The sequence below is a fragment of the Xenopus tropicalis genome, chromosome 4 (genome assembly GCF_000004195.4).
Source record: "Xenopus tropicalis strain Nigerian chromosome 4, UCB_Xtro_10.0, whole genome shotgun sequence".
Taxonomy (NCBI): Eukaryota; Metazoa; Chordata; class Amphibia; order Anura; family Pipidae; genus Xenopus; species Xenopus tropicalis.
Genome location: NC_030680.2, coordinates 145,834,810 through 146,411,525, shown reverse-complemented (window position 1 = coordinate 146,411,525; position 576,716 = coordinate 145,834,810). Strand labels below are relative to the sequence as shown.

Sequence of the window (576,716 nt, the reverse complement as noted above, 5' to 3'; positions counted from 1 at the left end):
AGAGGCAAAAGCAGTACTTTGCTAGCGAATTGTGTTCTGGGCACACAATAAGCTGTACCCCCATACTGTACTGTCTAAAGGAAACACTATGGCACCTCCTACCCATATGTATAAATACAAACATACAGAGAAGGAATGTTCTGGGCACACAATAAGCTGTACCCCCATACAGTACTGTCTAAGGGAAACACTATGGCACCTCCTACCCATATGTATAAATACAAATATACAGAGAAGGAATGTTCTGGGCACACAATAAGCTGTACCCCCATACTGTACTGTCTAAGGGAAACACTATGGCACCCCCTACCCATATGTATAAATACAAATATACAGAGAAGGAATGTTCTGGGCACACAATAAGCTGTACCCTCATACTGTACTGTCTAAGGGAAACACTATGGCACCTCCTACCCATATGTATAAATACAAACATACAGAAAAGGAATGTTCTGGGCACACAATAAGCTATACCCCCATACTGTACTGTCTAAGGGAAACACTAAGGCACCCCCTGCCCATATGTATAAATCCAAATATACAGAGAAGGAATGTTCTGGGCACACAATAAGCTGTACCCCCATACTGTACTGTCTAAGGGAAACACTATGGCACCTCCTACCCATATGTATAAATACAAATATACAGAGAAGGAATGTTCTGGGCACACAATAAGCTGTACCCTCATCCTGTACTGTCTAAAGGAAACACTATGGCACCTCCTACCCATATGTATAAATACAAACATACAGAGAAGGAATGTTCTGGGCACACAATAAGCTGTACCCCCATACTGTACTGTCTAAGGGAAACACTATGGCACCCCCTACCCATATGTATAAATACAAATATACAGAGAAGGAATGTTCTGGGCACACAATAAGCTGTACCCCCATACTGTACTGTCTAAGGGAAACACTATGGCACCCCCTACCCATATGTATAAATACAAATATACAGAGAAGGAATGTTCTGGGAACACAATAAGCTGTACCCCCATACTGTACTGTCTAAGGGAAACACTATGGCACCTCCTACCCATATGTATAAATACAAATATACAGAGAAGGAATGTTCTGGGCACACAATAAGCTGTACCCCCATACTGTACTGTCTAAGGGAAACACTATGGCACCTCCTACCCATATGTATAAATACAAATATACAGAGAAGGAATGTTCTGGGCACACAATAAGCTGTACCCCCATACTGTACTGTCTAAGGGAAACACTATGGCACCCCCTACCCATATGTATAAATACAAATATACAGAGAAGGAATGTTCTGGGCACACAATAAGCTGTACCCCCATACTGTACTGTCTAAGGGAAACACTATGGCACCCCCTACCCATATGTATAAATACAAATATACAGAGAAGGAATGTTCTGGGCACACAATAAGCTGTACCCCCATACTGTACTGTCTAAGGGAAACACTATGGCACCTCCTACCCATATGTATAAATACAAATATACAGAGAAGGAATGTTCTGGGCACACAATATCTGTACCCCTCCCCCCCCCCCCCATACTTCAATGTCTTTTTTTCTGACAAACAAATACATAATTGACTTCTGTATTCACGTAAATACAGTATGGAGTTTAGCTTCTCTTTAGACAGAGAAACCAATTAGAACGGACAGATGAAAATGTTCTGTATTTGACGTTCAGAAGACAACGGAGCCGCCTGTCAGTACAACACAAACAATTCTATTTCCCAGCAAAATGTCCAACCGGATTTTTTTTTTTTTACCGTGTTTCCCAAAATACATTCTCCAAAAAAAAAAACCCCATCTATTTTACAGCCTATCCGCCGTTACTTGAAGTTTCAATTAAATTGATTGCCATCGATATATATCCGCTATCTGCCTTCCATTCACGGAAGAGATCGGGACGCGGTTTTCCCAGTGACAGATGAATGCAGGGGCTAAGGCAACTCGTTCCGCTTGTCAGCGCTCACCACTCCGCAGGCCCAGATAGCATTGTGATGGCACCGCCAGAGATTAAGTGGGTCAAGCAAACGCTCGCTTTAAAAAGTGGATGTCGACACTTCTTCCTGGTTCAGTAATTTGATTCGGTTCCACGGGGGGAAACGCTATCTGCCATTCCTGGGGCCACCAACGTGCATCTACCTGTATCTAAATAATCTGTAAAGGGGAAAGGGGGGGGATCAAGTACAGGTTCTGTTTTATTATTACAGAGAAAAGGGAATCATTTAACCATTAAATAAACCCAATAGGGCTGTTCTGCCCCCAATAAGGGGTAATTATATCTTAGTTGGGATCAAGTACAGGTACTGTTTTATTATTACAGAGAAAAGGGAATCATTTAACCATTAAATAAACCCAATAGGGCTGTTCTGCCCCCAATAAGGGGTAATTATATCTTAGTTGGGATCAAGTACAGGTTCTGTTTTATTATTACAGAGAAAAGGGAATCATTTAACCATTAAATAAACCCAATAGGGCTGTTCTGCCCCCAATAAGGGGTAATTATATCTTAGTTGGGATCAAGTACAGGTTCTGTTTTATTATTACAGAGAAAAGGGAATCATTTAACCATGAAATAAACCCAATAGGGCTGTTCTGCCCCCAATAAGGGGTAATTATATCTTAGTTGGGATCAAGTACAGGTTCTGTTTTATTATTACAGAGAAAAGGGAATCATTTAACCATTAAATAAACCCAATAGGGCTGTTCTGCCCCCAATAAGGGGTAATTATATCTTAGTTGGGATCAAGTACAGGTTCTGTTTTATTATTACAGAGAAAAGGGAATCATTTAACCATGAAATAAACCCAATAGGGCTGTTCTGCCCCAATAAGGGGTAATTATATCTTAGTTGGGATCAAGTACAGGTACTGTTTTATTATTACAGAGAAAAGGGAATCATTTAACCATTAAATAAACCCAATAGGGCTGTTTTGCCCCCAATAATGGGTAATTATATCTTAGTTGGGATCAAGTACAGGTACTGTTTTATTATTACAGAGAAAAGGGAATCATTTAACCATTAAATAAACCCAATAGGGCTGTTCTGCCCCCAATAAGGGGTAATTATATCTTAGTTGGGATCAAGTACAGGTACTGTTTTATTATTACAGAGAAAAGGGAATCATTTAACCATTAAATAAACCCAATAGGGCTGTTCTGCCCCCAATAAGGGGTAATTATATCTTAGTTGGGATCAAGTACAGGTACTGTTTTATTATTACAGAGAAAAGGGAATCATTTAACCATTAAATAAACCCAATAGGGCTGTTCTGCCCCAATAAGGGGTAATTATATCTTAGTTGGGATCAAGTACAGGTACTGTTTTATTATTACAGAGAAAAGGGAATCATTTAACCATTAAATAAACCCAATAGGGCTGTTCTGCCCCCAATAAGGGGTAATTATATCTTAGTTGGGATCAAGTACAGGTACTGTTTTATTATTACAGAGAAAAGGGAATCATTTAACCATTAAATAAACCCAATAGGGCTGTTCTGCCCCCAATAAGGGGTAATTATATCTTAGTTGGGAAGTTATATTTTATTTAAACATCATACTAAAAGCAAAATTCAATTCTCAGCCATTTTCAATATTTTCGGTGATTTTCTACCAACGGCGGTACTCAGCCTCCCTTCAACCATGATTCCAATTTCCACAGCGCCTCGTGGGATTCTCCTTAATCACACAACGTGAAAGCTATTGCAAGCCATTGTGAAAACTGGCGCCTTGGCTGAACCGACGGGGAGAACTGTCAGCTTCAACATTAATTCAATGGAACATGCGGCCCAGACAAGCAGTAGCGCAGGAAGGGGGTCTAATACTGGTCCCAAAGGCAAACGCATTTACAAGTAAATAAGACACTTGCTAAAGCTCCTGCTCCGTGAATAGTTAATAAATCAAATAAATAAAAAGTGGCTGGTCGAATGACTTGTTAAGCACTAATGCTGAGTACTAATTACAATGAATTCAACAGAAATGCAAGTTCAATGACAAATAATCAATAAAAAAATGAATGAAGAAAATGTATCAATGGAAAATCTCCCAAAGCAGAAAAATGTCTGCTTGAAACAGAACTTTTTATAAGGAGTATTCTATTATGCCTATGGAATTTTTAGATTTTTAGAAGCGTATTTATTAAATGATATATTCTCACTTTTCCCCACTGATAAATACGCTTCTAAAAATCCCATAGGAATGAATAGAACGTTGGTGAGTTTTTATGTATTTAGCTCTAAACTCACATTTTGATAAATCTGCCCCTTAGTAGTCAAAAACCCACTGGGGACTATATGAACTAATGGTTGGCCAAACCTTTACTCCTCTACAATTATAAATGTAGGGATCCCCAGATTTGGGGTCCCTAGGATGGGTTCTCCTTAGACAGGCACTAGAGGGTGGCCTCATGGGAATTGGACACCTAAAGGTGGTCCTAGATGTTTTTCTGCTAAAAGGGAGTTTCCCCTGCATTTCTCACCAGCAACCACTAGATGGGGTGCTGGGATATAAAAGGGCATGCAGTCATGTTCTGTTGGTTCTTAGTGTGGGATTGCCTCTGGATAGAGGTGTTCCCTATATCCAAGTTTAGTAAGCAGTTTCATGTTATAGGACACTCTAGGAGTGCCATGTAGGAAGACTTAGGGGCTGATTTACTAACCCACGAATCCGAATTGGAAAAATTCCGATTGGAAAACGAACATTTTGCAACTTTTTCGTATTTTTTGCAATTTTTTTCGTAGCCGTTACGACTTTTTTGTAAACCATTACGACTTGCGCGAATTGTGGCGAATTTTTCGTAGCCGTTACAATTTGCTTGTATCTTGTCGCGACTTTTTCGTATTGAGCGCTCGTAAACTGCGGGCAAAACTTAGCATGATTTTGGAAGCCTCCCATAGGGCTCAATGGCACTCTGCAGAGGGTTGGAGCTGCAGAGTGCCATTGAGCCCTATGGGAGACTTTCCTTGGGCCGGGTTGGAGCTGCAGAGTGCCATTGAGCCCTATGGGAGACTTTCCTTGGGCCGGGTTGGAGCTGCAGAGTGCCATTGAGCCCTATGGGAGACTTTCCTTGGGCCGGGTTGGAGCTGCAGAGTGCCATTGAGCCCTATGGGAGACTTTCCTTGGGCCGGGTTGGAGCTGCAGAGTGCCATTGAGCCCTATGGGAGACTTTCCTTGGGCCGGGTTGGAGCTGCAGAGTGCCATTGAGCCCTATGGGAGACTTTCCTTGGGCCGGGTTGGAGCTGCAGAGTGCCATTGAGCCCTATGGGAGACTTTCCTTGGGCCGGGTTGGAGCTGCAGAGTGCCATTGAGCCCTATGGGAGACTTTCCTTGGGCCGGGTTGGAGCTGCAGAGCGCCATTGAGCCCTATGGGAGACTTTCCTTGGGCCGGGTTGGAGCTGCAGAGCGCCATTGAGCCCTATGGGAGACTTTCCTTGGGCCGGGTTGGAGCTGCAGAGCGCCATTGAGCCCTATGGGAGGCTTTCCTTGGGCCGGGTTGGAGCTGCAGAGTGCCATTGAGCCCTATGGGAGACTTTCCTTGGGCCGGGTTGGAGCTGCAGAGTGCCATTGAGCCCTATGGGAGACTTTCCTTGGGCCGGGTTGGAGCTGCAGAGTGCCATTGAGCCCTATGGGAGGCTTTCCTTGGGCCGGGTTGGAGCTGCAGAGTGCCATTGAGCCCTATGGGAGACTTTCCTTGGGCCGGGTTGGAGCTGCAGAGTGCCATTGAGCCCTATGGGAGACTTTCCTTGGGCCGGGTTGGAGCTGCAGAGTGCCATTGAGCCCTATGGGAGACTTTCCTTGGGCCGGGTTGGAGCTGCAGAGTGCCATTGAGCCCTATGGGAGGCTTTCCTTGGGCCGGGTTGGAGCTGCAGAGTGCCATTGAGCCCTATGGGAGGCTTTCCTTAGGCCGGGTTGGAGCTGCAGAGTGCCATTGAGCCCTATGGGAGGCTTTCCTTGGGCCGGGTTGGAGCTGCAGAGTGCCATTGAGCCCTATGGGAGGCTTTCCTTGGGCCGGGTTGGAGCTGCAGAGTGCCATTGAGCCCTATGGGAGGCTTTCCTTGGGCCGGGTTGGAGCTGCAGAGTGCCATTGAGCCCTATGGGAGACTTTCCTTGGGCCGGGTTGGAGCTGCAGAGTGCCATTGAGCCCTATGGGAGACTTTCCTTGGGCCGGGTTGGAGCTGCAGAGTGCCATTGAGCCCTATGGGAGACTTTCCTTGGGCCGGGTTGGAGCTGCAGAGTGCCATTGAGCCCTATGGGAGACTTTCCTTGGGCCGGGTTGGAGCTGCAGAGTGCCATTGAGCCCTATGGGAGACTTTCCTTGGGCCGGGTTGGAGCTGCAGAGTGCCATTGAGGCCTATGGGAGGCTTTCCTTGGGCCGGGTTGGAGCTGCAGAGTGCCATTGAGCCCTATGGGAGACTTTCCTTGGGCCGGGTTGGAGCTGCAGAGTGCCATTGAGCCCTATGGGAGACTTTCCTTGGGCCGGGTTGGAGCTGCAGAGTGCCATTGAGCCCTATGGGAGACTTTTCTTGGGCCAGGTTGGAGCTGCAGAGTGCCATTGAGCCCTATGGGAGACTTTCCTTGGGCCAGGTTGGAGCTGCAGAGTGCTATTGAGCCCTATGGGAGGCTTTCCTTGGGCCGGGTTGGAGCTGCAGAGTGCCATTGAGCCCTATGGGAGGCTTTCCTTGGGCCGGGTTGGAGCTGCAGAGTGCCATTGAGCCCTATGGGAGACTTTCCTTGGGCCGGGTTGGAGCTGCAGAGTGCCATTGAGCCCTATGGGAGGCTTTCCTTGGGCCGGGTTGGAGCTGCAGAGTGCCATTGAGCCCTATGGGAGGCTTTCCTTGGGCCGGGTTGGAGCTGCAGAGTGCCATTGAGCCCTATGGGAGACTTTCCTTGGGCCGGGTTGGAGCTGCAGAGTGCCATTGAGCCCTATGGGAGACTTTCCTTGGGCCAGGTTGGAGCTGCAGAGTGCCATTGAGCCCTATGGGAGGCTTTCCTTGGGCCAGGTTGGAGCTGCAGAGTGCCATTGAGCCCTATGGGAGACTTTCCTTGGGCCGGGTTGGAGCTGCAGAGTGCCATTGAGCCCTATGGGAGACTTTCCTTGGGCCGGGTTGGAGCTGCAGAGTGCCATTGAGCCCTATGGGAGACTTTCCTTGGGTCGGGTTGGAGCTGCAGAGTGCCATTGAGCCCTATGGGAGACTTTCCTTGGGCCGGGTTGGAGCTGCAGAGTGCTACTGAGCCCTATGGGAGATTTCCAAAATCATGCACTGAAGGTTCAAAGTCAGAAAGGTTTTCCCGCCGTTTACGATTCTTCATTTCGAAAAAGTCGCGATCTTCAGAAATTATCGTATCCAATCCGAATTTTTCCCATTCGGGATTCAACTAGTGTTTTAATGAATCGGGCCCAAATTGTTGCAAAGTACAAAAAAATCACGAAAATTAGTGAAAAAATCAACAAAAATACGCATGATACGAAAACTTTGAAAAAATATGGGTTTTTTTGTATTCGGATGCAATTGTACTTCGATAAATTTGCCCCTAAGTCTCTGGTATCATAATGTAAAAGAAGGTTTGGATCGGCCTCATACATTCATATCACTATTCCTGCATTCCTCCTACCCCTGAGCATGTTTCCTACCTCCTGAAAGAATAAAGTAACGCACCACATAGCTGGGTAATTATATTGATAGCGTTCTATGGCGCTCAACAATGAACTCATTTAAACGGAGCCATGCTGATCCCATACCCAAAAAGTGCAATTGAAATGAATAGGTTTCTGGGAAAATAAAACTAAAATTGTTGCGCTCGATGGATTTTTATTTTTTTTAGACTCCCACGAATGTTCATATGAGAAACAATGATTTTGTGATGCGGGAAGGGCCCTTCGAATGTTAGAGAAAGTCTAAATGTTTGTTCTCTACACAATGCCTATTTAGGGAACTTTACAATGACTCCAATATACGGCTGATTGCAGACGTGTAATCATTCTAAAAGCATTCTATAGCAGATTAAATACTATTACTATGACCGAGGAACGAATGGGGTTTGTGTTCTCCGTGCCTTTTAATGTATGAAGATGAAAGCCATTGTTTGATCTTGCTAAAAATTGTTTTTTGCCTATTTTGGATTTTCTGCTTTTCTGTATTATAAATTTTGTCTATTAGTCCTCGGCACGCTGGAAACTCAAAGCAAAATGCATTAGTTCAGCGCACATACATTAAATTGCTATTTGTTCCTGGCGCGTACAAGAAAATGGAATAGAAGGAAAAGAACCTTTGTGGGTGAAGTAGCAAAACTAATGCCCCAATATTCCCCCAATATGCCCCCTACAGGCCCCTCATCCACTGTCCAGTTGAAGTGACATCAAGTGGCTACAATGCAGCGCTCTCACTTTAATATCAATCTATTTTGGCAGCTCCAACTCTCCTCTTTTGTTAAACTGTGGACTCAGCTCCATCATTTTATCACGTTTTGAAAGATGCAATAGTCCCAAGTACCAAAACCATAAAGACAACCCACCAACACATATTGGGGCTTAAGTTCTTTTGCAGTTACAATTGTGGCTCTCCCCCATGAAGTTGTGCATAAAACCCCTTTCTTTAAAAGTACAGGTATAGGACCCATTATCCAGAATGCTCAGGACCAAGGGTAGTCCTGATAAGGGGTCTTTCTGTAATTTGGATCTCCATACCTTAAAGGCCCCCATACACGGGCCAATAGAAGCTGCCGATATCGGTCCCTTGGACCGACTCGACAGCTTATCGTCCCGTGTAGGGGCAGAAACGAGGGGCCTGGCCGACCGATATCTGGCCTGAAATTGGCCAGATATCGATCGGCCAGGTTAGAAAATCCAGTCGGATCAGGGACCGCATCGGCTCGTTGATGCGGTCCCCGAACCGACTGCCCCATGGCCGCAAATGTAATCCGATCGTTTGGCCCCAGGGCCAAACGATCGGATTTTTTTTTTTAAGGTGCTTGCTACCCGATATCGCCCACCCATAGGTGGGGATATCGGGTGAAGATCCGCTCGCTTGGCGACATCGACAAGCGAGCGGATCTGCCCGTGTATGGCCAGCTTAAGTCTACTAAAAAATCAATAAAACATTGAACCCAATAGGATTGTTTTGCATCCAATGAGGATTATTTATATCTTAGTTGGGATCAAGTACAGGTACTGTTTTATTATTACAGAGAAAAGGGAATCATTTAACCATGAAATAAACCCAATAGGGCTGTTCTGCCCCCAATAAGGGGTAATTATATCTTAGTTGGGATCAAGTACAGGTACTGTTTTATTATTACAGAGAAAAGGGAATCATTTAACCATGAAATAAACCCAATAGGGCTGTTCTGCCCCCAATAAGGGGTAATTATATCTTAGTTGGGATCAAGTACAGGTACTGTTTTATTATTACAGAGAAAAGGGAATCATTTAACCATTAAATAAACCCAATAGGGCTGTTCTGCCCCCAATAAGGGGTAATTATATCTTAGTTGGGATCAAGTACAGGTACTGTTTTATTATTACAGAGAAAAGGGAATCATTTAACCATGAAATAAACCCAATAGGGCTGTTCTGCCCCAATAAGGGGTAATTATATCTTAGTTGGGATCAAGTACAGGTACTGTTTTATTATTACAGAGAAAAGGGAAACATTTAACCATTAAATGAACCCAATAGGGTTATTATGCCCCCAATAAGGGGTAATTATATCTTAGTTGGGATCAATTACAAGGTTTTATTACTACAGAGAGAAAGGAAATAAGTTTTAGAATTTTGAATTATACAAATAAAATGGAGTCTATGGGAGATGCCCTTTCCGTAATTCGGAGCTTTCTGGATAACGGGTTTCCGGATAAGGGATCACATACCTGTACTTGCATAAAAATGGACCTTGCACTTCCCTATAGTTGCGCTTAGTGTCGCTCAGTCCTTCCAATACGAATCTTGCACCGCTGCACCTATTGACACAGGGGAAGCTTTTGTTTCTGATTAGGCAATTGTGTGAGTGATATCTGTCCCCAGTACTTGACCAGAGCCTTCTTCAGGCTAGCAGTCCACATGGGGCTACCAAATAGTCAATCACTGTCCTTATTTGGCATCCCCAAGAAGGCAAGAAATGTCTTAATGTTTGCTAAATCTTAAGTATCACCCCTTTCACTGCTAGGTCTCCTTCCCCTATTGTTAAACCTCTAGGGCAAGGGTGGGCAAACTACAGCCCGTGGGCCACATCCAGCCCATTGGTCTTTTTAATCCGGCCTGCCAAGGATTGGTGTGTCTCACTTTTCCTAACAGAGACCGCAGTCCCAGATCGCTATTGATGCTAACAGAAAAGTTAACAGCAAACCTCACGCTTCTTTCTCCCGCCGCTCCCCCCTTACCCCCTGCAGAGGCCCCCACCCACCCGACGTCCTCCCCTGAGTGTGCGTAGGCTAAATGCATCAAGAGAGGACATCGACAGCCAGGGGAAGCGGCAACAAGGATCAGGTCTGGGCAAAAAGCTCGGTGGGCCCCGGCGGCCCAGACCCAGTCCGACCCTGCTAGTAGGTTCTCATTGGCTTTAGGGAAGCAACAACTCCCTGCAACTCTCGGTAGGCATGTGTCACACAGGATCCGAGATTCTTAGATGGGCCATCCCTAACCGTGGAGGAAGGGTTAGGAAGGGTGGTCCCTGAGCCTAAAAGTTTGCCCAACCCTGGTCTAGGGCTCAGTATGTGGTGGCTCTGACAGACTACACTGACCTATACAGGTTACTAGTGATGAGCGAATCTGTCCCGTTTCGCTTTGCCGAAAAATCCGTGAATCTTTAAAAAGATTCGCGAAACAGCGGAAAAATTTGCGAAACGGCGGAAATGTTGCATGCCAAAAAAAAAATTGTTTTGCCACGCGGCTATTATTTTGTCTCGTGGCTATTCTTTCATCGCCTGCGGCTATTCTTTCGTCGCGCAGCTATTCTTTTGTCGCCCGCGGCTATTATTTCGTTGCCCACGGCTATTGTTTTGTTGTGCGGCTATTATTTTATCACCTGCGGCTATTCTTTTGTCGCGCGGCTATTATTTCGTCGCCCGCGGCTATTCTTTTGTTGCACGGCTATTCTTTCGACGCCTGCAACAATTTTTGGACACGCGGCAAATTTTTCCGAGGCAGAATCCGGAATCCGCGCCTGGCGAAACATTTCGCCCATCACTACAGTTTACCCAATGGAACAAGTTTAGATTGGTTTGCCCTTATTGAAAGACTCATTTCTAATTGGAGTAAGGACTCACATATATTCATGGTTATCTGCCTAAGCATTTGACCCAAGCCTAGTCTGAAGAATCTAAGAAGGCTTGGGCACTGAAGCCCAAAGTGTTTGTGGTCTTCTCACCAATCAGGATCCAACAGGGTTCCATACAATCCAAAGTACCCCCAATTTTCTGCCTTACTACACTGACCCTATTAGGATCAAACTTCTTTCTCCAAAACACAGTTTGGACAATTTGCCTACAGAGGATTTCAACTAAAAGCCTTGTCCGTCTGGTTGTTTATATTCTCTGCGCATCTTATTGTAATTCCTGAAGATGGGTTAATACCATTCTTGGGAGTTATTATGTAGTGCCATCAAGTCCAGACCCACAAGAACTTCACAGAAAGGGATTCTATGAGCAGGTTGCCAGACACCTTATATTAGAGTTGTTTATATATAATTCCAATAATTCTATTGTGAACTCCTGAGCCTGCAAATAAAACCATTTATCAGGCAACACATACAACTGGGAGTTAAGCCTGTCCCTGTGCATTTTTCACAGTTGTAGGAGATTATAGCTGAACAGAGATACTGATTTCAATGTTCATTCAACAGAAGTAAGTTGCCTTGGGAAACTCGTGTTTTACTTTGGGATGATTGGTAATTCTATATTATTTTATCTTAGTTATCTTGCCAGGGTATTAGATAGGTTTTTCTTTGCATTCTGTTTTATTAGTGTACTGGCCAGTGACTGCTTGAACGATGTATATATATATATATATTAATACTACTACTAGTTATGTACCAGGTTTTAGGAAAAAGAGTACTCACTAGTAGGCAGGGTCGGACTCCACTCTTCAGGTTCAGCCGAGTGGTAGGGAATTTCCCGACGTAGTACAGTCGCTGATATTAATCACAAAGGTTCCATTAAACCATTCAGTTAGGTGTTGGCTGAAACTCACAGATGTGTAAAAGTGTGATCCAGTCACAATGGTGCCATGATGTTCATTAAGGTAGGTGTTATTTTTCTGAATTTTTTTATGTACTTTAGTCAAAGTGTGATTTGTTGCGAAACCACTGGGGTAAGGATGCCAAAGCGGCATTGCATAGTTGTTGACAAGTGGGGCCACAGGCACCCTCTTCTGTTGAAGAGATGGTTTTTCCAATTTGGCATCAATGGCCCCTTCACACCTCTTTCAAACCATCTGTCCTCAAATGAGTGTCCCTTTTTCTTTGAGATGTAAATAGACTGTTGAGTCTTGTCCTGAAGCGTTAGACCTCCTATGTTGGGTCATTCTCTTACTGAGTGTTTTTTTTTTTTATATTCCCAATGTATAGATCCAAGCTTAGATGTAGAAAGACCAAGCCAAGTTTTGACCTGAGGAGTTAGTCCATCTATGGTGGGCCATTCTCTTACTGAATGGTTGCTTCATATTCCCAAATGTATAGATCTGAGCTTTGATGTAGATAGACTGCTGAGTCTTGTCCTGAGGAGTTAGCCTGCCTATGTCGGACCATTCTCTTACTGAGTGGTTTTTTTTTTTTTTTTTATATTCCCAATGTATAGATCCGAGTTTAGATGTAGAAAGACCAAGCCAAGTTTTGACCTGAGGAGTTAGCCCATCTATGGTGGACCATTCTCTTACTGAATGGTTGTTTCATATTCCCTATGTATAGATACGAGCTTAGATGTAGATAGACTGTTGAGTCTTGTCCTGAAGCGCTAGACCTCCTATGTTGGGCCATTCTCTTACTGAGTGATTTTTTTTTATATTCCCAATGTATAGATCTGAGTTTAGATGTAGAAAGACCAAGCCAAGTTTTGACCTGAGGAGTTAGTCCATCTATGGTGGGCCATTCTCTTACTGAATGGTTGCTTCATATTCCCAAATGTATAGATCTGAGCTTTGATGTAGATAGACTGCTGAGTCTTGTCCTGAGGAGTTAGCCCATCTATGGTGGACCATTCTCTTTCTTAAAGCATAGATCCAAGTTTTGATATAGATAGACTGCTGAGTCTTGTCCTGAAGCATTAGACCTCCTATGTTGGGCAATTCTTTTACTGAGTTTTTTTTTTTATATTCCCAATGTATAGATCCGAGTTTAGATGTAGAAAGATCAAGCCAAGTTTTGACCTGAGGAGTTAGCCCATCTATGCTGGACCATTCTCTTACTGAATGGTTGTTTCATATTCCCTATGTATAGATACGAGCTTAGATGTAGATAGACTGCTGAGTCTTGTCCTGAAGCGCTAGACCTCCTATGTTGGGCCATTCTCTTACTGAGTGATTTTTTTTTATATTCCCAATGTATAGATCTGAGTTTAGATGTAGAAAGACCAAGCCAAGTTTTGACCTGAGGAGTTAGTCCATCTATGGTGGGCCATTCTCTTACTGAATGGTTGTTTCATATTCCCAATGTATAGATCCAAGCTTTGATATAGATAGACTGCTGAGTTTTGTCCTGAAGCGTTAGACCTCCTATGTTGGGCCATTCTCTTACTGAGTGGTTTTTTTTTTATATTCCCAATGAATAGATCTGAGTTTAGATGTAGAAAGACCAAGCCAAGTTTTGACCTGAGGAGTTAGTCCATCTATGGTGGGCCATTCTCTTACTGAATGGTTGTTTTATATTCCCAATGTATAGATCCGAGCTTAGATGTAGATAGACTGCTGAGTCTTGTCCTGAAGCGTTAGACCTCCTATGTTGGGTCATTCTCTTACTGAGTGTTTTTTTTTTTTATATTCCCAATGTATAGATCTGAGTTTAGATGTAGAAAGACCAAGCCAAGTTTTGACCTGAGGAGTTAGTCCATCTATGGTGGGCCATTCTCTTACTGAATGGTTGCTTCATATTCCCAAATGTATAGATCTGAGCTTTGATGTAGATAGACTGCTGAGTCTTGTCCTGAGGAGTTAGCCTGCCTATGTCGGACCATTCTCTTACTGAGTGTTTTTTTTTTTTTTTTTTATATTCCCAATGTATAGATCCGAGTTTAGATGTAGAAAGACCAAGCCAAGTTTTGACCTGAGGAGTTAGCCCATCTATGGTGGACCATTCTCTTTCTTAAAGCATAGATCCAAGTTTTGATATAGATAGACTGCTGAGTCTTGTCCTGAAGCATTAGACCTCCTATGTTGGGCAATTCTTTTACTGAGTTTTTTTTTTTATATTCCAAATGTATAGATCCGAGTTTAGATGTAGAAAGATCAAGCCAAGTTTTGACCTGAGGAGTTAGCCCATCTATGCTGGACCATTCTCTTACTGAATGGTTGTTTCATATTCCCTATGTATAGATACGAGCTTAGATGTAGATAGACTGCTGAGTCTTGTCCTGAAGCGCTAGACCTCCTATGTTGGGCCATTCTCTTACTGAGTGATTTTTTTTTATATTCCCAATGTATAGATCTGAGTTTAGATGTAGAAAGACCAAGCCAAGTTTTGACCTGAGGAGTTAGTCCATCTATGGTGGGCCATTCTCTTACTGAATGGTTGTTTTATATTCCCAATGTATAGATCCGAGCTTAGATGTAGATAGACTGCTGAGTCTTGTCCTGAAGCGTTAGACCTCCTATGTTGGGCCATTCTCTTACTGAGTGTTTTTTTTTTTATATTCCCAATGAATAGATCTGAGTTTAGATGTAGAAAGACCAAGCCAAGTTTTGACCTGAGGAGTTAGTCCATCTATGGTGGGCCATTCTCTTACTGAATGGTTGTTTCATATTCCCAATGTATAGATCCGAGCTTAGATGTAGATAGACTGCTGAGTCTTGTCCTGAAGCATTAGACCTCCTATGTTGGGCCATTCTTTTACTAAGTGGTTGTTTTGTATCCCCAATGTATAGATCCAAGTTTTCTTCACTCTACTGGACATCATAGATCACATTACTCTTCATGTGCTTTGGTGTTGGGTCTTTTGAGTGCACCAACTTTTATCTCAGGGTGTTGCTTGGTTTATTGAAGTTTTTTCAGTGTTCCAGCAGTATATCGGACGACTATGTGGCTTGACAATCGGGAAAGTTTTGATAAATAGGCTGGTTTATCAACCATTGACCTAGGGATTCCTAAAGGATCTTTAGCGGGTCAATATTTGTTGAATCATCCCCTTTGACTTTGTGAAAAAGTATCCCTATGGTGTAAATAACAATTGTTCTTTATCACCATAAAGAGTAACACTATAAATTACAATTACACTATAGATTCCCTTTAATTGACTGCACAGTAAGCAGTTGCCCTTAGTCTAGACCGCACCTATAGCGAGACCCGTGGAGTCGGATTGCGGAATTATAATCACGGTAAGCAATCAAAGACAAATTCATTTGCATCTAACGCAAAACTTTACTGGAATATTCAAGACGGAAACATCGGAAATGCTTTCAAATCAAGAGTTTTCTTTGATCTGCACATTTAATATAAATTCTCTTTTGAATTTCATCTAAGTGGTTGTGATGAGGCGGCATTTATCCAAGAGATGAAAGAACATATGAAGCTGGGTATGAAGTAACCCTTCAAATCACTTAGCGCTTACCTTTATAACACTTTCACGTGTGCCAATAATACATGAACCTCATAACCTTCAGAAAGGGGGATCATTCCAAAAAATGAATGAAGGCTAGTGATGGGCAAAACAATAGCTGCGGGCGACAAAACAATAGATGTGGGCAACAAAACAATAGCCGCGGGCGACAAAAGAATAGCCGGGGCGACAAAACAATAGCCGCGGGCGACAAAAGAATAGCCGGGCGACAAAACAATAGCCACGGGTGACAAAACAATAGCCGCGGGCGACAAAAGAATAGCCGGGGCGACAAAACAATAGCCGCGGGCGACAAAAGAATAGCCGGGCGACAAAACAATAGCCACGGGTGACAAAACAATAGCCGCGGGCGACAAAAGAATAGCCAGGCGACAAAACAATAGCTGCGGGCGACAAAACAATAGCTGCGGGCGACAAAACAATAGCAGCGGGCGACAAAAAAATAGCCGGGCGACAAAACAATAGCAGCGGGCGACAAAAAAATAGCCGGGCGACAAAACAATAGCTGCGTGACAAAACAATAGCCACGGGCGACAATTTTTTTTTGACGCAAGTCATTTTCACTGATTCACAAATTTTTTTAGGCCTTGAAAGTGTATAAACTCAACATGGTATAAATTTGAATTAAACTTGATCGTTGCTGTATAGTGATGAGCGAATTTTTTTGCCAGGCATGGATTTGAAGTGAATTTCCGCATTTCGCCATTGGCAAATTGTTTTGCAAAACTTCTGTGAAAAATGGCCGTGGAAGAATTTGTCTCACAGATTTTTTTTGGTTGCACGTTAAATTGGACGCGGTCGTGTAAAAAAAAAAAAGGGATTTCACTCTCATTATTCTGTTTCGATGTAGTTTCCCTTTGGATATTGCTAACATTTTGGGGCAGATTTATGAAAGCTGTAACTGCCGAGTCAAGAAGATTCCCAGCAGATGTCTCTTTTTGAATTTATCAAAACTTTCCTAAATGTCAGGAAAGATTGGAACAGAATGACACATTTCTCCGAGCTGATACCTGTGTCAGATTCATTTTCTAAGGGGGTGTTTGTACCCAGCGCAGCTCCTATATCTCATGTAGGGAAAATGGATTAAGAAAGTGATTTTTCCAGCGAGGGAACAAATTGTCAAACCTAAAAGCACCGGTAATGTATCATCAGCGCTTGGCGAAAACTGCCAAGTAAGGTAAATCAGCTCCTCAGTTCTAGTAAAACTGAAACGCTTTTTAATACAGGTATGGGATCCCTTATCCGGAAACCCGTTATCCAGAAAGCTCCAAATTACGGAAAGCCCGTCTCCCATAGACTCCATTTTAACCAAATAATTCAGAATTTTAAAACTGATTTCCTTTTTCTCTGTAATAATAAAACAGTACCTGTACTTGATCCCAACTAAGATATAATTACCCCTTATTGGGGGCAGAACAGCCCTATTGGGTTTATTTAATGGTTAAATGATTCCCTTTTCTCTGTAATAATAAAACAGTACCTGTACTTGATCCCAACTAAGATATAATTACCCCTTATTGGGGGCAGAACAGCCCTATTGGGTTTATTTAATGGTTAAATGATTCCCTTTTCTCTGTAATAATAAAACAGTACCTGTACTTGATCCCAACTAAGATATAATTACCCCTTATTGGGGGCAGAACAGCCCTATTGGGTTTATTTAATGGTTAAATGATTCCCTTTTCTCTGTAATAATAAAACAGTACCTGTACTTGATCCCAACTAAGATATAATTACCCCTTATTGGGGCAGAACAGCCCTATTGGGTTTATTTCATGGTTAAATGATTCCCTTTTCTCTGTAATAATAAAACAGTACCTGTACTTGATCCCAACTAAGATATAATTACCCCTTATTGGGGGCAGAACAGCCCTATTGGGTTTATTTAATGGTTAAATGATTCCCTTTTCTCTGTAATAATAAAACAGTACCTGTACTTGATCCCAACTAAGATATAATTACCCCTTATTGGGGCAGAACAGCCCTATTGGGTTTATTTAATGGTTAAATGATTCCCTTTTCTCTGTAATAATAAAACAGTACCTGTACTTGATCCCAACTAAGATATAATTACCCCTTATTGGGGCAGAACAGCCCTATTGGGTTTATTTCATGTTTTATTGATTTTTTAGTAGACTTAAGGTATGGAGATCAAAATTAGGGAAAGACCCCTTATCCGGAATACCCTTGGTCCCAAGCATTCTGGATAACAGGTCCTATACATGTAATAAATAATCGTTTTCTTTTCTTGTACAAATAATTAAGGGCTGTGGGATCAGCAGAGGCAATTTTTCTCTGCCTTTTTAGGAGCAGATTTACTAAAACTCCAAAATTTTTTTTATTTTCAAATTTGACTAAATTCATTTTCCCAAATGTCTAATATTTACCAAAAACCGTCGCAAGGAAAACTCAACTTTTTCAAATTGTTACCGTGAAAAAGGCGAGTTTTCGGACAAAACCCAGGAAAATCTCTAAATCATTGGTTAGTAAATGAGCCCCCAAGTGTGAAAAACTGGTATTTGTTGCATTTTTTTTTTTATAAATGCTTGACAACTATATGGAGCAGATTTACCACAATCAGAAATTTGAAAAAATGGCCAGATCAGAATGGCCCTAGTTCTTGCTTCTTTGCTCCTGCTCTTACTCTTGTCTGGTTCTGCTCCTGCTCCTAGTCCTGTTTCTATTCCAGGCCTGTCTGGTTCTGCTCCTGCTCCTAGTCCTGTTTCTATTCCAGGCCTGTCTGGTTCTGCTCCTGCTCCTAGTCCTGTTTCTATTCCAGGCCTGTCTGTTCCTGCTCCTGCTCCTAGTCCTGTTTCTATTCCAGGCCTGTCTGGTTCTGCTCCTGCTCCTAGTCATGTTTCTATTCCAGGCCTGTCTGCTCCTGCTCCTAGTCCTGTTTCTATTCCAGGCCTGTCTGGTTCTGCTCCTGCTCCTAGTCCTGTTTCTATTCCAGGCCTGTCTGGTTCTGCTCCTGCTCCTAGTCCTGTTTCTATTCCAGGCCTGTCTGTTCCTGCTCCTGCTCCTAGTCCTGTTTCTATTCCAGGCCTGTCTGTTCCTGCTCCTGCTCCTAGTCCTGTTTCTATTCCAGGCCTGTCTGGTTCTGCTCCTAGTCCTGTTTCTATTCCAGGCCTTTCTGGCTCTGCTCCTGCTCCTAGTCCTGTTTCTATTCCAGGCCTGTCTGGTTCTGCTCCTGCTCCTAGTCCTGTTTCTATTCCAGGCCTGTCTGGTTCTGCTCCTGCTCCTAGTCCTGTTTCTATTCCAGGCCTGTCTGGTTCTGCTCCTGCTCCTAGTCCTGTTTCTATTCCAGGCCTGTCTGGTTCTGCTCCTGCTCCTAGTCCTGTTTCTATTCCAGGCCTGTCTGTTCCTGCTCCTGCTCCTAGTCCTGTTTCTATTCCAGGCCTGTCTGGTTCTACTCCTGCTCCTAGTCCTGTTTCTATTCCAGGCCTGTCTGGTTCTGCTCCTGCTCCTAGTCCTGTTTCTATTCCAGGCCTGTCTGGTTCTGCTCCTGCTCCTAGTCCTGTTTCTATTCCAGGCCTGTCTGTTCCTGCTCCTAGTCCTGTTTCTATTCCAGGCCTTTCTGGCTCTGCTCCTAGTCCTGTTTCTATTCCAGGCCTGTCTGGTTCTGCTCCTGCTCCTAGTCCTGTTTCTATTCCAGGCCTGTCTGGTTCTGCTCCTGCTCCTAGTCCTGTTTCTATTCAAGGCCTGTCTGGTTCTGCTCCTGCTCCTAGTCATGTTTCTATTCCAGGCCTGTCTGGTTCTGCTCCTAGTCCTGTTTCTATTCCAGGCCTGTCTGGTTCTGCTCCTGCTCCTAGTCCTGTTTCTATTCCAGGCCTGTCTGTTCCTGCTCCTGCTCCTAGTCCTGTTTCTATTCCAGGCCTGTCTGTTCCTGCTCCTGCTCCTAGTCCTGTTTCTATTCCAGGCCTGTCTGGTTCTGCTCCTAGTCCTGTTTCTATTCCAGGCCTTTCTGGCTCTGCTCCTGCTCCTAGTCCTGTTTCTATTCCAGGCCTGTCTGGTTCTGCTCCTGCTCCTAGTCCTGTTTCTATTCCAGGCCTGTCTGGTTCTGCTCCTGCTCCTAGTCCTGTTTCTATTCCAGGCCTGTCTGGTTCTGCTCCTGCTCCTAGTCCTGTTTCTATTCCAGGCCTGTCTGGTTCTGCTCCTGCTCCTAGTCCTGTTTCTATTCCAGGCCTGTCTGTTCCTGCTCCTGCTCCTAGTCCTGTTTCTATTCCAGGCCTGTCTGGTTCTACTCCTGCTCCTAGTCCTGTTTCTATTCCAGGCCTGTCTGGTTCTGCTCCTGCTCCTAGTCCTGTTTCTATTCCAGGCCTGTCTGGTTCTGCTCCTGCTCCTAGTCCTGTTTCTATTCCAGGCCTGTCTGTTCCTGCTCCTAGTCCTGTTTCTATTCCAGGCCTTTCTGGCTCTGCTCCTAGTCCTGTTTCTATTCCAGGCCTGTCTGGTTCTGCTCCTGCTCCTAGTCCTGTTTCTATTCCAGGCCTGTCTGGTTCTGCTCCTGCTCCTAGTCCTGTTTCTATTCCAGGCCTGTCTGTTCCTGCTCCTGCTCCTAGTCCTGTTTCTATTCCAGGCCTGTCTGTTCCTGCTCCTGCTCCTAGTCCTGTTTCTATTCCAGGCCTGTCTGGTTCTGCTCCTGCTCATAGTCCTGTTTCTATTCCAGGCCTGTCTGGTTCTGCTCCTGCTCCTAGTCCTGTTTCTATTCCAGGCCTGTCTGTTCCTGCTCCTGCTCCTAGTCCTGTTTCTATTCCAGGCCTGTCTGGTTCTGCTCCTGCTCCTAGTCCTGTTTCTATTCCAGGCCTGTCTGGTTCTGCTCCTGCTCCTAGTCCTGTTTCTATTCCAGGCCTGTCTGTTCCTGCTCCTGCTCCTAGTCCTGTTTCTATTCCAGGCCTTTCTGGCTCTGCTCCTAGTCCTGTTTCTATTCCAGGCCTGTCTGGTTCTGCTCCTGCTCCTAGTCCTGTTTCTATTCCAGGCCTGTCTGGTTCTGCTCCTGCTCCTAGTCCTGTTTCTATTCCAGGCCTGTCTGGGTCTGCTCCTGCTCCTAGTCCTGTTTCTATTCCAGGCCTGTCTGGTTCTGCTCCTGCTCCTAGTCCTGTTTCTATTCCAGGCCTGTCTGGTTCTGCTCCTGCTCCTAGTCCTGTATCTATTCAAGGCCTGTCTGGTTCTACTCCTGCTCCTAGTCCTGTTTCTATTCAAGGCCTGTCTGGTTCTACTCCTGCTTCTAGTCCTGTTTCTATTCCAGGCCTGTCTGGTTCTACTCCTGCTCCTAGTCCTGTTTCTATTCCAGGCCTGTCTGGTTCTGCTCCTGCTCCTAGTCCTGTTTCTATTCCAGGCCTGTCTGGGTCTGCTCCTGCTCCTAGTCCTGTTTCTATTCCAGGCCTGTCTGTTCCTGCTCCTAGTCCTGTTTCTATTCCAGGCCTTTCTGGCTCTGCTCCTAGTCCTGTTTCTATTCCAGGCCTGTCTGGTTCTGCTCCTGCTCCTAGTCCTGTTTCTATTCCAGGCCTGTCTGGTTCTGCTCCTGCTCCTAGTCCTGTTTCTATTCCAGGCCTGTCTGTTCCTGCTCCTGCTCCTAGTCCTGTTTCTATTCCAGGCCTGTCTGTTCCTGCTCCTGCTCCTAGTCCTGTTTCTATTCCAGGCCTGTCTGGTTCTGCTCCTGCTCATAGTCCTGTTTCTATTCCAGGCCTGTCTGGTTCTGCTCCTGCTCCTAGTCCTGTTTCTATTCCAGGCCTGTCTGGTTCTGCTCCTGCTCCTAGTCCTGTTTCTATTCCAGGCCTGTCTGTTCCTGCTCCTGCTCCTAGTCCTGTTTCTATTCCAGGCCTGTCTGGTTCTGCTCCTGCTCCTAGTCCTGTTTCTATTCCAGGACTGTCTGGTTCTGCTCCTGCTCCTAGTCCTGTTTCTATTCCAGGCCTGTCTGTTCCTGCTCCTGCTCCTAGTCCTGTTTCTATTCCAGGCCTTTCTGGCTCTGCTCCTAGTCCTGTTTCTATTCCAGGCCTGTCTGGTTCTGCTCCTGCTCCTAGTCCTGTTTCTATTCCAGGCCTGTCTGGTTCTGCTCCTGCTCCTAGTCCTGTTTCTATTCCAGGCCTGTCTGGTTCTGCTCCTGCTCCTAGTCCTGTTTCTATTCCAGGCCTGTCTGGTTCTGCTCCTGCTCCTAGTCCTGTTTCTATTCCAGGACTGTCTGGTTCTACTCCTGCTCCTAGTCCTGTTTCTATTCAAGGCCTGTCTGGTTCTACTCCTGCTTCTAGTCCTGTTTCTATTCCAGGACTGTCTGGTTCTACTCCTGCTCCTAGTCCTGTTTCTATTCCAGGCCTGTCTGGTTCTGCTCCTGCTCCTAGTCCTGTTTCTATTCCAGGCCTGTCTGGGTCTGCTCCTGCTCCTAGTCCTGTTTCTATTCCAGGCCTGTCTGTTCCTGCTCCTAGTCCTGTTTCTATTCCAGGCCTTTCTGGCTCTGCTCCTAGTCCTGTTTCTATTCCAGGCCTTTCTGGTTCTGCTCCTGCTCCTAGTCCTGTTTCTATTCCAGGCCTGTCTTGTTCTGCTCCTGCTCCTAGTCCTGTTTCTATTCCAGGCCTGTCTGGTTCTGCTCCTGCTCCTAGTCCTGTTTCTATTCCAGGCCTGTCTGGGTCTGCTCCTGCTCCTAGTCCTGTTTCTATTCCAGGCCTGTCTGGTTCTGCTCCTGCTCCTAGTCCTGTTTCTATTCCAGGCCTGTCTGGTTCTGCTCCTGCTCCTAGTCCTTTTTCTATTCCAGGACTGTCTGGTTCTACTCCTGCTCCTAGTCCTGTTTCTATTCAAGGCCTGTCTGGTTCTACTCCTGCTTCTAGTCCTGTTTCTATTCCAGGCCTGTCTGGTTCTACTCCTGCTCCTAGTCCTGTTTCTATTCCAGGCCTGTCTGGTTCTGCTCCTGCTCCTAGTCCTGTTTCTATTCCAGGCCTGTCTGGGTCTGCTCCTGCTCCTAGTCCTGTTTCTATTCCAGGCCTGTCTGTTCCTGCTCCTAGTCCTGTTTCTATTCCAGGCCTTTCTGGCTCTGCTCCTAGTCCTGTTTCTATTCCAGGCCTGTCTGGTTCTGCTCCTGCTCCTAGTCCTGTTTCTATTCCAGGCCTGTCTGGTTCTGCTCCTGCTCCTAGTCCTGTTTCTATTCCAGGCCTGTCTGTTCCTGCTCCTGCTCCTAGTCCTGTTTCTATTCCAGGCCTGTCTGTTCCTGCTCCTGCTCCTAGTCCTGTTTCTATTCCAGGCCTGTCTGGTTCTGCTCCTGCTCATAGTCCTGTTTCTATTCCAGGCCTGTCTGGTTCTGCTCCTGCTCCTAGTCCTGTTTCTATTCCAGGCCTGTCTGGTTCTGCTCCTGCTCCTAGTCCTGTTTCTATTCCAGTCCTGTCTGTTCCTGCTCCTGCTCCTAGTCCTGTTTCTATTCCAGGCCTGTCTGGTTCTGCTCCTGCTCATAGTCCTGTTTCTATTCCAGGCCTGTCTGGTTCTGCTCCTGCTCCTAGTCCTGTTTCTATTCCAGGCCTGTCTGGTTCTGCTCCTGCTCCTAGTCCTGTTTCTATTCCAGGCCTGTCTGGTTCTGCTCCTGCTCCTAGTCCTGTTTCTATTCCAGGCCTGTCTGGTTCTGCTCCTGCTCCTAGTCCTGTTTCTATTCCAGGCCTGTCTGTTCCTGCTCCTGCTCCTAGTCCTGTTTCTATTCCAGGCCTGTCTGTTCCTGCTCCTGCTCCTAGTCCTGTTTCTATTCCAGGACTGTCTGGTTCTGCTCCTGCTCCTAGTCCTGTTTCTATTCCAGGCCTGTCTGTTCCTGCTCCTGCTCCTAGTCCTGTTTCTATTCCAGGCCTGTCTGTTCCTGCTCCTGCTCCTAGTCCTGTTTCTATTCCAGGCCTGTCTGGTTCTGCTCCTGCTCCTAGTCCTGTTTCTATTCCAGGCCTGTCTGTTCCTGCTCCTGCTCCTAGTCCTGTTTCTATTCCAGGCCTGTCTGTTCCTGCTCCTAGTCCTGTTTCTATTCCAGGCCTTTCTGGCTCTGCTCCTAGTCCTGTTTCTATTCCAGGCCTGTCTGGTTCTGCTCCTGCTCCTAGTCCTGTTTCTATTCCAGGCCTGTCTGGGTCTGCTCCTGCTCCTAGTCCTGTTTCTATTCCAGGCCTGTCTGGTTCTGCTCCTGCTCCTAGTCCTGTTTCTATTCCAGGACTGTCTGGTTCTACTCCTGCTCCTAGTCCTGTTTCTATTCAAGGCCTGTCTGGTTCTACTCCTGCTTCTAGTCCTGTTTCTATTCCAGGACTGTCTGGTTCTACTCCTGCTCCTAGTCCTGTTTCTATTCCAGGCCTGTCTGGGTCTGCTCCTGCTCCTAGTCCTGTTTCTATTCCAGGCCTGTCTGGTTCTGCTCCTGCTCCTAGTCCTGTTTCTATTCCAGGCCTGTCTGGTTCTGCTCCTGCTCCTAGTCCTGTTTCTATTCCAGGACTGTCTGGTTCTACTCCTGCTCCTAGTCCTGTTTCTATTCAAGGCCTGTCTGGTTCTACTCCTGCTTCTAGTCCTGTTTCTATTCCAGGCCTGTCTGGTTCTACTCCTGCTCCTAGTCCTGTTTCTATTCCAGGCCTGTCTGGTTCTGCTCCTGCTCCTAGTCCTGTTTCTATTCCAGGCCTGTCTGGGTCTGCTCCTGCTCCTAGTCCTGTTTCTATTCCAGGCCTGTCTGTTCCTGCTCCTAGTCCTGTTTCTATTCCAGGCCTTTCTGGCTCTGCTCCTAGTCCTGTTTCTATTCCAGGCCTGTCTGGTTCTGCTCCTGCTCCTAGTCCTGTTTCTATTCCAGGCCTGTCTGGTTCTGCTCCTGCTCCTAGTCCTGTTTCTATTCCAGGCCTGTCTGTTCCTGCTCCTGCTCCTAGTCCTGTTTCTATTCCAGGCCTGTCTGTTCCTGCTCCTGCTCCTAGTCCTGTTTCTATTCCAGGCCTGTCTGGTTCTGCTCCTGCTCATAGTCCTGTTTCTATTCCAGGCCTGTCTGGTTCTGCTCCTGCTCCTAGTCCTGTTTCTATTCCAGGCCTGTCTGGTTCTGCTCCTGCTCATAGTCCTGTTTCTATTCCAGGCCTGTCTGGTTCTGCTCCTGCTCCTAGTCCTGTTTCTATTCCAGGCCTGTCTGTTCCTGCTCCTGCTCCTAGTCCTGTTTCTATTCCAGGCCTGTCTGGTTCTGCTCCTGCTCCTAGTCCTGTTTCTATTCCAGGACTGTCTGGTTCTGCTCCTGCTCCTAGTCCTGTTTCTATTCCAGGCCTGTCTGTTCCTGCTCCTGCTCCTAGTCCTGTTTCTATTCCAGGCCTGTCTGTTCCTGCTCCTGCTCCTAGTCCTGTTTCTATTCCAGGCCTTTCTGGCTCTGCTCCTAGTCCTGTTTCTATTCCAGGCCTGTCTGGTTCTGCTCCTGCTCCTAGTCCTGTTTCTATTCCAGGCCTGTCTTGTTCTGCTCCTAGTCCTGTTTCTATTCCAGGCCTGTCTGGGTCTGCTCCTGCTCCTAGTCCTGTTTCTATTCCAGGCCTGTCTGGTTCTGCTCCTGCTCCTAGTCCTGTTTCTATTCCAGGACTGTCTGGTTCTACTCCTTGTCCTAGTCCTGTTTCTATTCAAGGCCTGTCTTGTTCTACTCCTGCTTCTAGTCCTGTTTCTATTCCAGGACTGTCTGGTTCTACTCCTGCTCCTAGTCCTGTTTCTATTCCAGGCCTGTCTGGGTCTGCTCCTGCTCCTAGTCCTGTTTCTATTCCAGGACTGTCTGGTTCTGCTCCTGCTCCTAGTCCTGTTTCTATTCCAGGCCTGTCTGGGTCTGCTCCTGCTCCTAGTCCTGTTTCTATTCCAGGCCTGTCTGGTTCTACTCCTGCTCCTAGTCCTGTTTCTATTCAAGGCCTGTCTGGTTCTACTCCTGCTTCTAGTCCTGTTTCTATTCCAGGCCTGTCTGGGTCTGCTCCTGCTCCTAGTCCTGTTTCTATTCCAGGCCTGTCTGGTTCTGCTCCTGCTCCTAGTCCTGTTTCTATTCCAGGCCTGTCTGGTTCTGCTCCTGCTCCTAGTCCTGTTTCTATTCCAGGACTGTCTGGTTCTACTCCTGCTCCTAGTCCTGTTTCTATTCAAGGCCTGTCTGGTTCTACTCCTGCTTCTAGTCCTGTTTCTATTCCAGGCCTGTCTGGGTCTGCTCCTGCTCCTAGTCCTGTTTCTATTCCAGGCCTGTCTGGTTCTGCTCCTGCTCCTAGTCCTGTTTCTATTCCAGGCCTGTCTGGTTCCGCTCCTGCTCCTAGTCCTGTTTCTATTCCAGGCCTGTCTGGTTCTGCTCCTGCTCCTAGTCCTGTTTCTATTCCAGGCCTGTCTGGTTCTGCTCCTGCTCCTAGTCCTGTTTCTATTCCAGGCCTGTCTGGTTCTGCTCCTGCTCCTAGTCCTGTTTCTATTCCAGGCCTGTCTGCTCCTGCTCCTGCTCCTAGTCCTGTTTCTATTCCAGGCCTGTCTGCTCCTGTATATACTGTAATGCTAAACATACTTGTACTTTATATTTATACTTTATATTTCCCTGCGCTAAGAACCATGTGGCTTGCAGCAAACTAGAAATTTATGACTATGTGACTTTCTTTAACGGTTGTGCGGTTTCACTGTAATTGGAATAAAATGAGCGTTTTTATATAGTACTAATGTGCCCATTATAAACTCATTACTCCCATATCTGTGCTTTTTGTGCAGGAAGCATCATGTACCCTAACTTGTTTTATAGTCACGTGTTGGACAGTAACATCTTCATAAAAGCCTGGGGGGAACCATAATCCTACACTCGCCTCTAGAAATCAGCTAAGGTGAATGTAAAGGGAATATATTAAAGGGGAACTTACGCTTTTTGAAAAGTAAATGTAGGGACCCATAGGGTTAAATGGCCGCCATGGATTTAAATCTCTACAGGTTCAGTTCCCTTAGTTGCTGGGCAAATGGTAATGTATCTATGTAAGTTCATCTACATTGGTTAGAAGGTATGGTGACCACTTCCTGCCTCACTTTGTTATAGTGCTGGAAAGGAGTGGCCTTCAGCCTGCCTCCTCCCAATCCCACAATTCCCTGCTGCACACGTGATTTCAATAAGGAAAGGAACCTCCCAGTGCAATGCATTGTGGGTTATGTAGTTCCTGCATGCTGTCTGTAAGCTGGGGAGAAGTTGTTACAAATTGTAACATCAGTGTTTTAGTCCCTCCTCCCCTGCCAGGATTTCAAATGATGCAGAAAGAGTAGAACAGTTTTGCAGCTGGATTTCAGCCTATAAACATGGGATTTATTCCTACTGTTTTGAAGGAACAGATTACAGGGATAGGGATATTAGGGGTTTCTGGGTTGTGTGGGGCTCTTTAACACATTTTGGTTTGATTTCCCCTTTAAATAAATGTACAGTGAGATATTATGGGGATATTCAGTGTATTCCTACTAAAAACCCAACCACTTTGCAGGTTTCTACAGGTACCCCACCCACGGTTGGTCCCTACCACAGGGGCTAATGCCAATCTATGAACCCAAAATAAATGAAATATGGTATTGTCATATTCAGGAAGAGAGGTTCATGAGAAAACAACCATGTTGCTATGGAGATAGCGAACCCAGATCAGTGTAGACTTTAACATGCCCTAAACAAGTATGGGACCTGTTATCCAGAATGCTCAGTGGTGGTTTCCAGATAAGGGTTTTTCCACCATTTGGATCTTTGTACCTTATCTACTTAACCTAAACCCAACAGGATTTATTCCCCTCCCCTACGGATTAATTATATCCTAATTGGGATCAAATACAATCAAACAGAAGGTACTGCTTTATTATTACAGTGAAATAAAAATTTTGATCAAAATGGAGTCAGCGGGGCAGATTTATTAAAGCTCTAACATTTCTCATTTTTTTTTTTATTTCTAAAAATTACAACAAACTCACTTCCACAAACGTCTGAGATTTAGAAAAAAATGCGAAATGAAAAAGTCTGCCCTCAAAAAAAAAGTGGCAGAAAGTGACTTTTTCAAATTGTCGCCCCCAAAACTTGAATTTTTGGAATTGTCACACAAAAACCCTGTGTCAAAAATCCGTAACCTCTAAAGTTTTGAGGCAAAAGAAGGATCATATCGCCTTGTAGATTGTAAGCTCTTTTGGGCAGGGCTCCCTTCCCCTCCTGTATCGGTTACTGATTGCTTTATATGTTACTCCTTGTAGATTGTAAGCTCTTTTGGGCAGGGCTCCCTTCCCCTCCTGTATCAGTTATTGGTTGCTTTATATGTTACTCCTTGTAGATTGTAAGCTCTTTTGGGCAGGGCTCCCTTCCCCTCTTGTATCGGTTATTGGTTGCTTTATATGTTACTCCTTGTAGAGTGTAAGCTCTTTTGGGCAGGGCTCTCTTCCCCTCCTGTATCGGTTACTGATTGCTTTATATGTTACTCCTTGTAGAGTGTAAGCTCTTTTGGGCAGGGCTCTCTTCCCCTCCTGTATCGGTTACTGATTGCTTTATATGTTACTCCTTGTAGAGTGTAAGCTCTTTTGGGCAGGGCTCCCTTCCCCTCTTGTATCGGTTATTGATTGCTTTATATGTTACTCCTTGTAGAGTGTAAGCTCTTTTGGGCAGGGCTCCCTTCCCCTCCTGTATCGGTTATTGATTGCTTTAAATGTTACTCCTTGTAGATTGTAAGCTCTTTTGGGCAGGGCTCCCTTCCCCTCCTGTATCGGTTATTGATTGCTTTATATGTTACTCCTTGTAGAGTGTAAGCTCTTTTGGGCAGGGCTCCCTTCCCCTCCTGTATCGGTTATTGATTGCTTTATATGTTACTCCTTGTAGAGTGTAAGCTCTTTTGGGCAGGGCTCCCTTCCCCTCCTGTATCGGTTACTGATTGCTTTATATGTTACTCCTTGTAGAGTGTAAGCTCTTTTGGGCAGGGCTCTCTTCCCCTCTTGTATCGGTTACTGATTGCTTTATATGTTACTCCTTGTAGAGTGTAAGCTCTTTTGGGCAGGGCTCCCTTCCCCTCCTGTATCGGTTACTGATTGCTTTATATGTTACTCCTTGTAGAGTGTAAGCTCTTTTGGGCAGGGCTCCCTTCCCCTCCTGTATCGGTTACTGATTGCTTTATATGTTACTCCTTGTAGAGTGTAAGCTCTTTTGGGCAGGGCTCTCTTCCCCTCCTGTATCGGTTACTGATTGCTTTATATGTTACTCCTTGTAGAGTGTAAGCTCTTTTGGGCAGGGCTCTCTTCCCCTCCTGTATCGGTTATTGGTTGCTTTATATATTACTCTGTATGTCCAATGTATGAAACCCACTTATTGTACAGCGCTGCGGGATATGTTGGCGCTTTATAAATAAATGTTAATAATAATAATAATAATTTGTTAACGATTTCCTCTGGATTATCTTTGCGCCAGGTTTGATCTGTCGAGTCCCATTGAGTCCTATGGAAGGCATCAAAGCCAGAAAGGTTTTCATGGGTTAACAAACTTTTTGGCACAAAAATATTGTGATTTTCGGAACGTAATTCGTACGAACGATAAAAGCATTTTCTAGACATTTTAGAACTTCAGAAATTATCGTGGTTATTCCGAATTTTTACCATATCGTGTTTTAAGCCTAGAAAAAAAATCTGATCTTAATAAATACAGTATGCACCCAAGTGTTAGTAAATGGCTCCCTAAGTGTGATGGTCTTTCAATAGTTCTGAGCTTTCTGGAATCCTATTTTAACAAGAACTGAGAACCAAAGGTCTAATGGTCCTAATTTATAGAAATATTAATGATAAATAGCTTATACAGGTATACGACCACTTATCCGGAAACCCATTATCCAGAAAGCTCCGAATTATGTAAAGGCCATCTCCCATAGACTCCATTACAAGCAAATAATTCTAGTATTTACTAATGATTTCCTTTTTCTCTGTAATAATAAAACAGTACCTGTACTTGATCCCAACTAAGATATAATTACCCCTTATTGGGGGCAGAACAGCCCTATTGGGTTTATTTAATGGTTAAATGATTCCCTTTTCTCTGTAATAATAAAACAGTACCTGTACTTGATCCCAACTAAGATATAATTACCCCTTATTGGGGGCAGAACAGCCCTATTGGGTTTATTTAATGGTTAAATGATTCCCTTTTCTCTGTAATAATAAAACAGTACCTGTACTTGATCCCAACTAAGATATAATTACCCCTTATTGGGGCAGAACAGCCCTATTGGGTTTATTTAATGGTTAAATGATTCCCTTTTCTCTGTAATAATAAAACAGTACCTGTACTTGATCCCAACTAAGATATAATTACCCCTTATTGGGGCAGAACAGCCCTATTGGGTTTATTTAATGGTTAAATGATTCCCTTTTCTCTGTAATAATAAAACAGTACCTGTACTTGATCCCAACTAAGATATAATTACCCCTTATTGGGGGCAGAACAGCCCTATTGGGTTTATTTAATGGTTAAATGATTCCCTTTTCTCTGTAATAATAAAACAGTACCTGTACTTGATCCCAACTAAGATATAATTACCCCTTATTGGGGGCAGAACAGCCCTATTGGGTTTATTTAATGGTTAAATGATTCCCTTTTCTCTGTAATAATAAAACAGTACCTGTACTTGATCCCAACTAAGATATAATTACCCCTTATTGGGGGCAGAACAGCCCTATTGGGTTTATTTAATGGTTAAATGATTCCCTTTTCTCTGTAATAATAAAACAGTACCTGTACTTGATCCCAACTAAGATATAATTACCCCTTATTGGGGCAGAACAGCCCTATTGGGTTTATTTCATGGTTAAATGATTCCCTTTTCTCTGTAATAATAAAACAGTACCTGTACTTGATCCCAACTAAGATATAATTACCCCTTATTGGGGGCAGAACAATATTACATTATTGATATATTTCATATTGCTGTACTTGCCACTCTTCCTACTGACAAATACATTTCCGCGGGGCCCGGAGCAGAATGACAGTTCAGAACTGCATTTTCCATTCATACTATTAGTAAGATGTCCCCTAGAGAAGACGAGGGGATTCAGATCCAAACTTCACAATAAAACACATAAATGAGAGAGAGAATGAAGGAATGGGGCCCGGACACATGGAGAGTCAGCGGGTGGAGAATCTCCTTTCTTGGAACAGGTTGAACAGAACCGGGTTGTATTTTACCAAGAAAAGCGTATAAGGTGCTTTAATTACCTTGAACAAATATATAAAGGGTCAATGAAAGAAAGGAGGCAGATCTTTTCATTAACGGAGCTTCCCAAAGGGCATGGGGGCATCTTCTGTGATTGAATAAAGGCGGCTTTCATCCTCTGCTTGGGAAAAGGTATTTATAAAGGAAAGGCATATTAACGATGCTAAAGGCCCTATAGGCAAATGCGGATTCTAGAGGCTCAGCATATAAATTCAAAGGCCTCCAATCCCCTTTTCAGCAAAGGACTGTAAACTCTACTTTGTTATCCATATAATGTGGGAATAGGGATGTTTGTCTTTATCTCAGAAAATCCCACCTAATTGTATTCTTTTTTTATTGTGTGGAGGTGGGGGGGGGGGTAATTATACTTTTTTTTACTTTGGATTCAATTCAGTTACAAAGTACAGGTAACTGAATTGGTTGTCTGGATAAGGGTAATTTGAATCTCCTATCTTAAGTCTGCTAAAAATTATATAAACAGTAATTAAGCCCAATAGGATTGTTTTGGCTCCAATTATATATTGGTTGGGATCAAGTACAGGTACTGTTTTATTATTACAGAGAAAAGGGAATCATTTAACCATTAAATAAACCCAATAGGGCTGTTCTGCCCCCAATAAGGGGTAATTATATCTTAGTTGGGATCAAGTACAGGTACTGTTTTATTATTACAGAGAAAAGGGAATCATTTAACCATTAAATAAACCCAATAGGGCTGTTCTGCCCCCAATAAGGGGTAATTATATCTTAGTTGGGATCAAGTACAGGTACTGTTTTATTATTACAGAGAAAAGGGAATCATTTAACCATTAAATAAACCCAATAGGGCTGTTCTGCCCCAATAAGGGGTAATTATATCTTAGTTGGGATCAAGTACAGGTACTGTTTTATTATTACAGAGAAAAGGGAATCATTTAACCATTAAATAAACCCAATAGGGCTGTTCTGCCCCCAATAAGGGGTAATTATATCTTAGTTGGGATCAAGTACAGGCACTGTTTTATTATTACAGAGAAAAAGGAAACCATTTTTTAAAATGTGAATTATTTGATTAAAATGGAGTCTATGGGAGATGGCCTTTCCATAATTCGGAACTTTCTGGATAATGGGTTTCTGGATGAGGGGTCCGATACCTGTATTAAAAAAATGTATCCCTTGTCTTGCCTGACTCTAAAGGGGGGGCAATATGAAAAAGTTGCGTTTTTTGTGGGGTTTTTTTCCACTTTTTTGTTGTTTTTGTTTGTGCTTTTTCCATTCGGATCTTCTAATAAATGACCAGACATTGGTGGTTTTTGTGGAAATGAGTTTAGTTGTGGCAACGCTATTGGTATAGGTCTAGTAACCCATAGCAACCAATCAGATGCTGCATTCAAATAGGTGTTCAGTAGATGCTCCCTGCTGATTGGTTGCTTCCCAAACATGGTCCAAACTTTGCAGCTTGCAATTATATTATTATATATTATTACCCCAAATAATCTGACTTTTTGTTTGCGGCAAATGAATTCCAGTTTAAAAGAAATTCCATGAATGGCTGCCCCCATGGCTACACAGCAGCTTATTATATAAATTATAGTAGTGTTACTGTAGCAAACACACCAGTTTTACCAGTGCAGGGCAACAGTGCATTATATTTTTATTACTTTAAAGCTCTTTCATTTTTAGGTGTTACTGTTCCTTTAATATATTTTTCGTAACAGGTTTCCCTGTAAATGCTTCTCTTGGAATATTCCAGTACCATGTAAGTGCAGGAAGAGGGTTTTTTTAATTTTTTTTTAGTTAATTTTTTTTTTTTTGGAAGAGCCATTCCATTTATATGTATTATGACAGTGATCATTATTTTTTTTTGTTGCTTCTCTGTATTTAAGTATTATTACCATTGGTTTACAGGCTGCGGCATATTTTAACATTATCGCTTTTGTTATATGCAAGTTGGGAGCTGTGCTCAAGATTTATATGAAGGCAGATAGAATATTCATTTCTGGAAGTGCTTAGTAGATCAGTAGCAGCCATTCAGCCATTCAGTCTGTTTTTTAAAGGGCAACTGGGTTTTCACATTTTCTTCCTTTGTATTTTGTAATGGAGATGTTACAAGGTGAATGTATGGTTATTCTTGCTTCTCTTAAGCTATTTACTTTGAGTGCACAATTCAGTAGGGATGTAGCGAACCTCACAAAAAAAGTTTGCGAACCCGTTGGCGAACTTCTGCCAAAAAGTGCGAACTTTTGCGAACTTTGCGAACCCCATAGACTTCAATGGGAAGGCGAACTTTAAAACCTAGAAAAGCCATTTCTTGCCAGAAAACTGATTTTAAAGTTGTTTAAAGGGTGCCACGACCTGGGCAGTGACATGCAGGAGGGGGATCAAGGGCAAATTTTTCTCTGAAAAATACGTTGTTGACACAGCGTTGCGTTTTGTGCTGTAAAGGGCAGAAATCACACTACATTTCTAAACTTGTGTAATAAACTGCTTTAAAACGTCCGGCGTCTACATGCCAATCAAGTCGTGTAAAGGTTACAGCCGGTTCACACGCAAAGACAAAACGCCGCAGTAGTGGATACGGAATAGATTATTGCTGGTGGAAAAACATCGCTCAGGTGATTTTATTGCAATGCAATGTCACTACTATGTGTAACGTGTTTGGTGCACTACTATGAATAACAGCAAACAGCACTGGACACGTTAAAGAACAGTAACTTAAATTAAAAAAAAAAAAATAATAATAAAAAAAAAGTGATCTCTGGTTGGTGCTGGGGGGAACTACTAGGAGCAGCACACCAGTCCCCAACACAGCTAGACTAATAGCACTGGGCCCTATAAATTACAGTAGCAAAGTAAAAAAACACAAATAAAAAAAATGATGTGAATGTGTGGTTGGTGCTTAGTGCACTACTATGAGCAGCACAGCTGTCTCCAACACACACAGACGGCGCTGCAGTACACAATGAAAAGAAGAGTAACAGTAATCAGAAAATAAAAGCAGCCCTTACAAGGACTATTGGGTTACAGCAGATGAGATCAGCAGGACAGCTGTCCCCAGCAGCTACATACAGAGCAGTAGAAAGTATATTACTAGTCAGCAAAGCTACCTAAACTGTCCCTCAAACCCCTGCACAGCTCTCTCCCTATGCTAACTCATCAAGCACACACAGGCAGAATGTAAAATGGCTGCTGGGCTTCGGTTTATATATGGAAGGGAGTGGTCCGGGGGTGGTCCAGGAGGGAGAGCTGCCTGATTGGCTGCCATGTATCTGCTGGCTCTGGGGTGAGAGGTCAAAATTTGGCTCCAGCTAAGGCGAACCCAAAATTGCGAACTTCGCTAAAAGTCCGCGAACTTGCGAACTTGCGAACACCCGATTTTCGTGCGAATTAGTTCACCGGCGAACAGTTCGCTACATCTCTACAATTCAGCAGGAACAGCCCCCTAAGTTTGCTCATAGCCTGTACAGAGAGATACCATAAAACTATGGCAGCATAGGGATTCCCCTGTACTAAGCACAATTCAGCAGGAACAGCCCCCTAAGTTTGCTCATAGCCTGTACAGAGAGATACCATAAAACTATGGCACATAGGGATTGCCCTATACTAAGCACAATTCAGCAGGAACAGCCCCCTAAGTTTGCTCATATAGAGAGAGTGTGCACTGACAGTTATTTGGAAGCCATTAGTCATGGCACCATTGGGTCAGTATATGGACTTCCGTCCCTATAACTATTTTTCTAACCTACCAGGTTTTCCCTTGATGTAATATCCCTTTATGACACATTTGACTTCTCATTGTCATGACAATCACTAGTTTTTCAGCAAAGCCCCATTACATTAGGCCTAATTATTATGGCGGATTTCGCTCCAGCCGATATACTTGGGGGGAGAGTTTGACTAATTGCTTCTAATAACAGTCATAATCATTTTTTTTTGTACAGGCCAGAACAATAAATTAATGCAAATACAGTTAATGCTGCTTAATGAAATAAAGCCCAGTGCTCTAAATGCATTAGTGCACTCACCCAGCTGTTACCGAAATACAATTGGAGACTATTGGCAGTCGTTCTTCATCAGAAGTGTGTGTGATACAAATTCTACCGTATTGTATTGAAGCAGGTTTTTTAATATTATCCTGGGGGCAGCTGGTGAATTACTCGAGTGTGTTTACCCCCAAACAGCTCCTAAATGAACATAACTCTCATTATGAAGTACGTACTCGGCAGTTCCGTCCCTTAATTAGCCCCCCCCGTTCCATTATCCTCTTCTCCTACTGTATAGATGGTGTTTTTCCCTTTCTGAAATACTAAAGCCTTTAAAGCCGTGGCTACAGGTAAGTAATTAATTGTAGTATTACAGGCACTCAGCTGACATAAAGCACTCATAGACACCTAATGAAGTTTGTGTGTTGAGTTCATTTTATCGCTCTACAATGGGCTTTGTTTCACTTTACGATGCAAAAATTGCCCTTGGTTTAGTCGTTCATATTAGGAGATCCAACCTTGGTTATTGCTATTGTAGCAAAAACACCTGTTGTTTGGATCAAATAATAATAATAATAATAATAATAAGTATGCAATTGGTTCAATCTGTTATACCTCTTACTAACTGCATTGATTGGGTCTATTACTCCAAATATTTACACATACAGAGATAGGACCCATTATCCAGAACACTCGGGACCAAGGGTATTCCTGATAAGGAGTCTTTCCGTAATTTGGATCTCCATACCTTAAGTCTACTAAAAAATCAATAAAACATAAATTAAACCCAATAGGATTGTTTTGTATCCAATAAGGATTATTTATATCTTAGTTGGGATCAAGTACAAGGTACTGTTTTATTATTACAGAGAAAAGGGAATCATTTAACCATTAAATAAACCCAATAGGGCTGTTCTGCCCCCAATAAGGGGTAATTATATCTTAGTTGGGATCAAGTACAGGTACTGTTTTATTATTACAGAGAAAAGGGAATCATTTAACCATTAAATAAACCCAATAGGGCTGTTCTGCCCCAATAAGGGGTAATTATATCTTAGTTGGGATCAAGTACAGGTACTGTTTTATTATTACAGAGAAAAGGGAATCATTTAACCATTAAATAAACCCAATAGGGCTGTTCTGCCCCCAATAAGGGGTAATTATATCTTAGTTGGGATCAAGTACAGGTACTGTTTTATTATTACAGGTAAAAGGGAATCATTTAACCATTAAATAAACCCAATAGGATTGTTTTGCATCCTGCTAGTCTCCAGGAATCTTCCCGATGGGCATTTTCCCAAATGTATCCTGACTAGTTTTCAGGCTTCAGGCTCTGTAATAATAAAACAGTACCTGTACTTGATCCCAACTAAGATATAATTACCCCTTATTGGGGCAGAACAGCCCTATTGGGTTTATTTAATAGTTAAATGATTCCCTTTTCTCTGTAATAATAAAACAGTACCTGTACTTGATCCCAACTAAGATATAATTACCCCTTATTGGGGGCAGAACAGCCCTATTGGGTTTATTTAATAGTTAAATGATTCCCTTTTCTCTGTAATAATAAAACAGTACCTGTACTTGATCCCAACTAAGATATAATTACCCCTTATTGGGGGCAGAACAGCCCTATTGGGTTTATTTAATGGTTAAATTATTCCCTTTTCTCTGTAATAATAAAACAGTACCTGTACTTGATCCCAACTAAGATATAATTACCCCTTATTGGGGGCAGAACAGCCCTATTGGGTTTATTTCATGGTTAAATGATTCCCTTTTCTCTGTAATAATAAAACAGTACCTGTACTTGATCCCAACTAAGATATAATTACCCCTTATTGGGGGCAGAACAGCCCTATTGGGTTTATTTCATGGTTAAATGATTCCCTTTTCTCTGTAATAATAAAACAGTACCTGTACTTGATCCCAACTAAGATATAATTACCCCTTATTGGGGGCAGAACAGCCCTATTGGGTTTATTTCATGGTTAAATGATTCCCTTTTCTCTGTAATAATAAAACAGTACCTGTACTTGATCCCAACTAAGATATAATTACCCCTTATTGGGGCAGAACAGCCCTATTGGGTTTATTTAATGGTTAAATGATTCCCTTTTCTCTGTAATAATAAAACAGTACCTGTACTTGATCCCAACTAAGATATAATTACCCCTTATTGGGGCAGAACAGCCCTATTGGGTTTATTTAATGGTTAAATGATTCCCTTTTCTCTGTAATAATAAAACAGTACCTGTACTTGATCCCAACTAAGATATAATTACCCCTTATTGGGGGCAGAACAGCCCTATTGGGTTTATTTAATGGTTAAATGATTCCCTTTTCTCTGTAATAATAAAACAGTACCTGTACTTGATCCCAACTAAGATATAATTACCCCTTATTGGGGGCAGAACTGTTTTTTATTTTTTCATTATAGCTAGTGAAGTATGTTGACCTACATTCATATTTATCACAGAGAATCCAATAAGTAAATGATTGATGTATTATATTATAACAATGTCATAGAAGATTTGATTTCTGAAGTTTCCCATCATCCATCAGGGCAGCCGACTCCATGTTTATAAATTCAATTCTGTATTTTCCGGCCCTGTATGAATGCTCTGTATACAAATCCGTCCTTGATTTTGTTTTATTTTGTTTAATTCACTGGAAGTGAAGTGCACTTCTGGACAATGGATGACTGAAGATCACTTATAATGGGATCTGATGCAGATCCCCCGGCTCTGATGATGGAGGACACGTTTTTTCGAAATGATTATTTAATACTTGGCGCATTCATTTTTCAATACATTATTCAGAATGATACAGTTAACAGTAGCCCGGAATGCTATTAGTCCTTCGGGGTGAAAACTGCAATTACGGTAACAAATGCTCGGAAGCCTCATACGCGGATCATTTGCGGGGAGTTTTTTTTTTTTTCCTTCTGTCTGAATGTTAATAAGCCACTCCGCGACAAATTCCCTTTGTTATCTTGTTAACTCAGACTGGATGATATAGGGCGGCCGGCTCGCTGAATGAAGCAGCATTAGGGTAATTTCAATAGAACGGAGAAGGGAGCTACTTATCAGTATTACCGACGGGAACCAAATCTTAAAGGACAACCAAACCTTCATAAAGATTTTATATATACTTTATGCAAGTGAGAGAATTAACAAGCCTCATTTGTAATGCTTATGGGCTGCACATTTTGAGAGTTATAACTTGGCCTTTATTACTTTCCGCGTAGGCTGCCATGACAGTGTCTTAATATGATTCTGACCACACTGGAGGCTTATTCATTAAGGGGGAGAATGTTCTGCGCAAATAATAGCTGTATCTTTATTAGTGATGAGCGAATTTTGTAGCCAGACTGTGATTCGCAGTGAATTTCTGAATTTGGTGAATGGTGAATTGTTTCGTGAAACTTCTGTGAAAATTCACAGCGGGTCAAAATAAAGTTGGGGTTGCGTCAAAATGGGCGCAGTCAAGTCACAATAGGCGCGGTCGCGTAAAAAAAAAAAGCCGTGGGGCGACAAAAAAGACACAGGCAACAAAAAAGTTGCGCGACAAACGAATTTCGTAGATTTTTGCGCAGTTTTTCACATTTTTTATGATGATGCTTTTTTTAAAAAAAATAAACTGTTGTTTTCATAAATCCCTTGGCATTCTCGTAGTTTTAGAGAAAATTTGTGGTTTTTGTGGTTTTAAAGACCTCTTAAACCACAAAAATGAGAATGGGGATAAATGGGCCTCCATGTGTTACGTGCAGACAATGAAGTGGGGCCTCTATAATCCACTATTGGACACATAGTAGAAAGGTGGACCCCCGCTTTAATCAGGATGGAACTAGGGGCAGGCAAAAGAGACATGTGCCTAGGGGCGCTGGGGGCTTGGATATTCTGTTGACTACCCCAAGTCAGGGTCCTTATCCTACCACTATGGCTCACTGGAAAGCCCTCCTAGTCCATATGCATATGCTCAATTGTACACACATGCATGGGGGGAGCAAAGTGGCCAACCTGGTTGCTTAGGGTGCCCAACCAGTTTGTTCCAGTGCTGCCCTTAAGCAAGCAAAAAATGTTCAGGTTTTGAGGTTTGCTTTGGATATGGACCTTATACTTTTTCAAATGAACATATTTGCTCAACTTCTCCCTAAAAACACAGTAGCACCATTCACAGCACAAAGCATGTATCCTACAGACACAAACAAAAAACAAAACAAGCTCAAACCAATAGCCTTAGAAATGTGAAACAGAACAGAATGGAAAACAGGACAGAAGGAGAACAGGACAGAATGAAAACAGGACAGAAGGAGAACAGGACAGGATGAGAACAGGACAGAAGGAGAACAGGACAGAAGGAGAACAGGACAGAAGGAGAACAGGACAGGATGAGAACAGGACAGAATGAGAACAGGACAGAATGAGAACAGGACAGAAGGAGAACAGGACAGGATGAGAACAAGACAGGATGAGAACAGGACAGAATGAGAACAGGACAGAAGGAGAACAGGACAGAAGGAGAACAGGACAGAAGGAGAACAGGACAGAAGGAGAACAGGACAGAAGGAGAACAGGACAGAAGGAGAACAGGACAGAATGAGAACAGGACAGAAGGAGAACAGGACAGAATGAGAACAGGACAGAATGAGAACAGGACAGAATGAGAACAGGACAGAAGGAGAACAGGACAGGATGAGAACAGGACAGAATGAGAACAGGACAGAATGAGAACAGGACAGAATGAGAACAGGACAGGATGAGAACAGGACAGGATGAGAACAGGACAGAATGAGAACAGGACAGAATGAGAACAGGACAGAATGAGAACAGGACAGAATGAGAACAGGACAGAAGGAGAACAGGACAGAAGGAGAACAGGACAGAATGAGAACAGGACAGAATGAGAACAGGACAGAAGGAGAACAGGACAACATCAACCGAAAATTAGAGAGAAGAACAGGACACAGATTTAGGGAAGAACAGAAGAGAGAGAAAGAGAAGAGGAGAAGATGCAATAGGAAAGAACAGTTGCTGCAAAGGGAAAGCAAAAGATAAAGGTAAAATGAAGAAGCAGGAGAACAAAAGGACCAGAAGTCCTAGAGAGGTCACAAGTTAAGAGCAAAACAGTTTCCTGACAGTCAGGACAGTGTTTAACCTCCCCATTCATCAACACAGATAGATGTTGTTTCATTAAAATCTCTTTGAATTGTCAAATATGTTACTTTAAGTGGATATTAGCACTCAGCGGAGCTCAGCAGTAGCACTAAGCACTAACACCCATCAGAATTATTAATCCCCGATACCAGTTGTACTCAGGAGATTAGCAATTCAGGCAATATTTTTCCACGTTGGAATGAATCAATCTGACACAGCAAATACGTTTTTCAATTTGGATATTTTTGAGAAGTGATAACGGATATAAGAAAAGTCTGCATAATGAAAAACACTAACGAGAATAGGGTGATTTAACATTAGGAAAAGAAACCAAACTTAAAAAAGCCAAATTTTCAAATTATTGAATGATTATCTTTGCAGCACCTCAAATTATCAATTTGATCAAACAAAACTATACAAATTAAAAATCCAGATTTTAGTTGAATGCCTATGTGGTTTCCAAACTGCACTTCTATACTGTGATTTAGTGGCTCGGGGGTAACATGTTGCTCCCCAACCTCTTGGATGTTGCTCTCAGTGCCCCCAAACCAGGTAGTTATTTTTGAATTCCTGACTTAGGGGGAAGTTTTGGTTGAATAAAAACAAGATTTCCTACCAAATAAAGCCCCTGTAAGCTGATAGGGTGCATAGAGGCCCCTAATAGCCAATCACAGCCCTTATTTGGCTCCTCCATGAACTTTGACAGTGCTTGTGTTGCTCTCCAATAGTGATGAGGGAATTTTTTCGGCAGGCATGGATTCGCAGTGAATTTCTGCACTTCGCCATTGACAAATTGTTTCACAAAACTTCTGTGAAAATTTGGCGTAGAAAAATTTGCTGTGCGTCAGAAAAAGTCGCGCCAAATTGGGCACGATTGCATCAAAATTGGCGCAGTTGCGTAAAAATGGCCACGGTCACGTCAAAATAGTCTAGTCGCTTCAAAAAGGTTGCAATCATGTTAAAAAAAGATGCATGCAACAAAGTCGTGTGACAAACGCATTTTGTGGATTTTTCACCGTTTTGCAAATGTTCTTGTCGTTCCATACATTACGACAAAGAAGCGAAACAGATCCGCTCATCACTACTCTCCAAGTCTTTATACATTTGACTGTGGCTCGCGAGTTAAGGAGGCCATACACATAAAGATCCACTTGCCTGGCGATGTCGCCAAGCAAGTGGATCTTCTCCCAATATCCCCACCTACGGGTGGGCGATAGCAGGGGAACTTAGGATAATTCGGTCATTTGGTCTTAAGTGTATGGCCACCTTAAGAAAGATTGGGGACCCCTGCTGTGATTAAATTGTTTTCCCCTTGGGGCCAATTTGTCTAATGACTCGCAGGGGGTGATTAGTCAGATAGCCTGTGTGACTATCTGATCTGCTGATAATTGATTCAATTCATTAAATAACATTTCAAAAATAAAATTGTAATAAATGAATACATTTTAACAAACGCCTTCGAAACTTCACCCGTCCCAGTCTCCACTAAAATCATTTGTGGCTTTGGTACGTAGGGAACCATCCATGGCATTGACCGACCGACTGTCAGTTTTCATCACATGACTGGCGTTAAAAGCAAAGTATACGATGACGGTTGTTTACTTTTCCATTAGGCAATTAATGTTGTGTGGTGTCGGCGCAGAGTGACCTACTGATCGCTGTAATTGTGTGAACACAAAAGATTTGGAAATCTTGACGGAAGCGCACACTGGCGCAACACCATTAATTTGACGCGGGGGGGACAGATTCAGGATTATTTCTGACACACACTGTCCTTTATGATTACGTAACTACGTTTTACTCGAAGTTCCTCAGGTAGAAAAGTTCAGTTCTGAACTGCAAATTCTTTTCCTGAAATTCATTGACTGAACAAAACAACCTTTAGAATTTCTTCAGACCAAGTCCAACGTGTAATGAATCATTTCTACTCTTTTTTTAATATTTTTTTTTTATATTTTATATAAATCTAAAATATATTTTCGGTATTTAATTTAACCATTTGAATGCATTAAATAAAATAAAACGTAATGAATTGTGATGAGTGAATCTGTCCCATTTTGCTTCGGCAAAAAAATTTGTGAATATTTGAAAAGATTCACGAAATGGCAGGAAATTTGTGAATATTTGAAAAGATTCACGAAATGGCAGGAAATTTGTGAATATTTGAAAAGATTCATGAAATGGCAGGAAATTTGTGAAACGCGCATCAAAAAAATGCAGCATGTGACTTTTTTTTTACCGCGGTCGGCAAGTTTTTTTTATAATGCAATGGGCCTGATTCACTAAAGGGCGATAAAAATTGTCGCACGCTTTTTCACGTTAAAAAACGCAAAATAATTTGCGCGCGATTCACCATAGTATTATCGCGTGCGAAAAATCGCCATTTTCACATGCGGTATTTCTCGCACTAGTTTTACCGTTTTGCGTTAATTTCCGCGCTGAAAAGAATACGATCGCATGATTCACTATAACTTTTGCGCACTAAATATCGCATTCGGCTATGCGAAAATTAACTCCTACTACAGGCAGGCGAAAAATTATACAAAAGTACAGTAAATGATTTTTTGCAATAAAATATGGACTTACAGTGTTATTTATTCAAGTGTGTGTTTCCCCTAGAGTGACGCAGCCGCCAGTTTGCAGCGAAATGTTCATTTTTAATACAGTAATTTTCTGCAAGTATTGGCGTGTATGGCTAACATGGCGTGCGTTCATTTGCGCGACTATTTATATTTGGCTTCAAGTGATGAAATGTTTCGCCAGGCATGGATTCGCAGCGAATTTTTGGACGTGCGTTGAATTTTTTTTGCGGCGGATTTTTTCATGCGTTTCTCAAAATAACCTGCCAATGGCAAAAAATGAAAAAATTTGCCACGCAAAAATTCACCGCACATCCAAAAATTGATACAAGTGCCAAAAAATAATAGTCACAGCAACAATTTTTTTGCCCGCACAACATTTTTGCCGTTTCGTGGATCTTTCGAAAGATTTGCTAATTTTTCACTAAAGAAACCAGAACACATTTGCTCATCACTAGTGGCTACTATTTATAAGCATCTACTATTTATATGATACCATTTATATGCTACCATTTATATGCTACCATTTATATGCTACTATTTATATGCTACTATTTATATGCTACCATTTATATGCTACTATTTATATGCTACCATTTATATACTACTATTTATATGCTACCATTTATATGCTACTATTTATATGCTACCATTTATATGCTACTATTTATATGCTACCATTTATATGCTACTATTTATATGCTACCATTTATATGCTACTATTTATATGCTACCATTTATATGCTACTATTTATATGCTACCATTTATATGCTACCATTTATATGTGGCTAATATTTATATACACCATTTATATGCGGCGACAATTTTTATACACTATTTCTATGCTACCATTCATATGCGGCGATTATTCGCGTATTTAGCGCATGTACCGGCAAATACCGCATTGAAATAGCCTTTCGCGAGTTAAATAACGCATGCAATATCGCGCGTAAAAAAGCGCGAGTATGCTTATAGTGAATCGTGTGAAAAATCGCCAAAATTAAGCCGCGGTAAAAAATTTTAGCGCAAAATAAAAATAGCGCACGTTTTATCGCCCTTTAGTGAATCAGGCCCGATGTTTTTTCTTTTTTTTTGATGTATCACTTTTACCTCATACATGCTCCTATCTAACTGTAACATTGTTGGTACCAACCTTTCCGCACCAATAAAAAAGTTTAAATAATAAAAAATAAAAGAAGAAAATGTTCATTCTGCATTTTCTTAGAATCTCTCAGATTTACTATTTTTATTATGTCCAAAGAAATATAAAATGGTATAAGAAGATACTGTAGTGTATATAGTGATACCAAACTGCATTCAACATCAAAGGAGATTTCCTCATTAACTGCTTATTACTGATTTACACCTACACCGTTGGCGACACATTGTCTTCTTCAAACAGTCAGCGGATCACTGAAGGGAAGGGACATGGAATGTATTGTTGCTGAAAAGTTATAAACAATAACAAAAAAAAACAAGAACAGTTGAAAAATTTAAGATTTAATAACAGGAAAACTGAAAAGACTTCTACCAACAAGTACAGTAGGTCCATGTGCGTCTTCATATAGAGACATTGTTGGAACCTTCTAGCTACCAGCCCATTACATAAATGTATGTATGTATGTATATCTTTATTTATAAAGTGCTACTTATGTACCCAGCGCTGTACAGTAGAATACATTAATACATACAGGGGGTTATTAAGATAATAATAGATAAATACACAGTATAACAATAAATACAGCTCCCAGCTCCTCCCTCCCGCTGGCCGCTGAGTCCTCCCTCTTCCAGCTCCCCCCGCTCCCGCTCAGTCCATCCGTCCCCCCTCCCCCAGCTCCTCCCTCTCGCTGGCCGCTGAGTCCTCCCTCTTCCAGCTCCCCCCGCTCAGTCCGTCCGTCCCTCCTCTCCCAGCTCCCCCCTCCCGCTGCCTGCTGAGTCCTCCCTCTTCCAGCTCCCCCCGCTCCATCTGTCCTCCCTCTCCCAGCTCCCCCCCACTCCCACTGAGTCCTCTCTCTGCCAGCTCTGTCCTCCCTGTCCCAGCTCCCTCCCCCAACTCCCCGCTGAGTCCTCTCTCTGCCAGTTCCATCTGTCGTCCCTGTCCCAGCTCCCCCCCACTCCCCACTGAGTCCTCTCTCTGCCAGCTCCGTCCGTCCTCCCTGTCCCAGCTCCCCCGTCCTGCTCCCTGCTGGGTCCTCTCTCTCTACTGCCAGGGGTGAGGATGCAGCGGGGGCTGGGTAAATTACCTGGGGGGCCAGATCCGGCCCACGGGCCGTAGTTTGAGGATCCCTGATCTATAGAGATTTGTAATGCATTCCAAAGAGCGACCAATGAGCCGACTCATAAGATGGGCTAACTAGACTTCAGATTGATCAGTTATAGTGAGAATTCATAGCCAGACTGACACTTTTCAACTGACTCATGTCAATAGGTGACAGTATTGGACTGTAAAGGTCATAGGGGCGCCATATTGGGAATCCTTTAGGCAATGGATTGTCAAAACCATCTACTACAAGGGAGTGAAAGGGTCAACTTTCTTCCTTCTGTACATTATCCCTCTGGCTAAAGGATCCTCCAAGCCGGCTCTGCCCCAGGGAACTGCTATATATTATCCATGGACGTTTAGCAGTTAAATAGATGTAGTGAGGCAGGAGAAAAACTATGATATTTTACAGTTTAAATCAGTTAATGAACCGTAACTGCCCTTGAGGTTTGAGAGGCAGGTTACGCGCTTATGTACTGGAGTGACCTTCGGCGAGTCGTTTTATGAGGCTCTGCTACCGACGCCATAAAATAGATTGCGAGTTTTTCCAATGGCAGAATCTGTGTATCTATTAAACCTTGTGTATTGTACCTTAGTGCGGCTCTTTCACTGCCAGAGAATAACACACAAAAATGGAGGGTTACAACCCAAACTATGTGACCCCCCCCATTATCTATAGAAAGTGCAAGAGTTTGAACAATGTCCCTTCAATTTTTCTTATAATATTTGTTTGTAATACTCATCAGCTGCCAGACAGTACTGGAAAGTTATGGTTCAAACCAGTCTTACAACATATTTTTCTATTATCCCAAGTCAGTCACAATCAGTAGGTGTTTATCCCCATCCCAGAGGCTATTATCCCCCCACTGCTACTATAGGCACCATCTCTCCCTACTATACCTGCTATCCCACAGCCCCAGTCCCTTCCCAGAGGCTATTATCCCCCCACTGCTACTATAGGCACCATCTCTCCCTACTATACCTGCTATCCCACAGCCCCAGTCCCTTCCCAGAGGCTATTATCCCCCCACTGCTACTATAGGCACCATCTCTCCCTACTATACCTGCTATCCCACAGCCCCAGTCCCTTCCCAGAGGCTATTATCCCCCCACTGCTACTATAGGCACCATCTCTCCCTACTATACCTGCTATCCCACAGCCCCAGTCCCTTCCCAGAGGCTATTATCCCACTGCTACTATAGGCACCATCTCTCCCTACTATACCTGCTATCCCACAGCCCCAGTCCCTTCCCAGAGGCTATTATCCCCCCACTGCTACTATAGGCACCATCTCTCCCTACTATACCTGCTATCCCACAGCCCCAGTCCCTTCCCAGAGGCTATTATCCCCCCACTGCTACTATAGGCACCATCTCTCCCTACTATACCTGCTATCCCACAGCCCCAGTCCCTTCCCAGAGGCTATTATCCCCCCACTGCTACTATAGGCACCATCTCTCCCTACTATACCTGCTATCCCACAGCCCCAGTCCCTTCCCAGAGGCTATTATCCCCCCACTGCTACTATAGGCACCATCTCTCCCTACTATACCTGCTATCCCACAGCCCCAGTCCCTTCCCAGAGGCTATTATCCCCCCACTGCTACTATAGGCACCATCTCTCCCTACTATACCTGCTATCCCACAGCCCCAGTCCCTTCCCAGAAGCTATTATCCCCCACTGCTACTATAGGCACCATCTCTCCCTACTATACCTGCTATCCCACAGCCCCAGTCCCTTCCCAGAGGCTATTATCCCCCCACTGCTACTATAGGCACCATCTCTCCCTACTATACCTGCTATCCCACAGCCCCAGTCCTTTCCCAGAGGCTATTATCCCCCCACTGCTACTATAGGCACCATCTCTCCCTACTATACCTGCTATCCCACAGCCCCAGTCCCTTCCCAGAGGCTATTATCCCCACTGCTACTATAGGCACCATCTCTCCCTACTATACCTGCTATCCCACAGCCCCAGTCCCTTCCCAGAGGCTATTATCCCCCCACTGCTACTATAGGCACCATCTCTCCCTACTATACCTGCTATCCCACAGCCCCAGTCCCTTCCCAGAGGCTATTATCCCCCCACTGCTACTATAGGCACCATCTCTCCCTACTATACCTGCTATCCCACAGCCCCAGTCCCTTCCCAGAGGCTATTATCCCACTGCTACTATAGGCACCATCTCTCCCTACTATACCTGCTATCCCACAGCCCCAGTCCCTTCCCAGAGGCTATTATCCCCCACTGCTACTATAGGCACCATCTCTCCCTACTATACCCGCTATCCACAGCCCCAGTCCCTTCCCAGAGGCTATTATCCCCCACTGCTACTATAGGCACCATCTCTCCCTACTATACCCGCTATCCCACAGCCCCAGTCCCTTCCCAGAGACTATTATCCCCCCCACTGCTACTATAGGCACCATCTCTCCCTACTATACCTGCTATCCCACAGCCCCAGTCCCTTCCCAGAGGCTATTATCCCACTGCTACTATAGGCACCATCTCTCCCTACTATACCTGCTATCCCACAGCCCCAGTCCCTTCCCAGAGGCTATTATCCCACTGCTACTATAGGCACCATCTCTCCCTACTATACCTGCTATCCCACAGCCCCAGTCCCTTCCCAGAGGCTATTATCCCCCCACTGCTACTATAGGCACCATCTCTTATTCTCAAGCCAAGCAATGAATCAATGAACAACCTCAAACAGTAATTACATTTTTAATAGTAAACTTCAACCTTGGACTTTATTTCAGTTGTTTTCATATCAATGAAATGGTTTGGGAAAAAAACAGTGCACAATTTGTTTTTGTCAGAAAGGAGTTTTGGCAGCAGGTGTAGGACAATTTCGCTTGTTTTGCACAAGTGATTTTGCCTCATTCATTAATCATGTGTCTATAACCATGCGACTTCCATCGAACGTGTAAATAACTGTTTGGCCTAATACAATCCCACTGGGTATTTACAGCACAGGTTTTTTTTACCCTGTAGTACTGAGGAACGGTACCTACTCGGCTCTTATTGTCACTGCAAAAATAAATTGTGGTTTTCGTGACTTTTCTGCATCTTTTATTGTTCATACTTTTTCAGTTTGGATTTTTTAATAAATTACATGACATTCATGGTTTTATTTATGGTTTATTTATGGTTTAATTGCCCGATTCAGATTAGCGATTTACTATGCAACAAAATGGCTAAAAAAACAAATCCAACAATTCACCATCTAAAACTTCATGTAAAAGTCAATGGCAGTTGTCTCTTCCCTGTCCTTCCCTGGAGGATCCCTCTTTGCTTTGAAACTTACGAGGACTTTAATCCTACAATTTCAATCTGAATGTTAGATTTAGATTGTTATAATCGATATCCGAACATTTGTTATAAGGCAACTAACATCTGAGTGTGTATGGCCAGCTTAATGCCAATGCTTATACTCTTAGAGCAAACTGTTCTTACCTAGGTGTTTATCTGGGTAATAAAGTAATCCCATTTCTCCTCATCTCTCAAGATGAAGGAATGTTCTCCACTTCTACATAGACCTCATCTAGGAAGACGAAGATGTTACATAGTTACATAGGGTTGAAAAAAGTCCATCAAGTTCAACCCATCCAAGTAAACCCAAACCCAACCCATCCAGTGTGAGTCTGGAGCAACTGGGAGAACCTTACCTGAAGGATCCCTAGGCCTAGGTGGTGACAATATCAGAAATGACTCTGTAGAAGAGGTGTGCACAAGAATTCTTGGAGCAACAGCTGGTTACTGCCTATTAGGGGCTTTAGGTGATAGAGCATCTGAGTAAAATAACCCACCCCCAGTGGATCAGCCAGTAGCCTACCAGGACTGGGGCCAATTAGGATTTTAACCAGTATCTGGTTGGCCAGTCCAATCCTTGGTTGATTGCTCCTTCCCTCACTACTCCTTATAAAGTTGAATATGAAATAACCCATTGGTAGCAATGTCCATGTAGTTGATGAGAATTAGCCAACCATCTCTCCTTCAGAGACTACTTGATACAGACCAAGAAAAAGATCCCATGGAGATGCTGAGCTATCAAAGTACCACATTTACATGAAAAAAGGTGCAAGTCCATAGCAACCAGTCAGCAGGTAATATATACTGGGTCACTAAAGCTGAATGATACGGGTGACTGGGCCCCAGTAAACTTAAATCCCTCCATAAGATTTGTGGAGCATCAGATATAAACTACTTGTTTACATTCTGCTTCATTTTTAGCTTACTTTTTCACCTTTTCCTTCCCATAAAGCCAATAACCATTTGTTCTTTTCATCTATCATTGTTCCATGTGTACTGGTAGTTTAATTGATTTCCTTAACCCCCCCCCCCCCCGGATAAATCAATGCTGCCTCATTAGTAGACAAATTCACCTCTTACTGCTTTACCCTTCCATTACCAGCTCTCCTCGACCAGTAATAATAATAATAAAATTCATTAGGAACAATACAGGCCCTGTTTCTAAGGGTGATATCTCCCCATATCTGGATAATAAAGCAGAGACAACTGTGCACTAAGAAAATGTCCTTCTCTTGACGCTCTACCTATGGGTTGAAGTTGACGTTTTCATTGGTTCCTGCTGAGTTATTTTCCATAGAAGCATCAGGCACGAATGCCTCTATACCAGCAGTCCTAAACCTGTGGTTCGGGACCCCTTTGGGAGGTCGCCTAAGAGCATTGGAAAACACATATTTCCTATGGTTTTAGGAATAACTTTATGGTTGGGGGTCCCCACAACACGAGGAACTGTATTAAAGGGTCGCGGCATTAGTTGAGAACCACCGCTCTGTACAGAAAAGGGGGAAAATGTTGAACCCAATGGTTTTTATCGGATAAAATATACCCTTATTTCCTATATGGTATTGATGGGCATCCTTGGAGATTTATGCACTTCTACTCATTGTTTTTGGCATACAGGGCATGATGTTTTTGATTATTTTATTTCATAGAAACACAGTCACTGCACTATATGTTCTTAAATAGGGCTTATAATAGCAAGTGTAAGTACAGGTATAGGACCCATTATCCAGAATGCTCGGGACCAAGGGTATTCCAGATAAGGGGTCTCTCCGTAATTTGGATCTCCATACCTTAAGTCTACTAAAAAATCAATAAAACATTAATTAAACCCAATAGGACTGTTCTGCCCCCAATAAGGATTATTTATATTTTAGTTGGGATCAAGTACAGGTACTGTTTTATTATTACAGAGAAAAGGGAATCATTTAACCATTAAATAAACCCAATAGGGCTGTTCTGCCCCCAATAAGGGGTAATTATATCTTAGTTAGGATCAAGTACAGGTACTGTTTTATTATTACAGAGAAAAGGGAATCATTTAACCATTAAATAAACCCAATAGGGCTGTTCTGCCCCCAATAAGGGGTAATTATATCTTAGTTGGGATCAAGTACAGGTACTGTTTTATTATTACAGAGCAAAGGGAATCATTTAACCATTAAATAAACCCAATAGGACTGTTCTGCCCCCAATAAGGGGTAATTATATCTTAGTTGGGATCAAGTACAGGTACTGTTTTATTATTACAGAGCAAAGGGAATCATTTAACCATTAAATAAACCCAATAGGACTGTTCTGACCCCAATAAGGGGTAATTATATCTTAGTTGGGATCAAGTACAGGTACTGTTTTATTATTACAGAGAAAAGGGAATCATTTAACCATTAAATAAACCCAATAGGGCTGTTCTGCCCCCAATAAGGGGTAATTATATCTTAGTTGGGATCAAGTACAGGTACTGTTTTATTATAACAGAGAAAAGGGAATCATTTAACCATTAAATAAACCCAATAGGGCTGTTCTGCCCCCAATAAGGGGTAATTATATCTTAGTTGGGATCAAGTACAGGTGCTGTTTTATTATTATAGAGAAAAGGGAATCATTTAACCATTAAAAAAGGAAAATCAGTTTTAAAATTCTGTATTATTTGATTAAAATGGAGTCTATGGGAGACGGGCTTTCCGTAATTTGGAGCTTTCTGGATAATGGGTTTCTGTATAATGGATCCCATACCTGTACTCTATGTTTGATCATTAGTTTCTAGTGTCCTGATTTGCACCCTTCTCCATGGGTAGATCAGCCTTGGTTTTCTCCAACAGACAGAATCCAAAGACTTGGTACTTTCCTACCAGAGAGACATGTATAAAACAGGCCCCTCTATAAGGATTCCTACACTTTATACAAAGTAATCTGCCTTTGTGCTATGCTATTTCATTGGCTTACAGATACTCTGCCTAGGGGTTGAAGATCCCTGCCACATGAAAAGCTACAGCAGTGGGTGGATAACTCATACTGAGTAATAAGTAAAGAAACACAGTATCATTACAAAGGGTAAGTGCACCCAGAAGATCTTGTGCTTGAGTTCTATCTCAACCAGAAGAACCATTCTCTAACATGAGCAGACGTAGAACCAGGTACTTTGGAAGAGAAATCCAGGAATGTCATTTCCCAGGAAAACATCTAATGGAAAGCCAGTTAAGGTCATCAGAAGGAAGACGTTTGCTAGGGGTCTTCAAATATCTTACTCAAAAGTACGCGTAGCAATATTTTATTGTGATTTTAGCATCTTGACTCTACTTTAAAGGAACAGTTAAGTGTAAAAATGAAACTGGGTAAAATAGACAGACTGCGCAAAGTAAAAAATGTTTTCGATATAGTTAGTTGGGCAAAACTGTAATCTATAAAGGCTGGAGTGGGCAGATAGCTAACATAATAGCCAGAACACTACTTCCTGATTTCAGCTCTCTAAGCTGTTAGCAGTCAGTAGCCAATCAGCCATATGGGACATAACTGCCAGTTAGTTTGCATTTGAATCGAACCTATGTGCTCACAAACTAACTGACAGTTATGTTCCACGTGCCCCCCCTAAAGTTACTGACTAACTAAGGTTAGAGAGCTGAAAGCAGGAAGTAGTGTTATGGTTATTCTGTTAGACATCTGCCCACTCCAGCCTTTATAGATTCAATTTTTGCCCAACTAACTATATTGCAAACATGTTTTTTGTCTATTTTTCCCAGTTTCATTTCTACACCGAACTGTTCCATTAAAAACCTCACTTAGACAATACATTATGCCAACGAGTGGTCGAAGAACCTTCTGCAGGTATTTGGTCTGTTGTACAGAGGGACGCTGACCTGCAGTCTCTGAGGAGAGAAAATGTTGTTCCCTCAGCCAGCCTTCAAAAGCTTTTGTTTGAATAAACTTGCCCATGGCTTGCATGAATCTTTCCTCCTCCCCATTAGCTCGTGGTCCCAAAGAAGCAATGTGTGTGTGAATCATGAGTATAAATCAACATTTTTAGACTTATATCCATTAAATGTCGGATCGTTGTAGATCTCAGATGCCTTGGAACACAAGGAAGGACATCATTACATTTCCTTTCAACATTCAGCTACTGGATAACCGGAATACACACTGTATATAATCAATATCTTCTAATATTCCTAATATCTTGATGCTGAAGGCAAATTCATTAATTACATTTGTATATGTCAAGCTTGTCTAAAGCACACAGTTCCTTATGAGTTATGTGTTAATGAGGGGCAGGCTGGGGGGCCCATAGGGGACCCTCTCCAACCTTCTACCCATCCCCTAACTAGACTGTTGTTCGGACGTACACATTAGGGATCAGGGCAAAGGAGCCTTTGGGCAGACAGAAGGGTTGGGGATGCCTTGCTCCTCACACCTGATTTTTGCAATTTGAAGAGGAGAGCAAAGACCCGGGTGCGAGTACTTAAACAATGAGCACTAAAGGGACAGATTTTACCTTTGGATCGAAGAGTTCCGGGGATTTCCAAAGCAGTAAATGAGATTTCAGCTTTTTATTGCACTCTAATGGGCCTTCAAGCTAGGCCCCACCATATACTAATTTGGTCTTTCCTGGTGGGGCCTACAAACTGCTATATTACTGGATCATGTAACAATCATTTCTGTAACATCCTGCCTGGATTTGAACTAGAAACCCACTGCCCACTATGCAGTTTGCTTCACCTATTTGAGCAGACTGCTGGGTTCCTGGTTCACTTCAATCATTTCCTTAGTTTTCCAAGTAGGAATGTTGGCTATAGGTGGTCTCTATATACCCATATTTGTTCTATAGTGCCAATTATCCAGCCTATAAACCCCTACCTCTCAGTTCCTTCCAGCCCATTACAGGTCTATCTAGCATAGTTCCTGGATAAGCTCTCTGTTCTGTTTATCTGATTCTGAGCCCTGTCCATACCCTGACTTAGACTGGACCTGCCTGGACTGACCCCATTTGCCCGACCTTGTACCTTGTATAAGATTTGACCTATATATATAATAATAATATTATATTAATAATAATATTAATCACCCCTCTTACTAGGGTTCCGGTTCTTTTGAGAAGCAGACAAATAACCCACACCAATAAGTGTATATTAAAATGAATATATTGAGTAGCAAATCAATGTATTGTTACACTTAAATGATTAATTAACAAAACAATATTTATACATTATTTACATTTAAAGATTAATGACAAAATCTACATTATAGCTACCGATACACAAAGAACATGGTGGTCTTGTTCCTTTTCTCTAGCCATGGCCTCTTCTCTCTGGTCTGTCTCACATCCTGCCCGGTCACTTCTGATCCAGTCCCCAGGTGCTCCTTCCAGGTTCTTTTTCCAGGTTGCTCCCCCAGGTTCCTCTGTCCAGCCCACATTTATACACCTTTCAGCCACTGCCCCCCACATACCAACTGATCAGATGGGGGTTGATACAAACCACACCTTGCCCATTGTTCAGTAACTGTTGAGTTTTATGGCTTCTCGGAGACGTACTGTCCCACCATCCACAGAAAAACCCTTAGATATGGAGATTTGGCTTCGGGTGCAACTTGAAAAACTGGTTTATATTAATCATTAGAGCTACCCCCATACTCAGTGTATAACACAATAGAGCCACAAACACATATATATATATTTATATATATCACAAATAATGGCACCCAAGATACACGATTTCTTACAAATCCCCACCTAGAGGGCGAAGGACTTCACAAGGAAAGAGCCCTCTAAATACAAAAAGGTATAACATTCAGGGACACCCATTAATGAATAATATGTATTTGTGCTGAAAGTGAAAGGATTACTGAGACCCAAATTATATAACACTCACACAGGCTTACGTTTTAGGGTACTGTGAGGTAATATTTAACCTAATTATAAAAACACTCACAGTTCATACTCATAATTTGAACCCTTCTGCCAGTTAGAAAATCTCACACACTTTTAGAGGCTTTGTTTCCAGCTTACTTTGCTGTATTGTCTGTGCGCTGTACTCACCACTTACCCACGTGACACTACTCCACCCATGTCTGGGCTGGATCCCATTTTAGGCCTCTGCAGTAACCCATGGCCTTTAAACTTTGGTGTTTGCAACACCCAACACATTTTGCTTACCACGGTTACCATATGAATGAGACCACACAGGGAAAATCCTTTATTATTGTGGGGTAGGGTGAGAATCTCTGCGGCACATTTTATTAATCAGCATAGCTGGGATTAGCACCTCAATTCATGGTTAGGTGTGACCATAACCAATACTGACTTCAGGAAATTAAAAAGATACACTACACTAAAGTGTGCAGCACTATCTTAGCCAAATCACTAGTGAGTTGTTTGTCATCTTTGTCTCAGTATTTCCACCTCAGTTTCATGCCTGATCATCTAAAATAGAGCAAGACAATTGTAAGGAGCATCATTGTTTTAGCTGTTTTGGACAGGTACAGACCATAAACATAAACAAAATACTAGAAATGTATAGGACAAACCAGACTGGTAACTATAATGCAAATTAGTGAAGTTAAGTGGTTTTAAACACCCCACCTTGAAGACTTTACACACAACAAACTCAAGATAATACAAACAATGTAAGACAAACTTTGGAGAAAAACTATAGACTGAATACTGCTTTGATACAAAAACACATAACATACATTGAGGTTATCAAGCAGCATGCAATCTATGTAAAGATGTCACAAACATGTTGCTGCTAATACAAAGAGTAAAGAAAAACAATCTGTCTCAGGCAAATCATATCAAAAATAAAATTCAAATTGTGCCTCAGTGCTTTTTACTCTCCTACTAAACTAAAGCAGCAGCCATTTTACTCCCTCACAGTGCAGGTCATTCTAACTATTAAAAACCAAAAAATGTTTTTGAATTTGTATAACCTGACTGTACCATACCAATTTAGAGGCTTCTCCTTCTGTGTAAAAAGGAAAAAAAAAAAAAACAAATACATAAGGTCCTCTATAATTTTTTTTTTTTCACAGGACAAGGTAAGGCACGGTATTCTCCTTTACATAATCCTGAATCCTTCTTTATCCTGTAAAACATAAACTTGGTGAAGGGAAAAAGTTAGGGCATATTCACATTGTGTTTCCCTCTATTCTCATTAGCCCTTCTTCCTTTAATTTGAGAAAGTTCTAATTTGATGCTTTCCAACTCTTTTTTAAATGCTCCCCATGCATTTTGGAGATAGGAGTTCTCTGCACTCAGCCTTTCTCTCTGAGTTGTAAGAACCTGATATGGGACCCATGTATTCCCATACCTACTTTTCTTTTGAAATCCCCACCTAGAGGAATTCCAATTCTCTCTTTCATTGTACCAATTATTATTATCCCAATAATAGTTTTTCAGGGTACAATACCTGGCTATGTGCCCAACTTTTGAACACGCATAGCACCTAAACACTTTCTTTTCTGTGTGTTTTTTAACTGAATTGTTACAATTCTGTTTAGCAGGGAGAGAAACCTTTATCGCCGACACCCTTTCATTGTTATGCGGTTTCCTAGATTGCAGGGGGTTAGAAACCTGTTTTCCTGGACTGTTGTCTTTCAGTTTATCAGTCCTGTACTCTGCACAATTAGAAATCAATTTAGAAGGCCTGGCATGACTAGTACATTCTAAACTAGTCCCATTACCTTCACTTGCAGTTTCACATGTCCTACTGCTTTCATTTAAACCATTAGCAGACAGATCTCTACCCTTAGTATTACTCTGCCCGGTAACAGCTAATACAACAGGACTTCTTAACTGAGCTTTTAACCCTTTAATCTCTGATGAATGATCAGCTCCTACATTGCTGGTTGAGGTTGCAACCAAACTTTTAATGGTGCCCTCTGCATCTCTCAGCCTCTGTTGGAGCTGCGCAATCTCCTTCTGGTTTTCTGCCATTGTTTGCTGGTTGCTAATGGAAATAGCAGCAGCATTTTCAACAGAAAATTTTAGAGAATCTATCGTATCATTCAAATAAAGAATCTTTCCCTCCAGATTCTCTTTCTGCACCGCTAGAGTTTTATACTGTTCTGCTATCCAGCAGGCAGCAAAAACCAGTGCACTTTTCCCTTTTGCTTTAGACATGCATTTTTCCTGTATTGCCCTGGTCACATATGCCTGAGCCTTAGCCCATGGATCTGGAGATCCCTGCATACACTTAACAATCTCCCCTGAGCACGTGACCATGGCAATCTTTTTAGCTAAGACATCCATTTTTTTTTTTTAAACTTAAAACAAAGACTAAAACAACACAAAACAAAACAATCGATTGGTTTGCTACACAATAATATACACTTATAAATATGAATTAAATGCCATGCATTGCTCTCCTGCCTGCATTCGCCATCTATAAGATTTGACCTATATATATAATAATAATATTATATTAATAATAATATTAATCACCCCTCTTACTAGGGTTCCGGTTCTTTTGAGAAGCAGACAAATAACCCACACCAATAAGTGTATATTAAAATGAATATATTGAGTAGCAAATCAATGGACGGTTACACTTAAATGATTAATTAACAAAACAATATTTATACATTATTTACATTTAAAGATTAATGACAAAATCTACATTATAGCTACCGATACACAAAGAACATGGTGGTCTTGTTCCTTTTCTCTAGCCATGGCCTCTTCTCTCTGGTCTGTCTCACATCCTGCCCGGTCACTTCTGATCCAGTCCCCAGGTGCTCCTTCCAGGTTCTTTTTCCAGGTTGCTCCCCCAGGTTCCTCTGTCCAGCCCACATTTATACACCTTTCAGCCACTGCCCCCCACATACCAACTGATCAGATGGGGGTTGATACAAACCACACCTTGCCCATTGTTCAGTAACTGTTGAGTTTTATGGCTTCTCGGAGACGTACTGTCCCACCATCCACAGAAAAACCCTTAGATATGGAGATTTGGCTTCGGGTGCAACTTGAAAAACTGGTTTATATTAATCATTAGAGCTACCCCCATACTCAGTGTATAACACAATAGAGCCACAAACACATATATATATATTTATATATATCACAAATAATGGCACCCAAGATACACGATTTCTTACACTTGGTGCTGTTCTGTTTTGACCCGACCTGCCTGACTCTGGTTCTTGTAAGCTCCCTCAGTCCTGTTCCCAAGACCTGGTTCTCTTGCTCGCTCAGAACCTTTGCCCTGGTTCCTTCACTTTAAGACCTTGTGGCACCCAAGTAGCAGAGGGCTTCACCCGAAGCCAAACGCGGCTTTTATAGGCATAAGTGTGAGCTGCGGCCGGGACCTTGACAACCGCTCTGGGTTTGGGGTTACCGATCATGACAATTTCATTATTAGTCCAATGGCGCACATACCATTTGCTCCATCATTGTTACTTGTGCCAGGGCAAAAATGCCTTCCACCTTTTACACTATCTGCCATTTAAGTAAAAACATGTTTCAGGTTAGTTTAATTATATTGTATCTTGCCCTGAAATAGTCATTGATCCCATCTTTAGAATCTTTTTGGATTTCTGCAATGGGTTTGTTAAATACACTGCCTAGTCTCCCATGTTTTGTTTCCATTGATGTCTTGTAATATTGAAGGGATGAAACGGCTTTGGGCATTTATTTGTCAAGTCTGACCATTCTAACCCTAAACTGGATAGGGTTCTTTTGTTTGTTTTTGTTTTTTTGTCTGGTTAATCTCCAAGTCATTCCCCTCACAAACCATGATCTCTAATCAGATGGAAACAGGTTGCCTGCAAGGTTGGATTTATGGCTCGGAGTTCTTCAGCTGTATCTGTGCTATTAAGCCATCAGTTCTGGATTTATTGTTAGCCACATAGACAAAACTGATTCATTAGCATGTCTCCTCCCATAATTCCTGAAGTGATGGTTATGGTCTTTTTGATTCAAATGACCATTGCAATTATTACACATTCAGTTGAAAGGGGCAGAATATGGAGGATGAGGAATAGTGATGAGCAAATCTTTCAAAAGATTCGCAAAATGGCAAAAAATTCATGAAACGGCGAAAATGTCGCTCGTCAAAAAAAATTGCCGTCCGCAGCTATTCTTTTGTCGTCCGCAGCTATTCTTTTGTCGTCTGCGGCTATTATTTTGTGGCGCGGCTATTATTTTGTTGCCCGTGGATATTCTTTTGTCGCCTGCGGCTATTCTTTTGTTGCGGACGACAATTTTTGGGCGCGTAGCGAATTTTTTCATCCGTTTCGTGAAACATTTCGCCGCGAATCCATGCCTGGCAAAACATTTCGCCCATCACTAAGGAGGAATTAACAAGGAAGGAAAAGCTGAAAATCCAAAGGTAGGACATTTTAGGACTTTATCTTTGGCAAGAAGATTTACAGACTTCTACTAAATGTACTACCTTGTATATGCAGTTTATTTTGGGCATGTGTGAAGAAATTAATAGTCATGATGGTGTGTTTCATAGCCATTTATTACCCAATGGTGCCCAAAATGCTGGGGCAGTAACTGCAGGTATCGCTTTTCAGCTTTTTAGCTGAGATCAAGTGAACTTTCTGTTCATGGGAGGGGTATGAAGTTGCCCCTGGAATAACTGAGTGACTCATTTCAATTAACTAGTCAAGAAGATAGTAGCTATGGATGGTAGCTATAAAGTGCTGTCTTGTATAAAAAAAAGGCATTGACTCGAGGGAAGAAAACATATTTTTGCCCCTTTATAGGTCCCTGGTAAGGCCTCACCTTGAGTATGCAGTGCAGTTTTGGGCTCCAGTCCTTAAGAAGGATATTAATGAGCTGGAGAGAGTGCAGAGACTGCAACTAAACTGGTTAAGGAGATGGAAGGGTTAAACTATGAGGTGAGACTGTCAGGGTTGGGGTTGTTTTCTCTGGAAAAGAGGCGCTTGCGAGGGGACATGATTACTCTGTACAAGTACATTAGAGGGGATTATAGGCAGTTGGGGGATGTTCTTTTTTCCCATAAAAACAATCAGCGCACCAGAGGTCACCCCTTTTGATTAGAGGAAAGGAGTTTCCATTTGAAGCAGCGTAAGCGGTTTTTCACGGTGAGCAGGGCTGGATTTGTAATCCCGCCGCCCCAAGGGCGCCCCTGTCCATCTTGCTCTGCGCATGCGCAAACGTATAATCGGCACTCCCCGCGCGCATGCGCGATCGACAAGGCGTGTAAACATTCACATACGGAGCAGTGGGGGAGAGGTCCCCACTGCTCCGTATGGGTGAAAAAGCTTTAGGTTGCCTTGTGGCGGGGCGGCATGCCACCCCCAAATTTGTGCCGCCCTAGGCCCGGGCCTTTGTGGCCTCTCCGCAAATCTGGGCCTGATGGTGAGGGCAGTGAGGTTGGGGAATGCCCTGCCGGGGGATGTTGGGTAGGGGGTTCCTCACGGTGAGGGGGTTGGGGAATGCCCTGCCGGGGGATGTTGGGTAGGGGGTTCCTCACGGTGAGGGCAGTGAGGGGGTTGGGGAATGCCCTGCCGGGGGATGTTGGGTAGGGGGTTCCTCACGGTGAGGGCAGTGAGGGGGTTGGGGAATGCCCTGCCGGGGGATGTTGGGTAGGGGGTTCCTCACGGTGAGGGCAGTGAGGGGGTTGGGGAATGCCCTGCCGGGGGATGTTGGGTAGGGGGTTCCTCACAGTGAGGGCAGTGAGGGGGTTGGGGAATGCCCTGCCGGGGGATGTTGGGTAGGGGGTTCCTCACAGTGAGGGCAGTGAGGGGGTTGGGGAATGCCCTGCCGGGGGATGTTGGGTAGGGGGTTCCTCACAGTGAGGGGGTTGGGGAATGCCCTGCTGGGGGATGTTGGGTAGGGGGTTCCTTACGGTGAGGGCAGTGAGGGGGTTGGGGAATGCCCTGCCGGGGGGTGTTGGGTAGGGGGTTCCTCACGGTGAGGGCAGTGAGGGGGTTGGGGAATGCCCTGCCGGGGGATGTTGGGTAGGGGGTTCCTCACGGTGAGGGCAGTGAGGGGGTTGGGGAATGCCCTGCCGGGGGATGTTGGGTAGGGGGTTCCTCACAGTGAGGGCAGTGAGGGGGTTGGGGAATGCCCTGCCGGGGGATGTTGGGTAGGGGGTTCCTCACGGTGAGGGGGTTGGGGAATGCCCTGCCGGGGGATGTTGGGTAGGGGGTTCCTCACGGTGAGGGCAGTGAGGGGGTTGGGGAATGCCCTGCCGGGGGATGTTGGGTAGGGGGTTCCTCACGGTGAGGGCAGTGAGGGGGTTGGGGAATGCCCTGCCGGGGGATGTTGGGTAGGGGGTTCCTCACGGTGAGGGCAGTGAGGGGGTTGGGGAATGCCCTGCCGGGGGATGTTGGGTAGGGGGTTCCTCACAGTGAGGGCAGTGAGGGGGTTGGGGAATGCCCTGCCGGGGGATGTTGGGTAGGGGGTTCCTCACTGGGAGGGCAGTGAGGGGGTTGGGGAATGCCCTGCCGGGGGATGTTGGGTAGGGGGTTCCTCACAGTGAGGGGGTTGGGGAATGCCCTGCTGGGGGATGTTGGGTAGGGGGTTCCTCACGGTGAGGGCAGTGAGGGGGTTGGGGAATGCCCTGCCGGGGGATGTTGGGTAGGGGGTTCCTCACGGTGAGGGCAGTGAGGGGGTTGGGGAATGCCTTGCCGGGGGATGTTGGGTAGGGGGTTCCTCACTGGGAGGGCAGTGAGGGGGTTGGGGAATGCCCTGCCGGGGGATGTTGGGTAGGGGGTTCCTCACGGTGAGGGCAGTGAGGGGGTTGGGGAATGCCCTGCCGGGGGATGTTGGGTAGGGGGTTCCTCACGGTGAGGGCAGTGAGGTTGGGGAATGCCCTGCCGGGGGATGTTGGGTAGGGGGTTCCTCACAGTGAGGGCAGTGAGGGGGTTGGGGAATGCCCTGCCGGGGGGATGTTGGGTAGGGGGTTCCTCACGGTGAGGGCAGTGAGGGGGTTGGGGAATGCCCTGCCGGGGGATGTTGGGTAGGGGGTTCCTCACTGGGAGGGCAGTGAGGGGGTTGGGGAATGCCCTGCCGGGGGATGTTGGGTAGGGGGTTCCTCACGGTGAGGGCAGTGAGGTTGGGGAATGCCCTGCCGGGGGATGTTGGGTAGGGGGTTCCTCACAGTGAGGGCAGTGAGGGGGTTGGGGAATGCCCTGCCGGGGGATGTTGGGTAGGGGGTTCCTCACGGTGAGGGCAGTGAGGGGGTTGGGGAATGCCTTGCCGGGGGATGTTGGGTAGGGGGTTCCTCACTGGGAGGGCAGTGAGGGGGTTGGGGAATGCCCTGCCGGGGGATGTTGGGTAGGGGGTTCCTCACGGTGAGGGCAGTGAGGGGGTTGGGGAATGCCCTGCCGGGGGATGTTGGGTAGGGGGTTCCTCACGGTGAGGGCAGTGAGGTTGGGGAATGCCCTGCCGGGGGATGTTGGGTAGGGGGTTCCTCACAGTGAGGGCAGTGAGGGGGTTGGGGAATGCCCTGCCGGGGGGATGTTGGGTAGGGGGTTCCTCACGGTGAGGGCAGTGAGGGGGTTGGGGAATGCCCTGCCGGGGGATGTTGGGTAGGGGGTTCCTCACTGGGAGGGCAGTGAGGGGGTTGGGGAATGCCCTGCCGGGGGATGTTGGGTAGGGGGTTCCTCACAGTGAGGGGGCTGGGGAATGCCCTGCTGGGGGATGTTGGGTAGGGGGTTCCTCACGGTGAGGGCAGTGAGGGGGTTGGGGAATGCCCTGCCGGGGGATGTTGGGTAGGGAGTTCCTCACGGTGAGGGCAGTGAGGTTGGGGAATGCCCTGCCGGGGGATGTTGGGTAGGGGGTTCCTCACAGTGAGGGCAGTGAGGGGGTTGGGGAATGCCCTGCCGGGGGATGTTGGGTAGGGGGTTCCTCACGGTGAGGGCAGTGAGGGGGTTGGGGAATGCCCTGCCGGGGGATGTTGGGTAGGGGGTTCCTCACTGGGAGGGCAGTGAGGGGGTTGGGGAATGCCCTGCCGGGGGATGTTGGGTAGGGGGTTCCTCACGGTGAGGGCAGTGAGGGGGTTGGGGAATGCCCTGCCGGGGGATGTTGGGTAGGGGGTTCCTCACGGTGAGGGCAGTTAGGGGGTTGGGGAATGCCCTGCCGGGGGATGTTGGGTAGGGGGTTCCTCACAGTGAGGGCAGTGAGGGGGTTGGGGAATGCCCTGCCGGGGGATGTTGGGTAGGGGGTTCCTCACTGGGAGGGCAGTGAGGGGGTTGGGGAATGCCCTGCCGGGGGATGTTGGGTAGGGGGTTCCTCACTGGGAGGGCAGTGAAGGGGTTGGGGAATGCCCTGCCGGGGGATGTTGGGTAGGGGGTTCCTCACAGTGAGGGGGTTGGGGAATGCCCTGCTGGGGGATGTTGGGTAGGGGGTTCCTCACGGTGAGGGCAGTGAGGGGGTTGGGGAATGCCCTGCCGGGGGATGTTGGGTAGGGGGTTCCTCACGGTGAGGGCAGTGAGGAGGTTGGGGAATGCCCTGCCGGGGGATGTTGGGTAGGGGGTTCCTCACAGTGAGGGCAGTGAGGGGGTTGGGGAATGCCCTGCCGGGGGGTGTTGGGTAGGGGGTTCCTCACAGTGAGGGCAGTGAGGGGGTTGGGGAATGCCCTGCCGGGGGGTGTTGGGTAGGGGGTCCCTCACGGTGAGGGCAGTGAGGTTGGGGAATGCCCTGCCGGGGGATGTTGGGTTGGGGGTTCCTCACAGTGAGGGCAGTGAGGGGGTTGGGGAATGCCCTGCCGGGGGATTTTGGGTAGGGGGTTCCTCACGGTGAGGGCAGTGAGGAGGTTAGGGAATGCCCTGCAGGGGATGTTGGGTAGGGGGTTCCTCACGGTGAGGGCAGTGAGGGGGTTGGGGAATGCCCTGCCGGGGGATGTTGGGTAGGGGGTTCCTCACTGGGAGGGCAGTGAGGGGGTTGGGGAATGCCCTGCCGGGGGATGTTGGGTAGGGGGTTCCTCACAGTGAGGGGGTTGGGGAATGCCCTGCCGGGGGATGTTGGGTAGGGGGTTCCTCACTGGGAGGGCAGTGAGGGGGTTGGGGAATGCCCTGCTGGGGGATGTTGGGTAGGGGGTTCCTCACGGTGAGGGCAGTGAGGTTGGGGAATGCCCTGCCGGGGGATGTTGGGTAGGGGGTTCCTCACAGTGAGGGCAGTGAGGGGGTTGGGGAATGCCCTGCCGGGGGGTGTTGGGTAGGGGGTTCCTCACAGTGAGGGCAGTGAGGGGGTTGGGGAATGCCCTGCCGGGGGATGTTGGGTTGGGGGTTCCTCACGGTGCGGTTGTGTCAAAAAAGGATGTGGTCATGTAAAATCGGGCGCGGTCGCATCAAATAAGGGCGTGGGCGACAAAAAAACACTTGGGCGACCAAAAAAGACGCAGACAACAAAAAAATGGCGAGACAAATGTGCTTTGCGAATTTTCTTGCCGTTTCGCAAATTTTAGACAGATTCTCTCATCACTATTCAGGACCTAAGCGACGAAGTACAGACATTAGATGGCTCTTTTCTCTATCGTTCATTGTTCAACCTTCTGTAGGGCCAAGTAGCAACTTTGCCCAGTGCCAACCACTGTCCCCAATTGCTGACCATCTCATTACCTCTCTGGACCTCCCCAAATACCCCCTCACTTTCCCTGTCCGTTACCCTCGTTCTCTTTTATCCGGCTGCTGGAAAGAACCAAACTCATCCTAGGTGTGGGCAGGCAGAGGAGGTGCTACCTGGGGCCCCCACTCTTGTGACCTTAGCACTACTGCCTACTTCTAGTTCTGCCCTTCACTTTCATCCTTTATAGATAGATTCCCATGTGAGCTCTGCTATAGACTAACAAACAGATCAGATTCACTTTGTCCATCCATCAAGAGCCCCTGCCAACCACATGTATAATGCTGTGTATATTAACATGTGATTAGTTATGTTTGATACAGGAGAGGATACGTATCATTTTATTCTTACAGGAAAACATTCCATTTGTCATAAGAGTGAAATAGTCGGCGATGGAATCTGACAGTTAAATTGTTTGCATGTCACCGGGAGCTCAGATTCAGGAGATTGTGTTGGAATGAAACCCATTCTGAAGCATCCATCTTAGATAATTGCATTTAAATATTATTTCCCTGGCGGATCACACAGGCGCCATCTTATAAAGTGACTTTTTTTGTGCTCCAGCTTCTGTATACTGTGAGGTTCCCCTATAAGTAACTAAGTAATGGGGCAAATAAGGTAGCAAATAATAGTAGAGCCTCGGATCTGAGAACTTGTAGCTATAAGGGTAAGGCTGCAGAATAGATATACTTGCCCTTTAAAGAAACAAAAAAAAAAACCCCATAAATTTAGGTGCTAAGGTTTCCAAAATCCAACAGAGGATTATATATACCATAGAAACCCTCATACAAACCCTGCATACTAGAAAAAGATATACCAGGGTCACAATATCCATCAGTGAACAAGTCAATACATACCACCCAGTGAAAGACTAAAAAAGAAATGAAGGCAGATACTCTCATCTCATCAATCTCATTCGGATACATCTGCCCCTAAGGCTTTTAAGAGGGACCATAGAATGTCTTCCACTAGGCCAGCTGCAAGAATAATCTGAGTAGGGCCAGTACTTGTGTCCAAACATGCTCTTTGCACTCCTGCATTAATCCCAAGGTTCCTAGGTTCTAGGTTCTGAATTGTTCCTATAGGGCAGGGGTCCCCAACCTTTCTTACTCATGAGCCACAGTCAAATGTAAAAAGACTTGGGGAGCAACACAAGCACCATAACAGTTCATGGAGGAGCCAAATAAGGGCTGTGATTGGCTATTAGGTGCCTCTATGCACCCTATCAGTTTACAGGGGGCTTTATTTGGTAGGAAATCTTGTTTTTATTCAACCAAAACTTGCCCCCAAGTCAGGAATTCAAAAATAACTCCCTGGTTTGGGGGCACTGAGAGCAACACCCAAGGGGTTGGGGAGCAACATGTTGCCCCTGAACCACTGGTTGGGGATCACTGGTGTAGGGGAACCATGGAGCTACAGGTTCCCACTGCCAGCTGTGTTATTACATACAGCATCAAACCCCCCTTGTGTCTGTAAGTCCTCTGGAATACTAGGAACAAACGCTGAATTGTGGGTACTAAAACATGGCTACATTGACTTTGCACACTGCATAAATGAGCCCTTACAGGCGTCAACGTCGCCTCTGAAATAGTGCGGCAACCCTCTCCGTAGGAGAATCATCTCCAATTCCTATTCCCACCATTCCCATTGATGGCGTGACACCAAAGGTTATTCAATTTGCTGTAAGGTTTCCCCGAGAAGGCATTTCGGAGTTAGTCTGTAACGAATAAACACCGTTAGATAAAACCAAATGGAGATTCAATCAAGACACATGTAAACTTTTGTCCAGGGAACGGCGCTTCCGCCGCCCGCCATCTTCATTTACATGATGAAATGCTTTTCAAACACAAATGTATTTCCAGTACATTATAGAAAATTGCATTTATGAGCAGAAGCAATACATGCTGTTCTCTGCCTATTCTGCCTACACGGCCGGCTCACTTTAAAATGCATTACGCGCCGGTTCCAGTACCACATAACTCAGCCACTATTGTGCTTCTCATTTTCATCCGTCTTGTTGGAATTGCCGCTGTGCTTTCTCCTGCAAGAAAAGAGAAATTTGAAAAAAGAAAAAAAGGGGGGAAAAAAAAAAAGATTGTGAGTTTGCACCTTCCTCTGCAGGATGAGTCTTCATCAAACGCAGTCCTTGGTTATTTATGAAGGAGTCGCGGCACTGAAATCTGCATTAGAACATCCCCAGCAGTCTCCCCTGCAGTCTGGCAATCTAATAGACGGCTTAAAGCACCATAGAGGCATCGTTGGGTTACTCTAGGTCAGGGATCCCCAACCTTTAATACCTGTGAGCCACATTCAAATGGAAAAAGTGTTGGGGAACAACACAAGCATAAAAATGGTTCCTGATGGTGCCAATAAGAGCAATAATTGGCTATTTAATTGCCCCTATGTGGACTGGCAGCCTACAGAAGGCTCTGTTTGGCATTATTTTTGGTTTTTATTCAACCAAAACTTGCCACCAAGTCAGGAATTCGAAAATAACTCCCTGGTTTGGGGGCACTGAGAGCAACATCCAAGGGGTTGGGGAGCAACTTGTTGCCCCTGAGCCACTGGTTGGGGATTACTGCTCTAGGTGCTCATGATTCTTTCTATGTTAAATCATAATAGCTACGGGCAGGGTCAATAGTTTTGACATAAGTAGCACTTTATAAATAAAGATATACATACATACATAGCTGTAAAGCTCTTTGCAGTGTCCTGAAGGTGTCCATGGATGCTTGGAAGGAACAATTGTGTTGTGTTGAGTTGTGTTGTTGATAACTGGGCCCATTTATATTTTAGTTAATATCAACCATATTCTTTAGAACACGCTTGGAATTTAAACCTTGATTATTATATGTAGCATTGGTTGCCCTGGAACTCACATTGCAATAATTCTACCACCAGCTAATCACAGTGGCCTATGCTTAATTACCCTTAAGGCATGTCCTAGGAGGTCCTTATTGGCCAGGGTTGTTAGGTATCCATAGGAATGCACCATAACGTTCTGTCTCTTTGGACCCTATTTTCTGGAGGAAATGGATGGTGCTAAAGAGTGAGGTAGAAGGCCTCAGCTGGAGGCTGAAGAAGGTAGAACCAGAGAGTGTAAGGTTAGATGCTGTTATTGATCACTTTAGGAGTAAGAGTCAAGCTAAAGTTAGCCAAAGGCACCATTGGTATCCTGGGTCTCACCTGTCAACGTAGGGATTCAAGCTGATAGGGTCATGTACAGAAAGGTCCCAAGAGGAGCCCCACTGTGAGGGTATACTGGGTTAGAACCCACAGAGCGAGTTACTCTCCCACGATATATCTCTGCTAACGCAGGCGAATAACCACTCCGAAAAGGCTTTCCACCGACAACAATAGAAGTATCCAGTAGAAAGCCCTTCACATCACTTCACATTCTCCTGTAGGCAACTAAAGTAGCATCTTGAAGACTGTTGTGAGCTTCAGCAAATAAACACCTAACTGTGTTTCAAAGAACCACCGGTGGCCAGGTTTTTCAAAGATTCAGAGTGTGTGAGGTCAGGGCGGAAATTTTTCCCCTATATCTAAACCGTGGGCTTACCTGAGAGAGAGAGAAAGAGAAAGAGAGAGAGAATGAGAGAGTCCTATGTAAGTCATACTCAGTGGGGCTCATTTATAGACATTGGGCAAATTGGCACTTGGGCAGTAACTCATGGGAATTAATCAAATCTTTGCTTTCATTGTTCAACCAGCAGCTGGCTAAAAAGAAAAAGGCAGTCATTTATTGGTTGCTATGGGTTACTGCCCCAGGGCAACTTTTCTCAGTGTTTATAAATGAGCTCCAGTGTCTTCTGTGTCTACAAGTTTTAAAGGAGAGTTATTGCTTTTCTCCCATGGGACTTTACAGCAATCAAGGCAGCCTCAATAGGCACACTAATATGTTGGGACCCCAGGAGATCAAGTGACTTGTCCAGGGTCGCAAGGAGTTGTCACTCAGATTTGAGTTATTTGGATTATATGATTAAAATGGAGTCTTTGGAGATGAACTTTCTGGATAATGGGTTTCCGGATTAGGGGTCCGATACCTGTACTATTATTAGTGATGAGCTAATTTTTTTGCCAGGCATGGATTCGCAGTGCATTTACGCATTTCGCCATTGGCTAATTGTTTTGTGAAACTTCAGTGAAAATTTGTCGCGCTGAATTTTTTTTCTGTCCCACGTCAAATTGGGTGCGGTCGCATCTAAAAAAGCCGTGGTTGCATCAAAATTGGGCGCTGTTGCGACAAAAAAGCACGGCGACAAAACAAAAAAACGCGTTTCGCAAAAGCGAAACGAGACAGATTCGCTCATCACTAACTATTATCGATCCTTTCCTCTATTTCTTTTGTTTCTTCTTATATAGAATTGAGTAATGGCCATGGTATAGGCATACAAGGCAAATGGTTGGGTGAGCAGGAGGGGCCACTGACACCTGGGCCCCCCAGGAGTTTTCCTGGTACCCTGATTGGCCAGTCCGACACGTCAAATTGGGTGCGATTGCATCTAAAAAAGCCGTGGTTGCATCAAAATTAGGTGCTGTCACATCAAAAAAGCACGGCGTCAAAAAAAGAAAGACGCGAGCAACAAAACAAAAAAACGCGTTTCGCAAATTTTATGGCAAAGCTAAACGGGGCAGATTCGCTCATCACTAACTATTATCTATCCTTTCCTCTATTTCTTTTGTTTCTTCTCATATAGACTTGAGTAATGGCCATGGTATAGGCATACAAGGCAAATGGTTGGGTGAGCAGGAGCGCCCACTGACACCTGGGCCCAGCGGGAGTTTTCCTGGTATCCTGATTGGCCAGTCCAACACTGCGACACTGCTCCTATGCCCTGAGTAGAGATGTAGCGAACTGTTCGCCGGCGAACTAATTCGCGCGAACATCGGGTGTTTGCAAGTTCAGAAGTTCGCAAACTTTTTGCGTATGTTCGCAATTTGGGTTCGGCGCGGTTTTTTTTCCGCTGCGTTTTTTTCTCTGCATTTTTTCTCGCCCTAAAAACGCCGCACAAGCCACACATGGCGTTTTTCAGCCTAGTACTGGTGTAAGCAAATCCCGTTTCCATGGTGCTGATAGTGCGAAATAGCAAAAAACGCTGTGTATTTCCGCTAGGTCTGCCAGCTGCCTTTGCGGTTTTACGCAACGCTGTGTCAACAAAGTATTTTTTAGAGAAATTTTTGCCCTTTTCGCAAACTTTTTTTTTGAGGTTCGCTACATCCCTAGCCCTGAGTTGCTTATCAATCCCTATCACCCCTGACCACACATTTAAGTGCTAATGTCTTTTTATTATCTGCTTTTTGTTTCCATAAACCACACAAATTATCCGGAATATCCACAGAGCCTGCTGGAACGACTGGAAATATTTCTCCAAATGAGACTGTTTACACACACAGACACATCCTTTTTGGCACTTATCTTAAATTATGGTAGCGTTAAAATAGCAATAGGAATCGAGTTCCCATCGTTATTTCTGCGGTTTAAAGAGACCTTTCCAGGCCTCCCCGTAATTAAATTACAATTTCCAATTATTTTACTCCGTTAACTTATTTAAAATTATCAGCATGAAGGGGAAGTAATCTCTCCGTCTCAATTCCCATTCCCTTCCCACGGTGCATCTGTTTGTATAATAAATTCCTTGGCACGGATTCCACAGGCATTGTCCTTCGGTAATCTACAAGCCACAGGTATATTTTATAGGAAGGGGGGGTTATATGTACATCTCAATGGAACCCAACGGCAGATTTAATAGATATCGTCGGTTTCAGCCGCTGAATTATTTGACAAGATTTCGAAATATTTTACCATGGGACGAACAATAAAGCGATATTAGCGGTTAACGCAGCTGCCGACAAGTCGCCACTTACTGCTGGATTTTTGTTGATTTACAAAAGAGATTTTCACAAAAGAGGTTTACGTTTTTAAAAAGAAAACCCTTTTGTCATAAGTGGGCTGCGAACACAAACGCCCGGCACAAAGGAAGATTAAAAATAAAAACGTTCTGCTGCCGAGTCGGCGCGGTATCGCCGCGTTATTATTTTTATTAGTCTGTGTTTGTGGAGTGCCATTATTGCCATATTTTGTAGTTGAATGGAAAGCATTTGTGGCAGCTCTGTAATAAATATAGTGGAAAGATAAAGACTAAATAATGATAATAATGAAATGGAAGCTCAAACAAATACAAAATAACAGCTCGTGGGATGGCACGGTTTGCAAAAGGAAATTCTAACCTATTGGCGACACTGAAAGGTGAGCAGCTGTACTATAGGGACAAAAGGACTGGGAGACTGGAGGGGTGATTCCTGACCCCAAGGGCTGCAAGAGCATTAAAAAATTTGGACATACAGCTAAGCCCTTGACACATAGGGGCTGATTTACTAACCCACGAATCCGACCCGAATTGGAAAAGTTCCGACTTGAAAACGAACATTTTGCGACTTTTTCGTATGTTTTGCGATTTTTTCGGATTCTGTACGAATTTTTCGTTACCAATACGATTTTTGCGTAAAAACGCGAGTTTTTCGTATCCATTACGAAAGTTGCGTAAAAAGTTGCGCATTTTTCGTAGCGTTAAAACTTACGCGAAAAATGCGCAACTTTTCGCGTAAGTTTTAACGCTACGAAAAATGCGCAACTTTTTACGCAACTTTCGTAATGGATAGGAAAACTCGCGTTTTTACGCAAAAATCGTATTGGTAACGAAAAATTCGTAAAGAATCCGGAAAAATCGCAAAACATACGAAAAAATCGCAAAATACCGATCATTACGAAAAAAACGCAATCGGACTCCATTCGACCCGTTCGTGGGTAAGTAAATCAGCCCCATAGTTACATAGGGTTGAAAAAGTACCAACCCATCCAAACAAACCCCAATGCACCCATGCTCACTATTTATGGATTAACACAGTCGGTGCTGGATCTAAAATGGAGCACAGAAACCTATGGACATTTGCAGAAGACCAAAAACCGCATGCAAAGTGCAGAAAAGGCCAATTGCATACTACGTTGGGCTTAACAAATGAGGCCTTTTATATGACCAAAAGTAACTGGAGAACACTAGTGATGGGCGAAGGCCAGGCATGGATTCTCGGCGTTTCACCATTGGCGGATTGTTTCGCAAAACGGATGAAAAAATTCACCGCTAGTCCAAAAAGAATAGCTGCGCAACAAAAGAATAGCCACGGACCACAAAAGAATATTCGCGGGTGACAAAAGAATAGCTGCAGGCGACAAAAGAATAGCTGCGGGCGACAAAAGAATAGCTGTGGGCGACAACAGAATAGTCACGGGCGACAATTTTTTTGACGTGCGTCATTTTCGCTGTTTCGCAAATTTTACGCCGTTTCGCGAATCTTTCAAAAGATTCGCAAAATGGCGTAAAATTTGGACATTTGGGACAGATTCGCTCATCACTAGACAACACTTCTTCTCAGTTTTAACTTTAGCTGCTGAGTTTCTAAGTCAACAGTACAGTACCATATGTTGGTGGTAGTTGTATAAAGATATATGGCATTGGACTCTAAAGAGGTAGAAATGGGTTTTCTTGAAGGGATGAATCATGCTTTATATTTGGCAGTCTAACAGACAAGTCTGGGTTTGGTAGATGCCAGGAGAACTTCTACTTGCCCTAATGTATAAGTCTGACTGTAAAGATTGATGGAGGATAAATAGTGGTCTATGGAGGCTTTTCATGGTTCACTCTGGGGTCCTTGGCTTTGGTAAAAGCAAACCTTAGTGAAACAACATACAGTTACATTCTGGGCAATCCCATGTTTCTACTCTGTGGCAATAACTTGGGGAATTCCCTTTCCTATTACCCCGATGCCCAAAGCAATGACTGTACAGAGATGCTGATTGCTGAGACAGGAGTGAAGGAACCTAACTGCACAGAGCCCTGACCTCAGCATAAATGAACACCTGTTGGATTAACTGGATGCCAAGTGCATGCTAGCCCTGATCACCCAACAACAGTGCCCAACTTCACAAATGCGCTAAAGACTGAACTGGAGCAAATACCAACAACAATGTTCCATCTACTTGTTCCTACATCTACTGGCTTGTATGGTTGATTTTAACCCAATTGTATCATTCAATGCTCCTTGTTTTTAAGTACTTGCCCCCTTCTGTTTTTGGTTTGATAACAATACTAGGTAATGGTAAGGGATCCTGACAGCCAATGACACGCTAAAACTGCATACAGAGCCAATAATAATAAGATAAAGTAAAATAACCCTGTTACCATTTGTTGCAAAAGACTGGACTGGATCATCATCTCTTATGCCATGGAGCTAGTCAACATCTCTGTAGACAGCTAAAGGTTTTCACACTCAATATTTGGGTCAAAACAAGTGGTCAATCAATTTCTCCATAATAGGGTAGGTAACAAAGCAGACCTTGACCAGACAAATTGATCCAAGTCATGGTTGCTTTTCCTCAGTTTACAGTGTGATTAGATATAAATATTAAATTGGGCTTCAAAGACAGATTGAAATGTATCAAAGGAAACAAATTGTTGGGGGTTTTGATTAATACTATGTTAAATTGTCTGCACCTAGAAAAAAAAGTTGCAAGTCATACCAGCTGAAGAGTCATGGATGGTCCACTAGATCAGGGATCCCCAACCGTTTTATCTTGTGATATAAAAAGTTTTGGTGAGCCACATAAGCATGAAAAATGTTTTGTGGATGCTAAATAAAGAAAAAAGTTCCTTGGGTGCTAAGTAAGGGCTGTGATTGGCTATATGGATGCAAGGTGTAAAACTGTGCCTTACCTCCAAACCAGAAATGTAAAAATGGACACCTACTTGAGGCCCCTGGGAGCAACATCAAAGGGGGTGGTGAACAGTGCTCATTGGGGATCACTGATCTAGACCATTGGTTCTTCATTCTAATGTTCATTCTTAAGTCAGCTGACAAGGTGGAGACTTTAGAAAGACGTCTAAAGAATTATAGGAGTCCTGTGTGGCACCAAATGTGAGAGTCAGATTGTGCAACCAGCAGTTATACTGACCACGACCTAGAGATAGAACCTCAATGAAATCTGCAGAATATGTGATTCGAATAGATAAACAAATTGTTACGGTTGAGGAGACTGCCTCATACAGATACAAATAAACAAAAGGAATTCTGGGATCTATTTGATAAAAATAGATAATCCCATGCATAAAATTTAAACCAACTTCCAGTCACCAGTCATGATTGCTTATTTCTGTATTGAAAATCACGGGGAATTCCAATAAATCAAGTTGACTGTGTAAACTTTTCACGTTTCATCGGTGAAAATGATCATGTTCTGAATATCTACAGACTGATTAAAGGTTCTAAATACAGACCTACACTGGTCTAGTGATCTGCTGAAAGATTACCAGCAACTAGAGCCCACAAACTACATTTTTGGACCAGCTCCCCAATCCAACCTGCAACCCTACCACTAACCACCATGAAACTGGGAGCCTCATCATCATAAACACAGTGGCACCACCATTATCCTAGAAGTCCTCACTTCCTCCCAACAACATGCCCAACACATGCAACCACATCTCTAGTTTCAATGCTATTGGCTGGCTAAGGATTTCAAGGCATAAGAACATTAAAATGCTCTGATTGCTATAGGTTGATTCCAGGTCCAACTCCATCAGAGTTAGTTTGCTTACGTACTTTGATTCCAGGTTCTTTTCTGCTCTCTTAAACCCTGACCATTGGCTACATCTGATCAAATTAATGTTCATTTTTCTCCCAGCTTTAATCCAGAGGAGTCAAGTGGTATGTTGGCCATAAGAGATGTTTCTTAAAGTGATTCTGACATTAAAAGTTACCTGTTGGCTGCTTTAGTAAGTAATTGTTACCTGAATTTCCTAAACCTGACTGTCCCTTCTCAACCTGCCAGTTATAGTTTCAGTTATAGATAAAGCTAATGGACACCTGCTGCACAAATATGGCCGCCCCCTCATAGAGGAGCAAGGGGGGTCAGATGAAAGTTGGAAAACATTTCTGATCCAATGTTTATATAGTATTTGCAGGGCACATCTAACCATGTAAGGCAATGGTCCCCAACAAGTGGATCCTATGTTGCTCACCAAACCCTTGGATGTTGCTCCCCGTGGCCTCAAAGCAGGTGCTCATTTTTTAATTTCTGGCTTGGAGGCATAAAAACCAGGTGCAGGGCTAGAACCTGGCTCTAGTGGGTTCCGGCGGCCCAGACCCGACCCTTGCAGCGCTCCCCCTGCTCCCCTTGTCCTCCTGCCCTGACGCGTTAATTCTACGCACTCGGGGGAGGACGTTGGGTGGGGGGCCTTGCGAGGGGGGTTTGGGGGGCCCCTCCGGGGGGGCTATGGGCACAGGCATCTGCAGGGCCTTGGTGGGCCCTTCACCCCCCAGTCCGACCCTGGCCAGAACTAGGGGTAGGCAGAAGAGGCAGCTGCCTAGGATGCAACAATTGGGGGTACCAGGCAGGAGCCTCTCCTGCCTACCCCTAGTCCGCTCTCTTTAGTCATTGCCCCCGCCGCATGTGATCTATTGCATTGTGACCCCACCCCCCGCGCGACAGGTGGCCAACCAGGTAGCTTAGGCCACCCAGTCAGCTTGGTCCGCCCCTGACCAGGTGTACTACAAACAGATTCTCCTGTAGGCTGCCAGTCCCCATAGGGGCTGCTAAATAACCAATAAATAACCACAGCCCTTATTTGGAACCCCCATGTGAATGTCTATGCTTGTGTTGCTCCCCATCTCTTTTTACATTTGAATGTGTCTTATGGGTAATAAAAGGTTGGGGACCCCTGATGTAAGGGAAAGTATCCCGAGCCCTCGCTTGCCTTTTTGGGAAGATTTCCTCTTCTCACATAAAGACCTATCCATGAGTGATTTCCATTTTTCCATTCTGCTTCTTTAATTTGTACCTGCCAAGGCTCAGCAATTAGTCTCCGTTAATGATATAACAATACCCTATAACTCATTCCATGAATGCATTAGAGACCTGCGAGCACAAAGCCATTCGGCGCTCTGACACACGTTGTCCGAAGGTCATAGCACAATCTAAGCACCTAATTACATTCTCTTTACTCTATCAACGCACAGGGTATGGAGTAGCGCATTGTATGGAGAGACGGGTGCTAAAGGCATCTCATTTTCTCACAAAAGCTGCTTATTTAAACCAGGAAAACATAAACATAATGCGTTCCATTGATTTTCTCTCCCATACACAGTAATGTAGAGCAGCTGAGCAGGGACCTAACATTCCTTCTCTACATGTTTACATTTATGCACCTAGGAAACAATAACCGCCAACAAGAATAATACTGAGATACATTAGATCGTTTTAGGAAAGGTTGGCTGCCATGCAAGGGGGAAAACAATGATGTTGATCCAACCACCGAGTATGAGTTGAGCAGCAAGTATCTCATCAGCATCTAACATTCTATAAAAAGGCTTATTACAGCTGCTGTCATCAATAAGAAATCGTATCTTGATGTCAACTCAACGGAAATGAGACTGAGTTATGGGATAGCTCTTAGTACAAGTTGCCCCAGGGACTGGTCCGATTGCCATCTTGGAGTCAGGAAGGAATTTTTTCCCCTCTGGGGCAAATTAGAGAGGCTTCAGATGGGGTTTTTGCCTTCCTCTGGATCAACTGGCAGTTAGGCAGTCACGATGGGTGGACGATATTGGGTAAATTTAGGCCAATTCGGATCTTCTGCCGATATCCCCACCTACGGGTGGGCGATATTGGGCAAATTTAGGCCAATTCGGGTCTTCTCCCGATATCCCCACCTACAGGTGGGCGATATTGGGCAAATTTAGGCTAATTCAGATCTTCTCCCGATATACCCACCTACGGGTGGACGATATTGGGCAAATTTAGGCCAATTAGGATCTTCTCCCGATATCCCCACCTACGGGTGGGCGATATTGGGCAAATTTAGGCTAATTTGATCATTTGGCACTGGGGCCAAATGATCGAATTATAACAATGGCAATGCTCACAGTCGGTTCGGGGACCGCATCAACAAGCCGATGCGGTTCCCGATCCGACTAAATCTTTTAACCTGCCCGATCGATATCTGGCCAATTTCAGGCCAGATATCGGTTGGACGGGCCCGTCGTTGCTGCCCGTGCACGGGCCGATAAGCTGCCGAATCGGTCTAAGGGACCAATATCAGCAGCTACAATCGGCCCGTGTTTGGCCACCTTTACAGACAGCATGCAGGAACTACATAACCCACAATGCATTGCACTGGGATGTTCCTTTCCTTATTGACACCACGTGTGCAGCAGGGGATTGTGGGATTGGGAGGAGGCAGGCTGAAGGCTGAGGACAGGCGACTACTGTTACATTTTATTTGAGTCACAAAGTAGTCAGCCAGATCAGCAGGGGAACAGGGTGTGTGGCTTAGGGAACAGGGGGTGGGGCTTAACAACCCAGGGCGTGGCTTAGGGAAAAGGGGCGGGGCTTGGGGAACTGTTCCAAACCATATTATTCCATTAAAAATCATGAAAAGGCGGCGTATTTTTTCATTGATGTATATTGCAAAGTTGCTCGAAATTATGTTTACTTTTCAAAAAGTTCTGTGGTGGAATCCAAGAGCAATATTCCCACACGTCCACTACAGAATACAAAGCTCTATATAATCCCCCGGCCCCCAGTAATAAATGAATTCAAGATATCTACCGCTTTTACTGAACTGCTTCATCCTGTCAAGGAAACTTCAGTAGAGGTCACTTGGAAGACATCTCGAAGTTTCATTAATTAAGGACTATTATTGAACACTATATTTTATTTTTTTTTTGCTGAGGTTTCTCCGGTTTCGTTTTAGGTGTCCCTTGGCCTCTTCCTCATCCCTCAAGTCTGCGAGTAACCAGAAGGAATCTTTATTGATAAAATATTTATATGATGCTTCAGCGCTTGAACCTGAGACGTGAACTCTACTAACGACCCATCTTTAGGAGTAAGCAATAATTAGTTCCATATACGTTGGAGAGGCATGTCCAGTAACAAGGTCCCAAGGGCTTTTCTTAAATTTTGTGTTTCTTGCAAGAAACTTGTAGGGAAAGTAATTATACATAAACTGAGCTGAATTTGTTTCTAAGTAAAAAAAGAGCCAATAGGACTGTTCTGCCCCAATAAGGGGTAATTATATCTTAGTTGGGATCAAGTACAGGTACTGTTTTATTATTACAGAGAAAAGGGAATCATTTAACCATTAAATAAACCCAACAGGGCTGTTCTGCCCCAATAAGGGGTAATTATATCTTAGTTGGGATCAAGTACAGGTACTGTTTTATTATTACAGAGAAAAGGGAATCATTTAACCATTAAATAAACCCAATAGGGCTGTTCTGCCCCAATAAGGGGTAATTATATCTTAGTTGGGATCAAGTACAGGTACTGTTTTATTATTACAGAGAAAAGGGAATCATTTAACCATTAAATAAACCCAACAGGGCTGTTCTGCCCCAATAAGGGGTAATTATATCTTAGTTGGGATCAAGTACAGGTACTGTTTTATTATTACAGAGAAAAGGGAATCATTTAACCATTAAATAAACCCAATAGGGCTGTTCTGCCCCAATAAGGGGTAATTATATCTTAGTTGGGATCAAGTACAGGTACTGTTTTATTATTACAGAGAAAAGGGAATCATTTAACCATTAAATAAACCCAATAGGGCTGTTCTGCCCCAATAAGGGGTAATTATATCTTAGTTGGGATCAAGTACAGGTACTGTTTTATTATTACAGAGAAAAGGGAATCATTTAACCATTAAATAAACCCAATAGGGCTGTTCTGCCCCAATAAGGGGTAATTATATCTTAGTTGGGATCAAGTACAGGTACTGTTTTATTATTACAGAGAAAAGGGAATCATTTAACCATGAAATAAACCCAATAGGGCTGTTCTGCCCCCAATAAGGGGTAATTATATCTTAGTTGGGATCAAGTACAGGTACTGTTTATTATTACAGAGAAAAGGGAATCATTTAACCATGAAATAAACCCAATAGGGCTGTTCTGCCCCCAATAAGGGGTAATTATATCTTAGTTGGGATCAAGTACAGGTACTGTTTTATTATTACAGAGAAAAAGGAAACCATTTTTAAAAATGTGAATTATTTGATGGCCTTTCTGTAATTCAGAACTTTCTGGATATTGGGTTTCCGGATAAGGGCTCCGATACCTGTAAAATAAAAGTGCTTTAAAAATTAAACATGAAACCCAAATTCTTTTTTTAATTAAATCGTCCATATCTGTTATAAATGTATTTAAAAATCTGAGGTGTCAATCATATATTGCCTGCCCCGCCTCTAGAGGCGGGGCAGGCAATATATAATTGACAACTCCGATTTTTAATTACAATTACTTAAACTTTTCATTCAGTACTTCCTAGATATCACCTAAATGACAAATTCATAAGATTTTGGGCTGATACAAAGCTTTCCTTAATAACAGCGTACACAAAATGGCGCCGGCCTGCCAGCTGTGACTGTAAATCCCGAGACTGAAGGAAAAAGAAATTCAATCATTTATACAGTGTAAGTAAAGTTTATTCTGCTCTTTTAACATGATACAAATGGATTTGGAATTATTTCTTAGGGTGACAGGTTCCCTTTAAGTACTAAAAGTTTAAACCTGTAATCCAAGCACGAGGAAAGTAAAAAAACACCAGGAGGTGGCAATTTCTTAGTCACCCTCTATGATTATATGTATTAACCTGTCCAAAAATAGCATTTTACTTTTACACTAATTCTTCATGGTATAGTCAGCGTTTCCTGGATACCTGGCAGAACCATTCAAAAAACAACTCATAGTCTTTGATACTTAGCTACAGATATTAATGGTTACAATTCAGTGTTTTTATGGGGTGGGAGTGGAACCTAATGAAGAACCTAATGAATGACTGCATGCTTCTTTTCCCCGAAAGTGGGTGTGGCTTCACTATTGGGCTCAAAGCATTGGATGGGTGAGGATTAGTCTTTAGGTTAGTTAGGGTAAGAATATTTGCTTATGTGAGGCTATGGTAAAATGGGGCTACCCAGGGCCCCCAAAACCCATAGGCATTACCAATAAATCTTCAGTGTGGGACTCTCTTTCCTCAAGTGTGGCTTCTCACCGACTGGGTGTAGAGCAGCGGTTCTCAACCTTCCTAATGCCGTGACCCTTTAATACAGTTCCTCATGTGGTGGTGACCCCCAACCATAAAATTATTCCTAAGACCATCGGAAATATGTGTTTTCCGATGGTCTTAGGCAACCCCTGTGAAAGGGTCATTTGACCCCCAAAGGGGTCCTGACCCACAGGTTGAGAACCGCTTGTGTAGAGTAACTATACAATTATAATAGATACCAGGGGTTCTTGAACTTAAACAGGAAAGGTTTTATTAATATGATCCAGAGAGGAGAACTTTGACAACAAGATAGCAGGATATACACATTGCACATGTATCAGGTGTATATTCATACTTGTATCTTCACCCTCAAGGTCAATCAATGAGTTCAATAAGATGGGTCACCCCCAGCATTCAGGATCTTCTCTGCAAATTGCTCTAATACCTAAGTCTGTACACTCGGTTCCTTCTCTGGGCAGCAGTGCACCCAGGATACTGATCCCACTAATTATACTCGGTGGAACTCAGGCTGCTCTTCTAGCTAGACTTAAACTATCTATCACAACTAGCGTTATCTATTACAGAATATATCCTAATACTTACTAGGTACTAGGCATGGTACTTAACCTAAGTTCCAATTCCTCCCAAAGTCCCAGATGAGAACTCTTTAATACTATACACATGTATGCTCCAGCTTATATACTTTAGCACGGGGTCCTTAAACTTTTTAAGCAGGGAGCCATATCATGGTCCCTCAGACTGTTGGGGGGCCGGACTGTAGTCCTCAAACTACCCCCCTCCCAGCTCCCCCGCTCCCTACTGCGTCCTCTCTCTCCCAGCTCCTCCGCTCCGTCTGTCCTCCCTCTCCCAGCTCCCCTGCTCCCTGGTGCCAGGGGTGAGGACGCAGCAGAGGCCAGGTAAATTACCCTGGAGGGGCCGGATCCGGCCTGCAGGCCATAGTTTGAGGATCCCTGCTTTAGTGCATTGGCATATTATGGCCAAACTAGAGAACTGCAAAAGGTCATACTTTGACCAAGGAAGGGGAACTAATTTCAAACTTCAAACCTAAGGACCCCCTTTAGCTGCCTAAGATCTTAGGGATCTGTCTTGCTAAAGGGGTAGCCAAGATTGTGGAGTATTTGCTGTAGGGTGATTCATAAATGATATGATCTAATTTTTTAACTGTACCTGCAACCTTAACATCAGCTACTAGGGCCATGTGAAGGTTCACAACGAGGGGTCCTAAACCCTAAAGGTTGAAAAATCACCTTCATCTGAAACAACTCCACTCTATAATTTTACAACTCACTATCTACCCTCAATCTGGGGCTCAACCCTTGATGTTAATAATGGGCTTCCATTTCTATCTGAAATTATGTTGACAAGGGGGTAACTACAGAGGTCCAGAAAGGCCCCAATTGAAGAATAATTTCAATACATCTTGGTAAAATGAGTCAACTTGTCAAATGTTGTGTCAAATGTTTTAGGGCCCTAACCTGAATTTGCTGTAGGGCCCAGTTACATCTAGTTACACCACTGGAGGTTGAGAGATCTGCAGAAAATAATGGGTCTACAAGAAAATGACAATAACAGGAATTATAACAAAGATTATTTGGTCATTGGGTTGGATAAAAAATAGCTTTCCATACAGGTCACACAAGCTCTTTGTTAAACCAAAAAGTGAAGTGCAGCAACTGAGAAATACTCCCAAGGTATCTGGAAGCCAAGCTGAGGTATTGAAGACAACACATGAATGAAGAACAAGAACAGACCAGTTAGTAAGAGCTGCCATTTAGGAATAAGAATCAGCGTCTCAGGAAAAGCTGAAAGCCACTCACATAGATTGGAGTCCTTCAAGACCCAAAGAACATACAGTATATGGTCTAAAATTCCTGCAGTTTGATCAGACGATGACCAGCCTGTGTCCATCACTGAAGAGTTAAGGTAGGCAGAGGGTTCCAGAGATGGAGTGCTGGACCAGTTCAGGATCCTGACTCTGTCTAGTAGACTCTGGCTAGTAGAGTATATCTGATATTCCCCTACAATTCTCTATATCATTGCCATTGACCCAAATGTCACGTATCACTTGGGCCAAAGGGGTTCTAATTAATTAACAGAGCCCTCAAGTCTTGGTTTGTTCCTGTAAGTTCATTATTGCTCTATTATTATCATTAACAGCGACTGAGAACTAGATTTATGAATAACATAAGCACATTTTTGGGCAAAATGTAAAATCATAAATTAAGCTTTCCCGGCAAGAAGGAAGGAAAGCAAAGAGCGTTGTTTTTTTTCCAGAACACTAAATAAACAACATGTCAAAGCCTCTCAAGGCAAAGACACGTTAAGCCCAGAGGAAGATGCCATTTAGCATCGGTGTCACTTTAAATGTTTTAGAAAGATCACTGACTTTACGCAGACAAGCCCTGAGGATAAAAATCTTTACTTGTGGCACTTGACTTGGTATCGGCTGCTTTATGAGTTGAGGATCACACTCGCCGCTGCTTTCAATGAGTATAAAGCACGGAAGCTTCATCTCTAACTGTAGCTGCGGAAAGTTCTATTCCCCTCATTGTCATTCTCAATGCCTCCTCTGCTTTCTTTACCTCTTATTCGGTGCTCTTGCAGAATTCAGGATCTTTTTTTCTTAAACCTTTTCTTCCTTGATGTTCCGTTGGCTGTCACTGAGCTTACAGACTCTCGCCCCCATTCCCCGTCATTGTTTAGCAGCCTTGCCATTAGTCCTGCCACAAAAGAATGATCAGCTCTTGCAACTCTTTCACTTTCCTTATGATATTTTTCTTGTTCGCCAACACTGCCTGGCTCCTCGGGGGGGAATTCAATTCCACACGCACTGCATATGGACTGAATAAGGGAATTCTATTCCATGCTACATATTAAAGGGTAACAAAAGCACAGATGGATAAATTACCTGTAGGAAGCAGATAACCGTTGGTCCTACAAAGGCAAAAGGCTTCCATCATTATCATTTCAAAAATGTGAAATTTGCTCTGAACATGAGTCTGGTAAGGGTGGAAATGTAGTATAGAATATGTGTCTCAACCCTTACTCCTTGTAGATTTTAAGCTCTTTTGGGCAGGGCTCTCTTCCCCTCCTGTATCGGTTACTGATTGCTTTATATGTTACTCCTTGTAGAGTGTAAGCTCTTTTGGGCAGGGCTCTCTTCACCTCTTGTATCGGTTATTGATTGCTTTATATGTTACTCCTTGTAGAGTGTAAGCTCTTTTGGGCAGGGCTCTCTTCACCTCTTGTATTGGTTATTGATTGCTTTATATGTTACTCCTTGTAGAGTGTAAGCTCTTTTGGGCAGGGCTCTCTTCCCCTCTTGTATCGGTTATTGATTGCTTTATATGTTACTCCTTGTAGATTGTAAGCTCTTTTGGGCAGGGCTCTCTTCACCTCTTGTATCGGTTACTGATTGCTTTATATGTTACTCCTTGTAGAGTGTAAGCTCTTTTGGGCAGGGCTCTCTTCCCCTCCTGTATCGGTTATTGGTTGCTTTATATGTTACTCCTTGTAGAGTGTAAGCTCTTTTGGGCAGGGCTCTCTTCCCCTCCTGTATCGGTTATTGATTGCTTTATATGTTACTCCTTGTAGAGTGTAAGCTCTTTTGGGCAGGGCTCTCTTCACCTCTTGTATCGGTTATTGGTTGCTTTATATGTTACTCCTTGTAGAGTGTAAGCTCTTTTGGGCAGGGTTCCCTTCCCCTCCTGTATCGGTTACTGATTGCTTTATATGTTACTCCTTGTAGAGTGTAAGCTCTTTTGGGCAGGGCTCTCTTCACCTCTTGTATCGGTTACTGATTGCTTTATATGTTACTCCTTGTAGAGTGTAAGCTCTTTTGGGCAGGGCTCTCTTCCCCTCCTGTATCGGTTACTGATTGCTTTATATGTTACTCCTTGTAGAGTGTAAGCTCTTTTGGGCAGGGCTCTCTTCAACTCTTGTATCGGTTATTGGTTGCTTTATATGTTACTCCTTGTAGAGTGTAAGCTCTTTTGGGCAGGACTCCCTTCCCCTCCTGTATCGGTTACTGATTGCTATATATGTTACTCCTTGTAGAGTGTAAGCTCTTTTGGGCAGGGCTCCCTTCCCCTCCTGTATCGGTTATTGGTTGCTTTATATGTTACTCCTTGTAGAGTGTAAGCTCTTTTGGGCAGGGCTCCCTTCACCTCCTGTATCGGTTATTGGTTGCTTTATATGTTACTCTGTATGTCCAATATATGAAACCCACTTATTGTACAGCGCTACGGAATATGTTGGCGCTTTCTAAATAAATGTTAATGATAATAATAATATGGGAAGCATCTTTTCTTAGAACATTCTCTAGGTAGGAGGAGCATTATGGGAAAAACAGACTGCAAAGGAGAGTCAAACTGGTTTACTGGGTACCCAAGAGGCGTAATTCCCATCAACTCTACTATTTCCACAAATAATACAAATAACACTGATACCACTAAGCATACTTTACATCTATCAGTTCTTAGTATGGCTTGTGGGTGCCAAGTATTCTGGTGGACCCAATGAAACCCATTTTGTTACAAAGGGAGCACTCAAGTGGCCAGTTGCCAAATGTTATTTTTTGTACTCATGTTTGAGCAATTTGCCCTGTGTGTGAGTTTGAAATCAAATTACAACTATTGTGAACACTCCTGCCTTGCAGCACTGGGGTTCCAAGTTTGATTCCAGCCTTTGTATGCATTTCATGCAGGCATTTGTATGCATGGGTTTCCTTGGTGGTTTCTGGTTTCCCTTATCCAGAAACCAGTTTTTTCTCTGTAATAATAAAACAGTACCTGTACTTGATCCCAACTAAGATATAATTACCCCTTATTGGGGGCAGAACAGCCCTATTGGGTTTATTTAATGGTTAAATGATTCCCTTTTCTCTGTAATAATAAAACAGTACCTGTACTTGATCCCAACTAAGATATAATTACCCCTTATTGGGGGCAGAACAGCCCTATTGGGTTTATTTAATGGTTAAATGATTCCCTTTTCTCTGTAATAATAAAACAGTACCTGTACTTGATCCCAACTAAGATATAATTACCCCTTATTGGGGGCAGAACAGCCCTATTGGGTTTATTTAATGGTTAAATGATTCCCTTTTCTCTGTAATAATAAAACAGTACCTGTACTTGATCCCAACTAAGATATAATTACCCCTTATTGGGGGCAGAACAGCCCTCTTGGGTTTATTTCATGGTTAAATGATTCCCTTTTCTCTGTAATAATAAAACAGTACCTGTACTTGATCCCAACTAAGATATAATTACCCCTTATTGGGGGCAGAACAGCCCTATTGGGTTTATTTCATGGTTAAATGATTCCTTTTTCTCTGTAATAATAAAACAGTACCTGTACTTGATCCCAACTAAGATATTATTACCCCTTATTGGGGCAGAACAGCCCTATTGGGTTTATTTAATGGTTAAATGATTCCCTTTTCTCTGTAATAATAAAACAGTACCTGTACTTGATCCCAAATAAGATATAATTACCCCTTATTGGGGCAGAACAGCCCTATTGGGTTTATTTAATGGTTAAATGATTCCCTTTTCTCTGTAATAATAAAACAGTACCTGTACTTGCCTTTGTAAATGACCGTAGAAAGTGTTTACGTGCCTAAACGTATTTATTGCGTTATATTCAGTATTTTTCCATATTCAGCCGTATACAAAAAAAAAAAAATTAGCCAAAAACGCTAATGCTAGCAAATAGAAAGCAGTATCAACGAAATCGGGGTGGGGAAAATGTAAAATATTCGGATTATTAAACACCACTTTCAGCCAGTCCCATTATTGAGGACAAAATACAGAATATAGCGTTTACCTCCACTTACGCGCAATCAGTATCATTTTAGGACCAAAATCTTTTGCCTCGGAGACTGAAGAGGAAGGTAAATTTTCTTTTTTGCAAATCCCAGAATGATTGTGCTATTATTTGTGTTCCCAGCAGCTCTGAGAAGCGATCGGCCCTTCAGGTGTAAGGATACCCAGTTGGGACAATCAGGAGCTGATTGAGGAGCTGATTGAGCCCCGCGAGTATAAGCAGAGGTACCTTACTCGCTGACCTGTTGGGGGCTGATTAGGGCTCGCAGGAGAACCGCTGGGTAATTCCATTTGAATTTACACAAAGGACAATCATTTCTCTTTGTTCGTTACTCCCGCCGCTCAATGAGATGCAGTCATCTCGTAGCATCTTGAAATAAGACTGATTTCTTACCGTATTTTGTCATTTTCAGCAAAATAAGCTCAGGGTACAGTTCCCAGCAAGAACAAAAAGAAAAGAATTTTGGTTTCAAACAGCGATGAGCGAATCTGTCCCGGCGCAAAAATTTGCAAAACTCATTGAAGTTAATAGACGTATTTTTGTTCCACGCGTGACTCAATGAGTGGTTTTTTTTTTGCCTTGGCCATATTTTTTCTTGGCGACTTTTTTGTCTTTGCGACTTTTTTTGTCAATGGGCATTTTTCCTCACTCCAAATGCAATAACATCAATGGGTGTTTTTTTTTGCGGGTATTTTTTTGCCTTGACCATATTTTTTTCCCAACTTTTTTGTCTTGGCGACTGGGAGTTTTTTCTCACTCCAAATGCAATAACATCAATGGGTGTTTTTTTTTTTGCGGGTATTTTTTTGCCTTGGCCATATTTTTCTTGGCTACTTTTTTGTCTTGGCAACATTTTTTGTCAATGGGTGTTTTTTCTTCACTCCAAATGCATTAAAATCAATGGGCGGTTTTTTTGCGGGTATTTTTTTGCCTTGACCATATTTTTTTGCCAACTTTTTTGTCTTGGCGACTGGGCGTTTTTTCTCACTCCAAATGCAATAACATCAATGGGTGGTTTTTTTGCGGGTATTTTTTTGCCTTGGCCATATTTTTTCTTGGCTACTTTTTTGTCTTTGCGACTTTTTTTGTCAATGGGCATTTTTCCTCACTCCAAATGCAATAACATCAATGGGTGTTTTTTTTTGCGGGTATTTTTTTGCCTTGACCATATTTTTTTCCCAACTTTTTTGTCTTGGCGACTGGGAGTTTTTTCTCACTCCAAATGCAATAACATCAATGGGTGTTTTTTTTTTTGCGGGTATTTTTTTGCCTTGGCCATATTTTTCTTGGCTACTTTTTTGTCTTGGCAACATTTTTTGTCAATGGGTGTTTTTTCTTCACTCCAAATGCATTAAAATCAATGGGCGGTTTTTTTGCGGGTATTTTTTTGCCTTGACCATATTTTTTTGCCAACTTTTTTGTCTTGGCGACTGGGCGTTTTTTCTCACTCCAAATGCAATAACATCAATGGGTGTTTTTTTTTGCGGGTATTTTTTTGCCTTGACCATATTTATTTGCCAACTTTTTTGTCTTGGCGACTGGGAGTTTTTTCTCACTCCAAATGCAATAACATCAATGGGTGTTTTTTTTTGCGGGTATTTTTTTGCCTTGGCCATATTTTTCTTGGCTACTTTTTTGCCTTGGCAACATTTTTTGTCAATGGGTGTTTTTTCTTCACTCCAAATGCATTAAAATCAATGGGCGGTTTTTTTGCGGGTATTTTTTTGCCTTGACCATATTTTTTTGCCAACTTTTTTGTCTTGGCGACTGGGCGTTTTTTCTCACTCCAAATGCAATAACATCGATGGGTGGTTTTTTTGCGGGTATTTTTTTGCCTTGGCCATATTTTTCTTGGCTACTTTTTTGTCTTGGCAACATTTTTTGTCAATGGGTGTTTTTTCTTCACTCCAAATGCATTAAAATCAATGGGCGGTTTTTTTGCGGGTATTTTTTTGCTTTGACCATATTTTTTTGCCAACTTTTTTGTCTTGGCGACTGGGCGTTTTTTTCTCACTCCAAATGCAATAACATCAATGGGTGTTTTTTTTTGCGGGTATTTTTTTGCCTTGGCCATATTTTTTCTTGGCTACTTTTTTGTCTTGGCAACGTTTTTTTTTGTCAATGGGTGTTTTTTCTCACTCCAAATGCATTAAAATCAATGGGCGTTTTTTTTGCGGGTATTTTTTTGCCTTGACCATATTTTTTTGCCAACTTTTTTGTCTTGGCGACTGGGCGTTTTTTTCTCACTCCAAATGCAATAACATCAATGGGTGTTTTTTTTTTGCGGGTATTTTTTTGCCTTGGCCATATTTTTTCTTGGCTACTTTTTTGTCTTGGCAACGGTTTTTTGTCAATGGGTGTTTTTTCTCACTCCAAATGCAATAACATCGATGGGTGGTTTTTTTGCGGGTATTTTTTTGCCTTGGCCATATTTTTCTTGGCTACTTTTTTGTCTTGGCAACATTTTTTGTCAATGGGTGTTTTTTCTTCACTCCAAATGCATTAAAATCAATGGGCGGTTTTTTTGCGGGTATTTTTTTGCTTTGACCATATTTTTTTGCCAACTTTTTTGTCTTGGCGACTGGGCGTTTTTTTCTCACTCCAAATGCAATAACATCAATGGGTGTTTTTTTTTGCGGGTATTTTTTTGCCTTGGCCATATTTTTTCTTGGCTACTTTTTTGTCTTGGCAACGTTTTTTTTTGTCAATGGGTGTTTTTTCTCACTCCAAATGCATTAAAATCAATGGGCGTTTTTTTTGCGGGTATTTTTTTGCCTTGACCATATTTTTTTGCCAACTTTTTTGTCTTGGCGACTGGGCGTTTTTTTCTCACTCCAAATGCAATAACATCAATGGGTGTTTTTTTTTGCGGGTATTTTTTTGCCTTGGCCATATTTTTTCTTGGCTACTTTTTTGTCTTGGCAACGGTTTTTTGTCAATGGGTGTTTTTTCTCACTCCAAATGCATTAAAATCAATGGGCGTTTTTTTTGCGTGTATTTTTTTGCCAACTTTTTTGTCTTGGCGACTGGGCATTTTTCCTCACTCCAAATGCAATAACATCGATGGGTGGTTTTTTTTGCTGGTATTTTTTTGCGTTGGCCATATTTTTCTTGCCTACTTTTTTGTCTTGGCAACGGTTTTTTGTCAATGGGTGTTTTTTCTCACTCCAAATGCATTAAAATCAATGGCCGTTTTTTTGCGGGTATTTTTTTGCCTTGACCATATTTTTTTGCCAACTTTTTTTGTCTTGGTGACTGGGCGTTTTTTCTCACTCCAAATGCATAAAAATCAATGGGTGTTTTTTTGTGGGGACTTTTTTGTTTTGGCCATATTTTTCTTGAGGACTTTTTTCTGTCAATAGGTGTTTTTTCTCACTCCAAATGCATTTAAATCAATGCCCATTTTTTTTTTCTTTTGGGCATGTTTCGGATTAAACTTTGCCTACTGGCTCAAAATGTGTAAGGCTTTTTTTGGACATGTTTTAGAATAAACTTAGTTTATCTACTGGCCTGAAATGTGCAATCCTTTTTGGACATGTTTTGGAATAAAGCAGCTTTGCCCACTGGCATGAAATGCGTATAACTTCTTTAGACATGTTTTGGATTAAACTTTGCATACTGGCATAAAACTTATAAGCCTTTTTTTGGACGTGTTCTGGAAGAGAATGTGCTTGCCCACTGGCATGAACTGCGTACAGCTTATTTGGGCATGTTTTGGATTAAACTTTGCCTACTGGCTTTAAATGTCTAAGACATTTTTTGAACATGTTTTGGAATAAACTTAGTTTACCAACTGGTATGACATGTGCAGTGCTTCTTTGGACGTGTTTTGGAATAAAGTGTGTTTGCCCACTGGCATGGAATGTGTGCAACTTCTTTGGACATGTTTTGGATTAAACTTTTCCTACTGGCACAAAACGGCACAAAATGTCCAAAACATGTTTTGGAATAGAGTGTGTTTGCCTACTGGCATGAAATGCGTACAGCTTCTTTGGACATGTTTTGGATTAAACTTTGCCTACTGGCACAAAACATGTAAGACTTTTTTTGGACATGTTTTAGAATAAACTAAGTTTACCTACTGGCATGAAATGTGCAATCCTTTTTGGACATGTTTTGGAATAAAGCACCTTTGCCCACTGGCATGAAATGCGTACAACTGTTTTAGACCTGTTTTGGATTAAACTTTGCATTCTGGCATAAAGCGTATAAGCCTTTTTTTGGACGTGTTTTGGAACAGAACGTGCTTGTCTACTGGCATGAAATGCGTACAGCTTCTTTGGGCATGTTTTGGATTAAACTTTGCCTACTGGCACAAAACATGTAAGAGTTTTTTTGGACATGTTTTAGAATAAACTTAGTTTACCTACTGGCATGAAATGTGCAATCCTTTTTGGACGTGTTTTAGAATAAAGCGCCTTTGCCCACCGGCATGAAATGCGTACAGCTTCTTTGGACATGTTTTGGATTAAACTTTGCCTACTGGCACAAAACGTGTAAGACTTTTTTTGGACATGTTTTGGAATAAACTTAGTTTACCTACTGGCCTGAAATGTGCAATGCTTTTTGGACGTGTTTTGGAATAAAGCACATTTGCCCACTGGCATGAAATACGTACAAACTCTTTAGGCATGTTTTGGATTTGCATACTGGCACAAAACGTGTAATGGTTTTTTTGGACATGTTTTAGAATAGAGTGTGTTTGCCTACTGGCATGAAATGCGTACAGCTTCTTTGGACATGTTTTGAATTAAACTTTGCCTACTGGCATGAAATGCGTACAGTGTACAACTTATTTGGGTATGTTTTAGATTAAACTTTGCCTACTGGCTCAAAATGTATAAGGCTTTTTTTGGACATGTTTAAGAATAAACTTAGTTTACCAACTGGTATGAAATTTGCAGTGCTTCTTTGGACATGTTTTGGAATAGAGTGTGTTTGCCTACTGGCATGAAATGCGTACAACCTCTTTAGACATGTGTTGGATTTAACTTTGCATACTGGCACAAAACGTGTAATGGTTTTTTTGGACATGTTTGTAATTAACTTAGTTTACCCAATGGCATGAAATGTGCAATGCTACTTTGAACATGTGTTGGAATAAAGTATGCTTGCCTACTGGCATGAAATGTATACAGCTTATTTGGATACGTTTTGGAATAAGCTTTGCTTAACTTGGGCCTGTTAAAGGAACAGTAACACCAAAAAATTAAGGTGTATAAAACTAACTAAAATTTAATGTTAAAAGTTGTGTGTTTACTTAAGAAAGTCTACTATAATTTATATAAATAAGCTGCTGTGTAGCCATGGGGGTAGCCATTCAAAGGAGAAAAGGCACAGGCACATAGCAGATAACAGATAAAACACTATTGTATTCTACAGAACTTATCTGTTATCTGCTATGTAACCTGTGCCTTTTCTCCTTTTTTCCAGCTTGAATGGCTGCCCCCGTGGCTACACAACAGCTTATTATATAAATTATAGTAGTGTTACTGTAGCAAACACACCAGTTTTACCAGTGCAGGGCAACAGGGTTTATTTAATGGTTAAATGATTCCCTTTTCTCTGTAATAATAAAACAGTACCTGTACTTGATCCCAACTAAGATATAATTACCCCTTATTGGGGCAGAACAGCCCTATTGGGTTTATTTCATGGTTAAATGATTCCCTTTTCTCTGTAATAATAAAACAGTACCTGTACTTGATCCCAACTAAGATATAATTACCCCTTATTGGGGACAGAACAGCCCTATTGGGTTTATTTCATGGTTAAATGATTCCCTTTTCTCTGTAATAATAAAACAGTACCTGTACTTGATCCCAACTAAGATATAATTACCCCTTATTGGGGGCAGAACAGCCCTATTGGGTTTATTTAATGGTTAAATGATTCCCTTTTCTCTGTAATAATAAGACAGTAGCTGTACTTGATCCCAACTAAGATATAATTACCCCTTATTGGGGACAGAACAGCCCTATTGGGTTTATTTCATGGTTAAATGATTCCCTTTTCTCTGTAATAATAAAACAGTACCTGTACTTGATCCCAACTAAGATATAATTACCCCTTATTGGGGCAGAACAGCCCTATTGGGTTTATTTCATGGTTAAATGATTCCCTTTTCTCTGTAATAATAAGACAGTAGCTGTACTTGATCCCAACTAAGATATAATTACCCCTTATTGGGGCAGAACAGCCCTATTGGGTTTATTTAATGGTTAAATGATTCCCTTTTCTCTGTAATAATAAGACAGTAGCTGTACTTGATCCCAACTAAGATATAATTACCCCTTATTGGGGCAGAACAGCCCTATTGGGTTTATTTCATGGTTAAACGATTCCCTTTTCTCTGTAATAATAAAACAGTAACTGTACTTGATCCCAACTAAGATATAATTACCCCTTATTGGGGGCAGAACAGCCCTATTGGGTTTATTTAATGGTTAAATGATTCCCTTTTCTCTGTAATAATAAAACAGTACCTGTACTTGATCCCAACTAAGATATAAATAATCCTTTTTGGATGCAAAACAATCACAATTACAGCTGAGTTTAATTCATGTTTTATAGATTTTTTAGTAGACTTAAGGTAAGGAGATCCAAATTACGGAAAGACACCTTATCCGGAATAGCTTTGGTCCCAAGCATTCTGGATAATGTTTCCTATACCTGTATTGACTTTAAGCCGCCTGTTGACTTCAACACGTTTTGCAAATTTTTCATTGATTTCGCTAATTTTTCGGCAAAGCGAGATTCGCTCATCGCTGTTCCCCAACAACCAACCTCCATTACTTTAGCGATACACTTCGTTTGTCTCCTTGATGCCGATAGAGAGACTGAATCATTGCTAAGCAGCAGCCCGTTGGTATAATGTGGAACAAATTTATACAGTGTGCGGCGTTCTATTTATCTAATCCACTAGAACCCGTTAAACAAATGCTTTCATTAAGCTGTTTATTTTGGAAGGCGGGGAACCTCTGCCCTCAGCGCTGTTTGTGAGAAGTGGTTTTTATTTTAGTTAAATTATGCAGCATAATGGGGACTTTATACAAGTGCCGGCCCCCTCTGTTCCCCCTGTGTTTTGTCCTTCACAGCGAGGCGGCTGTTTCTCTGTCTCCCCGCCTGGCACTGCCCGCCATGATGACTAACTTGAAAGTCTTCGGTGCGCGAGCCATTAACTTCACCAATTACATTTTCTGACACACAATCAGACGGCAAGAAATCTGTGTTCGTGAAAGGCAGAATGATTTATACGCGAAGGCTTCTTTTATTTATTGTAGTGGGGGGGGGGGGGGGAAGGACTTTTAGTAATACAGGGAACAGAAGTCAACGCTTTCCATTATTAACCTTCAGAAGTCTGAGAGTGATAATGTTCCACCTTATGTTAGCAACCGAGGGTCCTAGAACTGGGCTAGAACAGTAGAAATGCATGTGGAGCTTTAGTGCCTGGTGATTAACTGGACTCCTTGGTAGAGATGTAGCGAACTGTTCGCCGGCGAACAAATTCACGCGGACATCGGGTGTTCGCGAACTTTCAGCGTATGTTCGCAGTTTGGGTTCGCGCCGCATTTTCCGCCGTGTTTTGTATCGTCGCAAAAGTATTGTACAATACGCCGCACAAGTCACACATGGCGTTTTTCCACAAAACCCGTTTTCATGGTGTTTAGCGCGACTGGCAAAAAAGCCGCGTATTTTCGCTAGAATAGCTTGCGTTTTTTGCGCAACGCTGTGCCAACAAAGTATTTTTCAGAGAAATTTTTGCCCTTGATCCCCCTCCTGCATGCCACTGTCCAGGTCGTGGCACCCTTTAAACAACTTTAAAATCAGTTTTCTGATTCCCATTGAAGTCTCTGGGGTTCGAAAAGTTCGCGAATATTCGCGGGTTTTGGCGTAAGTTCGCGAAAATGTCTGCAAACTTTTTTTTTTAGGTTCGCTACATCCCTACTCCTTGGCCCCACAAATTAGGTAACAATGCAAGAACCCCACCTAGACTTCGTTCTTCAGATATCAGAAGAAATTTAATTTTACATCGATGGGGAGACAATGTACAAATGAAATATTGTGCATAAAACCTCCAAGTTGTTTACACTCTATCATGCCTTTTTATACCCTTCAGTGGGGGATTTCCAAAGGCCCCCACTGCCCCCATATCTTGTCCAATCAGAGTCCAGAGTCCTCTGTTATCTGTCCATCATTCGTGAAGCTTCTCCTCACGTTTGACCATCCGTGATACCAGAAGTTTCTGGACTTTCCACAACAACATGTGACATCTGGGGTGGGGTGATGATATATGATTCAGCATGTAGCAGTTAATCATTCCTTATCTGTAAACAACTTACATAAAATGTACACAACAACTTATCTTAAATGTCTAAACATTTACTTTAATTTCCTGCTAGCTTTAGGCCTTTAAATTTACTAGTAGGCCTGAAGCTTAAAGACTTATGGTTAAACCTGTCCTCACAGAAGAAAGGCCATACTTCTTCAATTAAAACAGTCCTTTATTAGTTAGTTAAAACCATGAGTAGATACCATGATGCAGAAAGCCTGACATGTTTCGGATAAGAATTCTTAATCATAATCATAGCCTAAGATTAAGGGTTCTTACCCAAAACGCGTCAGGCTTTCTGCACCATGGTTGACACTCATGCAGAAAGCCTGACGCATTTCGGGTAAGAACCCTTAATCATAATCATAGTCCTTAGACTAGATTAAGGGTTCTTACCCAAAACCCTTATGATTAAGGGTTCTTACCCAAAACGCGTCAGGCTTTCTGCACCATGGTTGCCACTCATGCAAAAAGCATGACACATTTTGGGTAAGAACCCTTAATCATAGCCTAAGATTAAGGTTTCTTACCCAAAACCCCTATGATTAAGGGTTATTACCCAAAACGCGTCAGGCTTTCTGCACCATGGTTGCCACTCATGCAGAAAGCCTGACGCATTTCGGGTAAGAACCCTTAATCATAATCATAGTCCTTAGACTAGATTAAGGTTTCTTACCCAAAACCCCTATGATAAAGGGTTATTACCCAAAACGCGTCAGGCTTTCTGCACCATGGTTGCCAATCACACAGAAAACCTGACGCATTTCGGGTAAGAACCCTTAATCATAATCATAGGCTATGATTAAGGGTTCTTATCCAAAACGCGTCAGGCTTTCTGCACCATGGATGCCAATCACACAGAAAACCTGACACATTTCGGGTAAGAACCCTTAATAATAATCATAGCCTATGATTAAGGGTTCTTACCCAAAATGCGTCAGGCTTTCTGCACCATGGTTGCCAACCATGCAGAAAGCCTGACGCGTTTCGTCTAAGAACCCTTAATAATAACCATAGCCTATGATTAAGGGTTCTTACCCGAAATGCATCAGGCTTTCTGCACCATGGTTGCCAACCATGCAGAAAGCCTGACGCGTTTCGTCTAAGAACCCTTAATAATAACCATAGCCTATGATTAAGGGTTCTTACCCGAAATGCATCAGGCTTTCTGCACCATGGTTGCCAACCATGCAGAAAACCTGACGCGTTTCGTCTAAGAACCCTTAATAATAATCATAGCCTATGATTAAGGGTTCTTACCCAAAATGCATCAGGCTTTCTGCATCGTGGTTTTAACTAACTAATAAAGGACTGTTTTTACTGGAGAAGGAGTGCCATGATTCTTCCCCATTGTGTTGCCATGGTCTATGTAGCATTGGAGCAATTGGCGGGCATCAATCTCCCAATTTTTTCCGTGGTCCATGAGAAGCACTAAGAAGGGGGTGAATTTGTTCAGACATCCTTCTGTTGCAGTTTTAACTAGACACCTTTCCTCATCAGTCTATCAGGAAACACTTAAATCACCCAACCCTAAACTACAGACGATACTTTAAATCTTATGGGCCCCTGTGCCACTGCACAAGCCTGGACAGGATAGTTTTGCCATTGAACATGGATAACAAAACTATTAAAACAGAAGTATAGTAATACAAATGTTTGGAAGAGATGGTGCCATCACAAAATCCCCCGGCGGGGCATTCTCCAACCTCAGGTCCCTCATTGTAAAAAACCCCCTACACAGCTTCAAATGACAGTTCTGTTCCTTAGGTCCAATGATGGTCCTGATGCATTGATCTTTTTAATAGGAAAAATATCCCCCTAATGTCTTTATTATTCAGTTAATGTTTCACAATTCAGAGTGTCAAGTTGCTATGAAGCAGTTGGTGGTTCCTTCTTTGATATCTCAATCACACACCCCACAAGCTATGAGAGGTTTTGGGTTTTTTTTTTAAACCATCTTTGGCTTCAGTAACAGAAGGAGAAAATAAGATTTGGTCTTTGCCTTTTTTTGTGTTTGCCCCAAGGCTGACTGCATTGTGTTTTTCCATTGATCTTTTTGGTTTATCAATTTTTAGTGGTCCTGACATAGGTCTTTATAAAATATTTAAAAAATACCTTCCATAAGAGATACCTACACAATATTTTAGGAACACGGCTTTGTAGGCTGCTCTGTCATTATTTCTGGTCTTCAAGAGTTTTATTTTAATCCTTCAGTCGGGTTAATACGTTACTCCTAGATAAACAACATAAAAAGATGATAAACCTGTCGGCGTAATTTTACATTGATAGGCCTGATGAAGGCCTTCCCACAGTAGGAAAGAGAAGACTCTTTTTTTTTTATCTCCATTCCCTTTTCTTAAATGAACATGAGGTTCCTGCTACAAACAAGAGAGATCACCCGCAGAACAAAAGACTCCATCAGAACATTACAAGAGGGGTAAAGTAAACGAGGGGTGAGTTTGTAGAACCCATTAGCTGCTGAGTTGCATTGGAAAAAAACAGCAGGGGTTGACATCAATAGAAAATCCAGGCAACTCCGAACACTGGAAGAGACAGAAAACAAAGGACTGAGCTAAAAAGAGTGTTTAGTAACTCACTGAGTAAATATGTGTAGATCACAGCTAAGGTCCCAGAAAAGAATTTTATTAAATACAACAGTCCCAGTAGGAATAAGGACTGAACCACAGGTTGGACTTTGGTTGAGGTTTCTGAAGGGATCTTCAAAGAACCAATGAAACGTGTGAAATACAAATGACAACAGACCATGACATAAAGGCTTATCTTGTTCATTATAAATCATAGAGATCAAGTTGGGCTAGAGAGGACAGAGATGTACATGGCCTTAACCACAATGGGAAACACAGAAGATATCTTTGTTGAGCTCAGTGTGGGATCTGTCTGTTGATTTAAAAACAACAGTCTCAGTAGGAATAAGGACTGAACCACAGGTTGGACTTTGGTTGAGGTTTCTGTAGGGATCTTCAAAGAACCAATGAAACGTATGAAATACAAATGACAACAGACCATGACATAAAGGCTTATCTTGTTCATTATAAACCATAGAGATCAAGTTGGGTTAGAGCGGACAGACATGTCCATTACCACAAAGGGAAACACAGAAGATATCTTTGTTGAGCTTAGTGTGGGATCTGTCTGTTGATTTAAATACAACAGTCTCAGTAGGAATAAAGACTGAACCACAGGTTGGACTTTGGTTGAGTTTTCTGAAGAGATCGTCAAAGAACCAATGAAACGTATGAAACACAACTGGCAAATGACAACAGACCATGACATGAAGGCTTATCCTGTTCATTATAAACCATAGAGATCAAGTTGGGCTAGAGCGGACAGACATGTCCATGGCCTTAACCACAATGGGAAACACAGAAGATATCTTTGTTGAGCTCAGTGTGGGATCTCTCTGTTGATTTAAATACAACAGTCCCAGTAGGAATAAAGACTGAACCACAGGTTGGACTTTGGTTGAAGTTTCTGAAAAGGTCTTCAAAGAACCAATGAAAAGTATGGAACACAACTGGCGAATGACAACAGACCATAACATAAAGGCTTATCCTGTTCATTATAAACCATGGAGATCAAATTGGGCTAGAGAGGACAGACCTGTCCATTGCCGTAGCCACAATAGGAAACACAGAAGATATCTTTGTTGAGCTCAGTGTGGGATCTGTCTGTTGATTTAATTACAACAGTCCCAGTAGGAATAAGGACTGAACCACAGGTTGAACTTTGGTTGAGGTTTCTGAAGGGATCTTCAAAGAACCAATGAAACGTATGAAACACAACTGGCGAATGATAACAGACCATGACATAAAGGCTTATCCTGTTCATTATAAACCATAGAGATCAAGTTGGGCTAGAGCGGACAGACATGTCCATAACCACAATGGGAAACACAGAAGATATCTTTGTTGAGCTCAGTGTGAGATCTCTCTGTTGATTTAATTACAACAGTCCCAGTAGGAATAAGGGCTGAACCACAGGTTGGACTTTGGTTGAGGTTTCTAAAGAGATTGTCAAAGACCCAATGAAATGTATGAAATACAAATGACAACAGACCATGACATAAAGGCTTATCATGTTCATTATAAACCATAGAGTTGGGCTAGAGTGGACAGACATCTCCATTGCCTTAACCACAATGGAAACACAGAAGATATCTTTGTTGAGCTCAGTGTGGGATCTGTCTGTTGATTTAATTACAACAAACTCAAGTAGAGCGCATGGAGAGCATTTAGAAGGATCTCATCCTTACTGTTTCCTGGCAACCTATGATACAATAGATGCTCTCACAGGCGAGATATCTGTGTATGTGTGTGCTTTATACACACGTTATTGAACTTTCCCTTCCATAGCTATGCCGTGACTGCTGTCTGTGCTATGCCAAGGGCAATCAGTCGGAATCAAACATCCAACATTTTTTGTAAAAGCCCTCGCAAAAGCCGCTTTTATCAGCAAACTGAAAATGTTTGAAATATATTTTATTACTATTTTTTTATATTCAAAAATTAATGTAATAATATTCTACTCCCATTCCCTTTACTGACAGGTGGAAAGTGTTGGATACCCTGCAAGTTACCACGGGTGGCAAAAGCCCTCTGCTGGTAAATTTATGAGCCAGATTTCTGTTTTTTAAACCGGAAATTCGGGTCTCTGCACTAGCAATAACCCCCCCCCCCGACCCGCCTCCATTGCTGAAAAGGTAAGTGTGGGGGCAGGGTCGGACTGGGCCGCCGGGACACCGGGAAAATACCTGGTGGGGCCCAGACCAGACCCTGTTGCCACTTCCCCTGGTTGCTGATGTCCTCCCCTGATGTGTCGGGCTGGGGGCCCCTGCGCGGGGGCGTTAGGGGTGCACGGTGGGGGCCTCTGCAGGGGATGTGTCCGGCGAGGTACCTTGGGGGGTGTGGGACCCCTGGGGTGGTAGCCCTGGTGGGTCCTGCACCCCCTAGTCCAACACTGTGTGGGGGTCCGAGGGGGGCGGCATTATGAAAGCCACCTCAAGGGGCATTAGGCCTAGAAACGCCCCTGCATTTTATTACATATTGGGGATGAAATTTATACTGTTAAAGCTTATGTACAAGTAGATAGAAAGTGAGTGAATAGATATATATATATACCAATGGGGCACACAATGGATCCCCCCCATTTTCCTTGTCTTTATTGTCTATTCAACTGCTTCTGATTGTGTCTCTCTGCCCCCCCCAGGGACTAACCAACGGCATCATTTTCAGCTCATTTTCTTCTCACTCACAGCAGATAACGTCGCAGTTGTTATTTCAGACTCTGCAAGCTATTCAGGCCCCGGAATACTAACTATTTATTCAAATAATAACCAGATTTCCTGCGATACTTTACAGTGTTGACTTTCATGGTTGATCAAGCATGTGTTATTTGATTTAGGCAACACAACAAAAGTATAATCCTCAGAGCTCCTACATTAGAAGGAAATAAACAGCTGGGAGAGATCTTAAAACTGTCCACTGTGCAGAGTAATAGCAGAATGGAACGCGAAGTTCAGTTAGCGGAAACGTATGGCCGGGAAAATGGCCTCATTGTCTCATTGGGGTGGTTGTTTGCTACTGTACAGCAGAAAAAAAAGGATCTCCATAACTTAAGTCTGCTAAAAATCCTTTAAATATTAAATAGGCTTGTTCTGCCCCCAATAAGGGGTAATTATATCTTAGTTGGGATCAAGTACAGGTACTGTTTTATTATTACAGAGAAAAGGGAATCATTTAACCATTAAATAAACCCAATAGGGCTGTTCTGCCCCCAATAAGGGGTAATTATATCTTAGTTGGGATCAAGTACAGGTACTGTTTTATTATTACAGAGAAAAGGGAATCATTTAACCATTAAATAAACCCAATAGGGCTGTTCTGCCCCAATAAGGGGTAATTATATCTTAGTTGGGATCAAGTACAGGTACTGTTTTATTATTACAGAGAAAAGGGAATCATTTAACCATTAAATAAACCCAATAGGATTGTTCTGCCCCAATAAGGGGTAATTATATCTTAGTTGGGATCAAGTACAGGTACTGTTTTATTATTACAGAGAAAAGGGAATCATTTAACCATTAAATAAACCCAATAGGATTGTTCTGCCCCAATAAGGGGTAATTATATCTTAGTTGGGATCAAGTACAGGTACTGTTTTATTATTACAGAGAAAAGGGAATCATTTAACCATTAAATAAACCCAATAGGGCTTTTCTGCCCCCAATAAGGGGTAATTATATCTTAGTTGGGATCAAGTACAGGTACTGTTTTATTATTACAGAGAAAAGGGAATCATTTAACCATTAAATAAACCCAATAGGGCTTTTCTGCCCCCAATAAGGGGTAATTACAGTATATCTTAGTTGGGATCAAGTACAGGTACTGTTTTATTATTACAGAGAAAAGGGAATCATTTAACCATTAAATAAACCCAATAGGGCTGTTCTGCCCCAATAAGGGGTAATTATATCTTAGTTGGGATCAAGTACAGGTACTGTTTTATTATTACAGAGAAAAGGGAATCATTTAACCATTAAATAAACCCAATAGGGCTTTTCTGCCCCCAATAAGGGGTAATTATATCTTAGTTGGGATCAAGTACAGGTACTGTTTTATTATTACAGAGAAAAGGGAATCATTTAACCATTAAATAAACCCAATAGGGCTTTTCTGCCCCCAATAAGGGGTAATTATATCTTAGTTGGGATCAAGTACAGGTACTGTTTTATTATTACAGAGAAAAGGGAATCATTTAAACATGAAATAAACCCAATAGGGCTGTTCTGCCCCCAATAAGGGGTAATTATATCTTAGTTGGGATCAAGTACAGGTACTGTTTTATTATTACAGAGAAAAGGGAATCATTTAACCATTAAATAAACCCAATAGGGCTGTTCTGCCCCCAATAAGGGGTAATTATATCTTAGTTGGGATCAAGTACAGGTACTGTTTTATTATTACAGAGAAAAGGGAATCATTTAACCATTAAATAAACCCAATAGGACTGTTCTGCCCCAATAAGGGGTAATTATATCTTAGTTGGGATCAAGTACAGGTACTGTTTTATTATTTCAGAGAACCTTATACCCTTATTGGAGTCAAAACAATCCTATTGGTTATAATTACTGTTTAAATACATTTTAGTAGACTTAAGGTATGGAGATCGAAATTACATACCCCTTATCTGGTAAAAACCCCAGGTCTCAAGCATTCTGTATAATGGGTCCCATACCTGTAATACAAATCACAAAGCTACTATAATTATTGCAGTCTACAACAATTCAAAAGTAAGTTTAAGAAAATGCAGTTTTTTTCTTTTTTTCCCTTTTTTTCTTTTTACCAAGTTCAACCAAGCTGACCACGTAAGAAGAGATTTGAATTCGTCTCTTTGCACATCATGAAAATGGTGAAAATGACAGTGAAGTATGTGTCGAGAGCGACATTCGCATTCTCTTTGTTGAAAAGCCTGGGGGTGTCTGGCAAAAAAAGAAGAAAAAACTTTGCTTTGTGTTTGGAGATTTCACATCAAAAAAGTAAGAAAAAAAAATCTTAATTTCTAATTACTTACAGTATTAGTTGGGGAATAGTTTTCTGCTCTAATAACACACAGACCAGTTGTATCACAGAATATGATGACTTTGCTATAGGCCAGGGATCCCCAACCTTTCTTACTCATGACCCATAGTCAAATGTAAAAGACTTGGGGAGCACCATAAAAGTTCATGGAGGAGCCAAATAAGCGCTGTGATTGGCTATTAGGGGTCTCTATGCACCCTATCAGCTTACAGGGGGCTTTATTTGGTAGGAAATCTTGTTTTTATTCAACCAAAACTTGCCCCCAAGTCAGGAATTCAAAAATAACTCCCTGGTTTGGGGGCACTCAGAGCAACACCCAAGGGGTTGGGGAGCAACATGTTACCCCTGAACCACTGGTTGGGGATCACTGGCCTAGAGGAACGGAACACAAATTTCTACTTCTCTAAACTTGAGCTTTGGATAAAGAATTAAATCCTGTATTTTGATTTCTAATTCCTATTATTTAATTTTACATTAAGTTCTAACGTGTTATAGAAAGTTCTATTCCTATCAACTTTGCAATTGGTCTTCATTATCTATTTTTTTTATTTGCCTTCCACTTCTACATCTTTCCAGCTTTCAAATGGGGGTCACTGACCCCGGCAGCCAAAACCCATTGCCCTGTGATCTGTTACTTTTTATTACTTATCTTTCTATTCAGTCCCTCTCCTAGTTATATTCCAGTCTCTCATTGACTGCCTGGTTGCTAAGGTAAACAAGACCCTAGCAACCAGATTGTGGCTAAAACTCCAAACTGGAGAGCTGCTGAACAAAAAACGAAATGACTGAAAAACCGCAAAAAAAATAAAAAATGAAAACCAATTGCAAACTGTCTCAGAATATCGTTGTCTGCATCAAACTAAAAGTTGACTTTAAAGGCGAACTAACCCCTTTAACAAACCAAGAAATGTATGTCCTTCTTCTAACCAAGTCTCCTTTCTTTATTAAAACTCATTTGTAAGTGTGAGACTTCTTTGGAGCTTGTGTCCTTCTTCCTAATTTCCTTCCATAGTGTCAGAGTCTCCTGCCCCCCCCCCCACTAAATTTAGAAATGCTTCTTTAGTAGAGAGACTAGGGTTGCCACCTGGATAGACCGGTTTTCGGAAGGGCTGTTGGGTCAAAAACTCTTGCCCAATTTCCCAAATTAGGAAAACCAGGCAGGACTCACTAACATTGACAAGATGATAAGCCAACCGGCCCTGATGTCATGGGCCCGCCTCTTCCTCGCCCTGTGATGTCACAACCCCACCTCTTCCCCCTATGACGTCACCCCGCCCCCTGCCCAGCTAGGAAAGCCAGTAGAGGGGGTAACCCTAATAGAGACCCTGTTCCCAGGAAATGTTTGCTACAATGCACAGTAGGTTAAATAGGGCTAGAGCTTGGTTTGCACAGAGTAACTAGTGGATTGGGTATGTTGGCCACTGATCACACTATATAATCCCTTTTTATGTTATTGATTTTGCTATATACACAGTACTGTACCCAGGGGCACTGCTACCATGAAACTCGCCTCAGGCCAACTGCCTACCAACCCAACCAACTACAGAAGACTGGGAGGCAATCTGGGCCAAGTCCAGGAAAACAGTTACCTGTGTCAGACAGAAGGAGAATATCTACAAAGTATTAATGTTTTGGTACTACACCCCGGACAAACTTCATGCTATATTCCTGGACCACCGTAACACTTGTTTGAGACTCTCCGGCGAAGTGGGCACCCCACTCCACATCTTTTGGACATGCCCTAAAATACAGACTCTTTGGAATAATCTAGTGGACCTACTAACCGACCACTCAGGTCTTGCCACCCACTTACCTACTATCTACTGGGGTGGCCCTTTCCCGAGCTTTCCAAATACCCCCAGACCTTAAGGTGCCCACACACCATAAGATCCTCGTTTGGTGATGTCGCCAAGCGAGCGGATCTTCTCCCGATATCCCCACCTACGGGTGGGCGTTATTGGGAGAATCCAGGGTAATTCGATCGTTTGGGCCTGGGGCCAAACGATCGAATTATAATGGCAGGTATAGGAAAAGTCGGTCCAGTCGGGCATGTTAGAAAGTCTAGTCGGATCGGGGACTGCATTGTCTCATTGATGCGGTCCCCGATCTGACTAGACTTTCTAACCTGCCTGATCGAGATCTGGCCAATTTTAGGCCAGATATCAGTTGGGCAGGCCCATCGGGAGTGCCCATACACGGGCCAATTAGCTGCCGAATTGGTCCAAGGGACCAATATCAGCAGCTACTATCAGCCCGTGTATGGGGACCTTTAGTCAACCAAGTCTTAACAGCGACCCGCATAGCTTTAGCAGCTAAATGGAAATCCACAGACCCATCTATCCTATCAGAAGTAATTGCTAGAGTAAATAACAACAGACGCTTTGAGGATAGGATAGCATTACTCCAAAACAAACCTGCTAATCTTCAAAAGATCTGGTCTATTTGCAGAATCTTTTTTTTTTTTTTTTTTTTTAAATCCCGGCTTTACCCAGGTATAAGCACCCCTCAACTTACTTAAATCTCCAAAACTATCAAGGTTGTTAGTTACTGTTTCCTTTTCTTTTATATAAGTTTCCCAGGTTTTTTATATCCTCCCTATACATCCCCCCCATCTTATTACCCTCTACTTCTCCCTCCCCCCTCCACCCCCACCCTCCTATCCCTATTCTCCCCCACCCCCTCTCCATCCCACTCCCTCCTACTCCCTCTACCCCCACCAATACCAACTCCTAAACTGGCAAGGTATATTATGCCACCTACGCTCTAAATCAATGCTGTGAACTGTATTGGACCTAAAGACAACTGAAACCACTAACCCTCCCCTCTTTTCTTTATCCCCTAAAATAAAAAAGAAACTCGCCTCAGGGGGCTGTACCCCCAAAAGTTACCAGGGGCAGCTCCGGGAAATTTAGCTCCGCTAGTGCAGAGAACGTAATTGCTCCACATATGTCTAATTTCTGGGACTTTTTACATTTGCTTTTATACTGCTGTGGAATTGTCTATTTTTTTTTTTTGAAAAGAAAATAATTTGTTAACATTATTTTTCTATTATTATGAAAAAAAAAAGAAAATTATTGCCTGTGGCAGACGCATCTGACAGGGAAAGTTTTCAGAGATTTTTAACTAGACCTGTTGAGGCGTGACATGAAATGCCCCATGTGCTCAAAATAACCCAAAGCAGGTTTCTATCCCAACACGCACCCTGGACTGCATGCTCTTAGACCAAAGTTCAGTCACATGATCGGGTCACATGCTCGGGAGCGGGTCAGCCGTGTGTGAAAAGACCCAATCTGAGCCAGAAATAGATGCAAATAGCAGCCTGCCAAGCGACACATTAATAACAGTACTCTGTAGGAAATAGCATTGGCAACCTACTGCTAAATAATTCAAACAGGCCAAAATAAGGTCTCACCTGCTAAATCTCTTTCCCCACTGGCTCGTGTCCATTTTGAGTTGTTTTGAGAAGAAAGTATTAACAAAACATAAGTTAAAGTACTTTTTTCCTGGTTCTATGCTCAACCAATCTAAAATTTCTTGAAGGGCTGAGGGACAGTCAATAATTTGCCATTAGCTAAAATTAGCTAACATTTTGGTGGAGAATGCAGCCCATCCCCTATGTAAAGGATCAGAGATCTATAACCTCCAGCTAGTGGCTTCCATTTAGTTGCATAAAATAGTCACAGTTAGTGGTAAGCAAACTCAGGGGTGGGCCAAGCCGACCGGGCACCCTAGGCAACCCAGTCGGCCACCTCACCCCCCCCCCCCCTTTGCACTTTGGCGATGCGTCATTGCCCCCACTGCTAATGACAAGCGGCGGGGGCAATGACAAAGAAGGAGGACTAGGGGTAGGCTTGAGAGGCTCCTGCCCCACGCCCTAGGCAGCTGCCTCTTCTGCCTACCCCTAGTTCCGGCCCTGAGCAAACTTTTTCACCAGGTATGGATTTGCTGCAAAATTCCGGATTTCACCATTGGCAAATTTTTTTTTTTGTAAAGTAAAAAAAAGTAAATCTGCCCAATAATCTATGGAGAGTTCCCTTCATATATTCCATGTTTTTCGTTGGAAAACTCAATGTTGAGTCCTAAATTGTTTTTGGAAGCCACATCAGCCACTGTACCCAAGCCTAACATCACCATGCACAAAGCTAAGGACCGGCTGGGGTGGTGTTAATGCCTACAGCCAGCACTTAATCATAGGCTAATGACTAATCAACAGTATTTAAAGCTAAAACAACCTATGAAATCAAAGAAAAAATAACTAATCATAGAACCCCATTTATCTACCAATCAAATAACATTTCTCAAAAAAGGTGAATGGGTTCATGTTATACCGGTATGGGATCCCTTATCCGGAAAACCGTTATCCAGAAAGCTTTTTCTCTGTAATAATAAAACAGTACCTGTACTTGATCCCAACTAAGATATAATTACCCCTTATTGGGGGCAGAACAGCCCTATTGGGTTTATTTAATGGTTAAATGATTCCCTTTTCTCTGTAATAATAAAACAGTACCTGTACTTGATCCCAACTAAGATATAATTATCCCTTATTGGGGCAGAACAGCCCTATTGGGTTTATTTAATGGTTAAATGATTCCCTTTTCTCTGTAATAATAAAACAGTACCTGTACTTGATCCCAACTAAGATATAATTACCCCTTATTGGGGGCAGAACAGCCCTATTGGGTTTATTTAATGGTTAAATGATTCCCTTTTCTCTGTAATAATAAAACAGTACCTGTACTTGATCCCAACTAAGATATAATTACCCCTTATTGGGGGCAGAACAGCCCTATTGGGTTTATTTAATGGTTAAATGATTCCCTTTTCTCTGTAATAATAAAACAGTACCTGTACTTGATCCCAACTAAGATATAATTACCCCTTATTGGGGGCAGAACAGCCCTATTGGGTTTATTTAATGGTTAAATGATTCCCTTTTCTCTGTAATAATAAAACAGTACCTGTACTTGATCCCAACTAAGATATAATTATCCCTTATTGGGGCAGAACAGCCCTATTGGGTTTATTTAATGGTTAAATGATTCCCTTTTCTCTGTAATAATAAAACAGTACCTGTACTTGATCCCAACTAAGATATAATTATCCCTTATTGGGGCAGAACAGCCCTATTGGGTTTATTTAATGGTTAAATGATTCCCTTTTCTCTGTAATAATAAAACAGTACCTGTACTTGATCCCAACTAAGATATAATTATCCCTTATTGGGGCAGAACAGCCCTATTGGGTTTATTTAATGGTTAAATGATTCCCTTTTCTCTGTAATAATAAAACAGTACCTGTACTTGATCCCAACTAAGATATAATTACCCCTTATTGGGGCAGAACAGCCCTATTGGGTTTATTTAATGGTTAAATGATTCCCTTTTCTCTGTAATAATAAAACAGTACCTGTACTTGATCCCAACTAAGATATAATTACCCCTTATTGGGGGCAGAACAGCCCTATTGGGTTTATTTAATGGTTAAATGATTCCCTTTTCTCTGTAATAATAAAACAGTACCTGTACTTGATCCCAACTAAGATATAATTACCCCTTATCCGGAATACCCTTGGTCCCGAGCATTCTGTGCCCTATACCTGTATATATATATAACAAATGTTTGAGGAATTGTTTTTGAAGACTTCATACACTTTGCTTGACAGCAAAAAAATATATTTTTTTTCAACCTTTCGCTCAAGTTAAATGCTCCGAATCCCTTATCAGGAATAGGCCAGTTCCCAAGCAATCGGCCGCCCACATAATGGAACATTCTAGCCTTCCATTGCCAGACGCATTTCACACTTCATTCTTGTTGACATTTTTGTTCTTTTGCTTTAGAGGCGTTTCCTGGGGTGAACTTTTTCTTTACCTAGAAAAGCTACCGTTTATTCTTTTTTTTTGGACAACCTCCCCTATGATGACATCACTACATCAGCTGACCACAGATCAAGAATTATCAGTGGCGGGCAAAGCTTTTATTGGCATTAATTATTAATTAATAATAACTGGTTTATAAATTGTTCAGCAGAAGTCAGACCTGTCTGTGTGTCCAACTGTTTATGTTGCTCAAGGTTCTTACCAGGGTCGGACTGGGAAAAAAACCGATGGGCCCCGGTGGCCTAGACCCAAAAACCTGTTGCCGCTTCCTCCTGACTAGTGATGAGCGAATCTGTCCCGTTTTGCTTCGCCATAAAATTCACGAAACGGCAAGAAAACTTGTGAAACGGCGAAAATTTCGCGAAACGCATTTGTCACGCATCTTTTTTGTCGCCCACGTCTTTTTTGTCACCCGCGTCTTTTTTGTCACATGCATCTGTTTTTTTTTTGTCGCCCGCGTCTTTTTTGTCACCTGCGTCTAATTTTTTTTGTCGCCCGCATCTTTTTTGTCACCTGCATCTGTTTTTTTTTGTCACCCGCGTCTTTTTTGTCACCTGCGTCTAATTTCTTTTTGTCGCCCGCATCTTTTTTGTCACCCGCATTTTTTTTGTCACCTGCATCTGTTTTTTTTTTGTCGCCTGCATCTTTTTTGTCACCCGCGTCTAATTTTTTTTTGTCACCGGCATCTTTTTTGTCACCTGCATGTTTTTTTTTGTCGCCCGCGTCTTTTTTGTCACCCGCGTCTAATTTTTTTTTGTCACCGGCATCTTTTTTGTCACCTGCATATGTTTTTTTTTGTCGCCCGCGTCTTTTTTGTCACATGCACGCCTTTTTGCCGCGATTACACCCTTTTTTTTCAATGGCCACTCCCTTTTTTGACTTGACCGCGCCCAATTTGACGCGCGGCAAAAAAAAATTCAGCGCAACAAATTTTTCCACCGTCAAACAATTCGCCAATAGCGAAATGCAAAACTTTGCTGCGAATCCATGCCTGGCGAAAAAATTCTCTCATCACTACTCCTGATGCGTTTCACTTACACGCACTTGGGGGGGGGGGCATTGGCCAGGTGGTGGGGGCCCCTGCAGAGGGTTAGAGGGGGTGGCGGGGAGTAAGGCTGGGAGGGTGCGGGTGATGCAGTCAGTGGGTGCACCTTTGGAGGTGCCGGGCCCCTGGGGCGGCAGCCAGGGTGGGCCCTGTACCCCCCCAGTCGGACCCTGGTTCTTACTGTGAGCACCTGAGCAGATACTGTGCCATAGAGACATCCATATTTATTAAATATACATATAATGAATACAAACAGATGCTGCACAGAGAATTTATTTATATCCCTATACATTACAGAAGACATAAACATTCATGCAGTTAAATAAAAAAACAAATATTCTCCCACTATCAGCACGTGATAAATCTCATTTTTTGCTCCCGACTGACCCCTTTTTCTCACCTGAGATGCGTTTTGCATCTTGTTACAAGAAATCCGGGGAAACGAGCGCAACAATGAGAGGCGGCCATACGGCTGCTATTTAACCTCTGCACCTCTTCCATTAGACATTCTAAATGCCACGGGAAATCTCTGCAGCTGCTATATGTTTTATCTGCATAATTACAGCCTCCTCTGCGTAGCTGGCGCTTTCATTAATTATGACAATTGCCTCTATTGCCTGACACTGGGCAGAAAAGATTGGGAAGCTGCTTGGACCATTGTAATGCATTTATACATATGGGTAGGAGGTGCCATAGTGTTTCCCTTAGACAGTACAGTATGGGGGTACAGCTTATTGTGTGCCCAGAACATTCCTTCTCTGTATATTTGTATTTATACATATGGGTAGGGGGTGCCATAGTGTTTCCCTTAGACAGTACAGTATGGGGGTACAGCTTATTGTGTGCCCAGAACATTCCTTCTCTGTATATTTGTATTTATACATATGGGTAGGGGGTGCCATAGTGTTTCCCTTAGACAGTACAGTATGGGGGTACAGCTTATTGTGTGCCCAGAACATTCCTTCTCTGTATATTTGTATTTATACATATGGGTAGGGGGTGCCATAGTGTTTCCCCTTAGACAGTACAGTATGGGGGTACAGCTTATTGTGTGCCCAGAACATTCCTTCTCTGTATATTTGTATTTATACATATGGGTAGGGGGTGCCATAGTGTTTCCCTTAGACGGTACAGTATGGGGGTACAGCTTATTGTGTGCCCAGAACATTCCTTCTCTGTATATTTGTATTTATACATATGGGTAGGAGGTGCCATAGTGTTTCCCTTAGACAGTACAGTATGGGGGTACAGCTTATTGTGTGCCCAGAACATTCCTTCTCTGTATATTTGTATTTATACATATGGGTAGGGGGTGCCATAGTGTTTCCCTTAGACGGTACAGTATGGGGGTACAGCTTATTGTGTGCCCAGAACATTCCTTCTCTGTATATTTGTATTTATACATATGGGTAGGGAGTGCCATAGTGTTTCCCTTAGACAGTACAGTATGGGAGTAAAGCTTATTGTGTGCCCAGAACATTCCCTCTCTGTATATTTGTATTTATACATATGGGTAGGAGGTGCCATAGTGTTTCCCTTAGACAGTACAGTATGGGGGTACAGCTTATTGTGTGCCCAGAACATTCCTTCTCTGTATATTTGTATTTATACATATGGGTAGGAGGTGCCATAGTGTTTCCCTTAGACAGTACAGTATGGGGGTACAGCTTATTGTGTGCCCAGAACATTCCTTCTCTGTATATTTGTATTTATACATATGGGTAGGAGGTGCCATAGTGTTTCCCTTAGACAGTACAGTATGGGGGTACAGCTTATTGTGTGCCCAGAACCTTCTCTGTATATTAGAAAAATAATATGTCATTGTTCTTTTAGATATACCTGAAACCAGCTTGAAGGTCAACTATGGTGAGATTTGGGGTGAAAACGAACTAGATGGGGAGATATTCTTGAAACTATGGCTGAATGATTGGCTAATATTTTCTCCTATATCTATGGGATCCCCTACCAGTGGCTCAGGGGCAACATGTTGCTCCCCAACCCCTTGGGTGTTGCTCTCAGTGCCCCCAAACCAGGGAGTTATTTTTGAATTCCTGACTTGGGGGCAAGTTTTGGTTGAATAAAAACAAGATTTCCTACCAAATAAAGTCCCTGTAAGCTGATAGGGTGCATAGAGGCCCCTAATAGCCAATCACAGCCCTTATTTGGCTCCTCCATTAACTTTTATGGTGCTTGTGTTGCTCTCCGAGTCTTTTTACATTTGACTGTGGCTCACAAGTAAAGGTCCCCATACCCCTTCAGATCCACTCGCTTGGCAAGCGATATCCCTCACCTACGGATGGGGGATATTGGGAGAATCCAGGCTAATCCGATTGTTTGGGCCTTTAAGGTCCCCATACAGGGGCCGATTCTAGCTGGCGATATGGGTCCCTTAGACAGATTCGGCAGCTAATCAGCCCGTGTATGGGCACTACCGACAGGCCTGCCCGACCGATATCTGGCCTGAAATCGGGCAGATCTTAATCGAGCAGGTTAAAAAATCTAGTCGGATCGGGGACCACACCGGCTCGTTGATGCGGTCCTCGGACCGACTTTGCCTATACCCGTTGGGGCAAACCATACTCTGGGGCCAAACGATCGAATTAGCCTGGATTTTCCTGATATCTCCCACCCATAGGTGAGGATATCGGGAGAAGATCTGTTCACTTGGCGACATTTCCAAACGAGCGGATCTGAAGGTGTATGGGGACCTTTAGAACGGTTGGGGACTCCTGCCTTACAAGCTCGGTTGGGCCAGACCAAAAGCTAAACCTGCAAGAAGACTTGAACTTCCAAAATCCAAAAACTGGTCTAAGGGGTCCCTCATAACCCATGTCCTACGATGGAGTATGCATTAAAGATCATTTTCACCCTGCAACCCCCATCTCTGTTGGAAGAGCGAAGACCCAAAATAGGAAATGGAAAGTAAATTAGAAGACTTTTAAAGAAGTCCCTAGTGATTTGGAAATAGGGACGTCATAGGGGATGTTCACAAAGTTCTTTTTTATTAATTAGCTCATATTAAATTATACTGTTTTGTGTTTGCTCTATATATACAGTATATGTACGTAGGAATGTATAGTACACTTTGAAAGAAGCATTTGAAACCTTCCTTTGCACTAAAATAGTGGCCAGTGGCCAACAAGAACAGATTCACAGAAGCTCCATATGGGTCTAACATCTTTATCGGCTCAGTTCCAGCGATTTTCTGAACAGGAATACAATCGGGGAAGAGGAAACGAGCTCTTGACAACACATTTCCAAACTGAACAAGCTGTCAAGGAACCTTGAAGGAGCCCAACAGAGACAGAAGGGAAGGAGAACGGAGTGGGACACTGAGTGGGCACATGCAAAGATCATCTGAACTTCAGAACGTCGTGTATTGTGAGAACGGAACAAAGTGTAGAACGGGAACATTATTACGACGTTCTATTATATACTGTACATAGAGTTGATGTGTTACACAGACCTCTACTTCTCAACTTTATATTACAGACTTTTCCCAAGAGTCATTTCCTTTTGGGAATGAAATCCCAATCCCTTTAGCTTGAATATCACATATAAGATACTGACAGAAACATTGTATGGTATCTAACCTTGACATAATTAAAGATTTCTGAGCATCAAATTATAGTCAAATGCTCATTTTTATTAGAATTATTGGAAATCTTACTGAAAAGAAATTATAGCCCCGGGGAACCTTGGGAAATAGGGAGGATAAGGAAGGCCAGCCAACCTGAGACAATGGTGTTTTAGGCTACAACTGGACAAGACATTTTTGCCTTTACTAAAGCTTGGAAAAGTAAGGGGAACTTGGAAACAGCTATTTAATTTGAGCATGTATTATTTTCATTAGACAAATACATATTATAAAAAATAAAGGGTAAGTAGCATCAACATTTTTATACATTCCTTCCTTTAGCAAAAGAAAAGCTGGTGTGGGAATGGGAATAGGAGGGAAGGGTGACTGAAGAGCATTGCTTTCTGCTGTCCTGGAATAGCAAAAATTGGCTGGGGGGGGCAGCTCTGTTGCCATGGGGACAGCTTTCAGAGGCGGAGACAACTTTCCAGGAATCTAATACAGGGTCAGTCCCCCTCAAACGGGGACTGATAGTAACCTTACCGTAAGAAAATGGCTGTTGTGGGCCTAAATCTTATTGGGCATTAGGTGCAGAATGTAACTACACCCAGGACGTAAGTGCTTTTTTAACTGGGAACGTTTTTGCACCCCTTAGTGCTCATGTAATTGTAGTCAGTAAATGATAATTAATAATTACGCCCACTCCCCCCCTCCCCCAGGATAGATAGTGTTTCCCTGGGGAAAAAGAATGGGAGTGCAAAATGGCTGACTAGTGACAGGTTATCACTCTCCAGGGTTAATAGGGGAGGGCGTGTGTCTCCATGTCTCTCTTGGGACCCCTCGGTGAAGAAGGAATAGGATATAATCTAGACCAGGATCTTTTATACCCATGAGCCACATTTAAATGGAAAAAGCTTTGGAGAGCAACACAAGCATGGAATAAGTTCCTGGGGGTGCCAATAAGAGCTATAATTGGCTACTTGGTAGCCCCTATGTTGACTGGCAGCCTACAGAAAGCTCTGTTTGGCAATTACTCTGGGTTTTTATGCAATGAAAACTTGCCTCCTAACCAGAAATTCAATAATAAACACCTGCTTTGAGGCCCCTGGGAGCAACATCCAAGGGGTTGAGGAGCAACATGTTGCCCCTGAGCCACTGGTTGGGGATCCCTGATCTAGACACTAAAATCTTGGAAAGAAGGTTCCATTGTGGGAAAAAATATAGCAAACGGGGTCTGTTTTTATCTTCTATGCATTTTTTAGTAACTAAACCTTATTGCTTTCACCATCTTGGGCCTAAATCTTATTGGACATTAGGTGCCAAATGTAACTACACCCAGTGCTTTTTAAATGGGCACGATTTTGCACCCCTTAGTGTTCAGGTACTTATAGTCAGTAGATGATCCTTAATAATTACCCCCCAGTTAATTCCTCACAGAAACAAACAAAAATGGCTGAGTAGTGTCAAGTTATCACTCTCCAGGGTAACTAGGGGAGGGCGTGTGTCTCCATGTCTCTGTTGGGACCCCTTGGTGAAGGAGGAATAGGATATAATCTAGAAACTAATATCTTGGAAAGAAGGTTCCATTGTGGGAAAAAATATAGCAAACTGGGGATGTTTTTATCTTCTTTTCAAGAAAAACTCAGAAAAGTCCAGTTGTTTTAGACTTAATTCTACTAGATATTGTATATCATGGCCTGGATGAATGAGAATCTTCATAGACATATTTTTATTTCATTTTTAGTAAAGAAACCTTATTGCTTTCACCATCTTGGGCCTAAATCTTATTGGGCATTAGGTGCCAAATGTAACTACACCCAGTGCTTTTTAAATGGGCACGATTTTGCACCCCTTAGTGTTCAGGTACTTATAGTCAGTAGATGATCCTTAATAATTATCCCCCACCCCCCAGTTAGTTCCTCACAGAAACAAACAAAAATGGCTGAGTAGTGTCAGGTTATTACTCTCCAGGGTAAATAGGGGAGGGCATATGTCTCCATCTCTCTCTTGGGACTTCTTGGTGAAGAAGGAATAGGATATAAGAAACTAAAATCTTGGAAAGAAGGTTGCATTGTGGGAAAAAATATAGCAAACTGGGGATGTTTTTATCTAATTTTTTAGAAAATAAACCTTATTGCTTTCACCATCTTGCTCTATAATACTTGATTGACTTGACTTTATTCTACTCTTCCCACTTACACGTTTTACTCTTCTTGGTCAGTTGCCCCTCTTTGCGCCCCCATAAACACAGCATTGACCCTCGGTACAAGGCAGATTCTTCTAAATGCAAAGTGATCCTCTATGAAAGTCTATTGGAATATATACATAGCCGAAGATGAAAAAATATAAACACCAACTTCTATAAAGTCACTGAAGCAAAAGAAGACAGTTCCTTCTTAATTAGATAGAAGCAGAGAACATGCATTTCAGATATCCTCGGTTACAAAGCATTCAGTCACAAGTATGGGAATCTAAATGCCGAAGTAACAGCAATTTAATAACTTAATAGGAACATTTGGATTTAGTTTGAACGCGGCAGGGGTGAGATATAAAAGCAGAGCTCCAGAGAATTTGATGCAAATAGCCTCATTTTCATCTATCATCTCGTAACGTCAACAGAAACAGTTACGACGAAGTTGAACGGCTCTATTAACACAATGGTAAGTGACAGAAATTAACCTGCCTGTGGTGAGTTCATTGCTAGTAATGGCGTAACAGACATTGGTAATTTAAAGGTACTTGTTGCATTATTTTTAGAGTGTAAATGAAAAAAAAAAAAAAGCAAGGGAAAAATCAGTTCATAAACCATAGGTCCACACAAGACACCCAATGAAAAGCTGGCTTATAAAACACCCTACAGGTGGCATGTTTAGTCCAGTAAGTATATCAAGGGTCATATGCTTCTACAAGGATAAGGCATCATCCATTCCCGGGTACTTCTCCTGAACTGGGCCACATATTCCTACTATATCTGGAGAAGTCTTCTACCTAGAACCGCACTACTACTATCTCCTAATAATTCTCCTGACCAGGAACACTCGACCATCTCTATAGGAGTCTTCTATCTGGAGCCACACTCCTGCTATCTTGAAATAGTCTTCTGACTATGCCCATACTACCTACCATCTCTAGAGAAGTTTTTACCTAGAACAACGCCCCCTGTCATCTCTAGATGTCTTCTACTTAGAACCACATGCCTACTATGTCCTAAAAAGTCTTCTCACACTCATTCTATCTCCAAAAAGTCTCCTTCTTAGGCCCATAAGCTCCTGCTCTCTCTAGAGGAATCTTCTACCTATAAACACACTCCCAATTCTCCTGGCCAAGACCACATGCTCCTGCCATCGTTTGACCTCTTCATAGCTCATCTAATTAATTGTTGAACTTAATGCAGCCCTACAGGTGGCATGTTTAGTCCAGTAGTAAGTATACTAAGGGTCATACACTGCTAAAAGAATAAGGCATCACCCATTATAAGGCTTTCCTGGGTACTCCTCCTGACTTGGCCCACATATTCCTACCATATCTGGAGAAGTCTTCTACCTAGAACTGCACTGCTATTATCTCTGAATAATTTTTCTGACCAGGAACACATACTCTACCATCTCTACAGGAGTCTTCTATATGGAACCACACTCCTGCTATCTTCAAATAGTCTTCTGACTATGCCCACACTCCCTAACATCTCTAGAGAAGTTTTTACCTAGAACAACATCTCCTGTCATCTCTAGATGTCTTCTACTTAGAACCACGTGCCTACTATGTCCTAATAAGTCTTCTCATACTCATACTATCTCCAAAAGGTTTCCTGCTTAGGCCCACAAGCTCCTGCTCTCTCTAGAGGAATCTTCTACCTATAAACACACTCCCAATTCTCCTTGCCAAGACCACATGCTCCTGCCATCTTTTGACCACTTCATAGCTCATCTAATTAATTGCTGCACTTAATGCTAAGCAACTCACCTGATACTTTCTGACGTATAGGGAGCTTCTTGAATCAATAGCCACTTACGTGAGTTGGAGAAACATCAACTATCGGCATGGGTATTTCCTATTCCAAGCAGGACTTTGCAAGAACTGCCCTTTATAATTGCATGTAACAGGTGCTAAGGGGATTTTGGTGTCCCCCTGTAACAAAAATAAGACAATTTGGGGGTTACTTTTCACGTTAATGTAAAATATAAAAGAAAGAACTAGCGATTAAAAGGACTATTTTTATATAGGGATACATCTTTCATTTAAACCCTGGGGAAACCATAAAGGAGAACTAAAGCCTAACTAAAAAATTAGGGTAGAAATGTTGGACATTATGTTTTGAAGTTCTGTACGAACCCAACCAACTGAACATGGGAGTGTTGCAAACACTTTCCAAGATGGGGAGCTTCTTTGACAAGTTTGAAGTCCTGGATTCTTGATGCTATAGAGATTTAGCAGCAAATTATTTTATGGTGTAGTTTTCCTTTAACCCAGCAGATTACCATTGGCATATCCATTCCTTTTCTTGTCATGATCCCATACCTACAAAAAATATATCTGTTTGCCAGTTCCATTGGGTGGGTAGGGAAATTAGCTGATGGCTCTCTGTACAAGACATAGATGGCCCACAACCAATAAACGCTTGTCATATTGCAACGAATCATACAAGTAATTGATTCAGCTCAGCAAACGGTTTCATTTCACGGACCGGATACCTTCTCGAGTCGTTATGACTGATTTATTACGACTATTTGAAGATGAGTCTTCATTTGAAACGTATCAGAGGGATGATAAATAATCTATAGGAAACAAGCCTCTGATATTTATTGAATAATTCTTTCTAGATTTCCGCACTGTAGGGATGCATATTATTCCATTTGCTTTCATGTGCGGAAACGCAGCACTAAAGTCCAGTACGGGGGGGGGGGGGGAGGGAGAACCTAAAGGTTCTGAAATATTAAAATAAAAATTGAAATGACCCCACAGATTAAAATGCATGTACATGTATTTCTAAAACAAATTGAATTGGGGAATCCTCTTCCAAGCGGTTTGCATTATAATATATACTGTAGGCAACATGGGCATCATGGTCCGCTCACCTACCGATATTTCATCGAGGTCCGTTGATTTGAAAAGGGAAAGTTCATCTTGGAATTAATAAGCAGTATAATTTAGAGAGAGTTTGCAGTTGGTCTTCTTTGTGTTTTTAAAACTTCAGGGTAGGGGAAAGCACAATAGAAAGGTGAGTTATTAAAAGAGAATGGTAGATAAAGGTAGATAGTCTTTCCCATACAACCATAGGAAAGGCCAGAAATGTGTTAAATGTAACCTGATACCCAGACATACATTTATGAAAGAAGAAAAAATAAATATTGCCCCACTTCTTTCACCCCAAGGTGAAGGCCTTTGCAGTGCTAAAATTGAATGCAAACTGCAAAATGCCATCCAAAAGGGCAGTAGTTGTCTAGAACGTTGGTGCCACAAGGCATTGGAAACACTGTACCTACCTCTATGGCCTAGGCTTCCATGGGGTTGATATATATGACTCTTTGTAAGTCTAGATTTTTGCTATGAAAATATTTTTTATGATCTTCCAGTCTGTCATTCACACCACTACCTGATTTCTAGGGTAAGCTGGACTCTAGCAACCAAATAAACAAACAAGTTCCAAACTGGACAGAATAGTGACAGTACAAAAGTATCCCATGGGGGACCTCCTTGCTGCCAGATCATTTAATGGGGTAGGCTGATGGGGCATCCACAGGTGAGAAAATAAGAGGAGACACTGGTCCTCCTCACTTCATCATAGGCTCAGACCAAGTAAATGGAGCAATGCTTTTGGAAATCTATCTGCAAACTGGGTCTGTAGGGATTATGACCCACACTTTATGTATCATTCTGATCACCCCTCCAATCAACCTTCTAGGTACATCTATTACTTACTTTGAGGGTTTCATCGTGGGTCTTCTGACTCTTTCTAATTGAGGCCTGCTGCCCCAGGGTCTTGGCACCACACAACTCCCTTCTATTGAGTGTACCAAAGATGTTAAACATGAATGCCCCACCATAGACCCACCTTTCCCATACAGGAGCCCACTGAAGCCTCACACCTCCCTGTAATAGATATATCTAGATTAGGAACCATTGCCTTCTAACCCTACCTGACCACACTGTCCATTATAAACAGGTAAGGGCTGTCAGACCAAGCAAATGGAGCAATGCCCTTTGGCAATCCCTGTGGATGTCAAAATTGCACAATATCTGGCATTTGACTCATGGGTCTGTAGTGATTATGACCCCCACATTAAGTATCACTCCACTCAATCATCATGAATCCCTAATAACCTCCTTGTTTGAACCACATACAGCTACAATTTGCAATCTTTATCCCACAACGGCTCTCATTTCTAGGTACAGCTATTACTTTCTCTGATACAAGGGTTTAATCTTGGGTCTTCTGACTTTTTCCTATTGAGCCCTCCTGCCCCAGGGTCTTGGCACCACACACCTCCCTTCCATTGAGGATACCAATGATTCCTAACATGAATTCCCCACAGCAACTCTACTCTAGAGAGAGAGAGAGAGACTCAACTCTCCTGTACTGGGGTCTACAGATCCCTCACACTTCTATGAAACAGATATATCTTGATTAGGAACCTTCTCCTTCCAGCCATACCTAACCACCCTTCCCACTAGGTCCTCCTCCTATGGAACGTCATTTTGAAGAGAGGAAGCACTCATCCTATGCAGTGAACCCCTTCACCAGCCTTATCAGTTGTAAAAACCTCAGAACATCCAGGGTACAGCCTCTTTTGGACCTCCTGTTTTCACTTGCAGAAGACAGGCGTTGGAAAATCTAGAACCTAATCAAAGAAAACTCAATTGTCAACTTTCCCTTGGTAAATCAAAGGAATGCCACCATCCTCAGAGGAAGAGGAGACACAATAAAACCCATGCGACAAATTTTGTATTAATAAGAAATCTATTTATTGTGCAAATGTTTCATGATGTGAACGTTCCCAAACTACTGAAAATAAAAAATGCTGTTTAATTAACAGGCTATATCAGTAATTTCTAGTAGGATCATTTCTCTCCGTTAGGGTGTCACCGAGTCGTTAAAGCATGAATAAATTTGCGCAGCGTTTTCTCTTTTTTTTTTCCGCTTAGCTTTCTGTCTGTTGATTATATTTTAACATGATGTGCGGGCGATATAAATTAATAACAGGGCTGTCCTGCTTAATGACGTAGCCCCAGCGACACTGCCACCGGAATGGATACTATTAAAGAAATAATTGTCCGCTTCAGACAGAATGCTGGGCTCTGTTAGCATTAGGGCTCGGCATAGGTTGGCGGTAAATACAGAGTGTTGTGAGCGAATTCGCACCCTTGGCTGATCATTCTTAGGCTTGTCAACTTCTCCAGATTTCTCAGGAGCCCAGTCAGGGAATAGGGAGGACTGAGGAAGGCCTGGCCTCCATGAACATAAGCTAATTGCTATATAATAATATAATTATATATAAGTTTTCAATCGAAAGCTTTGACAAACAAAAATTGCTTTCTGAAGCTTTGTTAAGGAGTCTCACAGTTTTGCCCCCTAATTAAAAGTATCCCACCATTGTAAAACCCCTTGTCCATATAGCACCTAACCTCTCCAGACCTCCATACATTAGTTGGAGGCAATCAGGGCATAACTAGGGTATGCAATGGTGCATTATAGGTGAAAATTGCTCAGGGGCAAAAACCTCCAAGAAACATGTTCTTGTGGGCTCGGCATAGGTTGGCGGTAAATACAGAGCGTTGTGAGCGAATTCGCACCCTTGGCTGATCATTCTTAGGCTTGTCAACTCCAGATTTCTCAGGAGCCCAGACAGGGAATAGGGAGGCCTGGCCTCCATGAACATAAGCTAACTGCTATATAATAATATAATTATAAGTTTCCAATGGAAAGCTTTGACAAACAAAAATTGCTTTCTGAAGCTTTGTTCAGGAGTCTCACAGTTTTGCCCCCTAAGTAAAAGTATCCCACCATTGTAAAACCCCTTGTCCATCTAGCACCTAAGCTCTTCAGACCTCCATACATCAGTTGAAGGCAATCAGGACATAACTAGGGTATGGGATGGTGCATTACAGGTGAAAAATTGCTCAGGGGCAAAAACCTCCCAGAAACGTGCTCTTGTGAGGTTGACATTTCTCTATGCTATTGGTCAACTTTTCATCAACAAGGTCCATCCTTTAGTAGAACAAAGATTCCAAGTGCTAAGTAACACTGGCATTAATTCCTGATACAATATCAGAGAATTTAACCTTCTCATATTACTATATACGCCTAGTAGGGACAGAGCAAGAAGAGTGTTCTTGTGAAGTTGACATTTCTCTATGCTATTGGTCAACTTTTCATCTACAAGGTCCGTCCTTTAGTTGAACAAAGCTCTAAGTAACACTGGCATTGATTCCTGGTACAAAATCAGATCATTTAACCTTCTCATATTTTTGTGGGGAGTCTCTAATATTTATAAGCCTAGTAGGGACAGAGCAAGAAGAGTGTTCTTGTGAGGTTGACATTTCTCTATGCCATTAGTCAACTTTTCATCAACAAGGTCCATCCTTTAGTAGAACAAAGATTTGAAGCTCTAAGTAACACTGGCATTGACTCCTGGAACAATATCAGATCATTTAACCTTGAGTCTCTAATATTTATAAGCCTAGTAGGGACAGAGCAAGAAGAGTGGTTGGGCCATAACTGGGTGTGATGAAAGTGAGGCCAAAAGGTTCCTGAATTTTGCTCATGAGAAGATGTTGCCTGATATACCCCCACAAACACAAGGGGACCTGTCACCCACACAAGGCCTTTTTTTTATTAAAACATCCATTCTGAGCTGTCAATCATATACTGCCTGCCCCGCCTCTACGCCTCAGGTCAATTACTTTCACTTTCCATTCACCACTTTCTAGACTTTCTAGATGTCACTGCACTCCTCACGTTCTCCCTTCCCCCCTGACGGTCTATAACTATAGTCTGTGAATGGGCAAGGGTATTAGATCTCTTATCATGAAACATACACCCATTAACAATACTGTGCGCACAAAATGGCCGCTGCCTGGTTGCTGTGATTGTGAGTTCCAAGACCCAGGGTCATTATTAATTCCACAAGACTATTTTTTTTTATGACGCTACCCCTTTAAGTCAGTAGGTACTGATTCCCATGGGAGATTTATGGGCAAGAACAGTATAAAGAACAGACTAATGGGCGGGACCACAGGAGTTGTAAATGGCCGCCTCTCAGACTGGGTTAAAGTAACAAATGGTAAAGAACATCGCTGAATACAGGTCCCGATTCCCCTCCGTGTATTTATCAATGATCTACAAGCAGATACTTAAAGTAATGTATAAATCTCTGCAGATGACAGGGGCTTTAGTAGAATAATGAAGGCAGACAAATTGTTTTCTTCACACGGAGATTGGGATAAGTTGGAAAAATGGGCAAGTAAATGACGGCCGACATCCCGTTGAGATAAATGGGAGGATTCAGGGTTTCTGAGACAAATCTATTTGCAAAACAAATACTGAAACTTTAGGGGAAAGCTCTAGTGCCTACAGTCCTGGGTACAAAATAATCCAATTTCTCTTTATAATTATATGGTATGGGTTCAACCTATCTGTGAGTTTGGCAACAAATAAAAATAGATATAGGTTAAAGGCACCATCTCTCTCTACTATACCTGCTATCCCACAGCCCCAGTCCCTTCCCAGAGGCTATTATCCACCCACTGCTACTATAGGCACCATCTCTCCCTACTATACCTGCTATCCCACAGCCCCAGTCCCTTCCCAGAGGCTATTATCCCCCCACTGCTACTATAGGCACCATCTCTCCCTACTATACCTGCTATCCCACAGCCCCAGTCCCTTCCCAGAGGCTATTATCCACCCACTGCTACTATAGGCACCATCTCTCCCTACTATACCTGCTATCCCACAGCCCCAGTCCCTTCCCAGAGGCTATTATCCCCCCACTGCTACTATAGGCACCATCTCTCCCTACTATACCTGCTATCCCACAGCCCCAGTCCCTTCCCAGAGGCTATTATGCCACTGCTACTATAGGCACCATCTCTCCCTACTATACCTGCTATCCCACAGCCACAGTCCCTTCCCAGAGGCTATTATCCCACTGCTACTATAGGCACCATCTCTCCCTACTATACCTGCTATCCCACAGCCCCAGTCCCTTCCCAGAGGCTATTATCCCCCCACTGCTACTATAGGCACCATCTCTCCCTACTATACCTGCTATCCCACAGCCCCAGTCCCTTCCCAGAGGCTATTATCCCACTGCTACTATAGGCACCATCTCTCCCTACTATACCTGCTATCCCACAGCCACAGTCCCTTCCCAGAGGCTATTATCCCACTGCTACTATAGGCACCATCTCTCCCTACTATACCTGCTATCCCACAGCCCCAGTCCCTTCCCAGAGGCTATTATCCCCCCACTGCTACTATAGGCACCATCTCTCCCTACTATACCTGCTATCCCACAGCCACAGTCCCTTCCCAGAGGCTATTATCCCCCCACTGCTACTATAGGCACCATCTCTCCCTACTATACCTGCTATCCCACAGCCCCAGTCCCTTCCCAGAGGCTATTATCCCCCCACTGCTACTATAGGCACCATCTCTCCCTACTATACCTGCTATCCCACAGCCCCAGTCCCTTCCCAGAGGCTATTATCCCCCCACTGCTACTATAGGCACCATCTCTCCCTACTATACCTGCTATCCCACAGCCCCAGTCCCTTCCCAGAGGCTATTATCCCCCCACTGCTACTATAGGCACCATCTCTCCCTACTATACCTGCAATCCCACAGCCCCAGTCGCTTCCCAGAGGCTATTATCCCCCCACTGCTACTATAGGCACCATCTCTCCCTACTATACCTGCAATCCCACAGCCCCAGTCCCTTCCCAGAGGCTATTATCCCCCACTGCTACTATAGGCACCATCTCTCCCTACTATACCTGCTATCCCACAGCCCCAGTCCCTTCCCAGAGGCTATTATCCCACTGCTACTATAGGCACCATCTCTCCCTACTATACCTGCTATCCCACAGCCCCAGTCCCTTCCCAGAGGCTATTATCCCCCCACTGCTACTATAGGCACCATCTCTCCCTACTATACCTGCTATCCCACAGCCCCAGTCCCTTCCCAGAGGCTATTATCCCACTGCTACTATAGGCACCATCTCCCCCTACTATACCTGCTGTCCCACAGCCCCAGTCCCTTCCCAGAGGCTATTATCCCCCCACTGCTAGTATAGGCACCATCTCTCCCTACTATACCTGCTATCCCACAGCCCCAGTCCCTTCCCAGAGGCTATTATCCCCCCACTGCTACTATAGGCACCATCTCTCCCTACTATACCTGCTATCCCACAGCCCCAGTCCCTTCCCAGAGGCTATTATCCCCCCACTGCTACTATAGGCACCATCTCTCCCTACTATACCTGCTATCCCACAGCCCCAGTCCCTTCCCAGAGGCTATTATCCCCCCACTGCTACTATAGGCACCATCTCTCCCTACTATACCCGCTATCCCACAGCTCCAGTCCCTTCCCAGAGGCTATTATCCCCCCACTGCTACTATAGGCACCATCTCTCCCTACTATACCTGCTATCCCACAGCCCCCGTCCCTTCCCAGAGGCTATTATCCCCCACTGCTACTATAAGCACCATCTCTCCCTACTATACCTGCTATCCCACAGCCCCAGTCCCTTCCCAGAGTCTATTATCCCCCACTGCTACTATAGGCACCATCTCTCCCTACTATACCTGCTATCCCACAGCCCCAGTCCCCTCCCAGAGGCTATTATCCCCCCACTGTTACTATAGGCACCATCTCTCCCTACTATACCTGCTATCCCACAGCCCCAGTCCCTTCCCAGAGGCTATTATCCCCCCACTGCTACTATAGGCACCATCTCTCCCTACTATACCTGCTATCCCACAGCCCCAGTCCCTTCCCAGAGGCTATTATCCCCCCACTGTTACTATAGGCACCATCTCTCCCTACTATACCTGCTATCCCACAGCCCCAGTCCCTTCCCAGAGGCTATTATCCCACTGCTACTATAGGCACCATCTCTCCCTACTATACCTGCTATCCCACAGCCCCAGTCCCTTCCCAGAGGCTATTATCCCACTGCTACTATAGGCACCATCTCTCCCTACTATACCTGCTATCCCACAGCCCCAGTCCCTTCCCAGAGGCTATTATCCCCCCACTGCTACTATAGGCACCATCTCTCCCTACTATACCTGCTACCCCACAGCCCCAGTCCCTTCCCAGAGGCTATTATCCCCCCACTGCTACTATAGGCACCATCTCTCCCTACTATACCTGCTATCCCACAGCCCCAGTCCCTTCCCAGAGGCTATTATCCCCCCACTGCTACTATAGGCACCATCTCTCCCTACTATACCTGCTATCCCACAGCCCCAGTCCCTTCCCAGAGGCTATTATCCCCCCACTGCTACTATAGGCACCATCTCTCCCTACTATACCTGCTATCCCACAGCCACAGTCCCTTCCCAGAGGCTATTATCCCCCCCACTGCTACTATAGGCACCATCTCTCCCTACTATACCTGCTATCCCACAGCCACAGTCCCTTCCCAGAGGCTATTATCCCCCCCACTGCTACTATGGGGCAGTACAGAATGAATTGTTCCTTTCCAATGTAAAATATCAATTTTTCTTTTTTGTTTAGACTCAAAGCTTTTGCAAAATAATATCCCTACCTTCCTTAATAACAAGAGATTATATCCTTGCACACAAATCTAAGATTACTCAAAGAACCTGAATCTCAGATTAAATTCCAAGTAGTGTTTCAGTTTGTTATTTGCGTCTCGCTCATCTCTGTACTTAATCCATTCCTTTCTTATTTTTGTTAAAATCTACTTACATTTCACAGGATATTACGGCATTTCCATATAAGCTTTTCCCCCGGCGGAAACAAAAGCCAAAGTGGCTCTCGGCTGCACCTTCGTTTGTAATGGAAACCTCGCGTACGTTCTGGCCCTGCTTAATTATTCTGATTCCCGCGTATTTCCATTCTAATAAAGCGCATTTCCATAACAAATGAATCGCTTCATGTCGTTAATTTTCTTTCTCCGGTTTCGCCGGTAATAAAAGATCTACCTAGCGCATAAACATTTACGAAATGGCAGAAAATTAATTTCCCAACAAATGTAAACAATTTCCCATAATTAGCTGAGAATTAAATCCGACTGCGCGGATTCGCCGTTTGACATATGTTGCGGCTGCTCAGCCTGCCTCCAGATAAGGGCCGCAATACTCACGAGGTGACAATCATCTTTTTTATAATCTATAAATAATTCAGGAGTTTTGGAATTTGCATCAATAATAAGTTTCATGTTCTTTTGATGGAGGAGGAATATGTTTAGGCAACAATTGCCGCGTTTTGAGGTTTGCTTTCCCAGGGCACATAATCAGATATTGTTTGTAGGGGGCAGAATTGCAGATTTTTCAAAATATGAATAAAGATCTTAATTTGTGATCAGTGAATCTGTCCCTTTTCTCCATAAAATTCGCAAAACAGGAAGAAAATTTGCAAAAAGGCGGAAAATTCAGAAAACGCATTTGTTGCGTGATTTTTTTTTGTCTTTTTTGTTGCCTGCGTCTTTTTTGGTCGGCTGCATCTTTTTTTTTCACCTGCACTTTTTTGACACGAAGGCGACCAATTTGAACATTTCACAAAACGGAGGAAAATTCACAAAACGCATTTGCTGCACAATTCTTTTTGTCACCTGCGTCTTTTTTGTTGTCCACGTCTTTTTTGGTCGGTTGCATCTTTCTTTTTGTCGCCTGGGCTTTTTTGATGCGACCACGTCCAATTTTAAAATTTCGCGAAATGGCGAAAAATTCCCGAAACCCATTTGTTGCGCAATTTTTTCACCAACCACGTTTTTTTTTGTTGCCACGTCTTTTTTTTTTACGCGACCGCACCCAATTTTAAAATTTCGCAAAACGGCAAAAGATTCATAAAACGCTTGTTTTATTTGTTGCACAATTTTTTTGTCACCCGCACTTTTTTGACGCAGCAGCGCCCAACTTGACGAGCGACAACATTCTTTTTCTGTGCACGAATTTTTGTGAAAGAATTCACCAATGGCAAAATGCGGAAATTGGCTGCCAATCCATGCCTGGCGAAAAAAATTTGCTCATCGTTAATCTTAATACATGAAGGGGCAGATTTACTAAAATGCCATGATTTTCAAATTTGACTAAAGGAACAGTCGCTGCGAGAAAAGTCGTTATTCGAATTGTAGCTGCGACATTTCGAAAAAGTTGTGATTTTCAGTCAAAACCCGGCGAAATCTTGAAAGTTTTGAGATAAAAGAAAGGGAAGGGACCGTTGCCATTGACTTCTACATTGACTCGGCAAGTTTAACCTGGCGAATTGTCGAATTCGGATTTTTAGCTGTTCAAACGCATATGGGCCCATTTACTAAACTTTGATTAAGTATTAATGAGATAAAATCGTTTTTTTTTGCTTTCCGAACATTTTGAAAAGTCCACGAGAATTTTGTTAAAATTCCACGACTTTAGTGGTTTTCGTTACTTGAAAAACCATGAAAAATTCATATTTTTCGCAAAGACTACGACCATTTCGGAATTCATTCAAGCTTTGGTATGGTGACTATCTTTACGCCATCTTGGATCTGTCGAGTGCCATTGAGTCCTATGGGAGGCTTCCAAAGCCAGACATTGAAGGCTTCAAAGCAAGAAAGGTTTTTGTAGTTTAATGAATTTTGCGGTACAAAAATATTGTGACTTTCGGAACGCAATTACGATATTTTCGTACGACTGATAAAATCATTTTCGTGACATTTTAGAACATCAGAAATTATTGTGGTTACTCTGAATTTTTTCCATATCGTGATTTTAAGCCCCAAAAATTCGGACTTTGATAAATGTGCCCCATAGCAACTCTTGCAGCCCCACAGCAAAAAGTTCTCTGCGACTTTTTTAAAAAAAATTTGAGTTTAAAAGTTAAAATCTATGGATAGTAAATGGGCCCCTAAAACTTACCCATGTTCTGTTCCTTCCTATGGAATTTTTAGAAACATATTTACCATATGATAACATCTAACTTTTACCCATTGATAAATACATTTCTAAAAATCCCATAGGAATGAATAGATCGTGGGTGAGTTTTTATGTATTAAGCTCTAAACTCACATTTTGATAAATCTGCCCCTATTTGGCTAATTTATCAATTTTTGAGTTTGTGAATTCAAGTATGTTTTTCTAAATTGAATAAACTCACATATCAAATGCTCGCTTATTAATTAATAAGGAAAACTCGAATATCTCGGATTTTTGGAGTTTATGAGCTCAAAAAACTCAAAAAATTTGACTTTGAAAATATGCCTTGACTTTGCCTTGGACAACTCCCATTGACTTCGCAAGCTTTTACTCGAATTCAAGTTTTTTAAGCACAAAAAAGATTCAAATCGAGAAAAGAAAGTCAAAGTCGACCAAAGTCGACCATTGATAAATCACCTCCTATGGGGCACATTTACTAAAATACTATGTTTTTCTGGGCTTAAATCACGATATGGTAAAAATTCGTAGTAACCACGATAATTTCTGAAGTTCTAAAATGTCACAAAAATGCTTTTACCATTCGTACGAATTGAGTTCCGAAAAAATTGTGGAATTTTAACGAATTTTTCGCATATATTCCGAAATGTTCTATAAGTTAGAAATAATACGAAATGATCTCAAAAAAGTTTAGTAATCCATGAATGGATCGAAAGCATCCGAATGCGTTTTTTTTCGTAATGATCGGTATTTTGTGTTTTTTCCATCGCGACTTTTTCGTAGCTGTTACAACTTGCGCGAATTGTCGCAACTTTTTCGTAGCCGTCGCGAAAAAATCGGAAAGGTTTGCCCGCCGTTTACTAGCGTTCAATCTGAAAAAGTCCCAATAATTTGCGCAAGTCGTATCGGCTACGGAAAAGTCGCGACAATTCACGAAAATGTTCGTTTCAAATCCGATTTTTTCCCATTCGGGATTCGGATTCGTGGATTAGTAAATCAGCCCTTAGTAAATCAGTCCAAGAAATTACCTTTATATGATACTGAGAAGAATATAATGGTCTAATGGTGTTGGTCTGTTGTGATCAAATGTAATGTAATAAGGTTTGTATGAGGTCTAGTAACCCATAGCAACCAAATTGGGACTAGAGAATTCTACCTGCCTGGGTTTCTTGATCGGTTGCAAACTTTCTGCCTTTGTGTTTTGTAAAGAATTAAAAATCTGTCGGTTTTGTAGAGTTAATGTACCCTGCGTGTGTGGAGACCTCCAAGCGGATCAGGCTTACGCAGTATCCCGAGGCGACGGCTGGTGATGCTATCATTTGCACATATGGGCCTGCCAGAATGACTAATATTTTCATTTCTCATGATCATATGGCTGTTCCTCTTAAGCTTCTAGTGTCTCAGATTACTTTTATGTGCATCAGCATCGCATATTATTCTTCTAAATACCTAAAGATTAGATGGGAGATGAATGAGATGAAGACTTAAGCCAATGCTTCCTGGGTTTTATACATGTAACTCCAGCTTGACCGGTGCTCCACCTTAGGTCTTTTTACCTTTATGTGGCACTTAGCACTGCCTGGTGGGGGCAACTCCTAGCACAGTATGTGCGCTCAAATGGGCCCTCCCTGGAGTGGTAAAGGAAGGGTGTTGTAGTATAACTGTAGCACACAGACAATTAGGCGCCGGTGGTTGTTAAACAGGTTATGTTTTTGAACATCCAAAATAGAACAGTTATGCAACTGAACATGTAATATTTTGGTAGCAGAGCTGCAATAATGCAGAAGAAACCTACTTAATCCTAAGGAGCTTAAATGAGTAGAACATTAAGGATAAAGACTCATCCCCAAGCTGAACCCATCCTGATGATATGCCATCAAGTGGATCTCTGTCCACTGTGGTTCCTACTCTAGGCAATGACCTCCTGGGTTGTACTAATTCCACTACATCTCCTCAGTTGGGGCTCAGAACTGCCTTTACTCACTGACCTAGATTTGTCTTACACCCCATGGGGTATTACGACATGGTCAAACTATAACAAAATCCTCATTCCAGGGGTTCTGGTACCACGGCACAATCTATAAGTAAGACTTACTTCAACCTCTGGACCCTCAGCACTCTCACCTCCAATGAAGATGGAGTTCCAAACCCTACCCTTTCCCATAATTGGAAATCCCATAATGTTCCCTGCCATGGGGCACAGGTCATCCCTCACCTGTCAAGAGGTAAAAATGTGTAATTATTTTACATCCCCACATACATATAAAGGCTTTAGGTCCCCATACACGGGCCGATTCTAGCTGCCGATATGGGTCCCTTAGACCGGTTCAGCAGCTAATCGTCCTGTGCATGGGCACTACCGACAAGCCTGCCCAACCGATATCTGGCCAGATCTCGAACGGGCAGGTTAGAAAATCTAGTCGGACCGACTTTGCCTGTGCCCATCATTATAATTCGATCGTTTGGCCCCAGGGCCAAACGATCGAATTACCCTGGATTCTCCTGATATTGCCCACCCGTAGGTGGGGGATATCGGGAAAAGATCCGCTCGCTTGGCAACATACCCAAGCGAGTGGATCTGCCAGTGTATGGGGACCTTTAGTCAAGAGACAAAAAAGTCACAGTTGCACCAAAAAAGTTGTGGTTGCCTCAAAAGAGTCACGCGGTAGCCGTGTTTTGCAAATTTTTCAACATTTCTCAAATGGGACAGATTTGCTCATCACTAGTAAGGAGTACACTTCATGGGATCAGGTTGACGAGTTGTCTACCTTAGTCAACAGCACTAACCACTTGTGTGGGCATTTAAGCTCTTCACTTCATATAGGAAACAAAACAGGGTCATTATAGTCATCATCAATGTTCTTGGGTACTTCCCACTCAACCAATCATTGTCAGCCACTCCTAGACAGGGAAAGACAGGTGAACTCCCAGTGGACCAAAGCCCTTGAGACCTAAATTCCAGCTTGCTTTCCTTATTTGCCTGCTCCCCATAGGCTGGAATGATAGATGTTACTTATGATACAAAGTTTAGGAAGGCAGGTGTTCTCATCATTCCTCAGGACCACCAAGGAGCACAACTCGAAATATATCCCGGAACAACTGCAGGTGGTGGAATCATTAACAGAGAAGGAGCTGTCGGAATGACTGATGTGTCTTTAGGTTTAATCTATGGCTGTTTCTTCCCATGTACATATGGTTGTTGCACCTTCTGCATATTATTGTATAATGAACCTGCATTCGCTCAGTAAGGGAATAAAGGGAAAGGACACACTGGGCAAGTGAACTTTTCATGGACATTTCCATTAACCAGTGAATAGCTCCAAACACATTGAAAAGCTTGCATTCAACTACAATATTCTGTTACCCTGAACTATAAAAAATTGTGTGTTTGCATCAGAAATGGAGAAAGGCTTATTCCTAACTCAATGCCTATTAGGTTCTACCATGTCAGGTTCAACTCTTTCCCCCATATCTATCAGGTTCAACTCTTTCTCCCATATCTATCAGGTTCAACCCTTTCCCACATATCTATCAGGTTCAACCCTTTCCCACATATCTATCAGGTTCGACCCTTTCCCACATATCTATCAGGTTCAACCCTTTCCCACATATCTATCAGGTTCAACCCTTCCCCCCATATCTATCAGGTTCAACCCTTTCCCACATATCTATCAGGTTCAACCCTTCCCCCCATATCTATCAGGTTCAACCCTTTCCCACATATCTATCAGGTTCAACCCTTTCCCACATATCTATCAGGTTCAACCCTTCCCCCCATATCTATCAGGTTCAACCCTTTCCCCCATATCTATCAGGTTCAACCCTTACCCCCATATCTATCATGTTCAACCCTTTCCCCCATATCTATCAGGTTCAACCCTTTCCCCCATATCTATCAGGTTCATCTCTTCCCCCCATATCTATCAGGTTCAATCCTTTCCCCCATATCTATCATGTTCAACCCTTTCCCCCATATCTATCAGGTTCAACCCTTTCCCCCATATCTATCAGGTTCATCTCTTCCCCCCATATCTATCAGGTTCAATCCTTTCCCACATATCTATCAGGTTCATCTCTTCCCCCCATATCTATCAGGTTCAACTCTTTCCTCCATATCTATCAGGTTCAACCCTTTACCCCATATCTATCAGGTTCAACCCTTTACCCCATATCTATCAGGTTCAACCCTTCCCCCCATATCTATCAGGTTCAACCCTTTCCCCCATATCTATCAGGTTCAACCCCTTTCCCCACAATGCATCCTTGGTAAATGCTTCAAGAGTGGTGGTGCAGCACAAGAAGAAGTGGGTACAAGGTTAGCGAATATTTTTACTTGGGGGTGCCTAACAAATGGGTTTTACCAATTAATTGTACTTTCCTTATCCTTTAAATGGATCATTTTCACAAAATGGCATGGGGTTAGATGGAGAGGGTATGCACGGCGGCCATGATGTGCCCAGTGAGCCAAGGAAGATGGAACGCTTTTAACCCACATAAGAAAATAACTGACTCAAAGGACTCGGAGTACAATGGAAAGGAAGGAACACAGAGCGAGAGTCACTGCGGGATTCTCATTTTCCTACACACTTACCCTTTAGAACAGAGCAGTTGTGGTGTATTAGTTAAGGGATCACTGCAAAGTCCCACAATCCCATAGTTACAGCCGCTGCCCCCCCTGACGCCTTCTTGCCTTACTATACACATAGGGGCAGATTTACTAAAACTCCCTATTTTTTCTTTTCAAATTCAAATAAACTCATTTTCCCCAATGTCTAATATTTGCTAAAAAAAAAGTTGCTAGGAAAAGTCGCTCTGAGAAAAGGCATTTAAACTCAACTGTTTCCCATCCTCAAAAATCCCGACTTGTAGCTGCAACAATTTGAAAAAGTCGACTTTTTGGATAAAACCCATCTAAATCTCTAAAGTTTTGAGACAAAAGACTAAAAGCTCCATAATTTTTTATTTTCAAATTCAACTAAACTTGTTTTCCTGAATTTCTAAAATTTACTTGCGAGGAAAAGTCGCTGTGCCGCGAAAATCCTAACTTTATCAAATTTTTGGACAAAGCCCACAAAATCTCGAGTTTCGAGACAAAAGAACTTCAAGGAAAGGGAAGGGACCTTTGCCAATGACTTAACCTGGTGAATTGCTGAATTTGGATTTTTACCAATTTAGACACATAGTACATTTTTTTAAAAAGTTGCAACTTTTTTTTTTTTTATCCAAATCGAGTGAAAGATAAAAAAAAAAAATCACTGGTTAGTTAACAACATTACTAAAGATTTACTAAAACGCCATACATTTTTCATATTTTTTTCCCTGAATATCTAAAATTTACTTTAAAAAGTTGCTCAAAAAAAGTCTTTTTTAAATTTTTGCAGTGAAAATACTAACTTTATCGAAATTGTTGAATTTTTGGGCAAAACCCACCGAAATCTCTAAAGTTTTGAGACATAAGAAAGAACTTCAAGGGAAGGGAAGGGACCTTTGCCATTGACTTAACCTGGTGAATTGTCGAATTTGGATTTTTAGCCGTTTAGACGTGTAGTAAATTTTGAAAAAGTTGCAGTGTTTATTCTCTGCAACTTTTTTTTTTTTTTTTTAAATTAATCGAGTTGAAAATAAAAAAATCGCTGGTTAGTTAGCAGATTTACTAAAACTCCATGATTTTTTCATTTTTTTATTTTCAAATTCGACTAAAATCCTTTCCTGAATGTTTAAAATTTACTTTAAAAAGTTGCGAGGAAAAGTCGCTGCAAGAAAAGTTTTGGATTTTTGTTAGTTTTGCCACAGAAATCATAACTTTATCGAATTGTCGAATTTTAAGACAAAACCCACCGAAATCTGTAAAGTTTCGAGACAAAAGAAAGAACTCCAGGGAAAGAGAAGGGACCTTTGCCACTGACTAAACCTGGCAAATTGTCGAATTCAGATTTTAAGCCATATAGTAAATTAGTACATTTCGAAAAAGTTGCAGCATTTTTTTCTCTGCAACTTTTTCAAAAAAAAATTCAAATCAAGTTGAAAACAAAAAATCACTGTTAGGTTAGCAGATTTACTAAAACTCCATAATTTTTTCATCTTTTTTTTTTTCATTTTCAAATTCGGCTAAACTTGTTTTTCTGAATGTCTAATATTTACTAAAAAAAAAGTCACAAGGAAAAGTTGCTACGAAAAAAAATCATAAACTTGGCTTTTATAAATTTTTGCAGTGAAATTCCAATTTTAGCGAATTGTCGAATTTTCAGAAAAAAACTCAGTGAAATCTCTAAAGTTTCAAGACATAAGAAAGAACTTCAAGGAAAGGGAAGGGACCTTTGCCATTGGCTTCTACATGAACTCGGCAAGTTTAACCTAGCGAGTTGTCAAATTCGGATTTTTAGCCATTTAGACGCATAGTAAATTTTGAAAAAGTTGCAGAATTTTTTCTCTGCGACTTTTTGCACTAAAAATTTGATTCAAGTCGAACCAAAAAAATCGATGGTTACTAAATGAGCCCCATAGTTGATACTATAGACCAAGAGGAGAGAGACGCTCAGTTGAGTTTCTTTACATTCCCAATGAATGCTTTTACCGGTGTGTGTGGCGCCGTCGGGTCGCCTCCGCTTGCCCCTCGCTAATGTATGTGCGTATGTAAGTCAGGGATCCGCTCGTTATGGTTCATTTCCCACGAGCAAACCTGCTCTGTCAGTGCGAGGAAAATCTATACGTGATGTTAAACAAGTGTAAAGCCTTGTGTGGCGGAGTCAATAGGGCTAACGTATCTCTCCCGCGGGTTACAGGGGACTAACACAGGTCTGCGGCGTGACTAATTAACGCTACAAATGTGATGGGTTAATAATATTCTTTAAACACAGTTCAATTTATTTCCAATTTAGTTCTCATCATCATGGGAGAATATCACTCATACAAACCCGCGAGAGGGAATATTGTGCTTTAACGGGTCCCTGCCTTCCACTGGGTGAAATGAGTTTCTGCCTGAGAAGTTAAAGGGAAAATACTCTGCCTGTATTGCCTTTATTATTAAAGGGGAACTCCGGCTTCCAAAACAAAATGTGTTAAAGAGCCCCACACAACACAGAAACCCCTAATATCCCTATCCCTGTAATCTGTTCCTTCAAAAAGTAGAAATAAATCCCATGTTTATAGGCTGAAATCCAGCTGCAAAACAGTTCTACTCTTTCTGCATCATTTGAAATACTGGCAGGGGAGGAGGGACTAAAACACTGATGTTACAAATTCTCAACAACTTCTCCCCAGCTTACAGACAGCATGCAGGAACTACATAACCCACAATGCATTGCACTGGGATGTTCCTTTCCTTATTGACATCACGTGTGCAGCAGGGAATTGTGGGATTGGGAGGAGGCAGGCTGAGGACAGGCGGCTACTGTTACATTTTATTTAAGTCACAAAGTAGCCAGCCAGATCTGCAGGGGAACAGGGGGTGGGGCTTAGCGAACAGGGGGTGGGGCTTCACTGCTGGTTTGGACTACTCGGAACATCAAAGCAATGTAGCTGTAGCCGGTTCTCCCCCAGCCAACACCATAGCTCCCACAATGCCTTGCAAGTTTTCCTGATTCTTCTTCTTTAAACTCTATTAATCCCAGGAGGTGCAAAGAATTGTGGGAACTGAAGTCAGTAAAAAATTTGGCTGCTACTTCATTAAATGGTTTATTTACAAAAGACCCCGAACAGAAGTTCAAGAGCATTAAGGGGCACCTCCTATAAATATAGTGAATAACTAATAATGGGGTGGCCCCACTGGACCAACAGTAATTCAGCTAGTGGAAGGCAGGTTGTAAAGTGCAAAAACATCAGGGAATGCAGGTCCATATTTAAAAAGGAAATGCTTCTTTAATTCCGACACCCCCGACAAAAAGGATTGAGGGTCTTTAGACCTTCCTTCACCACAGGGCTAGTGAGGACTCCTTAATGTTCAATCCCCTGGCCAGAAGGTCTGCAGGCAGTGTTGGACTGGCCAATCAGGATACCAGGAAAACTCCCAGTGGGCCCAGGTGCCAGTAGGCCCTCCTGCTCACCCAACCATTTGCCTTGTATGCCTATACCATGGCCATTAGTCAATTCTATGCGAGAAGAAACAGAAGAAATGAAGGATGGAAAGGATAGATAGTAGTATGTAAAAAAAAGTAATTAAGCCACTAAAGAAAGTGAGTGAACAGAGAAAGGGAGAGTGGGCCAAAGGTCTATGGTTTTCAGTGGGCCCTTGGCACCCTAGTTCAACACTGTCTGCAGGGGCAAAGGTATTTGGGTCCTACAGAAGTCCTACAAGACCTCCAGACCCTCCTTTAGGAGTCAAAAAAAGGTAAAGTGTCTAAAGTCCTGAACAATTGGTGAGTCTCCCTATCCCACAATAGTTCTTCGGCGCCCCTGGGTTGCTATCCATGGGCACAGCGCACATCAGGCACCCCCTAACAACAGTTTTTTTTATATTGAAGCCCGTCAGTGCTTCGTTCACCCAAGTGCAAAAATGTGCTCACGGAAGTGCCACACGGTGCAAAGGGGTGCAAATATCCAGGTCCATCCCGGCCAAAAGGCACAAAAAATGGTCCTGAATCTTCGGAAACCCCCTAGCCGAAGCCAAGGGGAACCCCTTTGTCCTCAACCTCCCCGGCCAAAAGGCCAGCAGGAGGCAAGGGTCTTCGGATCCCCTTCGCCGCAAAGCTAGGGGGATCCTTTGTCCTTTCCCCTCCCAGCCGAAGCAGAGAAGGGGTCGGGATTCCAGTGGACCTCCAAAGAGGTCCCAATACAGGGTGCACCCACTAACAACAGTTACTACACTTGATCTCAGCAAAAGGCTGAATACTGACCAGTTTCACCCCCATGGAAGCTCATCAGTTTAATGATCAGCAGGTACAGAGCCAGGGAAGTGGATCAACATGAGCAAGCATTAGCATTGAGGAGACCCTCTACTCATTTGTATGCAAAGCAGAAGAAATCCTGGAAAGGAAACCAACATTTGCTCCCGTAATTCCAATTTTTATGGAATATCCTATAGTCTAAGGCAGTCATTCCCAACCAGTGACTCGGGCAACATGTTGCTCCCCAACCCCTTGGACGTTGCTCTCAGTGCCCCCAAACCAGGGAGTTATTTTTGAATTCCTGACTTGGGGGCAAGTTTTGGTTGAATAAAAATAAGAGTTACTTCCAAATAAAGCCCCTGTAAGCTGATAGGGTGCATAGAGGCCCCTAATAGCCAATCACAGCCCTTATTTGGCTCCTCCATGAACTTTTATGGTGCTTGTGTTGCTCTCCAAGTCTTTTTACATTTGACTGTGGCTGATGGTCAGATCCTAACTACAGACTGGTTTCTTCTTTATTAGGGCTCATTAGCGTATTTTCAGGGTCCTAGAATCCTAGTTGGTTGTATAGAAATGAGGTGGGACCTTGATTACATCTTGGATATTGGAGCTGTTGACACAACGGATGAAGAGTTGGCTTGCAAGTTTCACACAGAGTTCTTGTTCCTAGCCTCTTCCTGAATAGAGATGTAGCGAACTGTTCGCCGGCGAACTAATTGGCACGAACATCGGGTGTTCGCGATGTTCGCAATTTGGGTTCGCCTTAGGCGTTTTTCCGCTGCGTTTTTTCTCAGCCTAAAAATGCCGCACAAGCCACACATGGCGTTTTTCAGCCTAGTGCTTGTAAGCAAATCCCGTTTCCATGGTGCTAATAGTGCGAAATAGCAAAAAACGCAGCGTATTTCCGCTAGGTCTGCCAGCTGCCTTTGTGTATACATAGAAATAGCTTGCGTTTTTACGCAACGCTGTGTCAACAACGTATTTTTGAGAGAAATTTTTGCCCTTGATCCCCCTCCTGCATGTCACTGCCCAGGTCGTGGCACCCTTTAAACAACTTTAAAATCAGTTTTCTGGCCAGAAATGGCTTTTCTAGGTTTTAAAGTTCGCCTTCTCATTGAAGTCTATGGGGTTCGCAAACTTTTTTTTTGAGGTTCGCTACATCCCTATTCCTGAATATAAAATGACAAATACAGGTATAAGACCCACTATCCAGAATGCTTAGGACCAAGGGTATTCCGGATAAGGGGTCTTTCGGTAATTTGGATCTCCATACCTTAAGTCTACTAAAAAATCAATAAAACATTAATTCTACAATCATTAATCCAACAGGATTGTTTTGCATCCAATAAGGATTAATTATATCTTAGTTGGGATCAAGTACAGGTACTGTTTTATTATTACAGAGAAAAGGGAATCATTTAACCATGAAATAAACCCAATAGGGCTGTTCTGCCCCAATAAGGGGTAATTATATCTTAGTTGGGATCAAGTACAGGTACTGTTTTATTATTACAGAGAAAAGGGAATCATTTAACCATTAAATAAACCCAATAGGGCTGTTCTGCCCCAATAAGGGGTAATTATATCTTAGTTGGGATCAAGTACAGGTACTGTTTTATTATTACAGAGAAAAGGGAATCATTTAACCATTAAATAAACCCAATAGGGCTGTTCTGCCCCAATAAGGGGTAATTATATCTTAGTTGGGATCAAGTACAGGTACTGTTTTATTATTACAGAGAAAAGGGAATCATTTAACCATTAAATAAACCCAATAGGGCTGTTCTGCCCCCAATAAGGGGTAATTATATCTTAGTTGGGATCAAGTACAGGTACTGTTTTATTATTATGCTTGCTGCTTTGCATACAAAGAGGTTGGTCACTGCTCGGACTCTCCTAAAATGAATGAAAACAAAAGAGAGGCCATGAAACCCGCAAGGCTTGTAAATCTCAGCTGTAAAGCAGTAAAAGTCACCAATTCTAATAAAAAAAGCACTCACTTCCCAGAGAAATCCCCTGCCGTACAAAAGGCTGAGTTTTTTCTCCAGGAAGTGTAACGAGCCATTGATCCTCTGCTCAAATACTGGAAGAAATCTGGCCCTTTATTTGCAATCCTTGCCCTATATAAGCTTCTGCCGATCAATAGGAAGTCACTCAGGTCTAGGTCCTGATCCCATTGTTCACCCCTTAATCCTTATTCCAATAGATAACTCCACCAAGGCTTCATTAAGCGGCGCCTAGAAGTGGAGGGAGAGATTCTGTAACTGCAGGGATGACCTTGTTACACGGTAGAGGACATATTAATAATTAAGCTTTTTTTTTTTGTGTGTGTGGCTGTTGTTGCATTGAAAGAACTGTCTGAGAATAGGGCGTCCATTCTGCAATCCATATTTATCTTCATTATCATTCCGGGACAGGGGTCTTCAGCATTACACTATATCATTATAGACAAACAAGGCATCTTTCTATGGTTACTGTCTTCACCCAATTACCTATTTTTCCTCATTCGTTTGCACATTAGAGATTCAGTAGATTTAGGTGTTTTTGAAAGTTCTGGGGTTTGGCCTATCTCAGAGTTCTTGTTTCTCCCATAGAAGCATTAGACAAAGCAGTAAGTCTTAATGAGACTTAAGGTGGCCATACACCTTATACACCTTATACATACAGGATATCACTCCAACTTGCAGCGCAGCAGTAAAGTGTGCCTGAGTCTGAGCTTTCAGCCAGCGCTACACATTAGAACTGCTTTCAGCTAACCTATTGTTTCTCCTACTCCCATGTAACTGGGGAAGTCCCAAGCCGGACTTGGATTTCTTACTATTGAGTGCTATTCTGATACCTACTGGGAGCTGCTATCTTGCTCCCTTCCCATTGTTCTGCTGATCGGCTGCTGGGGGTGAGGGGGGGGATATCACTCCAACTTGCAGCGCAGCAGTAAAGTGTGCCTGAGTCTGAGCTTTCAGAAGGAGCCAGCGCTACACATTAGAACTGCTTTCAGCTAACCTATTGTTTCTCCTACTCCCATGTAACTGGAGGAGTCCCAAGCCGGACTTGGATTTCTTACTATTGAGTGCTATTCTGATACCTACTGGGAGCTGCTATCTTGCTCCCTTCCCATTGTTCTGCTGATCGGCTGCTGGGGGTGAGGGGGGGGATATCACTCCAACTTGCAGCGCAGCAGTAAAGTGTGCCTGAGTCTGAGCTTTCAGCCAGCGCTACACATTAGAACTGCTTTCAGCTAACCTATTGTTTCTCCTACTCCCATGTAACTGGAGGAGTCTCAAGCCGGACTTGAATTTCTTACTATTGAGTGCTATTCTGATACCTACTGGGAGCTGCTATCTTGCTCCCTTCCCATTGTTCTGCTGATCGGCTGCTGGGGGTGAGGGGGGGGATATCACTCCAACTTGCAGCGCAGCAGTAAAGTGTGCCTGAGTCTGAGCTTTCAGCCAGCGCTACACATTAGAACTGCTTTCAGCTAACCTATTGTTTCTCCTACTCCCATGTAACTGAAGGAGTCTCAAGCCGGACTTGAATTTCTTACTATTGAGTGCTATTCTGATACCTACTGGGAGCTGCTATCTTGCTCCCTTCCCATTGTTCTGCTGATCGGCTGCTGGGGGGGAGGGGGGGATATCACTCCAACTTGCAGCGCAGCAGTAAAGTGTGCCTGAGTCTGAGCTTTCAGAAGGAGCCAGCGCTACACATTAGAACTGCTTTCAGCTAACCTATTGTTTCTCCTACTCCCATGTAACTGGAGGAGTCCCAAGCCGGACTTGGATTTCTTACTATTGAGTGCTATTCTGATACCTACTGGGAGCTGCTATCTTGCTCCCTTCCCATTGTTCTGCTGATCGGCTGCTGGGGGTGAGGGGGGGGGATATCACTCCAACTTGCAGCGCAGCAGTAAAGTGTGCCTGAGTCTGAGCTTTCAGAAGGAGCCAGCGCTACACATTAGAACTGCTTTCAGCTAACCTATTGTTTCTCCTACTCCCATGTAACTGGAGGAGTCCCAAGCCGGACTCGGATTTCTTACTATTGAGTGCCATTCTGATACCTATTCTGATACCTACTTGGTATGTTGGCACAAATAGTCCAATGCCCAGGTTCATGGGAGAATGGCCCCTTTACTGGACTAATTGGCTAATAAAGCCATGGTTTGCAGAGAATGATCACGGTTAGCCCCAGGTGCTAATGTGGCTACATGGTAAAACCTCATTAAGGACTGAGGTACAAGAGAGAGAGTAAGGATCCTGGAGTGGGCGGCGTTTTATTGTTTTGCAGATTTATTAATACTTTTTTCCATAGGTTTCCTGCAGACAGAAGTCATTACTGTATAAGAATCAAATAAAGTGCCAATTAATGAGCCTGCCATGGGGACGTCGGAATGGGTAGGGTTCAATGGGTGCAAATGAGGAATCCGCCTTTGTAATATGAATAATGAATTCCAACCCCGATCGTTTGGAAATACAGATGTGACACATGACATTCCCGGAGTCCGGTTTATTATCATTTTTACTTAATAGTAACCCCAAGCGCAAGCGCCGCCGCGGTGCCAACAACGTATCGACTGTCATTTCTGTCACCCGAATTATAGGTGAGTGACAGCCGGTGCCCCCGGGAGGGGATCTTACTGTCTGGTAATTATGTCCTGCCAGTACCTATATCAGCTGCAGGGACCCTGCTAGTCTGTCTCACAGCCAAACTAGACTTGTACTCAGAATTATATCACTTTATTTTATCCCTTTGCAGAACTTTCAGATAACAACTACCTAAAAAGGCTGCAGGTATCACTCATGCATTATAAGGGATAATGTACCCCCTACTGTAAATGATAAGGATATTAGCAGTCACTGAGGGGTTCTGTGCCCATATAAAGGCACAAGGCTGCAGGCTGAGTTATACAGGGAACTCTGAGTATCACTCATGTATTATAAGGGATAATGTACCCCCTACTGTAAATGATAAGGATATTAGCAGTCACTGAGGGGTTCTGTGCCCATATAAAGGCACAAGGCTGCAGGCTGAGTTATACAGGGAACTCTGAGTATCACTCATGTATTATAAGGGATAATGTACCCCCTACTGTAAATGATAAGGATATTAGCAGTCACTGAGGGGTTCTGTGCCCCCCATATAAAGGCACAAGGCTGCAGGCTGAGTTATACAGGGAACTCTGAGTATCACTCATGTATTATAAGGGATAATGTACCCCCTACTGTAAATGATAAGGATATTAGCAGTCACTGAGGGGTTCTGTGCCCATATAAAGGCACAAGGCTGCAGGCTGAGTTATACAGGGAACTCTGAGTATCACTCATGTATTATAAGGGATAATGTACCCCCTACTGTAAATGATAAGGATATTAGCAGTCACTGAGGGGTTCTGTGCCCATATAAAGGCACAAGGCTGCAGGCTGAGTTATACAGGGAACTCTGAGTATCACTCATGTATTATAAGGGATAATGTACCCCCTACTGTAAATGATAAGGATATTAGCAGTCACTGAGGGGTTCTGTGCCCATATAAAGGCACAAGGCTGCAGGCTGAGTTATACAGGGAACTCTGAGTATCACTCATGTATTATAAGGGATAATGTACCCCCTACTGTAAATGATAAGGATATTAGCAGTCACTGAGGGGCTCTGTGCCCATATAAAGGCACAAGGCTGCAGGCTGAGTTATACAGGGAACTCTGAGTATCACTCATGTATTATAAGGGATAATGTACCCCCTACTGTAAATGATAAGGATATTAGCAGTCACTGAGGGGTTCTGTGCCCATATAAAGGCACAAGGCTGCCGGCTGAGTTATACAGGGAACTCTGAGTATCACTCATGTATTATAAGGGATAATGTACCCCCTACTGTAAATGATAAGGATATTAGCAGTCACTGAGGGGCTCTGTGCCCCCCATATAAAGGCACAAGGCTGCAGGCTGAGTTATACAGGGAACTCTGAGTATCACTCATGTATTATAAGGGATAATGTACCCCCTACTGTAAATGATAAGGATATTAGCAGTCACTGAGGGGTTCTGTGCCCATATAAAGGCACAAGGCTGCAGGCTGAGTTATACAGGGAACTCTGAGTATCACTCATGTATTATAAGGGATAATGTACCCCCTACTGTAAATGATAAGGATATTAGAAGTCACTGAGGGGTTCTGTGACCATAAGAATAATAAAGTATTATAAACCTAGTTAGACAGCTATGAGCAAACTTAGGGGGCTGTTCCTGCTGAATTGTGCTTAGTACAGGGGAATCCCTATGTGCCACAGTTTTATGGTATCTCTCTGTACAGGCTATGAGCAAACTTAGGGGGCTGTTCCTGCTGAATTGTGCTTAGTACAGGGGAATCCCTATGTGCCACAGTTTTATGGTATCTCTCTGTACAGGCTATGGGCAGATTTCCCCTTCAAATCCATTCCTTTAGGGCTTAATTACAGAGTAATTCCATCTGGGGCATAGCTGCATTTTGCCCCTTTATCCATGGGGGGAAGGTACAGAGCGCAGGAATGTTGGTGGCTATTAAACGCTTGCCATAGGAAACATTTCAAACACGTTTGGGGGTGTCCAAGGGTACAACCCCTAGTCCCTCCCTAATGATCACACAGGGTTCAAAGTGCAAAACTCCTGTCTTGACAATTCATAAATAAGTCTCCGCATCCTACATCTCTTTCATATGATTCACAAACCTCGGTAACACGGGGGGCAGTTACCCATAGCAACCAATCCCTCTCTTGTTTTCCTTTCTTAACCCCGAGGCCCCCCAGCGCGTTCCTCCTCCGACACACGTTCCACAAACACGAGAAACGAGGACACGGGAACCATTAAAAGCCCAAATGATGGAAATAACTTCTTTCCGCCTAAACCCCATTCTTCCCGATCAGTTTGCCCGTTTGATTGCTCTCTTTGTCTTTCCTAATTAGCAAACGACGGCTTAAGTAATTCAATTTTCCAGACGTATTTATTTTGCCTCCCTGCGTTTATCTGCGCGGCCGCTACCCGTATACACACAAATTACTATTTAATTAAGTTTGCAACAATTGTACACAGCAGGCTGTTCAGTTGTGTCTATGAGAGGTAAGGTGGGGCGCGGCGAGAGACAAGATTAATGGCCCCCCCCTTTCGCAATCAGTCTGATAATAAAGCATTCTTTGGGATATTATACGAGTGCAATAACACTAATTGAATTATTAATACGCACGGACCCAGAAGGAAGAACCGCGATACGATGAACCATAAAAAACAGAGATTGGTTAATGCGTTTATAGATATAAAAAAAATGAGCTTTTTTTACTGTATGGTACTTGTGAAGAAGAGTTATGGTTAAAGGGGATAGAGAGTCCCCAAGGCTTCTGGAAGGAAATCACAGCGAGCTTGTGAAGGAAGACCTTGCAATTAATCCCAGGCACCCTAAGGCAGCCTTGGGGAGTCTCTTGGAATGCCTCAAACTGTGCTCAATCCGAGACTTTCAGTCTGCGGCTCTGATCTGTAGAACTCTATGTAAGAGGGTTTATTTGCTTCTATAGGAAGAGTTTGTCTTCACGAGTCGCTGCTTCTCCATAGAAGCTCCATAAAGGATGTCCTATATCAAATGGATGAGGGTCTGTCTTTACCAGGGCTGGGGTAAGGGACAGACAGAACATTAGGGGTTTATTAGGAGGACTATCTGACCTATAGCCCTTCAAACTTCACAATTGAGGGCACAACATGGATATTATGAGATACTATTGCCATCTTGCTCTGTTGTTGACATCTTCTATAACTTCCATATCTAAAAATGGTCATCACCCCAAGCAGTGATCCCCAACTACTGGCTTGGAGGCAAATTTTGGAAGCTCAGAGACACGGTTTTACTCCAAGCAGAACCTCCTGCGGGCTATTAGGGCATGGGGCTACCTGGCAGCCTTGGGGAGTCTCTTGGATAGCCTCAAACTGTGCTCAATCCGAGACTTTCAGTCTGCGGCTCTGATCTGTAGAACTCTATGTAAGAGGGTTTATTTGCTTCTATAGGAAGAGTTTGTCTTCACGAGTCACTGCTTCTCCATAGAAGCTCCATAAAGGATGTCCTATATCAAATGGATGAGGGTCTGTCTTTACCAGGGCTGGGGTAAGGGACAGACAGAACATTAGGGGTTTATTAGGAGGACTATCTGACCTATAACCCTTCAAACTTCACAATTGAGGGCACAACATGGATATTATGAGATACTATTGCCATCTTGCTCTGTTGTTGACATCTTCTATAACTTCCATATCTAAAAATGGTCATCACCCCAAGCAGTGATCCCCAACTACTGGCTTGGAGGCAAATTTTGGAAGCTCAGAGACACGGTTTTACTCCAAGCAGAACCTCCTGCGGGCTATTAGGGCATGGGGCTACCTGGCAGCCTTGGGGAGTCTCTTGGATAGCCTCAAACTGTGCTCAATCCGAGACTTTCAGTCTGCGGCTCTGATCCGTAGAACTCTATGTAAGAGGGTTTATTTGCTTCTATAGGAAGAGTTTGTCTTCACGAGTCGCTGCTTCTCCATAGAAGCTCCATAAAGGATGTCCTATATCAAATGGAAGAGGGTCTGTCTTTACCAGGGCTGGGGTAAGGGACAGACAGAACATTAGGGGTTTATTAGGAGGACTATCTGACCTATAGCCCTTCACACTTCACAATTGAGGGCACAACATTGATATTATGAGTTACTATTGCCATCTTGCTCTGTTGTTGACATCTTCTATAACTTCCATACCTAAAAATGGTCATCACCCTAGACAGTGATCCCCAACTACTGACTTGGAGGCAAATTTTGCAAGCTCAGAGACACGGCTTTACTCCAAGCAGAATCTCCTGTGGGCTATTAGGGCATGGGGCTACCAGGCAGCCTTGGGGAGTCTCTTGGATAGCCTCAAACTGTGCTCAATCCGAGACTTTCAGTCTATGGCTCTGATCCGTAGAACTCTATGTAAGAGGGTTTATTTGCTTCTATAGGAAGAGTTTGTCTTCACAAGTCGCTGCTTATCCATAGAAGCTCATTAAAGGATGTCCTATATCAAATGGATGAGGGTCTGTCTTTACCAGGGCTGGGGTAAGGGACAGACAGAACATTAGGGGTTTATTAGCAGGGCTATCTGACCTATAGCCCTTCACACTTCACAATTGATGGCACAACATGGATATTATGAGTTACTTTTGCCATCTTGCTCTGTTGTTGACATCTTCTATAACTTCCATACCTAAAAATGGTCATCACCCCAAGCAGTGATCCCCAACTTCTGGCTTGGAGGCAAATTTTGGAAGCTCAGACACACGGTTTTACTCCAAGCAGAGCCTCCTGCGGGCTATTAGGGCTTGGGGCTACCAAGCACCCTAAGGCAGCCTTGGGGAGTCTCTTGGATAGCCTCAAACTGTGCTCAATCCGAGACTTTCAGTCTACGGCTCTGATCTGTAGAACTCTATGTAAGAGGGTTTATTTGCTTCTATAGGAAGAGTTTGTCCATAGTCGTCTTCACAAGCTGCTGCTTCTCCATAGAACTTCCATAAAGGATGTCCTATATCAAATGGATGAGGGTCTGTCTTTACCAGGGCTGGGGTAAGGGATGGACAGAACATTAGGGGTTTATTAGGAGGACTATCTGACCTATAGCCCTTCACACTTCACAATTGAGGGCACAACATTGATATTATGAGTTACTATTGCCATCTTGCTCTGTTGTTGACATCTTCCATAACTTCCATACCTAAAAATGGTCATCACCCCAAGCAGTGATCCCCAACTACTGACTTGGAGGCAAATTTTGCAAGCTCAGAGACACGGCTTTACTCCAAGCGGAACCTCCTGCGGGCTATTAGGGCATGGGGCTACCAGGCAGCCTTGGGGAGTCTCTTGGATAGCTTCAAACTATGCTCAATCCGAGACTTTCAGTCTGCGGCTCTGATCCGTAGAACTCTATGTAAGAGGGTTTATTTGCTTCTATAGGAAGAGTTTGTCCATAGCCATCTTCTCGAGCCGCTGCTTCTCCATAGAACCTCCATAAAGGATGTCCTATAGTGGATGAGGGTCTGTCTTTACCAGGGCTGGGGTATGGGATGGACAGAACATTAGGGTTTATTAGGAGGACTATCTGACCTATAGCCCATTACACCTCACGTTTGTTGGGTACTTTTACAATTGAGGGCACAACATGGATATTATGAGATACTATTGCCATCTTGCTCTGTTGTTGACATCTTCTATAACTTCCATACCTAAAAATGGCCATCACCCCAGGCAGTGATACCAAACTAGAGGCTCAGGGGTAACATGTTGCTCAACAACTCCTTTGATTTTGCTCCGAGTGGCCTCAAAGTAGGTGCTATTTTTACATTTTTTGGCTTGGTGGCAAATTTTGGAAGGTTTTACTCCAAGCAGAACCTCCTGCAGGCTGTCAGGGCATGGTGTATGGGGCTACCAAATAGCCAATCACAGTTCATATTTGGCATCCCCCAAAGATATTTTTTTCATGCTTCTGCTGCTCCCCAACATTTTTGAGTCACATCTGTGTGTGACACATCTGTGTGTGGGAATTAAAAAAACGTGATTGTGCTGGAAATTGCGGTTTGCTTACTGCACTTGTGTAAGTCAATGGGCCCTCTTGACTCTTAAAGCAACGCTTCACAATAAAACATTACCCTTGTTCCCCAGGGACAGTTGCCCAGTTACTGCAGAGGTATTCTTCCATTCAATTCCTGCTTGCTCTATTTACACTGGTTTCATAGAGAATTGCTGGAGGCGCTGGAGTTTTCCTCTAGCTCTGAGCACCTAAATGGCACCGCATCCTCCCTACTGATCTTTAATGACAGCGTAATATTCCTTAGTGAGCTTAGTATGATGGAAACAAAGAGAAAGGGGCTTAAAGGGGAGCTACGGCTTCCAAACCGAAATTTGTTCAAGAGCCCCACACAACACAGAAACCCCTAATATCCCTATCCCTGTAATCTGTTCCTTCAAAAAGTAGAAATATATCCCATTTTTATAGGATGATATCCAGCTGCAAAACTGTTCTACTCTTTCTGCCTCATTTGAAATCCTGGCAGGGGAGGAGGGACTAAAACACTGATGTTACAGATTGTAACAACTTCCCCACAGCTTACAGACAGCATGCAGGAACTACATAACCCACAATGCATTGCACTGGGATGTTCCTTTCCTTATATACATTTTATTTGAGTCTCAAAGTAGTCAGCCGGATAAGCAGGGGAACAGGGGTTGGGGCTTAGGGAACTGATCCAAACCATATTATTGCATTCAAAATCATGAAAAGGCTGCATATTTTATCATTGATGTATATTGCAAAGTTGAAATTGAAATTATGTAGGCAGGGGATTGGTGGTACAGGTATGGGATCCCTTATCCGGAAACCCATTATCCAGAAATTTTCCAGAAATTTTAATCAAATAATTAACATTTTTAAAAATTATTTCCTTTGTCTCTGTAATAATAAAACTGTACCTGTACTTGATCCCAACTAAGATATAATTACCCCTTATTGGGGCAGAACAGCCCTATTGGGTTTATTTAATGGTTAAATGATTCCCTTTTCTCTGTAATAATAAAACAGTACCTGTACTTGATCCCAACTAAGATATAATTACCCCTTATTGGGGCAGAACAGCCCTATTGGGTTTATTTAATGGTTAAATGATTCCCTTTTCTCTGTAATAATAAAACAGTACCTGTACTTGATCCCAACTAAGATATAATTACCCCTTATTGGGGCAGAACAGTCCTATTGGGTTGATTTCATGGTTAAATGATTCCCTTATCTCTGTAATAATAAAACAGTACCTGTACTTGATCCCAACTAAGATATAATTACCCCTTATTGGGGGCAGAACAGCCCTATTGGGTTTATTTCATGGTTAAATGATTCCCTTTTCTCTGTAACAATAAAACAGTACCTGTACTTGATCCCAACTAAGATATAATTACCCCTTATTGGGGCAGAACAGCCCTATTGGGTTAATTTAATGGTTAAATGATTCCCTTTTCTCTGTAACAATAAAACAGTACCTGTACTTGATCCCAACTAAGATATAATTACCCCTTATTGGGGCAGAACAGCCCTATTGGGTTAATTTAATGGTTAAATGATTCCCTTTTCTCTGTAATAATAAAACAGTACCTGTACTTGATCCCAACTAAGATATAATTACCCCTTATTGGGGGCAGAACAGCCCTATTGGGTTTATTTAATGGTTAAATGATTCCCTTTTCTCTGTAATAATAAAACAGTACCTGTACTTGATCCCAACTAAGATATAATTACCCCTTATTGGAGCCAATCTTATTGGGTTTAATTACTGTTAAAATAATTTTATTAGCAGACTTAAGGTAGGAGATCCGAATTACGGAAAGACCCCTTATCCGGAAAACCCCAGGTCCCGAGCATTCTGGATAATGGGTCCCATACCTGTAGTGGGTGTCCTTGAGGTCAGGTTCTCCAGTGGGCCCAAGGTATCCCAGTCCAACCCTAATGGGGATAATTCATCATTAATACCAAAGGTAGCCTTGGCTCTCAATGACTTTTACTATTCTATACATTTCCTCTAATTAGAACAATAGGCCAAGCCAGTTTTCAAGACAATCACTATGTATTAGGCTGATAAGGATCACTTTCCACCTTACATATATATTTGCCAACATGAACCCTCCTAGAAAAGAAGGTGTTAAAGGGCCGCGGATGATTTTCAGTTCCATCCATGCCGATTTCTATGCTCTTTGATTTATTGCCTACAGCTAGATAAGACTTTTCCCAGCTCTGTGGCGGAACAAGGGGAGATGACCAGGGCTTGATAACATACAGCGATGATGGCTCTCAGAGTGGGAGGCGTTCTTGACTTTTCCAACAAGAAGCTCACATCTATCGTACAGTCCGTGGGCCTTGAGCGGCAAAGGGCCTGTAAATGCACGGGATGACTTGCCTTGAGTAAACATGGCTGATGGATTGTGTGTGAGACAATGGCGTAGATCAATAGATCTCTTACTATTGCACATAATCTCGCATAGAGCAAGACTAGACCAGCTCATTCCTGGGAGACCCATGAACCTGACATGTTGAAATGCAGACCATGCAATATTAATGTCGTAATGATATCCCCGAGCTCCGCGCACTGTATTTATCTCCATCTCTTGCTCATTCCATTATTCAGATGATGGCCAACTAACGATATGGGTACATCACTGCTAAATGGAAATCTATCGCTCTACTTTGTCAGGAATTCTCAAGATGCTTCGGCGCTAAAGTCTACGGGAACCTTGTGCAATTTCAGGAAGACTTGAGGTTAAAACAGAAGCCACAGACTCCATATGTCCTACCTACAAAGTCCACTCAATACTTGTTGGTGGGAGCAGACAAATTAGTCACTTGCTTAGTCTCCCAAAGCTAAGTAGAACCTAACATTTTGGAGATTTAGTGTAATTGCTGATCTTGGACATATCTGGGGCCCATACATATCTTGTAGAGGGCCTCTAGGTCTAAAATTAGACATCCTGCCCTAGTAGATTGAGAACAGGGACATCACACAAGTGCAATAAGCCTAAGAATATTTAACCTAGAGCAGCGATTCTCAACTTGATGGTCTCAACTCCTTTGGGGTCGAACGATCCATTCACAGGGGTGGCCTAAGACCATCGGAAAACACATATATCCGATGGTCTTAGGAATAATTTTATGGTTTGGGGTCACCACAACATGAGAAACTGCATTAAAGGGTTGCGGCATTAGGAAGGTTGAGAACCACTGACCTAGAGGAATCAGTGCCAAAAACAATCTAACCCTAGAGTCCTATTTCAGTGGATCCTAAAGTATGGGACTTCCCCCTAGGTGGAACCAAAGCTGTAGGCCCTGCATGAAGGGTAGCTAGTGGGAGATTTGGTCTACATACTCATTTGCTATCCTACATAGTCCAGTTTGAGTGGCCAAGTTGCGGCGAGACACTTTGGGGCGAGATGACTATGAAGATTTTCATTCATCCAGATCATGGTATATCTAGTATAAATAAATCTAAAGAAACTGGACTTGTTAAGTAATCATTGAAGACGTTTCACTACTCATCTGAGCAGCTTCTTCAGTTCAACTGACTGGTATGAACTGGTATGAACTGAAGAAGCTGCTTGGATGAGTAGTGAAACGTCTTCAATGATTACTGAACAAGTCCAGTTGTTTTAGATTTATTTGGGGCGAGATACATTACCAGCAACATTTTCATGTATCTGTAGCCTTCTTCTGGTCTACTGAAACAGGGGGCTACCAAATATTGAACCAGAATGGGGGGAACTTTATATGAAATAATCTACAAACCACTTCTTTAGCTTCTTATCTCCCCTTGTAACCAATGTTATGGCACTGCCATGGGCACTTAGGTATATGACCCTATCACTGAAGGTCCTAGTCAATAAATCCGCAGTCACCAAGGACAAAATGAAACTCTGCCCCAGGGTCCCAGCTCCTAAAAAGTAATATATATTCTATTCCCCGTCCATCATACTTTACTGTCAACGTAAGGGATATAATGGCAGATAAACTAATTAGAGAAAAGGCATATTTTCCCTTTAATACATTACTAAGAGAAATTGAATTTTTTTAATACGTAGCAATCGACTCCAGCTGCGGCCGCATTTGCACCGGGCGTGATTGCACGGGGACCAACCCGCGCGGGTAAGTGCATTATGCAGCACATCAGAGGAAATATTAAGCTAACACAACTGGATTATACAGCAATTTCGATGCCATTCATCAGTCTCTCTTCTCTCTCTGGGTCCCTTCCCAGATTGCCGTAGGAGTATGATTAATGTATAGATTCCTGATTAAAGTTAAAACAAGCAGGATGCAATGCTTAATGATACCTCCATTTGTGGCCTCCATTCCGCCGCACGTCAGGCCCATCTCTCGACAGTCGGAAGGTTTACTTACCCTTGTTTATAAGGAGAGAGAGGGAACTGATAGCTATTCAAGAATATACATTTATTTTTTCCAAGGGGAAATATCATGAATATCATTATTTATTTAATTTTTTTAAAAAAAAAGTTCCACCTACTTGTATGGCGGAAATAATTTTGTATTCTGTTCTTACACCAGGCTGTCTATAAATGTGAAATAATGATCTTTATACCTTCTTACTAATGCCGGAAGCATAGGACTTGGGAGATAGCTACATCAGCATCAGTTTGGGTTTTTTGGCCGCCGGGGTTAATGACCCCCATTCAGGGCCGCCATCAGGGGGGCACAGGGGGGACAGTTGTACCGGGCCTGGACGATGGTCGCTTTAAAGGGGACCCGGCCATGATACAGGTTTTTTTAGCTCGGGCCCCCTTTAAAGAACTACGAGCCCTGCCATTGGTGGCCAGCGTGAAATTTGATTGGTTGCGCCCTGTGCGTCCGTAAGCACGGGGCGCAACCTTATAAAATGTGCAGATGCGGCACATATGAAGAGGAAGCAGGTGGCGGCAGTCACTGGTGGGGGAGCTGGGGGATGCCGGAGGAAGCCGTAGGGGTGCCAGAGGTAGTCACTGGGGTGGGGGGAAGCTGAGGGGAGCCGGAGGAAGTCACTGGGAAGGGGGGGGGGGCTGGAGGAAGTCGCTGGGGTGGGGGGAAGCTGAGGGGAGCTGGAGGAAGTCGCTGGGGGTGGGGGACTGGAGGAAGTCGCTGGAGTGGAGGGAAGCTGCGGGGGGGAGCTGGAGGAAGACGTTGGGGTGGGGGGAAGCTGAGGGGAGCTGGAGGAAGTCGCTGGGGGTGGGGGACTGGAGGAAGTCACTGGAGTGGGGGGAAGCTGCGGGGGGGAGCTGGAGGAAGACGTTGGGGTGGGGGGAAGCTGAGGGGAGCCGGAGGAAGTTCGCGGGGGCTGGGGGACTGGAGGAAGTCGCTGGAGTGGGGGGAAGCTGAGGGGGGGAGCTGAAGGATGCTGGGAAGGACTCTGAGGGGGAGCTGGAGTATGCTGTGGGGGGGAGCTGGAGGATGCTGGGAAGGACTCTGAGGGGGAGCTGGAGTATGCTGTGGGGGGGGGGAGCTGGAGGATGCTGGGGGGCCCTGGCTACCAATGTTTTAGGGGGGCCCTGGCTACCAATGTTTTAGGAGGCCCTGGCTACCAATGTCTGTGTGTCCTTTGTACTAATGGGAGGGAGCATTGAGGGGCAGGGCGTGAGAGGAGGGGGGCCCAGAAAATTTGGTTGTGAGGGGCCCCGTGATTTCTGATGGCAGCCCTGCCCCCATTTGAAAGCTGGAAAAAGTCAGGAGAAGAAGGCAAATAATTAAAAACCTATGCAAAATAAAAAATGAAGACCAATTGAAAAGTTGCTAAGAATAGGCCATACTATTTAATCGTAAGTCTGATGCCCTTTTGGGTATGGCCAATCAGATGAAGCCCCCCCCAAAGGCTGCCCCCCCCCCCCCCCAGGGAGCAGGTGTTTGTGCCGCTCCCCATATCCGGCAGTTGAATAGAAACGTCATTGGTCTGATGCTAATCGCGAGCCCCCCCTTATTCCTTGATATATATATATATACACACACCGAGCTGCACAGAAGGAATATATACGGCTCTGATCAACGGAGAGATGAAGTCATTTTTAAAGAAAAAAAAAATACATTTTGAAAGCACATTCCCTAAGAGATAGAATAATATATAAATGTGCCGAGGAATCTTCTATCTACTGACAGCGCGTGGGGCTCATTTATTGGAGTGCGTCCCCCTGGGGCTTTACTTACATATAATATATACCCCAGCTATAGCTACGGTTTATCTTCCAAGTATTTCCTCTTAAAGAAACAGTTCAGTGTAAAAATAAAACTGGGTAAAATAGGCAGAATCTATAGATGGAATATAGTGTATATAGAATATACTGTATATAGAATATAGTTAGTCAGGCAAAAATGTCATCTATAAAGGCTGGAGTGGGCAGATGTCTAACATAATAGCCAGAACACTACTTCCTGCTTTCAGCTCTTAGTTAGTCAGTGACTTTAGGGGGGCCACATGGGACATAAAAGCAAATAAACTGACCAGTTATGCCCCATATGGCCCCCCCTCAAGGCACTGATTGGCTATTGACTGCTAACAGCTTAGAGAGCTGAAAGCAGGAAGTAGTGTTCTGGCTAGTAATGGGCAAAATTTTTCACCAGGCATGGATTCGCGGCGAATTTCCACGTTTCACCATTGGCGGATTGTTTTGCGAAACGGATGGAAAAATTTGCCACACGTCCAAAAATTGTCACCGTCGTCAAAAAAGAATAGTTGCGGGCATCAAAAGAATAGCCGGGCAACAAAATAATAGCCGCGAGCGATAAAATAATAACCACGCGACAAAATAATAGCCATGGGTGACAAAATAATAGCCGCGCGTGACAAAATAATAGCCGCAGGCGAAAAAATAATAGCCACGGGTGACAAAATAATAGCCGCATGACAAAATAATAGCCACGGGTGACAAAATAATAGCCGCATGACAAAATAATAGCCACGGGTGACAAAATAATAGCCGCATGACAAAATAATAGCCACGGGTAACAAAATAATAGCCGCATGACAAAATATTAGCCACGGGTGACAAAATAATAGCCGCATGACAAAATAATAGCCACGGGCGACAAAATAATAGCCGCATGACAAAATAATAGCCACGGGTGACAAAATAATAGCCGCATGACAAAATAATAGCCACGGGCGACAATTTTTTTTTGCCACACAACATTTTCACTGTTTCACAAATTTTTAACCGTTTTGCGGATCTTTTGAAAGATTTGCAAATTTTTCAGCGAAGCAAAATGGAACAGATTCGCTCATCACTAGTTCTGGCTATTGTGTTAGACATCTGCCCACTCCAGCCTTTATAGATGACATTTTTGCCTAACTAACAACATTGCAAATATTTTTCATTTTGCGCAGTCTGTCTGTTTTACTCAGTTTCATTATTGTACTGAACTGTTCCTTTAAAAGGTTTTTTGCACCTTTACCATCAGGGGCTATTGTAGGGTGGCCACCCAGACTGTATTTAACCAGCCCAGCCAGTAAAACTCCAGGAATTACCTCCTATGCCCATTTCCCCGCCTGCTTGGTTCAGTGATTGCCCTTCATGTTCATGTATTTGGCAAGAAAAATTAGATAATTCTTCGGAGAACAATCTGAGCAGAGTAGCTCTAATGTCTTTGAAAGGGTTTATTTGCCCTTTGAGGGTATAATAAAAGGTATATATGTATTATAAAGAAATAAAAGAAGAAGAGTTTGATCGTAACTGGGCTGTCTCTTATCTGAGGCTCATAAATAGCCTGCTAGGGGCAATTGGTCTTCATTTTTTATTATTTTCCATTTTTGATACCATTAGCTTTTTGTTCAGCAGCTCTCCAGTGTAGAATTTAAGGAGCTATCTGGTTGCTATGGTCCAATCTACCCTAGCAACCAGGCAGTGGTTTTAAAGAGAGACAGGAATATGAATAGGGGAGGGCCTAAATAGGAAGATAAGTAACAAAAAGTAAAAATAGCAATTAAATTGTAGCCTCGGGGGGGAAATAGGTTTTATATCCCCGTTTGAAAGCTGTAGGGAAAGGCCAATAATTCAAATGCAAAATATAAAAAGAAGACCAATTGAAAAGTTGCTAGGGACAGGCCATTGTATAACAAATCTGCCCTTGGCTATGCAGTCAATTAGAGGCGCTGAGCGGCTGTGGCCCCGGTGAGACGTGCCAGGGTGGGCGCCAACGCAAGGCAACATTAACCCTCCATTTGCAGCTTCTAAACTTCCATTTCTTTCGGGGATTTCGGGTTCATTTCGGTTCCGCTGTCGGTTTCCCTTCTGGGCGACAATAAATCTACGCGGGCCGATCGGCAGGCGCAGCAAAGGCAGAACATGACGGATGGGCCCCGTCTCTTCCCTCGCTCTCATTAGTTACATGCGGTGACAGCAGCCGGCAAACCCCCCGGCACTGCAGCTGTTGCACAACTACAACTCCCAGCAACTCCCTGCAAGGGTTTTATCCAAGTGTCTGTGACATACACAGATGTGCAAATATTTCCGACCTATTCTGGGGCTGAATGGAGGTGATTGCCCCCCCTGCCCACTTACCCACTGCCCCTCTGTCACACCGGACATGCGGCAATAAGATTCTCCAGGGTAAACAGAGCCCAAAGTATCAGAGAAACCCACCCCAACCCAAGCCAAATGTGATGGAAGGATAACTGAATACTGAGGTGCAGATTAACTATTTGCCCTACACTGTGGTTTGATGTGTTCCATTGCCCAGAAATGCAGGGGTTAACTGATCTCTGCCCGTCATATCCATCTATACCCACAGTGGCACCAACACCGAATGCAGAACTAATAGGTCTTCATAAGTTGAGTTTGGCCACCTTTGGCCAGCTGGGTGGAAAGAAGGGAGCAGGGCAAAGCACTGGCTGGACTGGCCTGCCAGGATACTGTCGGACTGGGGGGTCCCTGGAGCTGCCCCCTGGTAATTGTCAAGCTCTCCAAAGAATACCCAACACCCCAACCCCCCTCTATCGTGCATACCGTGTCATTTCTGAAATCTGGGCAGGGAGGTGGGGCGCCACATCACGGGACGGGGCTATAACACAGTGATCGGCAATGGCCAATTGATGGAGAATCCAAAATGGGAACACTGGGACAGGTAGTTTTGACCTGGAGAGCCATACTGAAAACCAGGCTGTCCAGGTCAAAAACAGAGGCAACCCAAGGTGCAAACCTCTCCTACTTGGACCCCCCACTAGCCTCTCCCTGCTTTTCACTGCTATAGAGGAAGCACAACTTGCAGTCTGGGGCCCCCTGTGTCCCGGCCCCCCCCCCCCCCGGGCAGGATCTGCTCCCTCTGTCATTACCCCCCTGAAGTACATTTGCCTGAGACAACCCTAGACTTTGAGGAAATGTTCCAATAACACATTCTGCCCAGTGAATCACATGTGCCCCACGTGGCTCCAGCCCCACTAAGCAAAACTTGCACAGCAACAAGGGCACCATTTACCAAACCCCGTGCTAATTTGCTCCTGCGATGGTAAATTGCTCTCATGTCACAGGGAATTATGATGATTTCTGGTTTTAGAACTACCAAGGGAAGAAATGGGCAGAAGGGGGGGAAGAAAGTGGGCACAAGTCCATGTACGCCCAAGGGGGACGGATCACAGGTTGTGCATCGGAGTATGCTTAGGATTAGATCCAGACTGGGCTTCAAAATAAACCCTGCCATTCTAAGTACCCAGATGCCCAAACAGCCCCCCCCAGCCCAATAAATACTGACAGTCTATGGCATCTTACAGCCCCTCTGGTATTTGCCAGAACCCACAGATTGCCAGTCCGGCCAGCACAGGGTGCAGAGGAGCTTGTACATGGGTCACAGGGGGTCCTGACATTTTTTTTTTTTTTTTTTTGCTGGGGGGACCCAGTGCCATAAAGTGACCCCCCCCCCCCCCCCAATGTTTTGCCTCCATGTTTGCACGTAGCCTTAGTGCTTATCAGTGAGGCCGAGACTGTGCCCGGAGGCGGCGGAACAATGACTGACGGCTCCAAACAAAGCTCCACAAATTCATTTCTGGCATCAAACTCGTTTTTTTTTTCCTTTAGAAGAGCGGCTCCCCCTTGTGCTAATGAGCTGCATTCAGGTGATTAGAGCGGAGCGGCACAAATGGCCGACAAATAACTTGTTCTTTTTTAGTAAAACCCAACCAATTCCATGTTCTTGCCCCAAACCCAGAGCTGCATATGCACCGCCACAGGAACCAATGATTTACTCTTATGGTTTGGGGATTTTTTAAATCTACATTCATGGACCAGGTTTATTTAATGGTTAAATGATTCCCTTTTTTCTGTAATAATAAAACAGTACCTGTACTTGATCCCAACTAAGATATAATTACCCCTTATTGGGGCAGAACAGCCCTATTGGGTTTATTTAATGGTTAAATGATTCCCTTTTCTCTGTAATAATAAAACAGTACCTGTACTTGATCCCAACTAAGATATAATTACCCCTTATTGGGGGCAGAAAAGCCCTATTGGGTTTATTTAATGGTTAAATGATTCCCTTTTTTCTGTAATAATAAAACAGTACCTGTACTTGATCCCAACTAAGATATAATTACCCCTTATTGGGGGCAGAACAGCCCTATTGGGTTTATTTAATGGTTAAATGATTCCCTTTTTTCTGTAATAATAAAACAGTACCTGTACTTGATCCCAACTAAGATATAATTACCCCTTATTGGGGCAGAACAGCCCTATTGGGTTTATTTAATGGTTAAATGATTCCCTTTTCTCTGTAATAATAAAACAGTACCTGTACTTGATCCCAACTAAGATATAATTACCCCTTATTGGGGCAGAACAGTCCTATTGGGTTTATTTCATGGTTAAATGATTCCCTTTTCTCTGTAATAATAAAACAGTACCTGTACTTGATCCCAACTAAGATATAATTACCCCTTATTGGGGCAGAACAGCCCTATTGGGTTTATTTAATGGTTAAATGATTCCCTTTTCTCTGTAATAATAAAACAGTACCTGTACTTGATCCCAACTAAGATATAATTACCCCTTATTGGGGCAGAACAGCCCTATTGGGTTTATTTAATGGTTAAATGATTCCCTTTTCTCTGTAATAATAAAACAGTACCTGTACTTGATCCCAACTAAGATATAATTACCCCTTATTGGGGCAGAACAGCCCTATTGGGTTTATTTCATGGTTAAATGATTCCCTTTTCTCTGTAATAATAAAACAGTACCTGTTATTGGACTTCAGTTCTACAGAAATACACCAGAACCAGTACCAAACCCAAACAAAGGGGTCACATCCTATCAGCCCAACACACTATTCTATGAAGTGAAGGAGATCCACCCCATATTCTATATCATGTGTCTTATATGTGTGTGTGTCATATGTCTTATTTTGTGCATATATCCTTCCTCCTCTGAGTGGACGGGGGCTGCCATATTGTTTCCGTTAGACAGTATTAGGGTTACACTAGGGGTTTATGATTTTTGTTGAAGAACTTGGACTTGTGAGTAGGCCAGGGTTACACTGGTTCACTGTATGTTTGCATGTATAATGATGGGTGGGGCTGCCATATTGATCCCTTCACTGCCCCACCCTAGAGCCAGAGATCAGGGAGAGAATACAGCGAGTATATGAAAGCACAAGAGACAGACGGAGCGCTTAGGAGTGGCAGACAGACAGACAGAGACAGACTGTAGGCAAACCCCAAACTGTAGGCAGGGTCAGACTGGGCTGGGGGGGCACCGAGATAAAACCCAGACCCGATCCCTGCAGAAGATAAGTATAATGAAATCATGCTTGGAGGGGGTTGGGCAGACAGAGGGGCCCCTGGGGGTGTGGGGGCTGTGGTGGGGACCCCTGGAGCGGCAGCCCCTGACTGTATCCTTCTCTCCAGGGTTCATCACAGAGCTACAGGGCTAAAGTGCAGGGTGCAAGTTGTGCCTAAAGTTGTGCCCAATGTTGTGCCTAATGTTGTGCCTAATGTGGTGCCTAATGTTGTGCCCAATGTTGTGCCCAATGTTGTGCCTAATGTTGTGCCCAATGTTGTGCCCAATGTTGTGCCTAATGTTGTGCCCAATGTTGTGCCCAATGTTGTGCCTAATGTTGTGCCCAATGTTGTGCCCAATGTTGTGCCTAATGTTGTGCCCAATGTTGTGCCCAATGTTGTGCCTAATGTTGTGCCTAATGTTGTGCCCAATGTTGTGCCCAATGTTGTGCCTAATGTTGTGCCTAATGTTGTGCCTAATGTTGTGCCCAATGTTGTGCCCAATGTTGTGCCTAATGTTGTGCCCAATGTTGTGCCCAATGTTGTGCCTAATGTTGTGCCCAATGTTGTGCCTAATGTTGTGCCTAATGTTGTGCCCAATGTTGTGCCTAATGTTGTGCCTAATGTTGTGCCCAATGCTGTGCCCAATGTTGTGCCTAATGTTGTGCCCAATGTTGTGCCCAATCTTGTGCCTAATGTTGTGCCTAATGTTGTGCCCAATGCGGTGCCCAATGTGGTGCCCAATGTTGTGCCTAATGTTGTGCCCAATGTTGTGCCCAATGTTGTGCCTAATGTTGTGCTTAATGTTGTGCCCAATGTGGTGCCCAATGTTGTGCCCAATGTGGTGCCCAATGTGGTGCCCAATGTTGTACCCAATGTTGTGCCCAATGTGGTGACCAATATGGTGCCCAATGTTGTGCCCAATGTTGTGCCCAATGTTGTGCCTAATGTTGTGCCCAATGTTGTGCCTAATGTTGTGCCTAATGTTGTGCCCAATGTTGTGCCTAATGTTGTGCCCATTGTGATGCCCAATGTGGTGCCCAATGTTGTGCCCAATGTTGTGCTCAATGTGGTGCCCAATGTGGTGCCCAATGTTGTGCCCAATGTTGTGCCTAATGTTGTGCCCAATGTTGTTCCCAATGTTGTGCCCAATGTGGTGCCCAATGTGGTGCCTAATGTTGTGCCTAATGTGGTGCCCAATGTGGTGCCCAATGTTGTGCCCAATGTTGTGCCCAATGTTGTGCCTAATGTTGTGCCTAATGTTGTGCCTAATGTTGTGCCCAATGTTGTGCCCAATGTGGTGCCCAATGTGGTGCCTAATGTTGTGCCCAATGTTGTGCCTAATGTTGTGCCTAATGTTGTGCCCAATGTTGTGCCCAATGTGGTGCCCAATGTGGTGCCCAATGTGGTGCCCAATGTGGTGCCCAATGTTGTGCCCAATGTTGTGCTTAATGTTGTGCCTAATATTGTGCCTAATGTTGTGCCCAATGTTGTGCCCAATGTTGTGCCCAATATGGTGCCCAATGTTGCCTGTTGTAGTTGCACAATGCGAGCCCTGCCTCAGCGCACAGCTATTTAGCAGCCCAGTGTAGATTGCAGCACACACTTGTGATTGGCCGACTAATGTGCTAAACTGAATCCCACACTTACATCACTCTGACAATTCTCATGGTATGTACTAAACGCCCGTACGCCGACCTGACAATCCCCCCGGTATGTGCTGAATTATGTAACGCGCGTTCGTGTCGAACTGACAAGTGCTGTGATATGTGCTAAACTGTGTGTCTGCGAGATTAGATGTACGTGAGATATTTGTACTGCAAAGCAGCCGACTAACACCCTGCGCTTAAAGGGGAACTAAAGCCTTCAATAGAATCTGGCAAGAAATGCTGTATTCTATATACAGACCTCACAGTACCAGCCCAGAGGTACGGCAGCCCTATATTAGTAATTAGAAAGATGCCTCCAGCAGCCCCCAATCTCCCGATTCTGTTACCCTGTCTTTTGTGTGTCAGTGGCACTGCACATGCTCAGTGGGCTCTGGGCTGCTGGGGAGGAGCTAAGCTTAGGGGGCAGGGGAAATCATCAAGGAAAGGGAGGTCATATCTGCCATCTACAGGGCTGATTACGAACAAAATTCTGATGCGGACTGCACTGATTTCTATGCTGCCATGTAATATGATTCTGACTTCATTACTAATTAGTTTTGTGCTGTGAATATTATACAGGTATAGGATCTGTTATCTGGAAACCCGTTAAGCAGAAAGCTCAGAATTAAAGAGTGACCATCTCCAATAGACTGCATAGCCTGTACAGAGAGATTCCATAAAACTATGGCACATAGGGATTCCCCTGTACTAAGCACAATTCAGCAGGAACAGCCCCCTAAGTTTGCTCATAGCCTGTACAGAGAGATACCATAAAACTATGGCACATAGGGATTCCCCTGTACAAAGCACAATTCAGCAGGAACAGCCCCCTAAGTTTGCCCATAGCCTGTACAGAGAGATTCCATAAAACTATGGCACATAGGGATTCCCCTGTACTAAGCGCAATTCAGCAGGAACAGCCCCCTAAGTTTGCTCATAGCCTGTACAGAGAGATACCATAAAACTATGGCACATAGGGATTCCCCTGTACTAAGCGCAATTCAGCAGGAACAGCCCCCTAAGTTTGCTCATAGCCTGTACACAGAGATACCATAAAACTATGGCAGCATAGGGATTCCCCTGTACTAAGCACAATTCAGCAGGAACAGCCCCCTAAGTTTGCTCATAGCCTGTACAGATGGATACCATAAAACTATGGCACATAGGGATTCCCCTGTACTAAGCACAATTCAGCAGGAACAGCCCCCTAAGTTTGCTCATAGCCTGTACAGAGAGATACCATAAAACTATGGCACATAGGGATTCCCCTGTACTAAGCACAATTCAGCAGGAACAGCCCCCTAAGTTTGCCCATAGCCTGTACAGAGAGATACCATAAAACTATGGCACATAGGAATTCCCCTGTACTAAACACAATTCAGCAGGAACAGCCCCCTAAGTTTGCCCATAGCCTGTACAGAGAGATACCATAAAACTATGGCACATAGGGATTCCCCTGTACTAAGCACAATTCAGCAGGAACAGCCCCCTATGCTTGTGTTAAGTGCATTCAAAGTAATAATATATAATTATCGGAACAATCCAGCCCAACTTCTTTGCTCATCTATGCTCACCTGACAATCAGCCACAAGGAACACTTGCCATAACTGCACGACTGCATTATTAACTTATATTTACCAAGGACATCTCCGTGGGTCGGGGCTTGGAGGCAATAATTACACGGCACAATTCTACGTGATGTAGAAGGTTTGTATATCTCAAAGGGTTTATTCATTGGACTCCTTGATTAAGTACAATTACAGGGACTATTGTGGGCGGCATTGATAGAATTCATAGAATCTCATAAGGCGAGTGTGTCACTTATATAGAGAAGCTGATTATATGTGTTTACTGAGACCTTGGACAGAACTCCGGCCGGACCTTAATCTAATCCTCCCATTTATTTGCAATATCTATAGATCTCAACAAAGAGCTCATGTAGCCTGACAGCCTTGTCCCTCTTGTTGTCTCTGCCTCAGAAATATACTCTATATTGTGTGTTTTACTATATTCATGTTTTATTAAATATAAGGTTTATTTGTGATAAATCTTATTGTCTGCCATAAAGCAGGGCAGGACTGCTGCTTACAATGGGGGGATCAGATAGGATCTGTGCCACTGTGACAGAATGCTCTGTTATACAGATAGCTAGAATCTCAGCCATAAAGCAGGGCAGGACTGCTGCTTACAATGGGGGGATCAGATAGGATCTGTGCCACTGTGACAGAATGCTCTGTTATACAGATAGCTAGAATCTCAGCCATAAAGCAGGGCAGGACTGCTGCTTACAATGGGGGGATCAGATAGGATCTGTGCCACTGTGACAGAATGCTCTGTTATACAGATAGCTAGAATCTCAGCCATAAAGCAGGGCAGGACTGCTGCTTACAATGGGGGGGTCAGATAGGATCTGTGCCACTGTGACAGAATGCTCTGTTATACAGATAGCTAGAATCTCAGCCATAAAGCAGGGCAGGACTGCTGCTTACAATGGGGGGATCAGATAGGATCTGTGCCACTGTGACAGAATGCTCTGTTATACAGATAGCTAGAATCTCAGCCATAAAGCAGGGCAGGACTGCTGCTTACAATGGGGGGATCAGATAGGATCTGTGCCACTGTGACAGGATGCTCTGTTATACAGATAGCTAGAATCTCAGCCATAAAGCAGGGCAGGACTGCTGCTTACAAAGGGGGGTGGGGGGGGATCAGATAGGATCTGTGCCACTGTGACAGAATGCTCTGTTATACAGATAGCTAGAATCTCAGCCATAAAGCAGGGCAGGACTGCTGCTTACAATGGGGGGATCAGATAGGATCTGTGCCACTGTGACAGAATGCTCTGTTATACAGATAGCTAGAATCTCAGCCATAAAGCAGGGCAGGACTGCTGCTTACAATGGGGGGGATCAGATAGGATCTGTGCCACTGTGACAGAATGCTCTGTTATACAGATAGCTAGAATCTCAGCCATAAAGCAGGGCAGGACTGTTGCTTACAATGGGGGGGGGAGTCAGATAGGATCTGTGCCACTGTGACAGAATGCTCTGTTATACAGATAGCTAGAATCTCAGCCATAAAGCAGGGCAGGACTGCTGCTTACAATGGGGGGATCAGATAGGATCTGTGCCACTGTGACAGAATGCTCTGTTATACAGATAGCTAGAATCTCAGCCATAAAGCAGGGCAGGACTGTTGCTTACAATGGGGCCTGCCACTGTGGTACTTATTCTCTGTGTATTTATACTTATTTATTGTATTTATTATAACACTTGTCCTCCCTGTTTGTAATTGATTATATTGTAAGATTATACAGCGCTGTGTATCCTTTCAGCGCTTTATAAATAAAGACGTCACTGCCCCGCCTCTTCCCACCCCCGCAATGTCACTGCCCCGCCTCTTCCCACCCCCGCAATGTCACTGCCCCACCTCTTCACAGTCCCGCAACATCACTGCCCCGTCTCTTCCCCACCCATGTGACGTCACTGTCCCGCTTCTTCCATGCCCAGTGACCTGTCTTTACCCACCCCATGATGTCACTGCCCTGCCTCTTCCCCACCCTGTGATGTCACTGCCCCGCCTCTTCCCCACCCCCATGACATCACTTCCTTCCCCCTTGCCGGTAAATAAAGCTGCCAAAGATGGCAACCCTAGCGGACATGTTACTGCCCGAGCCCAGGGAGCCGTCTCACCCCAGGCTTCTGTTTATATGGAGTTGGGGGGCGAATATATATCCCACCATTGTCACCATCACATATTTCTCTCTTTGAGCTTCTTTACTTGCCCTTCGGCCCCTTCCTGCTGGGCGGCTCCCATTCCGTGTGCGGCAGAGCCATAATATACATGTATGTAGCTCCGTATCTAATACCATAATTACATTTCCTGATACTCTATAAGATACAAGCTGGATATGAAACTACAGACATATAGCCACAATCCTAAATCCATTTCAAATAGTGTGAAGTGCCGGCTATGAAGTTCATGAGTTGTTACTATGGAAACATATTCTCTTTCTATTACCCCCACATTACATAAACATTTTCCCAGGGGGCCGTGGGAGATCATAACTATATCTATATATTGTTTGCGGAGATAACATTCCGAGCCCCCCGCCGCCTCACTTGCACTCGGGTGTCTGCTTTACGGAGATTTCCAGCAATTCAGAAGGAAAAGGCTTGGGAGGGTGCTGGGGAGTGTTTATGGGTTCCCAGGGCTTATCAAACCTTCCGCCGGCAGCTGTTTCCCCAAATGGTGTAGGAAGACTTTGAACTTGATCGTTAGAGATTTTGGACGTAAAAGATGAAAAAAATAAATAAATAAAAAATGAAGTAAAACAGAGGGCCATTAGCTGCGCCAAAGGATAAAGAACATATTGGGTGGAGTCACTACGGCCTTCATTGTTTTGTTAATTAAGATGTTTATTTAAAGGGGAAGTAAAGTTCCATAAGCAATGGGGCCCATTTGGACCTGGTACTTGTTAGCATAGGGGTTTGGAATACACCCACGGGAACTATAAGATGCAGCCACAGTCATGGATAAACGTAATCATTCTTTAATGGAGAAACTAATAGAGGAAGCCCTCCAAGCAAAGTGGCAATAAGTGGCGTTTTGCCCCCCACACCCGGGGCAATTTCTAGCGCACAGAAATTGCACCCATTGGTCAGGCAATTACCTCTTGGAAATGCTCACTGATGAGTTTGGGGGTTTTTTTTGTTCCTTCATTCAGGCGATGTTGGTGTTTCCAGCACAGGATAAACCTTCCCTGTACCAGTCAACTCCAAAGGATCATTCCTACTGGGGCCTTCCAGTTCTCTGGGTTCCCAGGCAGCTCACTTGCATTTGTAACTTCCTCTCTCCTCATCCTGACTTGTCCATCTGGACCAGTGATCCCCAACCAGTGGCTATGGGGCAACATGTTGCTCCCCAACCCCTTGGATGTTGCTCTCAGTGCCCCCAAACCAGGTAGTTATTTTTGAATTCCTGACTTGGGGGCAAGTTTTGGTTGAATAAAAACAAGATTTCCTACCAAATAAAGCCCCTGTAAGCTGATAGGGTGCATAGAGGCTGCCTAATAGCCAATCACAGCCCTTATTTGGCTCCTCCATGAACTTTTATGATGCTTGTGTTGCTCCCAAAGTCTTTTTACATTTGACTGTGGCTCCCGAGTAAGAAAGGTTGGGGATCCCTGATCTAGGCTTTCCAGATCCAGTTTTCTTCTGGTGTTCTGCCCATAGCTAGGCAACTGCTGACACCGAACTTGGCCAGCGTCTGCAGAGAGCATAGTGCTTCCTACACTACAGGGGACCACTGCAGGTTGAGGGTAAATTTGGAGACCTTGTATCAGTGGTCCCCAACCAGGGCAAAATGTTGCTCACCAAACCATTAGATGTTGCTTCCAGTTGCTCCTCAAAGCAGGGGCTCATTTTTGAATTCCTGGCTTGGAGGCAAGTTTTGGTTGCATAAAAACCAGGTGTACCTGGCACCCCCAGGTACATTTTTAATGCTTGTGTTGCTCCCCATCTCTTTTTACATTTGAATATGACGTCTTTTACAATACCAGCTTTTTACCCTCTGGGTACTTGTCTGTCCACTGTACTGAAGGCAATGTGAATATGTGAGTGCAGTGATGCCCAAGGAATTTACACAAATGACTGACAGGACAACATGGTGGGATAGGAACAAAGGAACAAAAAGGTAGAGATCTGTATGCAGGCAGACAGCTTAGTCCACCAACACAACCTACTATCCTCATAAAACTTCCATGTAACTGGTTGACTTCATCAGGAAACCAAAAGTGACACCATCCAAGGATAGGGGGGAGGTGGAAAAAGAGTTGGAGAAGTCCATTGTGCAACCATAAATCCCTTGACCCAACCTACTATCCTCATAAAACTTCCATATAATTGGTTCACTTCATCATGAAACCAAAAGTGACACCATCCAATGAATGGGGGGAGGTGGAAAAAGAGTTGGAGAAGTCCATTGTGCAACCATAAATCCCTTGACCCATTGTGCAACCATAAATCCCTTGACCCAACCTACTATCCTCATAAAACTTCCATATAACTGGTTGACTTCATCAGGAAATAAAACACAGGGTCGGACAGGGGGGTGCAGGGCCCACCGGGGCTCCTGCCCCAGGGGCCCTGCAGGTGCCCCAGCCGCGTCCCCTAATCCCCCCAGGGCCCCCCCTAACCCCCCGAAGGGCCCATGCCTGACGTCCTCCCCGAGCGCGTATAAATTGAACGCGTCAGGGGAGGAACAGTCAGTAGCGGGGAGCGCAGGCAAAGGTCGGACTGGGCCCGCTGGGGCCCACTAGGGCCGGGGCCCACCGGGATTTTTCCCGGTGTCCCGGAGGCCCAGTCCGAACCTGACCAAACATGACACCATCCAAGGACAAGGGGGGAGGTGGAAAAAGAGTTGGAGAAGTCCATTGTGCCACCATAAATCCATTGACCCACCAAACAACATCCTTACCCACAGTCTGCCAAATATCTGTATTTTTTCATTGGTACCCAGGGTTCCCCATACTCTGTGAGGCTCTGTCCCAGGGTCAAAGCCTTTTTGATTATGTTTAAAGTTTAGGGTGCACTGTACATGTGAAGTGAGGGGATCTCTGATTGGACATGGTGGCAAAAGGTCGCAATGAAAAAGTATCTCATTCCTGTAGACATGCTGAGCGCCCAGTGGGAAGGAAATCTGTAAACAAAGTAGGAAATACACAGAAATATACTAAATCCAGGATTAAACTCGGATTTAACTTAATCCCAACACTTCTTAGATCTGCACCAAATCCTTCATTTCATCCAAATCAAATCCAAACCCTTAAGGCCATGTGGTTACAGTGCTGGATACCTGAAGGCAACATTTTCACCTGAATCCAATAGGTACAGACTGGGTGCATCCATGGAAAGATTTGGGCCATTTTAAAAGCACATGTCCTGCACTCACTTGGTATGACCTGCACTCACACCAAGTACATGCAGTGCAATCTGGACTATCTGGGCCTACAGCACGCAGGAGACCATAGAATCTGGACCCCCCAAGGACCAATTTTATGTTTTTTGGAGAGTAATAGGAAACCAGAGTACCCAGAGGAAACCCGTGCAAGAACAGGAAGGACATTCAAACTCCTAGCTGTGCCCTGCCTGGAATCGAACCCAAGACCCCAGCGCTGCAAGGTAGCTGCGCTAAATATTGCACCTCAGTGTTGAGTTGGTGGATAATAATAAAGGTTTAAAAAGGCTTAGCCTCTCCAAAAAGAGAACAAGTAGCATAGTGTATATAATTAGAAGTTCTCATTTGGAGAGCCATCTATAGGTAGCCCCCGGAAACACAAATTTTCCCCTCCACCCATGAATGCCCCACCACCTCATATGTGCAGTCTATGCTTTTAGATAGCTAATCATTATTCACAGGGTCATCTACATTGGTCTTTCCTGGAGCCTTTCCACCCCAGGATCTGGAAACACATTAACCCTAAATCCTGAGGGTGATCCAATCATCATTCACAGGGTTATTTATGCTGGTCTTTGCTGAAGCCTTCTCACCCCAGGATCTGGAGACATGTTAACCCTTAATCCTGAGAATGATCCAATCCTCATTCACAGGATTAATTATGCTGGTCTTTCCTGAAGCCTTCTCACCCCAGGATCTGGAAACACATTAACCCTAAATCCTGAGGGTGATCCAATCATCATTCACAGGGTTATTTATGCTGGTTTTCCTGAAGCATTTCCACCCTAACATCTGGATACACATTAAACCTAAATCTTATTCCCAGAGTAATCTATGCTGGTCTTTTCTGAAGCCTTCTCACCACAGAACCTGGAGACCCATCAACCCTTAAGAAGGTGGTCCAATTACTATTAAACAGTGTCATCTATTCTTGTTCTTTTTGGAAGCCTTCTCACCATAGAATCTGGAGACCCATCAACCCTTAATCCTGAAGGTGGTCCAATCACCATTCACAGGGTCATCTATGCTGGTCTTTCCAGGAGCCTTACCACCCCAGGATCTGGAGACACATCAACCCTTAATCCTGAAGGTGGTCCAATCACCATTCACAGGCTCATCTATACTGGTCTTTCTAGGATTCTTTCACCCCAGGATCTGGAGACATGTTAACCCTTAATCCTGAGGGTGATCCAATCATCATTCACAGGATCATCTATACTGGTCTATCCAGGAGCCTTACCATCCCAGGATCTGGAGACACATCAACTCTAAATCCTCAAGGTGGTCCAATCACCATTCACAGGGTCATCTATACTGGTCTTTCCAGGATCTTTCCACCCCAGGATCTGGAGTCACGTCAACCCTTAATCCTCAAGGTGGTCCAATCACCATTCACAGGGTCATCTATACTGGTCTTTCCAGGATCCTTCCACCCCAGGATCTGGAGACACATCAACCCTTAATCCTCAAGGTGGTCCAATCACCATTCACAGGGTCATCTATACTGGTCTTTCCAGGATCCTTCCACCCCAGGATCTGGAGACACATCAACCCTTAATCCTCAAGGTGGTCCAATCACCATTCACAGGGTCATCTATACTGGTCTTTCCAGGAGCCTTACCACCCCAGGATCTGGAGACACATCAACCCTTAATCCTGAGGGTGATCCAAGAAACTTCTCTCTGAAGGCCACATTTTCTACTAAACACTCTAGCGGCTCCCCAAAGCCCCCCCACTACTTCAGCCCCGGGGACAACCCCATCCTACAGGTAAGTTCCACACCCCAGGTTCCAGTATCCTTACACAAACAAATAACCAATGCAAATATCTCAGCAAACAATACAGAGCAAGTCGCTTGGAAGAGACACAAGTCTTCCATCAAACGGCTTCGTCCTCATCAATTATTAAGAGTCTAATGTTTTAATGTTGAGACATAACTCAGAAAACACATTTTTGAACCATGAGTTGGATCTATTGATTGGCCACGATAATGAGTCTGAGCATTAGGATTTCTGGATTGCAGAGTGAGCATGAGGTCACGGGGAAGCAACTTTCGCATTTATCCGCCACTTCCATAATAAAGATTTTTTAGAGAGGGAGAGAAAAGCAAAGAGGGCAAAATACTGACCGACTGCAAAAAAAAATATTTAACATTTACAGGAATCTCGTTCCTCGGTCTGTGAGTGACGGTATCTCACACTCAAGAGCAGTGATTCTGGGAAAGATATATATCATTCTGATGATGCCCATGAAAAGTTTTCTGCCCCAATAAGATCCGTCATAAATCACTGAGAGGCAGATATCTAGATACAATACATTAAGTACATTAAAACAAAACATAGATACAATTAAAGTTGGGTATTATTACAGAAAAGGGGAATCATTTAACCATTAAATAAACCCAATAGGGCTGTTCTGCCCCAATAAGGGGTAATTATATCTTAGTTGGGATCAAGTACAGGTACTGTTTTATTATTACAGAGAAAAGGGAATCATTTAACCATTAAATAAACCCAATAGGGCTGTTCTGCCCCAATAAGGGGTAATTATATCTTAGTTGGGATCAAGTACAGGTACTGTTTTATTATTACAGAGAAAAGGGAATCATTTAACCATTAAATAAACCCAATAGGACTGTTCTGCCCCCAATGAGGGGTAATTATATCTTAGTTGGGATCAAGTACAGGTACTGTTTTATTATTACAGAGAAAAGGGAATCATTTAACCATGAAATAAACCCAATAGGGCTGTTCTGCCCCAATAAGGGGTAATTATATCTTAGTTGGGATCAAGTACAGGTACTTTTTATTATTACAGAGAAAAGGGAATCATTTAACCATGAAATAAACCCAATAGGGCTGTTCTGCCCCAATAAGGGGTAATTATATCTTAGTTGGGATCAAGTACAGGTACTGTTTTATTATTACAGAGAAAAGGGAATCATTTAACCATTAAATAAACCCAATAGGATTGTTCTGCCCCCAATAAGGGGTAATTATATCTTAGTTGGGATCAAGTACAGGTACTGTTTTATTATTACAGAGAAAAGGGAATCATTTAACCATTAAATAAACCCAATAGGATTGTTCTGCCCCCAATAAGGGGTAATTATATCTTAGTTGGGATCAAGTACAGGTACTTTTTATTATTACAGAGAAAAGGGAATCATTTAACCATGAAATAAACCCAATAGGGCTGTTCTGCCCCCAATAAGGGGTAATTATATCTTAGTTGGGATCAAGTACAGGTACTGTTTTATTATTACAGAGAAAAGGGAATCATTTAACCATTAAATAATATATATTATTATTATAATGGAGTCTATAGGAAATGGCCTTTCCGTAATTCGGAACCTTATGGATAACGGGTTTCCGGATACGGGATCCCATACCTGTATTTATATTAGGGATGTCCAGCTACTAGCTTCAGACACGAAATAAGAAAAAGAAGGAAACAGAGGCAAAAAGAAAGAAGAAAAGGGGGTGCCCAATGGATTTATCAGTCACACTGTGCACAAGACTACAATGTTGGTGCCTAAGGGGGAGGAAGATTTTGTGATCTGCCACGGCCCCCAAGGAGCTCACAGGGGAATCAAACTCAGGCTTTCTGTTTTAGAATTCAGCATTAAAGGTGTTAGAGCCAGTGATTTTTTTTTTTGGAGATTTACTTTTCGCCGAAACGCCTAAAAATCTCAACTCCAACATTTCACCGGCTAAAACTTGCCGAGATCATGTAGAAGCCAAAAGGTCCCTTCCCTTTTGCCTAGAAGTTTTTGATTTTTGACGCTGGTTTTTTTGTGCGACAATTCGATAAAGTAGAGGTTTTGGCGCAACAAAAACCTCTGCAACTTTTTCTGCCATGGACTTTTCATATTGGATTTTTTTTTAGTAAATTAGACACATTAGAGGAAATGAGTTAAGTCGAATTTTAAAATGAAAAAAATTAGAAATTATGGAGTTTTATTAAATCTGTTTCTATGTCTGGGTTGTCTGAACTCACTCCCTTGTCCACGATACTTTTCTTTTTCACCTTTATTCCATTTAATAAATTTAGGGGCAGATTTATCAAAATGTGAGTTTAGAGCTTGATACATAAAAACTCACCCACGTTCTATTCATTCCTATGGGATTTTTAGAAGCTTAATTATCAAATGGGGAGTTTGAACTTTCAACCATCGATAAATACCTTTCTAAAGAACCCAAAGGAATTGATAGAACATGGGTGCCTTTTTACGGGGGTGATTTATCAACGGTTGAGTTTGTTTTTTTATTTTGATTGCACTTAAAAAAATTCAAATTCAAGTTGTGATTCGAAAACTTGAATGTCTGGTATTTATTAAGTGCAAAAAAAACAAAAACTCGAATGTGAAAATTCTCCATCTCAAAGCTTGGGAGTTTCTATAGAAGCCAATGGGAGTTGTCCTAAGGCAAAGTCAAGTCATATTGTCAATTCGAGTTTACGAGTTTTATTCGAGTTTGTCATTCGTATATTTACGTTTTTTTTAATCTCACGAGTTTACCACTTTAATAAATATGAAAGCATTCAGTATGCGAGTTTAATCAATTTCGAAAAACAAAATCGAATTCACGAATTCAAAAATTGATAAATAAACCCCTATGTGTTAAGCTCTAAACATAAAATATCTGCCCCTTATTCTTCAATATCTAGAAAGGCCCAGGTTTTGCCCCCTACCCCACATAATATTTCTGAAAACAGAATGAATAAAGGCGATCAACAATTTGCATTATACAAAAATTCCTTTTTGTATTTTTTTTGTAAAGGGATTGTAAACCAAATATAACAATCCCCATAGTCTAATAAATGTTGTTTTTTTAAGCATTTACCAACAAATGGTCGCATTTACAATCATTAGATGCAGCTCTGGATGCAAAGTTGCACCCAGAAAAAGCCACCGAAAAAGGGGCCTACATGCATATGCACCCAGCATTGAATTTCTGGTAGCACCTACCTTTATCCACATGGTGCTTATGGCAAGCTAAGGGTTGGACTGGGGGGTGCAGGGTCCACCGGGGCTGCCGACCCATCCCCCTTGCAGGGGCCACCCACCCAACCCCCTCCCCTAAGTGAGCATAAATTAAATTTGAGGGAGACGGGTGGCCTTGGGGAGTGCCAGCCCAGTCCAACCCTGGGCAAGCTCTGGGGTGCACAGGAGCAAGGGACTAGATGGTATTTCCAAGGTTCCTATTACATATTCCTACTACACAAGAGGGCCCAGGAGTTTAGGGGGTCCAGTAAGGCCCTTATTAATGAGAAATTTCAATATATCCTGGTAAAATAGGTCAACTTAGATGTTGGGGCCTTCTGTGGGGCCCGGTAACATATAGTGATACCATTGGCCTGGTTTCTCTTTGATCTGTGTCATTGCCGTCCAACTTCTTACATGTAGTGGGCCAGTTATATGGTGCAGAGCCTGTTGGACGGCCATGTTATATGTCATATAATAAAGTCTGAACAGACTGAGGGCCATATCTGGCCTGTAGGCCTCCAGTTGGACAGCCCTGATCTACACCATGATGCATTTTGTCTGGCAGCCCAGGATGTGGCATAATCAATAGGTTTGGGTTTGGGAATAGGAAAGAAAGCAAAAAAGAATCCTGTAGGACAAGAACATTATACATCATTCTACATCATTCTACATTCAACGTCTGCCCAATGGAAATGCTTTCATCTCACCCCCATCTAAAATAGATATTTTTAATGCAAAAAGAAAAAAAGCCATTGATATCATCCCTTAGAAGAATGGGGGGGAATTAAAAAATAGCTTCTCTCCCCCCTCCTATATATCTTCTATCCTGGAAATAGGAAATGTGGTATCTATGGGGGTTCACTTTATAAATTGTGCTGTATTCAAACTCTAATGCAAAGTCTCCGTGGCTGCCAGCCAGCTCTGTCTTTGATATACAGATCATAGCTGGGTTATAAATATATATTATATATATATATATACTGTCTCTTTTTCTTTTAAAAATAAAATCGGTAGGCAGAATAAACTAGTTAATCTTCTTAAATACATTTTAATGTTTTATTCATTTGCAAGAACATCTCAGCAGGAGGCGTATTGTAACGTATAGATTTGCACCTATCCATTTATAATCCAGGGATATAGCTTATATAAATGAAGAAGTTTAAGCAATAATTGGGACAGACTGTACAGTTGCCTACGTAGCTATGGGGGAAGCTCTCGGATATGGAGGGAAGTGTGGCTGAAAGTAGACAGGGAATATATCCCAAAACCCCAAAAATAAGTAAATAATAATAGATTTAATGAATATAAACTGAAACTGCCTGCGTATAGGGACAATTCAAATAAGTCGCTAGTCCCAAGGCATTGAAGGTATTTATGTAAAGTTAATGCCCTCACCAAGGTCCAGAAGTGGTCTGGGTGCTCAGGGCCCCGTAGCTGAAGGGAAAGATCACAAACGAAAACCGAAGAGACTCCAAACACACCGGATACAGAAGTCTACTAAAAGCCGGTCTTTATTATTCCATGTAAAAACAAAGCGCCTGGCGCGTTTCGTGCGTCAAGTAGGCCAAGTAGACAGGGAGCGCAGAAGAATATTCTCCATAGTGACTAACTAGCGGCTAGAACACTCTCAGGGGCCCATTCATTAAACCACAAATTTGGGTGGTTAAAATAACGATTGGAAAAAATTCGGAGTAACCGCGATAATTTTCGATGTGCGAAAATGTTGTTTGAAAACTTAGGGCTCAATGGCACTCTGCAGCTCCAACCCGGCCCAAGGGAAGCCTCCCATAGGGCTCAATGGCACTCTGCAGCTCCAACCCGGCCCAAGGAAAGTCTCCCATAGGGCTCAATGGCACTCTGCAGCTCCAACCCGGCCCAAGGAAAGTCTCCCATAGGGCTCAATGGCACTCTGCAGCTCCAACCCGGCCCAAGGAAAGTCTCCCACTCAATGGCAAGCTCCATAGGGCTCAATGGCACTCTGCTCCAAGGGCTCATATGGCAGCAAGGAGCAGGAAGCCTGTCACTCAAGCAGTGGGCGGGACTAAAACACATATAGCAGGTGACAAAAAAGGACAGGGAATCTGCAAAGCTGAGCATTTATTTAAATAGCATTTTGCATTAATGTGTAACACACAATTTAACAAATTTACAGGGTTACAGAATAAAAATCAGGATCAGCCAATTTGGGGCCATATATCTGTCAGGCAGACTATAGATTGGTCAATAAACTGCCAATAATAAAGCAGTGGGTGGGAACAGAGCAAACTGATGGCACCCTTGAGGGGCTGGGGCAGTTGTAACTCAAGCAGTGAGCTGGACTAGTCCACTAATGGCAATTTATGGGGGGGGGCACAGACAGTGGGCTGAACTACAACACCCTAATGGCAGCACAGAGTACGAAATGTCATGGGAAATGGAGATTAACCCCCTTGCAGGCAAACAAGCAGTTAACCATTTATAATCAATAAACTTGAAAGCATCAGGAACATGTAATTAATTCTGCAACAAATAAAAAAAACTAAATATCACTTCATAAGCACCTCTGCAATTAATATATATATATATAATTCTTTTATTGCTACATCAATTCCATTTTATATTTAAGCTTACTTTCCCTTTAAACAGTCTTTTTTTTTTTTTTTTCACGCTCGACACCTCTGCAATTAGCACAATGGCTGTGTGTAACGGACACCATTCTGTGTCTCGGCCGGCGTCGGCGGCGGTTGAAAGGTTGGTGGGAGAAGCGTCGGCGCAGGGAGTGACTCGGGGAACATCTGCAAGTGTCGGAGCCTGGGAGCAGGTGTTTAGTTCACCTGCAAGAAACGGCTTCTGCTTGAAATGCGTCGAGCTGCCGACAGGACAGCAACCGTGCAGCGGCGGCAGCTCTCGTTATTCACTGAGCTCTCAGGCACCATTTTAGCACAGTGTTGCCTAATGGGAGCTGAACTGGAACAGAAAGGGTAAAACAGATCCGTTATCTGGAAACCCATTATCCAGAAAGTAAGATCTTCAACTGCCCTATTCGTATTTTTTTTCCTTTTTCTCTGTAATTCACTAAACATGGGAATTAAGCTGCATAAATCCATGTTGGTGCTTCAAATTACAGAAAGACCCCTTATCTGGAAAACTCTGGATAACAGATCCCATAACTTTATTATTAACATTTATTTATAACAACATATTCCACAGCGCTGTACAATAAGTGGGTTTCATACATTGGACATACAGAGTAACATATAAAGCAATCAATAACCGATACAAGAGGGGAAGGGAGCCCTGCCCAAAAGAGCTTACACTCTACAAGGAGTAACATATAAAGCAATCAGTAACCGATACAAGAGGTGGAGAGAGCCCTGCCCAAAAGAGCTTACACTCTACAAGGAGTAACATATAAAGCAATCAGTAACCGATACAGGAGGGGAAGGTAGCCCTGCCCAAAAGAGCTTACACTCTACAAGGAGTAACATATAAAGCAATCAGTAACCGATACAAGAGGTGGAGAGAGCCCTGCCCAAAAGAGCTTACACTCTACAAGGAGTAACATATAAAGCAACCAATAACCGATACAAGAGGGGAAGAGAGCCCTGCCCAAAAGAGCTTACACTCTACAAGGAGTAACATATAAAGCAATCAGTAACCGATACAAGAGGTGGAGAGAGCCCTGCCCAAAAGAGCTTACAATCTACAAGTAACTTCCTAATAACCCATAATAACCCATACACTGCATCAAGCAATAATGATCTTCATTCGGTTCCATGTTTAACCCAGGGCAGCAAGGGGGATACAGTAGTTATAGAGACAAAGATATTATTATATTGTTTTACAGTTGTTACATTGCTTTAAGTACAGGTATGGGATCTATTATCTGGAAACCCTTTACCCACAGAGCTTTGATATGTGGGAATGTCATTTTCTATTTACTGACTTTAGGTAGCACCCCCCCCCCCGTTTTCTTCTATGGACTGAATGTAAGACATCTGCCTTTTTGGGGCAACAGCAAGGGGGGGGGGGGGGTTTCAAGCTTTTTGGACTCCTTTATAGAACGATAGTGACCCTTTATTTCCCAGAATGACATAAATACACCAGCAGGTCTACATGGCTACATTTATTGGCAATGGCTAGTGATGGCTCTAGAGTCATGGTGGCCAACCCCCCCCCCCCCCCCTTCCTTTGCCCCTAATGGTTGGCAGCTACACAGGCAGCCCCAGGTCTGACTAAAGGAACATTCTATCTCCGGGCTGAGGAAAAAGGGAATCTCATTACAGACAAGCCGAGCTCCCAATTCCAGCAGAACGCCTCCCCCCCCCAACGCTTTATTATTTAAGAACCTACCCAACGAGAGACATTGCTGAGCAGAAATAAAATCCCTGGCACTGAGTAATCCTGCATCTTGTTCAGTTTAGTGTGATGGCTCCACCATGAGAGCCCAGCGTTGCCTTTAATGATCAGTGACGGCGAGAAGCCTCTCGTCTGGCTCCCAACGGCAAGTGTGGCCACCGAGCCGGGGGGGGGTCTGAAAATTCTCTCTCCTTTTGTTCAGCTCGGCCAATAGGTGGTCAATTTCACTCCAATCAGACGGATATTGTGTTAAAGCCACTGAATGTAATGAAGAATGGAAGGAGGGGGGGAAAATTCTGATGCCTTGAGAGAAGGAGTAAATTAGGGGAGAGGAAAGAGATGGAGAGACAGGCTAAAGGGAGGAAAGAGATGGAGAGACAGGCTAAAGGGAGGAAAGAGATGGAGAGACAGGCTAAAGGGAGGAAAGAGATGGAGAGACAGGCTAAAGGGAGGAAAGAGATGGAGAGACAGGCTAAAGGGAGGAAAGAGATGGAGAGACAGGCTAAAGGGAGGAAAGAGATGGAGAGACAGGCTAAAGGGAGGAAAGAGATGGAGAGACAGGCTAAAGGGAGGAAAGAGATGGAGAGACAGGCTAAAGGGAGGGAGAATGGATGGGAAAAGAGAAGCAGGGAAAGGGGGTAGGCAGGGAGGGCAAAGGGAAACCTGGGGAGAGGCAAATGGTGAAGGAGGAAAGGAATAGAGAGATAACGATAGGGAAATAGAAATACTAAGGGGTGGGGGGAGGCATGGAGTCATGGGAAGAAGGAAAATTAGAAGAAGTTAATGGGGTGGGGAATAGTGTGGGAGGGAAGGAGAGGGGTGACAATAAGGGGTGCAGACCCCAAGGAGGAGGGCATGGAGCATAAGTAATCAGGGGAAGTTACACTGAGGGGATGGGGACAATGCAAGCAGGGGTGCAATAGAGAGAGGGGCCAAGGGAAGAGTGAGGGGCAGGGCATGGGAAATGGGACGTAAAAGGGAAGAAGTTATAGGAAACAGTAGGTAGAGAGAGTGCAAGAGAGACAGCTGAGAGGGGATGTGAGAGAGGGTAGCAGGATAGAATGGTGGCATATTTGTTAGGGAAGGCTATCAATAGAAATCTCCCAATAAAATACAATCATTTACTAAAAGTGGCCCCCAAACTTTTATTATTCTCCGCCTACAGGGACCAAAACGTGGGAACCCATAGGAACAGAGGAGCAATGTATGAGCAGTGGGACAGAGCAGTAACTGTGAGTGGGAGAGAAATGAAGCAAATGGAGGGGATGATGATAAGAATAAAGAGAAGGGGAAATAAGAAAAGATAGAAGAGCGAGGAGGAAAGAAGAAAGTGGGGGGTGGAAGGACAGGGGCTGTCGGTAATGAGGGAGAAAGTCAGGGACAAGGATACTGGAAAGAAGAAGGGTTGGAGTTTAAGGGTTATAGAACATAACAAGTGGGGGGGAAGATAGATACAGAAATGGGGGGGGACCGAAAAGTGGTGAGATAAGAGCAAGAGAACTGAGAATGGGATAAATGAGGGATAAAGATTTAGCCAAAAGGAGGGGCCACAGGGGCCACCAACAGACAGTGTAGGGTGTGTAAACCCTTTCATTGAATCAACAGATGGTTTATAGCTTTGTAACCCTGCGGGACTCTCTCCTTTAGATTCCAATGGCAACAGACAAGACATATATATATATATATTTATATACACACAGTATAGGGGTGAGAGATGGGGAGGGAAGGATGAGATTCTCCAGGCCGGGGGTAAAAATCCCAGGCTGTGTGTGTCGTTAATCAATGTATGTGTGAGACAGAGCGTGTAATTGTAACAGTGTGCACGCGTGTGCCATACAGTGTTCATGTGTGTGTGTGTGAGAGAGGTTAGGCTTCTCTTTAGGGCAAGGGAAAGAATTCACTATGGACCCCCGGCTGTTGCACAGTACAGGAGATATTGCAATTAGGCACTATATGTGTTCATTACTGATGTGTTTAGCATCTATCATTGCCCACGGCCCCCCTCACATACACAGAAGGGGGTGTTTATTAACCATTAGTGCAAGACCTGTTTTAGATCAGTTTTTAGTGCAATTGCCCCAGAATTTCATGTTTTGTTCCCAGCATGCCCAGTGAATAGAAGTCTATGTGCCAGGGTATAGGCATTGGGAATGAAGCCTGCCGGGGGGTAAGGTGGCACCCCTTGATTAGACCTGGTTCGTACAATGATATTACAAAGAGTTAACAATCAGTAAAATACCCTGCTGTAGGGCAAACAGTAACTATCTAGAGTGTAAGCTCTACGGGGCAGGGACCTCCATCCTCTTGTGTCTTTGGCTCTTAACTTATTGCAACTGTACCTTGTATTTATCTGTATTTATTGTTATACTGTGTATTTATCTTTTATTATCTTAATAACCCCCTGTTTGTATTAATGTATTCTACTGTACAGCGCTGAGTACATAAGTAGCACTTTATAAATAAAGATATACATACATACATACATACATACAATAGGGCCCGGTGCTGTCCCATGTGACCAAGGCTTTGCTTCATCCATGTAAATGGCCACGTTTGGCCTTGCCCCGGGCTAATGTGACTATGAGGTAGGTAAAGAGAGTGTATGTGAGTGGGAAAATGAGTGGGGGCCCAAATAACAAAGCACTGGGGGCCCAGATAAAGCTGTGTGTGCGGTTACACTGGGAACATGAGCTTTAGTGCAAAAGACACAAATGATGGGCGTAGAAATCTATACCTGATTGATATGTGGGTGTAATTCTGTGTCATTCTGACAGCCAATCAGACTGTATGTGTTTAGGAATATAATAATGAATTTAATATCGGTTGTGTGTGTAATTATGGGATTGTCTGTGCGCAGAACACTGTTATTATGGAAGTGAGTGTGTGTGCGTTTATGAACCAGTCCACGTGTGTTTAATTATCCCACACTGGGTGTGCATATTGCTGATTGTTAGAATGGGTGAAGGGGAGGCTCGGGGAGTCACTTTGTACAAGTGGGACACTATAACGGGGGGTTCAGTGGGAATCTGTGTGTGCGAGTGTGTATGAGTGAATGTGGGTGTGCGAGGGTGAGAGTGTGTATGAGTGAATGTGGGTGTGCGAGGGTGAGAGTGTGTATGAGTGAATGTGGGTGTGCGAGGGTGAGAGTGTGTATGAGTGAATGTGGGTGTGCGAGGGTGAGAGTGTGTATGAGTGAATGTGGGTGTGCGAGGGTGAGAGTGTGCCGAGTGTTATGTGGGTTATTATGGAAGTGAAAGGATGTGTCACTCTAAATGCAGATTAGAATTAGTGTGTAAAATAGTGTTTATTTTAGTCTGTTATAAGACTGACTGTGTGTGTGAGTGTGTGTAAATGTTTCTTGGGACTGTGAATATATGTGTTATTATGGGTGAGCCTGAAACTGTGAATAATGTGTGTGTGTGTGTGACGCTATGATGGAGTCTGTGAATAAGAGATAATGTGTATGTGATAGTGTAACAGTGTGTTACCATTAATCACTGAGTGTGAGTGTGTAATAGAGAATTTATGAGCGGATATAAGAGTGAATCTGTGTGAGTGCAAGTGTGTGTGTAAGGGTGAATCAGTGAGTGTGTGTGAGTGTGTAGATATGGGTGAGTGTAAGTGTGAGTGAATGTGTATAATAGTGAATCAGTAAGTGTGTGTTGATATAAGTGTGTAGATAAGTGTGTGTAGATGAGTGAGTAGATATGAGTGTGTAGATGAGTGTGTGTAGATGAGTGTGTGTGTGTAGATGAGTGAGTGAGTAGATATGAGTGTGAGTGTGTAGATGAGTGAGTGTGTAGATGAGTGAGTGAGTGTGTAGATATGAGTGTGAGTGTGTAGATGAGTGTGTGTGTAGATGAGTGAGTGTGTAGATATGGGTGAGTGTAAGTGTGAGTGAATGTGTATAAGTGAATCAGTAAGTGTGTGTAGATAAGTGAGTAGATATGAGTGTGAGTGTGTAGATGAGTGAGTGTAGATATTAGTGAGTGTGAGTGACTGAGTAGATATGAGTGAGTGAGTGTGAGTGTAGATATGAGTGAGTGTGAGTGTAGATATGAGTGAGTGTGAGTGTAGATGAGTGAGTGTGTAGCTATGAGTGAATCGGTGTGAGTGTGAGTGTAGATATGAGTGAGTGAATCAGTGGGTGAGAGAGAATGTGGGAGTGAAACTATGAGGATTAGTGAGTGTGAGAGTAATGTGAGAATCCCTACCCCTCCCCCCCCCCCTCTGCCCCAACCATCATCCCTGGGCACTCACTCACACTCACTCACTCTCACTCACACTCTCTCTCTCTCACACTCACTCACTCTCACTCACTCACACTCACTCACTCTCACTCACACTCTCTCTCACACTCACTCTCACTCACTCACACTCTCTCACACTCACTCACTCACTCACACTCTCTCTCACACTCACTCACTCACACTCACTCACACTCTCTCTCACACTCACACTCACTCACTCACACTCTCTCTCACACTCACTCACTCACACTCTCTCACTCACACTCACTCACACTCACTCCATAAGCCCCAGCCGGAGGGGACAGATGGGGGGAACATGACTCCCGATCCCGCGGTTTAGCCGGAGGGAGAGACAGAGAGAGAGAGCGGAGCTGCGGAATTGGAGCGCGGCTCCTTTAAGAGCGTCGGGGTCGCGCCCCAGCATAGCCGCCCAGTCCCAGTGCGCGTCCCCGCTCCCCCTCTCCCTCTCTGCTTTAAAGTGTGGGGCAGGCAGCGCTCACATGTTACTTCCTGTATGGGAGAATGGAGACAGCCCAGAGCCAGCGGCACCGAGCAGCTACCCCCACCCCCTGCCTGCAGGATTAGCGACCCCCGCACCGTCTCTGTGCCAGGATATTACCCCTCTGCCTGTATGAGATCCCCCGCTCTCCAACTTCCCATCGCAAGTAACCCCTGCTGCCCCGGCGGGGCCCCGGATCTACCCCCTTCCCAGGGCATCTTGTGGGGGGGTCGTTGCCTCGGAGGTGACAGAGCCGACCAGTTGCCCCCAGTGGCCCCCGGGCCCCAATGTGCATGTCACCATGCGGAGAATCCTGCAGCCCGGTTGGTGGATCTTGTTCCTGAAAATCACCGCGTCGGTGCTGCCCTATGTGCTGTGTTACCCCGGTAAGTACCCCGGGGGGGGGCAGGTCTGTCTCTGGGCAACTTCATGCCCCCCAATACCCTTCCCTTCCCTGCTGAATAGTGGGGCTTCAATCCCCTTATCCCCCCCCCAGCTCCCTATGGCAGATATTTCCTTCCTTCCCCATACCCCCCCCTTGCCAATACTTGCCCCATAGCCCTGCCAATGCCCTGGCACTTACCCCTAATAGCAATCCTCTGTTTTACAGCTAATGCATGGGGTGTAGTTCAGCAACAACGATATCTCACTCTCATGTATATCCCCCTTCTCTTCCCTCAGTCTCTGCCTCCCCAACTGTGGCCCCCCAAATACCAACTGCCCTCCATCTATTGTTCCTTCCCATGGCTGTGGCACCGACCTTATTCCCCCCCAGTCTGAGCTGTGGGGCAAATACCCGCTGTGCCCTGAGCTGTGGGGCAAATACCCGCTGTGCCCTGAGCTGTGGGGCAAATACCCACTGTGCCCTGAGCTGTGGGGCCAAATACCCGCTGTGCCCTGAGCTGTGGGGCCAAATACCCGCTGTGCCCACAAATACCCGCTGTGCCCTGAGCTGTGGGGGCAAATACCCGCTGTGCCCACAAATACCTGCTGTGCCCTGAGCTATGGGGCAAATACCTGCTGTGCCCTGAGCTATGGGGCAAATACCTGCTGTGCCCTGAGCTGTGGGGCAAATACCTGCTGTGCCCTGAGCTGTGGGGCAGATACCCACTGTGCCCTGAGCTATGGGGCAGATACCCGCTGTGCCCTGAGCTGTGGGTGCAAATACCCGCTGTGCCCTGAGCTATGGGGCAGATACCCGCTGTGCCCTGAGCTGTGGGGCCAAATACCCCCTGTGCCCTGAGCTGTGGGGCAGATACCCCCTGTGCCCTATCTCAGTGCAGGAGATGCCAGTACCACAATGGGCAATATCCCCCAAACAGAATTCCGTTCCCCCCCCAATGAGAATAAATGGGGAATCTGCAACATTGTATCAGTCACTCTGCAACATTCTATCCCTTTTGTTTCCCTGGACTCCCAGCCATCGCTACAGCCCTCCTCTGCCATTGATGCCCATCATGGAAATATTAAGCAGATCCCTTTGGAGGGTTTTTGAGCCTGCGCCCACCTCCCTGCACCCCCTTTTTTACTTGGGGGGGTATCAGAAATCCAATATGTATTAGGCTTTTTGGTGCATTGCTTCCCAGTGTGGATCTATAGTAGAACAGAGTTGGTTGTGTGTGGGGTGGGGGGGGGGGGGGCTGCAGAGCTGGATTTTATTTCAGTGCAGGGGCTGCTTCATTCCATTATGAAGGGCATCTTAAAGGGACAGTAACATCCAAATGGAGTGGGGGGGGGCATATTCATTCTTGTCCTTTACTAATGTCTCTCACTGTTGCTTGAATATCCTACAAAATATCTGCCACAGAGCGCGCTGGGCAAGCCTGGGGGGGGGGGGGGGGGTAATTTGCACTGACAAGAACGCTATTGTTTTACTAGAGAAATGGTAATAGAGGTCAGAAAGCCATTCGTGGTGGTCTTGTATTCTCCTAATTCTCCTGAAAAAAGTCCTTGGGGGGGGGGGGGGGGGTGTGTGTGGAAAGAGTGTAGACCCCCCTCCCCTTAATAAAGTTTCCTTATGTGGTGCCTATGGCTATTCTGTATCTGGGAGCAGAAGCAGCTACAGCTGCAGGGAGAGGGTATCAGACGGCGGAGAAGGTACTCTCCTCCCCAGCCAGCAAGGGGTTAATGCCAGGGGGTGGGGGGGGCCCCACTGCTTAACACTTGCCAGCATCTCCTCTCTCGCCGTTTTTCTTTTTATTGAGATGATCAATGATTTTCTTTAATTGCCTCTTGACATTGAGACATCGGTGAGGGAAATAAAAAAAAAAAAAAAAAAATAATTGATTGAAAAAAAGCCTTTTTAATGGCAACGGCCGCACGTGTTTGTCCCTCCGCAGCCTGTGACAGTTGTGGTCACGCTTTCCCATGGCGAAAAAAAAAAATTGTGTCTGTGTGCGTCTGTGTGTACATAAGGACACACACAGGGGTTTTACCTTCGCCTCTGTAGTCTCAACTTATTGCTGAGGCTTCTCATTGTGGCCCTGAATGCAGCCGTCTGGCCACTTTTTCTATTTTAAATTCTGCCCTTTCCGTGGTTTTTCTTTCACATGTTACACGCACAGTCGCAGGGGCTGAGGGAGAGACATAGAAAAGCGAGGTCAGGTTTTAGGACTGGTATCATGGCTTTTCCCATTAGCTGCAGTGGCGGGAAAGGTCCTGCGGGGGCGCTGCTGAACCACGTTTTATAGAGCTAAAGAGTCTGAAAAATGCCTTTTTATTTGTATTTTCCTTTATATATTCACCCGGTCCCGATAGTTTCACAGTTTGTATAAATATTTATTGTATCATTTGCTCTTTACTTATTTTTTAACCCATCTTGTAGAATGTTCTTTCACAAATGCACAGTATTTCAGCCATAGCCCGTGAACCGAGAGATCTTTTATTTATTATATTTAATATACTGTGCCCAAACCTTTGCCTGCTTGTGCCTACAACTCCCAGCATGCTTAGCCAGCCTTACACTTTAGGCAGTTGTAGATCATCGCAGCTCTAGTCTAGATTTATATTGAGGAAGATCACGGGATTAGTTTGATCTTGTCATCTGTGACTGTTAAGACTCCCTGCCCGGTGTAGATATTTCATAGAGATGATATATTTGGTTGGTGAATATGATTTAAGAATGTAGTTTCTTCCAATAAAACTCCAGAGGACTCAACGCTTGTAGCCTATTTAGTGAACTAGTGAAGATCCAGAGATCAATGGAATTGGCCAATGGGGTGCCCAGGGAACATCTGAATGTATCGCTGCGCAGATCATGGATGTGGTAATCCGGTAAATCTGTATTGTGTTGTGTTTTCCATCAGAGCTCCCTCTCCCCATATTCATGGATATTTCTAGGAGATAGAAGATAAACCGGTGGGGTGACTTCAAAACACAAAGTATTAAATGCAATGGAAGTGTCCGATGCTCAAATTCTCTTTGGTCCTTGAGTAATCCCAGTCCTGACCTCCTTGAGTTTGGTAGAGTGAGTCAATTGAAGCCCTTTTCTATTCACCGTTGAGTGCATCGCGGTATTGATAGTAGAAGTGGAATCTACCACCGTGTATTGGAGAATTGCTCTCTCAATCGACTGTAGACAGTCGAACGTCGGGCGTAAAGACTTCTTCAAAGTCAAACATTTTCTCCCTTTGACATGAAACCGTGTGTGAGAGAGAGTCCACACCGTTCTATACATTGAAATAGGGGTGAAAGCTCTAGAGAAGAAACATTTATCTTTCTATTGATTTTGTTCTCAATTCTCGTCCGCGGAGTGATGCCCTTCTCTCTGCCTCTGATATTTTACAGTAATTACATTTAGGAGAGGTTCTTGAGGAAAACCAGCTTTGATGTAGGTTTAATATGACAGAATCACAAGGAGGACTGAGGTAGGCTTTGAAGGTTCTGCCGAGATAGTATTTACACTAGGTATTGACTTTTCTGGGTTTTTTTTTTTGGATATGCTCTCACTGTCGTGATGGGAAAGTTATTGTGGGCTTCAGATATCTAGAATAATTGTTCATTCTCAGAAATAAGTATCACTTTCTTTTTGATTCTCTACAGATTGTAAGCTCTTTTGGGCAGGGCTCCCTTCCCCTCCTGTATCGGTTACTGATTGCTTTATATGTTACTCCTTGTAGAGTGTAAGCTCTTTTGGGCAGGGCTCTCTTCCCCTCCTGTATCGGTTACTGATTGCTTTATATGTTACTCCTTGTAGAGTGTAAGCTCTTTTGGGCAGGGCTCTCTTCCCCTCCTGTATCGGTTACTGATTGCTTTATATGTTACTCCTTGTAGAGTGTAAGCTCTTTTGGGCAGGGCTCCCTTCCCCTCTTGTATCGGTTACTGATTGCTTTATATGTTACTCCTTGTAGAGTGTAAGCTCTTTTGGGCAGGGCTCCCTTCCCCTCCTGTATCGGTTACTGATTGCTGTATATGTTACTCTGTATGCCCAATGTATGTAACCCACTTATTGTACAGCGCTGCGGGGTATGTTGGCGCTTTATAAATGTTAATAATAATAATAATTTTAGTTTTAAATGTCAGCTCTACGTTATCAAGTCAAAAATGAGTTCTACTGTCTATCTAGGGTGCTTGGGGCTTCTAAGTTTGTGAAGTCCACACTTGGAATAAACTGACCCCTTGTTATTTCCCCCATATATAGTACAGGTATCGAACCCCTTATCTGGAAACCCATTATCCAGAAAGTTCCGAATTACGGAAAGGCCAGCTCCCTTAGACTCCATTTTAATCAAATAATTCACATTTTTTAAAAATGGTTCCCTTTTCTCTGTAATAATAAAACAGTACCTGTACTTGATCCCAACTAAGATATAATTACCCCTTATTGGGGGCAGAACAGCCCTATTGGGTTTATTTCATGGTTAAATGATTCCCTTTTCTCTGTAATAATAAAACAGTACCTGTACTTGATCCCAACTAAGATATAATTACCCCTTATTGGTGGCAGAACAGCCCTATTGGGTTTATTTCATGGTTAAATGATTCCCTTTTCTCTGTAATAATAAAACAGTACCTGTACTTGATCCCAACTAAGATATAATTACCCCTTATTGGGGCAGAACAGCCCTATTGGGTTTATTTCATGGTTAAATGATTCCCTTTTCTCTGTAATAATAAAACAGTACCTGTACTTGATCCCAACTAAGATATAATTACCCCTTATTGGGGCAGAACAGCCCTATTGGGTTTATTTAATGGTTAAATGATTCCCTTTTCTCTGTAATAATAAAACAGTACCTGTACCTGATCCCAACTAAGATATAATAAATCCTTATTGGAGGCAAAACAATCCTATTGGGGTTAATTACTGTTTAAATAATTTTTCGGAAAACCCCAGGTCCCGAGCATTCTGGATAACGGGTCTTATACCTGTATAAGGGTCAGCCAAGATACCCCAATAATTAACTGCTTCCATTACTTATTTAAAACTATTCTTGTAATAGCTGGAGTTCTGTATCTTCCAGCTCTATGCCGTTAAGCAAGGTTGTCTTCTTGAATTCAAACTGAAGAGTTTTGATCCCTATGGAACGTTGGGAGTCTTTGCCCAACAGTATATACAGTTGGGCTCCAGAGAACGATATGATGGTGGTGGTATGTGTTTTGAGGTGTGAAGCTTTTCCATTAAAATCATGACTTTCCACTACCGATTCTGAAGAACCAGCCTTGACTTCACTTTGTTGATCTGTCTAGGGGGCCGTTCTAGGGACAATAAAGAAGGTTCTGATAGAGTAGAAACATTTTCAATGTGAATGTTCAAGGCCCCAAGACTGTTGACATTTTCTGAAACTGTGATTAAGAAGAAAGTAGAATTAACCGGTTGTGTTTATGGCCAATAAAAGGCGGCTAGAGTGTAGCAGATTGGGTGGAATGTCCATCTCTTGGATAGAATGTCCTCCTTATGCTCTTCACGACGTGTGAGCTCCAACTCTTCGGGGTTCGTTTGGCTGTTCTCAAACTTTCCTCCGACTTGCGTTCTGCCTTTTGGCTGAGGAACAATTCCATTGCAAGGTCTACAGATCTTCTATTATTCATATAGTTTGTGTTTTCCCCCCAAGCTTCAGTTTTGGACAATGAAACATGTCTTGTAAATTACATAGTGGCGTAATAACAGGCTCCTGACTAACTCTGTATTTAATGGGATCTTTTCTACAAGATATTATTCTTAGCTGAGATCACTCACATTTTTTTTTCTTTTCTTTTTTTTTTTTCTTCTTCTTCAAAATATTCACCGAGCGCCTGACAGTGAATTCTTGGCCCTTGTTACAGGAACCTGTAATGAGGCAGATTATTATGGATTGCGAGGTCTCGCAAGCAGGGAACCTTTAGCATGCAGCAGCGTATGATTAGTGTTTTTCTGTACAGAGATGCATATGGTATTGGAAATGGCATTTTCCCCATAGCCGCCGAGAAGGATTTCTGAGGCTGGAAAACTCATTCATGTTCTGAAAGATCTTTTTTTACATGAAAAAAAAACGTATTTTGAAAGGAAATGTTTGTTCATTGGACTCTGAGTAAATGTGTGATGCCAATGCAGAACTGGCATTATGTGGTCCAAATAGAGGGGAGACATATAGTGGGGTCAAGTAGAACAGTAAGTAGGGATACTAGGAGGTTAGATGGTTTAGTAGGATAAGATGGGGACAATATGGCGACAAGAACGCGGCAGGCAAAGCCTACCCTACAGTAAATGCCCAATACATTTGGTCAACTACTATTATTATTATTATTAATAATAATAGTTGACCAAATGTATTGGGCAGCTACTGTAGGGTAGGCTTTGCCTGCCGAGTTCCTGTCGCCATATTATCCCCATCTTATCCTACTAAACCATCTAACCTCCTAGTATCCCTACTTACTGTTCTACTTGACCCCACTATATGTCAACTAATAACTTCATGGTACCTGTAGACCAGGGGTCCCCAACCTTTTATATATGTGAGTCACATTCAAATGGAAAACGTGCAACACAAGCATGAAAAAAGTTCTGGGGGTGCCAAATTAGAGCTATGATTGGCTATTTGGTAACCCCTGTGGGGACTGGCTGCCTACGGAAGGCTCTGTTTGGCGTTATAGTGGGTTTTTATGCAGCAAAAACTTGCCTACAAGCCTGGGATGTAAAGATAAGCATCTCCTTTGAGGCCACTGGGAGCAACATCCAAGGGGTTGGGAGCAAAATGTTGCCTCCGAACCACTGGTTGGGGATCACTGCTGTAGACTCTACAGTTCCCTCTAGGGATGGGATGGGACTTTTCAAAAATGGTGTTGTTGACAGCTGGGGGGGTTCTTGTGGTTACCAGACATGCTAACATGTTTGGCTTTACTCTGGGTTTTATGCAACCAAAACTTGCCTCCAAGCCTGGAATGTAAAGAAAAGCACCTACTTTGAGGCCACTGGGAGCAACATCCAAAGGTTTGGTGAGCAACTTGTTGCCTCCGAGCCACTGGTTGGGGATCACTTCTGTAGACTCTACAGTTCCCTCTAGGGATGGGATTCACCCCTTATGGGTGATGGAACTCAAAAATGGCATTGTTGACAGCTGAGGGGGGTCTTGTGGTTTTCAGACCTGCTAACATGGCCGAGGAAGTCCCAGAACATGACTATGGCTGGAATATCTTTTTAGAAAGTTGGAACCCTTCCCTCCTAGAAGAGTAAAGGTGGCCATACACCGGGCGATTGTAGTTGCTGATATCGGTCCCTTAGACCTATTCGGCAGCTTATCGGCCTGTGTAGGGGCACTAACGACAGGCCTGGCCAGCCAACATCTGGCCTGGAATCGACCCGTAGGTGGGCATATTGGGAGAACATCCGCTTGCTTGGCGACCTTGGCAAGCTAGCGGATCTTAACATGTATGGCCGCCCTAAGGGACTAATGTCCCATCTGTGGGAGAGCGGTTTGCAATAAATACGGGTAACGTAGTAGTGGTTTTCCTTCCTTAATGGATGATAATTAAGTGACTGACGAGGACTTAATTTTTCAATGCAAAAGAAGCCTAGAAAAAACAGAAGACGAGGAGAGGAAAGCGGGGTGGGAGGGGAGAATGTCTAATGTGATTCCATGGCCAATTGCAATGGGGAGGTAAGGAGGCTTCACACACTTGACAGTATTGATAATATTATCTCCATGGATACAAGTTTATTAAACTCATCTTTCTTTGTTAACATTGTATGGGTGTAATATTGTCTGTATTGTTTCCATTCACTGCTTAGTTTACCTTTTTAGGCTTAAGGCACATTTTGCTTCTTTCCATTGAGACGAATGGGAAAAGCACCTTCGCTGCTGTTGAAAATGCTCCAAAGGACGTTTGTGCCGGCAGTGGCATAGCTATAGCGGGGGCAGAGATCAAGGGAAGTGTCTGTAGGGTTCTGTAAATGCCCCTGGGGGCTCCTTACTACCCCTTACAGTATGGTTGATGGGGCAACAGGGCCAAGGGGGCAATTTTTTTATACTAAACTAAAGCTCTCTGGGGCCCCTTTCTGCCGTGCCGTGGCTTCCATAGGATCTTTATATAGTATTAGTAATATCTGGGTCATGTATGTATTTCATATGAGATAACCGGGCCTTTATATATGCTGTATATATGTAAGTATTGCTTTAAATAAAACGCTTGAATCATGGCGTATATATAAAGCGTTTGGATCCGCCGGGTACATGATTTATGCATGTATTCTACACCTTCGCTTGCAACCCGCGGGGCTTATCGACGTTTTATTAGCTTTGTTTGTTCTTTATATTTCTGCAGGTAAATTACATTAAAATTCTAATTTACCCGGCCGCGTCCTCGGGTTTTTTTTTTTTTTTATAAATCGTTGGAAAGAAAAAAAAACACCTTTTTGTTTTCCATCAGTCGCGCGTATTAATTGTGTCCCCGTGGAGCCCTGGTAAATATTATTGGACTTTTTTCGACAGAACCGGAGACAAAAAAAACCCTTTTAAATATGTCATAAGTGAAATTGATCAACAAATCAAGGCAGAAATGATGTTTTTGTGCGGCGCTGGCCTTGGGGATGTTGGTAAATTACGGAGGACTTATTAGCGAGCCGAGTGAGTCTGGATGGTTTTATGGCGGTGTATTAGCTGAATGCACAAAAACCTATCTCGCTTATTAATCTCTATTGACCGCCCTTGTGTTCTTCTTCGGATATTGTTGTTATTTACACATTTATGCACTTCTGTACTGGCACCTACACTCTGTCTTTCTGTTGTTTACGGCCAATATGAGACCAGAGCTTTTCATTTTTTGCTTTAAAGGGGAACTAAAATGTGTTAAAGAGCCCAAACAACACAGAAACCCCTAATACCCCTATCCCTGTAATCTGTTCCTTCAAAAAGTAGGAATAAATCCCATGTTTATATGCTGAAATCCAGCTGTAAAACTGTTCTTCTCTTTCTGCATCATTTGAAATCCTGGCAGGGGAGGAGAGACTAAACCACTGATGTTACAAATTTAACAACTTCTCCCCAGCTTACAGACAGCATGCAGGAACTACATAACCCACAATGCATTGCACTGGGATGTTCCTTTCCTTATTGACATCACGTGTGCAGCAGGGAATTATGGGATTGGGAGGAGGCAGGCTGAGGGAGTCACAAAGTAGTCAGCCAGATCAGCAGGGGAACAGGGGGCGGGGCTTAGGGAACTGGTCCAATCATATTATTACATTAACATAAAAAAAAGGCTCCATATTTTTAATTAATGTATATTGCAAAGTTGCTTGAAATTATATTTACTGTTCAAAAAGGGGTTGTTTACCTTTTGAGTTAACGTTTAGTATGATGTAGAGACAATTTGCAGTTTGCCTTGATTTTATTATTATTTGTATTGTTTTTGCTCAGCAACTCTTCAGTTGGGAGTTTCAGCAGTTATCTGGTTGCTAGGGTCCAAAAGACCTTAGCAACCAGGGAGTGGTTTAGACGAGAGACTGGTATATGAATAGGAAAGGAACTGAATAGAAAATGTAGTTGTAAAAAGTAACAATAACAATAAAACTGGGGCCTCACAGAGCAATAGTTTTTTGGCTGCCGGGGTCAGTGACCCCCATTAGAAAGTTGGAAAGAGTAAAAAAAAAAAAGGCAAATAGTTTAAAAACTATATAAAAAAAAAAATAAGGCTAATTAAAAAGTTGCTTAGAATTTGCCATTCTACAACTTACAGGTATCGGACCCCTTATCTGGAAACCTGTTATAAAGAAAGTTCCGAATTACAGAAAGACCAATTATCTGGAATACCCCAGGTCCCAAGCATTCTGGATAACAGGTCCCATACCTGTACTAAAAGTTTACTTAGGGTTACTAAAGGTTAACCACCCCTTTTTAGTTGTGTTTAGTTCCCCTTTAACATTCTTGTTCCCTTACCTTCATGTTGTTCCGTAGTATTGTACAGCGCTGCGGAATATGTTGGTGCTTTATAAATAAATGTTGATGTTAATAATAATAGTAGAATGGGATTGGATGATTTTGGAGCATAGCCAGATCACAAGGCATCTATATAGGCTTTGGGCTCCAGTCATGTTGGTCGGCCATTGATCTACTTGCTGCAACACAAGGGAGGGGACAACCCGATCGTTCCTCAATGCTGAGACTTGGGGGAACCCGAATTGGAAGGTTCAGTCTAAACAACTTCATTGCTGGACCTTAGTCAAGAACTGTTTACTGTCTATCCATAAAACTCCCGGAACTTGGCATCTTTGGGTCATAGTTTCCCCTCGTTATAAGCAGAGGTGACGCGAGGTCAGAGCAGAGTGATGGTTATTGGCTGCTGTTTTGCAGAAGCTTCTAAAGATATTGATCCTCACAAGGGCAATTACTGTACTGCAACCAAACACCCCCAAGAAACTTCATTTATCAGCGTAATAGTCCCATCCCAAGATTCCCAGCCTGAAGGAACGTTTGCTACTCAGCGAGGACATGAGAATATTCCCATTGTAATAAAAATATATATGAGGCAACCAGAAATGAAGATGTTAATGATGTAAAATGACCAACGAAAAAAACTATTGTGACAGGGAATGTGATAGGGACCTTAGATTGTAAGCTCACTGGGGCAGGGACTGATGGGAAGTGATAGGGACCTTAGATTGTAAGCTCACTGGGGCAGGGACTGATGGGAATGTGATAGGGACCTTAGATTGTAAGCTCACTGGGGCAGGGACTGATGGGAATGGGATAGGGACCTTAGATTGTAAGCTCACTGGGGCAGGGACTGATGGTAATGGGATAGGGACCTTAGATTGTAAGCTCACTGGGGCAGGGACTGATGGGAATGTGATAGGGACCTTAGATTGTAAGCTCACTGGGGCAGGGACTGATGGTAATGGGATAGGGACCTTAGATTGTAAGCTCACTGGGGCAGGGACTGATGGGAATGTGATAGGGACCTTAGATTGTAAGCTCACTGGGGCAGGGGCTGATGGGAATGTGATAGGGGCCTTAGATTGTAAGCTCACTGGGGCAGGGACTGATGGGAATGGGATAGGGACCTTAGATTGTAAGCTCACTGGGGCAGGGACTGATGGGAATGGGATAGGGACCTTAGATTGTAAGCTCACTGGGGCAGGGGCTGATGGGAATGTGATAGGGACCTTAGATTGTAAGCTCACTGGGGCAGGGACTGATGGGAATAATGAACCATATCTGGAACACATTGTGCAAAGATGATGGTGCTATAAAACTAAAGCATAAATAATGCTATACTGACTATAGACCAACCCATGGGGCAGGGGCTCACGTTATTACTACACCCCCCCCCCCCCCAGTCCCTATAATTGGCTGTACCTTGTCTGGCTACTCCCTCCTCATTGGCCAGACAGTAGTGACGGACGAGGTTCTGGCGGTGAGGTTCTGGCGGTGCCATCGGGCCATAAAACCTCTCCGGGTCTGATACAGAGAAATCCCCGTTGTGCCAATTACAGAGATGCTTTGCTGTGCGCTTGTCCAAACAAACAAAACTGGGTTTTTTTTCTTCTTTTTTGATCCTTTTAAACACCCACATTGTCAGTAGAAAGTGTTTTTTTTCTTTCTTTTTTTTCCTTTCCTGTTTGAACCAATCTAAAAATACAGCACCGAGGGGAATTCATTGTGCCGGACATCTAAAGAGCTGAAACGGCGACGGTTTTATTCTAGAAATGGACTCGTTTAGCCAGGAGATAAAATATGTATTTCCTACAGACTGCAGTGCTTAAGTGTCGCATTTATTACAGGAATGGGACCCATTATCCAGAATGCTTGGGACCTGGGGTTTTCTGGATAAGGGATCTTTCCATAATTCGAATCTCGCACCTTAAGTCTGTTAATACAAAATGATTTAACCATGAAATAAACCCAATAGGGCTGTTCTGCCCCAATAAGGGGTAATTATATCTTAGTTGGGATCAAGTACAGGTACTGTTTTATTATTACAGAGAAAAGGGAATCATTTAACCATTAAATAAACCCAATAGGGCTGTTCTGCCCCCAATAAGGGGTAATTATATCTTAGTTGGGATCAAGTACAGGTACTGTTTTATTATTACAGAGAAAAGGGAATCATTTAACCATTAAATAAACCCAATAGGGCTGTTCTGTCCCAATAAGGGGTAATTATATCTTAGTTGGGATCAAGTACAGGTACTGTTTTATTATTACAGAGAAAAGGGAATCATTTAACCATGAAATAAACCCAATAGGGCTGTTCTGCCCCAATAAGGGGTAATTATATCTTGGTTGGGATCAAGTACAGGTACTGTTTTATTATTACAGAGAAAAGGGAATCATTTAACCATTAAATAAACCCAATAGGGCTGTTCTGCCCCAATAAGGGGTAATTATATCTTAGTTGGGATCAAGTACAGGTACTGTTTTATTATTACAGAGAAAAGGGAATCATTTAACCATTAAATAAACCCAATAGGGCTGTTCTGCCCCCAATAAGGGGTAATTATATCTTAGTTGGGATCAAGTACAGGTACTGTTTTATATCTTTCATTTATATCATTATACTTAACTTATCTTCTGTCATGTAAACCACCCCAGCTTGGAAAGCCTATATCCAGGGATCCCCAACCAGTGGCTCAGGGGTAACATGTTGCTCCCCAACCCCTTGGATGTTGCTCCCAGTGGCCTTTAGGCAGGGGCTGATTTTTGAATTTCTAAGGCAAATTTTGGAGGCATAAAGACCATGTGTACTGCAAACAGAGCCTCCTATAGGCTCCCAGTGCACATTTGGGCTACTAAATAACCAATCACAGCCCTTATTGGGCACCACATAGGAATTTTTTTGTTGCTCCCCAACTTTCTTTATCTTTAAATGTTTCTCACAGGTAAAGGTTGGGGACCCCTGTCTATATCTATTACAGAGACCTTCCAGTCCCTTCATTGTCTCAACTCTTAATTAGTTCTTCTGTGGATGCTCCTCATCCTTTCTTGATTACAAGAGTGTCGACTGAGTGTTTTACATGTGGCGGAAATATCTATACATCAGAAAAATCTGATATTCTATGTAGAAATACATATTTTCTTGAATGATAAATATTTACCATGAAATCCGACCAACTCTCTATTAGTTGATGTTGCAGCTTTGATTGTCCCTCATTTGGTGGGAGAATGAAGAGAACTCGTTCCGTTGTGCGTGGAACAAATCCGTCAGCCGAGTGTTCTGTATTTAATGGGATGTTTTATTTATCCATTATCCATCTACACAAACCATCCCGGGCCCAGCCATTACCATAGGGAGAGATGGATTATTCTGATAACTATTGAATGGACCTCTCTTGGCTAAAGACCTTGTTTAACCGGCTCGTGAGTTAATTGAGGTCAGGTCTGCCTGCAGTATATCTAGAATTATATCTTATAGTTATGGAGAATATTAATGCTCTCGGCTCACCGGGGGCTAAATGATCCCTGATTCATCTTGGAAACAATACGGCCGCTCCCACCCATAAAGATGTATATATTCCGAGAAGTATTGTTCTCTTCACACCGTTTCCTATGACCTCAACATACATTCTCTAACTTGGCTATATTTGTCATTGAGGGTAATAATACTCCAGTCCTGTATTTAGGGAAAAAAAGGTCTCCAAATTGCCCAGAGTGGGTCATTATTACCCTCATGACATGGGATTGGTTGATGGCTCTGGGTATCGTAGCTACAATGACCCTCTGTTACCCATCGGCAGTTAGTGTTGACCAGTCTGTAGGTGGATGTTATGGGCTACTGGGCAAATGTTCTCCACATGTTCAGTCCTACAGTTGTGTTCGGGCCTCCGAGGAGCAAAGTTGGGCTGGAAATTTGCCTTCTCATTTGCTTCAAGCTGAACATTCAGCCCTTTGGTAAGATGGTATAGAGGGCCACCCAGAGCCATTGGTCTTCCTTAATTGCCATATACAGTTCTCCATTGATAAGCTTTTCTGCATTGCCTTAATGATATCGTAATTAGCTCTGATCAGATATCACTTGGGGAATGGACTCTGTTGGTCCCATACACAGGCCAGTAGGCCTTATATAATGCTGGCATAGTCCATAGCCTTTTCGGCCCACGGAGCGAGTTAGTCACCCGCGATAGATCTCGGCTACCATGGGAATGCAAAGCATTTCTGAGTGGTTAGTCACCCATGGTATCCAAGATCTGTCCCAGGCAACTAACTCACTCCATGGGCCATCAGCCTTACAGAGATTACAAATCTGTTCCTATCCCAGTCTAAGGTCCCTATCACATTCCCATCAGTCCCTGCCCCAGTGAGCTTACAATCTAAGGTCCCTATCACATTCCCATCAGTCCCTGCCCCAGTGAGCTTACAATCTAAGGTCCCTATCCCATTCCCATCAGTCCCTGCCCCAGTGAGCTTACAATCTAAGGCCCCTATCCCATTCCTATCAGTCCCTGCCCCAGTGAGCTTACAATCTAAGGTCCCTATCACATTCCCATCAGTCCCTGCCCCAGTGAGCTTACAATCTAAGGTCCCTATCACATTCCCATCAGTCCCTGCCCCAGTGAGCTTACAATCTAAGGTCCCTATCACATTCCCATCAGTCCCTGCCCCAGTGAGCTTGCAATCTAAGGTCCCTATCACATTCCCACCAGTCCCTGCCCCAGTGAGCTTACAATCTAAGGTCCCTATCACATTCCCATCAGTCCCTGCCCCAGTGAGCTTACAATCTAAGGTCCCTATCACATTCCCACCAGTCCCTGCCCCAGTGAGTTTACAATCTAAGGTCCCTATCACATTCCCATCAGTCCCTGCCCCAGTGAGCTTACAATCTAAGGTCCCTATCACATTCCCACCAGTCCCTGCCCCAGTGAGTTTACAATCTAAGGTCCCTATCACATTCCCATCAGTCCCTGCCCCAGTGAGCTTACAATCTAAGGTCCCTATCACATTCCCATCAGTCCCTGCCCCAGTGAGCTTACAATCTAAGGTCCCTATCACATTCCCATCAGTCCCTGCCCCAGTGAGCTTACAATCTAAGGTCCCTATCACATCAGTCCCTGCCCCAGTGAGCTTACAATCTAAGGCCCCTATCCCATTCCCATCAGTCCCTGCCCCAGTGAGCTTACAATCTAAGGTCCCTATCACATTCCCATCAGTCCCTGCCCCAGTGAGCTTACAATCTAAGGTCCCTATCCCATTCCCATCAGTCCCTGCCCCAGTGGAGCTTACAATCTAAGGTCCCTATCACATTCCCATCAGTCCCTGCCCCAGTGAGCTTACAATCTAAGGTCCCTATCACATTCCCATCAGTCCCTGCCCCAGTGAGCTTACAATCTAAGGTCCCTATCACATTCCCATCAGTTGTATAAGGAGCCAGTGAAGCTGCCTGTACATTTTCCTTTGTATTTCGTATACGGCTGAAGTTTTCTCCGTGTGAGCAGCAGTTGCATCATATCCTAATTGGCGAGCGACGCGTACGGAGGCCTCTGGATCTAAATTTAGTTGTTTATTTTGCCTTTGGTTTGGGCCCCAAGGGCTTTGCATCAGATTATGGCTTCTCACTTACATTCCAAACCAGCACCTTTCCATGTGGCCCTATAGGTGCACGTGAAACGCGCGGCTTCGGAATCGAGAAACTACAACTTTTTATTTTCTTTATTTTTTTTTTCCCTCTCTAATTGTATTGTTTTTGCACCGTGTTTACTGTGAATGAATTCACTGTGATTTGTCTCCATATAAATGTAGTTAAAGGGTTTGTGCTACGCAGGCAGCTCTGGAACCCGGCGAGGGCTCAACGCCAGAGACTTTCTGCTCCGTGCCTGTTAATTACCAGGTTGCTTCATTACACTATTTAAATATTTATTTAAGGCCTGACCCCTTTCTGAGTGGTTTGAAATGAAGACGGCAATGTTGTAGATGTAATTAATATATACTTGTTTGTCAATGGGCCTAAAGGGCCTGAAAGGGTATTTCATTTCATTATATCGAATGGTGACTGTAGAATAGGAATGTTCTGGGCACATAATAAGCTGTACCCCCATACTGTACTGTCTAAGGGAAACACTATGGCACCCCCTACCCATATGTATAAATAGAAATATACAGAGAAGGAATGTTCTGGGCACACAATAAGCTGTACCCCCATACTGTACTGTGTAAGGGAAACACTATGGCACCCCCTACCCATATGTATAAATACAAATATACAGAGAAGGAATGTTCTGGGCACACAATAAGCTGTACCCCCATACTGTACTGTCTAAGGGAAACACTATGGCACCCCCTACCCATATGTATAAATAGAAATATACAGAGAAGGAATGTTCTGGGCACACAATAAGCTGTACCCCCATACTGTACTGTCTAAGGGAAACACTGTGGCACCTCCTACCCATATGTATAAATACAAATATACAGAGAAGGAATGTTCTGGGCACACAATAAGCTGTACCCCCATACTGTACTGTCTAAGGGAAACACTGTGGCACCCCCTACCCATATGTATAAATACAAATATACAGAGAAGGAATGTTCTGGGCACACAATAAGCTGTACCCCCATACTGTACTGTCTAAGGGAAACACTATGGCACCCCCTACCCATATGTATAAATACAAATATACAGAGAAGGAATGTTCTGGGCACACAATAAGCTGTACCCCCATACTGTACTGTCTAAGGGAAACACTATGGTACCTCCTACCCATATGTATAAATACAAATATACAGAGAAGGAATGTTCTGGGCACACAATAAGCTGTACCCCCATACTGTACTGTCTAAGGGAAACACTATGGCACCCCCTACCCATATGTATAAATACAAATATACAGAGAAGGAATGTTCTGGGCACACAATAAGCTGTACCCCCATACTGTACTGTCTAAGGGAAACACTATGGCACCCCCTACCCATATGTATAAATACAAATATACAGTTCTCTCTGCTCCAGCGGTCTTATTTAGTGCGACCCCATCCCCAGCGGCGCAGTACTGTTGGGCCATCAAGCTGCGGAACTGCCCCGGTGCGACCCCAACGCACTGACATTAATACATTCCCATAACCCTCTGTCTTTTCCCATATTCTCCTGTAATCATTACAGCCCCGAAAAATGAAGCCGCTCCCATTTATATTTTTAGTGCCTCGTATATATACATTCTCTCTTTAATATTCCCGTGTATCCACCTGATCCAGCCAGCGGAGTTCTCAGAAAGCAGAAAATCAATAGCCATTAACCGGCTCGCTCTGCAGACAGGACACGAGATGAATCGGGCACCGGTGCCCCCTGGGTCTTTTTAGACACCACTGTCAGAATGGAAATAGGAAAGGAGGGCGGCTGGGCACCGGCTGGTGTTACAGGGGGGGTTTGGCATGCATAGAATGGATTATTGTACAGGTATGGGACCCGTTATCCAGAAGGGAATCATTTAACCATTAAATAAACCCAATAGGGCTGTTCTGTCCCAATAAGGGGTAATTATATCTTAGTTGGGATCAAGTACAGGTACTGTTTTATTATTACAGAGAAAAGGGAATCATTTAACCATTAAATAAACCCAATAGGGCTGTTCTGCCCCCAATAAGGGGTAATTATATCTTAGTTGGGATCAAGTACAGGTACTGTTTTATTATTACAGAGAAAAGGGAATCATTTAACCATTAAATAAACCCAATAGGGCTGTTCTGTCCCAATAAGGGGTAATTATATCTTAGTTGGGATCAAGTACAGGTACTGTTTTATTATTACAGAGAAAAGGGAATCATTTAACCATGAAATAAACCCAATAGGGCTGTTCTGCCCCAATAAGGGGTAATTATATCTTGGTTGGGATCAAGTACAGGTACTGTTTTATTATTACAGAGAAAAGGGAATCATTTAACCATTAAATAAACCCAATAGGGCTGTTCTGTCCCAATAAGGGGTAATTATATCTTAGTTGGGATCAAGTACAGGTACTGTTTTATTATTACAGAGAAAAGGGAATCATTTAACCATGAAATAAACCCAATAGGGCTGTTCTGCCCCCAATAAGGGGTAATTATATCTTAGTTGGGATCAAGTACAGGTACTGTTTTATTATTACAGAGAAAAGGGAATCATTTAACCATTGAATAAATCCAATAGGGCTGTTCTGCCCCAATAAGGGGTCATTATATCTGAGTTGGGATCCTCGGTCATCCAAAATCATCTTTCACCCCACCCCCTGATGTCAGTGATTTTAGACTGCCATTTTCATTATTGGAAAAAAAGAAAAGGTGCAGTTGTCCTTTAAACACACACATTACGTTCCCTCCTTCTTGCTGTTTAATATCGCCCGTGCTGATGGAATGTTCCAGACTATTCAGCATTTTATTTCTGCTAATATCCCGCCACTGTTTTTTTTTTGCTGGATTTTCTCCTTAATTTAAATGAATTATTGGACAGACGCCATCGTTTGCTAAACTTCAAAACATTGGTGAAAGTGCGCTGTAATTGATCCGCGGCGCCTTGTTTGTGCAACAGATGGGCTCTCCTGATACCGCTTTGACTTTGTATACGATTCTCAGCTAATGAACATATTCTCCGAAATGTGTTGTGGGTTTTCCCAAATGAAGCCGTTGCTTCTGAGATCTGATCCTTCTCCTCCTCGTTCTCCTGGTGGAAGTTACCTTTCTGTTTCATTGTTCAGTAGATATCGGGTATGGTTTATGCTCTAACTGAAATTTGTGGGCTCCAATAATATTCCAAAACCAACATAGGAACTTGGAGAGCTCATCTGCTTGAACATGGTTGGCGACCCTGGTGGTGCCTGAAGGCCTTCTGCTCATTGAAATGTATTTCAAGTTGGTGCCATTAAAGGTTGTTTGTGTAGGCCTGCATGGGTTTTGAGTAATCTAAGAAAGGGTTGCACTTGATTTTCTTTTAATCTTCAATCCAACACTGATACTTTGGGATCTTCTCCCGAGGCTTCTCATAGGCCAACCCTACTTGCCAGCCTTCCCAACTGAAACAGAACCAACGTATAGTCCATCATGGAGGAGCTTCTACTACATTAGATAAGGTCATTGGCAGCCTAGTATGGTATACAGGGTCTTTTTAATACATGGGAAAAAGGGGCACTTACCCAGGACCCACTAAGACAGGGAAAACCACCATTGTGATTTAATAACCTGCAATAACTTTTGAACAAAACGTCTCCCAGAAACATCGGACCCGTAATTTTATTTAGCAGAAATAGATCTACCTAGGATTACAACCTGGCCAGTATTTCGCGATGCCAGCCAAAGCCAGTGCCGTTATTAGAAATGTAATGGTGGTGTATTGTAATCCCTAATTGCCCCAGCCTGTCTCTAATATGCCCCAAATTCACCTCTATCCTTCAAACTCAAACTCATATAACCCGCAAAATCATTGTCCCCCCCCCCACCCTCTTTGCAAAAGTAGCCCTCTGCTTGGCTTGGAAGGGTCACCACCTCTCCCCAATGTAGCTAATTACAAAAGTACAAAATTAAACCAACACACCAAGGCAACTGAAAAGGGGGGAGATCTACATCTGACAAAGTTGTTTGCCCCTGAATCGTTACTGTGTGACTTCATAAATGTGTTCCCTTGCGTTGGCGTGCTGGCTTAATTTCATAATTACTTCTATAACCCTGCCCTACTCACCAAGTCTCTTCCCCAATCTGCCCCCTTTACAGCTCCACCCCTTTACACCATGGCTTCACCCCAGCAATGGGATATTTGCCCTGGTCCCACCAGTTTGTTAAAGAAGTTTCAGAAGTTTGGGACAGACCATATGTCAGTCAGAACCTATACTGTAATACTTCTCAGTACTTTATTTAGCACTTTATCCTATGGGTGTTAGATGGGACCTCCGAGGGCCTACTAGAGAGCTTGACACCCTGGACCCACTGTCACAGCAACCAAATACAAATAGTTCCAAATGATATTGGTATTTATATAGGTCTTTGGTAGAAACTAGAATGTGCCGATGGGAATTCTTCTAAGATGGGGTCCACCAGGAGATCCTCTGGTATTTGGGTAGGCCTGTCTGACTCTGGTGGGTCAACCTTTTGACTTAGACAGAGATGATTATTTTCATTCCTTTTATTTTGTTCCAAAAATATCCAGTAAGATGTTTTGCACTGGAGACCTAAAGCCTCGGTGCTGTTCTAGAGAGGGATCCAGCTGCTTGATTCAGAAGACCAGAGAATGCAATAACATTTGAGTGGGGCTTGATGGATAACTGCTTCCTTCTTGACAACTGTGAGCGTCTTCTCCTGCGCGTTCTGATATGTGATTGGAATGCTGATGGCACGGACGTATCCATATGCCTCACAGCAGTACGAGCGCTGACCTTATTAAAGTGCTGTAGCCGTCAGCCGCCGCCAGTCAAGGCTCGACTTCATTTTCCCTTGTCAAACACCCGCCCCATTCCAAAATGTCATCTCCAGAGGAGCTCTGTCATTAAGGCAGATATCCGAAAAAATCCACGTAACCTGGATGACTGTGCAAATTTGTTCTGAAGCCTGTCCAACCGCTGATTTCATTGGATAGAGTATTCAAGAATAATTTTTTTTGGGAGGGGGCAAAAGGTGACCATAAAAAACTGCTTTCTTCTGTTTCAGAAATGTTCGTTCCATTAAGCTCAGGGAGATGCCTGGTGTATCCTTTTATCTTGCTCGGGAGTTATACAAGCTTAATGTACTGTTCAGCCACTTTTATAATTAGCTGGAGCTGCCTGGTCCATCATTAAAAACGCTGGTAACTGATCTGTAACTAAGATAAAATGCCTTCAGTGCATTTGCATGTGATGTTGGACTCATCTGTATCATTTCTAGAAAGTATTGTCTTTTTTTAAAATGTAAAATAGTTTTTTTCTGTCTTTGTGTCTTAATGATGTCTCAGAACAGGGCCTCCTAATAAGTCTGTAAGGCCCGACGCAAGTAATTAGAATGGGTTTCTGTATTCTTGTGGCCATATAGAAACAAAGAAGACCAAGTGTATGGAGTCTTTCTTGGAACGGAGCTATCCAATGGTGGGTTGGAAGGCTACCCAACTGGAGGCTGGAACTCCAATGATTAGAAGAGGTGTCCACATACTTTTGGCCATATAGGGTAGGAAAATAAAGTATATGATGTCTTCAAACAGGGCTGCCCAAATGGAGACTGGAAGGCCAGATGTGGACTTTTGTATGGGCACCAGTCTGGTCAAGGGGTCCGGGAACTTCTTTGACACCATGACCATAAATTATAACGGAATATCAGTAGGGTTTCCACCTTTGTTGGGTTATAATTCTTGATGAAGGCGGTGTGTGTGATGATGATGGTGGTGTGTGGTGCTGATGTCATTACACAGATTATGGACACCAGTCTGGCCAAGGGGTCCGGGAACTTCTTTGACACCATGACCATAAATTAGAACAGAATATCAGTAGGGTTTTCAACCTTTTGTTGGGTTATAATTCTAGACAAAGGTGGTGTGTGTGATGATGATGATGGTGTGTGGTGCTGATGTCATCACACAAATTATGTACACCAGTCTGGCCAAGGGGTCCGTGGCCTTTGTTGGGTTATAATTCTAGACCAAGGCGGTGTGTGTGGTGATGGTGGTGGTGCTGATGTCATGTGTGTGACATCATTACGTGATGACATTTCTGTTGGCATGATGAAGGTGGTGGGGTTATTGCATCCGCTGGAGGGTTTCTTCCTGGTCTTCTAAATGTTGAAAACCAGGCAGAAGGTTTTGACCCAGAAAAAATCAGGCTGTTCGGGTCAAAACCAGACCGGTGTCATCACACAAATTATGGACACCAGTCTGGCCAAGAGGTCCGGGAACTTCTTTGACACCATGACCATAAATTAGAACAGAATATCGGTAGGGTTTTCAACCTTTGTTGGGCTATAATTCTAGATGAAGGCGGTGTGTGTGATGACGTTGGTGGTGCTGATGTCATCACACAAGTCCTGGCCGTAACCGTGTGACATCATTACATGATGACATTTCTGGTGGCATGATGAAGGTGGTGGGGTTATTGCATCCCCTGGAGGGTTTCTTCCTGGTCTTCTAAATGTTGAAAACCAGGCAGAAGGTTTTGACCCAGGAAAAATCAGGCTTTCTGGATCAAAACCAGACCGGTGACAACCCTAAATATCCGTCATACAATAAACTTGCTCTATAAATATGGAACATCGGCATAACTGTTACATGAAAACTGATTGGGTGGGGGCTACTCCTGCTTGTCCAAGACCTCTTGATTTCTAGAAGAAATGGCCACGGTAGGGCTGCAAGGTATACAGAGGAGATTGAGAGAGCTGCATTATCCCTTGAGACGATACAGACGAGGCCCATTTAAATACATAAAGTCACAGTTAATGCTTCTTATAGAACGGTGCAAAACACTGCCATTTCTAATCAAGAAAGCGGTTGATATTTGAAGTAAAAAGCTGCCTACAGGAGATGGAAATATAATGAAGTGGAGGAGAGTCGGTTTCATCAAAATGCCACATCTAGAATTAGTCAGGATTTCTTTTTTTTTTTTTCATATGTATTTTGCATTTCAATCCAATTATGCCTGTTAAATTTTAATAGGGAAGACATAATGTTTAAGAAATGTACTAAAGTGCTCTGCCATTTGGTTCAGCAAATCATCTCTTGATAGACAGAGCCGGTTACCTGCTAGTGAGAGTGTAAATTGGCGATAGAGGGCGTGCCAGGCTCTAGAATAGCTCGGAAGCAACATCCAACTAATGAATTCTCTTAGCATTTAGAATTTTAATGGATATTTTGTATTATCAAGAACAAATTTTTGACCCAAGCTCTCTAGTAGTGATGCGCTAAGCCCTTGAGTTTACCTGTAGGTTAGATGGGTTCAGGGCAAGAAGGTGAGCCTAAGGTGAGTGGAGGGTTCAGACTTCAAGCAGGACTCCTTTACTTTAGTGATGTAATAGTGCTGATCTCTCCCATACACGAGTCATCAGATGGGATTGGATATTTTGTATTATCAAGAACACATTTTTGACCCAAGCTCTCTAGTAGCGATGAGCTAAGCCCATGAGTTTACCTGTAGGTTATATGGGTTCAGGGCAAGAAGGTGAGCCTAAGGTGGGTAAAGGGTTCAGACTTCAAGCAGGACTCTTTTACTTTGGTGATGTAATAGTGCTGATCACTCCCCTATGGTTGATCTCGCCCATATAGGAACATCAGATGGGAATGGATATTTTGTATTATCAAGAACACATTTTTTGACCCAAGCACTCTAGTAGTGATGAGCTAAGCCCATGAGTTTACCTGTAGGTTAGGTTCAGGGCAAGAAGGTGAGCCTAAGGTGGGTAGAGGGTTCAGACTCAGGACTCCTTTACTTTGGTGATGTAATAGTGCTGTAATGGTGGCTGATCTCACCCATTAGATGGGAATGGGGTCGGGTAATAAAGTAGAAGAAGACTTGGCTGGGTTGGGTGCAGGTTGGGAAGTTATGGATTAGGGTTGGGTTTAGGCTCAAAAATGTCTAAACTGCTCATCACTAACCTCTAGTATAGGGTTGGACTGGGCCAGCTGGACACTGGGGAAAAAACCTGGTGGGCCCCACCGACACCGACCGATCCCTACCAGTAAGTATGGTTGCTATCCTGTTGCCGTCACTGCCCCAATCATGGCAAAGATTGCATAAGGTATGTGAGTGGGGGCCCCTGGGGTAGCAGCCTTGGCGGGGTCTTGCACACCCCAGTCTGACGCTGCTCTAGTATAAGGACAAACTAAGAATGTTCCTACTCAAGAATTGTGATGTCTCCTTGTTGAGTCAAGTCCAGGGCAACCCTTCTGCCCTGTATGACATATTATAGTCACCCCCCCACCCCCTCACCAAAATACTGTTGTCAGTGGGGGCCTATGATATCCTAGATTCCATTGAGTCACCCTAAGGGGAGAGGCTGTCGATGCCATGGCCATTTCTTTCCTCTGTGTAATGAATTGACCATTGGCCAACACTCAATGAATGGAATTCATTACATCTGTATGCTCGGAGGAATGGCCAAAACTTGATAATGATAATTCATATCTGTTTTCCATCTTTCATTCTGACTTCCAAGCGGCTGCCTGGTTGCTAGGGTCCGTACACATAGCAGCAATATTTAATCTTACAGTTTCCCTTTATTATGGAAAATAGAAAATCTTTTTCTGTTGAGGATGAACGAGAAAGTTTCACGACGACGCGACTGGAAAAAATAATTGTATTTATGTCACCGGGGCAGTCGGCAGCTGATAAGCGCGTAATCATTTACATTTTCTCATTTTGTTTTGTGTATTTTCTTCCCTCATTCGTCTGCGGACGCACGTGTGTACGGAATGGAAATCGCGCTAGTTTGTAGGCGTTCTGGGTGGGGAAAAAAAAAAAAATAAGGTTGGAAACATGCACGGCCGGAGATGTATTCGGGTTATTGATGGGAATTGAATTTGCAAAGCAAAATGGGATTTTGGAGGCAGTCTGAACTGATAATGATGCAGCCCAAATGGATTTATAATGTTCATTTTATTGTTTGTGTGTGTGTGTCTGAATGGGAGTTTGCTGCAGGTAATTCTAGCGCATAAATGCCTGGAACCATGAAACCTCCAGCTGCCTGTGTTAATGAATGTGTAGATATTGAGGGGAAAAGCCCCGGAAAGGCAGTGGCAATATTACATTAGTGTGATTTACAACTAAAAGGGGGTGCTAATGATACAATGTAACCTTGTTATGGGCTAAGGGGGCCCAGCCTGAAGGCCAGTTAGGGGGGGGATTTGGGTTGAGTGCTTATTTGTGCCCTGGGTACCCCTGGAACTATAGCGGGGTGACTGTTACCCCAATGTTTCTATATATCTGTAACCTTGTTATGGGCTAAGGGGGCCCAGCCTGAAGGCCAGTTAGGGGGGGATTTGGGTTGAGTGCTTATTTGTGCCCTGGGTACCCCTGGAACTATAGCGGGGTGACTGTTACCCCAATGTTTCTATATATCTGTAACCTTGTTATGGGCTAAGGGGGCCCAGCCTGAAGGCCAGTTAGGGGGGATTTGGGGTGAGTGCTTATTTGTGCCCTGGGTACCCCTGGAACTATAGCGGGGTGACTGTTACCCCAATGTTTCTATATATCTGTAACCTTGTTATGGGCTAAGGGGGCCCAGCCTGAAGGCCAGTTAGGGGGGATTTGGGGTGAGTGCTTATTTGTGCCCTGGGTACCCCTGGAACTATAGCGGGGTGACTGTTACCCCAATGTTTCTATATATCTGTAACCTTGTTATGGGCTAAGGGGGCCCAGCCTGAAGGCCAGTTAGGGGGAGATTTGGGGTGAGTGCTTATTTGTGCCCTGGGTACCCCTGGAACTATAGCAGGGTGACTGTTACCCCAATGTTTCTATATATCTGTAACCTTGTTATGGGCTAAGGGGGCCCAGCCTGAAGGCCAGTTAGGGGGGGATTTGGGGTGAGTGCCTATTTGTGCCCTGGGTACCCCTGGAACTATAGCGGGGTGACTGTTACCCCAATGTTTCTATATATCTGTAACCTTGTTATGGGCTAAGGGGGCCCAGCCTGAAGGCCAGTTAGGGGGGATTTGGGGTGAGTGCTTATTTGTGCCCTGGGTACCCCTGGAACTATAGCAGGGTGACTGTTACCCCAATGTTTCTATATATCTGTAACCTTGTTATGGGCTAAGGGGGCCCAGCCTGAAGGCCAGTTAGGGGGGGATTTGGGGTGAGCGCTTATTTGTGCCCTGGGTACCCCTGGAACTATAGCAGGGTGACTGTTACCCCAATGTTTCTATATATCTGTAACCTTGTTATGAGCTAACATCAGCGGAGACAATAAAGTTCATAGACACCTGCTATAAAGTTCAGAGATCTGATATAATGGAGGAAGGCAACGAGCCCAGCCTTTCCCCCATACCCAGAGTTCCTTCTTGCTGTTAGAAGGAGTTGTGTGCAGCCGCGGATACTTCTCTAACCCCCTTTATCCTTTTTGTTTCTAATCCTGGCCAAGTTGTTCTATAATTACCTATTCGAGTGCCTCTGCTTTTCACCACTTTGCAAGGTTGACGGCCGACACGTGAGTCGGTATCGCTGGAGACAACTGGGCTTAGACTGCAAATACAAACAGCCGTTTTCTACCAACGACCTTCACTCGGCTTCCTTGTAGCCGGAACCTCGCTGTGTTACTGCTGCTTTTATATCTTATTTTGTATGAATGTCGCTGTGATTTGGCCAGAAAATGGCAAGAAATTGCTGCGCAAACCTTAAGGTTTGAAATTTTCTTTTACAATTGTACACGCTGTGTGTTTTACCTTCCTCCCAGGGTAAAATAAGATGCTGAGCGCCAGTGAATCCTACATTGTGGATATATTAAACCCAGAACAACCCAGAAACCCCTAATATCCCTATCCCTGTAATCTGTTCCTTCAAAAAGTAGTAATAAATCCCATGTTTATAGGCTGAAATCCAGCTGCAAAACTGTTCTACTCTTTCTGCATCATTTGAAATCCTGGCAGGGGAGGAGGGACTAAAACACTGATGTTACACATTGTAACAACTTCTCCCCAGCTTACAGACAGCATGCAGGAACTACATAACCCACAATGCATTGCACTGGGATGTTCCTTTCCTTATTGACATCACGTGTGCAGCAGGGAATTGTGGGATTGGGAGGAGGAAGGCTGAGGACAGGCGGCTACTGTTACATTTTATTTGAGTCACAAAGTAGTCAGCCAGATCAGCAGGGGAACAGGGGGCAGGGCTTGGGGAACAGGGGGCGGGGCTTAGGGAACTGTTCTAAACCATATTATTACATTAAACCATGAATAGGTTACCTATGTCTCACCCTGCTAGTTTATTAATTATCAGCGATTTTCTTTAAGCTTCTACTCTCTCTGGGTATTCCTGAAGCACCTTTTCCCAATCACTGGCACCACCCAGGCCTATGTACAGTTTGGGGTGGTGGGTTGGACTATCTGCAGTAAGTTACAGTAAGTTATGGGTGCTAAGTTGGCCCAGATGCTGTAACTCATAACAGCCAATAGGATAGGATCCCCGTAGGTGGGGATATTGGGAGACAATCTGCTCTCTTGCCAACATTGCCGTGTATGGGGGACCTTAAGCCCATAAGTATCTGAACTAGATGGGGCTATCTTGAAAGAGGGTTTACCACCACCGAGGAGAAGTAGTGTAGAGTTGGTACTTACCAGGTAACGCCCGCCTAGGGTAGACCCCACAGCTAGAAAGGAGGATCTGGAGAGGATCCATTTGACTGAGGAGACCTAAATGCCTCCTTATTATTGTACAAATGCTGACCCTTGTATTCTCTGTATGGACTTTCTATATATAGTTAAGAACCACTGGCGCCCAGTTGGTTTTAAGATGGTCATAAGAACAGTAGATTTATAGTTCAGCTGTTTCACCCTTTCCTGCCATATTGTAGCAAGGGCTCTGCTTAGTAAGGGGGTCATGTATACCCCATCATTTACTGGTAAAGCTTCCAAGGCCTTGGGTGGCAGATTCCAGGTAGCACTATAGATAAAAAATCTATGGGTTTCTTTGAAAAACCTCTATCCCTATGGCCCTTGTGGTGGAGCCTACCCAACTGGAACATAAACATAGAATTAAGGTCCCCATTCACGGGCCGATTGTAGCTGCTAATATCAGTCCCTTGGACCGATTCGGCAGCTTATCGGCCCGTGTAGGGGCAGAAACGACGGCCATACCCGACCAATATCTGGCCTGAAATTGGGCAGATATCGATCAGGCAGGTTAAAACATTCAGTCGGATCGGGGGGGGGCTCGTTGATGTGGTCACCGAACCGACTGCCCCATTGCCGTCATTGTAATTCGATCATTTGGCCCCAGGGCCAAATGATCGAATTAGCCTACATGTTCCCCGATACCGCCCACCTGTAGGTGGGGATATCGTGTGAAGATCCGCTTGCTTGGCGGCCTTGCCAAGCGAAAGAATCTTCATGTGTATGGGCACCTTTGCATAGGGGAGGTTGGTCTAGGACACGGTCAAACATATCACAAAGCGATTGGATATCGGCCGCTAACGTCGTTAAGGGCACACTTATCTATCTCATTATACTTACTTGTGTTGCATTATCCTTCATCTATGGATTTCTTTGTAAAACCTCTATCCCTATGGCCCTTGTGTTGGAGCCTACCCAACTGGAACATAAACATAGACTTACATAGGGGAGGAGGTTGGTCTAGGACACCTTCAAACCTATCACAAAGCGATTGGATATCGGCCGCTAAACGATCACTCTTTAACGATCAGCTTTTTTTTATTTGCTTAACGTTGTTACTGGCGCACTTATCTATCTCATTATACTTCCTTGTGTTGCATTATCCTTCATTTACCTTTAATGCCGCTATTTGAGTTGGAGCCCTCCGACAACCCTCTGTTGTATTCGCGAGTGAAAGGAATTCGATTTAGCGAGGAAGCGCCTTCGTTTCCCCCTAAGATCCGAGTGCGGAAGGGCTCTGCGGCAACCTGATCTCTTTGTGGGTCCTATTTATAAATGGTACTATAATTAAATAAAGTGGGGGGGGAGGCAAGGTGAGGGACGGCGCTCACTACGGCGGTGTTAAGCTGAAATTGCTTTCTTTAGTGCCCATTTTAACATCGGGAAAAGCGAAAGTGGCCGGTGCTTCCCAGAAGAGATCTGCATATTTCACCTGCAGTAATTGCTGAGCGCGTCGGTCGCCCCGCGGAGAGGAAAACAGCCCAGCGTGGTGCCAATGCAAATCGCTTTTTTTTCCCTGTGTTTGCTTTTAAGGTAAAATTGCCCTGTTTATAACAATCCTTTGCTTTTTTTTTGTCATCTTTGACAAGAAAATGATGATAGAAAGCTATAAATGTGTATGGAAGGCGTTGTATGGGCCCCATTCAATAGGGATCATTAACAATCGCAAGGAACGTCCATGGGCACCAGTAAAGATGCCACTCAGTAGCTACTTGCACTCTTGCATTCTTTGATTGTGCACCAATATGGCGGTTGCCCGTGCAGGACGCACAATTTGCCGCGCTATGGCAAAAGTACTTTACCCCTACCTTCATTTGGTGGCGATTGTAGCTTCACATCGTGAATGTAGGCTCTCCTACTATTGGGAAGCCAACATTACTTCTAGAACATGTCCTTTATTCATCAAGATGGGGCAAATTTTGCACCTGTATTAAAGATAAATCTGGCACAAGTTACAGTTATGGTGGAATGCTTGGTAAAAGCACTGCATTGTGGGTAAAACACAATTTGCATGCCCACTTTAACTTTGGAACAGGGCTTCGTGAAGACATAGGACTACCTATATTTTATGTGGCAAAGTCAAACAAGACCTTGTTGATGTTGTTTTTCCAAATCCTTAATTGTTCATTGGTTAAATTCCCTGGCAAGGCAGCAGTTACTGAAAAGAACCTGGGAATTCTGGGAAAAAGCTGGACATCTTTAGGTTGCTCTGTACCTTATGGGTTATCCATCTCATTACAATGATTTCATTCATAAAGTCCAGGGTTGGAGTTATCGAAGCGGGGCAGGTAGGCGGGGCAGGCAGCCCCCCAAAAAATGGACCTATGTGTCATATAGTAAGTAGATGGGGGTAGCCCTGCTATATTTAGTAAGTATTTCTCATGGGGTGTCTTTTTTTAATACTATGTAACCCCAGAATATGGTGCTCTTGGGGGCTAAGACCTTGGTAAAGTCCATGTTGATAAGCAGGACCCAGAAATGAGAAATGGGTTACTTAAAGTGACAGTACAAACAACTAATGTATCAAAGTATCTCTCCTGTGCTACTCATGTGACCTGTACTACATTTGGGCAATCCCCCAGAGGGCAAAGAATGACTATATTGGTTGGTAAGTAGGGGTTCAGCCCCCCCAAAGAGCAGCCCAAGATATCGTACCAGCAGAAAGATGTGTTGCTTATCAGTCATATCGCTAACTTGTAGATTGTAAGCTCTTTTGGGCAGGGCTCTCTTCCCCTCTTGTATTGGTTATTGGTTGCTTTATATGTTACTCCTTGTAGAGTGTAAGCTCTTTTGGGCAGGGCTCCCTTCCCCTCCTGTATCGGTTACTGATTGCTTTATATGTTACTCCTTGTAGATTGTAAGCTCCTTTGGGCAGGGCTCCCTTCCCCTCCTGTATCGGTTACTGATTGCTTTATATGTTACTCCTTGTAGAGTGTAAGCTCTTTTGGGCAGGGCTCTCTTCCCCTCTTGTATCGGTTACTGATTGCTTTATATGTTACTCCTTGTAGATTGTAAGCTCTTTTGGGCAGGGCCCTCTTCACCTCTTGTATCGGTTACTGATTGCTTTATATGTTACTCCTTGTAGAGTGTAAGCTCTTTTGGGCAGGGCTCCCTTCCCCTCCTGTATCGGTTACTGATTGCTTTATATGTTACTCCTTGTAGAGTGTAAGCTCTTTTGGGCAGGGCTCCCTTCCCCTCCTGTATCGGTTACTGATTGCTTTATATGTTACTCCTTGTAGAGTGTAAGCTCTTTTGGGCAGGGCTCCCTTCCCCTCCTGTATCGGTTACTGATTGCTTTATATGTTACTCCTTGTAGAGTGTAAGCTCTTTTGGGCAGGGCTCTCTTCACCTCTTGTATCGGTTACTGATTGCTTTATATGTTACTCCTTGTAGAGTGTAAGCTCTTTTGGGCAGGGCTCCCTTCCCCTCCTGTATCGGTTATTGATTGCTTTATATGTTACTCTGTATGTCCAATGTATGTAACCCACTTATTGTACAGCGCTGCGGGATATGTTGGCGCTTTATAAATAAATGTTAATAATAATAATAACTTGGTGAACTAATATATGTTACTGCTTTCCCAAAGATCCATTTGAGAACAATGTGTTCTCTCTTACACATAAGATAACCCATATCGCATAACCCTCCATACGTTGGTATGGTGGGGCTTATTCTCACTGCTTGAGGTCTGAGGGTAGCCAAATCCCCTACGGCATAATAAGCCATAGCCCCTGATAGCCACTATATTACGGCGAGAGTCATTTCCTGCCATTGGGAGTTTTGATTGGCTGTTGGTAGTTGGGAAAATAGAAAAAGCCTCTCTGCGACGGGGCAGTCTGTCTTTTTCAGTTTGAAACTGGAATGTGCCGGAAACACCAAGAGCAATTTTTTTTTTTCTTTTTATCAGGATCTAAATGAAACGCAGATGGAAGAGCGGTCTGTAGAGAGGATCACTGCCAAGACAATGTGTGTGTGTGAAAAAGGAGATGGTGGTAGAATGTGAAATATTGATTGCCCTCCTCCCAACCCCAACAAGAGTGCATGTGTATACATTACGGCTAATAACTTACAGTAAACGATGGGTTTTGCATGTACCGAGCTTGGCAGAGAGTGAGAAGATCGGGGTATTTTCTATCACTTGACTAAGCTTTTGGCTGGAAGGGGATGCAGCAACCATGGTTGACATCTAACCTCTTCACTCATTGGATAATTACCAGTTGACTCGGACTGAGACTTCTCCGCTTCATCTGCGCCATGCAGTATGCATTTAAATTCATTGCTAAGGAGCCCTGCAGCATAATGTTTTAATATGTGCCTGTCTGCTTATAAAGGGGTGAGGTGGCCACCGTGCCGGCTGGGTGAAGCTACTTGGTAGTTGACTACTTGTAGGTTAGTTGGCTTTTAATCAAACTGGGCCTAGAGTATGATTGTGCTGTCATAGGGAAATTTAGAATGTAAGCTCCGCTGGAGAGGGTCTGATGTGAATGATTAATTTTGCTAGTGAAGCTTGGTGGTAGCTCTGTTGGGACCCAAGTGGAGTCCTTGTTCCTCATATCTGACAATGGCTAGAAATGCTTTATTTTATACTGAACCTACCCAGAGGTTCTGTAGCCCTGTAACACTAATGATCCAGATCAGCTCCCCATCTTCTGAACTTGTTAGGCCACCTTTTGAGTGTCATTGTCAGGACCCAAGAGGTTCCACTGTAGCAGTAATGATCCAGGCCTTCAAAGATGTCCACATCCGCTTCCCAACTTCTGAACTTGTTAGGCCACCTTCTGAGTGTCATTGTTGGGACCCAAGTGGAGTCCTTGTTCCTCATACATGACAATGGCTAGAAATGCTTTATTTTATATACTGAACATACCCAGAGGTTCTGTAGCCCCATAACAGTAATGATCCAGGCCTTCAAAGATGTCCAAATCAGCTCCCCATCTTCTGAACTTGTTAGGCCACCTTCTGAGTGTCATTGTTGAGACCCAAGTGGAGTCCTTGTTCCTCATACATGACAATGGCTAGAAATGCTTTATTTTATATATTGACCTTACCCAGAGGTTCAGCAGCCCTGTAACAGTAATGATCCAAGACTTCAAACATGTCCAAATCCACCTTCACCTTCTGAACTTGTTAGGCCACCTTCTGAGTATCATTGAGTGTCATTGCTGGGACCCAAGTATACTGAACCTACAAAGAGGTTCTGCAGCCCTGTAACAGTAATGATCCAAGCCTTCAAACATGTCCACATCAGCTTACCATCTTCTGAACTTGATAGGCCACCTTCTGAGTATCATTGCTGAGACCCAAGTATACTGAACCTACCTAGAGGTTCCGCAGCCCTGTAGCAGTAATGATCCAGGCCTTCAAAGATGTCCACATCAGCTTCCCAACTTCTAAACTTGTTAGGCCACCTTCTGAGTGTCATTGGCACTGCACATGCTCAGTGTGTTCTGGGTTGTTGTAGGGAAACTAAGCTTACAGCATTAACAGAAAGCGAGGTTACGTCTGCCATGGAAGCTGAGGCTACAGAGCTAATGATGCCATGTCACATAAGTAAAGGTGGCCATATGAACGACGGGCCTGCCCGACCGACATCTAGCCTGAAATTGGGCAGATCTCGTTTAGGAAGGTTTGATTTTTCCGTCTGATCTGGGACCGCATTGGCTCGTTGATATGGTCCCTTGAAGCGACAGCGTCTATACCCACCGTTCTAATTCGCTTGTTTGGCCCCAGGGCCATGTGACTGAATTAGCCAGATATCGCCCACCCGTAGGTGGGGATATCGGAAGAAGATGGGGAGCTACTAAGGGCATCCTCAGAGGCACAGATCTTTATTGCTAAAGGGTTGTGATAGGCTAGGGTCTACTCTCCTAGGTACCCTGCTAGGTAGCCCTACCCTCCTTCATTGTTAAGTGTTTGTTCTCCAAAATATTGTATAAAAGTGACTGGCAGTAAACATTACAGTAATATGTGTAGACAGCCTCAACGTTGTTTCAGGTATATAAGTATATTTCCGAATGCTTAAAGTCTGCTTGTTACTATTACAAATTTGGGAAGAAACCAGGGTATCGACCCAGATTCCTCTCATTCTACCTGCCGCTCTCAATTCCCCACAAGACAAATGGCCTTAACCCCAGGTGGCGGTTGCATTGCGTAGGAGCTGGCGCGACGCCTCCATTAGTAACGCTCGGGCTTTTACCGAAGAGAAAATATTTGTTTGACAGAATTCGCAGCCACCGAAGACTGAAGTGGCCTCTCGTCTTTCCCTTATTCCGTATATATTGTGTCGCCGAGTAAGTCGTGTCAACTTCATCCTAGAGAAAACGGCGGAACACAATTGCGTTAAGAGCTTCAACGAGGGGGCGGCGATAAAACCCAGATGCATCCGCCAAACGCTGAGAATGACATTAAAGCCGCGACCATTGTTCTTTTTATTTTTTCTTGTAACAAAAGAAAGATACTATTGGGGTGTAAAACGATTTTTCCATTTGTATAATGTTCCCGTTGCGACATTAGCCGTTTCGGTAATGGTTCGGCCGCGGTTGCTCCCGTAAAGATCTTGCTTTTTTTTTTTTTTTTTTTAAAAAGGAATGAAAAATGCAGCTTTAGGAATAAGCAGCTCTTAATTTGTTTAACAGAAGGGCTTATTTCTGTCGGAACGGTGCCTCCAGCATTCCAGAATAAATAGAGATTCCAGTCCCGGGAGCCCGCAGCTTCCGACCTCTCTGTATGGCACAAATTCTTCTACTGAGTGACGTGGTGGGGGGGGTCTGCTTCTCTTGTTTTTCTTGTGTTTTAATTCTACATCTGTATGAAATCGGAGACCGTTGGTTAAGAGGTTGAACCAACAGACAATTCTAAAACAAATTTTTTTTTAGAAATTGAATTTTTTGAATTCATTTGAAGAACTGGTGGAACCCAGAATTAGAATACACGTTCTTTAAAATCTTACCTAGATTAATTGTTTACTTGTCTTTAACACCTCCATGCCCCCCACACACTCCCTGGTTACTCTCAATGGTCATACATACGTTTAGATTTGTTGGGTACTTTCTGGTAATGGCCAAGCTGTCATCAAGACTTTGGGGTGGGGTGGGGGGGGGCAGTTTCAATATATATATTGATTGAGGATGAGGAGGGGAGCCATGGGCCATCAACCCTAATAAATGGGAGTATGCTGATGAAACATCCTTATGGTTGGCCATATATGCATAACGACTGGGGGTGGTGTAAAGGCACCCAGGCCTTCGCCTCCTTGGGGCCACCCAAAGCCATGATAGATGCATATTGTTGGCAGATTTTTCATGTGCATGCAACTGGAGGGCGATGGGTGTGACTCCGAAGGGAGGGGTGTCGGCCAGGGTGCACATCCTTCATCCAACCACCTCCTAGCTAAGGTGCCCATACACATTAAGATCCGCTTGCTTGGTGAGGTCGTAGGTTGGGATATCGGGGAAAATGTATTGGAAAATGTTTGGCCCTGGGGCCAAACGATCAAATTCTAATGGCGGCAATGGCACAGTTGGTTCGGGGACCGATGCAGTCCCCGATCCGACTAAATCTTTTAACCTGCCCGATCGATATCTGGTCGATTTCAGGCCAGATATCCGCCGGGTATGACCGTCGTTTCTGCCCCTACACGCGCTGAATCAGTCCAAGGGACCCATATCGGCAGCTACAATCGGCCCGTGTATGGCCAGCTTTACTCTGGTGCCCATATCTCACAATATCAACCCTTAATTTGCCCAGCCCAAAAGGATGGCTTATATGTGGCCACCTTAAGCTCTCCATACATGTAAAGATTTGCTTGCTTGATCAAATGGGGAGAACTTTACACAATTAGCCTTCAATATATTGGACCAAGTCTGCATGGAGCTTTGCCCTCTTGGACCAATGATCAGGTTGCAGGGTAGAGGCCAGTTTAATGCGGACGGAGTAGGTCACGGAGGTCCTAGATGCCTCCTGACATCATTAGTGTCTGAATGAGCCTGGTCAGATTTCTACTGGGAAGTCGGTTGTTGTGGTCCCATAACTGTCAATGACCTGTTGGCTTAGTAAAGAGTAGTTATTATCTGCCCTTGATAGCGACTGACTTAATTGTGTTGTAAAGGCCATATACTAATGCTTCTTAAGAACTTTGGTATGCCCTGTTGGGTCAGTGTGGGAGGAGAATGAGAGAATGGCCTCAAGCATCAAATGGAAACGTTCCACTCAAGGAGAATGGAGGATATCCCCCATGAATGTTGCTTTAAACTTAATATTAGTCATTGTTTTACACTGTAAATACCCCCCCTCCCCCTGATGATTGTGTCTCTTTATCGTCTACTTGGACTGTCTCTTTTAATAGCTGAAAAGCCACACGTCGTAATCCTGTAAATCCACCTCTGCCTTGGCTCTTTCTGTCCTTAGCCGCTTCCCTAATACAGAAAGTGAATTACAAACCATGGAACAGGTATTTAAGCCCCATCAATAGTTAATTTTTGTGCTCGCGACAGGGTGATGCATGTTGACATCAATAATGTATCTGGAGAAACAACAGAAACACAAAGGAGCAGCTGTAAGTTGGAGAATGGAAGGCAGAATGCATTGCCAGGTGTGAAATATAAATTAACATCTTCCCGTTTGCTTAGCGATGCCAACCGCCTTTCCCCCTCCTGCTATAAATTGCGCGGGGGCTCTATTTTCCATTAAATTGTCCAGAGGAGGTGTCTCCATTGGTTCCAGCAGATGTTTTCATTGCAGCAATAAAGACCAGAAACACTTTGTGTTCAAAGTGTTTTGATGCGGTTCCTACAATGGATAGGATTATGTAACCAATGTAGGAGAAGAAGGGACATGCTGTTATCCCCTCTTACCCACGCCAACCTTGGGGTACTTAGAGCTCCAATACTTTAACTAACCAAAGCTCATTCTGAACCTTCTAAGGGCTGGTCGTTGGGTTGGGTAAATGGGTACATTATTTTCATTTCAAGTCCCTTTGAGGTTCTAACAATTGGTCAGGGCCCCATTTACCCTATGAAATGGGCACAGATCTTTCCTAACTGCAAATTGCCAAGGAGGTGACTCTTTGTAGAAGTCTCTACTGGTTATATTGGAAGAGCATAAATTCAGTGTGCCATTTAATGCAAACAATTATTGTCTATGAGGTATGGGGGTCTCTGCAGATATGTTGGGTCATTTATGAAGACCCCAGAAGAGTACACCCCTTAGTACTCATGCAGAGAGTAGTTCCAGCACATCTTTAGGACAGAAAGTACAGGCCTTATTTCAGCCTGTGTCCACCCATGGTGCCAATTATGGCGTATGAGGTATGGGGGGGTCTGCAGATATGTTGGGTCATTTATGAAGACCCCAGAAGAGTACACCCCTTAGTGCTCATGCAAAGAGCAGTTCCAGTACATCCTTAGGCTGAAACAGGGCCTGTACTCTCTGTCCTAAGGATTTGCTGGAACTTACAATCTCAGTTGCCTACAATGCACACACACACACACACACTCCCACACAAATGAGTTTCTTCAGAAAACCATTGTCCCTCCTTGCCTTTCTGCTGCCTTCTCTGCACTATTTTGGCCTCCTTTTCTGCTTTTAATGGCTCTACTCCACTAGACATTGTCCCCTCAGATGTGCCACCAAGGGTGGACACAGGCTGAAACAGGGCCTGAACTCTCTGTCCTGTGTCCACCCTTGGTGGCACATCTGAGGGGACAATCTCTAGTGGAGTAGAGCCATTTAAACCAGAAGAGAAGGCAGCAGAAAGGCAAGGAGGGACAATGGTCTTCTGAAGAAACTCATTTGTGTGGGAGTGTGTGTGTGCATTGTAGGCAATTGAGATTGTAAGTCCCTCAGGGTTAAGGACCAATGTGTTGAACACTCACTCCAGAGGAGCAAAACATAATTAATACAATTCTGTTCATGTTACTGAAGATTCCATTAAATGTCCTGCCATGGTCCTCTCTGGCAATACACATTTTTTTTCCTGCCGTGGTGCCTTTAGCCGTCTATTTTTTTATTTAAAATGAATTGCAGTTGGGGCTGAGAACATCTCAAGCAAACCTTGCAGCTCTGTTGTTTCATCCGACATTCTCCGGGTTTGCAAATAAATGAGGTGACATTTTACATCAATAACTGGCTATGTCAGAGCTGCCTCTCCACTGACCTTCTGGTGGGAAAGCGACTCGGGTCCATTTAAGTCCACGCGAGTGATCTGGAGTGTGTGCCTGTTGCACTGAAGATAAACGGCAAATATTTATATTTTCTTTCTTCTGACCCTCAGCAGAGTGGCTCTTCCGCCGGCCCAGACAAATGATTGCTCCTCTTATTTTTTCCCTGCTATGTTTTTACTGCATTCCATTCCGCAGCCGTCCTACTGAAGTACCTGATGGAATCTACGTTCAGTCATGCTTGTTGGAGGAATCCGGCACGCAGAAAGCATCTGCTTTACAGTGATTGGTTGTGAACTATTCAGGAAGTCTTTACATAAACAGGCCTTATGTTACCGGGAGGTCCTATTTTTTATTTCCTCCGCGCTGCTAAAGAACCAGCCAAACTCTAGGCAATTTCATAATTTGTTCTGCTTGCCTGGGTAGGTATTAATTTACACATCTTAGTAGTATCTCTCCTGCTGGAAAGGACAATGAGAGGGGACTTTTTCACCCCCCTGTATGTTTCAGCAGATGTTTTGTTTATATTTATATTTTTCATTATAAAGCTGTTGTAGAAGAACATTTCTTGGAATCCTCCAGGAACCTAAAAGCCCACAATTTGGACAACACTGATATTGTGTATTGTCTCTATCTTGCATTACATATATTGTCTCTTACAGGCCCTTTTTCAGCCTGTGTCCACCCATGGTGCCAGTTATTGGCTATGAGGTATGAAGGGGGGCCGGCAGATATGTTGGGTCATTTATGAAGACCCCAGAAGAGTACAACCCTTAGTGCTCATACAAAGAGCAGTTCCAGGACATCCTTAGGACCAAAAGTATAGGCCCCGTTTCAGCCTGTGTCCACCCATGGTGTCCACCTTGTTGTGAACTATTCAGGAAGTCTTAACATAAACAGGCTTTATGTTGCCGAGAGGTCCTATTTTTTTTATTTCCTCCGCGCTGCTAAAGAACCAGCCAAACTCTAGGCAATTTCATAATTTGTTCTGCTTGCCTGGGTAGGTATTAATTTACACATCTTAGTAGTATCTCTCCTGCTGGAAAGGACAATGAGAGGGGACTTTTTCACCCCCCCTGTATCCCTGTATGTATCAGCAGATGTTTTGTTTATATTTATATTTTTCATTATAAAGCTGTTGTAGAAGAACATTTCTTGGAATCCTCCAGGAACCTAAAAGCCCACAATTTTGACAACACTGATATTGTGTATTGTCTCTATCTTGCATTACATATATTGTCTCTTACAGGCCCTGTTTCAGCCTGTGTCCACCCATGGTGCCAGTTATTGCCTATGAGGTATGAAGGGGGGCCGGCAGATTTGTTTGGTCATTTATGAAGACCCCAGAAGAGTACACCCCTTAGTGCTCATGCAAAGAGCAGTTCCAGGACATCCTTAGGAAAGTATAGAGGGGACTTTTTCTCCCACCCCCCCCATATGTTTCAGCAGATGTTTTGTTTATATTTATATTTTTCATTATAAAGCTGTTGTAGAAGTACATTTCTTGGAACCCTCCAAGAACCCAAAAGCCCACAATTTGGACAGCAGTGATATTGTGCATTGTCTCTATCGTGCATTACTGCAGCCATCCTGGCCTTGTGTCTTCATTTTGGCCCACCATCTTCAACTTGGCCAAGTGTTGTCTTCTTCTTGACTTGGTGTCTTGTCCTACCATGACCTTCTTGTCCTACTTCCACCACCTTGCTCACTTTTCCCAGTGCTGCCTTGTGGGGTCGCGCTGAACGTCACTCTTTTTTTTTTTTCATACCCCAGAGACTACTAAGAGTAAATCTTCATTACAAGACATAGCAACACCTACAAATCCCAAGTATTTTCATAGCATGGAGTAGTAGTTGGACATGTAAAGCTTCCAGGAGGAAACAGGTAGGCTTCCACCCAAGCCTAACTTTCAGACTGAGCCCCCCCAGGGGGCAAACCCCACAGTTTGGGAACCACTGCTCCAAGGAGATTTTTGCTTGTTTCTAGCAAATGTTGCCACAGGTTGAACTATGACTATACGTTTGCCAAAGTTTTATATTTGAAATGATGAGGGGGAATTTGTAGAGTAGAATGTGGGAAATCATTGCCTTTGTACGTATAGTCATTGCCTTTTTCCCTTTATTGCATGTACTCGGCTGACCCTTAGCGAATCCCGAAAACCGTCTGTCCAGCGTTCTGGTTGGCTACGATGCTCCAGATAAAATGTGGCTATAATAGGAAATGTTTAATTTTGTATAATTCTGCAGTAAAATCACTGTAGGCCCATGATATTGGGTCATTGGTCTTTGTGGCTACTAAAATTTGATGAAACCAGGATTACAGCCATTAGTACACGTTCCTACAGAGGCTTAGGATGAAAGCCTCATACTCTATGGCAATATTCACTCACTGTTTGGGGGGTATCTATATTTACTGGTCTTTAAAGGGAAAGTTTGTCTCTTTAAGTCAATTCAAATGTTATTTATGCTATTTTATTTTTACAAAGATCCAGTAACTTTAAAGGGCAGATTAAGCCTGATCCCGATCCTAACGCCCTCTCCCTCCAGACCTTTGGTCAATTAGATGATACCTGGGTGCTGTGTACACCCACAAATTTGATAAACTGGCAGCCATAAACCGGTCCTTTAAATAAATATTTAGTATGTTATAGATTGTAACTTTCAGACTGGTCCTTCACTTTGTGTTCTTTGGTTTTAGCCCAACTATTCTGACATTTAGCAGTCTGCACATGAGACTGTTCTGCCCCAATAAGGGGTAATTATATCTTAGTTGGGATCAAGTACAAGGTACTGTTTTATTATTACAGAGAAAAGGGAATCATTTAACCATGAAATAAACCCAATAGGGCTGTTCTGCCCCAATAAGGGGTAATTATATCTTAGTTGGGATCAAGTACAGGTACTGTTTTATTATTACAGAGAAAAGGGAATCATTTAACCATGAAATAAACCCAATAGGGCTGTTCTGCCCCAATAAGGGGTAATTATATCTTAGTTGGGATCAAGTACAGGTACTGTTTTATTATTACAGAGAAAAGGGAATCATTTAACCATTAAATAAACCCAATAGGGCTGTTCTGCCCCAATAAGGGGTAATTATATCTTAGTTGGGATCAAGTACAGGTACTGTTTTATTATTACAGAGAAAAGGGAATCATTTAACCATGAAATAAACCCAATAGGGCTGTTCTGCCCCCAATAAGGGGTAATTATATCTTAGTTGGGATCAAGTACAGGTACGGTTTTATTATTACAGAGAAAAGGGAATCATTTAACCATGAAATAAACCCAATAGGGCTGTTCTGCCCCAATAAGGGGTAATTACAGTGGTGTGAAAAACTATTTGCCCCCTTCCTGATTTCTTATTCTTTTGCATGTTTGTCACACAAAATGTTTCTGCTCATCAAAAACCGTTAACTATTAGTCAAAGATAACATCATTGAACACAAAATGCAGTTTTTAAATGAAGGTTTACGTTATTAAGGGAGAAAAAAAACTCCAAATCTACATGGCCCTGTGTGAAAAAGTGATTGCCCCCCTTGTTAAAAAATAACTTAACTGTGGTTTATCAATTTCAATTTTCAATTTCAATATCAATTTCTGTAGTCACCCCCAGGCCTGATTACTGCCACACCTGTTTCAATCAAGAAATCACTTAAATAGGAGCTACCTGACACAGAGAAGTAGCCCAAAAGCACCTCAAAAGCTAGACATCATGCCAAGATCCAAAGAAATTCAGGAACAAATGAGAACAAAAGTAATTGAGATCTATCAGTCTGGTAAAGATTATAAAGCCATTTCTAAAGCTTTGGGACTCCAGCGAACCACAGTGAGAGCCATTATCCACAAATGGCAAAAACATGGAACAGTGGTGAACCTTCCAGGAGTGGCCGGCCGACCAAAATTACCCCAAGAGCACAGAGACAACTCATCCGAGAGGCCACAAAAGACCCCAGGACAACATCTAAAGAACTGCAGGCCTCACTTGCCTCAATTAAGGTCAGTGTTCACGACTCCACCATAAGAAAGAGACTGGGCAAAAACGGCCTGCATGGCAGATTTCCAAGGCACAAACCACTTTTAAGCAAAAAGAACATTAAGGCTCGTCTCAATTTTGCTAAAAAAACATCTCAATGATTGCCAAGACTTTTGGGAAAATACCTTGTGTACCGACGAGACAAAAGTTGAACTTTTTGGAAGGTGCGTGTCCCGTTACATCTGGCGTAAAAGTAACACAGCATTTCAGAAAAAGAACATCATACCAACAGTAAAATATGGTGGTGGTAGTGTGATGGTCTGGGGTTGTTTTGCTGCTTCAGGACCTGGAAGGCTTGCTGTGATAGATGGAACCATGAATTCTACTGTCTACCAAAAAATCCTGAAGGAGAATGTCCGGCCATCTGTTCGTCAACTCAAGCTGAAGCGATCTTGGGTGCTGCAGCAGGACAATGACCCAAAACACACCAGCAAATCCACCTCTGAATGGCTGAAGAAAAACAAAATGAAGACTTTGGAGTGGCCTAGTCAAAGTCCTGACCTGAATCCTATTGAGATGTTGTGGCATGACCTTAAAAAGGCGGTTCATGCTAGAAAACCCTCAAATAAAGCTGAATTACAACAATACTGCAAAGATGAGTGGGCCGAAATTCCTCCAGAGCGCTGTAAAAGACTCGTTGCAAGTTATCGCAAACGCTTGATTGCAGTTATTGCTGCTAAGGGTGGCCCAACCAGTTATTAGGTTCAGGGGGCAATTACTTTTTCACACAGGGCCATGTAGGTTTGGATTTTTTTTCTCCCTAAATAATAAAAACCCTCATTTGAAAACTGCATTTTGTGTTTACTTGTGTTATCTTTGACTAATAGTTAAATGTGTTTGATGATCAGAAACATTTTGTGTGACAAACATGCAAAAGAATAAGAAATCAGGAAGGGGGCAAATAGTTTTTCACACCACTGTATATCTTAGTTGGGATCAAGTACAGGTACTGTTGTATTTATACAAACAAAATTATTATTTTTTTTTTTACTTTCAGTTTTCTTCTTCCCTTGATATATTTAAAAAAAAAAAAAGAAAAAAAAAAGGCTAATTGCAGGGAATATGTTGAGCGCTTGTAGGGATACGATTAGCTAATTGCAGAGAACACATTCTGACCTACAGACTCGCACTTGACATCTGTTCCATTCTCCTCCGGTGAGTCCGACGCACTAACGGCTCATGGAATTTGACACATTTTCAATTGATTTATTTATTTATTAATAAGGTATCAGTCGGGATTCCTGGGGCTGTCGGAGAAGATCCTTTCTGCCGTTTTATCTTTCAGTCTGGAAAATGGGCTGTAAATACTTCTCCAGTATTTCCTGGTGCGGCTCCTACAAAGGAAAAAGTCGAACGAGAACAAATCTTAATGTTATCATGTACCTGACAAGCCGAGAGTCTCTTCAAAATCCCCAAGCTGCAGCGGGTATTAAATACCTTTGCTTCATAAATAGGCTTTGTTTTTTTTCTTTTTATTGTTGGTTTGATGTATTTATGTATTCTAGTTTTTTCTGTACACCTTCAGCCCAACTATCTTCCCTGGTGTCATATAATAATTGCATAGATGCGTAATATCTAGGGTTGCCACCTCTGCCGGCTAAGAAAGCCGGGCAGGGGTCGGGGGGTGGGCGGGGAGGAGGTGGGGAAGTGACATCACAGGGTGGGGAGGAGGCAGGATGTGACATCACGGGGGGGGGAGACGGGATGTGACATCACAGGGGCGGGGATATGATGCGCCCATTGCCCGATCGCCACGTCCGTATTACGGAGTCCTGCCTAGTTTTCCTAATTAGGGAAAGGTTTTGACCCGGGCAGCCCTTCCAAATACCGGGCTTTCCGGGACAAACAGCCTTAATCTATACCAGGGGTAGGGAACCTATGGCTCGGGAGCCAGATGTGGCTCATTTGATGGCTGAATCTGGCTCACTGCCAAAACTTTAATAAAAAAATAACGGGGGCGTGGCCTGCGCTCGGCGGATAGAAGACATGTTCTAAGCCTTAGAACACGTCTTCTACCTGCCGAGCGCAGGCCACGTCCTCCTCCGCATCGCATCCGCGTCCGGCATCCTTGGCACCCACCTTACCATTCCCCTGCACTCGGCAGATAGAAGACGTGTTCTAAGCCTTAGAACACATCTTCTGTCCGCCGAGCGCAGGCCACGCCCTCCTCTGCATCGCATCCGGCATCCTTGGGACCCACCCTACCTTGCCCTGCAGCATCCGCGTCCAAACATATTGTATGGCTCTCATGGAATTACATTTTAAAATATGTGGTGTTTATGGCTCTCTCAGCCAAAAAGGTTCCCGACCCCTGATCTATACTGTAGGTCTCTATAAAAATATATTGCATAAACCGCTCATATGTAAAACCCTGCTTCATCTAAATAAACCATTTTCATATAAATATACTTATTTAGCAGTATGTGCCATTGGGTAATCCTAAATAGGAAACTGCCATTTTATGTACTAAGGGCCGCCCCCTGGGATCATAGGAGTCACAGTGTACACAAACAAGCCAAGGCACACATACATGCTAGGCCCCATCAGCCAATGAATGGGCAGAGTTCTGCCTTTTGCTCCCACACTACTTCCTGTTACAGTTAGAGCTGCATCACTTCCTGTCAGCTGATCTCTGAGGGAACACACAGCCCATCACTAAATGGCGGCTCAAGGGAAAGGATGTAAAAGGGCAATATTTACTGATATATATATATTCCAGTTTGGGGAGATTCTTTAATAGGCCACTTAGTTTATATTATATTATCTGTTGGTTACGTATTCATTCTGGGGGTGTAGTTTCCCTTTAAGACAAGGGACACTCCATTGCGACATCACAAAGTCCTGCTGAGGCCACAATATGGATGACAACTGTGACACTGGGATAAATAATGGCTGATTTCCTTCTAATACAGAAGTTATTAAACGTGTGGCTTACTAGGGTTGAGTTGTTGGTGGAAGGATTTAAAGAGCAGTGTATTAGGATTATACAGACAGCGAGGCTCTGTCTTTTATTGACCTTTTTGAAGTCATGTGATTTAAGTCATTTACTCGACAGATTCATTTTTTTTTTTTTTTTTTTTTAAATCCCGATCGCCGACGTCTTTATTTGCGCATATTAACATCTGCTTGAGGCTTCGGAGCGACGCTTTATGGTAATGAAAGGGCAGATAAGTGAGTCCTCTCTGCCGGATTATCACTCACAATGAAGAACTCAAGTCATTGGATTCCACTTGCCCAACTCCCTTTCAGGTGTAATGAATGGAATCCTCTCGGCTCCTGGGTAAATATGTACAAACTGCACAAGAACGGTCTTTTATTGCGTTATTAGACCTTCAGAAAGGGAACTTGTATAACAGACACCTAAGCCGCCTTCTATATTTCTTTATTTATTGAAATAAAATCTTTATTGAGAATAAAGAATTGAATATACTGAATATTCTTTAGATTTCATTGAGATTTGGGCCAACCAGGTTATGTGTCGTTTAATGCTTAGCTGGAAACAATGGCTTTGAGCTCCGTCTGCAGAAAGGTCCTCAGGTAGTAAGTAGTGATGAGCGAATTTTTTCGGCAGGCATGGATTCACAGCGAATCTCTGCATTTCGCCATTGGCGATTTGTTTTGCGAAACTTATGTAAAAATTCACTGCGAAAAAAATTTGTTGCGCAGAATTTTTTTGTCACGTGGCATATTGGACATGGTCACGTCAAAACAGGCGCGGTTGCGTCAAAATGGACGAGGTCGCGTCAAAACGGGCGCAGTTGTGTCAAAATAATGGAGCGGTCGCGTCAAAATTGGGTGCAGCAAAATACACCACGGGTGACAAAAAATTAGCTGCGGCGACAAAAAAAAGATGTAGGTGACAAAAAAAATAGCCACGGGCGGCAAAAAAATCGCACAACAAATGCGTTTCGCAAATTTTCTTGCTGTTTCACAAATTTTATGGTTAAGCGAAACGGGACAGAGTCGCTCATCACTGTACAGTAGTAAGTCCCTGCTTTTATTGTCTATCGTCTGTCACATAAGCCTCAGACATTACCACTCTCTTGTAGTCCTCCAACCCTTTTATGAGCATAAAAGCTATCCTTAATATTCCCCATCTTATCCCTAATCACTGTATGTAAAGTTGGGGAGGCAATCTGCTTCTTCACAAAAGGTCCTAAATTCTCTGGTCATCCTATGGTTTAATAGATAGGGATTTATTCCTTACCCAGTTTTGCCTCCAGTCCTCCATTGGTTCCAAGGACATGCCTTGGGGCATCCAGTTGGCATTTATAAAATGATTGAAAGGCTAATTGCTAGTGGGGAAAGCAAATGTGACTCTTCATGGTGACTAAGTTAGAGCTGTTGAGCTCCAGCTACCAATAGGTAAATCCTTCGTTGCACACCTTTCCTCTATATAGTGGTTGCACCAAATCTTCAGCCTCTGTCTTGATTCCTCCAAGGTTGGTAGCCTCCGAAGTTGGGGAACTCTAGGTTAGAAAATCAAACCAGATGCAGTTGTTGGGGCTTCATACATAGGATGAAAGGTCCTAAATTCTCTGGTCATCCTATGGTTTAATGGATAGGGATTTATTCCTTACCCAGTTTTGCCTCCAGTCCTCCATTGGTTGCAAGGACATGCCTTGGGGTATCCAGTTGGCTTTTATGAAATGGTTAAAAGGCTAATTGCTAGTGGGACAAGCAAATGTGACTCTTCATGGTGACTCCGTTAGAGCTGTTGAGCTCCAGCTAGCAAGAGCCGCACCTTTTCTCTATATAGTCCACTTCTTGAGTGGCTTCCACTCTTTGGTCATCAAGGCTCCCTTAGATCAAAAGAAGTTTATTATATGAAAACTTTATAATAATACTGTTTAAATTAGTTTTAGGGGTATCCAGAACATCAAATAAGCATACACACCAAATCTTCAGCCTCTGTCTTGATTCCACCAAGGTTGGTAGCCTCCGAAGTTGGGAAACTCCAAGTTAGAAAATTAAACCAGATGCAGCTGTTGGGGCTTCACACGTAGGATGGATGGTGTATAGGAGGTATAATAGTCATTGGAAGGGCAAGAAGTGACAGCAGAAGTGGCATAAATAGGAGGAAGCAGACCTTGTGGTCGTTGGGGGGGGTCCAGGGGTGCACGTAATGCCGGGTCTGTTGTATAGAAATGCCCAACTGCTTTCCTACCTAAAATGTTGTAGCAGTGTATGAGAGTGGGTGGATGGGTAGGGGGCCTGGTAGGATTTCTGTGCAAGCCGAGCTCCTCTGAAAATGTTTTGGCTGTTGGGCCTGACACCATGTAGTTATGCCATTGGACAAAAGGGGAAAGATGACATTTGTAAAGGTCCCCATACACGGGCCGATTTTAGCTGCTGATATTGGTCCCTTAGACTGATTCGGCAGCTTATCGGCCCATGTAGGGGCAGAAATGAGGGGCCTGTCTGACCAATATCTGGCCTGAAATTGGCCAGATATCGATTGGCCAGGTTAAAAGATTCAGTTGGATCGGGGACCGCGGCGGCTCGTTGATGTGGTCCCCAAACCGACTGCCCCATTGCCGCCAATATAATTCGATCATTTGGCCCCAGAGCCTATACGCTCCCTGATAGGTGAGGATATCGGGTGAAGATCCGCTCGCTTGGCAATCTCGCCAAAAGAGCGAATCTTAACGTGTATGGGGACCTTAACTCTTGACAGCAGTGTTGCCCAGCCTACAGCCTTTCAGTTGTTGAAGTATAACTTCCAGCACCTTATAATGCACCTTCCAAAGTCTAATTATAACAGGGCCCTGATGATTGGAATACAAAGTTGCACAAACTAATTTGTAGGCTAAGCTTTATCTAAAATCACTGGCTGCAGCTTTACTATTACCTTGTTGTAATGGCACCTACTCAATGGAACGTGGAGAAGCCTAATTAGAATCCAAATAAATAACAGTCCACCCTTTTTTTTTTTTTTTTTTTCTTTGCCTTTTTGTTCTGGAAGCAGAATATTTTGACTCCGTGCTCTCTGCTCCACCCTGTTTCCTAGTGAAAATAAACGGAGGATATTAACTTAATCAGGAAATGTAACAAAGCAAAACATGAAAATCATTTTTTTCCCAGCGAATCGGCTCATTATTATTATTATTAGGAAGGGCAGGAGACTTGACGATTGAAAAGATTTGTAATTATAGCTGTGTGTAAGCTGCAGGAAAACATGAAGAAATGTGTTCTAGACTCAGATTGAATCTAGGAATGTAAATTGCTGTGCATTTCGATGCCTACGTTGTGTAGACAAAATAATGGAAATTCCTAATAACAGATTATCCCAATAAGAAGGGAGGCCAAGCCTTTCCTTCAGAACAGCTTCAGACCCGATTGGAATGTAGTATCACACTATAGAGTGGGATACTGGACCGTCCTTCAAGGGGAAAGACTCCAGCAGGTCATGGAAGGAGGTAGACATTATATAGTGGGATACTGGACCATTCTTCAAGGTGGAAAGACTCCACCGGGTTATGGAAGGTGGTAGACATTATATAGTGAGATACTGTACCATCCTTCTAGGGGGAAAGACTCCACTAGGTCATGGAAGGTGATAGAGATTATATAGTGGGATACTGGACCATCCTTCAAAGGTGGAAAGACTCCACCAAGTCATGGAAGGAGGTAGACATTATTTAGTGGGATACTGGACCATCCCTCAAGGGGGAAAGACTCCACCAGGTTATGGAAGGTGGTAGACATTATATAGTGGGATACTGGACCATCCTTCAAGGGGGAAAGACCAGGTCATGGAAGGAGGTAGACATTATATAGTGGGATACTGGACCATTCTTCAAGGTGGAAAGACTCCACCAGGTTATGGAAGGTGGTAGACATTATATAGTGGGATACTGGACCATTCTTCAAGGAGGAAAGACTTCACCAGGTCATGGAAGGTGGTAGACATTATATAGTGGGATACTGGACCATCATTCCAGGAGGAAAGAATTCACCAGGTCATGGAAGGAGGTAGACATTATATAGTGGGATACTGGACCATCCTTCAAGGGGGAAAGACTCCATCAGGTCATGGAAGTTGGTAGACATTTTGAACCATCCAGAAAGCTTGAGTGACGTCCAGATCTGGTGACTAGGGAGGCCATTGGTTGGATTTGACTTCATCATGGTCAAATATGGAATCCAGAATATAAACCGGGCCCAGACTGGCAATCTTTGGGTTCTGGATTTTTTTTTTTTACAGAGAATAACAAGTGACTTTTCGGATATGAATGAAATTATAGTTCAGGGACCAGTTATTCTGTATTTTTTGGAAAGGTCAATTATGCTGAGGATATTGAACGTTTTCTTGTTAAAGAACTGACATTTATAAATGTTGGAATTTGCTCTATAACCTATATTTTTATTTTGGGTGACCTTTTTCATTTATACCCCCCCCCCCCCATTATATTTCCTTATGATAATGAGACCCTTTCCCTCATGCCAAATGTGAACTGATATTTTTAAACAAACCAGAGAATATTTTGCACTTTGCCTCTTTGTCCACCCATAGTGAGCCCTCTGCCTCCCAAAGAGCTCCAAGAAAATTCCATGTACATGGGTTTATCCTATAGGCTAAAGCTCCCCCACTGGGTTCCCAGAATTCCTTGTGTTTATTTGCATACCTATGAGGCTGTCTCCTCAACCCTATTGATTTATCTCTGAAATGGAAAAAAAAAAATCATTATCCAACGCTTTTGTTATCTGCCCACCCACTGAAATCTCTCCGGCTACGCAAAAGGGAGTCTGCCTAGGTTGGTAGATAGGCCCTATCAGTGCTGTAAAGCCAAAGGCAAGCCTTTTTAAGTACTTTTATGATATTCTATTGATTTTATTTGCCTACTTTTTAACCCTATACCAGTGGTTCTCAAGTTCCTCATGTTGTGGTGACCCCCAACCATAAAATTTATTCCTAAGACCATTGGAAATACGTGTTTTCCGATGGTCTTAGGCGACCCCCGTGAAAGAGTCATTCCACCCCCAAAGGGGCCCTGACCCACAGGTTGAGAACCGCTGCCCTATACTGTAATTAGAGACCTTCTGATATATTTAGAACACTGGAGATGGCCTACTGCTTACAATCACGGTTTTTAGAGTGTATTTTTGCACATCGTACAAGAGATATGTTGACTGTTTCAGGCTAAGTATTTGGTCTTATACTGTTCTGGAGTCTCTCGGGGTAGGAAATGCCTTTGCTCCTTGTTTTTTTTTACCTTTTGCTATCTGTTACCCACTGGCATGTCCCAGGCTACCAGGAATGTAGCTTGTATAGATTGGTAGATAGGCTTTCCAGCACTGATAGGGCTGTAATTATATTCTGTTGATTTAGTTTAGTCTACTTTTTAGTACAATGATATAATTAGAAGCATTGTAATACACTGTATATATTTACAAATCCATCTAGAGTTGGACTGGGCCTGTGGGACACTGGGGAAAAAACCTGGTGGGTCATGTTGACCCAGACCTGATTCCTAACTGCAAGTACTGTCGCTCCCCCACTGTCTTCCCACCCCTGATCATGACAAAGTAAGTCTAGGTGCCCACAGGGGGTGGTACGTAGACAGGCGGTGGGGCAGCAGACCCCGTGGGCCTCAGACACCAATTCGACACTTGAAGACATCTGCCTAGGGTTGCTATTTGTCACCGGGCAGGGGGCGGGCAGTGATGCCACAGGGGGTGGGGAAAAGGTGGGGTGTGATGTCATGGGGGCAGGGAAGAGGTGGGGCCGGGATGTCACTGGGCAGGGCTATGGTGGTGTCAATCTCAATGAGTCCTGTCCGGTTTTCCTAATTTGGAAAACCGGGCAGGAGATTTTGACCCATAGGACTAAGGGGGCGGACTCCGGGGTCTAATAGGTGGGGTGTGATGTCATGGGGCGGGGAAGAGGTGGGGCTGTGATGTCACTGGGCCGGGCTATGGTGACGTCAACCTCAGTGAGTCTTGCCTGGTTTTCCTAATTTAGAAAACCAGGCAGGAGGTTTTGACCCATAGGACTATGGGGGCAGACTCCGGGGTCTAATACTCTATAGCTGTAGCAAACCCCCCTCCACACTGCTCTCCTACCTAAGAGCTATTGGGCGGGGAGGGGTGGGGGGGGGCATTAGGGACAAGCGGATACAGAACAGGAGGGGCAGGTAGTACCTGCATTGGGCACTGGGACCCTCTGTAGATTTTTTTTCCAGGGGGGCCCCACGTGGTCTAGGAACGCCACTGGATAAGACTACGGCAAATCTATAGACTCCGTTTGGGCTTCTATTTCATGAACTGAAACCGCGCCGAGTAAATCCAATGAATTAATATATATATATAAATAATAAATGGTGTATTTGTAGTGTAACGGATACAATATATCCTGCTCCGTGCAGGGTGGGGGTTTGCTGTGTTTTTTTCCCCCAGGTTTCCCTTTTTATTTTACGAACCCATAAAGACAAGTATTGTTCGTCTAATGAAGCCTTAAACCGCTCGCAATAATTGCCGCGCGACTCCATTAAAGTGGAACTTTACTTAATTTGCTGAAATGACGCCTTCTGTATTTTTAAGACCTGCTTTAAATTCAACATGAAAGTGAATTTTTTTTTTTTTACGTCCTCCCGAGATAAAAGGGGATTTAATTGTATAAATGAGAGCTTTACAAATACAGCCAGCGTCCAATAATTGAAAATAAATTGCAATGAGGAATCTCTGTGGCTTTCAGGCAAACGCACATTATTTAGATTGTGATTTTAAGGAGTTTTAGTTTTTATTATGTGTGTATGAGGGGTTTATTGTCTTAAAGAGACACACTAGGTAAATTTCAATTGGTTGGTATTAACTTGTTGGCTGTTTAATGTTATTATTGGTGGCAGGTCCAAACTGGGGGTCAAAATAGGCCCCGGGGTTCTAGGTACATAGAGAACCCTGACGGCAAGGTTGCCATCTTTGATTTTTCTATTAATACTGGCCTTGGGGGTGGGCAGTGATGTCATTTGGGGGGGGGAAATGGGCTGGCTAGGGAGGGGAATGGGCGGATTGGGGCGGGGCAGAGGCTGGCCTCTATATAAAAAGGGGTCATTTGTCATGGAAAGAGTCAGGGAAGGGAGGCATTATAGGTAGGGTTGCCACCTTATATATATAACTGGCATTTATATTGCCGGTCAATTTGTAATACCAGCACCGTCCCTAGCTGGCGATTTGCAGGTTCAAACACCAGCTGGGTGGCAACCCTACCTGCCACCAATATATATATATATAATATATATAGTACGGCAGGGATCCCCAACCTTTTTTACCCCTGAACTACATTGAAAAGAGCATGAAATATGTTCCTAGGGTGGAAAATCAGGGCTCTGAGTGGCTATTTGGTAGCCCCTATGTGGACTGTCAGCCGACTGTCAGCTCTGTTTGTCAGTGCACCTGTTTTTTATGCAACCAGAACTTCAAAAATAAGCACCGACTTTAAGGCCACCAGGAGCAACATCCAAGGGGTTGGGGAGCAACAGGTTTGTAGATTGTAAGCTCTTTTGGGCAGGGCTCCCTTCACCTCCTGTATCGGTTATTGGTTGCTTTATATGTTACTCCTTGTAGAGTGTAAGCTCTTTTGGGCAGGGCTCTCTTCCCCTCCTGTATCGGTTATTGGTTGCTTTATATGTTACTCCTTGTAGATTGTAAGCTCTTTTGGGCAGGGCTCTCTTCCCCTCCTGTATCGGTTACTGATTGCTTTATATGTTACTCTGTATGTCCAATGTATGTAACCCACTTATTGTACAGCGCTGCGGGATATGTTGGTGCTTTATAAATAAATGTTGATAATAATAATACTCTGTTTGGGGATCACTGATCTATGGCAATGCCCCCCCACTTACTAGCCACATTAGGCACAGCCTGTGACCATTCTACTGGGCACACAGAGGCAGATATGGTCAGTTCTGCATGTACCCCACCCCCATGTCTCATTAAATTTATTTCGGTAATTCAGATCTCCTACCTAAAGTCTGCTAAAAACATTATTTAAACAGTAATTAAATCCAATAGGATTCTTCTGCCCCCAATAAGGGGTAATTATATCTTAGTTGGGATCAAGTACAGGTACTGTTTTATTATTACAGAGAAAAGGGAATCATTTAACCATGAAATAAACCCAATAGGGCTGTTCTGCCCCCAATAAGGGGTAATTATATCTTAGTTGGGATCAAGTACAGGCACTGTTTTATTATTACAGAGAAAAGGGAATCATTTAACCATTAAATAAACCCAATAGGGCTGTTCTGCCCCCAATAAGGGGTAATTATATCTTAGTTGGGATCAAGTACAAGGTACTGTTTTATTATTACAGAGAAAAGGGAATCATTTAACCATGAAATAAACCCAATAGGGCTGTTCTGCCCCCAATAAGGGGTAATTATATCTTAGTTGGGATCAAGTACAGGTACTGTTTTATTATTACAGAGAAAAGGGAATCATTTAACCATTAATTAAACCCAATAGGCCTGTTCTGCCCCCAATAAGGGGTAATTATATCTTAGTTGGGATCAAGTACAGGTACTGTTTTATTATTACAGAGAAAAGGGAATCATTTAACCATTAAATAAACCCAATAGGGCTGTTCTGCCCCCAATAAGGGGTAATTATATCTTAGTTGGGATCAAGTACAAGGTACTGTTTTATTATTACAGAGAAAAGGGAATCATTTAACCATGAAATAAACCCAATAGGGCTGTTCTGCCCCCAATAAGGGGTAATTATATCTTAGTTGGGATCAAGTACAGGTACTGTTTTATTATTACAGAGAAAAGGGAATCATTTAACCATTAAATAAACCCAATAGGGCTGTTCTGCCCCCAATAAGGGGTAATTATATCTTAGTTGGGATCAAGTACAGGTACTGTTTTATTATTACAGAGAAAAGGGAATCATTTAACCATTAAATAAACCCAATAGGGCTGTTCTGCCCCAATAAGGGGTAATTATATCTTAGTTGGGATCAAGTACAGGTACTGTTTTATTATTACAGAGAAAAGGGAATCATTTTTAAAAATATGAATTATTTTATTACAATAAAGTCTATGGGAGATGGCCTTTCCGTAATTCGGAACTTTCTGGATAATGGGTTTCCAGATGGTGATTTACCTGCGTTAGTATCACAATAATTGCCTTTACCGGCTCTATAAACCGAATATCAAGGGGGCGGCGAAGGGAAACTCTGAAAGATCAAAACGAAATAAAGAAAACTGACATTTTGTTAAAAGCATTTAAAATTATATGTTAAAAAAATCAAAGGGCAATTGAAGTGCAAGGATTTTGAATAATCACAGATTATGTTTCGTCGGTGAACTTTTTTGACTTTTCCCAACCTTTTAAAAGAATTGAATGATTGCCCCGCCCCCTCCCGGCCCCGTTGCTAAATAAGCCGCAGGTTTGGGCTCCTTGTCGGGGGCTTACCAGCCTGTCGCAGTAAAATGCAGACAAGGCGTTTAGATGAGGGATTGGATCTGCTCTTAATGCTGTGGGACAGTCACTCTGCCCCTGAGTATTTACTGACTCTGCTGTAAAGCGAGACTGCTGTGGTTGCCCTGTGTCCTGAAACCAACCCCCTGTCCTTCCTTATTGCCCCGCCAAGGCATTTGAGCCGGCTGGGTCCCTTGATATTCTGCCCAAATGTCTTCCCTGCTGTTGGAATGGAAAGGGAAACCTACTTGGATTTAATTGCTAGAAGCTGAATATGGATTTATCCTATTCTTTTATTTAAAATAAATCTATATATTAGAAAGCATTGGGTTACTGTATTGTTTTCTCCCATAGTTCCTCTTCCTTCCTCGCCCGGTTATTAAGCTGAGTTAATGTGGCCATACACGGGAAAATTTGCTCAAGCGAGTGGACCTTCTCTCGATATTGTCACCTAAAGGCCCTAGGGCCAAACGGTTGACTTACAATGATGGTCCCCGATCCGACGGAAAATCAAACCTACCAATTTTAGGCCAGATCTCGTTCGGGTAGCCTCTGTACAGGCTATGAGCAAACTTAGGTGGCTGTTCCTGCTGAATTGTGCTTAGTACAGGGGAATCCCTATGTGCCATAGTTTTATGGTATCTCTCTGTACAGGCTATGAGCAAACTTAGGGGGCTGTTCCTGCTGAATTGTGCTTAGTACAGGGGAATCCCTATATGCCATAGTTTTATGGTATCTCTCTGTACAGGCTATGAGCAAACTTAGGGGCTGTTCCTGCTGAATTGTGCTTAGTACATGGGAATACCTATGCTGCCATAGTTTTATGGTATCTCTCTGTACAGGCTATGGGCAAACTTAGGGGGCTGTTCCTGCTGAATTGTGCTTAGTACAGGGGAATCCCTATGTGCCATAGTTTTATGGTATCTCTCTGTACAGGCTATGAGCAAACTTAGGGGGCTGTTCCTGCTGAATTGTGCTTAGTACAGGGGAATCCCTATGTGCCATAGTTTTATGCTATCTCTCTGTACAGGCTATGAGCAAACTTAGGGGGCTGTTCCTGCTGAATTTTGCTTAGTACAGGGGAATCCCTATGTGCCATAGTTTTATGGTATCTCTCTGTACAGGCTATGAGCAAACTTAGGGGGCTGTTCCTGCTGAATTGTGCTTAGTACAGGGGAATAAAGGTTCAGTACTGAGACTGTTCTGTACGAAGCACCTCCGGTATGAAGAGATGGTTCGCCCCTCCCAGTCAGTGCCGTGTTTGTTCCCTCTCTCCCCGGAGACCGTTTTTCGTCAGTATCTCGCCCCCCCCCCCCAGAGAAAAGACTGAGGCTCTGGCTCCCAAGATGTTAAGCTTTAAAATAAAAACGCACTTAGCAAATGAGAAGGCGCATCAGCCGTATTGTGCGCTCCTGTCTGAACCTGTCAGATCCCCCCCCCCCCGCGTTTCCCCGCTACATGGCGCTGCCCGCTGTCTGTTAGTGGCACTCAGCCACTTTAATGCTTTTATAATCATCTACAGAGGCGGGGAGTGGGGGGGCGGGGCGCCGTTAATAGATGAGACTCGACTGTACCCTAATTGCTTCTAGTACAAAAGGTGTATTGATTGCCAGCTCTTTTGTGATTTAGGGCTGTTCGATGAGTCGGAACGAGCGGTGAAAGGAGAGATTGAAATGATGAGCGGGGCTCCTCGGCTTTATAATTAAATTACACGTCTCTCGCGCACTCGTTACTGGCTTGTGCGGCAACTCCGGGGGGTTAAGGGGCTTATTTATTTTGCTGGGTAAAAAAACAGCGAGAAAATTCGCCCTGTAAAAACGGCGTAGAATCGTCGTAATTTTTTACGCGTCTTTTCTTCCACCGGAACTTATGGAAAATAACGGCGTAATATCCAGCGCTCAGACGGCGATCGTTTTCATTTATTTTACGCCACTTTTTACTCCGTTTTTTTGGCGAATTAGTATTACACAGCATTATAAATATGCCCCTAAGTGTCCCTTTTCCCCCTTATTTTATTCTCGTCCTTGCGTGACCCGGAGTCGGGACGCTGCGTCAGATCTCCCCTTTAAAGCGTAAGGGCCGCGGCCACTCAATCACGCCGATCCCGCTCTGACCTTCGCCAACGCCGTGACATTAATCAACAGATTCTGCCTGACACATATTGACTAAAGGATGTCAGTGAGCATCTTCCCTCTCGCTCTGCTCGCCTGTCTGAATGAGAAGGGCTTTGATTTCTGGCAGTGCAGTAAAGTTCTGCTGGGCTAATTAGCATCTGTCATGTCTGCAGCTGCTGAAATGTCCCTTTGCTGGGAGAAGTGCCACCGATACGGTCCCACGGGGGTATCATCCCGGCACGTAAACTCAGATCTACAACTCTGGCAGAGCTATTCCCTGTGCTAAGGAGCATGGTGCTAATGGTTATCTGTACAGGCTATGAGCAAACTTAGGGGGCTGTTCCTGCTGAATTGTGCTTAGTACAGGGGAATCCCTATGTGCCATAGTTTTATGGTATCTCTCTGTACAGGCTATGAGCAAACTTAGGGGGCTGTTCCTGCTGAATTGTGCTTAGTACAGGGGAATCCCTATGTGCCATAATTTTATGGTATCTCTCTGTACAGGCTATGAGCAAACTTAGGGGGCTGTTCCTGCTGAATTGTGCTTAGTACAGGGGAATCCCTATGTGCCATAGTTTTATGGTATCTCTCTGTACAGGCTATGAGCAAACTTAGGGGGCTGTTCCTGCTGAATTGTGCTTAGTACAGGGGAATCCCTATGCTGCTATAGTTTTATGGTATCTCTTTGTACGGGCTATGAGCAAACTTAGGGGGCTGTTCCTGCTGAATTGTGCTTAGTACAGGGGAATCCCTATGTGCCATAGTTTTATTGTATCTCTTTGTACAGGCTATGAGCAAACTTAGGGGGCTGTTCCTGCTGAATTGTGCTTAGTACAGGGGAATCCCTATGTGCCATAGTTTTATGGTATCTCTTTGTACGGGCTATGAGCAAACTTAGGGGGCTGTTCCTGCTGCATCTTTATTAATAAATCCAGATTGTAAAAACAGCCTGTGTGCCATAACCCAAATATGCACTGTGGCTTCTCCGTGGCACCTACGTGGGTACTTACCCAGCTTATCATGTACAATTTCCTTCAAAAGAAAACACACAACAGTTACCTGAGAGCCAACGGTCCCTGCGCTGCTGCCTAATTGGCCGTTGCTTAGAGACCGCCCCTGTTACCTGCTCACCTGCCCTACCTGACTCCCGGGGGGTGAGATTATCCTTCTCTATCCTACATCCCGCCGCTGCCCGGAGCCCACATTTTTTGGTTTTTCTCTCCTATTAAAATTTCACAGGCTGCTCGTGCTTTTCACTATTGGAGCAGGTGTGAAAATCTAAATATATATTGGGGGGGAAAAAGCGCCCGGGGGACCGTGCCATTCTCACACTTGGCTCACTGTTCTAATTTAAAGGCACAGTTCATTTTTACAGAACTTGATGGGGTATTTTTTTTAAATATTACCCCACAAATCACCCAGCCGGATCCGATCCCTGTGCCAAATGAATAGTTGGTTTGGAGGCAGCCATTTAAGCTTAGGAGCCAGAAGGAGGGGGGGCCTTCAGTTCCCATTAAGGTGTCCCTGGGGGGCCCCAGACACCCTACTCTGATCCTTCCTCGGTGTGGACTTGGGTTGCCCCCATTTGCTGGCTCTTTTCTCTGGGCAGGGGGCGGGCAGAGATGACTATGACATAGGGATCAGTGATTGGCCAACTGCCGTATCAATCTCAGCGAGTCCTGCCCGGAGACAAAAACTGGGCTGTCTGGGTCAAAACTGGACAGGTGGCAACCCTAGTGAGGACTGCTTCAACGAGCCAATGGCCAAATACCGGCTTAGTAGACCAGTGTGAGGGCCCCATACATGGGCCAATAAGCTGCTGACTCGCCAGTCTTTATTGGCCCACGTGTGGCCACCATTAGGTTCAATTCTCATTAGAGAATCCTCTAATATAATCCAGTGATCCCCAGGCGGTGGGCGGTAATGTCCTAGGGGCGGGTCATGGGAGTGGAGTTATGATTTGGGGATCGGTGATTGGCCAATCACCGTATCAATCTCGGGGAGTCCTGCCTGGTTTTTTTTTTAATTTGGAGACAAAAACTGGTCTATCTGGGTCAACCCTATATCAAATAAGGCTGGATCCGACCCGATTCCCGAACTGAAATAAGTAATCTTTATTGGCCCGTGTATGGCCAACATTAACTTCGATTCTCATTAGAGTAATCTTCTATATCAGTGATCCCCAACCAGTGGCTCTGGGGCAACATGTTGCTCCCCAACCCCTTGGATGTTGCTCTCAGTGCCCCCAAACCAGGGAGTTATTTTTGAATTCCTGACTTGGGGGCAAGTTTTGGTTGAATAAAAACAAGATTTCCTACCAAATAAAGCCCCTGTAAGCTGATAGGGTGCATAGAGGCCCCTAATAGCCAATCACAGCCCTTATTTGGCTCCTCCATGAACTTTTATGGTGCTTGTGTTGCTCCCCAAGTCTTTTTTACATTTGGCTGTGGCTCACGAGTAATAAAGGTTGGAGACCCCTGATATAATCTATAAGTGAGGAGCTCCTAGCTGGGGGAAATATTCCCATTTTTGTCACCCTGACCAACAATACCCAACCGTCTGTATCAGGCTGTAAGTTAATGAAAAAGGTGAGCTGCCACTTTAAATCCGCGCAGAACAAAGGAAAGCGGCATCTGGCGGCACCGAGCTCCCAAGTTTGGGTAAATATTTCCTTTCGCATTAGATCCGCGCGGCAAACACGGGAAAGCTGCTTAATCTCCCCAGATGCGGGCACCGGCCATTTCTCTTTCATTCGTGCCCATTCAGCGCGTGCCAGGGCAGACATATGGCACCAATTGATATAGTCTGACAATAAGCTCTATCGGTCGCCCGCTCCCCGGTGGCACAGACTATGGGCACATCTGTTGTAATTCGCTGACCATCAAGCCTTGTAAAATCCTACGCCGCGAGGAATTGCTTTCAGTTTCCTTTATCTTGGGCGCCCAGCACGGGGTTCTAAAGGGGAAATAGACCCGTTTATTAAGCAGCAGTAAAGTGTGCCTGAGTCTGAGCTTTCAGAAGGAGCCAGCGCTACACATTAGAACTGCTTTCAGCTAACCTATTGTTTCTCCTACTCCCATGTAACTGGAGGAGTCCCAAGCCGGACTTGGATTTCTTACTATTGAGTGCTATTCTGATACCTACTGGGAGCTGCTATCTTGCTCCCTTCCCATTGTTCTGCTGATCGGCTGCTGGGGGGGAGGGGGGATATCACTCCAACTTGCAGCGCAGCAGTAAAGTGTGCCTGAGTCTGAGCTTTCAGCCAGCGGTACACATTAGAACTGCTTTCAGCTAACCTATTGTTTCTCCTACTCCCATGTAACTGGAGGAGTCCCAAGCCGGACTTGGATTTCTTACTATTGAGTGCTATTCTGTTACCTACTGGGAGCTGCTATTTTGCTCCCTTCCCACGAGGTTCTAAAGGGGAAATAAACCCATTTATTATGCAGGGGTTTTATTTCACACTATTCCGAATGTATGGCTCGGCCATACTTGTGCCAATAGGTGAGAATGGGTTTATTTGGCCAGACAAGGGGGTCTCGCCGCTTGCTGACAGTCACATGACCGATCTATAGGCCCTCCACCCTCCGTGGGCAAATTATCTGCCGAATGAGAGAGCCTTCTGGCCGGGGAGAGACCCTACAAAGCAGAATTCATAAGCGGACTATCGACTTGGGCCAAGTGCCAGGCTTTGCAGCTGGTCGGGTTAAAGGGGAGCTATTATTAAAGTCAAAACCAAGCGTACGATAGGGAATGGGGTGCCAGTGAATTTCCAAAGTACAAAAATACCCAGTTTTTAAGGTTTAAATTTACATTTTTTTTTCATGTAGCTGCAGTGGGTGTGGTTAAGCCCTTTACTGGGACGTCAATCTTAAAGAAACAGTAACACCCAAAAAACTGAATCTGCAAAGTTGGCCCTGTAGCCTCTATGGAGATGCAAACAATATATTAGTAATAATATTAGTATTTCCTTTGGACAACTAAAGAGGGGAAATTAGAAATTAAGGTGTAGTGATGTTTATGGGGTACTTTTTAGCTGTAAATGACACTGTTACACAGCAAATAATTCCCTCTACTATTTAACATTTTATTCTTGAACCAACAAATGTATTTGTAGCTGTAATATTGGTGTGTAGGCGCCATCTCAGTGCCTTGTGCCTGAGTCTGAGCTTTCAGCCAGCGCTACACATTAGAACTGCTTTCAGCTAACCTATTGTTTCTCCTACTCCCATGTAACTGGAGGAGTCCCAAGCCGGACTTGGATTTCTTACTATTGAGTGCTATTCTGATACCTACTGGGAGCTGCTATCTTGCTCCCTTCCCATTGTTCTGCTGATCGGCTGCTGGGGGTGAGGGGAGGGATATCACTCCAACTTGCAGCGCAGCAGTAAAGTGTGCCTGAGTCTGAGCTTTACAACCACTGTAAGGAATGGATAAATATTTCCCTTTATGACTTGTAAGTTAACCAATTGTCTCCCAGACTGGCAGGGACTTGAGTGCTTGTACAGGAGCCGGTGCCAATCAGATACTTATGACTTTCATGTTAATGGCTCTCTTTGGAGATCTCTGAATCCTTTCACGTTAATGAGGTGAATGACTCCTGCCTATTACACGGTTAGAAATGGCCTCATTTATTCCTTTCCTGGAATCCCACCGGGGGGCCCTAAGTCTCCTGAGCCCCTGAGAGTGAAAGGGAAAGGTGTGATCTGCAGGTTTTATGCTCCGTTTAACCTTTTATTGAGAACCTGCAGTCACTGAATGGAGCATTAAGATTTTATCACTGTCAACATCAGGGAGCAGCTGTGATTTAAGTGTTATGATATAGCGGAGATTGTCTACTGAGTCGTAACGTGGGGTGCAACAACCTACTAATCCAAGCACCGTGGCACCTGAATATTTTGCGTAATACAACAAAGTTTTATTTTATTTGTTTTACCTAAAATATTCAGCTCAGATACAATCTGTGCCACTGTGACAGAATGCTCTGTTATACAGATAGCTAGAATCTCAGCCATAAAGCAGGGCAGGACTGCTGCTTACAATGGGGGGATCAGATAGGATCTGTGCCACTGTGACTGAATGCTCTGTTATACAGATAGCTAGAATCTCAGCCATAAAGCAGGGCAGGACTGCTGCTTACAATGGGGGGATCAGATAGGATCTGTGCCACTGTGACAGAATGCTCTGTTATACAGATAGCTAGAATCTCAGCCATAAAGCAGGGCAGGACTGCTGCTTACAATGGGGGGGATCAGTAGGATCTGTGCCACTGTGACAGAATGCTCTGTTATACAGATAGCTAGAATCTCAGCCATAAAGCAGGGCAGGACTGCTGCTTACAATGGGGGGATCAGTAGGATCTGTGCCACTGTGACAGAATGCTCTGTTATACAGATAGCTAGAATCTCAGCCATAAAGCAGGGCAGGACTGCTGCTTACAATGGGGGGATCAGTAGGATCTGTGCCACTGTGACAGAATGCTCTGTTATACAGATAGCTAGAATCTCAGCCATAAAGCAGGGCAGGACTGCTTCTTACAATGGGGGGGTGGGGGGTCAGATAGGATCTGTGCCACTGTGACAGAATGCTCTGTTATACAGATAGCTAGAATCTCAGCCATAAAGCAGGGCAGGACTGCTGCTTACAATGGGGGGATCAGATAGGATCTGTGCCACTGTGACAGAATGCTCTGTTATACAGATAGCTAGAATCTCAGCCATAAAGCAGGGCAGGACTGCTGCTTACAATGGGGGATCAGATAGGATCTGTGCCACTGTGACAGAATGCTCTGCTATACAGATAGCTAGAATCTCAGCCATAAAGCAGGGCAGGACTGCTGCTTACAATGGGGGGATCAGATAGGATCTGTGCCACTGTGACAGAATGCTCTGTTATACAGATAGCTAGAATCTCAGCCATAAAGCAGGGCAGGACTGCTGCTTACAATGGGGGGATCAGATAGGATCTGTGCCACTGTGACAGAATGCTCTGCTATACAGATAGCTAGAATCTCAGCCATAAAGCAGGGCAGGACTGCTGCTTACAATGGGGGGATCAGATAGGATCTGTGCCACTGTGACAGAATGCTCTGTTATACAGATAGCTAGAATCTCAGCCATAAAGCAGGGCAGGACTGCTGCTTACAATGGGGGGATCAGATAGGATCTGTGCCACTGTGACAGAATGCTCTGTTATACAGATAGCTAGAATTTCAGCCATAAAGCAGGGCAGGACTGCTGCTTACAATGGGGGGATCAGATAGGATCTGTGTGATCTCTCTCTCCAGGATTATTTATGGCGTTTGGATCAGCTTTCCCCTGTGCTACAATGTCTCCATCTGGTTAAGCTGCTCTGTATGTATATGTGTGTGTATCTATAGTGTGTCGGTAGCTCAGAGTCGGTGTGTGTGAGAGCGGCTGGAATGGATCCCACCCTGACAATCTGACACGGAGACTCTGCCAAAGTTTCCTTGCAAATGTTACACAAAAACCAGTATTCAGCTCCGAGTGTGGGAGTATTGTTGAAACGTAGGCAGTCTGATATCATCAACATACATCTCTATTGCACTAATGATCATTACAAATGGCCGGCTCATCCCAAACCCTTTCCATTCTTTTTTTTTTTTTTTTTCCCTTGAGGAGAGCAGAGAGAAGAGTTGTAGTTTTATATTTTTCTGTACAGGCTATGAGCAAACTTAGGGGGCTGTTCCTGCTGAATTGTGCTTAGTATAGAGGAATCCCCATGTGCCATAGTTTTATGGTATCTCTCTGTACAGGCTATGAGCAAACTTAGGGGGCTGTTCCTGCTGAATTGTGCTTAGTACAGGGGAATCCCTATGTGCCATAGTTTTATGGTATCTCTCTGTACAGACTATGAGCAAACTTAGGGGGCTGTTCCTGCTGAATTGTGCTTAGTACAGGGGAATCCCTATGTGCCATAGTTTTATGGTATCTCTCTGTACAGGCTATGAGCAAACTTAGGGGGCTGTTCCTGCTGAATTGTGCTTAGTACAGGGGAATCCCTATGTGCCATAGTTTTATGGTATCTCTCTGTACAGGCTATGAGCAAACTTAGGGGGCTGTTCCTGCTGAATTGTGCTTAGTACAGGAGAATCCCTATGTGCCATAGTTTTATGGTATCCCTCTGTACAGGCTATGAGCAAACTTAGGGGGCTGTTCCTGCTGAATTGTGCTTAGTACAGGGGAATCCCTATGTGCCATAGTTTTATGGTATCTCTCTGTACAGGCTATGAGCAAACTTAGGGGGCTGTTCCTGCTGAATTGTGCTTAGTACAGGGGAATCCCTGTGTGCCATAGTTTTATGGTATCTCTCTGTACAGGTTTTGAGCAAACTTAGGGGGCTGTTCCTGCTTTGAAGCTGAGTTTTTACCGAGGAACAATCAAAGTGGGCAAAACAAATAAAGTTGCCCATGGGGAAGGCTGATGTGTCTCGGCATGCATGTATTTAAATGGCGCATCTGGGGCTGCACCCCTGGGACCCACAGCAGCCGCTGGGTCTGCACTCTCTCCAGTTACACCCTTGTGTGTGACGGTTCTGGCTGCTTTCTCTGTTTTTGAGAGGTTTATATATTGCATTTAAATCACTGCTTTCCTAGGAAGGGGAGGGGGATGATGTTCCCAGCTTGTTTACATATAGAGGGAAACGAGTGGTTTGGCAGCAGCTGCTTTACAGCGTTCCCTTGCATTCAGCCAATAGGAGTTGATCTTACAGTCCTGCCTATAGTGTTAAATATCATTACTCACTAGATACAACCCTCACAATGGGAAGTCCATGACTCCCTTACTCTTAGGTTTGGCCTTTTCATGACTTAGCAAAAGGTTAAATTTTATGTACCGATTGGCTCTATTGGTTTTTTATAGGGTGCCAGGAATTTTAATTTTCAGCAGCTATGCGGTTGCTATGGTTTTCTTCACCTTAGCAACCAGGCAGTGGTTTAAATAAGAGACTGGAATATGAATAGGAGAGGGGCTGAATAGAAAGATACGGAATAAAATGTCACAATAATAATAAAATTTTTAAACTCACAGAGTAATAGTGTTTTGGCTGCCGGGGTCAGTGACCCCCTATTTGCAAAGCTGGGAAGATGTAGTAGAGAAAGGTAAATAAAACAAAAACTATATTGAAAAAAGAATGAAGACCAATTGCAAAGTTGCTAGGAATAGGACATTCTATGGCATAGTAAAAGTTAATGTAAAAAATCCTGCTGTTTTCCATTGTTCTTAGTGTTGGTTAAACCTCTCTGAGTGGGGACCCAGTGTGGTGGGACTCCGGCACCATCATGGTGTGTTCCAGAGCTGCACGGACACATCTACTGGGATCCCACAAGGGCACAGATGGGACCCTCTCTGACCGCGGTATCTCAGGAAGTGGGGCATTAACCCCCGTGCTCTTTCTGGGCTAATTATACTCTCTCAAACAGTCCCCTTGTGCATTGCAACACCACAACCTTCATCTCATGCACAAGGGATCCATGGATTAGATTTAGCCGTCATGTTGGAAGGATGAGAAAGGAAACATGTATTTTTGAATGGAAACAATAGCCTTTTTATAATGTGTTGATCCACATTAAATCGACACTAGACAGGCTGTTCCTGCTGAATTGTGCTTAGTAAAGGGGAATCCCTATGTGCCAGAGTTTTATGGTATCTCTCTGTACAGGCTATGGGCAAACTTAAGCTGGCCATACACGTGGCGATCCGACGATGTTTCGTACGACCATCGGTCGCACGAAACATCGTCAGATCCGCCACACACCATTCAGGGCTGAATCGGCAGGTAAGGAGGTAGAAACAATAGGATTTCTACCTCCTTCTGCCGATTCAGCTCTGAAGGGAGAATTTTGGTCAGGCGCCTTCTATGGCGCCCGATCAAAATTTTCTAACTTGGCCGATCAGCGAGCCGACCGATTTCAGCAGCTTCCTGCGATATCGGTCGGCTCGCTGACATGCCATACACGCACCGATTATCGTACGAAACGAGGTTTCGTACGATAATATCGGTGCGTGTATGGCCACCTTTAGGGGGCTGTTCCTGCTGAATTGTGCTTAGTACAGGGGAATCCCTATGTGCCATAGTTTTATGGTATCTCTCTGTACAGGCTATGGGCAAACTTAGGGGGCTGTTCCTGCTGAATTGTGCTTAGTACAGGGGAATCCCTATGTGCCATCGTTTTATGGTATCTCTCTGTACAGGCTATGAGCAAACTTAGGGGGCTGTTCCTGCTGAATTGTGCTTAGTACAGGGGAATCCCTATGCTGCCATAGTTTTATGGTATCTCTCTGTACAGGCTATGAGCAAACTTAGGGGGCTGTTCCTGCTGAATTGTGCTTAGTACAGGGGAATCCCTATGTGCCATAGTTTTATGGTATCTCTCTGTACAGGCTATGAGCAAACTTAGGGGGCTGTTCCTGCTGAATTGTGCTTAGTACAGGTGGGAATTCCCATGCTGGTATAGATTAATGGTATCTCTCTGTAAAGCAATAAACCCATTTAAAGGGTCACTTCTTGCCTAATTGTGCTTCGTAAGGTGGGGGGGGAGGGAGTTCTCCCAGTGACAATGTTTAATGGCATCGCTGAGTACAGTTCAGTGACTTTCCCTTTAAACATAACGCTGGGTTTGACTTCTGGTTCCTGGGACAAGTTTCCATGGTGCTTCTCCCCGGTGGTGCCAGAGGCGCATCTGTTCCTTACAAAGAGTGTCCCCTATGCCTCCCCCTCCCCCCGCCCTTGTTGTGCTCGGATCCATAATAATGTTTGGTGCCGTTTCCATGCAAATGTCCCCTGTTACCCACCCACTCGCCAAAATCTGTGTCTTTCCCATGATTCTCTGATGACTCGGGTTTTAGAGTCTAGAAATTTAAAGATTTATTAAATGGGTCCAATTGCACAGGTCGTGTATTAGGTACAACCGCCCTGCTCTGTGTATTTACAAAACCATCCCCCAAATCTGCATCTAAATGAACCTTTTGTAAATGAAATACTTCCCCTTTAAACAGCACCAGAGGGTGAGAAAAAACCATTCTAGAACTGCAAAGATGGAGCCCAGTATGGAAATAATTTTATTAACGGGCTATTATCCCCCCACTGCTACTATAGGCACCATCTCTCCCTACTATACCTGCTATCCCACAGCCCCAGTCCCTTCCCAGAGGCTACTATCCCACCGCTACTATAGGCACCATCTCTCCCTACTGTACCTGCTATCCCACAGCCCCAGTCCCTTCCCAGAGGCTATTATCCCCCCACTGCTACTATAGGCACCATCTCTCCCTACTATACCTGCTATCCCACAGCCCCAGTCCCTTCCCAGAGGCTATTATCCCCCCACTTCTACTATAGGCACCATCTCTCCCTACTATACCTGCTATCCCACAGCCCCAGTCCCTTCCCAGAGGCTATTATCCCCCCACTGCTACTATAGGCACCATCTCTCCCTACTATACCTGCTATCCCACAGCCCCAGTCCCTTCCCAGAGGCTATTATCCCCCCACTGCTACTATAGGCACCATCTCTCCCTACTATACCTGCTATCCCACAGCCCCAGTCCCTTCCCAGAGGCTATTATCCCCCCACTGCTACTATAGGCACCATCTCTCCCTACTATACCTGCTATCCCACAGCCCCAGTCCCTTCCCAGAGGCTATTATCCCCCCACTTCTACTATAGGCACCATCTCTCCCTACTATACCTGCTATCCCACAGCCCCAGTCCCTTCCCAGAGGCTATTATCCCCCCACTGCTACTATAGGCACCATCTCTCCCTACTATACCTGCTATCCCACAGCCCCAGTCCCTTCCCAGAGGCTATTATCCCCCCCCACTGCTACTATAGGCACCATCTCTCCCTACTATACCTGCTATCCCACAGCCCCAGTCCCTTCCCAGAGGCTATTATCCCCCCACTGCTACTATAGGCACCATCTCTCCCTACTATACCTGCTATCCCACAGCCACAGTCCCTTCCCAGAGGCTATTATCCCCCCACTGCTACTATAGGCACCATCTCTCCCTACTATACCTGCTATCCCACAGCCCCAGTCCCTTCCCAGAGGCTATTATCCCCCCACTGCTACTATAGGCACCATCTCTCCCTACTATACCTGCTATCCCACAGTCCCAGTCCCTTCCCAGAGGCTATTATCCCCCCACTGCTACTATAGGCACCATCTCTCCCTACTATACCTGCTATCCCACAGCCCCAGTCCCTTCCCAGAGGCTATTATCCCACTGCTACTATAGGCACCATCTCTCCCTACTATACCTGCTATCCCACAGCCCCAGTCCCTTCCCAGAGGCTATTATCCCCCCACTGCTACTATAGGCACCATCTCTCCCTACTATACCTGCTATCCAACAGCCCCAGTCCCTTCCCAGAGGCTATTATCCCCCCACTGCTACTATAGGCACCATCTCTCCCTACTATACCTGCTATCCCACAGCCCCAGTCCCTTCCCAGAGGCTATTATCCCCCCCACTGCTACTATAGGCACCATCTCTCCCTACTATACCTGCTATCCCACAGCCCCAGTCCCTTCCCAGAGGCTATTATCCCCCCACTGCTACTATAGGCACCATCTCTCCCTACTATACCTGCTATCCCACAGCCCCAGTCCCTTCCCAGAGGCTATTATCCCCCCACTGCTACTATAGGCACCATCTCTCCCTACTATACCTGCTATCCCACAGCCCCAGTCCCTTCCCAGAGGCTATTATCCCCCCACTTCTACTATAGGCACCATCTCTCCCTACTATACCTGCTATCCCACAGCCCCAGTCCCTTCCCAGAGGCTATTATCCCACTGCTACTATAGGCACCATCTCTCCCTACTATAACTGCTATCCCACAGCCCCAGTCCCTTCCCAGAGGCTATTATCCCACTGCTACTATAGGCACCATCTCTCCCTACTATACCTGCTATCCCACAGCCCCAGTCCCTTCCCAGAGGCTATTATCCCCCCACTGCTACTATAGGCACCATCTCTCCCTACTATACCTGCTATCCCACAGCCCCAGTCCCTTCCCAGAGGCTATTATCCCCCCACTGCTACTATAGGCACCATCTCTCCCTACTATACCTGCTATCCCACAGCCCCAGTCCCTTCCCAGAGGCTATTATCCCCCCACTGCTACTATAGGCACCATCTCTCCCTACTATACCTGCTATCCCACAGCCCCAGTCCCTTCCCAGAGGCTATTATCCCCCCCAACTGCTATTATATAGCCACCCCTGTATGGACCTCCTCCCTGGATCTGACCCAGTTGATGTTCGGTCACATCTTGCTCCATGTCCTCTGCTCCAACCCCCACAGGGGGTAAATATTGGCGAGTAGCAAATAATCTGGCAGTGCTGACAGGTCCGGCTCTTTATCCCAACATCTGCCCAGTGTTCCCAGTACAGCGGCGCCGTGGATCAGCGGAAGTGTTGGCCATTCCAAGCTGTATTTTAGCACAAACAAGGGTGTTTTAATGGTTTGATATTCAGTCTTAAAGCAGCAGGACACGGCGGAATCGTTCCGTTTTACGGCTTCACTTGTTGTCTTGCTTTTTACGGTCTCAATCAATATATATCTCTGGGATTGAGCTCAGTGGAAATCTTCTGTTGCTATAAAATGTACATCTGCGATGGGCTTCACTATACAGACTCTCGTCAGCTTTTAGGGCTTCAATAATATTTGTGAGCCTTACTTAGCAGGGAGGGGGGTTAATTGGGTTGCCTGAAAAATCTCCATCCAAGCCTAGCCAATAAAATTCTGCCTTTTGCTGTGGTTTGTACAGGTATGGGACCTGTTATCCAGAAAACACCCAGGTCATGATTATTCTGGACAATTGGTCTTTCTTTAATTTGAATCTCCATTCTGTCTGCTAAAAAATAATTTAACCATTAAATAAACCCAATAGGGCTGATCTGCCCCAATAAGGGGTAATTATATCTTAGTTGGGATCAAGTACAGGTACTGTTTTATTATTACAGAGAAAAGGGAATCATTTAACCATTAAATAAACCCAATAGGGCTGTTCTGCCCCCAATAAGGGGTAATTATATCTTAGTTGGGATCAAGTACAGGTACTGTTTTATTATTACAGAGAAAAGGGAATCATTTAACCATTAAATAAACCCAATAGGGCTGTTCTGCCCCCAATAAGGGGTAATTATATCTTAGTTGGGATCAAGTACAGGTACTGTTTTATTATTACAGAGAAAAGGGAATCATTTAACCATTAAATAAACCCAATAGGGCTGTTCTGCCCCCAATAAGGGGTAATTATATCTTAGTTGGGATCAAGTACAGGTACTGTTTTATTATTACAGAGAAAAGGGAATCATTTAACCATGAAATAAACCCAATAGGGCTGTTCTGCCCCCAATAAGGGGTAATTATATCTTAGTTGGGATCAAGTACAGGTACTGTTTTATTATTACAGAGAAAAGGGAATCATTTAACCATTAAATAAACCCAATAGGGCTGTTCTGCCCCAATAAGGGGTAATTATATCTTAGTTGGGATCAAGTACAGGTACTGTTTTATTATTACAGAGAAAAGGGAATCATTTAACCATTAAATAAACCCAATAGGGCTGTTCTGCCCCCAATAAGGGGTAATTATATCTTAGTTGGGATCAAGTACAGGTACTGTTTTATTATTACAGAGAAAAGGGAATCATTTAAAACAATTTGCATTACTTGATTCAAATGGAGTCTATGGGAGATGGCCTTCCTGTATTCGGAGCTTTCTGGATAAAGGGTTTCCAAATATCGGATCCCATACCTGTATTAAACATTCACTAGCAATTCAGGTACCTTGTTACCAGGGTCGGACTAGGGCACCGGGAAAAAACCTGGTGGATAGAGATGTAGCGAACTGTTCGCCGGCGAACTAATTCGCGCGAACATCGGGTGTTCGTGTTCGCGCAAATTCGCGGACTTTTGCCGATGTTTGCCACTTTGGGTTCGCCGCGTTTTTTTTTTGGCGCCGCGTTTTTTCTCCTTGGTTTTCCGCCGCGTTTTTTTCACTTCGTTTTATCGCCTATGCATATACATAGGAATAGCTTGCGGTTTTTTTTTTTGGCGTTATTTTTTTGCGTTTTTTTTTTTTTGGCGCTTTTTTTTGGCGCTTTTTTTTACAAGTATTTTTCAGAGAAGTTTTTGCCCTTGATCCCCCTCCTGCATGTCACTGTCCAGGTCGTGGCACCCTTTAAACAACTTTAAAATCAGTTTTCTGGCCAGAAATGGCTTTTCTAGGTTTTAAAGTTCGCCTTCCCATTGAAGTCTATGGGGTTCGCAAAGTTCACAAATATTCGCGAGTTTTGGCGAAAGTCCGTGAACGGGTTCGCGAACATTTTTGCGCGGGTTCGCTACATCCCTACTGGTGGGCACCACCGCCCCACACCCAAGGGAATTGGGTTGGACTGGTGGTTGTGGGCCCTGCAGGGGGTTTGAAGACTGTAGCAAGGGCCCCTTGGGGGTGCAGGCACCCCTGATGCAGCAGCCCCAATGGGCCCTGCACCCCCCAGTCCAGCACTGCTTGTTACTAGTAATAAGGGGCATTTTTGGCCTCTGAGTAAAGTAGTAGTATTCCATTTGATTGCACAGTTGCTGATGCCCAGAATGTTACCACTGATGGGGGGCACTATCCATCTGCCATATTAGATTTTTAGTTTAGACAGACTATCTACCCCCAATGTGCAGTAGTATTGGTGGAAGCGCATAAAAATAAAAAGAAATATATAGTGCAGATCAATATAATAAAGAAATCCAAAGATTGATGAAGGAGGTATGTGCTTAATTAAAACACCAATGCTTAGGTAAAGTGGCCCCAATACCATAGGCTAATGTAGAATCTATATCTGCTCACCAGATCAACTTATAAAAAAGCATGTAGAATCATCCCAACCGGGCATTGATAGAAGAGGGATCCAATCCACAATATATATAGGATGGAGAACAAGGCAAGATATAGTGTAAAAACGTTTATTATATTAAAATCCTGAACAGTGCAGGCTACTTACAATGTAGTAGACATGTAAAAACATGGAACAGAAGAAGAGTCAATGGTAGCTCAACGCGTTTCGCGTGCTGACTGCACGCTTCCTGACTGCACGCTCCTGAGGAAGCGTGCAGTCAGCACGCGAAACGCGTTGAGCTACCATTGACTCTTCTTCTGTTCCATGTTTTTACATGTCTACTACATTGTAAGTAGCCTGCACTGTTCAGGATTTTAATATAATAAACGTTTTTACACTATATCTTGCCTTGTTCTCCATCCTATATATATTGTGGATTGGATCCCTCTTCTATCAATGCCCGGTTGGGATGATTCTACATGCTTTTTTATAAGTTGATCTGGTGAGCAGATATAGATTCTACATTAGCCTATGGTATTGGGGCCACTTTACCTAAGCATTGGTGTTTTAATTAAGCACATACCTCCTTCATCAATCTTTGGATTTCTTTATTATATTGATCTGCACTATATATTTCTTTTTATTTTTATGCGCTTCCACCAATACTACTGCACATATACTCTGAGGCTCATCTTAAGGGGAGCTGACACCAGGAGGAAGCAGCATTGACCTTTCACTACATTGAAGATTCACACACACGGATTTCCCATCAAGAAGCGCTGGGTTCAGGAGGGTTTATTCACTCCATAATATCTACCCCCAATGTTCTTTACATGCCCATATAGTTAATAAGTATTATCTGCTGCCAACTATACCTGGGCAAATTTGGGGGTTCAGTGGACCTGAATGCATTTGCGGCACCAGAAATAGTGATGAGCGAATCCATTTTGCTTAGCCGGAAATGTTTGTGCCGCTACTGCTTTAGTCACAATCGCAACTTTTTTTTTCTCATTTTTTTTCAAGCAAATTTTTGCAGCTGTTTCGCCAAAATTTTTTGCCAATGGCAAGATGCTAATATTCGCAGCGAATCCATGCCTTGCAAAAAAATTAATTAACCATAAATGTAGAACCTGGCGCTTGGTTCTATGACACACGCGGCACACAGGGGGTTAAAAGTTATTTATTTGCTTAAGATTCATCTGCAAATCACTATTAAGATTAGGAATCCGCAGCCTTAGCAAAAAAAAAAAAAGTTTTCCTGGTGACTCCGCCGCGGCCTAGATTGGATTCAGCCAAGTGAAACTCCGCTGCGAAGAGAATTTGCATTTGTGGCTCGTGTTCCCGAGATGTGTGTAAACAAAAAGCAGATGTTAACAGCCCGCATCCTTTAGCGGAAAGTCTCCGGGGGGACAAAACAGTTGACTCCTTTTTTATTTGTGCTGCATTCCTTGATGGAATATCTTCTTCTATAAGTTTTTGGCGTTATTCCGCTGGGCAAAGCTCGGAGCTTTCAGTTAACTCTGTCGGGTTTTGTGCCAAAATCCAATATCGGAGGAGAAGCAAACAGAATAGATCCCGTGATTTACTTGATTAGTGTTTGGATTTACTAAAAAACATTGTAGTTTTGTTTCTATTGTTTATACGACAAAAATGAAAAAAGAAAAAGAAAAGAGAAAAATCCAAGTCCGGCTTGGGACTCCTCCAGTTACATGGGAGTAGGAGAAACAATAGGTTAGCTGAAAGCAGTTCTAATGTGTAGCGCTGGCTGAAAGCTCAGACTCAGGCACACTTTACTGCTGCGCTGCAAGTTGGAGTGATATCCCCCCCCCCCTCACCCCCAGCAGCCGATCAGCAGAACAATGGGAAGGGAGCAAGATAGCAGCTCCCAGTAGGTATCAGAATAGCACTCAATAGTAAGAAATCCAAGTCCGGCTTGGGACTCCTCCAGTTACATGGGAGTAGGAGAAACAATAGGTTAGCTGAAAGCAGTTCTAATGTGTAGCGCTGGCTGAAAGCTCAGACTCAGGCACACTTTACTGCTGCGCTGCAAGTTGGAGTGATATCCCCCCCCCTCACCCCCAGCAGCCGATCAGCAGAACAATGGGAAGGGAGCAAGATAGCAGCTCCCAGTAGGTATCAGAATAGCACTCAATAGTAAGAAATCCAAGTCCGGCTTGGGACTCCTCCAGTTACATGGGAGTAGGAGAAACAATAGGTTAGCTGAAAGCAGTTCTAATGTGTAGCGAGAAATGACCATTCCATACATAATACCTCCATTCTGAGTGTTGTTGGAAATTCTTTAGTGTTGGTTTGGGGAAGCTTAGCCTGCCCAAGTCTTCATTAAAATCCACCTACGCCCAGGGATATTGCATCAGTGATTTCTTCTTTTTATTCCAATTCTTTATTTCCGACCCCTCAAAATATATTTGTTCCTCAGCTAGAATGGAAATAATCAGGATGGTAATTGCTGGGGGACAGTCGACCCTCTTAAACTTCCTTTGTATTAAAGGGACAATAACTTCATAAAGTCAATATATTTCTTGGTAATAAATGTCTGTTAGTGTTTTGTTTCCATGGTTCCATGAATGATATGTGGCTCCTGTTTATGTAATATTATACATTACTTTTAAATGCATATGAAACCCTTTTTACTGATCCATTAGTGCCGGTCAAGTCTTTAGGCAACTTGTTAGTGTAGCGACCAGGCTGGAAATGTGGGAATTGTTGTTATATTAAGTTGAGGGTCAACGTGATGGTTCTTGTTTGGACTTTCTTCTCACCTGGTCTTCAGTAGCAAATAATTCCTGGAATTTGATGGTCAAGGTTATTGTTGCCTGAGGTTACAAAGATTGACTATCCAATAGCCTTGCTCAGTGATCCCCAACCAGTGGCTCGGGGGTAACATGTTGCTCCCCAACCCCTTGGGTGTTGCTCTCAGTGCCCCCAAACCAGGGAGTTATTTTTGAATTCCTGACTTGGGGGCAAGTTTTGGTTGAATAAAAACAAGATTTCCTACCAAATAAAGCCCCCTGTAAGCTGATAGGGTGCATAGAGGCTGCCTAATAGCCAATCACAGCCCTTATTTGGCTCCTCCACGAACTTTTATGGTGCTTGTGTTGCTCCCCAAGTCTTTTTACATTTGACTGTGGCTCACGAGTAAGAAAGGTTGGGGACCCCTGGCCTTGCTGCTCGGAACATATACCCTTCTTGGTCATCTGGGCAGTGATTCCCACAACTCTTACCAATTTAGAAACAAAGTCAGTGTTTAAGATGGGAAACCCCCACATTTCCACCCCTACAAAAGTGCTACTTTGTTCTCCCCTACACTCAAAGCCAAAACCCCATTTGGTCACCTTATGTCCACCATGTTTGAATGTTCTTATGCATTTGTCCATCGCTATTCTCCATTGGAATCCATGCTGATTCTTCTGTTTTCCTTTTGCAGCATTCACGGAGGGTAACTCCGGATCTCTACATGGGAACAGACCTGGCAGCACCGTGCAGATACGGAGGCGGAAGGCACCCGCGGAGCCCTACTGGTCCTATTCTGGTAAGATTCGAACACCCAATGGTGATCGGTTCAATAGACATTTCCACGTCGTAGGCGTAGAAGTACTATGTTTCGGTTGCTCTATCGAGAAATGAGTGGTTTATTTTTAACTTTCAAAATAGGAACTGGTTTTGGCACGCGGGTTTGCTATGGCGAAGAGGATGGAATTAAATTGTTTCCTGCCCAAATCTGCTCATTCAAGGCTTCTGTAATGAAATTGTGTTTTTATGTCGACCCTCTTCCGCTTCCTTTGTATTAAAGGGACAATAACGTCATAAAGTCAATATATTTCCTGGTAATAAATGTATGTTAGTGTTTTGTTTCCATGGTTCCGTGAATGATATGTGGCTCCTGTTTATGTAAAATTATTATTTTGTTGGTGTTACTGGTGCCTCAGTGCCGGTTAGTCTTAAGGCAACTTGTTAGTGTAGTGACCAGGCTGGAAATATGGGAATTGTTGTTATATTAAGTTGAGGGTCAACGTGATGGTTCTTGTTTGGACTTTCTTCTCACCTGGTCTTCAGTAGCAAATAATTCCTGGAATTTGATGGTTTTCTGTTGGCCAATTGGTCTTTCACACTCGTACCAGCAATGCCAGATGCTCACAGATGTGTCTGTTATTTATAGATTGTAAGCTCTAATGGGCAGGCCCACCTTTATCTCTTGTATGTACAGGTATGGGATCCTTTATCCGGAACCCATTATCCAGAAAGCTCCGAATTACGGAAAACCCGTTTCCCATGGACTCCATTTTAATCAAATAATTCAGAATTGTAAAACTGATTTCCTTTTTCTCTGTAATAATAAAACAGTACCTGTACTTGATCCCAACTAAGATATAATTACCCCTTATTGGGGCAGAACAGCCCTATTGGGTTTATTTCATGGTTAAATGATTCCCTTTTCTCTGTAATAATAAAACAGTACCTGTACTTGATCCCAACTAAGATATAATTACCCCTTATTGGGGCAGAACAGCCCTATTGGGTTTATTTAATGGTTAAATGATTCCCTTTTCTCTGTAATAATAAAACAGTACCTGTACTTGATCCCAACTAAGATATAATTACCCCTTATTGGGGGCAGAACAGCCCTATTGGGTTTATTTAATGGTTAAATGATTCCCTTTTCTCTGTAATAATAAAACAGTACCTGTACTTGATCCCAACTAAGATATAATTACCCCTTATTGGGGCAGAACAGCCCTATTGGATTTATTTAATGGTTAAATGATTCCCTTTTCTCTGTAATAATAAAACAGTACCTGTACTTGATCCCAACTAAGATATAATTACCCCTTATTGGGGGCAGAACAGCCCTATTGGGTTTATTTAATGGTTAAATGATTCCCTTTTCTCTGTAATAATAAAACAGTACCTGTACTTGATCCCAACTAAGATATAAATAATCATTATTGGGGGCAAAACAATCCTATTGGGTTTAATTAATGGTTTATTGATTTTTTAGTAGACTTAAGATATGGAGATCCAAATGACAGAATACCCTTGGACCCCTTGATAAAGGGTCCTATACCTGTACGTTATATTATCTGTAGGTGCAGTGTACAATCCAATAATGCTACATTGTGCCTGTGGAACACTTGAATCCTATCCATGACTGGAATCCCAATAACTGTATGAATTCTAGTCCCTTATTTTGATTCTATACCTGATGAGTGAGATCTCTGCCGGCGGAAATGAGATTCACTGTAAATGAGTGAGATGCCATCAGTGATTTCCTATTCTTCTATTTGTTAATCCTGTTAGTGACACGTGGAGGGAACACAACACATCGCTTCTGTATGTAGCAACTGGGGTGCCAAAGGATTAGATGCACTGATTTGCCAGGAAAGCAACGGTTGGCTGTTCCTGTATGTACAGTGTGTAGAGTTTCATCAAATACCATTTATTTTGTTAAGGGCACATTATAAAATACAAATCTGCATTTGTAGCGCAGATATGGGATCTCTACTCTACTATACCTGGGCATTCTCCAGCCCAAAAATGGACCAATCCCTGCCCATTGCATCATTGCCCTCCCCACTAATGGAATTACTTTACTCTAAAGACCCTCTGGCCTTTGCCTTCCTCTTATATCATCTGCTACTTCCCCTGCCATCACTATCGGGACCAGGAGAAGAGAAAACAAGGTGACAACCATTACCTTATATTACCTTACCACTGACCTAGAACTCTTTCTTTTTTTTACTTACCCGTATGTAGGAATTTGGCTTTCTAATCTATCACTATGTATTGGGTCTTCTGATCTATTACTTTTCTGTGGAAACCAGGAGGCATTATCGGAACAAAGCAATGCTTCCAGCCTGTTAAGATCAGTGTCGGACTGGAACCCCAGAGGCCCACCTGAAAACCTTAAACTATGGGACCACTCTCTAACAGTGAACCCCAACCAGTGGCTCGTGACCAATATTTTGCTCCCCAACCCCTTGGGTGTTGCTCTCAGTGCCCCCAAACCAGGGAGTTATTTTCGAATTCCTGACTTGGGGGCAAGTTTTGGTTGAATAAAAACAAGATTTCCTACCAAATAAAGACCCTGTAAGCTGATAGGGTGCATAGAGGCCCCTAATAGCCAATCATAGCCCTAATTTGGCTCCTCCATGAACTTTTATGGTGCTTGTGTTGCTCCCCAAGTCTTTTTACATTTGACTGTGGCTAATGAGTAAGAAAGGTTGGGGATCCCTGCCCTAAAATATTGTTCCTACTCTTCTCACTCAACATATTTATTCTCCTATGATTTTTAATTACACACTAGCATCTAGACTTCCATTTTTTTTCCTATTTGTTCCCATTCAGAAATAGGGAATGACCATGAAACAGGCCAAATGCTCAGGAGCAGGGGGGCCCACTTACACCTGGGCCCACCGGGAGTTTTCTGGTATCCTGCTGGGCCAGTCCGACACTGCCCACCCTTCCGGCTTGGTTTGTAGCATTAGCAACCAAAGGAGAGAGTGCGACGGAGCAAATGGGGGATTTTGGGTGGTTTTCTACTAACACGACTAATAGCATAGTGGAATGCCAGGGATGCTGTTATTTTATTTATTGTAAACATTGAAAAATACCAGGAATACTATGTAAATCATTAAAAAAAATACCATTGCCAATAGAGTGAGAGAAGAATTAAATATCGTACCTGGTCTGTAATTAAGGCTCATTTTTTTCCCACTCTCTGGATCAGAGACTTCAGATTTATTTTCCGTATCCCCCGGGGAGATGTGTCAAAGGTATTTGGGTTTCGCAGAAAACGGAGATAAGTATTAGTGTCAATCTCGCAGCACTTTGCCGAGGCCGTCATCTCGACTTCTACATCTAGATTAGACATTCAAACAAATAACGGAAACAAAATCCGTGTTGATCGCATCCCGCAGAGACAGGACAGAGAGGGGAATTTAGCAAGTTCATGGATGATGAAACATGGGATTTTATAAGATAATTTGAGAGATTATACAGGAAAGGGAAAGTTAAACTCCAAAACGAATGTGTCACCCCATCCTTTGTTTACTGTACTGAGCTCTGGTATGTGATCCCATAATACCGCAGATCTATCTTTGTTTCTTCCAACCAGCAAATTTCTTCCAGACCAGAGTCAGTAAGGAGGGGAAAATAAAGATATGTTAGATTTTTCTATTGCTTTTGTTACCAAGTTTCTATTTATCCCTCCCTGATGAAGTAAGGACTAAATGCCAGCTGGTGAAAATGGGAGTAAAACTCTCACCGACTGATTGATTGTTGTGGACCTAAAGAATATTCATAGCTTAAGGTAGGGATCCCCAACCGTTCTTACTCGTGAGCCACAGTCAGATGTAAAAGGACTTGGAGAGCAACACAAGCACCATAAAAGTTCATGGAGGAGCCAAATAAGGGCTGTGATTGGCTATTAGGGGCCTCTATGCACCCTATCAGCTTACAGGGGGGTTTATTTGGTAGGAAATCTTGTTTTTATACAACCAAAACTTGCCCCCAAGTCAGGAATTCAAAAATAACTGCCTGGTTTGGGGGCACTGAGAGCAACATCCAAGGGGTTGGGGAGCAACATGTTGCCCCTGAGCCACTGGTTGGGGATCACTGGCTTAAAGGAACACACAGCACCTTACCCACTTTTATGTTGATTCCCCCTTGAGTGCCCTGGATTTATGAAGAGTGATACCAAGGCTCCCATAGCATAGGGCCATACTCTAAAGCTGGCAACTGGCCTTACATATGAAAATCCACTTGTTTGGTGACCTTGGTATAAGAATGTCTACTCTACCTGGGCATTCTCCAGTCCAAAAATAGGGCCAGTCACCGGCCATTACATCATTGCCCCCCCCCCCCCCCCCCATGGAACCACTTTGCCCCTATACACCCTCTGGCTCATCATCTGCCATTTTCCCTATCATCTTTATCAGGACCAGAAGAGGAGAAAAGAAGGTGGCAAACCTTACCTTAACTTACTAGGACCTGAAGGCATCTCTTTCTCTTTTTTTACTCGCCAGCATGTAGGGATTGGGCTTTCTAATATGTCACTATGGATTGGGCTTTCTAATCTCTTTTTTTGTAGATGGTCCCTGGGGCTTGCAACCAGGAGGCATTATCAGAGCAATACTTCCAGCCTGTTAGAATTCCGTGCCACCCTTCCTACTTGGTTTGTAGCATTAGAGACCAGAGAAGAAAGTGCTACTGGACATGCAATATCAGGCTGATTGGATCAAAACAATGGGGATACTGGCCATCAGGGTGCATCAGTGAGCCTATGTGGTCATTAATCCAAATCAATCAGTCAATCAATCTGAATCAAACCCACCCCGATTAACGTCTGCCCATTGGGGGGCCCTTTACATGGGCAGATAAGCTGCCGAATCGATCTGAAGAGCTCGAATCGGCATCTTAAATCTGCCTGTGTATGGCCACCTCAACACTTTCTCTGTTACAGTGTTTGGTGGTGCTCTCTTAGCTCTTTCTTTGACTTTAGCTGTGCCTAGTACCCATTATATGGTTGTGGAAAGTAGGTGGCCTCTCTAGAAACCTCTTGTATCTCTAGCTTCCTCTCTAGCCATTTTCTTTTAGGCCCCATCAACACTTTTCCAATATCTCAAGAGCACAAGTGCCACCTGTTTTCTGGTACCATTCCCTGGCCTCTAGATCCTATTAAGCAACCTTAGTACCTTTACAACCTAACCTCATCTCCGGTGCCTTCTATCTCCGTTACCAGTGTTCCCTATTGACCTATAGACCGTTTCAGTGCCTCGAGGGTCAAAGCTTCATTTCAGTCTCCCCGATGGCATCTTTCTAATATCTCTATTCACAGCATGTTGCTGGTGTAAATTTGGGCTATTTGGGTCAGAAAGTAAATGCAGGAATTAATGAGCAAACACAACCATTTGTCATTTCAGAGCTTTTATATTCTATCATGAGCAACTTGCTGAGAGAAAAAAAATAAAAATCGAAGCCTCTCATGAGATTATTCTAGGTCATCTCGGATATTTGTGCTGAGTATGCGCCCGAGATCAGTGTGCCGCCTTGAGATGGAGATTAGGCCTCTGATTTCGGAATATTTTGTCTATGCTGAGCAGGTAATAAAAACAGGCAAAATTACATTTGGAGATAATTCTGGTTTGCTCCGTCAGCACAAATCCGCTTTATTCTCCATCCCTAAACCCCTATGTATAATGTTTGTATGGGGGGGACTGTGTGTGAGTGTCTTGATAGTACCCAACTGGTTAAAATAACTCTAATAGACAATATATGCTTTAATCCTAGATGCACTGTGCGGCACGTGTGCCCCTGTTGTACGTCGGCAATTATTTTGGCTTCGTGTCTTTTCATTCCGCGGTAGCACAGCGAGTTCACGCCTGCGGAAATAGAGGAGGCTAAATGCCGAGCAGTTTACGTGAATGATTTGTGCTGCATCAATGTAATTGGTTACGGCAGTCTCTGGTAGAAGCAGCAGGGAGTTCGCTTGTCTGAAATGGTTTTGCTGCAGGGGATCTGCATCCCGTTGCAGGTAGAGATTCCTCAAGGCAGATCTTTAGGTCACGGATTTAGCCGTTGTGATGGGAAGGGGGAGATTGTGCCATCGTCGCATATATCTGTGGGAAGCATCTACCACAAATGAGGAAAAAGTTCTAAATAGTTTGCCAGGTCCGTGACATGATTGGCTGAGGCCTATTCCAAGGCGTGGGTTTGTATGCGCCTATCCGCGTTCTCCTCGCTCAGCTTAACCACATGACCCTTTGGGCGTCTAGGGAACCTCCACTTCATCCTACATTGATTCCCAGGTTCTCTACTATCCTGTAGAACTCTTTGATTGGCTGTGTATTCATGACGAAAATTGTGATGTACGGTGTTGGGAGTCAAAGGAAATCTCTAAAATACGGGCCAGGCGTGACCCTCGTAGAATAACTGATCCCGTGTGTGTTGTGTAGTTGGCAACAGATCCACAATTGGCTCTGATGGATTGTTCAGCTTCTGGTAACAGATGTGGGATAGTGGCTTAACTTGTATTCCATTTGCACCAATGAGACTTTGAGGATAATGATTAGTACAGGTATGGGATCTCCGAATTAGGGAAAGCTTGTTTCCCATAGACTCCATTGTAATCAAATAATTCCAAATTTTAAAACTGATTCCCTTTTTCTCTGTAATAATAAAACAGTACCTGTACTTGATCCCAACTAAGATATAATTACCCCTTATTGGGGGCAGAACAGCCCTATTGGGTTTATTTAATGGTTAAATGATTCCCTTTTCTCTGTAAAAATAAAACAGTACCTGTACTTGATCCCAACTAAGATATAATTACCCCTTATTGGGGCAGAACAGCCCTATTGGGTTTATTTAATGGTTAAATGATTCCCTTTTCTCTGTAAAAATAAAACAGTACCTGTACTTGATCCCAACTAAGATATAATTACCCCTTATTGGGGCAGAACAGCCCTATTGGGTTTATTTTATGGTTAAATGATTCCCTTTTCTCTGTAATAATAAAACAGTACCTGTACTTGATCCCAACTAAGATATAATTACCCCTTATTGGGGCAGAACAGTCCTATTGGGTTTATTTCATGGTTAAATGATTCCCTTTTCTCTGTAATAATAAAACAGTACCTGTACTTGATCCCAACTAAGATATAATTACCCCTTATTGGGGCAGAACAGCCCTATTGGGTTTATTTAATGGTTAAATGATTCCCTTTTCTCTGTAATAATAAAACAGTACCTGTACTTGATTCCAACTAAGATATAATTACCCCTTATTGGGGGCAAACCAATACTATTGGGTTTAATGTTTTATGAATTTTTTAGTAGACTTAAGGTATGGAGATCCAAATTACAGAAAGACCCCTTATCCGGAATACCCTTGGTCCTGTGCATTCTCAATAACGGGTCCTATACCTGTATATTGTGTCATATTGAGAGATATCAGTATGGGCAGAATAGGTCAATGCTGCCTAACTGTAGTCAGCTGTAGCTCCAAAAAAAGCTCAACACAAGCTCCGTAGCAGCAGAGATTGATAAGTAATATTAGGACCTGACGTTCATTAAACTGGGGGTTGTAGCTCCCTTCAAGATTAGGGGCTGGGATAAAGATGTTGGGGACTTGATATATTTCTTACTGAGATGGTTGTTTTTCCGACAGTTGTGACTTTGACACAGGTTGAATAAAGAACTAGCCACGGGTGTAAGTGGTAGCCAAGAACTGAAGTAATAGCCTGCGGGAGGCTTGAGCTAAACCCCAGTGCAATGAGCCAACTTGACCCAGACTTGTATCAAAAGGGTTTCATGAGCTGAGTAGAGATGGTTTGTTGGCTTTGCTCCTACATGGGTCTAGGTCTTCATGAAAGAGCAGGTATTTCAGGATATGATGATACAATAAAATGGTATCCATCAGAGATAAGGGGAAATGTAAAGGAGTTTGGATGCTCTGGAACATGTAGCCAGTGCACTGTTCTTTGGGCAGAGAGGAAGGAAGTTCAGGGCAGATTTATGACCATCTGGATTTTATTGGTATCCCAAGGAGACCTTGTAACCAGCAAAAGACCGAGCAGGCCCTCCTCTGGACAATACCTTATGGGAGTGTTAAATCTCCTTCTGAAGAGTCTTTAGTGTTGATCACATTGGCATGCAGAGCAGAGAAGCGGAGCAATATATCCTGCCCGTATCACCTACTGCAGCAGAGAAGCAATACAAGGCTATGTGTCAATTCGGAAAGCTCACCGCCCATGACTATTAATTAGCTACCTCGCTGCAGTCTTCTCGCCAGACAACCCGAACGACGGCTATCTTGTCCTGTTTTACATGAGCCAGCTGTTTCTTTTCCAGACAGAAATCTTAGCCAGGGCCTTAGCCTTTACAAAGGCTGCACTCTGATGGTTCGTGGGAACGAGAGGAGGCGGCCAAGTATCATCTGCCTAAGCACGAAAGACTGTCCCAGTGTCTTCCAAATGGATTCCCCTAGGGGTCGGAAATGCACATCAGATCCTTATCGGTTATTGCAGCGTCCGCAGTAAAGCCTTATTTTTACATAGTAACATAGTAAGTTAGGCTGAAAAAAGACATACGTCCATCAAGTTCAACCATAATGCCTATATATAACCTGCCTAACTGCCAGTTGATCCAGAGGAAGGCAAAAAACCCCATCTGAAGCCTCTCTAACTTGCCCCAGAGGGGAAAAAATTCCTTCCTGACTCCAAGATGGCAATCGGGACCAGTCCCTGTTTGAGCACTGGAGCCCAAAACTGAATGGCATATTCTAGATTTTGACCATTTAATGATCATTTATTATATAATATAATATAATATATTGGACTTGTTTAAGACCGTAGGGAATAGATCCGTTCCCAAACATATCTGCCACCTTAATACTCTGGTTAGATGTTTATTTTTTCTGTTGGGGCATTTATACAAGTATGTGATTGGTTAGGTGTGTATGCAAGCCTTAAAAGTAGGGATGCACCGAATCCCTGATTGGGTTCAGGTTTTCGGGCCTAATCCAGCCTTTTTTGGATAGATTCGGTTTCACCCGAATCCATTTGGTGGGGGGGGGGGTTGGCCGAACCCCCAAAAAATGGGTTTGGTGCATCCCTACTTAAAAGTGCAGGACATTTATTTTCTATACAACTATGCCAGCACCCCAGATAAGTAGGAGATTTTTTTATTGACTATTTCATGGACCACCATCCTATTTATCCGTGCTGTAGATGGTATATGTATGTATCCATGCAAGAGGTAACTTGGAGGCTGCCTTAAGGTCTTCAAGAAGATGAAAACATTGCAGTGGCCCATCGGGTCAGCTTTACCAGCACTAGTCTTCTAATTGTGGCTGTCACAATGGAGGGGTTTGCTTACCGGCACAACTCATACATGTCCCATACTCCAGTTCATGCAGTAACTAGCTACTTGAGATAGGGCCTCCATTGTTGACCATTTTCTCACTTCTCTAGTCATAGTACCTCCTTTTAATATCTGTTCTTAGCACCGTTCCTAAAACTGGAATAAAGTTCTTTTGTCTCGCCATAGTGTTTTCTAACTGAGCGGGAAACCCCGCCTCGCCATAACGGCCCATATCCAGACAACGGTCATCTCGTGCCAAGCTCCTCCTGAGCCTCCGATGTTTCCAGGAATGTTGAATGTATTTACGGCTATTATGATGGAAGACCATTCAATTACTACTGAAAGTCAACAGACAGGAAAACAGTTGTGTAATCATCACTGTAACGTTTCCTCAGTTTCAAAACGTCTGATTCTTAGTGTGGCCTTTACCAACATGCAGCTCCTATAAGGTTCATATAGCGACACGGGGGCCAATTGTGCCTGAGCATTAACCCATAGCAACCAATCAGTAACTAGTTGATTCGTCACTGGTTTCTTCAGCAAGTAAATGAGATCTTTAGATAATGGGATGTGGGATTATTGTTCTTATCCTTGTTATAAAGAAATGAGGCTGTGTGTTTTTGCTCCTTTCATTCTCAAAATTGAAGAGCTGATAAATGAGTCCAACAGGTTCCATATGCTTTTAATTGACTGTACATACATAAAACATAATCCAGCATCCCATATGGTAACCATTACTTCAACCCGCGTGCTCATAATCCCTTGTTCAATTACGGTTTGCCAGGGCCTTCTAGAAACCGTCGTGTTCATTAAACGTTATAATCAAGGAACAGAGCCTCGTTGGGAAATGCTCAAAATGCGTGTTTGGCTCCGTGCACTTGTGTGAAATCAGCTTTTGATCAATTGTATGCTATGTTGTGGGTATGCTGTGGCCACAATGCTATTCCTATGTATACATATGGCCTCCTAAGCATTGTCACCAAGAACACTGTAATATAGTAAGTTATTGTTACTATATGTATTGTGTTGAGTAGGCATTACCTTATACCAGGGGTCCCCAACCTTTCTTACTCGTGAGCCACAGTCAAATGTAAAAAGACTTGGGGAGCAACACAAGCACCATAAAAGTTCATGGAGGAGCCAAATAAGGGCTGTGATTGGCTATTAGGGAGCCTCTATGCACCCTATCAGCTTACAGGGGGCTTTATTTGGTAGGAAATCTTGTTTTTATTCAACCAAAACTTGCCCCCAAGTCAGGAATTCAAAAATAACTCCCTGGTTTGGGGGCACTGAGAGCAACATCCAAGGGGTTGGGGAGCTAAATGTTGCCCCCGAGCCACTGGTTGGGGGATCCCTGCCTATACTTATGACTAGAGTACTGTATCGAGTTGGGTTCCTGCAAAAAAACCCACTGAGCTTTTAGGATTTTTGAAGAAAAACCCTAATGTCCTAACCATGCAAGTGGTCCACGGGTGTCCAGCAGAGGGAGTCTGGTATGCTGTGGGCAGATATAAAGTATTGTTAAATATATAAATAAATTAAGGATTGTGCTCCTTGTTGACCCAGCCTGTTAGTGATACCACTTACGGTTTTCTAACCAAGTAGTTACATCAGATGTGGTTCCTCCTTCCTACACCTACTACTGATGGTAGAGACTTCTGGTTGGGAGTGGGTCAGCTACCAGAAAATTCCTGATTGGACAGTAGATAGGATTGGTAGATGGACACTTCAGGTAAAATGCAGCTGTGTGGGTCTGGATCTGATCGTGAGTGAATAGGTCCAGGTCAGATGTGGGTCTTCTAAAAGAGACTTGCTCCGGACTCTATCCTTTACTTCTTTATGTTCTCTACTAAAATGGGTAATACATTGCTAAGAGGGTAGTCCTAACCATGCAAGTTGTCCATGGGTGTCCAGCAGAGGGAGTCTGGTATGCTATGGGCAGATAATATGCATTGTTAAATATATAAGTAAGTAAATAAAAGATTGTGCTCCATGTTGATCCGGCCTGTTAGTGATACCACTTACAGTTTTCTAACCAAGTAGTGACACCAGGTGTGGCTCCTCCTGTTCTACCCACACCTACTACTGATGCCACTTCCAGTTTTTAGAGACTTCTGGTTGGGAGTGAGTCAGCTACAAGAAAATTCCTGATTGGGCATGTATTGGTAGACAGACACTTGAGGTAAAATGCAGGTGTGTGGGTCTGGATCTGATCATGAGTGAATAGGTCCAGGTCAGATGTGGGTCTTCTAGAAGAGACCTGCTCTGGACTCTACTTCCTTTACTTCTTTATGTTCTCTACTAAAATTGGTAATACATTGCAGGAGCAAAGCAGGAGGGGAGTCAACCAGGACTGTCCAACTGCATGTGGCTTTGCAAGAGAATGTTTGGGTTATAATGTGGCCCTCAAACATGCAGTATAGAGAATATCTGGCCAACTATATGGACATAGTTGGAAAGTGTCCATATGTGCTGACTAAACATTGTCCCAAGGCCCAAAATAATTCTCTTTGCATGTTTATAGCAGGGTTTAACAATCCCCCACTTACCCATGAATCTGTGCCATATGAGAATTCTCAGTCAATTAAACAAGAACCTTGTAGATATGTTGGGCACCTCCTACTTGGTAAGAAGTCCATTATCAATTCTAGTACTCGTTTTTCTAAAGCTCCGGTGGAAAAAAGGGGGTTAAAGTGAAGCCGAGGAAGATCCTGTATCAAGTCAAATGGGAAAAGAGAGTCACCTGAACTCTCTGTTTGTACAAACTGTTTTATTCCTGATTTGAATTACTTCTGGATATCGAGTTACATGGGTAATTACAGGGGAGGCGCGCCGTGCTCGGGATACATATGTTATTAGGTGAATTCAGTGTTTGTGTTCTGTAAGTGAGCTGCAAATTAGCGGCTGGTTGCTTACAGTAGAATGGAATCGCCTTGGTTGTCTAGAATTTAACAGAATCCCTCAAGGTAATGGAGCGGTCCAAGTTGTTTCTGATATTGTTTATAAAATATTACACCTTCAAAATTGGTTTTTATTACGGTCACGGGTAGCGGCTGGATTTCTGGGTGGCTTTTTGATGACAATGTGTCAAGGTCATGTCTGATAAGACCTTTTTCAATCTTCATTGGTCTTCCCCTACCTCTCTTCTGCACCATGCATGGTTTTGTTTTTCTCTGGTGTCTTATCACACCTCTATTGGTGGACAGGCATTACTAGGGAATGGTGAATTCCATGTACCTGAGTGATGCCCAATGCCAACCATTCTATTCTAAACTGAGCTCTACCATGACTTCCAAGAGATTGTGACAGTGGTCAAACCTCCCACCTCTGTAGGCAGCCATGTTCTGTTCAGTTAAATGTAAAAAAGCCTAGACACCTTTGTTGATGGTCAGGCATTGCTAGGGAATGGTGAATTTAATGTATCTGAGTGATGCCCGATGACAACCATTCTATTCAAAACTTGAGCTCTACCATGACTTCCATAAGACTGCGACAGTGGTCAAACCACCCACCTCTGTAGACAGCCATGTTCTCTTCAGTTTAATGTGGAATGCCTACAAACCTCTATTGGTGGACAGGCATTGGTAGGGAATGGTGAATTCCATGTACCAGAGAGATGCCCAACGCCAACCAAGGCCATCTGGTTTTCCTATTGAAGGCTGAGCTCTACCATGATTTCCAAGAGATTGCGACAATGGTCAAACCACCCACCTCTGTAGGCAGCCATGTTCTGTTCAGTTAAATGTAAAAAGGCCTACACATCTCTGTTGATGGACAGGCATTGCTAAGGGAATGATGAATTCCATGTACCAAAGTGATGCCCAGTGCCAACTATTCCTATTAAAGACTGAGCTCTACCATGACTTCCAAGAGACAATCTCAGATTGCGACGGTGGTCAAACCACCTCTATAGACAGCCATGTTCTGTTCAGTTAAATGTGAAATGCCTACAAACCTCTGTTGATGGACAGGCATTGCTAGGGAAAGATGAATTCCATGTATTGGAGTGATTCCCAATGCCAACCAAGGCCATCTCATAAGTTGGATGTGGCTATTTTAGGAGATGATTACAATCCATACATTTTCCTATTGAAGGCTGAGCTCTACCATGACTTCCAAGAGACCATCTCAGATTGCGGCGGTGGTCAAACCACCCACCTCTGTAGACAGCCATGTTCTGTTCAGTTAAATGTAAAAAGGCCTAGACACCTCTGTTGATGGTGAGGCATTGGTAGGGAATGGTGAGTTCCATGTACCAGAGTGATGAACAATGCCAACCAAGGCCATCTGGTTTTCCTATTGAAGGCTGAGCTCTACCATGATTTCCGAGAGACAATCTCAAATTGCGTACCCAAAAAGGTGTATGCCTTTTTGGGTACGCAATTTGAGATTGTCTCTTAGAAACCATGATAGAGTTCTGGGGACAATTCATGATTATCCCCACCCAAAACTCATGGTAGGCTTCAGACTTTGGGGGGAAAATATTCCATGGCTTTATGTACATATTCTCTATAATGGTATAAGACAGTGATCCCCAACCAGTGTCTCAGGGGTAACATGTTGCTCCCCAACCCCTTGGGTGTTGCTCTCAGTGCCCCCAAACCAGGGAGTTATTTTTCAATTCCTGTCTTGGGGGCAAGTTTTGGTTGAATAAACAAGATTTCCTACCAAATAAAGCCCCCTGTAAGCTGATAGGGTGCATAGAGGCCCCTAATAGCCAATCACAGCCCTTATTTGGCTCCTCCATGAACTTTTATGGTGCTTGTGTTGCTCCCAAGTCTTTTTATATTTGACTGTCGCTCACGTGTAAGAAAGATTGGGGGTCCCTGGTATAAGGCCATAATCCAATTATTTCCGTATCTCCTCTTCACTCCACCGAAATGGCTGCGTTCGCCGTCCCTTTTTAAAGAAGCGAAACCCGCTCCCCTCTCCTTCCCAGCGTCGCGTCGAACCTTTTGCACTTTTTAAAATTCTAATAATTTTTAATCACATGCGTCTGAGAGCTTAAAAATTAAGTCTTGACAAAATGAGAATTTTACACATGGGCAAACAACTTTACCCAGAGGCCTACTTTCCATTTTCTCATGAATATTAATTTTCATCCCGCGCACCAGATAGGGATTGTTTTACACGGAGGCAGAACCATTCCGGCTCCGAACGAGATGCGGCAAAGTCAGTGGAAAGAATTTTTTTTTTTTTTTTTTTGAAACCCTGTTAATTGAAACAAAGCATTGGTATGTAATGGATAGGTGTGTGCCGGGGTCTGTGTGTGACATTGGGAAAATGATTATTTATAGTTTCATTAAAACAGGTCACTTTGAGACATGTCGACTGAGCTGTGTATGAATATATGCTATATATACAATATGGTCGCTTGAAGTATTAACTGCCACCAATTATGTTTTATGAAACAATTCTACGTCATCTTCTTTTTCAGGAGAGGCACCAAACCCATTGTTGGGCCCCACCAGTGAGTCACTCGTTAGTCTTTTATTGCAGAACCTGACCTGCATTAAATAAACTTTCCCATGCTGACTGTGAAACCTCCTTTCCTTTACCCTATAGACTTAAAAAATGATGTGTAATACACCAGAACACACAGCAGGATAAATACAGTGCCAATTTCATGTATAATACCCCAGAACCCACAACAGGATAAATACAGTGCCAATTCCATGTATAATACCCCAGAACCCACAGCAGATAAATACAGTGCCAATTCCATGTATAATACCCCAGAACCCACAGCAGATAAATACAGTGCCAATTCCATGTATAATACCCCAGAACCCACAGCAGATAAATACAGTGCCAATTCCATGTATAATACACCAGAACACACAGCAGGATAAATACAGTGCCAATTTCATGTATAATACCCCAGAACCCACAACAGGATAAATACAGTGCCAATTCCATGTATAATACCCCAGAACCCACAGCAGGATAAATACAGTGCCAATTCCATGTATAATACCCCAGAACACACAGCAGGATAAATACAGTGCCAATTCCATGTATAATACCCCAGAACCCACAGCAGGATAAATACAGTGCCAATTCCATGTATAATACCCCAGAACCCACAGCAGATAAATACAGTGCCAATTCCATGTATAATACCCAGAACCCACAGCAGGATAAATACAGTGCCAATTCCATGTATAATACCCCAGAACCCACAGCAGGATAAATACAGTGCCAATTCCATGTATAATACCCCAGAACCCACAGCAGGATAAATACAGTGCCAATTCCATGTATAATACCCCAGAACCCACAGCAGGATAAATACAGTGCAATTCCATGTATAATACCCCAGAACCCACAGCAGGATAAATACAGTGCCAATTCCATGTATAATACCCAACCACACGGGAAATACAGTGCCAATTCCATGTATAATACCCCAGAACCCACAGCAGATAAATACAGTGCCAATTCCATGTATAATACCCCAGAACCCACAGCAGGATAAATACAGTGCCAATTCAATGTATAATACCCCAGAACACACAGCAGGATAAATACAGTGCCAATTCCATGTATAATATCCCAGAACCCACAGCAGGATAAATACAGTGCCAATTCCATGTATAATACCCCAGAACCCACAGCAGGATAAATACAGTGCCAATTCCATGTATAATACCCCAGAACCCACAGCAGGATAAATACAGTGCCAATTCCATGTATAATACCCCAGAACCCACAGCAGATAAATACAGTGCCAATTCCATGTATAATACCCCAGAACCCACAGCAGGATAAATACAGTGCCAATTCCATGTATAATACCCCAGAACCCACAGCAGGATAAATACAGTGCCAATTCCATGTATAATACCCCAGAACCCACAGCAGGATAAATACAGCGCCAATTCCATGTATAATACCCCAGAACCCACAGCAGGATAAATACAGGGCCAATTCCATGTATAATACCCCAGAACACATAGCAAGTGTCCCTTTAAGACCAGCAATCTCTATTTACCCCTAGTTGTTACGTTATTTTGCGGGCTGTGTTTGCCATTAGCTGTACATAAGCGCACCGGCATCTTTCTGTCTCGTTTGACACCGTTCCAAGAAGGGTTATATCCCTCTGTGCCAAATAACATATTATACTAATGCTTCTCATTAGAGCAGATGTTGAGCAGTTCTGTTCCATGTCAGATCACTCTTCTTCATCTTTTTTTTTCCCCTTTATGCAATTTTCTTATCAAAAATCAGTTTATTTTCCCACGCTCACACTCGGGCCAAGCCCTTTCTATAAAACATGGACTTGAGTTTGAAAAAAAAATAGACCAATGGGATCTCTTATTCAAACAGTAGAGTCAACTGAACTGCTTTATGGGCATTTGGCAAACAGTTCATTTTATACATGTGTTTCCTTGACCCCTTTGGTTCCCTATTGAGTAGTGGGGTATTTTATTGGTTGTTTATTGTCTTCCAATAAATTCTCTTTAGGCTGTGCATAACTATTCATACGTTTCGCTGGTCCTGTAACCTATAGCAACCATTCAGCAGATAGTTTTGGCCTTGATGTCATAGGGCTGGGGCAAATATTGCACATCTACCCCTGTATTAATGGTGGGTAAGTGAAATCGTTAATATGCTCTTGTGCATTTGGAGAACTGCAAACCCTCCGACGCGCAGTCACGCGCCGCGTTTTTACTATCCCCCAATCACTTGCGCAGGAATTATGCAAAATTCCTCGCACGTTCTCGGCAAACGTGTCGAGAAAGTTAATTTATTTGCTCATGAGAAAATGTACAGCGACTGAACTGTGAACTGGGATTGCTTTCATACCTATTAAATTGTGAAATGTCATCTATTAAAATGTTCCGTGCGTTATTCAGATTAAATTACGTTATCGCCTACGAGAGATGTCATTATTTCTGGAGGATGAAGGAGACATAGTCATAAACCATCCAAAAAAGACACACTCATATATTATATACTATATATATTATATATCTGTCTGATGATAATATAAAATATTCATGTCTATTATTATATATATCAGATACCTTATATCAAAATTGCCTGGTCCGTTTTGTATAAAAGATCCCGTTAGTAGTGATGGGCGAATGGATTCGCGGCGAATTTCCGTGTTTCACCATCGGCGGATTGTTTCGCGAAACGGATGAAAAAATTTGCTGTGGAAAAATTCTCTGTGCGTCCAAGAATAGCCGCGGGCGTCAAAAGAATAGCCGCGGGCGACAAAAAGAATAGCCGCGGGCGACAAAAAGAATAGCCGCGGGCGACAAAAAGAATAGCCGCGGGCGACAAAAAGAATAGCCGCGGGCGACAAAAAGAATAGCCGCGGGCGACAAAAAGAATAGCCGCGGGCGACAAAAAGAATAGCCGCGGGCGACAAAAAGAATAGCCGCGGGCGACAAAAGAATAGGCGCGGGCGACAAAAAGAATAGCTGTGGGCGGCAATTTTTTTTGACGCGCTGCATTTTCGCCTTTTCGCGAATTTTTCGCTAATCTTTTGAAAGATTCGCAAATTTTTTTGTTTGTATAGATGTAGAGGTGCTATTTAGGGATGCACCGAACCCACTTTTTTGGGTTTGGCCGAACCCCCGAACCCACCCTGACGGATTCCACTGAATCCAAATCAGGAAAGAGTTAAAAATTGCGCTGCACGCGGCGGAAATGATTTTCCCCTGACCATTTAACCCTTTCCGAATGCTAATTAGCATATGCTAATGTGTGCTAATTAGGATTCGGATTTGGTTCGGCCGGGGACCGTGGATTCGACCAAAACTGAATCCTTCAAAAAAAAAGCCTGGATTCAGCCCGAACCAAAACCGGGATTCGGTGCATCCCTAGTGCTATTAAAGGTTATTGGGGCCTCTTGAAGAATTTGTATGGTGCAAGGATAGACCTAGAACCCTAGATTAAATTCAATCTTTAATTGTTTATCAAGGGGATCGTCATATGATGTCTCTCCTTTAGGGGGGTCCTTGCAGCTTTAGTGACCTTGGGTTGCATATACCCTAACTGTTCCCTACAGTTCTCATTCACAGATCCATAAAGATGATGGGCCTGTCGGAAAGACAACATGGTCTAGATCAGCGGTTCTCAACCTGTGGGGGTCGAACCACCCTTTCACAGGGGGTCGCCCAAGACCGTCAGAAAACACATATTTCCGAAGGTTTTAAGAATAATTTTTTGGTTGGGGGTCACCACAACATGAGGAACTGTATTAAAGGGTCGCGGCATTAGGAATTGTTTGAGAACCACTGGTCTAGATGTTTACCTGGATCTTGGTCTTGGTGTGATTATACCACGTATATTCCTGTAGAATTATATATAGTATAGGGCAGGGGTGGCCAATACGTCGATAGCGGTCCACCAGTCGATCCCCGAGGATTCCTGGTTGACCACGATCAAGCCGGGGATGCTGAAGTGCTCCGTGAATGCATACGTATGCTGCGTCGCTTACGTATATACGCACGCCGCACTTCAGCATTCCACGCCGGTCCGGACAATCGTGACCGGACCAAGTCTGGCCACCCCTGGTATAGGGGAATCATTTTTCTTCCATAGATTTGTGGTGCCACTGTAGAAGAGTCCATAACACCATCTGTTGGACAAAAACACATAATAAGGTCTAGTGGGCCTTCAATGGGCACAAAATCCATCTGTGTGACATTATCCACTATGAAGTCACTTTTTCCACCATTAGCATCTATCTCAGAATCTTTGCTCTGATTATAACCATTAGAAGACCCAGTATGAGTGAGAATGATAATGGAAGGAGTATTGATAGCCACATTTACTTTCACATTCAGGGAGAAATGAGAAATCATGCTCCGTTCTTCGCACTCTGCGGGGATGTAACATAAGGTCACCGTCTACTATCTCTGCTCCTGAAATCCTTCATCTCCTGTAGATAAACACTTCATATCAATGCCCAGATATACAAAGGATGTTTGGCCACTGGTTATTGTTGCATGATGGTTCTCATAGCAACCTCATCTGCTGGGCATCGTGCAATGACTTACTGCTGAGTTGCAGTGTGTGTCCTTCATATCAACAACTTAGTTAACCAGTGAGACGGTTGCCGGTGGAACAGTCACTTTGTGTGGGTCAATTAGCAACACTGCGAGTAAATGTGCATTAAATTGTGCAAAAAGAGCAACTGCACCTATGGCATTGCTATGTTGTATGTAACATCTGCTGTTGAATAAGTACAGGTCCCCAGGAGCTCCTTAGCTTTGCATGTCTGGATGATACCCAAGCTATGTGGTGCCCATGGGGTGCCCAAGTTCTGAAGGTGGAACAACGCTTGCTGCAAGGTGACAAAAGGGCCAGTTGTTGCTGTTCTGCTGCACTTTGCCCCATAGGTTGTAGATAAGGCTTGGGAGGGGAGGGTGTTCTATAATATATGGTATCTTTATCTTTCAAATATGCTTATGGAATGCAGATATACCAGATAGCATGCATGAGATATTGTTTGCCAATTAGGCTCAAAGCACTTTGGAAGCCTTAAGATGACCATACATGGGGTAGACTTGGCCCATGGAATTAGTTATTCTTGACTGAATTGGCATTCGCTCTTCACGTGTATGAAAATGCCCCCATTAATATTTCATCAGGGCTTCCTCAGATTAATAGTAGGCAGAAACTCTCATTGACCATGGACCAAATTGGGCTGTTGATGGCACTTGGTATGGTCCATAGTCAAGGGATTTTCTGCCTACTATTAATCTGTGGAAACCCTAATCATAAATTTCTGGCGAAGGTTGAACCCAATTTAGCAAAAATGTGATCCTTCACGTCCTGACCTGGAAAATAGATCTTTGTGTATGAATAATGTAAAGGTGGCCATACACGTGAAGATCCGCTCGCTTGGCGAGGTCACCAAGTGTGCAGATCTTCTCCCGATATCCCCACCTACGGATGGGCAATAATTAGATTGTTTGGCCCCAGGGCGGCAAAGGGACAGTCAGTTTGGGGACCGCATCAATGAGCTGATGGGGTCCCCGATCCAAATAAATCTTTTAACCTGCCCAATCAATTCAGGCCAGATATCGGTAGGGCATGCCCCTACACGGGCCGATAAGCTGCTGAATCGGTCCAAGGCACTAATATCAGCAGCTACAATCGGCCCGTGTATGGCCACCTTAAGGCAAACCGCTCAAGGCCACCATTGGTCGCCACTTAGTAGGTGGAAGGACAACAAGTCCTGCTTGGCTGCAGTTATGGCCTGAAAAATGCCCAACGGTCAAATAAAAACCAATTTCAATTATGAAGATGATAACATTGAGCCAAAACTGGGACGCTTGGTGTTTGAATTTCTGAATTTAGATTTTTTTATTTAATCAAAATTTTACTAAAACCGTGAAAAAACACTCATGCATTGAATTTGTATTCTTTTTTTTCATTTACAAATTGTCCAAAAATTTGAAAAATTCAAAGAACGCAAACTAAAAAAAGTATAAATTTTGTCTCGAATAACTCCAATTGACTTGGAACTCACAATCTTTTAGGTGCCAAAGTTTTACATTCACGTTTTTCAAAAAATTTTTTTGCACTTGATAAATCCATCATTCAAGTTTTTGAAATTCGAATTTGGGAATTTTTTGTGCAAAAAAATTAGAATTGTGGAACTAAATTCATATTAGATCATTGATAAATCAGCCCAAATGGGCCAATGTGGGCAAATATGAGCCTGGATCACTCTGGCGCTACCATGTGACTTTCCTCCGCGGGAATGCCTTTCTTTATTGGACAAACCCGACCGTTACGATATTAATAAATGTTATATTTTTGAAGCAGCAGAATATGAGTGTGAGCAGGGGATACATTATATGAGGTGTAAGTCCCTGAAATATTTCTTCCTCATTGTATTCTGCAGTCAAAATGAATTTCTAGATCTAAGGCTTAGGCTTTTATTGCTTGGTTAACCCCTTATGTTCTACAGCCTCCTAGTTCTTTCAAAATGTGTCCGTTTCTTAACACACATGGAAGGAGACCTTATCCTAAAAAACTATATGGCTAGAAATGCTGTAACAGAGGTATAGAAGCCCTATATAATAATAATCGAGGCCTTCAAAGTTGTTTCCAGCAGTTCGCCGTCTTGGATCTTCTTAGGCCATCTTGTGTGTGTCAGTGGCACTGCACATGCTCAGTGGGCTTTGGGGCTAAACTTATGGATCATCATAAATAATCAAAACAAGCATCATTGGCGATGTGTCCCTTTTATTCTATACTTCTGTAGAGAGCCATAAATTACTACTGACCCCTGTTTATCTTCCTATTTCACCTTAAATGGGCTCCCATTGGCTACAGAGCAGTTGTATGATTTATATGAATTGTGTATGTTTTTTGTTTTCTTGGTGTCATGGATCAGCTAGTTAGTCTAGGGGGCAGGCTATATGCTCAGGAAGGGGCACACGTGGTCCCCATAGCCCCATTCTTATACAGGTATGGGACCTATTATCCAGAATGCTCGGGACCTGGGGTTTTACAGATAAGGGATCTTTCTTTAATTTGGATCTCTATAACTTAAGTCTGCTAAAAATCATTTAAATATTGAATAAACCCAATAGGATTGTTCTGCCCCCAATAAGGGGTAATTATATCTTAGTTGGGATCAAGTACAGGTACTGTTTTATTATTACAGAGAAAAGGGAATCATTTAACCATGAAATAAACCCAATAGGGCTGTTCTGCCCCAATAAGGGGTAATTATATCTTAGTTGGGATCAAGTACAGGTACTGTTTTATTATTACAGAGAAAAGGGAATCATTTAACCATGAAATAAACCCAATAGGGCTGTTCTGCCCCAATAAGGGGTAATTATATCTTAGTTGGGATCAAGTACAGGTACTGTTTTATTATTACAGAGAAAAGGGAATCATTTAACCATTAAATAAACCCAATAGGGCTGTTCTGCCCCCAATAAGGGGTAATTATATCTTAGTTGGGATCAAGTACAGGTACTGTTTTATTATTACAGAGAAAAGGGAATCATTTAACCATTAAATAAACCCAATAGGGCTGTTCTGCCCCAATAAGGGGTAATTATATCTTAGTTGGGATCAAGTACAGGTACTGTTTTATTATTACAGAGAAAAGGGAATCATTTAACCATTAAATAAACCCAATAGGGCTGTTCTGCCCCAATAAGGGGTAATTATATCTTAGTTGGGATCAAGTACAGGCACTGTTTTATTATTACAGAGAAAAGAGAATCATTTAACCATTAAATAAACCCAATAGGGCTGTTCTGCCCCCAATAAGGGGTAATTATATCTTAGTTGGGATCAAGTACAGGTACTGTTTTATTATTACAGAGAAAAGGGAATCATTTAACCATTAAATAAACCCAATAGGGCTGTTCTGCCCCCAATAAGGGGTAATTATATCTTAGTTGGGATCAAGTACAGGTACTGTTTTATTATTACAGAGAAAAGGGAAATACTTTTTAAAAATGTGAATTATTTGCTTATAATTGAGTCTATGGGAGATGGCTTTTCGGTAATTCGGAAATTTTTGGATAATGGGTTTCCGGATAAGGGATCCCATATCTGTGTTCCATGGTGGAAAGAAAGTTGACATCCTTTTCTCGTGATTCTCTATTTTTCCCCTTAGAACCTCCGTGGGTGGATTTCTGACACCAATCCCCATCTCCGTCTCCTTTTTAGCTCTTGATCCCGCGGATTTCCCTGGCAAAATAAATACTTTTACTTTCCGCCCCTCGGGCTCTGATTGTTCTTTCACGCCACTTGATTTCCTTAAGATCATAGTTGTGATTGCTTCCCTGCTTATTATTCGCCGGGCTGTAACTGGCGGGACACAAAGATGTCACGCTGCGTCGGGTGGCAGCTAGCTGTTATCAGACGCCACTCATTCTAATTGTCTGTTCGGAGATGGATGGAATTTTATTCCCCCCCCACCCGTCGGCCTGAACATGATTACTCCGTCCTTTTAGCTTTCACAAAATTACACAGCAGAGTGCTAGGTAGCTTACAATTATATTATGTTTGAGTAAAAGAGAAAAAGGAGCGAGGGAGGGAGGGAGAGGAGAAACACATCAATAATCACGCGGGGACATTTTCTGCAATTTCTACTTCGCTTGTCATGTTGAACAAATCTGTAGGAAATGGCAGAACCCCCCCCCCCCACCCTTATAGTATTTATGGGGATAAAATGATCAAGAAAACACAGACATAAGGAAAAAATGACCAATTGCATAAAAGTATGTAAGGAAATGGATATCTTTCGTGTATATGGCACATAGGGATTCCCCTGTACTAAGCACAATTCAGCAGGAACAGCCCCCTAAGTTTGCTCATAGCCTGTACAGAGAGATACCATAAAACTATGGCACATAGGGATTCCCCTGTACTAAGCACAATTCAGCAGGAACAGCCCCCTAAGTTTGCTCATAGCCTGTACAGAGAGATACCATAAAACTATGGCACATAGGGATTCCCCTGTACTAAGCACAATTCAGCAGGAACAGCCCCCTAAGTTTGCCCATAGCCTGTACAGAGAGATACCATAAAACTATGGCACATAGGGATTCCCCTGTACTAAGCACAATTCAGCAGGAACAGCCCCCTAAGTTTGCTCATAGCCTGTACAGAGAGATACCATAAAACTATGGCACATAGGGATTCCCCTGTACTAAGCACAATTCAGCAGGAACAGCCCCCTAAGTTTGCTCATAGCCTGTACAGAGAGATACCATAAAACTATGGCACATAGGGATTCCCCTGTACTAAGCACAATTCAGCAGGAACAGCCCCCTAAGTTTGCCCATAGCCTGTACAGAGAGATACCATAAAACTATGGCACATAGGGATTCCCCTGTACTAAGCACAATTCAGCAGGAACAGCCCCCTAAGTTTGCTCATAGCCTGTACAGAGAGATACCATAAAACTATGGCACATAGGGATTCCCCTGTACTAAGCACAATTCAGCAGGAACAGCCCCCTAAGTTTGCTCATAGCCTGTACAGAGAGATACCATAAAACTATGGCACATAGGGATTCCCCTGTACTAAGCACAATTCAGCAGGAACAGCCCCCTAAGTTTGCTCATAGCCTGTACAGAGAGATACCATAAAACTATGGCAGCATAGGGATTGCCAACATTATATAAATATAGGATATATTATACTTACACATACATGTATGTGAGCTGCCATAGTGGTACTATAAGATGCTATCTATGGAGCACAGTATATACGGCTCCCCTTGTGCTTATACAGATTCTGTCGGGTTCCATTATAAACCGTGTCCATCAAATTTTTACATTCCCTTTCCTTCCTGCCCATTGAAGCAGGAGCGGCGTTGGGTGACATTAAGCCTGCCTGCTGCAAATTGCATTAACTGCGCTGTGTAAGCCGCTTAATAACGTTATTTTTAGGTTAATATTTGCAATCCATTGATGTTCGCTTTAATTGCCTCATTGTAATTGTTTTGCACACTTTCCTAGCCATGTGGGTTGAACTATCTGTGCGCTGATTAATTCAATTTGTATCTCCTGCTAATGGCGCAGGGAGCGCTCGTTCCTCAGCGTTACATACGCGGAGCTACCGGCCCGGCTGGATCAGCCTTCTCCTTGCAGCACATTTCACTCTACTAATTCCTTTATTAGACAATTAGTGTATAACTGTACTTAGTATTATTGTGCTTGTATATAAGCACTGACATTCTGCAGCTCTGTATAGAGATTGTACATCATTCCCATCAGCCCCTGCCCCAGTGAGCTTACAATCTAAGGTCCCTATCACATTCCCATCAGTCCCTGCCCCAGTGAGCTTACAATCTAAGGTCCCTATCACATTCCCATCAGTCCCTGCCCCAGTGAGCTTACAATCTAAGGTCCCTATCACATTCCCATCAGTCCCTGCCCCAGTGAGCTTACAATCTAAGGTCCCTATCCCATTCCCATCAGCCCCTGCCCCAGTGAGCTTACAATCTAAGGTCCCTATCCCATTCCCATCAGCCCCTGCCCCAGTGAGCTTACAATCTAAGGTCCCTATCCCATTCCCATCAGCCCCCTGCCCCAGTGAGCTTACAATCTAAGGTCCCTATCACATTCCCATCAGCCCCTGCCCCAGTGAGCTTACCAATCTAAGGTCCCTATCCCATTCCCATCAGTCCCTGCCCCAGTGAGCTTACAATCTAAGGTCCCTATCACATTCCCATCAGTCCCTGCCCCAGTGAGCTTACAATCTAAGGTCCCTAATCACATTCCCATCAGTCCCTGCCCCAGTGAGCTTACAATCTAAGGTCCCTATCACATTCCCATCAGCCCCTGCCCCAGTGAGCTTACAATCTAAGGTCCCTATCCCATTCCCATCAGCCCCTGCCCCAGTGAGCTTACAATCTAAGGTCCCTATCACATTCCCATCAGTCCCTGCCCCAGTGAGCTTACAATCTAAGGTCCCTATCACATTCCCATCAGTCCCTGCCCCAGTGAGCTTACAATCTAAGGTCCCTATCCCATTCCCATCAGTCCCTGCCCCAGTGAGCTTACAATCTAAGGTCCCTATCCCATTCCCATCAGTCCCTGCCCCAGTGAGCTTACAATCTAAGGTCCCTATCACATTCCTATCAGTCCCTGCCCCAGTGAGCTTACAATCTAAGGTCCCTATCCCATTCCCATCAGTCCCTGCCCCAGTGGAGCTTACAATCTAAGGTCCCTATCCCATTCCCATCAGTCCCTGCCCCAGTGAGCTTACAATCTAAGGTCCCTATCACATTCCTATCAGTCCCTGCCCCAGTGAGCTTACAATCTAAGGTCCCTATTCCATTCCAATGAATGGGCAAAGTTCTGCCTTTTGCTCCCACACTACTTCCTGTTACAGTTAGAGCTGCATCACTTCCTGTCAGCTGATCTCTGAGGGAGCACACAGCCCATCACTAAATGGAGGCTCAAGGGAAAGGATGTAAAAGGGCAATATTTACTGATATATATATTCCAGTTTGGGGAGATTCTTTAATAGGCCACTTACATCATATAAACTGTCTGTTGGTTATGAATTCATTCTGGGGGTATAGTTTCCCTTTAACTGTGTCTTCAGAGAATAAGCCCCATGTGCCGTAGCCCTAACGTTGCCCTTTTTCTCCATCCCAATCCTCTCAGTAGCCGCCATGATTCATTTCCTTCGGTGACTGCCGTGAACTTTTGCCGCTCAGTGGCTCTCATAGCCGCTAATGAGTACAATATTTGTTAATCAATTATTTTAAAGACACTGTAAAACATACGTTTAACACTAATGTCCTCCAGGAGCATTTTTATCTCTGGTATATAAAGCCTGCGCGCCTTCGCAAATAATCCAATCAAACATGCAGATTTCAAATCCCCGGCTTTTGCCTCCCCAAGGGCCCCCCTCCGATACGGGGGAAAAAAGCCGGTGAATGAGCAGAGATGCTGTTCTATGGCCTGTGAGAAAGGTAAAAACTAAGTAAGCTTTATCAGAACGGTCTATGTAAATACAGCCATAAGCACTTACAGTAATGCCACACTGAGTCCTCTATCAAATGAAACACAGAATTTTTTGTCTTCTTTTTTGTAACCATGTTCTTAGGGTATCCGACTTCTTGATCCCAACTAAGATATAATTACCCCTTATTGGGGGCAGAACAGCCCTATTGGGTTTATTTCATGGTTAAATGATTCCCTTTTCTCTGTAATAATAAAACAGTACCTGTACTTGATCCCAACTAAGATATAATTACCCCTTATTGGGGCAGAACAGCCCTATTGGGTTTATTTAATGGTTAAATGATTCCCTTTTCTATGTAATAATAAAACAGTACCTGTACTTGATCCCAACTAAGATATAATTACCCCTTATTGGGGCAGAACAGCCCTATTGGGTTTATTTAATGGTTAAATGATTCCCTTTTCTCTATAATAATAAAACAGTGTCTGTACTTGATCCCAACTAAGATATAATTACCCCTTATTGGGGGCAGAACAGCCCTATTGGGTTTATTTAATGGTTAAATGATTCCCTTTTCTCTGTAATAATAAAACAGTACCTGTACTTGATCCCAACTAAGATATAATTACCCCTTATTGGGGCAGAACAGCCATATTGGGTTTATTTAATGGTTAAATGATTCCCTTTTCTCTGTAATAATAAAACAGTACCTGTACTTGATCCCAACTAAGATATAATTACCCCTTATTGGGGCAGAACAGCCCTATTGGGTTTATTTCATGGTTAAATGATTCCCTTTTCTCTGTAATAATAAAACAGTACCTGTACTTGATCCCAACTAAGATATAATTACCCCTTATTGGGGCAGAACAGCCCTATTGGGTTTATTTAATGGTTAAATGATTCCCTTTTCTCTGTAATAATAAAACAGTACCTGTACTTGATCCCAACTAAGATATAATTACCCCTTATTGGGGGCAGAACAGCCCTATTGGGTTTATTTCATGGTTAAATTATTTTTTTAGTAGACTTAAGGTTGCAGATCCCTTATTCAAAAAGCCTGAGGTCCCGAGCATTCTGGATAAAAGGTCCCATACCCATAACATGGCAATATTGTAACCAAAAGTAGAGAATAAAGTGACATTTCCAGCTGTAAATTGCAATTTGGCTGGATTCCAAGATACAAAGTACCGAAAATACAAAAACTTCCTGAACGGTCATAAAATTTCTGCTGTAGTGACGGCGGCGGTTGCAACTCAAGAGAAACGTTCTGTCTCTATTCCCCAAAGGTAGTTCCGTATTGGCTGTCACTTTAGCCGGTGTCTTTGGAGGGTTTCATTTAACATTTTAATTCACCTTTACACACGGCGTTGGAAGTTAGCAATTCCTGCCTCGAGCAACAATGGGGACATGTTTTTTTCCTCCATGTCGGAGGGGAGGGACGGGGACGGATTAACTGAAGATTAACGTCGGCCTGAAACGATACGGTTGCCAAAGAAATTTTGTGCTTTTCGATTTATTTATTTATTTACTTTTTAACTCTTTTAAATGGCTTTTTGCTAAAACATGGCTGTGACTTTTCCAATAAAACGGGGAGAGAAAGTTTTTGCAAATTCCATATTGCAGAAATTTCATCTCTAAGGGTTAAGTTACACCCCCTGACATGGGTTATCCTACCACTGAGCCATATTAGGTTGCATATTACTGCAATATCTCTTCCTGGATCATGTAATGTTATACTTCTTCTCAAATTTGAATATGCAAATAAGGGTTTGGATTTCATATTCTGTTTTATCTTTTGTTTAATATTTGCGATTTGTCCAAAAATAATGGATTTGGTGCATCCCTACAAGAAATAGCATTAACACAGTGTAGGGAATATTACAAGGTAGGCATAATATATGGGTAGTAACCTGGGGCGGGGGGGGGGCGGGGTGTCAATTTGGACGCTTGGGGCAATTACATTTTTATGAAGTGTGCTAAAAGATTTTCTTTGCTTAGAAGCAAAGGGTCAGTGTTGAGTTAAGAAGATTTATATGTTTAAATCTTTAGTTGGCTGTGTGCTATTGGGGTTCAATTTCGACCAGAGGAGATTATAAAGTCTCCCTTTGTCTATGTGGGTTTTGGTTCTCTGGGTTTCTCCAAGACTCCCAAATACACAGGGAGATTAAATGGCTTCTTATCTATTAGTAAAAATAATGGAGGACTGATAAATTGGCCCTATATATAACATGAGTTATTATATGTATAAAAGTGTCCCTTGGTAAAAAAAATTAATTAAACCCACTAGGATTGTTTTTGCTCCAATAAGGGGTAATTATATCTTAGTTGGGATCAAGTACAGGTACTGTTTTATTATTACAGAGAAAAGGGAATCATTTAACCATGAAATAAACCCAATAGGGCTGTTCTGCCCCCAATAAGGGGTAATTATATCTTAGTTGGGATCAAGTACAGGTACTGTTTTATTATTACAGAGAAAAGGGAATCATTTAACCATTAAATAAACCCAATAGGGCTGTTCTGCCCCCAATAAGGGGTAATTATATCTTAGTTGGGATCAAGTACAGGTACTGTTTTATTATTACAGAGAAAAGGGAATCATTTAACCATGAAATAAACCCAATAGGGCTGTTCTGCCCCAATAAGGGGTAATTATATCTTAGTTGGGATCAAGTACAGGTACTGTTTTATTATTACAGAGAAAAAGGAATCGATTTTTAAAAATGTGAATTATTTGATTAAATTGGAGTCTATGGAACATGACCTTTCCGTAATTTGAACTTTCTGAATATATATATATATTTACTTAAAGATTTATACTGACTGTCTGTGCTTGAGCATAGAAGTGTGTTTACCAGGGTCTTTCCACCAAGGGAACTATAGCATAATAGGAGAGCTAAGGGAAATTGCACAGTGAAGGCACCTTAGGCTGAAACTGCAAGCTGAGCCGGTATTACCTTCCTAGAAAAAGGATTAAAGATTCATAGCGATTCCTTTGGACAAACACTAAGAGCAAAATGTTTAAAAACGATCGTATTGTGGCCCTTTAAGAGGAAAATAAACCATTTACAGTTATATGCCGGTTTCGGGAAAGCGCTGGATACGGAGAGAGCCTGCGTGGGCACCAGGGAAGCAATAACTCCGCACAGCGTGGCCTTTTAGTAGTAAAATCAAACTCTTATTGATTCATATACAGGGAAGATTTTATGAGATGCCTCAGGCAGGCGACTGAAGTGCGATTGACGCTCCAAACATGTGCCTGCTCCGACCCCAACGATCCTCCTCTGGCGTCTCGTAAAAAAAAAAAAATATATTTTTATGATTTGGAGAAAACGGAGCTGGTTTTGAAATCCTCGCCGAGACTTGGGGGCAAATTTCTGGCGCCTTGATTATTAGTATGTGGGTATTTCATTATGGATAAAGTGTGTTATGTACTGGAAAGGGCTAATACTAACAAACAGATGGCTAAATGCCCCTGGCAGTGCAGTTAGAGACCCTGTTTAATTAAAGGAGAAGTTTCCCTTTTTTTAGTAAGTTATAGATGGACCTCTTCTAAATAACAGTTGAACTGTTCTTCATTGTTTGCAGCAGGTCTTGTAACCATGGAATATCCACAAATAATTCAGGTTTTTTTGTAAAATCCCTTATTTCCTGACCATGTAGAATTGTAGATGGTCCATGATTGCCCTACCTGGGCATATCTGTCCTCCACTCCCTCTCGAGGACATGCAATTGACCTTTGGAAGTCCAGTCTTTGGAGGTCCACTAGAATATTTAGGGTAGTGTTCAATTCCCGCCCTAATTGACCTTCAAGTTGGGCTTCGGGTGTGTCTAGAAATAAAAAATGCAACATGTTGCCTGGTTGTTGGACTTTTATGGACTAAGTGACCTTTGGAAGTCCAGCCTTTGACCTTCAAGTTTTGCTTTGGGTGTGTCTAGAAATAAAAAAATAGCCATTCTAAACAAATTTTATCTTAACTAGCCTTCCAGGTGCCCCTAAGGGGATCAGCCCCTCCGTTTTGGAATCACTGGTCTAGCCCTAAGTAAGCTCCAGTACTATAATTGGCTACAGGTTGCATGTAGTTCCACCAACCCCATCCAAAGCAACATGTTGCCTTGGAGCCACTGGTTGGGGACCACTGATCTAGGATAACACTTTGGAATACCTCTGGCTACATCTCTATTTACCCTAGAGGCACATTTCACACTCATTTTGTTGCTGCTCCTATTGTAGTTGGCTCCCTGGATCAATCTAGCATGCTGGTTGTTGGACTTTTATGATGGACCAATTGACCTTTGGAAGTCCAGCCTTTGGTTAGGGCAATGTTCAAATCTCGCCCCGATTGCCCTTCAAGTTGGTCTTTGGGTGTGTCTAGAAATAAAAAAATAGCCATTCTAAACAAATTTCATCCTAACTAGCTGCTCCTATTGTAATTGGCTCCCTGGATCAATCTAGCATGCTGGTTGTTGGACTTTTTTGGATCAGTTGACCTTTGGAAGTCCACTAGTTTATTTAAGGCAATGTTCAAACAAGTTGGTCTAGAAATATAAAATAGCCATTCTAAACAAATTTCATCCTAACTAGCCTTCAGGTTGAAGGCTACATCTCTAAGTGCCCCTAAGGGGATCAGCCCCTCAGTTTTGGAATCACTGGTCTAGCCCTAAGTAAGCTCCAGTGCTATAATTTGCTACAGGTTGGTTGTAGTTCCACTAACCCCCACTGGTTGGAGACCACTGATCTAGGACAACACTTTTGGGATACCTCTGGCTACATCTCTCATTTTGTTGCTGCTCCTATTGTAGTTGGCTCCCTGGATCAATCAAGCATGCTGGTTGTTGGACTTTTATGGACCAATTGACCTTTGGAGGCCCAGCCTTTGGTTAGGGCAACTAGAATATTTAGGGCAATGTTCAAATCTCGCCCTAATTGACCTTCAAGTTGGTCTAGAAATATAAAACAGCCATTCTAAACAAATTTCATCCTAACTAGCCTTCAGGTTGAAGGCTACATCTCTAAGTGCCCCTAAGGGGATCAGCCAAATAGTTTGGGGATTACTGGTCTAGCCCTAAGTAAGCTTCAGTGCTATGATTGGCTACAGGTTGGTTGTAGTTCCACCAACCCCATCCAAGCTGGATACACAGATTAAAAAACAAATTTTACTCCGGCCTTAATAAGCGTTTGGCTCTGAAGCAGCGCACGCGTTTCGCACACGTTGGTTCTCACTCCCAACACAAAGGGGTAAGAATTGCTCCTCCGCTCTCAGCCACAATGAGTTACTGCTCTTGTTTGCGCCGCCGGTAATTTGCTGCGCTTTTGTCACTTACGACCGTAATAGATTCGCACTTGTCACTGCCGCACGTTTGCAGAAAGCCCTCGGAATTATATAGACTCCGCTGACATTTATACCTTGTTTTCCTGGAACTGATGAATATTTTGCATGAAAAAGAGCAATAATTGGGTGGAGAAATGAATCGCTTGAAGTCACTTTAGGTTTTTCTTTCCAGCCGTTTGCGTTGATTGTAGATTTTCGAGCGTTCTGCGTCCTTCAGATCCGACGCCAATTACACTGATTGATAACTGCAATGTGTTTTATAGTCTGTTTTTAAAGCGACCCGCGACGCATTTATATGGTGTTTTTGTCGTCCGGATTCAGGCGTTGACGTTTAGAGGTCGGAGGGTTAAAAGCACCGATTCCATTATTGAATAGTGTATTTTTGGTCTATTACTTGTATGAGAAATGATTAAAGACGATCTGAAGCTCAACAGAGAATTAAGGTCCCCATACACGGGCCGATTCAAGCTGCCGATATCCGTCCCTTGGACCGATTGGGCAGCTTATCGGCCTGTGTAGGGGCAGAAACAAGGGGCCTGCCCAATCGATATCTGGCCTGAAATTGGCCAGATATCAATTGGCCAGGTTAGAAAATTCAGTTGGATCAGGGACCGCATCAACGAGCCGATGCTGCCCCCGATCCAACTGAATTTTCTAACCGACTGCGCCATTGACGCCAATATAATTCGATTGTTTGGCTCCCCGATATCGACCACCCATAGGTGGGGATATCGGGTGAAGATCCGCTCGCTTGACTAGATCGCCAATCGAGCGGATCTTCACCTGATATCCCCACCAGGTGGTCGATATCTGGGATCTCAACATGTATGGGGGCCTTTAATGTCCCCATACACGGGGCGATTCTACCTGCCGATATTGGCCCCTTAGACTGATTCGCAGCTTATCGGCCTGTGTAGGGGCAGCAACGACAGCCTGCCCAACCGACATCTTGCCTGAAATCGGCCAGATATCGATTGGGCAGGTTTAAAAATCTAGTCGGATTGGGGACCTCATTGGCTCGTTGATGTGGTCCCCGAACCGATTTTGCCTATACCCGTCAAACGAGGGCCAAACGACCGAATTAGCCTGGATGTCGCCAAGCGAGCGGATTTTAGCCTAAAGGTGTATGGCCACCTTTAGGCTAAAAATACCTAAATATCTTTTGGGCTTCTGTACCAACCCAAGCCCTTTAGCAAGGAAGATCCGTGCCTCTAGAGATGCCCCCAATATCCCTTCTATTCTACTAATTCTCAGCACATGTTCTGGGCTGGTAATATCTGCATTATTATTATTATTATTATTATGTCTGACTAGTGTATAAGAAATGATTGGCTGCCAGTGTTTTTGAGCTGGGGTTGGATCTTGGGTTGGGTTTGGTTTGCTGTGGGTTGGGTCCAGGGGCACAGCTGCCTCAGCCATTGAACTCTTAGCACTAGTAATGCAGCACCCCTTTGGCACCCTCAAACGTAAGCACAGAGGGGCGAGTCAGGGTGGCATCCCAAGGGCAGCACTAGGGGCCGAAACACCCCTGGTTTGGGCCATGTAGGGGTGTAGGGGGTTTGGGCAACTCTGAGTGTCTGGGTTAAATCTGCACTAGCCCCCCCTTTTGCACTGGGAGGGGCAATAGGAGGACCCCATTCCCAGGACAGAGGCCGGCTGGCTGCACAACAACCTTCACACATCGCTTCTACATTTTATCAACCTGTGGCAATGGGGTCCTTTGATGGAAAGCTTCATTACCGGCCGTTCTTATGCCATAAATCAAACCCTAACCAGCTGCCTCCGGGGAGTGTAGAGAGATACACAGGCTTTTATTCCAGCCAGAATTTCTAATATTAATAGAAAAAGCCAGTATCAAAGTGAGCCCCGCCCCCTGCGCTTACAGAACGTGGCAGAATACTTGCTGGGCTTTGCAGAGCAATAACTCTTACATGGGAGACACCTTAAGGGTAATTGATTGTTTTGCATCTGTTTGTGGGGGGGCTTTAGATTGACTTTTGGATACTTGGTATAACCCGGCCTCTCCTCATTGGCTGCCAGCGTTGCCCAAGTTATAGCATTAAATTGTGGTCAGACAATCTAATTGGCTGGTGTTTCTTTGTGGGGTGAAAATGAAATAAAGCCAAACCTTTACTTTCCCTTAGAAATCATTTGCCTTGACAGAATGCCACTGATAATAACAGTTGTGGGTGAGAGCGGAAGGAAGGGGGCGCGGGGCGTATAATTAAATAAATGCAGTTTTTATTATCGATGATTTGGTGCAGCCGTCAGCTCTTTAGGCTTTATGGAAGGAGCCGGGACGTTGGCCGTAAACCTTGTATTTTTATATGGGGAGAATTTATATCATTTGTCCTTTCTGAATCATGGGGATTTATAGTTATACTCTCCCAAGTACTGAGAATGTTTCACACACACAATAAGCTGTACCCCCATACTGTACTGTCTAAGGGAAACACTATGGCACCTCCTACCCTTATGTATAAATACAAATATACAGAGAAGGAATGTTCTGGGCACACAATAAGCTGTACCCCCATACTGTACTGTCTAAGGGAAACACTATGGCACCCCCTACCCATATGTATAAATACAAATATACAGAGAAGGAATGTTCTGGGCACACAATAAGCTGTACCCCCATACTGTACTGTCTAAGGGAAACACTATGGCACCCCCTACCCATATGTATAAATACAAATATACAGAGAAGGAATGTTCTGGGCACACAATAAGCTGTACCCCCATACTGTACTGTCTAAGGGAAACACTATGGCACCCCCTACCCATATGTATAAATACAAATATACAGAGAAGGAATGTTCTGGGCACACAATAAGCTGTACCCCCCATACTGTAACTGTCTAAGGGAAACACTATGGCACCCCCTACCCATATGTATAAATACAAATATACAGAGAAGGAATGTTCTGGGCACACAATAAGCTGTACCCCCATACTGTACTGTCTAAGGGAAACACTATGGCACCTCCTACCCATATGTATAAATACAAATATACAGAGAAGGAATGTTCTGGGCACACAATAAGCTGTACCCCCATACTGTACTGTCTAAGGGAAACACTATGGCACCCCCTACCCATATGTATAAATACAAATATACAGAGAAGGAATGTTCTGGGCACACAATAAGCTGTACCCCCCATACTGTACTGTCTAAGGGAAACACTATGGCACCCCCTACCCATATGTATAAATACAAATATACAGAGAAGGAATGTTCTGGGCACACAATAAGCTGTACCCCCATACTGTACTGTCTAAGGGAAACACTATGGCACCCCCTACCCATATGTATAAATACAAATATACAGAGAAGGAATGTTCTGGGTACACAATAAGCTGTACCCCCATACTGTACTGAAACACTATGGCATCTCCTACCCTCCTCTTCTTTAACTTTCATAATCATCATCTTGTGATCCCTTTCATCGCAGAACAGGATGGCCATGATGATTATACTGTTCATTAAGCCCTTTGGAGTATTGGTTCCCCCCATTGAGGGTCCTGGAGTAGTGGTATGGGGATGGCTGAGCTTGAAGGACACTTAGGGTGCATAATTCCTATTTGCCATACTAGATACACCTGAACACCCAATCTGAAGGTCAGTTAGGGTGATATATCCTTAGTATTATGGGTGAATGACTGATTGCACACCATTATCTTTGTATATCTGTAACCATGTAATGAATTAAAGTGGGGGGGCTACTAGAACGTGTGGCTCATACTAAAGCCAGAGCAATTAATATGGAAGCTCCATGTACAGTGTGGAGACTGAACAGTACCATATAGGCAATAATCTCTGGCCTAAGTCTTACCCTTCTAATACACAGTATTACATAGTATTTCCTTCAAGCGGGAAGTCTATTGAGTACGAAGTCTATTAAAGTCTATGGCCGAACGTCTGTGTTAATCTCTATCTCAAGGTCTAGATGATATCAGGTACCTAGAAGGCTTTTGGCCATTATTGGTTTCAAGGAAGCCATGATCATCTCAATGTGTCAAATCATGTTTTGCATTCACGTCTCCATGTGCCCAGGAACAACTGCCACTCAAGGGTCAGGGCAAATATCGCATTTTGCAAGTGTTTAGCCTATGAGGTTGGCTCCTCTGAAGACCTCAGCCTACAGAGTCAGATGTCCAATCTGAGGAATGACATGAAATGTGACTCTTTGTGAGGCACAGCCACTATATCCGCCTTTTTTTCCATCAACAGGGCCACCACCACACTTTTTCTTTCTCACTTTGCACTCAACTTTTAATTATCAGCCCCCATATCGTCGATCTAAAAGGAACTGTGAACCATAGCAAAGTTAAGATGACAAGTAAACCAAGTCATTATGTCTCTGGGAAGATAACGGGAAAAATATCCAGACTGGAGAAAGAAAAAAAACAAAACATATAGATAAGGTGATGGCAAAGATTGAAACCAATCGAAGCAAATTACGTTGGCTGAGATGGATATTCGGAGAACTGCGAAACGCGTCATGCATGTTAATGTTTGTAAATCGGGAATCTCTGCATCCTTCTTGCATTTCAATTAAAAGAGGCTCTTGACATTAAGTGCACGGAGGAATAAATGAATGGCTGGCAGAGGAAGCCTGTGTCGTGTACGGGATGAGGAATCGCAGTTTATAAGATAGTGATTTAGATAGGAATTAGAATGCATCAGTAGCAACATCAGACTGGGCCTCCTAGGGCCCACCAGAGAACCTCACATCTAGAACCTCTCTCATCTCGGAACAATTAGGTAACACAAATTGTATAGACATTATATAGGATTAGGGTGGGAATAAGAAAAGGCTAATGGGGGAATTGTCCCAGTCTAGGGCCCAACAGTCTCATGTCCCACCGGGAGATCCTCTTGCAGTTCAACCCTGAGTTATAGTCAGCTGACCTGCTTCCCACCAGGAATGCGCATTTGTCAATATTCAATCAAACTAGACTAATACATCTTGCTATGAATACTATGGGATTATTCTGGATTCTAGAAAACATCATAATGTATTTATCATAATTATTCCGATGAGTCTTATTGACTGTACCCAGGGCACAAAGAATTACTTACCCCAAATCTCACCATAATTGGCCTTCAGGCTGGGCCCCCTTAGCCCATAACAAGGTTACAGATATATAGAAACATTGGGGTAACAGTCACCCCGCTATAGTTCCAGGGGTACCCAGGGCACAAATAAGCACTCACCCCAAATCCCCCCCTAACTGGCCTTCAGGCTGGGCCCCCTTAGCCCATAACACGGTTACAGATATATAGAAACATTGGGGTAACAGTCACCCTGCTATAGTTCCAGGGGTACCCAGGGCACAAATAAGCACTCACCCCAAATCCCCCCCTAACTGGCCTTCAGGCTGGGCCCCCTTAGCCCATAACAAGGTTACAGATATATAGAAATATTGGGGTAACAGTCACCCCGCTATAGTTCCAGGGGTACCCAGGGCACAAATACTCACCCCAAATCCCCCCCTAACTGGCCTTCAGGTTGGGCCCCCTTAGCCCATAACAAGGTTACAGATATATAGAAACATTGGGGTAACAGTCACCCCGCTATAGTTCCAGGGGTACCCAGGGCACAAATAAGCACTCACCCCAAATCCCCCCCTAACTGGCCTTCAGGCTGGGCCCCCTTAGCCCATAACAAGGTTACAGATATATAGAAACATTGGGGTAACAGTCACCCTGCTATAGTTCCAGGGGTACCCAGGGCACAAATAAGCGCTCACCCCAAATCCCCCCTAACTGGCCTTCAGGCTGGGCCTCCTTAGCCCATAACAAGGTTACAGATATATAGAAACATTGGGGTAACAGTCACCCCGCTATAGTTCCAGGGGTACCCAGGGCACAAATAAGCACTCACCCCAAATCCCCCCCTAACTGGCCTTCAGGCTGGGCCCCCTTAGCCCATAACAAGGTTACAGATATATAGAAACATTGGGGTAACAGTCACCCTGCTATAGTTCCAGGGGTACCCAGGGCACAAATACGCAGTCACCCCAAATCTCACCGATTTTCTCTCTTTCATTCTATATCTCTCCACCTACATCGCCTTGCTGCGCCGGGCGCATAATGGCGTTGGATACGGACGCGTTTCTCTATTGGGTTAAGAGAGAAGGTGGGGAAGTTATTAAAGCAAGTAAAGCCGAAGCAGTTAATCGGTTTGTTGGAATCAGCATGTAGAACGCAGAACTGGGCCACAGATGTTCCATAGTAATTCTAATACCATAAGGAAAGCAGGAATGGATTCAGAATATAAGATATGAGCGTATTCCCTATTAGGCAGAGCACATTATAGCGCGGCATAAAGGAGTCTCGGCGCACTCTCTTGCCGTTTGGGCGCTGCGTTCCCCCTGATCGGAATCTTATTGCTGCCATATTTTCCGCTTACATCGTATAAACCAGATGTTTCCCCGCTAATGTATTTTTCGTGTCCTTGTCTAAAAGGTTCAGAACCCCCGTAAACATTGTTGCTCCCCGCCTATGAGCGGCACCGCGACTCCGCGCCTTCCCCCCCGGCCCTCAGATGTGTCTTTGGCTCCAGAACCCTCAGCGCGCCCATCTCTTAACCGCCAACACCTTGTGCGATGCCTCTAATTATCCCCCAGCTCTTCTCCTGCGAGATGGATAATTTATTTAGACAGCAGCAATTTATTAGTGGGGGAAACGGTGCTTTGTGGCAAAATGGTCTTTTTCAGCGTACGGCCGGGCGGTACTTATTCAGCAGAAAAACATGGAGCGTTACCCTGGGTGCGGGATGAGATGAGCGCACCTGTTTGTAAAACATCCACCTGGGACTCAACGAGACACTGGCAATTTATACTGCGAGACAAATACATGGAATATTATATTGCGCCCAATCTCTGCACTCGGCTTTGTCTGGTCTGGAGAGAGGGGGAAAGTAACGTTTGCCAGAAAATGTGGATGAGACCAAGAGGGAAACCATCAATGCGTCTGGGATTATTGCAATGGGCCAAAAGCTTGATAAATAAGCTAAAAAGCTAAAAGCAGCTCTGTTTTATTTATATTTTTATTATATTGAATAATGGCCAACACCCCCCCCCATTTCACCCCTTAGCTCATAACAAGCTTACAGATACACCCTGCTATAGTTCCAGGGGTACCCAGGGCACAAATAAGCACTCACCCCAAATCCCCCCTAACTGGCCTTCAGGCTGGGTCCCCTTAGCCCATAACAAGGTTACAGATATATAGAAACATTGGGGTAACAGTCACCCCGCTATAGTTCCAGGGGTACCCAGGGCACAAATAAGCACTCACCCCAAATCCCCCCCTAACTGGCCTTCAGGCTGGGCCCCCTTAGCCCATAACAAGGCTACAGATATATAGAAACATTGGGGTAACAGTCACCCCGCTATAGTTCCAGGGGTACCCAGGGCACAAATAAGCACTCACCCCAAATCCCCCCCTAACTGGCCTTCAGGCTGGGCCCCCTTAGCCCATAACAAGGTTACAGATATATAGAAACATTGGGGTAACAGTCACCCCGCTATAGTTCCAGGGGTACCAAGGGCACAAATAAGCACTCACCCCAAATCCCCCCCCTAACTGGCCTTCAGGCTGGGCCCCCTTAGCCCATAACAAGGTTACAGATATATAGAAACATTGGGGTAACAGTCACCCTGCTATAGTTCCAGGGGTACCCAGGGCACAAATAAGCACTCACCCCAAATCCCCCCTAACTGGCCTTCAGGCTGGGCCCCCTTAGCCCATAACAAGGTTACAGATATATAGAAACATTGGGGTAACAGTCACCCTGCTATAGTTCCAGGGGTACCCAGGGCACAAATAAGCGCTCACCCCAAATCCCCCCCTAACTGGCCTTCAGGCTGGGCCCCCTTAGCCCATAACAAGGTTACAGATATATAGAAACATTGGGGTAACAGTCACCCTGCTATAGTTCCAGGGGTACCCAGGGCACAAATAAGCACTCACCCCAAATCCCCCCCTATCTGGCCTTCAGGCCGGACGTCCAGGACTATTTAGGGGCAAATAGTCATTTTAGGGGCAAATAGTCATTTTCCCTTAATTTCAGCCTTGCTGACCATGCTGGACTGTTTACCAAGGGGGAGCAGTTTAATAGGGAAGCAGCACTTTAGGGCAATGGCACAAGCAGTGATTCCAATCACACTGAGTTGCACCGCAATCAAATGGTTTAATATTTGAGCAGCCAATCAAATGCTGATTGCAGAGGGGATCAGTACATGAGCAAATTGGAAGTAGACTCTACAGAGAGTGGTCAAGTGTCTTTATCTCAGTCCGCTCAGTATGATGAGATTGAGAGTAAATGTTGGAGAACTTGAATGTCCTAATCTTATCAACTTTGCAATTGGTCTTCATTATTTATATGTCAGAGTTTCAGAATTATTTGCCTTTCTCTTCTGCCTCTTTCCAGCTTTCAAATGGGGGTCACTGACCCCCTTGAGCTTACAAATTTATTGTTATTGTTACTTTTTACTCCTTATCTTGCTATTCAGTCCCTCTCCTATTCATATTCCTTCTCTTGTGCCAATCACTGCCTGGTTGCTAAGGTAAACAAGACCCTAGCAACTAGATCAAAAAGATGAAAAACTTAAAAAACACAGAAAAATAAAAAAAAAAGACCAATTGCATATTTGTCTCAGAATATCAATAGTTATGTCATACTAAATGTTAAGCGGATCCCATATATCATCCCTCCCTTTAGCAGGTAATTACCCAACCACATCCCATTCAAAGTCAGAACCCCTTCAGCTCCTCCCCGGCCCGTGATGTGGCTCCTCCCCGGCCCGTGATGTGGCTCCTCCCCGGCCCGTGATGTGGCTCCTCCCCGGCCCGTGATGTGGCTCCTCCCCGGCCCGTGATGTGGCTCCTCCCCGGCCCGTGATGTGGCTCCTCCCCGGCCCGTGATGTGGCTCCTCCCCGGCCCGTGATGTGGAGCAGCCACACCAGAACAGACCAGTTTAGGGTGGGTAGTTGGTACTATAACCGGCAGGAAAAGTTCTTTGATGCCCCAGATAATTCTTGATGCTCATTTTATCTATGACACAAAGTCGCCCATTAGCAAAAAAAAAAAAAATTAAAAAAATAATGCAATTCCGCCCATCAGCCGATATTTAAAGCCTCCTAATTGAGTGGCTTTTAGGTTATTAACTGGAATATAATGTTTTGAAATGTCTTCAATTACAGGTGGAGGATTGTATTTAAGGAACACGGTTTCCATGGCAACAACTCCCTAAGTTAAACTCTCCGGAACCCTCATCTTAATTATAATCTTCACTTTTATTAGGTGCCACATTCTTTTTTAACAGAATACTTTTTTTTTTTCTTTGTGTTTTTTTTTTTTAAATGTGTGGTAATTGCACAAAACACCAGAGAGGGAGAAAAATCACCCCCCCCCCTCTGACGGCCGATTTATTAGGCGGCTATGGAACATAACTCATTTGTAAAGTGTCAGAAAGCGGCGCCTTATATATGGGAATGGGTAAAGTTTGTTGGGGAAGGGCAGGCAGGAACACTGGTTGGGGGCTCAAGGGTTAATGTAGTTGCCCTGCAGAGCTGGGGTCGTAGGTTTGATTCCAGCCGGGGCGCTATGGGTAAGACTGTAAGCACTGGTGTATGTGCGCAAATGTTCCCACAATCCATTGCGTGTAAAACCTAGGGTTCCGACAATATTCTTAGCGGCCTGGGTGGGGGGCGGGTTTGTGATTTGGGGGCGGGGCATGATGTTGATAGGCCGGACTCAGGGTAAAACAGGGAGGAAGAGTGGGTAAGATAAGGAGCAGTGTAACAAGAGAACGTCTGGTCCCCCTGGAAACAAATTTTCATTGAGGCTCTTCAACCTCTCTGGCCTTCTGCCTCCACATTTGCCCCTGCAGGCGCCTGGGCATGTAAGTTTTCAGTGTGGCTATAGAGGAAGCAAACCCTGTGGTCTGGGCACCCCCCCCTCCCGTACCCCAGGCCCCCCCACAACCAGAGGGTCTCTAGGACAGTGGTTCCCAACCTTCCTAATGCCGCGACCCTTTAATACAGTTCCTCATGTTGTGGTGACCCCCAACCATAAAATTATTCCTAAGCCCATATGTGGAAAATATGGAAATATGAGTTTTCCGATGGTCTTAGCCGACCCCTGTGAAAGGGTCCTTCACCCCCAAAGGGGTCCCGACCCACAGGTTGAGAACCGCTGCTCTAGAGTTGGGCCACGGACTGGGAGAGGGGGTAGGAGGTGGGACGGAAGGCCGGATTAGGGCAGAGGACAAGTTACTACAAATTTACCGGCAACTACATTGTAATAAAGGCCCAAACCCTTGGTGGTATTTTACCTAGGCCAGTGAAATGCTAGCCGGGTGGCTCCCCTAGTAAAACCCTACCCAAGTGGGCCAGGAGGGAAGGTTGCACCAGGCGGAGAGGATTTTCCTGCAGGGGGGCCCGGAGCGACCAAGTTATGTCATGGAGTATGAGTGTGATAGGAACCTTGGATTGTAAGCTCCTCTGGGGCCGGGAGGAAGCCCTGGGTGGGATTGAACCTGTTGAGCCCCAGTGCTCCAAACTTACTCAACTAATAGAGGGCATCTGATTGTACAGATATGGGATCTGTTATACAGAATGCTTGGGACCTGGGATCTTTGTGTAACTTAGATCTCCAGACCTTAAGTCTGCTAAAAATCATTTAAACATGAGATAAACCCAATAGGGCTGTTCTGCCCCCAATAAGGGGTAATTATATCTTAGTTGGGATCAAGTACAGGTACTGTTTTATTATTACAGAGAAAAGGGAATCATTTAACCATTAAATAAACCCAATAGGGCTGTTCTGCCCCAATAAGGGGTAATTATATCTTAGTTGGGATCAAGTACAGGTACTGTTTTATTATTACAGAGAAAAGGGAATCATTTAACCATTAAATAAACCCAATAGGGCTGTTCTGCCCCAATAAGGGGTAATTATATCTTAGTTGGGATCAAGTACAGGTACTGTTTTATTATTACAGAGAAAAGGGAATCATTTAACCATTAAATAAACCCAATAGGGCTGTTCTGCCCCCAATAAGGATTAAAGCCTTCCCGTAATGCAGATCTTCCTGGATAACGAGTTTCCGGATAACAGATCCCATACCTATATTATAAATAATGGCCTCTCCCACCTACAATAATGGCTGCCCTGAGTGGATAAACTACGGTATGAAAAGGATTGTTGATTGGCAGTCGCAAGGCACATAGATTAGTTACCCTTTGCTTTTTGCCTTTTCTTTTTGAATTTCTCCTTTGAATATATACATATATTTTTTTTTTTAATTTGTCATTATTTAGTTTTTAAATTTTCTTTTTTTTTTTTTTTAAATCATTTTCTTTTTTTTTTTTTTTGTACTGTAAAAGCCACAGCGCTCTGCCCGTGTTTGTCAGACTGTAATAACTCTCGGGGTTGATATTTTCGCAGCCTTGCGAAAACATTATGCAGCCGAAAGGGGGGGGGGAGCCACTTCCTCTGTGAACGGGAACCGTTCCAAAAATCTTTCCTTTAGACGGAGCTGGAGAGACTATTTTTGCAGACTTCCACGCCGGACTCCACCCTGGAACAGGAAACCGCAGTTTCTCCCAAATTTGCTCAGGATGGAGAGAGATAACATTCTTCCAGGCCGCTCTGCGTGGAATGAATGAGCCCGGGCTGTCACGGGAGTCTGCGGCGAGATGAACCCCCGCCCCCCGTTTCCGATAGCGAAATAAAAATAACGTGTGAAAAAGGACTCGTTGGCCCCAAACTTCATATTAAAAAAAAAATATATCATCATTTTATTTTAGTTTTCTAATCCAACACAGAATCTGTTAAAAATGACTTGCCTGCTTGTCATGGGGACATATAAAAGGGTTAGTTACCCTTTGAATTAACTTTTTTAAAGCTGTAGAAAAAAAAAATATTTCTTTCCTTTCTTTTCCTCTCTCTCTCTTTTTTCTTTCTTTCTTTCTTTCTTTCTTTCTTTCTTTCTTTCTTTCTCTCTCTCTCTCTCTCTCTCTCTCTCTCTCTTTCTTTCTTTCTTTCTTTCTTTCTTTTTTTCTTTCTTTCTTTCTTTCTCTCTCTCTCTCTCTCTCTCTTTCTTTCTTTCTTTCTTTCTTTCTCTCTCTCTCTCTCTCTCTCTCTCTCTTTCTTTCTCTCTCTCTCTCTCTCTTTCTCTCTCTCTCTCTCTCTCTCTCTCTCTCTCTCTCTCTCTCTCTCTCTCTCTCTCTCTCTCTCTCTCTCTCTCTCTCTCTCTCTCTCTCTCTCTCTCTCTCTCTCTCTCTTTTTCTTTCTTTCTTTCTTTCTTTCTTTCTCTCTTTCTTTCTCTTCTTTCTTTCTCTCTTTCTTTCTCTTTCTTTCTCTTTTTCTCTTTTCTCTTTCTTTCTTTCTTTCTTCTTTCTCTCTCTCTCTCTCTCTCTCTCTCTTTTCTCTTTTCTTGTCTTTCTTTCTTCTCTTTCTCTCTTCTTTCTTTCTGTCTATTTTTCTCTCTCTTTTTCTTTCTCTCTTTCTTTCTCTTTCTTTCTCTCTTTCTTTCTTTCTCTTTCTCTCTCTCTTTTTCTCTTTCTTTCTTTCTTTCTTCTTTCTTTCTCTCTCTCTTCTCTCTCCTTCTCTCTCTCTCTCTCTCTTTTCTCTTTTTCTGTCTTCTTTCTCTTTCTCTCTTTCTTTCTCTTTTCTCTCTTTCTTTCTTTCTGTCTCTTTTTCTCTCTCTTTTTCTTTTCTCTTTCTTTCCTCTCTTTCTTTTTCTCTTTCTTCTCTCTTTTTCTCTTTTCTTTCTTTTCCTCCTCTCTCTCTCTTTTCTGTCTTTTCTTTCTTTCTCTCTTTTCTTTTCTTTCTCTTTCCTTTCTCTCTTTCTTTCTCTTCTTCTCTTTTCTTTCTCTTTCTTCTCTTTCTTTCTCTTTCTTTCTCTCTTTCTTTCTTTCTCTTTCTCTCTCTCTTTTTCTCTTTCTTTCTTTCTTTCTTTTTCTCTCTCTCTCTCTCTCTCTCTCTCTTTCTCTTTTTCTGTCTTTCTTTCTTTCTCTCTTTCTTTCTCTTTCTCTTTCTTTCTCTTTCTTTCTTTCTTTCTTTCTTTCTTTCTTTCTGTCTCTTTTTCTCTTTCTTTCTTTCTCTCGCTCTTTTTCTCTTTCTTTCTTTCTTTCTTTCTTTCTTTCTCTTTCTTTCTTTTTCTCACTCTTGGCATTTTCGCTGTTATCTGGTTGCTAGGGTTTAATTGCCCCAGCAACCAGGTATCCATTTGGAAATTAGGTAGATGGATACAGGCCCAAATTTATGGCCAGGGCCTAGGGCGGCAAAACTTTAGGGGGGGCATGCTGCACATACGGAGCACTGGATACAGAACGCACATCGGAGGGCGAGAGAGGGGGCTGGTAATGAGGGCGGCTTAATTACAAATCCGGTGCTGGATATATAGGAGAGGGCGTAAAAGAAAGAAAGAGAAGAAAGGAAAAAATGAATAATAATTGAATCTGGGTCGGACTGGGGGGGTGCAGGGCCCACAGGGGCCCCCGCCGGGAGTTGGGCGGGTAGTGGCCAAAAAACAGTCCCGGACTCTGCTAAACAAAGGAGCAGTAGCAAGAAATGAAGAAACTGTTTTTGCTCAGTGGGCAAATCGCCTTGACAGAACCTCAAATAATAATGAACTTTTATGATCCGCTCGCTCTGCCCCAATCTGCAGCCTGAAGGGTTTCTCCGACTTCCCCTTAAATCTAAAATATAACCAGCCTGTTTGGCTTTATATCCCCTTTATTTGCCTAAGTAAAGGAATTGTCGTTGTAAGCGCCTTCCCGATATCCCTCCATTGCTGTCGCTGAGTTACTTCTATAGGAAATTGCACTGTCTGCCTGTTCCTTATACTGCTGATTCTGACTCCTGAGAGAGTGTAGCTAAGGCCAGTTGATTTACCCATCTCCACAGCTGACAAAGTCAAGGTCAGATTATTATGAAAAAGAGACCAACTGCAAAGCCACATCCAATTGCAGCGCACTGAGAGTTCATGCAGAGGTTCACTTTCCCTTTTAGCTGACAATTAAGTGCCTGTTACCGGGCAGTGGGTTTCCTGCTCAGCCAATGAGGGAATCTAAAGGAACAGCTCATTTTTAGGAGATTAGTTCCCAAAAATATATTTTTTAGCTTTAATGGCCAACTGCTGAAATTCTCTTCCGCTGCTGCTTTCTGTGCAGGCTGGTCCACCTCTGTATGTTTGGTTGTGTTATACTCCTTAAAGCGACACTGTCATGTTTTTTATGATGTACTTTTTGTCTCTAAACGACACTGTTTCACAACAAATAATTCCCTCTGCCATTTAACCTTTTATTCTTGAACCAACAAATGTATTTGTAGCTGTAATATTGGTGTGTAGGCGCCATCTCAGTGCCTTGTGCCTGAGTCTGAGCTTTCAGCCAGCGCTACACATTAGAACTGCTTTCAGCTAACCTATTGTTTCTCCTACTCCCATGTAACTGGAGGAGTCCCAAGCCGGACTTGGATTTCTTACTATTAAGTGCTATTCTGATATCTACTGGGAGCTGCTATCTTGCTCCCTTCCCATTGTTCTGCTGATCGGCTGCTGGGGGTGAGGGGGGGGGGATATCACTCCAACTTGCAGCGCAGCAGTAAAGTGTGCCTGAGTCTGAGCTTTCAGCCAGCGCTACACATTAGAACTGCTTTCAAGCTAACCTATTTGTTTCTCCTACTCCCATGTAACTGGAGGAGTCCCAAGCCGGACTTGGATTTCTTACTATTGAGTGCTATTCTGATACCTACTGGGAGCTGCTATCTTGCTCCCTTCCCATTGTTCTGCTGATCGGCTGCTGGGGGTGAGGGGGGGGGGATATCACTCCAACTTGCAGCGCAGCAGTAAAGTGTGAGTGAAGTTTATCAGAGCACAGGTCACATGGCTGTGGCACCCTGGGAAATGAAGAATATGGCTAGCCCCATGGGAAAAACAGATTACAATGCAGGATTCTGCTGGAGAAGCTCTATTAACTGATGGGTTTTGAAAAAAACTTGTTAGTATTGCTTTAATATATAAGGGCACCCAACCTTGTACCTGTGTGTATCTTAGGTTCGTCCCCAGAGCATGCACTCCAAGGGTGTCGGCACATTGGGGGACATCTTAAATAACAGAACTAACAGTCTGTGAATGAGAGGGAAGAGTTCAGGCCACTTCTTGTTACTGAAGTCAGAGCCTCTCCAAGTAGGAAAGTCCTTGTTACGGAGTCTAGACTTCCCAGGATGGAGTGTTTCAACACTTAAAACAAAAAATATCCCACAAAGGACTCTGCGTCATGAATCGAGTACCTGTAGACGAGAAACCCAAGCTGGAAAGTGCTTATTACTATAGAGGGGGTCCCATTGTGTGCTGACATAGTAAGGTTGAAAAAAGACATACGTCCATCACGTTCAACCATAATACCTATATATAACCTGCCTAACTGCCAGTTGATCCAGAGGAAGGTCAAAAACCCCATCTGAAGCCTTGGCTTTTGCTTCCATAGAAGATCCAGTCCTAAAATACCAAGAAACTCTCATTTTGTCTGGGTTTATTTCCACAAATGGATATATTTTCCCACTAAATCGCTGACAATTATTTCAGAAGCCTCTAATGCTTCTCGTTATATGTAAAGTGGCGGCCGGTTATCTGTCCGTTGCGCCTCGCGCTGAAACCCCCGCCGGGATATGAAGGGAAATGGGCTCATCCATCACCTTCCTATTGTCATTATTAGTATTATTATTTTCGACCAGATAACATCGGGAAACCGTCAACGCGTTCGCTGTAATTTTAGGGTTTCGGCTGCGTTGCTTTCCGAGAGAATGTTCCTCAAGATAAAACCACAAAGAAATTTGTCGCTGAAGGAACATAATGAAATAATAACGGGAGCCCATTAGGCAGCCCCCGCCATGCCGGCCCTAGAGACTGCGTTCTGTGCCGCACCACCGCTATATTTCATAGTAGACAGCGGGTTGGGTACTAGCGCAGTACCCACAGAGTAGTCGGGTTTTGGGTATTGGTGGTGCCCCACCGGCCAGTCTGCCCCCGAGGGGTGTGGGTCTGGGTAGGAGCCATAGCAGGGTGGCAGTTGTAAGTTTGGGATTGGGCAAGGGTCTGTCCAACCGGACTCATGCAGGGCTCTAAGATACAAAATGTAGTACAGGTATTGGACCCCTTATCCGGAAACCCATTATCCAGAAAGTTCGGAATTATGGAATGGCCATCTCCCATAGACTCCATTAATAAATAATTCTAATTTATCAACATGATTTCCTGTTTATCTGCAATAATAAAACAGTACCTGTACTTGATCCCAACTAAGATATAATTACCCCTTATTGGGGGCAGAACAGTCCTATTGGGTTTATTTAATGGTTAAATGATTCCCTTTTCTCTGTAATAATATAACAGTACCTGTACTTGATCCCAACTAAGATATAATTACCCCTTATTGGGGCAGAACAGCCCTATTGGGTTTATTTAATGGTTAAATGATTCCCTTTTCTCTGTAATAATAAAACAGTACCTGTACTTGATCCCAACTAAGATATAATTACCCCTTATTGGGGCAGAACAGCCCTATTGGGTTTATTTAATGGTTAAATGATTCCCTTTTCTCTGTAATAATAAAACAGTACCTGTACTTGATCCCAACTAAGATATAATTACCCCTTATTGGGGCAGAACAGCCCTATTGGGTTTATTTAATGGTTAAATGATTCCCTTTTCTCTGTAATAATAAAACAGTACCTGTACTTGATCCCAACTAAGATATAATTACCCCTTATTGGGGGCAGAACAGCCCTATTGGGTTTATTTCATGGTTAAATGATTCCCTTTTCTCTGTAATAATAAAACAGTACCTGTACTTAAGAACTCCTCCTAATCTGTAAATCTGAGACACTGACAATACTGACAGTGCTGACTGTGGCCCCAGTGTCAAATGAATGCTGTATATATATATATATTCTTTTTAGCACAGGATATTTTTAGAATAAAATCTGTTTTTTTGGTCCTTTTTTGTTCTGGGATTAAATAACTTCTGAATTAACAACACGATGGGATAAACATCAATCTTCTTTAAAAAAAAAATAAATAAAAATGTGCTATTACTGATAAGAGGCGGCTTCAGTCAATAAAACGCCGGGCTCCCCGCGCCCAAGGAACGCGTCCGGTTAATTGAATCCTCTAAAGTTCTACAGTGTCGGTGGTGGAAGAATTAGAGGAGAAGGAATTGAGTTTAATGGGCGTCTTGGCAACTCTCCTTTGGGATAAAAGCCTCGGAAATAGTTTCATGTATTTGCCTTTGGGGGGGGGTTCATCGGAGGTTAATGGACGACGGAAGCGCGGTGAGGGGCGGGGTTAAGCGGAGCCTTAGTCTGAAGTCGCCATTGACCTTCTGTGTGTTTCTATATCCTTGGGCACCCCTCACCCCCAGGCTCATAGATTAGGGGAGATCAGGGGCCCATCTATCCAGCCCAGGGGGCTTACATTATATTGAGCTGCTATACAAAGTGATTAAGAATCCATAAAATACATCTAATAAAGGGAAACTAAACCCCCAGAATGAATATGTAACCAACAGACAGTTTATATTATGTAAGTGACCTATTAAAGAATCTCCCCAAACTGGAATATATATATCAGTAAATATTGCCCTTTTATATCCTTTCCCTTGAGCCGCCATTTAGTGATGGGCTGTGTGCGCCCTCAGAGATCAGCTGACAGGAAGTGATGCAGCTCTTACTGTAACAGGAAGTAGTGTGGGAGCAAAAGGCAGAACTCTGCCCATTCATTGGTCTGTATTATCAATGGGTGGTACATACATGCTCCCATAGGCGCCAATACAACAGTGCCACCCAGTGGTCTAGATAAGATCAAAACAGTGCTTAATTAAACATCTATACACAAATACTTTCCAAATGTGCAAAGTCAGTATATTTCCCCTTTAAACTGTGATTATATTACAGATATCCAGCTGCAGTTGGCGAGGCTTTAGTCTGCCAGTCTCTTATACAGATTCATGGTATTTTTTTTGTTTGTTTTTGAGTTCATTAAACCGGTTTGATTGTCATCCCTGCTGCCAAGCGCCGCACAGTGCCGCCGAGATGACAACGTGAAGGTGATGGCAACCCATGAAGTCATTCGGAGAATAAAGCCTGACAAGTGTCGAAATGACATTTTCTGTAAAGAGCCCCTTTCATCCCTTCCAAACACTGAGGGGCCCCCACACCTCTGCCACTCGCAAGGGAGCAGCACCCCCTTATTAACCCTTTCGCTGCCAGTGCCTGAGTCTTTAAAGGGGAACTCTACCAAAAACTTTTTTGTTGTTGTTGCAGGGTGACTGTTACCCCAATGTTTCTATATATCTGTAACCTTGTTATGGGCTAAGGGGGCCCAGCCTGAAGGCCAGTTAGGGGGGGATTTGGGGTGAGTGCTTATTTGTGCCCTGGGTACCCCTGGAACTATAGCAGGGTGACTGTTACCCCAATGTTTCTATATATCTGTAACCTTGTTATGGGCTAAGGGGGCCCAGCCTGAAGGCCAGTTAGGGGGGGATTTGGGGTGAGTGCTTATTTGTGCCCTGGGTACCCCTGGAACTATAGCAGGGTGACTGTTACCCCAATGTTTCTATATATCTGTTACCTTGTTATGGGCTAAGGGGGCCCAGCCTGAAGGCCAGTTAGGGGGGATTTGGGGTGAGTGCTTATTTGTGCCCTGGGTACCCCTGGAACTATAGCGGGGTGACTGTTACCCCAATGTTTCTATATATCTGTTACCTTGTTATGGGCTAAGGGGGCCCAGCCTGAAGGCCAGTTAGGGGGGGATTTGGGGTGAGTGCTTATTTGTGCCCTGGGTACCCCTGGAACTATAGCAGGGTGACTGTTACCCCAATGTTTCTATATATCTGTAACCTTGTTATGGGCTAAGGGGGCCCAGCCTGAAGGCCAGTTAGGGGGAGATTTGGGGTGAGTGCTTATTTGTGCCCTGGGTACCCCTGGAACTATAGCAGCGTTATAATAGGCCCGTCCTACCCTAGAGAAACCCTATCAGAACACCCTATGACCCAGTAGATCACAAGGGGTGGCCGCCGTACACATAAAGTTCCAAGAAATTGTCCTTCTGCTGCGATTAAAGGGAAAATGTGCCGTATTTACTCTGCGTTTGAACCTGAATAAAAGTCGGCAGCAGAAGGGTGTCTGCGCGCGGAGCCTAATGCTAATTGGTTCTGACTTCTAAGAGGGATTAGTGTTTCCTAATAAAGATTTTACAAGACTCCGTTAAATTGCTCACAGCGCTCATTAGAATGATATTAATGTGGCGCATCCCAATAAAAGTCCCAGGGTTCTGCCACATATTTCTCTCAAGGATATTATGGGCTGCCAGCAGACCCGCAGGAACAACAATGGGAGGGGGCATTTTGGGCAGCAGGACTGGCATATCCCCGACTGACTAATCCATTCCGGTGCCTGACTTTGATGGTTACGCAACTCCCCGCTTGCTGTCTGATTGGGTGGAGCTTACTGCTTGGGAGACTTACCCGGCTGCAGTTTATTTTTTTTTAAAGGGCAACTAAGCCCTTGCTTAACTTCATGACCTGTATTCCTGTGGCACATAAGACAGAGAGCTAATTGCAGCCCCCCCTTAAGAGATTTGTGTTTCTAAAATTTAATTTTAAAGGCAAAGGCACTGTTTTATTATTACAGAGAAAAGGGAATCATTTAACCATTAAATAAACCCAATAGGGCTGTTCTGCCCCAATAAGGGGTAATTATATCTTAGTTGGGATCAAGTACAGGTACTGTTTTATTATTACAGAGAAAAGGGAATCATTTAACCATGAAATAAACCCAATAGGGCTGTTCTGCCCCAATAAGGGGTAATTATATCTTAGTTGGGATCAAGTACAGGTACTGTTTTATTATTACAGAGAAAAGGGAATCATTTAACCATTAAATAAACCCAATAGGGCTGTTCTGCCCCAATAAGGGGTAATTATATCTTAGTTGGGATCAAGTACAGGTACTGTTTTATTATTACAGAGAAAAGGGAATCATTTAACCATGAAATAAACCCAATAGGGCTGTTCTGCCCCCAATAAGGGGTAATTATATCTTAGTTGGGATCAAGTACAGGTACTGTTTTATTATTACAGAGAAAAGGGAATCATTTAACCATTAAATAAACCCAATAGGGCTGTTCTGCCCCCAATAAGGGGTAATTATATCTTAGTTGGGATCAAGTACAGGTACTGTTTTATTATTACAGAGAAAAGGGAATCGGTTTCAAAATTCTGAATTATTTGATTAAAATGGAGTCTATGGGAGACAGACTTTCCGTAATTCAGAGCTTTCTGGATAAAGGGTTTCTGGATAAGGGATCCCATACCTGTATTGTATGTATTTTTTTTTTTTAATTTTTGATAATAAATTGGCAGTATCATTTTCAGTTCCACGCAAGACAAACGCCTCTCGTAAGATTGATGTGACGGCCTAGATTTGTGCTAATTAATCAGAGTTGGGGAGGACGCGCGATGTGCATGCTTAATTAGCTGTGGTTTCTATGCCGGCTGCTTCTGATATTGTCACAGTGAGGGGGAGCAGGGACCGATCTGATCTGATTGCCATGAAGAAGAGTGTGACAGAAAAGGATAAATGTGTCATTTATAAATAGGGGTTTTTTCTTTGTCTAGTTTTCTCAATAAATAAAGAGGATGTTTAAAGGTGCAGCTTATTGTGTGCCCAGAACATTCCTTCTCTGTATATTTGTATTTATACATATGGGTAGGAGGTGCCATAGTGTTTCCCTTAGACAGTACAGTATGGGGGTACAGCTTATTGTGTGCCCAGAACATTCCTTCTCTGTATATTTGTATTTATACATATGGGTAGGAGGTGCCATAGTGTTTCCCTTAGACAGTACAGTATGGGGGTACAGCTTATTGTGTGCCCAGAACATTCCTTCTCTGTATATTTGTATTTATACATATGGGTAGGGGGTGCCATAGTGTTTCCCTTAGACAGTACAGTATGGGGGGTACAGCTTATTGTGTGCCCAGAACATTCCTTCTCTGTATATTTGTATTTATACATATGGGTAGGGGGTGCCATAGTGTTTCCCTTAGACAGTACAGTATGGGGGTACAGCTTATTGAATGATAATCTCTCTTTTTACTGAACACTGAAATTCAGATAAACCTTATAAAACAGAGATTTTAATTGGCCGATTTCACTTGCATGTTAAGGAGTCAATAACACTAAAGTCACGCGTTTGACTGTTATTCCCGCTCTCCTGCCTCACACAGGTACATTATATCAGCAGGCCCTTCCATTACCCCAGCCGCGCTTGTGCGTAATTATATTCTATATTGCCGCTCGTCTTAAGGAGGGGAAAAAAATCGGCAAAGTGATGGTGATGTACGAGGTATGAAATAGGGACTGAATGACTAAGTAGCAACACAGTCTCCCACTGGGACAATGGGGACAAAAAGTGAGGATGTGATAATGTGAAAATTGCACAAAATGTTACGTAAATCTTCCCCCTCCCTCTCATTAACATTTTATAGGTTCTGAACCTTCTCCCAATATTGTAACTAAGGGCCGTGTTTACTAAGACTGGAGACAAATATCACTGGTGATGTTGCCCATAGCAACCAATCAGACACTAGATTTGATCAGAAACCTACAAGTTAAAAAAGGCAAAGATCTGATTTGTTGATACATCACCTTAGATTTGGGGACCTTAGATTGTAAGCTCACTGGGGCAGGGACAGATGGGAATGTGATAGGGACCTTAGATTGTAAGCTCACTGGGGCAGGGACTGATGGGAATGTGATAAGGACCTTAGATTGTAAGCTCACTGGGGCAGGGACTGATGGGAATGGGATAGGGACCTTAGATTGTAAGCTCACTGGGGCAGGGACTGATGGGAATGGGATAGGGACCTTAGATTGTAAGCTCCACTGGGGCAGGGACTGATGGGAATGTGATAAGGACCTTAGATTGTAAGCTCACTGGGGCAGGGACTGATGGGAATGGGATAGGGACCTTAGATTGTAAGCTCACTGGGGCAGGGACTGATGGGAATGGGATAGGGACCTTAGATTGTAAGTTCACTGGGGCAGGGACTGATGGGAATGTGATAGGGACCTTAGATTGTAAGCTCACTGGGGCAGGGACTGATGGGAATGTGATAGGGACCCTAGATTGTAAACTCACTGGGGCAGGGACTGATGGGAATGTGATGGGGACCTTAGATTGTAAGCTCACTGGGGCAGGGACTGATGGGAATGGGATAGGGACCTTAGATTGTAAGCTCCACTGGGGCAGGGACTGATGGGAATGGGATAGGGACCTTAGATTGTAAGCTCCACTGGGGCAGGGACTGATGGGAATGTGATAGGGACCCTAGATTGTAAACTCACTGGGGCAGGGACTGATGGGGAATGGGATAGGGACCTTAGATTGTAAGCTCCACTGGGGCAGGGACTGATGGGAATGGGATAGGGACCTTAGATTGTAAGCTCACTGGGGCAGGGACTGATGGGAATGGGATAGGGACCTTAGATTGTAAGCTCACTGGGGCAGGGACTGATGGGAATGGGATAGGGACCCTAGATTGTAAACTCACTGGGGCAGGGACTGATGGGAATGGGATAGGGACCTTAGATTGTAAGCTCCACTGGGGCAGGGACTGATGGGAATGGGATAGGGACCTTAGATTGTAAGCTCCACTGGGGCAGGGACTGATGGGAATGGGATAGGGACCTTAGATTGTAAGCTCACTGGGGCAGGGACTGATGGGAATGGGATAGGGACCTTAGATTGTAAGCTCACTGGGGCAGGGACTGATGGGAATGGGATAGGGACCCTAGATTGTAAACTCACTGGGGCAGGGACTGATGGGAATGGGATAGGGACCTTAGATTGTAAGCTCCACTGGGGCAGGGACTGATGGGAATGTGATAGGGACCTTAGATTGTAAGCTCCACTGGGGCAGGGGCTGATGGGAATGGGATAGGGACCTTAGATTGTAAGCTCACTGGGGCAGGGACTGATGGGAATGGGATAGGGACCTTAGATTGTAAGCTCACTGGGGCAGGGACTGATGGGAATGGGATAGGGACCTTAGATTGTAAGCTCACTGGGGCAGGGACTGATGGGAATGGGATAGGGACCTTAGATTGCCACCGCTCCGGTTTCGCTGCCGCCCAGATACTGCGTCACTGTGTCCTTAAAAAGTTTGGGAAAGTCGCGCTGTTTTTTTTTTCTTCAAACCATTAAAAAGTGGCAGTTTCTTTGCGACTCTTGAAGTTCAGTATAAAATTTCATATATAAATGGCTTTTCTTCACAGCTGACTAATTTTTATCAGAGATGCCGTTCTGGATGTTCTCAGCCTGCGCCGAGCGTGTTTATCTCTAATTTATCCATATTTAATGCTCTGTCAAGAAAATTTCCAGAATCCTGCAGCTCCAATGATAACGAATTGTTATAATGTGACTCCTGCTTAAAACAAATACGTTTAATTACACCCCGTGACTGGGACGTGAGGCCGGCACTTTGAAGTGCAGTTTCCTGCAAAGTTGGCAGAGGCTGTTCCTGCTGAATTGTGCTTAGTACAGGGGAATCCCTATGTGTCATAGTTTTATGGTATCTCTCTGTACAGGCTATGAGCAAACTTAGGGGGCTGTTCCTGCTGAATTGTGCTTAGTACAGGGGAATCCCTATGTGTCATAGTTTTATGGTATCTCTCTGTACAGGCTATGAGCAAACTTAGGGGGCTGTTCCTGCTGAATTGTGCTTAGTACAGGGGAATCCCTATGTGTCATAGTTTTATGGTATCTCTCTGTACAGGCTATGAGCAAACTTAGGGGGCTGTTCCTGCTGAATTGTGCTTAGTACAGGGGAATCCCTATGTGCCATAGTTTTATGGTATCTCTCTGTACAGGCTATGAGCAAACTTAGGGGGCTGTTCCTGCTGAATTGTGCTTAGTACAGGGGAATCCCTATGTGCCATAGTTTTATGGTATCTCTCTGTACAGGCTATGGGCAAACTTAGGGGGCTGTTCCTGCTGAATTGTGCTTAGTACAGGGGAATCCCTATGTGCCATAGTTTTATCGTATTTCAATGTACAGAGAAGTTCTGTGCCCCCCATATAAAGGCACAAGGCTGCAGGCTGAGTTATACAGGGAACTCTGAGTATCACTCATGTATTATAAGGGATAATGTACCCCCTACTGTAAATGATAAGGATATTAGCAGTCACTGAGGGGTTCTGTGCCCATATAAAGGCACAAGGCTGCAGGCTGAGTTATACAGGGAACTCTGAGTATCACTCATGTATTATAAGGGATAATGTACCCCCTACTGTAAATGATAAGGATATTAGCAGTCACTGAGGAGTTCTGTGCCCATATAAAGGCACAAGGCTGCAGGCTGAGTTATACAGGGAACTCTGAGTATCACTCATGTATTATAAGGGATAATGTACCCCCTACTGTAAATGATAAGGATATTAGCAGTCACTGAGGGGTTCTGTGCCCATATAAAGGCACAAGGCTGCAGGCTGAGTTATACAGGGAACTCTGAGTATCACTCATGTATTATAAGGGATAATGTACCCCCTACTGTAAATGATAAGGATATTAGCAGTCACTGAGGGGTTCTGTGCCCATATAAAGGCACAAGGCTGCAGGCTGAGTTATACAGGGAACTCTGAGTATCACTCATGTATTATAAGGGATAATGTACCCCCTGCTGTAAATGATAAGGATATTAGCAGTCTTTTATTATAAGTTTTTTCCCCCTCACTTTCCATCCAAACACTTACGAGCACAATCCCTTTATGTAACACGTATGGGGCAAGAATATCAATTTGTCTCCGCGCTTTCCCCGCGCAACTTCATAAGAAATAATTAATTACCGAGCTAACTAAGCAAGGAGCAAAAAAAAAAAAAATCTCTGCTGCCGGAACGTTCTCTGGAGATGTAAATTGCTTACAGTTTTAATTGCTTTTTTCTGAAAACTGGTGCGAATTGGTCACGTGACTCGTCCCTACTCTGCGGCAATGGGGGGGGGGGGGGGGGGGGCGTGAAACCGTGAGAGCATTAGAATAAAGATGGGGGATATTTCTATTACAAACATGGCGGCTGGAATTCTGGGATTAGCGGTGACGAATTTGTGGGGGGTAAAGGGGAACTAAACCCCCCAAGTTTACTCTTCAGTAGCGCGATTGGTTGTAATTGCGGGGAGTACAGTGATGTTGCCCGTCGTTCTGCGAGCCTAATCTCAACATAATTAGCCGCTCGCACAATAGGCTGTTTAATTTGAGCAGCTGCCAAGCCTCATTAGCCGACAAAACTACTTCCTGAGATCTCTGTTCTTCGCATTGTCACTATTGTATAGGAAGAGTTGCGCCGAAGCAAAATAACGCATTGTCGCCAGTCCTTCTATCGGCCGCTGCCTAATCGCAGCCAACCGCCTTACCCATTAGGGAGAGACAATGATACGACGCGTAGGGATTTTATAAAGGAAAAATATACGTTTAGATAATCTGTCGAGGAAAAAGTTGCGTTCAAAAAAGTTGCGTGTGTCAAAAAAGTAGCATTTTGCGAATTTTTAGCTGTTTCGCATATTTCAGGCATTTATGCAAATTATTATGCCGAAGCGGAAACAGGGCAGTTCCGCTTATTACCAATACGTAACTAGTAGTTTATATTATATTAAGTGGGTTCTTAAAGGGAAACTATACCCCCAGAATGAATACGTAACCAACAGACAGTTTATATTATGTTAAGTGGCCTATTAAGAATCTCACCAAACTGGAATATATATATCAGTAAATATTGCCCTTTTACATCCTTTCCCTTGACTCGCCATTTAGTGATGGGCTGTGTGCTCCCTCAGAGATCACCTGACAGGAAGTGATGCAGCTCTAACTGTAACAGGAAGTAGTGTGGGAGCAAAAGGCAGAACTCTGCCCATTCATTGGCTGATGGGGCCTAGCATGTATGTGTGCCTTGGCTTGTTTGTGTGCACTGTGCAGCTTATTGTGTGCCCAGAACATTCCTTCTCTGTATATTTGTATTTATACATATGGGTAGGAGGTGCCATAGTGTTTCCCTTAGACAGTACAGTATGGGGGTACAGCTTATTGTGTGCCCAGAACATTCCTTCTCTGTATATTTGTATTTATACATATGGGTAGGGGGTGCCATAGTGTTTCCCTTAGACAGTACAGTATAGGGGTACAGCTTATTGTGTGCCCAGAACATTCCTTCTCTGTATATTTGTACTTATACATATGGGTAGGGGGTGCCATAGTGTTTCCCTTAGACAGTACAGTATGGGGGTACAGCTTATTGTGTGCCCAGAACATTCCCTCTCTGTATATTTGTATTTATACATATGGGTGGGGGGTGCCATAGTGTTTCCCTTAGACAGTACAGTATGGGGGTACAGCTTATTGTGTGCCCAGAACATTCCCTCTCTGTATATTTGTATTTATACATATGGGTGGGGGGTGCCATAGTGTTTCCCTTAGACAGTACAGTATGGGGGTACAGCTTATTGTGTGCCCAGAACATTCCTTCTCTGTATATTTGTATTTATACATATGGGTAGGAGGTGCCATAGTGTTTCCCTTAGACAGTACAGTATGTAAAATCCAATGCCTAATTGAAAACACAATTTTAATGGGTTAAAAGGCTCTCACCTTTGTTTATGAACCCGGCGCACTATATTAGGCGGAGTGATACGCCGATAGGTGACACCTCATCATCAATCAAGTGCCTATGGGAGCCAATGCCGTCGAAGGTGGAAAGACTCTTAATTGGATTAATGCTGCTTCTCTACCTTGAAGCCGCATCCAAAATTATCTCTCGTAACGGGCGGTGTAAGCGCCGCGGTACCGGGAGTGGGTAATTAAGACGCATTCGTACACCATCATTTCTCAATTACACCGACAAGGAAATTCCACGTGCGATTTTTAATTGAGCCTTTGTCCAAAAGGTAATCTTCTCCCCGTGAAAATTAGACTATAGCGCGGCGAGAGCGCCAGAGCACTTACGGGATGGGTCTTTGTTAGACGTTCCTACCGCACGCGTCGCCGCGCCGCTCAACCGCCGAGTGGCTAATTATGTTCCTTCAATTAAATTACATTTGTCACACTGTAAAATAATACACTTTTGACTAATGGGCTTGATTATGTTGTTCCGAGATGCTGCAACTTGGCTGTACTTAGGCACTAGCTTAATTATAGACGGGAATTGATATATATATATATAAGTGCGGCGCTTTGCAACATGTAAGAGAAGGAGGAGCTTATGGTGTTGGCTTCCCGCTGGGCCTCCATGATCAGAGGTTCCTTGTAATTTGGATCTCCATAACATAGGTCTACTGAAAATCATTTAACCATTGAATAAACCCAATAGGGCTGTTCTGCCCCCAATAAGGGGTAATTATATCTTAGTTGGGATCAAGTACAGGTACTGTTTTATTATTACAGAGAAAAGGGAATCATTTAACCATGAAATAAACCCAATAGGGCTGTTCTGCCCCCAATAAGGGGTAATTATATCTTAGTTGGGATCAAGTACAGGTACTGTTTTATTATTACAGAGAAAAGGGAATCATTTAACCATGAAATAAACCCAATAGGGCTGTTCTGCCCCAATAAGGGGTAATTATATCTTAGTTGGGATCAAGTACAGGTACTGTTTTATTATTACAGAGAAAAGGGAATCATTTAACCATTAAATAAACCCAATAGGGCTGTTCTGCCCCAATAAGGGGTAATTCTATCTTAGTTGGGATCAAGTACAGGTACTGTTTTATTATTACAGAGAAAAGGGAATCATTTAACCATGAAATAAACCCAATAGGGCTGTTCTGCCCCAATAAGGGGTAATTATATCTTAGTTGGGATCAAGTACAGGTACTGTTTTATTATTACAGAGAAAAGGAGATCATTTAACCATTAAATAAACCCAATAGGACTGTTCTGCCCCAATAAGGGGTAATTATATCTTAGTTGGGATCAAGTACAGGTACTGTTTTATTATTACAGAGAAAAGGGAATAATTTAACCATGAAATAAACCCAATAGGGCTGTTCTGCCCCAATAAGGGGTAATTATAGCTTAGTTGGGATCAAGTACAGGTACTGTTTTATTATTACAGAGAAAAGGGAATCATTTAACCATTAAATAAACCCAATAGGGCTGTTCTGCCCCAATAAGGGGTAATTATATCTTAGTTGGGATCAAGTACAGGTACTGTTTTATTATTACAGAGAAAAGGAGATCATTTAACCATTAAATAAACCCAATAGGGCTGTTCTGCCCCAATAAGGGGTAATTATATCTTAGTTGGGATCAAGTACAGGTACTGTTTTATTATTACAGAGAAAAGGAGATCATTTAACCATTAAATAAACCCAATAGGACTGTTCTGCCCCAATAAGGGGTAATTATATCTTAGTTGGGATCAAGTACAGGTACTGTTTTATTATTACAGAGAAAAGGGAATAATTTAACCATGAAATAAACCCAATAGGGCTGTTCTGCCCCAATAAGGGGTAATTATAGCTTAGTTGGGATCAAGTACAGGTACTGTTTTATTATTACAGAGAAAAGGGAATCATTTAACCATTAAATAAACCCAATAGGGCTGTTCTGCCCCAATAAGGGGTAATTATATCTTAGTTGGGATCAAGTACAGGTACTGTTTTATTATTACAGAGAAAAGGAGATCATTTAACCATTAAATAAACCCAATAGGGCTGTTCTGCCCCAATAAGGGGTAATTATATCTTAGTTGGGATCAAGTACAGGTACTGTTTTATTATTACAGAGAAAAGGGAATCATTTAACCATTAAATAAACCCAATGGGACTGTTCTGCCCCCAATAAGGGGTAATTATATCTTAGTTGGGATCAAGTACAGGTACTGTTTTATTATTACAGAGAAAAAAGAATATATATAACATAATTTGCAACTTTCTGGATACTGGGTTTCCAGATAAGGGGTGCAATACCTGTATTCTTTTCAGGTTTGTGTGTTTTGATTCATTTTCACTCCCCCCCCCCCCCCCATAATAAGGCCAGGTTATTAGCTATTAGTGCTGTAGGTACAAATGTGAGATTTGAACAAGCCGGAGCCATTGTTTCAGCTCTGTGGGGATATCATTGGTATCATAGCAGCGATACCGAAACACTTTCCTTTGTATTAGGAGTCATTATTGTTTCCACAGGAGAAACCTGCCCCGAAATGATTGCTAAAAGGGTTTTTTTATTTTTTTTTATTCTCGAGGCTTGAATAAAAATCATTTTAATCAACCTCCTACTGACATTTCTCGTTTCGTGTTCTGAAAGCTTTTGATTAGTGGAGGAGTTGTGTTTATGAAAAAAAATGAAAACACTTATATCCCGGATAATAAAGGAGCGCGAGATTATTTACCGTTAAATACTGCTCTTTCCGAGAACTTTCCGAGGTTTGTCACAAAGTTTTGCTTCTTGATTGTTGGAGGTTGGAAGAATTTTCGGTGATTCTAGAAATACCAATTCCACCTACATCTGAACCTTCGTACTTATCTTACCCTGTGTGGCCTAAGGTTTGTAGACCCCTGTCTGTCCAACCAAGAGAATTAATATGAACTTGCCCCTCCCTTTGCTTCTATAACTGCCCCTGCCCTTCTGGGAAGGTTCCAAGTAGATGTTGGAACATTGTTGCTGGGAGTTGCTCCCATTTGGCACAGTGACATTAGTGAGGTTGGGCAGTGATGTTGGGGGGGTCAGGCCTGGCTCATAGTTGGGCTTCCAATTCATCCCACAGCTCAGTTGGGTTTAGCTGATGGTTCTGTTTAGTTCTTCTCTCCCATCAGTTTTGTATGAACCTTTCTTTGGGTGTAGGGGCATTATTGTGCTGAAACAAGATAGGGCCTTCGCCAAACTGCTGCCAGAAAATAAGAAGTACAAAATTTTCATCAATATCATTGAATGCTGTAGCTTTTAGGTTTAATTTCAAAGGAGCCAGACAAGCTCGATGTCAAACCATGAATTTGCTTTTAAAGGAACCAGATGAGCCCAAGCCCAAACCATGACTTTGCTTCCAAAGAAGCCAGATGAGCCCAAGCCCAAACCTTGAATTTCCCTTCAAAAGAACCAGATGAGCCCAAGCCCAAACCATGAATTTGCTTTCAAAGGAGCCAGATGAGCCCGAGCCCGAGCCCAAGCCCAAACCATAAATTTCCCTTCAAAAGAACCAGATGAGCCCAAGCCCAAACCATGACTTTGCTTCCAAAGAAGCCAGATGAGCCCAAGCCCAAACCTTGAATTTCCCTTCAAAAGAACCAGATGAGCCTGAGCCCAAGCCCAAACCATGAATTTCTCTTCAAAAGAACCAGATGAGCCCAAGCCCAAACCATGAATTTGCTTTCAAAGGAGCCAGATGAGCCCGAGCCTGAGCCCAAACCATAAATTTCCCTTCAAAAGAACCAGATGAGCCCAAGCCCAAACCATGACTTTGCTTCCAAAGAAGCCAGATGAGCCCAAGCCCAAACCTTGAATTTCCCTTCAAAAGAACCAGATGAGCCCGAGCCCAAGCCCAAACCATGAATTTCTCATCAAAAGAACCAGATGAGCCCAAGCCCAAACCATGAATTTGCTTCCAAAGAAGCCAGATGAGCCCAAGCCCAAACCTTGAATTTCCCTTCAAAAGAACCAGAGGAGCCCGAGCCCAAGCCCAAACCATGAATTTTCCTTCAAAAGAACCAGATGAGCCCAAGCCCAAACCATGACTTTGCTTCCAAAGAAGCCAGATGAGCCCAAACCTTGAATTTCCCTTCAAAAGAACCAGATGAGCCCGAGCCCAAGCCCCAAACCATGAATTTCTCTTCAATGAACCAGATGAGCCCAAGCCCAAACCATGAACTTGCTTTCAAAAAAGCCAGATGAGCCCAAGCCCAAACCATGAATGTGCCTTCAAAAGAACCAGATGAGCCCAAACCATGAAAAGAGCCCCAGGCCATTATTTCTCTTGCATCAGATGTAGAACCAGTATGATACATTCAGGTAGGTAGTGTTCTCCTGGCATCTGCCAAACCCAGTCTTGTCCGTCAAATGCCAGATGGTGATTTGCCATTTATACTTAAACATCCAATGGTTGTGACCTTTACATCCTTACAGATAATGTTTTCCATTACCCATGGCAGTGTTAGTTATCTTGTAGGTATAGCTATAGTTGTTATTATCCTCAAGATTCTATTGTTTCCCCACAACACTTTGGAACTCGGCAGTAAGTGGATGTAATTTTAGGTCAAAAGTGTGAACTTTTTGGAAGCAATGAATTCTCAACTGAACAGGTAACTTGCATGCAATAATGAGTTTCTGTTCCAAACTGATAAAAGGAAAAGACACCTCTGCGACTGCCCCGGCTTCAGGAACGGCTTTAGAAATAGCATTTTGGGAATACAGTTAAAGTGCAATAAAGAAATGAAGTGATTAATAGATAGCTGTGAATTAAAATGACAGAAAGGCGCAGTTCGCTTCATAGTCAAATGGGGGAAAAAATCATAAAAGGCATGAATAATTGATTATTAACACACACGGTGTAATTAAATCAGCATTTCTGTACGCAGATTTTTGTCTTTGTTATTGGTGTGAAGGAGTTTGAAGGATCTATTTTTAAGGTTTGATCAACGCTGCTGGGAGTCAGCCAAGGCTGAGGAACTTTTAAAGGGACAGGTATCCTCAAAACATAGAATTTGAGTCAATAAATGAAGTTGAGTAGAGAAGGCGGCCTTACACGGGCAGAATTCAGCTGCCAATTTGGCCCGTTCGGCCCTCCGATTGGACCAATTTTTGACTGATTAAATACTTGACACGTGTTGACCAATCAGGTTAAAAAAATCTTATTGGGGGGAGGACCAAATGGCATGTATTTCCATGGCTGTGAGCCAAATCTCAAGGTATCTGGGAAAGATCCACTTGTTTACTGACCTGTTGGGTATTTTCATGGTTTGAAGCCCATTGTTTTTCATCACTGCAGGCTTTAAAGGAGAAGGAAAGGCTAATAAAGAGTTAATCTCAAGCTCCAGGCATACCTCCAGTTCTCTCAATAGTGCCCTTAAGTCTCTCCATATTTCTCCTGTTGAGATAATCAGAAGCCAAACAGGAAGAAAAAACGCTGAGCTGTGTAAAGAAAGTTCCCATAAGGCCTCACTCCAACACCAAGACCAAGACCAGTGTACATGCTCAGTTAGTAACACTGAGTCAGCTTCCTGCTGATTGGCTCAGAGTGAGTTCTTAGCATTCTTGAGGGAGGGGGGAGCAAGGAGAGCAGAGAGCTGCGTGTCTGTGGCACAGGAATTACAAACGCAACAAATCTTTTGACAGAGAACTCAGTGCAACATTTCTGCTTATGGCTGTATTTGCAGAGACCTTTCTGATAAAGCTTACTGAGTTTTTACCATTGCACTGTAGCCTTGAACTTGGTAAATTGTATAGAAATAAAATATTTTTAGTGATTAGTAGGAGAGGATAAATTGGCAAAGGGGAGGCCTATGGGAGCAAGTAGGGTCCCTTGTGCTTCCATGGTAACACAATTAGGGTCATTTATGTTCTCAAGTGCACTGAGCGTAGTACAGTTTCCCTGCATTTCTTTTTTTTTGCATGTGGCCCTGACAAAGACACCTACAAGGGGGTTGAAATGCGTTAGTGCAGGGATCCCCAATCTTTCTTAAGGTCCCCATACACAGGCCGATTATAGCTGCTGATATTGGTCCCTTGGACCGATTCGGCAGCTTTATCGGCCCGTGTAGGGGCAGAACCAAGGGGCCTGGCCGACCGATATCTGGCCTGAAATTGGGCAGATATTGATTGGCCAGGTTAGAAAATCCAGTCGGATCGGGGACCGCATCGGCTCATTGATGTGGTCCCCCAACCGACTGCCCCATTGCCGCGTGTAGAATTCGATCATTTGGCCCCAGGGCCAAACGATCAAATTCGCCTACATGCCTCCCCGATATCGCCCACCCGTAGGTGGGGATATCGGGTGAAGATCCGACGCTTGGCGTGTATGGGCACCTTTACTCGTGAGCCACAGTCAAGTGTAAAAAGACTTGGGGAGCAACACAAGCACCATAAAAGTTCATGGAGGAGCCAAATAAGGGCTGTGATTGGCTATTAGGGGCCTCTATGCACCCTATCAGCTTCCAGGGGGCGTTATTTGGTAGGAAATCTTCTTTTTATTCAACCAAAACTTGCCCCCAAGTCAGGAATTTAAAAATAACTCCCTGATTTGGGGGCACTGAGAGCAACATCCAAGGGGTTGGGGGGCAACATGTTGACCCTGAGCCACTGGTTGGGGATCACTGCATTAGTGCAATTGCTCTGTTTTTTTCCCATACGCAGGGATTTTTTCCCAGAAACACAATTACGCTCGCACTTTGCGCTGAAAGTCTTCCAAGGCCGGTTGACATAATTACCAGTGTGGTGCAAGGCTGCCAGGTGCGCCAATTTCTTTTAGACACAAGTGCCCTGTTCCTGCTCAAGACTAAGTGCCATTAGGGCGCCGGGCCTTTGGAGATGTTTTAATGTTAACTGTTAAAGTTTTTTTTACTTTTTAAAATTTGTGACCCCTGTGGAGTTTCCATACGCCCGTAGTGGTTGTTGCTTTCCGGTTGAAATAACTACCAGTGTGGCGCAAGTTCCTGCTCATGCACGGCGCCGAGGGAACCCTGGAGCTACGAGCTTATCTGAAGGTGGCGGTATTTCCAGAGTTCTGTGTCAGTAGGTGCAACTGTGCTCGATTTGCAATGGCAGGCAGGCAGGACCAAGTGCAACTACGCAGAAATGCAAAGAGCGCATTTCGATGCAAGTGACTTGCGCACAACTGACTGGGGAAACTTGCGCCAGTGCAACTGCTTTTGTGGCTGTAAATGACCCCTAATATATACTGAATACTGTTTCCCTTTATTATTTGTTATTTCATTATTTTTCTTTTATCCAAAGGTTCCTTTTTTTTAAAAAAATACTTTGAAAAACAAGTTGTTGTTTACAGTTATTTGCGTCAATAAAAAGTAACCAATAGACAAAGGCAACATTCGGGCACCGTTACTCGATTTCTGATCTTTCCGAAATAGGTTTTTCCTGAAAAGAAATGTTCTACAATACGTTGCCATGAGTGTTTCCCGTCTTGTTTTCATTTCTGTTTATTATTTTCAACTTTACCCTTTACACAAAACACTTAATAGTTACTGGTTTGTACATTGGCGGGGGGGGGGGGGGTGTCGTTTAACATTTTCTCGATGCCCTTTAGCGCTTTGGAATAATGTTTCCTCTTCAGATAATAACAGCCGCCTGATATTTAGATATTTCAAACCTTGATGAACAGCGAGGCTGCTTGTTTGTGTTTCTTTGTTGAAGTTGTCTGTTTTATTTCGTTTTAAATATCAAAAGGGTAGGTATTAGTGATGGGCGAAATGTTTCGCCAGGCATGGATTCACGTAACGAATGGAGAAATTCGCCGCACGTCCAAAAATTGTCAAAACAATAGCCGCGGGCGACGAAACAATAGCTGCGGGCGACGAAACAATAGCCGCGGGCGACGAAACAATAGCCGCGGGCGACGAAACAATAGCCGCGGGCGACAATTTTTTTTGTCACACAACATTTTCACCATTTCGCGGATCTTTTGAAAGATTCACGAATTTTCCGGCGAAGCGAAACGGAACAGATTCGCTCTATTAAAAACCAAGGGTTTTGCGAGGAGGCTCGTTTTGTAGCTTCTGAATGGTTTCCCAGCTCTTTGGCCAGAAATCTTGGCCCAGTCTTGGCTTTGGACGGCATTCAGTCTGCAAATTTGAACGAGGAATCTCCAAAATGAATTTGAAGAAGCTCAAATGGCTCCGTATGAGAAGATGCCGACCTCCTAGTCATTGTGGGAACTGATCAGTTTCATTCTGTCCTGGGAACTCGGGGTGGAAGTCATTTTGGTTCTTCTCAATCAAAGTTGGCTATTAATTCATATTTCATTTTGCCAAGATGTTGATGACATTCAGCAGGTATTTTTGTTCAGTTGGATGGTTTTTGCAGCAATATCACATATTCTAATGCAAATGTCGTTTGGCATAGGTTAATTGGTTACTAATTTGGCTTTGAAACAATGAAATTTGGCTCGGAAATGTAGATACTTATTTTATTCAGTGTCACTCAAGGTTTTAGCCTTCTGGCTTTTATGATATTAGATGTTGGGTAGAAGGACTGTCTAATGGAGGTCTCCGTCTATAAGTTTCTCCTGGTTTACTTTATATACTATCCCCCATATTTTTTACACAACCATGTTGAAGCCAAAGCATATTTATTTGGTCTTCCAGAAGCAAGCTCTGGAACCCAAGAGAAAATCATAATCTGAAAGGAATTATAACTGCGTGCCGCCACCCTTTAATACAGTTCCTCATGTTGTGGTGACCCCCAACCATAAAATTATTCCTAAGACCATTGGAAATATGAGTTTTCCGATGGTCTTAGGTGACCCCTGTGGAAGGGTTGTTCGACCCCCAAAGGGATCCCGACCCACAGGTTGAGAACCGCTGCAATAAAGCTTCTATATGTGATACTGATAGGGGTCTGGTCTGATGGGATTTCCAGACTCTAGAAATCCCATCTGATGAGACCCCAGAATCTAGAGTATTCACCATCTTGGATTCATTTGTATTCACCATTAAGACTTTATGGGAGATCTGGGAGTTTATTTGATTTTAGAAGAAGGAACTTGAATTCACAAACTCGAAAATTCATAAATAAAAGCTCAAATGGCTCTTCTGAATTCTGAAATGGTGAATCCTGATGCCCCTAAAACACAATAGATCTTCTGTAAGTCATAGTATCGTGCCGAGACAGAAATAGAAACTACTTTCCACTGCAAATTGGTTCCCAAAGACTAAAAGTCTGGAGCTGCCTGTGTTATAAATGGCGCCCCCCAGAGCTTTTATATAGCAATTATGGCAAAGGAGATACTTGGCCATGTGGTTGATCTAGGGATGCACCAAATCCCGGATTCGGTTCAGGATTTGGGTCGAATCAAGGCTTTTTTGGAATCCGTTTCGGGCGAATCTGCGGTCCCGGCCGAATCATAATTAGCATAAATTAGCATATGCTAATTATCATATTTTTAACCCCTTCCGGTCCTAATTAATATATGTTAATTAGGATTCGGTTCGGGATTCAGAGCTCTGTAACGAAAGTTCCCATAATGCCTCGCTCCTGCACCAAGACCAGAGTATATGCTCAGTTAGTTAGACTAAGAGGAAGCTTCCTGCTGATTGGCTCAGATCTCACATTCCTAAGGGGGGGAGGGAGTTCTTAGCATTCTTGAGGGAGGGGGGAGCAGGAGAGGAGAGAGCTGCGTGTCTCTGGCACAGGAAAACAAAGAAGAAACAAATCCTGTTTCTTTTGATAGAGGACTCTGTGAGTGCTTATGGCTGTAATTACATAGACCTTTCTGATAAAGCTTACTTAGTTTTTACCTTTCCTTCTCCTTTAACATCCAGACCAGAAATTCTTCTGATTTCAACCAAAAAGGTCAGCGAGGCTTAAAATGCGTGTACGGAAATATCTGAGATTTTGACTTTGTTGCCGCGACCGCTCCAGCCCTGGAGTAATTTGTATCCAGCCAGGAACAGAGTAATGAGGGAAACATGGTTCTTTTTCTAATGCCGACAAAAAAAGGTCTCGTGTTCACAACCCCGAGGCAGGGAGCGGGTTATCCTGATGTAATTAGAATAAGTGAAATTAATTAGGTGAGCCTCCAACAGGAGCGCTTAGTGTAATTGGTTGGCACTTGATGAGCCGCCATACGGGTTGGATCTGGCCTGAAACTGTAGACCATAGAAATGCTTGATTCTTCGGCAAATACATTTCTGTGCGTCTCTATATTATACTTTATAGCAAAGTTCACTTTTTGCACAGGTATCGGACCCCTTATCCAGAAACCCATTATCCAGAAAGCTCCGAATTACAGAAGGGCCATCTCCCATAGACTCCATTTTAATCAAGTAATTCAGATTTTTAATATTGATTTCCTTTTTCTCTGTAATAATAAAACAGTACCTGTACTTGATCCCAACTAAGATATAATTACCCCTTATTGGGGGCAGAACAGTCCTATTGGGTTTATTTAATGGTTAAATGATTCCCTTTTCTCTGTAATAATAAAACAGTACCTGTACTTGATCCCAACTAAGATATAATTACCCCTTATTGGGGGCAGAACAGCCCTATTGGGTTTATTTAATGGTTAAATGATTCCCTTTTCTCTGTAATAATAAAACAGTACCTGTACTTGATCCCAACTAAGATATAATTACCCCTTATTGGGGCAGAACAGCCCTATTGGGTTTATTTCATGGTTAAATGATTCCCTTTTCTCTGTAATAATAAAACAGTACCTGTACTTGATCCCAACTAAGATATAATTACCCCTTATTGGGGCAGAACAGCCCTATTGGGTTTATTTAATGGTTAAATGATTCCCTTTTCTCTGTAATAATAAAACAGTACCTGTACTTGATCCCAACTAAGATATAATTACCCCTTATTGGGGCAGAACAGCCCTATTGGGTTTATTTAATGGTTAAATGATTCCCTTTTCTCTGTAATAATAAAACAGTACCTGTACTTGATCCCAACTGAGATATAATTACCCCTTATTGGGGGCAGAACAGCCCTATTGGGTTTATTTAATGGTTAAATGATTCCCTTTTCTCTGTAATAATAAAACAGTACCTGTACTTGATCCCAACTAAGATATAATTACCCCTTATTGGGGGCAGAACAGCCCTATTGGGTTTATTTCATGGTTAAATGATTCCCTTTTCTCTGTAATAATAAAACAGTACCTGTACTTGATCCCAACTAAGATATAATTACCCCTTATTGGGGGCAGAACAGCTCTATTGGGTTTATTTCATGGTTAAATGATTCCCTTTTCTCTGTAATAATAAAACAGTACCTGTACTTGATCCCAACTAAGAAATAAATAATCCTTATTGGATGCAAAACAATCCTATTGGGGTTAATTAATGTTTTATTGATTTTTTGGTAGACTTAAGGTATGAAGATCCAAATTACGTAAAGACCCCTTATCCAGAATACCCTTGGTCCCGAACATTCTGGATAATGGGTCCTATACCTGTATTGGGGAAAGGGATCCATATAGATAAAACACAAACATAGGGATGTGCCAAGATATATACAGACACACTGGTGCATTCTGGGAGTTGTGGGAAGCTGAAATGTCGCCTAAAGCAACCGCCAGTTTCTTACATCTTTCGAGTAGATTTTTTAACACCGAGATTTTCTTTTTGACCTTTCTGGCAGCTGGAAGGGAATATCCCATTGAGATCACTCGCCTGCTCTGTTTCCTTCAAATTGCTGGAAAGAAATCCTTAAAAGCAGTCGCTGTTGTCACCGTTTCATCCAATTATTACAGCTCCGAACATCTGGTCTGACCAGATTAAAGTCAGAAATTTTACACCGTGGCTGTGAACTTTGGCCAAATCTTCTTTGCATTCCCACCTTTAGAAGAAAAATTAATTACAGTTCCCTTCTATGGGGCATTATAGACTGAGAGGTGTCATTGGGAAATGTGAAATAAACTGCAATCTCAGCCATAAAGCAGGACAGGACTGCTGCTTACAATGGGGGGGATCAGATAGGATCTGTGCCACTGTGACAGAATGCTCTGTTATACAGATAGCTAGAATCTCAGCCATAAAGCAGGGCAGGACTGCTGCTTACAATGGGGGGATCAGATAGGATCTGTGCCACTGTGACAGAATGCTCTGTTATACAGATAGCTAGAATCTCAGCCATAAAGCAGGGCAGGACTGCTGCTTACAATGGGGGGATCAGATAGGATCTGTGCCACTGTGACAGAATGCTCTGTTATACAGATAGCTAGAATCTCAGCCATAAAGCAGGGCAGGACTGCTGCTTACAATGGGGGGATCAGATAGGATCTGTGCCACTGTGACAGAATGCTCTGTTATACAGATAGCTAGAATCTCAGCCATAAAGCAGGGCAGGACTGCTGCTTACAATGGGGGGATCAGATAGGATCTGTGCCACTGTGACAGAATGCTCTGTTATACAGATAGCTAGAATCTCAGCCATAAAGCAGGGCAGGACTGCTGCTTACAATGGGGGGATCAGATAGGATCTGTGCCACTGTGACAGAATGCTCTGTTATACAGATAGCTAGAATCTCAGCCATAAAGCAGGGCAGGACTGCTGCTTACAATGGGGGGATCAGATAGGATCTGTGCCACTGTGACAGAATGCTCTGTTATACAGATAGCTAGAATCTCAGCCATAAAGCAGGGCAGGACTGCTGCTTACAATGGGGGGATCAGATAGGATCTGTGCCACTGTGACAGAATGCTCTGTTATACAGATAGCTAGAATCTCAGCCATAAAGCAGGGCAGGACTGCTGCTTACAATGGGGGGATCAGATAGGATCTGTGCCATAACACTGCATTTACTTTGGTTAAATCCCCAAAGCGCTCTCCTCTGTGCAGCACCTAATAGACAATCATTGTGAAGGTCATTTCCGTATCACAGAATTGCAGGTCCTTGTGTAGAAATGGTAACGTGTAGCCTTAAATCTCACGGTTGCTGCCTGTGAAATGACTATGATCATCCCTGACCTTGCCATGGCCGTAATTGTAAAGCGCTGACCCCCCCAAAGCCGGGAAACTCCAGAATAAAATCACCTTTTAATCAGCCGCTCAGCCTTCTAGCCGCTCGGGTCAAGGCATTAGCCGTTACTTGGCGGGCCCAGTGCAGCTGGAAAGACAATATATGAATTTAGTGGGTGGGAAAGTGCCAGCCGTGACTGCCGGATCCTCACTGTGCCCCGGGAAGGCTGGCTCCCCCCCCCGTCCTGCAGTGTCTGCTGGATAATTTGCTGCTTTTAGCACTTAAATTGGCTCATTGCAGACAATCCAATTAGATTAAAGTCTATTATCATTTGGTAACTTGGAACAGAATGGATTGTTTAATCCACGAGCGGAGGGTAATAATCAGTTTTAGGGGCTAATGTCGCTGCTTTAGATGCAGGAGCTGAAGATGGGGCAGAAGATGTGTAGGAATGGGGGGGGATCCGCGGAAATGCCCCAATCAGGGTGTTACTGGGGGTGGGATAGAGAGCATTAAAGGGAAACTATCCCCCCAGAATGAATACGTAACCAACAGACAGTTTATATTATATTAAGTGGCCTATTAAAGAATCTCCCCAAACTGGAATATATATATCAGTAAATATTGCCCTTTTACATCCTTTCCCTTGAGCCGCCATTTAGTGATGGGCTCCCTCAGAGATCAGCTGACAGGAAGTGATGCAGCTCTAATTGTAACAGGAAGTAGTGTGGGAGCCAAAGGCAGAACTCTGCCCATTCATTGGCTGATGGGGCCTAGCATGTATGTGTGCCTTGGCTTGTTTGTGTGCACTGTGAATCCTATGATCCCAGGGGGCGGCCCTTAGTACTTAAAATGGCAGTTTCCTATTTAGGATTACCCAATGGCACATACTGCTAAATAAGTATATTTATATGAAAATGGTTTATTTAGATGAAGCAGGGTTTTACATATGAGCTGTTTATGCAATATATTTGTATAGAGACCTACATTGTTTGGGGTATAGTTTTTATTTTAAAGGGGTGGTTCACCTTCAGGATAACTTTTAGTATGGTTTCAATTCTTAGCAACTTTTCAATTGGTCTTTATTTTTTTTTTATAGTTTTCGAATTATTTGCCTGTTCTGACCCCTTCAGCCAAAAAAACTATTGCTCTGTGAGGCTACAATTTTATTGATATTGTTACTTTGTATTCCTTATCTTTCTATTCAGGCCCTCCTCTATTCATACTGTAATTCTGTCTCTCTTTCAAACCACTGACTGGTTGCTAGGTTAAATGGGGGCCTTAGCAACCAAAAAGAGATCCAAGTTGGGTTGCAAGACTATGATGTTGCTGGGGCGGAGTTTGGGTGGATTAGGGTTGAGGCTTAGCGGGGATTTAATTGGAATTTTGCCCGATCTAGGGCAAAATCAGTGCTAATATGCTAAAAGTTATATCCTTATAAATGGTGCTTTGTGATCTATTATAATTGGTGCATAGTGATGTCATTTGTGCCACATGACTTAATGACATTTGTGTATTATCATAAAATACATACTTACCTTTGGACAATATGAGAATATTAGAAGTCACCTTGGCCTTCCATGACCATCATAAAAGAACTTGAAGGTCATGGAACTCCTCGGGGACTTATAATATCCCTATATGTTACAATAGGGGGTACTTTATTCACTATATATTATAAGGAACTCCTCGGGGACTTATAATATCCCTATATGTTACAATAGGGGGTACTTTATTCCCTATATATTATAAGGAACTCCTCTGTGACTTATAATATCCCTATATGTTACAATAGGGGGTACTTTATTCCCTATATATTATAAGGAACTCCTCTGTGACTTATAATATCCCTATATGTTACAATAGGGGGCACTTTATTCACTATATATTATAAGGAACTCCTCTGTGACTTATAATATCCCTATATGTTACAATAGGGGGCACTTTATTCACTATATATTATAAGGAACTCCTCGGGGACTTATAATATCCCTATATGTTACAATAGGGGGTACTTTATTCACTATATATTATAATGAACTCCTCTGTGACTTATAATATCCTTATATGTTACAATAGGGGGTACTTTATTCACTATATATTATAAGGAACTCCTCTGGGACTTATAATATCCCTATATGTTACAATAGGGGGCACTTTATTCACTATATATTATAAGGAACCCCTCGGGGACTTATAATATCCCTATATGTTACAATAGGGGGTACTTTATTCACTATATATTATAAGGAACTCCTCGGGGGCTTATAATATCCCTATATGTTACAATAGGGGGCACTTTATTCACTATATATTATAAGGAACCCCTCGGGGGCTTATAATATCCCTATATGTTACAATAGGGGGCACTTTATTCACTATATATTATAAGGAACCCCTCTGTGACTTATAATATCCCTATATGTTACAAAAGGGGGTACTTTATTCACTATATATTATAAGGAACTCCTTTCCCCCTTTCACAGTGCAACTTTGCCAACTCTGTGAAAGATTCTGCAAATGTACAAGTGCCAAAGTCGTTCCATTACTCACTGTCTAATTACAGATTTACATTGCTTGAACCCTGATCTCTAAAGGCAAAATAATTGCACGGAATATTTTTTGCGGAACCCGAGTAACACAGGAGAGCGGTAAATCTGGATTTGGTGATTTAATGAGTCATTTGAAAACAAAAAAAATAAAAAATGTCAGCGGCGAATTGTACCTGAAATACACAGGGATAGGGGGGCGTCTGGTACAATAAGCCTAATGATGTTACTAAACGGCTTAGGTAATTGGTTTCATTAGAATGGATTTAATTTGCCCTTTTGTGACCCTTTGGATTTTTTTATGACCGTGATTGAGTTTTATGAGGCCAAAGGTTATAATGGTTGTAACTTTTTACTGTATTTCCTATTTCCCAGCATTCCCAGCAAAAGCCCATATCTTTTGTATAGTGGTATCTAAGTAAATCAAAGTTAAAGACCACTAAACTCCTACTGATTATATTGATATACCTTCCTCAACCCATATAAGTATTGGTATTCTCTCAACTACTTTACCTTTCCCTTGGTACCATTACAGGTGAGACGGAATTGGGAGAAACTAAAACAAAATGTATTTGACCATGGTCTGAATCCTCCTTCACATAAACTGATTGAATGTTTATGTCCTGTCCAATAAGGGGTAATTATATCTTAGTTGGGATCAAGTACAGGTACTGTTTTATTATTACAGAGAAAAGGGAATCATTTAACCATTAAATAAACCCAATAGGGCTGTTCTGCCCCCAATAAGGGGTAATTATATCTTAGTTGGGATCAAGTACAGGTACTGTTTTATTATTACAGAGAAAAGGGAATCATTTAACCATTAAATAAACCCAATAGGGCTGTTCTGCCCCAATAAGGGGTAATTATATCTTAGTTGGGATCAAGTACAGGTACTGTTTTATTATTACAGAGAAAAGGGAATCATTTAACCATGAAATAAACCCAATAGGGCTGTTCTGCCCCAATAAGGGGTAATTATATCTTAGTTGGGATCAAGTACAGGTACTGTTTTATTATTACAGAGAAAAGGGAATCATTTAACCATGAAATAAACCCAATAGGGCTGTTCTGCCCCAATAAGGGGTAATTATATCTTAGTTGGGATCAAGTACAGGTACTGTTTTATTATTACAGAGAAAAGGGAATCATTTAACCATGAAATAAACCCAATAGGGCTGTTCTGCCCCAATAAGGGGTAATTATATCTTAGTTGGGATCAAGTACAGGTACTGTTTTATTATTACAGAGAAAAGGGAATCATTTAACCATGAAATAAACCCAATAGGGCTGTTCTGCCCCCAATAAGGGGTAATTATATCTTAGTTGGGATCAAGTACAGGTACTGTTTTATTATTACAGAGAAAAGGGAATCATTTAACCATTAAATAAACCCAATAGGGCTGTTCTGCCCCCAATAAGGGGTAATTATATCTTAGTTGGGATCAAGTACAGGTACTGTTTTTTAATTATAGAGAAAAGGGGAATCATTTCTAAAACATTAGAATTATTTGCTTATAATGGAGTCTATACCTGTACTACGGTGTGATTCCTGTAACATTGACTTCCCTATTGTCTATATTGAGGGAAATAAATCGGGAAACACTTGTGCTATTTTGCTGTACCCTTAACCAAAATACATACATGTACTTTCACATACATTTCATTTTTTATAATATTACTTTGAATATTTCCCAGTGGCAAAGAGCGCTTCTCTACAGAGGTAAAAACTGCCTTTGATGCGCAGTATTCTTTTTTTTCTCTTTGAGTTCCATGTTTCAGATGATTGTTGAATATATATATATATTTATTGCAAAATGCCCTTGACCCAAGAGACACTATCCTAATCTCGGTGGCATCACGCTTATTATTCTGCCTCGTACCCTGGTATTTGGGATAGTACTTGCTCTGCAACATTTTTGACATGTGTAATGAATTGACCTGCCTCGGCCGGCAGCTAGAGGTCACACCAATATTGCTCGATATGGAAACGTTCATTATGAAAACAAAAGCCGAGCTGGAACCAAGAGGGCTTTTTTTTTTTTTTTTTTTTCCTAATAAAACAAACTGCAGGTCCAACGTATTTCATTATTCGGTGAACAATGATCTGCTTTGAAATCTGGCAGCTCTACAGAGGAAGTTGCACGATGATAACTCTCACTTGGGATGTAGTGTCAGCAAGATAAAATGCTCTTCAGAGCCCGGATCTAAAGCAGTGTTGAATCTATCAGTAATAAAGTGTGTGTGGGGGGGGTGGCGTATAAATACAATTTTACTTGCCTTGCTATCACCACCTTATACTATGAATAAATAGTGTTTCAGTAAAACTCCCTTCATGATTTTACATGTGTGTAGACAAGCATAAATGCACAATTCCATAGAAAAAAAAAAACAACATTTTCAATTTTTGTTTATGGATTTTTGCAATGGATTCTGCTAACTCTAAAGTAGAATAAAATATTGATTTTTTTTTCTCCTTATCCAGATTTATTTAAATAAGGTCAAAACATAAACCTGAAATGTAATAAATTGGCCTCTTATAAATATAATAAATAATCAAATTAATAGAATTACATTTAATAAATCAGGCCCTTATAAATAAATAAATTAATAAAATAAATTAATAATTGTGTACTGATTTAAATAATTTAATAAAATATAAAATAAATGTAATAAAATATTATACATATAAAATAAATGTAATAAATTGGCCCCTTATAAATATAATAAATAATCAAATTAATAGAATTACATTTAATAAATCAGGCCCTTATAAATAAATAAATTAATAAAATAAATTAATAATTATGTACTGATTTCAATAATTTAATAAAATATAAAATAAATGTAATAAAATATTATACATATAAATTAAATGTAATAAATTGGCCCCTTATAAATATAATAAATAATCAAATTAATAGAATTACATTTAATAAATCAGGCCCTTATAAATAAATAAATTAATAAAATAAATTAATAATTATGTACTGATTTAAATAATTTAATAAAATATAAAATTAATGTAATAAAATATTATACATATAAATTAAATGTAATAAATTGGCCCCTTATAAATATAATAAATAATCAAATTAATAGAATTACATTTAATAAATCAGGCCCTTATAAATAAATGAATAACATATAATATTTAAATAAATAATTATATACTGATTTAAATAATTTAATAAAATATAAAATAAATAAAAAAATACAATAAAATATTATACATATAAATTAAATGTAATAAATCAGCCCCATGAATAAATGAATAACGTATAATTATATAAATATATACTTTTTAAAATAATTTAATAAAATAAAATGCTGTTAAATATTATACATTGAAATGAAATGTAATAAATCGGCCCTTTATAAATAAATGAATAAATATATTATATATATATATATATAAGTATAAAAATTATGTAGTGATTGAAATAACCATAAAATATTAAATAATTTTAAAAAATGCAATAAAATATTATACATATAAATTAATGTAATATAGCGGCCCCTTATGAATAAATGAAGTATAATAATATAAATAATTATATACTGATATAAATAAATAAAATATAAAATAAAATGCTATTAAATATTATACATGTAAATTAAATGTAATAAATCAGACCCTTATAAATAAATTAATAAAGTATAATAATTATATACATATATAATTAATAAAACATAAAATAAAATTAATGCAATACAATTAAATATTATACAAATAAATGAAATGGAATAAATCAGCCCCTTTTAATTATAATGTAATAAAATATAATAAATTAATGATGTGATAAAATATAATATAAATATCATTAATGAAATGTAATCATCCCCTTATAGATATAAGTTAATACAATATAATAAATACAATTAATTAAATGTAATGAATTATCAGCAGAACAATGGGAAAGGAGCAAGATAGCAGCTCCCAGTAGGTATCAGAATAGCACTCAATAGTAAGAAATCCAAGTCCGGCTTGGGACTCCTCCAGTTACATGGGAGTAGGAGAAACAATAGGTTAGCTGAAAGCAGTTCTAATGTGTAGCGCTGGCTGAAAGCTCAGATTCAGGCACACTTTACTGCTGCGCTGCAAGTTGGAGTGATATCCCCCCCAGGAGCCAATCAGAAGAACAATGGGAAGGGAGCAAGATAGCAGCTCCCAGTAGGTATCAGAATAGCACTCAATAGTAAGAAATCCAAGTCCGGCTTGGGACTCCTCCAGTTACATGGGAGTAGGAGAAACAATAGGTTAGCTGAAAGCAGTTCTAATGAGTAGCGCTGGCTGAAAGCTCAGACTCAGGCACAAGGCACTGAGATGGCGCCTACACACCAATATTACAGCTACAAATACATTTGTTGGTTGAAGAATAAAAGGTTAAATGGCAGAGGGAATTATTTGCTGTGTAACAGTGTCATTTAGAAATAAAAAGTATCTCCATAAAATTCATGACAGTTTCCCTTTTAACTAAAACTATTTGGTAGGGTTGCATGGTCTCAGGCCGCTGTTTGTCTCTTGTGTCTGAAGAACACCTCTTTTTGCAAATAAAGAATATTCTGCTCTTTTAAAAGAATCCATCCATCTTGCACGTGTATGTGGCACAAATAGATGTTATGTAATAAAAGCCTTTAGCTGGAAGAATTGTCTTTATAGGGGGTGCAGATAGGGGGGACCCCCCCCCCCCCCGAGCAGAAGCAGTAGATAAAGAGTAGTACTAGGGTGGTCTGTAGTGCGAGACGTGGGAAGTAAGGCAAGATGACAACAGTAGGATAAGATGCTGACAGTAACAAGATATGTAGAAGGTTTTCTAGGATGTTCTAAATCAACAACAGCTGAAGGGCCATATACATAGTAACATAGTAAGTTAGGTTGAAAAAAAGACGTATGTCCATCACGTTCAACCATAATGCCTATATATAACCTGCCTAACTACTAGTTGATCCATAGGAAGGCAAAAACCCCATCTGAAGCCTCTCTAATTTGCCCCAGAGGGGAAAAATTCCTTCCTGACTCCAAGATGGACCAGTCCTTGGATCAACTTGTACTAAGAGCTATCTCCCATAACCTCCCTTCTTCTAAATGGAGTGGGTGCCCTCGTGCCCGTTGGAAGGCCCTACTGGTAAATAAAACATTAGAAAGGTTATTATATGATCCCCTTATATATTTATACATAGTTATCATATCCCCCCTTAAGCGCCTCTTCCCCAGTGTAAACAGACCCAACTGGGCCAGTCTTTCCCCATAACTGAGACTTTCCATACCCTTTACCAGCTTAGTTGCCCTTCTCTGGACCCTCTCTAACTCAATAATGTCCTGTTTGAGCACTGGAGACCAGAACTGAACGGTATATTCTAGATGGGACCCCAAGTCCTATAAAAATATTTTGTTGATGTTTGTTTCCAAATTACACACATTACTCCTACACAGGGCTACACATTTTTGGCCTACTTTCCCTTTAAAGATAATGTTGAACATCTTGGCTATAATAATTCCTAAACTGCCTTTTTTTCTTAATTGATCCTGGGATTTGGTTTATTTCATTTTGTATAAAGATTTTCCAGTTCTAATTTATGAACCATTTATCCTATTAATGCTGTAATGGCTATAAAAATAAGCTGATTAGATATGGTGAAGCTTTGAGTCCTTGGTGGCCCTTTCGTTCCCTTGCCAGGATGGTGGGAGCCGACGATAACGGCCGCGTGTTTGGGGGGGATAAGCGCGTCGGTTGTGTGAATGCCTTCCAAGCGCTATAGGTTGGCCGCAATTCTATCAGGCGTTTTCAGATATTTAATTTTTTTTTTCTATCTTTATTTACATCCCACTGGGACAGAAAAGGAGAATGAATGTGAATGAAGCCAAAATGAATGAGCGTATTGATAAGCGGGAAATACAGTGAACGGCGCCAGTATGTATGTAGCCTGGGCAGGAATTCATTCTCATTGAGTCAATTCAAAAATAACTAATAGTTACACCATTCTATATGGTAGTAGGGGGTATATTATCCCTTATAATACATGAGTGATACTCAGAGTTCCCTGTATAACTCAGCCTGCAGCCTTGTGCCTTTATATGGGCACAGAACCCCTCAGTGACTGCTAATATCCTTATCATTTACAGTAGGGGGTATATTATCCCTTATAATACATGAGTGATACTCAGAGTTCCCTGTATAACTCAGCCTGCAGCCTTGTGCCTTTATATGGGCACAGAACCCCTCAGTGACTGCTAATATCCTTATCATTTACAGTAGGGGGTACATTATCCCTTATAATACATGAGTGATACTCAGAGTTCCCTGTATAACTCAGCCTGCAGCCTTGTGCCTTTATATGGGCACAGAACCCCTCAGTGACTGCTAATATCCTTATCATTTACAGTAGGGGGTACATTATCCCTTATAATACATGAGTGATACTCAGAGTTCCCTTTATAACTCAGCCTGCAGCCTTGTGCCTTTATATGGGCACAGAACCCCTCAGTGACTGCTAATATCCTTATCATTTACAGTAGGGGGTACATTACCCCTTATAATACATGAGTGATACTCAGAGTTCCCTGTATAACTCAGCCTGCAGCCTTGTGCCTTTATATGGGCACAGAACCCCTCAGTGACTGCTAATATCCTTATCATTTACAGTAGGGGGTACATTATCCCTTATAATACATGAGTGATACTCAGAGTTCCCTTTATAACTCAGCCTGCAGCCTTGTGCCTTTATATGGGCACAGAACCCCTCAGTGACTGCTAATATCCTTATCATTTACAGTAGGGGGTACATTATCCCTTATAATACATGAGTGATACTCAGAGCTCCCTGTATAACTCAGCCTGCAGCCTTGTGCCTTTATATGGGCACAGAACCCCTCCGTGACTGCTAATATCCTTATCATTGACAGTAGGGGGTACATTGTCTTGTATATCATATGAAGTAGGCAGATACTTTGTTTCTATTCCTAATAATGTAACCTAGTACATAAATGATGGGCTGTGTAATTTCCAGTAGACACATAATGCCATGTATTTATGAAGGAGTATTGGATTTGGATTAAAGCAATAGGAGGAGGCCGGAGCCTCGGATCATAATTCCAGCTTTATTCGCCTTGACAATATGATAATGTAATATTATAAAACTGCTTGGAAACCCGAATCCGACGTTTATGTTGCCTTCGGTTGCCTCTAAATATTGTTCTAATTTACGTGCCAGACGATAAATATTTATAAACAAATAGAAAACTGTGATTCACTGCTGTAAATGCAGAAAGGGGAGAGAATTAAAGCACTTTCTATAAATGAGCGGCGCTGTGACAGCCAGAAATGCACGTTTGGTACGGGGGAATCTTATTTCAATTTTCCTGCTGATTTCCCTATGGGTTTCTCCTAAATCTATTGCATTTCCCACCAAATATTACAAGAACTCATTTTTCTTTCCCGTTGATTGATTTTTATTTATTTATTTTTAATTTTTTGTATTTAGATGAAAACCAGTTTTATTGTCCAACCTACCTGCCCCGATATTGCCCCGATATCTGTAACTGGGTCCGGGGGGAGCAATGGAACCAAACCATGGACTGGACTTATTTATTTAGAATGGGAGGTGAGAGACTCATTGGCCCCACTGTCGGCACCTTGTCATTACTCCATGTTACTAAGGGCAGTAGCGACAGCTGTGTAAAGGGACAATATTCCAACCATATCTGGGTTTTGAATAGGACTGACATGTATAACCCATTAATGAATGGAGAATAGGAACATACAGCATAATATTACCCTGTGTGTGTGTGTTTTGTATTCATGTTTGATGTTGCCTATAGTAGCAGTGGGATAATAGCCTCTGGGAAGGGACTGGGGCTGTGGGATAGCAGGTATAGTAGGTAGAGATGGTGCCTATAGTAGCAGTGGGGGGATAATAGCCTCTGGGAAGGGACTGGGGCTGTGGGATAGCAGGTATAGTAGGGAGAGATGGTGCCTATAGTAGCAGTGGGGGATAATAGCCTCTGGGAAGGGACTGGGGCTGTGGGATAGCAGGTATAGTAGGGAGAGATGGTGCCTATAGTAGCAGTGGGGGGATAATAGCCTCTGGGAAGGGACTGGGGCTGTGGGATAGCAGGTATAGTAGGGAGAGATGGTGCCTATAGTAGCAGTGGGGGATAATAGCCTCTGGGAAGGGACTGGGGCTGTGGGATAGCAGGTATAGTAGGGAGAGATGGTGCCTATAGTAGCAGTGGGGGGATAATAGCCTCTGGGAAGGGACTGGGGCTGTGGGATAGCAGGTATAGTAGGGAGAGATGGTGCCTATAGTAGCAGTGGGGGGATAATAGCCTCTGGGAAGGGACTGGGGCTGTGGGATAGCAGGTATAGTAGGGAGAGATGGTGCCTATAGTAGCAGTGGGATAATAGCCTCTGGGAAGGGACTGGGGCTGTGGGATAGCAGGTATAGTAGGGAGAGATGGTGCCTATAGTAGCAGTGGGGGATAATAGCCTCTGGGAAGGGACTGGGGCTGTGGGATAGCAGGTATAGTAAGGAGAGATGGTGCCTATAGTAGCAGTGGGGGGATAATAGCCTCTGGGAAGGGACTGGGGCTGTGGGATAGCAGGTATAGTAGGGAGAGATGGTGCCTATAGTAGCAGTGGGGGGATAATAGCCTCTGGGAAGGGACTGGGGCTGTGGGATAGCAGGTACAGTAGGGAGAGATGGTGCCTATAGTAGCAGTGGGATAATAGTCTCTGGGAAGGGACTAGGGCTGTGGGATAGCAGGTATAGTAGGGAGAGATGGTGCCTATAGTAGCAGTGGGGGGATAATAGCCTCTGGGAAGGGACTGGGGCTGTGGGATAGCAGGTACAGTAGGGAGAGATGGTGCCTATAGTAGCAGTGAGATAATGTGGATGCTTAGGATGCAGGGAGTTGTAGATTGGTACCAGCTAAAGGTCCATAGGTTCAGTAACGGTACTTGATATCAACAAATTTGATATCAAAGAATCCCAACATATAAGGCCACCCAAGGGTGAATAAGTTTCCCACCTTGCCCTTCTCCTTTCTTTGGGTTTTCTCCATCTTTATATCATTTAATTATTAATTATCAGAACATGTAACTATAAAATCACAAAAAGAAATCCCCGAGAGCCCGAGCGATTCCTTCCCGCCTCGCGCTCCTTTGATGCACAGTCGATTGCCTGAGCTCCTACAGGCGAGATTTGTTCCTCCATTGTTACCTCCTTAGGAAGCCGCTACAGCGTGAAATGACTGTATGCACAAGTGGGTCATCCTTTATCCCTTTGTTTAATGTTTTAAAGCATATTATTTAAAGTCTTTGGGAGGAATTGATCCATGTGATTAGTCTATTTGCAGCTGTGGCTGAGGATTCTCGCTCAGATACACACGTGGGCAAAGATCCTGAATAAGTCGCTCTCAAAGCTTTTTTATGAGATTTTTTTTAATTCGTTAGGAATGAAATCCACATTCGTTTGCTGATGGGTTTTATCGATAAGTGTTACGGTGCCGGCGAACAGCAACTGCTCAACTCCTTTCTCTATTCAGCACCAAGGACAGCTGGGAACAATGGGAGCAAGATAGCAGCTCCCAGTAGGTATCAGAATAGCACTCAATAGTAATAAATCCAAGTCCGGCTTGGGACTCCTCCAGTTACATGGGAGTAGGAGAAACAATAGGTTAGCTGAAAGCAGTTCTAATGTGTAGCGCTGGCTGAAAGCTCAGACTCAGGCACACTTTACTGCTGCGCTGCAAGTTGGAGTGATATCCCCCCCCCCTCACCCCCAGCAGCCGATCAGCAGAACAATGGGAAGGGAGCAAGATAGCAGCTCCCAGTAGGTATCAGAATAGCACTCAATAGTAAGAAATCCAAGTCCGGCTTGGGACTCCTCCAGTTACATGGGAGTAGGAGAAACAATAGGTTAGCTGAAAGCAGTTCTAATGTGTAGCGCTGGCTGAAAGCTCAGACTCAGGCACACTTTACTGCTGCGCTGCAAGTTGGAGTGATATCCCCCCCCTCCCCCCCAGCAGCCGATCAGCAGAACAATGGGAAGGGAGCAAAATAGCAGTTCCCAGTAGGTATCAGAATAGCACTCAAAAGTAAGAAATCCAAGTCCGGCTTGGGACTCCTCCAGTTACATGGGAGTAGGAGAAACAATAGGTTAGCTGAAAGCAGTTCTAATGTGTAGCGCTGGCTCCTTCTGAAAGCTCAGACTTGGAAAACAACTTCTACTTCTCGGTTCCAAATGCCATTGACATGGATGGAAACAGCCTTTTCACGCTTGTCTCACCCCACCATTGATAGGCACTTTCTTTTCATGTTATTGACAGACAGCACAGGGGAATATTGGGCAGTTCTCCCCCAGTGGAGATAAACTACATGCACCTTTGCCCTTTAGCAGAGATCTTATCTGTTTCACTCTCCCAGGTCAAGACAAAGCCCATTGAAGCAAACGGTGTAGTTAATGTCAATGATCAGGTAAATGGTAAATCATCCTGTTCTTTGTCTGATGAGTATTGGTGTATTATCCCCCCCATGGCCAGTGAAACTAATGGCAGGCTTTCCAGCACTAAAGACATTGGGTAATGTAAGGCCTGGGTCTAGTAACCCATAGCAATAAGGTATCCTTTTCTTGTAAGCTTTTTAAAGCATGCATCCTATTGGTCACTTTGGGTTGCAAGACCTGTGCAAACACTGTGCCCTTTATTATATTTATTATATTACCCAAGTAGTCTGGTGAAGTTTTTCTATACCTTCTGCCATAAATTATACAAGTAAAGTAATATTTATCTAATAAAATGCTACAACACTTTATACCCATATATATCTCCCCTTTGGGGGTGTGGGGTCCCCTGTGGCAGAAGCCCCACCTCCCAGTCCAACCCTGCCCATAGGCACATTTTATGAGGGTGAGTTATTTTTTATATATATATATATATATATATATATATATATATATATATATATATATATATATATATATATATATATATATATATATATATATATATATATAATAGATTGACATTTCGGTTCTCACCCACAATAAATCAAGTACAGGTACTGTTTTATTATTACAGAGAAAAGGGAATCATTTAACCATTAAATAAACCCAATAGGGCTGTTCTGCCCCAATAAGGGGTAATTATATCTTAGTTGGGATCAAGTACAGGTACTGTTTTATTATTACAGAGAAAAGGGAATCATTTAACCATTAAATAAACCCAATAGGGCTGTTCTGCCCCAATAAGGGGTAATTATATCTTAGTTGGGATCAAGTACAGGTACTGTTTTATTATTACAGAGAAAAGGGAATCATTTAACCATTAAATAAACCCAATAGGGCTGTTCTGCCCCCAATAAGGGGTAATTATATCTTACTTGGGATCAAGTACAGGTACTGTTTTATTATTACAGAGAAAAGGGAATCATTTAACCATTAAATAAACCCAATAGGGCTGTTCTGCCCCCAATAAGGGGTAATTATATCTTAGTTGGGATCAAGTACAGGTACTGTTTTATTATTACAGAGAAAAGGGAATCATTTAACCATTAAATAAACCCAATAGGGCTGTTCTGCCCCAATAAGGGGTAATTATATCTTAGTTGGGATCAAGTACAGGTACTGTTTTATTATTACAGAGAAAAAGGAACTCATTATCAAAAATTAGAATTATTTGCTTATAATGGAGTCTATGGGAGATGGCATTTACGTAATTCGGATCTTTCTGGATAACGGGTTTCCGGATAACGGATCCCATACCTGTATGTGTATGTTTATATGTGTGTGTGTGTATGTATGTGTGTATGTGTGTGTATATATATATAATATATATATATATATATATATATATATATATATATATATATATATATAAATATATATATAATATATAAATACATTTTTTTTTTTTTTTTTTTTTTTAAATCTCAAGAAAGAAATAATAAATAATGTTGTGAAAAATTTAAAAAAAATCCTAAAAAAGAAATATTTGGGATGGTGCTTATTCACCACAATATTGTCGAGTCATAGAAAAACGCGATCTTTAATAAATAGGCCTCTCCGGTCGTAAAGACTTTTTTCTTCCAATTGTCGGTGTTTGAAATAAAATAAGAGTTTTTTTTTTTATCTCGTCGGTAAAGTTTCCATGTTAAAAGGGCACCGCTGTCACGGAAAGTCACTTGTGCTTGTGAAATGACTAAATGCTTAATTAAATCTGCTAATTCATGTACAAATCTTTGTGGTCCAAGGTAATTCTAATATTAGAAAGTTGCCCTTTATGATTGCACTGAGCTAATTGGTGTAAAAAAAAAATATATTATTATATTATAAAGGATTCAGCAAAGCTCCAGAAGGCAAACGTGAGCGCTCTATGACTTTAATTATTACCCCCTATTATTGCCCTTGCTGTGGCCGATCCTTTCTGTGCAGATTCACATACTCAGTGCCTGTAAATAATCACACGAGCATTGGGAATGGATTGTAAAACAATTAACCCCCATATGCTGCCGCTTCCAGTTTTATTAGAAACACTTAATTCTCTGAATTCTGCAAGTTAATTTAGGCGGCATTAAATGATTGAATGTTGCGATTAAACGAAACAAGATGTTATTTAATTAACTTCTCCGTCTCTTCCATAGGAAGGTTTTATGATATAGATATTTAGAAATACATAATTTCTTTGCAACTCCAAACCGCTTTGGATTTACCCTTTTGGCCCTTAGTTGGTCATTGCGCTCTATGTAACATGACTGGTTTCCATCTGAGCATCATTAATGGGTATGGGAACAAAGAACTTTCGATGGAATGGCCTGCTAAATACTCCAACACAGCGACTTTGAGTCCAAAAATTGCACTTTGGCATCTGCCATTGACTTTTTAAAAACGGGAAGTACAGGTATGGGACCCCTTATCCGGAAACCCATTATCCAAATGGAAAGCCTGTCTCCCATAGACTCCATTTTAATCAAATAATTCAGAATTTTAAAACTTATTTCCTTTTTCTCTGTAATAATAAAACAGTACCTGTACTTGATCCCAACTAAGATATAATTACCCCTTATTGGGGCAGAACAGCCCTATTGGGTTTATTTAATGGTTAAATGATTCCCTTTTCTCTGTAATAATAAAACAGTACCTGTACTTGATCCCAACTAAGATATAATTACCCCTTATTGGGGGCAGAACAGCCCTATTGGGTTTATTTAATGGTTAATTGATTCCCTTTTCTCTGTAATAATAAAACAGTACCTGTACTTGATCCCAACTAAGATATAATTACCCCTTATTGGGGGCAGAACAGCCCTATTGGGTTTATTTAATGGTTAAATGATTCCCTTTTCTCTGTAATAATAAAACAGTACCTGTACTTGATCCCAACTAAGATATAATTACCCCTTATTGGGGCAGAACAGCCCTATTGGGTTTATTTCATGGTTAAATGATTCCCTTTTCTCTGTAATAATAAAACAGTACCTGTACTTGATCCCAACTAAGATATAATTACCCCTTATTGGGGCAGAACAGCCCTATTGGGTTTATTTAATGGTTAAATGATTCCCTTTTCTCTGTAATAATAAAACAGTATCTGTACTTGATCCCAACTAAGATATAATTACCCCTTATTGGGGGCAGAACAGCCCTATTGGGTTTATTTCATGGTTAAATGATTCCCTTTTCTCTGTAATAATAAAACAGTACCTGTACTTGATCCCAACTAAGATATAATTACCCCTTATTGGGGGCAGAACAGCCCTATTGGGTTTATTTAATGGTTAAATGATTCCCTTTTCTCTGTAATAATAAAACAGTACCTGTACTTGATCCCAACTAAGATATAATTACCCCTTATTGGGGGCAGAACAGCCCTATTGGGTTTATTTCATGGTTAAATGATTCCCTTTTCTCTGTAATAATAAAACAGTACCTGTACTTGATCCCAACTAAGATATAATTACCCCTTATTGGGGGCAGAACAATCCTGTTGGGTTTAATTCATATTTTATTGTTTTTTTTTAAGGTATGGAGATCCAAATTACAGAATGACCCCTTATCCAGAATACCCATAGTCCCGAGCATTCTGAATAACAGGTCCTATTCCTGTACCTACCAGAGCCAGCAGCTTTAAGGCTGAAGACAGACGGAGCTACTTAGTAGCTGCTACTTGTCATGGCTTCTGAATACCATAGACAATACTGGGAATTGCCCCTGCTAATACACACATAGAGACAATTATCAGTAAATGATCAGCATTGTCAATTTTTGTAGCTGCTACTAGTAGCTCAGTGTGTCTTTACCCTTAAGATGGCATACACTGTAAGATCTGCCCAGCGAGTGGATCTTCTTCCAATATGCCCATCTACGGGTGGCCTATGTTGGGATAACTTGATCGTTTGGCGTGCATAGGTGCCGTCAGATCAGGGACCACATCAATGAGACAATGTGGCCCCCGTCCAATGGAGAAATCAAACCTGCCCAATTTCATGCCAGATATCGGTCGGGGATGCCCATTGGGGGGTGCCCATACATGGGCAGATAAGCTGCCGAATCAGTGTAAAGGACCAATATTGGCAGCTTAAATCAGCCTATGTATGGCCACCTTTAGGCATTCCCAACCAGAGGTTGTTGGAGGAGAGTTTTCGGAAGCTTAAGTATTGTAGCCTGGATTTAACCTCAATGTCTGTGTTGCCCCAGGCTCATTGATAGCCTCATGTAATTCCTTCAGCTTCTAACTCTAGCAGGCCATTGAGCAAATAACGTTAAAATCAGTAGGAACATAAAGGTGGACAGTTTTCTCCTTTCTATCTCTACCACTTGCCCACTCAGCATCTTCTTTGCAGTTTATCCGAAGGGCGCGCTTCTTGCCTATCATCATGGTCTTTGCCCTTGTTGTATGAAGGTTTTGCACCGAGAGGTCTATGCTCAAGTCAGCACAATGAACCCATGTCAAGGAAGAGACTAATGATTTGCTGGTACAACCAGGATAGGGAGAACTGTAGGGTTATTTAATAAAATCTATTGGGTTTTATGTATTGCTGGCTCAGCTGTTTATCCTATCATAGATTCACTAGCAGTGATCGTTATCCCTACATTTCTAGAGAACAAAGGGTTTATACCACTGGACTTTGATAGCTGGTGAAACTTATTATAGTTATTTGAGGGACATACAAATAATGAATATGTCATCTATGTAACAGAGATATATTGTAGGCTGGGATTGCTCTTGGAGAAGAATTTCCTCATATGAATGAACTATATGATGAGTTTGGCATAGCGCAAGATCGTTTGTACTGAATAAGGTGATTAAATGGACAAGACTTGACATTCGGCCGCATATATCTTGGGATTAATTCACAGGGCTTGGAGGATGTGTCAAGAGAAGGGAAAAGGGAAGAATGAAAATATATCATGTTTGGAAACCACCCAAAACTCCAAGGTTCTTGAAACATACTTTTATCCTTTTTTTTTTTTAGGAAAATTATTTGAAATAGTCATTGAACTAACCAAGTCTAAGCATGTTTTGGACTGCCATACCAGCCAAGGCCACCTGGCCCCTTTAGCAATGAATACCTGTTGCCCCCAAAGATATCCCCAGTCAGGGTTGGACTCGGGGGTGAAGGGCCCACCAGGGCTCCCGTCCCAGGGGCCCTGCAGGTGCCCCCGCCGGCTGCGTCCCCTAACCCCCCCCCCCCCGTAAGGGCCCCCCTAACCCCCCTCGCAGGGCCCCCCACCCGAAGCCCTCCCCCGAGCATTTAAATTTAATGCGTATGGGGAGGAGCGTTCGGGCAGGGGGAGTGCCGGCAAGTGTCGTGTCTGGGCTGCCGGGGCCCACTAGAGCCCAGTCCGACCCATCATCTTTCTGCTGATTCCCAGCAAGTGCTCTGGGCTGCTGTCACTTACCTGACCTTGGGCACCCAATGAGCCTCTATGACAGATGAACGTGATGATTTCCCATAACCCCTAAGCTTAGCTTCTCAATAGCCATCCTGAGAGCCCACTGAGCATGTGCAGTGCCACTGACCCACAAAAGGTGGCCTAACCAAGATTATAAGATGGGAACTACTTGGATAACTGTTCATTACTTGGATCATTACTGCTGCTGAACATCTGAGCTGCTACAATAAGGTTCTAGAAATGTTCTTCTTTAGACGTAGAGAATCCCATCCCGAGCAGCAGATGAAAACACCTTTTCTGCCAAACTGTGTCTAGCACCTAGCTAGCCCTTCTCTAGCCCTATTGCTGGTCTATATTGCTGATCAATGAGGTTGTATCAGTCAAAACCCTTGGGTGGTCAAGCTATTTGATGGACCTAAAATAACTTAGGATCTTTGTAAGGATATAAAGTGGAAAATGCGTTTAGTTAATCAGTTCCCTTTGTACAGTTGCCTATTTGGTTGCTTGACTCCATCTTTAGGAAATCAAATCTCATTGCCTCTCCAGGAGGAAACATTAGCCACTTGTAATGTGAATGTGAGCAGTGAGGAACAATTACTCTTGCTGCTAAATCGAGATTAAGATGTGACTTTATTTCTTCTGAGCCAGACTGTTACCCCATTAATGTGCGGATGCAGCCGGGAACGTGAGGTCAGAGAATTTCCTTTCTTCTCTAATAATAGAAGTTTTTTATTTTCTCAAATATTGTGTCGGGCTAGAGGAAGAGAAGCTCTTTATTGTTTTGTATTTAACTGTATTGGTGCTGGGTAGTTACTTAGTTGGTTTGGGTTGAAATAATGACCGTTGTCCATGAAGTTCTGGCTTTCTGGCCTCGACTGGCAATCTGTGGGGCTGCTTGTAAGGTCCAATAGAAAGTCACTATTACGTGGACCTGTGGGGGGCTGTTTGGGCCTCTCTCGGGGCCTATTTTGAAACCCAGGGCAGACCTGATTACCCTTATGGGGCACCTACTCTTGGTATTGTATATAGTGGGGGACCCAATGAGTAGTAGTTGCAGGGAGAGAGAAGACAAAGTAGGGAAGATGGCAACAGTAGGGTAAGAACAAGACAGTAGGAAAAGATGGAGACTGACAGTATGAGAAAGTAAGTGTCAGGTTGGGTCACTAGCTGGCAGGAGCCTAGCTGCTGTATGAAATGGGTAGAATGGGTACTTCACCTGTTGATATACGGAAATATATTGGTTCAGAGAAGGATCATTTATTTGAGAAGACGAGGTAACATATTAGGAACACATTATAACAAATATGTAAGTCCTTACACCAGGCCAATGGTCAGAGGTAGGCAGCAACTATCATTGGTCCATCAGGCAGAGGGTCAGGGCTGGCAGCAAGCAAGGGGTATCTGGTAAACATGCCGAGGTCAGGGGCAGGCAGCAACTATCACTGGTCCATCAGGCAGGGGGTCAGGATGGGAGCAAGCAAGGGGTATCTGGTAAACAGGCCGAGGTCAGGGGCAGGCAGCAACTATCACTGGTCCATCAGGCAGAGGGTCAGGGCTGGCAACAAGCAAGGGGTGTATGGTAAACAGGCCAAGGTCAGGGGCAGGCAGCAACTATCATTGGTCCATCAGGCAGAGGGTCAGGGCTGGCAACAAGCAAGGGGTATCTGGTAAACATGCCGAAGTCAGGGGCAGGCAGCAACTATCACTGGTCCATCAGGCAGAGGGTCAGGGCTGGCAACAAGCAAGGGGTATATGGTAAACAGGCCGAGGTCAGGGGCAGGCAGCAACTATCACTGGTCCATCAGGCAGAGGGTCAGGGCTGGCAACAAGCAAGGGGTATCTGGTAAACAGGCCAAGGTCAGGGGCAGGCAGCAACTATCACTAGTCCATCAGGCAGGGGGTCAGGATGGGAGCAAGCAAGGGGTATCAGGTAAACAGGCTGAGGTCAGGGGTAGGCTGGAGACAGAGGATAGTCTAGTAAACAGGCCTTACGGCAAAGCAGTGTTACTTTCTTTTGGTTCCGTTGTACCTTTTATACTCTGTATTTTAAGGAAATGTGGTTCTGTAGTGTTTTACATGATGAACCTTTCATTAGGAACCAGTCTCCGCTTGGCACAATCCCCCCGTTACAATGTCCCGCAGCCGAGTAATCATTGGAGGTTGTACCGGGAGTGAACCTGCCGGCAGTTGACAATATAATCTTAACAGAGAACATTCTGCAGTGGTTATGGTGTCCCTGATTGCCGGAGGGGCAGTCAGACGCTGTTCAGCCCAAATGACTTTCGATTTCCCTTTATTACACGCGTTTCGCTGAGGGTTTGGATATTGCCGCGGTACAAGATGTGCTGTAACCTTGGGATATGTACGGGTCTGTAGGTGCCATTTAGCACAAGGCTGAACTTGGTTGGCTCCTCGCTCACTTCGTTTTTTTCCTTTCCTTAGGGGTCTATGGTCCCGACAACTGGGTGACGTCGAACGCGGATTGTGGGGGGATGCACCAGTCTCCGATAGATATTTCTGATTACAGCACACACATCCAGGATGAGGTCCGGGAGCTGCAACTTGAGGGATTTGACAATGAGTCTTCTAACAAAACCTGGATGAAAAACACAGGGAAGACAGGTAACCTTTTCCTCTTTATTTCTAAAGGTTTCTGCTCGGGGTGGTTACTCTGGGAAGGTTGGACAGAACCTCTGATCCTCCTATACAGGCTATGAGCAAACTTAGGGGGCTGTTCCTGCTGAATTGTGCTTAGTACAGGGGAATCCCTATGCTGCCATAGTTTTATGGTATCTCTCTGTACAGGCTATGAGCAAACTTAGGGGGCTGTTCCTGCTGAATTGTGCTTAGTACAGGGAAATCCCTATGTGCCATAGTTTTATGGTATCTCTCTGTACAGGTTATGAGCAAACTTAGGGGACTGTTCCTGCTGAATTGTGCTTAGTACAGGGGAATCCCTATGCTGCCATAGTTTTATGGTATCTCTCTGTACAGGTTATGAGCAAACTTAGGGGGCTGTTCCTACTGAATTGTGCTTAGTACAGGGGAATCCCTATGCTGCCATATTTTTATGGTATCTCTCTGTACAGGCTATGAGCAAACTTAGGGGGCTGTTCCTGCTGAATTGTGCTTAGTACAGGGGAATCCCTATGCTGCCATAGTTTTATGGTATCTCTCTGTACAGGCTATGAGCAAACTTAGGGGGCTGTTCCTGCTGAATTGTGCTTAGTACAGGGGAAACCCTATGTTCCATAGTTTTATGGTATCTCTCTGTACAGGCTATGAGCAAACTTAGGGGGCTGTTCCTGCTGAATTGTGCTTACTACAGGGGTATCCCTATGTGCCATAGTTTTATGGTATCTCTCTGTACAGGCTATGAGCAAACAAGCCCCCAGATGACCCCCCTCCCCCCCCAGAAAAAATATAGTTTCTTAAACCTTTTTCCACACATCAAAAAATCTGAATAAAGAGTATTCATGTCCCCTCAGAGTGCCTTTTCCCCAGAGAAATCATCCCGACCTTCATAGTCTATAGTTTAAATGTTCCAATCCTTTTACCAGTTTAGTTGCACGTCTCTGCACTCTCTCCAGCTCATTAATATCCTTCTTAAGGACTGGAGCCCAAAACTGCCCCCCATACTCAGGGTGAGGCCTTACCAGGGACCTATAAAGGGGCAAAATTATGTTTTCATCCCTTGAGTCAATGCCCTTTTTTATACACTTTAGTAGCCACAAAATGAGACTGCCTAGAGTTGCACAGTCTGTTATCCACAATAATCCCCAAATCGTTATTCAGAATGTGGGACCAAAATGCCTACAAAGTAATATACTTTCAAATAATATCATGCATTATAGTAAAGTAGGGTTTGTACTAAGCCTGGATTGTATGGGGTTAACCTTCAGATGAGCAAAGAAATGTGTAGGGCCATTGGAGATGCTTATCTTCTTAATTCAACTTCATTAAACAGACTTTTTATATTATTTTCCGACCCTGTGGATTTCATGAGTGCCTGGAGGTGCCTTTGTTCCTATTGTTAACACTTACAGTGCTGAAAGGATAATTAACCCTGTACTGTACTAAGGGGGTTTAGTTCTACATTAAAGGGAAACTATACCCCCAAACGATGTAGGTCTCTCTAAAAATATATTTTATAAACAGCTCATATGGAAAACCCTGCTTCATCTAAATAAACCATTTTCATATAAATATACTTATTTAGCAGTATGTGCCATTGGGTAATCCTAAATAGGAAACTGCCATTTTATGTACTAAGGGCCGCCCCCTGGGATCATAGGAGTCACAGTGCACACAAACAAGCCAAGGCACACATACATGCTAGGCCCCATCAGCCAATGAATGGGCAGAGTTCTGCCTTTGGCTCCCACACTACTTCCTGTTACAGTTAGAGCTGCGTCACTTCCTGTCAGCTGATCTCTGAGGGAGCACACAGCCCATCACTAAATGGCGGCTCAAGGGAAAGGATATAAAAGGGCAATATTTACTGATATATATATTCCAGTTTGGGGAGATTCCTTAATAGGCCACTTACATAATATAAACTGTCTGTTGGTTACGTATTCATTCTGGGGGTTTAGTTTCCCTTTAAACTGCCGTTTCATCACCCACAGAGAGAACGCACATCCTACGGCTCTGCTAACAGACTCTCTTATTGGTCCAGCTCATACACACAGGCCAGTCCTTCAACATCACTTTACAAATGAAACCATTCGCACACACACTTAAAACTGCCTGTTAAAAAGTTCGATTGATTCCATCAGTGAGTAATGGAAAGCTACATGTCTTATTAAATATACAGCGGAATAAAATAGCCTGGGCTTGTGCCACACGGAATGAATCACTCTCGCAGTTCTGTTTCAAACCTTTGCTTAATCCCTCGGCTTCTTGGCACCGAATCAGGAATCTGCACGATTTTCTTCCATTGGCTTTATATAGCCTTTATAATTCTGTCATTTATGGAATATAAAGTAGACATTCTTCTTGCAGAAAATAACAGTTTGTAGCATATGTGAATTTCTGTCAAATTTCTATTCTTCTACAATTATATACAGAGGCTATAACCCCCCACTGCAACTAAAGGCACCATCTCCCCCTACTATACCTGCTATCCCACAGTCCCAGTCCCTTCCCAGAGGCTATTATCCCCCACTGCTACTATAGGCACCATCTCTCCCTACTATACCTGCTATCCCACAGCCCCAGTCCCTTCCCAGAGGCTATTATCCCCCCACTGCTACTATAGGCACCATCTCTCCCTACTATACCTGCTATCCCACAGCCCCAGTCCCTTCCCAGAGGCTATTATCCCCCCACTGCTACTATAGGCACCATCTCTCCCTACTATACCTGCTATCCCACAGCCCCAGTCCCCTCCCAGAGGCTATTATCCCCCCACTGCTACTATAGGCACCATCTCTCCCTACTATACCTGCTATCCCACAGCCCCAGTCCCTTCCCAGAGGCTATTATCCCCCCACTGCTACTATAGGCACCATCTCTCCCTACTATACCTGCTATCCCACAGCCCCAGTCCCTTCCCAGAGGCTATTATCCCCCCACTGCTACTATAGGCACCATCTCTCCCTACTATACCTGCTATCCCACAGCCCCAGTCCCTTCCCAGAGGCTATTATCCCCCCACTGCTACTATAGGCACCATCTCTCCCTACTATACCTGCTATCCCACAGCCCCAGTCCCTTCCCAGAGGCTATTATCCCCCCACTGCTACTATAGGCACCATCTCTCTCTACTATACCTGCTATCCCACAGCCCCAGTCCCTTCCCAGAGGCTATTATCCCCCCACTGCTACTATAGGCACCATCTCTCTCTACTATACCTGCTATCCCACAGCCCCAGTCCCTTCCCAGAGGCTATTATCCCCCCACTGCTACTATAGGCACCATCTCTCCCTACTATACCTGCTATCCCACAGCCCCAGTCCCTTCCCAGAGGCTATTATCCCCCCCACTGCTACTATAGGCACCATCTCTCCCTACTATACCTGCTATCCCACAACCCCAGTCCCTTCCCAGAGGCTATTATCCCCCCACTGCTACTATAGGCACCATCTCTCCCTACTATACCTGCTATCCCACAGCCTCAGTCCCTTCCCAGAGGCTATTATCCCCCCCACTGCTACTATAGGCACCATCTCTCCCTACTATACCTGCTATCCCACAGCCCCAGTCCCTTCCCAGAGGCTATTATCCCCCCCACTGCTACTATAGGCACCATCTCTCCCTACTATACCTGCTATCCCACAGCCCCAGTCCCTTCCCAGAGGCTATTATCCCCCACTGCTACTATAGGCACCATCTCTCTCTACTATACCTGCTATCCCACAGCCCTAGTCCCTTCCCAGAGGCTATTATCCCCCCCACTGCTACTATAGGCACCATCTCTCCCTACTATACCTGCTATCCCACAGCCCCAGTCCCTTCCCAGAGGCTATTATCCCCCCACTGCTACTATAGGCACCATCTCTCCCTACTATACCTGCTATCCCACAGCCCCAGTCCCTTCCCAGAGGCTATTATCCCCCCACTGCTACTATAGGCACCATCTCTCCCTACTATACCTGCTATCCCACAGCCCCAGTCCCTTCCCAGAGGCTATTATCCCCCCCACTGCTACTATAGGCACCATCTCTCCCTACTATACCTGCTATCCCACAGCCCCAGTCCCTTCCCAGAGGCTATTATCCCCCCACTGCTACTATAGGCACCATCTCTCCCTACTATACCTGCTATCCCACAGCCCCAGTCCCTTCCCAGAGGCTATTATCCCCCCACTGCTACTATAGGCACCATCTCCCCCTACTATACCTGCTATCCCACAGCCCCAGTCCCTTCCCAGAGGCTATTATCCCCCCACTGCTACTATAGGCTCCATCTTCCCCTACTATACCTGCTATCCCACAGCCCCAGTCCCTTCCCAGAGGCTATTATCCCCCACTGCTACTATAGGCACCATCTCTCCCTACTATACCTGCTATCCCACAGCCCCAGTCCCTTCCCAGAGGCTATTATCCCCCCACTGCTACTATAGGCACCATCTCTCCCTACTATACCTGCTATCCCACAGCCCCAGTCCCTTCCCAGAGGCTATTATCCCCCCACTGCTACTATAGGCACCATCTCTCCCTACTATACCTGCTATCCCACAGCCCCAGTCCCTTCCCAGAGGCTATTATCCCCCCCACTGCTACTATAGGCACCATCTCTCCCTACTATACCTGCTATCCCACAGCCCCAGTCCCTTCCCAGAGGCTATTATCCCCCCACTGCTACTATAGGCACCATCTCTCCCTACTATACCTGCTATCCCACAGCCCCAGTCCCTTCCCAGAGGCTATTATCCCCCCACTGCTACTATAGGCACCATCTCTCCCTACTATACCTGCTATCCCACAGCCCCAGTCCCTTCCCAGAGGCTATTATCCCCCACTGCTACTATAGGCACCATCTCTCCCTACTATACCTGCTATCCCACAGCCCCAGTCCCTTCCCAGAGGCTATTATCCCCCCACTGCTACTATAGGCACCATCTCTCCCTACTATACCTGCTATCCCACAGCCCCAGTCCCTTCCCAGAGGCTATTATCCCCCCACTGCTACTATAGGCACCATCTCTCCCTACTATACCTGCTATCCCACAGCCCCAGTCCCTTCCCAGAGGCTATTATCCCCCCACTGCTACTATATATATATATATAAATAATATAGGTTCTTGGAGCAGTTGAATACCATTCTGATCTATTAGGTCATTGTCCAAGTCTATGCTCCTGGATGTAACTCTCCTGTGGGGAAAAAAAAAAAATGTGGAAATTGGGAAATACTAGAAATTGGAAATTTTAACGAATCTTAAATAGTACAATTTGCCCCCTTTGAATCGATTCATTCTGGGGCATAAAATAAATAAGACTTTTGATAAATTGTCTGTCTTTTCCCAATGGAAACCTCTCTCGGCGCTTCCCTACTCGCTCTTTTCTCAGTGGGAACATTTCAATTCTAAGTCTTTTCTTTACTTAAAAAGAAAAAAAAATTAAGTAGAAATAAACGGAAACCAAGCGTGCGTTTCTCTTCGTGTTCGGAGCATCCGGCCATGGAGAGATCGGCCTGTACTTATTCTAGAGAGGTCTAAAACTTGTAGAAGAAGCAATTACTTTTCTCAGTATGAGCGTGTTACTGTGCAAATGGGATTTATACAACCATTAAACCAGGCCGTTTGTTCTCCATTATTTATTAAATACACGTCAGACAGGAATGCGTAACGTAATCGAAAATGAAGTGGTAGTATTCAAATCCTAATGCGCATATGTACCGCTCGGAGCATTAACCTAGAATCAGGCCTGCGTGTAGTGGCGAATGCATCCGAGGGAAAACTGACATTGTAGGATTGTAGTTTCTTACGGTACTATAGCTATGATTAGATAAACGCTGGACTAGAAGCTATTATCCCTCTGCTACTATAGGCACCATCTCTCCCTACTATTCCTGCTATCCCACAGCCCCAGTCCCTTCCCAGAGGCTATTATCCCCCCACTGCTACTATAGGCACCATCTCTCCCTACTATACCTGCTATCCCACAGCCCCAGTCCCTTCCCAGAGGCTATTATCCCCCCACTGCTACTATAGGCACCATCTCTCCCTACTATACCTGCTATCCCACAGCCCCAGTCCCTTCCCAGAGGCTATTATCCCACTGCTACTATAGGCACCATCACTCCCTACTATACCTGCTATCCCACAGCCCCAGTCCCTTCCCAGAGGCTATTATCCCCCCACTGCTACTATAGGCACCATCTCTCCCTACTATACCTGCTATCCCACAGCCCCAGTCCCTTCCCAGAGGCTATTATCCCACTGCTACTATAGGCACCATCTCTCCCTACTATACCTGCTATCCCACAGCCCCAGTCCCTTCCCAGAGGCTATTATCCCCCCACTGCTACTATAGGCACCATCTCTCCCTACTATACCTGCTATCCCACAGCCCCAGTCCCTTCCCAGAGGCTATTATCCCACTGCTACTATAGGCACCATCTCTCCCTACTATACCTGCTATCCCACAGCCCCAGTCCCTTCCCAGAGGCTATTATCCCACTGCTACTATAGGCACCATCTCTCCCTACTATACCTGCTATCCCACAGCCCCAGTCCCTTCCCAGAGGCTATTATCCCCCCACTGCTACTATAGGCACCATCTCTCCCTACTATACCTGCTATCCCACAGCCCCAGTCCCTTCCCAGAGGCTATTATCCCCCCACTGCTACTATAGGCACCATCTCTCCCTACTATACCTGCTATCCCACAGCCCCAGTCCTTTCCCAGAGGCTATTATCCCCCCACTGCTACTATAGGCACCATCTCTCCCTACTATACCTGCTATCCCACAGCCCCAGTCCCTTCCCAGAGGCTATTATCCCCCACTGCTACTATAGGCACCATCACTCCCTACTATACCTGCTATCCCACAGCCCCAGTCCCTTCCCAGAGGCTATTATCCCCCCACTGCTACTATAGGCACCATCTCTCCCTACTATACCTGCTATCCCACAGCCCCAGTCCCTTCCCAGAGGCTATTATCCCCCCACTGTTACTATAGGCACCATCTCTCCCTACTATACCTGCTATCCCACAGCCCCAGTCCCTTCCCAGAGGCTATTATCCCCCCACTGCTACTATAGGCACCATCTCTCCCTACTATACCTGCTATCCCACAGCCCCAGTCCTTTCCCAGAGGCTATTATCCTACATAGCAGGATTATTCCAGGCCAGGTATATTAATTCAGTTGACTCCTAAATAATTTGTATGTTTATGCATCTCTGCATTGTATATGCATGAAAAGCCTTGTGAACCATTAGACTTGTTATTGAGAAACCATCACACACTTGGGCTTTCAGATTGCATTATGGTGTTGCCTTTGTCACATCCCTTTGTGCCCCCCCCCCCCACCCTTCCATATTTCCCGAGTTAGGGAACGTGCAAAACAAACGGGCAAGTTCTATCTGATCATCGCTCCTGTCAGCCGAGTCTTCAGAAGAAAAGAAACTACCAAACAACATATCGAAAGCATTGGACTCCCCGATGGGAGATGGATAAAATGGCAGGGAAAAAAAAAAAAGAGATTCTATCAGGGAGGAGAAGAGAATAGAGAAAGTGCTGGACCCAAATGGATTATTTTTGTATGAGATACCGGCACAATGCAGCCAAAGTGACAAAAGCTATTACATGTTTTATTCAAAAGCAAGAGGTTTCATTTCTTATCATTTTGACACTTAATGGACTGAATTGTCCATTTTTCCGATGTTTTGACGTATTTTTCCCCGGCGCCTCTCAACCCCATTGTGTCTCTATACGTGTGTATAGAAATATATATGTATTTATTTTTTTTTCTCCCCTTTGTTACTCAACAAGTTTTATGTTTCCATTTTATCCCGCGGACGTATAAAGTGCCCATATTTCCCGCAGACAGCCGACATAACTATAGATGTAGGGCTTGTAAATGGTGTCTGGGGTTATGGAGCAGATTTCATTAGTTTTACTGCCGCTCCACTTCACGGCGCTCGGACAGAATACGTTGGGATTAATTCACCCCGAAAATTTATAGTTTTTATTTTTGTGTGTGTTATAATAAATTGATTACACGAGGGGTCACACCAGACACCCCCTTTCCGCTAGAGGGTTTGTATAATCAGGTAAAGGAGTGTTTGCATAATGTCAAATATAATAAAACCTATAAATAAACTTGAATATAACAATATTATAATATAATATATTACAGGTGTGGGATCCCTTATCTGGAAATCCATTTTCTAGAAAGCTCTGAATTACGGAAAGCCTGTCTCCCATTGACTCCATTTTAATCAAATAATTCAGAATTTTAAAACTGATTTCCTTTTTCTCTGTAATAATAAAACAGTACCTGTACTTGATCCCAACTAAGATATAATTACCCCTTATTGGGGCAGAACAGCCCTATTGGGTTTATTTAATGGTTAAATGATTCCCTTTTCTCTGTAATAATAAAACAGTACCTGTACTTGATCCCAACTAAGATATAATTACCCCTTATTGGGGCAGAACAGCCCTATTGGGTTTATTTCATGGTTAAATGATCCCCTTTTCTCTGTAATAATAAAACAGTACCTGTACTTGATCCCAACTAAGATATAATTACCCCTTATTGGGGCAGAACAGCCCTATTGGGTTTATTTAATGGTTAAATGATTCCCTTTTCTCTGTAATAATAAAACAGTGCCTGTACTTGATCCCAACTAAGATATATAATTTCCAGTATATAATAAAAGGCACTAAGTTTTCCCTGGGGTAGTAACCCATAGCAACCAATAAGATGTTTGCTTTCAAACAGGGGACAAGGCAATGCTTCCTGCTGATTGGTTGCTATGGGTTACTGCCCCGGGCAAACTTAGTGCCTTTTTTTACATAATCCCAAATGAGGCAAAACAATTGGGTTTCATTAAATGATTTATTTTTAGTAGATTTAAGGTAGGGAGAACCAAATAACAGAAAGACCCCTACTGATAATGGGTCCCATCCTATCTATCTATCGATCTTCCTATCATCTTCCTATCTATCTATCTATCTATCTATCTATCTATCTATCTATCTATCTATCTATCTATCTATCTATCATCTATCTATCTATCTATCTATCTCTATCATCTATCTTCTTATCTATCTATCTATCTATCTATCTATCTATCTATCTATCTATCTATCTATCTATCTTCCTATCTATCTATATCTATCTATCTATCTATCTATCTATCTATCTATCTATCTATCTATCTATCTATCTATCTATCTATCTATATCTATCTATTATCTATCTTCCTATCTATCTATCTATCTTCCTATCGATCTATCTTCCTATCTATATATAATAGATAGAGCGTTCCAGCACTTTTTCCAACAATCCCCAAAACTTCAGGTTTCCATTGTGGGACTAAATATTACACTTTGTTTTCAGTCACTTCTTAGGTTTGCCACCTAGTCAGTATTTCACTGGCCGAGCCATCCTTGGCTGGTATTACAAATTAACCCATAATTCAGCCCAAGCCTGCTTCCAATCCGCCCCCGCCCTGCCCCTTTCTTCCCTCCATATTGTGCGAATCAATTTACCCAAACCACTAAATTTCAGTTTTGATGTGGTTCATTCCCCTTCACTCTTAGACTCCGCCCCAGGGATATCATTACCACTCCCATTTACATTATGTCCCGCCCCCTTGTGTACCAGCCCCCCCCCCGCCAGCCCGTAATACTTTGTAGAATAAAGTTGCAACCCTAGGCCCTACTAATGAAGAAATATTTAGATTTGCTATTTCCCCTGGTGTTTGATTTGGAATTGGAACTTTTATGCGAGAACTTTATTCCCAGAAATTCTATTTGCTGGAAATGAAATCTGCAGCCTCGTAATTGTTACTTTATTAAACTGTTGACAACGTTGTTTGTTTGTGTAATGCAAATGTGATTATTTCTGCTGAACACATTTTAATTTTAATTAAGCAAATGCAAATATTTCTGTATATTGGATCTCCCCGCGCTTATGATTAACGGAAGTATTGTTTCCTAATTGGAAATAATGGCAGTTGCTTGTGAATTATGTACCGCAACTTTCCAACAAATATACAGGCCATTTATCAGCCTGCTGTGTCCCTGGTCTGTGTCTGTGCTGGAATAAAGGCCCTAAGCAGCATTTAATAACACAGTATAGGGATGGGTCTGTTAATCAGAATCCCATTATCCAGAAAGCTATGGATTATAGGAAGGTCAGGAAGGTTTCTCTGTAAAAAAAAAAACAGTACCTGTACTTGATCCCAACTAAGATATAATTACCCCTTATTGGGGGCAGAACAGCCCTATTGGGTTTATTTAATGGTTAAATGATTCCCTTTTCTCTGTAATAATAAAACAGTACCTGTACTTGATCCCAACTAAGATATAATTACCCCTTATTGGGGGCAGAACAGCCCTATTGGGTTTATTTAATGGTTAAATGATTCCCTTTTCTCTGTAATAATAAAACAGTACCTGTACTTGATCCCAACTAAGATATAATTACCCCTTATTGGGGGCAGAACAGCCCTATTGGGTTTATTTCATGGTTAAATGATTCCCTTTTCTCTGTAATAATAAAACAGTACCTGTACTTGATCCCAACTAAGATATAATTACCCCTTATTGGGGCAGAACAGCCCTATTGGGTTTATTTAATGGTTAAATGATTCCCTTTTCTCTGTAATAATAAAACAGTACCTGTACTTGATCCCAACTAAGATATAATTACCCCTTATTGGGGCAGAACAGCCCTATTGGGTTTATTTAATGGTTAAAGGATTTTTTATTAGACTGTATGGAGATCTTATCTTCAAAGACAGTCCTCAAGAATGAATCATTTTAGAAGTAGACCAGGTATTTTTTCGCTGGCCAATGCTCAGGCCCAGACTGGCAATCTATGAGTTCTGTCAAATGCCAGAGGGGCTTCTGTAAGATGCCACAGACAGTCTCTATTTACTGGGCTGGTTGGGGGTCTGTTTGGGCCTCTGGGTACATTAAATGCCAAGGCCTATTTTGAATTCCAATCCGGACCTTCCCGCTGTCCTTCTGATCACATGACCTTATAATAGTGTTATTACCGTTTGACTTTGAAATAGTACCCACAATGCATCTGGTATTCAATTTGGAACCTTGTGTCTCTGTTTAATAAAGGAAGCCAATGTTTGTTGACTTTGTTAAAAACTATTTTTCCCCTTTCTTTTCTCCTACAGTTGCCATTCTCCTGAAGGACGATTATTTTATCAGTGGAGCTGGGCTACCCGGCCGGTTTAAGGCGGAGAAAGTGGAATTTCATTGGGGTCAGAGCAATGCGTCAGCCGGCTCAGAACACAGCATTAATGGCAGAAGATTCCCCGTTGAGGTAAGAGGCAATATAGGAACGGTTATTACTTCTGGAGAATCGCTCACAAAGAGATAACTCTGCTTTATTGAATGCAAAATGTTCTGTAAAGAGACTTTGAAACAGTCCCAGTCCTAAAGGTGTGTGTGAGCCCGGTGATTCATGGGTAACGAAGAAACTATTGAAACTGTGTTTCTCTACTCTGTTCAGTGGTGAAGACTAATGAGCCTTTTTTTGATGTAAGTGAACATAATTGGGTCAGTCGAAGGTTCTGCCATTTTGAATTGGCTGGCAATTGCCTTCGAAAGCATGTCTTTGCAACTTAGTCTGTTCTTCTGTGTGTGCAGCCTAGGCTGGTGGTGTGTGTGGGGGCAACCTAGCCTGGTGGTGTGTGCATGATGACAACCTAGCCTGGTGGTGTGTGCATGATGACAACCTAGCCTGGTGGTGTGTGCATGATGACAACCTAGCCTGGTGGTGTGTATGTGGGGGCAGCCTAGCCTGGTTGTGTAGCCCTGTACATGAGGAAGTAAAGAGGAGCCATGAATAGCCCATATGTATGATGAAGTGAAAAAGAGCCTTCTATGGATGAGGAAGTAAAGAGGAGCCATGAATGGTCCTATGTATAAGTAAGTGAAGAGGAGCCTTCTATGGGCCTATGTATGAAGAAGGGAAGAGGGGCCATGAATGGCCTATATGTATGAGGAAGGGAAGAGGAGCCATGTATGGCCGATATGTATGAGGAAGGGAAGAGGAGCGATGTATGGCCTAAATGTATGAGGAAGGGAAGAGGAGCCATGTATGGCCTATATGTATGAGGAAGGGAAGAGGAGCCATGAATGGCCTATATCAGGGGTAGGGAACCTATGGCTCGGGAGCCAGATGTGGCTCTTTTGATGGCTGCATCTGGCTCTTTGCCAAATCTTTAATAAAAAAAATAACAGGGGGCGTGGCCTGTGCTCGACAGATAGAAGACGTGTTCTAAGCCTTAGAACACATCTTCTATCCGCCGAGCGCAGGCCACGCCCTCCTCCGCATCGCAGCCGGCATCCTTGGGACCCACTCTACATTGCCCCTGTGCTCGGCGGATAGAAAACGTGTTCTAAAACTTAGAACATGTCTTCTATCCGCCGAGCGCAGGCCACGCCCTCCTCTGCATTGCATCCGGCATCCTTCTGACCCACCCTACCTTGCCCCGTAGCATCCGTGGCCAAACATATTGTATGGCTCTCACGGAATTACATTTTGAAATATGTGGTGTTTATGGCTCTCTCAGCCAAAAAGGTTCCCGACCCCTGGCCTATATGTATGAGGAAGGGAAGAGGAGCCATGTATGGCCTATATGTATGAGGAAGGGAAGAGAAGCCATGAATGGCCTATATGTATGAGTAAGTAAAGAGGAGCCTTCTATGGGCCAATGTATGAAGAAGGGAAGAGGAGCCATGTATGGCCTATATGTATGAGTAAGTAAAGAGGAGCCTTCTATGGGCCAATGTATGAAGAAGGGAAGAGGTGCCATGTATGGCCTATATGTATGAGGAAGGGAAGAGAAGCCATGAATGGCCTATATGTATGAGTAAGTAAAGAGGAGCCTTCTATGGGCCAATGTATGAAGAAGGGAAGAGGAGCCATGTATGGCCTATATGTATGAGTAAGTAAAGAGGAGCCTTCTATGGGCCAATGTATGAAGAAGGGAAGAGGTGCCATGTATGGCCTATATGTATGAGTAAGTAAAGAGGAGCCTTCTATGGGCCAATGTATGAAGAAGGGAAGAGGTGCCATGTATGGCCTATATGTATGAGTAAGTAAAGAGGAGCCTTCTATGGGCCCATGTATGAAGAAGGGAAGAGGAGCCATGTATGGCACCATTGCATCTCTGCATCATTTTCCCAGAATATCCTGCTTGGGCTGAAGCGTCACAAACCCTTCAGCATTAGATAGTCTCAGGAAATAGCAGCTGCTTGTATTGCCAGTTATGGGCTATTACTGCTACATTTCATCGAGAACTGTGAGTTTGACATTTGGCATCAACCACTTTCCAACAGAACTTCTGCCTTCGAATAATTCCCTAGTTTTGTGCTGTTAATTGGCTTTTTCTCCTTGTCCTTTTGGCCGGCTTGTATCTTTTTTTTTTCCGTTTCTTTTCTTGGATGCGCTCTTGTACCAATGCGCTTAAAAGGAGATTTGCCATGAATGGAATTAGACAGCCAGATGTGGGCTAAATCTGCAAATGGCTATTTGTTCCAGCGCGCTTGGCCCCAGGGAAGCGTAGAACAATCGCTGACTCCTCGCTATTCCTTGATGTATAGGGAAGAAATTGGGCCTCATTAAACGCGCAGAGCCATACTTGATGCTGGAATTTCATTCTGCTTCATACGCTCTGAATGTTCTCTGTTGCTGGACATCTGCTCCAATATGCACAGTTATGCACTTATGTCACTTGGTATTGGATCCGAGGATCCCATTAGCGTCCGATCTGCAGAATTCCGGCCCCGACGGCCATTCCTGGGCCTCGACTGACTCTTTTTACTGTTATTTGCTGAGCTTCTCTACCCTAGTTTGCTGTAACAGATGCAGATTGTTAGCATTTTAAACTTGGTTAAACACAACCGATCGTTATCGCATTTGGACGGCTGTCTCTTGGCCGCTTAGCAAGGATTTCCAGACTGTGACCAGAAGTTGTTTCAGCCAGCAAGTCATATCCTAAGTCCATGATTAGAAAATATGGACTGAACATTGGCAAAGGTGCCGTGTCTAGGGCAGGGGTCCCCAACCTTTCTTACTCGTGAGCCACAGTCATATATAAAAAGACTTGGGGAGCAACACAAGCACCATAAAAGTTAATGGAGGAGCCAAATAAGGGCTGTGATTGGCTATTAGGCAGCCTCTATGCACCCTATCAGCTTACAGGGGGCTTTATTTGGTAGGAAATCTTGTTTTTATTCAACCCAAACTTGCCCCCAAGTCAGGAATTCAATAATAACTCCCTGGTTTGGGGGCACTGAGAGCAACACCCAAGGGGTTGGGGAGCAACATGTTGCCCCCGAGCCACTGGTTGGGGATCACTGCTCTAGGAGAAGGGTTTTTCTGTTATATTCCTGTTAAATGTCTTCCCTGGCTTCTATAAAGTCTTCATAATGTTTCTTGTACATTTACTGTGCCCTATAAAAGGAATTGTTTAACTTTTCTGCTCATAGTCATCCTTGATCTTTTCTAGCTCTCATGTTTGGTTGGTCTTATTATCCCCAAACAATAGGGGTCTTCTCTTAGTTAGGGGGCAAGGGATAGGTATAGCTGATTAAGGTTGTTGAAAGAACATCTAGTTATAGGGATCAGTGATAGGAAAGACAGACAAGCTCCCTATGATTGCTGACAAATTGTAAAATAATTTTTATGGTGTTATTTCTAAATGACGCTGTTACACAGCAAATTCCCTCTGCCATTTAACCTTTTATTCTTGAACCAACAAATGTATTTGTAGCTGTAATATTGATGTGTAGGCGCCATCTCAGTGCCTTGTGCCTGAGTCTGAGCTTTCAGCCAGCGCTACACATTAGAACTGCTTTCAGCTAACCTATTGTTTCTCCTACTCCCATGTAACTGGAGGAGTCCCAAGCCGGACTTGGATTTCTTACTATTGAGTGCTATTCCGATACCTACTGGGAGCTGCTATCTTGCTCCCTTCCCATTGTTCTGCTGATCGGCTGCTGGGAAGGGAGGGGGGGATATCACTCCAACTTGCAGCGCAGCAGTAAAGTGTGCCTGAGTCTGAGCTTTCAGAAGGAGCCAGCGCTACACATTAGAACTGCTTTCAGCTAATCTATTGTTTCTCCTACTCCCATGTAACTGGAGGAGTCTCAAGCCGGACTTGGATTTCTTACTATTGAGTCCTATTCTGATTCCTCGGGATTAGAGGTCTTTCCATAGTTTGGATTACCATTAATTCAAACCTTAAGAACCAGTAGGATTCCTTTGCCACCACACATGGAATCCTGCAGTTTAGGTACCATTAACTATACAGGACAGTACTGATTGCTTTTTGCTTAAAATGGAAAATGGCCTAATTTTGGAAGTGTAGATTTCATGCATATCCGTATGGACGCAAACAGTTAACGTTAAAATCACAGATAAATAATTTGTTCACGTGTATTTTATCTTTGTTTATGCCAGCCTAATTTATTGAAGAGCATGGGCCCACTTTAACTTGAGGATTAGAAGGTTCTTATCCGGAGCCCCGTGAATTGCCAACTAATTAAAATTAAGTGTACAATATCCATTTTGAGTGAATACATTCACTTTAAGGATCGGAGAAGAGCACCTGAGACCAGACGCGGGCAGCCTTCTCTCCGTCTGCGGCACAGCCTTGAGCAACATGATTCATTTGCAGCGGGACACAAGTGATTGGGCCGCTAGTCATAACATCCCGAGGACTCTCTTTGAGGTCATGGGTTTTAGACCTTGTCTAGTTTAGCTGCTGGTTTAGCTAGTTTAGTTACATAAGGAAGCAGTGTCGGTCCCACCGGGATCCCAGGAAACTCCCAGTGGGCCCAGGTGTCAGTGGGCCCTCCTGCTCCTGACCATTTGGCCTGTTTCATGGCCATTCCCTATTTCTGAATGGGAACAAAGAGGAGAAATAGATGGAAGAATAGATGCTAGCATGTAAATAAAAGAGTAGGAGAATAAAGAGTTTGGGCGAGGAAAGAAGGAAAAATAGTTTGGAGAGTGGGCCTAGGGTCTAAGGCAGTGATCCCCAACCAGTAGTTCATGAGTAACATGTTGCTCCCCAACCCCTTGGATGTTGCTCCCAGTGGCCTCAAAACAGGTTCTCATTTTTGAATTTCTGGCTTGGGGGCAAGTTGTGGAGTCATTAAAACCCACTGTAAAGCCAAACAGAGCCATCTATAGGCTGCCAGACCACATAGGCGCTACCAAATAGCCAATTATAGCTCTTATTGGCACCCCCAGGAACTGTTTCCATTGTAATGTGGCTCACGGGTATAAAAGGTTGGGGATCCCTGGTCTAAGGGTTTCTGGTGGGCCCCAGGGGTCCGAGTCCAACACTGTAAGGAAGGGTGCTACTCTCTTATACACTGTGGCATCTTACAATTGATCCCGGTTCTTGCTTAAAACCCAGATACCTGGCTAATACCCTGTCAGCCAGTGTCTGACTGGGCCACCAGGATACCAGGAAAATTCCCGTTGGGCCCTGGTGTCAGTGGGCCCTCTTGCTTCTAACCATTTGGCTTAGGGGCAAGTTTTAGAGTCACTAAAACCCAGTGTAAAGCCTAACAGAGCCTTCTGTAGGCTGCCAGACCACACAGGGGCTACCAAATAGCCAATTAAAGCTCTAATTTGCACCCCCAGGAACTTTTTCCATGCTTGTGTTGCTCCCCAACACTTTTTCCATTGGAATGTGACTCACGGGTAAAAAAGGTTGGGGACCCCTGGTCTAAGGTTTTCTGGTGGGCCCCTGGGGTCCAAGTCTGACACTGCAAGCTAGGATGCTACTCTCTTGTACACTGTGGCATCTTACAGTTGATTCCAGTTCTTGCTTAAAACCCAGATACCTGGCTAATACACTGTCGGTCTGGTCCACCAGGATACCAGGAAAACTCCCGGTGGCCCCTCCTGCTTCTGACCATTTGGCCTGTTTCATGGTCATTCCCTATTTCTGAATGGGAAGAAAGAGGAGAAATAGATGGAAGAATAGATGCTAGCATGTAAATAAAAGAGACTTAGGGAATAAAGAGGTTGGGTGAGGAAAGGAGGTAAAATAGTCCGGAGAGTGGGTCTAGGGTCTAAGGTTTTCTGGTGGCCCCTGGGTTCCCAGTCCGACACTGCTATTCTCTCATACACTGTGGCTCTTTAAAATGCTTAGGTTCTGTTTGGGTGAAGTTCCCCTTAATTTTCATTAGTGTTTTCCATAGTTTTTCATAACCTGTTCACAACTACAGATGGAGTGGCTGAATTTTTAAATCTGGTTGACATAGCGACACTGCTTTCAATATTGTATCAATGGGTGGAGCTGAGTAAGTCTTCTCCTCTGTAAGCCTACTAAGGCTTCTATAGCTCAGGTTCATGTCCATGTCCCTTATGGGGAACCCTATCAAGGAATTGTTGCAATGGAACCGCACATTAAATTCTTGAAGAGGGGTCAACCATTCTCCCAACACTTTGTGTGGCCACAAAGCCGACTTCCTATGGTGTTGTAAAGCCTAGTTGGCTGAAATCATGTAGAACGTCTACGTCCATCAACTCATGGTCAGAATCCTTGACCTTCTGGATAAATAAGTTCATTTGAAGATACAAATGACATTTTTATTTGCCAATAACATCAAAAATGGCCATTCGCGCGTCAACAGATTAGAATTATTTTAAGACGACTCGGTGGTATTTAAACGCAAGGTCATTGGATGATTTATGAACAGAACCTTGACATTGGTTCTTCAAAGACCACGAGATGAATTAGAAAGAGAAGTAGCTCTAGTAAATAACTAGCCGTTGATTGTCACACGTGTAGCATGAAGCTCAAAGGGCAGGACATTACATTAAACAGGCACCCTGGTTTTATTAGTGGCCTGATAATTAATTATTACCCTTCATTATAAATTCTCTTCCAGGAGATAAATATCAACTTCATTTAATCTGTAGCTCCTTCTTCAGAATGCGCTCTTTATATATTACGCCTCTAGTTTAATGTGAATGTAGATGTAGGTCAGAAAGGTCTGAGGGAAATGATCATCTTCTGTCCTAAATGGTACAGGTATGGGATCCCTTATCCGGAAACCAGATATCCAGAAAGCTCCGAATGACGGAAAGGCCATCTCCCATAGACTACATTTTAATCAAATAATTCAGATTTTGAAAATTGATTTCCTTTTTCTCTGTAAAAATAAAACAGGGGTAATAATAATAATAAGGGGTAATTATATCTTAGTTGGGATCAAGTACAGGTACTGTTTTATTATTACAGAGAAAAGGGAATCATTTAACCATTAAATAAACCCAATAGGGCTGTTCTGCCCCCAATAAGGGGTAATTATATCTTAGTTGGGATCAAGTACACCTGTATTGGGGGCAGAACAGCCCTATTGGGTTTATTTAATGGTTAAATGATTCCTTTTTCTCTGTAATAATAAAACAGTACCTGTACTTGATCCCAACTAAGATATAATTACCCCTTATTGGGGGCAGAACAGCCCTATTGGGTTTATTTAATGGTTAAATGATTCCCTTTTCTCTGTAATAATAAAACAGTACCTGTACTTGATCCCAACTAAGATATAATTACCCCTTATTGGGGCAGAACAGCCCTATTGGGTTTATTTCATGGTTAAATGATTCCCTTTTCTCTGTAATAATAAAACAGTACCTGTACTTGATCCCAACTAAGATATAATTACCCCTTATTGGGGCAGAACAGCCCTATTGGGTTTATTTCATGGTTAAATGATTCCCTTTTCTCTGTAATAATAAAACAGTACCTGAACTTGATCCCAACTAAGATATAATTACCCCTTATTGGGGCAGAACAGCCCTATTGGGTTTATTTCATGGTTAAATGATTCCCTTTTCTCTGTAATAATAAAACAGTACCTGTACTTGATCCTAACTAAGATATAATTACCCCTTATTGGATGTAAAACAGTCCAACAATGTTTTATTGATTTCCTAGACTTAAGGTATGGAGATCCAAATTATGGAAAGACCCCTTATCCGGAATACCCTTGGCCCTGAGCATTCTGGATAACGGGTCCTATACCTGTACATTCCGAGGTCTCCTTTTCCTCTTTAAATTCTTTCTTTCTCAAATTAAGCCCAATTCGGAGCCTTTGAAGACTTTGCCATTTACATGATGAGTTGTAATTTGCCTTTGTATATATATATCTCACCAGATTGTTTGTGTGGTTTTAGTTTTTTTTTCTTTGCTCAAGTAATCTGGGACATTGTTGGATAAAAGTGCTTAATCACAGATATTGTTTAAAAGGGCAAGGAAATCTGTACTTAACATTTACCCATATTCATAAAAAATAAAGAATTTAAGGTCAAGTCAAGCAAAGGTTACCGTGTCTCGCAGCGCGAGAAATAAATATAAGGAATATTCTATGGGTCTTATTCTTGGAAACGTCTCATTAGGATTTATTTCATAGTATGAAGCTAATTTTTTTTTTTATCTTTTGCCTCTAATTACAGGAGCGCAATTAGTGAGGGCTATGGGTTTCATTGGTTCCATTCACTGGTTCTGTTTCCAAGGATTTTATCCTACTATAGCACCTCCTACCCATATGTATAAATACAAATATACAGAGAAGGAATGTTCTGGGCACACAATAAGCTGTACCCCCATACTGTACTGTCTAAGGGAAACACTATGGCACCTCCTACCCATATGTATAAATACAAATATACAGAGAAGGAATGTTCTGGGCACACAATAAGCTGTACCCCCATACTGTACTGTCTAAGGGAAACACTATGGCACCTCCTACCCATATGTATAAATACAAATATACAGAGAAGGAATGTTCTGGGCACACAATAAGCTGTACCCCCATACTGTACTGTCTAAGGGAAACACTATAGCACCTCCTACCCATATGTATAAATACAAATATACAGAGAAGGAATGTTCTGGGCACACAATAAGCTGTACCCCCATACTGTACTGTCTAAGGGAAACACTATGGCACCCCCTACCCATATGTATAAATACAAATATACAGAGAAGGAATGTTCTGGGCACACAATAAGCTGTACCCCCATACTGTACTGTCTAAGGGAAACACTATGGCACCTCCTACCCATATGTATAAATACAAATATACAGAGAAGGAATGTTCTGGGCACACAATAAGCTGTACCCCCATACTGTACTGTCTAAGGGAAACACTATGGCACCCCCTACCCATATGTATAAATACAAATATACAGAGAAGGAATGTTCTGGGCACACAATAAGCTGTACCCCCATACTGTACTGTCTAAGGGAAACACTATGGCACCTCCTACCCATATGTATAAATACAAATATACAGAGAAGGAATGTTCTGGGCACACAATAAGCTGTACCCCCATACTGTACTGTCTAAGGGAAACACTATGGCACCTCCTACCCATATGTATAAATACAAATATACAGAGAAGGAATGTTCTGGGTACACAATAAGCTGTACCCCCATACTGTACTGTCTAAGGGAAACACTATGGCACCTCCTACCCATATGTATAAATACAAATATACAGAGAAGGAATGTTCTGGGCACACAATAAGCTGTACCCCCATACTGTACTGTCTAAGGGAAACCCTATGGCACCTCCTACCCATATGTATAAATACAAATATACAGAGAAGGAATGTTCTGGGCACACAATAAGCTGTACCCCCATAATGTACTGTCTAAGGGATACCCTATGGCACCTCCTACCCATATGTATAAATACAAATATACAGAGAAGGAATGTTCTGGGCACACAATAAGCTGTACCCCCATACTGTACTGTCTAAGGGAAACACTATGGCACCTCCTACCCATATGTATAAATACAAATATACAGAAATACAATTGATATATTGATTTTGGTGTAGTTTTTCTTTGATATTGTTGAATCATTTCAAAGCAAAACAACTTTTTTGCTATAATTTATATGCTACACATCTGGAGATGAGATAATTCAATGATCATCAGTGGAAAATGAGCTGAATTTAATAAAATCCCCAGTACGACGGCTGATTGGAAAATGTGTCCATTAAAATCATTCAGTGTAATTTGGTGATAATTGGCTGGATAATAATAATCCTGTGTTAAATGCAACTGGTCTAATGCAGCCAAAGGGCAAATATCAACTCAACCGTGTGTTGTGGCCAATGGAGAAATGGTGAACAAAAAACTTAATTTAGGGAGGATTTCCATTCTAAGGCAAAGTAAACCTTGAGGTTTTGTTTATTTTTTAACCCCTATGGACCCTCTTGGATTCTCCACTCTAGAGGTTGGGCAAAAATGCTTTCTCCAAGCTTTGCTTCCCCTTTGCCCACCCTGCAGTACTGGAACAAGCCCCCGCCGCGGCATATTGAAATGTTCATATTAAAGCTCCAATTTAACTTTCCTTCTGAGATAGCGAAGGCGCCGGTATTTGCGGTTAAACTCATAGCGAGCGGCGAGTTAGCCGTGTTGCCTTTGGATATCCTCTCCGTTCTATTAAATGATGGTTCCCAAGCCTCCTGTTCTAGGAGATTGTTATGCAGAATGGTGGAGCGCGTATTCGCTGAAGTCTTAAACTAATGTACGGCTAGCCGCTCCTCAAACACCAACACGTTCTGCTAGAATATTTATTTTGAAGCTTTGCCTTTACACTTTCCAAATATTTGATGGCTCTTAAGGAGCCACCGGGCCCATTTATTCTATTTCTTGGGTTTTTTATGCGACACGTCCTTTGTAATTGGAAATGTTTTATGCAGGTAAACATAAAAATAGATTTTTTTTTACATTTATTTCCTTTTTAAAGGGTATCTTTCACCTACAGATGCAGCCAAGTTCCTTTACCATGTTGCATTACGTCTAGTGATGAGTGAATTTTTTGCCAGGCTTGGATTCGCGCCGAATGTCCGCATTTCGCAAAACCTTAGTGAAAATTCACCGCGGAAAAAAGTGCAGGCGACAAAGAAATAGCCGGGGGGCGACAAAGAAATAGCCGGGGGGCGACAAAGAAATAGCCGGGGGGCGACAAAGAAATAGCCGGGGGGCGACAAAGAAATAGCCGGGGGGCGACAAAGAAATAGCCGGGGGGCGACAAAGAAATAGCCGGGGGCGACAAAGAAATAGCCGGGGGCGACAAAAAAATAGACATGGTCGAAAAAAAAGATGCGGCCGACAAAAAAATAGACATGGTCGAAAAAAAAGATGCGGCCGACAAAAAAAGACATGGGCGACAAAAAAGTCACGGGCAACAAAAAAAAATCGCGCCACAAATGCGTTTTGCGAATTTTTCACTGTTTCATGAATTTTCTTGCCATTTTGCAAATTTTATGGTGAAGCGAAATGGAACAGATTCGCTCATCACTAGTTATGTCTCTTCCAGTTCACCAAAGTTCGCCACCAGGTGGCGCATGGTCTATGGCGTTTTCTATTGTGTTTTGCTAGCAAGTCTTTGCACTCTAGCACCACCTAGAGGCAGGATTTAAGACTTAACTAATGGTGTCTGGACATGGTGAGACCAAATGTAAAACCTTGCTGGCTGCATCTGTACCTTTTTGTAAAATGCCCACATTTTCAGTGTTTCTTTCATAAGAATATGCCTCCTTGCATGAAGTTAAGGGTTTCTGAACCTGTGTTGCACAGGTGCCTAATTAAATCAGGGTGCAAAACGTAGCTTTTAATTAATTAGATATGTTCTTTTAATTACTGTTGACTGTAGGAGGAAATTTCAGTGTAGATCATGGTGAAGCTAGATTGCATGGTGACCCTATATTGGGCTTCAACCACTGCTCAAGAATTTCTTCATTAGAGATGATCTGTGGTTGGTTTTTGGGGGAAGAAGTCAAGATAGCAGTGAAACATGCAATCACTACGTCAGCAATTCATGCCCTGGTATGGGAATTTTCGGATATGTGAGGAAGATGAAGGTGGAGCCTACAGCATAATCTAAAGGAGATACATCCATCTCTGTCCACTTGTCGCCCAATGTAGTATCCAGGGTGGTCAATAAATGGATGTATTTAGACATACCTATGATAGATAGGTGAGCCTTCAGTGTTTCTTGTTCTAGATCTGGAGTTGACTTGTCTACAGACAGGCATCTAGCCCTTGGCCACCCTTGGAACACCTCCTATTTGTACAAACCCCCAAATATTATCTCTGAATTCACCACCATTGAGCATCACAACTTATGGCCAATCATCCCAGGCTACAATAGTCATCTGGGCAATAAGATTTCTCTTCTACCTACAGATGTGTCTTAGCGTATTATCCAATGTAGCCTGAGGAACCTATAAAGGATATCTGTGGCTAATCCTAGACAGATATTAATGTTATACCACAGGCTATTCCCAGATAGATAAATATCCCACTGCAGGAGTTTATACCATACCTAGAACTGTGATCATAAGAGACATTTCCATGTTGGCCTCCATCTTTGAATGTAGCCCTTTGAAAGCCTTAAGCACAAAGGGGTTAATGTCCTACTTTGTAACATTCCATTTTCCATGGCGGAACATACCGAGAACCGAGCTTATTATTGTCTTCAACTTACTCCGACCTTTTTTAACCACCCATTAATTAAAACGCAAACGTAGGTGAATCGCCTGCACGTTTCAAAGAAAACCGATGAATTATTCATGGCGAGTGTATATTTTGATGAATAATGGATGGGGGCGGGGGGGGGGGAGAAAAAAAATGCTCTTCCCCTTCATGGTATGTAAAGTAAATTGTAAAATCTTAATAACATGTTTATAGGGTTTGTTGTGCTTTTTTTTGTAATAAGGGGGGGGGGGGGGGGCGTAGGTATATATAATAATAGGTATATAATTTTTTTATTATTTTCTCTGTAATAATAAAACAGTACCTGTACTTGATCCCAACTAAGATATAATTACCCCTTATTGGGGGCAGAACAGCCCTATTGGGTTTATTTCATGGTTAAATGATTCCCTTTTCTCTGTAATAATAAAACAGTACCTGTACTTGATCCCAACTAAGATATAATTACCCCTTATTGGGGGCAGAACAGCCCTATTGGGTTTATTTAATGGTTAAATGATTCCCTTTTCTCTGTAATAATAAAACAGTACCTGTACTTGATCCCAACTAAGATATAATTACCCCTTATTGGGGGCAGAACAGCCCTATTGGGTTTATTTAATGGTTAAATGATTCCCTTTTCTCTGTAATAATAAAACAGTACCTGTACTTGATCCCAACTAAGATATAATTACCCCTTATTGGGGCAGAACAGCCCTATTGGGTTTATTTAATGGTTAAATGATTCCCTTTTCTCTGTAATAATAAAACAGTACCTGTACTTGATCCCAACTAAGATATAATAACCCCTTATTGGGGCAGAACAGCCCTATTGGGTTTATTTAATGGTTAAATGATTCCCTTTTCTCTGTAATAATAAAACAGTACCTGTACTTGATCCCAACTAAGATATAATAACCCCTTATTGGGGCAGAACAGCCCTATTGGGTTTATTTAATGGTTAAATGATTCCCTTTTCTCTGTAATAATAAAACAGTACCTGTACTTGATCCCAACTAAGATATAATTACCCCTTATTGGGGGCAGAACAGCCCTATTGGGTTTATTTAATGGTTAAATGATTCCCTTTTCTCTGTAATAATAAAACAGTACTTGTACTTGATCCCAACTAAGATATAAATAATCCTTATTGGATGCAAAACAATCCTGTTGGGTTTAATTAATGTTTTATAAATTTTTTTAGTAGACCTAAGGTTTGGAGATCCAAATTACGGAAAGACCCCTTATCTGGAATACCCTTGGTCCCGAGCATTCTGGATAATGGGTCCTATACCTGTATCAGAATTATTGTTTGTTTGTAAGTGTTATGTTCCCACCTCGCCTAAACAGATACCTAGTTCCATATATGTTGGTATAATTGGCGCACATTATCCATTGGCTGCTATCAGTTGGCGCACCCGTATCCTATAAATACAAGTATTATTGCACCCAGAGAGTAGGCGTAAACTGCGTTGAACTTCCATGATTTGATCGCCGTGTATCCCTGCATTTTGCCGGGCCCAGTAGTGCGGATAAGGAAGGGAGGGAAGACGAAACAGATTGTTTCCGGCAAATATGTTTGGGATTCAGAGCGTAAACGAAGTGGATGTGGAACAGATTGACTTTTTCACCCTGGTAAAATGTTGGTTCAATAAAATGTTTTTTTTTCCCTCTTCCCTCAGTGATGGTTTTTATTTTGAATGGGCCATAAACGCAATTGGAGCAGAACATATGTACTGAGAGAGACAAGGCCGTCTCGGGTGTTTCAGTACCTTTTGGAGAGAGGTAGTACCTGGGAATAAATGCGGATTGGTTCTATAACTTTCTACAGCAAATGTGTATTATTTGGCTTTCCCTTTTCCCCTACTTCCATCTGTCTAGCAGTTAAACTATCATCCCATTATATTCTCTTTAACTCATCCATATTAGTTATTACTATGACTTTATGGCTTTCTATAGAGCTTTCTTTGTGACTTGACATGTTGAGATAAAAATTTTGTGCCATTCATGGAAGTGCTGATCCACCAAAGGGTTGTTAATCTAGGAAGCCAATAATATACTCTACTCTGTGTTTTCTTGGAAGGCGTGTTTAGTTCTCATAAAACCCAATGGGTTTGCTAGAATCTCTAATATCTGTATTGTGTTCCCCCTTCTGGTGAATCCATAGACACCAAGGGGCTGTTAATCTAGGAGGCCAATAATGTGATCACTCTACGAGTTCTTCTACCTCTGGTTTTATCACAGTGGCCTAGTAGTATATGTCAAAGTGTGTTTTCTTGGAAGGCTGAGTGTTTAGTTTTCACAAAACCCAATGGGTTTGCTAGAATCTCTAATATCTGTATTGTGTTCCCCCTTCTGGTGAATCCATAGACACCAAGGGGCTGTTAATCTAGGAGGCCAATAATATACTCTACGAGTTCTTCTATCTCTGGTTTTATTGAAGTGGTCAAGTAACTGCATGTTAGTGTGTTTTCTTGGAAGGCTGAGTGTTTAGTTCTCATAAAACCCAATGGGTTTGCTAGAATCTCTAACATCTGTATTGTGTTCCCCCTTCTGGTGACTCCATAGACAACAAGGGGCTTTTAATCTAGGAGGCCAATAATGTGATCACTCTACGAGTTCTTCTACCTCTGGTTTTATCACAGTGGTCAAGTAAATATATGTTAAAGTGTGTTTTCTTGGAAGGTCAAGTGTTTAGTTCTTACAAAACCCAATGGGTTTGCTAGAATCTTTAACATCTGTATTGTGTTCCCCCTTCTGGTGAATCCACGGACATTGGTGGAAAATAATGAAGAATTTAAGAGGCTTAGATGCCCCCAAAATCAGACGCTGTTGTATATTCTCAAATAATAATACATTGGCTAATGGGAAGCCAAACAAACATTTAAACCTCTTCTTTGGTTTACAATGGAGTGTTTCTAGGATATCTAGATGCTTTGCCCAATATTCTACCTATCATGGCCCACATTTGGGTCTATTGAGAGAACACCAACCACTTGGAGGCACTTGGAAACGTATCAACGTTGTCTGGGATGGTTCAAGACTTTATTGGTTATTGGAAATTAAATGAAAGATGGTTCTTTTTCATAGGGATGTCTCCACGGTCCCCAAAAAGAATATCCATGTTAAATGATTGTAAATACTCAAGGGAGGGGTCAGGCAGTGTTGTGTAGGACAATCTATGGAGGCTTACAGTGGAATACTACAGTTTTACTGTAGCTCATTCCTTAGATTTGGTAGTTGTACAGGCTGCATTCTAACGTTAATGTCCGAAGTTGCCCAAAATCGATTTTTCTGGATCAAAACACATCATGGAGCAACAGTTCCAGGGAGTTCTCAGGTTCTCAGGCTCTCGAAGTGCAACCAATCACTGATCTTTTCATCGTTTAACTAGCAAAGGAGAAGGATCGTGGAAACACATTTCATATAAGCTACATCTCAGAAAAATAATAAACTTTCCAAATACAATTAAACATTCTTTACGTTGTCCAAAATAATCAAATTACTCCACTATCTCTCTCTAAAGGCTGTCTCTCTACATGCAGCTTAGTGTCGGAGTTAGTTATTTTTCAAAGACAGTGGGTTCTATCAACACTGTTGATGTATTTGACCTAACTAGGCATGCAACTTATCCGTTATTTTTGGGTTTGGCCGAACCTGGAATCCTTTGAAGTCGTCTGAATACCGAACTGAACCAAATCCTGCTGAAGAAGTCTTGGCGGAATCCTGGATTCGGTGCATCCCTAGACCATCGCTGTATTTTTGCCTGGGAATACATGAAGTGTTGCATTCTGTCCATAATTAAAAGGCCGTGTAATAATATATTAATGATTTCCGTTGATTGCAAAGACGGCGGCGACTATCTCGCTGTTCCACTGGCACCGTTTGACTTACAAACCGCATTACTAATTCATTTATTTCCTACCTATTGACTTTGCTGAAAGGAACAAGTCACTTTGAGAAGCTCCTTCGTTTTCTCCCATTAAACCTGGGAACTCGCCTCCCCGTTTTCCGAGGGTTTGCGAGCGAGATTGTCGCAATTTGATTTATATAAATGAAGTGACTTGGAGACGGCGTCCAGGTATTATGTTAGTGTCTATGGGAAGCCGAGTTGGATCAGACATCTACAAGCAGTAAGTACATAGCTGCGGGTTATAGAATAGATTGTTCTGTCTGCTTTTTACACAGTCTATTGATTTTGGGAGTAAATTGCAGCCGATCAACTTGAGTAGAAACAGTCACGGGCTTTGGGCTGTCATGTGTGTTTAACTGCTTAGACGCCAGATCGAGTGCAGAGCACATTTACTGAATGAGACTGGCTGTGAATTCCATTGAAGGGAACACAGGCCCTTTATGTAACTAGTAGTGATGAGCGAATCTGTTCCGTTTCGCTGAAAAATTCGCAAATTTTTAAAAAGATCTGTGAAACGGTGAAAATGTTGTGCGACAAAAAAAATTGTCACCCGCGACTATTCTTTTGTCGCTTGCGGCTATTATTTTGGCACGCGGCTATTATTCCGTTGCCCGCGGCTATCATTTTGTTGCCCGCGGCTATTATTTTGTTGCCCGTGGCTATTATTTTGTTGCGCAGCTATTTTTTCGTCGCCCGCGGCTATTATTTTGTTGCGCGGCTATTATTTCGTCACCCGGCTATTATTTAGTCGCACGGCTATTATTTTGTTGCCCGTGGCTATTATTTTGTCGCCCGCGGCTATTATTTTGTCGCCCGCGGCTATTATTTTGTCGCCCGCGGCTATTATGTTGTCGCCCGCGGCTATTATGTTGTCGCCCGCGGCTATTATGTTGTCGCCCGCGGCTATTATGTTGTCGCCCGCGGCTATTATGTTGTCGCCCGCGGCTATTATGTTGTCGCCCGCGGCTATTATGTTGTCGCCCGCGGCTATTATGTTGTCGCCCGTGGCTATTATGTTGTCGCCCGTGGCTATTATGTTGTCGCCCGTGGCTATTATGTTGTCGCGCGACTATTATGTTGTCGCGCGACTATTCTTTTGTCGCCCGCGGCTATTATTTTGTCGCCCGCGGCTATTATTTTGTCGCCCGCGGCTATTATTTTGTCGCCCCCCGGCGCTATTATTTTGTCGCCCCCCGGCGCTATTATTTTGTCGCCCGTGGCTATTATTTAGTCGCACGGCTATTATTTCGTCGCGCGGCTATTCTTTTGACGCCCACGACTATTCTTTTTTGACGCTGGCGACAATTTTTGGACATGCTATGAAACCGAATCCTTTTAAAAACCACCAGGATTCGGGAGGATCCCTAATCAATTAAAATTTGTTAGAGCCCCACACAACACAGAAACCCCTAATATCCCTATCCCTGTAATCTGTTCCTTCAAGCAGTAGGAATAAATCCCATTTTTATATGCTGAAATCCAGCTGCAAAACAGTTCTTCTCTTTCTGCATCATTTGAAATCCTGGCAGGGGAGGAGGGACTAAAACACTGATGTTACAAATTGTAACAACTTCTCCCCAGCTTACAGACAGCATGCAGGAACTACATAACCCACAATGCATTGCACTGGGATGTTCCTTTCCTTATTGACATCACGTGTGCAGCAGGGAATTGTGGGATTGTGAGGAGGCCGGCTGAGGACTGACTACTATATTTCTTGTCTGTATGTTCCTTATGTACAGACATATTGCTTGTCTCTACTCATACTTAATCCAGAGAATATATTGGAAAGTCCATGTTTGTCTATAAGGCTGTATCTGAAATTAGTTGTAATAAATAAAACCAGTTTGGAATTTCTTAGTCTGACAGTTATGTTGCAATTTGATTCAATTTTTTTCAAATTAACACTCCAGCTGTTCCCTGAAAACCTTTCATCGGCTTTAAATTAGTGATATCACACTCGGTGGGTCCATATTTGTTATTGGTGAAAATGTAGTAGCCGCTTAACCCATTAATGGGCACGGGAAACACGATTTTGGTACCGAGTGACACAACGGGATAGAATCGTGTCATTAGGTCTTTCATTGGTGCTGGGTTCAGCGAATCAACGATCGTGTTCTCAATTCGAGTTTTTTTTTCGAATTCAGGGTATGGTTCGAAAACTCGAATATCTGGTATTAAGTGCAAAAAACCCAAAAACACAAATGTAAATCTTCGAAGTCAATGGGAGTCAAGCCATGTTCTCAGAATTTTTCGATTTTTTTTCGAGCTTGTAAACTCCAAAAATTTGTGATATTCAAGTTTTTTAATAAGTTTTCCTTTTTAAAAAATAAGCGACCGTATGTGAGTTTATTCGGTTTAGATAAACCAACTCGAGTCCACAAACTCAAAAAGTGATAAATAAGACCTTTAATGTTCTAATGAGGCTCAGAGGTACCAGCACGGGCCAATTGTAGCTGTCGATATGGGTCCTGTGTAGGGGCAAAAACGAGGGGCCTGCCCGACCGATATCTGGCCTGAAATTGGGCAGATATCCATCGGGCAGGTTAAAAGATTTAGTCGGATCGGGGACAGCATTGGCTCGTTGATGCGCTCCCCGAACCGACTGTACCAGTGCCGCCAATATAATTGATCATTTGGCCCCCATGTAGGATCGAATTGCCTACCTTTGCCCGATATCGCCCACCCTCTCAGTACAAGTGAGAGAATACAGGGTTATGGGAGATAGCTCTTAGTACAAGTTGCCCCAGGGACTGGTCCGATTGCCATCTTGGAGTCAGGAAGGAATTTTTTCCCCTCTGGGGCAAATTAGAGAGGCTTCAGATGGGGTTTTTCGCCTTCCTCTGGATCAACTAGCAGTTAGGCAGGTTATATATAGGCATTATGGTTGAACGTGATGGACGTATGTCTTTTTTCAACCCAGCTTACTATGTATGGCGACCTTTAGGCCTCCTAGTTTTTGTCCAATCAAAATACGCCACTTTGTGATTGGGTACATGGTTCTAAAGCTTCACAGTTGGATGTTCCATCTGTCTAGTGAAAATATGCTTGCAGCTCATCACATCTGCAGTATAAACAAGGTGGGTGGGTGTAGAAGGTTCCTGTTAGAGTTGGCAGTTGGTTCTGCAAATATTTTGAGCGGTGAATGTTCAGATGCTCTTATTAGTCATTGGCTGATTCCAACCTTGCAGAGGTTTAATGCTCTTATTGGCTAGAGGTTGGTCTAGCTCTGTGAATGGTTCAATGGTTTTAAGATCAGCTACAGGTTGGGCTAACCCAGGGGTGCCCAGACTTTTTCCCCCCGCGGTCGACTTTTGGCCCCTCCCCACGTATGTATGCGACGCAGCATATGTACACATACCCAATAAAAGTGTGGAACCGCCACACTTCCGCCTTTCCCGGCTTTGACGCGATCCACCAAAAATCCACGGGGGATCGACTGGTGGACCGATCGATGTTTTGGCCACCCCTGGTCTAACCATATGAATGCTCCAATGATCTGATAGCCTACAGGTTTCTTGTCCAATCCAAAAGACGATTATAGAATGATGGAAACAATAATGGGCTTCTTTATCAATTTTGTGAGTTTGTAAATTCGAGTTTGATTTTCTAAATTGAATAAACTCACATATTAAATAAATGCTCGCTTATTCATTAATGTGGAAAACTGATTTGAATTAAAAAACTTGAATATCTTAAATTTTGAAGTTTACAAACTTGAATATCTTGAGTTGAACTTATGGCTTGACTTTACCTAGGACAACTCCCATTGACTTCTATAGAAACTCACTTCTAGATAGCGAGACGTTTTACGTTCAAGCTTTTGGGGGGTTTTTGCACTTAATAACTACTAGATATTCAAGTTTTTGAACCATAATTTGAAGTTGACTGTTTTTAGCACAAAAAAAATCTCTAAAGCAAATCAAACTCAAACGCTGATAATTCTTCCCCTATGATCAGATGCTCTAGGTTCTTTCTCCAGTTGATCTAGAACAGGGATTCCCAACCTTTGATGAGCCACACAAGCATGAATAAAGTTCTTTGGGGATGGCAAATAAGGCTGCGATTGGCTATTTGGTAGCCCCATGGGGACTGCTGGCCTGCAGGAGGTTCTGATTGGAGTAAAACTGATTCTCTGGGCTTCCAAAGCTTGCCTCCAAGCCAGAAATTTCAAAATGGCACCTACTTTCCCCACTGGGAGCAACATCCAAGGGGTTGGTGAGCAACATGCTGCCCCCGAGCCACTGGTTGGGGATCACTGGGCTAGAATTTTTCTTTAAGATGCCAATGTTTTACATTTTTTTAGAGGGTTTTGTTTACCAGGCATTCAAGTTTTTGAACCATAATTTAAAGTTGAGTGTTTTTAGCACAAAAAAATCTTGAAAGATGCTCTAGGTTCTTTCTCAAGTTGGTATAGAACAGGGATCCCCAACCTTTCTTACTTGTGAGCCACACTCAGATGTAAAAAGTGTTGGGGAGCCACACAAGCAGGAATAAAGTTCTTTGGGGGTGCCAAATAAGGGCTGTGATTGGCTATTTGGTAGCCCCATGTGACCTGCAGGAGGCTCTGCTTGGACTAAAACTGTATCTTTGTGCTTCCAAAACTTGTCTCCAAGCCAAAAAAGTAAAAATGGCACCTACTTTGAGGCCACTGGGAGCAACACCCAAGGGGTTGGTGAGCAACATGTTTCCCCTGAGCCCCTGGTTGGGAATCACTACTCTAGAACATACCTAGATCTCTTTTGCTGCATAGATATTTCTGATTCGTGACATTATTTTTATATAATCTGGCCCTTGATGGATAATTGGATCAAAGTTGGACACCATTTCCTTATAGGAATAACGGATATTCAATAAAAATGTTCCTCCTTAAATATGATATTCCTCCTTAAGTTATATTCCTCCTTAAATATGATATTCCTCCTTATGATATGTTCCCCCACCACTAATGATATTTCAAAATCCATCACTTCTATTTTTTCTAAGCCCAATTCATTGACTTCTCCAAAGAACTAAAACTTTTTGGTCCAAGAAGGAAACGATCCTTCTCCCCTAATCAAGTCTTGAATTATTCCGAAGCACAAAGCCTGTAGCCATCTGGGGTCCCTCGTCTTCCATTAAAGCCTTCATTTTCCCATTTATCACATTAATCAATGACTCCCAGACACACTTTTCCATAAATGCCACATTATAAGGATAGGAGTTAATTTGAAAATAATAAATTGAGATGATCCACGTCGCCACCGAGCTGGCAAGTCGACTCCTGACAGCCCCGCCGTCGTAAATCCCGTTTTTTACAATGTTCCATAGCAACCATAAGGGATTTTTAAATACATAAAGTTTACAAGAACACACCATATCTCTAAATGGCTTTTACATACATAAAATGGAGATTGATGGCTCATTTATTTTAGATTGTTCGTGAAAGTGCTCCTTGCCAAACTGGAAGATCTATTATCTCGCGGAACCGCAGTCTGTAAGTTAAAAAAAAAGGAGAATTAGTGTCTTGTGGAATCGGCAAATCAAAACTGTGTCATTTCCAAATTCCGATGTCAGAATTGAGAAGTTTTATGGCCGCGCAGCTGTTATTGTTTCTGTTGATAGAGGGGAATTTCTGTCGCTCCTGTTTTCCCTTGTTTGGCACATATGAAAATGTAGAGGAACCCCTGAGAAAATCTATTCTGATTGGTCAGCGGAGGATGTGGGTTGGAAAAAGACAAAATCAATCAAGTTCAACCACTCATCATCCAAAACAGTCCTACCCAACCCCCTAAGGGGAGGTCTCTAGTTCCTTGTTCTTCTCTATGGGGAAAAAAGATCACCCCAATATTGTAATATTATTCATTTGTACATTTTGGGGAAAAAACTACAGACATGCCTGAGATTAGCCAATTGGCACAGGGATTAGAGTAAGTAGTCAATATCAAGTACCAATACTATGGCTCAGACTATGCTTTTGGATCTTTTGGTCTTTCCGTAATTTGGATCTCCATACCTTAAGTCTACTAAAAAAATCAATAAAACATTAATTGAACCCAATAGGATTGTTTTGCCCCCAATAAGGGGTAATTATATCTTAGTTGGGATCAAGTACAGGTACTGTTTTATTATTACAGAGAAAAGGGAATCATTTAACCATTAAATAAACCCAATAGGGCTGTTCTGCCCCAATAAGGGGTAATTGTATCTTAGTTGGGATCAAGTACAGGTACTGTTTTATTATTACAGAGAAAAGGGAATCATTTAACCATGAAATAAACCCAATAGGGCTGTTCTGCCCCCAATAAGGGGTAATTATATCTTAGTTGGGATCAAGTACAGGTACTGTTTTATTATTACAGAGAAAAGGGAATCATTTAACCATTAAATAAACCCAATAGGGCTGTTCTGCCCCAATAAGGGGTAATTATATCTTAGTTGGGATCAAGTACAGGTACTGTTTTATTATTACAGAGAAAAGGGAATCATTTAACCATTAAATAAACCCAATAGGGCTGTTCTGCCCCAATAAGGGGTAATTATATCTTAGTTGGGATCAAGTACAGGTACTGTTTTATTATTACAGAGAAAAGAGAATCATTTAACCATTAAATAAACCCAATAGGGTTGTTCTGCCCCCAATAAGGGGTAATTATATCTTAGCTGGGATCAAGTATAGGTACTGTTTTATTATAATGGGTTTCCGGATAAGGGATCCCATACCTGTACCAATGGCTGTTATCGTTAGTGTGAGCTCTTGGGCCAAAATAACAGGAGAAGGCTGAGTGCTCTACAGATTTTGTCTGTGTGCATCCACCAAAATGATTGTTTTCATTTTACATTTCTGTATTGTGTATCCCCCCCCCCCCTTAACATATGGGTTTATGGAACGTTCCCTAATTGATTTGTCATTCAGCGGAACCTCTCATTTTGAGCGAGGGCGATGGAGGAAAAACAATAATGAAAGAGCCGCCGACGAGGGGGCCAAACATCTATTTATTTCTAAAAACCTTTTGCCCCCGACCTTGGCGAGCCGTCACATTTCCATTTGCAGTTGGCAGCTCCCGTACGCGAAATCCTCATTTGATGCCAAATTCCCAGCCCTGCGCCCACATACTCTGGTTATAACAAATGAGTTAATCCAGATCCTCCTGGGGGGGGGGGGGGGGATATATATGTATGTATGTATGTATATCTTTATTTATAAAGCACTACTTATTGTATATACTAGATTATAAGCCTAGTTTTTCAGCACCCAAAATGTGCTGAAAAACTCACCCTCGGCTTATACTCGAGTTGGGTGCCATGGGTCCCTCCAGACTAGCACCCTCTCTCCTTTGTGTGCAAATCACACCCCAACCAGACCCTCCAGTGCCCTGGCCCGCTCCCAAATTCATCTTCATCTACCATCCTCACCTGTCCCATTCTGCACTAGACATTGCACTTTATATTCTATATAAACCATAGTTTTGAAGGATTTTAACTCTTCGGGTTTTAAAATGGATGCTGATTGAGCTAAGGGGGTAGTACTCTTAAGGTATCATTGTTGATGCCATAGTTTCCCACCCTAGGCTTATACTCGAGTCAATAAGTTTTTCCAGCTTTCTTAGGTAAAATTAGGTACCTCGGCTTGTACTCGAGTATATACGGTATGTACGCAGCGCTGTACAGTAGAATACATTAATACAAACAAGGGGGTATTAAGATAATAATAGATAAATACAAAGTATTACAATAAGCACGAATAAATACAAGGTACAGTTGCAATAAATAAGAGTCAAAGACACAAGAGGATGGGGGTCCCTGCCCCGTAGAGCTTACAATCTATATGGGAGGGTAACTTACAGACACAAATGGGTAAATATAAGTGCTGTAGGTGACAGTGGGTGACACTACAATATAAGTGCCAGTTCCTAGATCAGGTGTTGGGCGAGTGCTCCAATAGAGGGAGTCTTTTAGTTTGGTTTTTTAAAGACTGAGGGAGGATTCTCTCCGGAGGAAATCAGGGGGGGCATTCCCAATGTGAGGGGCAGCAAGGCAGAAGGGTTTAAGGCGGGAAACAGCAGTAGTAGTGGGGGGCGCAGCCAAACTGTTGCTCTGCGAGGAACAAAGGAGTCGGCCAATTGCTCTGCTAGGAACGAAGGAGTCGGCCAGGAACGTACAGGGTAACAAGGAAATATCAAACCCCTTGGACCAATTCCGAAACTTACATTTTCCTCCTATAAAAGATAGGGAAATGGCCAACCAGCCTGTATATACAGTGGTGTGAAAAACTATTTGCCCCCTTCCTGATTTCTTATTCTTTTGCATGTTTGTCACACAAAATGTTTCTGATCATCAAACACATTTAACTATTAGTCAAAGATAACACAAGTAAACACAAAATGCAGTTTTTAAATGAGGGTTTTTATTATTTAGGGAGGTAAAAAATCCAAACCTACATGGCCCTGTGTGAAAAAGTAATTGCCCCCTGAACCTAATAACTGGTTGGGCCACCCTTAGCAGCAATAACTGCAATCAAGCGTTTGCGATAACTTGCAACGAGTCTTTTACAGCGCTCTGGAGGAATTTTGGCCCACTCATCTTTGCAGAATTGTTGTAATTCAGCTTTATTTGAGGGTTTTCTAGCATGAACCGCCTTTTTAAGGTCATGCCACAACATCTCAATAGGATTCAGGTCAGGACTTTGACTAGGCCACTCCAAAGTCTTCATTTTGTTTTTCTTCAGCCATTCAGAGGTGGATTTGCTGGTGTGTTTTGGGTCATTGTCCTGCTGCAGCACCCAAGATCGCTTCAGCTTGAGTTGACGAACAGATGGCCGGACATTCTCCTTCAGGATTTTTTGGTAGACAGTAGAATTCATGGTTCCATCTATCACAGCAAGCCTTCCAGGTCCTGAAGCAGCAAAACAACCCCAGACCATCACACTACCACCACCATATTTTACTGTTGGTATGATGTTCTTTTTCTGAAATGCTGTGTTACTTTTACGCCAGATGTAACGGGACATGCACCTTCCAAAAAGTTCAACTTTTGTCTCGTCGGTCCACAAGGTATTTTCTCAAAAGTCTTGGCAATCATTGAGATGTTTTTTAGCAAAATTCTGCCATGCAGGCCGTTTTTGCCCAGTCTCTTTCTTATGGTGGAGTCGTGAACACTGACCTTAATTGAGGCAAGTGAGGCCTGCAGTTCTTTAGATGTTGTCCTGGGGTCTTTTGGGGCCTCTCGGATGAGTTGTCTCTGCGCTCTTGGGGTAATTTTGGTCGGCCGGCCACTCCTGGGAAGGTTCACCACTGTTCCATGTTTTTGCCATTTGTGGATAATGGCTCTCACTGTGGTTCGCTGGAGTCCCAAAGCTTTAGAAATGGCTTTATAACCTTTACCAGACTGATAGATCTCAATTACTTTTGTTCTCATTTGTTCCTGAATTTCTTTGGATCTTGGCATGATGTGTAGCTTTTGAGGTGCTTTTGGGCTACTTCTCTGTGTCAGGTAGCTCCTATTTAAGTGATTTCTTGATTGAAACAGGTGTGGCAGTAATCAGGCCTGGGGGTGACTACAGAAATTGATATTGAAATTGAAAATTGAAATTGATAAACCACAGTTAAGTTATTTTTTAACAAGGGGGGCAATCACTTTTTCACACAGGGCCATGTAGATTTGGAGTTTTTTTTCTCCCTTAATAACGTAAACCTTCATTTAAAAACTGCATTTTGTGTTCAATTACGTTATCTTTGACTAACAGTTAACGGTTTTTGATGAGCAGAAACATTTAAGTGTGACAAACATGCAAAAGAATAAGAAATCAGGAAGGGGGCAAATAGTTTTTCACACCACTGTAAATAAAATAGGATTTATGTTCGGGGAAGAATCCATTTCAATATCGGAATAATGTTCACTCGATATCGTAAATCCTCCGCCGAAGCGCTTCCCGGCGTCCCTTTATCAAGCGAATAAACCCTGGTAACGTAACCGGCTTCCCGTAATAGTTGTTGTCTGTCTCTTTAATTGTTACACGTTGAGTAATAGATTTGGCCGCGCACTTAGAGGTAGAAATCCATTAATGAGACTGATCTATGGCCCTGTTCCCTGTGTTTATTTTCACTGCTGTTTATTAGAAGCCACTTCTTGCCCTTCAAGTGCATCAATATTCAAAAGGGAAAATATGCCTTATTTATCACTCAGCTTTATTTTGTAGTAGGTTTCTTCTAAATAGACAGGGAAGCATGTGGCTGTGTGTGTGTTCTGTATTGCCTTCACTGAGGGAAACACTATGGCACCTCCTACCCATATGTATAAATACAAATATACTGAGAAGGAATGTTCTGGGCACACAATAAGCTGTACCCCCATACTGTACTGTCTAAGGGAAACACTATGGCACCTCCTACCCATATGTATAAATACAAATATACAGAGAAGGAATGTTCTGGGCACACAATAAGCTGTACCCCCATACTGTACTGTCTAAGGGAAACACTATGGCACCTCCTACCCATATGTATAAATACAAATATACAGAGAAGGAATGTTCTGGGCACACAATAAGCTGTACCCCCATACTGTACTGTCTAAGGGAAACACTATGGCACCTCCTACCCATATGTATAAATACAAATATACAGAGAAGGAATGTTCTGGGCACACAATAAGCTGTACCCCCATACTGTACTGTCTAAGGGAAACACTATGGCACCCCCTACCCATATGTATAAATACAAATATACAGAGAAGGAATGTTCTGGGCACACAATAAGCTGTACCCCCATACTGTACTGTCTAAGGGAAACACTATGGCACCCCCTACCCATATGTATAAATACAAATATACAGAGAAGGAATGTTCTGGGCACACAATAAGCTGTACCCCCATACTGTACTGTCTAAGGGAAACACTATGGCACCTCCCAATCTGTTTATCTAGGCATGGCTGAACTAAATGTCAACAATGCATTATTATAGATTACATGTGTTTATACATACATTTGCTTAAATAGGGCAACGCCCAAGTGCAAAAATGTGAACAAAAAGTAGGAAAAGTCTCACGTGTTCAGCAACAAACCTACCAGTCCAACTAGTTAGGGAAGCAATGGCTGCTGGAATGTTCCTTCTCAGAATTCTTTTATTACAAAACTGTTTTTAGATGAAGTTCCCCTTTAAACAAGATAAATGTATTTGTGCATTCACTGAAACCTTTATGAGTTTGTAAGAGCCTTTCTGACATGTTGTGGGTTTTGTTCCAGACCTGTGTGGTTATTACACTTTGCTTTTGTCTCTCTATTGTGTTTATATCGGTAACTGAGGGCTGTAGGCTTGATGGGAAGGGCAGGTTTGGGGGGGGGGGGGGGTATTTTCTCAGTAAACACTTCATTTCATGTTTTAGGCTAACATTTTGAATATTAGCACATAATTAAGATATCCCCTTGTGCCGGACCTGTTTGTTTCACATTTTTTCTCTTTCTGCTCCTGCCTCTGTGTTCTGCTCTCTGGAGAAGGAGCCGTGACTTCCAACTCGCACCTCTGGGCCTTCATGGATCGGAGCTCTTTCATGTTTTGTTAAACACGTGAAACTTTCTTTTTTTGTGTCATTTTCCAATAAATGTTTCATTAAAGAAAGAGAATTCTAGTTTATCAGTGAATATTTTGGGGAAAAAATACTTGAATGGTTGACTTTATGGTGACTGTGCATTGGGAGCTTCTTAGTTAGTCGAATTGCAGACCAATTCCAGTTACAGAATTCCTGAAGTCAAAGTATGTTGGGGTACATTGGGGGTCAAAGTACAGTGTAGTACAGAGCCCTTGCACCCCTTAAGCAGAGGGTCCTTAAGCTCGCCTGTTAATGCCATGCTTTTGGTGGCCCCTTGGAAAACGTTTTACTTGAGGTGAAGTGACCATTTTGTTGACTGTAGGCTTCACCACACTAGTGCATGTAATGAAAGAATGCGTGACATAGGACACCTAATGGCCTAAAGTTGTCTTGGGGATTTTTGCTTTTGAGCTGTAGGTCGATCAACCCAAAACAGATGGTTTCTGGTGGATCTCCTGGCCTTTGGGCTGATCCCTTCAGTACAGTTGGCTTCCAGGGAATTATCTGGCCATTGGGATGATCCCCCCAGTAAAGTTGGCTTCCATGCATCCATTAAAGCCTTCATCAGTTTTTAGGACCCTTTCCGACTTCTAGTTTTTTGGCCAATTCCTCTAGTACACTTGACTTCCAGGGAATCCTCTTCCCTTTGGGCTGATCCCTCCAGTACGATTGGCTTTTATGGGATTCTCTAGTCTTTGGGCTGAGCCCTCCAATACATCTGGCTTCCAGGGGATCCTCTGGCCTTTAAGATGATCCCTCCAGTATAGGTGGCTTTCATGCATCCACTAAAAGCTTCATCAGTTTTTAAGACCCTTTCTGACCTGTAGTCTTTTGGCCAATCCCTCTAGTACAGTTGACTTCCAGGGAATCCTCTGGCTTTTGAGCTGATCCCTCCAGTACAACTGGCTTTCATGAGATTCTATAGTCTTTGGGCTGATCCCTCCATTATATCCGGCTTCCAGGGGATCCTCTGGCCTTTGGGCTGATCCCTCCATTGCAGTTGGCTTTCAGGGGATCTTCTAGCCTTTGGGTTGATCCCTCTAGTACAGTTGGCTTTCAGGGGATTCTCTGGCCTTTGGGCTGATCCCTCCAGTACAGTTGGCTTCCACAAGATATTTTAGACTTTGGGCTGACCCTACATGTACAGTTGGCTTCCCGGGCATTCTCTGGCTTTTGGGCTGATCCCTCCATTACAGTTGGTTTCCAGGGGATCTTCCAGCCTTTGGGTTGATCCCTCCAGTACAGTTGGCTTTCAGGGGATTCTCTGGTCTTTGGGTTGCTCCCTCCAGTGCAGTTGTCTTCCAGAGGATATTTTAGACTTTGGGCTGATCATACTTGTACAGTTGGCTTCCTGGGCATTCTCTGGCCTTTACATTGATCCCTCCAGTACAGTTGTCTGTAGGCTGATCCTACATGTACAGTTGGCTTCCCAGGCATTCTCTGCCTTTTGGGCTGATCCCTCCATTACAGTTGGCTTCCAAGGGATCTTCTAGCCTTTGAGTTGATCCCTCCAGTACAGTTGGCTTCAAGGGCATTCTCTGGCTTTGGGCTGTTCCCTCTAGTATAGTTGACTTCCAGGGGATATTTAAGATTTTGAGCTGATCCTTCTGGTACAGTTGGCTTCCAGGGTGTCCTCTGCCTGTTGGGCTGATGCCTCAGATCAGTGTTTTATAAAAGCAGTATGAGAACTTGGACATGGCCTCTATAGAGCAGAGGTCAGGAAGGTGGGCAACAAGTAGCAGGGCCAATGTTCAAATCCAACCAGAAAAAATATGGGGAAACCTGAGTATATCTTCCTATACGGCAGAGACTTCAAGAATCCAATCAGCAGCCCGTAGCAATAAGAGATGAAAGGGAAAGTAAAGGCTAACTATCCTGAGACAATGGGTGGTCAGATGTTTAGACTGTCAGTAAATCTGTAGGTTCCTAGACCTGTAGCAAACTTTGCACCTTTATTTACATTACCCCTATAGAACCTATATGGAACTTTGAGTTTCCTTGATGTTTAAAGGACCAGTAACACCAAAAAAGTGAAAGTTATCCTCTTCAATCGACAAACCATTAATTCATGTGTTCAGACTGCTGAACCTTCAAAAGAAGAATAAAGAAAAAAATGATAATTTCTAGAACTACTAACGAATTTCTGAAAGTGCAGATAATGAAGAATACTTTGCTTTCTGATGTTACTGCTCCTTTAAAAATGGGCGAAGACGCAATATTCTGTAGATGTTTTATTGTTGCCTCCATTCGTTTCAGGTGAAATGACTTTCGATCTTTAAATAGAAATCGGATCAATTTGAAGCGCTGGAGGAGCCTATTACCAGCATTAAACAAAATAATAATCGCCCCCGGGGGCTGATTGCGGCCGAGGTGGGGGGGGGGGGGGGGGGGGGGGGGGGCGTCTAGCTCTTCTCCCGTTGGTGCCAAAGGATTTCTTGCGCTTGTGTTTGCGTCGGGGGCATGTTGTCTGGGGAAATTCTATTACATTTATCCCAAAATGATTTTCCAGACTTAATTTCATGGCAAATGACATGGCTGTTACCCTTAGAACAAACCAATTTACCAAGTTCTATATCTCTCCTGTCCCCCTGTAATTGTGCCCGTGACAAACACACTTAATAATCCCATGTTTCAGCCAACAGCCTTCTTTATAATGAGCTTCTCTTCCCTGTATCAGGAAGGCTGCATGGAGGGAACAGCAACAGCTGGAATAATAAAGGGAAAGTAAAGACTGAGGGGTAAATGGGTTTCTCACTGCATTGAAGTCAGTGGAACGGACACTGGATGATAATGGTTTCAGCAATGGATAAATCTGCCCTTATGTAATGTGCAGACCAGGTAAATAGAACAGGACTTGTCCATTCGGGTAATGGTAACACAGGTATAGGACCCGTTATCCAGAACGCTCGGGACCAAGGGTATTCCGGATAAGGGGTCTTTCCATGATTTGGATCTCCATACCTTAAGTCTACTGAAAAATTAATAAAACATTAATTAAACCCAATAGGGCTGTTCTGCCCCAATAAGGGGTAATTATATCTTAGTTGGGATCAAGTACAGGTACTGTTTATTATTACAGAGAAAAGGGAATCATTTAACCATTAAATAAACCCAATAGGGCTGTTCTGCCCCAATAAGGGGTAATTATATCTTAGTTGGGATCAAGTACAGGTACTGTTTTATTATTACAGAGAAAAGTGAATCATTTAACCATTAAATAAACCCAATAGGATTGTTCTGCCCCCAATAAGGGGTAATTATATCTTAGTTGGGATCAAGTACAGGTACTGTTTTATTATTACAGAGAAAAGGGAATCATTTAACCATTAAATAAACCCAATAGGATTGTTCTGCCCCCAATAAGGGGTAATTATATCTTAGTTGGGATCAAGTACAGGTACTGTTTTATTATTACAGAGAAAAGGGAATCATTTAACCATTAAATAAACCCAATAGGGCTGTTCTGCCCCAATAAGGGGTAATTATATCTTAGTTGGGATCAAGTACAGGTACTGTTTTATTATTACAGAGAAAAGGGAATCATTTAACCATTAAATAAACCCAATAGGGCTGTTCTGCCCCCAATAAGGGGTAATTATATCTTAGTTGGGATCAAGTACAGGTACTGTTTTATTATTACAGAGAAAAGGGAATCATTTAACCATGAAATAAACCCAATAGGGCTGTTCTGCCCCCAATAAGGGGTAATTATATCTTAGTTGGGATCAAGTACAGGTACTGTTTTATTATTACAGAGAAAAGGGAATCATTTAACCATGAAATAAACCCAATAGGGCTGTTCTGCCCCCAATAAGGGGTAATTATATCTTAGTTGGGATCAAGTACAAAGCACAATTTTATTTTTACATCGAAAAAGAAAATCAATTTTAAAAATCTGAATTATTTGATTAAATTGGAGTCTATGGGAGACGGGCTCTCTTATCCCTGAGACAGTAAAATACAAAGGTAAAACACACGGGGGCTCATTTATCAACACTGGGCAAATTTGCCCGTGGGCAGCAACCCATAGCAACCAATCAGCGATTGGCTTTTTTCAGCCTGCTGCAGGTGGAACAATGAAAGCAACTATTTGATTGGTCGCCATGGGTTACTGCCCACGGGTGAATTTGCCCAGTGTTGATAAATGACCCCCACAGACCAATCCTTGTGTAGTTTTAGTGACTAGAGGGGTTACATGGTAAGATTTCCGTTCATGATATCGGTAAATATTGCTCTTTTACACCCTTTCCCTTGAGCCGCCATTTAGTGATGGGCTGTGTTCTCCCTCAGAGATCAGCTGACAGGAAGTGATGCAGCTCTAACTGTAACAGGAAGTAGAGTGGGAGCAAAAGGCAGAACTCTGCCCATTCATTGGCTGATGGGGCCTAGCATGTATGTGTGCCTTGGCTTGTTTGTGTGCACTGTGACTCCTATGATCCCAGGGGGCGGCCCTTAGTACTTAAAATGGCAGTTTCCTATTTAGGATTACCCAATGGCACATACTGCTAAATAAGTATATTTATATGAAAATGGTTTATTTAGATGAAGCAGGGTTTTACATAGGAGCTGTTTATGCAATATATTTATATAGAGACATACATTGTTTGGGGGTATAGTTTCCCTTTAATCCTGACCCATGATTGGGTGGAGCTTCCCCTTTACATCCCGCCCATGGATACTGACCTTGGATACACAGAACCTTCCCAGCTTTGCGCCTGATGGATATGTTTGTTGGCACCAATAAGGAATCGGGAGACAAATGACTCGGTAAAGTGCTAAATAAATTACCTTCATCGACTAAATGGAATCGCTCGGCGGCAGTGATGTATATTGTGCGCATGAGGGAAGATTTGTGCGCCCTGAATTGCCCTCCCCACACCCCGTTCTGCCAATAGATTGCTACTCGGAAGTATGAGAAACCATCTGCGTCTGGAAACTGAAATCTTGGATTTCTTCCCCCTTTTAATTGTTTTTTTTTTTTTTCACAAAACATAATTATCACCGAGGGCTGCGCTATATGATTTATTAATGAGCAGTCATTAAGGGTCATTTATATGGTAATTCATTAGTGTCTAATTATAATGCGTTATCAATAACTTTCATTTGATATTACTGTCACTAATACGTTTATATGTATCGGTCGTTGGGACAGTGGCCTGGTTAAAGGGGAACTTCACCCAAAGTAACATCATTTCAAGCAACTTTGCAATATACATCAATTGAAAAATCTGCAGCCTTTTCATGATGTTTAATGTAATAATATGGTTTGGAACAGTTCCCTAAGCCCCGCCCCTGTTCCCTAAGCCCCACCCCCCTGTTCCCTAAGCCCCACCCCCTGTTCCCCTGCTGATCTGGCTTACAACTTTGTGACTCAAATAAAATGTAACAGTAGTCACCTGCCTTCAGCTTTCCTCCTCCCAATCCCACAATTCCCTGCTGCACATGTGATGTCAATAAGGAAAGGAACATCCCAGTGCAATGCATTGTGGGTTATGTAGTTCCTGCATGCTGTCTGTAAGCGTGGAGAAGTTGTTACAATCTGTAACATCAGTGTTTTAGTCCCTCCTCCCCTGCTGGGATATCACATGATGCAGAAAGAGAAGAACGGTCTTGCAGCTGGATTTCAGCCTATAAACATGGGATTTATTCCTACGTTTTTGAAGGAATGGATTACAGGGATAGGGATATTAGAGAAGGGAGGTGTCAAGCCCATTGCTAATATGTCAGAACTGGTCGTTTCTGCGCCCGGGGCCCCGTTGTACATCCCCCTGTAGAATATCAGTGAATTGACATTAGTAACGTGGATCCGTGCCTGAAGCCAAACATGTCGGCACTTTCTTAAATCTTGAAATGTCCATCCACATGTTGTTCTGTTTCACCCGGGGACTGAGTACGAGAATGTGTCATTGATTAATTGTGTATGTGACGGGTCTCTTATGTGTATGTACAGCCTTATAATCCCCCATGTAACCTGCTCTACGTGATTCCTGGGGAAGGGCTTATTACCGTAATAATAAAACTTTGCTTAAAAATAATGTATGTAGTAGGGATGCACCGAATCCAGGATTCAGTTCAGTATTCGGCCTTTCTATTAGTTTGGTAGATGAGTCAAGTTGGCCCAGTAAAGGTAAAAATGTCATTCTGCTTTCCCTTGTAGTTCAATATGACATAATAAACCCCTTTTCCACTCTTCTCTATTAGAGCCAATGCAGATAGAATCAGGGTCGGACTGGGAAATACCCGGAAAATACCCGGTGGGCCCAGACCTGACCCTATTGCCGTTTCCTCTGGCCTCAGATGTCCTCCCCTAATGCATTTCATATACATGCGTTCAGAGGAGGACTTCGGACAGGGGTCCCTGCGGGGGGGGGGGGGGAATGGGGTTAGGGATGCGCAGCGGGGTCCCCTGCGGGAGATGCGGCCGGAGGAGTCACCATGGGGGGGGGTGCAGGGCCCCTGGGGCAGTAGGGTATTGGGTTGGGTTGCTTGCTGCATGGGATTGAGTTGGGTTGAGTTTGAGTTGAAAAACGTCTAATCCGCTCATCACTAATTCTCTAATTTCCCTTATCACAGAGTGTGAATGATAAATTGAAGTCAACCCAACATATAATTTTTTGCCTAATGAAAGAAAACATAATTCTAAGCAACTTCGCAATATACATTCATTACAAATTAACAATGGTTTTTTACTTCATTGTATATATAATTACTATTAGAAGTAGTGTTTGCCTGTCCTTTTCTATTCCCTGCCCTGGGGGCTCCGGCATATGAAACAATGTAACACAAGGCAGACCTGACTCGCTGGGGGAGACTGAGCTTTGCAACATTGTTTAAAAAGTAACAACCAGGAGTTCAGCAAATGCTGAATGCAATTACATTTCATTTAATGGGCTTTTGGGGCAGTTACCGGGTACAGTGCGGGTACCTGTATGGGCACAGCCCCAGAGTGCAGTTAGTGCTACGCCGGCTGGGGAAAGAGAAGGCGAGCGAGGGTGTAAACGCGCCTGTACCTGTTACGTAGATTTTCATATCAAGGGAATATTGGTTGTTATTATTATTATTTTGATGCCGCTGTTGTTGAGACAGGTACACGAAGCGTAAAATGAATCTGTCGCGGAGAGATGTTGGCTTGAAATGTCGGCTTTGCTGCAAAGAGCTGCCTGGGCTCCGCTTCTTCATCGATTTCAGGGTAGAGGGAAGAGGGACAAAGGTGCCGGGGGGACGGGAGTAGTGATGGGTTTCGCCAGGCATGAAATTCGCGGCAAATTTCCGCTTTTCGCCATTGGCGGATTGTTTCCCGAAGCGGATGAAAAAATTTACCACGGAAGAATTCACCGCACGTCCCAAAATTGTCGCTCGCGTCAAAAGAATAGCCGCGGGTGACAAAAGAATAGCCGCGGGTGACGAAAGAATAGAATAGCCGCGGGTGACGAAAGAATAGCCGCGGGTGACGAAAGAATAGCCGCGGGTGACGAAAGAATAGCCGCGGGTGACGAAAGAATAGCCGCGGGTGACGAAAGAATAGCCGCGGGTGACGAAAGAATAGCCGCGGGTGACGAAAGAATAGCCGCGGGTGACGAAAGAATAGCCGCGGGTGACGAAAGAATAGCCGCGGGTGACGAAAGAATAGCCGCGGGTGACAATTTTTTTTTGACGTGCGATATTTCCGCCGTTTCGCAAATTTTCTGCCCAAAAGATTCGCAAATTTTTCGGCAAAACAGGACAGATTTGCTTATCACTAGTTGGGAGAAGGTGGGAACTCATTTATTGGGGGAAACTGGCACAGCGGGTGCTTTGTGCACTGCTCTAATTGGTTTAAACCAGCGGAGGCCCAAGCTCCCCTATCTGCCTGGCACAGCTGTGTTTCCCATGGTGACTCTGTGGGACAGACATATAGGGACACATTTTGCTCCATTATAACCGCACCCAAACTGCCCCTTGTGCCATAAGGCCTGCCAGTCTTCCTGCCCCCACCAAATTTGTCTCCTTTTTTGCTCCCTTTATTCTATAAAGATGTTTGGGTTTTATATTTTTAAACTGACGCTAAATATGTCTTTCATTGGCAGAAAAAAAGAAAATGGCAATGGCAAAGTGTCTGAATTGGGTCACCATGGTGCCCCGGGGCTAGGGGGCACCAGGGCACAGGCAATGAGCCATATGCTTTCTCCACTTAATTCTGCCTCCTGGTTTCGCTCATTCATTCTCACGTTCCCCTCGTGCTGTGCTGCTTGTGCTCTCGGGGCAATGGCAGCCCTCTCTTTCCAGTGCTTTGTGAGCTTGGCAGCCCAACTGCTCCGCTGACAGTCTCTTCAAACGGGGCTTGTAATTTACTGTCAATCCCTCGCTATTGAAATATCCAGAAATCCAAATTGCAGCTTTGAGCCCTATCCATCACACTTTCAGTTATGCTCAAATAAACAATTGGTTCTTTTTATTTAGGAAAACTCTAACGTTTTTATTTCTTATTTAAAAGGTTTCCTATTTCTCCGTAAATATAAAACTGTACCTTGTACTTGATCCCAACTAAGATATAATTACCCCTTATTGGGGCAGAACAGCCCTATTGGGTTTATTTAATGGTTAAATGATTCCCTTTTCTCTGTAATAATAAAACAGTACCTGTACTTGATCCCAACTAAGATATAATTACCCCTTATTGGGGCAGAACAGCCCTATTGGGTTTATTTCATGGTTAAATGATTCCCTTTTCTCTGTAATAATAAAACAGTACCTGTACTTGATCCCAACTAAGATATAATTACCCCTTATTGGGGCAGAACAGCCCTATTGGGTTTATTTAATGGTTAAATGATTCCCTTTTCTCTGTAATAATAAAACAGTACCTGTACTTGATCCCAACTAAGATATAATTACCCCTTATTGGGGCAGAACAGCCCTATTGGGTTTATTTAATGGTTAAATGATTCCCTTTTCTCTGTAATAATAAAACAGTACCTGTACTTGATCCCAACTAAGATATAATTACCCCTTATTGGGGGCAGAACAGCCCTATTGGGTTTATTTAATGGTTAAATGATTCCCTTTTCTCTGTAATAATAAAACAGTACCTGTACTTGATCCCAACTAAGATATAATTACCCCTTATTGGGGGCAGAACAGCCCTATTGGGTTTATTTAATGGTTAAATGATTCCCTTTTCTCTGTAATAATAAAACAGTACCTGTACTTGATCCCAACTAAGATATAATTACCCCTTATTGGGGGCAGAACAGCCCTATTGGGTTTATTTCATGGTTAAATGATTCCCTTTTCTCTGTAATAATAAAACAGTACCTGTACTTGATCCCAACTAAGATATAATTACCCCTTATTGGGGGCAGAACAGCCCTATTGGGTTTATTTAATGGTTAAATGATTCCCTTTTCTCTGTAATAATAAAACAGTACCTGTACTTGATCCCAACTAAGATATAATTACCCCTTATTGGGGGCAGAACAGCCCTATTGGGTTTATTTAATGGTTAAATGATTCCCTTTTCTCTGTAATAATAAAACAGTACCTGTACTTGATCCCAACTAAGATATAATTACCCCTTATTGGGGCAGAACAATCCTATTGGGTTTATTTAACATTTAAATGATTTTTAGCAGACTTAAGTTATGGAGATCCAAATTACAGAAAGATCCCTTATCTGGAAAACCACATGTCCCGAGCTTTCTGGATAACAGGTCCCATACCTGTAGTTACAATAACACCCCTATTACCATATTACCCTTTTTTTTAAAACATTACCCGTTAAAGCTGCTACTTGTTGCTGTAGCCTTGGGGGGCACCACCCATACAGTTTGTGGGTCTATAGACAATGCCTTTGGATTGTACAGTGTGGACCATTTCTGTGATCAACCTTAAAGATCTCTATTGATGCCCAAGCACTTTTTGCCAAGACCCTTCTTTTTTAGGGGTTAATAATCTGGGCGTGAGCAGAGGCAATTGGTCATTATGACACAACCCTGACCTCACCAGTTGCAGAATGTTCTGTATTTGGGTTCCCCCAGCATTCTGGGTACACAACATGGGGTACAGTGGAACCCAGCTTGGTACAATTAACCTTCCCTAGGACCTGTGGTTATTGCAATGTGTAGAGGTTGACTCGGCCAAATGACTGAAATCCTTTTCTGATTGGTTCCTCCGCAGATGCAGATTTTCTTCTACAACCCCGATGACTTTGACAGTTTCGGAACCGCCATCTCCGAGAAAAGGTTGATTGCCGCCATGTCGGTTTTCTTTCAGGTACGTTTCATTGGCTTGTTTTAGGCAACATTATAGGGCTCACGTGTCCATGTAGGTGTCACCCACCCTTGATGTGAGGAACATCTCATAGAACGTGCTTGAGATATCACAGAGAAAAAGGAGCCAATTAGCAGAAGATAAAAGAATATGAACCCAAAAATCAGTCATTGAGAATGAGAACACCGTATTGGCTGGGGGACTCCGGGGGCACAGATCTATAGGATATTTATTTATAAACCTACCATACCCAGACGTTGCACCCCCTAAAAAATACAGCAGTTGTTAGGTGACAATACCTTTACATAATTGGATGCTTGACTTTACCAAGACCAAGAGGGCGTACAAGTTGATACACAAGTCAAAGACGAAGCCTAATTGGGCAACTGGGAAACCCTTACTATGGATACATTGAATATTTTCCAACCAATGAGGCCCACTCTGTAGAGCTCCCTGGCAAAGGCTGGAGCAATGGGTATGGGATGGTCGCCTGAAAGCCAGTTAGGAAACCCTCTAGATTTCAACCTATGACTGAATGATTGTTACATATATCCTATATCCTTAATCTATTATAAGCTAAGGGGCTTTCTGACCAAAGGATGGACCTCCAAGGTGGGCTTGAACTGAAAAAGTCAACTGCTACAGAAGAAGCAGGCCCTGCCCAGGAGTGTAAAGGGGCATTGAATATTTTCCAACCAATGAGGCCCACTCTGTAGAACTTACCTCCCTGGCAAAGGCTGGAGCAGTGGGTATGGGATGGTCGCCTGAAGGCCAGTTAGGATCAGGTTTGTGAAGAAATACCTGTTAACTCTACTAGATGCCCCTGATAGCTCATATTGGAGGTCTATTAGGGTGAGATTTGGGGTGAAACCCTCTAGATTTCAACCTATGACTGAATGATTGTTACTTATATCCCATCAGGGCTGGAACTAGGGGTAGGCAGAAGAAGCAGCTGCCTATGGCAAAACGATTGGGGGGGCACCAGGCAGGAGCCTTGGCTTGGCCTGCCCCTGTATCCTATATACCTATATCCTTAACCTATTATAAGCTAAGGGGGTTCTGACCAAAGGATGGACCTCCAAGGTGGGCTTAGTCAACTGCTACCCTGCTCAGGAGTGTAGGGAGTAATGCCCTGGATAACAGGCAAGTTTAAGATATTTTTGTAGAGTAGGTCAGCTTCCTAGTGTTTTGGGGCCCCAAATTGAATTTGCTGGGGGGGCAGTAATATCTAGTTACACCACTGCTGCTGCCTTATAAAGATACTATACCTGGAGATTTGTCCTTGTTGAATGGAATGGCCTACGCTGATACAGTTTGATGGCACCTCTCTGTGTGCTGTTCATTTATTGCCTCCCCCCCCCCCCCCCCCCCAATAACATCATATGAGTTGCCCATTACCCTCCCGTTCTCTCATTAGGAAAGAACGACAATAAAAGTGCCATAGGCAGCGATGGGGAAACTTTTAGGCAGCTGTAGCTACAATGGCAGCTCAGGCGAGGCTGAAACTGCAACCTCCATAGACATAAGGGAAATACAGCCAAGGCAAAACTCCCTTTACTCTCAGCTTTTACTATTTACATGTAACAAATGAATAGGCAAAATAACGATTTAGCTGCCATTTGGGGTAACGATCCGTAACACTTTATCCCCCGTTTCATTGTTCCTAATTGTTTCTTGTTTTTTTGTCTTTTTTTTTTTTTTCTAAATTCACCTTGAACAAAGAGAGGGAAAGGAGCGACAGTAAGCAGCAGTAAATGCGTGTCGTTCCTGGGCTGCCCTCCAAATCCTGCTCAGTACCAGCCGCCAGCTGACAAAGGCCCTTTAGGGACTGCTCCCTAGGTGGCGGCTATTTACCGTAACCCTTACACTGCAAGAGTTATTTTGGCGCATCGCCCCCCACTGTGGGTTAAAGGAGCGGCCTGCGCCACCGCGGGGGGTATCAGTGCGGGATACTGATATTTTAATAACATATGGGGGAAAGCTTTTCTGCTTGCGCTGCTCATGTGCTTACACCTCAGAACCATCTGAATCCCATCCCTGCTCATAGTAAATACAAATATGTAGATACTCTCTTATATGGAGGGAAAGGAATTAATAATAGGGTGTTTGCTTGGGCTGCAGAAAGCTCACATGTGCTGTGTTTATTGAATGCTACTGGTCGGTGCTGGGTGGGAGTTGGATTGCTGGGACCCTCTCACCCATTTTGTTCCCCCATGGGGCAGTTTTCTTTTTCTGACCCAAATTTGTAAATTAGTAATCTGCTTGGCCCACCTTTGATCCTCCTCAGATCTCCCCCTCCCAGTTCCATCCGCTCCCCCTCTCCCAGGTCCACCTGCTCTACCCACTCCCCATCCCCGCCCCACACTCTCTCCCTCTCCCAGCGCCACCCGCTCCCATCCCAGCTCCACCCACTCCCCCTCTCCCAGGTCCACCTGCTCTACCCACTCCCCATCCCCGCCCCACACTCTCTCCCTCTCCCAGCGCCACCCGCTCCCCTCCAAGCTCCACCCACTCCCCCTCTCCCAGGTCCACCTGCTCTACCCACTCCCCATCCCCGCCCCACACTGTCTCCCTCTCCAAGCGCCACCCGCTCCCCTCCCAGCTCCACCCACTCCCCCTCTCCCAGCTCCACCCACTCCCCCTCTCCCAGCTGCTCCACCTCCCCACTCCACCCTCTCCCTGCTCCACCCACTCCCCCTTTCAGCTCCACCCACTCCCCCCTCTCCCTGCTCCACCCACTCCCTCTCCCAGCTCCACCCACTCCCCCTCTCCCTGCTCCACCCGCTCCCTCTCCCAGCTCCAGCTCCACCCGCACCCCCTCCCAGCTCCACCTACTCCCCCTCTCCCTTCTCCACCCGCTCCCTGCTCCACCCGCTCCCCCCCAGCTCCACTCTGTCCCAGCTCCACCCGCTCCCCCTCTAGGCTGACAAATCTTGAAAATTTACTTTTAATGTGGCCTTGATTACCTCTGACTCTTCCTCCAATTGCTTCATGGACCCGCCCCTGACATCACAGACCCGCCCATTCAGAAATATGCCCCCTACCTGGCCGGTATAAATTGGGTGGCAACTCTATGTGGGGGTTAGTAAGATACCTCCCAGTTGCTGGATACTGCAGACCCTAAAAGAGGTGGGGCTTACTTACTAAGAAATCTTTAGATGGGTGTCATGTATTGGCCGTTCAAATAAGAGGGTGGGAGAAGTAAAGTAGGGACTGGCAGAGAGCAGACACCACAGCGTTTGCAGAAATAAATCTGCTATCCTTACAAAGACAATGAAAAACGTTTCTTTGGGGTTTGTGTATCCCTTTAAGTTCCAGGTTAGGGGTTAAATATATATGTTTGTGTATATATATATATATATATTTTTTTTTTTTACAACGCCTGGTTTTCTTAAGCTGATTCCTCTAAAGAAGCCAAGCGTTGGGGAGATCATTGCGCTAATTAATCCCTTTGCTCGTGGCGGAGCCGGAACGTGGCTCTCTGGGCAGAAAGGGGTTTAACCCTCTTGATCATTCCCAATTCATTTTTATAACAGAAAGTGCTTGTGGGTCTCAATAAACCTGGGCCGTGGTGGGACGACGCAAGAAAAGCTCTGCATAATAAATACAGAGTCTGACTGGGCCGGCGGGACACCGAGAAAATACCCCATGGGCCCCTCCAGCCCAGAACTGAACCCGGGTTTGATCCGGACAGCCTGGTTTTCAGTAGAGCTTTCCGGGTCAGAAACAGGCAGGATTCTCGAAGATTGACAAGGCAATTGTCCAATCGCTGAATGCCGCATCATAGTCCCACTCCTGTGACGTCATGCCCCGCCCCCCTTCCCGGAGTTCCCAGGTAGGCGAGGTGGCAACCTTAAACACCTGACAGAGGGCTGCCCCAAAAAATTGCGTTCCTTTTGTTGCAACAGTATATACAAGGCTTGCCCCCTCCCTTTGCGATGCACAAGTATGGGATCCGTTATCCAGAAACCTATTATCCAGAAAGTTCTGAATTACGGAAAAGGCCATCCCCGATAGACTCCATTATAAGAAAATAATTCTAAATTCTAAAAATGATTCCCTTTTCCCTGTAATAATAAAACAGTACCTGTACTTGATCCCAACTAAGATATAATTACCCCTTATTGGGGGCAGAACAGCCCTATTGGGTTTATTTAATGGTTAAATGATTCCCTTTTCTCTGTAATAATAAAACAGTACCTGTACTTGATCCCAACTAAGATATAATTACCCCTTATTGGTCCCATACCTGTAGCGGCTGTTTATTGTTTAGGGGATACCTGTGATACCCCGTTATACAGCGACAGCACCTGTTACTATATAAGGAGAGGCAAGGTGGGTGTTGGAGTTTTGTTTCCATTTATTCCAGACTCCCAATTGCAAAACGTTTAGGGACCCCCCCCTTTAGCGCCTCAGACAGCTTTACCCCCCCCCCCATTGGGCCTTAAGCAAGACAGTGAGATGAGAATGTGCAGTGAGTGTAACTAAGCGCTCTATATGGCAGACAGCGCTCTCTGTAATTGCACATTGGGGCTCCCGCCGGACCCCCGAGCCCCCGCGCTGTGCCGGCTGGTTTGTTGGGCCTGCGCCAGGCGTTCTGCCCGCCAGAGACGGTGCTGTCTGTAGCAGTTGGATTTAAGGCGGCGAGGGGGGGCCGTGCGAGAACAAGGAATATATTAGTGCAGTTAAAGATTCATTGAAAGAAAGTTTTGCATGAAATATTCACAAGACATTAAATTACATTCCCCTTGTACTTCATTTGCTTTAATGCTCGCTTTTAGGAAGCAGAAGGTGGAAAATGTGATTCTTAAAGAGAAAGTTACATCCTATTGTGTGTGTGTGTTTGTTATATATAGCTTGTTATGTAGGCAGAGCTGCCATAGTGTTTCCCTTAGACAGTACAGGATGGGGGTACAGCTTATTGTGTGCCCAGAACATTCCTTCTCTGTATATTTGTATTTATACATATGGGTAGGGGGTGCCATAGTGTTTCCCTTAGACAGTACAGTATGGGGGTACAGCTTATTGTGTGCCCCGAACATTCCTTCTCTGTATATTTGTATTTATACATATGGGTAGGGGGTGCCATAGTGTTTCCCTTAGACAGTACAGTATGGGGGTACAGCTTATTGTGTGCCCAGAACATTCCTTCTCTGTATATTTGTATTTATACATATGGGTAGGAGGTGCCTTAGTGTTTCCCTTAGACAGTACAGTATTGGGGTACAGCTTATTGTGTGCCCAGGACATTCCTTCTCTGTATATTTGTATTTATACATATGGGTAGGAGGTGCCATAGTGTTTCCCCTTAGACAGTACAGTATGGGGGTACAGCTTATTGTTTGCCCAGAACATTCCTTCTCTGTATATTTGTATTTATACATATGGGAGGGAGGTGCCATAGTGTTTCCCTTAGACAGTACAGTATGGGGGTACAGCTTATTGTGTGCCCAGAACATTCCTTCTCTGTATATTTGTATTTATACATATGGGTAGGGGGTGCCATAGTGTTTCCCTTAGACAGTACAGTATGGGGGTACAGCTTATTGTGTGCCCAGAACATTCCTTCTCTGTATATTTGTATTTATACATATGGGAGGGGGTGCCATAGTGTTTCCCTTAGACAGTACAGTATGGGGGCACAGCTTATTCTGTGGGGGTACAATCTGCAGTCCCATAATCCTGTACATTTTGCCCGTCTCATTTATTTATCTGAAGTTTAAATCTTTATTATAAATAACGTTTCCTTCAATAAACTGTAATTTTCTTTTATTGGGCTTAAACTCAGAGCCGCGCATCACATAAATATCGCCGGGCCGGAAACGCTAATCAGGAATATTTTTGCCTGCCAATTAATGTGGGACATTAACGACCGAGTGAAATTATTTGCCGCCAGTCTCTTCCATCTTAAACCTTCCAGCCAATAACAGATGTTTCCTTGTGGGAATAGAGAAATATGTGCTCGGACCCCCAATCCATTAACATTGCGGCAGTAAGTCACGGCCTGGGTGTCGCTTTCCCGCTTTCTGCGCCTGGCGGAGAAGATTGATCGCCGCGGAACCTGCTGCTTAAAATTATGCACAGAAAGGAGCAAATGATTCCGTTATACCCATTATAAATTAACTGCCCTGTATGGGGCAAACAGTAATGTAACTCATTTCTCTTGTGACACGTGGGGTTAAATTTCCTTTTGCTAAGCAAATTGGTTAACCTCTTGAGTGACAGAGCAGGGAATCATTAAAATGTAGGGACCCCCCCCCCCCCCCGAGGGTTAAATTCATGGCAAATACACATTCCCACTGAATGCAGAATGTCTGTTATACAGATAGCTAGAATCTCAGCCATAAAGCAGGGCAGGACTGCTGCTTACAATGGGGGGATCAGATAGGATCTGTGCCACTGTGACAGAATGCTCTGTTATACAGATAGCTAGAATCTCAGCCATAAAGCAGGGCAGGACTGCTGCTTACAATGGGGGGATCAGATAGGATCTGTGCCACTGTGACAGAATGCTCTGTTATACAGATAGCTAGAATCTCAGCCATAAAGCAGGGCAGGACTGCTGCTTACAATGGGGGGATCAGATAGGATCTGTGCCACTGTGACAGAATGCTCTGTTATACAGATAGCTAGAATCTCAGCCATAAAGCAGGGCAGGACTGCTGCTTACAATGGGGGGATCAGATAGGATCTGTGCCACTGTGACAGAATGCTCTGTTATACAGATAGCTAGAATCTCAGCCATAAAGCAGGGCAGGACTGCTGCTTACAATGGGGGGATCAGATAGGATCTGTGCCACTGTGACAGAATGCTCTGTTATACAGATAGCTAGAATCTCAGCCATAAAGCAGGGCAGGACTGCTGCTTACAATGGGGGGGATCAGATAGGATCTGTGCCACTGTGACAGAATGCTCTGTTATACAGATAGCTAGAATCTCAGCCATAAAGCAGGGCAGGACTGCTGCTTATAATGGGGGGATCAGATAGGATCTGTGCCACTGTGACAGAATGCTCTGTTATACAGATAGCTAGAATCTCAGCCATAAAGCAGGGCAGGACTGCTGCTTACAATGGGGGGAATCAGATAGGATCTGTGCCACTGTGACAGAATGCTCTGTTATACAGATAGCTAGAATCTCAGCCATAAAGCAGGGCAGGACTGCTGCTTGCAATGGGGGGATCAGATAGGATCTGTGCCACTGTGACAGAATGCTCTGTTATACAGATAGCTAGAATCTCAGCCATAAAGCAGGGCAGGACTGCTGCTTACAATGGGGGGATCAGATAGGATCTGTGCCACTGTGACAGAATGCTCTGTTATACAGATAGCTAGAATCTCAGCCATAAAGCAGGGCAGGACTGCTGCTTACAATGGGGGGGATCAGATAGGATCTGTGCCACTGTGACAGAATGCTCTGTTATACAGATAGCTAGAATCTCAGCCATAAAGCAGGGCAGGACTGCTGCTTACAATGGGGGGGATCAGATAGGATCTGTGCCACTGTGACAGAATGCTCTGTTATACAGATAGCTAGAATCTCAGCCATAAAGCAGGGCAGGACTGCTGCTTACAATGGGGGGGGGATCAGATAGGATCTGTGCCACTGTGACAGAATGCTCTGTTATACAGATAGCTAGAATCTCAGCCATAAAGCAGGGCAGGACTGCTGCTTACAATGGGGGGATCAGATAGGATCTGTGCCACTGTGACAGAATGCTCTGTTATACAGATAGCTAGAATCTCAGCCATAAAGCAGGGCAGGACTGCTGCTTACAATGGGGGGATCAGATAGGATCTGTGCCACTGTGACAGAATGCTCTGTTATACAGATAGCTAGAATCTCAGCCATAAAGCAGGGCAGGACTGCTGCTTACAATGGGGGGATCAGATAGGATCTGTGCCACTGTGACAGAATGCTCTGTTATACAGATAGCTAGAATCTCAGCCATAAAGCAGGGCAGGACTGCTGCTTACAATGGGGGGATCAGATAGGATCTGTGCCACTGTGACAGAATGCTCTGTTATACAGATAGCTAGAATCTCAGCCATAAAGCAGGGCAGGACTGCTGCTTACAATGGGGGGATCAGATAGGATCTGTGCCACTGTGACAGAATGCTCTGTTATACAGATAGCTAGAATCTCAGCCATAAAGCAGGGCAGGACTGCTGCTTACAATGGGTATCAGGGCAGTAAGTCCATGTACAGGAACAGGCAGGAAGGCATTGGGGGAGTGTTGTTACGAATACATTTAGGCTGAGAATCCCCAGATGGACTTACAATGAACCGTACTTAAGTTCTGTCGGCTTTCGTGGTAACGGCTTTTGTGAAGCTGTAATTCTCAGGAAGAGGCTAATTAGGAAACATAAGATGTGATACAGAGTTCAGACCTCCAGAAGTGGCATTAAAATAAAAGCTGGGTACCTGTAACCCCTCGACTGCCGTCTGGCACAGCTGCGAGCGTACTTGAACCCGACAGAATATCACTGAGTCTGTGCTGGTAGCAGTTAAAGGGTTAATCAGCTGGCAGCAGAAATAGCTGGCTGTTAGGGCCCCATTTCCCCAAGCTGCCAGGCTGGCATTTAGAGACAGAGACGTAATAATAAACTACGAGCCTCATAACAACAGAAGCAGATTTAACCCTTCAGACCCCGGAGCAGGTTGCCACGTCGCTAGTAAACAGGGCATAAGTTCAAAGTGTGTATAAAGGGAATATAAAGCCAGTGGCAATGGCCCAATGTAACTTGTACACTTTTTGCACCCTGGCACCTTAAGGGTTAATAAGGATGTATTTCCTTAAACTTTCAGACCTTACTCCATGGGGTTTCTTGCTTAGCAAGGTCCAATGAACCAGAGCTGCTTCAGAACCTTATGCAGTATTTAACTGAGGAAATTGTGGAAGGAGGAGAAGGAGCTGAACTCATCCTTGTCTGTAATCTGAGACACAGGCTGCAGCAGGGTATAGGAGGAGCTTGTAGCAGGGTAAAGGAGGAGCTTGTAGCAGGGTAAAGGAGGAGCTTGTAGCAGGGTATAGGAGGAGCTTGTAGCAGGGTATAGGAGGAGCTTGTAGCAGGGTAAAGGAGGAGCTTGTAGCAGGGTATAGGAGGAGCTTGTAGCAGGGTATAGGAGGAGCTTGTAGCAGGGTATAGGAGGAGCTTGTAGCAGGGTAAAGGAGGAGCTTGTAGCAGGGTATAGGAGGAGCTTGTAGCAGGGTAAAGGAGGAGCTTGTAGCAGGTTTAAGGAGGAGCTTGTAGCAGGTTTAAGGAGGAGCTTGTAGCAGGTTTAAGGAGGAGCTTGTAGCAGGTTTAAGGAGGAGCTTGTAGCAGGTTTAAGGAGGAGCTTGTAGCAGGTTTAAGGAGGAGCTTGTAGCAGGTTTAAGGAGGAGCTTGTAGCAGGTTTAAGGAGGAGCTTGTAGCAGGTTTAAGGAGGAGCTTGTAGCAGGTTTAAGGAGGAGCTTGTAGCAGGTTTAAGGAGGAGCTTGTAGCAGGTTTAAGGAGGAGCTTGTAGCAGGTTTAAGGAGGAGCTTGTAGCAGGTTTAAGGAGGAGCTTGTAGCAGGTTTAAGGAGGAGCTTGTAGCAGGTTAAAGGAGGAGCTTGTAGCAGGTTAAAGGAGGAGCTTGTAGCAGGTTAAAGGAGGAGCTTGTAGCAGGTTAAAGGAGGAGCTTGTAGCAGGTTAAAGGAGGAGCTTGTAGCAGGTTAAAGGAGGAGCTTGTAGCAGGTTAAAGGAGGAGCTTGTAGCAGGTTAAAGGAGGAGCTTGTAGCAGGTTAAAGGAGGAGCTTGTAGCAGGTTAAAGGAGGAGCTTGTAGCAGGTTAAAGGAGGAGCTTGTAGCAGGTTAAAGGAGGAGCTTGTAGCAGGTTAAAGGAGGAGCTTGTAGCAGGGTAAAGGAGGAGCTTGTAGCAGGGTAAAGGAGGAGCTTGTGCCAGGGTAAAGGAGGAGCTTGTGCCAGGGTAAAGGAGGAGCTTGTAGCAGGTTAAAGGAGGAGCTTGTGCCAGGGTAAAGGAGGAGCTTGTGCCAGGGTAAAGGAGGAGCTTGTAGCAGGTTAAAGGAGGAGCTTGCACCAGGGTAAACTAGGAGCTTGAGGCAGGGTAAACTAGGAGCTTGAGGCAGGGTAAAGGAGGAGCTTGAGGCAGGGTAAAGGAGGAGCTTGGGGCAGGGTAAAGGAGGAGCTTGGGGCAGGGTAAAGGAGGAGCTTGGGGCAGGGTAAAGGAGGAGCTTGGGGCAGGGTAAAGGAGGAGCTTGGGGCAGGGTAAAGAAGGAGCTTTAGAACATCAGAAATTATCATGGTTACTCCAAATTTTTACCCCAAAAGCCCCCAAAAAATCGGATTTGAGTAAGCGTGCCCCCAAGAGTCGCTGGTGGAAAGCCCTTTGGATGGGTTTGGTTTATTTCGAAGTCTCTCAAAGTTGCCCGCAGTAGGAAACTTCCCACGACAAACCAAAGCGGCGCAAAGGGCTTTCCACCAGCAACTCCTAGTTCTGCCAATGGAAAGGCTTTTCTAAGGGACTTCAGCCTTAGGGGAGCTACTTAGTAGCAGCTACTTGTCACGGCTACTAAACGCCAGAAAATCCCCTGCTATAAACACATGTAGAGACATTGTCTGTTTCTGTAGCTGCTACTAGTAGCTCCGTGTGTCTTCACCCTTAGTCACCCTCTATCACACACAATAGAACAGCTCCCCTAGTGGCTGCATGTAGCCAGTACCGCTGTGCCAGGTTCCAAGCTACCAGACTGTATCCGTTGGTTGCGTTTGTGAGCGAATGAACGGACTGCGCGGATTATTTAGTAGCGGACGCATAAATGGAATATATTCCATGTTCGTGAATTATCTGAATGGATTATCTGAACTCATTTTTATCTGCAACTCCTTCTCTTCTCTCCCCTTATTTCTCCGCCTCAATACAGTAAAACATGGGCCCCATAAAAATTTTATTTTCCCTTTGTACCAGCCACAAAAAAAAAAGAAGACGTCCCGCCACCTATTTATGGCGGTCGGCAGGCAGAGCAGCAATCACGGCGACAATCTCCGATTTATTAAATGCGGCCTTAATAGCGGCGTCAGGGAGATAACGAGCGCGGCTTCGCTGATTAATAGAGCCGACTTCTGAATCCTGATGATAAACCTTTTATTTGCTGGGGCTCATCTAATGCTATGACCCTGACAGGGAAAGTTTGAAGTAAAGGCCAAGTTAAACCTCCTGCTTCATGTAGAAACGTTGCTTTTCCTACTGGGAAAGGGGTTTTAATTGGGGAAAGCCAGAAAGATTGGGGTTTCAGTATCTTTAGCTCTCTTGTTGTTAAACTACAACTCTCAACAGTGAGTCTATGCCCACAATGAACTAAACACCACTGTATTGAACTGCCCCAGCCACACACATTCAGGGGCCCTTAGCACCCTGGTCTCCTACTCTGAATGAGCCTATAGGATCCATCTATAGAATTCTCTGCCAAGTGTACTGTTCTCTGATTGGACTCACTGTACCCTATACCAGTTGACACAGGTATTGGGTTGGGTACCCACAAAAAACTGTAGTCTCAATATAAGCAAATTTGACTTTTTGCACCTCCCAGTCTTCCAATGATGTCACTGATGGTTTGCGATGACATCATTTTTGGTTTGCGATTACATCGCTTTTGGTCGCTTTTGGTTTTAACATGACCAACAGGTCGCTGGTCGGGATGCGGATAAGGTGTATGGCTGCCATCTTTGTGCTTCTGTAACCCTGTACTGGGCCGTATGCAGAAAGCTGACTCCCCCCATGGAGCTGCTGATCACATGTAGCCCCTTTTATACCATAACCCCTAAGATACATACCCACATTATTATACCCGGCTATGGCACAAAACTAGTATCTCGTTGCCCCTTTACTGGCCAGTGCGGCACCGTGAGTTATATTTGGGGCAAGGGTTAACACTGATGTTTCCTTTTTTCAACCTCAGCTACTACCATAAGTTGTAAATTTCACAACAGAGTGTTTAAAGGGGTGGATATTATAAAATGGACCATTCTAATGAACTTTTCAGTTGGTCATTATTATTTATTTATAGTTTTTGAATCATTTGCCTTCTTCTTCTGACTCAAATGGGGGTCACTGACCCCGGCAGCCAGAAAAAACGATTGCTCTGTGAGGCTCCACGTTATTGTTACTTTTTAGTACTTCTTTTTCTATTCAAGTCCTCTCCTGTTCATACATAAGTCTTTCATTTAAACCACACCCTGGTTGCTAAGGTTGTTTGGATCCTAGAAACCAAACAGCTGCTAAAACGCCAAACTGGAGAGCTGCTGAACAAAAACAGAAATAATTAAAAAAAACTACAAATAATAAAAAAAAAAAGACCAATTGCAAATTGTCTCAGTGTTACTCTCTACATCAGTGATCCCCAACCAGTGGCTCGGGGGGAACATGTTGCTCCCCAACCCCTTTGGTGTTGCTCTCAGTGCCCCCAAACCAGGGAGTTATTTTTCAATTCCTGACTTGGGGGCAGGTTTTGGTTGAATAAAAACAAGATTTCCTACCAAATAAAGCCCCCTGTAAGCTGATAGGATGCATAGAGGCCCCTAATAGCCAATCACAGCCCTTATTTGGCTCCTCCATGAACTTTTATGGCGCTTGTGTTGCTCCCCAAGTCTTTTTATATATGACTGTGGCTCACGAGTAAGAAAGGTTGGGGACCCCTGCTCTACGTCATACTAAAAGTTAATGATGAGAACAATTAGTTCAAAGAGCTTACAATCTAAGTGGGTGGTTTGGGTGCAGATAGAGTCCAGCACCAACCCAGATACAGTGCTAGCCAACCGGCCAGCTTCGAGCTGAGTTTTTGAAGAGCCAAAGGGAGACTTTTTTTATGAGGGATTTGGAGAATAAATGAAGATTTGTATCTGTATCTCGCAGCTTTGCACAGCGCCAGATCCGCCGTCCCGGCTTTGGAACAATATCAGCCGCGCCGAAGCGAATCTGTTTCCCTGCAATATAATCATCCTCTATTCACCGGCCGACAATGTATTTGATTTGCGCACGGAGAATAACAATGGGGCGCGGGGGGGGATTTATACACAGAGCGCGGTTTTATCTCCGATACCGCGGGACTTGGCTAAAGGAACGCAATTCACTGCCGTATCCATGTTATCTCTGATTATTGGCCTAATGTCTCATTAAAATAAATATTGTATTATATAATGCATATGTGCCTGTGTCTTTAAACTGACTTTTAGTATGATGTAGGCAGTGATATTCCAAGGCAATTTTCAATTGGTCTTCCTTTTTTTATTTTTTGTGGTTTATCGGTTATTTAGCTTTTTGTTCCAGTTGGGAATTTCAACAGCTGTCTGGTTGCTGTGATCTGATGGACCCTAGCAACCAGGCGGTGGTTTCAATGAGAGATTGGAATAGGTATAGTAGAGGGCCTCAATAGAAAGAATAGCAATAAAAATTTGCAATGGCGGTAACGTTGGAGCTTCACAGAGTAATTGGTTTTTGGCTGCCGGGGTCAGTGACCCCCCCCATTTGAAAGCTGGTAAGGCAAATCATTCAAAAACTATAAGAAAGAAAACATGAAGACCAATTGAAAAGTTGCTGTGAATCAGAAATTCTGTAACATACTAAAGGTTAATTTACAGGTGAACTATCTCTTTAATAGGAGTGGGACTAATGTGTTCCACATGTTCCTATTACTCTCCCCTTGTATTAACATGGGTCCAGGGTGCATGGGGGTTTGGGGAGCAATGGTGTCACTATAGAGGAAGCAGACCCCACAGTTATGGACCCCCACTCAGCCGCTTTCTTACCAACCCCTATATGAGTGGCCAGGAACCGGGGACACAAGTGGGCCCGACAGGTGGGGGGAGGGCCAGGTAGGGGCTGCTGTGTGCATTGGCCCCTCTGGAGATTCTTTTTTTTTTGGGGGGGGGGCAACACACTGTTGTTAAGCCACATTTGGGGAGACGTTATTGTTATGGGTGTCAGGGGATTCCAGGTATCCCAACTTACACCCCTAGTTTATGGCATGGATTTAAGATCTAAATTTAGAATCAAAGCCAGTGCCCCACATACAGGGTGCCTTATGGGACAAACATATCAGGGGAGTCATGATATTGCAGGGCGGGGTTGTGCCATTGCAGGGGAGGAGTCATGATATTGCAGGGCGGGGTTGTGCCATTGCAGGGGAGGAGTCATGATGTTGCAGGGTGGGGTTGTGCCATTGCAGGGGAGGAGTCATGATGTTGCAGGGGGGCTTGTGCCATTGCAGGGGAGGAGTCATGATGTTGCAGGGCGGGGTTGTGCCATTGCAGGGGAGGAGATGTGATATTGCAGGGCAGAGATGTGATATTGCAGGGGAGGAGTCATGATATTGCAGGGCGGAGATGTGATATTGCAGGGGAGGAGTCATGATGTTCCAGGGCGGGGTTGTGCCATTGCAGGGGAGGAGTCATGATGTTGCAGGGCGGGGTTGTGCCATTGCAGGGGAGGGGTCATGATATTGCAGGGCGGGGTTGTGCCATTGCAGGGGAGGAGTCATGATATTGCAGGGCAGAGATGTGATATTGCAGGGTGGGGTTGTGCCATTGCAGGGGAGGAGTCATGATGTTGCAGGGCGGGTTGTGCCATTGCAGGGGAGGAGTCATGATGTTGCAGGGCGGGGTTGTGCCATTGCAGGGGAGGAGTCATGATATTGCAGGGCAGAGATGTGATATTGCAGGGTGGGGTTGTGCCATTGCAGGGGAGGAGTCATGATATTGCAGGGCGGAGATGTGATATTGCAGGGGAGGAGTCATGATATTGCAGGGGAGGAGTCAGGATGTTGCAGGGCAGGGTTGTGCCATTGCAGGGGAGGAGTCATGATATTGCAGGGCGGAGATGTGATGTTGCAGGGCGGGGTTGTGCCATTGCAGGGGAGGAGTCATGATGTTTTGGGTGCCAGTTAGGCGAGTAGGCAGGGATTTGGGGAGCAGAGAGTAACTTTGGGTTGGGCCAGGGGTGGAACAACAGGGATTACAAATTTAAAAGTACATTGTCTCTGTAATACCGGCCTCAGCCTTGCCTGGTATTTCACTGGCCAGTTTGGTGAATACTAGCCAAGGGCCAACCCTAGGTACAGGGCACCATACACCAGCACTAAGGGTCACACCCCTGTGCCCCATAATTCAGTAGAAATGTCTTTGATTTAGTAAAAATATATAAAAAAATAAATAAAATCCATCGAGCAGACGAGGCCCTAACCACCTGTGTGGGGCTGAGATGCCTCTCGCTGTCCCCAGGACGGATCGTTCCACCGAGCTGTCATTTTCCATAATTATTAATCAGCCATTGATGAGCTCCCCTGTATCGGAGGCTTAATGGATCGGTCATTAGCCGAACGAGTCAACTCCACATCCCCGATGATTGAGCGCTCTCTTTGGAGCAGGGAACCTCTCGCCCATTAACTCTAATTTCATCTTGGCTCTCTCTGCGCCTGTTTTATCTCCACAATTTATTTTATTTGCTTTTCTCTCTCCCCCCCCCCCCCAAAAAAAAACTCCTCCAGAAAAGGGGAAAACTGCATTGAAGGTACAGGTATTGGATCCGTTATCTGGAAACCCGTTATCCGTAAAGCCTGTTTCCCATAGACTCCATTTTAATGAAATAATTCAGATTTTTAAAATGTATTTCCTTTTTCTCTGTAATAATAAAACAGTACCTGTACTTGATCCCAACTAAGATATAATTACCCCTTATTGGGGGCAGAACAGTCCTATTGGGTTTATTTCATGGTTAAATGATTCCCTTTTCTCTGTAATAATAAAACAGTACCTGTACTTGATCCCAACTAAGATATAATTACCCCTTATTGGGGCAGAACAGCCCTATTGGGTTTATTTAATGGTTAAATGATTCCCTTTTCTCTGTAATAATAAAACAGTACCTGTACTTGATCCCAACTAAGGTATAATTACCCCTTATTGGGGCAGAACAGCCCTATTGGGTTTATTTAATGGTTAAATGATTCCCTTTTCTCTGTAATAATAAAACAGTACCTGTACTTGATCCCAACTAAGATATAATTACCCCTTATTGGGGGCAGAACAGCCCTATTGGGTTTAATGAATGTTTTATTGTTTTTTAGTAGACTTAAGGTATGGAGATCCAAATTACGGAAAGACCCCTTATCCGGAATACCCTTGGTCTCAAGTATTCTGGATAATGGGTCCTATACCTGTATTACTTTCATAGCTGGGAAAGTGTTTCCAAGCCGGTGGCTGTTTCTTCCTTCATTTTGATAAAATGTGACCCCCCGGTGGGCAATTTCTCTCTCTCTCTCTCTCCCGACGCTTCTGCGGATTGAAAGATCCTTTTCTCTGCTGTTTAAACAAGCAGGCGGGGGGGATCATATTATTTTCTCAAAGGAGAAGCGAGTGGACTGGGCGGACGCAAATTGCTTTTAAATAAAATTTAAGCCGCTCTGCAAATGGCACATTCTGTCCGCCGGCACTTATGGCACTTTTTATGCAGCTGGAGTTTCAGTAGATTTGTTACTTGCCCTTTGATTTGCCGACGGTAAGAGCTGTGTTTTATAAATGTGCAATAACAGGTTTTCTATGCAGTTGGTCAGTAATATGGCAGTTCCTATTGGGTTTATTTAATGGTTAAATGATTCCCTTTTCTCTGTAATAAAACAGTACCTGTACTTGATCCCAACTAAGATATAATTACCCCTTATTGGGGGCAGAACAGCCCTATTGGGTTTATTTAATGGTTAAATGATTCCCTTTTCTCTGTAATAATAAAACAGTACCTGTACTTGATCCCAACTAAGATATAATTACCCCTTATTCGGGGCAGAACAGCCCTATTGGGTTTAATTCATGGTTAAATGATTCCCTTTTCTCTGTAATAATAAAACAGTACCTGTACTTGATCCCATCTAAGATATAATTACCCCTTATTGGGGCAGAACAGCCCTATTGGGTTTATTTAATGGTTAAATGATTCCCTTTTCTCTGTAATAATAAAACACTACCTGTACTTGATCCCAACTAAGATATAATTACCCCTTATTGGGGCAGAACAGCCCTATTGGGTTTATTTAATGGTTAAATGATTCCCTTTTCTCTGTAATAATAAAACAGTACCTGTACTTGATCCCAACTAAGATATAATTACCCCTTATTGGGGGCAGAACAGCCCTATTGGGTTTATTTAATGGTTAAATGATTCCCTTTTCTCTGTAATAATAAAACAGTACCTGTACTTGATCCCAACTAAGATATAATTACCCCTTATTGGGGCAGAACAGCCCTATTTTTTAGGCTTTGCCTATCGTGCCCACATTTACTCAATGCTAGGGAGTCGAGGGGTGCGGGGAATACACTAATTAAATAACAAACAGATGCACTGATATGTAAATATCCACTTTGCATATCCCCGCCCACATATTCGGGGTAACTTGGGGCAATGGGAATATTTAATGCAGTAATGTGCAGCTGTTTATCCCCATATAAAGCCATTACTGGATGAAACCTAGACACATGTTCACTAATAAGTCTTTAGGTTTGCATAGACCGGCTAAATTCTGCAGAGCAAGGTGTTCTGGGAATTTCTAATGCAATTAAATACAAAATGCGCTAATTACAGTACATCTGCCTGGTCCAGCCCACATTTGCTTAATTCTGGAGTAGCAAGGTGTGATGGGAATTACTTGTGCAATAATGTACAGATGTACAGAATACATTGGGGTTATGTGTGATCCCACCCCCGTATGCTAATCGTGGGTGGAACAGTGCATGATGGGAAATGTATAATGAAATCATAGGCAGATGGATATCAATACATTGCATATTTCATTTTGATGAAGGAAAACTAGGAAACAGTACAACTGACATGGATTGTAAAGATACAGGCCTTTATATAATACAAATGTAAATTTATTTGTATCAGGGGCATAAGGCTTCTGAGTTATACAGATAGAAACATTGGGGTAACAGTCACCCCGCTATAGTTCCAGGGGTACCCAGGGCACAAATAAGCACTCACCCCAAATCCCCCCCTAACTGGCCTTCAGGCTGGGCCCCCTTAGCCCATAACAAGGTTACAGATATATAGAAACATTGGGGTAACAGTCACCCCGCTATAGTTCCAGGGGTACCAAGGGCACAAATAAGCACTCACCCCAAATCCCCCCCCTAACTGGCCTTCAGGCTGGGCCCCCTTAGCCCATAACAAGGTTACAGATATATAGAAACATTGGGGTAACAGTCACCCTGCTATAGTTCCAGGGGTACCCAGGGCACAAATAAGCACTCACCCCAAATCCCCCCCTAACTGGCCTTCAGGCTGGGCCCCCTTAGCCCATAACAAGGTTACAGATATATAGAAACATTGGGGTAACAGTCACCCCGCTATAGTTCCAGGGGTACCCAGGGCACAAATAAGCACACACCCCAAATCCCCCCCCTAACTGGCCTTCAGGCTGGGCCCCCTTAGCCCATAACAAGGTTACAGATATATAGAAACATTGGGGTAACAGTCACCCTGCTATAGTTCCAGGGTACCCAGGGCACAAATAAGCACTCACCCCAAATCCCCCCTAACTGGCCTTCAGGCTGGGCCCCCTTAGCCCATAACAAGGTTACAGATATATAGAAACATTGGGGTAACAGTCACCCCGCTATAGTTCCAGGGGTACCCAGGGCACAAATAAGCACTCACCCCAAATCCCCCCCTAACTGGCCTTCAGGCTGGGCCCCCTTAGCCCATAACAAGGTTACAGATATATAGAAACAATACACACTATATATCTATACACACTGTGGCCTTTGAATGTGTCTTGTGTATAAGGGATGAGGTGGGAATCCCACATTCTGACTAAATCCATGTTGATATTTAACCAGTAATATTTGCTTTGCTCCTGTGCATTTCCCTAATATTATTCTGTATCTTTCTCTCACAGGCTACACAAAGAAACAATCCTGCCCTGGACCCAATTATTCATGGACTGAAGGGCGTTGTCCATCATGGTAGGTAGAACGTTCTGAAATCTAATAAACTGGCCCTGTACATGCCAAAGACCAATATATCCAGGATCATTCTCAGGGTTGGTTCCTCAGCCTCAGAAAGCTCCCATTAGTCAGAAATATCCCTGGTAGCACTGTTTTGATACATGTGATACATAGGACACCAGTATCTCAATGGTGGGCCTATTCTCAATGTGGTAGCACTGGTGTCCAGTAGCTTTAGGAGACCCACCAAGACTTTGGGGTTCATTATTGTTTTCTGATCAGCTGGAAAGAAGAAACCATTGTCTTGATCAATGTCCTTCTTAGATCTGGATATAGGTCCCCATACACGGGCCAATTGTAGCTGCCGATATCAGTCCCTTGGACCAATTCGGCAGCTTATTGGCCCGCGTAGGGGGCCTGCCTGACTATCTGGGCTGAAATTGGCCAGAAATTGATCGGGCTGGTTAAAAGATTCAGTCGGATCGGGGACCGCATTGGCTCATCGATGCGGTCCCCGAACCGACTGCCCCATTGCCACCAATATAATTTGATCATTTGGCCCCCAAGGCCAAACGATCAAATTAGCCTACACGCTCCGCAATATCGCCCACCCGTAGGTGGGGATATCGGGTGAAGATCCGCTTACTTGGCGACCTCTCCAAGCAAGCGACTCTTAACGTGTATGGGCACCTTAAGGCCTGTTAGAATAAATAAAGTTCTATATGTGCCAGATGCATCAGTACAGATGCACCAACCAGTCTCCTCAGCCCTTCAATGGGAAGGGTTCAAGCTTTAGGCCTTTATCTGGTTTGCAGGTCGGATACCAATGATTTTGTACCCTTCTCTTTTCAGAGAAGGTTATTTCTGGCTTGGAACTATATTGCAGACATTATGGCATCAGTAAGGATTTTACCCCCACCCAACACTTTATTTTTTTTCAGAAAGTCCCTGCGCTACCCCCAAGCAATCTGTTTCTTTTCAGTCACTGCACCGCAATGCATGGGATATAAATCATTACACGTTCTAATACATCATCCATATTAGCACAACAGCACCGGGCTCGGCACCCCCCCCCCCCCCCCCCCCCGCTATTTATCTTCTGGAAGTTCTAAAGCATTTTCCTCTTAGAATATTTTGTTCCTTCATAAATTACTTGTCTCAACGTTGCGATGATAACAATAAATCACGTCTGTCCGTTTGTGACTCTTCTCTCAAGTTTGCCACATGTTATGAGCCGGAACGCTCTATGATTAAAGGGGAAGTTTACCCAATTTCAAAATCGAGTAAAGCAAAAGCGTCTAAGCAAGTTTGCAGTTGGTCATTATTTCATATTGTGGTGTGTAAAAAGGTGCTCCAGTTGCTATGGTTATTTACCCAGGCCATCAGAAAGTGGATCTATATTGAGGTTACAGTTGTAACTTTGAACATGAAGGGGAAGTGCACTTCCTGTCAACTGATGACTTACCTGTAACTCTAACAGTCACTTCCTGTCAACTGATGACTTGCCGGTAACTCTTATGGTCACTTCCTGTCAACTGACGACTTGCCTGTAACTCTATAGAGATGTAGCGAACTGTTCGCCGGCGAACTAATTCGCGCGAACATCGGGTGTTCGCGTTCGCGAAAATTCGCGGACTTTTGCCGATGTTCGCCACTTTGGGTTCGCCGCGTTTTTTTTTGGCGCCGCGTTTTTTCGCCTTGGTTTTCCCGCCGCGTTTTTCCGCCGCGTTTTATCGCCTATGCATATACATAGGAATAGCTTGCGTTTTTTTTTTTTTTGCGTTATTTTTTTGCGTTTTTTTTTTTTGGCGCTTTTTTTTGGCGTTTTTTTTAAAAGTATTTTTCTGAGAAGTTTTTGCCCTTGATCCCCCTCCTGCATGTCACTGTCCAGGTCGTGGCACCCTTTAAACAACTTTAAAATCATTTTTCTGGCCAGAAATGGCTTTTCTAGGTTTTAAAGTTCGCCTTCCCATTGAAGTCTATGGGGTTCGCAAAGTTCGCGAATATTCGCGAGTTTTGGCGAAAGTCCGCGAACGGGTTCGCGAACATTTTTGCGCGGGTTCGCTACATCCCTATAACTCTAATGGTCATTTCCTGTCAACTGATGACTTGCCTGTAACTCTAATGGTCACTTCCTGTCAACTGATGACTTGCCTGTAACTCTAATGGTCACTTCCTGTCAACTGATGACTTGCCTGTAACTCTAATGGTCACTTCCTGTCAACTGACGACTTGCCTGTAACTCTAATGGTCACTTCCTGTCAACTGATGACTTGCCTCTAGCTCTAATGGTCACTTCCTGTCAACTGATGACTTACCTCTGACTCTAATGGTAACTTCCTGTCAACTGATGACTTGCCTGTAACTCTAATGGTCACTTTCTGTCAACTGATGACTTGCCTGTAACTCTAATGGTCACTTCCTGTCAACTGATGACTTGCCTCTAGCTCTAATGGTCACTTCCTGTCAACTGATGACTTACCTCTGACTCTAATGGTCACTTCCAGTCAACTGATGACTTGCCTGTAACTCTTAGGGTCACTTCCAGTCAACTGATGACTTACCTCTAGCTCTAATGGTCACTTCCAGCCAACTTATGACTTACCTCTAGCTCTAATGGTCACTTCCTGTCAACTGATGACTTGCCTGTAACTCTAATGGTCACGTCCTGTCAACTGATGACTTACCTCTAGCTCTAATGGTCATTTCCTGTCAACTGATGACTTACATCTAACTCTATTGTGTAAATCTTCAACCAGCTAAGATATGGTTGGAGTGACCATCTGGTTTACCTGCCCCCCCCCCCCCCCCTCAAATGACTGGGCAGTGCTTGGCCAATGCGTATTGTCGGTGCCTTCATTATAAAAAAAAAAAACATTCATGCATATATACTATTTATATAGAGAGAGATTTAAAGGTACAAGTCATGGTCTGATAGATGTGTATGCCACGTTGGCTCTCAGTTTGTGAGGATTCTCGGGGGGCAGGCAGGGGCTCTGGCACCTTGGGGGGCCTGGATACGGCCCAGATCAAAGGGAAGAGACAGGAATGGTTTAGGATTGGGAGAGAGCGGTTTCCCATTGTGTTTGATGATTGAAGGACAAGGGAGATGGAAGGAGCTGTAACGCTGGAGGGGCCTGAGCGTTGGGGATCTCTCTGTACTACAGCAGTCTATGGGGAAGTCTGGGCCGCACGTCTCTCCTGCCTTTGTTGCCAGACTCCCGAGGGAAGGCTGTCACGCTAATAAAAGTGAGCTTTAACTGAAACAAATATTGTATTGCAAGATACATCCCGCAGCAGGATTGGTTAGCTGGAGGGCTTGAAATGTTTGGCCAAATTATCCGTTTTAACAGTGGGCGCGGGCGCTGGTACTGAGGAATAGATCCACATTCTATATATTTCTGAATCTGTAAGAATTAACAATTGAATTAGTAGCTATATTATAGAGGGTATAACACAGAACATTCCTTCTGTACCCAGAACATTCCTTCTCTGTATATTTGTATTTATACATATGGGTAGGAGGTGCCATAGTGTTTCCCTTAGACAGTACAGTATGGGGGTACAGCTTATTGTGTGCCCAGAACATTCCTTCTCTGTATATTTGTATTTATACATATGGGTAGGAGGTGCCATAGTGTTTCCCTTTGACAGTACAGTAAGGGGGTACAGCTTATTGTGTGCCCAGAACATTCCTTCTCTGTATATTTGTATTTATACATATGGGTAGGGGGTGCCATAGTGTTTCCCTTAGACAGTACAGTATGGGGTTACAGCTTATTGTGTGCCCAGAACATTCCTTCTCTGTATATTTGTATTTATACATATGGCAGGGAGGTGCCATAGTGTTTCCCTTAGACAGTACAGTATGGGGTACAGCTTATTGTGTGCCCAGAACATTCCTTCTCTGTATATTTGTATTTATACATATGGGTAGGAGGTGCCATAGTGTTTCCCTTAGACAGTACAATATGAGGGTACAGCTTATTGTGTGCCCAGAACATTCCTTCTCTGTATATTTGTATTTATACATATGGGTAGGGGGTGCCATAGTGTTTCCCTTAGACAGTACAGTATGGGGGTACAGCTTATTGTGTGCCCAGAACATTCCTTCTCTGTATATTTGTATTTATACATATGGGTAGGGGGTGCCATAGTGTTTCCCTTAGACAGTACAGTATGAGGGTACAGCTTATTGTGTGCCCAGAACATTCCTTCTCTGTATATTTGTATTTATACATATGGGTAGGGGGTGCCATAGTGTTTCCCTTAGACAGTACAGTATGAGGGTACAGCTTATTGTGTGCCCAGAACATTCCTTCTCTGTATATTTGTATTTATACATATGGGTAGGAGGTGCCATAGTGTTTCCCTTAGACAGTACAGTATGGGGGTACAGCTTATTGTGTGCCCAGAACATTCCTTCTCTGTATATTTGTATTTATACATATGGGTAGGAGGTGCCATAGTGTTTCCCTTAGACAGTACAATATGAGGGTACAGCTTATTGTGTGCCCAGAACATTCCTTCTCTGTATATTTGTATTTATACATATGGGTAGGGGGTGCCATAGTGTTTCCCTTAGACAGTACAGTATGAGGGTACAGCTTATTGTGTGCCCAGAACATTCCTTCTCTGTATATTTGTATTTATACATATGGGTAGGAGGTGCCATAGTGTTTCCCTTAGACAGTACAGTATGGGGGTACAGCTTATTGTGTGCCCAGAACATTCCTTCTCTGTATATTTGTATTTATACATATGGGTAGGAGGTGCCATAGTGTTGTCAGGTTTCAGAACCCACAGATCCATATAGAGCTGGACATGGAAGGCGGCAGTTGCATTATAATAAGCCCCTGGTGGTCCCTGGAATTCCCCTGCGGGTTCCTCGTATTCATTCTGTTCTTACAAACAGTTAAAGTGAAGGAAACGGCGGCTCCTTAATACTCTGTGTATTTAATATGAAAATCATCCATTATTCATCGGCCGAATTTGAATAACTTTGAATGCAGCGTTCCTCTTCCTCATCTTTCACTTTGATGAGCAATTAATTATTAAAAAATGGAACTGTCCGCATATGGCGGAAAGAAGTTTCAACGGAAATCGGGGCTTTTATTCCCTGGTACGCGGATTCCTCTTATCTGCCGCCATTGGGGGAAGCGCCGGCCCCTCTGTCTTTATTCTGTGTCCCGGGGTCATTTAGTATCTCATTGGCCGTTACGCCTGCGACCATCCTGAGTTTGAAATAGAGCTGATTGGATGTTTTCTGAGTCTCCCTAATTGTATTAGCGGGAGATTTATGCGCAGAATGAGTGACATCAGCTTGGGTCTGGCAGAAAAGTCTGAAGGTTTTCCATTTAAAACAGTAGTAAAATCCCTTGTCAGTCTCCCAGGTATGGGACCCATTATCCAGAATGCTCAGGACCTGGGGTATTCCAGATAAGGGGTCTTTCTGTAATTTTGATCTCCCTAAGTCTACTAAAAAAAATAATTTAAACAGTAATTAAACCCAATAGGGCTGTTCTGCCCCCAATAAGGGGTAATTATATCTTAGTTGGGATCAAGTACAGGTACTGTTTTATTATTACAGAGAAAAGGGAATCATATAACCATTAAATAAACCCAATAGGGCTGTTCTGCCCCCAATAAGGGGTAATTATATCTTAGTTGGGATCAAGTACAGGTACTGTTTTATTATTACAGAGAAAAGGGAATCATTTAACCATTAAATAAACCCAATAGCGCTGTTCTGCCCCAATAAGGGGTAATTATATCTTAGTTGGGATCAAGTACAGGTACTGTTTTATTATTACAGAGAAAAGGGAATCATTTAACCATTAAATAAACCCAATAGGGCTGTTCTGCCCCAATAAGGGGTAATTGGATCTTAGTTGGGATCAAGTACAGGTACTGTTTTATTATTACAGAGAAAAGGGAATCATTTAACCATTAAATAAACCCAATAGGGCTGTTCTGCCCCCAATAAGGGGTAATTATATCTTAGTTGGGATCAAGTACAGGTACTGTTTTATTATTACAGAGAAAAAGGAATCCTTTTTAAAAATTAGAATTATTTGATAAAAACGGAGTCTATGGGAGATGGCCTTTCCGTTATTCAGAACTTTCTGGATAATGGGTTTCTGGATAAGGGATCCCATTCCTGTATTTGAAATTTTATGTATTTCAGTTTTTGTTCAGCGCCAATCTGGTTGCTAGGGTCCAAATTACCTTAGCAACCAAGGGGTGGTTGGAGTGAGAGACTGGTATATGAATAGGAGAGGACCTGAATATAAAAATAAGTAATAAAGTAACAAGAACATTTGTAGCTTCACAGAGCAACAGTTTGCTGTGGCTACTGGGGTCAGTGACCCCCATTTGAAAGCTGTAATGGGTTAGATTAAAAAAAGATCTTAAAAGTAAATAATGGAGACCAATTGAAAAGTTGCATTAGAGATGGCCATTCTATAACCTACTGAAAGTTAACTTAAAGGTGAACCGTCTCTTTAACTAAGGCAATCCTCTTACATGAACTGCGGGGCTCAGCCCACAAGCAGGAAGTAAAAGGAAAGTGGCCCTATCCCATGGGTTTTCCGATTATTTTAAAGCAAGTCTTGGATCAGAACAATAGAGAGGCGGTCCTGGGTATCTTTTTGACCCAATGGGCAGCAATATTTATATATTATGTTATTTTACTGTACATTTACACAGTGACCTTATCATTACCCGCATTCCCTTACAGAAAAGGAGACGTTCCTGGATCCCTTCATTCTGAGAGAACTCCTGCCCTCGTCCCTCGGAAGCTTCTACCGGTACACGGGTTCCCTGACGACCCCCCCCTGCAGCGAGATAGTGGAATGGGTGATTTTCAGCCGCCCCGTTCCAATTTCCTACCATCAGGTACGTGCAAATTGAAGCGCAACCTAATCTTTTTTTTTTTCATTTGATGATCTCCTTCGATCCGACAAAGGGTTCTTATGACCTGTTATTACCGGGCCTTTTACTGCACTAACAAAGCAAAATAATGGGGCCCGAAGCCATTACATTCCGTTCCTGGGCTTTGAAATCACTGCGCAATCAGTCTTTGTACGGGGTCAGTAATGCTCCAAGGAGATGCTTTATAAATATATAAAGGCAACAGTCTCAAGAGAAATAGATTTCTGTCAGCTTTTACTAGCTAGAATCTCAGCCATAAAGCAGGGCAGGACTGCTGCTTACAATGGGGGGATCAGATAGGATCTGTGCCACTGTGACAGAATGCTCTGTTATACAGATAGCTAGAATCTCAGCCATAAAGCAGGGCAGGACTGCTGCTTACAATGGGGGGATCAGATAGGATCTGTGCCACTGTGACAGAATGCTCTGTTATACAGATAGCTAGAATCTCAGCCATAAAGCAGGGCAGGACTGCTGCTTACAATGGGGGGATCAGATAGGATCTGTGCCACTGTGACAGAATGCTCTGTTATACAGATAGCTAGAATCTCAGCCATAAAGCAGGGCAGGACTGCCGCTTACAATGGGGGGATCAGATAGGATCTGTGCCACTGTGACAGAATGCTCTGTTATACAGATAGCTAGAATCTCAGCCATAAAGCAGGGCAGGACTGCTGCTTACAATGGGGGGGATCAGATAGGATCTGTGCCACTGTGACAGAATGCTCTGTTATACAGATAGCTAGAATCTCAGCCATAAAGCAGGGCAGGACTGCTGCTTACAATGGGGGGATCAGATAGGATCTGTGCCACTGTGACAGAATGCTCTGTTATACAGATAGCTAGAATCTCAGCCATAAAGCAGGGAAGGGCTGCTGCAGTTCTCCCTCGAATGTACAGTACATTACTAAGTATTGCACAAAATCTTCTGGGCGCAAATGCAAATGAGTCCCTTTTACAATACAGAAGAGGGATGAGGGGGATGGGGGGGTGGGATGAGGGGGAGGCCGGAGCGGAGCAGGCAGGTACATTACAGGAGCCGTACGGGTGCCTCAGACTAATGAAGACATTCTGTCTCGGTGGCAGTTAATGTAGCCGGAGGCTGGTTTCCTTAGTTCAACGTTCTCTCTATTAAAAAGGCAACACTTTTCCCATGGACACAATTTCTCTGCAATCAGAAAGACAAGGAACGTGTGAAGCAGAGTCTCCGGCTGCAGAGACAAGAAACTGAACTCATTGAAATTAACAAAGAAAAGGGCAAAATAACTAGTGTTCCAGTGAAAGCTCTTTAACCCTTTCCATGCCGACTGCCTTTGATCCAGCCGTGGCAGATGTTGGCAGTGAAGACTGCTTTATGGCTGAGATTCTAGCTATCTGTATAACAGAGCATTCTGTCACAGTGGCACAGATCCTATCTGATCCCCCCATTGTAAGCAGCAGTCCTGCCCTGCTTTATGGCTGAGATTCTAGCTATCTGTATAACAGAGCATTCTGTCACAGTGGCACAGATCCTATCTGATCCCCCCATTGTAAGCAGCAGTCCTGCCCTGCTTTATGGCTGAGATTCTAGCTATCTGTATAACAGAGCATTCTGTCACAGTGGCACAGATCCTATCTGATCCCCCCATTGTAAGCAGCAGTCCTGCCCTGCTTTATGGCTGAGATTCTAGCTATCTGTATAACAGAGCATTCTGTCACAGTGGCACAGATCCTATCCCCCCCCCCCCCCCCATTGTAAGCAGCAGTCCTGCCCTGCTTTATGGCTGAGATTCTAGCTATCTGTATAACAGAGCATTCTGTCACAGTGGCACAGATCCTATCTGATCCCCCCATTGTAAGCAGCAGTCCTGCCCTGCTTTATGGCTGAGATTCTAGCTATCTGTATAACAGAGCATCATCCACTGCAATGTATTCTATAAATAAAGCATTAAATCATTATACAGCCCAGGTTCTTCGCTTCGTTTCCTGTTTATACGCAGCTCACTGAGGGTACTAAGGTCCCACAGGTCCGGATTCTGTAAACATCTTCCAGATGAGGGGCCATTAAGCACAGGGACCAGCAGGACCAGCTGAAGTTTAAATGCCTCCCACCCACTAAATTGCTGCCGAAGCCGGTAATTTGCGACCTGTTTATGGCGGAGCCTGTGGAACAGGGAGTTTGTTCTTTATTTCGGGAATCGGAGGCTGCGGTTAAATTCATCAGCTCAAAATAGTTTTGGTGGGCAGATAAGTTTCCCGCGGGACCACTTTCTTGGCAGCAGAGAGATCCTTCGGCCCTTGGGAGCCAAACATTTAGCCCATTGTTCATCAATGGCTGCACTTTAACCCCCACGTGTCATTTCTGTTTGCAGCTGGAGGCGTTCTATTCCATATTCACCACGGAACAACAGGACCACGTCAAATCCGTGGATTATTTGCGCAACAACTTCAGGCCGAGGCAAAGCCTGAATGACAGGGCCGTGTACAAATCCGCCGTGAAAGACGCGTGGAGCCCGGACATGATGGACTACTTAGACAGCCCGTTTGGCACCGAAGCTTCTAAAGGTACCGGTGATACTTCCATTTCCTTTGGGTTCTGGGTTCCCAAGTATCTGCTCAGAAGTGGCTTGTAGGATAACCCATGGAATAATAAAGGCTAAGGAAGGAAGGTTATACATATTAACGGTGATTAGTGAGAGTTGATTATATTAATAGCGTATCACTCATGTATTATAAGAGATAATGTACCCCCGACTGTAAATGATAAGGATATTAGCAGTCATTGAGGGGTTCTGTGCCCCCCATATAAAGGCACAAGGCTGCAGGCTGAGTTATACAGGGAACTCTGAGTATCACTCATGTATTATAAGGGATAATGTACCCCCTACTGTAAATGATAAGGATATTAGCAGTCATTGAGGGGTTCTGTGCCCCCCATATAAAGGCACAAGGCTGCAGGCTGAGTTATACAGGGAACTCTGAGTATCACTCATGCATTATAAGGGGTAATGTACCCCCTACTGTAAATGATAAGGATATTAGCAGTCACTGAGGGGTTCTGTGCCCATATAAAGGCACAAGGCTGCAGGCTGAGTTATACAGGGAACTCTGAGTATCACTCATGTATTATAAGGGATAATGTACCCCCTACTGTAAATGATAAGGATATTAGCAGTCACTGAGGGGTTCTGTGCCCATATAAAGGCACAAGGCTGCAGGCTGAGTTATACAGGGAACTCTGAGTATCACTCATGTATTATAAGGGGTAATGTACCCCCTACTGTAAATGATAAGGATATTAGCAGTCACTGAGGGGTTCTGTGCCCATATAAAGGCACAAGGCTGCAGGCTGAGTTATACAGGGAACTCTGAGTATCACTCATGTATTATAAGGGATAATGTACCCCCTACTGTAAATGATAAGGATATTAGCAGTCACTGAGGGGTTCTGTGCCCATATAAAGGCACAAGGCTGCCGGCTGAGTTATACAGGACAGATCTTGCCCTTCCAAACACAATTCACTGTATTCAGGCAGTTTCTTTTTGTACAGAGCTGCCCTAAGGAACGGTCAGAGGGACTGCGTGTTTATCTAATAAGCTCAGTCACCTTATAAAATCCAGAATTAACGTCTCTCCATCCAATAAAGCGATGATGGACTGTGCCGGGCTGCATTCTGTGCGCGCTACAAAGTCATGATATTGTCTCCTGTATAGAGCGAAACTGATTTATCAATGTTATAACTAAAACATACAACTGCCATCGTTCATTTGTATCTCCTGGAAGTGCCAGATTCATCACAACCGCGCCGTCTCGGGGAATGTGGGAACCGTGGTGCCGCTGCCACTTACCCAAGGGCGGCAAAAATGCTGTACAAGCGGGTATCAGTCTGACTTCATAGGCTTCTTATGGGAGTCAAAAGGCTTGGGCAGCTGTACCCCCCCAAAATCCAGTCTCTTATTGGGTCATGTGTGCCCCTTTAATGGAGTTAGTTCACCTTTAAATTAACTCTTAGTGTGATGTAGACATTTATATTCTGAGACATTTTGCATTTGGTCTTATTTTTTTTTTTTTTTTGTTTTTGGTGGTTTTTAAGCTATTTGGCTCTCCAGTTTTGTATTTCAGCAGCTATTTGGTTGCTAGGCTCTTATTAACCTTAGCAACCAGGCAGTTTGTTTGAATGAGAGACTGAAATATGGAGTGGGGCCAAATTGGAAGAAAAGCTTTAAAAAGTAACAATAACGTTAGAATTGTAGGCGCGCAGAGCAATATTGGCTGCCGGGGTCAGTGACCCCCTTTTCAAAACTAGAAAGAGGCTGAAGGGGAAGGCAAATAATTGATAAACTATAAAAAATAAATAATGTAGACCAACTGCAAAGTTGCTAGCAATATAACATACTAAAAAGGTGAACCCATTAGCAAGTTGTGGAGCCCCCTGGTCACATAGCCACGCCTCCTCGGGGCCCAGTAGGGCATTAACGTTCAGCTATGTGTCCCATATTCATCAATACAGGTATATGACCCATTATCCAGAATGCTCGGGACCAAGGGTATTCCGGATAAGGGGTCTTTCCGTAATTTGGATCTCCATACCTTAAGTCTAAAAAAAAAAAAATCAATAAAACGTTAATTAAACCCAATAGGATTGTTTTGTATCCAATAAGGATTATTTATATCTTAGTTGGGATCAAGTACAGGTACTGTTTTATTATTAGAGAGAAAAGGGAATCATTTAACCATGAAATAAACCCAATAGGGCTGTTCTGCCCCCAATAAGGGGTAATTATATCTTAGTTGGGATCAAGTACAGGTTCTGTTTTATTATTACAGAGAAAAGGGAATCATTTAACCATTAAATAAACCCAATAGGGCTGTTCTGCCCCCAATAAGGGGTAATTATATCTTAGTTGGGATCAAGTACAGGTACTGTTTTATTATTACAGAGAAAAGGGAATCATTTAACCATTAAATAAACCCAATAGGGCTGTTCTGCCCCCAATAAGGGGTAATTATATCTTAGTTGGGATCAAGTACAGGTACTGTTTTATTATTACAGAGAAAAGGGAATCATTTAACCATTAAATAAACCCAATAGGGCTGTTCTGCCCCAATAAGGGGTAATTATATCTTAGTTGGGATCAAGTACAGGTACTGTTTTATTATTACAGAGAAAAGGGAATCATTTAACCATTAAATAAACCCAATAGGACTGTTCTGCCCCAATAAGGGGTAATTATATCTTATTTGGGATCAAGTACAGATACTGTTTTATTATTACAGAGAAAAAGGAAATCAGTTTTAAAATTCTGAATTATTTGATTAAAATGGAGTCTATGGGAGACGGGCTTTCGTAATTCGGAGCTTTCTGGATAAGGGGTTTCCAGATAAGGGATCCCATACCTGTATATGGGAGATTTGGTTGCCGTGGCTCCCTGGTCTTAGATACGCGGCCGCAATACCTCTGCCTTCCATTTGAGCCTAACAGATTCTGATTCGTAATCAATACATCAGATATTTCATCTAGCCCAAAGGATCTCAATGCTTCCCCTATTTAGCGGATCCGGTTAATCCTAAATCAGACGCCCTACCTAGGGATTGTTTTACCCCCCTCCCACCCCGGCAGGCCTCTCCGCTAGGGCAACGTTCCAAATATTGATCAGGAGTCAAAGGTAGAGCGCTGCTCCCGCCGAGCAATTTGGTTCAGATTCACTATTTCACCCAACCCCGACACCGTAAATGAGACCCATATCTCATAGTGAAGCCATTGCAGCCCCTGCATCAGTCACCTGCTTAGGGGAACGGAGAAAGAATATATTGAGTTGCCCACGTGTATCTGCGCGGCCCGGCGCGTCCCACTGGGCGAATGTGTCATTTTCAGTTGGGAGAGTCAATCTACGGCACGGACGCGGTTCGTCGATCATGTTCCTAGAATAAAGAGGGTTTCGTTACGTGCAGATTACGGTTCAACCTGCGGCTGTCGTTGAACCAATAAACTCCTTGTCGAACCCCTTTGACCATTTGCAAAATTGAGAGGAATAGGACATTCTATAACATTCTAAAAGTTAACTTTTACTCTTAACCCCTTAATAGCAACAATGGCAAGAAGAAAAGGCAACAATGAACTCCCCCTTATCTGTAAACTTGAGACACACAACTAGGGCAGGGTGGTTTCATTTATATTTAAACTGCCCTTATATCAAAGGCTAGGAAGGGGTCTGTAGTGGGGGGGGGGGGGGGGGGTTACATTCAACCCTGGTCTTTGCTGCGTGTGCTCACAATAATTAAGGAAGAGCTATACAGGTATGCGATCCATTATCCAGAAAGTTCTGAATTACGGAAAGCCCATCTCCCATAGACTCCATTATAAGCAAATAACTCTAATTTTAAAAAATGATTCCCTATTCTCTGTAGTAATAAAACAGTACCTGCACTTGATCCCAACTAAGATATAATTACCCCTTATTGGGGGCAGAACAGCCCTATTGGGTTTATTTAATGGTTAAATGATTCCCCTTTCTCTGTAATAATAAAACAGTACCTGTACTTGATCCCAACTAAGATATAATTACCCCTTATTGGGGGCAGAACAGCCCTATTGGGTTTATTTCATGGTTAAATGATTCCCTTTTCTCTGTAATAATAAAACAGTACCTGTACTTGATCCCAACTAAGATATAATTACCCCTTATTGGGGGCAGAACAGCCCTATTGGGTTTATTTCATGGTTAAATGATTCCCTTTTCTCTGTAATAATAAAACAGTACCTGTACTTGATCCCAACTAAGATATAATTACCCCTTATTGGGGGCAGAACAGCCCTATTGGGTTTATTTAATGGTTAAATGATTCCCTTTTCTCTGTAATAATAAAACAGTACCTGTAATTGATCCCAACTAAGATATAATTACCCCTTATTGGGGCAGAACAGCCCTATTGGGTTTATTTCATGGTTAAATGATTCCCTTTTCTCTGTAATAATAAAACAGTACCTGTACTTGATCCCAACTAAGATATAATTACCCCTTATTGGGGGCAGAACAGCCCTATTGGGTTTATTTAATGGTTAAATGATTCCCCTTTCTCTGTAATAATAAAACAGTACCCGTACTTGATCCCAACTAAGATATAATTACCCCTTATTGGGGCAGAACAGCCCTATTGGGTTTATTTAATGGTTAAATGATTCCCTTTTCTCTGTAATAATAAAACAGTACCTGTACTTGATCCCAACTAAGATATAATTACCCCTTATTGGGGGCAGAACAGCCCTATTGGGTTTATTTAATGGTTAAATGATTCCCCTTTCTCTGTAATAATAAAACAGTACCTGTACTTGATCCCAACTAAGATATAATTACCCCTTATTGGGGCAGAACAGCCCTATTGGGTTTATTTAATGGTTAAATGATTCCCTTTTCTCTGTAATAATAAAACAGTACCTGTACTTGATCCCAACTAAGATATAATTACCCCTTATTGGGGCAGAACAGCCCTATTGGGTTTATTTAATGGTTAAATGATTCCCTTTTCTCTGTAATAATAAAACAGTACCTGTACTTGATCCCAACTAAGATATAATTACCCCTTATTGGGGCAGAACAGCCCTATTGGAACCCTTATATTTAAAGGGGCAGCACACAATTGTGGGTCCAGTAAATCTGGGAAGGATAGGGGGAGGTTAGTAAATTAGCTTGTTCCTTTCCCTCGCACAGATGGAGATGGAAACTGACACAAGATTTGTTCCTCCTTGAAATAATCGCCCCGCTGCGTGTTTCCAAGCGCCGTACCCTTAACTACGACCGAAATCTTGTCATTTTACCAAGGGGCGGTGAATAATACATCGGCCTGCCGCTCGTCAGCCGCTGAAAGGGGGGAATAAAGCTGTCAGACGGGCGCAGAAATCATAATGTTTCAATCTCCCTTTATAACAGGGTGCGGGGACAGAAGACGGCGAGAGCGGCGAACGCCTCAGTTATGTGGGCGGGGCATGTAGAAATATGTCACTCACGGCCCTCACAAGGAATTTGATTAAAATAAACCACCCGAGAGAGAAATGCGAGCTGATAACTTTGCCTTTTTGGAGTCAGGGGGGAGAGACGCGGCGGGGGGGAATTTAACCTAAAAATGCTGAATGGATTAAAGGACAAGTACGCCTTCAGTTTGTCAAAGGCAACTATTAAAGGGGACCTGGCACCCCGACATAAAAAGCTGTATAATAAAAGGCCTTTACAAAGTAAACATGAAACCCAAATTCTTTTTTTTAATTAAATCATCCATGCCTGTTATAAATGCATTTAAAAATCTGAGCTGTCAATCATATATTGCCTGCCCCGCCTCTATAGAGGCGGGGCAGGCAATATATGATTGACAGCTCAGATTTTTAATTACAATTACTTTCATTTTCGTTTCAGCACTTCACTTAGATGGCAAATATTGAAGATTTGGGTATAGACAGTATGGAAGCGATAGTGATGAATGAGGTCAATACGCCATTTGTCAAAAGTTTAAAGGGAAACTACACCCCCAGAATGAATACGTAACCAATAGACAGTTTATATTATATTAAGTGGCCCATTAAAAAATCTCCCCAAACTGGAATATATATATCAGTAAATATTGCCCTTTTACATCCTTTCCCTTGAGCCGCCATTTAGTGATGGGCTGAGATCAGCTGACAGGAAGTGATGCAACTCTAACTGTAACAGGAAGTAGTGTGGGAGCAAAAGGCAGAACTTTGTTCATTCATTGGCTGATGGGGCCTAGCATGTATGTGTGCCTTTTCTTGTTTGTGTGCACTGTGACTCCTATGATCCCAGGGGGCGGCCCTTAGTACATAAAATGGCAGTTTCCTATTTAGGATTACCCAATGGCACATACTGCTAAATAAGTATATTTATATGAAAATGGTTTATTTAGATGAAGCAGGGTTTTACATATGAGCTGTTTATACAATATATTTATATAGAGACCTACACTGTTTGGGGGTATAGTTTCCCTTTGAGTAATGGTTGTAACGAGCCAATCACGTGCGGTTGCGCTTTCTCAGTAGTAACATTTCATAAAGCCCTTAAATGTCAATATGTTTTTAATAATGGATGGGCCGGCGGTGCATCTGTTGTCTCTGGGTAGCGGAGATATGATTAGTTGGCCGGCCTTATGGAAATCTATTTACATAGTCTCATTGTCAGCAGCCCCTACCCCTCCCCCGCCTGCCTGCCCCCCCCTACCCTGCACCCCCCCCACCCTGCACCCCCCCCACCCTATTCCTCTCGTTCCTTTGACTGAACCTTCAGCAAACTCATTTCTGCCTGTAATATATGAAGCCCTTGTCTCTGAGTGACTGCACCGCTGCCTCCCCAGCATCCTATTCATAAGGAATACGTTCCAGCGGGAGCAGCCAGGAGTCCCATGTTGACCAACACCATTAACACGATGCTACGTCGGGTGGAAAATGTGCGACTGCGGAACCATTTCTCTTATCCTGATGTGAGGCAGGTTTAATAGCCGGCGCTTTAACTCTGCAAATAATAATAATAATACATAGAGGGAAGAATAAACAGAGGAATAGCCATGGTCCGGGCTAATGGCGGCCACCGCTGAGCCTGACCCGGTACGTGCTGGCTGTAGCTAATCACTTGAGAAAATAAGAGTTTTACTGCATGAGTCGGAATCTCATCTTGGCCGGCAGGGACCACCGGAGCATTAACAATATATGGGTTTTGTTTAAGGGCTAGAGATGAATTTCCAATCAGGCTCAGGATCAGACCGGGGACCTGGTTCTTGTGTTATTGGGTCTTTTCTCCCTTGACTGATTTGTGTCATTAAATGCAGAGGTGGGAGAACAACTGTCCATCAACCACGTCCCACCAAATGCTGCTCCGTGTAATTGCTGCCTGGATCCCAGGGGCCACATGTATAACTTCCATCCCTAAAACTAATACGGCAGATTCAACTCTATTCTTCTAAATATAAATATGATGTAAAGAATTAAGGCTGTGGCCCCTGTGGTGTAGAGGGTCAACTCTTTCTGGTGAACGTTGAGGCTAGGGCCCTAGTCCAGAGAGGGTCGTCTTTTTTTTGGTGAACATTGAGCATATTGTTCCATTTCGGCCAAGGAAAATGTCATTGTCCATTGGTCTCCATAGAGTTGCCATTGGGCGCTGTAGAGCTGCCATTGCGTGCTGTAGAGCTGCCATTGCGTGCTGTAGAGCTGCCATTGCGTGCTGTAGAGCTGCCATTGCGTGCTGTAGAGCTGCCATTGCGTACTGTAGAGCTGCCATTGCGTACTGTAGAGCTGCCATTGCGTGCTGTAGAGCTGCCATTGCGTGCTGTAGAGCCGCCATTGGGCACCGTAGATCTTCCATTGGTCTCTGTAGAGCTGCCATTGGTCTCCGTAGAGCTGCCAATGGTCTCCGTAGAGCTGCCATTGGTCTCCGTAGAGCTGCCATTGGTCTCCGTAGAGCTGCCATTGGTCTCCGTAGAGCTGCCATTGGTCTCCGTAGAGCTGCCATTGGTCGCCGTAGGGCTGCCATTGGTCGCCGTAGGGCTGCCATTGGTCGCCGTAGGGCTGCCATTGGTCGCCGTAGGGCTGCCATTGGTCGCCGTAGGGCTGCCATTGGTCGCCGTAGGGCTGCCATTGGGTGCCGTAGGGCTGCCATTGGGTGCCGTAGGGCTGCCATTGGTTTCTGTAGAGCTGCCATTGGTCTCTGTAGAGCTGCCATTGGTCGTAAGCGTTTTGGGTGATGAATAAGATTGGCTATACTATTGTTGCCATGGTGAACTTATTGCAGTAGATGTTTGTACTTTATCTCACAGGCTCACCTACTGGTGCCTTCCACCCCAACCAGTTCCAAGATGAACACCATGCTCCCTTACCAGAGTTGGCTACATTAAATAGGGTTGTGCTGGACAACTTTGTAAACAATATGAGTCTGATCCACACAAGATAGAGGAGTTAGCCAAAAGGCTAAGCAGACTGACTCTGGAACTCAAGCAAAGGATCTGGGTTTGAATTCAGTTGGCATCTCCTTGTATTCCTTGACCTCGACGTAGGGCTTTATTGTCCCATCAAGTCACCCAATGGCCCATAAGGGGGTCATTGGATTTCCTGTTCTGATTGATTAGTTGTTGGGCAGTTACACCAAAGAGCCATGTTTGTGGCCCCCAGATATGAGCAGATCGTTTTGGCCAATGGCTGATTTGGATGACCTAGAACATTGGGCTGGTTTAGAACCTTTGGTCTTTGCTCTACGTTGGCCGCGGATACAGATAAATCATAACATAAAGACTTGTCGGCAAAAAGTTTTAATAGGAAACTATTAAAGTTTGTTCCAATCCAAACCTTTTTCTTCCTGCCCAGTTATCAAAATACATTAAAAAAAAAAGATCTTCAGTTAAATTAATTCTACGCGGCGCAGTTCCTGCCGTATTGTATTTAATGACTTTTACTGTACTCGGAGCGTTTGACCGCCGTGACTTTGATCAATCTCCGAGAATTGGATCCTACTAAACGTTCTGCTCTCTATTGTCTTGCAAATGGGTTTGAATAAAGAGGGGAAAAATGTGCATGAAAAATTAGACAGAATCAAGGGCAAGTAGCACTTAACCATTCCTACCGTGTTCCGCCTCTCCGAGAGGGGCCGTCGCTTTTTTTCTTCTATAAGATACTCAGGGAGTTATTAAATTAATCAGATTAGGGATAGACTTTTAATGTACAAGGCTGCAGGCTGAGTTATACACTCATGTATTATAAGGAATAACGTACCCCCTACTGTAAATGATAAGGATATTAGCAGTCACTGAGGGGTTCTGTGCCCATATAAAGGCACAAGGCTGCAGGCTGAGTTATACAGGGAACTCTGAGTATCACTCATGTATTATAAGGGATAATGTACCCCCTACTGTAAATGATAAGGATATTAGCAGTCACTGAGGGGTTCTGTGCCCCCCATATAAAGGCACAAGGCTGCCGGCTGAGTTATACAGGGAACTCTGAGTATCACTCATGTATTATAAGGGATAATGTACCCCCTACTGTAAATGATAAGGATATTAGCAGTCACTGAGGGGTTCTGTGCCCATATAAAGGCACAAGGCTGCAGGCTGAGTTATACAGGGAACTCTGAGTATCACTCATGTATTATAAGGGATAATGTACCCCCTACTGTAAATGATAAGGATATTAGCAGTCACTGAGGGGTTCTGTGCCCATATAAAGGCACAAGGCTGCAGGCTGAGTTATACAGGGAACTCTGAGTATCACTCATGTATTATAAGGGATAATGTACCCCCTACTGTAAATGATAAGGATATTAGCAGTCACTGAGGGGTTCTGTGGCCATATAAAGGCACAAGGCTGCAGGCTGAGTTATACAGGGAACTCTGAGTATCACTCATGTATTATAAGGGATAATGTACCCCCTACTGTAAATGATAAGGATATTAGCAGTCACTGAGGGGTTCTGTGCCCCCCATATAAAGGCACAAGGCTGCAGGCTGAGTTATACAGGGAACTCTGAGTATCACTCATGTATTATAAGGGATACTGTACCCCCTACTGTAAATGATAAGGATATTAGCAGTCACTGAGGGGTTCTGTGCCCATATAAAGGCACAAGGCTGCAGGGAATATTAATGGTTGGTACAGTCACAATTACATGATTTTTAGCATAAGCGCAGGCATTTCGGAGAGAATACTATACGGCAGATGTTTCTGGGATCCTGAATTATTTTTATAGCGCAACAAAACAGAGGATATTCTGCTGAATGATAATACGATATAAAACTGACAAATAGCCATTGTCCTGTATTGAAGGCACCGAACAGTGTTGTTTATAAATTGCACAGACAACTGTAAACGGTAAATTGCCTGAAAGCAGTGTCTTCTAGGTATTGTCAGTACAATGCTGGGAGTTGTAGTTCAGCAATATTGAGGAATAGGAATTTCATATTTTCTCAGACAGCGGCCAGATGGGGAACCATAAACGATCAGCGTGTGTCTGTGGCCTTCGGGGGAATCTTCCGACTACAGGAAAAATATATAAATAAAGATACGAGTGTTAATCTGGGTAGGATCTTGGCATCTGTGCGGCTGGCAGCGGCGTCCCATATGGCACTTAGTTCAGTGTTTTAAGCTGGGAGCCTATCGTTATTTGCCAGGAATCAAATATTAGAGACCCCCCCCACTCCCCCCATAACAGCCTGTGGTTTTTATAATAAAGAAAGGAAATTGTTTAAAGTAGATGCCCCAGTAGCCCCCCATCTTCTTTTCTGCTGATTCCCTGCATATACTCTGTGCTGCTGTCACTTAGGGTCCGACGTACAATATACTGTATATATACAATATAAAGATCATAATACAAATTAAATCAGATCTAGATTGCATGGCACCATAGAAACCAGTGCAGTCTGCATCAGAGTTGATTCATAACCAGCCCTGTAGCATCAGCTTATATGACAGATGTGACCTAACTTTTCTGCTTGACGAGCCCTAAGCTTAGCTCCTTCCCAGCAGCCCACTGAGCATGTGCGGTGCCACTGACGCACAAAAGGTTGCCTAACGAGATCCAGGATGGGGAGCTGCTCTGGGCAACTCGCAAGGCCTGGATTAGGGCAGGTTTCCGACGCACCTTGTGCCCTTTCATCGGCTCTCCCTCTTCTTCCTCTGATCATTGTGTTTATCTTATCCTGCTGCCTGGAGGTTAGAATAGGCAGTATCTTGCAGTTTAGCTTCTCCCTCCAGTTTCCTCATAGACAAGACAGAGGCTGGGCGGGGCAGGGGGCATGGCCATGGGCGTGGTCATGGTGGTGGTGGAGCATGAAAGCTCCAGTATGGCATCTCTCCTAGGGGCGTGTCTGGGCATGACTGGCTAATAGATTGGGGGTGTGGCTTCAATTGTGCCCTTTCTTATATTAATCTATTGCAAGGGCTGTCAGAGCTTACAATCTAAGTTCTGTACAAGGTTGGAATAGTGAGGGATGGGGGCATAGTGATGCCAATAGGTTCAGAATGAGATTTAATATAGACCCTGGCATTCCAAGTACCCAGAGGCCCAAACAGCCCCCCATTGGCCCAATAAACAGTGACTGTGGCACCTTACAGCAGCCCCTCTGGCATTGGCCAGAACCCACAGGTTTCCAGTCCGGGTCTGGTTTCCACCTTTCCATGATGTTCTGCTGGGCAGTACTTGAGGGGGTTTCAAGCACCGGTCTGGTAAAGCTATCGATCGATTGGGCAAGCTGGGTGTGGGTTCCAGGAATCGGGGTAGATGAAGGACATTATTGGGTGGGTCGGTGGAGATTTACCAGCTTTTCCAGCCGAGGGGCAAACCCTGTGGGAGTCCATGCATTACAGGGATCTAACCACTGTCCCAACTGTACAGAACGTACAGAAACATTCATTTAAAGGGCAACTCTTCCTTTTTTTTAAGGTGCAACTACAACATTGGGCTCACCGTAGTGGGCACCTGTAGTTCTGGCACACCTGAGCTCGGTGGCATAATGAAACCATACGCCAACGGCTGCCGCACATCCGTATTAACACTGGCGCCTCACGTAGCGGGTTCAGAATTAATTACGATGTGACTGATAATGCGGCGTCTTGTTGTTGTTTTCATTCCACTGGAAACAAAATAAATGGTAATTTAAAAGTCAGAGAACAGGATTTCGAGATCTCTCCGTGTGTTTTCTCTGATTTAATATTTCACGGCTGAACGAGTGACTGAATTAGTTAATTAAAACTAATAATGAAATATGCGACACGGGGATGGAAATGTTTGATAAGCCGGAGCAGGAAAGGACACTTGTCCTCAACATTCCGCATTCTAATGATTTATTAGCCGCCAAGTCTTCATTGGCTCCGGCTCTGACGGTCCTGCCGAGAGTTGCCCCGTACGGATCTTTCCCTGATAGGCCCACCTAAGGCGGGTAATATTGTGCTGGGCCAATCATTTGGCCCTAGGGACAAATGATCACATGACTACAAAGGGAATACGGACCATTGGTCTGGCAGGGTTTGGGCCACATATGGGTTGGGAGGGCCCTATAAACAGGTAGATTAGATTAGAATCAGTCTGAAGTTTGAATCTACCCCTGTATAACCTATAGGGCCACAGGGGTGTAAAGAACAAATCCTATTGGGTTTATTTCATGGTTAAATGATTCCCTTTTCTCTGTAATAATAAAACAGTACCTGTACTTGATCCCAACTAAGATATAATTACCCCTTATTGGGGGCAGAACAGCCCTATTGGGTTTATTTAATGGTTAAATGATTCCCTTTTCTCTGTAATAATAAAACAGTACCTGTACTTGATCCCAACTAAGATATAATTACCCCTTATTGGGGCAGAACAGCCCTATTGGGTTTATTTAATGGTTAAATGGTTTCCCTTTTCTCTGTAATAATGAAAATATACCTGTACTTGATCCAGAACAATCCTGTTGGTTTTAATTAATGTTTTATTGATTTGTTAGTAGACTTAAGGTTTGGAGATCCAAATTATGGAAAGACCCCTTATCCAGAATACCCTTGGTCCTGAGCATTCTGGATAATGGATCCTCTACCTATATTCATGTATTATGTATTTGTAAGACACTTTAGGGTCACTGCCACTCTGGGCCTTCAAAAAGCCTTAGAGCCAAAAGCCTAGTATTAGAAGTCTAAAACTGCTACTCTCAGAAACCAATCTTTGAGTAAACAGTGCAGAACAGTATAATTGAAAGCACTTCTATTTTGCGATTGATCCCCACCTCTTCAATAGAAGATGCTACTTAAGAAAAATCCCCCTTCCTGGTAAAACATGCTTTGGAATGAACTCCTCTTTATTTGAGATTTAGAGAGCAGCCACTTGGAGGAGGGGTGGGATTTGTTTATGAGGAGCTCATTCTCTCTTCAGACCCTCTCTCGTGATTCTTAGGCTTAGATTCTTAGGCTTAGGTGAAAAATGACTTGGAATGATGAAAAAGCGAGGGTAATGTGATGGCGAAACCATGAATGGTTTGGGGGCGATGGGATGAACCAACTGTATTAATTTGCCAATAGTTTCTCTTTGCCTTAATGGGGGACCCCTGTGTTCAGTTTGCAGCACCCCTCCAGTGAACATGAAGGTGCACCCCGTAAACAAGACGGCGTTGCTGGTAACGTGGAACCAACCCGAGACCATTTACCACCCACCGGTGATCAGCTTCATGGTCTCCTACAGTTGGACCAAGAACGACGAGGCCAAGGAGAAGACATTCACGAAGGAAAACGACAAGGACCTGGTAAAGCTGCCATATTTCACTTTAGCTTTATAGATATTTGTATAGAGACCTACATTGTTTGAGGGTATAGTTTCCCTTTAATTATGGCTGGCACTTGGCTCTTCTGCTCGGACTGGGAGTGGGGCTCCATTCCGTCTGGGGGGGGTGACATGGTGGGTTATGTAGTAACATAGATCGACAGCCCTGGGAGCCGAGTCAGTGAAAATCTATTAGGAATAAAATAGTTTTATGGTTATTTGTAGCCATGATTTCATCTGGTTCCATCACGGTGACACCGACAAGTAGTGACAGAGAGGGAAAGTTTAGAGCATTGTGTAATGATTACTCACGTCTGCATTGCTACTACCTGACTCTTTCCTTTCCAGCAATGAATCAGCTGGGTTGGCCCTCCTGCCAGTCCTAACATAGAACCAGGATTAGCAATAGAAATGCTGAACTAATATTAAACCGATGCAAAACTTAGGGGGCTGTTCCTGCTGAATTGTGCTTAGTACAGGGGAATCCCTATGTGCCATAGTTTTATGGTATCTCTCTGTACAGGCTTTGAGCAAACTTAGGGGGCTGTTCCTGCTGAATTGTGCTTAGTACAGGGGAATCCCTATGTGCCATAGTTTTATGGTATCTCTCTGTACAGGCTTTGAGCAAACTTAGGGGGCTGTTCCTGCTGAATTGTGCTTAGTACAGGGGAATCCCTATGTGCCATAGTTTAATGGTATCTCTCTGTACAGGCTATGGGCAAACTTAGGGGGCTGTTCCTGCTGAATTGTGCTTAGTACAGGGGAGTCCCTATGCTGCCATAGTTTTATGGTATCTCTCTGTACAGGCTATGAGCAAACTTATGGGCTGTTCCTGCTGAATTGTGCTTAGTACAGGGGAATCCCTATGCTGCCATAGTTTTATGGTATCTCTCTGTACAGGCTATGAGCAAACTTAGGGGGCTGTTCCTGCTGAATTGTGCTTAGTACAGGGGAATCCCTATGCTTCCATAGTTTTATGGTATCTCTCTGTACAGGCTATGAGCAAACTTATGGGGCTGTTCCTGCTGAATTGTGCTTAGTACAGGGGAATCCCTATGTGCCATAGTTTAATGGTATCTCTCTGTACAGGCTATGGGCAAACTTAGGGGGCTGTTCCTGCTGAATTGTGCTTAGTACAGGGGAGTCCCTATGCTGCCATAGTTTTATGGTATCTCTCTGTACAGGCTATGAGCAAACTTATGGGCTGTTCCTGCTGAATTGTGTTTAGTACAGGGGAATCCCTATGCTTCCATAGTTTAATGGTATCTCTCTGTACAGGCTATGGGCAAACTTAGGGGGCTGTTCCTGCTGAATTGTGCTTAGTACAGGGGAATCCCTATGCTTCCATAATTTAATGGTATCTCTCTGTATTGGTTATGGACAAGGTGGCTCTTTCATCTGTATCTATGCTTGTGGAGATGGAGAATTATATTAGTACAAGTTTTGGGCTTCTTAGTAAAGTCATACCGTGGTCACTAGCCCATGTAATGGCAGTATAAAACATGTAGGATGGTTATGGGAGGTGAGAAGGACATGGGCCCGGCCATGTGAGACAATAGCAGCTCAGGAGAGTGTGAAACTGCCAGCTGAATAAGTCATTCTTAGTAGCTATTTGAATCAATAGGGAAACAGATAAAAACTCAGGTCTTAATACTGTATTTCTGCTACATAAGTATAAAGGGGATAATAAGTGACCTGTGCTCTGATAAACTTCAGTCACACTTTACTGCTGCGCTGCAAGTTGGAGTGATATCCCCCCCCCCCTCACCCCCAGCAGCCGATCAGCAGAACGATGGGAAGGGAGCAAGATAGCAGCTCCCAGTAGGTATCAGAATAGCACTCAATAGTAAGAAATCCAAGTCCGGCTTGGGACTCCTCCAGTTACATGGGAGTAGGAGAAACAATAGGTTAGCTGAAAGCAGTTCTAATGTGTAGCGCTGGCTGAAAGCTCAGACTCAGGCACACTTTACTGCTGCGCTGCAAGTTGAAGTGATATCTTCGTTTTTTAATATTTGTGCTTTTTGAGTTTTGGTTCAGCAGCTCTCCAGTTTGGAATTTCAGCAGCTATCTGGTTGGTAGGGTCCAATTTAACCTAGCAACCAGGCAGTGATTTGAAAGAGAGACAGGAATATGAATAGAGGAGGAGATAAATAATAAAAAGTAACAATAACAATAAAACTGGAGCCTCACAGACAAATAGTTTTTTTGGATGCCGGGGTCAGTGACCCCCATTTGAAAGCTGGAAGGAGTCAGAAGAAGAAGGCAGATAATTAAAAAACTATACAATATAAAAAATGAAGACCAATTGAAAAGTTGCTAATAATAGGTCATTCTATAACATACTAAAAGTTAACCTGACGGTGGGCTACCCCTTTGAGACAAGCATCCCCCTCTGGCTGTGCCCCCGTTCCTGCCCATTGCCGTGCCTTGGTAGTGACTTGAGTCACTTTTAAATGCAAATATAATTTTCCCTTTTCAACTGTATTTTAAAAAATTTCCACCTGTTCAGCATTTCTCCCCCAATAGGAGGCAGCACACACATTTGCCCTTTTAGTACAGGTATAGGACCCATTATCCACAATGCTCGGGACCAAGGGTATTCCGGATAAGGGGTCTTTCCATAATTTGGGTCTCCATACCTTAAGTCTGCTAAAAAAATCAATAAACCATTAATTAAGCCCAAAAGGATTATTTTCCATCCAATAAGGGGTAATTATATCTTAGTTGGGATCAAGTACAGGTACTGTTTTATTATTACAGAGAAAAGGGAATCATTTAACCATGAAATAAACCCAATAGGGCTGTTCTGCCCCAATAAGGGGTAATTATATCTTAATTGGGATCAAGTACAGGTATTGTTTTATTATTACAGAGAAAAGGGAATCATTTAACCATTAAATAAACCCAATAGGGCTGTTCTGCCCCCAATAAGGGGTAATTATATCTTAGTTGGGATCAAGTACAGGTACTGTTTTATTATTACAGAGAAAGGGAATCATTTAACCATTAAATAAACCCAATAGGGCTGTTCTGCCCCAATAAGGGGTAATTATATCTTAGTTGGGTTCAAGTACAGGTACTGTTTTATTATTACAGAGAAAAGGGAATCATTTAACCATTAAATAAACCCAATAGGGCTGTTCTGCCCCAATAAGGGGTAATTATATCTTAGTTGGGATCAAGTACAGGTACTGTTTTATTATTACAGAGAAAAGGGAATCATTTAACCATTAAATAAACCCAATAGGGCTGTTCTGCCCCAATAAGGGGTAATTATATCTTAGTTGGGATCAAGTACAGGTACTGTTTTATTATTACAGAGAAAAAGGAAATCCGTTTTAAAATTCTGAATTATTTGATTAAAATGGAGCCTATTAGAGACGGCCTTTCCGTAATTCAGATCTTTCTGGATAACAGGTTTCCGGATAAGGGATCCCATACCTGTACATAGCGCGGCGAAATCAAAGTGCTTTCCGGTCCGGACGAGCCTCATATAATGTTAATGACAGGGAGCCGGCGCTATAATGACCCCGTGTATATGCGCTGAAACCCAAATTCCTAATGACTTTTACAATAAATGAGATATTTCGCGAGGCCCCCCGGGGGGGGGGTGTTCAATACACTTTACAATAAAGCTTTGAGATGAAGATTATCTGCTGCCTTTTCATTTGTATTCCGACTCCCCCACTAGACGTCGTTATCTGGGTCACGCCGGAGAATAGTTTCTTCGGTTCGCGGAATCTAGGCGGAATCGGCTGAAAGGCACCCAAGGTTATGATGTTCCGGAACCTTCTCTCTGTCAGAGTGACATGCACATAGGGGACTTCTAGTTTAGAAGAAAACTGATTAAGATAATTAACAAACAGCGAGGCCAGAGACAGTGCCACCTCCCCCCGCCCTCAGTGTAAAGCCATTGCCCAAGCAACGCCTGATGTGTGTATGTCTGTCTGTCTGTCCTGTACTGTATGTATGTATGTATGTACTGTATGTGTGTATGTATGTATGTATGTGTGTACTGTATGTATGTATGTACTGTATGTATGTCTGTCTGTCCTGTACTGTATGTATGTATGTATGACGGTATGTATGTATGTGTGTACTGTATGTGTGTATGTATGTACTGTATGTGTGTATGACTGTGTGTGTGTATGTATGTACTGTATGTGTGTATGTATGTACTGTATGTATGTATGTACTGTATGTATGTCTGTCTGTCCTGTACTGTATGTATGTATGACGGTATGTATGTATGTATGTCTGTCTGTCCTGTACTGTATGTATGTATGACGGTATGTATGTATGTATGTATGTATGTGTGTACTGTATGTGTGTATGTATGTACTGTATGTGTATATGACTGTATGTATGTATGTATGACGGTATGTATGTATGTGTGTACTGTATGTATGACGGTATGTATGTACTGTATGTCTGTCTGTCCTGTACTGTATGTATGACTGTATGTATGTATGACGGTATGTATGTATGTATGTGTGTACTGTATGTATGTATGCTAAAGAAAGGGGATTTAAAAGGACATTAACCTTTATACACCTGCCCATCATATGTATTTCCCTGCCCATCCTATGTTCTTACATACCCACCCCATGTACTTACATACCCACCCCGTGTACTTACATACCCACCCCGTGTTCTTACATACCCACCCCGTGTACCTACATACCCACCCCGTGTACTTACATACCCACTCCATGTACTTACATACCCACCCCGTGTACTTACATACCCATCCCGTGTTCTTACATACCCACCCCGTGTACCTACATACCCATCCCGTGTACTTACATACCCACCCCGTGTACTTACATACCCATCCCGTGTACTTACATACCCATCCCGTGTACTTACATACCCATCCCGTGTACTTACATACCCATCCCGTGTACTTACATACCCATCCCGTGTACTTACATACCCATCCCGTGTACTTACATACCCATCCCGTGTACTTACATACCCATCCCGTGTACTTACATACCCATCCCGTGTACTTACATACCCATCCCGTGTACTTACATACCCATCCCGTGTACTTACATACCCATCCCGTGTACTTACATACCCAACAACCCAGTCAACCCAACATTTACCAACATATACTGTCAAACAAATGAAAGTGGAGGAGGAAGGGAAGGAACAAGAAAATGGAGGAGTTTTAAGAACAGTGGAGAGGCCAAACCAATGGATGCAAGAATGGGGGGGGGAGCAAAACCAGCTAACCCCCCCACCAGTCTGAAGGCCAAGGAATTATTTTATTATAATGTGACTCTCACCCCATGTTGTATTGGGAATAGTTGGTCAACTATATGGAAACCATTGGACTGAACTGTCTAAAGGGGAAGGCGGTGAGTGATTCAGGCAAGAGACAGCAGGGGCCCAATGGGGAACTGAAGGGCCAAGAACTGGACTGACCCTCAATGTATTGGCCAGAGGAAGGAGTCAGCTGTGATTGGCTGGTTGGCTGCTACTATGAATCTGCTGGGATTTGATACCCATAAGCAGGAAGCAGATAAACTCAGATTTACCAATAACGTCTTAGCTGCTTTTAACGTAGTAAATGATAGACATCCAGGAGCCAGAAGGTCCTTGGTTCAATTCAGATCTCCATATCTGTGTGTATGAATCTCTGAATATGTCTCTTTTTTTTTATCCCCATTGATACAATATGTGTGTATGTTACATGTGTAGAAGATTAGCGAAAGGCTACTTGTGATCCTCCGACACGGGAAAGAGACAGATGCACCGCAATTTAATTGCTTCATAAAAGCACAAAATAAATAAATAAACCATTAAATAAGACAGACAAGTAAAATACATGGATTCCGCCCGATCCGTCTGCTTTACCGGCCGCATAAATATCCTCGGCCGCCCCTGTGTGAGGGGAACATTATTGAGCTCTTCAAATTGCCTCCTTTTTAATGACATCCGTGACAGCTGTAAATGAATTCCTGCTGGGGTATTTGGGGACTTGGAGATCTTGGGACGAGCGAATGTGACACAAATGGAAATGTTCCTTGTTAGGGAGTTGGAGTAGTCGTTGCTATTGTGCGGCCGTATCCGGGGGGGATATTGTCCATCTGTCTGTCTAGTGTCTAGCTCTGCTCCTTACTATGGCTTTGTGGCAGGGGCACCCCGAGCCAGACTGGATATGGGGGTGCAAAGCATAGCACAGCCATAGGGCAGAACTAGGGGTGGGCAGGATAGGCCTGTGTCTAGGGTGCAATGTTGGGGGGGGGGAAGGCACGTACCTCTTGTTTGCAAACCCCTAGTCCAGTCCTGCTCACAGTCCCACTTGTCTTTCCACCGCACCCCTAGTTATCACCAACCATGCACGCTTCTGCCGGATAGTTTGCCTTGGGCGCCCAGTCAACTTGGGCCAGCACTGTAGGCCCTGAAACGTTGCACCTCCGCAATAAAGATTTCTAAGGGCATGTCCCGTTTGTAGCTCTGAGTGCCAGTGATTTTTTTACTATTTGTAATCTTGGGAGGGTGCCGATCCCTCCAGCGTTGTGCACTGAACTTTTCAATTTTTTGGAGAGCTAGGGTGTGTGAGGAAGGTCTCCTGTTTGTCTAAGTACAGGCTTTGTAGCAGACTGAACCCACAGATGCTCCCTAACTGGTGCCTCTAAATGGCTCAAGTTGGGGGGGGGAGGGTGCACTGCGGCTGAATGTATTCACGGGGGCAAATGCCCGTCTGTAGCGGCAGTTCATTTAGCATGTGCAAAGTGCAAAGACATGGCGGACTGAGCCTGATTTTGTACACTTTGCACCCATCTCTGTAGGCTGAGTTGCCGGTGACTCTGCACATGCTCATTGAGATCTGGGCCTGTAAAGCGTAAGGTGCTGCCAGTGGAATGGGAAGGTGGATGTAAGCGTGGGTGCCATGGATCTTCACCTTTAAACAGTGGTTTTCAGCAGTGGTTGTTGGGCTTTATTGGTGTATCAACCATAGTTCCACCATATGTGTCCACCCCAAATCTCACCCTTCAAGCTGCGGTTCCAGGGGTATCTGGAAGAGCCAAGAGGCATTCTGCCCAAATCCCAAAGGCTGTGCCCCCTGCCACTGCTCAAGGCCCCGCCAGTGCCCTCCAAGTTGGGAAACGTCTCTATTCCAGTGCAGTTGCCTTTGTAGAAGGGGCAGTTGGGTTAAACTGGGTATTTAGGGTTTTTTTGCCATTTAGAAGCCTAACCAGACTGTTTCCTTCTTTGAACAGAAAGCCGTCATTAACCACGTTACGGCGGATATCCTCTACCTGTTCCGGGTTCAGGCGGTGTGCCAGAATGACTTGCGCAGTGACTTCAGCCAGACCATGCTGTTCCAAGGTAACAACGCTGAGACTCTCTATTCACTCTCTATTCTGTGCGTTGCTTTTCTAAAATGTGACTTTAACTGAATGTACTGTGCACTAGACTGTCAATATCGTCTTCTATTGTCCCAGTGATCCCTTGTGCCACCCTGTGTTGGAAAATATACCATCGTTGTGGCAGCCTAGGGTGGTGCAGGGGGTCACTGACGCAGTCGAAGAAGGCGCTCTGGTAGAAAGTTCTACAGTCACTGGGGAGGGGGGCATAAAAATGGACAAACCCCAGTTAATTTGGTGTCTGTTGTCCTTAAATGACTCGTACTACTGTAACCCCCATATGTCATAAAAGGCAATAACCAGGAGCAACCAATAAGATTTTTGCTTTTAAACAAGTGAATGCTACCTGATGATTGGTCGCTATGAGTTACTGCCCCTGGGCAGAGACACCTCCTTTTATTATATAACATCCCTAGGTCATTAAATAATAAGCACAAAGATTGCTGCAGATCGATTGACCCATAGCAACCAATAGCAAGGAAATAGGTGTCTGATTAGCAGGAAGGAAGAAGATGACCAGGAAGGAAGAAGTTGATCAGTAAGGAAGTAGATGGCCAGAAAGGAAGTAGATGACCAGAAAGGAAGTAGATGACCCAGAAGGAAGACCCATAGCAACCAATAGCAAGGAAATAGGTTTCTGATTAGCAGGAAGGAAGTAGATGACCAGGAAAGAAGTAGATGATCAGTAAGGAAGTAGATGATCAGAAAGGAAGTAGCTGATCACGAAGAAAGTAGATGACCAGGAAGGAAGTAGATGGCCAGAAAGGAAGTAGATGACCAGGAAGGAAGTAGATGATCAGGAAGAAAGTAGATGGCCAGGAAGGAAGAAGATGACCAGGAAGGAAGAAGTTGATCAGTAAGGAAGTAGATGACCAGGAAGGAAGTAGATGACCAGGAAGGAAGAAGTTAATCAGTAAGGAAGTAGATGACCAGGAAGGAAGTAGATGACCAGGAAGGAAGTAGATGACCAGGAAGGAAGTCACATGACCATGCAGCTGTACAGGCAATAGAGAGAGGCCAGCTCTACTCAAAATTACACATTTTTTTAAATTCAATTTTATTTTCTGTTTTGATTTCAAATACACAGATGTGCTGGAAACATTTATAATTATTTTAGTATTAATTTATTTTTTTTAAACTCCCCCCCCCCACCCCCCCCCCCACCAGCCCCTCTGGGGTCGGCCTTCTGCCATTTGGAGCCAATGGGCCCCGACCAGACACATTTAAAATAAAAGGCACGGAATTGAGCAAATATTTAGCAGCCGGTTTGTAGCGCGGCAACACAAAAACAAAAGCCAAAGATGGCCGGTTTTCACGGATGGTAAACTGGGAAATTAATCTGGATAGACGGTGCCTGCTGTCAGCCCCTACCGAGGAGTAATGGGGCGTGTGTTGCTGAAGAAGCAAGTCCTCACACAGGATCCTAAATCAATCTGTTAGGCTTAATTAGTGCATCTGTTGCCGGCTCTGGAGAGGCCGCGGCTCTAGGAGTTGTTTACCCCAAGCACCAAAATGTTCTTTACCAGTGACCCGTTCAATATGGCGGAGACGCCCCCGCAGGGGAGGCCATTAATACCTGGAGGCATCAGCCTGACGTTAATTTAAGGATAACGACACGGATCCCACGCGGCGCCTATAGGAAAGAGCATTTCCGCCATCTTCGCTTCGTTATTAATGCGCCTTCACTCGCAGAATGTACAGTGTTTTATATATTACTTGTTGCTTATTATCTAATTGCTTTGCCTCCTCTAATAGAAATATTAAGGTTTTGGGATATTAGTTTGCTCATAGCCTGTACAGAGAGATACCATAAAACTATGGCACATAGGGATTCCCCTGTACTAAGCACAATTCAGCAGGAACAGCCCCCTAAGTTTGCCCATAGCCTATACAGAGAGATACCATAAAACTATGGCACATAGGGATTCCCCTGTACTAAGCACAATTCAGCAGGAACAGCCCCCTAAGTTTGCTCATAGCCTGTACAGAGAGATACCATAAAACTATGGCACATAGGGATTCCCCTGTACTAAGCACAATTCAGCAGGAACAGCCCCCTAAGTTTGCTCATAGCCTGTACAGAGAGATACCATAAAACTATGGCAGCATAGGGATTCCTCTGTACTAAGCACAATTCAGCAGGAACAGCCCCCTAAGTTTGCTCATAGCCTGTACAGAGAGATACTATAAAACTATGGCAGCATAGTGATTCCCCTGCACTAAGCACAATTCAGCAGGAACAGCCCCCTAAGTTTGCTCATAGCCTGTACAGAGAGATACCATAAAACTATGGCACATAGGGATTCCCCTGTACTAAGCACAATTCAGCAGGAACAGCCCCTTAAGTTTGCTCATAGCCTGTACAGAGAGATACCATAAAACTATGGCACATAGGGATTCCCCTGTACTAAGCACAATTCAGCAGGAACAGCCCCCTAAGTTTGCTCATAGCCTGTACAGAGAGATACCATAAAACTATGGCACATAGGGATTCCCCTGTACTAAGCACAATTCAGCAGGAACAGCCCCCTAAGTTTGCTCATAGCCTGTACAGAGAGATACCATAAAACTATGGCAGCATAGGGATTCCTCTGTACTAAGCACAATTCAGCAGGAACAGCCCCCTAAGTTTGCTCATAGCCTGTACAGAGAGATACTATAAAACTATGGCAGCATAGTGATTCCCCTGCACTAAGCACAATTCAGCAGGAACAGCCCCCTAAGTTTGCTCATAGCCTGTACAGAGAGATACCATAAAACTATGGCACATAGGGATTCCCCTGTACTAAGCACAATTCAGCAGGAACAGCCCCTTAAGTTTGCTCATAGCCTGTACAGAGAGATACCATAAAACTATGGCACATAGGGATTCCCCTGTACTAAGCACAATTCAGCAGGAACAGCCCCCTAAGTTTGCCTATAGCCTGTACAGAGAGATACCATAAAACTATGGCAGCATAGGGATTCCCCTGTACTAAGCACAATTCAGCAGGAACAGCCCCCTAAGTTTGCTCATAGCCTGTACAGAGAGATACCATAAAACTATGGCAGCATAGGGATTCCTCTGTACTAAGCACAATTCAGCAGGAACAGCCCCCTAAGTTTGCTCATAGCCTGTACAGAGAGATACCATAAAACTATGGCAGCATAGGGATTCCTCTGTACTAAGCACAATTCAGCAGGAACAGCCCCCTAAGTTTGCTCATAGCCTGTACAGAGAGATACTATAAAACTATGGCAGCATAGGGATTCCCCTGTACTAAGCACAATTCAGCAGGAACAGCCCCCTAAGTTTGCTCATAGCCTGTACAGAGAGATACCATAAAACTATGGCACATAGGGATTCCCCTGTACTAAGCACAATTCAGCAGGAACAGCCCCCCTAAGTTTGCTCATAGCCTGTACAGAGAGATACCATAAAACTATGGCACATAGGGATTCCCCTGTACTAAGCACAATTCAGCAGGAACAGCCCCCCTAAGTTTGCTCATAGCCTGTACAGAGAGATACCATAAAACTATGGCACATATTGATTCCCCTGTACTAAGCACAATTCAGCAGGAACAGCCCCCTAAGTTTGCTCATAGCCTGTACAGAGAGATACCATAAAACTATGGCACATAGGGATTCCCCTGTACTAAGCACAATTCAGCAGGAACAGCCCCCCTAAGTTTGCTCATAGCCTGTACAGAGAGATACCATAAAACTATGGCACATAGTGATTCCCCTGCACTAAGCACAATTCAGCAGGAACAGCCCCTTAAGTTTGCTCATACCCATTTTCCATTGCATTTAAACCCCATTATTCTGTTTTTCCTCTCTCTTTTCCAGCCAATACAACACGAATATTTGAAGGGACCAGGATCGTGAAAACAGGCGTGGTGAGTTTTCCAAACTTTGATTTAATCGCTGTATTTGTCCAATATATTTATTCCCGAGGGCTGTAACTGGGCCCCCCCTTTCATATTTTCCCTATTAGGAGATCACTGGCAGATATCATGGCTAATCATTGGCTAATCACTGCCTTATATCCCTTAAATCACAAGTGCAAACCCGCCGTCAGTCAGGGGCGGCTTTCAAGGCAACAATAAACTGCTAAATAATGGCGACCGCTGCAAAACTGCTGATTTCAATTTGCTGCTTTGGAATCTGCGAGTATGATTAATGCCATTGTACTGGCGGAGCTGAGACGGCCTGCCCACAGAATGCTTAATTAGCCACTCGTTTCACCCAGTGCCCATGAAACAGCTGCGCGGGGGGGCAGGGGGGGCGCCAAGGAGGCATCACCTGGTCGCAGACAGCGGCGCATTGTTACATTGCAGGAATCATTGCATTGTGTCATTGGTTAAGCTCAGGATGTAATATAAGAAATTAAAAATAATAATGGGACTCCCAGAATACCCTGTGTGTGGCTACTGACAGTGCATGGCAGCAATTAACTGCCCCCCCCCCCCTTTGGTCCTGCTCTATTGGGGTTAGAGTGACCACCTGGCCGGTATTAAACTGGCCTAGCTAGAAAATCACCAACTAGGCCCAGTACTGGTGCTAACAATGTACCGGCAATTTAATCAGTGGTAAATTTGTACAGGTATGGGACCCCTTATCCAGAAACCCAAAGTTCCGAATTACAGAAAGGCCATTTCCCATAGACTCCATTTTGATCAAATCACATTTTTTAAAATAATTTCCTTTTTCTCTGGAATAATAAAACAGTACCTGTACTTGATCCCAACTAAGATATAATTACCCCTTATTGGGGGCAGAACAGCCCTATTGGGTTTATTTAATGGTTAAATGATTCCCTTTTCTCTGTAATAATAAAACAGTACCTGTACTTGATCCCAACTAAGATATAATTACCCCTTATTGGGGGCAGAACAGCCCTATTGGGTTTATTTAATGGTTAAATGATTCCCTTTTCTCTGTAATAATAAAACAGTACCTGTACTTGATCCCAACTAAGATATAATTACCCCTTATTGGGGGCAGAACAGCCCTATTGGGTTTATTTAATGGTTAAATGATTCCCTTTTCTCTGTAATAATAAAACAGTACCTGTACTTGATCCCAACTAAGATATAATTACCCCTTATTGGCGCAGAACAGCCCTATTGGGTTTATTTAATGGTTAAATGATTCCCTTTTCTCTGTAATAATAAAACAGTACCTGTACTTGATCCCAACTAAGATATAATTACCCCTTATTGGGGCAGAACAGCCCTATTGGGTTTATTTCATGGTTAAATGATTCCCTTTTCTCTGTAATAATAAAACAGTACCTGTACTTGATCCCAACTAAGATATAATTACCCCTTATTGGGGGCAGAACAGCCCTATTGGGTTTATTTAATGGTTAAATGATTCCCTTTTCTCTGTAATAATAAAACAGTACCTGTACTTGATCCCAACTAAGATATAATTACCCCTTATTGGGGCAGAACAGCCCTATTGGGTTTATTTAATGGTTAAATGATCCCTTTTCTCTGTAATAATAAAACAGTACCTGTACTTGATCCCAACTAAGATATAATTACCCCTTATTGGGGGCAGAACAGCCCTATTGGGTTTATTTAATGGTTAAATGATCCCTTTTCTCTGTAATAATAAAACAGTACCTGTACTTGATCCCAACTAAGATATAATTACCCCTTATTGGAGGCAGAACAGCCCTATTGGGTTTAATTACTCCTTAAATAATGTTTTTAGCAGACTTTAGGTAGGAAATCTGAATTATGGAAAGACCCCTTATCCGGAAAACCCCAGGTCCCAAGCATTCTGGATTATGGGTTCCATACCTGTATTACCCTATAAACCACTCCCTTTCTCCTCTACCAATCAGCCTTTTTAATTACGGGCCCACCTCTGCCCTGCCTATTTGCCTACCCATTTCATGTCCCTCTTTGCCTTTTCCCTGCCCAGTCTGCCCATTTTCCCGCCCCTTATGTCATAGCCCTGCCCACAAATGACATTACAGTCCAGCCCTAAACCGAAGGCCTGTATTATGAATTAAAAAAAAAAAAAAAAAAGGTGGTAACCATAGTCGGGGTCCCTCTGTATAGTTATCGGTCCAACTTGGAGCTAGGTTTGGATAATCCTCATTAGTGGGGTATTATGGGAACTACGATCGGGGGTACATTGGGTGGAGCTTTCAGTGAGTGGGGTGTGGCTGGGGTGGATCAGGGGTGTGGTCATGCATGCACATAGATTTTTTTTTTTCACTGGGGCCTCATTCTTCTTGTTAGTAGTACCCCAATGCCCAGGGGGGCCATGTGACCCTTTGGGGTACCACCCTGCTAGCGTAGTAGTAGGATGGGCCCAATGATTACTGACGTGGCCCTGGGTTCCCCTCCCTGCCTTAAAAGACAACCCCTATACCTGAGTGGGTATTTGAATAGGAGTCTATTTGACACACACATATATATATATATAATATCCCATATTTAGGGAAAGATTTAGTTGCCTTTTAAAGGGTATATATAACTATGACAAAGACATGTACAGGGTCGGACTAGGGGGTGCAGGACCCCGAACCCCCTAGCATCCCCCTCCCCCCGCTGAGCCTCCCTTACTCCCCTCCCCATGCTGAGCCTCCCTTACCCCCCCTCCCCTCGCTGAACCCCCCTTACCCCCCCCTCCCCCTGCTGAGCCTCCCTTACCCTCCCTCCCCCTGCTGAGCCTCCCTTACCCCCCTCCCCTCGCTTAGCCTCCCTTACCCCCCTCCCTCTGCTGAGCCTCCCTTACCCCCTCCCCCTGCTGAGCCTCCCTTACCCCCCTCCCTCTGCTGAGCCTCCCTTACCCCTCCTCCCCCTGCTGAGCCTCCCTTACCCCCCTCCCTCTGCTGAGCCTCCCTTACCCCTCCTCCCCCTGCTGAGCCTCCCTTACCCCCCCTCCCCTTGCTGAACCTCCATAACCCCCCGCAGGGTCCCCCACCCAATGTCCTCCCCTGAGCATCAGGTAAGGAACGGTGGGCCGGGGGAGTGCCGGCAAGGGTCTGGTCTTGACTGCCAGGGCTGCCACTGGCCCAGTCCGACCCTGGACTCCTATAGCTACAGCTAACTAACCCCATTCCCTGAGAGGTACTTATTCAATAATTTCAAAGCCCAATATTTTATCTCCAGTACAATCCCAAGCTGGTAGGGGGCGCTGTTCTTCACTGGCTATGAGAGACAGCACCGGTTTGACAATTTGGGAGTTACCCTATATCCATCCTAATAAAGGTACATGATCTACTGTAGCGCTTTATAAATAAAGATATACATACATACATCTGTATTCAGTAACAGCGCTGCACATTGTTGCTAGGTTACAGAGTAGATTTACCCCCTAGCATTTCCGATTGGACCATGCAGCGATGTCACAATAGAGAGCACAATTCTGCCAGGGCTGGTACCATTTGGGTCAGGCTGAGAAGCAATTCCCGTCGTCTACCAACGAGCCAAAGGTTGGGATGAGACTAAATAAAACAACGGCATTAATGATCCCCTCGCCTGCCAATTCCGCTCAGTGTAACTGTTCCTCCCCGAACTCCGTAATAATAATAACGGTTTAACTTCTGGAGTCTGAATCAGCGCTTCCCCTTTGCGTCCGCAGGAAATGTATTGAATGTATTAAGGAAATCCGGATTTCTCTGTCGGTGCCAATTTTTTTTTCCCCCGTATGGTTAAACTGTGCGGCTGCCGGCACTGGGCGATGACACAATGGGGACCTCCGGTGGCCAAGTCTGTAAATAAAATTTTGAAAGATTGTAAAGGTTCGCTCAGGATTTACATTTACTGAAATGAACTAATTGGCTATCATTGATGCCTGCCCTGTGTAGTTGAACTGCAATTCCCAGAATTCACTGCCAGACAAAGGCCTTACTGCTGAATTATGTTTTCAACAGGCCTTGGATCCCAGTGCCCCACAAACCGCTGTCATTTTAACCATTTCCATAGGGCGACCGTTTTTGTACGGGTTTGGTGATTGGGGGGGGGGGGGAATATGTTCCTTTCCCTTTCCCGCAGCCTATTCCATGATATATTACTGCAAGCAGAGTACAAATGGCCCAGCTTAGTAATGAGTTAAATGGGGAAAAAAATGAAATGTGCCTTTTTTTACCCATGATCCTTTGGTGTACCCCACTTGGGGAGAGCATAGAGCCAAAGGCTTTATGTAAGGTTTTGTATGCACAAAATGCCTTTTTTCTGTTGTTAAAACCAGCTCTAACAGGATGCTGGGAGATGTAGTCCTGCTCTAATATCATTTATAAAGGACGGGGGGCAAACGCAGGAACACTAAGGTCCCTATACACAAAGCAGTTGAGCAGTTTCCAGCGGTGGATTAAAGGTCTGGTTGAGAAGCATCTAAATCATTGGCTAACGTGGATCCAGCATGGAGTTGGCACGGGCAAATTGAGTCCCTTTCAAGTCCAGGCCTTCTCCATGCTTAAATCAGCATCCTACCCAGTGGTGTAACTCAATTTATTGCCCCCTAAACGTTGACCGTTTCACTCCAATGAGGGCCTCATTGGGCAGCCTGCACTTCTGGGCCCCCCTGAAACCACAGGGTCTGCTTCCTCTGTAGTTACGCCCCCGTTCCCACCATAAGGCAGTTCTATCCGTGCCATCCTTCTGTAACCAGGAGTGCAACACCTTGGCCTATAGGAGGGTCATCGCTCCCCTAGTGGGAAAACACCACTGTCCTTGGTGTTGGAAGAGAGGTTTGAGGGTGCCACAACCGTGTCAAAGTGGGTTTGAATCTGTAGGTCCCATCTCTTGCTGGGGTCTCAAGGGATGACAGCTTTAGTGCCCCTTACATAGTAACATAGTAAGTTGGGTTGAAAAAAGACGTACGTCCATCACGTTCAACCATAATGCCTATATATAACCTGCCTAACTACTAGTTGATCCAGAGGAAGGCAAAAACCCCATCTGAAGCCTCTCTGATTTGCTCCAGAGGGGAAAAAATTCCTTCCTGTATGTATCAACCATTTCTTCTAAACGGAGTGGGTGCCTGGCCCCTTACCAATTGCTTTTCTGTAGGAGGCATTTGAGGTCACTTGCCCCACCCAGTGCTGTTATGGACTTACAAAAAGTGAGTCTGGGACGCTTGTTGGATAGGCTTTACACCACTGACTGACCACCGAATGGCTAAGGTCATTAGTGCCTCAAGGTGCCATTTTATTTTGAACCCCCTGGCTAGACATTATTTTCTTTTCTCTCCCAACGTAACACAGAGAGGGAAAGTTGGGCAGACTCACAAGAGAAAAATACTGAGAGCAGTTGTTGAAGGTCCAATATCAGGTATTATACTGACACTTTCTTCTCTCTTTTCTCTTTCTCCCCCCTTGGTGATCTCTTCAAGCCTACTGTTTCTCCTGCCTCCTCCGCCGACATGGCACCAATCAGTTCTGGATCATCTACGTGGACTTCTTCAGGCATTCCCTTTTCTTTTGTTTCCATGGCAACTGGGATGGGCCCTTCTTCTAGCGGGAGTCAAGCGACTGTGGCTTCCGTGGTGACCAGTACTTTGCTTGCGGGTCTTGGCTTTAGCGGTGGTGGTTTGCCTTCCTTTCCTAGCACTGTGTGGCCAACGCGCCTTCCTACTACTGTTTCTTCTACTAGTAAGCAGGCGGCCAAACCTGTTGTCTCCACCACTGAACCTTTGCCGTCCACAGGCTCAGACAGTGATGCTTCCCCCAACAAAAGCAAGGAAGGAGCAGAAGAAGGAGAAAAGAATGAAAATAATGAGGGAGAAGAGGGCGACCGGGACCAGGACGAGGAGGGCGAGAAAGAGTCTGAGAAGAAGGAGAAAAGTTCTTCAACACGTTCTTCAGAGGTCCAAAACCACACCGAGTCCACCCCAACTGCAGTCTCCACCGATAAAGTAGCAGAGGCCGGTGCCAATGAGACTATAACTGATCCGCGGCAAAATGGAAACACTTCTTTAATAGAACCCCAGGAAACTAAGCCGAGTACGCCTGGGGCCACCGCCGGCCCATCACACCCCGCTGTGACCTCCATAGAAGACTATTATGTAGATCTGACCACCACAATGCACAGATCAAGGTCAAAAGAGTACAGTGAAGGTGACACAGAAGTGGACATCAGATTCTTCACCGTTAACCCAGGTTGGTGACTTGCTCTATGATCTGCAGGCCTCCTGCATTCTCTCTGAGATGTCCTGTCTGCCATAACTCTATTGACTTTAGGACTTAAAAAAAAAGCATTTTTGGGAAAGAAACAATGTAAAAAAAAATGACTTTGATACTTTACTGTCTACTTTTCTTTTTCGTTTCTCCTTTTTAACATTTTTCCTCGTCCGCTCATTAATTTAACCTGTTGAGATGTGACCTTCTGTCCTCCTCCCCGGGAGTTTCTATTGTTTTTCCGCTCTCGCTAACACCCCCCATGTATTTGCTTATAGGGAGTTTTTCCCACACTAACCCAGATGGATGGAGAACTGTCAAAACCATGGGATGAGCGAGATGGGGGGGGGGGGGGATTTTTTTTGTAATAAATACACACATGGAGCAAAAAAAAAAGTGGAGGGGGCGGGGTTTGGTCAAAAGTGTATCTATTTATGATATAGATGTAAAAGTGACTAGAGCGACTACTGTAATTCTTTTTGGTGTTGAATATGTTTAACCCCCCGCTATCTTTCCATCCCGCACCCTCCCCCAGTAAATGTAAATGCACCCCCACCCTCCCTTCCCCCAGTAAATGCCAATGGGGAGGCTTCTGCCCCCCCCCTTCCCCCAGTAAATGCCCCACCCACCCCCCTTCCCCCAGTAAATGCCTCCCCCCCAGTAAATGCCAATGGGGAGGCTTCTGCCCCCCCTTCCCCCAGTAAATGCCCCCCCTCTTCCCCCAGTAAATGCCCCACCCACCCCCCTTCCCCCAGTAAATGCCTCCCCCCCAGTAAATGCCAATGGGGAGGCTTCTGCCCCCCCTTCCCCCAGTAAATGCCCCCCCCCTTCCCCCAGTAAATGACCCCCCCTTCCCCAGTAAATGACCCCCCACCCCCCCTTCCCCCAGTAAATGACCCCCCCGTCCCCCCTTCCCCCAGTAAATGACCCCCCACCCCCCTTCCCCCAGTAAATGACCCCCCACCCCCCCTTCCCCCAGTAAATGACCCCCCCACCCCCCCTTCCCCCAGTAAATGCCCCCCCTTCCCCCAGTAAATGACCCCCCCCTTCCCCCAGTAAATGACCCCCCCTTCCCCCAGTAAATGCCCCACCCGCCCCCCTTCCCTAGTAAATGCCAATGGGGAGGCTTCTGACAATCAGCAGGAAAATGCTTCTAAGAACCTGGGATCAAGCCTCAATATATATATATATATATATAATATATATATATATATATATATATATATATATATTTATATACAATGAATGGGGGGTGGGGGGGAAGTGATATTATATATAAAAGTATATTTAATTTTCAGGTGTAAAGAGAGTTATATACCACCTACCTAGGTGTCCATAGAGATTTTTTTTTTTTTTTCCTGGAAATATATGTTTTTTTGCTTCTTTTAACGAAAAACGATGTAAAATGTATTAATAAAATATTGCTAATCGGTACATGTAGGAAATGAATCTTTTGTGCCCCAGGGGGGAGAGTAATGGTTCAGCCCCTCTACCTTATTCCCTTCTTTATAATGGATTTCTTTTGCCTGAGAGCACAGGCAGCACAGAAGACGAGTAGGAAAACGAGTTTGTTCCCTGTGGGATTTGTGTGTTAACTGATGTGATGGGGGTAACCCATAGCAACCAGCTGGCAGTTACTCTTCGAGTCCGGTTAATGAAAGCAAAGCGCTAATTGGTTGTTATAGGCTACATAACGCCATTCACTGATCTCGGAAACGCTCTTCCCTTTAATGTGTTGCTTTAAATGTCTTTCCGTCATCTAAATGGACAATAAACCTTATTTATTGGGTTTGGTTTATGTTTATTACGCTGTAAAGGCAACGTAAATCATACGGGGCCTAGGATCTCTTTCCCCAGGGAGGTTTCCTATACCATGTATGGACTCCAGTAAATCGGCACCCCACCCAGTTCTTTCTTTGGGATGACCAGTCTAAAAATTAAAGGGTAACTTAAGCCTTAATTCAAAAAGAATCTCTTAGTAAGCCTGGAATGTGTCGCAGTGTTGCCGTACAAGTCGGTAGGTGACATCCTTAATTCTTTTTTTAACCCCCTGTGGATGGCTGTGGGCTCAGGAGTATTATCTGCCCCCCCCCCACCCCCCCACAAAGATATAGCCCTTTACCTGTGAGTGTATAATTATCAATTTTGAAGTTTTTTTGAACTTCTCATAGGAAAGAATGACTTATAAGTGAATAAGGTTGCTTGGAATGATGGGAGTTGTAGTTCAGATCACAAGTTCTGCAATAAAGCTTCAGGCTATATACAGGGCTCTTCATCAATAGGATATATACAATATTCCATTTCTGGCCATAACCATGTTAATATTCTGTATTTGTGGCTGATTAAGACGATCCCTATGAAGGATAGGGACCATTTAATATATACTGTATGACTGAAAAGGAGTTTGCTTTGTGGCCTGTAGAGGGCAGGGTGGAGCCAGACTGCAAAGCATTCCCTGAAACAGAGAGAAATGTGATTTATTATTATTATTAACATTTATTTATAAAGCGCCAACATACCCCGCAGCGCTGTACAATAAGTGGGTTACATACATTGGACATACAGAGTAACATATAAAGCAATCAGTAACCGATACAAGAGGGGAAGAGAGCCCTGCCCAAAAGAGCTTACACTCTACAAGGAGTAACATATAAAGCAATCAGTAACCGATACAAGAGGGGAAGGGAGCCCTGCCCAAAAGAGCTTACACTCTACAAGGAGTAACATATAAAGCAATCAGTAACCGATACAAGAGGGGAAGGGAGCCCTGCCCAAAAGAGCTTACACTCTACAAGGAGTAACATATAAAGCAATCAATAACCGATACAAGAGGTGAAGAGAGCCCTGCCCAAAAGAGCTTACACTCTACAAGGAGTAACATATAAAGCAATCAGTAACCGATACAGGAGGGGAAGAGGGCCCTGCCCAAAAGAGCTTACACTCTACAAGGAGTAACATATAAAGCAATCAGTAACCGATACAGGAGGGGAAGGGAGCCCTGCCCAAAAGAGCTTACACTCTACAAGGAGTAACATATAAAGCAATCAGTAACCGATACAGGAGGGGAAGGGAGCCCTGCCCAAAAGAGCTTACAATCTACAAGGAGTAACATATAAAGCAATCAGTAACCGATACAGGAGGGGAAGAGAGCCCTGCCCAAAAGAGCTTACACTCTACAAGTAGTAACATATAAAGCAATCAGTAACCGATACAGGAGGGGAAGGGAGCCCTGCCCAAAAGAGCTTACAATCTACAAACCTCCTGCTTTTAATAGACCTGAAGCTTCTTGCCCAGGATGTCCCATTTGCATTTGTTACCGCTATTGTCCTACTACAACTCCCAGCATCCCCTGCCAGCCGTCTGCAGAGGGTGAGAGTTGCAGTTGCTCGACAGCTGGTGTGGAAAGATGTCTCCCTGTTATTGGAATAAAGGGGAACTGAGGCAAAAGAGAGAAAGTTATTATAAGGCATTTTGTCGCCCAAGCATTTTCTTGCTTCTTTGGATCCCATTGAGTGGGGGCAATTTCAAGGCCTTTTGCCCCTTTCTACAAACAAATGGTTTGCCCTTATGACAAGTGCTTGCCCAGGTAGTTATGGCGGAGTGTTTTCTTTTCGTGGTAGTGGTTTAGTTCCCTTTTAATCTTTTATCTGCAGTTTTCTAGGCACTTCATATTCAAGTATTTCAAGTATTGGCATTTGTTGACATTGTGAGTTTGCGTTATTTTATGTTTCCCAGTTTTCTCCCATAAATACACAATAGATAAACCCACATTAAAGGGGAAACGCACCAAAAAAATGAACTCTTCATATAATATAGGTAATGTAGGTAACAGGCGTTCCTGTTGCACGTTCATGAAAATGTCAATTGCAAAAGTGTTTAGTAGAGCCCAAATTATGGTGTGTTACTAGGTGTATTTCCCCTTTAATTGCTCATAAGAGCACAATTAGACGTTCAGGTGTGTTGGTGGGCATATTTCCCCTTGAATTGCTCAGAAGAGCACAATTGGACATTAAGGTGTGTTGGTGGGCATATTTCCCCTTGAATTGCTCAGAAGAGCACAATTGGACATTAAGGTGTGTTGGTGGGCATATTTCCCCTTGAATTGCTCAGAAGAGCACAATTGGACATTCAGGTGTGTTGGTGGGCATATTTCCCCTTGAATTGCTCAGAAGAGCACAATTGGACATTAAGGTGTGTTGGTGGGCATATTTCCCCTTGAATTGCTCAGAAGAGCACAATTGGACATTAAGGTGTGTTGGTGGGCATTTTTCCCCTTGAATTGCTCAGAAGAGCACAATTGGACATTAAGGTGTGTTGGTGGGCATTTTTCCCCTTGAATTGCTCAGAAGAGCACGGTTTTACATGAAGTTGGTGGGTATATATCCCCTTTAATTGCTCAGAAGAGCAGTGAGTACTTTAGAACCTCTCCTGCCATGACTGCTCCTTATTTACCAGCCCAATCTGTGGCCCCTGAGCTCCTGTAGTGGGCCCATATATAATACAATGGTTGCCATATTGATTTTCTGTCTGCCCCTCCCATTGCCCTGACTCCTCCTCCCTAGAACTTGTTCAGAGGGCGGAGCCATGGCGCTGTTAGGACCCACCTAAACACAGTTCTGGGTTTCTGAAACAATATTGTGTTTTGGTGTAATATTCATTTTGCCAACAAACCTTTAATATTACCATTATATTTCATATATTGTACGAAATAGCTGTAAATATTCATTTAAATTAGATGTGTTGTTTCTTAATAAAAAATACTCTTTTTCATGCAAAATGTGAAATTTCCAATTATTTGTGTATTATTAGTATGGGAAACACAAAATAGATTATACGTTATTAGTTGACTGTGACTCTCGGCATTAACTGATGCTTGGGGCTCATTTATAAACACTGGGCAAATTAGCACCTGGGCAGTTACCTATGGCAACCAATTAGGTGTTTGTTTTCATTGTTCTACCTGCAGCTGACTGGAAAAGCTCATAATTGATTGGTTGCTATGGGTTACTGTCCAGGTGCTAATTTGCCCAGTGTTAATAAATGAGCACCAGTGACTCCCAGCATTAACTGACAGTGACCCCCATTATGATACGACGCAGTGACCCCCAGCACGAAACGGCACAGTAACCCCCAGCATGAAACAACAGGGTGACCCCCAGCATGATACGACAGTGACCCCCAGCATGAAACGACAGTGACCCCCAGCATGAAACGACAGTGACCCCCAGCATGAAACGACAGTGACCCCCAGCATGAAACGACACAGTGACGCCCCAGCATGAAACGACACGGTGACCCCCAGCATGAAACGACACGGTGACCCCCAGCATGAAACGACACAGTGACCCCCAGCATAAAACCACAGTGACCCCCAGCATGAAACGACAGTGACCCCCAGCATGAAACGACACGGTGACCCCCAGCATGAAACGACAGTGACCCCCAGCATGAACGACAGTGACCCCCAGCATGAAACGACACGGTGACCCCCAGCATGAAACGACACGGTGACCCCCAGCATGAAACGACACGGTGACCCCCAGCATGAAACGACACGGTGACCCCCAGCATGAAACGACACGGTGACCCCCAGCATGAAACGACACGGTGACCCCCCAGCATGAAACGGCACGGTGACCCCCAGCATGAAACGGCACGGTGACCCCCAGCATGAAACGGCACGGTGACCCCCAGCATGAAACGGCACAGTGACACCCAGCATGAAACGGCACAGTGACCCCCAGCATGAAACGGCACAGTGACCCTCAGCATGAAACGGCACAGTGACCCCCAGCGTAAAACGACAGTGACCCCCAGTGTACAATGGCACAGTGACCCCCAGCATTAACTGACAGTGACCCCCAGCATTAACTGACAGTGACCCCCAGCATTAACTGACTGACTCCTCCCTAGGATAACATGGTACCCATAACCCCCAGCCACCGGGTATCAGGAGAACATACAAACTTCATGGGATTGTCCCCCCGAGCTGCAAGGGATCGATGCTAAATACACCGAGCAGTCGGAGAGATTATGTTTTTGACTGAGCTGCAAAATGTTAATCTTTTCCCCTAATCCTTTTACAAACACTTACCCCGGTTGATCAGTTCTGCGCGCTCACGGGGCGAACGCAAATCAGGAATAAGAAACGCATCTAAATTTCATGTTTTTGCCTTTTTTTTTTTTTATAAACAAGTGACTTAATTATTAGCTCATTCTACACGCGGCCTCTCTCATAAAATGTGTTTTATTAGCTTTTAATATCATTTTTTTCCCTCTTTTCCTCTGCCGACTGCAAGTCTGTAAATTGCTTTTTTTTTCAAATGATTTTCTTTGCTGGGATTGTAACACCTGACTCTGTTTATTCAATCGGCTCGGAGTATTTAGATGAATTCGTTATTAAGAGCCGCTCTCATGTACATACTAATTATTATGGAACTGGTACGGCTGCACAAAGAGGCATGCTGGGATGGATTCGGCAAAGGGAGAATCCACGTTGTGCTCCTATACTGTCCCTCCGTATGGACACCCCCAAACATTCACTCTTTCTGGGGATCCATTATCCGGAAAGTTACGAATTACGGAAAGCCTGTCTCCCAGAGACTCCATGGTTGATCCCAACTAAGATATAATTACCCCTTATTGGGGGCAGAACAGCCCTATTGGGTTTATTTAATGGTTAAATGATTCCCTTTTCTCTGTAATAATAAAACAGTACCTGTACTTGATCCCAACTAAGATATAATTACCCCTTATTGGGGCAGAACAGCCCTATTGGGTTTATTTCATGGTTAAATGATTCCCTTTTCTCTGTAATAATAAAACAGTACCTGTACTTGATCCCAACTAAGATATAATTACCCCTTATTGGGGCAGAACAGCCCTATTGGGTTTATTTAATGGTTAAATGATTCCCTTTTCTCTGTAATAATAAAACAGTACCTGTACTTGATCCCAACTAAGATATAATTACCCCTTATTGGGGGCAGAACAGCCCTATTGGGTTTATTTAATGGTTAAATGATTCCCTTTTCTCTGTAATAATAAAACAGTACCTGTACTTGATCCCAACTAAGATATAATTACCCCTTATTGGGGGCAGAACAGCCCTATTGGGTTTATTTAATGGTTAAATGATTCCCTTTTCTCTGTAATAATAAAACAGTACCTGTACTTGATCCCAACTAAGATATAATTACCCCTTATTGGGGCAGAACAGCCCTATTGGGTTTATTTAATGGTTAAATGATTCCCTTTTCTCTGTAATAATAAAACAGTACCTGTACTTGATCCCAACTAAGATATAATTACCCCTTATTGGGGGCAGAACAGCCCTATTGGGTTTATTTAATGGTTAAATGATTCCCTTTTCTCTGTAATAATAAAACAGTACCTGTACTTGATCCCAACTAAGATATAATTACCCCTTATTGGGGCAGAACAGCCCTATTGGGTTTATTTCATGGTTAAATGATACCCTTTTCTCTGTAATAATAAAACAGTACCTGTACTTGATCCCAACTAAGATATAATTACCCCTTATTGGGGGCAGAACAGCCCTATTGGGTTTATTTCATGGTTAAATGATACCCTTTTCTCTGTAATAATAAAACAGTACCTGTACTTGATCCCAACTAAGATATAATTACCCCTTATTGGGGGCAGAACAGCCCTATTGGGTTTATTCAATATCTAAATGATTTTTAGCAGGAAAACCCCATGCAACCAATCAGATGACTGGTTTCAGGGCTCAACATGCAACTGGCAGAAAAAAGATAACCACTGATTGGTTGCTATGGGTTCCTGCCCAGCTGCACATTTGCCCAGTGTTTGTTACCTGCCGTTGTAGATTATAATTGGCCCAGTTTAGCCCCCTCCTGTATCCTACAATAGACATTTGGCTCATTTATAAACACTGGGCAAATTTGTAACTGGGCAGTAACCCATAGCAACCAATCGGATGAGGGCTCAACCTGCAGCTGGCAGGGAAAAGATAAAACCTGATTGGTTGCTATGGGTTACTGCCCGGGTGTAAATTTGCCCAGTGTTTATAAATGACTTGATTTACTTGTCTAACAACATATTAAACCAACTGCTCCATATACTGTTAAACTACATCTCCCAGCATCCTCCAACAAACCCATTTCCCGGAGAAGCAGAGAGACGCGGCTTCTCATTCCCACCTTGGCCGCCCCGGTGCTGCCGCCGCCATCTCCGGCTGTAAGGGAAGAATGAGTCTGTCGCCGTTAATGATAAAAGTACATTACATTTCATTTGGGAGGGGTCGCGCTCTCGTACCGAGGTGATTCCTGTCCAGAGCAAATAGATAAATTGGCAGATTCTGATGGAAGTCAGGGCCGAACATTTCCATTAGGCGACGGCAAGAGCAAATTATTTGTAAAGGGAGAATGTTCTGTATACAGAGTTACACACGTACGGGGCTCGGGGCTTGGCTTCTGCGGCTATTAAATGCCAGCCCTGGGCTACCTGCGACCCACACAATTAGTGTAACGAGTGCAACAGGCGCCTTCTGGCATCTTAATTTCCTTATTTATATTCCTCCTACCTCTTTACTACTGTTTGCTGCCCGTGTATCTCGCCCATGTTCTAATATGATACCAATACTGGGCTCGGGCTCATCTAGTCCTTACTAAGGAAATATCCTTCATGGCACAGGCAGCCCTCCCTGGGTCCTTTCATAATGAAAAATAGCCTTTCCATTTCTAAAATGGGAAATATACCCACCAAAATCTGCTCCTTTTGCACATTCATGGTTATTGGCAGTGTAAAACTGCTAATATCATGAAATGAAAAAGCATTCTTAATGTAAACACCAGAAGGCTGAAGTAAAGGGTTGGTTCACCTTTAAGTTAACTCTTAGTATGTTATAGAATGACCTATTCCTAGCAACTTTGCAATTGGTTTTCATTATTTATCTTTTATAGTTTTTTAATTGTTTTCCACCTTCTTCCGATTCATTGCAGCTTTCAAATGGGGGTCACTGACCCCGGCAGCCAGAAACCATTGCTCTGTGAGGCTACAAATGTATTATTATTGTTACTTTTTATTACTTATCTTTCTAGGCAGGCCCTCTACTATTCATATTCCCTTCTCTCGTTTTAACCATTGCCTGGTTGCTAGGGTAAATAAGACCCAAGCAGGTGGCTGCTGGAGAGCTGATGAGCATAAAGCTAAATAACTGAATAACCATAAAAAATTAAGATTACAAAAAATGAATTATTACAGAGAAAAGGGAATCATTTAACCATTAAATAAACCCAATAGGGCTGTTCTGCCCCAATAAGGGGTAATTATATCTTAGTTGGGATCAAGTACAGGTACTGTTTTATTATTACAGAGAAAAGGGAATCATTTAACCATGAAATAAACCCAATAGGGCTGTTCTGCCCCAATAAGGGGTAATTATATCTTAGTTGGGATCAAGTACAGGTACTGTTTTATTATTACAGAGAAAAGGGAATCATTTAACCATGAAATAAACCCAATAGGGTTGTTCTGCCCCAATAAGGGGTAATTATATCTTAGTTGGGATCAAGTACAGGTACTGTTTTATTATTACAGAGAAAAGGGAATCATTTAACCATTAAATAAACCCAATAGGGCTGTTCTGCCCCCAATAAGGGGTAATTATATCTTAGTTGGGATCAAGTACAGGTACTGTTTTATTATTACAGAGAAAAGGGAATCATTTAACCATGAAATAAACCCAATAGGGCTGTTCTGCCCCAATAAGGGGTAATTATATCTTAGTTGGGATCAAGTACAGGTACTGTTTTATTATTACAGAGAAAAGGGAATCATTTAACCATTAAATAAACCCAATAGGGCTGTTCTGCCCCCAATAAGGGGTAATTATATCTTAGTTGGGATCAAGTACAGGTACTGTTTTATTATTACAGAGAAAAAGGATATCACTTTTAATTTTATTATTTGCTTATAATGGAGTCTATGGGAGATGGTTTTTCTGAACATTCTGAACGGGTTTCCAGATAACGGATCCCATACCTGTAGTAGAATTAACAATTATGCAACAAGGAATATATGCTCAGGACTGATATTACAAACTGTCATATTGTGCCCAGCTCTATTCTGTATTTAATACATTTCATGAATAGTTTTTAAGCTATTTAGGATACATATTCAATATGAGTATTACTTATTACTGTACATCCCTTCTCAGTGTTTTCTTCTGTTTCAGCCTGACCTGTAGCCCCAACTAGCCCTACGCCTCTGTAAGGATCAGGGCAACTGCAAGAGAAGCTTTCATAAGGCCACTTGTCTGGAGGAGTTCATAGCTGGCCCCGATCTCCTTACTGTGCTGACAGCTCTGTCTTTATCTTGTCTTCTGCTCACTGGTTTCTCTTATCTCAAATAACCGTTGTTTTTGCAGTTTGATATTTTCTTTACATTTCTGGAACCTTGTTGTGTGGCATCTCATAATGGAGCTGCCTTTATTTGCTTCCCCCTCCTGAGGGTACCGCTCTGAGGCCTTCACTACTTGGCGCAGCACCTATCGAAGCAGTGTCTAAAATAGTAGGGAGAGATGGTGCCTATAGTAGCAGTGGGGGGATAATAGCCTCTGGGAAGGGACTGGGGCTGTGGGATAGCAGGTATAGTAGGGAGAGATGGTGCCTATAGTAGCAGTGGGGGAATAATAGCCTCTGGGAAGGGACTGTGGCTGTTGGATAGCAGGTATAGTAGGGAGAGATGGTGCCTATAGTAGCAGTGGGGGGATAATAGCCTCTGGGAAGGGACTGGGGCTGTGGGATAGCAGGTATAGTAGGGAGAGATGGTGCCTATAGTAGCAGTGGGGGGGATAATAGCCTCTGGGAAGGGACTGGGGCTGTGGGATAGCAGGTATAGTAGGGAGAGATGGTGCCTATAGTAGCAGTGGGGGGATAATAGCCTCTGGGAAGGGACTGGGGCTGTGGGATAGCAGGTATAGTAGGGAGAGATGGTACCTATAGTAACAGTGGGGGGATAATAGCCTCTGGGAAGGGACTGGGGCTGTGGGATAGCAGGTATAGTAGGGAGAGATGGTGCCTATAGTAGCAGTGGGGGATAATAGCCTCTGGGAAGGGACTGGGGCTGTGGGATAGCAGGTATAGTAGGGAGAGATGGTGCCTATAGTAGCAGTGGGATAATAGCCTCTGGGAAGGGACTGGGGCTGTGGGATAGCAGGTATAGTAGGGAGAGATGGTGCCTATAGTAGCAGTGGGGGGATAATAGCCTCTGGGAAGGGACTGGGGCTGTGGGATATCAGGTATAGTAGGGAGAGATGGTGCCTATAGTAGCAGTGGGGGGATAATAGCCTCTGTGAAGGGACTGGGGCTGTGGGATAGCAGGTATAGTAGGGAGAGATGGTGCCTATAGTAGCAGTGGGGGGATAATAGCCTCTGGGAAGGGACTGGAGCTGTGGGATAGCAGGTATAGTAGGGAGAGATGGTGCCTATAGTAGCAGTGGGGGATAATAGCCTCTGGGAAGGGACTGGGGCTGTGGGATAGCAGGTATAGTAGGGAGAGATGGTGCCTATAGTAGCAGTGGGGGGAATAATAGCCTCTGGGAAGGGACTGGGGCTGTGGGATAGCAGGTATAGTAGGGAGAGATGGTGCCTATAGTAGCAGTGGGGGATAATAGCCTCTGGGAAGGGACTGGGGCTGTGGGATAGCAGGTATAGTAGGGAGAGATGGTGCCTATAGTAGCAGTGGGGGGATAATAGCCTCTGGGAAGGGACTGGAGCTGTGGGATAGCAGGTATAGTAGGGAGAGATGGTGCCTATAGTAGCAGTGGGGGGATAATAGCCTCTGGGAAGAGACTGGGGCTGTGGGATAGCAGGTATAGTAGGGAGAGATGGTGCCTATAGTAGCAGTGGGGGGATAATAGCCTCTGGGAAGGGACTGGGGCTGTGGCATAGCAGGTATAGTAGGGTGACAGGTTTACAGTGGGCAAACTGTTGAGGTGGAGGATCATGAGCACCTAGCACCATTACTACGCTCACACACGCTCTATCTCACAGGTAAGAGTTTGTGAATGAAGCTATTGGGAATGAGTTGCACAGACAATGGCTCCAGAAGGTTCTGATGTCTGTAGATGTGTGAAAGGGATATGTCTCGGGCTCCACTTGCAGTCAGACATGTCTCTTCTCTAATGGAAGTGTCCCTGTGTACAGTTGAATTGTTGTCTAAATGTGTTTTTAAGACAAGCCTCTTGTACAGGTTTTCTCTGTGTTAATGTGCCTTTATAACAACAGTGTCATATTATGGTTAATGTTTTCTCCCAGCTACGTTTAATTGTGTTCATCGGTATTTTGCCTTACAGACCCCCAGATTAACTCCAGTATGGCTATGTGGCCCCATCCTGGGAAGATGGAATGGATCATACCGCTGGTCGTGGTTTCAGCTTTAACATTCGTGTGCCTAATCCTCCTCCTAGCTGTGCTGGTATACTGGAGGTGAGAACTATTTCATATTGCTTCCGGATTCTGCCATGTTACCCATGAACCCGTGGGCTTTCTGTGAAATTGAGTGATGCAATGATAGGGCAAAGGTTCAACCCTATGAATTTGAGTAATACAATGATAGGGCAACGTTTCAGCTCCTTCAAGTTGAGTGATACAATAAAAGGCCAAAGTTTGACCCTATGAAATTGAGTAATTCAGTGATAGGGCAACGTTTCAACTCCTAGGAGTTAAGTGGTACAATGATAGAGGAAGCTTTCGACTATAAATTTGAGTAATACAATGATGGAGCAACATTTCAACTATTTCAAGTTGAGTAATACAATGATAGGGCAATGTTTCAGCTCTTTCAAGTTGAGTGGTGCAATGATAGGGCAACGTTTCAGCTCCTAGAAGTTGGGTGGTACAATGATAGGGCAACGTTTCAACTCCTAGAAGTTGAGTGGTACAACAGACAGGGCAGTGTTTTGATCCTATGAACTTGAGTAATACAAAGTTAGAGCAATGTTCTAACCCTGTGAATGTGAGTAATACAATGATAAAGTAACATTTCAAACTTGGGAACTTTAGTGATACGAAGTTGAGTGGTACAGTGATGGGACAATGTATTAACCATATAAAAATGAGTGGTACAGTGATGGGACAATGTATTAACCATGTAAAGTTGAGTGGTACAGTGATGGGACAATGTATTGACCATGTAAAGTAGAGTGGTACAGTGATGGGACAATGTATTAACCATAAAAAAATGAGTGGTACAGTGATGGGACAATGTATTAACCATGTAAAGTTGAGTGGTACAGTGATGGGACAATGTATTGACCATGTAAAGTAGAGTGGTACAGTGATGGGACAATGTATTAACCATATAAAAATGAGTGGTACAGTGATGGGACAATGTATTAACCATGTAAAGTTGAGTGGTACAGTGATGGGACAATGTATTGACCATGTAAAGTAGAGTGGTACAGTGATGGGACAATGTATTAACCATAAAAAAATGAGTGGTACAGTGATGGGACAATGTATTAACCATGTAAAGTTGAGCGGTACAGTGATGGGACAATGTATTAACCATATAAAAATGAGTGGTACAGTGATGGGACAATGTATTAACCATGTAAAGTTGAGTGGTACAGTGATGGGACAATGTATTGACCATGTAAAGTAGAGTGGTACAGTGATGGGACAATGTATTAACCATAAAAAAATGAGTGGTACAGTGATGGGACAATGTATTAACCATGTAAAGTTGAGTGGTACAGTGATGGGACAATGTATTGACCATGTAAAGTTGAGTGGTACAGTGATGGGACAGTGTATTGACCATGTAAAGTTGAGTGGTACAGTGATTGGACAATGTATTGACCATGTAAAGTTGAGTGGTACAGTGATGGGACAATGTATTGACCATGTAAACTTGAGTGGTACAGTGATGGGACAATGTTTTGACCATGTAAAGTTGAGTGGTACAGTGATGGGACAATGTATTGACCATGTAAAGTTGAGTGGTACAGTGATGGGACAATGTTTTGACCATGTAAAGTTGAGTGGTACAGTGATGGGACAATGTATTGACCATGTAAAGTTGAGTGGTACAGTGATGGGACAATGTATTGACCATGTAAAGTTGAGTGATGCAATGGTAGGGCAAAGTTTTGACCCTGTGAGGTTGAGGGATACAATGGGTAGGTCCAAAACTTGTCCTATCATTGTAAGGTTTGGGGTTAAATAAATCGTCTTTTACATAATTCAGCTTCATAATGTGCCACTGGATTTTTGTAAAAAGCTATTGCATGTGTTGAGTGACAAAGGCTAGAATGCTGCTATTCTGTGAATGGGCTGGACCAATAAGTATAAAGCCTGCAGGCATCTCCCGTCCACAGGCTGGTAACCATTGATCTAGCAGAAGGACCTTATGAAGTTTTGCTATAGAACTAGTTAAAGGCTGGCAGCTTATATCTACCTTCTTTAAGCTGGGGGCCATGGCTCAGGGGTCCCTATACGCCTTTTGTTTGCCAAGTTGGTAGGGCCCTATCTGTCCAAAATCTAAGCTATCTCCATTTATGACCAATCTCTATTTAATCAGGGCCACATTGACTGTCTCTTATGGGAATCTGGTATGATCCTATTGTTGGCCTTCCATTCAGATCAACCAGATTTGACCTTCAAGCTGTCTATATAAACGCTGGTAAATTGTACTGGGTTTAGTATGTGCATGTTGGGTAGATGGTCCTACCATGGACATCAGTTGGGTTGGTTTATAAATGTGATCTGCCCAATGCACTGTGTTGGCCAGTGTATGGTTTGCCAGCAGATGGGGCAGCTGTAGCTCCTCTTCATTTTCTCCTTTTCCAGACATTCCAGTCCAAAACAAAGGGAACAATAGAAAGTGTATTTACTGTTTATGGACCTTTGTATGGTATCTATCTGTTTGGCCCTCAGCCAGCGTACGGCCACCTTAGAGAGTCCAAGCACTGCTCTCTGTTTTCCTCTGAAAGCAAAGGATTCCAGGTATCTCAAGGTTCCCCCCTCGCTCCGTGTTCATTTGCATCTCAGGATTGCGACCCGTTTGATTGAAGCCCCCGATGATGTGGTGGAACATGTCCTTCCGCTCAGTCGGGCAGCATCACTGGCTCTGTGAGAGATCTTCCCCAGCAGCCTCCCTGCCATTTAGACTTTGTAATGTCTCCGGCAGCAATTTGCCCCCGTGCTCATGTTAGTCCTCGGCAGGCGTCGGGCGTCTCTGTGCATCGCATTAACCCGACTTTCACAGCAGATAAACAAGGAATGATAAATAAGTCGGCTAAATGGCGCATAATGGGAATCCGGTATCTGCCCTGCCTGACGGTTCAAATCAAACAATAGCAGTGGGAGGCAGACATTACCCTAATGGGCCCTCACATCTCGGAGCCGAGTGCTGCGGAACTCACCGTCCCTATATTAGTATTGAATAAATGCATTTATTAATCATCTGAAGGATACTTAGAAGTAGAATCCTATATGCGCATTATGGAGGGAGCAGCAAGCAGCCCCCAACGCATTTCACTTTGCCTAAATTACATACATCTTAGAGTCACATGTTACTTTCCTATATATCTGTTTGTACTGTATGCTTTGAGGAGCTACCATCATGCTTGTGTCTTCTATACAGTTATCATTAGACCCTCAGGGGAAGAAAAAGGCTCCCATGGTATCTATATATAATATATATATATATTTAATCACATTTCAGTGAGTTCTGTGTTGTGAGAAACAGGATATTTTTCTGAATAGTAAATGCCACCAACACTCGGCGCATGTTCTGTTTCTCCTCCATTAAATCAAGGTGTTTATGCGGCGTTAATGTGTTTACATACAGGAGAGCTGTTTAGAGAAACACAGCTGCAGCTGTTAAACTCTTCTGCACGTTTGTCACGTCTGCCTTTCCTATTTATTCCCCCTTTTGCCCCCAGCACGGTGTATAGGAGGCGTGGGGGGTATAGGAGGGGTGGGGGGTATAGGAGGGGTGGGGGGTATAGGAGGGGTGGGGGGTATAGGAGGGGTGGGGGGTATAGGAGGGGTGGGGAGTATAGGAGGGGTGGGGGGTATAGGAGGCGTGGGGAGTATAAGAGGCGTGGGGGTATAGGAGGGGTGGGGAGTATAGGAGGGGTGGGGGGTATAGGAGGGGTGGGGGGTATAGGAGGGGTGGGGGGTATAGGAGGGGTGGGGAGTATAGGAGGGGTGGGGGGTATAGGAGGCGTGGAGAGTATAAGAGGCGTGGGGGTATAGGAGGGGTGGGGAGTATATGAGGCGTGGGGGTATAGGAGGGGTGGGAGTATATGAGGCGTGGGGGTATAGGAGGGGTGGGGAGTATAGGAGGCGTGGGCGGTATAGGAGGGGTGGGGAGTATAGGAGGCGTGGGGGGTATATGAGGGGTGGGGAGTATAGGAGGCATAGGGGTATAGGAGGGGTGGGGAGTATAGGAGGCGTGGGGGGTATAGGAGGGGTGGGGGGTATAGGAGGGGTGGGGGGTATAGGAGGGGTGGGGAGTATAGGAGGCATAGGGGTATAGGAGGCATAGGGGTATAGGAAGCGTGGGGGGTATAGGAAGCGTGGGGGGTATAGGAGGCATAAGGGTATAGGAGGCATTGGGGGGTATAGGAAGCATGGGGGGTATAGGAGGCGTGGTCGGTATAGGAGGCATGGGGGGTATAGAAGGCATAGGGGGTATAAGAGGACTTTTATACAGATGTTCCTGTATATTCCTTATCCCATTCTCCCATTCACACTCATAAATAAATAATCATCTATATACCTGCACATTATACTTCTGTGCCTTACATTTCTTCTCTGTATATTTGTATTTATACATATGGGTAGGGGGTGCCATAGTGTTTCCCTTAGACAGTACAGTATGGGGGTACAGCTTATTGTGTGCCCAGAACATTCCTTCTCTGTATATTTGTATTTATACATATGGGTAGGAGGTGCCATAGTGTTTCCCTTAGACAGTACAGTATGGGGGTACAGCTTATTGTGTGCCCAGAACATTCCTTCTCTGTATATTTGTATTTATACATATGGGTAGGAGGTGCCATAGTGTTTCCCTTAGACAGTACAGTATGGGGGTACAGCTTATTGTGTGCCCAGAACATTCCTTCTCTGTATATTTGTATTTATACATATGGGTAGGAGGTGCCATAGTGTTTCCCTTAGACAGTACAGTATGGGGGTACAGCTTATTGTGTGCCCAGAACATTCCTTCTCTGTATATTTGTATTTATACATATGGGTAGGAGGTGCCATAGTGTTTCCCTTAGACAGTACAGTATGGGGGTACAGCTTATTGTGTGCCCAGAACATTCCTTCTCTGTATATTTGTATTTATACATATGGGAGGGGGTGCCATAGTGTTTCCCTTAGACAGTACAGTATGGGGGTACAGCTTATTGTGTGCCCAGAACATTCCTTCTCTGTATATTTGTATTTATACATATGGGTAGGGGGTGCCATAGTGTTTGTCTTAGACAGTACAGTATGAGGGTATAGCTTATTGTGTGCCCAGAACATTCCTTCTCTGTATATTTGTATTTATACATATGGGTAGGAGGTGCCATAGTGTTTCCCTTAGACAGTACAGTATGGGGGTACAGCTTATTGTGTGCCCAGAACATTCCTTCTCTGTATATTTTTATTTATACATATGGGTAGGAGGTGCTATAGTGTTTCCCTTAGACAGTACAGTACAGGTATCGGACCCCTTATCCGGAAACCCATTATCCAGAAAGCTCCGAATTACGGAAAGCCCGTCTCCCATAGACTCCATTATAATCAAATAATTCAGAATTGTAAAACTGATTTCCTTTTTCTATGTAGAAATAAAACGGTACCTTGGAAATGATCCCAACTAAGATATAAATAATCCTTATTGGATGCAAAACAATCCTATTGGGTTTAATTAATGTTTTATTGATTTTTTAGTAGACTTAAGGTGTTGAGATCCAAATTATGGAAAGACCCCTTATCCGGAATACCCTTGGTCCCGAGTATTCTGGATAACGGGTCCTATACCTGTATAAGGGTAAATCTTATTGTGTGCCCAGAACATTCCTTCTCTGTATATTTGTATTTATACATATGGGTAGGAGGTGCCATAGTGTTTCCCTTAGGCAGTACAGTATGGGGGTACAGCTTATTGTGTGCCCAGAACATTCCTTCTCTGTATATTTGTATTTATACATATGGGTAGGAGGTGCTATAGTGTTTCCCTTAGACAGTACAGTATAAGGGTAAATCTTATTGTGTAGCTTTACCATCTCTGGCATCAGTTGCTCCATCTCCTACCCATATGTATAAATACAAATATACAGAGAAGGAATGTTCTGGGCACACAATAAGCTGTACCCCCATACTGTACTGTCTAAGGGAAACACTATGGCACCCCCTACCCATATGTATAAATACAAATATACAGAGAAGGAATGTTCTGGGCACACAATAAGCTGTACCCCCATACTGTACTGTCTAAGGGAAACAATATGGCACCCCCTACCCATATGTATAAATACAAATATACAGAGAAGAAATGTTCTGGGCACACAATAAGCTGTACCCCCATACTGTACTGTCTAAGGGAAACACTATGGCACCTCCTACCCATATGTATAAATACAAATATACAGAGAAGGAATGTTCTGGGCACACAATAAGCTGTACCCCCATACTGTACTGTCTAAGGGAAACACTATGGCACCTCCTACCCATATGTATAAATACAAATATACAGAGAAGGAATGTTCTGGGCACACAATAAGCTGTACCCCCATACTGTACTGTCTAAGGGAAACACTATGGCACCTCCTTCCCATATGTATAAATACAAATATACAGAGAAGGAATGTTCTGGGCACACAATAAGCTGTACCCCCATACTGTACTGTCTAAGGGAAACACTATGGCACCCCCTACCCATATGTATAAATACAAATATACAGAGAGGGAATGTTCTGGGCACACAATAAGCTGTACCCCCATACTGTACTGTCTAAAGGAAACACTATGGCACCCCCTACCCATATGTATAAATACAAATATACAGAGAAGGAATGTTCTGGGCACACAATAAGCTGTACCCCCATACTGTACTGTCTAAGGGAAACACTATGGCACCCCCTCCCATATGTATAAATACAAATATACAGAGAAGGAATGTTCTGGGCACACAATAAGCTATAACCCCCTACCCCCCACTCCCTAAATGAAACCTCGTTGCCTATATGAACTCTTTTTACTATCAAATAAGGGCAAAATAAGAGGAAAATGTATCTTCTTCGGGCAGGACATTATGAAGTTGCAAACCCTAAAGGGGCCATTGTGGCTCCACTAGAGTGCATGTGACATCAATATATTGTTTAATACATGTTTTTCTGCTTGGCTTTTCTCCAGCCGTGTCATTTTCAGCCTCTGAGAATTGATTTCACAACCAGCTACCCCCTCGGAAGGTACCACTCCTGTGGCCCTAAATCTCCATCTTACTGATGAGCTGCTGGGTAGAAAGACCCGTAATTTGGATCTCCATACCAAGTCAACTAAAAAATCAATAAACCATTAATTAAACCCAATAGGGCTGTTCTGCCCCCAATAAGGGGTAATTATATCTTAGTTGGGATCAAGTACAGGTACTGTTTTATTATTACAGAGAAAAGGGAATCATTTAACCATTAAATAAACCCAATAGGGCTGTTCTGCCCCAATAAGGGGTAATTATATCTTAGTTGGGATCAAGTACAGGTACTGTTTTATTATTACAGAGAAAAGGGAATCATTTAACCATTAAATAAACCCAATAGGGCTGTTCTGCCCCAATAAGGGGTAATTATATCTTAGTTGGGATCAAGTACAGGTACTGTTTTATTATTACAGAGAAAAGGGAATCATTTAACCATTAAATAAACCCAATAGGGCTGTTCTGCCCCAATAAGGGGTAATTATATCTTAGTTGGGATCAAGTACAGGTACTGTTTTATTATTACAGAGAAAAGGGAATCATTTAACCATTAAATAAACCCAATAAGGCTGTTCTGCCCTCAATAAGGGGTAATTATATCCTAGTTGGGATCAAGTACAGGTACTGTTTTATTATTACAGAGAAAAGGGAATCATTTAACCATGAAATAAACCCAATAGGGCTGTTCTGCCCCCAATAAGGGGTAATTATATCTTAGTTGGGATCAAGTACAGGTACTGTTTTATTATTACAGAGAAAAGGGAATCATTTAACCATTAAATAAACCCAATAGGGCTGTTCTGCCCCCAATAAGGGGTAATTATATCTTATTTGGGATCAAGTTCAGGTACTGTTTTATTATTACAGAGAAAAAAGAAATCCATTTTAAAATTCTGAATTATTTGATTAAAATGGAGTCTATGGGAGATGGCCTTTCTGTAATTTGGAGCTTAACGGGTTTCCGGATAAGGGATCCCATACCTGTCCCAGTTCCTTTTTCTATAAATGAATTGGGATCCATTGCATTATACGTACAATTAAACGTGACTGCCCCCCCCCCCCCCCCCAGTGACCTCTATTACCCCGGCCTGCCCTTCCCAGACTTCAGCAGATAAATGGTTTATACATTGTGGCATACGGCAGCCAGACGCCGCGCAGCCGGTGCCGCAGGATAGAGCCGCGTTCCCTCTCCTTATTGCTGGGGCCTGTAAAATCTTAGGATCCCGCTGCCAATATAGTTAATTTTTACAGCAAGTCTTATCTAATTCCAATCAGAGCGGCGGAAAGGGACCGGGGGCCTCTTGAGTTTTATGTGCCTGTAACATAAACTAAAATAGCCCCAAATACGACACATCCAGACAATGGCGGCCATAAAATAACAATTTAATCCTCAGAGCGGCCGCGCTGACCCGCCATAAAAACCAGCGATTGGGCCGTTCTACGGCGCCTGGATTTATAGGGGGGGTCATCAGTATCTGGTGAAGGCAGAGAGACGGATATCTGCTAAGTGAGAGCCATTTCTCTCTTTATTGCGACTTTCAAGGCAACGCACTGACTGTTCTGGAACAAAAGTCTTAAGGGATCGTTAAGGCGCCAATATGGCCGCCCCCTGCGCTGACACGGCGGGGTATAACGGGATTGTCATTCTCGGAGTTCCTAAAACAAATCTTATTTATGGCACCTGGTGGGACAGTTGATAAGTTGTTTTATCGACCAAGACACGCGCCCTTTCGGCTTAGGTTGGCGCCTAAATCAGCCGCTCCGCCATTATTACGGTCTGTTGACAGAGCGGCGGCTCTGTGTGTTTTGTCTCCTTCAAAGAGAACATTTTTCAGTTCTCTTTTGGATATTTTAGCTTTTAAAGGGAAACTATACCCCCAAACAATGTAGGTCTCTATAAAAATATACTGCATAAACAGCTCATATGTAAAACCCTGCTGCATCTAAATAAACCATTTTCATATAAATATACTTATTTAGTTGTATGTGCCATTGGGTAATCCTAAATAGGAAACTGCCATTTTATGTACTAAGGGCCACCCCCCTGGGATCATAGGAGTCACAGTGCACACAAACAAGCCAAGACACACATACATGCTAGGCCCCATCAGCCAATGAATGGGCAGAGTTCTGCCGTTTGCTCCCACACTACTTCCTGTTACAGTTAGAGCTGCATCACTTCCTGTCAGCTGATCTCTGAGGGAGCACACAGCCCATCACTAAATGGCGGCTCAAGGGAAAGGATGTAAAAGGGCAATATTTACTGATATATATATTCCAGTTTGGGGAGATTCTTTAATAGGCCACTTGACATAATATAAACTGTCTGTTACGTATTCATTCTGGGGGGATAGTTTCCCTTTAAGAGGGTAACCACACCTTCATGTTTTTATTTTGCCTTAGCAGTTAATTGGGCATAATATATAAGTATTGTTCTTCTCCCACTATAGAATTCTATAAAGATGTAGCCTTGTCTTTGCAACCACTGTCTTAACCACCTCCCTTAACCTGCTCCCAAAAGCCTCCTGTTGTGTTATAAAACTATGGCAGCATAGGGATTCCCCTGTACTAAGCACAATTCAGCAGGAACAGCCCCCTAAGTTTGCTCATAGCCTGTACAGAGAGATACCATAAAACTATAGCAACATAGGGATTCCCCTGTACTAAGCACAATTCAGCAGGAACAGCCCCCTAAGTTTGCTCATAGCCTGTACAAAGAGATACCATAAAACTATGGCACATAGGGATTGCCCTGTATTAAGCACAATTCAGCAGGAACAGCCCCCTAAGTTTGCTCATAGCCTGTACAGAGAGATACCATAAAACTATGGCAGCATAGGGATTCCCCTGTACTAAGCACAATTCAGCAGGAACAGCCCCCTAAGTTTGCTCATAGCCTGTACAAAGAGATACCATAAAACTTTGGCACATAGGGATTCCCCTGTATTAAGCACAATTCAGCAGGAACAGCCCCCTAAGTTCATAGCCTGTACAGAGAGATACCATAAAACTATGGCAGCATAGGGATTCCCCTGTACTAAGCACAATTCAGCAGGAACAGCCCCCTAAGTTTGCTCATAGCCTGTACAAAGAGATACCATAAAACTATGGCACATAGGGATTCCCCTGTATTAAGCACAATTCAGCAGGAACAGCCCCCTAAGTTTGCTCATAGCCTGTACAGAGAGATACCATAAAACTATGGCACATAGGGGGCTGTTCCTGCTGAATTGTGCTTAGTACAGGGGAATCCCTATGTGCCATAGTTTTATGCTCATAGCCTGTACAGAGAGATACCATAAAACTATGGCACATAGGGATTCCCCTGTACTAAGCACAATTCAGCAGGAACAGCCATAGATTCAGATTACTGAATATGGGAGCAATATTGGGCTGTAAGGGCAGAGTCCACTATGCACAGCTGGGGCCTGGCTAACAGGGACAGGGTTATTCAAGCAGTGTCTTTGGGACTCCCAAAATGCTTTGAGTGGCTCTTGAGATATCGTTGCCCAAATGTACAAAAATCCTGCCAAACAATCATTTGCCTAAGTGTTTTACAATCACCATTCTGGTCAACTGATCCCAAGTGCCGGCATATAAACATCTGAGTCCTTATCTGTGCCTATACATATTTAAAGAAGCCGGCTGTGAAATGTGTGATTACTGTCTGTTATCTTTCCAGCAGCGCTGCTTGTGTAAGTAAGTACGGGTTTCACATACTGAGGTTCTTATTATCGGGGGCTGTATCCCAGGACAAGCAATAGGGGGCACTTTATTCACTATATATTATAAGGAACTCCTCTGGGGGCTTATAATATCCCTATATGTTACAATAGGGGGCACTTTATTCACTATATATTATAAGGAACTCCTCGGGGGCTTATAATATCCCTATATGTTACAATAGGGGGAACTTTATTCACTATATATTATAAGGAACTCCTCGGGGGCTTATAATATCCCTATATGTTACAATAGGGGGCACTTTATTCACTATATATTATAAGGAACCCCTCGGGGGCTTATAATATCCCTATATGTTACAATAGGGGGAACTTTATTCACTATATATTATAAGGAACCCCTCGGGGCTTATAATATCCCTATATGTTACAATAGGGGGCACTTTATTCACTATATATTATAAGGAACTCCTCTGTGACTTATAATATCCCTATGTGTTACAATAGGGGGTACTTTATTCACTATAAATTATAAGGAACTCCTCGGGGGCTTATAATATCCCTATATGTTACAATAGGGGGCACTTTATTCACTATATATTATAAGGAACTCCTCTGGGGGCTTATAATATCCCTATATGTTACAATAGGGGGCACTTTATTCACTATATATTATAAGGAACTCCTCTGGGGGCTTATAATATCCCTATATGTTACAATAGGGGGCACTTTATTCACTATATATTATAAGGAACTCCTCTGGGGGCTTATAATATCCCTATATGTTACAATAGGGGGCACTTTATTCACTATATATTATAAGGAACTCCTCGGGGGCTTATAATATCCCTATATGTTACAATAGGGGGCACTTTATTCACTATATATTATAAGGAACTCCTCGGGGCTTATAATATCCCTATATGTTACAATAGGGGGCACTTTATTCACTATATATTATAAGGAACTCCTCAGAGACTTATAATATCCCTATATGTTACAACAGGGGGTACTTTAGTCACTATATATTGGACCACAGGTGAAATGAGAATGCGCTAATATAAATTGCCCTTGACTTGGGCTTACTAGGGCATGCCAATCTGCCCCTACCCCTTTGTGTTTGAGTCAAGCAGCTATTTCACCCCCAATGTGGCCTCTGAATTTCCATCCTTTTGAAGCTGTATGTACCCCCAAAAGATCAACTTGTTTTATGTGGTTGTCAAACGAGTGAGTTTTTATCCACTTTGACCATGGAGGTGGTGAGCAAAATTGAGGTGATCATATCATTTGGCCCCCAGTACAACAGTTGGACCACTGTAGGCAGGGTCGGACTGGGCCACCGGGATACCGGAAAAAACCCAGTGGGCCCCGGCGGTGCCCAGACCCAACCCCTGCTGGCGTTCCCCCAGCCGACCATTCCTCCCCTGACCCGAGCTCAGGGAGGACGTCGGGTGGGGGACGCTGCGAGGGGTTAGGGATGCTTAGTGGGGGGCTCCAGCGGGGAGTTAGGGATGCTTAGTGGGGGGCCCCTGCGGGTGGTAAGGGAGGCTCAGCGGGCGGTTAGGGGGTGCGGGCCATATGGCCGGTGGAGGCACCTGCAGGGCCCCTGGGGCGGTAGCCCCGGTGGGCCCTGTACCCCCCAGTCCGACCCTGACTGTAGGAGCAGGAGAGGACTATTCTAGTAGGGGGCTTATGGGGTCTTTGCCCAAAAAGATTTTCAGACCTGTGTAGTAGGGTGGTTGCCAAAATATAGGTTGGCCAGGTTGTAGTTTTGGCCATTGGGGTTCTTGATTTGGCACTGAGTGTTGGCCTTATCCCTGGTTGCTAAGGTAATTTGAACCCTAGCAACCAGCTAGCTGATGAAACTCCGAGCTGCTGAACAATTGAAACAATTAAAAAACTACAAATAATAAAAAATGAAGACCAATTGCAAATTGTCTCAGAATATTACTCTCTACAGCATACTTAAGGTAAATAACCCCTTTACGTTCCCACTTGGGGAGCGCATTCATCCCCCGGGGGCAGCAAGTTCTACCCTGGGAGTTATTTAGTATTTGAAATTTACTCTAATACATCAAATTGCACTTTATACCATGAACAAAATGCAGTCAATTAAGATATTTTTGTAAAGGTCAAATAATAATGACAGAGACGGTGAGCCATAAATTGCCGCGCTTTTAATACCAAGCTGCTATTTCGTTGCATTATGCATTTTAAGGCTTTATCTCTCTGGTCCTGGAAGCATTTTACATCGCATTAAATGTCTGCATAAGATTTATTGTCACAAACATTACTGTAAACGGGCTCCGTCGTTCCATCCATTACTGAGAGATCAGCGAAAGGTTTTTGTCTGCCCTCCTGTGCACTGCTTGTTCCTACTGCTGCAACTTCTAGCAGTCGCAGCCTTGTGCCTTTATATGGGCACAGAGCCCCTCAGTGACTGCTAATATCCTTATCATTTACAGTAGGGGGTACATTATCCCTTATAATACATGAGTGATACTCAGAGTTCCCTGTATAACTCAGCCTGCAGCCTTGTGCCTTTATATGGGCACAGAACCCCTCAGTGACTGCTAATATCCTTATCATTTACAGTAGGGGGTACACTATCCCTTATAATACACGAGTGATACTCAGAGTTCCCTGTATAACTCAGCCTGCAGCCTTGTGCCTTTATATGGGCACAGAACCCCTCAGTGACTGCTAATATCCTTATCATTTACAGTAGGGGGTACATTATCCCTTATAATACATGAGTGATACTCAGAGTTCCCTGTATAACTCAGCCTGCAGCCTTGTGCCTTTATATGGGCACAGAACCCCTCAGTGACTGCTAATATCCTTATCATTTACAGTAGGGGGTACATTATCCCTTATAATACATGAGTGATACTCTGAGCTCCCTGTATAACTCAGCCTACATACAGCCTTGTATAATTTTGTGACATGGCTAATTAATTACCCAGAGTTCCCCGGCTAGCTGATTACCCAGAGTTCCCCGGCTAGCTGATTACCCAGAGTTCCCCGGCTAGCTGATTACCCAGAGTTCCCCGGCTAGCTGATTACCCAGAGTTCCCCGGCTAGCTGATTACCCAGAGTTCCCCGGCTAGCTGATTACCCAGAGTCCCCCGGCTAGCTGATTACCCAGAGTTCCCCGGCTAGCTGGTTACCCAGAGTTCCCCGGCTAGCTGGTTACCCAGAGTTCCCCGGCTAGCTGATTACCCAGAGTTCCCCCGGCTAGCTGGTTACCCAGAGTTCCCCGGCTAGCTGGTTACCCAGAGTTCCCCGGCTAGCTGGTTACCCAGAGTTCCCCGGCTAGCTGGTTACCCAGAGTTCCCCGGCTAGCTGGTTACCCAGAGTTCCCCGGCTAGCTGATTACCCAGAGTTCCCCGGCTAGCTGGTTACCCAGAGTTCCCCGGCTAGCTGGTTACCCAGAGTTCCCCGGCTAGCTGATTACCCAGAGTTCCCCGGCTAGCTGGTTACCAGAGTTCCCCGGCTAGCTGGTTACCCAGAGTTCCCCGGCTAGCTGATTACCCAGAGTTCCCCGGCTAGCTGATTACCCAGAGTTCCCCGGCTAGCTGGTTACCCAGAGTTCCCCGGCTAGCTGGTTACCCAGAGTTCCCCGGCTAGCTGGTTACCCAGAGTTCCCCGGCTAGCTGATTATCCCTGGCAGTAAGAGTAACCCTGTTCCTATACAGAAGGGATCTGCACATTATACATCCCCCAACCAACAGGATATGTTTGTGCAGCTGGAAATGAGGGCCCTGTGTCCCCTGGGGGTGCCAGACAGATGGGTCCTGCTCAGATACGGCACGGTTCCACTCCGGCACCCAGCGGCCAAATCCCCCTCCTTCCCTTGTTCCGCCGCTCCCTCAGCCCAGTCACCGGCCTGGGAAGAAATATTTATTTCATTTTGTCTTAGAAATTGTTTCCCTGGGAAGAGAAATGGTGAGACTGGGCCTGTGTGCAGCCTATTTACCCACAATCCCCCTGCACTGCATTTTATTGATTTCTATTTAACTCTGGGTGTAAATATTTGTAAATATCAGAGCTTCCTTTAGGGCATTCATGGTGGGGGCAGAGCAGCACTTGCATGCAAACCGATTCATTTACTGGGAAGCTTCCGCAGCTGTCTGACAGGCTGTATAATAAGGGGGGGATAGTGTGTATAGCAGTGGGGTATTGTAATGGGGTATATTAACAATCTGTATAGCAGTGGGGTATTGTAGTGGAATATAGTAGTGTAATGTGTATAGTAGCGGGGTATTGTAGCGTAATATGTATAGAATAATAGTGTATAAGTAGTGTATAATAGTGGGTTAAAGTAGCATAATGTGTATAGTAGTGGCTATATAGTAGTGCATAGTGGTGTGGTATTGTAGTGTATAGCAGTGGGGTATTGTAGTGGGGTATAGTAATGTAATCTGTATAGTAGTGGGGTATAGTAACGTAATATGTATAGTAGTGGGGTATTATTGTGTATAGTAGTGGAATATAGTAGTGGGGTATTGTAGTGTAATATGTATAATAGTGGTGGTATAGTAGTGGGGTATTGTAGTATATAGTAGTGGGGTATAGTAATGTAATCTGTATAGTAGTGGGGTATAGTAACGTAATATGTATAGTAGTGGGGTATTATTGTATATAGTAGTGTAATGTGTATAGTAGTGGGGTATTGTAGCGTAATATGTATAATAGTGGGGGTATAGTAATAGGGTATTGTTGTGTATAGTGTAATGTTTATAGTAATATATAGTAGTTGGGTATTGTAGAGTATAGTAGTGGAATAGAGTAGTGCAATGTGTATAGTAGTGGGGTGTAGTAATCTATTGTGGTGTAGTGTTCATTGTTAAGGCAGAAGTAGATGATTACATAAGGTGGGGATATCATTGACTTATGGGGGTGTTTGATCTGTTACAGCCCAGGGGCCACATATATAGATTGCAATGTGGGCTCCTCCCTCATACAGAGATCCCTGTGCCCCTATTGGTTACCCTTACAGTACCCACTGCTGCCAGTGTTTCCCTAGGATTTTGCATAATTATTGATTAATCCCCCCCCCCCCCCTGTGAATTATCTGAGCCAAAAGCAAAAGAGTGAATCTAATGACTAAAATCTCCATACATCCCGGGCCCCTGCCCAACTGCCCGTAATTAACTCTCCGGCTGCCAGCACTTTCCCTACAGCCTCCGCCTTGGCAGCGACCGGAATGTTTAATGAAAATCTCAATCTTGGCTTCACCCCTATGTATAATGTATAGGTTTGTATGGAAGCGTTACTGCAGCTTCAGCCTCGCATACACATCCCTTGTTCCCTCCTAAGATTGATACGCTGTACTTCCCAGTAGTAGGCCGGCCTTTCTGCCAATTCCCCCGACAATGCCCCTCTGTTTCTAATGGAAACCTTTGCTAGACTGACGCCTACATTATGGCTTATTGTTGTTGCCGTTTACTGGAAACGCGGCTGCCGAAGCTGTTAGCACTGACCCCCATCCCTGCATTGAAACGTAGGCACTGCCGAGGGCTGGCGTACACTTCTCTTCATACAGCAGTTCGCCTGAGTATACATGCTGGCATCTTGGGTACTGGTGCTTTACTGGCGTAAAGGGTGGGATTTATCTACTCACTGGCCTCCATAGAAGCCTCAACCTATCACCCTAAGAAATAATTCCAAATCCTTTTGAATCAGGTTAGTAGAGCAAAATAAACTTTACTTACACTATTTCAAGTATTGAATTTATTTTCCCTTCAGTCTTGGAATTGGTAGTCGCAGCCAGCAGGCCGGCGCCATTTTGTGTGCACTGTTATTAAGGCAAAGCTTTGTATTACCCCAAAATCTTATGCATTTGCCATATAGGTGATATCTAGGAAGTGCTTAATGGAAAGTGAAAGTTATTGTTATTAAAAATCTGAGCTGTCGATCATATATTGCCTGCCCCGCCTCTATGCCTGCGGCATAGAGGCAGGGCAGGCAATATATGATTGACAGCTCAGATTTTTAAATACATTTATAACAGGTAGGGGGGGCTGCGTCGCTAGTTTAGAGAACACAATTGCGCTTCGCTTCCAGCTTCAGCAACGTCTATTTATAGACACACCCCCTACAGGCCCTGCCCCCTACTGTGATGTCATAGGGGCGGGGCAGGCTTGGGCCTATAGAGATAGAGGTGGAGCCATGGGCTGGTTCGGGCACAGGTTTAGGAGGGGCGGATTAGGGTTGGGTCGACCTGCAGATCACTAGTAGTTGTTCTAGCAGCAAAGGGAGGGGCAACTTTATACCAATCCCCTTAGTTTGGGAAAAGGGGTAGTTTACCGTTAAATTAGCTTTTAATATAATGTAGACATTGATATTCATTTTTTTATGGTTTTTCAGTTATTTAGGTTTTTTTGTCCAGCAGCTCTCCGTTTGTTATTCTAGCAGCTGTCTGGTTGCTAGGCTCTTATTTACCCTAGCAACCAGGCAGTGGTTTTAAGGAGAGATGGGAAAATGAATAGTAGAGGGCCCACACAGAGAGATCAATAATAAAAAGTAGCAATAACAATAAAACTGGGGCCTCACAGAGCAATAGGTTTTGGCTGCCGGGGTCAGTGACCCCGGTTTGAAAGCTGGAAAGTGGCAGAAGAGAAAGGCAAATAATTCAAAAACTGTAATAAATAAATAATGAAAACCAACTGCAAAGTTGCTAGGAATAGGGCATTCCGAGTTAGCATTTAGTATGATGTAGAGAGTAATATTCTGAGACAACGTGCGATTGGTCTTCATTTTTTCATTATTTTTCCTCTTTCACTTTTTGTTCAGCAGCTCTCCAGTTTGGAGGTTCAGCTATCTGGTTGCTAGGGTTCAAATCACCTTAGTAACCAGGGAGAGGTTTAACCGAGAGACTGGTATATGAATAGGAGAGGGGCTGAATAGAAAAATAAGTCTATCCAGTTGCCAGCTATCACAACTACCTGGTTGCTAGGGTCCACATTACCTTAGCAACCAGGGAGTGGCTTGAATGAGAGACTGGTATATGAATAGGAGAGAGGCTGAATAGAAAAATAAGTCTCTCCAGTTGCCAGTTATAACAACTACCTGGTTGCTAGGGTCCACATTACCTTAGCAACCAGGGAGCAGTTATGAATCAGAGGCTGGTATATGAATAGGAGAGGGACTGAATAGAAATAAAAGTTATAAGAAGTAACAATAACAATAAAACTGGAGCCTCACAGAGCAATAGGTTTTGGCTGCCGGGGTCAGTGACCCCCATTTGAAACCTGCAATGAATCGTAAGAAGGCAGCAAATAATTTAAAACCTATAAAAAAGAAATAAATAAATAATGAAGACCAATTTAAAAGTTGATTAGAATTGGCTATTGTATAACATACTAAAAGTTTAACTTAATGGTGAACTTTCCCTTTAATAATCCCCCCCCCCCCCCCTTTGTGTACCTGCAGTGCGCTCACAACAATGGGTTTAATGAGTGGGAATGATGGGTGGGCACGGAGTGGGCTCCTGGGCTCTGCCCGTCGCTGAATAAGAATCATATAAGGAATGACAGATGATATCATCCCGTGGGGGGCAGTCGGCGGTGGGGGGAGAATGTTTTCCCCATGCTCTGGGCTATTGTTAGAGAGTGGCAGAGAGACAAGGGAAGACCCCCCTGTTATGTCACAATGGCTCTCACACACACACAGCCGGGCTCATTACACATTCCACTCCGTCCCCTGGCTTCTCAGCAGCGAGCGGTGACGCGGCCAAGCCCAGCCTCACTCACAAGCAGCATGCTGTGGGCGCTCAATGTTGTGCTGCTCAGTGCCTTCTCTATCATGTCCACCCTGTGCTCCCTGCTTTGCTTTAAGTACAGGTACGGCGATTGGGCGCCCAATGTGGCCGCTGCTGCTGCTCCCCCTTTTGTGCATTCACGGTCAGTTGCAGATGTCGGTGTGTGTTTGTGCCGCTCGGGGTGGGGGGGCCCTCTGTAGAGTTGCCAGCAAAAGGCCTTACCCAGCCGTGCCTAATGCTGTGTCTTTTTGTTTTGCTTCCTAACAGCTGTGGGTTCATGCTGCCTGCTGTAGGCTTGCCCCCCCCTGCCTTAGGCTTGTGTCTCCCCTGCCTTAGGCTTGCCCCCCCCTGCCTTAGGCTTGCCCCCCCCTGCCTTAGGCTTGTGTCCCCCCTGCCTTAGGCTTGTGTCTCCCCTGCCTTAGGCTTGTGTCCCCCCCTGCCTTAGGGTCGCGTCCCCCCTGCTTTAGGCTCGTGTCCCCCCCTGCCTTATGGTCGCGTCCCCCCTGCCTTAGGGCTTAGGCTTGTGTCCCCCCCTGCCTTAGGCTCGTGTCCCCCCCTGCCTTAGGCTCGTGTCCCCCTCCTGCCTTAGGCTTGTGTCCCCCCCCCGCCTTAGGCTCGTGTCCCCCCCTTGCCTTAGAGTCACGTCCCCCCTGCCTTAGGCTCGTGTCCCCCCCTGCTTTAGGCTTGTGTCCCCCCTGCCTTAGGGTCACGTCCCCCCTGCCTTAGGGTCGCGTCCCCCCTTTTAGGCTTGTGTCCCCCCCTGCCTTAGAGTTGCTCCCCCCCCCCTGCTTTAGGCTCGCGTCCCCCCTGGCCAGGTTTATTTGGGGTTTGCAAACTGTGGAAAGTTTTCTGCATGGATTCAGTATTGTATAAGGGTTAACTTGTCCTTGCAAATTGTTATTTCCGGCTCCCAGCATGCACAGAGAGGCAAACAATGAGGATTCTGGGAATATATAGATGTAGGGGGTTACACTCTAGAGAAGCTGCAACCTGCAAATGCTGATATTAATTTCATTTCTGTCTTTTATGCAGGAAGTGTTTCCAAACCGCGCATTTCTACGTGGAAGACAGCAGCTCGCCCCGGGTTATTCCCAACGAGAGCATTCCCATCATTCCCATTCCAGGTAAAGTCGGGGAGACCAGCGATGTAATGGGTAATGTTCGAGAGATCAGCAATTGTCTCTCATTAGGGATGCACCAAACCCACTGTTTTGGATTCGGCCGACCCCGGACCCACCCAGCAGGATTCGTCCGAATCCCGAACTGAATCCGAATCCTAATTAGCATATGCTGATTAGGATCGGAAGGGGTTAAAAATTGCTTCGCTGCCCATTTAACCCTTTCTGAATTCTACTTAGCATATGCTAATTCATGATAATTCGGGTTTGGTTCGGCTGGGACCGCAGATCCGGCCGAAACCGAATCCTTAAAAAAACGCTGGGATTCGGCGCATCCCTACTTATCATGTCATTGCCTTTTGTCATGAAATCGCTTGTGGGTGCATTTGTTCTTTTTTTGTTCTATCTGGTTGCTAGGCTTACTTACCTAAGCAACCCATTATTTGTTTGGATGCCAGAATGAAGGATGAATAGCAGAGTGAGGTATGCAGTAAAGATAACCATAATAAATAAAATCTAGCTTCCCAACCAATGCATTTATTATGGTTGCTAACACCTCTGGCCTTAGAAACCACATGGCATTTAATCTCATTGCAAGGAGACAGAATAGAAGGGCAAAGGGTTGTTTCCGTCACCTCCCCAGGGCATCTGGCAGGTGTTGGGGCATTAAGACAGAAAGCAGTCATTTGCATATGTTAATGAGGCAGTGACAGTGCTGTGCAGCCTTCTTACTAATCTCCCAGCCTAACGATCACTTACTGCCCAGTGTTCTTCTTTCCCCTCCACATAGATAGATAGATAGGTAGATAGAGATATAGGTAGGTAGAGAGATAGATAGATGATAGATAGATGATGATAGATATAGATAGATAGATAGATAGATAGGTAGGTAGGTAGATAGATGGATAGATAGATGATAGATAGATAGATGGATAGATAGATAGATGATAGGTAGGTAGATAGATGGAGAGATAGATAGATAGATGATAGGTAGATAGATAGGTAGATAGATAGATAGATAGATAGATAGATGATAGGTAGGTAGATAGATGGAGAGATAGATAGATAGATAGATAGATAGATAGATGATAGGTAGGTAGATAGATGGAGAGATAGATAGATAGATAGATGATAGGTAGGTAGATAGATAGATAGATAGATAGATGATAGGTAGGTAGGTAGATAGATGGAGAGATAGGGATAGAAGAATCCACATTTTAAAGCAGAAGATAATTCAAGTCACTGCTGGTTCTGAATAAGCACACTACTGAAACAATGATGAAGTTGTCAGCTTTCCTCAAGCAACAAGTACTATTCCCACAATGCCTTGTGATTAGGAGTTGTGTGCAGGGTATTATGGGAATTGTAGTCTTGGCTGAAGGAGAGCTGACTTCTGCTTCATTGCATACTGTGAGCTGGAGGCTGCAGTGCATGCTGGGAACCCAAGGATAGAAAGCAGGGTGCTATAATGAGAAACTCTGGTCCCAGTGCTGAGCTTTTAATTGGGCGTTAGTGTGTTCTGCCCCAACCCCTGCCCATTCAGTTCTGTTAAGGCCTCCACTTGTTGCAGTGTTGCACGTACAATAGAGTGTCCAGTCATAGCACTGATTGGCGTCATTGTCCTATGATCTGGCACCCAAGGGGTTAAACTGTCCACTTTGCCCAGGTCTACAATTTGAGCCCCCTGTGTGTATGTACCCCCAGAGGGGGGAGTTTATATATATATATATATAGGTAGAAGCTGAAGCTGGGAACAATGGAAACTAAAGCAAGGCTGAACCTGCTCTGTTAGTATCAACTTACTAGGGTGTAAAGGGGAAATAATTCTACATTTACCTCCTCGTATTCCTCTCAGACACAAAAAAACCAGTGGCCCTAGAAGTGACAGCCGCAGACCGTGCAGGGGCCGGGGGTAACCATGGCAGAGGCTGCTGACAGCAGAGACCCAGCTGTAATTAACATTCCTGCCGCCGCTGACTGTCTAATCAGGCCTGACCCCGGGTATTGATTGGCTCTCCTCCTCTGCGTGACACCCAGGGGCTGAAATGATGGGCAGCTGTCTTTTTATTCCAACCTTCATTAAATAAAGGGCACAGTTGTACTTGAATTCCCCCTGTCTTTTTGGCTATCTTACAGCAGCAAAAGTAAACAAATACCCTCTTGCCTTACTATACACCCTGTCTCACAGTTACTGCCCTTTTCCCTGCTTTGCCTGACTTGGTACAGCCACTAACCCTGACACCCTCTTGCCTTACTATATACCCCGTCCCACAGTTACTGCCCTTCCCCTGCCTGATTTGGTACAGCCACTAATCCTGACACCCTTTTTCCTTACTATACACCCTGTCCCACAGTTACTGCCCTTCCCCTGCCTTGCCTGACTTGGTACAGCCACTAACCCTGACACCCTCTTGCCTTACTATACACCCTGTCCCACAGTTACTGCCCTTCCCCTGCCTTGCCTGACTTGGTACAGCCACTAACCCTGGCACCTTCTTGCCTTACTATACACCCAACCCTGACACTCTCTTGCCTTACTATACACCCTGTCTCACAGTTACTGCCCTTTCCCCTGCCTTGGTACAGCCACTAACCCTGACACCCTCTTGCCTTACTATACACCCAACCCTGGCACCCTCTTGCTTTACTATACACCCAACCCTGGCACCCTCTTGCCTTACTATACACCCAACCCTGGCACCCTCTTGCCTTACTATACACCCAACCCTGACACTCTCTTGCCTTACTATACACCCAACCCTGGCACCCTCTTGCCTTACTATACACCCAACCCTGGCACCCTCTTGCCTTACTATACACCCAACCCTGGCACCCTCTTGCCTTACTATACACCCAACCCTGGCACCCTCTTGCCTTACTATACACCCAACCCTGGCACCCTCTTGCCTTACTATACACACAGTACTACACATACAACTCCTTTATTTCCCTTATTCGATTCCCGCACAAAGTGACTGTGACTCTCGGTTGGGAAGAAAGACGCGCTGTTTGTTTTGGGTGCGCAGTAAGGCAAGCCTCCCACATATGTTTGCTGTTATTCCCCCTAATAACGTCGCTTCTGCTACTTCATTAGTGCCCATGAATATTTGATGCGGTGGAAGGGTGGCTGCTGCGCTGCAGAGGAGGAGAGACGCAGCTGCTTTGCATCGCATGATTTATTTAAAGGGATTTTACCACGCTGTGACGCTCAGGCTGACTAAATACCCACGGCGATGGTCTCCTGTGACCTCTCAGTACCACTCCGGTCACGGCCCTAGCTGCTGCACCCTATGTACTGCTTGCTGTACTTAGTAGGCCAGTTCTTTCAAAGGCTGCAGATGAAGGAACATTAGTACTTTAGATGCTGTTTAACTACCCCATAACCCGGCTGGCATTCAGACAATAGAGCTCAGTACTTACTACCCCCAACCAGGGCAATTTAAACCAGACACCCAGCATGGAATTGGGAGCAGGTATAGGGACCTCTGCGATCTGCCTTCCAACTGCCCTTGGGCTTTAGGGGACAGCTCATGCTTAGATGACAGATGAAAGATGGCCGAACGCAGCTGAGCCTGTAGACAGAAATAACTGGTTTGGGACTTCCAGAAATAATATGTTTTTGGTGTTGCCGGTGCTTTAATGGGAACTTTATCCACTTATAACACGTGCATTAGATTTATATATATATCAGCATAGCAGGGACCTTTAATACTGTATAACATTTGCTCTGTTCCTGAGTGTGCCTATAAAAGCCACAAAGCATGACTGCACTGCTGTGATATTGTCATACAGGAAGTGGAAGCTGTAAGTGGCTGCAAGCCAGGCCCTGGCCAACTAATAGGGTATAGAATAAAAAAAAAACCTGATCCAATTTTCTCCAGGTCCCGAGCGGTTCCCATTACTGACCCTGACCCGGTTTCTCCCAACAACTCAGAATTCTCTTTTTTTTCCTCCTCCGCCGGTGATTGTGCCAAACGTCGGTGCAGAGTCTGTTAGTTTCCCAGGCACGTCTCGTAGGGAAGGTTTAATAGAAAGACATGGCAGCTGCAATTACTGCTGGAGGCCTGAGGGGTGTTTCTACTGTCTCACAATGTATCGCCGCAGCCCATTGGTTACAGCCCTGTGTCCAATTACCTTCTACATGTACTTCTTCAGCCATTCCCATATACACACACATGTACTCGCCTGTCTCTAATCCCAGTGTAGGAACCTACAGGCATCTTATCCTAAATATTCCTGCACACTGTACTTGTATATGTTATATAATCCTTATAATATACAGTAGGGGTACATTATCCCTTATAATACATGAGTGATACTCAGAGTTCCCTGTATAACTCAGCCTGCAGCCTTGTGCCTTTATATGGGCACAGAACCCCTCAGTGACTGCTAATATCCTTATCATTTACAGTAGGGGGTACATTATCCCTTATAATACATGAGTGATACTCAGAGTTCCCTGTATAACTCAGCCTGCAGCCTTGTGCCTTTATATGGGGGGCACAGAACCCCTCAGTGACTGCTAATATCCTTATAATATACAGTAGGGGTACATTATCCCTTATAATACATGAGTGATACTCAGAGTTCCCTGTATAACTCAGCCTGCAGCCTTGTGCCTTTATATGGGGGGCACAGAACCCCTCAGTGACTGCTAATATCCTTATCATTTACAGTAGGGGGTACATTATCCCTTATAATACATGAGTGATACTCAGAGTTCCCTGTATATCTCAGCCTGCAGCCTTGTGCCTTTATATGGGCACAGAACCCCTCAGTGACTGCTAATATCCTTATCATTTACAGTAGGGGGTACATTATCCCTTATAATACATGAGTGATACTCAGAGTTCCCTGTATGTTACACAATGTACTGATTAATGTCATTTCTATGGAGTTAACTGAGTTTAGAGAGAGTCGGGGGGGATGTGACAATCATGTGAGTCACAGAGTTAAATAACAATGTTTAAAGGCTCGTTTATGTTCAATTTCTTCTAGAAAAGTAACTGCTTAAAAATACAATTTTCTTGTCTTTTTGTGATTATTATTTACACCCACTTCTTGTTCAATTGCAGTTTCTGGTTATTGTTGCTTTATGGCTGAGATTCTAGCTATCTGTATAACAGAGCATTCTGTCACAGTGGCACAGATCCTATCTGATCCCCCCATTGTAAGCAGCAGTCCTGTCCTGCTTTATGGCTGAGATTCTAGCTATCTGTATAACAGAGCATTCTGTCACAGTGGCACAGATCCTATCTGATCCCCCCATTGTAAGCAGCAGTCCTGCCCTGCTTTATGGCTGAGATTCTAGCTATCTGTATAACAGAGCATTCTGTCACAGTGGCACAGATCCTATCTGATCCCCCCATTGTAAGCAGCAGTCCTGCCCTGCTTTATGGCTGAGATTCTAGCTATCTGTATAACAGAGCATTCTGTCACAGTGGCACAGATCCTATCTGATCCCCCCATTGTAAGCAGCAGTCCTGCCCTGCTTTATGGCTCAGATTCTAGCTATCTGTATAACAGAGCATTCTGTCACAGTGGCACAGATCCTATCTGATCCCCCCATTGTAAGCAGCAGTCCTGCCCTGCTTTATGGCTGAGATTCTAGCTATCTGTATAACAGAGCATTCTGTCACAGTGGCACAGATCCTATCTGATCCCCCCATTGTAAGCAGCAGTCCTGCCCTGCTTTATGGCTGAGATTCTAGCTATCTGTATAACAGAGCATTCTGTCACAGTGGCACAGATCCTATCTGATCCCCCCATTGTAAGCAGCAGTCCTGCCCTGCTTTATGGCTGAGATTCTAGCTATCTGTATAACAGAGCATTCTGTCACAGTGGCACAGATCCTATCTGATCCCCCCATTGTAAGCAGCAGTCCTGCCCTGCTTTATGGCTCAGATTCTAGCTATCTGTATAACAGAGCATTCTGTCACAGTGGCACAGATCCTATCTGATCCCCCCCCCATTGTAAGCAGCAGTCCTGCCCTGCTTTATGGCTGAGATTCTAGCTATCTGTATAACAGAGCATTCTGTCACAGTGGCACAGATCCTATCTGACCCCCCCATTGTAAGCAGCAGTCCTGCCCTGCTTTATGGCTGAGATTCTAGCTATCTGTATAACAGAGCATTCTGTCACAGTGGCACAGATCCTATCTGATCCCCCCCCATTGTAAGCAGCAGTCCTGCCCTGCTTTATGGCTGAGATTCTAGCTATCTGTATAACAGAGCATTCTGTCACAGTGGCACAGATCCTATCTGATCCCCCCCATTGTAAGCAGCAGTCCTGCCCTGCTTTATGGCTGAGATTCTAGCTATCTGTATAACAGAGCATTCTGTCACAGTGGCACAGATCCTATCTGATCCCCCCCCCCCCCCCCCATTGTAAGCAGCAGTCCTGCCCTGCTTTATGGCTGAGATTCTAGCTATCTGTATAACAGAGCATTCTGTCACAGTGGCACAGATCCTATCTGATCCCCCCCCCATTGTAAGCAGCAGTCCTGCCCTGCTTTATGGCTGAGATTCTAGCTATCTGTATAACAGAGCATTCTGTCACAGTGGCACAGATCCTATCTGATCCCCCCCATTGTAAGCAGCAGTCCCTGCCCTGCTTTATGGCTGAGATTCTAGCTATCTGTATAACAGAGCATTCTGTCACAGTGGCACAGATCCTATCTGATCCCCCCCATTGTAAGCAGCAGTCCTGCCCTGCTTTATGGCTGAGATTCTAGCTATCTGTATAACAGAGCATTCTGTCACAGTGGCACAGATCCTATCTGATCCCCCCATTGTAAGCAGCAGTCCTGCCCTGCTTTATGGCTGAGATTCTAGCTATCTGTATAACAGAGCATTCTGTCACAGTGGCACAGATCCTATCTGATCCCCCCCCCCCATTGTAAGCAGCAGTCCTGCCTGCTTTATGGCTGAGATTCTAGCTATCTGTATAACAGAGCATTCTGTCACAGTGGCACAGATCCTATCTGATCCCCCCCCCCCCATTGTAAGCAGCAGTCCTGCCCTGCTTTATGCGCTGAGATTCTAGCTATCTGTATAACAGAGCATTCGTCACAGTGGCACAGATCCTATCTGATCCCCCCCCCCCCCATTGTAAGCAGCAGTCCTGCCCTGCTTTATGGCTGAGATTCTAGCTATCTGTATAACAGGCATTCTGTCACAGTGGCACAGATCCTATCTGATCCCCCCCCATTGTAAGCAGCAGTCCTGCCCTGCTTTATGGCTGAGATTCTAGCTATCTGTATAACAGAGCATTCTGTCACAGTGGCACGATCATCTGATCCCCCCCCTTTAGCAGCAGCCTGCCGCTTATGGCTGAGATTCTAGCATCTGTATAACAGCAGCATTCTGTCACAGTGGCCAGCAGATCCTATCTGATCCCCATTGTAAGCAGCAGTCTGCCCTGCTTATGGCTGAGATTTCTAGCTATCTGTATAACAGAGCATTCTGTCACAGTGGCACAGATCCTATCTGATCCCCCCATTGTAAGCAGCAGTCCTGCCCTGCTTTATGGCTGAGATTCTAGCTATCTGTATAACAGAGCATTCTGTCACAGTGGCACAGATAGCTATCTGTATAACAGAGCATTCTGTCACATGGCACCGATCCTTCTGATCCCCCATTGTAAGCAGCAGTCCTGCCCTGCTTTATGGCTGAGATTCTAGCTATCTGTATAACAGAGCATTCTGTCACAGTGGCACAGATCCTATCTGATCCCCCCCCCCCCCCCCCCCCCTTGTAAGCAGCAGTCCTGCCCTGCTTATGGCTGAGATTCTAGCTATCTGTATAACAGAGCATTCTGTCACAGTGCACAGATCCTATCTGATCCCCCCCCCCCATTGTAAGCAGCAGTCCTGCCCTGCTTTATGGCTGAGATTCTAGCTATCTGATAACAGAGCAATTCTGTCACAGTGGCACAGATCCTATCTGATCCCCCCCATTGTAAGCAGCAGTCCTGCCCTGCTTTATGGCTGAGATTCTAGCTATCTGTATAAACAGAGCATTCTGTCACAGTGGCACAGATCCTATCTGATCCCCCATATGTAAGCAGCAGTCCTGCCCTGCTTTATGGCTGAGATTCTAGCTATCTGTATAACAGAGCATTCTGTCACAGTGGCACAGATCCTATCTGATCCCCCCATTGTAAGCAGCAGTCCTGCCCTGCTTTATGGCTGAGATTCTAGCTCTCTGTATAACAGAATATTTTGTTTTTTACTTCTAGTTTTCCCATGTGAATTCCCTGTGCAATAGAGGCTGCTAACTGTGCTACAAATAGCAAATTTGGGATGCTGCTGCATGACCGCTTTCTTTTTAAGACGCCAGTAAAACTTCAATTGTGTTGCAAAAAAAAAACCCCTCATTTGATGTGCATTTAATGAATAGACCTCAGATATATTGCTTCCACTGGGATGAAATAGCAGCTGGTTTATTGGTTTCTCCAAGGCCTGAATAATACAAGGCTCTATCCATAGCGTTTAACTTTGTGGCTGGAAATGGAGTCTCTCCGGCTGTAAAGTTAAATGTACTTTTTAAAAGGCCCAGAAATCAGCTGTTTCCCTCGGCTTTGCCAAGCACCCATAACTGCACATTGTATCGGGGCTACACGAGGGGCCACAGCAACTGTCGGTAACCTCACAATTTAGTAGTCGGACCCTCAACTCCTTCTGCACCCAACTGGGCACCCACTGATTAACTACAAATTAATGGGCTTTGTGTCCTTCAATCCCTAAGTTATAAAAATATCCTCAAGCTGATGTTAAACTTTTAAAGGGGAAATCCACCTCAATAATGAAAAAAAGCTCCCCTCCCACTAGGCTTTGTGTCACTTCCGAAGAAGCTCACAGGCCTTGTGGGAAATGGAGTCTTTGCTGGCAGAGCGCTTGCTTTTCCTACATTGTTTCAACAGTCGGGACAAACAGTGCAGACGAATATTGCTTTTGGCGGTTGAGTAAACTTTTATTATGTTAGAGAACGGCCTATTCGAAGCAACTTTTCAATTGGTCTTCATTGTTTATTTTTAATAGTTTTTGAATTATTTGCCTTCTGCCTCTTTGTAGCGTTCAAATGGGGGTCACTGACCCCGGCAGCCTGAGGTCTGTTGCTCTGTGAGGCTCCAATTTTACTGTTGTTACTTTTTATAACTTGTTTTTTTATTCAGCCCCTCTCCTATTCATATACCAGTCTCTCATTCAAACCACTCCCTGGTCACTAAGGTAATTTGGACCCTAGCAACCAGGTAGCTGCCGAAGCTGCAATCTGGAGAGCCGCTGCACAAAATTGAAATAATTAAAAAAAACTACAAATAATAAAAAATTAAGACCAATTGCAAGTTGTCTCAGTATATTACTCTCTGCATCATATTTAAAGGTGACCTACCACTTTAATAGCAGTTTACAAATAACTGTGAGCCTGGAGCAGGTAGTAACAACAGAGAATGTTATACAGGTCTGGGACCTGTTATCCAGAATGCTTGGGACCTGGAGTTTTCCGGATAAGGGATCTTTCTGTGATTTGGATCTCCATAACTTAAGTCTGTATTAAGTATTAAATAAACCCAATAGGGCTGTTCTGCCCCAATAAGGGGTAATTATATCTTAGTTGGGATCAAGTACAGGTACTGTTTTATTATTACAGAGAAAAGGGAATCATTTAACCATTAAATAAACCCAATAGGGCTGTTCTGCCCCCAATAAGGGGTAATTATATCTTAGTTGGGATCAAGTACAGGTACTGTTTTATTATTACAGAGAAAAGGGAATCATTTAACCATGAAATAAACCCAATAGGACTGTTCTGCCCCAATAAGGGGTAATTATATCTTAGTTGGGATCAAGTACAGGTACTGTTTTATTATTACAGAGAAAAGGGAATCATTTAACCCTTAAATAAACCCAATAGGGCTGTTCTGCCCCAATAAGGGGTAATTATATCTTAGTTGGGATCAAGTACAGGTACTGTTTTATTATTACAGAGAAAAGGGAATCATTTAACCATTAAATAAACCCAATAGGGCTGTTCTGCCCCCAATAAGGGGTAATTATATCTTAGTTGGGATCAAGTACAGGTACTGTTTTATTATTACAGAGAAAAGGGGATCATTTAGCTATTAAATAAACCCAATAGGGCTGTTCTGCCCCAATAAGGATTAATTATATCTTAGTTGGGATCAAGTACAGGTACTGTTTTATTATTACAGAGAAAGGTGAATCATTTTTAAAAATTAGAATTATTTGCTTATAATGGAGTCTATGGGAGATGGCCTTCCCGTAATTTGGAACTTTCTGGATAAGGGATCCCATACCTGTACTAAGAGATGCCTAATGTAACAAATGAAGGCAAAGCATTTATATATTTCTATTTATCTCTCTGCAGATGACATGGAAGCCATTCCCGTTAAACAATTCATTAAACATATCAGCGAGCTTTACTCGAATAACCAGCACGGATTCTCCGAGGAATTTGAGGTAGGATCCTAATTCTTATTCTATAGAATTATCGTTTCAACCAATGAAATTGGAAATTGGTAATTCATTCCGACTCAAAGCAGAACAATATCAGCTGTGACTGTAGTTAAATGAGCCCCAATAAATAAATGTTCCGCGTGACATTGATGGGGACTAGATTATCCTGTTGGGGACAAGGCTGGGCTGAGGGCAGATGGGACCCCCACACACTGGAGCCCGGCCTTGGCGTATAAGGAGATGCTTCTGTAAGAACAATGCTGTGATGGTGCCCGGGGGATGAATGCTCCTTTCATTGGAATCCCTGCGAGCCGTGCCAAGGGCCATGTCTTCTAAACGGGGCACAGAGGCCAGAAGAGACATTTCAGCCTGAATAGAACAATAATCCCTATACCTATCGGATTTATTGCGCCGAATGTATATAAAGATAACACTGTATCCTTTCAAAACAGGAACGGTTTAAAGTTTACTTTTAGTATGATATAGAATGGCCAATTCTAAGCAACTTAGCAATTGGTCTTCATTATTTATTTGTTACCATTTTTTAATTATATGATGCCTTCTTCCAACTCTTTGCAGTTTTCAAATGGGGGTCACTGACCCCGGCAGCCAAAGAACTATTGCTCTTTGTGGCTCCAGTTTTATTGTTATTGTTACTTTATATAACAATTTTTTTCAGTCCCTCTCCTATAACTATATCAGTCTCTCATTTAAACCACTCCCTGGTTGCTAAGGTCACATGATATAGAGAGTTCTGTTCCGAGACAGTTTGCTATTGGTCTTTATGTTTGACTATTTGTCATTTTTTAATTATTTAGTCTTTTGTTCAGCATCTCTCCAGTTTGGAAAGCTATCTGGTTTCTAGGGTCCAACTAACCTAGCAACCAGACAGTGGTTTGAAAGAGAGACAGGAATTTAAATAAAATGAATAGGTAGAGATAACAAGCAACAATAACAATAAAACTGGAGCCTCACAGCGCATTTTGGCTGCCGGGGTCAGTGACCCCTATTTAAAAGCTGGAAAAGGGCAGAAAGACCAATTGAAAAGTTGCTAGGAATAGAGCATTCTATAACATACAAAAAGGTAACCTGAAGGCAACCCGCCCCTTTTAGTTAGCATTAAAGGGGCTTTGAGTTACCTTTTAGTATGAGAAAATAATATTCTGGCATGATTTGCAATTGGTCTTCATTTTTATTATTTGTTGTTTTTTAATGATTTTAAGAATTGTTCAGCAACTCTCCAGTTGCCAGTTATAACAACTACCTGGTTTCTAGGGTCCACACTACCTTAGCAACCAGGGAGTGGCTTGAATGAGAGACTGGTATATGAATAGGAGAGGGGCTGAATAGAAAAATAATTCTCTCCAGTTGCCAGTTATAACAACTACCTGGTTGCTAGGGTCCACACTACCTTAGCAACCAGGGAGTGGCTTGAATGAGAGACTGATATATGAATAGGAAAGGGACTGAATAGAAACAAAAGTTATAAAAAGTAACTGTAACAATAAAACAGGAGCCTCACAGAGCAATAGTGTTTTGGCTGCCGGGGTCAGTGACCCCCATTTGAAGGCTGAAAAGAGTTGGAAGAAGAAGGCAAATAATTAAACTATAATAAATAATAAAGACCAATTAAAAGTTGCTTAGAATTAAATATAGCAGGCAGTATTTGGACCGACCCTGTGTAGCTTATACAGTGTGACAGATATAGGGGAGCAGGGCTGTAAGAGCGCAGCATAGAGACTAATGAGCTACAGCCCACACTCCTGCACTCACATTACTCTCGGCCACTGAGGAATTCTCAGAAGTCGGCCTTCCGGGGATTGGGCCCATCGAGCAGAAATGAGTGTTGTATTCCCAGCGGGACTCCCAGAAGCCTCGCTGCTCATCACTGATATTTAAGGGAGAGAAGTGAAGGCATGGCGGCTGAAATGATTGTGTCTCCGGAACGGCGGTCCCTCGGGGGCCCCAGTCAGGCTGCTTAGTAAACGACTTATTTGTTCCTGCTGGAATCTCAGAGGGACGGGCCCAGGTGCCTTACTGGTGTTATATTAGATATCTGTCCCATTCTGTATTATAAATATACAGTAAATATCAGTGTGCCCGGAGCGCCAGCTTCTAATTAATTCTACCCAGAGCCCCGGGAATTTGGTGCAGTACAAGAGCATATACAGGTGTGTTTGTTGCACCCCCTTCCATTTGCCGCATTGGATGCACAGTGGGGGTCATTTATCAACACTGGGCAAAATTGCCCATGGGCAGCTGGCTTATAGCTGGCTTATAAAAGAAAATCACTGGTTGCTATAGGTTACTGCTCATGGGCAAATTTCAGTGTTCATAAATGAGCCCCAGTACAGGTATGGGATCTGTTATCCGGAAACTCGCTATCCAGAAAGATCTGCATTACCGAAAGGCTGTCTCCCATAGACTCCATTTTAATCAAATAAGTCAGATTTTTTAAAATTGATTTCCTTTTTTTCTGTCATAATAACACAGTACCTGTACTTGATCCCAACTAAGATATAATTACCCCTTATTGGGGGCAGAACAGCCCTATTGGGTTTATTTAATGGTTAAATGATTCCCTTTTCTCTGTAATAATAAAACAGTACCTGTACTTGATCCCAACTAAGATATAATTACCCCTTATTGGGGGCAGAACAGCCCTATTGGGTTTATTTAATGGTTAAATGATTCCCTTTTCTCTGTAATAATAAAACAGTACCTGCACTTGATCCCAACTAAGATATAATTACCCCTTATTGGGGGCAGAACAGCCCTATTGGGTTTATTTAATGGTTAAATGATTCCCTTTTCTCTGTAATAATAAAACAGTACCTGTACTTGATCCCAACTAAGATTAATTACCCCTTATTGGGGCAGAACAGCCCTATTGTCCGTTTAGTTTAATGTTAAATGGGAAGTTTCTTTTTCCGCCCTTTTTGTTCTTTTTTCGTTTTTAATAATAAAACAAAGTACCTTGCACTTTTATGCCAACGAAGATTATAATTACCTCTTATTGGGCAGAACAAAGTACCTATGGGTTAGTTTTAATGGATTAAATGATTCCCTTTCTATGAGATGTAATAATAAAACATCTAAGTACCTGTTACTTGACCCAACTAAGAGTATAATTACCCCTTATGGGGCAGAAACAGCCCTATTGGGTTATTTTAATGGTTTAATGATTCCCTTTTCTCTGTAATATAAAACATGCTACATTGTACTTGATCTCCACTAAGATCAGATGCATCGAGCTTTAGTATTAACGTACTACCCTGGTACTTGGGGAGCCTGCAGTTCATAAACTAATTGGTCAGCAGAACGAACTGGCTATTTTGGGTTGAATTTGCATGGCAGTTAAAATCGATTCCCTTTTTCTCTCGCTGATTCAAATAACTATAAAATACTTAGTACCTGCTCTTAGTACTTGGCACTACAGTGCGCCACACCTACCCCCAATAATAGTTACCGCTCTGCCTATTATGGGCCAGGATTACTCTCACGCTCATTCGAAGCGTTTTATATATAATGATATAGATATGTCATTCACCGTTTCTCTCCAGTCAGCTCATAAATATCGTTAAAAACCATGACGCTTGTAGCGTTCGAACATACTTCCTCAAGCATAACACACCATATGGAAATTCCAACACAGTGTTGCAATTGGACGCGCTTCCTCAGAACTGAGGCCGTGATGGTGGGTTGTATTAATGGTTAAGATGATGTCCGGCGTGTGCTCGTGTAATAATTAACAACTTAGCGCTACCTTAGATACTTGATCCTCGAGAATAGAGAGGCTCCACTCAATTACCCCTTATTGGGGCGAGACAGCCACGCCCCTACTTGGGATTACAAGTCACCCCTTAAGAGTGCATGTTCCCAGTTTGTTCATAGCTGATACATTAGATTAAAAACTATCCATTGTACCGATGTATTCTTGAATCCGCCTTATTGGGCATGCTAAAATTTACTCCTATTGGGACTTATAAATTTACTGTATTATATGCACTATTTATAGTAGGTTGGGAGAAGATCTCCATATCACGCTCCGGAATACTTTGGTCCGAGATGGTAAATTAAAATGTGCCCCCATGTAACAATACTATACCTAGCCTACATGGTATAGGGCCTTTATTCCAGAATGCTCGGTACCAAAAGTGGAAAGTGTGCGAATAAGGAGCGCTCTTTACCAACTACTAAAATATTCTATAAAAACAGTAACTTAAACCAATAGGGTAACAGGATTTCCATTTCTCATACCTCCCAATGTACTAGATGTTTACGGATGGGAGTGCCAGGCAAATTAATACGCATAAGATCAGCGAATATACAAGCCGGAACTAAAGTGTAATGTGATAAAATGAAAAACTGTAAGATACGATCACTGTGATATAGGTTTGAAAAACCCCCTAAATCAGGATTCAGTCTTACAAACTGGCAGCCCTGGGTGGATATGTGGGGGCCGGGGGCCCTTCAGTTAATAGGCAAGCCCCCCCCCCCCCCCCCCCCCCAGATGAGGGTATTGCCACTTGGTTCCGGTGGTTCAGATGCCCCTGTCGATTTGGCTGACTGAGCTGACACTTATTGTGGCTAATAATGTAGCAGCACATTGGGGGGGGCACTTATTGCCCAGGGAGAGGCAATGTGATCAGGAAAGATCACTGCCATCGCCATCCGCTCCATTATTTATGAACTGCAGTCCCTGGCCCTGTACATCACAGCCGGCTCTGACACCATTTAATTATTCAGAATAATCGCTAGCGAAACGATAAACTTGATTGGACTCTAATTAGGCTGCTTTGGGCAATGTCAGTCGGAGCTGATTGCGAGTCTGTGCCCAAGCAGATTTAATCTTCCCTCTTACATCGTATGGGCAGCTAGATTAATTAATGCCCTCCTACATCTGTATCTCTCCTGGAGTCAGAAATATCCTTACGCATAAAGGGCTTATTTACCATTGGTAAAGGCGCAAGTGCTGGACTGCTAAGGGGCAAAAAGTTGTATCCCAGGCGCCCATTATAGAGCATTCTGTCATAGATCCTATCTGATCCCCCCATTATAAGCAGCAGTCCTGCCCTGCTTTATGGCTGAGATTCTAGCTATCTGTATAACAGAGCATTCTGTCACAGTGGCACAGATCCTATCTGATCCCCCATTGTAAGCAGCAGTCCTGCCCTGCTTTATGGCTGAGATTCTAGCTATCTGTATAACAGAGCATTCTGTCACAGTGGCACAGATCCTATCTGATCCCCCCCATTGTAAGCAGCAGTCCTGCCCTGCTTTATGGCTGAGATTCTAGCTATCTGTATAACAGAGCATTCTGTCACAGTGGCACAGATCCTATCTGATCCCCCCCATTGTAAGCAGCAGTCCTGCCCTGCTTTATGGCTGAGATTCTAGCTATCTGTATAACAGAGCATTCTGTCACAGTGGCACAGATCCTATCTGATCCCCCCCATTGTAAGCAGCAGTCCTGCCCTGCTTTATGGCTGAGATTCTAGCTATCTGTATAACTGAGCATTCTGTCACAGTGGCACAGATCCTATCTGATCCCCCCCCCCCATTGTAAGCAGCAGTCCTGCCCTGCTTTATGGCTGAGATTCTAGCTATCTGTATAAACAGAGCATTCTGTCACAGTGGCACAGATCCTATCTGATCCCCCCATTGTAAGCAGCAGTCCTGCCCTGCTTTATGGCTGAGATTCTAGCTATCTGTATAACAGAGCATTCTGTCACAGTGGCACAGATCCTATCTGACCCCCCCATTGTAAGCAGCAGTCCTGCCCTGCTTTATGGCTGAGATTCTAGCTATCTGTATAACAGAGCATTCTGTCACAGTGGCACAGATCCTATCTGATCCCCCCCCCCCCCCATTGTAAGCAGCAGTCCTGCCCTGCTTTATGGCTGAGATTCTAGCTATCTGTATAACAGAGCATTCTGTCACAGTGGCACAGATCCTATCTGACCCCCCCATTGTAAGCAGCAGTCCTGCCCTGCTTTATGGCTGAGATTCTAGCTATCTGTATAACAGAGCATTCTGTCACAGTGGCACAGATCCTATCTGATCCCCCCATTGTAAGCAGCAGTCCTGCCCTGCTTTATGGCTGAGATTCTAGCTATCTGTATAACAGAGCATTCTGTCCCCATACTACAGCACAGGCACTGCATTAAGCGGAATGAGAGATGCAGTTTCACACGTTGGGCCTGGCTGTTATGGGATAAAACACTCTGCCGGTTACAGTCAGTGAGGATGTAGATCACTTGGTGACGGCTAAAGCAGAAGTGTCTGCACCTTCCTGATGCGTCTGTGCATCTCCTGTCAACAAATAACGTAGCGTGAAACGTATTTTGGGAAATAAGTGACATCCCGTTGAAGCCGCTGCTAACATCTCTCATCCGAGCGTCACATCCGACAGTCCTGTTAATGTGCTTTTTCCCTCCGAGTTCGCTCAGGTTTATTTCTTACCTTCTCTGTCTCTCTGGGAAATCAGGAATCTGTCCCTTTGTCCTGAATTTGGCTGAGCGAGCAGCTTTTGTTTGGGAGGAGAGTTCCTTATAATATATAGTGAATAAAGTGCCCCCTATTGTAACATATAGGGATATTATAAGCCCCCGAGGAGTTCCTTTTAATATATAGCGAATAAAGTACCCCCTATTGTAACATATAGGGATATTATAAGTCACAGAGGAGTTCCCTATAATATATAGTGAAGAAAGTGCCCCCTATTGTAACATATAGGGATATTATAAGTCACAGAGGAGTTCCCTATAATATATAGTGAATAAAGTACCCCCTATTGTAACATATAGGGATATTATAAGTCACAGAGGAGTTCCTTATAATATATAGTGAATAAAGTACCCCCTATTGTAACATATAGGGATATTATAAGTCACAGAGAAGTTCCTTATAATATATAGTGAATAAAGTACCCCCTATTGTAACATATAGGGATATTATAAGCCCCCAAGGAGTTCCTTATAATATATAGTGAATAAAGTGCCCCCTATTGTAACATATAGGGATATTATAAGCCCCCGAGGGGTTCCTTATAATATATAGTGAATAAAGTGCCCCCTATTGTAACATATAGGGATATTATAAGTCACAGAGGAGTTCCTTATAATATATAGTGAATAAAGTACCCCCTTTTGTAACATATAGGGATATTATAAGTCCCTGAGGAGTTCCTTATAATATATAGTGAATAAAGTACCCCCTATTGTAACATATAGGGATATTATAAGTCACAGAGGAGTTCCTTATAATATATAGTGAATAAAGTGCCCCCTATTGTAACATATAGGGATATTATAAGTCACAGAGGAGTTCCCTATAATATATAGTGAATAAAGTACCCCCTATTGTAACATATAGGGATATTATAAGTCACAGAGGAGTTCCTTATAATATATAGTGAATAAAGTACCCCCTATTGTAACATATAGGGATATTATAAGTCACAGAGAAGTTCCTTATAATATATAGTGAATAAAGTACCCCCTATTGTAACATATAGGGATATTATAAGCCCCCAAGGAGTTCCTTATAATATATAGTGAATAAAGTGCCCCCTATTGTAACATATAGGGATATTATAAGCCCCCGAGGGGTTCCTTATAATATATAGTGAATAAAGTGCCCCCTATTGTAACATATAGGGATATTATAAGTCACAGAGGAGTTCCTTATAATATATAGTGAATAAAGTGCCCCCTATTGTAACATATAGGGATATTATAAGTCCCTGAGGAGTTCCTTATAATATATAGTGAATAAAGTGCCCCCTTTTGTAACATATAGGGATATTATAAGTCTCTGAGGAGTTCCTTATAATATATAGTGAATAAAGTACCCCCTATTGTAACATATAGGGATATTATAAGTCACAGAGGAGTTCCTTATAATATATAGTGAATAAAGTGCCCCCTTTTGTAACATATAGGGATATTATAAGTCCCTGAGGAGTTCCTTATAATATATAGTGAATAAAGTACCCCCTATTGTAACATATAGGGATATTATAAGTCACAGAGGAGTTCCTTATAATATATAGTGAATAAAGTGCCCCCTATTGTAACATATAGGGATATTATAAGTCACAGAGGAGTTAAGTGAGTGACCCGGGGCTGCTCACACTGGCGCCACATCTGCTGAGTGTATAACACCCCTGACACCCCACCTCTGGCTCTGGTACCAGCTGCCGACAGATAATTATTTCCTTTATTAGTCACTTTCCATATTTCATTCTGGAAGCAGAAAGTATTCGGCGAGACCTCTGCATCCTGTGGCGATTCCCCTTCCGTAAACACTGCGCGACGAGAGAAGGGATCCGCTCCCCACTTGGAGTAATGATGTGCAGGCAAACTGGGTACCCCCTGGGAAGAACCCCCACATCTGACTATTGATCTGTTATTACTTAGCTAGCTGATAACTTAATAAGCAAACAGTCATACAAATATGAGTGATATATATATATATTCATTTTAATGCCTTTCCTGTGAATGTTTAATAAAGTATCTGGGCTTTTGGTCCATTTTCCAAAGCCTTAATTTATTGGCATATTTATTAGTACCTGTAGGAGCTTCCATTTTTTTTATTTTTATGGGGTACTTTTTATCTCTAAATGACACTGTTACACAGCAAATAATTCCCTCTGCCATTTAACCTTTTATTCTTGAACCAACAAATGTATTTGTAGCTGTAATATTGGTGTGTAGGCGCCATCTCAGTGCCTTGTGCCTGAGTCTGAGCTTTCAGCCAGCGCTACCAATTAGAACTGCTTTCAGCTAACCTATTGTTTCTCCTACTCCCATGTAACTGGAGGAGTCCCAAGCCAGACTTGGATTTCTTACTATTGAGTGCTATTCTGATACCTACTGGGAGCTGCTATCTTGCTCCCTTCCCATTGTTCTGCTGATCGGCTGCTGGGGGGGAGGGGGGGGGGTGGGATATCACTCCAACTTGCAGCGCAGCAGTAAAGTGTGCCTGAGTCTGAGCTTTCAGCCAGCGCTACACATTAGAACTGCTTTCAGCTAACCTATTGTTTCTCCTACTCCCATGTAACTGGAGGAGTCCCAAGCCGGACTTGGATTTCTTACTATTGAGTGCTATTCTGATACCTACTGGGAGCTGCTCCCTTCCCATTGTTCTGGGGAGGGGGGAGGGGGGGATATCACTCCAACTTGCAGCGCAGCAGTAAAGTGTGAGTGAAGTTTATCAGAGCATAGGTCACATGGCTGTGGCACCCTGGGAAATGAAGAATATGGCTAGCCCCATGGGAAAAACATATTACAATGCAGGATTCTGCTGGAGAAGCTCTATTAACTGATAGGTTAACATTTGGACCATTCTGCAGGAATGCCGCCATACAGACACCTGGCACAGTCTGATCCAAACCTGTCTGATTGTCTCCCCTTTAGGAAGTGCAGCGGTGTACGTCCGACATGAACATCACGGCGGAACACTCCAACCACCCAGATAACAAGCACAAGAACAGATACATCAACATTGTGGCGTGTAAGTAACCGTTCTCTGTCACAATCCCGCCCTAGGCTGCCCTCTTCTGGCTTCTTGTCATTGCATTATAACACAACAGGAGGCCTATAGGATGGCACTCACATGAAGCCAGTCAGCCTGAGAGACAATGGCAGTGTAGGTAAGGCTGAAACTGAAATCCGAGCCAGTGATACCTTCATAGACAAATAGGCAAAGATATTCAATATAAACTAAAAATACATTCAGCTCTTCATCTCGGCATATAATAAGCCAATGGGGAAAATAAAGGGAAGGGTTAGTGGGCCTTTAAACTTGATTCTCAATCTCATGTTTCCCTTACAGACGACCACAGTCGGGTAAAGCTGAGGCCTCTGCCAGGCAAAGATTCCAAGCACAGCGACTACATTAATGCCAATTATGTGGATGTAAGTCTTAACGAATACTCGATGAATTCTATGAGCCATTATACAGCGTCCATTGCAGAAATAGCCTTTTCTGATGTGTTTTTTTTTCCTTCAGTTTTTAAATCTGTATCAAAGGGTCGATGTGCATCATGTATTCAATCCATAAAAGATTCCTCTGCCCCCTTCCCTCTCCCTCTTCAATTATTAACGTGTTTGCCACGAGGCGCCTTTCATCTCGTGTTTGGTTGTCTTTGAAGGGTTACAATAAAGCCAAAGCTTACATCGCTACCCAGGGACCTTTAAAGTCAACTTTTGAAGATTTCTGGAGAATGATTTGGGAGCAAAATACCGGGATCATTGTTATGATAACAAACCTGGTGGAGAAAGGAAGGGTAAGTCTCAAGCTGGGCTTCCATAGCTCCCAGCCGATCACTACATTACATACGCACTCACCCCAAGTCTCCCCCTAACTGGCCTTCAGGGCACAAATAAGCACTCACCCCAAATCCCCCCTAACTGGCCTTCAGGCTGGGCCCCCTTAGCCCATAACAAGGTTACAGATATATAGAAACATTGGGGTAACAGTCACCCCGCTATAGTTCCAGGGGTACCCAGGGCACAAATAAGCACTCACCCCAAATCCCCCCTAACTGGCCTTCAGGCTGGGCCCCCTTAGCCCATAACAAGGTTACAGATATATAGAAACATTGGGGTAACAGTCACCCCGCTATAGTTCCAGGGGTACCCAGGGCACAAATAAGCACTCACCCCAAATCCCCCCCTAACTGGCCTTCAGGCTGGGCCCCCTTAGCCCATAACAAGGTTACAGATATATAGAAACATTGGGGTAACCGTCACCCCGCTATAGTTCCAAGGGTACCCAGGGCACAAATAAGCACTCACCCCAAATCCCCCCTAACTGGCCTTCAGGCTGGGCCCCCTTAGCCCATAACAAGGTTACAGATATATAGAAACATTGGGGTAACAGTCACCCCGCTATAGTTCCAGGGGTACCCAGGGCACAAATAAGCACTCACCCCAAATCCCCCCTAACTGGCCTTCAGGCTGGGCCCCCTTAGCCCATAACAAGGTTACAGATATATAGAAACATTGGGGTAACAGTCACCCTGCTATAGTTCCAGGGGTACCCAGGGCACAAATAAGCACTCACCCCAAATCCCCCCCTAACTGGCCTTCAGGCTGGGCCCCAGTAGGGAGACCTACTCCTTCCTAAAAATTAATCTTTACTTCAATGTTATTTTTGATGATCCCCCCTCTTTTGTAGAGAAAATGTGACCAATATTGGCCGACAGAGAACAGCGATGAATATGGAAACATCATGGTGACCCTGAAGAGCACAAGAGTCTACGCTTGTTACACTGTCCGGAAATTCACCATCAGGAACATGAAAATGAAAAAGGTCAGAGCAGTGTTAATAAACACTAAATAACTGAGTAAAGAATTCAGCACTAACTGGCAGATTTTTTTTGCATTTTTAAAAAAATTGTTGATTATTTTGCCCCAATTGGGATTCTTACAGGTGCAAAATATATTCTCGAATGTTAGTAAATAGGGGCCTGTTATTTTGCACATTTATGCCGGTTCCTATTCCCACTGTAAAGTGAATGTTCTGATTGGCAGGGGCAGAAAGGGAACGCCAAGGGGCGGCACAACGAGAGGACGGTGATGCAGTATCACTACACGCAGTGGCCCGACATGGGGGTACCGGAATACGCGCTGCCCGTCCTGACCTTCGTTAGGCGCTCGTCTGCCGTGCAACTGCCAGAGATGGGGCCAGTCCTCGTGCACTGCAGGTGGGTTAGTCCCTAATATTGTAACCTTATTTACCCCAATTCCTTCTTCTATAACTGCAACGAAGGGAGTATGTTGGGCTCATCCATTCATTCCTGGGATCAATAATTGCACCATAATATGTACTGGCCCAGCAGGACCTATGCTGACCTGTTGGCCAGGCCATTGTTTTGGCCCAATACATAAACCAACAAACCAACTGGCAGATTCTGGCATCTTTACTGGCATTATTCTCCAAGGTGTAAGAATGCCCTGTGTGCCATTAGCTTTAGTTTTGTACAGACTAATATTGACTGCCATGTTGGTCAGTCTTGTACAGGTTGTTGGCCTGTGTGTTGAGTGGCCTCTTTTTGGAGCTTGGTCATTTATTAGCTGCGAATGCTGGAAAATACCATTGGGTGAGGCCAACATTGGCCCATAGATGTGGTCTAATTGTGAATGGGCCCCCATGTGAGCTGATCGTTTGGCATCTGGGCCAACAGTGTTGGCAAAGATTCTTTTGTTTGGCAACCACACACAGAACATGCAGGTCTTTTTATGTATGAGCAGATTAAATAGTGGAAGGGCCACAGAATAGTCTTTGCCTAATTTGGCTATACATGTGTTGGGCCCAGTTCAAAGAAGATCTGTTTATATGGTGACTCCATAGAACAATCAGAACTTGTGTGGTAATGGTCAGGTTGAATGCCAGAAGGTAATCAGAGAACGTTGTAAATCAGGCAATAATATCTGTGAATGGGTTCTGCTGCTAAGAGAGATGTTAGTAAACAGAGGTTCAAAATATATAATGAAAGCATTTTTACTTATTATATCTTTTATTTTATGAAGGTTCACCTTAAGGGAACCTGTGGGTCCACAACTGCTGTTGATCTCCAACTCCTAGCCTGCTGTGTTAGACAGGACTTGTCGCCCACTATACATAGGGCAGTGCTGATTGGGTCAATCATAATGGCACAGATTGGTCTGGATCAGGTTGCAGTTAACTCTGTGGGGTTGGGTCAAGGATGGGTCCAGGGTGTGTATAGAACCCCCTAATGCAAACTGTGAAAGAGACCCTTCTTTAGACTTCAAGGAGAAAGTGAGAGAAAGGGGGGACTTTGGAAACCAGTGGAAGAACAGAGGAGGTTGGAGGAGATGGTTGGAAGTAATGGGGATGCTGAAAAAGGGAAAGAAGGGGGGAACGTGGGAGCAGCAGGCAATGAAGATGGGGGGTAGTAGAACCAAAGTTTGGATACTGTTGAGTTGCTCAGATGAAGTATTCTTGGGAGTTTAGCACCGTCCCTAGCTCTGTGTACATTGGATTATAATATTGTCAGGCACCTTTTTGTGCCACATTTTAGGTAAGTGCAGAAAAGGCGTTTGCCCTGAGTGGAGGGTGATAGTCGCATACAAACACATTTGTATAATATAAATATTAGTAATATGATAATATGTAATGTATTTTAGGGGTCTTCTCAGTATGCACAGTAGGGAGATGGGGGGCAATACTTAGCCCCATAGCTGTTCCCCCAGAATCCCGCCATCCAAGAATGAGGCCTGCGTTCCCAGGATCCCCTGTTTCCTCCATTTCCATTTGTTACAGCTCTTTTACCCTGTGTGTGTGTCTATGCTGGAGGCTGGAAGAATTTTGTTGTGTTCTGTGTATGATAAATGGATAAAAGAGAAGTTCCAGACTGAGCTCCCGGTCTTGTTTCCCCTGCAGCGCCGGAGTCGGAAGGACCGGCACATACATTGTGATAGACAGCATGTTACAGCAAATTAAGGATAAAAGCACCGTTAATGCTCTGGGTTTCCTGAAGCACATCAGAACACAGCGCAACTACCTCGTCCAGACAGAGGTAAGAATTCCCTCTCCCAATATACAGTAAGACAGGGCGATGAGCGAGTAGGCTGCGTCGCCCCCTCTTTGTGCACCCGGGGATCCATTGAACTAGAAAAGATTGCAGTACAAGGCGAGGGATGATTGCTGGATATAAAGAAGCAGCGTGAGGTGCAGAGAGAACACAGACATTTATGGTTTGGCTTTAAGCACAGTATAATGAGCAGAAAATAGTTCGGGTGAACTACAAATCCCAGTTGCCTCAGTGGCTGAGTTACAGCGCCACCTGCTGGGCTTTGATGGGATTGTAACACAAACTGCAGTAAGTATGGGCAACTACATTGTGTTATTTATGGTTGGCAGGGAGTTGTAGTGCTGGGATTTTTATTTTTCAGGGTGCAGCCTGTCCCCAGATGCAGTTGGTCTTTAAATTGGCACTAAGATGGCAGGGATGGAACTAGAGGTGGCCATACACGGGCTGATTTTAGCTGTCGATATCGGTCCCTTAGATCGATTCGGCAGTTAATCGGCCCGTGTAGGGGCACTAACGACAGGCCTGCCCGACCGATATCTGGCCTGAAATCGGGCAGCTCTCGATCGGGCAGGTTTGAAATTTAGTCGGATGAGGGGACCACATCGGCTCATTGATGTGGTCTCCGAACCGACGGGTGCCTATACCTGTCGTCCTAATTTGATTCGACTGAATCAGCCCAATATCGCCCACCCGTCGTTGGGGCTATCGGGAGAAGAGGTCGCCAAGCAAGCGGATCTTAGCGTGTATAGCCATCTTAATGGTAGGCAGGAAAGGCACGTGGTTAGGGTGCAGGGGAGCTAGACACTTACCGACTACCCCTAGTTTGGCTTTTTGTAAAGCTGTCTGCCAGCTAAAGAAGTGGTGGTGATGAATGGGGGGGTGACGAGCCCCAAGCTTTTGTAAGTTTGTTCAGCATTGGCTTTATTGCCCCTTAGTCCTCTTACCTCCTTAAGGTGGCCATACACGTAAAGAGGTCGCCAAGCGAGCGGATCTTCTCCCAATATCTCCCACCTACGGGTGGGCAATATCGGGGGAATTCAGGCTAATTCAGTCGTTTGGCCCTGAGGCCAAAGGATTGAATTATAACGACTGGAATAGGCGCAGTCGGTTCGGGGACGATCAACGAGCCGATGAGGTCCCCGATCCGACTGAATTTTTTAACCTGCCTGATCGATATCTGCCCGATTTCAGGCCAAATATCGGTCGGGCAGGCCAGTCGTTGTTTCCCCAACACAGGCCAATAAGCTGCCAAATCGGTCCAAGGGACTGATATCGGCAGCTACTATCAGCCCGTGTATGGGGACCTTTAGTCCTTTTGTGCCTGGGGTCTCTGTAAATCACCCCCCACTGTGTGTGCGTAAATCTCTATACATATGGCCACTAGTTGCCTATTTACTACAGCCTATGGCCAAAGAAATGATTAGGGTAGCTCCTACTCTCATAAACAACTGCAAACATAGTATCGTCTGTACTTTTTCTTATTTTCCCTTTAAAAACTGCCATCGTTCACAACCACGAAAACCGCTAACAAGGCACGGTGACAGTTGCATGTACATTATGTAGCATTGCGACGCCGATACATTTCCCTGGCAGTGAACACTCTGAACAAAAGTGTCAGCCGATGTCATACATTCCGCCGCGTCTCGGCACACTCAGGCTTACAATCCCCCCCCCGACATCCTAACGAGCCTTTGGCCGCCACGCGCTCCAGCAGCGAAACAGTCGCTCCAGTTCTGTGAAACCGACTCACTCGCTGAGCTGAGAATTTCTGTCATGCATAATTCATGCCGAGAAGCACACGTTTTTGGATTTGATGGGTTTTTAGAATTCCTAGAGCACAGTTTTTGGAGGTGTTTTTTTTTTTTTTAATTTAACCCAAATATAAGAAGCTGTAGCAAGGGAATAGCTAGTGGTTGCGGTATAGCGGCCAAGGATTCAGATTAACCGTAGTTCCCTGATGGGTTAAAAAGGGGTGTAAACCCCAAAATAAAATGTTACCTAATGAAAGAAACTGTAAATCTAAGCAACTTTCCAATATACATTCATTAGAAAATGTAATTGCAGTTGAAAGCAGTATCTGTCTGTCCATTTTCTATTCTATGAAACAATTTAGCAAAAGCCAATAGAAAATGGACAGACAGATACAGGTATCCCTTTTCTCTGTAATAATAAAACAGTACCTGTACTTGATCCCAACTAAGATATAATTACCCCTTATTGGGGCAGAACAGCCCTATTGGGTTTATTTAATGGTTAAATGATTCCCTTTTCTCTGTAATAATAAAACAGTACCTGTACTTGATCCCAACTAAGATATAATTACCCCTTATTGGGGGCAGAACAGCCCTATTGGGTTTATTTAATGGTTAAATGATTCCCTTTTCTCTGTAATAATAAAACAGTACCTGTACTTGATCCCAACTAAGATATAATTACCCCTTATTGGGGGCAGAACAGCCCTATTGGGTTTATTTCATGGTTAAATGATTCCCTTTTCTCTGTAATAATAAAACAGTACCTGTACTTGATCCCAACTAAGATATAATTACCCCTTATTGGGGGCAGAACAGCCCTATTGGGTTTATTTAATGGTTAAATAATTCCCTTTTCTCTGTAATAATAAAACAATACCTGTACTTGATCCCAACTAAGATATAATTACCCCTTATTGGGGCAGAACAGCCCTATTGGGTTTATTTAATGGTTAAATGATTCCCTTTTCTCTGTAATAATAAAACAGTACCTGTACTTGATCCCAACTAAGATATAATTACCCCTTATTGGATGCAAAACAATCGTATTGGGTTTAATTAATGTTTTATAATTGTTTTAGTAGACCTAAGGTATGGAGATCCAAATTACGGAAAGACCCCTTTTCCGGAATACCCTTGGTCCCGAGCATTCTGGATAATGGGTCCTATACCTGTACTGCTTTCAACTGCAATTACATTTACAAATAATGTTAAATCCACTGATATTTTGCAATGAATGTATACTGGAAAGTTGCTTAGAATCAGAATATCTTTTGTTAGGCACCGCTTAATTTGGGGGTTTGTGGCCCCCCTTTAATTTGTTTTATCCATGATTTATTTTTCACTTCCAGGAACAGTACATCTTTATTCACGACGCCTTGTTAGAGGCCATACTGGGTAAGGAGACGGAGGTGTGTGCCAATCAGCTGCACAGTTATGTGAACAGCATCCTGACACCGGGCCCCGGAGGGAGGACCAGGCTTGAGAAGCAATTCAGGGTATGAATATCCAGAAGATCACAGCTAGAACCCATTTTCCCTTATTACTAATATTCAGCAGGTTAAACGAGCGGCGCTGCCGTAGCGCCTAGAACGCCGTCGCTTTCTGATTGGCTGGGAGACTAGATGTGCTTGGGAGCGCTGTCGGGCGCAGAGAGAGATGTGCTCTTCTCATAAAAATGTTGCATTAAGCCGCAGCCTCGGAGAAATGGCGTGATTTCACTTAGTGTAGAACTCTCATCTGCTTTCTATCAGGTTGAAGAGTCTCTCGCAGGGTTGGAGGTGCCTATAAAGCAACGGTTTATTTATAACGGCCGCAAATGTCATTTCCTGTTGCTAAAGTGTTATAGCAATACGGACAGAACAAAAAAAATTAGGTTATTGTGAATATACTACAGGTATGGGATCCCATTATCCAGAAAGTTCCGAATTACGGAAAGGCCATCTCCCATAGACTCCATTATAAGCAAATAATTCCAATTTTTTAAAATGGTTCCTTTATCTTTGTAATAATAAAACAGTACCTGTACTTGATCCCAACTAAGATATAATTACCCCTTATTGGGGCAGAACAGCCCTATTGGGTTTATTTCATGGTTAAATGATTCCCTTTTCTCTGTAATAATAAAACAGTACCTGTACTTGATCCCAACTAAGATATAATTACCCCTTATTGGGGCAGAACAGCCCTATTGGGTTTATTTAATGGTTAAATGATTCCCTTTTCTCTGTAATAATAAAACAGTACCTGTACTTGATCCCAACTAAGATATAATTACCCCTTATTGGGGCAGAACAGCCCTATTGGGTTTATTTAATGGTTAAATGATTCCCTTTTCTCTGTAATAATAAAACAATACCTGTACTTGATCCCAACTAAGATATAATTACCCCTTATTGGGGGCAGAACAGCCCTATTGGGTTTATTTCATGGTTAAATGATTCCCTTTTCTCTGTAATAATAAAACAGTGTATGAAACCCACTTATTGTACAGTGCTGCGCAATATGTTGGCGCTTTATAAATAATTGTTAATAATAATAATAGTGGCACAGTGGGTACATTGGACATAGCGACATGGTGGTCTACAATAAGTCTAGGATAAAGCTAGGAGTTCCAGGTCAGCATAGAAGGACCGTTATTTTATGCCTAGTAAATTGCCCCAATATTGGTTTATACAGAGGTACATTAGTTCTTCTTTAGAGTGCAGGACTGTTATATCAAGTACTTACACTGAATAGAAGTGCATTATAACTGTAATCAATGGCAAAAGTCCAAATACAATCCAGCTCTTCCCATGGGCAGGTTATCGGTACCTTCTGGGCCTGACCCACCAATCATGCAATAACTCACAGTGGATCTCCTGGTTTCATTTCAGTTGGTGACCCAGTGCAATGCGAAGTACGTGGAATGTTTCAGTGCCCAGAAAGACTCCAACAAAGAGAAGAACAGGAATTCCTCCGTTGTGCCGTGTAAGATTTCCTCTTATCCCCCAACATTCCCTTACTCTCTCTGTTTTACCTTGTGTTCTGCTTTATACATGCAATTGGTCAGCAATAGATCAAGGCCCTATCTAGTCCTATATTCCTCCTAACCCCCTAGCATGCCAACCAACACTAGCCATATATTATAGGGATAAGAATACTGGTGGGACAATGGAAGGGGAGGAAAAATAACTGAGGGCAAATATGACTCAAAGGAGCCACTTAAATGATAGTACTGATCCTCAAAGATAAATAGATGTGTTTTAGCTCCAACTAGTCCGGTTATTAAGACAGGGACTCCATTTGGAAACCCCTAAACAGCCATAAGGGTAACCATACCTCCTAAGTGTCAGCCAGGGCTGCCAAAGAGAAAGACCAATGGCTTACAGTTTGTTGTAACCCCAAAAATGGTACCCGTCTTCTATGATTAGTGATCATTGTTTCACATTTTAAAGAATAATTTCTTTGGGCAGAAAGTTCTAAACTAGGGGTGCACCCAATTCGGAATGAGAAAAATTGGGGATGGAGTTCCCCTTTGAAAGAAAATCTACTTATGGCCTGATATCCTTATTAAAAATCAACTTTAAGAAACCAAGCCCGTTGTGGGATTATTGTCTGTGGATATAATAGCTGGGAAGAGTGTAATATTTCTTTCCTTTCTGTGTTCAGCTTCATGCGTCTCGGTGGCCTCGGGGTTAATGGTTCTGTGAGACAGAGGTTAAAGACAAAAGGAAGAGTGATGAGTGGCACAGAGAGATAGGGCGGCATACAAAGGAAGCGATTAGACAACCAAGGGAGAGTGGGTAGAGAGAGGGACTGGGCCTGAGACCCAGAAGGAACCTTCTATCTAGGGCAGAACATAGGTCGGCGGTGGCACCGCGGGCAGCTGGAACCGAAACACTTAAATAGCAGGAAGATAAAAAGGCCAAAGGGTTTGTCTAGAGTCTCAGCCAGGAAAGTTTCTGAAGCAGAGGCAGGTGGTCTTCAGAGTCAAAGGATGGATAGAATGATCAAGAGGAGCCGAGGGTCGAGAAAAGGTCTCGAGAGTGAGCAGAAAGAATGAGAGTGGATTTGATTGAGCTGTTAATGCGGTGCTTCGGGGGGCACAGGTCGGGGTAGGGGCATTGGAGATGAAGGAACGCAACCGATCTAGCTTACATCTTGTTCTACGGCTTTAATAGAAAAGGCTATGGGGGGCACAATGCAGCAGTTAGGCATGAGGGAAGAAGCTGATACACTGCCGAAATGTAAATTATAGTTGGATTACTGTATAGAAATCTCTCCCCAATGCTTTACGGATTCACTCTGAAAAATGCCAGTGCCGGTGATCAGATCACTTGGCTTTCTGTTTTGGCAATGGTGTGATTGTATCATTCAAAGGCCCCTTAGGAAGCTCCATGAATGGACTAGAGCAGCGGTTCTCAACCTGTGGGTCGGGACCCTTTTGGGCGTCGAACGACCCTTTCACAGGGGTCACCTAAGACCATCGGAAAACACATATTTCCGATGGTCTTAGGAATAATTTTATGGTTGGGGGTCACCACAACATGAGCAACTGTATTAAAGGGTCGCGGCATTGGGAAGGTTGAGAACCACTGGACTAGTGGGTGATCCGTATGTGGGGCTATCAGATTGCTGGTAATTTTCATTGGGCACCAATGAGAAGAGTCCCACTTTCTAGATTCCGTCCATTTTATTGGCACAATTCATCCAACTTATAGGAAGGTCCCAGCTCATTGGAGGATAAATATTCTTGATTGTTTGTGTCACTTAATGCCTTCTCTTTTCCCCCCCCCCCCCCGCAGCTGAGCGTGCCAGGGTGGGACTAGCGCCATTACCGGGAATGAAGGGAACCGATTACATCAATGCGTCTTACATCATGGTAAGGAAGGATTGGAGTTGGAGTTGGATTGGAGTTGATTGCTCTCCATGAAATGTTCATCTTCAGGTGTCAATCGAAATATTCTCTCTCCCCAGGGCTATTTAAGGAGTAATGAATTCATCATAACCCAGCACCCCATGCCGCACACGACGAAAGACTTCTGGCGAATGATTTGGGATCACAATGCGCAGATCATCGTCATGCTCCCCGATAACCAGAGCTTGGTGAGTGCGGAAATTTCTTCTTTCACTGCGGAAATTTCTTCTTTCACTTCTGAAAGCGTATTTGAAAAATCAAACCTGCTTGATCGAGATCTTGGCCAATTTCAGGCCAGATATTGGTCGGGGAGGCCCGTCGGTGGTGCCCATACACCTAAAGGACCGATATCGGCAGCTAAAAACCCATGTTTGGCCACCTTTATACTTTTTTTTTTTTTGTCTCGAATCAAATTTGCTTTGCCTTCTTCTAATGCAAATGAAAGAATGCAAAAGATCACCGCAAGTCACTGCGCTCAGTTATAGGCGCATTAACTTACCGCAATAATAAATGGGCAGGATGGCAGTTGTTGTTTGGCGTGGGCTGGCGTCGTTAGGACAAGCTGGAAATTTGGCTGTTGGGAGGGAATTAAGAATTTACCCATTTCCAAGCGCTGTAAACATAACACGCGCCCTTGGTTTTTCCTAATAGGATTGTTACTGCCAGCTTTGTTACTGGCATAGGGGCTTGTACGGAATTGAATACAAACTAAAAACTGTCTTAAAAAGAACTGAACAGACGATGACTCCTCACAGGCCCCCTGTATAAGGGTATAGCTTATTGTGTGCCCAGAACATTCCTTCTCTGTATATTTGTATTTATACATATGGGTAGGAGGTGCCATAGTGTTTCCCTTAGACAGTACAGTATGGGGGTACAGCTTATTGTGTGCCCAGAACATTCCTTCTCTGTATATTTGTATTTATACATATGGGTAGGAGGTGCCATAGTGTTTCCCTTAGACAGTACAGTATGGGGGTACAGCTTATTGTGTGCCCAGAACATTCCTTCTCTGTATATTTGTATTTATACATATGGGTAGGAGGTGCCATAGTGTTTCCCTTAGACAGTACAGTATGGGGGTACAGCTTATTGTGTGCCCAGAACATTCCTTCTCTGTATATTTGTATTTATACATATGGGTAGGGGGTGCCATAGTGTTTCCCTTAGACAGTACAGTATGGGGGTACAGCTTATTGTGTGCCCAGAACATTCCTTCTCTGTATATTTGTATTTATACATATGGGTAGGGGGTGCCATAGTGTTTCCCTTAGACAGTACAGTATGGGGGTACAGCTAATTGTGTGCCCAGAACATTCCTTCTCTGTATATTTGTATTTATACATATGGGTAGGAGGTGCCATAGTGTTTCCCTTAGACAGTACGGTATGGGGGTACAGCTTATTGTGTGCCCAGAACATTCCTTCTCTGTATATTTGTATTTATACATATGGGTAGGGGGTGCCATAGTGTTTCCCTTAGACAGTACAGTATGGGGGTACAGCTTATTGTGTGCCCAGAACATTCCTTCTCTGTATATTTGTATTTATACATATGGGTAGGAGGTGCCATAGTGTTTCCCTTAGACAGTACAGTATGGGGGTACAGCTTATTGTGTGCCCAGAACATTCCTTCTCTGTATATTTGTATTTATACATATGGGTAGGGGGTGCCATAGTGTTTCCCTTAGACAGTACAGTATGGGGGTACAGCTTATTGTGTGCCCAGAACATTCCTTCTCTGTATATTTGTATTTATACATATGGGTAGGAGGTGCCATAGTGTTTCCCTTAGACAGTACAGTATGGGGGTACAGCTTATTGTGTGCCCAGAACATTCCTTCTCTGTGTCTCCTATCACGTATGGCAGCTCTATGACACTTGATACCAAACATGATTTTAGTCTCAATGAGCCGGGGATTATGGCGCCGTTGCTAAAAGCCATTGCCGGGCACCTATTTATTGAGAGGCGCACACTTAGCCACGCTTAAAATATTTCTCATGAATTCCATTCTGAGTCAATAACGCAAACAGCAGCCTAATAGACTCGGGGAAGTATTTCAGCCCAAATTGCATTTTTGCTGCCGAGACCTCTCAAGACAAAATGCCTGTTATTGCCGACATTACCAGGATGGATGGCGCCAATCATATTGTACACTTTGAAATGAAGAGACATTTTTTTCCCTGTATGAAAAAAAAAAGAGGTTCCTGTTCGGAAAGCAAAAATGAAGAATCGTTCCAGAAACCCAAATGTATTTCAGGGTTGGTGGGTTCTCCTAAGGGAAGTGTCAAACGCAGGCAACTTATATAGGGGGAAGTTAGATGGCGGCAGTTGCGAGTTTATGGGAGCATATAGAGCTGGGAGGCATTTAGTGGTAGCCCATATAGTAGCCTGGGGGCTTGTCATTTGGGCTCCCAGACGCCAATCATTACGCTTGCTGGAGTTCTGTTCTAGATCAATGAGCATGTCCCACCTTTGAACACCTAGAACACCTTGAAGGTTCAACCTCAGCCCATGAAATGGGTTCAGAGATGAGAAAATATTGGTATGGCAGTTATTCAGTCATGTTCCAAGAGTAAGTAGGGCAGTAAATACATATTCACCCCAAGTCTCACCCTAACTGACCTTCAGGCTGGCCTTTTAGGTGAATCTAGAAGCGCAAATGGCCTATCTCCCAAATTCTCACCATAGCTCAGCCTTAGTCCCCCCTGCTCCAGGCTACCTTCCCACCCTCACATCCCAGTTTGGGAACTATTATTCTAGAAAATGACCTGTGCCTGTGTACATTTCCTCTCATTTTAAGGTGGTCTTACATACTTGGATTTGTATTACCCATCATTTGTGCCTCCATGGCTGCCGTGGGGTGGAATGTGGTGTTCACAAGATTGTAGTCATGTGCCCGGGATTGTAGTCATGTGCCCCAGCAGCCGATCAGCAGAACAATGGGAAGGGAGCAAGATAGCAGCTCCCAGTAGGTATCAGAATAGCACTCAATAGTAAGAAATCCAAGTCCGGCCTGGGACTCCTCCAGTTACATGGGAGTAGGAGAAACAATAGGTTAGCTGAAAGCAGTTCTAATGTGTAGCGCCGGCTGAAAGCTCAGACTCAGGCACACTTTACTGCTGCGCTGCAAGTTGGAGTGATATCCCCCCCCCTCACCCCCAGCAGCCGATCAGCAGAACAATGGGAAGGGAGCAAGATAGCAGCTCCCAGTAGGTATCAGAATAGCACTCAATAGTAAGAAATCCAAGTCCGGCTTGGGACTCCTCCAGTTACATGGGAGTAAGAGAAACAATAGGTTAGCTGAAAGCAGTTCTAATGTGTAGCGCCGGCTGAAAGTTCAGACTCTGGCACACTTTACTGCTGCGCTGCAAATTGGAGTGATCCCCCCCCCCCCCCCTCTCCCCCAGCAGCCGATCAGCAGAACAATGGGAAGGGAGCAAGATAGCAGCTCCCAGTAGGTATCAGAATAGCACTCAATAGTAAGAAATCCAAGTCCGGCTTTGGACTCCTCCAGTTACATGGGAGTAGGAGAAACAATAGGTTAGCTGAAAGCAGTTCTAATGTGTAGCGCCGGCTGAAAGTTCAGACTCTGGCACACTTTACTGCTGCGCTGCAAATTGGAGTGATACCCCCCCCCCCCCCACCCCCAGCAGCCGATCAGCAGAACAATGGGAAGGGAGCAAGATAGCAGCTCCCAGTAGGTATCAGAATAGCACTCAATAGTAAGAAATCCAAGTCCGGCTTGGGACTCCTCCAGTTACATGGGAGTAGGAGAAACAATAGGTTAGCTGAAAGCAGTTCTAATGAGTAGCGCTGGCTGAAAGCTCAGACTCAGGCACAAGGCACTGAGATGGCGCCTACACACCAATATTACAGCTACAAATACATTTGTTGGTTCAAGAATAAAATGTTAAATGGCAGAGATAATTATTTTCTATGGAACAGTGTCATTTAGAAATAAAAAGTACCCCGTAAAAATAATTACAGAATCCCTTTAAAGTGGGAGTTGCAGGGAACGTTCAAAGTGGGCCAACCATGGGTCCCAAGTTACTAATAGGTCTTCCTTGTTTCCCCACTATGGGGCAGTTTGGCATTCTGTTCTTGTCAGATCCCTGCCATAGGGCTAACAAAGCAGAGGCAATAACAAGCCTAGAGGTAGATTATATGAGCAGTTTGGCCCATGTAACAATGGTGAGAGGCCTGACAGGGTGTTTTGCCGCTTAGTAATGATGATGTTGGCTACAGACCCACTGAGATAAATGAACATATCCCTTATCATACAGTCTGATTCTTTGTTTCATAATGTATTTAATGAAGGCTAAATTACCCGGAAAGGAAACATCTGTCAAATGTACTTTTTTAATGTTATCGGTCAAGGAGTGTGATTTTGTTTTTCTGGAGTCCAAACTCATTAATAACAGCTCCTGTTGTGCCGATACGGAGCTAAACTTAAGGACGGGGAAAGCATAATGTTAAACATGCTGTTTTGTAATTAAATTAAGTCATTTTTCTTGAACGGAAAAGGGCAAAAATCCTAATTAACAAGAGTTTCTTGCTGGTAGTTTCTCGGCTTATTTACAAGAAAGCAAAATGAGCAGTGATTTAATAAAATGGCTTCAAACAAAATCAAAACTGGAGCATTTCAATTTTGAAAACTTGGGGGCACGTTTATTCCATAATATCACTACATTTATCTAAGGAATCTCAGCCATAAAGCAGGGCAGGACTGCTGCTTACAATGGGGGGATCAGATAGGATCTGTGCCACTGTGACAGAATGCTCTGTTATACAGATAGCTAGAATCTCAGCCATAAAGCAGGGCAGGACTGCTGCTTACAATGGGGGGATCAGATAGGATCTGTGCCACTGTGACAGAATGCTCTGTTATACAGATAGCTAGAATCTCAGCCATAAAGCAGGGCAGGACTGCTGCTTACAATGGGGGGATCAGATAGGATCTGTGCCACTGTGACAGAATGCTCTGTTATACAGATAGCTAGAATCTCAGCCATAAAGCAGGGCAGGACTGCTGCTTACAATGGGGGGGTCAGATAGGATCTGTGCCACTGTGACAGAATGCTCTGTTATACAGATAGCTAGAATCTCAGCCATAAAGCAGGGCAGGACTGCTGCTTACAATGGGGGGGATCAGATAGGATCTGTGCCACTGTGACAGAATGCTCTGTTATACAGATAGCTAGAATCTCAGCCATAAAGCAGGGCAGGACTGCTGCTTACAATGGGGGGGATCAGATAGGATCTGTGCCACTGTGACAGAATGCTCTGTTATACAGATAGCTAGAATCTCAGCCATAAAGCAGGGCAGGACTGCTGCTTACAATGGGGGGATCAGATAGGATCTGTGCCACTGTGACAGAATGCTCTGTTATACAGATAGCTAGAATCTCAGCCATAAAGCAGGGCAGGACTGCTGCTTACAATGGGGGGATCAGATAGGATCTGTGCTACTGTGACAGAATGCTGTTATACAGATAGCTAGAATCTCAGCCATAAAGCAGGGCAGGACTGCTGCTTACAATGGGGGGATCAGATAGGATCTGTGCCACTGTGACAGAATGCTCTGTTATACAGATAGCTAGAATCTCAGCCATAAAGCAGGGCAGGACTGCTGCTTACAATGGGGGGGTCAGATAGGATCTGTGCCACTGTGACAGAATGCTCTGTTATACAGATAGCTAGAATCTCAGCCATAAAGCAGGGCAGGACTGCTGCTTACAATGGGGGGGATCAGATAGGATCTGTGCCACTGTGACAGAATGCTCTGTTATACAGATAGCTAGAATCTCAGCCATAAAGCAGGGCAGGACTGCTGCTTACAATGGGGGGGGGGGATCAGATAGGATCTGTGCTACTGTGACAGAATGCTCTGTTATACAGATAGCTAGAATCTCAGCCATAAAGCAGGGCAGGACTGCTGCTTACAATGGGGGGATCAGATAGGATCTGTGCCACTGTGACAGAATGCTCTGTTATACAGATAGCTAGAATCTCAGCCATAAAGCAGGGCAGGACTGCTGCTTACAATGGGGGGATCAGATAGGATCTGTGCCACTGTGACAGAATGCTCTGTTATACAGATAGCTAGAATCTCAGCCATAAAGCAGGGCAGGACTGCTGCTTACAATGGGGGGATCAGATAGGATCTGTGCCACTGTGACAGAATGCTCTGTTATACAGATAGCTAGAATCTCAGCCATAAAGCAGGGCAGGACTGCTGCTTACAATGGGGGGATCAGATAGAATCTGTAGAATGCTCTGTAACACAATACACATTCCCCCATTCAACAATTTTGTATAGATGAAAATAGAAAAATTGCTAATTATATTTCTTTATTCTCTTTTTCATATTCGGAATGTGTTGGCCAGGCTGAAGATGAATTTGTTTATTGGCCAAGTCGAGAAGAATCCATGAATTGTGAGGCCTTCACCGTTACCCTTATCAGCAAAGACAGACTGTGTCTGTCCAACGAAGAGCAAATTATCATTCACGACTTTATTCTTGAAGCGACGCAGGTGAGCAAACAAAAAACTGCAAATCCACAGATATCTTTATTATTTACCTACAGCTATGTAAATATATCTAATGGAAATCTGCAGCCTTGTGCCTTTATATGGGCACAGAACCCCTCAGTGACTGCTAATATCCTTATCATTTACAGTAGGGGGTACATTATCCCTTATAATACATGAGTGATACTCAGAGTTCCCTGTATGACTCAGCCTGCAGCCTTGTGCCTTTATATGGGCACAGAACCCCTCAGTGACTGCTAATATCCTTATCATTTACAGTAGGGGGTACATTATCCCTTATAATACATGAGTGATACTCCGAGTTCCCTGTATAACTCAGCCATCAGCCTTGTGCCTTTATATGGGCACAGAACCCCTCAGTGACTGCTAATATCCTTATCATTTACAGTAGGGGGTACATTATCCCTTATAATACATGAGTGATACTCAAGAGTTCCCTGTATAACTCAGCCTGCAGCCTTGTGCCTTTATATGGGCACAGAACCCCTCAGTGACTGCTAATATCCTTATCATTTACAGTAGGGGGTACATTATCCCTTATAATACATGAGTGATACTCAGAGTTCCCTGTATAACTCAGCCTGCAGCCTTGTGCCTTTATATGGGCACAGAACCCCTCAGTGACTGCTAATATCCTTATCATTTACAGTAGGGGGTACATTATCCCTTATAATACATGAGTGATACTCAGAGTTCCCTGTATAACTCAGCCTGCAGCCTTGTGCCTTTATATGGGCACAGAACCCCTCAGTGACTGCTAATATCCTTATCATTTACAGTAGGGGGTACATTATCCCTTATAATACATGAGTGATACTCAAGAGTTCCCTGTATAACTCAGCCTGCAGCCTTGTGCCTTTATATGGGCACAGAACCCCTCAGTGACTGCTAATATCCTTATCATTTACAGTAGGGGGTACATTATCCCTTATAATACATGAGTGATACTCAAGAGTTCCCTGTATAACTCAGCCTGCAGCCTTGTGCCTTTATATGGGCACACAACCCCTCAGTGACTGCTAATATCCTTATCATTTACAGTAGGGGGTACAGTATCCCTTATAATACATGAGTGATACTCAGAGTTCCCTGTATAACTCAGCCTGCAGCCTTGTGCCTTTATATGGGCACAGAACCCCTCAGTGACTGCTAATATCCTTATCATTTACAGTAGGGGGTACATTATCCCGTATAATACATGAGTGATACTCCGAGTTCCCTGTATAACTCAGCCTGCAGCCTTGTGCCTTTATATGGGCACAGAACCCCCCAATGACTGCTAATATCCTTATCATTTACAGTAGGGGGTACATTATCCCTTGTAATACATGAGTGATACTCAGAGCTACATTAAACTTATCTCATCTACATAAGGCTACCCATGGCCTCCTGTTGCAAGGCTACCATAAACCGTAGGAGGACAAAAGACAACTCTTGCTGCTTAAAGAGTGTGTGTTTATTACCCAGATGTTTTCTCCTTTATTAGGATGATTACGTTTTAGAAGTTCGTCACTTTCAGTGCCCCAAGTGGCCCAATCCGGATGCTCCAATCAGCAGTGCATTCGAACTGATCAATGTGATTAAGGAAGAAGCCCTGACGAGGGATGGACCCACTATTGTGCACGATGAGTAAGTCACCATCAATAACATTTTCCGTCTAGAGTTTCCAAAACTTGAGGAGTTGGTACTGGCCAAGTGGACCCCTTGCTTCCCACAAAGTTGTTCTTCTCAGTAGAGATGTTTCAAATAGGCATGGGGGGAGCTTACTCCTTGTGGTGGTACCATCTCAAAGCGCTACCGAATGCAAATGTCTAAATGAACCTTGACATCCATAAAGCTTCTCCACCAAAGATAGGAAACGCCATAAGAACTTACTTTTGTTATTGAGGCAAAAAGAGTCCCACAAAACGATATTTTTCAGAAATTAAAAAAAGAATATTGGACTGTGGAGCCTTTCATGCACACCCCTCCTGCCCTACAGTGTATTTGCTGCCCTTTGCCTTTGCTTTTTGGGACCCCTGATCCCATTATATTGATATCCCTACTTGGAATCCCTCCACTCAAGGTGGCCATACACGTAACGATCCGCGAGGTCGCCAAGTGAGTGGATCTTCTCCCGATATCCCCACCTACGGAGGAATTCAGGCTAATTCGGTCATTTGGCCCTGGGGCCAAACATTCGAATTAGAATGACTATTAAGGGCGCAGTCGGTTCGGGGACAGCATCAACGAGCCGATGCGGTGCCAGATCCGACTAAATTTTTTAATCTGCCCAATCGATATCTGGGCAATTTCAGGCCAGATATCGGTCGGCCAGGCCCCTCGTTTCTGCCCATACACGAGCCGATAAGCTGCTAAAACGGTCCAAGGGACTGATATCGGCAGCTATTATTGGCACCTTTAGAATGGAAAACTATCCTATTAAAGGGAATTGTAGGGGGCATTTACAGCATGGAAGTGCAATAATCAGGAGCATTCTGCCATTTTTTTTTTGCAAATTTAACCCTGCCCTTCACACCGTATAAATTGCTGGCGGTCTCTTCAGTGACCACCGACCCCATGAATACAATTGCCTTCGTCTGGCAGCTCTCGCTTTATGAGGTGGGGACGGGGAAGCACAAACTCATTCAGACACCCAAATAAGAAAGCAACAGTGTCGGGCTGTCCCACCAGGATACCAGGTGGTCCTCAGTGCTTGTGGGCCCCATTATGGTTCGGTTGGTGTGTTCATGGAGCAGCCAAGTGGCACCAGTGGCGGAAGAGGGAGGGAGGGTCTTTAGTAGTGAGGAAAGAGTTGAACATGAGTGGCAGTGGGGCCCCCAAGTTGAAGGTCCTCCGTTGGGTCTCCATTCTGACTTTGGTGGAGCAGCTCAAGATAAAGTTTCTTTGTTAGTTCCATTTGCTGACATTTTTGTTGTCAGCTGTGCATAAGCAACACCTTTTTTCCATGCATCAGTGATTCAGGAGGCGGGGTTTAGACTAAATAAAAATGGCCACTTCTTGTGCATTGTACCCATCGAGCTTGATGGCTGTCTGAAAGAAGTGCATATACAGTAAAGCCACATTTATTGGCAATATGTGTATAGGGTTGGAAGGGAAGGGAAGGGTTGGAAGGGTTGAACTTCATGGACTCTGGTCTTTTTTCAACCCTATGTAACTATAACTATGTGTTTGTTGTTTTAAGCTATATTCCCTAAGATATTCCCTGACCTTTTCGTGTTTTCAGTGATTATTAAATGACGAAAAAAAACCTTTTGCTTTATTTACTGTAGACCTAGACTTTATTTATTTATTCTTAATGCACATTTACCTCATTCCCCCTTTTTTAATTGTTATTTAAGCCCAATGTAGCCGAAAACTGAACTTTGCCTCCGCAGCAAAGCCGGCAAGTTCGGAATTTACGGCTTTCCGATAATTACGTCCACAAATTAGCCCAAGATAGATGAAAATGGCAATGCCGAGCTGCCATGGTATCCGTTTCGTGATTTGTGCTCTAATTTGTTTGTAGTTGGAGGTGATCAAATTCTCCTCTAAAAAATGCGCCAGCGATTAGCCCTTCAGCCATATGTCGCCAGATTGTGAGCTTCTTATATTTAAAAATTATCCGGGTCATTTGCATGCAAATTCCATGTTCTTAAGTTGGACAAATGGGAATGTTATGTATTCCGCGCGAGTCTGAACGGGGCCCGTTAGTTTTATGAAGAGTAGGCACCATGGGAAATTTATCTGATGTAATAAAAAAATAAAATATTTATTAGTATTGAAAGTATATATCAAATCTTCACCCATCAAGGCAATAATGCATGGGCTTATGGGCTTCCGATATTGGCCCTGCCCCTTTGTCATCTTCAACCAGGAAGCCTAATTGCCCATGGGAGTAACTACAGAGGAATCAGACTGTAGGGGGGGCAGTAAAGCCCTAATTAATGAGCAAATATAATATATCTTGGTAGAATAGCTCATTAGGTTTTGGGGCCCTAAATTGAATTTGCTGTTACGCCACTGTATCTGTTTCTGTTGAGAAGATCCGTTGACATGGCGGCCACCAACCATGTTGTGCCTTTTATGGTCAGGTGTGAGGGTGCTGGGCCATTCTCAGGAGTCTGGTCAATGCATTTAGGAAATGGGACCAGTGTGGGAGTGGGATGCCTTTGACGGTGGGCCCACTCTTCAAACTATTTTTCATCCACTTCTCATTCAGCCTCTATATATTCGTAGTTTTTTTTTCTTTACGTACTATAATCTTGATATTTAGTTGATTTATTCCCATAGAGAAATAGAAAATGACCATGAATTAGGCCAAATAGAAGCAGGAAGACCCCAGGGAGTTTTCCTGGTTTCCCTGTGGGCCAGTCCGACACAGGAAGTCTATGGATTTCACAGGTATGCGATCCATTATCCAGAAACCTACTATCCAGAAAGCTCCAAATTATGGAAAGGCCATCGCCTATAGACTCAATTTTAATCAAATAACTCAAATTTTCAAATATTTATTTTTTCCCTGTAATAATAAAACAGTACCTGTACTTGATCCCAACTAGATATAATTACCCCTTATTGGGGGCAGAACAGCCCTATTGGGTTTATTTCATGGTTAAATGATTCCCTTTTCTCTGTAATAATAAAGCAGTACCTGTACTTGATCCCAACTAAGATATAATTACCCCTTATTGGGGCAGAACAGCCCTATTGGGTTTATTTAATGGTTAAATGATTCCCTTTTCTCTGTAATAATAAAACAGTACCTGTACTTGATCCCAACTAAGATATAATTACCCCTTATTGGGGGCAGAACAGCCCTATTGGGTTTATTTCATGGTTAAATGATTCCCTTTTCTCTGTAATAATAAAACAGTACCTGTACTTGATCCCAACTAAGATATAATTACCCCTTATTGGGGCAGAACAGCCCTATTGGGTTTATTTAATGGTTAAATGATTCCCTTTTCTCTGTAATAATAAAACAGTACTTGTACTTGATCCCAACTAAGATATAATTACCCCTTATTGGGGCAGAACAGCCCTATTGGGTTTATTTCATGGTTAAATGATTCCCTTTTCTCTGTAATAATAAAACAGTACCTGTACTTGATCCCAACTAAGATATAATTACCCCTTATTGGGGGCAGAACAGCCCTATTGGGTTTATTTCATGGTTAAATGATTCCCTTTTCTCTGTAATAATAAAACAGTACCTGTACTTGATCCCAACTAAGATATAATTACCCCTTATTGGGGGCAGAACAGCCCTATTGGGTTTACTTTGTATTTAAATGATTTTTTAGTAGACTTGAAGTATGAAGATCCAAATTATGGAAAGACCCCTTATCTGAAAAACCCCAGGTCTTGAGCATTCTGGGTAATAGCTCTCATACCTGTACTCTCAGTGACTCTACTGATGCTGGAAGGAGATAATAGCTCACGTTTTACTGTATATTTCAAACACCCATATTATATCAAATATTGACATGGTTCCACAGTGTAGAACTTGTTGGGAGGAGCAAGATCATGGTGGACCATGGGTGGTGGAAAGTAAAAGAACTCCATTTGTAATTAGATACTGTAGTACCGTACTGTGACTTCCTTTCACAGGTTCATCAAGCTGAGGATAAAAGGCCAGAGAAGTATAAGTGGCTGATAAATATGCTCCTCACAAGCCTGGAACAGTCTAGACACTTCCCTTGCTTTTTCGCTCCCTTTGAAAGCATTGTTCATTAAAATTGGTACCGAATGTTTATTTGATTATTTCATATCCTTGCTGATACCATCAGACTCTCCTTTGTAGTCTCTTCAGAGTCGTGTCTCTGAGGCCTCTCGAGAGGCGGTTTCTTTAACGGCCCGGACAAAGCGCCGCTAATGATGCCCCTCAACCTCATTAGCCGCGAGTTACCATTCACTGGCAATTGCCTCGGTATCAAACGTGACAAAAGATCTAAATGAATCAGTAAAAAAAAAAATCCGTGAACAAAGTCGGGGCCAGTGATTAGACGCGGCCGGTCCGATAGGATTTGGGAAAGTGGGCTAATTAAGTGGGTTTATTACAGAAGATGTTTCAGTTGGAGATGGGAAACCATATCACTGATGGAAGTTGTTCCTTTTATTCATATGGAGTTGTATCACTTCATTATTATTATTAACATTTATTTATAAAGCGCCAACATATCCCGCAGCGCTGTACAATAAGTGGGTTACATACATTCGGCATACAGAGTAACATATAAAGCAACCAATAACCGATACAGGAGGGGAAGAGAGCCCTGCCCAAAAGAGCTTACACTCTACAAGGAGTAACATATAAAGCAATCAGTAACCGATACAGGAGGGAAAGGGAGCCCTGCCCAAAAGAGCTTACACTCTACAAATTATTATTATTAACATTTATTTATAAAGCTCCAACATATCCCGCAGCGCTGTACAATAAGTGGGTTACATACATTGGACATACAGAGTAACATATAAAGCAATCAGTAACCGATACAGGAGGGGAAGAGAGCCCTGCCCAAAAGAGCTTACTCCACTTTAATTGTATTCTGAATATCTGTATCTATCCCTTAGCCTCCAGTAAGGCCACCTGGTGCTGATAAGTTTGGACACTGTGGACAGAACATTATTTTTTTCTATGTTGATACAGGTATGGGAGGCGTTATCCGGAAACCCGATATCCAGAAAGCTCTGAATTACTAAAAACCTGTCTCCCATAGACTCCATTTTAATCAAATAATTCAGATTTTTAAAATTGATTTCCCTTTTCTCTGTAAAAATAATTTTATCTTAGTTGGGATCAAGTACAGGTACTGTTTTATTATTACAGAGAAAAGGGAATCATTTAACCATGAAATAAACCCAATAGGGCTGTTCTGCCCCAATAAGGGGTAATTATATCTTAGTTGGGATCAAGTACAGGTACTGTTTTATTATTACAGAGAAAAGGGAATCATTTAACCATTAAATAAACCCAATAGGGCTGTTCTGCCCCCAATAAGGGGTAATTATATCTTAGTTGGGATCAAGTACAGGTACTGTTTTATTATTACAGAGAAAAGGGAATCATTTAACCATTAAATAAACCCAATAGGGCTGTTCTGCCCCCAATAAGGGGTAATTATATCTTAGTTGGGATCAAGTACAGGTACTGTTTTATTATTACAGAGAAAAGGGAATCATTTAACCATAAAATAAACCCAATAGGACTGTTCTGCCCCCAATAAGGGGTAATTATATCTTAGTTGGGATCAAGTACAGGTACTGTTTTATTATTACAGAGAAAAGGGAATCATTTAACCATTAAATAAACCCAATAGGGCTGTTCTGCCCCCAATAAGGGGTAATTATATCTTAGTTGGGATCAAGTACAGGTACTGTTTTATTATTACAGAGAAAAGGGAATCATTTAACCATTAAATAAACCCAATAGGGCTGTTCTGCCCCCAATAAGGGGTAATTATATCTTAGTTGGGATCAAGTACAGGTACTGTTTTATTATTACAGAGAAAAGGGAATCAGTAAAATTCTGAATTATTTGATAAAAAAAAAAAAAAAGGAGTCTTTGGGAGATGGCCTTTCCGTAATTCGGAGATTTCTGAATAACGGGTTTCCGGATAAGGGATCCCATACCTGTATGTAGAATAAAGGTTCAGTACACAGTATCTATATCATACTTTGTGTATACACAATAAATTAAACATAATACTTATGAGCTTTCCTTAAAAATTCTCTTTCAAATGTTCTTCAGTTGATGTTCCTCTAGGCGTGTTGTTCCTAAGCGTGTTGTTCCTAAGCGTGTTGTTCCTAGTTCCTGCTCCAAGGATATTTACACTCACTCCGTTTCGCTTGAATTTCAGGTTTGGAGCCGTTTCAGCTGGAACGCTCTGCGCTCTCGCCACTCTGTCCCAGCAGATGGAGAATGAAAATGCTGTTGATGTTTACCAAGTGGCCAAGATGATAAATCTTATGAGACCGGGTGTATTCACAGATATTGTAAGTTGCCAAGAGAGAGACAATAGCCAGTGACTTAATGCCTTGATGTATCATTCATTGTTGGATTAACGACCACCTGCAGGAGCAGATCCAAAAGCCTCCAAACAAACTGCGGGGATGAGATAGACAATCTGGATTTGGTGTATCCACTGCTCTCACCGCTTTTGTTCTTTCAGACATTTGCCTTCTTTTAATCAAAGTTTCTTTTTGATTTAAAAGTCTATTGACTTTTTCCAAGCCTTTTTTTCCATCCCAGCATTTCTTAGTTGCAGTATAGTAAAGCAGTATAATGGTAGGGAATATAACAGGTTTGTTAAATACATTGTTTTAACAGAGGCCCTGCTCCCCAACCCCTTGGATGTTGCTTCCAGGGGCCTCAAAGCCGGGGCTTATTTTTGAATTCCTGACTTGGGGCTACCAAATAGCCAATCACAGCCCTTATTTGCACCCCCAAGAACTTTTTCCTGCTTGTGTTGCTCCCCAACACTTTTTCCATTTGAATGTGGCTCACGGGTATAAAAGGTTGGGGATCCCTGATGTAGATTTACTCAGTCAAGAGCAGAAGACTTTAGAGGCATCTGTAAGATTCTACTGTGTTTGTAGTTCATTTAGGGGTTGTCTGTTTGTTTTATATTCTACAGTTTGTTTGTATGACTTCCTATGCTGCCTATTTACAGCCTACAACTAAATGTAGATGTTGCGCTCAACAATCAAAAAAACAAAAACGCCTAATATTATGAATAATAATAATAATGACAAAAGTAACTGAATTATTAATGTTACTAATAATATTTAGTTTTTAATCTAAATGTATGGTTATTGGAAATGTAAATTGAATAGCGTGCAATAATAATGAGGAAAAAAAAATATATATATAAAGTATCAATATATTTTGTATTATTAGTAGTAGTATCAATAATAATAATAATAATGATAATAATGCTAACAATAACATAAAATAAAAATTATAACACCAAATATTTTTTTTTTTTAATTTTGTATAATTTTATTATAATTATGTAATTTTATTTATTATTGTTATTATTGTATTTAATGTTATTATTATTATTATTATTATTATTATTATTAATAATAATAATAATACAATAATAAGTATATTTTATTATTTAATTTTATTATTGTTATTATTTTCTTATCATTAATAATACATAACAATTAAATAATAATAATAATAATAATAATAATAATGCATAATATAACAATATATAAAAATAAATATTAATCAATAATAATAATAACAGAATAATGGCAAAATAATAAAACATGATTCTAATTATTATTAATAGTATTAATAGTAATAATAATAGTAATAATAATGTAATAATAATATGTTACTATTATTATTAATAATAACAACAACAACAACAACAACAACAATAATAATATAATAATAACAATAATAATAATAATAATGCATAATATAACAATATATAAAAATAAATATTAATCAATAATAATAATAACAACAGAATAATGGCAAAATAATAAAACATGATTCTATTATTATTATTATTAATAGTATTAATAGTAATAATAATAGTAATAATAATGTAATAACAATAATATATTATTAATAATAATATTATTATTATTATTATTATTATTATTATTATTATTATTATTATTATTATTATTATTAATTATTATTATTACATTATTATTACTATTATTATTACTATTAATACTATTAATAATAATAATAGAATCATGTTTTATTATTTTGCCATTATTCTGTTATTATTATTATTGATTAATATTTATTTTTATATATTGTTATATTATGCATTATTATTTTTATTATTATTATTATTATTAACAACAACAACAATAATAATATAATAACAATAATAATAATAATAAATAATAATAATAATAATATATTAATAATAATAATATATTAATAATAATAATAATATGTTAATAATATAATATTTAATTTTACTAATATTTGTCTTATTTTTATTATAATTACTAGTTATTAGTATTAGTATTATTATTAAGTTATGATAATAATATTTTTTTTCTTACCTTTCTCTTCCATTCTGACTTGCTGCCCTGCAGATAAGAGAAATAAGCCCCATTGATAAGATAAAAGTTAGAATCCCAATCTTGAGCGTTTTAGAACAGAAAAAAATAAATGTAAAAAAAAAAAATCAAGTTATTTTCTTAAAGGTTGGTATGGCGACGGCACTGACGTGTTCTTCTCCCCACAGGAACACTACCAGTTTCTCTACAAGGCGATGCTCAGCCTGATCAGCACGAAAGAAAACGGAACCAACTTGGCTTTGGATAGAAATGGTGCTGTTTTAATCAGCGACGAGTCGGACCCCTCCCAAAGCATGGAATCTCTTGTTTAAACGGACCCTTTTAAGAGAAAAACAAAAAGGCACCATTGAAGATTGAGCGAACTTTTTGAGGCCTTTTTCTTTTGCCAGACTATAGGTTATACAATAACCCAATTACTTTTCTACACTGATATAAAAAAAAAAAAAAAAAATTTTGATATTTATTTTTTGCCATTTTATGTCTTAATGGTATCCTACTGAACATTTGCGCCTCTGTTTAATCCACACAGCGAGAAGCAAAGTTACCTAGTTTTGCACTATTTGATCAGTGTTAACTGCCTAGAATTTTTTTCTAACACCCAAAAAAAAAAACAACGAGCCCTACGGGTGGGCGTTCCCGGAAATCAGGATACGGTCGGCGCTTGTCTCTCTTAGGTAACTCGGCGTTTTCATTGTGGTAACTAAGCTCAAAGGGCAAACAAAGACTTTTTTAAAAACAAAGAAATCATTTTAATCCAGTTTTATATATTTTTCTTTTGTTTGCTCTTTTTTTTTCCCGGTTAATAGAACGTCTGCAATTTTTTGGAAAACACAAGTGAATATATATTCCATATATACCCGCCCCCAACATACATATTCTTACTCTCTGTATATAAACGCCACAGATTCCCATCAGAGCTGTCCAGTGTATTATGGCATTCCATTTACAGACTATGAACTCACGTTGTAACATATCCTGTCCTGATTGGTCGTCGTTGCGGATTATTTCTACGTTATTGTTAATTATGCACAGTTTTGTTATGCTTTTACCCTGCCTCGTTATGAGTTGCTTCTAATGTCTTATCACAACTGAAAATATATTTTTTTCTCAAATTTTAAAACTTTGATGATTATTTTATTTTTTTTTATTATTATTGTTTCGTTACCGCAACGTCGGTGTGACGATAACCGTTTTTTGCCTTTCTATATCAAGCAGGTTTGTATAATATACAGTTTTATATCAGTGTTTCAGTCTGGTCTATTCTGCTATATAATACATTTCTGAGTTCTATGGTTTAGGCCAGGGGTGCCCAGACTTTTTCCCCCCCGCGGTTGACTTTTGGCCCCTACCCGCATATGTACGCGACGCAGCGTACGTACACATACCTAATAAAAGCACGGAACCTCCGCATTTCCCGGCTTCAACGCGGTCCACCAGAAATCCACAGGGGATGGACCGGTGGCCCGAGATCGATGTTTTGGCCACCCCTGGTTTAGACTGTGGCTCAGAACTGCCCAACCGCTTAAAAATTTCGAAATTGCATCATATTGGGGAAAGGAAGAAGACACAGAGTGTTAATTATATAGCATATGTCCATAGGATAAGTATAGTACTCTACTGTTACATCTTATTGTTCATTTCCTCTGTATATATGTGTTTATACATATAGCGAGAGTGGCCATATTGTTTCTCTTAGACTAGGTCTGGCCACCGGCAGGACTGTGGGCCGTTTATGTTCCTTATGGTCCCCAGTCTGCTGAATGGCTCCATAGACTTCTTTATATGACATTTTAATATAATCTGGCCATTTAGACTGGCCATTCTCCATATTCATTGGTTACAGGAATAGGGACATATTTTAGACACTAGTAATATAATACAGGTATGGGATTTTTTATCCGGAAACCCATTATCCAAAAAGCTCTGAATCATAGGAAAGTCTCCCATAGACTCCATTTTAATCAAATAATTCAAAATTTTAAAAAAGATTTCCCTTTTTCCTTGTAGTAATAAAACAGTACCTGTACTTGATCCCAACTAAGATATAATTACCCCTTATTGGGGGCAGAACAGCCCTATTGGGTTTATTTCATGGTTAAATGATTCCCTTTTCTCTGTAATGATAAAACAGTACCTGTACTTGATCCCAACTAAGATATAATTACCCCTTATTGGGGGCAGAACAGCCCTATTGGGTTTATTTCATGGTTAAATGATTCCCTTTTCTCTGTAATAATAAAACAGTACCTGTACTTGATCCCAACTAAGATATAATTACCCCTTATTGGGGCAGAACAGCCCTATTGGGTTTATTTCATGGTTAAATGATTCCCTTTTCTCTGTAATAATAAAACAGTACCTGTACTTGATCCCAACTAAGATATAATTACCCCTTATTGGGGGCAGAACAGCCCTATTGGGTTTATTTAATGATTAAATGATTCCCTTTTCTCTGTAATAATAAAACAGTACCTGTACTTGATCCCAACTAAGATATAATTACCCCTTATTGGGGCAGAACAGCCCTATTGGGTTTATTTAATGGTTAAATGATTCCCTTTTCTCTGTAATAATAAAACAGTACCTGTACTTGATCCCAACTAAGATATAATTACCCCTTATTGGGGCAGAACAGCCCTATTGGGTTTATTTAATGGTTAAATGATTCCCTTTTCTCTGTAATAATAAAACAGTACCTGTACTTGATCCCAACTAAGATATAATTACCCCTTATTGGGGCAGAACAGCCCTATTGGGTTTATTTCATGGTTAAATGATTCCCTTTTCTCTGTAATAATAAAACAGTACCTGTACTTGATCCCAACTAAGATATATGATGAGTGCATCTGTCCTGTTTTGTGGAAAATTTGCGAAATAGCAAAAATTCAGCAAATTTGTTGCAAAATTTTTTTGCCACGCGTGTCTTTTTTTCCACAACCGCGCCCATTTTGACAGGACCGCAACTTTGACACGACTGCGACAAACGCAACAAATTTTTTGGTGCCAGATTTTCACAAACCAATGGCGAAATGCGGAAATTCGCTGCGAATCCATGCCTGGTGAAAAAATTCGCTCATCACTAAAACGAATCCTTTTTGGAATGTTTAATGTTTAAGAGATATTTTAATAAATTTGTAGACTTATTTATCACTTTTTGATTTGGTGAATATTTTTTTAATTTAAATAAACTTGAAATTCTACCAAAACTTGAATGTTTGCTTTTTTTTACTAAAAAAAAATTGAATATATATTGAATTGATCAAATGAAAAAAAAAAAACCTCAAATGAATCAAATTGATATTCTCGTCATTTTCTATGGGTCTATAAACTCAAGAAATTTGAAAACTGTTTAAAACTTGGATTGAAAAAAAATAGATACATTTTGCCTAGCACGACTCCTATTGGCTTCTACGTTTTTCCAAATTGAGTTTTTCCAATTTTTTTTCTGATTATTGGATTTGGAACAGTTTTGAAAACCATATTTTGAATTTGGGAGTATTTTGTGGAAAAGTATTGCGGAAAAATTTGAATGTTTATAAAATCAGCCCCTATAAGTATCAAAATCCAAATCACAGGAAGATCCCTTATCAAGGAAAACCCATGTCCTGAGCATTCTGGATAACAGATCCCATACCTGTACTCTAGAAATATGACATTGTTAAGAAATAGGTAGATTTTGTTAGATTTCTTCCCTTTATGGGATGTTGGGAAGTGAATTATCTAATGGCAGTCTTAGGGGCACATTTACTAATCCCCGAATGAGAAAAATTCGGATTGGAAAACGAACATTTTGCGACTTTTTCGTATTTTTTGCGATTTTTTCATAGCCATTACAAATTACGTGAATTGTCGCGACTTTTTCATAGCCATTATGACTTTAGTGAATTGTCACGACTTTTTCATAGCCATTATGACTTTCGTGAATTGTCGCAACTTTTTCATAGCCATTACGACTTTCGCGAATTGTCGCGACTTTTTCGTATTGAGTGCTCGAAAAATTCACGACAATTCGCGAAAAAGTCGCAAAATACCGATCATTACAAAAAAACGCATTCGGACCCTTTTCGGCCGTTCATGGATTAGTAAATGTGCCCCTAAGGGGCACATTTACTAATCCACGAATCCGAATCCCGAACGGCAAAAATTCGTATTGGAAACGAAAATTTCGGAACTTTTTCATCGCCGTCGCGACTTTTTCGTATTTTTCACGACTTTTCGTCGCAAATTTTTCGGATTGAACGATCGTAAACGCCGGGAAAACCTTTCTGACTTTGATCCTTCAGTGCATGTCTGCATGGGCTCAATCAGTGCACTTGCGCACGAAAGAACGTTCGTTGTGTAACGAACGTTCTTTCGCTTAATCCGAAAATGTTGTTAAGTTGACGAAAAGTCGGGGAAAATACGAAAAAGTCGCAAAAAAACCCTGATCATTACAAAAAAAACGCATTCGGACGCCTTCGGAGCGTTAGTGGATTAGTAAATGTGCCTCTTAGTCTATGGAAGCAAAATCATTTTCTCGTTTGTAGGGATTCTATTTTTCGTAGCTGTCCCTATTAGGGAACCAATTATGTTATAAAAATATTAACTGAAGAATAATGACATTCCTCTCCCTTGTTTCAAGCTCCGACTATAGAGGAAGATAACCCCGCCCCCTGTGAGTGTTCTTATTTGACGCCTCCTTCAAAATTGGTTACAGACGGGCAAAAATAGAAATCTGAAAAATAATAGTCCCCCTCCCATCCCACTAAACCCTCGTAGACATTTTATAAAAGTTGGGTTATGTACATTATCACAAATGCTATAAAGTTTAGGCATTTCCTGGACTATGTATATTTTATTGGCATTAAAAGTCCCCATATTGACCCCTTATCGCCCATTGGGCCAGAATCTGACATTTGAAGGTGTCGGACCAATAGCAATGACATCAGTGCCTATGAACTCAATAAGAACATTCTTGCTTTGCGCATATCTGATTATATAGTGTTTGTGCTACATTATGGGGCACATTTACTAAGCAATTATGGGATAAAGTCAGATTTTTTTCTTACTTCTAGATAATTTCGTGATTTACAAGTGGGTTTTCACCAGAACTCGATTTTTTAAGTAAGCTTTATCAGAAAGGTCTATGTAGATACAGCCTTAAGCACTCACACAAACGCTGCACTGAGTCCTCTATCAAAAGAAACACAGGATTTCTTGTCTCCTTTTATGTAAACATGTTCTTTTGTGTCAGACTTTCTGCTCTCAGAAAAATCCTTCAGGGCACAGGCACTGAGTCTGCTCAGTTTTTCTTCTTTTCCTCCACCCCCTTCCAACAGAGTTTGCTCCCCCTCCCAACTCAGTGTAATCTGAGCTACCAGCAGCCAGAGCTGCAGCACCAAAGCTACTGAGACCAAGCTAAAATGGCAGCTGCTATCATAAACAAACAGAGGGAGCTTCTAGGGCTGGTTACTCAGGTATGGTAAAGCTCAGAATAAATAAAGCGTTCTAGCTTGCACTATTGTGACTAATCTATTGGCAATAAAATGCCAAAATGCCTTTCCTTCTCCTTTTAATTGCAAAAAACTCAAAAGTAAAACTTCAGCATCTGAATGCAAAAAAACCGCTTCAAAAAAAAAAACGCTTCAAATCCAAAACCTCTAAAGATTTGAAGCAAAGAAAGATCCTCCAGGGAAGAGGAGGGACCTCGGCCATTGACTTATACGTGATCTTGGCAAGTTTTAGCTGGGGTATTGTCAGATTCGGATTTTTAGCTGTTTTCCATTATTTTATTTTATTTTTTGCACAAAAATTCGAATTATGGTTCATAAACTCGAATGTTCGATGTTTATTAAGTGCAAAAACTCGAAAGTAAAACTTTGGCAATGTAAAAGTCAATGGGAAGTCATTTTTCAAGCCATTTTTTTTAATTTTGAGATTTTTGACCAAACATTCAAGTTTTCTTTTAAAATTGTGAGTTTATTCAAAGTAGAGAAAACAGATTTACTAAGAAGATTTACTAAAACTCTAAGGGGCAGATTTACTAATCCACGAATCCGAATTCCGAAAGGGAAAGAATCGTATTGGAAATGAAAATTTTGCGTTTTTTTTTCGTCGCTGTTGCGACTTTATCATATTTTGCGTGACTATTTCGTCGCCGTCGCAATTTTTTTGTATTAAGGGCTAGTAAACGGCGGAAAAACCAATCAGATTTTTTTGCGACGGCGACAAAGTAGTAGTGGAAAATATATGAAAAAGTCGCGACGGCGACGAAGAAATCATGGGACATATGAAAAAGTCGCGACAGCGACAAAAAAGTCGCAAAAATACCGATCATAATGAAAAAAACGAATTCGGACGCCTTCGGACCGTTCGTGGATTAGTAAATCTTCCCCTAACATTTCTCATTTTTTTTTCATTTTAATATGACGTTTACTAAAAAGTCCGAACTGAAAAAGTCCATTTGGGGGGAAAAAGTGCGACTTTTTCTAATTGTTGCACCGAAAACTCTACTTTTTGGAATTGTTGAACACATGTTCTGTACACATGCCGGCCTACTTTTTGGAAATAGTTAGAAGATGAGCTTCAGTTTTATATTATATTGTATATACAAATAGTTTAAGTCCCATTTCCGGGTTATTGAGGTTGATAAAATAAAGTCAGAATTCTCTACAAAATTCTTTACATGTACAAATATGTATCTTTTTTTTAAAATATATACAGTATTTATCAGTAAATTGTCAATGTTATTTGTTATGCTCGGCCCAGACCTGACGCTTTTGGGTTCAGCTCTCTCTTCCCTGGAGCGGAGGACAGATGAAGGCATATGGGCAGGGCTGAAGGCCAAAGTTTCAGGTTGCTGTGAGCTAAACACTAGCGACCAATTCCAGCCAGGCACCGTAAGGTTAATGTTTGGCCAGGGATCCTTTACTCCATTGAAAGAAAGCCTCACAGAGGCTCATTGAGAAATTGGCACAGATCATTTATTGTAACATATGTCCTATATAACATTACTCATACCCAAACTGAAAAATACTGGGCAGGTGGCTAGAGGGTTAATTAAGTATGCATGAAGTGTCTCCCATGAGCCATTGCTCTGCTTATTGATTAGTCCCTGGGAAACGTACAGCTCTGATGGTGGGAAGAGGCTGCGTCCCCCCAGTCAAGCTTCAGGTCCTGTCAGTAGGGTCGCCACCTCTGTCGGTGGGCAGTGACGGGGGCGGGGTAGAGTCAGGGCTGTGATGTCACTGGGTGGGGCTATGATGCAGCGATTGGCTGATTGCCACATCAATCTCAGGGAGTCCAGCCTGGATTTCCTAATTTGACAACCGGGCCAATCGGCAACCCTATGGGGCACATTAATTAAAAGTACGACTTTTTTCTAAAGTTTACAACTTTTGCGTACTTTCTACGATATTTTCGTTAATTTGCACGACTTTTTCATTCAAAATCGTATTTGTCGCAACGAGTAGGAAAGCTCAAGCTTCGGTATGGTGACTTTCCTTGGGCCGGGTTGGAGCTGCAGAGTGCCATTGAGTCCTATGGGTGACTTTCCTTGGGCCGGGTTGGAGCTGCAGAGTGCCATTGAGCCCTATGGGAGACTTTCCTTGGGCCAGGTTGGAGCTGCAGAGTGCCATTGAGCCCTATGGGAGACTTTCCTTGGGCCGGGTTGGAGCTGCAGAGTGCCATTGAGCCCTATGGGAGGCTTCCCTTGGGCCGGGTTGGAGCTGCAGAGTGCCATTGAGCCCTATGGGAGACTTTCCTTGGGCCGGGTTGGAGCTGCAGAGTGCCATTGAGCCCTATGGGAGGCTTTCCTTGGGCCGGGTTGGAGCTCCAGAGTGCCATTGAGCCCTATGGGAGACTTTCCTTGGCCCAGGTTGGAGCTGCAGAGTGCCATTGAGCCCTATGGGAGGCTTTCCTTGGGTCGGGTTGGAGCTGCAGAGTGCCATTGAGCCCTATGGGAGACTTTCCTTGGGCCGGGTTGGAGCTGCAGAGTGCCATTGAGCCCTATGGGAGACTTTCCTTGGGCCGGGTTGGAGCTGCAGAGTGCCATTGAGCCCTATGGGAGACTTTCCTTGGGCCGGGTTGGAGCTGCAGAGTGCCATTGAGCCCTATGGGAGGCTTTCCTTGGGCCGGGTTGGAGCTGCAGAGTGCCATTGAGCCCTATGGGAGACTTTCCTTGGGCCGGGTTGGAGCTGCAGAGTGCCATTGAGCCCTATGGGAGGCTTTCCTTGGGCCGGGTTGGAGCTGCAGAGTGCCATTGAGCCCTATGGGAGGCTTTCCTTGGGCCGGGTTGGAGCTGCAGAGTGCCATTGAGCCCTATGGGAGGCTTTCCTTGGGCCGGGTTGGAGCTGCAGAGTGCCATTGAGCCCTATGGGAGACTTTCCTTGGGCCGGGTTGGAGCTGCAGAGTGCCATTGAGCCCTATGGGAGACTTTCCTTGGGCCAGGTTGGAGCTGCAGAGTGCCATTGAGCCCTATGGGAGTGCGTCCAAAAATTGCCGCAACAATAGTTGCGGGCGTCATTTTTTTTCCGCGCGTCATTTTCGCAAATTTTCCGCCGCTTTGTGAATCTTTTGGCGAAGCGAAACGGGACAGATTCGCTCATCACTAGTGCTACCCACGGCAACCAATCAGATCTTTGCTTACACTTTGTAATTTCCAGTAATCGGATCAGAACCGCTGCACTTTAGCACATACGATAGTAAATCAGCCATATAATATTCTGTTGTTGAATGAAATAAATAAACCAAGTAGAAAACCAATGCTTTTTTCCTGTTCAGAATTGAAAGCTTTCAGGTGCTTTGGCGCAGCAGGATCCCTTACATGCCAAATTACCAGCATTCGGGTACAGTAAATCTCTGCCCCGGTCGCCTATTTTACCCACGAGTGCAATTATTTTGCCTTCTGTTGATACAGATTGAGGAAAACATCATTTTTTTCGAAATAAAAATATTTTATTTTCCCGTGTCCCGTGTGACTTGTTGGAATTTATGATTTTTTGCACTAAAAAGAAATTCAAATTCAAATTACAGTTAAAAAACGCAAATGTCTGATATTTAAGTGCAGAAAGCTCAAACACTCGAATGTAAACTCAAGGTATTCAAGTTTTTGTATTCAAACGCATTTTCCTTATTAATAAATAAAGGGGCATTCGATATGTGAGTTTATTTGATTTAGAAAAACAAACAAATTCACAAACTCAAAAATTGATAAATAATCCCATTAATCTTTCATGAGTCGCCCCCTTTGATTATTACAGTTGATTTTGATCTCAGTTGTTACGTGTCCAGATTTAAGACATGAAGACACAAATGGTTATGCAACTTTATAAAGCGACCGGCCAAACTGACCAGCCAAACTGACCAACTCACCAGCCAAACTGACCAGCCAAACTGACCAACTCACCAGCCAAACTGACCAGCCAAACTGACCAACTCACCAGCCAAACTGACCAACTCACCAGCCAAACTGACCAGTTAAACTGACCAACTGTCCAGCCAAATTGACCAACTGTCCAGCCAAACCGACCAACTCACCAGCCAAACTGACCAACTCACCAGCCAAACTGACCAGTTAAACTGACCAACTGTCCAGCCAAACTGACCAACTGTCCAGCCAAACCGACCAGCTGTCCAGCCAAACCGACCAACTGTCCAGCCAAACCGACCACCTGTCCAGCCAAACCGACCACCTGTCCAGCCAAACCGACCAACTGTCCAGCCAAACCGACCAACTGTCCAGCCAAACCGACCACCTGTCCAGCCAAACCGACCAACTGTCCAGCCAAACCGACCAACTGTCCAGCCAAACCGACCAACTGTCCAGCCAAACCGACCAACTGTCCAGCCAAACCGACCACCTGTCCAGCCAAACCGACCACCTGTCCAGCCAAACCGACCAACTGTCCAGCCAAACCGACCAACTGTCCAGCCAAACCGACCACCTGTCCAGCCAAACCGACCACCTGTCCAGCCAAACCGACCACCTGTCCAGCCAAACCGACCAACTGATCAGCCAAACCGACCAACTGATCAGCCAAACTGACCAACTGACCAGCCAAATTGACCAACTGACCAGCCAAATTGACCAACTGGCCAGCCAAACTGTCCCGTTTTGCTGAAAAATTCGCAAAACAACAGCAAAATTCGAAAAATGGCGTAAAAGTTCACAAAACGGGTTTGTCGCACAATTTTTTCATTGCCCGCGTCTTTTTGTTGTCGCCCGCAGGCATTCTGATGCGACCGCGTCCTTTTTTGACATGACCATGCCTTTTCTCGACGTGACCACGCCAATTTTGACGCAACTGCGACTTTCTTTGACACACGAATTTTTCGGCGGCAAATTTTCTTTTATGGTTGAACTTGATGGACGTATGTCTTTTTTCAACCTAACTTACTATGTTGCCAGGATATGTAGTAGAAGACTAGAAGCCGATCTTCATTTCTGAAACCGCAGCGTTCGTGTCTTTCTCAAACGCAGCGGAATGTTGAAAAAAAAAAAAACATTTGGATCTGTAAATATTTTCTCGCTTTGATGAGCTTCTTCTGAGAACTTTGTATCGACGGTATATAAATCATAGAATTTTATATTTTCATATAAAGTGAATTCTTTTTTTCTAGTTTCTAGGATATGTGTGAACACAAACATTGTGCGGGTAGAATAGTAATAAATAAAGTTACAATCGGGTTGAATTAAATCTGGGTCAGTGATTGGGGAAATTGGATATTTCATTTTTTATTATGTTAATCATTGGCCCAATAGGAATATATGACAGATTGCGGTTTGGGTTTTGCCCATTGACCCATCTCACTATCAGGTTCCTTTATATACAGTGGCTTGCAAAAGTATTCAGCCCCCTTGAACTTTTCCACATTTTGTCACATTACAGCCACAAACATGAATCAATTTTATTGGAATTCCACGTGAAAGCCCAATACAAAGTGGGGTACACGTGAGAAGTGGAATGAAAATCATACATGATTCCAAACATTTTTTACAAATAAATAAGTGCAAAGTGGGGTGTGCGTAATTATTCAGCCCCCTGAGTCAATACTTTGTAGAACCCCCTTTTGCTGCAATTCCAGCTGCCAGGCTTTAGGGTATGTCTCTACCAGCTTTGCCCATCTACAGACTGAAATCCTTGCCCATTCTTCTTTGCAAAACAGCTCCAGCTCAGTCAGATTAGATGGACAGCCTTTGGGAACAGCAGTTTTCAGATCTTGCCACAGATTCTCGATTGGATTTAGATCTGGGCTGTGACTGGGCCAGTCTAACACATGGATATGTTTGGGTTTAACCCATTCCATTGTTGCCCTGGCTTTATGTTTAGGGTCGTTGTCCTGCTGGAAGGGGAACCTCCGCCCCAGTCTCAAGTCTTTTGCAGACTCCAAGAGGTTTTCTTCCAAGATTGCCCTGTATTTGGCTCCATCCATCTTCCCATCAACTCTGACCAGCTTCTCTGTCCCTGCTGAAGAGAAGCCCCCCCAGAGCATGATGCTGCCCCCCCATATGTGACAGTGGGGATGGTGGGTTCAGAGTGATGTGCAGTGTTAGTTTTCCGCCACACATAGCATTTTGCATTTTGGCCCAAAAGTTCCATTTTGGTCTCATCTGACCAGAGCCCCTTCTCCCACATGTTTGCTGTGTCCCCCACATGGCTTGTGGCAAACTGCAAACGGGACTTCTTATGGTTTTCTGTTAACAATGGCTTTCTTCTTGCCACTCTTCCATAAAGGCCAACTTTGTGCAGTGCCCGACTAATAGTTGTCGGACAGATTCCCCCCCCTGAGCTGTAGATCTCTGCAGCCCCCCCAGAGTCACCATGGGCCTCTTGGCTGCATTTCTGATCAGCGCTCTCCTTGTTCGGCCTGTGAGTTTAGGGGGACGGCCTTGTCTTGGTAGGGTTACAGTTGTGCCATACTCCTTCCATTTCTGAATGATCGGTGGAACAGGGCTCCGTGGGATGTTCAAGGCTTTCGAAATCTTTTTGTAGCCTAAGCCTGCTTTAAATTTCTCAATAACTTTATCCCTGACCTGTCTGGTGTGTTCTTTGGACTTCATGGTGTTGTTGCTCCCAATATTCCCTTAGCAACCTCTGAGGCCGTCACAGAGCAGCTGTATTTGTACTGACATTAGATTACACACAGGTGCACTCTATTTAGTCATTAGCACTCATCAGGCAATGTCTATGGGCAACTGACTGCACTCAGACCAAAGGGGGCTGAATAATTACGCACACCCCACTTTGCAGTTATTTATTTGTAAAAAATGTTTGGAATCATGTATGATTTTCCTTCCACTTCTCACGTGTACCCCACTTTGTATTGGTCTTTCACGTGGAATTCCAATAAAATTGATTCATGTTTGTGGCTGTAATGTGACAAAATGTGGCAAAGTTCAATGGGGCCGAATACTTTTGCAAGCCACTGTAGATGATAGATAGATGATAGATAGATAGATAGCGATAGAGGTAGATAGATAGATAGATATAGAGATAGATAGATAGATATAGAGATAGATAGATGATAGATAGATAGATAGATATAGAGATAGATAGATAGATAGATATAGATGATAGATATACTGTAGATAGATAGTTAGATATAGAGATATACAGTGGTGTGAAAAACTATTTGCCCCCTTCCTGATTTCTTATTCTTTTGCATGTTTGTCACACTTAAATGTTTCTGCTCATCAAAAACCGTTAACTATTAGTCAAAGATAACATAATTGAACACAAAATGCAGTTTTTAAATGAAGGTTTACGTTATTAAGGGAGAAAAAAAACTCCAAATCTACATGGCCCTGTGTGAAAAAGTGATTGCCCCCCTTGTTAAAAAATAACTTAACTGTGGTTTATCACACCTGAGTTCAATTTCTATAGTCACCCCCAGGCCTGATTACTGCCACACCTGTTTCAATCAAGAAATCACTTAAATAGGAGCTACCTGACACAGAGAAGTAGCCCAAAAGCACCTCAAAAGCTACACATCATGCCAAGATCCAAAGAAATTCAGGAACAAATGAGAACAAAAGTAATTGAGATCTATCAGTCTGGTAAAGGTTATAAAGCCATTTCTAAAGCTTTGGGACTCCAGCGAACCACAGTGAGAGCCATTATCCACAAATGGCAAAAACATGGAACAGTGGTGAACCTTCCCAGGAGTGGCCGGCCGACCAAAATTACCCCAAGAGCGCAGAGACAACTCATCCGAGGGGCCACAAAAGACCCCAGGACAACATCTAAAGAACTGCAGGCCTCACTTGCCTCAATTAAGGTCAGTGTTCACGACTCCACCATAAGAAAGAGACTGGGCAAAAACGGCCTGCATGGCAGATTTCCAAGGCGCAAACCACTTTAAGCAAAAAGAACATTATGGCTCGTCTCAATTTTGCTAAAAAACATCTCAATGATTGCCAAGACTTTTGGGAAAATACCTTGTGGACCGACGAGACAAAAGTTGAACTTTTTGGAAGGTGCGTGTCCTGTTACATCTGGCGTAAAAGTAACACAGCATTTCAGAAAAAGAACATCATACCAACAGTAAAATATGGTGGTGGTAGTGTGATGGTCTGGGGTTGTTTTGCTGCTTCAGGACCTGGAAGGCTTGCTGTGATAGATGGAACCATGAATTCTACTGTCTACCAAAAAATCCTGAAGGAGAATGTCCGGCCATCTGTTCGTCAACTCAAGCTGAAGCGATCTTGGGTGCTGCAGCAGGACAATGACCCAAAACACACCAGCAAATCCACCTCTGAATGGCTGAAGAAAAACAAAATGAAGACTTTGGAGTGGCCTAGTCAAAGTCCTGACCTGAATCCTATTGAGATGTTGTGGCATGACCTTAAAAAGGCGGTTCATGCTAGAAAACCCTCAAATAAAGCTGAATTACAACAATTCTGCAAAGATGAGTGGGCCAAAATTCCTCCAGAGCGCTGTAAAAGACTCGTTGCAAGTTATCGCAAACGCTTGATTGCAGTTATTGCTGCTAAGGGTGGCCCAACCAGTTATTAGGTTCAGGGGGCAATTACTTTTTCACACAGGGCCATGTAGGTTTGGATTTTTTTTCTCCCTAAATAATAAAAACCCTCATTTAAAAACTGCATTTTGTGTTTACTTGTGTTATCTTTGACTAATAGTTAAATGTGTTTGATGATCAGAAACATTTTGTGTGACAAACATGCAAAAGAATAAGAAATCAGGAAGGGGGCAAATAGTTTTTCACACCACTGTAGAGATAGATAGATAGATATAGAGATATAGAGATAGATAGATGATAGATATAGATAGATAGTTAGATATAGAGATAGATAGATTAGATAGATAGTTAGATATAGAGATAGATATAGAGATAGATAGATAGATATAGAGATAGATAGATAGATAGATAGATAGATAGATAGAGATAGTTAGATATAGAGATATAGAGAAAGATAGATATAGATAGATAGTTAGATATAGCGATAGATAGATAGATATAGAGATATAGAGATAGATAGATATAGATAGATAGTTAGATATAGAGATATAGAGATAGATAGATATAGATAGATAGTTAGATATAGAGATATAGAGATAGATGGATAGATAGATATGGAATATATCTATACTGTGTATATATGTGCAGCTGCCAGGCCTGACGCACAGCACAGCCAATCAATGGGAAGCGTGTAATCCTTGTTACAAAGCAATTAAATCATTAGCTTCTTTGTTCAGCCTTCAATTGGAAACTCTGTCATTAAGTTTAAGTCTAATTGTGTCCCGATCCGACAAACAGTGTAACGCCTGACAGTAAATCCTTAGGAACAGGTGGTTTGTTTCTTTTTTTTTTCCAGGTACTGAACTGTATCCATAATAGAGTCTTAATATGCAGTGAACTTCAGGGTGAAGCCACACAGAGCAAAAAGTAGCAGCTACTTGTCACGGCTACTAAAACAGACAATGCTGATCATTTACTGATAATTGTCTCTACGTGTGTTTAGCAGCGGCAATTCCCAGTATTGTCTATGGCAGGGGATTCTCTGGGGTCTAGTAGCCATTACAAGTAGCTGCTACTAAGTAGCTCCGTGTGTCTTCACCCTCAGGGCAGCAGCACTCAAATAGGATAATAATGAAATAGAGAAAGTACAGGGAAGAGCGACTAAGCTGATAAAGGGAATGGGCTCAGTTATGGGGAAAGGCTGGCCCAGTTGGGATTGGTTACACTGGGGAAGGGGCAGTTAAGGGGGGGGGGCACTATATATAAATATATAAGGGGGGGCAGTAATGAAATAGAGAAAGTACAGGGAAGAGCGACTAAGCTGATAAAGGGAATGGGCTCAGTTATGGGGAAAGGCTTACTTTTAGTATGATGCAGAGAGTGATATTCTGAGACAATTTGCAATTGGTCTTCATTTTTTTTCATTTGTGTTTTTTTTAGTTTTTTCATTTTCAGTTCAGCAGCTCTCCAGTTTGGAGTTTCAGCAGCTATTTGGTTGCTAGGGTCCAAGTTACCATAGCAACCAGGGAGTGGCTTGGATGAGAGACTGGTATATGAATAGGAGAGGGACTGAATAGAAAAGAAAGTTATAAAAGGTAACAATAACAATAAAACTGGAGCCTCACAGAGCAATAGGGTTTGGCTGCCGGGGTCAGTGACCCCCATTTGAAAGCTGGAAAGCGTCAGAAGAAGAAGGCAAATAATTCAAAAACTATACAAATAAATAATGAAGACCAATGGGAAAGTTGCTTAGAATTGGGCGAAATGCAGAAATTCTCAGTGAATCCATACCTGCCGAAAGATTTTGCTCTTCGCTACATCGGACGCCAGCGCCATATTGATACATCGCATTCAAGTTACAGAAGATGCTACTTAGCGGCCGCCCACAAATAACACTGAAAATCTATTCTGGGGGGTAAAAAAAATGGCAATTTAAGTTGTGTTGATAAATGAGTCCCGCATTATGGCGCATTCATTCCTGATTAAGGGCCAGATTTACTAAAATGACATAATTCCACCCCCCCCCCCTTTTTTTTTTATTTTCAAATTCAATTAAACTCATTTCCCTAAATGTCTTATATTTATCAAAAAAAAGTTGCAAGGAAAAGTCGCTGCGAAAAAAGTGGTAAAAAATTAGATTTTTTTGAATTGTTGCTGTGAAAATCCCAATTTTAGTGAATTGTCGCAGCGAAAAGTCACGTTTTTGGACAAAACCCAGTGAAATCTCTAAAATTTCGAGATAAAATTTTTTTTGTCACCCGCATCCTTTTTGATCGCCCGTGTCTTTTTTTTGTCGCCTGCGCTTTTGTTGACGCGACCACGCCCTTTTTTACGTGACCGCGCACAATTTTGACGCGTGTCAAATTTTTCTGTGCCGAATTTTCATGGAAGTTTCGTGAAACAATAGTGAAATGCGGAAATTCGCTGCGAATCCATGTCTGGCGAAAAAAATTCACTCATCGCTACTGGCGAATTGTCCTATTCGGATCGGGTTAGACGCATAGTAAATCCTGGAAAAGTCGCTGCGTTTTTTCTAAACAATGGTTAGTAAATGGGCCCCTTATATTTGCTAATATTTAAAACTACAAAAAGGAGACTTTTCCGTCTTTCTCGCCATGTTGGGACTCGCTTGCCCTTAGAACGCCGGTGGCTTATTACAACGAGGGAAATCTTCCGTTAATGAGGTTGCCCACTCCTGATTTCTATGAAGCGCAGAGAATATGCGACTAATATCTGCAATTATCCGCGGAGACAAAAGGCCGCTTTGGCCAACGCAATCCGGGCCAATGGAATTCCCGCTTTTCATTAGGCCTCATTGTTGCCAATAGAGATTGATGCAAATGTAATTTCTTTCCTGTCACAGCCTGACAATGTGAAGCCCCTTAGCCGCCGCGGTCAAACTTGGGGAAGCGGCGTGATTTCCCCTTGACAAAAATGTGACATTTGCCCGTGACGGAATTTTGTTATTTAGAGATCATTTCACAGAAAAATAGCATTTTGCTTAGAGAAAGAGGCAACTGCCCCCCGCGGTGTTTAACTCTCCCAATCAGCAAATCAGCAAATCTTCATATTTCCATCTTCCGCCCGTCGCCGGGAATCAGAAATATAGACTGTCAGGCCCCAATCTGTAGGGTTGTACCGCCATTGGCTATTGCCCCGGATGCATGGAGCCAAGGGGTAAAGGAACCCCATTGGGCCCAGACACATTCATGGGCTTATTTGGCAATGTTCCGCATTTTAAAAAAAACTTGAACGCTCGCTTATTTATTAATATGGTGAATTCATTCGGATACGTTGAATTTCCGGGTTTACAAACTCGAATAAAACTCGAAAAGCTCAAATATCTCGAATTGAAAATATGGCTTGACTTTGCCTACGACACCTCCCATTGACTCATTAACGCGAATTGTTGAGCTCGAATTGTAAAAAAGTTTTGAATGCCCCCACTCTTCTGGAAAGGTTCCCTGGGTCGGACTGGGGTGTGGAGGGCCCACCGGGGCCCGCGCCCATAGCGTACCCCCCCAGGAGGGCCCCTCCAACCCCCCTCGCAGGGCCCCCCACCCAACAACCTTCCCCGAGCATGTAAATATAACGCGTCGGGGCAGAAATGTTCGGGCAGGGGGAGCGCCACAAGGGTCGGGTCTGGGCCGCCGGGATTTTTCCGACCCTGAAGGTTCCTACTACAGTAGATGTTGGAACTAGTTATGAGCGAATCTGTCCTGTTTCGTTTCGCCATAAAATTCAGGAAATGGCAAGAAAAATTTTTGTCGCCGTGTCTATTTTCTGTTGCCCACGTCTATTTTTTTGTCGCCCTCACTATTTTGACACGGCCGCACCTTTTTCTGATGTGGCCGCGCCCTTTTTTTTTGGCATGACCAATTTGACGCGAGGCAAAATAAAATTCCGCACGGCTAATTTTTCCACTGCAAATTTTCACGGAAGTTTTGCCAAACAATTCACCAATGGCGAAATGCGGAAATTCGCTGTAAATCCATGCCTGGCGAAAAAATTCGCTCATCACTAGTTGGAACATTGTTGGTGGGATTTCCTCCCATTCAATCTTCAAAAGCAGCGCTTCTCAACCTGTGGGTCGGGACCCCTTTGGGGGTGGAACGATCCTTTCACAGGGGCCGCTTAAGACCATCGGAAAACACATATTTCCCATGGGCTTAGGAATAATTTTATGGTTGGGGGTCACCACAACACGAGCAACTGTATTAAATGGTCACGGCATTAGGAAGGTTGGGAACCACTGTTCGAGAGCATAAGGGAGGTTGGGCACAGATGTCTGGTTCTCCAGCACTTTTCTCAGAGCTAGCTATGTTGCGCTGACCTCTGTGCTCCTAGTAGGAACCCCCTTGCCAGATGGATCACAAGACCAAAAATGATCCACTGATGGAGGCAAGATCCAGATTTGGCTTCCTTTAGTAAAATGACTTATGATGTTTATTCAATAGGAGAGACAGGAATAAAGTTGACCATCTGTTGGCCAATGCTGCTTGGATTACTGCTTGGGTCAAAAGGGAGAAGAAGCCCATATGCTGGTAATGACCCCAACCTTGAGACTCACCTTAGTTCAGGTGGGTTAGACTGAGAACTAAAGCACTTCCCATGTTGAGAAATGAGGGCACAAAGGTAGAAAGTTCATTCATTCTTCATGTGAAGAACAGGTTACTGACACTGGAGGACCATGGGAAGGAAGCTTGTGAGACAAATGATATCAACAAGAATTAAGAGAGGGGAGCATCACTGTACCCTTAGGGTGGATGTTCGTTTCCATGAATCCTCTTTATTTTTCCCCAAACAGGAATTGCTCCAGCGGCCATTTAAGGAGCATTGGCACTCACTCTTGAAAAACAATAATGTGTCACTTGAAACTCAGTGAAATAGGAAACAATGAAGGGATTAACTTCCCCTTGAAACTGTGTGAAATAGAAAAGGGGATTAACTGACCCTTGAAACTGTGTGAAATAGAAAAGGGGATTAACTGACCCTTGAAACTGGGTGAAATAGAAAAGGGGATTAACTGCCCCTTGAAACTGGGTGAAATAGGAAAAAGGATTAACTTCCCCTTGAAACTGGGTGAAATAGAAAAGGGGATTAACTGACCCTTGAAACTGGGTGAAATCGGAAAAAGGATTAACTTCCCCTTGAAACTGGGTGAAATAGGAAAAAAGGATTAACTGCCCCTTGAAACTGGGTGAAATAGTAAAAAGGATTAACTGCCCCTTGAAACTGGGTGAAATAGAAAAGGGGATTAACTTCCCCTTGAAACTGGGTGAAATAGAAAAGTGGATTAACTTCCCCTTGAAACTGGGTGAAATAGAAAAGGGGATTAACTGCCCCTTGAAACTGGGTGAAATAGAAAAGGGGATTAACTGCCCCTTGAAACTGGGTGAAATAGAAAAGGGGATTAACTTCCCCTTGAAACTGGGTGAAATAGAAAAGGGGATTAACTGCCCCTTGAAACTGGGTGAAATAGAAAAGGGGATTAACTGCCCCTTGAAACTGGGTGAAATAGAAAAGGGGATTAACTGCCCCTTGAAACTGGGTGAAATAGAAAAGGGGATTAACTTCCCCTTGAAACTGGGTGAAATAGAAAAGGGGATTAACTGCCCCTTGAAACTGGGTGAAATAGAAAAGGGGATTAACTTCCCCTTGAAACTGGGTGAAATAGAAAAGGGGATTAACTGCCCCTTGAAACTGGGTGAAATAGAAAAAGGGATTAACTGCCCCTTTGAAACTGGGTGAAATAGAAAAAGGGATTAACTGCCCCTTGAAACTGGGTGAAATAGAAAAAGGGATTAACTGCCCCTTGAAACTGGGTGAAATAGAAAACAATGAAGGGATTAAACGTTTGTAACAATTTTTTTAACCATTTGTTAAACTCGAACATTTCTAGCACTCGACAGATCAAACCTGCCGATTTTTTTTTCCCAAGAAAAAAGTAACCTAAACGTTAATAAATCTCAAATTATTTGAGTTATTTTTGTAAAAATTCCAGAAAAACTTTTTCTCAAAATTGCTTAGTAAATGTGCCCCTTGATTGACTTTTATTAAATCAGGTGATAAGCCCCAAACTTCAAAATGAATGGGGCCCAAAAGGGGTGTGGTTTAGTCGGATTAGGCATAGCTTGGGACCTACTCATGCCCCACTATTCCCCCAGCAACCCTAACTCACAGAAAGAGAAGAGTCATAGCCAATTATCTACATCATTAGGATAAACTTCCCCTTTAAATCCCTGCGGGAGACTTTCCCTCGTCCTGCGCTGAAGTAAAACGTGGGTTTGACAGGAATCATAGAAATATCTTGTACCTCCCCCCGGAATTTGTATGATAAAGGGGATTATTATTTATTTCTGTTCATAGAAAACAAAAGAAGAAAACCGCTCGTGGCGCAGAACAGGATAATAAATCTTTTCTTCGTTTGTCCCGATTCCCCCACGAATTATGTAAAGAAAAAAAGGCTTAATTATTAGCTTGTCTGTTATTAACTGAGCAGTAGTGATGGGCGAAAAGTTTCGCCAGGCATGGATTCGCGGCGAATTTCCGCGTTTCGCCATTGGCGGATTGTTTCGCGAAACAGATGAAAAATTTTGGCGCGGAAAAATTCGCCGCACGTCCAAAATTGTCGCGGCGTCAAAAAAGAATAGTCGCGGGCGACGAAACAAGAGCCGCGGGCGACAAAACAAGAGCCGCGGGCGACGAAACAAGAGCCGCGGGCGACGAAACAAGAGCCGCGGGCGACGAAACAAGAGCCGCGGGCGACGAAACAAGAGCCGCGGGCGACGAAACAAGAGCCGCGGGCGACGAAACAAGAGCCGTGCGACAAAATAATAGCTGCGGGCGACGAAACAAGAGCCGCGGGCGACGAAACAAGAGCCGCGGGCGACGAAACAAGAGCCGCGGGCGACGAAACAAGAGCCGCGGGCGACGAAACAAGAGCCGCGGGCGACGAAACAAGAGCCGCGGGCGACGAAACAAGAGCCGCGCGACAAAACAAGAGCCGTGCGCGACAAAATAATAGCCGCGCGACAAAATAATAGCCGCGGGCGACAATTTTTTTGTCGCACGACATTTTCGCCGCTTCGCGAATTTTTCGCCGTTTCGCGGATCTTTTCAAAGATTCGCGAATTTTTCGGCGAAGCGAAACGGAACAGATTCGCTCATCACTACTGAGCAGTCATTAATTAGAAGCCTCAGGGCCAATCTACACCTTGTACATCGGGGCTCCTCCCCCTCTCGCAACTTCCGCATCATTATTTTCATACAAACATTAAATATTTTGATTTTTAAAAGCTTTTTGGGAAAGTTTTTATAAAACAAGACTAAGGGGCACATTTACTAATACGCTAACATTTCTCATTTTTAAAAAAAATTCAACGGTTAGTAAATGCCCCCCTAAATGTTAATCCCCATGGCAGTCAGCGTTGTATTATTCCTGACGGTAGAGTTATGCATGGGTTGGGCAGAGCCGTGTCCAACCTGGACCCGCCTACCCACTTTGCTCCTCCCCCAGTTCTACTTCCTGACCCGACCTGCAGAGGGTTAACTTTATCCCGACCCAGGAACCACTCACATGGAGAGAAACATCACTGTGAAAAGGAAGTGACATCACTCCGGACCAACCAACTTGGGGGAAAACAGGTCTTTGTCCTGGAGATGGAATGGGGGGGGGGGGGAACAAGTTCAGGAATAGAGTCTGTACCCAGGTAGGGTACCCCCAAAACTGCCCCAATCACTGTGAAAGGGAAGTGACATCACTCCGGACCAACCAACTTGGGGGAAAACAGGTCTTTGTCCTGGAGATGGAATGGGGGGGGGGAACAAGTTCAGGAATAGAGTCTGTACCCAGGTAGGGTACCCCCAAAACTGCCCCAATCACTGTGAAAGGGAAGTGACATCACTCCGGACCAACCAACTTGGGGGAAAACAGGCCTTTGTCCTGGAGATGGAATGGGGGGGGGGGGGGGGAACAAGTTCAGGAATAGAGTCTGTACCCAGGTAGGGTACCCCCAAAACTGCCCCAATCACTGTGAAAGGGAAGTGACATCACTCCGGACCAACCAACTTGGGGGAAAACAGGTCTTTGTCCTGGAGATGGAATGGGGGGGGGGGAACAAGTTCAGGAATAGAGTCTGTACCCAGGTAGGGTACCCCCAAAACTGCCCCAATCACTGTGAAAAGGAAGTGGCATCACTCTGGACCAACCAAGTTGGGGGAAAACAGGTCTTTGTCCTGGAGATGGAATGGGGGGAACAAGTTCAGGAATAGAGTCTGTACCCAGGTAGGGTACCCCCAAAATTGCCTGCACAGAATTTAGAATTTTGTGCACAAAATCCAACCAATTTGCTAGTATTACGCAGGTACCCGACCCCCTGCAGGACCGGGTGGTTGGACCCAATTACCCAGATACCCTCTATTGCTATCTATGTGCAGCAGCCTATAGACCCACAAATCTCCCATATGCTTGCCGCTCGGGTCTGGGTCATGTGATTACCCGTAAGAGAAGTTATAATATGTACTGGCACATAGTGATGAGCAAATTTTTTCACCAGGCATTGATCTGCCGCTAAATTCTGCATTTTGCCATTGGCGTATTCTTTCGGGAAACGGCTGCAAACATTTGCTGCAGAAAAAAATTTGCCAAGTGGGGAAAAAGCGACAAAAAAGTTGCTGTAGAGCAAAAAAAGTCGAGGTCACGTAAAAAAATTCACAGTCATAAAAAACTGTTACTCTGACTACAGATTACACTAGGCGAAAAAAAAACAAACCCCATTGATTTTAGTGTTTTTTTTGGATTTTAGCAATTTTATTGCATTTTGCATTGTTCTTTGCCCATGGAAATTTTATGTGCTATATATTGATTTGGGTGCCCCTGTACCCCACATAGTTTGGTAAATATATGCATATAGGGCATCAAACTGTTCAGTAGACCCCTGGCGTTCATATTTAGAATGTTTTATGTTGATATGTTACGAAATGTGGGGGTACATAATGGGGCAAAATGCAAGCTTTGTGACAATTTTCAGAAATTTCATAAAAACCGTTCTGTTTAGCATAGCTTTGTAGTTTGCAGTAGAAAGATGTATTTACCCATTTTTGTTTTGTCAGAATGTGTACTTTCAGAAAATATATGGTTTTCTGGGGGTCTCTGTACTGTTAGGGGGTCTTATGGCACATAATACACATACTGGGAGCTTATATTGCAGAGTTCAGATGTGAAATATCATATGCACTATTTTCATTTGGGTGCCTCTATACACCCCATAGTTTGGTAAATCTGTGCATATTGGGCATCAAACTGTTCAGTAGGCCCCTGGCGTTCATATTTAGAATGTTTTATCTTGGTGCGTTAAGAAATGTGGGGTACAGAATAGGGTAAAGTCCAAGCTTTGAGTCAATTTTCAGAAATTACATAAATGTTGCTACATTTAGCTTAGCTTTGCTGCCTGGTGCTTTGCCATACAAAGACATATTTACCCATTTTACATTCGGCACAATATATATTTTCTGAAAATGAGGTTTTCTGGGGTCAACTTACTTATTTCCCACTTTTACCCCATTTATTTCTACTACCGTCTGATTTATATGCCATGAAATATGTATGCACTAATTTAGTTTTTGGGTCTCTAAATGCCAGATACAGTGCTGATCCTATGCACAATGGGCATCAAACTGTTCAGCGGCCCCTTGGCTTTCATATTTAGGGTATTTTTTCTTGGTACATAATGTTATGTGGGAGATAAGGTGCTTGAAAGTGGAAGGTTTAATAAGATTTTCAGGTATTTCATCAAAACCGCCAATTTTGGGAAAGCATTGCGACTCCGTAGTTTGGAATAGAAAGACATGGGTGCCCATTTTTTATTCGCCCAGATGTGTACTTTCCAAAAATATATGGTTTTGGGGAGGTCAATGTATTTTTTTGTGTTTTTAACCCACACAAATGCAGCAAATGTGTTGAATTTTCAATAGCTAAAAGTGATTTGTATGCACTAACTTCCTTTTGGGGTCTCTAAATGCCAGATACAGTGATAATCCTATGCACAATGGGCATCAAACTGTTCAGCGGACCCTTGGCTTTCATATTTAGGATGTTTTTTCTTGGTACCTAATGTTATGTGGGAGATAAGGCGCTTGAAAGTGGAAGGTTTGATGCAATTTTCAGGTATTGCATCAAAACTGCCAGATTTGGGAAAGCATAACGACTCCGAAGTTTGGAGTAGAAAGACATGGATACCCATTTTTGATTCACCCTAATGTGTACTTTCCAAAAATATATCGTTTTGGGGGAATCAACTTTTTTTGTCTTATTACCCCACAAAAATGCAATAAATGTGTTGAATTTTCAGTAGCTAAACGTGATCTCTAGGGCAACTTGTATGCACTAACTTCCTTTTGGGGTCTCTAAATGCCAGATACATTGGTGATCCTATGCACAATGGGCATCAAACTGTTCAGGGGACCCTTTGGCATATTTAGGATGTTTTTTCTTGGTATCTAATGTTATGTGGGAGATAAGGTGTTTAAAAGTGGAAGGTTTAATAAGATTTTCAGGTATTTCATCAAAACCGCCAATTTTGGGAAAGCAATTCGACTCCTTAGTTTGGAGTAGAAAGACATGGGTGCCCATTTTTGATTCACCCTAATGTGTACTTTCCAAAAATATATCATTTTGGGAGGGGGTTAACATACTTTTTTGTGTTTTTTACCCCCCAAAAATGCAATAAATGTGTTGAATTTTCAGTAGCTAAAAGTGATCTCCGGGGCAATTTGTATGCACTAACTTCCTTTTGGGGTCTCTAAATGCCAGATACATCGGTGATCCTATGCACAATGGGCATCAAACTATTCAGGGGACCCTTGGCTTTCATATTTAGGATGTATTTTCTTTGTACCTAATGTTATGTGGGAGATAAGGCGCTTGAAAGTGGAAGGGTTGATGCAATTTTCAGGTATTTCATCAAAACTGCCAGATTTGGGAAAGCATTGCAACTCCGTAGTTTGAAGTAGAAAGACATGGGTGCCCATTTTTGATTCACCCTAATGTGTACTTTCCGAAAATAAATGGTGTTCGGGAGGTCAACGTATTTTTTTGTGTTTTTACCCCACACAAATGCAGTAAATGTATTAAAGTGATCTCCGGGGCACTAACTTCCGTTTGGGGTCTCTAAATGCCAGATACAGTGATAATCCTATGCACAATGGGCATCAAACTGTTCAGCGGGCCCTTGGCTTTCATATTTAGGATGTTTTTTCTTGGTACCTAATGTTATGTGGGAGATAAGGTGCTTGAAAATATAAAAATATATATATAAATGCATAAAGTTAACTAAATAGCATCAGTGGGGGGAACAATGAAAGTAATAGTGTACAAGCAATAACTTCCCCCGGGGCTTTAGTTCCCCTTTAATACACTGCAGGTATATTTCCATTGTATCAGATCCGATCATTCTTTCCCCCCCAGAAGTCTCCTCCTTTCTTCCCTGTAATAATGAGCAGTTTGAGGCATTTTTACATGCAGAGAATAACAGTTCATTTGGCTGCGAGGTCACTGAGGGAACAGAGCGTGGGCGGCGCAGGGAGTTACAGAATGAACCAACAATGAGACCGTCGGGATTCTGAACTCCTGTGTAGCTCGGGGGCATCTTATTGCAAAATGTATTTTTTATGTTGCCAGAAACAGTAGCTTTACAGCAGGAATCCTGGGAAACAGACCAAGTTTGACTCTTTAAAGTTAAAGAGGGATCTAATACGAACACTGGGGATCTAATACTAACAGTTCAATCTGCCCCAATACAGTAATCCATAGAAACCAATCATCATTTAGCTTTGATTAGTCTACTGCATGGAGGAAAGCAAATCTCTGATTGGTTGCTATACACTGTTACTATGTTAATATATGGGCCTGGGTAGGTTCTGATCAGATCCATTTTTGTTATCAGCTCAAGGTTCTGCTCAGTATATTCAGTTGATCTGCAGGAGCAGCTGATTTTATTGACAATGTTGTGCTGCCACCTAGTGGGTAGAGTAGTGTAGTACCAGCCAAACCCAGGCTAAATGCTCAAAGCAGCAATGTTATACACAGGGGGCATTTATTAACCCCCTGGGCATAAGTGTAAGAGTTTACCCCTTAGTGATTCTGCCAGGGGGGGGGGGGGGGGGTGGCTGAGCTTTGCACCTCGTAATGGAAAAAAATCTGCTGCAAAGTAAAGAATGCATCATTGGCAGTGTAAGCCCTGATCTGTCCCTAAAGGAGAAGGAAAGGGGTTAATACCCTAATACCCCTGGCCAGTGCTCCTGAAATCAGAAAACTGCACCGGCCCAGGGTACTTTTCAGCAGGCACAACAGAGCGACCCTATATTACCTTCTCCTTCCTTCAACGCCCCCAAAAGAGTGAAAAAGCTATGTTCAAGTTCAAGTCTACTGAGCAGATGGGAAAAAATGGGGAGCCAACCAGGGCCGTAGGGGGGGTGACTAATATTTTGCACCTCTCAGTGATTAACCCTTTCCTGGAGAATACGGAGTGGGCTGGGGAGAAGTGGGGGTTACCAATAGGAGAATGCAGACCCTGTGGCTGCTGGAAGCCCTTAAGGCCCTGCCATTACCCTGCTCCCTCAGACCCCCCCCCCCAATCATTCTGAGTGGGGCCCTTGTTTATGGCAGTGGAAAAGGAAACCCCATGGGGGATATAGCGGCTCTGTGCAGGCGGCTGCTAAACCCTGAAATATATTTTGCTCATTACAAACCTGAGGTTTAATTGGTGTGTATATGTATATATATGGTGTATATCATTTATATATATATATGGCCTATATAATGTATATATATGGTGTGTATTATTTATATATATGAAGTGAGGTTGTTTAAACCTGATCAGAAAAACATCACATGATTCTTCAATTTAATTTCAGCCTCACAATGATTTTTCTTTGCTCAGGTTTGTTTCCCTGACAGTACCCAAGATTGGCAGCAGGTGGCGCTGTTGTTCCAGGTTCTTTATATTAGCTGTGTAACTGATATCTTAAAAACTAGAAAAGAAATGATATAAAGTGCAAAAGTACTCTGAATAATTTTACATTATTTTGTCTGGCGGGTTTACTTTTCCTTTAGAAGATAATTTGCTAGGACGGGTTTAATAAGATTTGAATTGCAGTCACTGTCATGTCTGTAAGTGGGTGAGTGCTATTAAAACACTGTCATGGCAGTTTACAGGGGAAGGGGGACAAGGACAATTAAATAATCAGTAAGATTCCCATTCATTCATGTTACATGGAATGTGGCCCTTTCCCAAAGAGCTTACAATCTAATCAATCTCTTGGATTGCCTCTATCAGAAACAGCAAACTAACCATTCATATTATACTGTATATTCATTAATATTGATGTTATGTTTAATGAATTTTGTTACTGGAGGTGGTTCTATCCCAAACTTTTTGCCCTCCCCCCTCGTGTCCCAACTTTTTCCTTATAAAATACAGAAGCCAATCAGCGATCAGCTTCCATCTCCTGCAGGTAAAATGGTGGAAATCTTGCCACGGGCAGATGTAGGAGGCTGTTCCTGCTGAACTGCGCCACGCATAGGAGAAAACCTGCGCTGGGAGACCTATGGGTTCTTTCTACCACTTACAGCGGCACCCATACTGCACCCATAGTAACGCCAGGCCTTGCCCCTTGGGTTGCTCAGCAACAGGAGGAAAGTCACATGACCCAGAAGGTCCCCACGGGTGCCAATGCCTCAGTAATAAACTTTTCTTTAATTGGTGCCCTTATTGTGTTTCAGCTGAGAGTTATAGTTGCACAACACAGCTGGGGGACGCTACCATATGTGAAGATTCACGCCTAAGAGAAACAGTCTCCTCCTGGGAAATTTGGTGTTAGGTGGTTGGTTTGGGGGTAAAGTGGGTGTAGGGTTGCCCTTCTCCTGTTCGGGAACTCTAGGCAGGGAGGCAGGGCATGACATCACAGGGGCGGGGCATGACATCACAGGGGCGGGGCATGACATCACAGGGGCAGGACATGACAAAGCCACGAGGCCGCTGCACATAATAAATGACAAACTTGAAATAAAATTACCAACAAGAAAATAATCAGCATAATCTGCATTTATAAACCAGCGCTGGAAACCGATAATCCCGCCCCACAATGGGAAACTACCCAAAGGGAAGGGGCTTGGGACTCCTCCAGTTACATGGGAGTAGGAGAAACAATAGGTTAGCTGAAAGCAGTTCTAATGGGTAGCGCTGGCTGAAAGCTCAGACTCAGGCACAAGGCACTGAGATGGCGCCTACACACCAATATTACAGCTACAAATACATTTGTTGGTTGAAGAATAAAAGGTTAAATGGCAGAGGGAATTATTTGCTGTGTAACAGTGTCATTTAGAGATAAAAAATACTTTTACCCTTTAACCATTATCAAACAGCACTGATTTGTATAAAAACATTTAACAATAAACAGGGTAAAATTGAGACTCGTCACAGTTACTGTCAGTGGGAAACACAATCCTAGGGAAAAGGCAGGTGTAGTTACTAAGACTTACCGCTGGAGGGCAGCAACAGACAAGCAACTGCAAATCCCTCAGCCCAAGTACAGCTGAGAGACAGACGTAATAGCGACCTATCACCTGGGGGCTACAATGAGATACGGCTTTCGATTGGTTGGTTATAATAAGGTCTCTGCTGCTTGCGTTCCCTCAGATATTTACAGCGTTCGTCTACGGACACGTGATTAGTTCTGGCCTATGAAGGAGAGCTTCCGGCCTGTTGCCCGTGGCTACGCTTTGAGCGTCCTTCCGGCTTTGTTCCCCTAATGCGGAAGTGCAGTACGCGGAGCCGGAGGGACTTTTCCCGGCTGTTCAGTTGCGGCTCCGGTGAGAGATGAAACATCTGATTGGGCCTTTTTTTTAAAGTGATGGTACAACTGCTGGGCACTAATTCGCCTTTATCCCGACAATAGGGAGATCATGTGACCAAAACCCGCCTTGTTTCTCCTGAATTAACAAAAGCTTAATGTCTTTATGTTCTCTGGTTCTGACTCTTGAAACAATGTAGCAGAAGTCATTTCCCCTGTAGTTTCAGGAGTCTGACCCAGCAGTGCGGGGGATAGAAACAGCCAAACAATTACTGCTGCCATTTACTTTTCACCCTGAGTTTGTGTGATGTTGCCGGTGTGTTGTTTGCCACTTTAAAGGGCAACTATTAAACATTCCTCCCAACATTTGAAAAATGATCAATGGCAATTTTCTGGCCACGCCCACTTTTGTGGCCACGCCCCCAATTTACCACACCCCATCCATTTTTTTTCTTCCAAAAATACTCCTTTTATATAGATGAAATGGTGGGATCAGATGCAAATGTGCTATACCCTCATACTGTACTACCTAAGGGAAACAATATAGCAACTCCTACATATAAATACAAATATAGAGAGAAGGCAGTGAGTTATAACTATCTACCAGTTTTTCCCCCCATACACAGTGCCCCCCATAGAAAGTGCCCCCCATACACAGTGCCCCCAATTGAGACAGTGCACCCCATACACAGTACCCCCATACACAATGCCCCCAATTGAGACAGTGCACCCCATACACAGTGCCCCCAATTGAGACAGTCCCCCCATACACAGTGCCCCCAATTGAGACAGTGCACCCCATACACAGTGCCCCCAATTGAGACAGTCCCCCCATACACAATGCCCCCAATTGAGACAGTGCACCCCATACACAGTGCCCCCAATTGAGACAGTGCACCCCATACACAGTGCCCCCAATTGAGACAGTGCACCCCATACACAGTGCCCCCAATTGAGACAGTGCACCCCATACACAGTGCCCCCAATTGAGACAGTCCCCCATACACAGTGCCCCCAATTGAGACAGTCCCCCCATACACAGTGCCCCCAATTGAGACAGTCCCCCCCATACACAGTGCCCCCAATTGAGACAGTCCCCCCCATACACAATGCCCCCAATTGAGACAGTCCCCCCCATACACAGTGCCCCCAATTGAGACAGTCTCCCCCATACACAGTGCCCCCAATTGAGACACTCCCCCCATACACAGTGCCCCCAATTGAGACAGTCCCTCCCATACACAGTGCCCCCAATTGAGACAGTCCCCCCATACACAGTGCCCCCAATTGAGACAGTCCCCCCATACACAATGCCCCCAATTGAGACAGTGCACCCCATACACAGTGCCCCCAATTGAGACAGTGCACCCCATACACAGTGCCCCCAATTGAGACAGTGCACCCCATACACAGTGCCCCCAATTGAGACAGTCCCCCATACACAGTGCCCCCAATTGAGACAGTCCCCCCATACACAGTGCCCCCAATTGAGACAGTCCCCCCCATACACAGTGCCCCCAATTGAGACAGTCCCCCCCATACACAGTGCCCCCAATTGAGACAGTCTCCCCCATACACAGTGCCCCCAATTGAGACACTCCCCCCATACACAGTGCCCCCAATTGAGACAGTCCCTCCCATACACAGTGCCCCCAATTGAGACAGTCCCTCCCATACACAGTAGCCCCCAATAGAGACAGCCCCCCCATACACAGTGCCCCCAATAGAGACAGCCCCCCCCATACACAGTGCCCCCAATTGAGACAGTCCCCCCCATACACAGTGCCCCCAATTGAGACAGTCCCCCCCATACACAGTGCCCCCAATTGAGACAGTCCCCCCAAAAACAGTGCCCCCAATTGAGACAGTCCCCCAATAGAGACAGCCCCCCCATACACAGTGCCCCCAATAGAGACAGCCTCCCCATACACAGTGCCCCCAATAGAGACAGCCCCCCCATACACAGTGCCCCCAATTGAGACAGTGCCCCCAATAGAGACAGCCCCCCCATGCACAGTGCCCCCAATAGAGACAGCCCCCCCCCCCCATACACAGCGCTCCCTTCGTCTTCTTCGTCCCCAGCAGCTCCTCGGTGTATGCGGCTCCTTCTGCGGCGGTCCCAGGCCCTTTTATAAGGTTGCGCCCGTGCGTAATGACGTCACCCGCAACCTTATAAAAGGGCCTTGGACCACTGCAGAAGGAGCCGCATACACCGAGGAGCTGCTGGGGAAGAAGGAGCGCCAACGCATCCCGCTGTCCCAGGTAAGTCAATGAATGTTCCGCATTTCCATAATTTATTACGGAAATGCGGGACATTCATGGAACTATCCGGGACAGCGGGATGCGCTCTAAAAACCGGGACTGTCCCGCGGAAAGCAGGACAGTTGGGACCTATGTTTAAAAAGGAAAGTTGCCAAAAATGCAAGAGCTGTTAAGGATTAAAGCTGCTCTGTGGAGTGGTTCTCTGATTGGATGCCTCCGGCATAATGTGACCTCCACTGCTCCGCCCCACAGGGACAGATTAGCCCCCCACAGGGACAGATTAGCCCCCCACAGGGACAGATTAGCCCCCCAGAGGTTGGTTGGCATTGAACCCACTATACCAGCCATCTAAAGCCACAGACCCACCCCTGTTCTGTGCTCAGGGTTGGATTGGGCCGCCAGGACACTGGGAATATACCCAGTGGGCCCCTGTGGGCCAGGCCCGACCCTATTGTCGCTTCCTCTGGCCTCTGATGTTCTCCCCTGACGCGTTTCACATACGTGCGTTCAGGGGAGTGTGTCGGACAGGGGGGGTGGGGGGTAAGGGGTGCGCGGCGGGCGCCCCTGTGGTGGACGCTGCCGGAGGAGGCTCCTTGGGGGGTGCAGGGGCCCCTGAGGTGGTGGGTCCTTCACCCCCCAGTCCGACCCTGCTAACCCTTAAAGTGGACCTGTCACCCAGGCATAAAAAGCTGTATAATTAAAGTCCTTAACAAATTAAACATGAAACCCAGATTATTTTTTTTAATTAAATCACCCATACCTGTTATAAATGTATTTAAAAATCTCATCTGTCAATCATATATCGCCTGCCCCGCTGAAGGCATAGAGGCAGGGCAGGCAATATATGATTGACAACTCAGATTTTTCAATTACAATTACTTTAATTCTCCATTCAACACTTCCTAGATATCACCTACATAGCAAATGTACAAGATTTTGGGGTGAAACAAAGCTTTTCTTAATAACAGTGTATACAAAATGGCGCCCGGCCTGCTGGCTGTAATTATAAATTCCAAGACTGAAGGGGAAAAAAATTTTTTTATATAGTGTAATTAAAGTTTATTTTGCTCAACTGACATAATAGATAAGGATTTGGAATTATTTCTTAGGGGTGACAGGTCCCCTTTAATGCTTTAGCATTTGCTAAGAATAAAAAAAACAAGCTCATGTTTGGCTACTGCACTTAAGCGCAAAGATATCAATAACAGCAGCTGAACCCACTTACCTGAGCCTGATATTGGCAGCCATTTCATTTCTTGATCCTTTTTGCACATAGAGATGAGCAGAGAGGAGAGGAAACCAACGAACATGTACTTTGTGACAGAAGCCGCATTAAGAAGGAGACATAAGGAAATGTAAGTACATTCATAAATATCTGCTAGTAGTGTGACTGAAAGAAACCTCTGTGCAACCAGAGTCAGTGATGTAGAGGAATGGAATTATGGGATCTGGAAACCCGTTACCCAGAAGGTTACGAATTACGGAAAGGTAATCTCCCATAGACTCCATTATAAGCAAATAATTCTAAATTTTAAAAATGATTTCCTTTTTCTCTGCAATAATAAAACAGTACCTGTACTTGATCCCAACTAAGATATAATTACCCCTTATTGGGGGCAGAACAGCCCTTTTGGGTTTATTTCATGGTTAAATGATTCCCTTTTCTCTGTAATAATAAAACAGTACCTGTACTTGATCCCAACTAAGATATAATTACCCCTTATTGGGGGCAGAACAGCCCTATTGGGTTTATTTCATGGTTAAATGATTCCCTTTTCTCTGTAATAATAAAACAGTACCTGTACTTGATCCCAACAAGATATAATTACCCCTTATTGGGGGCAGAACAGCCCTATTGGGTTTATTTCATGGTTAAATGATTCCCTTTTCTCTGTAATAATAAAACAGTACCTGTACTTGATCCCAACTAAGATATAATTACCCCTTATTGGGGCAGAACAGCCCTATTGGGTTTATTTAATGGTTAAATGATTCCCTTTTCTCTGTAATAATAAAACAGCACCTGTACTTGATCCCAACTAAGATATAATTACCCCTTATTGGGGGCAGAACAGCCCTATTAGGTTTATTTAATGGTTAAATGATTCCCTTTTCTCTGTAATAATAAAACAGTACCTGTACTTGATCCCAACTAAGATATAATTACCCCTTATTGGGGCAGAACAGCCCTATTGGGTTTATTTCATGGTTAAATGATTCCCTTTTCTCTGTAATAATAAAACAGTACCTGTACTTGATCCCAACTAAGATATAATTACCCCTTATTGGGGCAGAACAGCCCTATGGGGTTTATTTAATGGTTAAATGATTCCCTTTTCTCTGTAATAATAAAACAGTACCTGTACTTGATCCCAACTAAGATATAATTACCCCTTATTGGGGGCAGAACAGCCCTATTGGGTTTATTTCATGGTTAAATGATTCCCTTTTCTCTGTAATAATAAAACAGTACCTGTACTTTATCCCAACTAAGATAAGTAAAGCAAATAGCCCGCCCACACAATTTTTAATGTACTTTTTATTTTCATTTTCTGATTTAAATACATTGCAAACTGGTAAATCAATATTTTAATTTCAACCATTATCCACTAGATGGAGTCAGTTGCATCCCAGAAATACAGACCTAACTAGTGAAACTTTTCACTGCTGAGACATTTTCTTCTCTGGGCAGCAGTTTATAGTTTAATAGGAGTGTATATTATTCTCTCTGTTCCTAACATGAGGTGCTTTGGCCTTTATGTTAGGGTTTTGTATTAAAATAATTAAAACTGATCATCTTTCAAACTCCCAGAATAGCTGAACAAGCCAAAGTACAGGAAGAAATGAAGGTGCAATCTGAGCAGCATGAAAGCGAAAGGAAAATGCTTGACCAAAGAGCTGAATCAGCAAATGAGAGAAACCAAGCTATACTAGAGGTAAGGATTGCCGGCATCCCCCGGGGTGAAACCCACCCTAAAATAGAGAAAAACCCTACCCTTATCCGCTACAGCTTTAAAGGAACAGTAACACCAAAAAATGTTTGTAAAAGTAATTACAGTACAATGCACTGGTTTAACTGGTGTGTTTGCCTCGAAAAGACTATAGATTATATAAACACTGTTATTATTATAAAACTACTATAGTTTATATAAACAAAGCTGCTGTGTAGCCATGGGGGCAGCCATTCAAAGGAGAAAGGCACAGGTTACATAGCAGATAACAGATAAACCCCATTATATTCTACAGAGCTTACCTGTTATTTGCTATTAATCCTGTGCCTTTTCTCTTTTGAATGGCTGCCCCCGGGCTACACAGCAGGGTATTTATATAAACTATAGTAGGGTTTCTGTAGCAAACACCCCAGCTGTACCAGTGCAGGAATGGCTGCCCCCGGGGCTACACAGCGGGGTATTTATATAAACTATAGTAGGGTTTCTGTAGCAAACACCCCAGCTGTACCAGTGCAGGAATGGCTGCCCCCGGGGCTACACAGATGCTTTGTTTATATTAACTAAAGTAGGGTTTCTGAGGCAAACACCCCAGCTGTACCAGTGCAGGAATGGCTGCCCCCGGGGCTACACAGCGGGGTATTTATATAAACTATAGTAGGGTTTCTGTAGCAAACACCCCAGCTGTACCGGTGCAGGAATGGCTGCCCCCGGGGCTACACAGCGGGGTATTTATATAAACTATAGTAGGGTTTCTGTAGCAAACACCCCAGCTGTACCAGTGCAGGAATGGCTGCCCCCGGGGCTACACAGCGGGGTATTTATATAAACTATAGTAGGGTTTCTGTAGCAAACACCCCAGCTGTACCAGTGCAGGAATGGCTGCCCCCGGGGCTACACAGCGGGGTATTTATATAAACTATAGTAGGGTTTCTGTAGCAAACACCCCAGCTGTACCAGTGCAGGAATGGCTGCCCCCGGGGCTACACAGCGGGGTATTTATATAAACTATAGTAGGGTTTCTGTAGCAAACACCCCAGCTGTACCAGTGCAGGAACGGCTTCCCCCGGGGCTACACAGCGGGGTATTTATATAAACTATAGTAGGGTTTCTGTAGCAAACACCCCAGCTGTACCGGTGCAGGAATGGCTGCCCCCGTGGCTACACAGCGGGGTATTTATATAAACTATAGTAGGGTTTCTGTAGCAAACACCCCAGCTGTACCAGTGCAGGAATGGCTGCCCCCGGGGCTACACAGCGGGGTATTTATATAAACTATAGTAGGGTTTCTGTAGCAAACACCCCAGCTGTACCAGTGCAGGAATTGCGGCCCCCGGGGCTACACAGCGGGGTATTTATATAAACTATAGTAGGGTTTCTGTAGCAAACACCCCAGCTGTACCAGTGCAGGAACGGCTGCCCCCGGGGCTACACAGCGGGGTATTTATATAAACTATAGTAGGGTTTCTGTAGCAAACACCCCAGCTGTACCAGTGCAGGGCAACAATACATTATATTTTAATTATTTTTAACATTTTTTGGTGTTACTGTTGCCTGCCCCACGGTGAGCCACTAACAGTGCATCCACTTTCCCCCGGAGATTCTTGGCTAATGTAATTTTTAGCCCACCTTGATCTATGTCTAAAAAAGGCCAAATCACTTATCCACTGAGGAGGTGACAGTTATGGTTCCATACATAGGTTTGCAGGCTTGGTCCAGAGAAGCCAAGTGGACAGCCAATACCTGCCTGTGTATGCTTCCTCTGTCTGAACCTCTGTGAGACTGGAAAGGACTTACCTGCAGTCTCCTTTGTGCATTTGTGTCGCTCGTTTAGATTTACTCCCACTGAAAGCTTAACTTGGCAAGTTAAAATAAGTCATGTAAGTCGGATTAATATTACTGTGCTTCAGAAATAAATGTGATTGTCTGTGAGACACTGTGGTCAGGTTTAATTGTGACTTTCATTCTAGGATCTGCAAGTGTTAGAACAGAACCTGAAAAGAAAGTCAGAGTCCTGTCCTGATCCTTTTGTTCTTAGCCTTGAGGTAAGTAGAAGCCATTCAGGCTTTGGCTAATGAGGATTTGTAAACAAACTCTTCCTAAACTACATGACTTTCTACTGAACAATAGCAGCCCCCTCACCTTATGAATTTTGTAAAGGGGGGAATTATGTGAGGCAGTACTTACCCTTTATTGCTGTTTGTTTACTGAGTTTTATAAACATTTCTGGTTAAATAATGTACATTCCATGCAGGCCTGAGCGGTTGCCATGTTACCCTCCTATTCCTATGCATGCTTCATACAAATAATATTGAAATAATATATGCGATACAATTGGCACGGCCATTCTGAGATATTGGCACGACTCTCGTACAAACTTGGCAGTTGACAACAAAACCCCCTTTAAAACGTTATTTATCTTGTTTCTTCTGTTTTTTTTTTAGAATAAATATTGGGAATCGGTGGAAAAAGAAATTCCAAAGTGGGAACGGTTTCTTCTTGGAAAGGCCCCATCTCCTTTTGGAGTTCAGCAAAGCCAGGAGAAGTTAAATCATTCCCAAACACTGCAGAGCCCAAGGAAAAAGGACTTGCCTCCTTCTGGTGCTCAGGCCCACACCTTCCCTAGGTAGCGTGCTCTTCCTCCGGTTGGTGGGAACTGGATGGATAAAAAGGGATTTAGGAGGGAGTTCAATATGAACATCAACATTAATTCTGACTATCCAGGGGTCAGTACAAGCTGCCAACTCCAGGCCGAGCTGGCAGCTAATTGGTGTGTATATGGGCTGATTGCCTATTGACTTTGACCTATCAAAGCCATCCTCTTCCAATGGGTCCAGTGGCATAACTGCAGGACAGTGATCCCCAACCGGTGGCTCGGGGGCAACATGTTGCTCCCCAACCCCTGGGATGTTGCTCTCAGTGCCCCCAAACCAGGGAGTTATTTTTCAATTCCTAACTTGGGGGCAAGTTTTGGTTGAATAAAAACAAGATTTCCTACCAAATAAAGCCTAATAGCCAATCACAGCCCTTATTTGGCTCCTCCATGAACTTTTATGGTGCTTGTGTTGCTCTCCAAGTCTTTTTGCATTTGACTGTGGCTCACCAGTAAGAAAGGTTGGGGACCCCCGCTATAGAGGAAGCAGACCCCGCAATTACGAGGAACAGGGGGTCCCAAACAGGGTCTGCTTTCTCTATAGTGACTGAAAATTTGTGTGGCTGTTGCAGAGGAGCAACAAGTAGATGTGCAGATGTACATGTGCTTATGGGAGGGGGGCTGTTTTGGTACACACTGGGCCCCTCCAAAGTCTTTTTGCAGGGGGCACCAGTGGCATGCCGGTATGCTACTGAATGGACCTACTGATTTGACTCCGCAGGTGGGTGGCCGGATTGTGCAATGTGTATGCTTAATAACAAGGTATTTAATGATAAAACTTTCATTCCTGTTGTTGCTGTGTTACGTCATGCGGGGCTGAACATGCTGCAGTTGCACCCCCTGACCCTCCCCATTTGCACTCGTCCCTTCCCTCCTGCTGATTTCATTTTAAATTTGTTTTTATATTTAGAGTAGAGTGCTTTCAAAAAACTTTAAAGTAGAAACAACATAAAGTAATAAATTGTAATATATTTATATACAATCATTTTATCCTTCGGGTGTTAATGCGACATCCATTGTGAAGCATTGCATATTCCCTTTTTAGGCAAGATCATTTACTAAATGTAATTATAATTTACTATGAGGAATACTCGAGTATAAGCCGATCCGAATATAAGCCGAGGTACCTAATTTTACCTAAGAAAACTGGAAAAACTTATTGACTCGAGTATAAGCCTAGGGTGGGAAATGCAGCAGCTACTGCTAAGTTTTAATAATCAAAATAAATACCAATAAAATAACATTAATTGAGGCATCAGTGGGGTATATGTTTTTTAATATTTATTTCAGAGAAAAACAGTAAACTAGCTCTGTAAGCGGAGAAGAGGGTCAACAAAAACAATATGAGTACTACCCCACGCTCATTGCACATTGGCAAACTGGCAGCAGACCCAGTCCCGGAGGGATGTAAGGGGAAATAAGTATTGCTAGTGGGAGCCTAGGCCAGGGCACTGGAGGGTCTGGTTGCGGGGGGCCTAATTTGCACACAAAGGACAGAGGGTGCTAGTCTAGAGGGACCCATGGCACCCGACTCGAGTATAAGCTGAGGGTGACTTTTTTCAGCACATTTTGGGTGATGAAAAACTAGGCTTATACTCGAGTATATACAGTAATTGCTGCAGGTCTCTGCACTCTGTTTGGGGGTTCAGTAACCTGCAGCTACCCCCATGAATACAACTCTTCCTGCATACAGCAGCACTGTATTCATGGGCATGGACAGGGTCGGACTGGGGGGTGAAGGGCCCACAGGGGCTTCCGCCCGAGGAGCCCTGCAGGTGCCCACGCAGGCCCCCTCTCCCTTGCAGGGCCCCCCACCTGACGTCCTCCCCCGAGCACGTAAATTTAAAGTGTCAGGGGAGGAGCGGTCAGGCAGGGGGAGCACCGGTAAGGTTTGGGTCTGGGCCGCCGGGGCCCACCGGGATTTTTCCCGGCGGCCCAGTCCGACCCTGGGCATGGGGAAGGAACATTATGTGGGGCTTTTTCACTGTTGCTACCTGTAGATTTTATAGACTGTGCCAGTCAGTGAAAGGGAGGCTACAGTCTTTGGTCTCCTATAGAGATTTATTTTACCCTCTACTTAAATAACATTATTATTACATCATTGAACTGTGCTCGTTATGAACCTGCACTAAGTTATAGGGTAGATAATAAGTAGTTGAGCTGCCAACATATATTCCTAAGTCATTTCTTTTCCCCGTAGGAGTCTTAATAATGAACTCTGACCTTCCTTAAAAAAAAAGAAACAGAATCCCAACTGCCACCTTAAAGTATATATCATTTATAGCTCCCAGAAAGTGGAACCTATTATTAGCTGCCCATCACATAAAGGTCATCCTGCTCTCCTGGTAATATCATCTCCGTACGCTAACAAGTGTCATCTTTAATTCACTCTAAATGGCAATGATCACTCATCTCTTGGTAGGTGCTGAGTACATGATGTGGCACCGGGGAAACAGGGACAGATATACATGTTGCGTGACACTAATTAAACCTCAATTTGGGGCAACTTTAAACAGTGCACCTAACTTGCTCACGAAGTCATACGGATAGATAAACACGGACATAGGGAAGCGTGACAATGGCGGGATGGGTACATAGATTTATTTTACATAAATATACATAGTAAGTTAGGTTGAAAAAAGACACACGTCCATCACGTTCAACCATAATGCCTATATATAACCTGCCTAACTGCCAGTTGATCCAGAGGAAGGCAAAAACCCCATCTGAAGCCTCTCTAATTTGCCCCAGAGGGGAAAAAATTCCTTTCCTGACTCCAAGATGGCAATCGGACCAGTCCCTGGGGCAACTTGTACTAAGAGCTATCTCCCATAACCCTGTATTCCCTCACTTGTACTGAGAGCTATCCCCCTACCCCTGTATTCCCTCACTTGTACTGAGAGCTATCCCCCTACCCCTGTATTCCCTCACTTGTACTGAGAGCTATCTCCCCTACCCCTGTATTCCCTCACTTGTACTGAGAGCTATCCCCCCTACCCCTGTATTCCCTCACTTGTACTGAGAGCTATCTCCCCTACCCCTGTATTCCCTCACTTGTACTGAGAGCTATCTCCCCTACCCCTGTATTCCCTCACTTGTACTGAGAGCTATCTCCCCTACCCCTGTATTCCCTCACTTGTACTGAGAGCTATCTCCCCTACCCCTGTATTCCCTCACTTGTACTGAGAGTTATCCCCCATACCCCTGTATTCCCTCACTTGTACTGAGAGCTATCTCCCCTACCCCTGTATTCCCTCACTTGTACTGAGAGCTATCCCCCCTACCCCTGTATTCCCTCACTTGTACTGAGAGCTATCTCCCCTACCCCTGTATTCCCTCACTTGTACTGAGAGCTATCCCCCTACCCCTGTATTCCCTCACTGGTACTGAGAGCTATCCCCCCTACCCCTGTATTCCCTCACTTGTACTGAGAGCTATCCCCCCTACCCCTGTATTCCCTCACTTGTACTGAGAGCTATCTCCCCTACCCCTGTATTCCCTCACTTGTACTGAGAGCTATCTCCCCTACCCCTGTATTCCCTCACTTGTACTGAGAGCTATCTCCCCTACCCCTGTATTCCCTCACTTGTACTGAGAGCTATCTCCCCTACCCCTGTATTCCCTCACTTGTACTGAGAGCTATCTCCCCTACCCCTGTATTCCCTCACTTGTACTGAGAGCTATCTCCCCTACCCCTGTATTCCCTCACTTGTACTGAGAGCTATCTCCCCTACCCCTGTATTCCCTCACTTGTACTGAGAGCTATCTCCCCTACCCCTGTATTCCCTCACTTGTACTGAGAGCTATCTCCCCTACCCCTGTATTCCCTCACTTGTACTGAGAGTTATCTCCCCTACCCCTGTATTCCCTCACTTGTACTGAGAGCTATCCCCCTACCCTGTATTCCCTCACTTGTACTGAGAGCTATCTCCCCTACCCCTGTATTCCCTCACTTGTACTGAGAGCTATCTCCCCTACCCCTGTATTCCCTCACTTGTACTGAGAGCTATCTCCCCTACCCCTGTATTCCCTCACTTGTACTGAGAGCTATCTCCCATACCCCTGTATTCCCTCACTTGTACTGAGAGATATCTCCCATAACCCTGTATTCCCTCACTTGT

The 576,716-nt window shown here is 43.4% G+C and overlaps 2 protein-coding genes and 1 long non-coding RNA gene across 5 annotated transcripts; 2 read left to right on the top strand and 1 right to left on the bottom strand.

The window, feature by feature from the left end:
- Positions 1-172,990: 172,990 nt before the first annotated feature.
- LOC116410283 lies at positions 172,991-175,945 on the bottom strand. Its single transcript, XR_004222238.1, has 2 exons — positions 175,239-175,945; positions 172,991-173,852 (listed from the first exon to the last, which is right to left on the bottom strand). It is a non-coding gene; the product is annotated as an uncharacterized LOC116410283 (long non-coding RNA).
- A 4,000-nt stretch (positions 175,946-179,945) lies between these two features.
- ptprg (protein tyrosine phosphatase, receptor type G) lies at positions 179,946-537,040 on the top strand. Of its 3 annotated transcripts, none has more exons than XM_031901245.1 (30): positions 179,946-180,379; positions 254,674-254,778; positions 347,462-347,641; positions 358,835-358,983; positions 396,830-396,925; positions 415,846-415,912; positions 422,634-422,791; positions 425,179-425,371; positions 438,883-439,067; positions 446,320-446,428; positions 450,298-450,347; positions 455,809-455,881; positions 456,122-456,574; positions 468,933-469,065; positions 488,540-488,631; positions 499,015-499,106; positions 508,526-508,622; positions 508,944-509,026; positions 509,263-509,397; positions 510,291-510,425; positions 510,647-510,819; positions 512,520-512,655; positions 515,774-515,920; positions 517,298-517,391; positions 519,209-519,285; positions 519,381-519,509; positions 525,712-525,858; positions 527,363-527,505; positions 533,718-533,853; positions 536,088-537,040. In XM_031901245.1, the coding sequence occupies exons 1-30, from the start codon at positions 180,295-180,297 to the stop codon at positions 536,229-536,231; spliced, it is 3,996 nt and encodes a 1,331-aa protein (XP_031757105.1). In that variant the 5' UTR covers positions 179,946-180,294; the 3' UTR covers positions 536,232-537,040. The 3 variants fall into 3 exon arrangements, with proteins under 3 accessions (XP_031757105.1, XP_031757106.1, XP_031757104.1); XM_031901246.1 differs by lacking the exon at positions 455,809-455,881 and adding an exon at positions 455,681-455,747; XM_031901244.1 differs by having other exon boundaries at positions 455,809-456,574.
- Positions 537,041-546,164: 9,124 nt separating this feature from the next.
- c4h3orf14 (chromosome 4 C3orf14 homolog) lies at positions 546,165-573,726 on the top strand. Its single transcript, XM_004914156.4, has 6 exons — positions 546,165-546,270; positions 564,614-564,751; positions 568,271-568,349; positions 569,807-569,930; positions 571,913-571,987; positions 572,387-573,726. Exons 1-6 carry the CDS (start codon positions 546,165-546,167, stop codon positions 572,570-572,572), a joined length of 708 nt encoding a protein of 235 aa, XP_004914213.2. The 3' UTR covers positions 572,573-573,726.
- The last annotated feature ends 2,990 nt before the right edge of the window (positions 573,727-576,716 follow it).

Coding starts and splice junctions, on each gene's coding strand:
- ptprg (XM_031901244.1), top strand. CDS start 180,295: ATGCGGAGAATCCTGCAGCCCGGTTGGTGGATCTTGTTCCTGAAAATC. Junction 499,107..508,525: donor GATTCTCCGAGGAATTTGAG/GTAGGATCCTAA, acceptor TCTCCCCTTTAG/GAAGTGCAGCGGTGTACGTC. Junction 510,426..510,646: donor GGAACATGAAAATGAAAAAG/GTCAGAGCAGTG, acceptor TCTGATTGGCAG/GGGCAGAAAGGGAACGCCAA.
- c4h3orf14 (XM_004914156.4), top strand. CDS start 546,165: ATGCCTTTTCTCGACGTGACCACGCCAATTTTGACGCAACTGCGACTT. Junction 564,752..568,270: donor GCTGTTCAGTTGCGGCTCCG/GTGAGAGATGAA, acceptor TTTTGCACATAG/AGATGAGCAGAGAGGAGAGG. Junction 571,988..572,386: donor CTTTTGTTCTTAGCCTTGAG/GTAAGTAGAAGC, acceptor TTTTTTTTTTAG/AATAAATATTGGGAATCGGT.